The sequence below is a fragment of the Balaenoptera borealis genome (genome assembly GCF_965194805.1).
Source record: "Balaenoptera borealis genome assembly, chromosome: 17".
NCBI classification, from domain to species: Eukaryota; Metazoa; Chordata; class Mammalia; order Artiodactyla; family Balaenopteridae; genus Balaenoptera; species Balaenoptera borealis.
The window spans coordinates 14,812,495-15,322,704 of NC_138876.1; the positions used below are offsets into that span (position 1 = coordinate 14,812,495).

At 42.8% G+C, this 510,210-nt stretch overlaps 6 protein-coding genes and 4 long non-coding RNA genes across 37 annotated transcripts; 5 read left to right on the top strand and 5 right to left on the bottom strand.

The window, feature by feature from the left end:
- Positions 1–60,404: 60,404 nt before the first annotated feature.
- On the top strand, positions 60,405–225,348 carry MTSS1 (MTSS I-BAR domain containing 1). 17 transcript variants are annotated; one of them, XM_082363075.1, is made up of 17 exons: positions 60,405–60,652; positions 61,403–61,638; positions 82,090–82,151; positions 86,401–86,474; positions 190,280–190,364; positions 192,891–192,982; positions 194,364–194,438; positions 198,475–198,486; positions 209,658–209,815; positions 211,026–211,133; positions 212,410–212,507; positions 214,802–215,021; positions 218,733–218,852; positions 219,681–219,875; positions 221,159–221,332; positions 221,685–221,847; positions 223,234–225,348. In XM_082363075.1, the coding sequence occupies exons 2-17, from the start codon at positions 61,567–61,569 to the stop codon at positions 223,932–223,934; spliced, it is 2,409 nt and encodes an 802-aa protein (XP_082219201.1). In that variant the 5' UTR covers positions 60,405–60,652; positions 61,403–61,566; the 3' UTR covers positions 223,935–225,348. The 17 variants fall into 17 exon arrangements, with proteins under 17 accessions (XP_082219201.1, XP_082219205.1, XP_082219202.1 ...); XM_082363079.1 differs by lacking the exon at positions 60,405–60,652 and having other exon boundaries at positions 60,670–61,638; positions 223,234–223,587; positions 223,696–225,348; XM_082363066.1 differs by lacking the exon at positions 60,405–60,652 and adding an exon at positions 60,672–61,096.
- LOC309614579 lies at positions 192,590–192,879 on the bottom strand. The gene is made up of 2 exons (XR_014236295.1): positions 192,714–192,879; positions 192,590–192,681 (listed from the first exon to the last, which is right to left on the bottom strand). It is a non-coding gene; the product is annotated as an uncharacterized lncRNA (long non-coding RNA).
- Positions 225,349–226,967: 1,619 nt separating the features above from the next.
- On the bottom strand, positions 226,968–235,854 carry NDUFB9 (NADH:ubiquinone oxidoreductase subunit B9). Of its 2 annotated transcripts, none has more exons than XM_082363166.1 (4): positions 235,721–235,854; positions 232,520–232,712; positions 231,826–231,939; positions 226,968–227,191 (listed from the first exon to the last, which is right to left on the bottom strand). In XM_082363166.1, the coding sequence occupies exons 1-4, from the start codon at positions 235,819–235,821 to the stop codon at positions 227,060–227,062; spliced, it is 540 nt and encodes a 179-aa protein (XP_082219292.1). In that variant the 5' UTR covers positions 235,822–235,854; the 3' UTR covers positions 226,968–227,059. The 2 variants fall into 2 exon arrangements, with proteins under 2 accessions (XP_082219292.1, XP_082219293.1); XM_082363167.1 differs by lacking the exon at positions 235,721–235,854 and adding an exon at positions 233,600–233,620.
- TATDN1 (TatD DNase domain containing 1) lies at positions 235,815–274,946 on the top strand (the record flags this gene model as incomplete). 9 transcript variants are annotated; one of them, XM_082363104.1, is made up of 12 exons in its annotated part: positions 235,815–235,980; positions 246,425–246,490; positions 247,062–247,111; positions 251,186–251,249; positions 253,446–253,589; positions 253,691–253,733; positions 261,962–262,047; positions 262,137–262,177; positions 263,859–263,935; positions 270,190–270,260; positions 271,411–271,537; positions 274,760–274,946. In XM_082363104.1, the coding sequence occupies 12 exons, from the start codon at positions 235,815–235,817 to the stop codon at positions 274,860–274,862; spliced, it is 1,038 nt and encodes a 345-aa protein (XP_082219230.1). In that variant the 3' UTR covers positions 274,863–274,946. The 9 variants fall into 9 exon arrangements, with proteins under 9 accessions (XP_082219230.1, XP_082219231.1, XP_082219234.1 ...); XM_082363112.1 differs by having other exon boundaries at positions 235,958–235,976; XM_082363107.1 differs by lacking the exon at positions 235,815–235,980 and adding an exon at positions 250,634–250,693 and having other exon boundaries at positions 251,186–251,325.
- On the top strand, positions 238,273–243,602 carry LOC309614595. The gene is made up of 2 exons (XR_014236311.1): positions 238,273–240,717; positions 240,762–243,602. It is a non-coding gene; the product is annotated as an uncharacterized lncRNA (long non-coding RNA).
- LOC309614593 lies at positions 251,333–253,130 on the top strand. Its single transcript, XR_014236309.1, has 2 exons — positions 251,333–251,549; positions 251,885–253,130. It is a non-coding gene; the product is annotated as an uncharacterized lncRNA (long non-coding RNA).
- Positions 274,947–275,545: 599 nt separating the features above from the next.
- Positions 275,546–287,698, bottom strand: RNF139 (ring finger protein 139). Its single transcript, XM_082363083.1, has 2 exons — positions 287,158–287,698; positions 275,546–277,608 (listed from the first exon to the last, which is right to left on the bottom strand). The coding sequence occupies exons 1-2, from the start codon at positions 287,336–287,338 to the stop codon at positions 275,795–275,797; spliced, it is 1,995 nt and encodes a 664-aa protein (XP_082219209.1). The 5' UTR covers positions 287,339–287,698; the 3' UTR covers positions 275,546–275,794.
- TRMT12 (tRNA methyltransferase 12 homolog) lies at positions 284,807–309,058 on the bottom strand. Its single transcript, XM_082363092.1, is given in 4 exon segments — positions 284,807–285,408; positions 290,591–290,660; positions 299,686–299,792; positions 299,795–309,058. Coding segments are annotated over 3 exon segments (1,449 nt in total). The 5' UTR covers positions 301,110–309,058; the 3' UTR covers positions 284,807–285,408; positions 290,591–290,633.
- A 35,571-nt stretch (positions 309,059–344,629) lies between these two features.
- Positions 344,630–353,124, bottom strand: LOC309614586. Its single transcript, XR_014236302.1, has 2 exons — positions 345,731–353,124; positions 344,630–345,372 (listed from the first exon to the last, which is right to left on the bottom strand). It is a non-coding gene; the product is annotated as an uncharacterized lncRNA (long non-coding RNA).
- Positions 353,125–353,284: 160 nt separating this feature from the next.
- TMEM65 (transmembrane protein 65) lies at positions 353,285–409,706 on the top strand. 3 transcript variants are annotated; one of them, XM_082363153.1, is made up of 8 exons: positions 353,288–354,001; positions 390,206–390,301; positions 391,750–391,794; positions 394,804–394,871; positions 399,200–399,254; positions 400,117–400,159; positions 402,017–402,122; positions 404,148–409,706. In XM_082363153.1, exons 1-8 carry the CDS (start codon positions 353,716–353,718, stop codon positions 404,247–404,249), a joined length of 801 nt encoding a protein of 266 aa, XP_082219279.1. In that variant the 5' UTR covers positions 353,288–353,715; the 3' UTR covers positions 404,250–409,706. The 3 variants fall into 3 exon arrangements, with proteins under 3 accessions (XP_082219281.1, XP_082219279.1, XP_082219280.1); XM_082363154.1 differs by lacking the exon at positions 390,206–390,301 and having other exon boundaries at positions 353,298–354,001; XM_082363155.1 differs by lacking the exons at positions 394,804–394,871; positions 399,200–399,254 and having other exon boundaries at positions 353,285–354,001.
- The last annotated feature ends 100,504 nt before the right edge of the window (positions 409,707–510,210 follow it).

Below are 510,210 nucleotides of genomic sequence, written 5' to 3' on the forward strand. Positions count from 1 at the left end.
ATGGTATCTAGTTCCCTGACAGGGATCAAATCCGGACCCCCTGCATTGGGAACGTGAAGTCTTAGCCACTGGACCACCAGGGAAGTCCCTATAACTTCATTTTAACTTAATATATTAAAAGCATCTTTTCATGTCAACCATTTCCCATTTTTGTTTTGTTTTGTTTGCTCTGATGAACAATGTTGCACTAAATATTTTATTCCAAAAAATATCCACATACACTGGAATGGTTAAAAATAAAGCGAGAATACCACGTGTTGGTGATCATAGAGAGCAACCAGAACACTCATACACTGCTGGTGAAAGTGTAAATTGTTACAACTACTTTGAAAGTCTTGGGCAGAACCTACTACAGCTGAGCATACACTTCCCCTGTGATTCAGTACTTCTACTCCTGGGTGGATAGTCAGCAGAGGTATGTACATATATCTACCAAAAGACATGTACAAGAATATTAACAGCGGCACTGTGTATAGTAGCAAAAAACAAAACAGAAACAACCCAAATATCCACCAACAGTAAATTGTGGAACAGTCACATAATGGAATCTTTACAGCCATTAGAATTGAACAAACTATTGCTACACACGACATGGATGAATCTCACAAATATAATGTTGAGTGAAAGACACCAGACACAAAAAAGTAGACTCTACATTATTTCAAATGTATTGGGTTGGCCAAAAAGTTTGTTTGGGTTTTCCGTATGTTGCAGAAAAACCTTAACAAACTTTTTGGCCAAGCCAATATTAACTTCAAAAATAGGCAAACTGCATCTGTGGTGTTGGAGGTAAGGAACAAAGGAGGGGCCGAGAGCAGGACTTCTGCAGAGGGTCACGTGCTGCTTCCTGGCCTAGGTGCTGATTAGATGGGTGTGTCGCTTTGTGACAATTCATGGAGTTGAACACATGATTTCTGCACTTCCCTGTATTATATTATACTTCAATAAGGAGTTTTAAAATACTCATGATTATTTTATCAGGAAAATTCCCAAGTATGAATTTTCTCTGTTAAGGCCATTTATAAGTTTTTGGCAGTTGGCACTATTGTGGGTTGGGTTGAATTGTGACCTGCCAAAATGTCGAAATCCTAATCCTGGCTACGTGTAATATGGTCTTTATTTGGAAATAGGGTCTTTACAGGTGTAACCAAGTTAAATGAGGTCATACTGGATAAGGGTGGGCCCTAAATCCAACGACTACAAAACAAGGAATGCCAAGGATTGCCGGCAACCATTAGAAGCTGTGAGAAAAGCGTGGAACAGATTCTCGTTCAGAGCCCCCAGAAAGAACCCACCGCACCAACGCCTTGACTTCTGATTTCTTGCCTCCTGAACTGTAAGATGATACATTTTTGTTGTTTTAAGTCTCTCAGCTTGTGGTAACGTGTTAGGGCAACCCTAGGAAACTAATATAAGTACGATATTCTAAGCAGGATTACTTTTTGATCCCTACTCAGCCTCTTGGTAGAAGGCAGAGAATGTTCCCAAGAGGTGGTTATAAAGTAATCGTTTTGATAACCCTCTTGTTGACCAAGCCCAGGTCATCTCCCTGACCTTACAATGCAAATGATTGAATCAGTCCGTTCCCCTGAGCATGAAAGTCATTACAGAACCTGGAGGCACAGGAAGGAGGAGAAAGTGAGCAGAGGAAAGAAATGTGGCACAATTTTCAAATATCATCAATCCTAATTCTCAACTATTAAGGTTATGCAAAGATAGCATTACCTTTTCTACTTAACTCCTTGCTCATTACATAATAATTCAGGTTTACTTTACAAAAATCAGAAAATACAGGAAAGCAAATAAAAGCTATTCATGATCCACACCCCAAAACATCCACCATTCACACTTGGACGTATTGCCTGCCAGACGTTTTCCGTTGCACGTATTTATATTTTCTTTTTTACAAGAGAAATACCATCCCTTCCTAATTGCCTCCATGTCTTTGCTTCCTTTTTGTTGATAAACACAGATTTTAAAAATACTCCTGAGACCCATTCTACCTCCCCCCCACACACACATTTCTGCTTTTGTTTTCCATCGCACAGTCCTCGTCCTGGGCCCCTTCCTGTGACCACCACATTCTTTCACACAAGGAGTCAGTTCTCTCTCCAGCCCTGAGTTCACATCGGGAGGCCTGGATTACAACGCAAACAGCACCAGGGAAAAGGATGATCTCCAAAGGCTTCTTTAGAATAGTTGCTACCCTTCCCCAAATACCAGATTTGCGTTTTCTTTTAGACCTCAGGTGCTGAGAGTTGAGTTAATTACGCTCCTCCATTAAAGACATGATTATCCTCCACACCTGGACCAAGAACTCCTCGGCTTTAGTATGTTCCTTTACACACCAAGTCTCCACTCCTTCTCCCTTCCCCCCATTCACATCCATCCTAATGTATTTGATTCAAGTCCTGGAAGATTGTGCCGGGCGGCTTCTATTTGCACCTCCAGACCCACTCTCCATTTCTCTTGGTCCAGCTCTGAGTCCCTGGCGGCTCATCTGTAGGGTGAACATCAACAGCTTGTTTGCCCCCTGGCTTTTCACTGGGTTTGGCCAATGAAAAGCACTGTTAGGAGAGCCAGAAAGTGGCAGGAAAGAGAAGCTGGGGTATTTGACCCCTTTACCTGCCAGCGAGTAAGGTCCTCTGGTGGGAGAAAGTGTTGGCTGCATCCTGCAGCTCCTGTGGGGTGGTCCTCTCCAGGGAGCTCTCTCACCTCATTTGGCTCCTCAGGTGTAGGGCATGGGGAGGTCCCAGGGCTGTTCCTAGCTCCTGGACACTTTACCATTGACGGTTGCTTTTCCTGACACTGCTCCTGCCTTTGTAAATAGTCCTTGTATTAATTCTGCAATTATGCAATATGTGTATGCCCATCTTTTTCTTGCCTGGATCTTGTCAGATGCACAGATGTATGTATCATTGTAAAGTATGGAATGTTCCTTTGTGTGCACGTGTGTGTGTTCCTATGTATTTAATGAGTAGAATATCACCTGCTTCTTATTCATTTAGCGTAACACTGTTTATACGGCCTGCATTCTCGTGAACACTCCAGGTTGTTGCTTCTAACCGCATGCAGCATTGCTCCCATGCATCTCTCCTCTCACTTCTCCAGCCCCTAATGAGGAACTGCCTCCAGCTTCCAGCCTTCACAGGCAACACCACAATGAATCCAAATTTTCATCAACTTTTTTTCTTTTTTTGGCCGTGCTGCGCAGCAGGTGGGATCTTAATTCCCCGACCAGGAATGGAACCTGTGCCCCCTGCATTGCGAGGGCAGAGTCTTAACCACTGGACCGCCAGGGAAGTCCCGAATTTTCATCAACTTTTTAACCCAACATTTTTCAGTTCTTTTCTTGATCTCAGTTCTGTATTTATGCCAAGAACAGTGATTTTTATGAGTAAATCACACTGCATAAACCTCAAGTCTATGTTGCTCCTTTAAACAAAGTGACCCTCAATTCACAAAAGGTGCTTTTGGAATGTGTTTTTTCCTGATTTTTCCACTACGATCTTAAATTGTGTAAAAAAAAAAAACATGACAAGAATCACATAAGCTACCATTTATTGAGCAGTTCCTATGTGCTGGGTTCTCTCCTAAGCCGGTTCTGAGCTGTAGCTCATCAAAAGCATGGGAAAGAAGGCAGCTTGGACTCGCTCTCCAGGGCTGATTGTTAAATTTTCAAGAATTTTGCAATCCAGCTACTAAACACAACAATTATTAAAAAATTAAATCATGTTAACCCACAATTAAATAAGTTTACATTAACAACAAATGTACTAAAAACCGAAGACTCATCAGTTCCTACTTATTTTACTACCCTTAACTGTTCTCTAGGCTCAAATTATGTCTATTGTACCTGGACAGTGGAAATATTATATAACAGAGCACATCTCTCTTTCCAACTCCACATTCAAAGATGTTACATTGCTATCTTAAAATCAGCTGTGGTGGGAGTATTTGTACCGTGGACATTAGCAAATGCTACAAATCAGGAGTTCCCCCATCGCCACAGCTGGTTAAGCATTTATCAGCAACACAACAGTCCTATGGGACTGGTACATTTTCATATTACAGTTGAAAAAGTGAGGTTTAAAGGAGTTAAAGAACTGTCTCAAATCTTAAAGCTATTGAAAGCTAGAATTGGGATTCCAATGCGAGCTCATATAACTCCAGGCCACACCCACCCAAGTGTATCATAGAACAATAGGGGAAAGACATAGCAACTAAAAGGTAGGGTTTTGATGTATAGCACCCGCTGGGGCAGACAAGGAAGCTAGGCACAGGGGGTTTAAGTTATTTGTCCAAAATTATATTCTTAACGAAGAGAAAGAGGGGGGTGGGGTTTAAGCCAAAGACTCCTGGCCCTAGAGCTCCCCCGCTTCCCCACCACCCTCGGATGCTCTTAGGCACCGGGAAGGGCAGGGCCAAGGTACCATTTTCTTTCTCTGTGTCTCCCTCCCCACCTCTCCCTCTCTCTTGCCATGTGATATCCTCTTCATGCTTCTCCCTGCGCTTTATTTTCCTCTCTCTGCTTTTCTGCATCCATTTCTGCCTCGCAGTTCCTAAGTCCTAGATTCAAGAACCTGCCCAAGCTGACGAGAGAATGCCTGTTCCAGAAAATACCAAGTTCCCAAGGCAAGGTCTTACTGGCCCAGCCTGGGTCACGTAGCTGCCCCTGGTTTCATCTAAGAGTCCAGCAGAGTTGCCGGGCATGCACCCCCCTCCCCAATGGGTAAGTGAAGCAATGCTGGGAGGTGGTGGGCTGAGCAAACACCCAGAGTGTGTCTACAGCCTTCTTACCGGGTACCCAGCCAGTGGGACCACTGGGACGCTGGGGCAAGAAGAAGAATAGTGATAATATGAGTCACTCTTCGAGTTCTCAGAATGTGCTTCACATACACTGCTTCATTTAATACAATAACCCCATGAAGTGCATCTTATTATTATCATCATCACCCTCATTTTACAGATGAGTTAACTGAGGCACAGAGAGATTGATAGTTAGTGAGGGGCGAGGCCAGGATTCCGGCCCAACTGAATATCCTCAGGGCTGGCACGCTGATCTGCTACACCTAACTGCTCACATCTGCCAGACCTACCTTTCAGATCTGCTGGGAGGACCAAATTAGATAACAATGCCTTGGAGAGCCTTCTAAGCTCTATAAACACGAAGAGTCTCTCCTCTGTTTCTGTGTCGTCCCTTATGCTGGAATCAAGGCAGTGATACAGAAACAGACGTGGGGCACATTTTAGGTCAGTTTGCCCTACCTAGCTCTCCTCCACAGTTCCCACCAGGAGACTCACCCTTTGGCCTTAAACCATATCTGCCGAAGGCCTCCAGTAAACCTTAAACGTGTAACTCAGAAGAGGCAATAAAGCTTTTATTAGACCAATAGTCATGGCTAAGTTTTCTCCAGTGAGAGCTTTGGAGTAGGAGAGAGGGTGTGTGGCTTGCATATTTAATTAGGACAGCTGGGGGAAGCAAGATTCAGGTGGAGAGGATCAGGGCTCAGAGAGGAGCCTGGTAGAAGGCAGGGGGCTGCAGCAGGGGAGAGGGTGATCCACAGGCAGTGGCATTAAGTGCCAGCCGCGTCTTTTCAGGATCTTAGCTATCAGAATCACTGTGAGCCAGACGAATCCCTGCATTGTACAGATGAGGAAACCGAGGCCCAGACCTACTGAGGACCAGGCTGTCACAGTCTCTTTTCTGGTTCACCATGTGACCTCTGTCAACCCCTGAAAAATTCCCTGAATGTGTTCTTCCAGGAAGGTTTCCCCTGCCTGTGGCAGACACCAGAGAGTCACCACCAGGGATGCAGGGATGCAAAAAAGGACACAGGCAGAAAGACACAGGACTCCCAACCTGAGCTTCCTCCAGTGCCTTCACTTCCATTGCTGTTCTTGCTTGATTGGAAGTTGTGCCAGTGTGGTAAGAACCTTCGTTCCTCCCCCGACACTTTACAAAAGAACTACTAACCCCCCTGCCTGGCAGTCAAGACCTCCTACCTTCTCTATTTGTCAGCCTTCCTTGCCAACAAGGGCAACACCTCTGACTATCCCGGCACCCAGAGCTGCATTCACTGTGATTGAAGTTCCACGTTTTATATTCTGTCTTCACAACGAGCTCGTCAGCCTGAGGATGGCTCCCAGGTAAGTCTTTCCAATGATGCTCAATGAGGGTTTTATTTATCCACTGTCACGTTCTTCTCCTCTCCTCCTCCATACCTGTTCCAAATCTTCTCTGTTCTTTTCACCCCAGTGATAACAACAGGGAGAGCCGCCCAGCATAGAGCCTCTAGCCTGCCAGGCACGTTATACACAGTTTCTTACGGAATCCCCAGCAGGAGGGGACGTGATCTGTTTTGCAGATGAGAAACCTGAGGCTCAGGGCTACTAAGTGGCAGCTGGCAGGGTGTGAGCAGCAGATGAAAGTTCAAGTCCATGTCTGCCTGCCTCCAAAGCCCCTGCTATTTCAACCTCCACCCGCTCACTTCGGTGAAGAAAATTGAGACCACCAGGTGTAAACCATCTTAACTTCCTGCCACCCACCTCTAAAGGCATCTATCTCCACATTCATCTTCACGTCCCTTCCTGTCTCAGAGGATGAATGTCCCAGCTCCTCACTGAGTCCAACCTCTCCGCCTGCACTCCCGTCCCGCGTAATGCTTAATCCCCTCCCACTTGCTCCAAGGTCCTGCTCCATAAATGAGCTCCCCTCTCTGTGTCCTCTGTTTCCTCCTCTCCAGGAGGTGTCACCCCTCAGCCCCTTAACATGCTCAAGTCTCTTCCATTATTCTTCAAAACAGACAAACTTGATTGTGGTTCCTCAAAAAGTTAAAAATAGAATTACCATATGACCCAGTGATTACACTTCTAGGCATATACCTGAAAGAATTGAAAACAGTTAAACACTTGTACACAAATGTTATAGCAGCACTATTCACAATTGCCAAAAGGTGGGAGAAATCCAGATGTTCTGAAACTAGAAAGAGGTGGTGGTGGTGCTACATTGTGAAAGTACTAAATACCACTGAACTGTACACTTTAAAATGGTTAATTTTATGTCATGTGAATTTCATCTGGATTAAAAAAAAAAAGAGGGGAAAAATCTTGATCCTGTGTGAACCCCTGTAGCTATCACCCATCTTTCTCCTTCTGAATCACCAACTGTCTTGAATATTAGTCCATATCCACCATCTGTGCTTTCCTGTTCCTGGTTCACTCCTGAACCCACTTCAATCTGGCTTCTCTGCCTCATTCTTCCCCCCAGGCTGTCCTGTGAAAAGCTACTAATAACTGCATAATTATCAGATCCCATGACTACTTTTCAGCTCTTACCATAATAGTACCTATCAGACTAATACACCCAACTGTGCTTTGGGTGTCTGGTGGGTAACTCACACTTCATGTGTGTACACCTGAACCCTACCACTCACTCAGACAACCTGCTTTTGCAGTCACTTCTTCTGTTGGCGTCAAGAAAAGGATACCTAACTGAAAGGGATTTAACCAGAGGAGTGCATTATCACATGTATTTAGAAATCCAGAGGAAAGCTTTTTGAATTGATTAATTCAGTAGTCCACGGGCCCAGGCATGTAATTTCCATCCTTCAGTTCAGCCATCTGCAGAATACTGACTTGATCCTTAGATTTCCCCACCACCTCCACCTCATGTTTGAAAGACGGTTGCCACAGTTCCGGGCATCACATTGTGGACATGGCAGCAGACAGCAGAAGGAGGGGAACATTTCCAAGCAGTTATTTTTACTCAGGGCCCTTGGTCAGGACCACTGATTTAGGCCTAGCTTCAAAGGAGACTGACAAAGCAAGTATTTGACTTTTTTTTTTTTTTTTTTTGACCTCCACTATGGGGAGGAAGTCTGTGCCATTTATAACAAATTTTGGAGACCCCCTGCTCTAGCCTATCACCAAATCCTGCATATTTTATCTTCTAAGTAATTCTCCAGTCTGCTTCTTTCTCTCCATACTTTCGTTGCTCTACTGAGGGCTTCTCCATCATCTCTAATTTAAGCTAATGAGATAGACTCCTCTTTTTTTTAAAATTTATTTATTATTTATTTTTTTGGCTGTGTTGGGTCTTCGTCTCTGTGCGAGGGCTCTCTCTAGTTGTGGCAAGCGGGGGCCACTCTTCATCGCGGTGCGCAGGCCTCTCACTATCGCGGCCTCTCTTGTTGCGGAGCACAGGCTCCAGACGCGCAGGCTCAGTAATTGTACTCCTCTTAACTGGCCTCTCTGCCTCCAGTCTTGCTGTCCCCCCACCCTCAATTCCATCCCCAACAAAGCTAAAATGCAAATGTGATCATGTCATACTCCTTAAATCCCCTTTGCCTTCAAAACCAAGTCCAAGCACTTGGCGGTGCACACTAAGTCCTTCATGACTTGGTGCCTGCCCCCCTGTTGATGGCCACAACATTCTTAAGGCTTTGGAATATCAAATATAGTTAGTTCTCTGCTCCCCACATGGTCTTTGCACCTCCTGGCCTCTGCATGAAACACCTTCCTCCATCCCTCCCCACTCCTCTCATCTGGCAAACTCTGTTCATCCCACTGAATTCTGTTCAGGTGTCACCTCCTCCAGGAAGCCTTCTCAGAACTCACCACCTTCCATGCACCCCTGTTCCCCTGCCTACCTTTATCTCTTCACTTTGTGCATTATATATAAATTACCACCCCACCTCCTTAGACTGAGCAACAGGAGGGGGAAGATAGTTTCTGTTTTGACTTGGTATCACTAGCATCTAGGAGGGGGTCTGGCACATAGCTCCTCAGTAAAAGTTCATTGAACAGAACAGAGACTATCTTTCAGTCACCTCTGTGTGCTTACAGATCTCTCTAGCTCAACCCCTGCAACTTACAAGTGCAGCAGGTAGTTGCTAATGTTGCCTCCTCACTTTTGGGACAAGGACCCTATTTTATACCCTGTGCACCCTTCATAGCAGATGGTCCAGTGCCTTGTACATGGTACGTACCCAATAGATATTTCTAAAGGATCTAGGAATTATTTTGTAAAATCATGTACAGTTGACCCCTGAACAATGTGGGGGTTAGGGGCACCCACCCTCCACGCAGTCGAAAATCCGAGTATTTAAACGTACACACGTTTCCGCCATATCTACAATTCCTCACCCCTGGATTCAACTAACCTTGCATTGCAGTATTTACTACTGGAAAAAATCCATGTATAAGTGGACCCATGCTGTTCAAACCCCTGTTCTTCAAAGGTCAACTGTATATATATATATTTTTTTATTTTTTAAAAATGTATTTATTTTATTTATTTATTTTTGGCTGCATTGGGTCTTCATTGCTGCGTGCGGGCTTTCTCTAGTTGCGGCGAGCGGGGGCTACTCTTCGTTGCGGTGCCGGGCTTCTCATTGCGGTGGCTTCTCTTGCTGTGGAGCACGGGCTCTAGGTGCATGGGCTTCAGTAGTTGTGGCACGCGGGCTCAGTAGTTGTGGCTCGCGGGCTGTAGAGCACAGGCTCAGTAGTTGTGGTGCATGGGCTTAGCTGCTCCGCGGCATGTGATCTTCCCGGACCAGGGCTCAAACCCGTGTCTCCTGAATTGGCAGGCGGATTCTTAACCACTGTGCCACCAGGGAAGCCGCCTAACTGTATATATTTTTAAGGTGAGTTTTACTTTTTCTTTTAATTTTACAATTACAACATCATTGTAGAAAATGTATAAAGAATGGAAAAGCCTTAAGAAAAAAGTGAAATTCTCTTATGACCCTTCAACCTACATTAATGTTGGAATGGATTTCCTCCCTGTCTTTTCTTATGTGCAAGATCTTAGGGAGTGGGGAGAGGGGAGTGCAGCTGTTACACAGGTGTATGTCTAAATCCCACTGTTCCCTACTTCTCCTGCTGGTTAATTGACCATTAGGATGGCCGCTTTGCCTGCATCTCACTTTTTTACACTGCGGGCAAACACTGGAGATTCAGCAGTGAAGGCCCCTTGAGTTCTGAAAATCAACCTTCTCTCCACGTTCTTACATCAGTGGGAAAGCAGGCAGAGCACCTCATATATGCCTCAGAGATCCTACATCTAAGAACAAGGAGCTGTGGGACTTCCCTGGTGGTCCAGTGGTTAAGACTTCGCCTTCCAATGCAGGGGGTGTGGGTTCGATCCCTGGTGGAGGAGCTAAGATCCCACATGCCTCGGGGCCAAAAAACCAAAACATAAAACAGAAGCAGTATTGTAACAAATGCAATAAAGACTTTAAAAATTGTCCACATCAAAAAAAAATCTTTAAAAAAAAAAACCAAGGAGCTCAGGATCTACCATAAAAAGCCTCCAGCAAAGGAGACATGCATCTTGCCTCTTGGGAAGGGAAGTTTACTCATCTGGGGCAGGGCTTAAGGAAGTCACCCAGCAAAGAGGAGGGCCCTGAGGGCTGGGCTCAGGCCATCTCACTAGGAAAAGTCCTGGGGCGAGTGGGAAGGAACATGAGCCTGGGCGTGAGGAGGATGCTTAGGAAGAACACAGCAAGGGCAGACTCAGCGTCCGGAGTTGGAGGACTGTGTCTCCGGAGTAAATCAGGAGCTCCCATTTATTGAGCGCCGGATGCAGAAGGTGTTGAGATTAGAGCAGGCTTCTGAATGACATCACCACCCCCCCACCCCGTCATCTATTCCCCACCGGTTCTGAACCATTCGAAACAATAGAGGGCTCTGACAGCTGGAGACCAAAATGACAGACCAGTATTGGCGAGACCGGCTTAGGTTTATGGCAAAAATGGGCTTCCTTTTATTGCCAATGAGTATCAGGCCAATATATTAATAACAGCTGGCCCCAGGCAGTGATGGAAAAGCCCTGGCCTCCCCCTGTAGTGAGTCTCCCCCCACACTATAAGGTGGAGGAGCCAGGTAGAGTGTGCGCTTCGGCGGCAGCTGGGTCCCAGAGGGAAAGTGGAGAGAGGACTACTCCCAAATTTGCCAGCCAGATAATTCCCTCCTTTTCCTCCCTGGGGAGGCTTGAGGAGGGGCCTGAAAGGAGCCAGGAGTGCTACGCGCATTGATGTCCCTCCACACGGAAACATGAAGCAACGGGAAAGGAAGTTCCACATAAGAGGCATCATGCTAGGAGCTTTAAGTATTTTTAATCTCTATTCTGAACAAACCTGTAAGGAAGATATTAATATCTCCATTTTAAGATGAAGAAACTAAGAGGAGTTAAGTAAGAGCACATCATACAGCTAGCTGGTGGTAGAGCTGGGATTTGAATCCAGGTTTTTCTGAATCCAGGGCCCATGCTTTTTTCACATGGTACACTGCCCTCCCAATTTCCTTATGAACACCATTCACTTATGAGCAGGCCCTCACCCATCTGAGAACCCTTGCTAGCAAGGCGTGTCAGGATGTAGGGGCTAAAAGCATAGTAAAAATAGCATTTTTAAAAAAACTAGTTTATGGGTTCAGAATAGGGGGAAGATGTTGTGGTTGGAGTGATCAAGGGGGTAGAAGGTGGACTTTGAGGAACAAATAAGATTCCAGTGGATGATTTTTTTTTTTTTCTCATTATTCTGGTTTGTTGGGTCATAAGAATCAGCCCAGACAGCCCTTGCTCTTCTCTCATGTGTGTTAATTTCTGGGTATTAGTTTAAGTTTTGGTTCCATCCTCAATTATCTGGGGCAGGTTTCTTACCCTTTCTGAGTTTGGATGTCTTCATCTGTAAAATGTGATTGTCATAAAGGCTAAATTAGATGAGTCCATGAAAGTTCTTGGGTCACAGCCCCGTTCAACTCTTTCCCCTCCATCTCTCTTGATTTTGAATCATTTTCCATTGCTGCTTTTAGAAAACCCTGCTGCATGTTCATTTTTGGAGGCCTCCCTGACTTTGATGCTGCCTGATTTTGATGCTGAACTGCTGGACACCTGCCCCAGAGCCCTCATTTAAAGCCTTATCTCCAGCCCTTGCACAAACGTTATCTCCCTTCTTGCAAGGGCAGAGACAAGATGTCTTGATCTGATTCTTCCACGGACACCTGCTGCTGTGTACAATGAAGCACATTTCTGTTTAGAAAAGGAGAGCTGGTGACAGTGTGGAGCTGAGTCCCAGCAACAGGGTGGTCTTGGGTTCCCTGAATTCCCCACACATGACCGTTTGGGTCTACCAGTTCCTGGGTTGGAGGGTGAAGCAGGCTGGCCAAGGCTTCCTACCATCAGTGCTGGGTGCACGTGTGCAAGCACACGTGTGTGTGTGTGTGAAGGTTTTGTCCTTGTTTGGGGGTTTTGTGGTGATCCCAGGAGATCCTGGACTGGCTTGGATCCACCCAGGTTCCCAAATGGTTCCTCGATCTCCAGAAATAGCTTCAAGAATTAGTTCCACCTTCTAAGGTTGTTTGCCACTTACACATACAGAAAGCTCTTCTTCCTTCTTTCCTTCCCCCCTCCCAGGCCACATCATTTTAACAGCAGAGACTATGTTTGTTTCATCTTTATACCTCCTGCTTGTCATTTGCCCGTCCTCTCCACACACATGTACATTCCACAACTAGCATTTTGACCAACACATAAAAGGTGCACATTCAATATGTGATGAATGAATGAAACCAGGGTAAGTTCGAGGGGGTCTGATATCTCGCTGAACTCAAGGAGTCCAGTGACTGTAGGAGATAAAATCGGAGTTGGAAGGTCTTGTATCCTAGCCCAACTCTGCCAATATGTAATAATAGTAATGATGATGATGATGATACGGATAATAATATAATAAGAGCTAACATTTATTCATCGCCTTCTATGTTCCTGTATGTGCAAAGCTCTTTCCAGCCATTTGTTACCTAACTCAATCCTTACAACAGCCCTTAAAATAATGACCCTTACCCCCATTTTACAGAGGAAGAATCTGGTGCTTCGATGAGTTAGTTCACTTGCCCAAGCCCCCCACCTCCCTACCCCAGCTAGTAATTGGTGATTTGACCCCGCTTGGCTATCCTGGCACCTGAGCTTTTTACCCATGTGCCACCTCTCTGCATGTCCTTGCCCCCTGGGTGACTTGGGCCAAATCACTTCCCCTCTCTGGGCTTTACTGTCCTCATCTGTGAAATGGAAGACAGGGGGACAGATGACCTGATGACTAAGGTCCCTATTAGAACTCTCTTTCCACCAGATCAGAAGCAACACCAAATGGTAACCCCTCCTGTTTGCACAGGCTTTTACAGTTCATAAAGCCCTTACTCATCCTTCTCGTTAAGCAGATTGCCTTGGAAACAAGATTTGCCTACATGGTTAGACCAGCTCCCCAGAGTCACTGCTCGGGAAGTCTTGGCAGGAGGGTGCACTTCCGGGAGCAGGGCTGCCTGTGCTTACCCTGAGATCCGAGGAGGCGCTGCCCGTCCTTCCAACTCAGGTTGTCTTCCCAGAGGCAGGGGTCCTGATCGAGAGCAGTTAGACTAGTGAAGCCACCTCCCTGCACAATCTGGCAAGGCGGGGCCGGCCACTGGGCAGCAAGGTCTCTAGGAAACACCTCGTTCCGGACAGAAACGATGTAAACAGTTCCAGGAGGCTGGATTCACCCATTCTGTGTAGTTCACTCATTCATTCACTTGTTCATTCATTCAACAAACAGGTATTAAATATCCGTGATGGGACCTCACCATGCAAGGAACTTGGAATAAACGATGACACCTTCTCTTAAGGAGCTCATCACTGGGGAAAGAGTGGAGATGCAGACAGACAGATAAATCAACACAATGCAGCAGTCTTAGGCTGTGGGACCCTAGAACATTGCATACCCTCTCTGAAACTTAGTTTCCTCACCAACCAAACGGGGCTAATAATATCCTATCTTCTGTTTCATCTTCTGCAGCTCCCCACATTCTATGGATCACTTCCTGTTTCCGGAATACACCAGACGCTTACGCTCCCATCCCTTTGCCTCACCATTCCCGCTGCTCTCTCTGTCTGGGGTGCCCCTTTCCGACACATGTCTCATAAATACCAACTCAACCCCAGCACCTATCATAGTAGAAGATGAATAAATATTTGCTCAGTGAGTAAATCCCTCAAGGTCAAGTTTCTCTCTCTCTCTCCCTGTCCCCCTCCCCCATTCCTCTCCTCAGCTTCCTTTTTCCCTCTCCCACCACCCTCCTCCCTCTCCCTTAGCCAGCCTGATTTCCCCAGGCAGAACAATTATTTGCTTGTCTCCGCATTACAATACAAACCTCTTACCTGCAGACACTGTGAATGACACAGAACATCAGTGGTTAGTAAAAGTGAAAAACAAGTTGGTCAGGAAAGGTATTATTATCTTCATTTAATAATGACTCTTAGGTTTTGAAAAATCCCAAAGAACTTGTGAATCATCCTGGAAGGTTAAGCAACTTGCCCATCACACAGGGCTCCAGGCGGCCTCATTTTCTGACCTGAATCTGAGCCATCAGACCACAGCTCTCCTTGGCATTTAAGAAAAAGGGCTTATTTCACAAATCCTAAATGCACATTTTCCAACATCTCAGAAATTGGGATGTATTTCTCTTTTTTGAATGGTACATAAAATAATGGTGATGTATTTTACAAGCAATGTGTCCTTAGATTTAATGAAATACTAATTATTCGTATAATGCAATAACTGGAAAAACTGGAAGCAACCTATTATACATTTGGCAGCTATTGATTAAATAAATGAAGGTACTTTTATATAACTGAATAACACAAAGTAATGATAAATACTGTTAATATTTATAATTAATTATAAATGATGTGTGTGTGTGTATAGTGGAAAGCCATTTGTAATACTTTGCTTTTACTAACAAGTCTTGGCTTAAATCTGATTTTATTTCTATTTTTTTTGATGGCTTACGTGCATTTTATTTTGAAAAACAATTCTGTATTGATAGCCACTGTGGTGTAAGCAAGAATCACCTGAGGTTAATAAGATTACAGGTGTTCTTTCTTCACAGCTGAGTTTTAATTACTCCAAAATGGATAATTCCAGTGTTATCTTTATTTTTAAAATGTATTATTTAGAAATAATTTCTCACTTACAGAAAAGTTGCAAGAATAGTACAAAGAACTCTTGCATACCTTTCACTTAGAGCCACCAATTTTTAAAACTCTGATTCATCGTGTTATTTCTCTCTCTCTTCTCTCACTGTCTCTATTTGTGCTCACATAATTATTTTTTATGAAACATTTGAGAGTAAGTTATATATGTCATGTCCCTTTACCCCTTAATGTTTAAATATGCATTTCTTAAGAGCAAGGGTATTCTCTTACAATACATGGCCACAGAACCACTAGCAAATTCCAGAAATATAATATTGATACCATACTTTTTTTGTTTTTTTAAACAAATTGACCCTCTTGAGATTTTCATTCTTTATCTAAAAACCCATTCTTTGCCAGTAAGCCTCATGATTTTTTTTGTGGCTAGGAAAGCAAAGCATAGTTCTTTTTTTTTTTTTTTTTAAATTAATTATTTATTTATTTATTTATTTTAATTTTTGGCTGTGTTGGGTCTTGGTTTCTGTGCGAGGGCTTCCTCCAGCTGCGGCAAGTGGGGGCCACTCTTCATCGCGGTGCGCGGGCCTCTCACTATCGTGGCCTCTCTTGTTGCGGAGCACAGGCTCCAAACGCGCAGGCTCAGTAGTTGTGGCTCACGGGCCTAGTTGCTCCGCGGCATGTGGGATCTTCCCAGACCAGGGCTCGAACCCGTGTCCCCTGCATTAGCAGGCAGATTCTCAACCACTGCGCCAACAGGGAAGCCCAATACCATACTTTTATGTAAGCTACTGTCCACAGTCCAGCTTAATCAATTGTCCCCATTATGTCTATTATAGGAACTTCTTTTCTCCTTGTCCAGAATCCAGTGCACTGTATTCCACTGTCCCATTTTTTTTGTCTCCTTTATCTGGAACAGTTCATCACCTTTCTTTGTCTTTCACGACACTGACAGTTTTTAAGAAACCTATACTTTTAGGTTGTTTGATGTTTCCTCATAATTTGATTCAGGCTATGCATTTGGGGGCTGGAATATGACATAAGTGATGTTGTGTCCTTCTCAAGGTATCACATCTAGAAACACTTGATGTCTATTTGTCCCTTCGTGGCTTTCACCCCTTAGTTATCAAGTGTGCCTTTTCCACAGTATGGTTTTCTATCGTTCCTTTTGTAACTGATAAATAATTTGTGAGAAGATACTTTGAGACTGTAAATTTCCTATTCCTTATTGGACTTCTTCCCCACCTCCCACGTAGAATCCGTTAATGAATCTTACTTGAATCAATTTTTACTATTAATATATTGTTGCAAAACGGTGATTTTTAAAAATCTAATCATTCCTTTTACATTTATTAATTGTAAGAAAGAACTTATTTATTTATTATCAAAATGGACTATAGGGTCTTATTTTATTCAACAGGTTACAATCCATCACTGTCTGTATTTATCTTGATGCTCAAAATTGTCATAGGTTTGGCCAGTAGGAGCCCATTTAAGCTGGTTCTTGTGCCCTTTGACATGCTTTATAATCTTTTTTAAAAATTTTGAGCATTTCCTTTCTTTTTTTTTTTTTCTATTCCTTTATTTATTTTATTTCTTATTTTTTTGGCTGTGTTGGGTCTTTGTTGCTGCGTGCGGGCTTTCTTTAGTTGCGGCGAGTGGGTGCTGCTCTTCATTGCGGTGCGCGGGCTTCTCATTGCGGTGGCTTCTCTCATTCCGGAGCACAGGCTCTAGGCGCACGGGCTTCAGTAGTTGCAGCACGCGGGCTCAGTAGTTGTGGCTTGTGGGCTCTAGAGCGCAGGCTCAGTAGTTGTGGTGCATGGGCTTAGTTGTTCCGCAGCATGTGGGATCTTCCCGGACCAGAGCAGGAACCCGTGTCCCCTGCACTGGCAGGCAGATTCTTAACAACTGCGCCACCAGGGAAGCCCCTCCTGTCTTTCTTTCTGGTGCAGGAAGATGTTCTAGGCTTATCGTGTATCTTCTATGCCCCAGCTTTGGAATTAGCCATTTCTCCAAGGGGACTGCATGCTTTTAGTGAATGATGGCATTTAGAAACCAAGATCTGAGTGCATTGTATACCTGTGTTTCATTTTTCTTCTTTTCAGTTATCTGTATCTTCTATTTTTAAACACAAACAAGCATATACGTCTTTACAATAAAGAAAGTTATCTATACATTATTTTTAAAGAGAAGAAAAACAACCAAAGATAGTTGTAACAAATCCCCTTGGGACCCAAAATTCCTTGGCCCCATGAGAAGAATTTTCATCCACTGACTTTGTCGAATGCCAGAGGAAGTAGTTCCAAAACAGAGTCTGGCCCAGGAGGTCACTGGGTGGTACTGTCCTCCATCACCAAAGCACAAGGAGGCACACAGCAGGGTCTGTGTGCAGGGGAAGAGCTCAAGGTCGAACCTGGAGGCTGGGAGTGGTGCCCCAGGCAGGGAGCAGAGCAAGAATCCATCCAAACCAGCAGCTGATAGGAAAAGAAGGCGCCCTGCTCCCTTGCCGCAACCCCCATGTTTCTACAGAAACCAGCCCAGCAGGCTGATGCATTCAAACACACACACACACACACACACACACACACACACACACACACACACACACACACACACACACACACACACCTGGAAGAAGGAAGGACTTATTGCTGAGAAGCTGTGAATGCACATGTCTTTTTTTTTTTTTAATTAATTTTTATTTATTTATTTTTGGCTGTGTTGGGTCTTCGTTTCTGTGCGAGGGCTTTCTCTAGCTGTGGCAAGCGGGGGCCACTCTTCATTGCGGTGCGCGGGCCTCTCACCATCACAGCCTCTCTTGTTGTGGAGCACGGGCTCCAGACGCGCAGGCTCAGTAGTTGTGGCTCACGGGCCTAGTTGCTCCGTGGCATGTGGGATCTTCCCAGACCAGGGCTCGAACCCGTGTCCCCTGCATTGGCAGGCAGATTCTCAACCACTGCGCCACCAGGGAAGCCCCCAGCGCATGTCTTTTTAAGTACTTTAACTTTTGATATGCCACCAACATGACCAACTCGTACCTTTTGCCAAGAGCAACCGGCTGGGACCCCCTCGCAAAGGAGCCCTCCTTGACCTGTAGCAACTCCTTGGCCTGAGGCCCAGCCCGGGCCCTAAGTGACTGCTCTACTTTGGTGCCATCCTTGGCTGGGATGGTGGAAGAATCAAGGGCCACAGCAGCTCCTAGGCTCAGTCATCCTCAGCCTGGGGGGAGTCATGAAGAGAAGGCTGCCCCTTCTCTGTGCCACTGCTCCTCTTTCTAGTTCCTTCGACAAGAAATGCAAATCCTGGACACTCTCATTTTTTTTCCTTATGTTGTAAACTCTTAGCCTCAAGGCCCACATTTCTTCCATGAAAACCTTCACTGCAGGCTTCCTTCCACCCCAGACCCCCACCCCCATCACACTGCCTGGGCTCCTTATGGCGCAGGTCACATGGCTTTGCCATCACCTTGCCACTCTGTGAGCTCAGGAGGCCAGAGGCTGTGTCATTTCATTCTTGCAGCCTCAGCGCCAAGCACGGTGTCTGACAACAGAGTTCAATAAACTCTAGAATGAGTGAATGAATGAATGAATGAATGAGAGAAGTTGAGATGGTACAGTTGAGGCTGACCAAGGGGGACAGAGGCAGAATGGGATATTGGGATTCAGGGATTTGTTCTGAGGCAAAGCTGAGAGGCTGACCACCTGGTCCAGACTGCCCCCACTGGCTCCTGCCCCCGGGCACTGTCACATCACCCTGCTTTGTTTTCTCCACAGCATTTCTATCTGCTATGTTGTTTATCTGTTTACTTGCTTATCCTCTGTCTCCCCCACCTTGGCCCCTCCCCTCAACTGCCCCATAACAGCACAAGGGACCCTGCCCCTTGGCTCACAGCTCTACCCCAACCCTGGCACAGCTAGACGCACGTAGTAGGCACTCTAGCTCTTGACTGAGGAATGAATGAACGAATGAATCTCTGCTCCTTTTGAAGGCCTAGGTTCTGTTCTCAAGGCCTTGTTTTTTGCCCATCTTACAAATGGCCTATTAAACTTCAGATGCACCCCTTCCTAGGGGCCTCCTGGGGATGGTAATGACTTCTAGGGTTTTCCCTCTTCCTCTTCTCCCAGCTTTCCTCATCGTCTTTCTCTTTTCATCCCTGAGTGCCTGCTGTGGGCTGCCCATTGTCCTGGACACGAGGAAGACAAACTCAACTCGGGTGTACGGTCCTGATGAGATCACTGATGGAGGATGTCAGAAGAGGCTCGGAGACCTGCAGGCACGTCATGCGGATGTGCTTTCTCATAATCTGAGCCCTGTCTGCCTTGACTTGGGACCAGGCAACTATGTCTTTTGAAACTACTTAGGAGGTTGGTTAAACGTAAGCACTACTCACACAGTGCCATCCAGTGTGGTGATTTCTAGTTCGGAATGTTCTGTTCGGTGTGGAAGAACGTGATTATTTGAAATTCTTGCACCAGAGAGGCTAAAGCTGTTCTAGGTAAAAGGCTTACAAATCTCTGTCACCATCTATGAGACACATGGAGAGAAATGGGGGAAGGAGGATCCCTCCTCTTCTTCAAATTAAAAAAAAATTTTTTTTATTGAAGTATAGTTGATTTACAATGTTGTGTTAATTTCTGCTGTACAGCAAAGTGATTCAGTTACACATACGTATACATTCTTTTTTTATAATTTTTTCCATTATGGTTTATCTTAGGATATTGAATATAGTTCCCTGTGCTATACAGTAGGACCTTGTTGTTTATGCATTCTATATCTAAAATCTTACATCTGCTGACCCCAACCTCCCACTCCATCCCTCCCCCACCCTCTCCCCCTTGGCAACCACCAGTCTATTCTCTATGTCCGTGATTCTGTTTCCGTTTCATAGATAGGTTCATTTGTGACATATTTTAGATTCCCCATATAAGTGATATCATATGGTATTTGTCTTTCTCTTTCTGACTTACTTCATTTAGTATGATAATCTCTAGTTGCATCCATGTGGCTGCAAATGGCATTATTTTTTTCTTTTTTATGGCTGAGAAGTATTCCATTGTACATATGTACCACATCTTCTTTCTCCATTCATCTGTTGATGGACATTTAGGTTATTTCCATGTCTTGGCTATTGTGAATAGTGCTGCTATGAACATACGGGTGCATGTGTCTTTTTGAATTATAGTTTTGTCTGGATATATGACCGGGAGTGGGATTGCTGGATCATATGGTAACTCTATTTTTAGTTTTCTGAGGAACAGCCATACTGTTCTCCACAGTTGCTGTACCAACTTACATTCCACCAACAATGTAGGACAGTTCCCTTTTCTCCACGCACTCTCCAGCATTTGTTACTCGTAGACTTTTTAATGATGGCCATTCTGACCAGTGTGAGGTGGTACCTCATTGTAGTTTGATTCGCATTTCTCTAATAATTAGCGATGTTGAGCATCTTTTCATGTGCCTATTGGCCATCTGCACTTTTTCTTTGGAAAAATGTCTATTTAGGTCTTACCATTTTTCAATTGGGTTGTTTGTTTTTTTGTTGTTGAGTTGTATGAGCTGTTTGTATATTTTGGAAATTAAGTCCTTGTAGGTCGCATCATATGCAAATATTTTCTCCCATTCTTTAGGTTGTCTTTTCGTTTGTTTATGGTTTCCTTTGCTGTGCAAAAGCTTGTAAGTTTGATTAGGCCCATTTGTTTATTTTTGTTTTTATTTCTACTGCGTTGGGAGACTGACCTAAGAAAATGTTGGTACAATTTAGAGACTGTTTTGCCTATGATCTCTTCTAGGAGTTTTATGGTGTCATGTCTTATGTTTCCTCCTCTTCTTGAGAATTAAGTAGAAAAAATTCTTCTTTGGGGGTGGGGGAGAGGAGAAGGCTGGTGTTTCCCAGGTAAAGGGACATTTTTGATCCATTATACATATTTTTCATAACTTTATTCTGACTATAAAATTAATCTGTGCTAAAATTGGAGGAAGAAAACAGACAAATATAAAGAAAAGAGCAATTTCTCTAAATCCCACTCCCCCAAGACAATAAACTACCAATATTTTTGGCACATTCTCTTTTAGTCTCTTCTCTAAGCATGAGAGCAGGTGTAGGTACTTGAGATTATGCTGTTTGTATAATACCATCCCTTATGTTTCCACTTGGAAGGCCACAGGTATTTTCCCAGGTAATTAAAAACACATTATCAAAAAAACAAAACAAAACAAAAAAAACTCATTATCAGGAAGGGAAGCAAGTTGCAGCGTAATACATTTAGCCCAATACCAGGAAAAACACTATCCAAAATACTAATGTGTATTTTCTGTGCACATGTGGAAAGTGTTTTTGTAAAGCTCTGAATGGACACACTTCAAACTCAAAATAGTAGTTATTCTGGAGAGAGACAGAGGAAGAAGAAAGAGACGGATGGAGGAAAACAGGGGATATTAGGTTTACCAGCAATGGTCAATTTGAAAAGAGAGAGAGGAATTTAAGTTTTTAAGTGTAACATATATAATCGAAATTATTTTTCAGTTAGACTTTATTATAGTCATCATTATATTGTTTAATGTTATATGGCTGTACCTTATTTTACTTAAACTTTCTTCTCAGATCAGACAGCAGAATTGCGTCAGATTCTTAGCTATGTTCAATAATTTTGTGGTGAACCTCTCTGGGTACAAATCGTTGTCTTAATCTTCAGTGATTTCCTTTGCGTGAATTCCTACAAGTGGAATTCTCGGACAGTGCCCATCAATTTACACCCCTCCAAGCACAGCATGTTAACATCTGCCTCACCACATCCTCACAAAACAGTATTATCAGTTTTTTAAATCATTATTAATTTGGCGCTGACTCGCTTAATTTTAATTTGTATTTCTCTAGTACTAGTGGATCTAAAAATTTTTTGGTACGTTCATTAGCCATTTTCCCTGAGGAAGGATGTTTCATCGTTGGCTTTAAGGGGAAGATGAAAGGCAGAAACTCTTCAAGGAGGGAGCAGTGGGGATCCACATTGAATACCGTTTGTTTTCATTCTTGGAGGTTTCTTCCTTTCTCTGCTTGGGAGAAGGAGAAGCTGAGAAAAAGCAGCTTGGGGGGCAGAACAGCAGGAGTAACATCAGCTATGAGTCAGCCTGAAGCTCGTAAAGTTAATCTTCCAAAAACGCAGCTCTGGTTACATCACTCACCTACTCACGCCTTCATCTCCCCAACACCTGTCAAGAGAAAGTCCTTCTAATGGAACCCAACCCACCTTCCTAAGCATTTTCCCCCACCTGCACATCACATCCGCCAATCAATGGACTGTGTGCCATTCTTCAAACACAGAGCCCGAGTCCTACTCTTTCCTTTGCTCACATCGTTATTCCCGCAACTGCAGTGCCCTCTTTGCTTGATCCCCTCGTCAATCTTCCCTTCCCTTAAGAACGATTCCAAAGGCCACCTCTACTTCAGTCGTGCTTTTGCTCATCCCCTAAAATTCAAGTGACTTTTCATTCCTTGCAAATTCCATTTGTTCTTGAGGCAGGAGTTAGGGACAAGGTTTGTTCAAACCCTCGTTTGTTGGGATCTCCCAGTTTCTACGTGTGTTCCTTGGGCAAGTTATCAAGGAACCCGAGTCCCTGATTCCTTCTCCGTAAAATCAGAAAATTAAATGAGACCATGTAAATAAAGTATCCATAGTTCCTGGCACAAAGTAGAATGTTCAACCAGTGTTAGTTTCTACCTTGGTTCATTTTGCCTTGCATTAGAGTGATGTAGATCACTTTCATACCATCCCCAACTTCTTTCTAGAGTCCAAAGTCCTTGCAGGAAAGACCCCAGTTCTTGCACTTTTGTATGCCCTCTTCACCATAGCATCTGGCACAATGCCTTGCACTCAGTAGATATTCAATGCTGTTGAATTTGGATAAGGTTAAAGGCAAATCATTGAGAATTTACTTTTGACTGAAATTTAATAGGTAAGCGAAAGACATTTACACAGCTTCTATAATAAACAAACCAAGAAAGTAAAGAGAAATGATTGAGTGTGAGCTTGGGTTCCAAGACCGGATCTTCCACTGTTGGCTCTAAGATGCTGGGAAAGCCATTTAGTTCATGTAAAAACCTTAGTTCCTGTGTCTGTGAAGGGAGATCTTACTAGAAACTACTTCATGGAAGAGTTCCTAGGGAAGAGAAAATGAGATCATACATAGACAGCACAGGGCACATAGCAAAACCGATTATCATTTTATAGGTATAAAAGAAGGTAAAGACAAAGAATTGTGACAATTAAATTTGCTGAGGAGAGATTGAAATACATCTCCCTAGTTCATATTTTTTAAGTCCCTAAGAATGTTAATTGTAGTATTTGTTTAAACTTTGCTTGTTTAGTGTTTTTTAAAAGAGAAATATTTTATCAAACAAGGAGTAAAATGTTTCAATACGGAAATCTGGCTCTGAATTTTTGAGGAAAGGGGAGAGTTCACACAACTTAACCAACCACTTAGAGAAAAGAAAGAAGGAAAGAAGGGAGGAAGGAAGGAAGGAAAGAAGGAAGGGAGGGAGGGTGGGAGGGAGGAAGGGAGGGAGGGAGGGAAGAAAAGTAGAGAGAAACAGTAGGTTTGTCCCTACAAGTGAGAATATCAGGAAACTGTCTTTACTTCCACCACTTCATCACTAAGCAAGTGTTTGCTCAAAATCCTCCAGTGGCTTTCTACTGATATTAGGAAAAAATTCCAAGCTCTAACATGATGTAGTGGACAGTATTGGTTGCCTACATAATATTCATTCTCCCCTTCCCAACTACACCTCTACTTGTTCATGTAAACATTTAACTCCTAATTTCAGAGGGGACTTGAACTGTCTATCCTCCAATGCATGGCAATCTCTGGTAATTATCAATCATTCTTAATCAGCAAGGGAGTCTGTTGCTTCAGTCACTGCTGGCAGCCACTTTGTGACCATGAGGAGAAACAGGCTGAGAATGACAGAGCAATGAGCTAAAGATTCTGGCTCCACTGAAGCAGCAAACTCTGAAGCCACCCACCTTTGAACCTCTCATAATGTTAAATCAGAAACTTTATTATTTAAGTCAGTTTGAGTCTAGCTTTTGTAACCTGCCACAGCTAAAATCATTCTAATGGTTATACATGCTTTAAGGCCTTCATACATGGTGCCTCCTCATCCTGCCATGTGTCTCACCACTTGATCTCAACGCTTTCATGCCCTGTTCTCCTTTTGATTCCTTAAACGTGTCTTGCTATGTCTCTTGGCTAAGCCTTTACACATACAATTCTCTCTTTGGCTGGCTAATTCCGACCAATCTTCAGGACTTTGCGTAAATGTTGCTTTCTCTGGAATGGCTCCCCTGACCCTTATGATCTTGAGTTGAGTTAGATATCATTCTCTGAGAGATAATTACATATTATTGAACTAGCCTATTAACAAGATTATTTTATTGAGGCAATATTGCATGGTAGTTTAATCAACAGATTCTTGAATCAGACTGCGTGGGTTCAAATCTAGGTTCTGCCTCTTTCTAGCTGGGTGATATTGGGCACGTTACTCAACCCTCTTTGGTTTAACTCCCTCGTACATCAAATGGAGATAATAGTACCATCCCCATACGTTTATGGGGACCTCGAGGATTAAATGCATTTAACGTATGAAAAGCACATAATGCCAGTACAGAGTAATGATTGTCATTGTCACCGTTGCTAAAGAGGCAGGTTAGTAGAGAGGAAAAAGATCTAAGTCCAAGACCTGGATCATCAAATAATTCTCCATTGGAGCCTTAACATCTGCCAGGCTTCTCTGGGCCTCCATTTTTCTTACCTGTGAAAGGAGGTTCCATTCTATCAACTCTATTCATTTATTCAATAAATATTTATTGAGCACTAACCCTCTTATCATTATGAAAGGTCCCTCTTTATTTCCAGTGACATTTTTTTAAAGTCTATTTTGTCTGATATCAGTATAGCCTCTCCAGCTCTTTTATGGTTGTTGTTGGCCTGATATATCTTTTTCCATTCTTTTACTTTCAGCCTATTTCTGTTGAACTAAAGTTTGTATCCTATACATAGCATATGGCTGAATCTATTTTTTTTTTTTAGTCCAATCTGACAATTTCTGCCTTTGATTAGATTGTTGAGGCTTGTTTTTAAACATTGGAGATATTATAGTATAATTGAACATTGAGAAAAAGGACCCAGCAGAAGGAGAGGTAGAAAATGTAGAACAATGAATATAAATGTTCTTGAGAAGGTAAGCAAGGAGGGAATCCATAGCTCATGTGAAAGAAGTTGCCTCTTATAGAAGAGATCCTTCCTCTATGATGCCAGGAAGGAAATAGAGAATTGGTACAGATGTAGGTCCTTTTATGAGTGTGATGATACAAAACTCAGAGCATTCACATATGGTGTTTTCTATATTCTCTTGTGGTAGGACTCAAAAAATATAATCAGGATGGAAGTGCTTCAAAAGCATTAGAGAAACACAAAGCAGCGTTTTCACTTATTCAACCCCTTGTCATTTAGCACAGAGCAGAGCTTTGCATAACTGACTGAGACCCCAGGACAGCTGGGTTTTGAGGGGATGGACTCAGGAAGTCAGAGGCAGGCAGGGGAGGTCTGGAGCCCTGAGCTTGGCCTGCTCATGACTTGGACCAAAGCCAGGGCTGAGAAGGCAGCGTGGAGAAAAAGAGGCTACTGTGGCTTTGTGCCTAATTCCCTCTTTCATATGGGCCCAGCCCTGCTGGCAGTATCCACTGGCTCCGAGAAAAGAGGGCTCTGGATTTGCCCAGTCGTTGCACAACGTCCTGTCACGTCCACAACCAGAGGCTGCTCGTCATCCTGGGTCGACTGACCCGTGGTGATAAGCCCTGGGAACAGGCCGGCTTGTGAGCAAGCCTTGACTGGGCCGCCCCAGTTCCTCCTCCTGCCCAAACTGCGCAACCCTCACAGGCCCGAGGGCCTTCGCCTCACCCAGAGCCCAGCCCGCTTCTGATTCACCCTGCTAGCCAGTGGAGACACAGGAGTCTGTGCCCAGCAGCTGAGCAGGGAGGAAGTGCTCTGGCTTAATGTGTCTGCATGACAAATTTTCTTTTTCTTAAGAAATTTTTTTTGACTAAAACACAGGCTTATTGTTGATAAAGCAAAATATACATATAAAAAATGTATCACCACCCCCCAACCCTATCCCCCACCAGAGTTAATAATGTTAACTTTTTGGTATATGCTCTCTCTGGGTTTTATATATATATATTTTTTTAACATATATTTTTAAAATATATATTTTATATATACACTTTTTAATATATATTTTTTTAAATGAAATAATATGAACACAAAGGCAAGAGGGGAAATGAAAATCAAGTGCTTTAAAGTCCTTGCATTTTCTGGGAGGTGGTAAAAGTGCACTATATGAAAGTGTCCTTTATATTAACAGTAATAAGTTAAGAATGCACATTGAAATATCTAGGGTCACCACGAAAAGAATGGTAAAAGGTTATATAACTAACAAGCTGACATAGTGGGAAAATGAAGTAATAAGAAAAAAGAAAGGAGAGGAAAAAACTGAAAACATGTAACAAATAGAAAACAAATAATAGCACGGTCAATTTAAACTGGAACGTATCAGTAACCATATGAAAAGACAACAGGTTAAATATTCCAATTAAAAAGCAAAGATTTTCAGACTGGATAAAAAGAAAAACAAAATTCAACTTTACACTACTATGAGAGGTATATAAGAACTCTGAAAGGTTGAAAGGAAATGGACTGGAGAAGATTAAACTAAAGAAACCTGGGGCAATGTAAGGAGACATTAGGTCCAAACATGTTATTAAGGATAAAGCGGGAAAGCACTTCCAATAACGGTAGAGTAAGGACAACAATCCCTTCTACACAAATGAGCAATGATACACTGGACAAAATTATCAAAAACAACATTTGGGGGCACTGGAAGTTGACTAAAGGCAAAAAACATTGAGAAGTATTTTTTCTTGAAGAACTACTAGAGCTACAGGTGAGGATGGCAAAGTCTATGGCCTTCTTGCCTCTGGCTACTCTTATCCAGCACACCTCCAGCTCAGTAGAGGGGAGATACAGCTTTATCACCCTGGAGCTGGGCACGGAAACCAGCAACTCTGATGCCATAAGAGGAGGGATTTGAATGAGGAGGCAGTGCTTTCCCAACTGAAAGTGGTGGGATCGGGTGGGAATGGACAGGGAAAACCCACAGCTGTGTTGTCCCAGTTCAAGGCAAGCAATGGAGCAGCTAGAGGTTTAGTGGGGACAGCCTGGAAATGATAGAGCTGTAGAAGAGGTGAGATAAGCTCTCCAGACATCCCTGACTGAATGAGGAACTCCTGCCTGAAGGAGACCAGAGGCAACCTGGCAGAATGTAAAAGCCAAGGAAACTTGAGAACTGGCTGTGACCCAGCACACTCCCACACACCTAGAGAGAGCAACAGAGGGTGGAAGGCTCACAGGCTTGAGGTGTCTGAGCACAGTTGATGATGACTAAGTTATGCAGACACAAGGGAGACTCCTAGACAGCCAGGCTTAAAAAAAAAAACACAACAAAGTCCAGAGTTTCTAAAACATATCAGTCAAAGTGTCGAATATACTATCCAAAATTAACGGATACAAAGAAAGAAGAAAATGTGACCTTGTCTAAAAATTGTTTAAAGAGAAAAGACAATACATACAAGTAGCCCAGTGACTCATTTAGAACACGTCATCTGTTTTGTGCTGGGATCCTTGGATACACCCTTGAAGAAACCTTAATAGCTGTACAATATACCGCTTAAGAATATGGACTTTGGTGTCAAGCAAAACTATATTTGCTTCCCGGCTTCAATACATACAGGTCACTGTCAGATCTCAGCCTCCTTCCTCAACCTCTTTGAACTACAGTTTCTGCACCTGTATAATGAGGATGAGAGTCCCTACTGTATAGGTTGTTGTAAAGACTAAATGAGATAATATATGGGAAATGCTCAGTACTCAATAAATGGCAGTGATTAGTACTGTGACTGCCCAATAGGGAATGGGGTCAAGTTTAAGCTGCAAATGCAGGGAAGTGTGGAAATGCACACAGGCTTGGAGCCTCCTGCAGTGAAGACTAGGCTGTCGGTGAAGAAACCCTTCTAGGGACCCAGCAGGATGACATCCCAAGCTTCCTTGGCTCCCTTGGGGTGACTGCAAGACTTTCAAAATATTAACAGGAAAGAAAATCTATTGCCTTTCTTCTTTTTGTCAATGTGAGACCCCAGAACTCATCTTCCCAGCATCTCCTTTCTTGCTCCCTCCTGCAAGAGCCATAGCAGGCAAGCATTCTCATGTCCGTCCTGAGAACATGGTGGAGGAAAGAGCAGAACGTGTCCAGGCAAAGGGTCAGCTTCTTCTCAGACTGCCAAGGGCAAGGGCACCTAGGATAGAAGAAAAATTGAGGCTGGGGCCATGGAGAACAGAGAGCAACATTAGCCCTCTTTAGTAGCTGCAGAGAAACAAAAGAGGGTGGCGGCTACCAGCGCTTGGCTTTAACTAGTCTTTCGTCTTCCATTTCTGTGTTCTGACCACTGAATCTGGCTTTGTTAAAACTCTCTGAATTAATTGCCTACATTTGTATATTCATTTATTCATCTATTCACTTCTTCATTCACTCTTTCATTCATCCTTCCAACCATCTATTTATTGATTCATTCACTCATTGGTTCATTCACTCATTCAAGGACTCATCCATCTATCCATTCATTTATTCATTCACTCATCCATCAAAATAACATGCATTGAGAACCTTCTTACTGCCATTTGTCAGGCACAGTGCAGGCTGTCTATGGACAGGAATGACTTCTCTCTTAAATATACCATCAAATCCCCAGGACTTAGAATGATGATTGTGGGTTGCCAAGATGAGAATAAACAATCCATGCAGAGGGAGCAACATTTGGAAATGCACGGTCACGAGAGGGGATGGTTTCCTTGCACAGCAACACGAAGTTCCCTTTGGCTGAGCATAGGGTCTGTGGGGGAAGAAGACAGGAGATGGGGCCACCTTGTATGCATATCAGGCCAAGGTGTTTGACTTGATCCTGTGGGAACTGGGCAGTTCGCTGGTTTTTCACCAGGAGAATAGGATGCTCATTTTGGGAAGACACCTCTGAGAGAGGAGAAACTAAAGGATGGGAGATCAGCAAGAAGGTTTAGACTGAGGTCATGGTGATGGAGACAAAGAAGCAGTATTTGAAGGGTGTTTCTGAGGAAGGTTTGACAAGCCATGTCTCCAAATTTCATCTAAGGAAATGGGATTTTTTTTTTGAGGAGGGAAAGCATCTTTACCTTGTGTTCTCCATTCTCAGAGCACATTAAAGCCATTTTCCAGTCCAGAGTGTTAACTATTGCAGGGACCGTTAGATGATGGCAACCAGAATCACTCCCTTGACTGACAGCACAGACTTTCCTGCAGTCCTGAGAGTAATGAAGGCTTGAGTTTAAAGAGCTCTTTCTCTGCTCATTCCTGATAGAATCTTCAAGACGCTCTCATTTTACAAATGAGAGACACATACTAAGAGAGGCCCACGAAGGTTAACTACCTTCTCAAGGTCACACAGCTTGAAAGAGCTGAGTATAGAACCTACGCCTACTGACGACTCCAGCCTTTCTACAACAGCATCAAAGGTATATTGACGGTCACATAATCAATAAGACTACTACTTAGATAAAAATTATAGACAAGGTATACAAAGAAAATAATTGCTGTTATAAGAGCCAGTTTTCCATAAAATTCCTTTTATAGTGCTTTAAAATGTATTTAAGGATTACAAACTTGAATATATACCTTCAACAAATAAGCTGTGTCATCAGAGGCATCAAAAGGGGGAAATCTACAGTCCTTCCTCGTGGTGGTCACCTTCTATTCCTGGGAACTAGGAACACAATTCGGAGTAACTCTGAACAATTCTGTGTGACTCGAGGATTGCTTGCACCCCCGCCTCTCCTCCTGGCTGGCTTTGCCTCATCCAGGGTCGCTCTCTAGCTCTCTAGCTCTCAGCCGTGAGCCTGCTGCCTGCTCTCCTCTTATAGGACGACTCAGTTCTGCGTGTCATCCTTCTAATGCCTCTTTTCCAGGCTTCCCATCAGCCATGGACCAGAGGTCCCAAACTGGCCACCCAAGAATCTGAGACGACCTACGACACGGTATTTGGCCTACACTGTATTTTAAAAATTTGAATTTGTTCTCAACATTTAAACATTAGAAAACTTCACATTGAAAAAAATTTAGATTTCTGACTTTTCTTTTTTTTTAAATTTTTATTGGCGTATAGTTGATTTACAATGTTGTGTTAGGATTTCTGGCTTTTCTTGAAAAGTTGGAAGATCTGGCAGGACAGGGCCTGCCTTCCCGCCTGACGATCACTGCCCAGAACTGAGTCGCGTGTGCTGTTTAGTTCATCACAGTTCTCTGCCTGCTTCCCTCATTTATGGAACTTGACTGACCCTGAAGGCGTTTGAGCTTGAGACCCCTGAGGTAGATGACCCTTGGTGTACATCACTGAGCACCTGCTGCTTCTAGTGTTTCTGAAGGATCCAGGAGGTCCAGGACATGGAGTGTTTTGTGATTTCACTGATACCCAGATGGATTTGACTCAGGTGTGGACATATGAACCAAAGAACATGAGAACTTCCAGTTAGCCCGATGATTTGCAAACTTAATTTTTTTATCTCAGTGTAGTGCTCTGTCTGGATCGTTCTATGAGGTATCAATGCCATATTTCTTCTTTATAAAATATTTGTTTATATAAGTAGTGTTGATAATAGAAACATACCTGAAAGTGCACATAAGACAAAAAGGAGAAAACAAAAATCAGTCAGAATCCCTTTACCCAGAGATAACCTCTGTTAACAGTTTTGTGTCCATCCTTCCAATCTTTGTTCTTTGCATTTAAATTCCTAGGAAAGTGGGATTGTATTAACCCAAGAGTTTTGTTTTGTTTTGTTTTTTAACATCTTTATTGGAGTATAATTGCTTTACAATGGTGTGTTAGTTTCTACTTTATATCAAAGTGAATCAGCTATACATATACACATATCCCCATATCTCCTCCCTCTTGTGTCTCCCTCCCACCCTCCCTATCCCACACCCCAAGAGTTTTATAATCTTTTTTTTTTTTGGCTGCATTGGGTCTTCGTTGCTGCGCGCGGGCTTTCTCTAGTTGCGGTGGGCGGGGGCTACTCTTCGTTGTGGTGCGCGGGCTTCTTACTGCAGTGGCTTCTCTTGTTGCGGAGCACGGGCTCTGGGGCACGGGCTTCAGTAGTGTGGCTCGCGGGCTCAGTAGTTGTGGCTTGCGGGCTCTAGAGCGCAGGCTCAGTAGTTGTGGCGCAAGGACTTAGTTGCTCTGCGACATGTGGGATCTTCCTGGAGAAGGTCTCAAACCCGTGTCCCCTGCATTGGCAGGCGGATTCTTAACCACTGTACCACCAGGGAAGTCCCTTTTTTTTTTTAAACTTAACAGTACAGTGTCAGTGGCTTTATACATTATTATTAATTATTCCTCTCTAGCATGATCTTTAATAACCACATGATATTTCATCATATGACCATCCTTTGGTTTATTTAACCAAGTCCCTATTTATGGGTTTGAAGTTTGGGTTTTCTTGGTTTTTTTTTTCCACCAGAAAAATTAGTTTATTTGGGAATAACAGAGGAATTACTGGGGTTATTTTTTCAACAGTGTTTCAAAGAACAACCTAGAAGTAGACTTGGTGAGCCACGAGGTATGCAGAAACCTAAGGCTTTTGCTACCCACATTGATGTTGGTGCTATATCTCATTGCACAGAGGTTCAGCTTACACAGAGTGAGACTGTGCTTTCAGGATAGACTCTCGGGGACCGGGACCTTATCGGGAATAAGTGATAGAGTGAGGGCCTACAGTTTTAACATGCATCTACACACTAGAAAGAATTGAATGACAGACTCTCGAGGACAGGGACCTTATTGGGAAGAAGTAATAGAGTGAGGGCCTACAATTTTAGCACGTATCTACACACTAGAGAGAACTGAATGTGGATATGTATTGGTTCCAGTACTTGAGTTCAAAAAAACAAATAGCAGAAATTCATAATCAAGGAGATGTGATTAAGCGAGTTTGTGTGTATGTGTGTGTGTGTTAGGGGACAGTAAGGTCGATGGGATAATAAGGCTGCTGGTGGAAGTTACTTGGGGAATCTCAGGCTGCATTTAACAGGAGAGCAAGCAAGGCGAGGGCAGCAGCGGGAGTTTGCTCTCCTGAATCAGATCACTGCAGAGTAGCCTGTGCAGTTCTGGGCACCCCAGTTCTGGAAAGATACAGCATAGTAGCATGTATTGAGAAGGAAAGGGGCAAGGATGGTAAGGGTCCTCCTGATGGTGCCCCATGGCCAATGGCTAAAGGAACTGAGAGTGTCTGGTTCCAAGGGAGGTTTGGGGCATGTGGTCTGAGAATCATCAATTACCCGAAAGGCTGTCAGTGAAACCTGTTTGGTGGTTCCCCAAACCCAGACCTTGCGCAAATGAATGGGAGTCACGGGCTGACAAATTTCAACTCAGTCTAAGGAAGAACTGTCTAACAGTCAGAGCTGTTACTAAATGAAACAGAAGTTTCTGGAGGGAGCACAAGAAACTATTCACAGTGGTTACCTCCAGGGAGGAGGGGCCGGGGGATGCACCATTTGAAATTACCCTTGTGTGCCATTTGAAAATGTTTTTAAACCATGTTCATGAATTACATTTATGATGAAGAAACAAATTTAATAATGCAACACAACAGAAAGGAAAAACAAGTGGATTTACCAGCTAAGGTATTTTGGTGCAAGCATCAAAATCCAACTCTGGCTTCTAAGCAGAACAAGGAAAAAAAAGGATTTAATGGAAGGATACAGTTGTTCACAGAATTGAGGGGAAGGCTGAGGAAGGTCAGGAGTCCCGGAGATGCCTGGAGCCCTCATGGGTCATTTCTCTTTGCTGTGACTCGGTTCTATCAGTTTTCTATCCGTATGTCCCTTGGTTCCAGACTCAGATTCCAGTGAGAGACAGTCCGATTGGCCTAATTTGGGATCATATACCCATTCTCTTGCTGACTGACAGCCTCTAGTAGAACCCCTTGAAATGGGAGTGGGCAGCTACCCAAAGGAAACTTGGGATGCTGTTACGAAAGAAGGAGGGAGGGATGGCAGGCAGGCAAAACCAAGCCATCCATCACATAGGTTTACAATGAACGGAATAAGCTATCTCAGAAAGTAGTGATGTCCCCATCCCTGGAGGTATTCCGGACAGAGCACCTGGAGACAAAGCTGTAAAATGATTCAGCCTCTAATGGGGTTTGATTACACCACATCAACATCCCTCCTAGCCCTGAGATTTTACGGTTCTGTGATTTTGGGAAAATCCTATCTTTTGGACCGGACAGCTCCAACACAGCTGGGACCATGCTTCTACAGCCAACGTACCTTTCAGAATCCCTTAGTCCAGAGCCAACCAGAATGAAATTATGTTCTCACCAGGTTCTTGTTTCTCATTTCTCCTTTGTCTTCTCTCTTTTAGTCCATTTTCCTTGCACTTTTTTTTTCTTTTTTTTGGCCATGCCTTGGGGCATGTGAGACCTTAGTTGCCTGACTAGGAATCGAACCCATGCCCCCTGCAGTGGAAGTGCAGAGTTCTAACCACTGGACCTCCAAGGAATTCCTTTCTTTGCACTCCTGATACTTCTCATTTCATGGGTTTGAGAACTCAGATTGATTATCAAAGAGGCTTGTCTCTGGGGTCAGACTTCAGATCAGCTCTAAGATTTAGACTTTACAAACTGTGTGACGTTGGGAAAATTACTCAACTTCTCTGGACCTATATATCCTCATCTGTAAAATGGAGATAATAATAGGACCAACCTCGGGGTTGTGGAGGGAATTGAGTAACACATCTAAAATGATTGTTAGAGGGTCTGCCGTGGAGAAAGGGCTCAAAAAACACCATTCCCCCCCAACCCCGCTTAGCATCAATGTCCTCATCAACAACATTATTATTATTAAAAGAAGTAGGTCCCGAAGAATCTGCCAAAAGTGATTTGGAATCACTTGATACTCCACGAGAAAAGGGGCCCACATCCTATTTATTTTCTAAATTTTCGTCCCTAGCAGAGTTTCTGGTACGTACGGGTGCTTAATAAAGGTCTATAAATAAGTGAGTGAATGCAAGAATAAATGAATCAATCATTGGAGGTTGAAGAGTATAGATCATTTCTGACGTGGGGTTCTTTCGAGGTTCCAGAAGACAAGGGAGGCCAGAAGAGGAGAAAACCCTCACCAAGTGTTCAGGGGAAAAGAAGAGATGAGAGGGTTAGTCTCAGAGTGACTCACAGACGGATAAGCCCCCAAAGAGACATCCCCGGGACCACCCCCGTGACCTGGGGGCGGAAATGTGGGTGATTAGGCAGCAGGAGGCCCCAGGGGACCGGTTTGTACCGATTTGGGTTTCAGGGTTGAAGGAACCTGATGGAAGTTTTCAGAATAAGGCACTTGGGTGATCTATTTTGGAGGAATTATCTGGAGAAAAGAAAATGAGAACTGCCAGTAACCTTAGTGTGCTGGCCTTGGGCAGGAAAGAGGTGATTCCGGGACACTCATAGCCTGATTTCTCAGGCCCAGTGCGCTGAGGGGCCCTGTGGGAATCAACGTTGGAGATGTAACAGTGTGACGATGTGTGTGAAGGACAAGCAGAGCAGCAAAGTGCTCGTAGGAAAGGTCCTAGACGGGAGGAGATTTTTTTAAGTAAACTTTTTTTTAAGAGATAACAGACACAGAGAAAAGTGAGAAATCAGAAACATACGGCTCCATGAATTTTCAAAACTGAACATGCCATGTTAACAGCACCGACACAGAGAAATGAGTGTTGAATGCAGATGTCCATAAGAAACTGCTGGGTGGGGAGAAATTCCCTGGTGGTCCAGTGGTTAGGACTCCGTGCTTTCACTGCCGAGGGCCCGGGTGCGGAACTAAGATCCCACAAGCCGTGAGCTGCAGCCAAAACAAACGAACAAACAAACAACCCTGGGGTACTTGGAGGGAATGCAGATTTCCTGGCCCCACTGTCAGAGGTCCTGGTTCCATAGGCCTAGCATGTGGCCTAGGAATCTGCATTTCTGCATGTGCCCCCAGATTTAGATAAGGGTAGCCCCTGGACCGCACTTGGAGACACACTTGCCTTTTGGGTGAGAACATGCTTTAGAGTCAAGCAGGCCTGGAGTTGGAATCCTACCTTTTCCTTGAATGAATAACTTGATCTCACAAGGAAAGTGGGGGCAATGGTACTTACTCATAGGTTTGCTTTGAGGATTAAAAGGAAATGCATGTAGGGACTTCCCCGGTGATCCAGTGGGTAAGACTCCGCGCTCCCAATGCAGGGGGCCGGGGTTCGATCCCTGGTCGGGGAACTTGATCCCACATGTGTGCCGCAACTAAAAGTCCACATGCCTCAACTAAAGATCCCGTGTGCCGCAACAAAGATCCCGACGCGGTGCAGCCAAAATAAATAAAGGAAATGCATGTAAATCCACGAGAGCTGCTTAGCGTGGTGTTGGGCATACAGTAAGCACTCAGTAAATGCAGCCAAGCAAACACGCACACAAAAAGGACAGGATTGTCCCTAAATCTCTGTGCCCAGCACCTAGTATGGTGCACATTTCCCTTCTCGGGGCCTGCCACCCAGATAGTTCTGACTCCAGCCCCCGCTTCCTCTCAGGCCTGGGCCCTAGGGAGCTGCCAGCTGGCCACTTGCCACCCTCCCCCTAGAGCTGAAGTCTGTGACTCCAGGGAGGTGAGCACTCTGTCTGGTGTCCCTTTCATCTCTGTCCTGTGGACCCATGCCACCATTCCCACCTGGCCCAGACCATCACCGAGGCCCCGGAGACCCAGCCATTGGCACATGTGGCTCTCTCACGTAGCCCCTTCTTTCCTGGGCCTGAGTTCGTGGGTAGGGAGGTGAGGTGAGTGCAGGCGTGCTTGCGCATGAGTGCGTGCGTGATTTGCTCTCCTGTTTTAAAGGATTCCGAGCCATGTGAAACTTCCCCTGTGGATGTGGTTCCGGGTTGCAGCAAGTGTTTATTTATGTGTGAGGGTGGGGAACGCACTGGGGGTGGGTTGTCAGTCCTTTCGTGGGTGCTTCACGTGGCGGCGCGAGACTGTGGCTGAGCCTGACGCTCCCAGAGGAAAGCACTGCACAAGGAACTGGTTTCCAGACTGCGCAGGGATCTGCACTTTTGTTTGTTTTTGACCCAAAAAAAAAAAAAAAAGGTTAGCAGTGAGGGGCTGAGGGAATACCCAGCCTCTGATACCTAAGAGAAGTCCCTGGACTCGGACCCTCCTATTGTGTGACCTTAGCCCAGGGTGGGAAACGCTCACCTGAGCGCCCTGGCGGGTGGGAGTTTTGGGTCAGTGCCTGGAGTGGGCAGTCCAAAGCCTTGAATTGAGACTTTGGTCTTTTGGCTGTAGATGTTCCTTTAATGCATTTCTTCCCCTGCCTGCTTGAGAACCTCTTGGTACCTCTTGCCATCCCCTCACTGCCCGACCCAGGCCCACTGGGCCCGATGCTGCGAGGAATGATCTCGAGGAGGCTGGGCTGGACAGGCGCTTGGCCACGGCAGGGGGCGTGTCTGGATTCTTGGAGAGCCCTCCCCACCTCTGCTGGAGAGACGTTTCCTTGACCCAGCCCTCGTGGGCTAGCTTCCACGCCATGACGCTTTGGCAAGTGGGCACGTAGCATCAGGGCCCCCATCACCAGAAAGTACCAAAGCCTTTGGCACCCCACCCTCTCCTCCCCAGCGACCCCAAGTGGGCAACTGCTGTGGCAGCAGGTCCGGCCCAGACAGACGCTGCCAGCCTCCTCTCCCTGCAGTGGGCACCAGCTCTACCTCCCCGCGCGGGGCGGTGCCCTGGCTCCTCGGCCCGGCACCGTCTGTCCCCCCTAGACTTCTCAGGGGCCGGCCCAGTCTGGGCCACCCTCTCCCTGCCCTCAGCTCCCGCACAGGTGACAGGCCCAGGCTGCTCTCTGGGATGCAGAGGTTGGATGCTGCCTTATGCCCCCTTCCAGCCCCTCCTCCCCCATTCATGCACACAGGCACCCACCACACCCTGGGCGGCTTGTTCCTCGCCACACATCCAGGGAGGGGGAGACCAACCCCTTAGTGTCTTTTGAAATACGAAGAAAAATGTGTGATCAGGAGCATGACTGCTGTGCTGGGCTCTTGGGCCCACTTCAGTCTGTCTCAAATCTAGGCATTTTTGCTTCAATTTTATATATTTTTTAAGAAAACAAAACAAAAATCTGCACTAATTTACCTGGTTTCGTAGGAAAACTTTTCCTTTTTATTTTTTACATTTTTTGGTGTTCGTTTGTATTGAATAATTTGCTACATTTGTAAAGTGTAAGAGGTATATATAATATATATATATTTCTAACGTAAAAGTAATTTTTTTCTTTTCAAGATTTTTTCTTAAGAGGAGAGAAAGATATTTTTTCAGGAAAAACAAACTTTAAAATAAAAAAAGAGGAGAATAAAACCTATTTCTCCCCTCTCCCCATCCTCTCTCTGTCTACCCCTCTTTCCCAGGAACAAATCAAAAGGTGGATCGTCTTGTAAAGAAAGTAAACTTTTAGTCCAGAATGATGTCTTTTTCTTAATGCAGTGAGCTGTAGATTCTCTAGTTTGACCCCTGGGGATGGGAAGAGGGGCACTGAGGCAACATGGAGAGGAGCTCGGGGGAGCAGGGTAAGGAATTTGTTTTCTTTAGTGAAGGAGGAATACAATCAAGCGTTTTGTATTCAGAATGTTGTGCAATATTTTGGAATGGAACATTCGTGTCTTTAGAGATTTAGTTTAAAGACAAAACAAAAAGATTGATCAAATCTGTACAGTTTATATTGTTCCAGTTTTTTTAAGTTTGTATTAAAAGCATGATATATAATTTAAAAAAATTATACTGGCCGAGTCTCCGAGAGATGGAATATGGACAGCTTACTAGCTTAATGTTTACCCTCTCCTGCATGAGGCCGTCTGAGGCCATGCCTAGAATCAGAGGTTCCAGTCCTACTGCTAGACTTTGTGGAATTCAAACCAAAGTACAAGACAAGTTCCTCTTCCTGGAGAACAGGGCTGCCAGGCACAGTTGCACAGATTGGAAACTGCTCAAGGCCATTGAACCGAGAGAGAGAGAGAGAGAGAGAGAGAGAGAGAGAGAGAGACAGAGAGAGAGAGAGAGAGAGAGAGAGAGAGAGAAGGGTTCAAGTCCAGCCTGCACTCTGGTCACATGGGTCAGGCCCACATCCTCATGGAAGAAAGGGTGCCTTCTACTAATTTGCACAAAGGTACTATATAGGCTAGTGGTACCTTCCTTGAGAAGGTCATGTCTGGCTACTGACACAGAAATATAAATTAAAACTGCATTTCCTCCTAACATGAAAACAAATAATTCTATTTTCTCATACGGAGGGTAGTTGAGAAAACCAAATGGAAGAATAAAGATGAAAACACTTTGTGATGACATATAAAACAGAATACAGGACTTCTCTGGTGGTGCAGTGGTTAAGAATCCACCTTCCAATGCAGGAGACATGGGTTCGAGCCCTGGTCCGGGAAGATCCCACATGCCGCGGAGCTACTAAGCCTATGCACCACAACTACTGAGCCTGCGCTCTAGAGTCTGTGAGCCACAACTACTGAGCCCGTGTACCCCAACTACTGAGCCTGCACGGCTAGAGCCCGTGCTCCGCAACAAGAGAAGCCACTGCAGTGAGAAACCCACACACCGCAATGAAGAGTAGCCCCGGCTCGCCGCAACTAGAGAAAGCCTGCGCGCAGCAACAAAGACCCAACACAGCCAAAAAATAAACAAACAAACAAACAGAGTATAGCTCTAATGATACCACAGTGTGATCATCTTCTGTTGCAAACTAGCTGTGTGACCTTGGGGGAGTCACTCTACCTCTCTGGGCTTCAATTTTCTCACATGTAAAATGAACCAGTATCCCAGGTAATTCTGATGCTCATGGTCAGCAGGCCCAGTGACTAAACACTGGTCCCTTCCAGGTGCAACCTCCTTTGAGCCTGTGTTTCACCGTGCTATAGCAGACAGAAGTTCTGCCAAGCAGGAGATGACTGGGAGGCCAGGAAATAATGTCATGGTCCCAAACCTGAATTCAATGACCTTACAGGCACTTGGCAGCAGTGGCTTCATGGTCCTGTCCCCGAGCTGAACTGGCTGGCTCCAGGCCAATTACATCCAAAGCTCATAGGTCATTCTGCCTGGGCTGACAACACCCATTAACCTAAGTGAAAATTAGAATCAACTGGCCCTAACAGGTTCCCTCTTGGTCTTGCTGTAAATACAAGTCAGTAAATGTCAAAACAAGCCTCTGGCCAACCTAGAAATTCTTAGTCATCAATAGGCTATGAACACCCTTGGTCAGAATTCACTGTTTGTGCATTGACCCGTTTAATTACTGACTTCCTCCTCTAACTCACTTGCCAGACATCTACTAAGCCTGGACTGAGTGTCAGGTACTGTGCTAGGGGCCTGGAACATGGAAAAGAATAATGGGATAGAGTAGAAATCCCCCCATCCCCCAAACACGCCCACTAGTGCATAAACCACTGTCTGGAAACCAAGGGGTATTTCAGACTGGGAATTTTTTTTCAGGCTAGTAGTTTCCAAACGTGTCAGCTGCCATCTTAAACAGTGGCTTGTGTCCTAGGAAACACAACCCCACCAAGGTAACTGGAAGCATCCAAAGGGGAGAAAAAAACTCATTAACTTAGAAAAATGCAACAGGGTCTCCCTGCACGGACTAGCATTGTGTTTCATGGACATAAGTCAGAACATTTTGCAGCTGCCCATATACATTTCCCTCTCCTATTCCAACTGAAGTTTCAGTCTTACTGTCGCAGGTTTGTCTGAAAGCCCAATGTGGTCAACAATGGTTGAAACAGGAACCACAGAGGCTGGATTGCTTGATCTGTGACTATCAGATCGCAACCATAATGTCGCTCTAAGCCAGGCAGGGTTTCTTTGCCCTAGATTCGTAATTATTTGTAAAACAAACCTTTAGGTTCTCAAATGCCTCTTCTACCAATGGGAGGGGTGGGGGAATGAAGGGTGCCCTCTCTCCTCTTCCATGTTGGGATGGGCATGGGTGGAAGTGAATTGGAGAGAACATTTAGTTAACACCGACCCTATGCTCTTCACAACAGCCTTGTAACGAGGGACGCTTGTCCTGCTTTCACAAATGAAGAAACTGTTGCCTTGGCAGATTTGTCTGATTTGCTCAAACTCACACACCCAATGATTAAAAAAAAAAAAAAGCCATCATGTTAACAGCTACCATTACTGAGCACTTCTTATGAGTTAGGCCTGCACGAAACACTTTTATAGATATTATTTCATTTATATTTCCAAATAACTCTATAAGGTGGGTAATACTATTGTCTCCATTTTACAGCTGAGGAAATTGAGGTTTAGTCAGGTTGAGTAACTTGTCCAAGTTCATACAGTCAGGAAGTATGGAGGAGAGATTCTAACTTTAGTCATAGAACTACAATTCAGAGATTCTAGACTCTTTTGGCCAGCTGGGCTTGAACTCTCTGTCCTTGCTTTGTGGAGGAACAAATTTAATCGGATTAAGAAAAAATAGAAACAACAAAACAAAACACCTGTTAAATGAAAGCAATTATTGGACTGAGTTAATACACTTCTCCCTTATTTCAGGGCTAGTCTTTCAACATCTGGACTGAAGTTCATGGGCAGATTATTGCAGATAGGCTAGTTGTATTGCTAATCAAAGAATTCTTTCTCACAAACAACAGGCTTCCATTATTGAGCCAACTATCAGCTGTACCTCTGATTCAGAAGAGAGCCCCTTGGTGCCATGAAGAATATGCCAGGCATACTCTTCCTGGATCTGGCAAATAAAATAAAGCCAAACTATATGAGACAGAGACAGATGGAGACAGACAGAGAGACAGAGAGAGACCCTCCACTGAGTACAGGGTTGCACTGAAGAAAAGACGTTGGATTTGGTCTCTGCCCATATTGTCTAATGAGGAAAATAGATATTAGATAAGCAACGCTAACAGCAGTGATGTAATTGCTAATATATCAACAGGAAAGTCCTAAAAGAGCCCAGAAGAAGGAATGCTGGTATCCAAGGATGAAGCTGAAAGGTGTCACTAAAAGATGACATTTTAGTTGACATGTAATATTAATTTCTTGTTTTAAAGTAAGCAGTGGGCATGCCTCCCAGCACCCATGCCCCTTCCCCACTGGGTAGCAGCTCTGAGCTCTGGATGGCGCCAATCCAATCCCCAGGTCCAGCTTCAGACCCTGGCTACAAACCCTGGAGATCACCTCCCCGTCGCCTCAGTTTAAGGCTGAGCACGTGATCTATACTGATCTAACTGCAGTAAAGCCAGGACTTCTGTTTGCTGGTTTCGAGCTGAGAAGACTCTTCTTCCTGTCTCTTTTCTGGTGGTGTTTATCCATGAGGCCTGGAAACTCTGCCACAGTTTTGCTACTGGGGAAGCTAGCCTAAGGCAAGGCAGCACAAGGAGGACAGTTAAGCCAAGAGACCTGCAGAGACATTGAGCTGAAGCCCAGGTCTGAAGCCCACATACTTCTGGGCATTTTTAAGACCAAGCCAATGAATTGCCTTGATTGCTTTAGCCATTTAGAGTTGGGTGTTCTTTTATTTGTCACCCAAAGAATTTCAGCTGATCCAAAGGTTATTTTTCTTTCTTTCTTTTTTTTTAACTTTTATTTATTTATTTATTTTTGGCTGCGTTGGGTCTTCGTTGCTGCACGTGGGCTTTCTCTAGTTGCAGCGAGTGGGGGGCTACTCTTCGTTGTGGAGCATGGGCTCTAGGCATGCGGGCTCTGTAGTTGTGGCACGTGGGCTCAGTAGTTGTGGCTCGTGGGCTCTAGAGCACAGGCTCAGTAGTTGTGGAGCACGGGCTTAGTTGCTCTGCGGCATGTGGGATCTTCCCAGACCAGGGCTCAAACCCGTGTCCCCTGCATTGGCAGGCTGATTCTTAACCACTGCGCCACTAGGGAAGTCCCCAAAGGTTATTTTTCAAAATGTACAAATATACTCATGAGGTGTTTTACTCTTAATATAACCAAGGTCAAGTATCAACTGGGAAGGGAGGAGTCCTCTGGTTTCAAGGACAGAAAAACTAGCCCAAACTAACAAGCAAAGATAGAATTTATTAGCTCAGAACATGAACAGTTAGTGAAGGAATTGAGTTTCAGGCATAGCTGAATACAGCAGCTCAGATGAAATCACAGAGTTCAGTTTCTCCCCATCTCCCTGCTCAGCTCTGCCCTCCTCCACGTGACAGCCTTGTCCTCAGTCACAATCCCCCTTCCCAGTTGCAGTCTGGCTCTCAGGACCTCTCTCGGTCAAGTCCAGTGGGGAAGGGAAACCCCATCTTTGTAGCTGTCCAGGCAAACCCCTGGGGGTCTCTGATTGGGCCTTGGCTTGAGCCCTCTTCCCACTCCTGGACCAAACCCTGTGGCCAGGAGAATGGTCTTCCCCATGATTCATGGCCAGAACCAACCTAGAGGGTCAGCTCCATGCAAAGCACATGGCTGAAAGTGGGGGTGGGTATTTCCCCCGAAACTTAATTCAAGCAGCTGGAGAAATAGGCAACAAAACAACAGATGTCCCTGACAGCTCACTTGAAAATGCCTCTCAGCCAACATTCCTAAAATAATGTACATTCACGACAGGTGGGTTTAACAGAAAAGCTTGTTAGTCATGGCTAAGAAGTCCTCTCCTGAGTTTGCCAGCCTAAAACCAGACATAGTTTCTATGAGATTTTTGTTCTTGTTCCTTGACGTGCATTAGTTCTTTAGATTATTCTTTTCTTTTCTTTCTTTTTTTTAACCCAAGACAAATCTTTTCTTCAACTAATATTTTCTGAGCACCGAAGACAATAACAGTAATAGTTATCACACTTCCTAACTACTTACACATGTTATATACATTATCTCATTTAACCCTTACACTAGCTCATCAGGTCTCAACCAGGGATGATTTTGCCTCCTCAAGGGACGTTTGGCAATGTCTGGAGACAGTTTTGGTTGTCACAACTCGAGGGGTGCTACCGGCATCCAGTGTACTGGGGTCATGGATGCCACCAAACATCCTCTGGTGCAGAAGACGGTCCCTCATAGCGAAGAATGCTCCGGCCCAAAGCGTCAATAGCACCAAGGTAGAAAACCCCTTGCAAACTCATGATGCTGTCCCCATCCTTATGGTTGAAGAAGAATAAAGCTCTGAAAAGCTGAACAACTTGCCCAGGCTTATGCAAGGTCAGAAGGGGTGGGGCTTGGATTTTAATCCAAAGAACTTCCTTTTATCTAGTGATTTCCAATCTTGGAATTGGAACAGTATCCCTCCACCCCCCCTCACCCACTCTAAATTCTGGTTCAGTGGGCCAGGGCCCCCAGGAATTGGTATAACAGGATCACAGGTGATGCTAATGTAATCAGCTACCTGAAGAGCGTTTGGAGGCCCCTGCAAGGCACTACACACACCTATGCAACACACAGCAAAGATGCAACACACAGCTAAGGAAACAGACTCATGGGCAACTATGACATGCGGTGTGATGAATGCATAATGATGGGCACTTCACTCCTCCACTCTTTGCTCATGCTTTCCTCTGTGCTTGGAAGTCCTTTCTCTCTCTCTTTTCAAGCTGCTTATCCTTCTAGCTCATCTAGAAAACTTGCCTGACCTCCATCTCCATGGTCCTTTTTAGATGCTCTTTCTCTGTGGTCCCATAGCACCCTGAACAGAATTCTACTGTTCCACTCACCACATCATACTGTAATTAGTAATTCACTTGGCTTCTCATTCACTAGACTGTAAGCTGCTTGAGGACAGAACCCATATCTATGTACTCTTGTGCAGAGCCCAGTGCCTGGCTGTAGGCTATTTGTCTGCTATTACTGCTTGCTATTTGTCTATTCCAGGTGTCAGCAAACTTCTGTAAAGTGTCAGATAGTAAATATTTTAGGCTTTGCAGGCCATATCTTGTCACAACTCCTTAACTCTGCTGTTGTAGCACAAAAATAGCCATAGAAAATACGTAACAGATTGAACCTGACTGTGTTCCAATAAAACTTTATTTCCAAAACCAGGCGGTGGGCCAGGTTTGGCGGTGGGCCAGGTTTGACAGTGGGCCATAGTTTGCTGACCCTCGGTCTATTATAATAGCCACTCTTCCATTAGTAAGTCCTCACTTTTAGCCATGCATATTGCTGGTCAACCATCTCCAAAACAAAACTATACTTCCCAGCTACCCCTGCAGCCACTTGTGGCCATGTGATTAGATTCTAGCCAATGAGATGTAGGTGGAAGCATTATTTGGGACTTCTTGGAAGGCTGTTTCAAAGGACTGATTCATTTGGGAAGGGCCTCTTTCTGCCCCTGTGCTTTTCCTCCTTCTTCCATCCTACGAAGGGCTCCAGCAGCCGTCCTGGACCATGAGGTGGCTTTGAGGAAGAAGACACAAGCTAGGAGGGAAGAGCAGAAAGATAGGAGCCTGAGTCCTTGATGACACCACGGAGCTGCCATACTTGTCCTGTATGGCCAACGTGTAGTCTTGGACATAAGAGAGAGAGAAACTTCTGTCTTGTGTAAGCCACCACATGTGTTTCTATTACTATATGCAGCAGAACCTAATCTTATCTGTGTGCTAACCTGTGGAAACACTCAACAAATGTTTGAGGAGTAAAAGGAATGCCCAAAGCATGAGGGAGCACCCTTGAGGAAATTAATCCTGCCGGGGGTGGCTGGGGAGTCATGGAAACAAACGAACACCAGGGCCTCCTCAGGCTTTTCCGAGGTTAAGCCCCCAGATGACTCAAGTGTCTGGCCAGTTCCTCCTGCTGCCTTTCTTCCTCCCCACAAGGGACTTTCCTTTTATAGTACCTGCCATCAACTACTTTATCTTCTGGGGCATCCTTCCCCACCAAGATTATCTGTTGCAGAGAATTCAGTTTCCTACAAGGGAAAGCACTGTTCCTTGTTGTTGGAATGGGGTTTTACTACTAAACACCAAGGGGACACGGCGGGAGAATCCCCAAAATAGCAAAAAGAGCAACGTCTAATAGACTGAGGAAATGTAACAGGTCCTTATGTCATGATTTGTTTGCCTTACAAGTCAGTACTTGAGTGGTGTAGAGGGAAAAGCCTGACTTTGCCGTTGGGCAACCTTGAACTTGAATAGTGATTTAGTCACTTAGCAGTGCGACATTGGCCAAGTCATGTCCTTTCCCTGAGCGTCAGTTTCCCCAACTACAAAGTAAGTCAATAGTAACGTTTTTACAGTGATCTCGTGAAAATTAAATAATGAAAGAGTGCCTAGCTTAAAGAAGAGGTCAAAATTATAGTTCAGAGACGTCTCTCTGTCTGCAAATCAGAGGCGACAGGATGATAATTGGATTTGGGTGGATCCCCTGCCCTGGCTTTGGAAGGGCAAAATCTTCCAGTCTTCAGACTGAACACTTCCTTCCTTTCCTCTCTTCTGAGCCTCTCCCCACACAATTGTACTTCCTTTTTACCCACTACCATACTTTAAAGCAATAGCAGAATGACCCTTGCATCAGTAAAAATCCAATTTTTTTTCCAACATTATTTCAACCCCACCGAAGTCCCGCATGAACATCCAGTGCCCCAAGGACACTCGCGGTGTCACACTGGGCCATGCTTTCACTTTCTGAGAAATGTGGCCTTGACACGGCTCCAACTGAATAAGTGGTCACAGGACACTTCAAACCTGGAGGCCCTTTCCATAAAGGTGGCTTACAAATGCAAAATAGTCCACATCCCCGGAGATGTCTGTAAAAGTTATTACTGCCATGCCGGGGAAATGAACAACCCAAAAAAAGCTGCCAGCAGCGAACAGGATCCTGCGGTATTCAGTGTGTGCGAATTGGGTTCTTGGAGCGGCTGTTCATGAGGCTGTAAACTTAGCACCACTTCCTGTAAATGGTGTCAAGGAGAAGTGGGTGAGCTCCGGAGAGAGGGTAAGAGAAGGGGACCCCCAGGTGAGGGCTCTTTGGAAGCGTTCATGACAGAGTCACTTATTGGGAAATAAAAACAACACACCCAAAGGGAAAGAGGAGTGAATTATGGATATAGATCTGGGTGGGAAAGAAGCAAATGATCTTTTTTTTTCTAGCACCTGTTGAAAGAAATGTGCCTTTTCATCCTATAGGACATCCAAATATAACAAAAGATATGATTAGACATCAGGTAAATACAAACAAAAGTCTGGTGGGGGCAGGGTAAACAAACAACTATTTGTGTGTAGTAAAGCCTTTCTCTTTGGTTGTTAATGATACCTCGGGAGAAAATGGGATCAACTCGATCAGGGACACTGAATAGTATTAACTTCCTGTGTATATGGGATGCTGTGTTAGGCCCTGTACAGATTAGATAGAAGCCATTCATTCATTCTTCATTTATTCTGTAAAGACCAGTTTATGTACTAAGCACTGAGGTAGGTGCTGGGAGTTCAGTGGGGCATAGGCGGCCCCGGCCTCTACCACATGCAACTGATGTGGCAGAGGGTGGACTTGTAGCCGTGAGGTTCAAACTGACCGTGAAGGGACTTCCCTGGTGGTCCAGTGGGTGGGATTCCACGCTCTCAGTTCAGGGGGCCTGGGTGTGATCCCTGGTTGGGGAGCTGGATCCCATGTGCATGCCGCAACTAAGAGGTCTGCCTGCCGCACCTGGAACCTGGTGCAGCCTAAATAAATAAATAAATATTCAAGTTGCCTGTGAAGAGTCCTGGTTCCGTCACACCAGCTGCATGATCTTGAACAAGGTTACCTAACACTGCCATACCTCAGTTTCCCCATCTGCAAAAAGGAGATGCTATTAGCATTCACCTTGTGGGGTCAGGGAAAGGCTTAAATAAGATAATACCCATGAAGTACTCAGAAAAGTGCCTGCCATTCAGCATGTTTTAGCTGTGGCTGTTGTTATTATTACTGCTGGCCAGAGGGGCTGAGCAGGCCTGCCTTGAGCAAGGAATGACAAATGCCCTGGGAACTAGGAAGGAGACTGGTAGGGCTGCATGTATTGGAAACATTTACCAAGAGAAACTAATCTCAGAGCTTGATGTGCAGTTGGTGGCAGAGTCTAGACTAGGACCCAGGCGCCTGTGTTCTGATTTAGTGTCTTTTGTCCTGATGGAAACTTACTGCAAACACAACTACAATGGGACTCTTGTCCACAAACTAAAATATAAAAGCCAGTGCCCCATTGTAACAGACAGTAGCATCACCTATAGCATGGCCAAGCAGAACAAGGGTTTACAGAGGCAAATGGCAACCGGAATTAAAAATCAATGGCAAACTCTAGAGTCCAGTGGACCAGGACTTACACCCCAGCTCCACCACTTACTAGTTTCATGAACATGAGCAAACTACTTGGCTTCTCCTAACCTCAGTTCCTTTCCCTGTTAAGTGAGGTTAGTGATAGAACCCACATTTTGGGGTTATTGTGAGGGCTGGATATTCAAAAAATAACAGCCTTCGTTGCTGCTGCTGTTGTTTAATCTTATATCCAATTTACTGTGGGCATTTATTAATCATTCAGTTTTTTGTTATGTCTGCAAATTGGGATCATAACATACATACTGTTCTGCAACTTGCTTTTACACTTAGTATTTTTTCAAGCTAGTACTTATAGACTAGATAGACTTCATCTTTTTAACGTAACATCATTTCAGAGACTGCATAATCGTGCATTCTAAATGCATTTGTGTTTTGCACAGCACAACAGCAGCTGCAAATATTTGAAGGGGGTGGTATGTGTACGAATGAGCCATATTATATCTTTGATTTATACCTTGGGAATAAACCAAGACCAGCCAAATGAGAAAAGCAAAGGCTATTTATATTGAGCTTACAATAGCAAGGGAGTCGGCGGCTGTCACTTGCATTTTGGCAGAGGCTCAAAGGCAGGCAACGGAGTGGGAGAGGTTTCTAGCGGAAGGAACGGAGGGCTTCAGTTGGGCCCTGATTGGAGGCTGTTGGCTTGGGGAATCTCCAAGCTAACTAGAAGCCGGGTATCCTACTTGTTAGGGGATACATATGTGGTTTTCTCTGATTGGAAGCAGGGACAAAAATTAGGTAGGCTGTTATTAAGCCCTGGACGGTTGGGGCTGATTTTTACAGAATTATTGTTTAGCTTCCTGGATTGTCACTGGAGATTGCAATCTGGCTTCCTGCAAAAGCTTGACTTAGAGCAGGCTGGCTACCTGAGTCATATATTATAGATAAACGGTTAGGTTCCTGGGCAGGTTGCGGGTCAAAGTTCTGTTTTTTTATATGATTTGATCATTGTCTGTTTATATATTGTCTCTCAATACATAAAGCTTGGTGGTTCATAGGGATGTATGGACCCCTTGCAGTAAATTCACAGCCCTCAAAAGGAATCCATTGCTCTAAAATATCGGAAAATATTGCTGGCACGTATCCTGGGACTTAGATGCCTTTTTGTGGGTAGCAATCTTGTCTGTACCTTTGTGTACCCAAAGGGCCCGGTGTTTCCCGGGCTTGGAGCAGAGTTCTCAGTCCGTATGCCCTTCTCTCCTGGGTAAGAGTTCAACGAGGTGGTTTTAGCTGTGGTGCTCCGGGGAGATGGTTCGGTGTGCCGTGAGAAGAGACTTTGAATTAGAAGCCCTGGGCTCTGGTGCCACTTCTACCACTTCCTAGCCCTGTGCCTTTGGGAACTCAATAGCTCCAAATCTGCTTCCACTTCTGGAGCCCTAGTCCAGCTTAGTTCTTTCACAGCCATCCTCCTGGCAACACTGTTTGTGAAAATGCTTCATAAACTGTGTAGAGTTATGCAAACGTAAGTGAATAGTATCAGGATGATAGAAATGTTATTGCCTGAAATCATGCTTCTAGGATTTTAAGGAATCCATTAATGGGATTCTTTAAAAAAATTTTTTTATTTTTTCCCCTGGCATTGTTCTCAGCCAGGTTACAAAGTGGAGTCTTACTTGAACAGCTATTAGGTCTTTAGAGCGGCACACAATTTTCAAGTGAGTTATTCAGTTAATCATTTCTGTCATACCTACAATGTCCCCTTGGATTGTCTGCTTCTGGAAACCATCGCAGCTGGAGGAGGGGCCCTAACTCCCTGCTCATCCTCCAAACAGATCAAATGGCCTCTGGGGAAAGCCCCATTAATGGCCAAATGAATTAGTAGCAAGCTGGAAAAAAAGAGAGCCAAACGGTTACCAACACAATTGACCTTCCTTTTACACAAGGAGGTGGTCCAGTAATGCAGCTAAATGGGATTGCTACAGACTGAATCAAAATGCGGGGTGGGGAGGGGCAGAGATTGCTATTTAAAGGCCCCCCGGGGGGAATTACTTGATAAAGGATCTTTCCATTTTCATGAATGAGGCCCCTGATAGAACTGCTTTTTCTAAAGTTGACTCTTTATAATCCAATTTTCAAATCATTATTTTTATATATTGTAATATATGCTAAAGTATAAACAGAAATTATAGAATAGAATATATAAATATATGCATATAATATGGTATATTCTGTATAACATATAGAATACAATTTCTATAATAATAACAGTTATTGAGACACAGTGGTGAAAAAGTACATGAATTGTACGGCTATTTACATTTCTCCTCTGGGAGATAATGTTTAAGGAAAGGTAGTGTCTGATTATAAGTCCTTAAGAAATTCATTTCAACAAGGGGAAAAGATTTCAACTCAGGGTAAAGGAAATATTTCAAGTAGCTATGATCAACAAGGGAAGGGGTTGCCATCTGCAGTATTAAGCTCCCTGTCAGAAACATTTAGATTATGGGAACAACCATGTGGAAATCTATTTTCATTTGAAGTTTGGGTTTGAATTTGTTCTGGAAAAGACAGATAGCCCTCTACACGAGGTATGAGATGGGCAGGCCTCTCCTACTTCAATAAGTTTAGGTTAAAATAGCTTTAGGGTAAAATAAATAAAAACAATGGGCGGGGAGGGAGAGGTGGGGGAAGGAAGTGTCCCAGTTGCCGGGAGGATGAGATGATGGGTAGCCCTTACCCTGCTTTTTCCACTGATGGGGGACTCCAGCTGTTTGCATTTATGTGTACATCCAGGTGGGGGGAGGGGAAGCATTAAGCATCTTCTGAGAAGTCACTTTCTTCTTTCACTGAGTCACTGCCTGGAGCAAACAGCACACATTCCTTCTCTAATCTCTTTTTCCAGCTGTTTGCCAAACAGACACAGACACATACCCGCAGAGACAGACATTTACACTTATACCTAAAGCAGACACAGAATCCAGAGAGAGCCTAAATTCAGTCCTGGATTCACATGGAAGACACCTTTAACCTCACCTGGAAGGGACCAACTCTCCTTTTACAAATGGGGACAGTGAAGCCTAGAGAGGATATGTGACTCCCCCCCCTGCCCCCCCCCGCCCCCCCCCCCCCCGCCCCGGGATCACAAAGTCCTTTCTTCTGGCTCTACCTCCTGATGGATATCAGGGGGGAGATTACTACAGCGCATCATTCCTGCCTTGAGGACAGGGAGCCAGGGGGTGTTGTGCTCATTAGTTGGGTAATGCTTGCCACCACTTTTGAAGCTGCTGGATAGGATCTTACTCTCTGCAAATGAAATGTTTCTCGGCACACAACCTGTTTTCACTTGTTGCCCATGGCCACTGGCCACTTGTGCCTGCAAAGATTGCTTCCGAGCTCCAGCTCACAAGCATGCATTTGCTCACAAGCTTCAGAAAATAGGAGGGTTGCGTCTGGTTCTTATTATTAAAAGCAAACAAACCCATTATTAAAAGTAAACAGGCAGAACAGTTTTGCAATGATTGATTAAATGTGTGCTGGTTCAGAGGCTGAAATTCACCCCTGTTACCCCAAACAAAGCCTCTCTTATTGAACATCTAAAGGGGGAATGCCAGCAATGTCTTGTTAAGAAGAGTGCTCCCCACTTCTGAGTACCTGTTACAGGTTAGGCTCAAGAAGCACATTATCTCTAATCCTTAAGATTTAAAAGTGGGTGTTATAGTTTGCATTTTGCCAGTGATGGTACGGGCAGGTCAAGTAATTTGTTCATGGACACAGCTGAAATACAAAGCCATAAGGATCCGAACTTGAATCTCTATGACCCCAAAACCCACACCCATTCCATCCTGGCACGTTGCCCCATTAAAGACAGGTCTCCTGTGCTCCCGTTTTTGCTGTTGATTTCAAAGAAAAGCTCAAGACATAGGAGAAGGAAGCTTGCGTCTGCCCTGGCAAAACCTCCTGAAATTGCAGGCATGCTTGTGGGGTTGCAGGGGAGAGGGAGCCCTGGGCCACGTAGGTCACTTAAATGTGTGAAGTGCGTGGAGCAAAGACTGTTGATGCTAAGTTCCTGGTGCTCAGTATCTTGCCCCCATGCCTGCCTAATTCTTATGCCACTTTATGTACTCTGCTGTCCAAACAAATCAGAATGCAGCTTTACAGGTCCGGGATCTTGGCCTTGCCAGTGAATCTGGAGTTAACTGACTCTTGGTGATAGACTCCCACTAACCAAACTTATAAGAGACAGATGTATAGATAGAATGTTAATTGGCTACAGTAGAATTCTGTTTACCTAGGAGTCTTAGTGCTAGAAGCATTTCAGCAATGGGATTATTCTAAAATAAGTTTTAAAATCTCTAAAATTATGCTATTGGAAGACTCGGGAAACAATTTGTTATGAGTGCAATGCTGAGTAGTAGATTTACCACACCACCAATGACTAGTTGGGGATGACAAAGCAGGCAAATATCTTGATGTGGATGGATGGTGTTACTGTTATAAAGAGACAGTGACTCCATCAGAGCTACTTCATGTTGTGAAAAAACCTTATGAATATATGGAGTAAAAAAATCCATTTACTGGGAAACAGTCAGACAGTTCTTCAAAAGTTTACAAATAGATTTTCCATATGACCCAGCAGTTCCACTATAGGTAGATGCCCAGGAGAATTGAAAACATATGTCCACATAAAAACTTGTTCACAATTGTTCACAGTATCTTTATTCATAATAGCCAATAGGTGGAAACAATTCCAATGTCCATGAATTGATGAATGAATAAACAAAATGTGGTATATCCATATAATGGAATATTATTCTGCCATCAAAAGGAATGAAGTACTGACACGTGCTATGATATGGATGAACCTTGAAAACATTATGCTACCTGAAAGAAGCCAGACATAAAAGCCACATATTTTATGATTCCATTTATATGAAATGTCCAGAATAGGCAAATCTACAGAGACAAAAGAGTAGATTAGTGTTTGCCTAGGCTGGGGCTGGGGAAGTTGGGGGGAAACGGGGAGCGATGCTAATGGGTAGAGAGTGACTTTGAGGGGTGATGAGAGTGTTCTGAAATTGGTTGTAGTGAAGGTTGCACTGCTCTGTAAATAAAATAAAAATCAGGAAATTTTATACTTGAAAAGGGTGCATTTTATGGTATGTGAATAATAAAGCTATTTTTAAAGAAATTTACTGCTAAGCAGGAGTTGCTCATCCTGCATCCCTTCCATTGCTCTCCCCACCCCAATTCACTCTCCATCCTTCCCTACTCTGCTTGCTCCCCAGGTACTTGATGCTATGGATTGTACCAACAAGCTCCTTTATGCAAGCGATCAAATAATTTATTGTCTAAACTGGAACACTTTTGAGAAAGAAGAATGGAGATGAACAAACTCTCTTGGGCAAACCAGGGGTCCTGGTTCTGTTGGGGTTTGGTCCCCGCAGTGCAGGTTGGCTGCATCACTCTACTGAGGGCTACAGCTCCTGCCAGGCAGCGCTCTCCATGCTGCCACCTCTCTGGGTTCCAGGCTCCACCCCTCTCCTTGCCCTTCAGTCCTAGGAGTGGCAATGGCATGCTGCCTTGGCCCCCTGCCCCCGTACTGCACGGTCCCACTGGTTTCCTTAAACCCTGCCTGTGTCTCTTTCTTAAACTTCCTCCATTTTCAGTTGCAGTGGGCCATCTGTTTCCTGCCAGTACCCTACTGATACAAAACTCCAGATAAACAGCCTGAAAGAGAAATTTGACAAGGAAAAAGTGTGGTCAGCACAGTGACACCGCTAGATCTCTTCCAAAGAGCCGTTGCACCAACCCTCCTTCAGTTTCTGCAGATGTTTGTTAATCCTGACAGTAAGTTCTGATAATAAGTGATTTTACTACACCCTCCAGCAACAAAGATGTTCCAGTAAATACGATTTTATTATTATTGTAAGGGTTTTTTTTTTTTTTAACCACTGTGAAGGAAATGAGGATACAGCAGAAATTACAATTTTCAGTATGAGAATATATATTCATTGGGTTTATCTTGCTCAGAATGTGCTGTACTACCTAAATCTGAGGATTTATGTATTTCATCAACTCCGGAAAATTCTCAGGCAATATCTCGTGGAATATCTGTTCTCTCCTCCCCCACCCGCTTCTCTAACAATAAGCTTTATTCTCCTTGTGTCCTAGTCTCCCAACCTCTTTTTTCTATTTTCTACTCCTTTATTTCTGTGTGCTTTCTTCTGATCTTTCTGATCAAAAATTCTCTTTTCAGCTCTGTGTCTATTCGGCTTCCTAACCTATCCATACAAAGTTCAAATACATGTGGTAATTTCAATGATTATATTTTTCATTGCTAGGCAGTCAATTTAATTTTTTTCACAGTGCTTTTCCTCTTTTCACAGTATGTTGTGTTTTTGTTTCTGTCCATATTTTAGTCATTTTAAGTATACATATCTCTATCAGACTGTTGGATTATCTTTAACTCTTTTGGGTTAAATCCTGATATTAGTTGTGTGTGCTGACTCTTGATCATGATGAATAGACTGTTTCTTTATATAATTTATAGTTTTGAATTGTGAACTCATTTCAGGGCCTTTATCTGTGGGATTCCTATGAGGACTTGACTGAAAGTGGGTCCCCTCAGAGCCACTTCTCTTTTGCTTCTGCCGGTTACCAAGGATTATTTTAGGCCAGTAACAAGTTTTCACATTAATTCTTATCTTGGGTGTTTTGGATATGTTCAAGGTAAAGCAAATTCAAACTCCAAACACAGATGTGGTGCAGGTCTCTGGTTACAGATCCTCAGGGTATGCTTTTAGCCCCCTACCAGAGCCTGGACCAAAGCTCTCACACTTTGTATCGGCTGCCTGTCCTGCTAGGCACGTTGCTTTCTGGCTCACCTGTCCTTGAAGCTGTCTGATCATGGGCGGTGGGAGTGTCCTGGCTCTGCGAGGGGGCTCTTAGCTATGTGTCCTCCATACATGGGTTCAGGGCCTCTTTTTCTGATCCCCCTTTGTGGGTGAACACCCAGGCCCCTGGATTACTGAAACCAAGGACTCCTTCCAGAGCAATCGAGGCATCAGCTTTCACATATTCTCTGCTGGTTGTCAGCTTCTTCTTTGCTTCTGGCCCCTGAGGATTTCCCTTCTTCCTTGTGAGCTCTGCCATGTATTTTAAAGAATTCTGGTTATATTTTACCAAGTTTGTCTTCATGGCTGTAGCAGGAGGGAGTTTCATGTTATAGAATCTGCCTCTATGAAAACTGGAAGTCCCCTTTTCAGACTGTTTACATCACAGAATGTTGGGTTTTGTGTAATGTGTAATATTTTCCATTTCTAGGTCAACTCAGATTCCTCTGATTGATTAGAACTAACTAGATGGTTTTCAATGGCTTCACATGGTGTGTTAAAAGTAGGGTTTTCTCAAATAATATGCTTTCCATTTCTTTTACTGCTACTCTAACCAGAACTCATATCTTACATACAAAATGTTCTTTTTTCTCATCGGACTTGTATTGAACAGTAAAAGCTAAGCTTTTGAAGAGGAAGAGATCAGGCCCTGGACGGTCTTGTTCTACAATTTGCAATGGGGAGATCTGCTCCCCTGGGAGCACCATTCTCAATATCTAGGTAACTCAGAAACCAAGTTAGTAGTCAGCTGGCAATTTGGGAGAATATAAATATAGAGAAGGATATCAGAGGCTCCTGGGAGGACTAGTGTGTCTTGGCTCAGAGTAGATGCTTAAGAAACATCTCAAGGGGACTTCCCTGGCAGTCCAGTGGTTGAGACTCCGTTCTTCCACTGCAGGGGGCACGGGTGCGATTCCTGGTCGGGGATCTAGGATCCCGCATGATGCGGGGCCCACAAAACAAAACAAAACAGGAACTCGCTGAACTATCCCTACCCCAGTATGGGGCAGACGCACTTTCCTGGTGACCTGGAACCATCAGGTGGGGTCTCCCTTCCTTGTAGAGCCCCAGAGAAACAAAAATGCTTACACCTTCTTTCCCTTTTTCATATCTTCCCTGTGAACCAAACCCAATAATTGATTCCCATGATCAGAAGCTGCAAACTGGCCTCTAGAGGAGTTTCTAAAAATGGGGAAATTTTAAAATATTTTGATCTGGGGAAACTTCACTTTGTGATCCAAGGTTTCAGCCCCTCTGGAAGGATTGGAACATGCAGCAATTAAGGGCCCACATTCCCGTTTGGCCTTGGACTGGGGAGCAGCTGGCCCTTGGAGGGGAACTTGCTCTTCAGGTCTTGACAGTCTCCCTGCCCCCTGTGAACGTACACCTGGCCTGATTCACACAGGTACGCTGCCTGACCCCCACTGGTACGAGCTTGTGACCCGGCTGTTCCAGCATTACTTGGGCCTGGCAACCAATCAGTTCATGAGGTGATACCTTCTTTCATTAGTTTCCTGCCCCAGTGACACATTCTGCACACTGAGGTTATACTTGGGTGTGTCCCAGGCCACCATCCGCAAACACATCCCAAACATCTCAAGGTGAGTCATTGCCACAGATGTTATTTGTTGATTCTTGCTAGTTTCATTTTCAAAAGGGGCTCTGTCTCTAAAATTTGAGACACTTTTTAATATACTGACAACTCCCCAATTTTTTAAGGGATGTAGTGGCTCTGGGCTCATAAAGAATTCTGCTTAGGGGTCATGAGAGTGAGCTTAAACCAATTTTATTTCGTAGATGAGCCATGGTAATGATGAATACATGTTAATAGCTAACATTTATTGAGTACTTACTGTGTGCCAAGTACTAGACTAAGTAATCCCATTCAGGCCTCACACAGCTTTAAGTGCTTGTATTTCCATGATCTATTTTACAGATGAAGAAACTGAGGCACAGAGAACTGGGGCGAGGAAGAGTCAGAATTCAAACCCAGGCAGCCTGACTCTGAGCCTACCCGCTCGACTACCTTGCACAGCTGCCTCTAATGCAAAGACCCCCTCACGAGGGTCAGGGGTTTCACAAACATTGTCCGGAGTCTCATAGCAACCTGGGGGCTTCACACAGCAACCTGGCCACATTAGAATCAGCTGAGAAGCCTTTAAACCATACCCAGGCATGGAGCAAATACCATAATGGGTTACTGTTTGGGAACTCTAATGAAGAGTAATGGGAAAGCTCTGCACTATTCTTGTAGTGTTTCTGTTCATCTGAAATTTCATCAAAATAAAACAAAGTGAAAGTAAATAAAGAATGTAGTAGGACGATATTAGCTGACCTGAAGGGATTTCTACAGGAATTGTTGATAGCAAAAGGTGTTAATAACAAGATCCAGAAACGTATGTGTGATGTGATCCCATCTGTGTAAAGCAAATAGTGACAAAATACACACAGGCGCGCCTATATATCCTTACAGGAAGATGGAATGGAATATGTATGATACATTTAAAAAATTCTGGATCTCAGTCCCCAGAGATTCTACTTTAGTTATTTAAGGGTAGGACCTGGGCATGGGTATCTTCTTTGCAATTTCCTTAGATCAGGTTTCTTAAATTTGCTGCACATTAGACTCATCTGGGAGGCTTTAAAAAGTCCTGCAGCCCAGGCCACAGACCAATTAAATCAGGCTCCCTGGAAGTGGAGCCCAGGCGTGGGTGTTTTAATATTTCCCCAGGGCATGTCATTTGCCACGTTTGAGAACCAGGCAGGGCCCTCCTGAAGCCAGGGCTGAGAATCACTTCCGGGAGGGAAGGGAACTTTGGCGTGCAGCATTACTACGTGATAGGCAGTTGATGTCCATTTCAGTCCCGGGAACAGCCCATGGGTTAGGAACCGGTTTCCCAGGAGGCTGGCTCCAGAGATCAAATAGCATCCCCAAGGTCACAGGGCTGGGAGACGGTGGTGGGCATCCTGATCTACTGTCCACAAGGAGGGTGATGGGAGCTGCTTCGGGAAGGTTTCATTGCCTCCCAAACTCTCCTTCCCAAGATCATGGGAGTTGAAATTCCTTTAGTAAAGATTCATTACTTTGGGTTCCTCCACCTAAGAGCTATTAAAAAACAAAGCAAATACTCCTGGGAAGAATTGCATGTTAATCAAATCTTTTTTTTTTTCTCTTTAAATTTATTTAATTATTTTTGGCTGCATTGGGTCTCAGTTGCTGCGCGTGGGCTTTCTCTAGTTGCGGAGAGCGGGGGCTACTCTTTGTTGCCATGCGTGGGCTTCTCATTGCAGTGGCTTCTCTTGTTGCGGAGCACGGGCTCTAGGCGTGCGGGCTTCAGTAGTTGTGGCTCACGGGCTTCAGGAGTTGTGGTTCGTGGGCTCTAGAGCGCAGGCTCAGTAGTTCTGCAGCATGTGGGATCTTCCCGGACCAGGGCTCGAACTTGTGTACCCTTCATTGGTAGGCAGATTCTTAACCACTGCGCCACCAGGGAAGTCCCTGTTATTCAAATCTTGATGTCTGCCCAGTGAGTGCTGGGTGTTTCGAAAGGAGGAAAAGTTAGAGAGATGCTCAAACATGGGGAAAGAATGTAACGTAGGGGCTGTAAATCTGACCTTGTCATTTTTCTGCTCAAAATCCCTCCATTCACCAGACTCACTTTGTTAAAAACGCCAAGTGTCATCCCACCTCTAGGCCTTTCCTGCCTCATGGAACACTCCCAGACTCCCCCTCAAGGTGGTTTTGGACGCTTCACTTACTCATGAAGGAGAAGGGCCTGCCTCTCAGGCCCGAGGCCAGTGTAAAGCCAAAGAATAAGGAGGCAAGAAAGGTGAGCTTTGGCAAGCATTGCTAGGGTTGGGGGTTTGGGGCGTCTAAACGCAGGCATGTGGCAGGAAAGCAGGACACAACATCCTTGGGCTAGGGCATGGGGCCCCTATCCCAGGAGGGTTGGAGATTGGGTAGAAGGGACACCTCAGGCATGGGAGTCAGAAAACCAGAGTTAGAGTTCTGCCTGTCACTTTCCAACAGTACTGAAGGCTAGGATGACAACCTCCTTCTCAAGGCTGTGGGGAGGATTAGATATAATACAGGTAAAACACCTAGACTGTATACAGTAGGCCCTTAGCAATGTCAGTGGGACAGCATGCCAAAATTATAGGCTTGCGTCATGCGCTGTAGGACCAGGGCTGGAATGAACCTTGACCTGGTCCCTACATCTTTTTAAAATTTTATTTCATTGTGATAAGAACACAACATTTGACCTACCCTCTTGACAAATTTTAAGGTATGCAATATGGCATTGTTAATTATAAGCACAATGTTGTACAGCAGATCTCTAGAACTTGTTCATCTTGTGTAATTAAGACTTCATGACCACTGATTAGAAATTCCCCTATCCCCTCACCCCCAGCTCCTGGCGACCACCATTCTACTCTCTCTGATTCTGTGAGCTTGACTATTTTAAATACTTCATATAAGTGGAATCGTGCAGTATTTGTCCTGTGACTGGCTCATTTCACTTAGCGTAATGTCCTCAAGATTCATCCATGTTGTTCTATACCACAGGATTTCCTTCTTTTTTAAGGCTAATATATCATTGTATGTATAGACCACATTTTCTTTATCCATTCATCTGCCATGGATATTTAGGTTGTTCCCACATCTTGGCTATTGTGTATCGTGCTGCAATGAATCTATTTCTGTTGATGAGATTTATTGAGTGCTTTTTACTATAGGCCAGGAACTGGTATAAGTGCTTTATGTATATTAGTGCAGGGAACACTCACAACAACCCTATGAGGTAGATGCTATCTTTATCCCCATTTATAGATGAAGAAACTGAGGCCGACTTAGTATGGGCCATACCGTTAGTGGGTTTTAAACTGGGGTTTGAACCCAGGCCATTTGGCTCTACAAGCAGTGATCCTGATCACTATAATACCGAGAGTATTAAAATCACAATAATGATAATGATTAAGAGCAAACTATGTGTCAAGCACTGTTACTGGCAAGGTGAAGATGAGACTTATGCATCCAAATGACCAGCAGCGTTGCCCAAGAGAACAGTTAATTCCAGAAGTAACACTCTTCATGATTTGGAGGAGAGGGATGGAGAGGTGGGCTGTGGTTAAGAGTAGGGCAGAGTGGCCCAGGGGAAAATTATCTTCCACAGCTGTGATATTTAGCTCCATGCATCTCTTTGGTTCATGCAGTTTTCAAAGCCAGACCCTTTCCTATTACGGAGTCTGATACAAGTCTCTACAGCATTTTGCACATGGTTTCTTTTCTTACTACCCCCAGCTATTTCCCTTTGTCCTGCTTTGTGCTTCAAAGGGTCAGCTGGTCCCCAAACAGGTGCTGGCTTTTCAATGTCCTTTTTAAAGGGTCATACAAAGTAAGCCAGCATCACAGTGTACACTATACCTCCTTGGTCTGTACTTGTTTTAACAGCTCTAGATTGCATTGGATTTGGGGGTGGTAGCAGAGTACCAGGGATTTATTGGGTTGCAGACACCTAAATACCTAAGCTTTTTCTTTTGTTCTAAAACCACATGCTGTGAAGCTAAGTCATCTGCACCCTGTGTTTGGGAAGTTGTTTCAAGATGGGTCTGGGACATAAGCGCAATGAGCTTTGGGAGAAGATTAGCACTCTTTGTGGTCTAGCAGCAAGAAGTAAAACCAGGACCAGCTTGTTGTACTTTATCTGGTGGATTTGGATTAGTTCCAGGCAGCCAGTGGCTGGAAAATTCTTGAGAACTGGGTCTCACTCCTCCGAGTCTCATCAGAATAAGGAGACACTAGCACAGAACCTGGTCAAGGGAACAGCCCAGAGTTGGGGGCTTATGTTTTAAGGTCTTTAAAAAGCTGCTCATTTGATTCCCTTCCTCCTTGCCTATTTGATGTTGATCTAAATGAGAGAGGTCCGGCTGTGCAGTTAGGCGGTGGAGCTGGGAAAATAAACTACCAGCCCCCAAATCAACCTGGGCCCATTTGTGCTATTTTCAGGTTAAACCTCCCAACAGGGCTCTCTGTAGTGACACCACCACCCGGTGCCCTCAGCGCGCCTGAAAAACAACCGTCCAAAGTCACGGGCAGTCAGCAATCTCCATAAACTGATGAACAGTACACGGAAGCTCTAATGTCATTTATTTTGCAATGGCAAAATCAATCCACTGTCCCAGCATCCTGCAACTTTATTGAACTCGGCATCCCGCTGCGGGATACGTCGCCGAACTCTCCTTAATTACATATTTGGCTGTTTGCAATCGTGACTCGGCGCTGCAGTCCTGATATCAGAACGGGCCTCTTCTCAGAAGCCTGCAGTAGTAGCGGCAGTAGCGGCAGCAGCGGCAGTTTTCCCGCCCTACCGAGCGCTCCCTAGTTGCGAGGTACTGCGCTAAGCGTGCCACCGTGCGAGTCCCGGGGGTCGGCGGCTGCACCCTTCGCGCTGGGCGGTCGCAGCCATTGTGGGGTGGGCACTCGCCTAGCCGCGTGCTGACACGCCCTCTCGGCTCAGCAACCCGCGGCCGAGGTGGGGGGGGGGTGCTCGCGGAGGAGGCTCGCGCGGGGGTTGAATCCCCCCCCCCACCACCGCCCGCGTGCCTGCCTGCTCCTCTCTGCAGCCGGCGCCCCACGCGCCTCGCGGGCACGCGCTTCCAGCCCCGCCCGCGTGCGGCGGACGCACGGGCCCGGGCGCGCGGCGTCCCCGCGCCTCCGCGGCGGACGCACGGCCGCGAGCGCGCGTGCGCCCCCGCGAACGTCCCTGGGAGCCGAGCAGGAGCGAGCGCCGGGGCCGGGCGCGCAGGACTGAAAAGGAGGCGGCGGCCGCGGCTGTGAGCAACAGATCCGGGCTCCGCGAGAAGACCCGCTCTGCTGTTGGGCGATTTTTTTGTTTGTTTGTTTAATTTCAAAGACATTTATTAAATTAGAAAATCTTGCATTTTTAAATGGCGCTGGCCCTGGGTCAGCGGGTGGTTTTCTCTGCTTCAAGATGGGCTTTGCCGTTTCTGTCGTCGGCACCAGTGGTGGCCTGATTGTCAGTCTTCTCCGGGCATTTTTAAGGCCAGGAGCTGAGCGCTGCATGTAGGCGCCCTACAGAGCGGTTTGGCTTTTAAAATTATTATTCTTATTTTGGGCAGAGAACAGTCGATTCTCGGGCATTTCGTCCTCTTTGGAGAAGAGGCTGCGAGTCGGCGGCGGGTCGCTCGGAGGCTGAAATTCCTCCCGGGGTGAGTGATCCTCGGCCCCGCGCACAGTCCAGGCAGCCCCGAGTGTGTGTCCTGTCCCTGACGACGCCGGGAAAATGGAGGCTGTGATTGAGAAGGAATGCAGCGCGCTCGGAGGCCTCTTCCAGACCATCATCAGCGACATGAAGGTAGGACGCTGGGGGCGCGGCTGCGGCGGCGGCCGCCGCGCACTGACCTCGCCGCGGGGCTTCGCCTCCGCCCTGGGCCAGCCGCCCGGCCCTTGCCTGCGCCGTGGCCTCCGGCCACCTGCGGCAGCGCTCCGGCCCGGCTGTCACCTGCTCACCGGGGCGCCGCTCCGGGCTCTGCTGGGTCACCGGGCGGGCGGCTTTTCTGGGGGTATATGATGCCTCCTGACCTCTCCCCGCTCATTGTCCCAGGGGACGGCACCATCTCGTTTCCCTGGGGGCCCAGGGCCCCGGCTCCAAGTTTTCCATTGTCTGTCGCTGGACGGAGTGTCCGCGACCCGCGGAGGCTGGATGCCTGGGCGGACACCTGATTCCCTGGGGGTACAGGGCGGGGGCTCTTCCCAGCCGTGGGAAGGAGGCCCCCGGCCCGAGAGACTGGGAGGGACCTCCCTCTCCCTTGTTGGCTTTCAGGTCCACCTGGGGGAGATCTGAGCAAATTAGGTATTAATTAGGCTCTTCCAAAGCTGGCGAAGGCGTGCGTGCCTCCCCTCGGCCCTCCCCCGGGGCGCGGAGCAGAAGTTCCCAGAGCAGTTTTGCGGGGACCCCACTTCCCCTGGCTGCGGCTCCCAGCCTGAGGTCCAGACTGGGGCACCTTAAACAACTGTATCCCCTAGCCACCCAACACAAACAGACTCCAGGTTTTCTCTTGGAAGGATTGTGGAGACTCTGTGTGTGTGTCCGCCCGCGCGCGGGCGCCCGTGTGTGTGATGGGGGCGGGGAACAACACCCTGGCATTTTCCTGCAAGGGTGGGACTGGGGAGAACCTGATCTTTTGGATGTGGATTTTCTGTGCACAGAGATAGACCAGGGCCCTGTGTTACTAATCCAAAGGAAATGTATACGAGCGAGCTGGCTGGAGGTGGGAATTGGGGGCGGTGGGGGGATTTTTTTTCATGTGTATTTAGGGAGCTTCTCTTTGGCTGTAGCCCAGCCCCAGTTTGCCTCAACAGATCCGGGGAGGTGGTGTTTAATTGAAAGCTCGGCTTCCAAAACGAGTGGGCAGGCTTGGAAAGCTGTGCAGCGAGTGGGTGTGGACAGCCCCTCTTCAGCCGCTGCCTCGGCGCCTGCAGGAGCTTTTGTCTGTTGAAGTGTAAGGTTTGGAGAGGGTTCGGCCTCGGAGATGGACTTTGGGAAGGAATGCTCAGCGGTCATGGCCTGTTTCCCCCTCTTAGAACCAACTGCCACCTCACCCGGGGTGAACTTTTTCCAAGGTGCCTCCGTCCTGGTCTTTTCCATTTTGAAATCCTTATCCAGAGCCTGTGCCTTTTGTCAGAAATTGACATTCGTGTAGCCTTATCTGCAGCGGGACCCTGCTTGCCCAGGAATGCCTCTAATCCAGCCCCTTGGAATTAGATGGATTATTCCCTGTTCAAAGACAGCCCTTTCATTCCTTTGCCCCCAATCCACATTGAATAATTGAAGTGCTCTTTTGAGACAAAGCTTGGTGTTCCCTCTGTAGACTCTGGAGTATTTCTTGTTAACTGAAATTCTATAGGCCTTATAATCAAACAGGATTTGGTTTGAGGCACACGTGTGTTCTGATCACCAGGGGAAGAATTCGAGATGGGTTGGGAGAGCTGCTTGTGTTTTTTTGGAGGGGAGAAATGGATGTTTCCAGTCCCTCTGTAGAAACAAGAACCCAGTGACCTAACCCATCGGCCCACTGCAGTCCCAGAGTGTTCACATCTGGAGTTTTTTCCTCGCTCTTTGTTCCTTAATCCAGAATCTAGGCTCAGTTCTTCCAATTCACAGGTTTGAACCCAAAGCCCTTCAGAAAGTAACTCACTTGAAGGTAGGCCCTACTGCTTGCTACCTGCCATCCCGGGACTGTCCTGGAGCACTTTCTGCCTGAGGCATTTGTGGGTGCTAAGGTGGCATGCTTCTCCCTCCCCAAGATTCCAGTTAAAAATACTTATTTAATGCCCTTTCAGTGCTGGATCTATAGTTTGTGGTTCCTGAGTTCTTTCCCTTTGAATTGAGTTGGGTTTGTTCAACATCCTGTTGGGAAGACATTTATTTTAAAGGTTTATTTTGTTTTGGCAGTCAAAGATTTTTAAAGCGAAGTGGAGTGGAAGATGAAAACATGCCTTGGGGTCTGCAGAATTTCAGACTTTTGGGGAATAGAGAGATAAGAAGGAAAAAGAGATGGGGGGGTGTCTAATTTCCAAGATTGTTTATGCCTAAGACAGTGTTTTCATGGAGTTTTCTTTTTAAAAGGCTTCTTCGTGGAGTAGATGGCAGTGACATTTTAAAAGGGAATTTTAAAATTTGGGCATATAGGATAAGCAGTATAGTATGCTTATGCATGGAGTTGCCAGCAACAAAAGTCAATTTTTAATATCTGAAATGGGCTGTCTTTCTAAGGACCTGCTTATCCTCCTTTTCACTTCCTTGAACTCCCATGATAGGTTTATGACGCCTTTGGTTCCCTTTCTGTTTGCTATGAAGGACACATGGAAATGTTGGAAACCCATTTGGAATGCCATCTTCAGAACATTTTTAGGTTATTTGCTCAGAAGTGTTGTTGGGGGGTGGGGGAGAAAGGGTAAGGAAAACGTTTTTTTTTTTTTTAAAGTAGCATTTGATTCTCCAAAATGTACAGCAGCACAGGAAGGGAGTCAATTTCCTCTTTGGAGAAAAAAAAAAAAAAGAAAACAGCAAAAAATGGAGTAATTTCAAGGCCTAGCACCATCCGTCTTCCCAAACCAAAGAACCTCAAGACATGGAAAAGCTGGAGAGGATTCTTTCTGCATTCTTCTAATGATCTTTCATCTGGCTAAGTCCTGGGCTGTCAGGGTGTGTGTTTTATCCTTTTCAGGGGGTCGGGTGCAGTGAAGAAACCCTCACTTTTCTTCCATTGGGATCCTGCAGCAGCTGTTAAATAACTTATTGATTCCTTGATGAGGGGAAACCCTGTGGTTTTTTCCTTTCTTCCATCCTACTCTGGTGGTCACTAATGAATGGTGGTGTGCAAAATCGCTTACTGGCTGCCCTTCCACCATCCACATAAATCAGGTTGTCTGGAGTGAGCTGGTCCCAAAGGGAAGGGGAGACTAGGGATTCATGTGGCTGGAGGCAAGGGCCCATCGCCAGTTTGTTTAGGGGACGGTAGCTTGGAAGTGACTGTGGAAGCCCAGATGACTGACTTCTGATGTTTAAGCACTGTTGACTGCATTAAGGAGATCCTGGAATCTTTTTGGACTTTCTCTCCAAGTCCTGGGAAAGACAGGCTAATGCTTCAAACAGCAGATTTGTGCCATTACTTTTTCTTTTTTAAAACTTGAGCTGTAATTAATATATAACATTAGTTTCAGGTGTACAACATGCTGATTTGATATTTGTACTTTTAAATTTTTTTAGTTAAGTAATTGAACCAGCATGTAGAATTCAGTGATGTTTGGAGAGCTTTTAAGACCAGAAGACCCTGGCCAAACTTGAGGGTAGCTCAGCCTGTAGATGTCTGTCTTCTTTTAATAACTAACTTAGTTTAAAAAAAAACAGTTGGACGCTAAAATCAAATATTTTCCTCAGCCTTGTTGCTCAAGAATCGGCATGTCAGGAGCTGCATTGGGCCTGATGCAGGGAGAACTTTGTACTAGGTTGGAGAGTGTGTTCGGGGTTGTATAATGTGACTGGGGGTGAAAAAAATACCCAAGCACACCTTGAATTCTCCACCCCACGTCTCACTTTAGGCAGGGGTGTCCTGTTACCAGCACCTGTGCCGAGCAGAATAGGGGCCTTGTTCAGTTTTCCTCCACTGCCCCCCACCTCTGTTTGCCACCAGTATCCTCTCTCCTAAGTTCTGCCTAAAATTAGACCTGCTGAAGGGACTTCTTGAATTCCATGGAAATCTTTTGTGGTTCAAAGACATGTCATGATATTTTTCCTTACTTATCACAAGATCAAGAATGTGGGCAGTGGATCCAGCACTGGATAATGATTTCAGGGTTTTTTTTTCACCTCTACTGTTTTGCTTTGGCTTTGGGGTTCCTGTCAGACAAGAGGTTCACTTCCTCGGTGTTTATTGAGGGCCTGCTGTGTGGAAGGCCTTTTGCTGGGCTATGAGGAGCCAAAGATCCACAAGGGCTGCCCTTGGAGAGTTGCTTGTCCAGTTCAATTCAATATGGCAGGAAGGGCTGGTAGTCCAACCTGGGGAGGGGCATCGGTCATCCCCTGCAGGCCTTCCTTTTGACTTTTCAAAAAAAAAAAAAAGGGGTTTTCTCTAGGAAGATAGTGAAAACCCAGCCATGGCCTCCACCAGTGGCCAGGTGCTCTGAGGGAGGCGGGCTGCTCTGTAAACGGTGACACACAAAGGTAGACAAGCAAAGCCCTTGTAAAGTACAGATGGGCCCCATGTTGCCTTTTCTCTTAGCAAATGGCTGTGTTTGTCCAGGCTTTTACAGCTTCCTCAGTTTAGGCCTGTGGGAGAAGAAGGAGAAGTGAAGATGTCATAAAACCAGCAGCAGGGAACTGCCCAGAATGGTGCCTATTCAGAGATTTAGGGCCTATTCTCTGTAGATCAATCTTTGGGGGCTTTTAGGTGCAAATCTTGTTGTCGAGGTTTGGAAAGAAGTCATTTTTTTTGGTCTTGGCTTGAGTGTCTCTGTGGGGAAAATCCCTTGTATGTCATATTTAACCAAATTGTTTAGAACTTGTTGTTTGATGCTGTGAACGTTTACGTTCTAAGATCCTAGTTGGTAATGCCCCAGATGGAGAGAGAAGGCCATTCCTAGTCACGGTTTGCATGGAAGGTAGGCTGAGTTTGAATTTTGCCCGGTTCAGCTATCACTTAGTTCTTTCTGAGAGTAACGTGAACTCAGTGACATTGCAAGCACCGAGCTTGGTATCAGCAAGCCAAGATACAGGATTCCCAGTTAAATTTGAATTTCAGAGAAACAGTGAACAATTTTTTAGTACAAGTATGTCCCACCCACACTCTGCTGCTGACCTCTTGGCCTTCGAACTCTTTTGCCTCTTGAGGGAGGGAAAAGGAAAAAGTTAAAACAATGTCTGTTAATTTGGCCAGCTCACTTGAGGTTGTTAAAACGCTTGGAGGGTGAAAAGGTTGAAACTATTGATCCATTAGGTGCTTTATCTGTAATTTTCATCTAGGCTTTTTCCATCTTCCTAGGGACGGTCGAGAGCTGGCCAGATTCCTTCTGTAGCAAGACCATTTAGATGTTCAGATCGGGTATGGAAAAATGAGATCATTTTGAGTTTGCCATTACTTCTTGGAACTGCCTTCAGGACGCTTTCCCCTAAAACCCACACCTTTGCAAAACCCACACCTTTGCAAAAACAAAGAAATACCTCTCCCTGAACCAAACAAAAGCCAAAGGACAGATTCAGCTGCCTAGGACAGCAGACAGTATGCATTTGGGACTCCTGAAACGGAACTGACTGATGCCTGAAGCCGTTTAACTCAGATTTGCAGATTGCACTGCCGATTGGGCCTTATTAAGTAGCAAACCAGAGAGACAAATGGAATAAATTAATTGGATGAGCATTGAGGAAGCCCATTGTATTTGACTGCCAAGGTTCTCCCTCGAATGAGCTGGAGACTGCAGAAGGTTGCATCTGAGTGTGTGTCACGCGCGCGCACATGTGTGCGCCCGTGACACACACACACACACACACACACACATATACACATATGCATATACAACCCCCCTCCAAAAGCAAAACCAAAATCCACCCGGCGTTGATTCCAGAGCAGCCCACGCATTATTAATTCCCCCCCCCCCCCTTAGCCTAGGGAAGACCTTGGTATGGGGCTGTGTAGTCTGCCGCTTCCCAATTTAAGATGCTCTTGGTGCCACCTGGTCCGTGGTAGGTGCTCTGTAATCATTGCATGTAGTGAAGAGGGGGCAGCAAGGGACTCGGTGAGAATCTACTGTGTGCCAGGATTTCCCGTCATCCTCACCATCATCCCCACTTTACAGATGAGAACACTGAGGCTTGAAGAGAGTCGGTAATTCGTTTAATGCCGTGGTGAGGTGGGCTGGCATTCAGACCTTGGTTTATTTGACCTTAAAGCTGGAGCTCTTTAGAGCATGCCTAAGGTAGAGAGGGGGCTGTGGATTTATTTCCACAGCATTTCACTTGCCTGAGTCTTGCAGGAGGCCCAAGGAAGGAATCAAGGTCACATCTCTGTGCCTGCAGCCTGGAGGTGTGAGCCTGAGCTGAGATGCTGGGAGAACTCTGGGGGTGGGGGTGGTGCGCAGCTCCCATCTGGCTGTCACTTTTGTGGAAATGGTTTAATTTGTGATGTATCGACATATTGTGGCTTCCTTCCTTCTCCCACTTACCAATCTTCTCTGACAGACAACCTGCCTTTCCCCTCTCCTCTCCTTCCCCTGGGTGCGCAGAGAGGAAAGTCACCTCCATCCTTGGCTTCTGTCCTTGTCCCCATACAAAGCACCTGCAGTCTTCTCCGTGACTGGCCAGAGGGCTGCCTTTGTATATCTGGGGAGCCCATTGGTCCCTAAGGTTGGGTGACTATGCCCATCTGTCCCCCTAATTATATGAATTAAATAAGTTCACCCGGAGTTCAGTGACTCCTCAAAGAGAACTCCTTGCCTTGAACTCATTTTGTGTCCAGCCCTGGAACACTCTTGTAAAAGGGCTTTCCGTATTTAATTATTTCCCGGTCACCCTCGAGTTGGGTTGAGTCGATCGAGCCATTGCAAGACTGTGTTTGGGGAAGTTGATGGAATTGCCAAAAAACCTCCTTTCTGTGCTGATTTCTTGGCATATACGACCTTGGTCATAGTTTCTAAGTGGTTTTTCTTTTCCTGTCTAGTTTAAGTGGGTGGAAAAAAAAAATCAATGGGGTGCCTTTTGAGCTGTGTGTTTTTGTATTTGCTTTCTTCCCCTCGAAGAATTTGGACAGCAGTGAAAGTATTAGCTTGGTCAGCACCAGCCACCTCCCGAATCTTGGAGGTGGATGACGGGTTTGGTGGATGGCAGCTTTTGCCTGGGCCTCCCTTCCCTGCCACCTCCCACAGACAGGGGTCTCCAGGGTCCCGGAGGAGTGGGTCTGGCTGGAGGAGGAAGAGGCAGTTCTGGGCAGGTGTGCCCATTTTGGTAGAATGGGCGTGGTCACAGGGATGAGCGCATTGAATTCCCTGGGAGCCATAAGACACTGATGCCTGGACCCTATTCCTCAGAGGGTCTGATTCAGTGCTTCTGGAGTACATCCTGGACATTAGGATTTTTAAAAGCACCCCCAGCTATACACAGTTTAAGCACCCTCAGCGTGTTTTCTCGATCTTGCCTAAGTCTGAGTAAAAGCATCTTTACGTGGTCACACAGCAATGAGAATATGCTTAACACTACTGGGCTTCAGGATGGTAAATTTTATGTGTATTTACTACAGTTAATAAAAATAAGAATAAATTTATAGTGAAACAACGTTGAAGTGAACAAATTGGAAAATAACAAGAGAAAAATCACCTTTAGAATCCTTGGCTGTTTTTAGTTGATCTGTAATAGTCCTGTCCAACATGATTTTCTACAGTCATGGAAATTGTCAGATACATTAGCCACTAGCCACATGTGACTTTTGAGCACTTGAAGTGTGGCTAGTGCAACCGAGGAACTGATTTTTAAATTTTATTTACTTGTAATTTGTTTAAGTTTAAATAGTCATATGTGACTAGTGGCTACCATATTGGACAGTGCAGATCTATAACATACCACCTAAGTAAAAACAGTGTGCTTGCTCGGCCACACAGCTTCCTGCCCACATTCTATTTCCTCCTGGCCACATCACTGCCCCTAAACCCCTCCTGTAGAAATTTTGGAGCTACTGCTGAGCTTGGAGTCAGAGAGGTCTGGTTTTAAATCCTGTGGGCAAATTTCTTCATCTCTCTGAGCCTCATTTTCCTTTTCTGTAAAATGGGTCTCATAAAGTACCCATCTTATAGGGTTGTTGGGGGGATTCTGAAATGAGATGGTACTTGTAAAGGGTTTCGCACAGTGCCTGGATACATGCACTCACATGTTAGCTGCTGTTGTTCTTCTGTCTTGCAGATTTGGGAATGAAGTATGCTGAAGTTTTGAAATCAGTAATTATCTCCACCACTTCTTAGGGCAAACATGACCCCACCCTTTACTGAGCTGTATTTAGAGCTTGCAGTGAAGTTGCAGGAAATGGAGAAGTTGAGTTTTTTTTTTCTTGCTAAGTAAATCACTGCTGAGTTCATTATAACCTCATCTGGCTCAGCAGGGCCTATTGGCATTTCTCTATTTGCAAACCCTCTGTCTGTATATAAAGGCAGGGAAGGGCTGGGTACCTGGCTGAGGTCCTCAGGGTGTTTAATTTAATGCGTAAAAAAAAAAAAACCTTGTAGAGATGTTTACACCAGTGTATGGGGAGACTGAGTTGCTTCATAAGGGCCATCTTTTTCTGTTCACCTTGTTTGAGTCACCCCTTCTTTTTCTGGAGTGACTACCAGGAGAAGTGCCTCATTTGCCTCTAGTCTGCCTTTTAGCAGCAGCTTTGTACTGGCTTCTGTCCCTTCCCAAGACTTGGCCATATTTGGGTTCTTCCTACCTGCCTAGTTGCTGATTATGGGCCACCTGTGACTTGGCCCAGCAGAGTGGCCTGCTCTGTGCCCAGTGTCTCCCAGCCTGGATTCCCTGGGTTCTTTGAACACATCCTGTGCTACTCATTGTTGCTGTTTGTCCCGCTTGGAAGAGCTTCTCTGCCGTTTTTGGCATTATTGAAATCTTTCTCATCCTTCAAGGCCTCACCAGAAAGTTACCTCATTTCTGTACCCTCCTCTGCCTACCAGGTCAGATGCCCTTGGGCATTTTTCCAAGTTCATGTTGATTCTACCTAGTACTTATTACCTTCTACCTTAAGTGGTTGCCCTTGGGCTTTGAAGCCTGGCTCTGCCACTTCCTAGCTCTATTACTCTGGGCAAGTTACTCTTGTTCCTTGAGACTTAATTTTCTTACCTTTAAAATGGGTAGAGTAATACTCTCCTATTAAAGTTGTGGAGGATTAAAAGAGAAAATATATGTAAAGGGCTTAGCACAAAATGAATGCTGAATAAAACTCTCTTATGTATCTATCTGAGCCACCCTAGTAATTTCCAGCAGAGTACCCTGCTGACAGCAGCACTCAGATGTTTCAGAAAATATAAGAAACCTATATCTTCGCTTTGATAATGCAATAAAGACAAGAGTGAAATGCTTTTCAGCTTTCAGCTTGTAAATAATTTGAGAGAACACAGTACACATATTCAACAAATATGATGACTGCTCTGTGCCAGGCACTGCTGGGGATTAGAGATACACCTATGACCTTGCCCGAAAATTGTTTAGTCTAGGGGAGGAACAGACAAGTAACTAGAAATCAGTGTGATCTGTGCCATGAGAGATGTCAGCACAAGATTTTGACGGGGGCCTGGGGAAGCCCTCTGATTCTCATTTGGAGTAGGAGGACAGAATCAGGGGGAGGCTTTTGATACAGGTGACCCCCAAGCTGAGACCTGAGTTTTATTTTACTTATTTAACAAGCATTTTTATGGTACAACCAGGCACTATTCTAGTGCTTTACAAAGACTCTTAATCCTCCCAACAACCCAATGACGTAGTTATTCAATACTAGTCCATCTATCAGTGAGGGACTTACTGCTATAATTCCCATTTTACAGATGGGGAAACTGAGGCGCAGAACGGTTAAGCCATTTGCCCCCATCTTAAAACTATCGAGAGGTACAACTGGGAGTTGAGCCCAGGTAGTCTGGCTCCAGAGTCTGTGCCCTTAATCCACGGTGCTGAGCTGTGTCTCACAGCATTTTAGGATTTCCTTTTCAGATTCCATAATGGGTGTATGTTATCAATTGCTTTGAAGATTATTCTACCTATAGCTTTAGGACTCAGGATGAACCAGAAAAAGCAAGAAAAATCTAGGCTGTCCTCTGAGCTGCTTCAGGAGGCTCAGGAGGCTCAGGAGGCCTCCCTTTATTTCAAGAGGAGTTGGACCGGCCAGCGACATGAAGTTGTTGGGCGGTGGACTCAGCCAGGGGCCGCTGATTAGTCAGCAGAGGAAAGTATGTGGGGGGCAGGCGGGGTGTGGTTCCCAAGGGTCTGACACAGTTGTCCGAGGTGACAACCACATGACACATGTTTGTTTTGCTGGAGAAACCCCCTCTGTCAGGGTTGCCCCAGTAATGGCTCTGCAACCTACAGGACTGCACCTCAGGAAAGGGGGCTGTGTGTAGTAGGAGGCTGGAAAGGCTTCGAGATTAGTTCACAGGGAGACCTCAGTTTCGCTTCTGAGGCCCGGCTTGCCCCAGCCCGGCCGGCAGCTCTGGGCAGCTGAGCAGGAGGCCATTAAGGAAGTCTTTGAGTTTGGTTTAATGGTCCCTCTTTGTTTTGAAGTGATTGTTTACTGAACCTTCAAAGCCAGCTCTCCAGCAGGATGTGATCTGGGGCCTGGATAATTGGATGAAGCACCCCAATAGGAAGCAAGTAGCGGGGAGCAGGGCCAGGAGTAGCTAGCTGATGGCCAGGCCCTTGGCGTCCGGGCACTGGGAGGCTCTGAGCTGCTGCTGGGGGACGGGGGTCATCTTGCAACCAGGAGTAGACCTGAAGCAAGGGTCCCCTGGAACCTGGCCTCTTTGATGTTGTGCCGGCCTTAATTAGGGACACCCTAATTAAATCACCAAGGAGAGAGCTTTCCTCTACATTTAGCATAAAGCATTAGCAAATGTTTTGAGAGCATTTCATGAGGGATTACTTCTCCAAGATTATGCAAGTAATAGAAAGTTAATGAAAGGAAAACTAAAACCTCAAGTAAGTAAAAAATAAAAGTCACCCATAACCACTTGATTACAAAGTGGGTTATGGACACACGTTTAGATGAAGGCTCTTGCGGCCTGTGCCCTGCCAGAAGTTTCTTTTTCCACTTAGCTTTTCACTTGTGCTTTCTGTGCGTGTAATTAGAAGCCAGGTCAGTTTTAATGGCTGTGTGGTGGTCCATTGTTTTGTTTGTTTGTAGTTAATTCATTTAGTTGACACATATTTGAGGACCTGCCATGTGCCAAGTTCTGTGTTAAGTGCTAGGGATACAGCAGTAAATAAAATGGACGCAAATCTCTGCCCTCTTGGAACTTACATTCTAGTGGAGAGGGGGTGGGGGTCTGGGACAGACAGACTGAATAAGTAAATTGTGTTATATTTTAGAAGGATATGTGCAATGGGAAAAAATAAAGCAGGCCCAGTGTGGCAGTTTTTAAATAAGGAAGGCCTCACAGAGAAGCATTTGACATTTGAGCAACAGCTTATGAAGTATGTGGATATTAGAGAAATAATGAATGTTCCAGACAAGGGAAGAACATGTGCAAAGGCCCTGAGGTGGGAGCCAGTTACATACTGATTTGTGATTAGGCTGTGTCCAGTTTTTCACTAATTATAAGCAGCACTCCAGTGAATATATCCTTGTAGCTACACATTGATTTACACTGGTGGTTTCCCCAGAAGGATTTATCCTGGGTCAAAGGTACATACTTTCATGGCTCTTGAAACCCATTGCCAAATGCCTTTCAGAAAACGTGTATCAGTTCACATTCCCATGTGCAAGTGCTTATCACCAGCGATTACTTCTGAAGGAGCAAGGTCTGAACATCAGGACAGAGAAATTGCTGAGGCCACAGCATCCAAGACTTCAGAGGGTTGTGGCATCTTATCTAGAGCGATAATTCTCAAATCTGTATGTGATTGTAGCCAGCAGAGCATGAGTGTCCCCTGGGGAATGTGTTAAATGCAGACCCCTGGGCCCCACCCCCAGAGATTCTGATTGTGCAGATCTGGGGTGGGGCTCAGGCATCTGCAGTTTTAGCAGACATTCCCCAGTGGTGAGTCTCTGGGAGGTCGTGCGGGGAGTGTACCATGAGTAAGTAGAAGTGGGGGTGGCTCTTGGGCCACCCTGAGCCACCAAGAGCCTCCTCTGCAGCTCATGAGGTGAGTAGGAAGGATCTCCCTGCTCTTCCCACCCCATCCCCGCCCCCCAGATCACACCCTCCTGGGATGTGTTCCAGGGGAACAAAATGACTCTCATGTCTGAATGTAGCATAGCCTTCTATACTTCCTATCCTTTGCTAATTCTCTTTCTTCTGCAGGGAATGCTTCCTCCTGTCCTTCTTTCTTTCCTTCCTCTTGGCCCAGAAAATTCCCTTTTGTCCTTTAAGGCCTCGGTGAGGAATCACCCCCCTCCAGAAATTTGCACCAGCCCCACCTTCCAGTGCTTTATATCTGGAGTGTGGCGCTCTCCGAAGGCTTTGGGATTGGTGGCTTACACAGCAGCATTCCTCAACACTCTGGCCTGTTTTAATCCCCACCCGGTGCCTGTGCATAGTAGGTGCTCATTAAATGTCCGAGTCAGGGTGGCTGGCCTTGTATGTTGACTCATTAAAATAGCAGTTGCTGGCATTTCTGGAGTTCTAAGTGCTAGTCATCTTTATCTGCCCTCGTATTCTTTCACTTACTCTCGTTACCATCCTTTGAGGTGGGAACTACCGTGGGTATCATTTACAGATGAAGACAGAGCGGCAATGGATAACTGAGTCACTTAGGTCCCCAGTGGGGAGATCTGAAGTTGGGCAGCCTGACTCCACCCACTAGACCACACTGATCCTTTTAGACACTGGATTAGACTGCCCATCAGGGCCCTCTATCCAGGCGAAGAGAAGGACATTCAGTGGAAAGACACTAAAAAAGGGCAATGACTATAGAGGTAACAAACACAGCCCTTTTTCGTGGTACCCACCCGGGTGTCATTCCTAATAGCCTGGCTGGGATTTGGGGCTTGTGGAGTTCAGTGGAAGGGGAAATCTGTTTAGTGGAAGGTGGCAGTGCCCACGAAGTGTGCACAGAGCCGTAAGGTCCTTTTCACAGGCATATTTATTGCTGGTGAGCTTGAGTAGGTGGGTGAGGGTGGGCGTGCAAGGAGGCAACCACTGATTATCCGAGTGGCTGCCATCCACTTGATGGACACGGGTAATTAGTGGATTAGGCAAGCCCCAATCAGAAAATAAAAGCCCAGGAATGGTTTTTATGATGGATGGGCTTACTTAGCGCCTTTCATCAGAGGATCTTGGGCGCCCTTCATCTTGTAGGTTGGGGTGGGGAAAGATGGCTTTGGGGACAGAGCTGTGACAGGCACCCACTTATGGAAGCTGCAGATTCCTGCCTTGTGCTTCAAGAAGCCTGGAGTCCAGAGGCACTCCTGCTTTGGTCAGAAACTTCTTCTTGAAGCTTTGCTTTTCGTTTCCCTGAAGCCTGAGGTCACTAAGGGGTGACCCTAGAAGAAGGAGAGGGATGATGTGGACTGCGTTCCTCACACTCACCCTGGGGAGGGACCCGGTGGCAGGGCTGGTGGCAGCAGCCTATAGAGATGCTCCAGACAGGCTGTCCGACCTCCTGGTAGAAGCAGATCAGTTCTGGTATCCACAGGAAACCTGAAGACTTAACAGAATTATCCATAATCACACCGCTAATGATGGTGACTGAACATTTCCCGTGCATTTCTATCAGACGTTTTTTGCACAAAGAGCTTTTCTTTGTATTGTGTTTTCTTTTTCACATGGTTGAGAATCTTGACCATTCCTAGGTCGACGTTACAGCTTGTCCAGCGCCTTTGCAGTTGTAATCGGGGTTTATGTGTTTGGAGCCCTTGCTCTCCACTTTACTTTGTCTGGGCTCCTACTGAACCCAGTATAAAGCAGGACCCAGCCTGCCTACTGAGCGGCTTTCTGCAGCCCTGGGACTGGGCCGGGAGGCTGGGTCTGTGCATCTTCCTGCTTGCACGTCGCAGAATCAGGGCAGTGCTTGGGCCACAAAGTCGGGCAGATTTAGGATCAAGTTTCAGCCTAGACCACTAGGACGCAACCTTCCTGGTCCTTGGTTTCTTCAGCTGTGAGATAATTAGCAGCACCTGCCTCACTGGGTTTTCGTGAACACGTAGTAAGTGTGTGTATCAAGCTGTGCTCCTCCGAGTGTGGTCTGTGGACCAGCAGCCTCGGCATTACTCAGATCAAACAGGCAACACACAGGCCCCATCTCAGACCAAGGCAATCAGGACCTGCGTTTCTGCAAGATCCCCAGGTGATGGATATGAAAGTTAACATTGGAGAAACGCTGATGTATGTATCGGGCATCTAACAACTGTTTAGAACATGGTGATGCTTAATGATGATGGTGGTGACAGTGATGCTTGTCAAGGTGAAGAGAAGGGCTTGGGAGATGACCTGTCCAGTCGTATATCCAAGACTTGGATTCTCATCAGCCATAACCACTGGTGAGCCAGCCTCTGTCTGGAACTTTTGAGCTGGAACCCGACTCCCTATAGCCTGTCGGCGCTGGTCCCTGTTTCATTCTCAGCTGAGCCGAATTCTACCTCCTCGTGAGCGTCCCCTCCAGTCTCTGGCTCCTCTCAAACGGTCCCTTCTCTAACCAAGGCTCCCGGCTCCTCTCTGATCCCCGAGTGGCAGCACTGGTGTCTAATTCCCTCAGCTGTCCCCTGAGGTTCTGCTGTCACAGCGGGCGGGGCTGGGAGAGGCAGTTGCTGCATTATTTATGGGGCATCGTTAACCAGCCGGGCTGATGAGTTACACACAGTTTATTCTTCTGTGCTGTGTGTGGGATGCCATCCCAGGCCTCTGTTTAATACAAAACAAAGCAAAGCAAAACAGAGCCCCAAGTCAGCATGACCACTGGCTGAGCCCTGTACTCGGGTTAGGCAAGTGGCCTGCCCAGCCGTCTGGCTGTGGGGAAAGCAGAGGAGAGGACAGGAACTCGGGGGTGTTCTTGGAGCTCAACCTGGAGGCGAGGCAGGGCAGCCCACCTGCATATTTGCTTAGGTGGCCACCACACTCTTGGGGAGTCGACGGAGATCAGGTGGTCTTTCTCCCTCAGAAGTAAGAGAGTAACTTCATTCTCCTGCCCACTTCCCCAAGGGACCAGGCTGCCGTCAGGTATGTGATGCGGTAGCCAGGTTCTCTTGTCACCATGCTGGTTTGGGATTTATGTCACTCGCCATCTGGATGAAGGCCCCATTTGTAGTTCAACCCTGGATCTTGCCCTGGATGGCCGCCCATGGTCACCTTGTCCGTCCTTCCATCTCCTGCTTCTCCCAGCATAAATGTGCCACGCCAGTGTCCCTTGGAGGAGCCCACTTGCGCTGTTTCTGCTTCCCTGTCTTTGTTCCTCTTACCGGAAATGCTTTTCCTTCCTCCCTCCATTTTTCTGTCCTCGAGCCCACAGTTCAGTGGGGGAGACTCAGGCTCAGAGATGGCTAACTGCATGATATGAGGGAAGCAGGTGGGTCCCAGGATACTCTGCAAAAGGTGACATTTGAGCTGGGTGGTGACGGCTGAGTAGGAGTTTTCCAGATTGCTGAATCCCCCTGGAGGTTAGAAGAGAGAACAGCCTTCAGGGGGGGCTGTGTGGTGGGCGCCCCGTCTGGTGGCTGCAGAGTTAGAGCCCGTCTTCGGGGAAGCCCCATCTCTCTCCCTGTAGGGAAGTGGAGACGGTCAGGCAGCTTGATGCAGAGTCCTCCACGTGCTTGTAAACACACCAGCTTTGACGGGGAACTCTTCCATTCTCCCAGAACCCTGTGTGATCTGAGTTCTATTCTCAGCAAACTGCCAGGGCTTCACAACCTCCCTGCCCCCCTCTCCAAAGAAATTCAGGGGGTTCCAGAGGGAGGAGAGCCTGTTTCCCTTCACCTGTGACTTTGCACTTGGCAGAGCCCAGGCGCTCAGTGGGAGTCTTATTTTCGTTGACTTTGGTATGTCTGGAAAGCTGTGAAACCTTTCCGTGTTCTCCGGTGAACTCCGCAGTGGGGTCTGTGTTGAGGCTTTCTCATAGCTCTGGGGATGCATGGTGAATAGCGCCCGCCAGACACACAGCCTCAGGAGACAGCTTTCTGGGACTTCTTGGTGGGCGGTGCAGATTAGAAAATTAAGGACCACATTGACTTGCTTTCTAAAAGGGTTCTCAGCGCACACAGTGTCTCGACTGGCAAATTTCTTCTGAAATTTGAGTCTGCTCCCCTTTACCCAGCCTTGTCGTCTAGAACAACCCAGCGCTTTTTCTCTCAATTACCTTTTTATCTTCCTACGAGTGCCTTCTCCCTCCTTCCTCACTTCCTCCAAGCTTTTGAATTTTTGTAGTAAAACTTTCAGGTGGGTAGAAACTTTTTGTTTTTCCTTGAAAGAAACTTTAAAAAAAAAAAATCTGAAACAACCCAACATCACCTTGCCTTTAAATTTTAATAACATTTATACACTTAAAAAAAATTTCTCAACAAGGAGGTTTTTGTCTTCTGTTCTTAGAAGTTCTTTTTTTTTTTTTTTTTTAAAGAATCCATTAAATTATATATTGCCTAAAACAGGTGGGCCTGACACTCTTTGAGAGACTGTCAAATATCATCAAGTGGGGAGAGCTGCGGTTGGCAGCCTTCTTCTGGCTGAGTGGGTGTTCGTAGGCGGAGAGCTGGGTGCTGTACCCCCTAACTGGAGCGGGGACCCTCCTTTTGTTGCTAATTTGGTAAAGACTGGAATGAGGCTCCCAGTGGGGGCAGATAAGTCGTTTTTAAAGTGGTTTGAGCAGCTGTTTTCAGGCACATTCATCTGCGGTTTAAGTACTCCACCTGCCATGTACTTGGGAACAGCAGAGACATTGACACTGTGTGTCCCACTGCCTTGCTCTGTGTCTGCTTTAACTATGGTGAACTCATAGTGAGATGCACAGTCCGAACTGTACTTAGGAGTAAGAATTAGGGATCCCAGCCTGGGTGGACCATCTGACCTTGAGAGTTTTAAACATCTCTCCCAGCATCCCGAAGGAGATTCCTGGGAGCCTGCAGACGCTTGGATCAATCCTGTCAAAGGTTATTGAACACTTACTGAGTGCCTGGCACTGCTCTGAGCCCTTTAGATGTCTGACTTCATTTCTTCCTCATACCAACCCTGGGCAGTGGTGACTTACCCAGGCAGAGGTCGGATGACCTGCCCGATGTCCCATGGCAGACGGGAAAGCTAGGATTCTAGCCAGGAGATGGGCCCCTGGAGTTTGTGTTCCTTATTCCTTCCCAACATTCCTTCAGTGTTCCGTGATGTCAGTGTTCAATAACAGTGATGGAATTATGCATCTTTTTTGTTGATCATTATAAGAAACTGGCCTGAGAGGTCAAGTGACTTACCCCCCATAATTTACTGCCAGGGCCGTGGCTAGAACTCAGGATTTGGGGCTCCCTGCGCAGGCCTTTTGCCATTCTGGCGTGTTTTCAGTGAATGTGCCTCACCTTTTCCTTTCTTAATTTATTTAATTAATTAATTTATTTTTGGCTGCATTGGGTTTTTGTTGCTGCATGCGGGCTTTCTCTAGTTGCAGCGAGCGGGGGGGCTACTCTTCATTGTGGTGCACGGGCTTCTCATTGCTGTGGCTTCTCTTGTTCTCATTGCGGTGGCTTCTCTTGTTGTGGAGCACGGGCTCTGGGCACGCAGGCTTCAGTAGTTGTGGCACTTGGGCTCAGTAGTTGTGGCTCAGGGGCTCTAGAGCGCAGGCTCGGTAGTTGTGGCGCACGGGCTTAGTTGCTCCGAGGCATGTGGGATCTTCCCGGACCAGGGCTCGAACCCGTGTCCCCTGCATTGGCAGGCGGATTCTTAACCACTGAGCCACCAGGGGAGCCCCTCACCTTTTTCTTAAGAAATATTATGGATCATCTCAGTGACCTTCTCCAGGGGTTCCGTGGATGGGAGTGGCTGCTGCTGGGGAGAGGAGGACCTGGCTCCCGTGTCCCGTGTGCAGATCAGCGATGGTGGTTCCTTTGGCTAGAAGTTGATGGTCTGTGTCTCTGAACATCCTCAGGCTTTTCATAAAGCTTCTCATACTGTCTTGTGGACCAGAAAGAGAAGGGATGGCTAGATGAGGCTGTAATTGGTTAGTTGTACTCTCGTGCTCTTAAGGATGCTTAACTGATTTCCATCTGGACAGAGATCTCTAGTGACCAGCCAGAGGACTCTGATCTCAGCCTTCACCCTTAATTACTTGGATGTAGATGTAGAAGGCGTGTTCATACCTGGACTTGATAAGAAAATGGTAAATATATTAGGTGCTATGCTTGGGATTCCCCACAGTGTCTTGATGGGCCTGGAAAGGTAGCCTGAGCCCTCACAAGCTTTCATTCAACACAAATAAAGTTATGCTTTTGGGTTGAACAGACCCCCTGGGGCACAAAGATGGGATGGAGGCTAAGTGGTTTAGCAGATGATGACAGGACCTGTGCATGGGTGTTGGTGTCAATAGCTCAGATGTAGCTGCCAAAAGGACTTCTGCCAGGAGCCAGTCAGACAGAATCCCTGGCCTGGTGCAGCTCAATGTCCCATAGGGAGCACATCGCTGCTTGAAGGAATAAATCCAGCACCTGCAGTTGGGCCAAGCAGGTCCCAAATGCCCAAATGCAGAATTGATGGTTGTGATCTAGCAGCATGCATGAAACAGACTTTAGGGTTTGGGTGGATTGTAAATTCACGGTGCTGTTGTTGCCAGAAATGCTAATTTGATCTTAAATTTTTTTAATGTAATGACTTCATTGTTTTTATAAAAATGATACATGACCCTTATTAAAAAAAATAAAACAAAACAAAACTATGGCCATGGAGGAAAGTACAAAAAAGAAAACAACACATTGGTCCAAATCTTAGCTCCCAGAAATATTCCATTATAATATTTGGTAGACGGTTTTCCAGATGTCTCTGTGCACATTTTCAGACAGACTTGATAGCTCGAGAAATGTATAAATGGGCACTTTTATTGACATGTTCTATGCAAGATATTTTCAAAATAAAAATATATTTAATTTTACTTTCAGTTAACAGAAGAATTGAAACTGAAGTGAAGTAATACTGAAGAAATTGCTGAACTTCAGATAACTGTTTCTTCTCTAGAAGAAATCAGTTTCTCAGACATTCCTCTCAAGGCAGTGGTTCTTAACTGGGGGTGATTTTGCCCTGTAGGAGACATCTGGCAGTGTCTGGAGACATTTTGTCACATCCAGTGGCATCTGTGAATGTTCCTGACATCTGGTGAATAGAGGTCAGGGATCCTGCTAAACACCCTGCAATGTACAGGAACCCCTCCCCTGTCCCCCACCCCAGCAAAAGAAAGAAAGAAAGAATTATCTGGCTCAGAATGTCAGTAGTGGCAAGGTAGAGAAACTGTGCTCCTAAGCATAAGAGAGAAAGATTATTAAAACCATTAGGAAGGTGAACTCATTATGTTTTAGGTCAGTTTCAGTTTTAGACTATTTTGATGGGGCTTCTATAATAAAAGATGAGATGATTAACTTCATTATAGTTTCTCCATCCCCTCTCCTTAATGACAAAATCAAGAGGTGTCATACGTTATTTTTACCTTGTCAAGGTTCGTAACATTCACATTCTAGCCTGCAGCTGTAACCGCCCCCCTCTAGTTTGCCCCCATCAGAATTGCACCTGCAGTTTTGAGTTCGTGTCTGAGCACCATACTTAGAAGAAAAGTAGAGACATGTGATGGAGTGTCCCCAAGATGCTGTGGGGATGTGAGGCAGGGGCCCGTGTAGACACAGAATTCCATCCGGGAGCTGAAGGAAGGAAAGCTGTGGATGAATGTGCTGCTTATTCTCCGTTCTTTGAAAAGATGTGTGTGGAAGCAGGATTGGTCTTAACTCTGTGGATCCCTAGAAGGTTAGAACTAGGGCTGCGTGGACCTAAAGGACAGGGTGGCTGATGTAGGTAGGCTGCCGTGGAGGGTGATGAGTTCCCTGTCAGCTGCAATGTGCTGCGGAACCACCTGTAACCATGTTGTTTGTAGGTGCTGGGCTCAAGCCATCAGCTGAGCAGCTGTATTTAGGTAACTTCCCAACCGCGAGATTCTGCTAGTCTACTAATGCTTCCCAATAGTCTCCTGTCCCGGAGAGGAGCCCCAGTCACTCTGGTTCCCCCCTCCCTGCCTTCTGGAATAAGGGTGAGAACAGCCAGAGCCATGATCAGGTGGTTCAGGGTAGAGCCTTAAATGGTCTACATATCTTGAATTTGGACCCACGCATCTGTTGACTCAAAAAAGTGATACATCCATGTATGGCTTAGATTCTGCCAAACTTGTTCCACTTGGTATCTGTAGTATTTACAGGATCACAGGGACTGAGCACATTCACAACCCATTTCTGAGCCAATACACTTGTATGTACAGTAATCTGGGCAACATGTCATAGACTGCCAAGGAAGAGAGCATATATAGAGTGTTTCCTGTATAATTGGAATTGAGTGTGCTGTCAATGTCTTCATCAGATGTCTATCACAGCGTGGCTTACTGACGTATGGCTTTGTTTTGTTGTAGGGGAGCTATCCAGTTTGGGAAGACTTCATAAACAAAGCCGGAAAGCTACAGTCCCAGCTTCGGTAAGTAGAAGCATGTCATCCCTAGGAAAACGGCAGCATCGTTAGACAAAGGATGGAATAGGATGGACCCAAGAGGCAATTAGGGTTAGTTTTGGAAGTGTTGCAGATAGAGAAGCATGCAGTAGCGTTGCCACTTATTAGCCATGCGTCCTGACCTCTGATTTCCCGTATGTAAAATTAAACTCGTATCCGCTCTGTCTCCTTCCACTGGAATTTTGAGAGTCAAATGAAGTATTATATGTAAGGTAATAACGGGCCAGGTACATGGTAACAGTTAAATCTCACAACCCCAAGAGATAAGTAGTGTTGTTACCCCATTTTGCCGATGAGGAAACTGAGGCACAGATAAGCTGAATAACTTATCCAAAGTCACACAGCTAGTATTGATAAATGACGGAGCAGGGAATTGATCTGAGGCAGTCTGGCTCCACAGTCCATTCTGCTTACTGCCTATCCTTATAGAGTTTAAAACTTAGTTTGTATAATTCTATTTACATGAAATGTCTAGATAATGCAAATTTGTAGAGACAGATGTAGATTTGTGGTTTCCTGGGGCTAGGTTGACTGCATGAGGGACCTTTTTGGGGTGATGGAAATGTTCTAAAATGGGATTGTGGTGGTGTTTGCATAACTCTAAATTTACTGAAAAATCGATGACTTATACACCTAAAAATGGTGAATTTTATGGTATACAAATTATGTCTCAATAAAACTGCTTAAAAACCAAGATCTAATGCTGATGTGCTCTAAGGGGCTATTATTATTGCCTCATCTTGTGCTTGTTAATATATCATTTCATATGAAATAGAAAATACGGCAACATCTTCTTGTTAAAGCTATATGCTTTTGAAATCAGTGAGGGGAGGGGTGCGATTGCACTTAGAGGGTGCTTCAAGAGGGTTGGGACATTAAAAAAAAAAAAAGCAGTTATTTTCACGACCCCTGTTCATGGCGTATTGGTTGGTTTGGATGTATGGGGATGGTTTTCCAGAGAACAAAGCAGGTAGGTGTTTTCTGGGATAAAAAGCCATGTGGATGACAGACAGAGGAGGGAGGAATGACATGGGGTTCTTAGGACTTTGCCTGTTGGCACCAGAGGTCCCTGCCCAGAACTTTAGCCATAGGACTGGGCATTCCATGGCTCCCCAGTAGATTGGGAGAGAAGAACTTGGGAGATGTGGAACTTTCCCTGTCCATTATTCAGCTTCATGGGGCCTGGGATTTCCAGATCCATGAGTGGGCATCCAGATGGACCATGGGCTCCAGACTATGGCCCCTTTGCCACTTGTCAAGTCCTTTACCATTTCTTTGCTTACGAACCTTCGATTATTTTATCCTGGATCAGATCCAAACCCCTCTGCCCAGAATGTAAGGCCCTCTCCCCCAGCTCTGCCACTATCATCATTTATTTCAAGTAGGTTAGTCTCCATCCTGTAGGAGGTCACCTCCTGTAGTAAAACAGTAAAACATTTAAGTCCAACCCCTCCTTCCAACACTTTTTCTTATCCAGCCTAATTTAATTGTCTGGCAGGTTTTCAGGGTTGACCAAGGAAAAGATGCTCTTCCCCTTTTACCAGTGAGGAAGCTAAAGCTTAAAAGAATTAACTGATGAGTTGTCTTAAACATACAGAGTGAGGCTTAAAGCAATCTTATCCCCACTGGTACAAAGTACCATATATTTATATATATATATACATACATACATACATATATATATATATATATATATATATATATATATTTTTTTTTTTTTTTTTTAAACAATACGTAGGCCTCCTGAGGGCAGGGACCATTTCTTTATTTTGTCAAACTACTAGTACCTGGCTGAGAGCACCATAGGAGCCTCAAGCACATGGTTTAATTTTCTGTGTTAGAGAATGCATAAGGATAAGACCGTAGAAGAGGCAAATAGTCTTGGAGCATGTAAGCTGAAGCACTCCTTTCTCCTGTTGATGGATGCGTGTTTGCTTTGCCCCATCAGAGAGAGCTAAGATGTCCTGTGACAAAAGCAGTCAGTGAAATATGGCTCATCAGAAGTCGGTGTTTAAAAGCTCTTAATTCGTCACACTTGACCACAGTCTTCGTTTTCACAGGAGCCCTGGTGACTGTGTAATACTCAAGGCACCTCTCCAGCTGGCTCATTAAATTTGGAAGATTGGCCTTGACTTGAATAAGAATAAATCCAGCTGTTGTATCAGATATAATTATAAATCAGAATGAGCCATTTATAAATCTCAGGGTGTTTGATAAAGCTAACTTTTCCATGGTGCCAACTCTTTAAGAAATATACTTTGAAGTGGTGTGTTTTTTTTTGGTTTGGTTTGGTTTGGTTTTGGTTTTGTTTAGTGTGTATGTCATTGTGTCTTTTTTTTTTTTTTTTTTTTTGAGCAGGATATTCTCTTGCTCTACTGGAAAATATCAGGCCTCATTTTGAAGTTTGGCTCTGAGGGATCATAGCCCAGGTTTTCCTGGGGACCACTCCCATCACCTTCCAGGAACCTTTTGTTTCATAGCTACTCTTGCTTATGTTCAAAGGTCATTTCTTTCTTTTTTTTTCCCTCTCTGATTTGAACTCATTCCTTTTTAGTCCTTATTCTCATCTTCTTCCTTCAGCAATTTTGCATTGTTAGGAATGCTCAGTGGGGGCTGGATTCATGTGTGAAATACTTGGAAATTAACATCAGGCTGTAAATTCTGTTATAAAGTTCTTGTGAGTGAGCCTGGGGCTTGCTTGCTTGTCCTGGGTAATCACGGCCCTGAGATGCAGTGGTGCTTACTTTTCATTCAGTGGCATCTTGGACCATGACTCTAGGAACCAGGAGACCACAGAGTGCTCAAGGCATCTTCCAGTGCTCAAGGGAATGTGAAGAATTCACAATAACTTCTAGGGCAGCAAATGAGTATAGTAACTCCTCCTCATTCTCAGCTTTTAGGAATTCAGAAGATGCTGTTTAGGTAGCATTCTAACGTTGAAAAAATAGTATCTCAGTTTCCCTATAATTATGATTTAGAGGGAAAAGTCACATAGCCTGGATCTTGTAGTAGGATGAACACGGCACTGTAAGTCATGCTGGGCTACTGGCCTCTGCCCTGGTATGAGCTAGTGATCTTGACAATCACTATGTAGCTGTGGTCTCAGTTTTCCCAACTCCGAAATGAATTGTTTAACCTAAACGATCACTCTCCAAGATTCCTTCTGCCAATCCATGTAGCTATATCATTTTCCTACTCTAAAATCACTTTCACCTATACCATGTCTGAAAATTCACAACATGAAAGAAATGTTATAAATTTTCTTTGTAATTGACTCATTCTTAAAGTGATTCTCTATAGTATGGATTTCTAATTAGTTTTCAAAGTACACATTGAAGTGAGATAATTTTGTAGGTACTCATTAAGCAAGAATTCCTAAAAAATTAATAGGTAGTTTTTTCTTTTAGTCATTTAGTAATTTTTTGTGTGTCTATTTTGAAGTCTGTTGGAACCATGAATTGAAGTTTATTTCTAGTATGCAAGTAGGTTTAATTTTTACCTAATTTTGTAAGTTATGTGTAAGGAAAGGGACATTGAAAAATGCCAGTCTGGTTTTTTTTTCCTACTGGCTTCCTATGGCAAGTACTGGATATGCCTTATTCATTTTATATATATATATATTCCACCTTATTTAGCAGAAAACTATCTTTTTATTGCCTAAAGATCCTTATTCTATTTTCCGTGCAATATACAATTGCTGTATACTTGTAAGTATGCAAAGTTTATCATAGTGCAGTCTCTTGTGAATTATCTTCATCTTTTGTCCTTTATACTTTGTCATTTCTTTTGGCTGGGGTTTGGACTATGGAATTTACATTAAGAAGAGAGATGTGTGAAAGGACAATAAAATTTAGATTTGGCAACGTCAAAAAAAAAATTTGTTCTTTTAGGCAGAAACACCTTTTTCCTCATTGGTGAAATTTTAACCTGGTGATAATTTATACTGTCAGGTGGAATGGGGTGGGAAGAATTGCTAGCATTTATTGACTAGCGCTGCATGAGCTGGACGTTATCGGGGGAGAGTGCTAATATGAGAAGGAGAAAGTTTTCTTAAGAATAAAGTGGGTCCACAAAGCCAATGGTTGTCCGTGTCCAGTCGGGTTGTCTCTCCTGGAGGGTTACTTTCAGTCCTCAGCAGCGGTTGCAGCCCTTTTGCTGTCATGCATCTGCTAGTGTGAGACATTCCTCATGCTTTTGTTTTCTGTTTGCATCTTAGGACAACAGTAGTAGCAGCAGCTGCCTTCTTGGATGCCTTTCAGAAAGTGGCTGACATGGCCACCAACACACGTGGTAAGCAGGTGGAGGGATGGCTCCCAGCGTTGACGGCGCTCAGTGTGTGGGCTCTTACCCTTGGGCGCTTTACAAGAATATAGAGCTTAAGTTATCAGAGCTTAGCTGACTCATATTTAAAAATATATAGATTTTTTAACTCTGTGGGATTCCACATTGTAGAAGCTGCAAATCGTTCTCTAGATAATAAAGTGCATGAGAAGAGTGAAAAATAAATGAAAGGAACCACTGTTTATGCCTGAGATGGCTTGTTGTGTTTTTAAATTAATTAATCAATCAATCAATTAATTAATTGGCTGCCTTGGGTCTTCATCACTGCACGCGGGCTTTCTCTAGTTGCGGCAAGTAGGGGCTACTCTTCGTTGCGTTGCATGGGCTTCTCATTGCGGTGGCTTCTCTTGTTGCAGAGCACAGGCTGTAGGTGCGTGGGCTCAGTAGTTGTGGCTCGAGGGCTCTAGAGCACAGTCTCAGTAGTTGTGGCACACGGGCTTAGTTGCTCCGTGCCATGTGGGGTCTTCCCGGACTAGGGGTCGAACCCATGTCCGCTGCATTGGCAGGCGGATTCTTAATCACTGCGCCACTGGAGAAGTCCTGGCTTGATGTGTTTTTGTGATCGCTTTTAACGATGTGCTGCTTGTAGAGTCCTGAGCTGTGTGTTTGGTTGCAATTTGTTTTTCCCTCTCATGTGTCATCTTAAGATTTTCCTCAATCCCTTGTGGAATGAGAAGCAGTGAGAATGATGGGTTAGACCATTTTTTCTAGGTTCCCATAAAACGAGGAAACCTATTATAAGTAGCATCCTACTGTGTTGTGTCTGTTTATGTGTCTCCCACATTTGACTGCAAACCCCTCCAGGTATAGACTAGACGGTGACGTGTGCATGTCTGAACCCTCCGAAAACATAGTACCTGAAACACAGTAAGTGTTTAAAGTATGTTTATTAAATCAATGAACAAAGGGAACTCTTTTGAAAATTTGTAATGGTTTTTCAGTGACTGTGAATCGTAGAAAAGAATATTCATAACGTGAAAGGTGTAGAGAAGAAAGTAAATCTGTCTGTATCCAGCACCATCATTAGAATTATGACATTACCCATAACCTAGAGACCCCCCCATTCAAAGGGGGTGCTTTCCTTTTCATTCTCAGAGAATCTCTCCTGCCTCTTTTTTTGCCTTCTTTCTGGGTCTGCTTGTGCACTGACGGCTATATGCCTGTTCTTGTCATTGTCTTGGTGACATGGGAAAATGTGGGTGTTGGAGGTCAGTGTTGGGGGGATTGCTCCCAGTCACACAAGAGTTAAGCTTATCTGAAGCCCATGATGGGTATGTACCTCCAGTGGGTTTCAGTATGTACCCATTTACCACAGATGCTTAATTAAATATTCAAATGAATTTTCAGTGAGGACTCTTCTCATTTAAGATGCTTGAAAACTGCTGATATTTCAGGCAGTGTCATGGGACCACAAAAATCAGTATATTACTCTACATGTCGTGGAGGAGCTTGTAGTGGCAGAGGGGCAGGGGGGATGCTATGTGCAAATGAAGAATTTCAGTGTAGAAATAATATGTTTGGTATGGTAATAGTGGTAGAACAGAGTGCTGGGAGAGTATGGAAATGTGAGCAATTAGCTCAGGGAGTCGAGGAAATTCTCCCAGGAGAGGTAGTGTTTCTCCTCATTCCCAAGATGCCAACGGTGTTTCAGAAGGTTCCCTAGGAGAATGTGATGGAGACATCAGAGCATTGGCTTCTTCATGTGGTTTGTCAGCTTGACATGGGTCTTACCCAGTATCTTTTTCTAAGCCTCCTAAAAATTTTTTTACGTAACACGTATGTGTGTGTTATGGAACCTTTAGAATATACAAGTATAAAGAGGAATACAATGGTCATGCCAGTTGCACTGCTGTTAGTGTTATTGGGTCGGTTTTATCATATTTTCTTCGACCGCAGCAGGATCTGGAATTGGACTCATCAGTCATATGGATGTCTTTCTAGAATAGCCAGCAGAGTGTGTCTTTCTTAAAAGAGTTGCTCCATTATTTTAAAGAACTTACGTATCTGGTGTTGCATTTTTGAGGCTCTGTGGTTCGTTAGTTTATATTTTAATGTTTAATTACTGGATGGGCCCTAAAGGATGGAATAGAGATGTATCCCCTGATTGTCCATAATTTCCTGCAGTGGGAACCTGGGTTTTTGCAGACGCCGTTCCTGAGAGTGGTTCTTGGTGGGAAATTGAAGGGCCTGCAAGTTCTCATGGTTGAAGGGAGGAAAAACAATTATTTGTGGGAAAAGAAACCAAAGTAGCCTCTCTGTGGTGCTGGTGGAGGTAGAGAAGGAGTTTGGAGGTGATGTCGTTGACAAATGACAAATAATGTCACAGGGAACAAGATCGCTGCTTTGAGATTATATATATATATATATTTGTTTTTAATTAATTAATTTAATTTATTTTATTTTTGGCTGCGTTGGGTCTTCGTTGCTGTGCTTGAGCTTTCTCTAGTTGCGGCGAGCGGGGGCTACTCTTCGCTGCGGTGCACGGGCTTCTCATTGCAGTGGCTTCTCTTGTTGCAGAGCATGGGCTCTAGGCGCGCGGGCTTCAGTAGTTTGGCATGCGGGCTCAGTAGTTGTGGGTCGTGGGCTCTAGAGTGCAGGCTCAGTAGTTGTGGCGCATGGGCTTAGTTGCTCTGAGGCATGTGGGATCTTCCCAGACCAGGGCTCAAACCCGTGTTCCCTGCCTTGGCAGGCGGATTCTTAACCACTGCGCCACTAAGGAAGCCCCCGGCTTTGATATATTTTTAAACCATTTGATGTTAGGTCACTTTTAGCAATACCAGAATACTTTACATCTCGATGTCTAAAATCCATATGCACTGGGAGGAAATAACTTTATTGAATATGGGAGTGTGACAACTCACACGACCTAAAAAATGTATGGTTGATACAAAAAAGGTATATTTTATGGAGACGATAAGAGAGAAACTTGAATGCACATCTTATGTTCAATAAGCATCAAATTAGTTGTATTAAGTTAATTTTTACTTAACAATTGAAAAATATAGAACATGCTCTTTAGTTTAAAAAAAAGTCTTGTAACGAAGTATATAAAGTAAAATCTACCCCTCTCAGTACCCTTTGCAGAGATTGGGCTTAGTGTCTTTTATAGACTTTTTTGCATACTTAAACACATATGGGAGAAAAATTAGTCGTAGAACAATATGTAGGTTGATATATGGAATAAAATATATTCATAAGATCTTTTTCAAAAGGTAACCTATAAGAAACATTGTTCCCGTGCTTTTACTCCACAGTATAATTATCTTTCTATGTCAGTACCTAGAGATCTACCTCATTGGTTCTAGCAGCCAAATGGAATTTCACTGTCTGGATGTAGCACGATTTAATCATTTTTCTTTTGAGGAATATTTAGATTATCTCCACTTATGTACTGTTACAAGCTACGCTGCAGTTAATGTCCATGTATACATCCTTTTGGAGATCTGTGGGTAATCTCTTTTTAGTGGTGTATGCACCTCCAAGGAAATGAAGACTGTTAAAAAAAAAAAAAAAAAAAGCTTCAATCTGTTTTGGTCAGCAGCAAATATATTTGGGCTTGTGGTCATTATAGGCTGTAACTCTGATGCAGTTTGAAGTTTGATATCTACCCTCTGTGGAAAGTCCAGTCTCTTGCTTAGAGCCTTTAGATATCATTTTTTTGAGTCTTTCTTGCTGGAAAGATGAGAAGGGAATAGCAGTTATTCTTTTTTTTTTTTTAATTAATTAATTAATTAATTTTATTTATGGCTGTGTTGGGTCTTCGTTTCTGTGCGAGGGCTTTCTCTAGTTGCGGCAAGTGGGGGCCACTCTTCATCGGGGTGCGCGGGCCTCTCACTATCGCGGCCTCTCTTGTTGCGGAGCACAGGCTCCAGACGCGCAGGCTCAGTAGTTGTGGCTCACGGGCCTAGTTGCTTCGTGGCATGTGGGATCTTCCCAGATCAGGGCTCGAACCCATGTCCCCTGCATTGGCAGGCAGATTCTCAACCACTGCGCCACCAGGGAAGCCCAGCAGTTATTCTTAAATGCGTCTCTTTTGGGCTAGTATCCAGAATCTCAAGCTAGCAGGTCTCTGGTTTCCAAAATATTAGCATTCCATATTGTTTCCCAAAGGGAATGGCTCTGAAAGGTCTTTGTCCTTTTTAGCAAATATTTTCCTGTAGCTATGAATATAATTTATTTAGGAAAATCTTCTAAAGCTAGGCATTATTAGAACAAAATCAATCTAGTCATATAACTATTAAGTAGAACGTGGAAATACATTAGAACTCTGTTTTATTCATTTTTTTAATGAAAGAGTGTAAGTCGCTATTATAATGTACATGTTTAGGTGAATAATTAAACCATAATGAAATTTAAGAGTTAATCAACACCATAATACATACAGTTCCATATTTTTTTGATGTTTGCACTCTGGAATGAATGTACAACTTGTGTTCAGTGTGAAAGTACACCTGTTTCTGTGTTATTGGCCGCAAAGAATTAGTGTCTCGGCATTTGTTGTACAAAGGATGCCTGACTTTTGTGAGGCAGGGTCTCCATTTTCTTCGTGTCCGTGATGGACCAGCACACGGGCTGTCATAGGAGTTGTTGAACTGACTGGTGTGCAGTTGTCTGGGTTGCTTAAAAAAAGAAAAGGAAAAGAACAAAGGTGGGGGGAGGCTTCTCAACCCTCGGTGGCTGGTGTTGGGGAGTAGCATTCCTACACCTGTAAGCATACAACCTGGTGCCCCCCTTTCACTGGAAGGCAGGGGCACGTCTTAGTCAGCACTGGCCCTTCGTGGCCCTTGCATCATTTGCTTGTGTCAGCTAGGGCCTTTGAGAGCATAATGCTGTGTGACTTTCATTTTTGGCTGCCTCCGTGTGCCTCTGTAATTACTTTGTAGCTTTGAAAAACCATCTCCGGGATGTTGAGATGATAATTACACCAAACCCAGAGTGAGGAGTTTAAGATTCTAAGAAGGAAGGAAATGGATCCCCGGCCGACTAGATCATCTCTAATCACCTTTATTGAATACGTAACACGGGCTGGGCTCTGTCCTTCGTGCTTTACATGGATTGAGTCTTTTCATTCTCGAAACAGCGCTGTGAGGTCAGTGCTTATGACGTCCATTCTAGATGATGAAATCTGGCCGAAGAGAGCTTATCTAAACCGACCAAGGTCACTTGGCTTGGAAGTGGGGAGACTGAAGCCTGGCCCAAAGTCTAGATTTTAACCATTAAATTATGATTCCTCATTTAAGGTGCTCCTGGATTTAGTATAAACTTAAGTTTGCTTTTAAAGTTACTTGATCCTGAATGCATTAAAAAAAAAACAAAAACAAAACCAACCTATGTAGCACCTTGGAGTAATGAATAGATTGGGAGCCGGGATACCTGGGTTTGTCTTCTGCTTGGCCAGCTATGTGACCCTGAATAATTTTGTTTCACTTCTCCGGGCTTTGATTTCCCCACTTGTAAAAGGGGTTTTCCCAGGATCTAGTAGGGTCCTAGATGATCGCAGGTAACCTTTTTCAGCTCTGATATTCTACGATTTAAAATCTCCTTTTGGCCCTATTAAATCTTAAAATACGAATGAAGTTGGACAGTCTAAAATTTCTCTTTCTATATTATCTTTAGAGTTTCCAATTTTCGCTTTGGGGACAAAGGGAGCGGAAGGAAGCAGAGTTAAGCAGAGGATAAAGGAGAGGGAAGGTTAGGCGAGAAATACGGTTAGAAGAGACCCGCAGTGTGTGTGCGTGAGGAGGGCAGGCGGAAGCTGGAACTTTCACAACAGCCAGCGAGGTCCAGACGGTCAGAGGTGGACTTTAATCAGTGAGCCTGGATTGCCGACGTTCCCTGAACTGATGAAGACAGTCTCCACAGCTTAACACTGAATGGCACAGTCGTGGTGCTTAAAAATACATTGTGTTTTTAGTGTAAAGTTTGTTAAATGCCACGCTCTCCTCATCTCGCTGCGTGGATCCTATCGCTTAGGAGGCTTGTTTTAAAGTACAGATTTCAGAGCCCTGCCTTATACCTGTGGTTACTGATTAACTGGGGGGGTGGAGTGGGGTGGCGCTTAGGAATCTCAGATTTTTTAAGGCTTCCCAGGAGAATAAGGCCTCTTGCCATCTTGCTGTCACCCACCTGTCCAATGACATCTCTACCCACGGCCGGCAGTTCCACCCACAAAAAAATGCTCTCTGCTCCCTGAATCCCTTAAAACCGTTGATCCCTTTCTTCTTGCACGTGTGCATTCCAGACCTGGAGTGCCCTTCCCAGCCCACCCCCTCTCTGCCCCCTTTAGATGCTTGAGGATCTTCGGCTTGTCTTCCTAAAGCCAGTTTGAGAGTCACATCACCTGTGAACCTTTTGTCCCCACCGCTCCCACTCCTCTGTCCCCAGGGTAAATTGGGTCTCAGGCCTGAGGCCTCTGTAGCACCTTCTCCCGCTACAGTGTTGACCTCCCTGTGTGGTCACCATCTTCCCCACTAGACTCAACTGCCTCCAGGGCAGGGCCTGCATCCTGCTTCTCTCTGAGGAACCCAGGTTCCCAAATGCTGGTAAGTATCTGGCATTTAGCAGGGGGCAGACAGTGTTTGCAAGCAGCCCTTGGAGGATCCAGGTGAAGAAGGCTGTCATCTCTGGGGGCAGGAGGCTGGTGAGATGGGGTCTTTGGCCAAATTCCACTTGGGAGTTCAGAATTTGAATCTTGGGACCCTTCTCTGAGGTTGAGTCTCAGGACTGAGTGAGTTTGTATTTCATTGTAGCCAAAGAGGGCCCAGCAAATCCATGATGGGGGTCCCAGGAAGGGAACAGGTAGGTGAAAGGCAGCTACCTGCTCTTGGCTGGGGTGGGGGAAAAGGGGGAATCTTCCCTTTTAGGGGAGGAGGCGACAGGAAGCTTGTTTTCAAGAGGCAGCCAGACTGGTTTTGTTTGCCCCCAAGTTTTACTTTAACCAGGTTGTTTAATTGAAACTTCACTGGCCCTTAACTTCTGGGTTGACTTCGGTGTTTGAGACTTGAACTTTCTTTCATGTAATTAAGTCATGATTTCTACCTAGGAAGCTACTCAGCCACAAACTGAGAAAAATAAATAAAATAAAATAAGAAAGGTCATAAGAAAAACTTTTTTGCAGGCATGGAACTGCATATTCTTTGAAGATGACCTTAAAGAAACATGGACACTTTCATTCACTTAATTAAAAATAAAAAGGCATAAAACTGCAATCCGCTAATCTATAGATGTGGCGATAGTTCACTAAACTGGTTTTGTACTCGGATGGCCCAGTTCAGGTTCCTTAGTTATTGTCCTTAGGATTCTTAAAGGAGGAGAGACCTTATGAGTATTTGAGAAACAGCTCAATTGTAATTTTTCTTTAAGAGCCAAGCTTATTGTTGTTAAAGATTCAAGGATAGTGTATTAATTTTTCTGATGATCTTATTCCAACTGAGGCTTTATAGGTAATGGGGAGCAAAAGGAATCTAGCAGAATGCATGTGGAGCCTCAAAGTTTTATGGAAACCTGCTGGTGTTAATCTTACTTAGAGTCTGTATATGGTTGCCATAGGGCCAAGCTCTGATTTTCTGGAGGCTTAGCACATTATAGGTGCCCAGGAAGCAGTTGCTGATTTGTTAAATAAAAATTGATAAAGTGAAGTACTTCATATCTTGCTTGCATAGTGGATGGACCAGCAGCTGGTTTCTCTAATGTTTTAAAACATGAATCTAGGCAGGCTGTATTGACAATGACTCTCTATTGCCTTTCATTTTTGGGGTTTTGAATTTGACCTCTTGACTTTGATTCACATGAATTATTCTGAGGAAGCCCGAAGCCAATTTTGCCCTGCTGATAGTTACTTCTTTTTTTTTTTTTTAATTTATTTATTTTTAATTTTTATTTATTTTTCGGCTGCATTGGGTCTTTGTTACTGCACGCTGGCTTTCTCTAGTTGCAGCAAGCGGGGGCTGCTCTTCGTTGTGGTGCGCAGGCTTCTCATTGCGGTGGCTTCTCTTGTCGCGGAGCACGGGCTCTATGTGTGCAGGCTTCAGTAGTTGTGGCTTGTGGGCTCTAGAGCGCAGCCTCAGTAGTTGCGGCTCATGGGCTTAGTTGCTCCCCGGACCAGGGCTCGAACCTGTGTCCCCTGCATTGGCAGGCGGGTTCTTAACCACTGTGCCACCAGAGAAGCCCGGTAGTTACATCTTGAAAATTCTCATTGCTGTATTGTAGGTGGGTGTGGGGAGTAAGTAAGAGCAAAGCTATGAAAAATAACATTTTAGTTGATTAAAGCGGGAAATTGGATTAGCCAAGACAAAGCTACCTTTTCTCCCATGTTTCTTGTTTGTTTCCTTTTAATTGCGTTGCTTTTTGCCAGGGCTTAACACATCCTGCGTGTGCCATGGTGAGTGACCCCAATGCGGTCCTGGCCTCATGGAGCTTTTGGGCTGGGCCAGGGCTGTTCTCTGTGATAGAATTTTCTGTGGTGATGGAAATGTTATGCGTTTTTGCTGTCCAGTATGGTAGCCACCAGCTACCTGAGATTATCAAGCACTTAAAAGGGGGCTAGTGTAACTGAAGAACTGAATTTATAATTTTTAAATTTTAATTAGTTTTAATTTAAATAGCCACATATACCTAGTGGCTACCACATGACACAGCATGGATATAAGGAGTATAACAATTCCTACGAAGAAAGGCTAACAGTAAATGTACATATTTTATGAGTCATCTGATTTATTGTTTTATATCAGAAAGCTTTACTGTATACCTAGTATACAGTAAAGCTGAGAGCTTACTGTATACCTAGTAAAGAATGCAAAGAGGTGTTGTTTCTGAGGCACTGGGTCAGTGGGTGGTAGAAAGGTTTAGACAGGCATGTGGTGGTGGAGTGTTAGGTGGAGAGGTACATGTAAACAATAATAATTCCCAACAATAAATGCTTCCACCTTCTTTTTATAGCATGTCCGTTTTATCCGTTTCATGCATTCTCAGTGGATAAGATATCATTCCAAAGGGGGTGGAAATTGGTTCTTGAGCAGAGAAGGGGGTCTTACCCTTTTTATGTATCAGGTACAGATATGCATACAGTAATACGCAGACATACGTAGGTCTGTGGAATTAACATTTTATGAGGAGGGGGGTGATTAGGAAAAATGTGTCCAAAAAAGGCTCTTTATGGGAGCAGAAAAAATGGACAAGCTTGAGAAAACTGTTTTGTGATGAAGCCTAGCTTTTAAGAAAGGTCAGCCTTTTGCTTGTTGCCCCCTTCAAGGTGCATTAAAGGAATTTTCACGAACCTGAGGAGGGTGATTGCTGTTGACGTATCTCCTTTACTTGAAATATCTTGGCAAAATGAATCCGTATTACCAGATTCTGTGGTCAGAAAGTCACCTAGTGTTGAACAGTAAGTGGATTCAGAGGCATCCAAGACTGGGTTTCCTTCTCACGGTTGTGTATTCACCATTTGTAAATATTCTGAACCGTGATGAATGCAAAGAACAACTTTAACGCTGGGTTGTGTCAAACTGCCCTTTATTAATTGGGCTTTGTAGCTGTAATCCTTTTAATGAGGATATGTGTGTGTGTATGTCTGTCTATACACACACATATCTATACAAACAGTATCTGTAACAACATATATAACAACCTTTGTGTATAACATATATATACATGTGTGTGTGTATATATATATAAACATATACATATACATACATATATATATTAGCTGAAAGAACTGAAGCATCGGACTGGTCTTAGCAGATTCTTGCTTAGAATGACAGAGAGACAAATACTCTGTTCCAGGATTACTGGTTTCTTTGTAGAGCTCATCTTTGCTGAGGGCTATGGTGGGACCAAAACCTGGAATAGCTTTACTGTAGCCTTATTCACTTCCTTCAGCCCCTTAAGCCACTCCGAATGTGTGTATATATATGTGTATGTAATCTATGTTTATATTGAATACCTATGAGTTTCAATCTTATATGAAGTACAAAAAAACTTTTGTAAATTATTGCTATTTCTAATAATATGTAACCTAGCTAAAAACTGTACGCCTATTAAATATAGCTTCAAGATATAAAGTTTCCATCTCTTCTGAGATTTTGGAGCTATCGTTGACCTAGTAAGGGATGACATAAAAAGATATAATGCCTTTTAAAATGAGCTCATAAATGTGCATTCTGCTTTGGGTTTCATTATTTTGATGTTTTTCTACTCTGATAGACCTTGAGTCCTTTTAATTCATCAGCACAATACATTTAATCCTACATATTCTGCTTAGGATAAAACAACTTTTTAAAAATGGCCCTGTGAATGTGAGGTTTGTTTTATTACCATTTTCCATTTTTTAAAAACGTGATTATTTTTTGGTTTGCTTTATATGAAACTCAGACTTGGTGTTGAGTCTAGCACAGTAGGGAGACATGTGGATTTTAAACTTTTTTTTTTTTTTTTACAAAGCACACTATAGGTAAGGACTAGGAATAACAAAGGAATCCATATATTTATTGAGTATTTTAATTTAATAAATTTCTAAAAGAAAATCTTATTTTCTGTTTTTTTCCCCTCCTTTTTTGTGTTAAAGGAGTTAGGAGATGGGGACTTTGTATATTCAATTAATCTGATGGGCAAATTTGTATATTCCAGGAGATTTGGAATCATGAGCCAAGCATCACTGGTGCTGAAATGAAAATCCCTCGTTTCCAATCCTATCTTGATATTAAAAGTGATCCCTGACGATAGCATCGTTTCCCGCTCTACAAGTGGCTTATTATTGATCTCTGATTGGGTAGCAACAGTTGCCAGAGATGGGCTGTTTCCTTGTGGTTCCTTGTGTCCTGCGTAGATGGTATTTGGCTTTGCACTGCACCTTCCCGAAATGACCCTTGAACAGTTATTGTGCGTTAGCCTGAAGGGCACTAACCTGAGTCCCACTTTTACATACTTATGTTCTGGGTGTCCAGAGCAGGATGTCACTAGAATCCTAATATCCTCTACCAGGGAGAGTTAGGGATGTAAAAATCCCACCCCCAAGCCCTTGTGTCCAGTTAAGGCTCTTCCTCCCACTAACCAAGAGGAGCATTTGCTCCCGCTGAAGTCAGTAGTGTTTCTCTGGTTTGACTTAATTCAAGCAACGCCAGGGAAAATATGATGCGTGCTGTTCTGTTTAACCTCGGCAGCCTTAATAAACGCTGGTGAATTACATGGTGGTGGTGGTAGCAGTGGCAGTGGGGAGGAAGGTCCAAGCGTGGAGGGGATGTGTATTTTTATGGGTGACTGGGTTGGTCTGCGTGCAGCATGGTTATTTGTGTCATTAGGCAGTTTACATAATGAAGTGGTTTACTCAGCAGCTCCATCCTTCCAGCTGCCTGCAGGGCTGTCTGCACAAGCAGGGGGGACTCTCCCACCATCATCTGCCTCCCGCCCTCCTCCCCACCCTAGCTCTTTCCCTTTGCTTTTCGTTTTGGCGTAAAATAACTAATAGCCCTCCATCCCACCCCGCTGCCACACACGCAGACATACCAGAGTCACGTTTGGTAAAATATAATTTAGCATTAATGAAAAAGTGCAATTATTTGAATTCATACAGATGAGGCAATTTTTTTTTTTTTTAAACAATGCTTGCTTATGGAAGATCATTTGCCATAGAGTTGTGAACTTGGTTTGTTCTGCCTGCCTCAGATAAAAATAACCATTTGTAGTGTAAGCATGAACTTGAAGACACTAGAAGTTGTCAAACTAGTATTTTTCTAGGCTGAGTCTATTCTGCCTGATTGCATAGCTGCCTCCCCTCTGCTCTGATAATAAAGCCCCAGCCTGAAAACATGCACAAAATGTGAAAACTACTTTGAACTAAAAATTTCACCTTAGCTGTTCATTTGTGCTCTGCTGGAAGAAACATGTGTTATTGGGAAATCACTCAGAGAAGAGAGAAAGAGAAAGAATATTGCAAAGGTCTGCCCTCACCAAGAATCTGGCAGTGAATTCTCCTGATACAATTTAAAGAAATTTGATTTTTATACACTGCTTTTGGAAACATATCTGTGGCCTGACATGAGAATTACCTGGAGGTTTGATGCCTTGTTCTGTCTTGTTTAACATAACGCTCTGGTTTTTCATTTTTAGAAGGTAGAGAGTCTCTCTTCTAGACCATCTAGTATGTAGTGCAACCTTTTCATTTTTACAGGGCACACTCAGCGAGCTGAAGTCACTTGCCTGAGGCCACTAAGCTTGCAGGGGGGACAGTGGGATTCTCACTCTAGGTCAGGGCTTTCTGTCCTGCGGTTTCCCCTGAAAGCCACCTGGCCAACCGCTTGTTGACTTCAGCTCTTGAGACCATTCAAGTAGGAAAGAACATGAGCTATGGAAAAAAGCTCCGTCCTGGGCTCTCAGTTGATTATCGTTAGTCAAGACTTTTGTTGGCTTGTTTGTTTATACAGAATCCTTGGTTGTCTGGTTTCCCAAAATAGTTTTCCACTTCCATTGCAGTCCTTTCCTTTTCTATGGAAGATGTTTTTGTTTTCTTTTAGCCCTCTGTGTGTGTGTGTGAGTGTGTGACAGCCTGTTTTGCTTATATTTTAATCATCTGTTATGTTTGACATAAGCATATTTATCTGTGAGAATAACTAGGCTTCTTTCATCTACGTTGTCTTAGTTTTGTGAATATATTGATCTACACGCGCGGCACACACATACACACACGCACATACACACACACACACGGTATGTTTTTTGATTCCCAAATGTTTAAAATTGCCATGAGACATCTTATGTCTAGTAAAAAGATACTGCTATGGAAATCTGCAGCATTTCCTGCTGTGAGTGCCAGGGCCCAGGGACCCTGGTTACCATGGAAACCAGCATGGAGCCGCTGGGTGGTGCTTTCCTTTAGAGCTGCATTTGAGTGCATTTTGCAGTCCGCTACAATGCTGCATCTTCCCCCCACCCCCTTTCAAATTAGGAGGGGGAAAATGCTGAGTGATTACAAATAAAAAGAAACTACTGTTTCAGCCAAGGCAGAAAGAGATCTTTAAAATGTACTGTTTTAATGTGATTGTCCATAGTGGGGCAATACAGTTCTCTGAAGATGGCCAAAGGTACCTGATAAAATACAAAGGAATTGTGGAGGAGATAGTGAAAATGGAACCTTCATCCTGTGCTACTGACCTGCAGGCTTCTCTTTCGGAATGACGGGCGTGCAAGACTGACACGGGCTTTATTCCCACTGACTCTGGTTGAGCCCATTCAGTTTGTCGCAAGGGCTTGACGGCAGACAAAAGACCTTCAGCACTCTGCACGTGCCTGCCACCCTCCATTTCCTGACCCCTCTCTCTCAGAACCCAGCCGGAGAACCAGATCTGAGAGCCTGGAGAGCTCCCCCAAATTTTAGCCCTCGATTTGCCATTTAAGCACATGAGTGCCATCTGTGCTTGTTGAAAGGCAGTGCTGATTATGAGAGCGGTACTTCATTCGGATGATACCATTTAAAGCTAAGCGCAAGATGCGTTGCTTGTGCTGGACCTGGAGGAAAAAACGAACCGTGTAAACACACCCCTGACCTCCCAGTGGTGGTGGTCCCGTTGGTCACTGGCCACAGGTGGGCTTCCAGCATGTTTGTGAGGGAGATGCAGTGATCCCCAACGCCAGGCTCCCACTGCCCATCAACAGACTCCTGTTTCATGAGACTGAAGGATAATAAAATTGCATCCAACCATGTTAGATGGATGCCTTTGTGCTCTGGTGTTTGCTTTTCCAAATGTGTGTGTATAAAGCAAATGCCAGGAGTGTGTGCTATTCGGAAACAGTGAAGTACCTTGGAGCCTTTGCCTGTCGCAGGCGGCTGGGACCTTAGTCCAGCCTTGGCCTTGAGGATCTATGGAGGGCCCTCTACCTGTTGAGGCTCTCAGGTAGCCCTTCAGCTGCTTGATCTCATTGAGGAAGGTAGAAGGAACCCCGTTTTGCAAACAAGGGAAACCGGCCGGTGACTTGAAGTGCCTTGGTTAAAATGCCACACAGCTCTGAAGCAGCAGGGCCTGGAGTGTGTGTATCCGCTCTTCAGGACCCATCAATCCACCTTCTTTCCACCTCTGAGTTCAGTTGGATATATGGAATCACCTGGGAATTTAGAATCTCAGTCCGTCACTCTAGACATTTCGGGCTGCATAATTCTTTGTTGTGAGGGCTCTCCTGTGCATTACAGGCTGTTCAGCAGCATCTCTGGTCTCTGCTCCCCGGTTGTGAAAATCAAAAATATTTGTAGCCATTGCTGAATGTCCCTTGGTGGGGCAAAATGACCCTGGTCGAGAACCACTGAGCTAGACCTCTTAGGTGTTTTTATTTGGCAGTTTGATGGACCCGCGGCTCTGCCTCTTCTTGAGGCAGTTGTGGGCAGCTTGGTTCATTTAAGCTAGGCTTTAAATTATTCATAACTATTTTGGGATTTTAGAAATTTGACGGTCCATGCATTGTTTCATCTGGGAAATGACCACCATGCTGAGTTGTGTGTAAAACTTTGTGAAGAGTCCACATGTTACCAAAAAGGAATGCTTCCTTTTTACTCGAAAGGCCATTTCCCACAGTGAAAATATGCAGGGTTTTTTGTTTTTTTTGTTTTTTTTCCAAAAGATTAACTCAAATAAGAACAGTGAAGGAGTTGAACAGAGTGTTGGAGTTTTCATTCTAGCTGAGCTGCCCTCCTTCTCGGAGAGGCTGTGCCTGGGTCAGGAGGCTGGCTGCAGGCCATGCAGGCCGTGTGGCCTTGGTGGGTCAGTCTGAGTGGACACCCTTTGGTTTTGTCATCTATGAGAGGACAGTCGGGTCTGCTGTACCTGCTTGTCAGGGTGACCGTGGATCTCCAATGAGGTCGAGGCCGTGAGAACCCCAAACAGCTGTGACACAAGATTACCTGTCCCTTCTGGGGCCTCTGCTCACATCAAGACGCGGTGGGTTCCCGGTCACTTCTAGATCCCGGCACTCACTCCTGATTCCACTTCTGATTTGTTTGCCTGTCTCCTCCCAGCTTTTGCCCCTACTCCAGATCCACTGAGGTCACTGTTTTTCCTCCCAAAAGACTTTTTTTTTTTGACATTTACAAATTCCCCTATTACTATTTTGTTTATTACTCTTATATTTTATTATGTTTTTTCTAATTATTACGAATATTTACATATATTACATATAATGATTATTTTATTATACTGCTTATTAGATTTGGGGTATTATAATGGGAAAATGAATTTTGATTTTTGATTTTTTGAATTTTTGATTTTTCTTTTAATGTTTCATTTTTTTTCCTGCTTTACTGAAGTATGACTGACAAATGAAAATGTGTATATTTAGGTTGCACAGTGAGATTTTTAAAGTTGTACAGTGTGATAACTTAATATACGTATTATACGTTGCGAAATGATGTCCACAGTCAAGTTAGTTAATAGATCCATCACCTGACATAGTTACCAGTTTATGAAATGAACGTTGAGTGTTTTAGTTATCTCCCCCCTGCTGGTGGATAGGGAATCTCACCTTCCCCTGCGTGGGATGTCCTTCTCCCTTACCTCCCCCCGCATACTCTAGCTGATCCCTTAAGGCTTCTCTCAGGCAGTCTGTCCTCTGGGAACCCTTTTCTCAGTCCTCAAAGGGGTTAGGAGCTGCCCCGTTTTGCTCCAAGCCCAGAATCTGGGCACCTCCTGCTCTCTCCCTGTTCCCTTACCAACCCATGAGCTTCCTTAACGCCAGGACTCATTCATTTATTAACAAATAGTGAGCGCAGTAGTGTGCCAGGCACTGTTCTGTTTTAATGTGAAATTCACATAGCACAAAATTAACCAATTTAAAGTGAATGATTCAGTGGCATTTAGTATTGTGCAACCACCACCCTTGTCTACTTGCAAAGCACTTGCATCACCCCAAATTAAACCCTGGACCCAGGATGATGAAAGAGGTCTGGAGATGGCTAGGATAGTGGTGATGGTTGTACAACCGTGTGGATGTACTTGAATGCCGCTGAACTGTAGCCTTAAAAATGGTTAACAGTGCAAAGCCGACTTTTAGGGCAGTGAAAACACTCTGTGTGATACCATATAATGGATACATGTCCTTAAACATTTGTTCACATCCATAGAATGTACAACACCAACAGTGAACCCTAATGTAAGCTGGGGACTTTGGGTGATAATGATGTATTTGTGTAAAATTCATCAGTTGTAACAAAGGTACCACTTTATTGGTAGATGTTGATTAGTTAGGGAAGCTATGCATGTATGGGACAGGGAATATATGAGAAATCTCAGTACTTTCCCCTCAATTTTGCTATGAACCTTAAACTGCTTTGAAGAAATAAAATCCTAATTAAAAAATGGTTATAATGGTAAATCTTATGTTAGGTATATTTCACCACAAAAAAACAAAAAACCATGCCCATCAAGCATTTACTCTTCCCTCCCTTACCCTGGCCTGTTTTGTGTTGTATTCATCATTTCCTTAGCCATTAACAAAGTTGTTACTAAATAAAACTTTGTCTTTGTAATCTCTTCAACAGCTCTGTAATGGGAGCTGTACAAAGACAACTGATTTGTTTTTGTAATCTCTTCAATAGCTCTGTAATGGGAAAAGTTATCTTTAAGGCAATTTATTTATTTAAGGGTTTTCTACTTCTCTACCGATATCTCCATAGAAATGCCTCTTAAACCAAAGCTAATTTGTAAGTTTATCTGCCCATCTTGGTTATTTTTAGTTGACATTTTGGGCTGATAATGGTGGTCTTGGTTCTGTACCTGGTGATGTGTGTCTGGCACACTTGGGAACAAAGAGGTATTGAGTCTTTCAAATACATGTAGTCATATCACATCTAAGGATGTTAAAAGTTTTTGATTACTCTTTCTCACGGAGGAGACAGAAAATGAAACCATCCTTTCAGAAATCAACATTTTTACTCCGATTTTGTCCTTGAAGTATGGCTGCCTTGTTAATCCTTTTCTTTCTGCTCACAAGTCACAAAATCTTGTTTTTCTCTGTTGCTCTATAATTTATAAACTTGTATTGCAGTTGGCTTGGGTAGAATTTACTTAAGCATAGTTGAGCCTCTAGATTTTCTTTCTGGCATAGACAAAAGCATCATTAATTATGAATATGAATTCCTTTTGCAAAATGACAAGATTGAACATTTCCTCATGCCAGTATCCCAGCTGTCTCATTCTGATGCTCAACAAAGACTTCTAGAGATTGTTTTTAACAGCCATGGTATCAGATACTAAAAAGAAAAGCTGAAAAGAATGCAGAGTAGCTTACTGTTCATTTGTCTAGAAAAAAAAACAAAACATAATGAAGGGTTTTGGTTTTAATGTGGCCGTTTCCACTCTTGTGATGCATTTGAGGTCTCAAAGTTTTGGCCATGGCTGCAAACCAAAGGATCATTTCCGTTCTCTAAAGTGTTCTGCTGTTGACAGATGCAAAATTCCATTTGTTCCGATGATCAGTGCTTGAGAATCCCAAGACTCAGGTCACCTTGTTGCCCGCCCTCTGAGGAGCTGAAGCTCAGTCTTGGTTTGGCGATGGAGGTGATGGGATGGGAGGTGATGGGATGGGAGGGGATGGGAGGTGATGGGATGGGAGGTGATGGGATGGGAGGTGATGGGATGGGAGGTGATGGGAGGGGCGCCGGTAGCCAGTCAGTGCTGAGCCCTCACTGTTTGCCATCACTGAATCATTATGGCCTCACCACAGTCACAGGGTAGCTTCTATTCCTACCACTGCAGGAAGCGAACTGGGGTATGATTTTAGAACCTGCAGGCTTTTCACCACCATGTTCTGTTGCCTCAGTCCTGAGTGTGTCTGCCCAACCATCGGTTGACCATCTCAGTGAGTCAGTTTCTGATGTTCCTACTTGCCCTGTATCCTGTATTTGCTGCCAGAGAAGTTGACCCAGATGTGGTCCTTCGTGTTAAAACCCTGGGAAGAGGTTGTCTTGCCTCTGGCCTCCAGCTGGGGTTTTCTAGACTGGAGATGGACCTATGTTGTTACATTTCTTTCCAGCCTATCAAAGAAGCCATTACTCTTGGGAATTCCCTCCTAAGTTCAGAGCTCAAGGCTCAGAGATTTTGTGTGTGCATGTGTTCATGCATGTGCTATTATTTGATAATATGCCACAGCTTGTTGAAAGACTTGGTTTCTGCTCAGTTTCTTGAGTAAGGATGTTTTGGGTCACTGTCCCCCTTCTGTTTTAAAATTTAATTTTCTGTTTTTGAATTTTGGACACTTCCTTTTTTCTTTTTAACATCTTTATTGGAGTATAATTGCTTTACAATGGTGTGTTAGTTGCTGCTGTATAACAAAGTGAAGCAGCTATATGTATACGTATATCCTCATATCTCCTCCTTCTTGCGTCTCCCTCCCACCCTCCCTATCCCACCCCTCTAGGTGGTCACAAAGCACCGAGCTGATCTCCCTGTGCTATGCAGCTGCTTCCCACTAGCTATCTATTCTACATTTGGTAGTGTATATATGTCCATGCCACTCTCTCACTTCGTCCCAGTTTTCCCTTCTGCCTCCCCGTGTCCTCAAGTCCATTCTCTATGTCTGTGTCTTTATTCCTGTCCTGCCCCTAGGTTCATCTGAACCATTCTTTTTTTTTTAGATTCCATATATATGCATTAGCACACGGTATTTGTTTTTCTCTTTCTGACTTACTTTACTCTGTATGACAGACTCTAGGTCCATCCACCTCACTACAAATAACTCAATTTCATTTCTTTTTATGGCTGAGTAATATTTCATTGTATATATGTGCCACATCTTCTTTATCCATTCATCTGTTGATGGACACTTAGGTTGCTTCCATGTCCTGGCAACTGTAAATAGTGCTGCAGTGAACATTGTGGTACATGACTCTTTTTGAATTATGGTTTTCTCAGGGTATATGCCCAGTAGTGGGATTGGTGGGTCATGTGGTAGTTCTACTTTTAGTTTTTTAAGGAACCTCCATACTGTTTTCCATAGTGGCTGTATCAATTTAACCTCAAAATGGATTAAAGACCTAAATATAAGGCCAGACACTATAAAACTCTTAGAAGAAAACATACGCAGAACACTCTATGACATAAATCACAGCAAGATCCTTTTTGACCCACCTCCTAGAGAAATGGACACTTCCTTTTGAACCAAATGCATTTGTGCGTAAGAAACTTTATTATTCTCATTTTGGGCTTACTTTAAATGGAAGCACTATAACATTAAACATGAACCCATCTGGCTTAGGTCACATGGAAAGAAAACGGGCCAGACAGTTCAATGTATTGTTGATTGACTACTTTAGAAAACATCAGGAGATGATCCAAGATGGCCTGTTATGGTCAGAGGTTGAGGAAGGAAGGGCCGGATGCCCACTTGTCAGTGTTTAAAAAGCAAGACAGACAGACAGCCATATTTCTAAGCCCATCCATTCTTTTCCTGTCTTGCCATATTTTTTAAATTGAAGTATAGTTGCCGTACAGTGTTATATAAGTTACAGGTATACAATATAGTGATTCACAATTCTTAAAGGTTATGCTCCATTTATAGTTATTATAAAGTATTGGTTATATGCCCAGTGATATACAATATATGCTTGTAGCTTTTTTTAAAAAATTAATTTATTTTATTTTATTTATTTTTGGCTGCATTGGGTCTTTGTTGCTGCGCGTGGGCTTTCTCTAGTTGTGGCGAGCGGGGGCTACTCTTCATTGCGGCTCGCGGGCTTCTCATTGCGGTGGCTTCTCTTGCTTTGGAGCACGGGCTCTAGGCACGTGGGCTTCAGTAGTTGTGGCGTGCGGGCTCAGTAGTTGTGGCTTGCGGGCTCTGGAGCACAGGCTCAGTAGTTGTGGCGCATGGGCTTAGTTGCTCCGCGGCATGTGGGATCTTCCCGGACCAGGTATTGAACCTGTGTCCCCTGCATTGGCAGGCAGATTCTTAACCATGGTGCCACCACGGAAGTCCCTATGCTTATAGCTTATTTTATACCTGACAGTTTGTACCTCTTAATCCCCTACTCCTGTATTGCCCCTCTCCCCTTCCCTGTCCCCACTGGTAAACACTAGTTTGTTCTCTGTATCTGTGAGTCTGCTTCTTTTTTGTTATATTTGTTAGTTTGTTGCATTTTTTAGATTCCACAGATAAGTGATATCATATATAGTATTTGTCTTTCTCTGACTTTTCACTTCGCATAATGCCCTCCAGGTCCATCCATGTTGCTGCAAATGGCCAATTTTCATTCTTTTTTATGGCTGAGTAGTATTCCATTATATATACATGTGTATATATATATATATATATTTGCGTGTGTGTGTGTATATATATGTACCACATCTTCTTTATCCATTCATCGGTTGATGGACACTTAGGTTACTTCTGTATCTTGGCAATTGTAAATAATGCTTAAGCCCATCCATTTTTGGTTTCTTCATAGAGTGATTTGGCTTTAGAAACTCTCTTTTTTCCTTTGATTGTATTTAGTATAAATTTGGCATGAAATGCTATTTCACATTACTGTATCTAGTCATGGGCTCTGTGTGTGTGTGTGTGTGTGTGTGTGCACCATAGGAAGATGTTCTACCATGTCCTTGCCTCTCCCCACTTTGTCACTCTGTCCCCCTTCTCTGAAGTAAGAACTTTGCGGGCAGCTGAGCTGAGCTGGCCTTGTGGTTAGCCACTGGCCCCGGCAGCTCGCTTCACTCTCTGTACTCCTTCCAGTAGCCTGGACCCCCGCTTCCTGAATCCAGGCTTCCTCTTGCCTCCCAGGGGCCAAGACAGGACACTCCAGCCTCCTCTCTGCTGTCTTCTTACCCTGTAAGAATTGAGGCTACAGGGAGAACCTCAGCAAGTAGTGCTGAGCCCAGCATGAGGGAGGCTGCCAAAGATGGTGATGGGCACACACGTTGATAAACGGCTTCCCCACCCTGCTCTCATTCCACATAAAAAAGACCACAAAAATCATTGCAGCATGAAATGGAAGAGAGGGTAGATGATTCTGGTGCACACTCTGCCCTGTTGTTAGTTAGGAAATTGCATGGCGTGCTGGTGAAGAACCTTTGATTTAGATTAAATCACAGCCTGCTTTTTTTTGCAGCATGACCTTTGGCAAGTTGCTTTAACCTCTGTGTACATCAGTTTTCTCGTTTGTAAATTGAACTTGATAATGGCACCTATGTAGGATTGTGCGGAAGAATCTTTGAGAATGTGTGTAAAGGGCAGAGTTCAGTGCCTGGTCCATGGTAGCCTTTAGAAGCTATTGTTATGAATAAGGAGAGCTCCTGTGTATCGGTACACACGAATGTGCCAGGCACTGTGCTACGTGCTTGGTATGTATAGATTAATTTTTATAGAGAGTTGTTCTGAGGCAGGTGGTGGTGCTTTAAACTAAACAGTGGTCAGGTTGCCTCCGTCATTGAAACAATATGAAGTATATGTAGGATGGGTACATTTTCATTGTGGATATTTTAAATAACACTCCCCCCCCCAACGACCACAACCAGGAATGGTACAAAAGAGTCCCTTTTGTGCCTGAAATAGCTTCTCTGATGTAACCACATGCAGGAGTCCTGCGGCTGGCATTTCTCTCTGTCGAGAGGGGATTAGTGACGCAGAGCGGAAGGTTAGTTACTTGAGTTTATCATTTGCTTTATTTTTTTAAAGCATGCTACTGCTTCCCTGGGTTGTTTTGAACTCGACAGTCTGTGTAAGGATTCCAAAGTCCAGCTTTTCACTTGGGAAGAGGCTGAATGCAATAATCCTCCTTTTTGTTTCTAACACTGACCTTTGGAGTTTACTCCACCCCGGGGGAAACCTTCCTACTCTGTGCTCTTTGGCTTCATCCCCAGGTGGCCTTGAATAGATCATTGACTTGCTTACATGTGATTAGGGAGCTCCTTCCCTGTGGTCTAAGGAAATCACCACTCTGGCCGCGAGGGTCTTTGTGGCCTGGCTTAGCTTTCCTCCCTTAGGAAGGAGGGCTGGGGTAAGAATCAATGTAGAGTAGCAGGGCGTTAGAGGCAGTGGGGGCGGCAGTGAGAGCTCCTGCAGCCTGCCCTGCTCTGCTGAGGGGCGTGCCCTTCATTCATATGGTAGAAACCCTGTGCCTGGCCCCAGCGAATGTTCTCTGACCCAGGTGATGGGTTGTCAAGTTTCTCTATTAAGAGTACCTTGGTGGTCAGGTCCTTTCAAAGGTGTTCTTTCAAAGAGACGACTATAATAGAAGTACTGTAATAGCATTCTATTAGTGTAATAGGTATATTATATACTATTAATACAATAGAAATGGTATATTGGATTCTGGAAGCTAAGTGCCCTAGTTGTGGCATGTGAAGAGCCTTTGTGTTTTCTTATAATCCTCTTCCCTATCTTTCCCTTGGAGTAATGCCCTCCTCTCCGCGTGCCCTAACCTTGCACGGGGCTTCCTTCTTTGTCACATTTAGCTGAGACTGGAGGCCGCAGCTGACTGGCCCTGGCCCCTGCAGGTTTGATGTGGAGGGGTGAAGGGCTGTAGGTGACTCATCTCCTTCCCGGTCCGGGCTGCCTGCCTCTGGGCCTTGCCTGGTACTCTGTATCAACGCCCGATTCCTGAGCTGGGGATTGAGTTGTTCTGCTTGGGAGAAGCCCCATGTTCCAGATGTGGTCTGAGCCAGTGGGAAAGACGTTGTCACTTAAAAATCTCTTCCAAGGGGACCATTCTGTCTTTCGCACTTTATGTACTAAAAACGGAAACTCCCATATGACTCTTCATTTTCCCTGTGTGTTTCCCAGGGCTTAGTATATAAATAGCAATCAGGAAAACCTGAGTTACTATTTTGCTAACCCTAGATCCTAAAAAAGAAAAGTTCTGGAGAGGATAATAAAAGACTAAAGAATGTCTTGGCAGTGGTTAGAGGAGATTTTAATTAAATCTGAAACTAGTGGCTTTGTGAGATTAAGATTGTGAGATTGGGTTTAGTCCTGGTTAAATCCAGGTACAAAGTGTTGTATGAATTTTCTCCCATTGAAGAGTTACACAGCTTCCCAAGCTCTCTCTCCTAAACCCTGTTGTGAATGTGTGGGTAATTGTGAGATGCTTACATCTATAAATCTTCTGCTGGCATTCTCTGAGGTTCACTTAGAGCCCGGATAAGGAGGAGTTACGAGTCGACTGATTGTGGGTTTTTGCACTGCACCCAGGTTTCCCATTGTGACCAAATGGCGGTTGGTTCCTTGGTTCAGCCAACATAGTCTGAGCACGTTCCACAGTTAGAGGACTGGGCCAGCTTCTGGAAGGAGCTTCTGAAGCAGATCAGCCAAGGATTGGGCCCAGAAGGGCTAACTGTCCAGAATGGGAGAGAATGCACGTACCTTAACACCTGTCCCTCAAAGGAGAAAGGAACCATTTCTATGGGTATCGAAATATTGGTAGGCAGGGGATGAACCTGATCTTTCAAATCACAGGGAACCATGTAGGACAAGTACACGTTCATCATGCAGAGACCGACTCCAAAAGCCAGAAGGTCATTTGTCAGGTAGATTCCACTGTCATACTGGTTAACCCTCCCTCTGTAGTAAAAACAGAGGGAGATGCAAGGAGAGAGGGAGGGAGAAAGGAAACACACAGTCCATACAGTTAGGCTTTAGAGGTGAAGACTTTGAATCTGTCTGATCAAGCCCTTGGGCAAGTTTTATTTAGCACGTGTAATGTCTAGGTAGGGTTTGCGTATGAGGTCTAAGGGACGGGCAGGTCGTGTAAATGAATGAATGGAGTCAGGTTGCCAATGAGAAAGCGTGCGCCCTGTCTAGAGCAGACAGACGACCCTCTGGCCGGTGTTGTGTTGTTGGACTGTGGGCCTCGATTCTTGGATTTTTATGAACAGCACTGTCCAATAGAAGGCTTGGTGATGATGGAAGTGTCCCATATCTGTGTCATCCAGTAAGGCGGCCACGTGTGGCTCTTGAGCCCTTGAAATGTGGCTAGTATGACCAAGGAATCAAATTCCTAATTTTATTTCAATTGCATTAATTTAAAGAGCCACTGGTGACCCATGGCTACTATGTTGGGCAGCGTAGTTGTAGATGCAGCCGGAATCTGGGCATTATGTGAAATCTTCTGATTTTTAAGAGTTTTCAGGCTAAATTTGGCCTATGGGCTGTCACTTTCCAACCTCCACCCAGAGATTCAGAGGAACTTTTAAAAAGTCCTAATGCTTGGGGCTCACTCCCAGATGGTCTGATTTGACTCGTTGGAAGTGGGGCCTGGGCATCAGTATTTTCTGAAGCTCCCAGGTTGATTGTAAGGGCAGCCGAGGTCAGGAACCACCGCTTAGACCCTAAACATTGGAGAGTGACAGCGCAAGATCCTTGTGGATTTTCAAATGCTAAAAAGCCTGTACTGTGTGCAGTTACTTTCAGATTCCATACGTGGTCAATGAAGATGGTTATAACTATCTCTTAGAGTAATTGCAAGGATAAAATAAAACCATTTGTTAAGTGAAAAGAACAAAAGTGAGTTGAGATGCGGGTGCTAGGCTTGGCTTACTCACTAGCCAAACTACTTGCCCTCACAAACCAACCTTGCCTCTGTAGGGGAGGAAGAAACGTCTTTTTCTATGACCTTCCTAGGTTTTTTGTCTGGGGCACTGTATATTCGACTGACGCAAGACAGGTTAACAAGAGAAAAGCATACAAATCTATTTAATGTAAGTTTTATGTGACATGAGAGCCTTCACAAGGAAATGAAGCCCCCGAGAAACAGTTCAACCTGGGCGTTTTTATAGTAAGTTTAAGGAAGAGTGGAAAGTCGTGGGAAAATGTGATGGGACAGGAGGGAATGAACTAAGGGCTGTTACTGGGGGAAACACAGCAAGGACTGTTTGTTTGGATCCCTCTCGACGCCCCTCCGAGGTCAGCGAGTGCTTCCTGCACCTGCCGTTTCTCAAATCCCTTCAGTTTAAAATATTTCTTACACAGAAGCGGCATCTTTTGGGGGCAGCATATCCTGCCTTGCCTTGGCAAAACCATGAGTTAGCACTTGCCATGGACTATAGAATTTTTTAAGCGTAGTCTCAATCAGGAATGTTTAAATCATTGAATGCCAGCGGTCTCCTGAAATCACGCAAAAATGGCAGATATTTGATAGACGTTGTGCATTGATCTGGGTCTGTAAGATTCCAAAGCTGGTGTCACTCTCAGAATTACAGGTTGAAATGGAATTAAAAGTAGAGAAAGTGAAGGAAGGATAGGCGTTTTATAGTCTAAGGAGCATTTTAGGCATGCATGTTTGTTTTTAAAGAAAAAACCAACAAGTTCCCATTGGTCTGTAAGTTCCACAATGTTGGAGACTGGATCTGCCTTGTTCATTGTGTTCCTGGGGCCCTGTACATTGTAGGGGCTCATTGAACCTTTGTTGAATGAGAGGATGAATTAGTGCCTACCGGGCCCTGCACCAGAGTGTCAGGATTATTTGAGGAAATTTTTATTTTTGTTCTTATTAGGATAGAGGATTTGGAGAGGTTAATTAGTTTTCCCAGGGTTGCAGAGCTAAGTGGCAGAATCAGTATTTTAAAGTCTGGAATTGTTCCTACAGGACCATGCTAACTTTGTTGCTATAAATATGTATACTGCTAACCCCTAGCTAAAATCATCTCTAAAATGCGTGCAGTGGATCAAAGGGGGATCAACTGGGATCATGGTTTGGGAGGGATCAGCCTATTTTATCGCCTCCATTCTGAGGCTCTACCCCTGAAACCTCTTGGGGATCAAAGACCGTTAGGGGAAAAGATATATTTTGATGTCCTTTACATCCATCACCGTGACCAGTGCTGAACACACAGAGGCATCTAGTGAGTACCTACCGACCTGATTCAGAAAATATAAATAATGTCTCTTATATGCTTCTTTAGATGAGAAGGGAGTGAAACATTTAACTTTTAGAAGTAAGCAGGCACATTTTAAAATTTGTAGCCCTCTGCCAAGAGGTGATTAAAAGAGTTTTCAAAGTGTCTTGGGATTTACGTAACAGTGGTATGTGTTTTCTTTCTGAAATACACTGTTGTAACACTCCCCTTGCCTAGTTCTGTTCTGCTTTATGCAGAACTCTAAGCCTCCCTTGCCTCTTAAAAAAAAAAAAAAAAAAAAGAAAGAGAAAACCATATATACCGCATCCCTAAAAATTTAAAGGGTTGGCAAACTATAACCCGTGTACCAAATCCAGCCTACTGCTGGCCTACAAGCTAAGAATGTTTGTTTTAAATAGTTGGAAAAAAATGAAAAGACTAATATTTTGTGACATGTGAAAGTTAATGTGAAATTCAAATTTAAAAGTCCATCCATAAAGCTTTACTGGAACACAGCCAGCCCATTTTTGTTCACGGTTGGTCTGTGGCTACTTTCGTGCAGCCGTGGCAGAGTGGAGGAGCAGAGACCGAATGGCCCACAAAGCCTAAAATATTTACTAAAGGACCCCTTACAGAAAAAGTGTGCCGACCCCTGATTTAAAGCCAAGTAGCTTAAATGTAGAAAACAAACTTATGGTTACCAGGGGGGATGGGAGGGTGAGGGATAAATTGGGAGATTGGGATTGATGTATACACACTACTACATATAAAATAGATAACTAATAAGGACCTACTGTAGAGCACAGGGAACTCTACTCAATACTCTGCAATGGCCTATATGGGAACAGAATCTAAAAAAGAGTGGATATATGTGTATGTATAACTGATTCACTTTGCTGTACACCTGAAACTAACACACCATTGTAAATCAACTATACTCCAATAAAAATTAAAAAAAAAAAAAAGCAACGGAGCTTGCTTGAGAAGAGGGAGTGGGGGGTAGGGGGAGTAGAGGTAGAAAATTTGTTATTCCTTACTTTTCTCCTGCTTCGGGTAAAATTTGAATGTTTAAAATGAATCTCTTAAAGGTTTTTCCCCCCTCCTGATTTGCATATCCCTGAATTCAGAGTCTTGACTGGGGAAGACAAAAGAAAAAAGTTAACAAGTGGTGATAGTGGTGACAGCGAAAAGGAAGGCTCTGATACAGTTTTCAGCAAAAGGATTCATATGGTTCTCACCCCCTTCCCTTCTGTGTCTCACCCCAAGACCTTTAACAATTTGAACAGTTTTTTCCTTTGCATCACATAGGGAACACAGTATGAGAATGTTCATCTGACTGACTTTATTAGGGCTACAATGAAGAGTACTGGACACGGCACAGTGAGTGGTACCAAGCTCTCTTAATCAGTGTGTGCTGGGTGCCTGCGGCCGGCAAGCCTGTTTCCTAGGGTGAGGTTGCATTTTGCCCTTTCAAGGAGCCTCTTGTGATGGGATTCACTTTATACTGTATCTGAAGCCCCAAACCTTAAATGAACAAAGAATTCAAGGGCACTGAGACTTATTTCTTGACAACTTAAGCCTCTTAACACCAACAAGGAGTTGGGTCTCTTTGCCTCGATGAGGAGTGGTCTTGGAAACCAAATAATGCCCATGTTAATTTGCCAAAGTTTAGATTTGAGCAAATTGTCCTTCCATTTTGACGAGTGCAGCGAGGGTCTGTGAGGGTCCCTCACATCCGTGGTTGCTCATGGGTTGCCTGCCTTGCTTATATAGGGTTTTGAGCTGAAAATCTCTGGACAGTAGTGAAAGCTTTGACATGATTAAATGGTCCTGTCCGAGGGAAGGTCTGCATGTTCTGAAGGCCGTGAATGAGTTGTTGGGGAAGGTCTGAAACAGGGATGAGCGTTTGTTCTCTCCCGTGTCTCATTTACTTTTTAAAGTATTGAATCTTGGGGCTTCCCTGGTGGCTCAGTGGTTAAGAATCCGCCTGCCAATGCAGGGGACATGGGTTTGAGCCCTGGTCTGGGAAGATCCCACATGCCACGGAGCAGCTAAGCCCATGCGCCACAACTACTGAGCCTGTGCTCTAGAGCCTGCAAGCCACAACTACTGAGCCCAAGTGCCACAACTACTGAAGCCTGTGCTCCTGGAGCCTGTGCTCCGCAACAAGAGAAGTCACCGCAATGAGAAGCCCACACGCCGCAAGGAAGAGTAGCCCCTGCTCACCGCAACTAGAGAAAGCCCACGCAGCAAGGAAGACCTAACACAGCCAAAAATAAACAAATAAAATAAATAAATTTATTTTAAAAAAAGTATTGAATCTTTTTACTGCAGTATCTTTACTCTTTAAAGAATTTAATGTTTTTTACAGCCTTTACGTTTTCCACACGTTAGGAGTGATGTCCAGGTTTGTGAAAGTCCTGTTATACATGCTCAGTTATGATGAATTAAAAAAAATCAGATCATTAATAAACATCTTTTCATTCCTTGCTTCAGAAAGTCCTTGTGTGTCTGACTTGGGCTCAGAAGTCCTTTGCCATTTTTCTTTCTTTTTTAACATCTTTATTGGAGTATAATTGCTTAACAACGGTGTGTTAGCTTCTGCTTTATAACAAAGTGAATCAGTTGTACATATACATATATCCCCATATCTCTTCCCTCTTGTGTCTCCCTCTCTCCGACCCTCCCTATCCCACCCCTCTAGGTGGTCACAAAGCACAGAGCTGATTTCCCTGTGCTATGTGGCTGCTTCCCACTAGCTATCTGTTTTACATTCGATAGTGTATATACGTCCATGCCACTCTCTCACTTCGTCCCAACTTACCCTTCCCCCTCCCCGTATCCTCAAGTCCATTCTCTAGTAAGTCTGCATCTTTATTCCCGTCTTGCCCCTAGGTTCTTCATGACCATTTTTTTTGTTCCTTAGATTCCATATATATGTGTTAGCATACGGTATTTGTTTTTCTCTTTCTGACTTACTTCACTCTGTATGACAGTCTCTAGGTCCATCCACCTCACTACAAATAACTCAATTTCATTTCTTTTTATGGCTGAGTAATATTCCATTGTATATATGTGCCACATCTTCTTTATCCATTCATCTGTCGATGGACACTTAGGTTGCTTCCATGTCCTGGCTATTGTAAATAGAGCTGCAGTGAACATTGTGGTACATGACTCTTTTTGAATTATGGTTTTCTCAGGGTATATGCCCAGTAGTGGGATTTCTGGGTCGTATGGTAGTTCTATTTTTAGTTTTTTAAGGAACCTCCATACTGTTCTTCATAGTGGCTGTATCAATTTACATTCCCACCAACAGTGCAAGAGGGTTCCCTTTTCTCCACACCCTCTCCAGCATTTATTGTTTCTAGATTGTTTGATGATGGCCATTCTGACCGGTGTGAGATGATATCTCATTGTAGTTTTATTTGCATTTCTCTAATGATTAATGATGTTGAGCATTCTTTCATGTGTTTGTTGGCAATCTGTATATCTTCTTTGGAGAAATGTCTATTTAGGTCTTCTGCCCATTTTTGGATTGGGTTGTTTGTTTTTCTGATATTGAGCTGCATGAGCTGCTTGTAAATTTTGGAGATTAATCCTTTGTCAGTTGCTTCATTTGCAAATATTTTCTCCCGTTCTGAAGGTTGTCTTTTCGTCTTGTTTATGGTTTCCTTTGCTGTGCAAAAGCTTTTAAGTTTCATTAGGTCCCATTTATTTATTTGTGTTTTTATTTCCATTTCTCTAGGAGGTGGGTCAAAAAGGATCTTGCTGTGATGTATGTCATAGAGTGTTCTGCCTATGTTTTCCTCTAAGAGTTTGATAGTGTCTGGCCTTACATTTAGGTCTTTAATCCATTTTGAGTTTATTTTTGTGTATGGTGTTAGGGAGCGTTCTAATTTCATTCTTTTACATGTAGCTGTCCAGTTTTCCCAGCACCACTTATTGAAGAGGCTATCTTTTCTCCACTGTATATTCTTGCCTCCTTTATCAAAGATAAGGTGACCATATGTGCGTGGGTTTATCTCTGGACTTTCTTTCCTGTTCCATTGATCTATATTTCTGTTTTTGTCCCAGTACCATGCTGTCCTGATTACTGTAGCTTTGTAATATAGTCTGAAGTCAGGGAGCCTGATTCCTCCAAATCCATTTTTCTTTCTCAAGATGGCTTTGGCTATTTGAGGTCTTTCATGTTTCCATACAAATTGTGAAAGTTTTTGTTCTAGTTCTGTGAAAAATGCCATTGGTAGTTTGATAGGGATTGCATTGAATCTGTAGATTGCTTTGGGTAGTAGAGTCATTTTCACAATGTTGATTCTTCCAATCCAAGAACATGGTATATCTCTCCATCTATTTGTATCGTCTTGAATTTCTTTCATCAGTGTCTTATAGTTTTCTGCATACAGGTCTTTTGTCTCCTTTGGTAGGTTAATTCCTATGTATTTTATTCTTTTTGTTGCACTGGTAAATGGGAGTGTTTTCTTAATTTCACTTTCAGAGTTTTCATCAGTAGTGTATAGAAATGCAAGAGATTTCTGTGCATTAATTTTGTATCCTGCAGCTTTACCAAATTCATTGATTAGCTCTAGTAGATTTCTGGTAGCATCTTTAGGATTCTCTATGGTACAGTATCATGTCATCTGCAAACAGTGACAGCTTTACTTCTTCTTTTCCGATTTGGATTCCTTTTATTTCTTTTTCTTCTCTGATTGCTGTGGCTAGAACTTCCAAAACTATGTTGAATAATAGTGGTGAGAGTGGGCAGCCTTGTCTTGTTCCTGATCTTAGTGGAAATGGTTTCAGTTTTTCACCATTGAGGATGATGTTGGCTGTGGGTTTGTCATATATGGCCTTTATTATGTTGAGGAAAGTTCCCTCTATGCTTACTTTCTGGAGGGTATTTATTATAAATGAGTGTTGAATTTTGTCAAAAGCTTTTTCTGCATCTATTGAGATGATCATATGGTTTTTCTCCTTCAATTTGTTAATATGGTGTATCACATTGATCGATTTGTGTATATTGAAGAATCCTTGCATCCCTGGGATAAATCCCACTTGATCATGGTGTATGATCCTTTTCATGTGCTGTTGGATTCTGTTTGCTAGCATTTTGTTGAGGATTTTTACATCTATGTTCATCAGTGATCTTGGCCTGTAGTTTTCTTTCTTTGTGACATCTTTGTCTGGTTTTGGTATCAGGGTGATGGTGGCCTCGTAGAATGAGTTTGGGAGTGTTCCTCCCTCTGCTCTATTTTGGAAGAGTTTGAGAAGGATAGGTGTTAGCTCTTCTCTAAATGTTTGATAGAATTCACCTGTGAAGCCATCTGGTCCTGGGCTTTTGTTTGTTGGAAGATTTTTAATCACAGTTTCAATTTCAGTGCTTGTGATTGGTCTGTTCATATTTTCTATTTCTTCCTGGTTCAGTCTCGGAAGGTTGTGCATTTCTAAGAATTTGTCCATTTCTTCCAGGTTGTCCATTTTATTGGCATAGAGTTGCTTGTAGTAATCTCTCATGATCCTTTGTATTTCTGCAGTGTCAGTTGTTACTTCTTCTTTTTCATTTCTAATTCTGTTGATTTGAGTCTTCTCCCTTATTTTCTTGATGAGTCTGGCTAATGGTTTATCAATTTTGTTTATCTTCTCAAAGAACGAGCTTTTAGTTTTATTGATCTTTGCTATCATTTCCTTCATTTATTTCTGATCTGATCTTTATGATTTCTTTCCTTCTGCCAACTTTGGGTTTTTTTTCTTCTTCTTTCTCTGATTGCTTTAGGTGTAAGGTTAGGTTGTTTATTTGAGATGTTTCTTGTTTGTTAAGGTAGGATTGTATTGCTATAAACTTCCCTCTTAGAACTGCTTTTGCTGCATCCCATAGGTTTTGGGTCATCGTGTTTTAATTGTCATTTGTTTCTAGGTATTTTTTGATTTCCTCTTTGATTTCTTCAGTGATCTCTTGGTTATTAAGTAGTGTATTTCTTTCTTTCTTTTTTTTTAAATTGAAGTATAGTTGATCTACAATGTTGAGTTAATTTCAGGTGTATAGCAAAGTTATTTCGTTTTATACATGTATTCTTTTTCAGATTCTTTTCCATTGTAGGTTATTACAAGATATTGAATATAGTTCCCTGTGCTATATAGTAGGTCCTTGTTGTTTATTTTATATATGGTAGTTTGTATCTGTTAATCCCAAATTCCCAATTTATCTCTCCCCCACCCTTCCCCTTTGGTAATCATAAGTTTGTTTTCTATATCTGTGAGTCTGTGTTTTATAAATATCATTTTTTAGATTCCACATATACATGATATTGTATCACATATATGTGATATTTATCTTTGACTTACTTCACTTAGTATGATAATCTCTAGGTCCATCCATGTTGCTGCAAGTGGCATTATTTTATTCTTTTTTATGGCTGAGTAGTATTCCATTGTGTGTATATGTGTGTGTGTGTGTGTATATATATATATATATACCACAAGTTTATCCATTCATCTGTTGATGGACATTTAGTTTGCTTCTAAGTCTTGGCTATTGTGGATAGTGCTGCAGTGAACATTGGGGTGCATGTATCTTTTCAAATGAGAGTTTTCATCTTTTCTGGATATATGCCCAGGAGTCATTTTTATTGATTAAAAAAAAAGGGGGGAGAGGGGTTCGAGTGTGATAAGTTAATGAAGAAGGCAGCGCACCTCAAATATTATTCGTAGGACTGAGGTCTACCTCACAGACTTGTCAGGATCAAATGTAAAAGTGCTTTAAGAGAGAACCTGCCACATGAATGTTCATAGCAGCACTATTCACAATAGCTAAAAGGTGGAAACAGCCCTGCTGTCCATCCTGGGGTGAATGGATAAACTACTCTGATATATCCACACAATGGAATATTATTCAGCTATAAAAAGGAATGAAGTACTGGTATTTGCTACAACTCGGATGGACCTTGAAAACATTATGCTACATGAAAGTCAGGCACAAAAGGTCTCATGATTCCACTTATGTGAAATGTTCAGAGTAGGTAAATCCACAGAGACAAAAAGCAGGTTCGTGGTGGGAAGGGGAGATGGAGACTGACTGTCATGTGGGCATGGGAGTTTATTTTGCAGCGATGAAAATATTTTGGAATTAGATGGAGGTGGTCATTACAAAGTTGTGGTGAATATACTAAATGCCACTGAATTGTTCACTTTAAAATGGCTACTTTTATGTTATGTCAATTTCAATTCCATTAAAAAATGTGTGTATATGTGTATATATATACACACACATATACATACGCACACACATACATACACACACAGAACACCTGTGTCAGTGCCACCATGTATGGCACACCTGCTGAATTGCCAGGAATTGTCAGTCCTTGATGTGCTTGGTCTCCAGCCTGTAACAGAGGGAGAACTAAACACAGCTTTGCATATGGGGGGCCTGAGGCTCAAGGGTGAGGCTCGAGGGTCATTAGGAAGTGGCAGTTGTAGGACTGGCTCCTGGGTTTTCCTGTCCTTCTCTATTTCCATATGATGGTTGCTGGCAGGGTGACAGAAGCTGACAAACTGGATAGACTAGGGAAAGATCAGGATTCCTCCGGAAACTTCAAGTCTGCCTCTCTCAAAGAGAGAATTTCTTGACAGCCCCCACCATGGTGCAGAAAGGATAGTCTTTGCTCTGACTCTTACTAGCTGTGTGCTTTTGGCCTGGTTCCTTCCCCGCCTCTTTGATCTGGTTTTCTTTCTTTTAAAATAGAAATGATAAGAATTATAAGAGGATCGTTAGGAGTTCTTCATAAGATGTACAACGCCTGGGAGAGGTGTAGTAAATGTAATCTGTTATGTATATACCTGCCCCTTGTACAGTCTGGTTCATTAAGTTTCTTGGCAAGCTTCAAGGAAAAGCTCTGTGCCTTTAGAGGTATATTTGCATAATGAGATGTGTGGGAACCCCAGTGACCTTAAACTGAGCTCCAGCTTGAATTGTGGGCATTTTCCCTTTTCCTGCTCTCTGACCAGGACCAGCCTTCCCGTGTCTAGAGTGGCCGGGGCTGTTCTCGCTGTTGGGTGGCTTCGACAAAACCAAAAAGGTTAATAAAGTGCTTTCCCAGCAGTTGACCTTGTGCCATTTTTCAGGTGGATCTGGTTTCTAGTTCCAAGAAACATGGCAATGTTTGTGAAATGCTCTTGGCTTAAAAAAAAAAAAAAAAAAAAAAAAAAGGAAAGAAACGAAAAGGAACAGTGCTTTCAGCTGCTTACATGCCACGGTTCCAGCTTGTTAATGCCGTAACAGGAGGCAAGAGAAAGATGCTGCTTCAAGCCTGGGTCTCCTTATCTTCCTGTAGTAACAGAAATTGATGCGGCCCATCTGTGCTGCTTCAGAACAAACAAGAATGAAGTCATGGTGCTTAAAATAGCGCAGGGTGGCGGGGCCGACAGCAGCCCTCTCTCTCTAATCTCCCTTGGGGACTTTCACCCAGGATTTCAGCATCTCGGCCCATGCTGGGCTCACTTGGCGTGGCCACATCTGGGTCAGGCGTGTGCTCGTGACCAGCTTTGCTCCATGCGCAGCCCTCCTAGGAGTGATTTTCTTCGAGAGGGAGAATGTGTGTGGTCTCCTCTTTGGCTTAGTGTTTCATTTTACGTGGCCTGCCCTCCTTCACCTCTATGGAGCTGTCATTGCGTATTTGAGAACCACTTTAAAGCAAAGCTCGCCTTACTAACATAACACATCAGTCCAGTGTGGAGCTTTTCATTTTAAACTTGGGGAGTCCCTGGAGGAGACCCTGGCTACTTAGCCCCAGAGCCAGGTGCATGGATAGGATTCTTGAGGTTTAACTTAAGAGGAGAGGAAGTAGAAGTCAGCTTGATTCTCTTTCCTGGACAATGAATGAAAGGCCATATTTCTCATGATGCCTGTCTCCTTTCTCCATAATTTTAAGTGGATGAAAATAATATGAATGGGTCGATACTGCCTTTGTGTCCCTTACAGTCTGGGTGCATCTGGTTATTCCACATGCTTAAAAAAAGTGCATCTTAATTAGCATTCCTTGAGCTAATTATGAAGCATGTATTCCAGTTGACATCCCTAAAGATGCAGGGTGGTTTTGACTGCTTAATTTCCCGTAAAACTTCTGCAGAATAGTACTTACTAGGTGTGGAGACATGTATTCTTAGTGTGTGTTGCATTGGTTGGGAATTTTCCTATAAAGCCACCGAAAATAGCAGAAATCGAGCTTTTGTTTGTCTTCTTGTTGTCCTGTGCAAATAGTTTTGACCATGATGTTTATGAATGGAGGCTCTCAATCTCTTTTTCCTAAGTTGTGTTTACAAAGGAAATGGATGTTGATCGTGGCGGGATTTCTTGGGGAAGGAGTATACTTGGAGAGAGGTATCTAAGGAGGGCTAGATGGACCCGGAAAGGAGCCCAGTTTAGAAAGACGGTGGTTGGAGCCACCCAGACCTGATGAACTTAGCAGCAGTAGGGAAGCAGAGTCACTCCAGGAACAAACAAACATACACAACCCCCCAAAAGGCAAGTGTTCCAGAAGGTCTCAGGGGAACCAATCAACATGGAGAATTAAGGATGCCTGTGTCTTGTATTTTAAGATGACAGGTGTGGGTTTTGTTGTTTGTTTTCTTTTTTTTTGGTGACCAGGCCTTTTGGACTCATGGGTCTGTATCTGAAGCTGTGTTAAAGAGATGATTTGAAGTCTTTAGTGGGAGAAGAGCCCTAAAGCCACCTTCTTTCACCTGCAGTCTCTGGAGTTGTCTTCTTTAACCACTTTAGAGATGGGATGAATTGGTTTCTAGTAATTAAGAGCTTGTTCTTAACCTCTGATGCTCCTTGCCTTCGACGTGACCATCTAAATGAGATGCTGTGAATGCTGTTGGTAGGCCCTAGGGTGCTGTACAAATGGTGTTTATCATAAGCCCACTTCCCTATTTTTAATCCTCCAAAACCATCAATTCTAAATGTAGTATGTTTGCTGAGAGCGTCCGTATATTTGTATTTAAAGTAGTAGCTCTTTGTTGATTTCTGTGACTCCTTTGCAGGTAGAACACAGTCAAAAGTTCCTAACCACAGCCTGCAAGGCTGCATGGTACCACTTCCTGATCTCTAACCCACCCCCCCATCACTTGTCCCCCCAGTTTATTGTGCTCAATCATACTGGCCAGATGTTTTTCCATCCCAGGATTATTGTACTTGCAGGTTCCTCTGCCTGGAATTTTCTTCCCCAGACTTTTGTATGATTTCAGCTCAGATGTAATCTTGGAAGGACCTTCTGACCAGTCTAGAGAAAATACCCCCATCCTCCTAATTCTGCACTCTCCTTCCCGCATTCACTCTCTCTTCCACAGCCGTGTTTTATGGCACTTGGAATTATATGGAGCTTTAATTTGTTTGCATGACCTGTTTCATCTCTTTCCTTTCCACTAGCACGTAAGTGGAAAGGAAAGAGATAAATTCTGCCCTCCATGAGGGCAACGTATCTCTGTATCCACAGTACCTGGCACTCAGTAAAGATATATTGAATGAATGAATGAATCAGAATTTTAAATGAATGAACTTAAAAATAGCCTGTGCTTGCAGGCACATCCTTCTGCGGAGGTGATATTTGGATACTATTAGTAGAGCAGGAGCGAGACGCTCGGACCATCTGCCTTTATGTAGTGGAGGGAGACTCTAGTGTTACAACTATCCATTTTCTTTTACCAGAACTAAACCAAGAAAAACAAATATTAACTTTGCTTAGTCAAGTGGAATGAGCCCATTTTAGCACATGAGCTATAAAGGTCATCACTTTGCCTTGTATCCCTGAGTTTGTGTAGACAGGGATGCTGAACATCAGTAAAAACCAGCCAGAAATATGTGGTTCATTGTCTTTGACTCATTTCTGGCTGGGACCTTTTGCAGTACTGTAGCATCCTATGAAACAACAAACAAAAAATCTGCCTTGATGTATTCCCTAGCCAGCTCTTTTTTTTTTTCTTCCCGCCCAGTCCAAGAAATCTAGGCTATATCTAAAGGGACTGTTTTCCATTTAGGATGTCTGTCATTAAGAGCGTATATTTCAGACTTGGAGCAAGCTGTGTTTTAAAAGTCAGGCTGGATGGGTCATCACAGCTTGTGTAAACATTCGGAGCCAAACATGTTTTATTCGCCCCTTGGCTAGCATCATTTGTCACACTATCTCCGTGTAGTAAGATGGTGACACCCACGTAGTTTCTCAGGCTGTGCTTTCTACTAATTGTTTGTTGAATTAGAAAATGAGTAAGTATTTATAGGGAAAATCTAAAACTGTGGGGATGAAACCTTCTCTAATTGTACCATGTTATCACCATCTCCTAAGGATTACACTTTTGGAGTGTGTAGGTGGTGCGGGTCTTATTTTGCTGCTGGTGTTTGCTGAGAGATTCTGCTGAAAGTTTCAAGTGCAGCAAAATGAAATCCAGTGGCAGTAAACCCACTATGAAACAAGGGTTCAGAAGCCAAATAGACCAAAAATGTCCGTCTAAACCACGAGGCTTGTGTTCATTCAGCAGCTTTGACTAGGAACCTGATACATTCAAGTCGTCTTTGAAGGCCCATAGCTGGATGGAAAGGGCCCGTGTGTACCAAAAGGTGTTTCTTTTATGTCACAGGAACAGAGTGAGTCAAACCTTGATAAGCTTTGTAGAATTTGCTGGATCAAAGCTTGGAGCAGGTGAGATCTGTAGATAAAGCTAAGAATGGAGTTTGGGTTTTGGGTATAGGAGTTGTTTTCAAAAGGGTGGTCAGTTTTGACTGGTTGACTGAATACACTGAGATCTTGATTTCAACTTCACTGCTTTTAGGCATCTTTGCATTTTGGTTGTCTGGTCACATTCAGAGGTATTGATTCCCACCCACGTCCCCGCCACCACCCCCCCCCACCCCGCCGCCCCGATAACCAAATCTGCCGTGTTGTTGACTAGTGTCAAGGATGTATGTGAAGTTGACCTTGTAGGACTAAACAGAATGGCTGAAATAAAATGGCGGATGGGAAGTTTTTAGCTGGCCATGGTCACATGGAGTGAGGAATCCATTTGCAGACCCAGTAGGGGTAGGAAAGAGAAAGGGGAGGTTGAGAATGGAGAAGAGACGGGATGAAATTCCTGCTGTAACTGTGAACTGAGGTGTGGCAACCTAGCTTTGTGTCTTTTGGATCAAGCAGGTCTGGTGACAGCTCCTGTCTGCAGTGTCATTCTCCATGCAGACATCTATAGGTTTAGGGCCATAATAAAACATGCCTGACAAGATGTGGCATGTGGAGCTGATCGAGCTTGTAAGAACACAACAATAGAGTAGAGATTCTGTCATGCCGCCCTCCTCCAGCCCCTCAGCAGCACTGTGGGAATTCATGTGGCCTGTTGACCTGGGCTGCCCCCATCCTGCTGCCATCTTGGTTGTAGAGTCAGCGGTGGGGGTGAAAGCCGTGGAGACTTTGGATCTTAGCACTGCAGCTTAGCAGCTGTGCGACCTCGTCGTAATTACAGAACCTTTCCAAGCCTCAGTTTCCTCACTTGCCTGAAATGATAATAACACCTCCCTTGCAGGGTTATTATTTTTTATTGAAGTAAAATATATATAACATAAAATTTACCACTTTCAACATTTTTTTTTTTTTTTTTTTTGGCCACGCCATGCAGCATATGGGATTTTAGTTCCCCATCCAGGGATTGAACCTGTGCCCGCTGCATTGGACGCACAGAGCCCTAACCACTGGACTGCCAGGGAATTCCCACCACTTTCACCATCTTTAAGTGTACAGTTCAGTGACATCAAGTACATTCACATTGTTGTCCATCCGTCTCCAGAAATGTTTCATTTTCCCAAACTGAAAACCTATACCCAATTAAACAAAAATTCCCCATTCTCTCGCCCAAAAGAACTGAGATTTGAACCCAGGATTTTTGGCTCTGTGGTGTCTTTTCTACCACATCACAACTCAAGAGGGTTTGCTGTCTTAAATGTTGGACATTTCCTAAGAATCTGTTACGTTAATTGGTACCATCTACAAAGATGCATTTTTCTCAATGAACGCATACCCTATTCCCTGATCTGTCACTAAGGGTGGGTTGAGAGTTAGGACGAATGAGGCTTGCTATTGCATTCTGCTGAAGTTCTCGCCGATGACGACACTCTAGATCCCCCGGGAAGAGTGACCCATGGATGTCCTGCCCACACCTCCAACTTACAAATTAAAATCAAATTCTAAGAGAGGAGGAAATGGAGGCATTGCTTTCCCCTCCACTTGAACCCCAGCCTGCTTCCTGATTTGTTCTTCTTTCCTCTTTATAGAGCTCGCAAGGCTAGACTTCTGTCTGCGGGGCACTGGAGCATTTCCTTGCTCCTCAGATGGGAACCTTGCTCTCTGTTCTTATTCCCACCCGCGTTTGCATCTCTCTCTCCTGAACTCCACCAGCGGTCTCCCAACCTGTCTTCCTCTTCCTCTCTCCTGGTCAGCCTCCATGTGCTGATGGGTTTTCTTTCCTGCAGTTCAAATCTGATCACCCCACTTCCCTATTTGAAAACCCTCCATGGCTCCCCATTGCTGCGTAATAAACCTCAAACTCTGCCAACTAGCATTCTAACCCTCTTCCAGCTGGGCTCATTCTGAAATGTGTGACCCCTTTCATTCTCCCTCTACTCTCCCCATCCACTAACCAGGAAGCCAGGACACTACAGGAGGCTGGAGGCAAGGAGAGGGGAGAGAGAGAGAGAGAGTAGCCAAGAGGAAATCCCTGAAGGCTTCCTGGAGGAGGGTGCAGGATAGAGAGAAAGTAAGCCAAGGGCCAAAGGCAAGGCTGAGTGAGTGAATGAACTTGGGATGAAATTTTATGAACGAAGGTCTGTAGAGCTAGGAAAGGGGAGGAAGGCAGTGTTCACTGAATAGACCGAGGGACAAAATAGAATTAACCACTGAGCAGATTGTTGAATTGAGCAGAGGAATCTTTAAAGAACCCCAGGGAGCGAAATGTCTTAGACCCTGCAGAGCTAATTTTTGTTTTCAGTGTTGGAAGGCAGCGCTGCTTCTTGAATATACACACGTTCAAGTATTTACATGCTGAAAGGCACCCAGCAGATTACCTGGCATAAGCCTTTGCATTAGGGCAAGTTATTTACCCTCTCCCTACTCAGTGTCCCTATCAGGAAGAGCAGGATAAAAATAGATACTTCCTCAAACCCAAGATAACCTCAGTTAAGCTGCAACTTTAATTTTTCGTACCACTAAGGAAAGAAGTCCTGCCAATGAAACTGTGACATGCTTTTCAGAGATGTTAAAATGTGGGGCAAAAAAGGATTGGCCACAGAATTGAGCCTAGGATTGTCCTAGAATCAATGAAATACAGTATCTACTTCGTAGGGTTACTGTGGACAGTGCTGGACAGGCAGTAAGTACTCAGACTGCTGTGGTGATGGTGGCGGCGATATTTATATAGAGAAGGAAGCAGGTCTGGAGGCTGCAGTGTCTAATAACTTGATGCAAGCAAAAGCTATCAGGGAAGTGCTCTCTTTGCAGATTTCGCAGATCTCAGACTGGCCGGGTATCCAGACAGGCGAGAGCCCCTGTTGCCTGTAATTCCGTGTTACTGCAGGCTGGGACCGTGTATGCTTTTAGGCATGATACAACCCAGTGGTCATCGAGCTTTTCCAAGCCTGAGGGGAACAAAGGGCTCAATTGCAGGGCCTGGCCTCTAATCTCGCCTTAGCCCTGCACTCTGATCTATACATTCCCAACCATTAGAGAGACATTCTGTAACCATAATGGTCCGGTGCCGGCCAGAGTGCCTGGGTGCTACCAAATTAAAGGCCAGTGGGAAGCTGCGCGGAGAACCTGGCTTCTGGCGCTTGTGGTCGAGAAGGCGTTATGTAGCGACGGGCCTTGCTGGGTGGAGGTGGCCACGCCTGTGCTCAGGCGACTTTAATTAGGGCTGTAGACTTGGTTGCCCTGTGATGACAGGTTGAAGTAAGGTCTGTGGTTCTATGTCATGAAACCACTCCTAGGAAAAGCCTGGCAAAACCGTGGGCGGCACCTTGGGGATTCAAGAGAGGGTGGCCCTGCAGCGCTGGCCCCTGCCCGCCATACCCCACCTGTACTGCACCTGCTCGTCACACTCAGGTGTCGATTTTTTTCCCGCAGACCCAGACACAGGGTTCCTTCTGTGCTTTGCTTACGGTCTGCAAACACCACTCGGCCATCCCCGACTCGTCCTTGGTCTTTTGGCCTCAAGCTGGGCACCACCTCCCAGAAGGCTGTCCATGATCCTTGCTCAGCCCCTGTGCTCCTGAGATGCCCTGGCTTATCTCTTTTGTCGTGTTTTTCTATCCCAATTTTCTGTTCTCTGTGTCTTTGCATTTTATTTATCTTTGTGTCTACTATGCTCGGCACATAGTAGGCTGTTTACAAAAGGGCAGTGGAATGGACAAAGCAGAATAGCAAAGGTGATACTCTGAGCGTCCTTGGAGGAGGAGGAAGGGGAAGGCAGCCCTTGAATGCAGATGAATAGTGGCCACATGGGCAGGGGAGCCAAGAAAGGGAAGAGAATTCACAAAGTCTGCTGCAGTAAGGAGTGTGGGGGAAGGGAGGTGAGGACAGCCCTCCTTGACGTTGATGGGGGCACGGTTCGGGCAGGTGGATGATTCGGGGCTGGTCGTGCACACGTGAACCTGGGTTCCTGTTGGCCTCCTGAATCCCCAGTCCTGCTCTTGGAGGCTTTGGGAGGAGGGGGGCTATGGACCATTCAGCACGCACCAGATGCTGGGATTTTCTTCACTCCAGGGAAGAAACTCCACTGCACCTCTTTGCCGAGGCCTCTGGAAGCAGAGGGCACCTGAGGCTACAGCTTTCTCAGCAAGCGTGCGGTGTTCACTTAGCGTGAGGTTTTAGCAGGTGGCCTAAGGAGACCTCCAAGTGCGGTGTGCTGCTAATTCCCAGAAGGGAGTTTCGGGCTGCGGGTGCTCCTTCTCTCCTGAAGAGACGTGCTCACAGACCTCAGGGTGCAGGCCAGCGCTGGCTGCCACTTTCTGGAGAGCACGTAGGCAACTCCTGGCACAGTGGCCCCAAGAGGTGGTGTCAAGTGGGGGAGCTGACATCCAATGTCATCGTGTGGCTAAAGAGAGCAGCTGCCCCTCCGCTCCGAAATGGCTCAGCGTCATGGCTCTATCCACTTGGACCCTTAGGGAGTTGCCCTTGATCTCTGCCTGCTTGGTATTATGGCAAAGTGCTGTCAGGGTTAGAAAAGCTGAGGGTGGGAAGGGAGGTATTAGTGCTTACAAAAAAAAAATAAGAAAAAATGACTGCACTCCAATATTTATAAATATTATAACAGTAGCTTGATTTTACTCTCTGGAGCAGAGGTTCTTAACTTAGTGTCAGAATCACTTGGGTAGCTCTTTGAAAAGTACGCGTGCCAGACCCTGTCTTCAGAGGTAGTTCAGGAGGTCAGGGACAGAGCATGGCTCCTGAGTATTTTGGAAAGGGTAATTGTTATGGGTGCCTAGATCAAGAACCACTGCCTTAGATGGGAAGGCTTCTTGGTGACAGAGACTGAGTCCTCTGTATATCTTGGGGTCCCCTGCTCTACCTGGCATGTAGTACCTTTTATCATTCACTCAGAAGTGTTTATTGAACACCTGCTGTGGGCCAGGCCCTGGAATACAGTGCTGAGCACCACTGTTGTTGGTACTCCTGGAGCTTCCCCCCGGAGCGGGGGGATCCCTGTTTGTGTTAGAAGCAAGAAAGTGTGGAGACCAGCTTCTCTTCATTCTCAGGCATCACTGGATCCTGGACTTCCCAGGTGCCATCAGGGAGGTACCAAGTATCAACAGCATGGAGGTTACCCCCTTTCCCACAGTGAACCTGGAGCCCGGCTCACCAAGAAGGGACCCCTGGAATATTGTCAGTGTTAGCAAACGGGATAAATAGATCTAAAACTCCAACCATGACTTTCCCATTGAGACTAAAGAACAGAGCCTGCAGACAAGACTGGGATGGATCCTGCCCCTTTAATGTAAAAGGAAACTGAAGTTGGCCACCTCTTTCATTTTCAAGGCTTGTCTCTTCCATCCCCTCCTTGTATTCGTGGGTTAGTACTTGGTATTCATGGGTTATGTACTCGGTAGACATTTCTTGAGCGCCAACTAGACACAGAGGGCACGAAGATGAATGAAGCGCAGCCCCAGACCTTAAGGATTGCTTAGTCTGAGTTGGGAGACAGACACGTGCAGAGAAGTGTAACAGGTTCATCGCTAAAGTGGCTTTGGTGGCTTCAGTGAATAGGGGAAGCCTTTATGGGGCTGTGCTGATCCCCAGGTCCCCCCAGCCGCGTGTGTGAAGGATGAGGCTGGTCCAGGAAGGAAGCCTTGCACTCCTCACCTGGGCAGGGGAGGCTCTGCTGTATGTTCTCTCTCAGCGGTGTCTGCCCCCGTGGCCTTGCTAAGATCCCACTATCTGACCATTTGGCCAGTTTTCCTGCGTGATGGTCACGTGCACAGTCCCAACTGCAGGTTTCTTTTTGAATTAGCCTGAGACAATAGTAGCTTCTGTTTCTAAGACGGAGCGCTCTGGTGGGAACTGGGGATGATGAAACTCGCTCTTTGTCTAGATACTGTAATAATCAGCTTGTGCAGGCATGAATTGTTTGCAAATATCCATCTGTTTACAGGACCAAAAAACCCGAGAAGGAAATAAACTGACATATATAATTTTTGGAGTTGTTTCTGGGTGGTGGGTTTTATGGGTGATGGTTTCCCAGCCTTTTTACATTTCACTGTTCCCCTTTGGTTTTGGAAAAAGCGATCAACTTTATTTTAGAAAACAGGGATGTGTTAGTGAGTTTTGCTTACGGAAACTCTTTTTCCTCAGAGGGTGAAGGTTCTGAGTGATAAACATTCTACTGACCACACTCATCCTCCTGCCCTCTGGCATTTTGCTTGGGGGCTGTTTCTGGTTTTTCCTGTTCACCAGTTTGTCTCTGTAGATTAAAAATGGCCTCAGGGCTGAGAGGGGTGGTGCCTTTTAGAGGACAGAGTGTGATCCAGGTTAATTGTGTGTGCGTGTGTGTGCCTGCGTTCCCGGTCCCTTTAGGGTGTCAATCCCTCATCCTTTTGCCCTCCCGGGGAGGATACTGAAAGAAGCCCCTTCACAGAGGGGAGAGCCAGGATATCCCGGGGAGGGGGTGGACCCAGGAGGAAGGGAGGCGTGGAAGAGTTCGGGGGCTTCTGGGATTGAACTAGCTCGAAACTGCACCACGTTCAGAATTTCAGAACCATTGGTGTCATGTGCACTGAGAACGTGCTTCACAGAAAGAAGTGTTGTGACTGTGTGGATTCCCTCACGAAGCCATGGCCTCATTTTTGGCCAACGGCGGGAGGCGTGTGGGAGGGGGTTAAGCTCCAACCCAGGAGGTGCTGTTCTTTTGGAGGGATGGGGTAGTGATCTGTGCTGCTGTGGGAGAGGCCTTGCTGGTTTATTGCCGTGATCTTGCCTCCCCTGTTTAAGGATGTGTGTGTGTGTGTGTGTGTGTGTACTTCTTTCTAAATACCAAAATATACCTTCTAATTATAAACTTGTGTCATTGGTTCTCTGCCCCCTCCCTCCGCTGTTGACTTTCTGTGGGTTAAAATGCTTCTTGTTTAGGCCTCGTGTTTCTGGGGCCCAGCCTATTCTAACCCGCTCCAATGATTATTTGTGCTGTTTTGAAACCTAACTCTGGGCTGCCGGGTGCCTTTTTATCTCCCGCAGTTGAGCCCAGAGAAGAGTAGGGCTTTTCAAAGTTCTTTTCTGACGTGGCCGTGGGTTGACGCTCTTGAAGTCCAAGGATGGCATTGGGACAGTTGTGTGGTTTTGAGATCTACCTGGTTAGAACGACTATCCCACCTGCCACATTTGGCATGGGGGACGGGCGTGTCGAGGCAGAGCCTTTGAGTCTGTGAAAATAGAGACTGTTTCTAATTCTCTGTGGCTTTTGTTATTCAAGTTCCTTGGGAAATGGAGCACAAGGTCTGGTTTTAACAGACACACAGAGTCAGGAGGAGGGATTATTCCTTCCAGTGGTGTATATGTGGATGTATTTCTACTTACGTAGTTATTTTATTTGGACTCTCATTTAATTCTGTGTTCAGGACAGCTCTCACTGCCTGAAGTTGATTTAATTGTTCCTCATAAAAATATCCATACCTTAATGTCAGGGTATTTTAGTTCATTCTGTTTCTTCTGTATATTTCATTAATTTTTCAGGATACAGGTTCTCTACACATCCATCCATCCACCTCCTGTTCACTCAGCAGGCATTTGAGTGCCAGCTGTGTGCCAGGCATGGTGCTTGATGCTGCTGATTTGAAGATGTGTGAGTCACAGGGCTCTCCTTCAGGGACTTGGTCTAGGTGGACATATCCCTGGGAAACCAGCCCCAGGGAAAATGGGGTCCAGAGGCTGGAGGGGCTTCTGTAAGAGGTCAGGGAGGGCACCCAGGTGGGAGTGGAGTGGCCCAGGTGGTGTCCCATCAGTGTGCTTAGGGAGAGGATCCAGATGATGACCAGGTACTTTTATGTGGTCTCTTTTGATACTGTGACCATTGTATTTTGTTTCCTCCCAAGGATTTCTGTGGACTTTATAACTTAACCAATGGGAACAATTTGGTTTAAGTGTATTGGCTCTGTGCTTCTGAAGTCAAATCATAATTCTCAGCCTTAATCTCCTGAGAAATGAGCTGAGTAGCTCCATGTGATTTTTAGGTAGCTTTTCTGGAATAAGCCTAGAGTGGTGATCCATGTGTTGTGATCCAAGTGTTTTGCTTTATTTAAAGGGAAACTTTCCTGATATTGTCAAATAAAGGCACGCCATATCTGTGATCATTCCTGAGATGCGAGTTACTGAAATGGATTAAGACTCATGGGGAAAATTTAATAAATGATAACTTTCAGATACACAGAATCTGAGCTCTTAAATCAGTGTGGTAATAGATACCATTTGGCTATTATTAAAGTTGCCCTAATGTCAGAAATAACTATTGTGAACAGGGCAGAAAGGTCCTTTTCATAGCAAATTGTGGACTTCATCTCTGATCATCCATGATTCCAGTTATATCAGGTCCTTAACCAGTGTTAAGTTCTTGTAAAGGAATTATTTATCAGAATTAAATTGATAGATTGTTAGCATATATAACAAAGTTCAAAATCACTGGGGTTTATTCAGATTCATTTGAAATAATGCAAAGATGGTGTCTTATTCAGTTCGGGCTGCTGTAACAAAAATATCGTAGACTGGGTGGCTTAACCAACAGAAATTTATTTTTCATAGTTCTGGAGGCTGTGAAGTCCAAGATCAAAGTGCCAGGCAATTCGGTTCTTTGTGAGGGCCTTCTTCCTGATTTGCAGATGGCCACCTTCTTGCTGTGTCCTCACATGGCAGAGAAAGATCATGTCTCTTGTGTCTCTTCTTATAAGGGCACTAATCCCATTTGTGAGGGCTCCACCCTCATGATCTAATTACCTCTCAAAGGCCCTACCTTCAAATACAATCACACTGAGGATTAGGGCTTCGATATGTGAATTTGGGGGTCCACAAACATTCAGCCATAGCAGTTGGAGAGGGACTTCATTTTGTAATGCTTGTTGTAACCTGACAACTTTTGAAATGGGTCAACAGTGAGATTTTAGGGTGGGTTCCACCCCACCTACAGATGCACATGTGAGCCGAGGGTCTCATGCTTCATTTATGGAGGTAGGTACCTGGGGGTCCTGTGCAATCCTGGTCTCCGGGTTAAATTTGGATTGGACAGTTGCCTTGTCCACAGTGTATGTGCAGTAGGCTTGGGGCTGACCCCGGAACCCTCTTTGGCACAGTGTTGCTGATGAGCCTTTGTGTCTTCACACTCTCTTTTTGCTCTGTGCAGAGGGAACTAGCCTCTGTTCACACCCAGTCCATCTGTGACTGTGTCCTTTTTCTTTTCTTTTTTTTTTTTTAAGCTGACTGCCTTTAGTGACGTGTCTAGGGAAGAAGGAAAACCATCTTTCTTTTCTAATTTTTGTGACTTCATTTAAAAAAACTTTTTAGTATGGAAAGCAGAAAGCTTTAATCTTCATCTTTGGCTTTTGCCAGGCAAGTCCATGTCCCAGGACATGGTATAAGTTGAATATTTGTGGAGTTTCATGGACTCTGATTGCTCTCACCTGTGTTGAGGCCACTGTGGTGACCCCTTCTTGCTCTGCTGACGTCAGGAAGGGGATATGTAACTCCATACTCGGGAATTCCACGGACCTCTAGGCCCAGCTGTGGGAGTCAGAAGTCCCAGGCGCCCAGAAATGCCTTTCTCTTTGTCCAGTGGGCTGTGGCAGCAGAGTCAGCGTCTATCATGTTGCCTTTTAGAACCATTTGCAGTGACTTCAGGAACAAAAGCTTCCCTAGAAGGGGTCAGTGGACTTGGTTTGTAGGCCAGGCAGGGCTCTGTGGGCCCTCCTGGCAGGTACCCAAGCCTGGGTGTCAACAGTTAGAGCTGCAGTGATCACTCCTCTCTCATAATCGCATCATTTTCCAGGCCACATTCTGCTCTGCTTTTTGCGGGGCTGCAGAGTAGAAGAGGGAGGATGGCGTGGTGCTTCACTCGGGAAGTGCCTTTATGATTCAGAATCAAGTGCCTAATTGATCTTTGAGCCTTATTATTAGACTCTTAGAAGTATTGGTGTCGGAAAACTAGAGCCCAGCACCCTGTTCTGTTACTTTCTAACTTTGTGGCCTTGAACAGCTTATCAGTGTTACAGGCAGTCCTCGGAGGTATTGTGGGTTTGAGTCCAGACCACTGCAATAAACCAAACATTGCAGTAAAACGAGTCACATGAGTTTATTTGGTTTCCCAATACATACAAACGTTACATCTGTGCTCTACTGTAAGTCTGTTAAGTGTTATAATAGCATTATGTCTAAAACAACCATGTACATTCCTTAATAAAAAAATACTTTATTGCTAAAAAATGCTATCAATTGAGGCTTCATTGAGTCGTCATCTTTTTGCAATAGTAACATCAAAGACCCTTGATCACAGGTCACCATAACAAATATAATAATGAAAAAATTTGAAATACTGCAAGAATTACCAAAGTGTGACACAGAGGCACAAAGTGAGCAATTTGTGTTGGAAAAATGGCACCGGTAGACTTGCTCAACGCAGAATTGCTACAAACCTTCAATTTATATATCTAAAAAAGCAATATCTGTGAAGCACAATATAGCGAAGCACAATGAAACGAGGTGTGCCTGTATTTGAGCCTCAACTTGTTCTTTTCTAGAATGTGCAGAAGATACTTCTTCTTTGATTGAGACGTGTAAGTAAACTGTAAAGGCTGTTTGCGTTAGTTATCAGGTTTGCTAATAGGTGGGTTACATTATGCTCCTCACAGAATAGTCATATGAATGATGCCCTCCCTTTGTTAGTACAGCATCTGAGACCTAGAAAGGTTCCCAGCTGGTTAAGGTTATCTTGTTAGCTGGGTTTAGGGTCAAGGTTCTTGGTGTTCTTGGCATAAGAATATATGTCATGTGGTTTAGTATGAACCTTTATTTATACTTAATGGAACTCTTGTTTTTCTTAAAACTCTCCATAATTTTGATGTATCCTTTCTCGTGATCTATGGAGAGGGAAGAAGGACTTCTCTGCTATATAATTTAACGCGCTTTGCATTTACAGACGCTTTTATCCCCATGGAAAGTGGCAGAGACTGAGGGAGAGGCAAGGACTTTTGCTTCTGTTACGCTTCTCACGACAGCGAATTCTTTCTTTGTTAATGACGCGTTTCTTTTAAATGAAGACTTGATGGGAGAAGAGGGTCAAACGTTTAAATACAGGTTAATAATTCATTTGGCAAAGATCTTCATCCTCAGGATTTTCTTGGCAGCCGTCCTCAGGAATGCCTCAGGCCTGTCCTTCCTTTCTGTGGAGTTGAGGCTGCTCTGTTAGCTGGCCGGTTAGGGACGCTGATACAGCTCATTACCCTCGTGTGGGGTAGTGGTAAGATATTTCCGGAGGCATCCGCCCAGCAGTAGGAGCTCTGGAATGCAAATAACCTGAGACGTTGCTGCTCTGCCTCAGTCTGTGATAGGAAAGGGGACTTCTTTGCAACCAAGGCCTCCAGCTGCCTCCTGATGGGCACTCCCGGGGTGGGGGGGGGGGGCGGTGGGGGGGGATCAGTGAGTTAAGATTTTTTTAAGTTTTCAGCATTCTTCGACAGCATGTTACTTCTAGTGGTTCTGTGGACTGTAGACCTCCCCCAACATTGTCACAGAAAGTCATATATGTTGTATGTCCTAGGAGGAAAGGAGTATTTCTATGCATAGTAGTGTTATGAAGGCCTGTTCTGTACTGTTTTAAAGATAGCACATATCATGGATGGACCTAGAGATTATCATACTAAGTGAAATAAGACAGAGAAAGACAAATATCATAGGATATCACTCATATGTGGAATCTAATTTAAAAACATGATACAAATGAACTTATTTACAAAACAGAAACAGACTCACAGATTTCGAAAACAAGCCTATGGGTTACCAAAGGAGAGACGTGGTTTGGGGGGGTGGGATGGAGGGATAAATCAGGAGCTTGGGATTAACATACACACACTACTATATATAAAATAGATATTCAACAAGGACCTACTGTATAGCAGAGGGAACTCTACTCAATATTCTGTAATAACCTATCCAGGTAAAAAATCTGAAAAAGAATGAATATATGTATAACTGAATCACTTTGCTGTACACCTGAAGCTAACATGATTTTGTAAATCAACTCTACGCCAATAAAATTTAAGAAAGAAAAAAAAGATAGCACGTATCTCCTTTTCCCTGATGTTCTACCAACATAGTTGTAATGAAGAAAAACTTAATAAAAGCCACAGCATGTGGAAAGTTATTAGCCGGCCTTTTTTTTGAAGATGGCAGACTAAAGCCACACAGCGTACTTGGCATAACTTTGAGCCGAAGCCTTTCTGTACTGTCCCCAACTGTCAGTGCACAGAAGGCTGCTGGTTACCCCCTTGTTGGCACAGGAACCAGTCTGCGCTTTCCTATCAGATTCAGCTTTCTGAATTCCCACGCCATCTCCTCTCCCACTCCCGTCTGCCTTGTGCTTGTGCCCCATCCAGGCAATCTAGATAAAGGCCAGCCCCCGTGTATCTGGGCACAGAACAGAATATGTCTTGGCTTTAAATCAGTCACTTTTTTTTTTTTTTTTTCTTGGCCTCGCTGTGCAGCATTCGGTATCTTAGTTTCCTGACCAGGGATCGAACCCATGCCCCCAGCAGTGGAAGCGTGAGCCCTAACCACTGGACTGCCAGGGAATTCCCCAGTCACTTCCTTTTGAAAGTTGCCCCCAAATGGACAGATAGCTTGGAATACAGGTGGTCCAGGTGAGGCAGAGAATTCATTTCGGTCAAGCCATGATGTGAACGAGATTGCAGAGATTAACTCATCACAGGTGTCTCACACAAGGGCAGAACTTCAGAGTGTTTAGGTGGTTATTCATTAAAACAGAACCAACGGGATCAATATTTGGAAGCACTTTTGATGGCAGTTATTACAGATTCCTACCCAATTTCGAAAGATAGGAAGGTTCACTGTCTTAGTATGTCCATTGGAGGTGGGTGTGTCTTAAAGGCCTCTAGACTAGAGAAATACTGCTTATTTTGTACATTTAGTTAAGAGGCATGCTTGGTGTGCCTGTGACTATCTTTGTTTTTTTGTTTTTTCTTGTGCTATTCCTCACGTCCCAGTTAAGGATGGGAAGGGGGAACATTGGACTGAATTGGTGAGACTCTGTTGAATTTCCTACATCTCAGAAATTTAGGGCTTATTTGGAGGAAGCAGAGTTGTGCTGCCTTCTAAAACAGTTTTGATCTTAAATTATGCGTAGACTACAACGGTGGTGACCAAATAGATATATGGTTGTGTGTGTGTGTGTGTGATATTTAATATTTGAAGAACCCGTGACTGGACATCTAGATTTGAGGCCTCTGTCTGCTATTATCTGTGTGATTTCAGATTATTCACGTAAATTTTCTGGGTCTCAGTGTCCTCATCTGTCAAGTTGGACAATGAAACCACTCAGGTCCCTTCCTGTTCTAGTGAATTAACAGGGAAATGCTGGGCCTCCTGCATGTGCCCTGTGTTTTCCAGCCATGGTAGCCTTTGCTGATTTACTAATGTGCTGTGTTTGTAGGAAGGAACTGTGTTTTTCCTATGTATTGTTTAAAGGAGCACACTCCTTGCACAGACCATGGTATAGAACTGCCCTGTCCCATACTGTAGCCACTGGCCACGTACAGCTCTTGAGCACTTGAAATGTGACCGGTCTTGATGGAGATGTATTTTCCAGTGGAAATCACATACTAGATTCCAAAGACTTAGTATGGGGAAAAAAAGAATTAAAATATCTCTTTAATAATTTGTATGTTGGTTTCATATGGAAATGACAATATTGTAGATATATTGGGTTACATAAAACATATTATTAAAATTATTTTCATACATCTCTTTATGTTAATGTGGTCACTAGAAATTTGAAAATTACTTATGTGGCTTGCCTAATGTTTCTCTTGGACATTGCTAATGTATAAGTACATTCCTGTACTGGGTAGGAAATTAGAATGGATATTCTCTGGGTCTCATCTAGTTATTACGGAGTTTATGATTATGGGTAGACAGGGAGGGAGGATGAGGAGAAGGGACCCCCAGGGATGGTTGAAATGGGTGGAACTAGCAGGAAAGGGCTCCAGGGGCAGGTGACCTTTAGACTGAGTTTTGAAGTTGGGGAGTGAAAATCCTTTAGGGAAAAGGAAATAGAATGGGGCCCTCTCTGACAGACAGGCATGGCCCACGCCCACCCCCGAGGAGGAACAGGGGTCTGGGAGACAATCACAAAAGAAACTCTCCCTCTAGGATGGCGTGTACGGCAGCTCTGAGACAGGAAAGGGTGAAACCCAGCAAACAGGAAGTCACTGGGTCCCCTAATCCGGGGATCAGGGTGACCCAGGCTCAGTGCATTTTCCTGTCCTTGTGCCCCTTGGGTGATTTAGCAAGTTCTTCCTGAGTGAGGTTTTTTTCCTGCTGGGTGTCAGCGGGGACTGTGCGACTCGGTGGAGACTCAGGTCCCAGATTGGCTGAAATAACTGCTTTTCTTGCGAAGGCTTTCACGTTGTTCTTTATCTGGTCTGTGGTTTCAGAGAAGGGCCCTTCTACAGTCAGAATTCATCAGCGGCCTTTATTTAGAGGGCAGAACTCCAGAGAAATGTTTTTAATGTGACATGTTCCCAACTATAGTCATCTCTGGCCAAAAAAATGGGCCACGAGGACCGTGTTTGGTAGCTCGAAGCAGGTGGAGCTGATCAGTGTAACTTCTGTGAGCGTGCTACATGTGTGCTACGTGTGTGTAACAGAAACGCTCTTTGAGGGGGCGTGTCCTACTCAAGTTCTTGTTTTAGACTTCCTTGCATGACCAGTGGGTGCTATCAGCTTTCTTTGTGGCATGTTATCAGCTTAAGCCAGATGTCCTTTGGAAAAAGGCTCTTGTTGCCTGGTGCTTTAACACAACCTAGGAGGTGGCTTTTCTTAGATCATAATTTTAAAAATTGCCATACGTGTGTTTGGGCAATGACGGTGTGAATGAGAAGGCAGAGGTGGTCCAAAGATTTGGGTTGAAGTCAGATAGACTTGATTCAGCAGATGGCCCACATTTAATGGATTCGTACTTGGTGGTAGGCGCTGTCCTGGGCACTCTTCAGGTATTAACTCACTTAGGCCTCATGACAACCCCGTGTGCTAGGTTACTGTTTTTTCCATTTCACAGAGGAGTGGACTTGGGCAGAGGGAGGTAAATTGACATCCCCAAGGTCAACAGCTAGTAGATGGGCACCCATATTAGCTACCAAGGTCTTGCTGGCCCCAGGGATGGATGTGGAGTGGTGGATAAGTCTGATAGCTGTGATTTTGCCGCTAGGTCATACCGACTTTCTGAGCCTCAGTTTCCCTAACTCTAAAACTGGTACCCAAACCCTGCCTACTTTATGAGATTTGTTTTTTACGGTCGGTTGCCCTGACATAGGGTGATGTCATGTTAATGTCTGGGGGCAGTGTGGAGTGGTTGAAGGTTGTGTGTGTGCATGGCTCTGGTTTGTAAGTGTCCAAGAAGATGGGGTGGAAACGGGAGGGCAGGAGTGGGGGGGGGGAGGAGACACGGCTGCCCTGGCCTGGGACATTGTCGTGATTTGGTTGTGTCGGACACCACATCCTGGTGACCTGGTTCCTTGTCATCACTATGTGCTCTGGCTGGAGCAACCCCTCCTCTCAGCACGAAGCAACAGGAGCCTGATTTCACAGCCCTTTAAAATGTCGTCTCCTCACCGCCCTGGCTGGCCCGTGGTGTGATTTGGTCACCATCTGGGGATCCCCCGTTCCACTTGATGCCTGTTAATAAGGTTACACACGGTGTTTGAAGGCAGACTCTGGGCGGCTGGCTAAGCTCTGGGTCTTTTCCGTATCCAGGAGGCAGCCTTCCATTTAGTATTGAAGGAGTTCATCCTCAAACAGTTCACAGTATTTTCCCCCAAGCATAAGAACAAAATCCTGAGCCTTTAACTTTCTATAACTTTCTAAGAGCATTGCACCCTTTCCTTGCATTATAGTGCTCTGAGTCTGTGATCTTTCGAGATCATGGCGAGAGGGGCCTTAATGACTAAAAGTAGTATCTCAGTGATTCACATTTAGTTCTAAATTCTTACTCAGGGAGCCGTGGTGGGTCATTAGCATTAATGGAGGACCTTGAAGAACCAGGCCTGGTTCTAGGGGCTTTTTATATATGCCTTCTTGTCTGAGCCTCACAACTGCCTTGTAAAGCTGGTATCGATGCCCTTAGTGTATAGACAGAGGAGCTGCGGCCTGCCAGGGTCATGTGGTGGCCATGAAAACTGGTAAGAAGCAGGGCCCCCAGCCCTCTGTCCACACCAGCGCATTGTTTAGGTGAGGGCTGCTTCCTGCTGATAATGGTATGTACATCCTAGAGGTTCAAATGCTTTGTGCCATTTAGGGGAAAATTTTTCTGTAAAGGCCACAGAGTAAATAGTTTAGTCTTTGAGAGCCATCACGTCTCTGTCACAACTGCCCAACTCTGCCATTGTTGAGCAAAAGCAGCCAAAGGAAATAGGTAAATGGGTGGGCCTGGCTGTGTTTCAATAAAACTTTATTTACAAACACAGGCAGTGGGGCTGAGTTGGCCTGCAGTGTGTGGTTTGCCAACTCCTGATTAAGGGTTTAGTCTGAATGGAAATGGCTATTATTATTATTTTTTTTTTAGTTAGTTATTTACTTACTTTTTTTTTCACACACACACACACACACACACACACACACACACACACACACTGTATTTTATTTTTACAAGAGATAAATAGACTGACACCAAGCATTGTAAATGGATGACCACAACAAAAGCAACAATGATTGCAATTACCAAACACGAAACACACTCATACTATGTCATAATATTGACATTCAGTCCAGTAATCCTCCACTGTAACAGCTCCTTTACTTTGCAGTGAAAGTTGATTTGTATATTCTTTGCCTCTGAGTCCTTGTGGGATTTTTTTTTTTTTAATTCAAACAGAAAGTCACAAAAATTATAATCATCCTCATCAGTTCACTCAGTCCCATGTAATTAATTTTTTTTTCATCTTGATCTTTTGTTAGCACTTTTATGAGTTCATCAGTTTTTCATTATGAATGCTTATTCATTCAGTTCAGCAGTATAGTCAGTTACCAGAAACCTGTACTTGTCAGAGTCTTTTCCATGAATTCCTTGAAGATGAAACCCTTTTATAGGAACATATTTGCAAAAGCATCAGAGTACACCCAGAACTGTCTGTAAATGACAAAAGACTTAAAAATGACCACAGTTAAAGATTTGATGAAAGTTCATAATAATGCAATTGACAAGGAAATTTAGTTATTTCTGAGATATACATTTTAAAGTAATAACTAGAATTATGACTTATAACATTATACCAGAACATATAAGATTTTTAGAAATTTCATGTAATGTCTGAAACATTTATATTAACATATTTCCATACAAATAACCCAATGAAAGTTTAGTATTACTTTTGTTTGTTTTTTTATACTGCAGGTTCTTATTAGTCCTCAGTTTTATACACATTAGTGTATACACGTCAATCCCAATCGCCCAATTCAGCACACCACCATCCCCACCCCACCGCAGTTTTCCCCCCTTGGTGTCCATATGTCTGTTCTCTACATCTGTGTCTCAACATCTGCCCTGCAAACCGGCTCATCTGTACCATTTTTCTAGGTTCCACATACATGCGTTAATATGCGATATTTGTTTTTCTCTTTCTGACTTACTTCACTCTGTATGACAGTCTCTAGATCCATCCATGTCTCAACAAATGACTCAATTTCATTCTTTTTTATGGCTGAGTAATGTTCCATTGTATATATGTACCACAACTTCTTTATCCATTCGTCTGTCGATGGGCATTTAGGTTGCTTCCATGACCTGGCTATTGTAAATAGTGCTGCAATGAACATTCGGGTGCATGTGTCTTTTGGAATTATGGTTTTCTCTGGGTATACGCCCAGTAGTGGGATTGCTGGATCATATGGTAAATCTATTTTTAGTTTTTTAAGGAACCTCCATACTGTTCTCCATAGTGGCTGTATCAATTTACATTCCCACCAACAGTGCAAGAGGGTTCCCTTTTCTCCACACCCTCTCCAGCATTTGTTGTTTGTAGGTTTTCTGATGATGCCCATTCTAACTGGTGTGAGGTGATACCTCATTGTAGTTTTGATTTGCAGGAAATGGCTATTATTATTAGGACTATTACTTTCTGACACTTTTGGAAGATGGATAACAGGTAGCTCACAAAAGATAGGAAGGGTAACTCTTTTTTGGAGGAGATTAAATCACAATCCATTCTTGCTTGAGGCTGGATATTGTAGAAGCTGTGGGAGGGCTGGCTGTGTGCACCCCACGGCTTGGTGATTGCAGACGTGGACCCCATGGGTGTTGGTTAAATTAGGCATTTTTCATCGTGGCATAATCACAGCCATATGATGTCGGTTTCACTGCAGCTCCCGCAGCCTTGGAGTCTCACTTTATTTCACTTTGTGATGAAACATCTCCTGGTCAGGAGCTGGGAGTGGATGCAGTTTGAGGGGAGGGTGGCTTTTGCTTCCTGCCTCCTGAACCTGAGACCAGGGCGTGGGTGGCTGCTGGGCTTCCTTGGGAAATGTCACTGCGCTTCCCACTGGCTTTGGTGCAAAGGCCCCAAGCCTTTCCAAGTTAATGTATTTTCTGGAAATAGGGTGCACTCCTATGAGTGCTAGTCTTGTCGTCTTGCTCAGGAGCTAGATGAGCTTCTTTGTGGGCCTGAGGAATTAGGGGAGGAGGGCAAAGTGAGCTCTCAGTGTGTGGCTAATAGCTTTCTAATGGCTCTCTTCAGTATGAAAGGCTTAAAACTCAGGGGCATTTAGTCTTTTTTTAAAAAATAAATTTATTTATTTATTTATTTTTGGTTGTGTTGGGTCTTCGTTGCTGTGCACAGGCTTTCTCTAGTTGTGGTGAACAGGGGCTACTCTTTGTTTTCTCATTACAGTGGCTTCTCTTGTTGTGGAGCACGGGCTCTAGACTCACGGGCTTCAGTAACTGCGGCACACAGGCTCAGTAGTTGTGGCTCATGGGCTCTAGAGCTCAGGTTCAGTAGTTGTGGTGCACGGGCTTAGTTGCTCCGCGGCATGTGGGATCTTCCTGGACCAGGGCTCAAACCCGTGTCCCCTGCATTGGCAGGTGGATTCTTAACCACTGCGCCACCAGGGAAGCCCGGCATTTAGTCTTTTAAAGCACATGGGAAACCTTGGTTCTGTTGTATCCAAATATTGCATACCATTTTCTCAGTAGTAGTTTAAGTTTTGAAGGATTTGCCATTGGATTTCTTGCAGGTTGTCTAAATTATCAAAGTATGGATTTAACTTGCTTTTAAAAATCATTGAGGGCTTCCCAGGTGGCGCAGTGGTTGAGAGTCTGCCTGCCAATGCAGGGGACACGGGTTCGAGCCCTGGTCTGGGAAGATCCCACATGCCGCGGAGCAACTGGGCCCGTGAGCCACAACTACTGAGCCTGCGTGTCTGGAGCCTGTGCTCCGCAACAAGAGAGGCCGCGATAGTGAGAGGCCCGTGCACTGTGATGAAGAGTGGCCCCCACTTGCCGCAACTAGAGAAAGCCCTCGCACAGAAACGAAGACCCAACACAGCCAACAATTAAATAAATAAATAAATAAAAATTAAAAATCAGTGAATGTGTAAGAGATGCCTTATTTAAAAGATAATTTGAGAAACTCCAGGACTTATTCTTTGTGATCCAGGAAAATATGTTTAGAAGCTTAAAAAAATTTCCTAGTATCTGATTATTTATTCCATTTATTTACAAAGAAATGCTGATTAGATGTCAGCTATATTTATTATTGCACATTTTCCAGATCATAAACTGTATAATATATAATTGACTAAAGATGAGATGGCAGAGCCATTAGGTTAAAGGACTAAAGCTTGTGAACTCAGCCTTGGTAATATTACCTTGAGAGGAAGGGAAGAAAATACAAAGGAAATGGATTCCTGGTTTCCTGAAGTTGAGGTTTCAGCATGGCCCAGGACTGCCTTTAAAAAATGAATTAAGGACTTCCCTGGCTGTCTGGTGGTTAAGACTCCGCGCTTCCACTGCAGGGGGCGCGGGTTTGATCCCTGGTTGGGGAACTAAGATCCTGCAGGCCGTGTGGTGCCGCCAAAAAAAAAAAAAAAAAAAGAATTAAATACAATTAAAAAAAAAAACCCACTGTCCATTAAATGTATTTTGAATACATCATCATTTTTTCTAAATAGACATATTTACAGCAGGGGGTGGTGGTGGGGGAGAAATATAGCAGGAACTATTGGGATTCGTTTGCCTTAGCAGCTCATGGTGGTACCACAGTCTTTTTGAAGTTAGGTGAGGGTCATTGACCTTTCTGCCCCTAGAGAGCAAAGGTCCTTGTGTTACCACCTGGGCTGAGGGAGAAGGACGCTGGGTTTTGTCTTTTTGGGAACTTGGACAACTGTTTTCCGCTGAAAGCTTAGAAGCTCTCAGAATAGTAAGATGCACGTGGTCATTATTGCTTTCCGGGCACTTATGATAAGGAGTTGAAGTCAAACGTTTGAGCTTAAAATTGGAAATCATGCTGAGCTATATAACAGAGAAAATGAGACTTGGGAAAATAGTTTAAAAATTGTTTTTGTAAAGGAATCACAAGCTTTAAGCTTGTGATTCCACAGTGGACGCACATTACTGTAGCTGCTCTAAGATCAGTGTTATTAGGGTTTTTGTGGGGAAGAACAATTCTACCAGCCACCCTGCGTGCGTGGGAGCCCCTGTTTTGTTCTGTACACGGAAAGATGTATATTTTGACAAACCCGAGAAAGTGTCTGAGTCAGGCAACCTTTTTTCACTTTTGGGTCCCCAAGACCTATCACAATGCCAGCCTAATGGTCGGCCCCCACTAAGTGTTTATGGTTAAAAAACTGCATGACATGCCTAACTTGAGCCAGTTTATTTAGACAGACACATCCTTAGAAAAATGACTTAAGGGGCAGACACATTTTCATAAAATGTTTTAAGTCCTCTTATAGTTACCGGATCATAAATGGATGACTTACAGTTTCCTCATCCCCTGTTTGAAATTATCTCCTGGTTTCTCCATAATATTCTGCCTGTAGTGTTCAGATGTCAAAGCCTTGCTCACAGACCCTGGAAGGTTTTTTTCCCCATTTTGACATTCACTTGTTAAAATTAGGTTTGGGAAACCCCCCACTTGCTGCTCAAGGGACCCCAGGTGGAGACAGCAGGTAAATGTTTAGACTTTGGTACTGTTTAGCAAAGTTAGAGACTTAAATGTAATTTCCTTTTTCCTTCCTCTTAGTGAAAAAGATTAATTATGTTTACGTGATGCTAAAATTAAATTTTGGTAACATATGAAAATCAGACAGTTTGGAACTCAAATGGTGAAGATATCAAGATTCCACTCTTTAAGATCCATTGTGTTATGAAAAAATTTGTTGATTAGAACTTCTTTCTTAGCGAGTGAGCATTCTGCCATGGTCGGCCACTCTGGAGCTGGCAGTGGATCTCAGGGACTTTGGAGGACCAAGATGATTTCATCTGTGGCTGAGATCAAAGAAGACAGAGATAAGGTTGCCGGGGAAACCAAAGTGCTACAGAATTATGTGCTACTCATGCATTTAAATGTGGTTTTGGTTTGGGAGCTCACACACACACACACAGATGATCATACATACGTGGAAATGGGCAATGCCCAGGTCTTCAAGGAAATGACCCCAGGCTTAATGTGTCTCAAACTGTGGGCCTAAGGGGATCATATTCTGTCCCCTCTTGCAGTGTGTTCAAGCATCAGCTACTAACAGTGTGCTTCCAATTGGTTTTCATGAAGATAGGCTGTGGAGATATCTCTTTAATGTACTTTCTCTCTCTCCATCACACACACTTCACAAACCTTTTTTTATACTCTTTTTATAGTTATTATAAAATATTGGCTATATTCCCCATGTTGTACAATAAATACATCCTTGTAGCTTGTTTTATACCTAATAATCTTCTACCCCTATACTGCCCCTCCCCCTTCCCTCTCCCACAAACTTGTTGATAACTTTTTTTTCTGATTTTTAAAATAAATTCTTTGCACAGAATTTCAAAAACACAGAGCAGTTATCCTCTTACAAATGTGTAAAAATAACCTGTAATTTCACCATCTGGAAATACCTAACATAATATTTTATTGTACTTCTAATATTTTTCCATAAATATGTATATACATATATAGATGCATATGTGTATAGTTCAACTGTGTGAATGCACAATATTTTAAATATATTAATATATTACACATAAAGTCTCTAAGTTTGGGGTACAGATTTTAATTTTTAAATTATATTGTAATAATTTTTTCATGGCTGCAGAAACATGAACTCATATGAACATACAACTGTTTCTTCAGCCATTTCCCGGCTGTTGATTTTATCTTTGTTCCCAGCATTCCAGTATTATAAATGATGCCACAGCAAGCATTCCTGTGCATTTTTTTGCATATCTTATTTCCCTAGGTTAGAGTCCTAAGGTAGAATTACTGAGTCAAGGCACAAGCATTTTTAAGGCTTTTGTTCTTTATTGCCAAATGCTTTTTTTGGAAGGATTTGGCCAGATACCCTCTCACTGGATGGAGAGTTGTCTCCTTTACACTAAGTGTTAGCAGTTTTTTTTCACTCTGCCAAGTTTATTGATCGAAGATCCTTACTTTTTTTTTCTTTTTTTTTGCTAATTATATAGAGCAGAAGAATGATAGCAGCTACTATGGATTGAGGAGTTATTATGCAGGGAGTTCTAAGTCTGTTATGTATCTTTAGTTCTCACAACAGCTGTCTGAAATAGGTTCCACTATCCCCATTTCACAGATGAGGAAACTGAGGCTTAGAGAAACAGAGGCCATTGACTATTTTCATATTTTCTTTAAGTTACATAGAAGAAAAGTGAGGTTGCCTTAAGAGACTCATTATTTCCCAATTGGGTGGGTTAATGCATATGTTACTAGCTGAGGAAATATCTGGAGTTTTAAAGCTTAGTGACACCCACATGGGTTGTTGGAAGGAAGATGGGAATTAGCTGAAACTGAGAAGGGTAAGCTGACTTTGGCTTCTTTTAAAATTGAGATGTTTTTCTTCTGAGTATAGTTTCCCCTCCCAAGGTATTTTGGGTGTGTCTTCTTGAACTTTGAGCTTTTGTTTAAAAAAAAAATCTACAGAATAAGTGAAAGCTTTATCTGCTGTGATTGATTCCATTAAAAAAACTTAAGATGTGCTGAGCTTAGGGCCTTCCATTCTACCTGCTTTTTCATTCATACCACTTCCACCACAGAAAGTGTGTATTCTGCACTTGCTTCATTTCAGAGTTTAAACATCTTTCCAGTTAACTGTGCATTTTATGAAATGCTAAGTATTGTACTTGAAACCAAGCCACATGGTTGTCCTTCTGCAACTATTTTCCTTTTAACCTTTTTAGACTTGCTGTTTATTGAAAACAAAAGGTAAATAATTTAACTTTTTGCTGGATTTAGTTGTCTATGCATTTCTCTGCCCCTTGGAAAAAAACCACACTCGTTCTCCTGTATCCTCATTCTCAGTAACTGCAATTGGAAGGAAGAGGGAAAAAAGATGTATCCACCAGTGAGCCAGTTCTTTTGTTTAACATCCGGGACTGATACTTTCTGAATTCTCTTCTACTTGCCTCTCTTCCTTTTATCCATGTTGTTGATAAAATTAGAATTCATTCATCTTTTGGTGGGGAAAACTCTGCTTCAGGATATAGCTTCTTGATTCATTTATTTGGGCTGTGTGAGCCAAGGAAGTTACTAAAATGAAGGGTTTTTAAAGTTCTGCCACCACACCAGCTGTCCTTCTGGCTCTCCTTCTGTCTGTCTGTGCATCCCTCCATCCATCCATCCATCCATCCATCCATCCATCCATCTATCTTCAGTGCTTTCAACTTTGAAGCACGTTGCTAGCCGCTGAGGGAGAAAGGTACACAGGCAGAGAAGGAGCTCATGATTATCGAGCATTTCTATGTTCCAAGGCTGGGGCTGGGTGCTTTCTCTATATTCTTATTGAATTTTTGTGGCAGCTGTGTGAGGAACACTGTTTTAACCACTCATTCCGGGAATTGAGGCTCACAGAGGTCCTGGGGCTTGTGAAGGTCATGGTTATTTAGACCCATGTTTGTTGGGGCTCACCTTTTCTCCTGCTCTAATACTGCTCTGCTTTCTGAAGGAATCGCCCAGTGTTTGTCCCAAGGCACTTACAGGTGTGTGTGACAAACCCTATCTTAACTGGCCTCCAGTGGGCAGAGATGCTGCCCTCCCTCCCCGTGGTCCACAGTGGGGGGTGTGATTGCTCCCTTGTCTGTCCCCTACCACATCTGCTCCCTCCAGAGGAGTGTGCTCTGCTTCCTGGTTAGTTGTGTTTTGTCCCCCAAAGTTGTTTTTACCACTAGTACTTGCTTTTTGTAATTATGTAATTGAATGAAATATATTAACGGATGAATTCTGAGGGTGAAGAGACACGGTTTTTCTTAAAACTACGTTGTGTGTTTTGGAAAGACTTGAAAAACTACGTATTAAAAAAAAATCCTGGTGTTTTAGGTATGGTTGAGCTGAATCGGTTTAAAAATTGGGGGGGGTGGGGATCGTGGTGGTTCAAATCTAGAAGGACTCTTCTCTTTGCAAGTAGTGAAACTCTCCTTAAAGGAACCCGAAATCACACATTGCAGGGTGTGGTTTTTTGCTAGAAAGACCACAGACCTCCATACAGCAGATCCATACTCGAAAGGAAAGACCTTGGCCCTTTATCACAAGACTGAAGAATGAATGTTTTAAGTTAAAGTGTTTAAAGAGTGTGTATAATTTCTGAGTCCTTTCCTGCTCTGACTTCTTAAAATAATCAAACAACCATCACATCAGACAGGATAGTTTTTCTACTGACCCAGAGTGACTGCATTTCTTAGCATTGCCTCCAGTTGCTTGGTGGGAAATAGGCTCAAGAGGGTGAAAGAACAGGGAGTGGGCTGCCTGGGAGTCGAGAGAGCTGGGTTCTTAGCCCAGCATGATCAGTTGTAAGAACTAAGGGAAGCCACTCAGTTTCCTCATCTGTGAAATGGGATGAACAGCTCTTCTTCAACACTGAAGTTGAGAGGGGTCCAGCTAGTAAACAGTATATGTGAAAGAGCCTTTCACATAGTAGGTGCTCATTAAATGTCAGCTCAGTGTGATAGGCTTATTATATTAGTCTGTCTTTATAATGTTTATCTCATTCACTATGATTATTAGTTTTGGGGGGCAGGCAGTTTAGCAGAAATCTTGTTCAATTAGGCTTCCCAGCTCCCAAGTTTATGCACATTTAGACAATAACGGTCTTAACACTACATAGAAAAGAAATCTATGAGGCAAGTTAATACTATCAGAAAGATTGTCTGTTTAATAGCATCTGCTTTTATAGCACTTTAGAGAAGCTTGTTTACACAGTTTTGTTGTGAGAATTTTACACCTTCATTAAAGCAGGTTGCTAGGACTTCTGCTTGCCAACACCTTTTAACCTAGCTCATTACTGTATATGCATTTGAAAAATAGAAGTCCTTTTCTTGTTGTTAAAATGTCTAGTTAATACATCCATTTGTATCGCCAGTTCAGCCTTTCGATGAATTCAAAGTGGCCTTCCCAGTTAATTAAAATTCTTTACCTTGTGAGGGCTGTTTCTGTATTTCCGACATGATATTTATCATTTGTTTGCTTTTAACATTAAGGCACTAATCACTAGTGATTAAGAAATGGATCATTGTCCTCTGCTACTCATTCTTTCGTGGCCTCAGGGTCCCTGTCACCCTCCTGTGTCCTGACCAAAGTGGCAGGAAGTATGTCTATGATGGGTGTTAATCTAAAAACTCCTAGGTTATTATAAGGGAAGCATTTGGGGGATATTTCAGCTTCATGCTTGAATGGTAGTAATTAGCTCTGTGGCCCTTTCTGTTCTCTTGGAGCACCGGGGAGACCAGAACTGCTCTGAGGATGTGGGGACCGCAGGTGTCTGTCCCACCATGGACCCTGCGGTTTCCTGACAGTGTTCCAAAGGGCACGGATCTCCTCCAGGGAAGGAACTTTGGAAATGGAATGTGCGAGTGTGATCCCTTTTCCTGTTTCTTCTCTTTCCAAGCTTATTTTTGGATGATTGGGGCTTCCTTTGAAGCTCCATTCAGCAGCATTACTGAATTCTAAGGGCCAGTTTGGTTGTGGATTTGATCACAAACACTTCTGTGTACTTTCTTAACTATGTCTTCTCCATTGATCAAAGGGAATGACCTTTAACATTGGGTAGCAGTGTTCAATCTTTAAACCTTTTGTAGTCATGACATTTGAAATTTCCTTAGATCTCTCTAAGGTTAAAAAAAATTATGATTAACATCTTTATTAGATTTATTGTCAAAGGCTACATTCTCTGACTTAAAGGAAAATACCATAAAGTCAATGTCTTCTGCCCTAAAAAAAGATAGAGGAATCACGGAATTTCATGAGAAGGAAGGGAAGGTTTCTCAGGTGATTTTTATTATGCACAGTAAAGCTTGGGAAGCACTATCCTAACTCCCAACTGAAATTAATACATCTCCTTTATAAACTCCCAAACCTGTTTCACCTCCTTAATTTATCTAACTTGTGTCTAAGTCTTCTATGAGAGCAGACTTTCTTTGAGGGCAAGTTCAGACTGATTTGGTTTCGTGTTCCCATAGCAACCTTCACACCTGGGCTCAGTCAGAGTTTGTATGAAACGAATGAATGAGCAAGTGCATGCATCCAAAGTGTAGCTATGAAACCCAGCCCTCTAGCTTTTAGAGGCAGATCACCCCTTCACTTAAAGGCTCATCAGGAGAACACTGCTTTGGGTGAAGAATCTGAGGCCCAAATGTGACACAGAAATTCCATTCCTGCCAGGATGTGAATGGAAATGACCACCTGTTTCCTGCAGGCCCCAGCATGAAACAGCAGCTGGGCCAAGGCCAGAGGTTTGCAGATGCTCTAACCCCCTCCTGCCTGCATTTCTGCAAGTGTTTAGTGCTCACCTTCCAGTACCAAGCCCCGCACCAGCCCATCCACATCAGAGCCCTGTACTCTGCTTCCCCCTTGGGAGAAGGGCTTCCTTGGGCTTGTATCCCCCACCTCAGCCCACTCAGGCACCTCACCCCATGCAACCCTCATGTGGTACTGGCCGTGAGTGATGCTTTTTTAAAAAAAAATTAATTTATTTATTTACTTTTGGCTGCGTTGGGTCTTTGTTGCTATGCGCGGGCTTTCTCTAGTTGGCGGCGAGCCGGGGCTACTCTCCGTTGCAGTGCGCAGGCTTCTCATTGCGGTGGCTTCTCTTGTTGCGGAGCACGGGCTCTAGGCGCACCGGCTTCAGTAGCTGTGGCTCGCGGGCTCTAGAGCGCAGACTCAGTAGTGGCGCACGGGCTTAGTTGCTCCGCAGAATGTGGGATCTTCCCGGGGGTCCCCTGCATTGGCAGGCGGATTCTTAATCACTGCACCACCAGGGAAGTCCCGTGAGTGATTCTTTATTGTCACCATCCGAAACCTCTCTTGCTTCTGTTTGCTTCTCTAGTTCCCACCCCGTTTCCCTGTTCTCTTTCACAGAATATATCCTTGGGAGGGATTAGATTAATAAATTGATTTTAAAATCTAGCCACCTTAATCTGAACTCCCTTTTGAGGGAACAGGATGGCCCTTTAGAAAAGTATGAACAAGTGTACTTGTTTTGGAGTAGACAGTCCTGGAGCCTGGTACTTACTTCTGGGGCCTTAGCAGGGCCACAGTTTCCTGGTCTTTGGGGTAAATGTCTGACTCTCTGGGTTGTTGTGATATCAGAGTGGGGGACCATGTAAGGTACAGGGCATGCAGCAGAAGATTAAAAGATCCTTCCATCCTTAGCCATTTCCATGGACACCAGAGGAAAGTCTCATCTTAGTTCCAGGTTTTATACCTTTGAATTTTTAAATGATGTAAGCAAGTCCTGAAAGATCATGCAGTCGGTAGAGTCAGTTGCCATTGGCTCCCTGCCCACAGCAGATGCTGACCTTTGGTTCCTCTAAAGAGGCTCTGAGGCCATCACACAAGGTCATGATGGAGCCCCATGTACCAAGATGTGAGGCAGCCCCCTCTCGAGGGCGCCCTTCCCGATGGTGATGGTGTTCGGGTGCTTTCTGTTCGTTGTACAGGAATACTTGGAGACTCAATCTGTGAGCTCTGAGGCTCTGAGTGACAGCTGGGTGTGCCTTTCCTCAGCTAGGATCATGAGGCCTCAGTGATCACAGCTAAATGAACAGGGAGGGCTCTTGGGCAAATAAAGCTTAATTTGTCATAGCTGTCAGAATGATCGTGTCACATTGGCTGCCCTTTGGAAAACTTTTTGGAGGTAAGCTCCCTGAGTTAATAATAACAGTTGTTACAGTTTCCTCGCATTTGGAGTCTCAAAACATGTTTAATAAAAAAGAGAGAAAGAGATCTGCCAGTAACTGCAAATAAACCCAGGAACCTGTGACTGAGGCTGCTTTGGACTTAGTGTCATAGCCCGAGGAGCCTGGCAAACAGACCCTCTCACCTTTGTGTTCAAGACCTTCCTCAGAGACCTGTGCAATACTTGGTGTATGTACAGGGCATTTTATTTAGCCTAGGTGAGAATACTGAGAAAGTAAACTTCCTCATTATTTTGTTTAGCAGCCAGATGGAAAGCATGATAGCAGTCGAACAAAAGAGAAATCGGGGGGGCCATAAAATAAGTGGAGTCCACCTCGAAATAGGGAAATTGCAGTACAGACAATAACAGCTCAGGACGTCCTCGCAACAGCAGTGATTGAACACCCACTGTCTCCTGGGTCTTGCAGTGCTTTGGAGGGTGTAAAGATGAATAAGCCACTCTCCCCAGCCTCAAGCAACTTAGCGTGGCAGATGGGAGGTAACCCACAATAGGTGACAGTGATAATGATTTTCCTGCGCTCTGGCTAGAGGGACCTGGGGGCTTTATAGGAACAGCGGTGTTAGGGCCTTTGGCTGGGATGTATCAGGCATTACACATTTCTCTGTTTACATGTAAATTTACAGTTGAGCGTTTTAGGAAAGAAGTCTAAGTCTTCTTAAGCTTTGGGGACCACAGCCATGTTTCTGGGCTGACTGGAGTTGATCTGCTACCTGAAGGGGAAGCTACAGCCAGCATCCTTTCACTTTATTTACTTACTTTTGAGGCAAAGTAGAGCAGCTGTGTCCTGTGACTTGTTCTCTGTGTTTGTTTCCTCCTCTTCTCTCAAGTGCTGTTCCTTAGTCTTTCTCCTTTTCAACCCCAAAGTGAGGTTTGCTCAGAGGAAGAAAGGGAGAGGAGAGAAGTGATGATTGGGGGGTTAAGAAGTGGGCGTTTAACGGAGCGCCTTTTATGTTCCAGGCTCTGAGCAAGGCTGATTCCGCATTAACTTAACAAAAATCCAGGGAGATTGTGCAGGGTTGAGAATGTGCCATGTTGCCTTTTAGTAAATGAGGAAACGGAGTCAGAGGAGAGTTTGTTGTTTTGTAAAAACAAAAAGTTGAGGGTTCATTATTTTGTAAAGACAAAACATTCATTAGGGCTCTTTAAAATCATTTGCTGTCTTTTAAAACTGTCACATAGAGCAGCGTTTTTCAAACACTGATGTGCACAGGCATCACTCGGGGTCTTGTAACATGCAGGTTCTGAGTCAGCCAGTCTGGGTGAGGCCGGGGATGCTGCATTCCTGTTGAGCTCCCGGACGCTGGTGCTGCTGATTCAGGGACCACGCACTGAATACCAAGGGCGTGGACTGTACATCTGCCCGATGTTGTTTTTAGCAACAGGGGAGAAAAGGGATTTAGATCAAGGAAATGTGAAGGCTCTAGTTAGCTGATCACAGAAATCAGGCTGGTGACTTATATTTTCCAGTTGTCATAACCCTTTTGGTAAACGGTGTGTCCTTGGTGACAGGTGGAGATCTCTTCATATTTGTAAATATTTATACAATGTGGTTTGAAAGGATGATGAAGGAAAGTACAAAGAAACATAGGGGTCATTGGAGCTTTGTGTATCTCACTTAGAAGAAGGACTGGCCTATATAGTATCCTTCTTACTGGTCTCAAAGGAAGCTACCTGGAGAAGGTCATGGCTGTTTTGTCATTTTGATGAATGTCTACTTTCATACCTAAATTTGGATCTGGATCACACCTTGAAGTGTGAGAGCAGTCATTGCATTAATTGCTCTCGGCAACTAATTTCACTTTGCTCCATCAGTGTGGCCATTGCTCAGATCTTCCAGGGAACCATTTCTAGAACCACCATCAGAACTCTACACAAATATCAAATTGGAATCAACAAACATTACTTTAAAACCATTCACTGTGGTAAATTTGTTTTTTAAATTAATTTATTTATATTTGGCTGCATTGCGTCTTTGTTGCTGTGCACAGGCTTTTCTCTAGTTGTGGCGAGTGGGGCTACTGTGTATTGCGGTGCGTGGGCTTCTCATTGCAGTGGTTTCTCTTGTTGCGGAGCACGGGCTCTAGGCATGAGGGCTCAGTAGTTGTGGCTCGCGGGCTTAGTTGCTCCGCGGCATGTGGGATCTTCCCGGACCAGGGCTCAAACCCGTGTCCCCTGCGCTGGCAGGTGGATTCTTAACCACTGCACCACCAGGGAAGTCCCCACTGTGGTAACTTTGTACCCCACTGAGATCAGACCTAATTTTTCCAATAGGAGTTGGAGCCAAGTCCTGGTACCAGGTTGGGTGACAAAGCTGTTCAGTACCGCTTACGATCAGAACGTGCATATGACCGTGAAACAGTCACAGAAACGGGTTTTCTTAAGTTACTTATAAACCTGATTCTGAATGCTGTCTTTAAATGTGAGTTCCCAAAAGTTTCTGACCAACAGTAGGTTTATTAAAGTGTTGGCTCCTAAGATAGCAACAGCCCCATGGTTGGAGAAACTTCCAGTTGGTAGCAAGACCCAGCTTATTTTTTTGCTGACTTTGGCTTGTGGTGTGTGCGCGCTAATAAAGGGCAGCGTGGAGAGTCAGCTCCTTACCTCTTCCTCCCTGTTCTGTTTACCTTCTGTTAAAACCAAACCAGCAGGACAACCATCACCACCAGCCAACTCCAGATCTGTTATCTCAGGGGCGAGGCCAGAAGGCTGGGCGTGGGTGGTCGGGCAGTGATGGGAGCCTTAGCTTTGCTGCCTTTGACTCTGGAGAGCCCTGGGTCTTATTCTGTAAGCAGTAGGGCCCGATGAGGCAGGATCTGTTGTAGGAGGTTGACAAAGATGAGAGTGGTGCTGCAAATGGTTTGAGCTGGGAAGAGACAGAAGCCGGTAGACCCAGGGGCCTTTGGGAGTGAAGTGCACCGTATGGAACCAGAGACATCTTAGGACACAGTTGGGGAGCCTTGAGATGAGTGAGGGACAGGTAAGAGTTGACCAGGACTCGAGGCCAAGTGCCTGGTGAGGCTCAGGGGAAAAGCAGGGTTGTGAGCGGGGTAACGGCCAGCTGCCCGGGACAGGCTCTGACCTGCACAGAGGTGTTGGGACCCTGTTGTGTAGACAAAACCTTTACTTCGTACGTGCCTTCGGTGTCTGGAAGGGCTCACGTGTTGTGTGTCTTGTGTTTACTGGCCCTGAAGTAAAGGACATTTTGTGTCAATGGGGAGATTCTTGGGTCAAGGTAGAGACCATGTCCTCAGGGCCCCCAGCTGTGGCAACTCGCCTGGAATCAGAGTCCAGAAGAGCTGGCCTGTCCTGTCCCCCGGCTTCCTTGCCTTTGACCTCAGTGCCTGGTGTGTGAGATGCTTTAGGCTCAAGGGCAAAGCCTTGTGGTGCTGGCTGACGAGATGTTTAAGTGCCACCGTTAGTCACTATTTTCCCTTCCTTACACAAGTGGGTCTTTGGCTCCAAGTGTGGTTGGCAGCTTTATCTCGGTGACGATGCTGTGTTAAACTGTGTATTTAAGACACAGTGGTGGGTGGCAGAACATTGCAACCTACCAGGCAGGTTCTAGAGTGCCATGGCCAGAGGTTTCCCGAAGGATGAAAGTAATGAGAGGCGGGATGTGGTGACTTGGGTTCTACCCTTAAATGTTGGCAATAGCAGAGCTCACTGCTATTTTGGGGGGCGGGTAATGATTTTGTGCTAAGTGCTTTACATGCATTATTTGTTTACTTCTTACAACTTCCTTGTCGATAAGTACTGCTTTACAGATGAGAGTTTTCAGGCCTGTAGGGCTACGTAGCTGGCTGTGAGTCACATGGCCAGTGAATAGTGTTGCTGGAACCGGAACCCAGATTCTTCTGACCTCAAAGCCTGTGCACTAGACCAGCATATCTCAAACTTGAAAGTGCCTGCAAATCACTGGGGGTCTTGTTGGGATCCAGGCCGTGATGTAGGAGGTCTGGAGCAGGGGCTCCCAGGTCTTGCTGCTGGTCCGTGGGTCCCGTTGTACAGCAAGTGTCTATACCACCTGGTATGTGGCTGAATTTCTTTGACTCTCACTTCCACTGTTTGTAAACCAAGGACAGCAGTTCTCACTTGCTCCTCCTTCCTTAGAATTGTGGGGAGAAATCAGATCGTAGATGTGACATCTTTGAAAATCAAGGGCTACCCTGGTGGCGCAGTGGTTAAGAGTCTGCCTGCCAATGCAGGAGACATGGGTTCAGGCTCTGGTCCGGGAGGATCCCACATGCCGTGGAGCAACTAAGTCTGTGCGCCACAACTACTGAGCCTGCGCTCTCGAAATAGAGAAAGCCCGTGCAGCAACGAAGACCCAACGCAGCTAAAAATAAATAAACAAATAAATTAAAAAAAAAAAAAGGAAAATCAAAATAATGAAAACTATCAGTGGCCTCTCTCGTCCTTTTTCTTCCCAGTCCTTCCCCTTCCTCATCCTCCAGGTCTCATGCTCTGCTCCATCCCCGAGTCGCCTTTTCCCCGTGTGCATGACATCCCTCTGTGTAACAGGGGCCTGCTTGGCTCTCAATGGCTGTGTTGACCGATGGCATAATATGTGCAATGTGTTTTTAAAAAGCTCACAGTTAAAATGAAGATGAAGTCTCATGATGCTCACAGAGGGAATTTTCGTTGTCCGGATGATTCACTTAGGGAGACCTCTTGTTCTTCCAGGGTGTTGGGGAGGCCTTACGGTGTGCTGTCTGGGAGAAGGGACCCACTCTTCCGTCAGGCTCTGTGTGGGTTGGGATGGAAACAATGCCTGCCCAACCTCCACCAGGACAGGAGGCTACTTACATCGGAGGCGCTTGTCTGTCTCAGCAACTGGGAATGTAGACACTTGTACTTGGGGTCTGTTTTGGGGAGGGGCTTACAGAAAATCCAGCTGTAGTGTGGCTCAGTGGTCAGATCTTGGGTGTCAGAGTCAGGTACCCTTAGAGCTCAGTACCCAGCTCGAGCATTGCTTAAGCTGTGTCACTTTAAGTGACCTAATTGCCCTGAGTCTCAGTTTCCTCGTCTATAAAATGGGCATGATAATAGTACCTCCTCACAAGTTTGCTAGAGGGACTAAAATAAATGAACGTGTGTATAAAGCTTAAGGCTTGGCCTGGCTCATGAGCACTCCGTGTATGTTAACTGTCATTGCCCTTTTTGCCCCGTGGGCCCTCTTGGTGGATAAAACTTTCCTGTAGATAGTCTAGGATGACATGAAATCTATGCATGTTCCCTCCAGAACGTGCCATGGTGTAATGGGACCTGAAGGACAGACTTTGGAGCTAGACCCTATCTGGATTTGAATCCTAGGTTGACCCACATACAGCAACTTTCTCTTAGCCTCAGTTTCCCCATCTTTAAAATGGAGGTGGGGACTTCCCTGGTGGTCCATTGGTTAAGAATCTGTCTTGCAATACAGGGGACGCCGGTTCAATCCCTAGTCCGGGGACTAAGATCCCACGTGCTGCGGGGCAGCTAAGCCTGCGCGCCACAACTAGGGAGCCCACGTGCTGCAACTACAGAGCCCACGCGCTCTGGAGCCCGCACGCCACAACTAGAGAGAAGCCTGAGTGCCACAACTAGAGAGAAGCCTGCGTGCCTCAACGAAAGATCCCACGTGCCGCAATTCAGACCCGATGCAGCCAAAAATAAATAATAAATACATTAAATAAATAAATAATAAAAAAATAAAATGGAAGTAGGTGGATAATGTAACACTTGTCTCCGAGGATTGCCATGAGTGAGGATTAAATGAAATTATATCAGGTGCTTCTCACAGTTTCTGGCCCACTGTAGACACCCAAGCTTAGGAGTCTATTAGTGAACTAACAAAATGCTTGTAACTTGGATGTTCTGTAAATTGCTCTTGTCAGTGGGGAAAGAACCCCCTTTGGGATTGGTGCCATTGCCTTTGGCATCCCGAAAGCCTCCTTGCCCAGGACAGTGGACTTGAAGGTGAGCGAGCCCTGTCTTCTGCAGGTCCTGCCGTCGGTGTCTTCTAGCCCTTTTCCAGAGCCCCTGCTGTGTGGGCCTGTGGGGGACGGAGGTTGGGTTCCCGCTGGGCTCACCTGCGGTCCCAGGTTCCCTGGGCGAGCTGTGGGGAGCAGGAGATGGAGCTTTCCTGCTACTCAGGGGCATAAATGCCAGCCCGGGGCTGGGTAAGCATCCTGCTGCTGGTTTGTGTCATTGGATCTAGTGTCCTGTGGCAGTGCTTTAATTGGAACAGATAATTGGTGCTGTGTACTGGGAGCATGATCCAAGAGTGAGAAGGCCAGGAGCGGCGAGGTTGATGGAGCTCAGACTTGCTGCCTGTGACGGGAAGCACCCCTCTTCCCCTGCCAAGCTTTTAGCCTCTGCTCCTTTTAGGGACCTGTCCTGTACCTTGCATCACAGCTAGTATTCTATCCATCGGGTAGTTCTATCCCTAGGAAATGGCGATTTTTTTTTTTCTAAAGTGTGGCTCATGTGGCTTCCCCGGTCTTCTTTCCCTGGCTCTCTGTGACCTGTGGAAATTCAGACACCTCAGGCTGGCACCCGAGGCCTCTCACCTCCCTACGTGACCCCCTGGGCGGTCCCTGGGGGACCCACGGTGCTGCTCGGGCTCTGATCCCATCCTCCCTTCTCTGTGACTTATTCCTGGCACCTTCCTGTCTTCCTGGTCCCGTGTCACCTCTTCTCCTTGGCTGCAGCTCTGTGTTATGGAGGAGGAGTTGAGAATGGGGTTTTGGGACCTGACAACCCCGGTTTGAATCCTTGCTCCAACACATTCTCATCTTGTGACCTTGGATAAGTGACAACCTCTGTGAGCCTCAGTCTCCTTCTTTATCAAGTAGAGGTGCCTGCCCTGTGGGACTGTGGAGAAGGGGAAGTGTCGAGTGCCCGTTGCACGCAGTGGAGCCCAGAAGTGTTAGCTCATGCAGTGATGGGGCTCCAGTTTCTCCCTGGTCGCCAACCCTCATCCTTCGAGCACTCACTTAAATAATTTAATGGAACCAGTTCTAGATAGTTTAAGAGGACTCCGGGTCTTCAGATAGCCCAAAGGCACCGTGAAGACGCCATCAGAGGCGCCAGGGAGCGGGAGAGTCAACCATAACATAGCCTAAACATAGCCTCAGTTTCTCTTTTGAGAACCGGCTGACAGCTTCTTGAGGCCCTGGAAAGTTTTCTCTGTGCGAACTTTGACCTGGTGAACGGGAATGTGGGGAGGACCCCAGGGGTGGAGCAGTATCCTGTGACAGGCTCACTTCCGCCTCCAGGTGTGCAGGCTGGCCAGGGGCTGGGGACAAACTGCTGGCTCATCAGCCACAGTGACCGGGAGATGCCTCGGGAGACCTTAGTGCCAGGGAAGCATGCGCCAGCCCCTGCGACCGTCACCATGTAGATGCCATCCCTGCTTCCTTTCTCTTCTGTCTGCTGGAGCAGAGGCTGGGGCCACGCCCAGAGGAAGAAACCTGCAACCAGATATCCCAGATGGAATTTGCAGGGCACTCTGATCTGTTCTCACTGAGCTTTGGTCATTTCTGACCACCCTGTCCTGTGGTCAGGTACATCTCATCACCACTTTTCCAAGGGCAGGAGGAGTGCTTCCCAATAAACACTGCCTCATGGAATGGAATCGCACTAGATTCCTATGACCCCCTGCTCTGTGGCTGAGATTGCTAATTTCTGGACTTCATGCTTCTCAGGTCTTTTTGACTGGGGCTACCTGGGCTATGGGGTCGTTTTCTAGCTCAAGCATCTTGGCAGAAAAGGCAGCTGAAAAGCTGTCCGTGGGCTGGACCAACCCATGTAGAATGCATGTAGAAGGTTCTCCAGAAAAGAACCAGTGAAACATTAGAAAGGCTCCGTGTAGTGAGAAATTATTCTACTTCTGGAAGATCCATGCACCCCAACTTCCTCTCCTGCACCCTTCAGATAGGCTGTGGTTTTGCCTTTGTCTGGTTCCTTCACTCATCATCATCATCATCATCATTATCCTTGTCAGCATAGTGTTGTGCTTAAGAGCCCTGGCCCTGGAGGCATAATGGGGTTTGAATCTCAGCCTCCCCCTTCCTGTCCTCATCAGGCTTTGCACAGTACCCTGCGTGTAGTGGGTGCTCATTTTGCTTACATCGAAGGCACACACTATGGAAAATTGACCCGGTAAGCCCCCTGGGAGGTGCAGGCGGGCACTGGGGACATTGCCCGGATGTAATCCTGTCATCTGGATTTCTTGGATGGACACACTGCTGTGTATGAGGGTTTGCTCATGAAAATGGATGTGTAGCCTTCCTGTTCTGTAGCAGTGCCTAGGAGTCTGTTCATTAAGAAATTAAAGAAAACTCGATGTGTTTAAAGAAGGTAGCATAGCCGCACTTGCAGCTGGAGCATTTAAGTGCCTTTCACAGTGGTTCTCAAAGCTGCAGTTTTTGTGTGTGTATTTGGGGTTTGGGGTCCCTTAACTAGCCTTCTCTCTCAGAGCCAAGACTGGGCTGCCTCTGGGGGTAGAGTTGCCTCGCAAGCAGATGGTCTGTACCAGCTGAACTTGGCCATGAAAGCCACCTGTGTTGGGGAACTAAAAGTCTGTGTCTGAAAGTACTGGTCTGTCTAAAGTTTTGGGTTTTATTATTATCCTTAAGTTCTCTACCACACGTTCATTTCTCTGGACTGGACTCCGGCCTATAAGAACGAGTCAGAATTATTGTGATAGGTTCAATGCAAAGATTAGAAGGATTCTGCCACGTGCCCTTGTGGAGCTCTTTGCATTTTGTAGTGTATTCTCAGGTGATTTATCTCATATGTTCCCTGAGTAGAATCTTAAAAGGCCCACTTTGCTGACAAGCACGCCGAGGCTCAGAGAAATCCTTCCCAGGGTCACATAACTAGCAGGAGGCAGAGCCCAGACATGAGTCTGATTCTGCACAACAAAGAGGACAGCCGTTCACATGTGCCTTCTCATTCACTCTTCTTTCTGGCTCCCAAACCCCAAGTCCTGCCCAGAAAACCCATTTCCCCTAAAAGGGGATGATTTGCATATTTGGATCTGAAACCCCGACAGACTGGGGGCCTCGTGCTCTTCCAGCCGCTGAAGTATCTATTGGGGAAATGTGGCCGTGTCGTTTATAGCATTCATCTATGAAACAAGGACAAGGAGCTGAGTGTCAGGAAGTTTCCAGGCATTTGCCAGACATCTGCCATTTGTCATGTGGAGGGTAGGGAACAGCTTTGGGTGAGGGCTTCGTTCATTCTCGTGCCCACACCTCCCCACTCTGGGCCAGTCCACCCCTTTGGGTCAGCCTGCAGTCTCCTCCCGCTGTCTGCTGGTTGGTCTCCATTTATCCGGACAGACATCTATTTCAGCGCCATCAACACACCTGGCACAATACAGGGATATTTGGCCCTCCCAGTGGTACCTGAGACTCAGCCAAACCAAACTGCCGCCTCTTGATTTCCGTGTCTGTTCATAGAACTCCCAGTCGAGGTTGCCTGCGCCTTGGATGTCAAACTTACTTTCCATTCCTGGTCCTGCCTCGCTCATCCCCCTCCGCTCTCAGGGTGAACAGATACTGCTCCCTGCAGCCCTCCCATACCCATCCCTTCCTTTTTTTTTTCTCTCTGTCACATCACCCCCTGAGTCTAGACTGCTTTGGGTCACCTCCCCTCTGAACTTTGGTCCATGCCTCTCACCAGCCCTTCCGCAACCTGGACAGAAAATCTTGCGCCACGGCCCTGCCCTGCTCAGAAAGATGGCACTCCCTTGCCATCGGTTTGGAGCTCTTTTGTAGCTCATGTTAAACAGTATGTGTGGGCTCCTATCTCCCCTACTCTGGGATCCGGTCCTTGGGAGCAGGGCCGTCTTGTTCTTCTTTTGTCTGTACAGGTCTTTGCACACTGACGAGTTTTCTCGACTCTGTGCATGAGTGCTGACTAGCATGTTTCAATGGGGCCTGCAAGGAAATCTCTCCCCTTTGTTTTAAGCTGATTTAAGCAGCACTTATCCGTTCACCCAGGGGAGCAATGGTTGATAGCTCTGATGAGCTGACGGGAGAAGGCCGAGTTTCCGATCTTCTCAGGGAAGGACAAGATGGCAACATATTTTGGAAGGTGTTTGTGTTTTAGGTGCTTTTTATTTGTTTGATTTTGTTTTTTAAGCCAAATGCTTAAACTGGATGGTTGATATTATAAATTTCGCTTTCTGGCCGATTTGCTAGTTCAACAGAAATTCACTGTGCAGATGAGTGAGTGGTTTTGGGAGAAGGTCAGGGCACCAAACTCTTTTGGGTGCTGGATTTATTTATGTTGGGTGAAAAGGAAATGTGGGGTTCACAGAATTGAGCCTAAACCACGTTTTCTAATAATTTCAGCCTTTCAGTATTTGCCACCTGTGAAGGTGATGGATCAGTACCTTAATGGAAATTATCTGGGGGAAATATGACAAGTTTAATACCTATGTATGAACACGTGCAGTTTAGTCCCCTGTGTTCTTTGTAAGAAGGATAAATACTTGTGTGCGTTCAGATGACAACAAATGAAGTTAAACATTTTCCATAGGGTAACCATACCCTGTAACAGCTAAATTGAGTAGTTTGGGGAGTCTTTTGTTACTGGAATCCTTTAGATGAAACAGTTCTCTGGATTAGGTATCACTTGGATGCTTCCTCTAATACCCAAGACTTCAGCTCCTGAAAGGACTGATAAAGGCAAGTAGGTTGGCTTGTTCTTACTCTTGTAGGGGAGTGGTGTGTGTGTGCCTGCACTCTGACCTTGCCCTGAGGCCCCCTCCCCTTATTTTCTTGCGACTCCAGTCAGGGAGGGTCTTTTGAACTGAGAGAGTAAAGCCAGCTCGTGGTAGCACATCACCCCAGAGAAGCAAAACCCAACCAATTCCTGAACCGTACGGTTCAGTGCCAAGAGCCCCCTCGAGAATCCTGGTGTCTCTCCAAGGGTTAAGAGGGATTTCTCTGGGAAAAGCGATAGCGAATAGTCCATGAGAGGTCACGGCCTCTGCTTCTGTGTTATCGAGAGATGATGCTACAGTGCTGGCCCCGCTCCCACCCCCGAGCCTGCTTCCCAGGCTTCTCTGGTTTAGGGCAGCCCGCCCTCCCCTGAGCCCCTCTCTCTTCCTGGGGCCGACCCCTTCACTCATGAGACCATGGCCAGCGCTGACACGACACAGCCATCAGCAGTGCCTCAAACAAAACCTAAGGCCATTAAATATTTAATTGAATTATTTCACTGCGGGGATATTGTGACTCACGTTGAAAACAAATCACCTGCCTTTTTATCGGGCCCTTAAAAAAATAGATCCGTGGTTAAACATTTAAAGGTCAGAGTCATGGTGATTGCAGTGGCGTCATTGCTTTCTTTCCTTGTGGGTTTGGGTGGGGAATGGGAAGAAAGGGGCGTGTGGGAAGGAAGATGGTTTGATAGAAGTTGCCTTTATGGGTGAAGGGATTCCAGGTGGTCAGGGTGGATGTGCTTTTCTTTTCTTTTTTTTTTTTCTTTTTGCCTTCTCTTGTCTTGATTCTCCAGAGGGATGCCGGGAAGGGGCTGGAATGTGGGCGAGGACGGCCTTTGAACTAGACAGCCGAGCTCAATAGGAGAAACCGTATTCCCTGTCCAGTCATTCAAGATAGTGTTTCATTTGCCCTCTCAGAGCCCGGTGAGGCATTGAAATCCCATTGTTCTGCTTTTTAATTTAATTTTGCCAACAGGCAGAAGAAAAGATGTTTGGAAATTCTGGGAGTGTTGCTGTGTGCACAAGCCAGCCGTTCCTGCCACTGTAACGTCTGTCCTCACACAGACATTACTCTGCTCTAAAACTGGTTGACTTAATTAGCTTTAGGTGAGTCCTAGACAGTGCTTCGCCCTGCTCTACCTGATGGGAATTTAAGGGGAAGGAATTGAGGACCTCGAAAGGGAAGGTGTGTGGTTGACATTGGATTGATGTTGGTAAAGACCAACTGTGAAATATTTTGAGTGTCCACTGCACGCCAAGACCTTGCTAAGCACCCTTGGGAGTTAGAGTTGGTCCGATGACCTCCCTGAGTGCCTTATCTAGCGGGGACGAGCAAAAGCTATCCCTTTCAGAAGACTGCTCCATGCCATTTTCCCGAGGGCAAACATGCCCAGCTATGGGTATGAAGCCCGGACTCCCAAGTTTCTTTGCATCTGTTGGAGAGGACAAGCAGGGAGAAAGCTGAAGCAGTGGGAAGAAAAGAATTCGGCTGTAATTTGTGTACTGTTATTCTCCGGCTTGCAGTCGATGGCTTTTTTGGGGAGAAATGTCTGCCAGGGTAACAGAGCATCAGTGGTGTGTTTGGGAGCAAAGCAGACACATGTTTCCTGCATTATACAGACGCTGGGCCACGTGACCGAGGATCCCTTCCAGTTCCGTGAGTCTAATAAACTCTGTGGTACTTAATATCTAACCAGCTAGAGATGTCAAAAAGTCTTTTGAAGCAAGTCTGAAAGAGAAACCAAATCTATTTTGTGTGAATTTGTTTGCATTCCCATTGGCTGTAATGAGCCTCGCCGCCCTCACCCACCATTTCCCAAGTGATTTCTTCCTTCCCAGCTTCCCGGTTTCCATTATTCAGCAAATATCTTTTGAGTGTTGCCCGTGCCGGGCACTGTGCAACGGACAGGAGCCCCACCTGCAAGAAGCCTAGTCTTGACGGAGGAGACAGCGTGAAGAAGCAATGGCAGGATGGTGTGTGATGGGCTGTGATGGGCGCAGAGATCAAGCAGAGAGGGGGCCACTTGCAGGCAGAGCTCCCGGAATGCTGCTCCGTCCCGGTGACACCCAGGCAGGGTCACACGGGGGCACAGACGCCGGCAGGCAGGGCAGAGTCCCAGTGGAGGGAACAGCGTGTACCGAGGCCGAGAGACGAGGGGAAGGGAGGACGGGGCTTTTGGGAGCTGCTGGGAAGCCTGTCGTCTGGAGCGTGTGTGTTGGCAGTTGGTGCCGATTGTTTTTTGCAAAGACTCTCAACTGCCGGTTTAAAAGAACATTCACAGATCTGCCTTTCTGTCTGTTGACTTTAATAGATGTCAACTCTATGAAATTCAGGTGAAATCCTCCTCCCGTGAATACTAATTACCTCCCGTTAACCGCGTGCAAGGAAATTTGCAATAACCCAATTTAGCAAGCATCTGTCCAAATCATTTGGAGCAAAGCACTTCATCTTTACATTTTCCAGCCATTTTATCCCAAAATGTTATAAATCTGTTGTCGTGGAATGACTTTGAGGGTGTGTAAAAGTCATTGTTAAGCCCGAGACTGTATCACATCTGTTCCCTTTAACGTTGGTCATTGGAACCATACTTCAGTATGCTCATTATTAGCTGACGCTTTGGGGGGTTTGTTTGCTTTTCCATCCTTGTCCCTTGTGTCTGGGGAAGCCTCTTCTTCTTGCCCCATGTCTGTGGTGCTGTGGGTGGGCAGGCTCCTGGCTTATGAAGGCTGCTGGGGACCAGAGTCATCGCGGAGCCGATTCGGGGAAGGCTGTGCAGGGAACCCCGTACTTGGTGTCCCCTTGGGAATGAAAGGAGTGACAGCGGGCTCCTGCTCCTCTTTGCCGTCCCTCCACCTGGTCACAACGCGCGTACAAGGCAGGGCGGTTTTAGCAGGGTCACCAAGTCTGGTCTGCCAGCTGCCCAGGTGTTTGTTTTGTCAACTGCAGATTAAATATGAAAAGCTTGGCACTCAGACTCTGTCCTGTTGACGTCATCTTTGGAAACCTGTCTTGTGATAATGCGCAAGGACGCAGTGGCGGCAGCTTCCTCTCTGCATGAACGAAGGCCAGACACATTGTGAAGCAGAAGAGTGTTTTGGGTACTTGTCCGCTCGCATGTGAAAAATTGGTACGGACTGGGGTGGTGACTGGTCCTCCTCAGCTCCCCTGAGGCCTGGTCAGCAGCCCTAGGGATTTCAGTTAGACAAGCAGTGGGGTCTGATGGAACGTGCATGGGCTTTGGAGGCACAGAACCTGATCTGCAGGCCAGCTCCCTTGCATGTTAGCTGTGTGACCTGTGGCAGGTTACTTACCCTTTCTGTGCACAGGCAGCTTGAGAATGTTTTAGAGGAAGTGTTTAGATAGTAGTCCGTCTGGAAGGAGTACTTTTACATGGTACTTATACAAGACTGAGAGAGCGTGCATAGCATATGTAAGGAGTCCCCCTTCCAAAAACAGAGTTGGGGGCAGGGTGAGGGATAAAGCACCAGGCCACCTCTTGGAATCACTGTAGTCTCTGTAGCTTATTTTCCTCATCCGTGATGGGAATATTCATGCCCACCGCAAACGTTGACATGAATACTAGAAATACAGTATATGCGTTGCCTAGCACAAGATTGCTGTCCCAAGCAGGAATTGTAACACGTCGTTGCCAGTGGCCCTTTTTTTTGTTTTGTTTTAAATCTCAGAGGTCTCTAAAGTTCGGGTATGCTCTGGTTTTCAGTGGCATTGTCAGGTGGGTGCGCTCTTGGAGGGTGCCCAGGCCCTTGGGGTGGAGAACGGTGTCTGCAAAGACCCCTTGCACGTCCCTACCCGCTCCAGCCAGAGCTGGACCTCTTTTCTCCATTGAAACATCTCAAATCTTAATAGCATTTTGCTGCTTAAAAGTTACTCTTTTGCAAACCTCTGGTTCAGGCAAGATCCCTTCTGAAGTACCAGATGGTTTTTCAAGGATCCTCCCAGCTCCCCTGGTTCTCTCATTCCTAAGGAGTAGGAACTGAATTTTAGGTCTTCTATCATTGACTGGCCAGGAAAATTTAAGTAAGCGGGTTCAGGGAGTTAATGGCTTTTGCGCCTGAATGTCTGCTCCCTCCCGACCTGAGTGGGGACTCCCTGGGACCCTACTGGCCCTCTGGTGGGTACTTGTTCTCCTGCAAATGGAAGGGAGAGGCATGGGACCCCACCTCGTGGCGGCAGCTGCTGGTCTCCCGATGATTCCAGGCTGCATGGCGGCCACATGACGACCTCTTAGAGCAGGGAGGAAGCCCTCACTGGATGCCCAGGCCGCCTGCAAAGCATCTTTTTGCCACCAGTGTTCTGGGAAGGAATCCTGGGAAGAACATTAGGCACGGACTTTGAAGGCTGAAGGAGACACCCTGCCCTCACTCTGAGCAGAGAACCTTTCCAGCTGTGGGTCGCCTACTTACATAATCCTGATTGGAAAAACATTAGGATTTGCCGCAGGCAGAGAGCCGATGAAATGCTAGTCCTTAGGTGTGGATTTCTGCGAGTTAATCTGATTGTTTGCTAATCAATCCCTGTTTTCCTAAAGGAGCTCAAAATTTGAAATGAAAAAGCAATCAAGATTTCAACAGGGAAATGCCTTATTGCTCGAGGGGTGAATTGAGAAAGAGTTTAATTCTCTCCCAGATATTAGCAGCAGCAGCAATCACTTCAGACTCAGGAAGGGAGCGTGTTAGAGGATTGGCGGGGGAGGGGTACTCACCCGATCCAGTCATTCCATCTTCTTCCTTTCATGCCCCCTAGTCCATCATAGTACCTGTGAGGAACAGGTGCCCACCAGCTTCCGTATCTAACGCTCTTAGGAGACCACAGACTCTTGGCAGCAGGGATGGCCTTACTTGTTTTCATACCTCCCGTGCCCAGCGCTGGCACGTGGGCAGGATGTCAGAACATACTGAGGCATACCGGTGGGCTAAGCCCACGTAACAGAGCAGTGCTGATGGTGTGTTTTTACTGCTCAAGACGAAGCACACTTGCAGCAGTGGCAGCAGCAGCAACACAAACAGACTGAGAAGGTGCCTGAGGCCGTGTTCTTAACCTCCACCAGCTTCCCAGTCAACCCAGATGCACATGAACATGGCTCTGTGTGCAGTTCATTGCCCTGGAGTCACGTGTTGCAGACGCAAGCCTAGGACAGTGCAGAGCCTTCTGACACAGTCTCGGCAGAGTGTTTGCACGCTCCTTTGTACGCTGAGCGTCTTCATATTTGGTCTGGTGGATCCACGCCCTGCATTTGCAAACATGAAATTGCATTCCTGTTTCGGTTGGAGGCAGATGTGGCCCAGAGGCGTGAGGACCTGATGTTGTCACCTCTGATGGTGGCAAAGGGGAAAGTGGTACTGAGGAGGGACAGGGGACCCTGCAGGTTCAGAGGCCCTGGAGCCCGGGCTGGTTCACCCTGTGATTCTGAATGACTCGTTCTAAGGCCACCAGACTGATCTGGTCAGACTCGGCATCCCATTCCTGTGCTGGCCTCAGTTCCTCCTCCAGAGCCATCCCTAAAGCGGAAACAGGCTGAGATGAGATTGTTGCGATCCTTTGAAATGTTTCATTTAGTTTTTAATAGTGGGAAAATACATATAACAATTTCCATCTTTATATTAAAAAGTGCCATTTTTCAGTGTACAGCTCAGTAGTGTTAAGTGTATTCACATTGCCGTGTAGCCAGTGTCTAGCACTTGCCCATCTTGCAAGATTGGAACTATACCCATTAGATGACAGCTCCCCATTTTCTTCTTACTCCAGCCCCTGGCTTTTCCACATTCTGTTTCCATGATTTGGATTACTCTGGACACCTCCTGTGAGTAGAATCAGACAGTATTTGTCTTTTGGTGACTGTCTTATTTCACTCAGCAGAATGTCTTCAAGGTTCACCCATGCCGTAGCCTGTGTCAGGATTTCTTGCCTTCTTCTTTTTTTTTAAATTAATTAATTAATTAATTTATTTTTGGCTGTGTTGGGTCTTCATTTCTGTGCGAGGGCTTTCTCCAGTTGCGGCAAGCGGGGGCCACTCTTAGTCGCAGTGCGCGGGCCTCTCACTATCGCGGCCTCTCTTGTTGCGGAGCACAGGCTCCAGACGCGCAGGCTCAGTAATTGTGGCTCACGGGCCTAGTTGCTCCGCGGCATGTGGGATCTTCCCAGACCAGGGCTCGAACCCGTGTCCCCTGCATTGGCAGGCAGATTCTCAACCACTGCGCCACCAGGGAAGCCCCCACTTCCTCTGCTTTTAAGAAGTGTTATGATTCATATGAACCAAGTACGACTGTTGCATTTGTTGAAAGGTTTTGCCAGTGCTTCACTTGGGCCTGGAAGCCACAGCTGCCATTTTGTTGAATAGTTTTGAATGGACATTACCATTAAAAAAATTTTTTTTATTAATTGCGCTGGATACAGTGTTAGGGACTCTACAAATAACAGCCAGCACGTTAGTGCTGACTGTGTGCTTGGCCCTGTGTCTCACAGGTGCCTTCTCACTGAGTCCTCTCAACAACCTGCTACTGTTACCCCTCACTTTAGAGATGAGGACACTGAGGCTTGGGAAGGTGAGGACTGGTAGGGACTGGGGGAACTGGGATTTGAATCGAGTTCTGACTCTGGTGCTTGTGCCCTTGAACCACTGTTCATCAGGGGGCCCTGGCCAAGGACTGGGCTTTCTGTTAGGAACACAGGCGAGAGGGGAGACAAATAACTAACTCAGTGCACAGAGGAGTTGTTCGGGTATGTGTATCAGAAACGCCCCGGGCTTAAGTAGGTCGTTGCAGGCAGGCATGAAAGCAGGCACTTCCTGTAGGAGCATCTCATTCACAGATCTTCCACCTGCCAATGCCCGTGGACACCTGTTTCATGAGAGGCGGTCCCTGCTGTCAAAGAGCTTAAAATGGATGTGAGTGACTATTATTTGTTATTTTATTATTTTTTTGAAAAAAGAAAAACCTATAGCCAAGGACTGATCGTTTCATCTGGGACCTCTGCCATTCACACCTGACTTTTACATTAGTTGATGAATTATCATCTTAACCATTTAAAGTATGCAGTCCAGTAGTGTTAAATATATCTACATTGTGCTGCAACAGATCTCCAGAACTTTTTCATCTTGCAAACCGACTCTATACCCATTAAACAATTCTCCATTTCCCCCTGCCCCCAGCCCCTGATAACCACCATTCTACTTTCTTCTCTATGAACTTGACCATATTAGGTACCTCATATATGTAGAATCATATAGTATTTGCCTTTTTGTGTCTGGCTTTCTTCACTTGATGTCATACCCCCGAGGTTCATCCATGTTTGTAGCATGTCACTGGATTTCCTTCCTTTTAAAGGCTGAATTATATTCCATTGTGTGTATATACCACATCTTGTTTATCCATCATCCGTGGGCAGACATGGGTTGCTTCCACCTCTTGGCCATACACCTTCTTTTAAACCTTTCTGTGGCTCCCATTTGCCTTGGGGTGAAGTTACCCGTCCCACAAAGCTTGACCTTATTGCTGAGACCATTTCAAAGCCTGCCCTCTCCCTCCAGCCTCATCCTCTGAGCCACCCCCATGTCTGTGATGCTGTAGCCACTTTGGACTCCTTAGAGGCCCCCAGACACACTCTGTTTCCTCTTGCTGCCTGGCCTTTGCACATGTTCTTCTCTCTGTCTGGTATGCTCTATCTTCCCAACCTTCTGGACCCTCCAATATCCTGTCTTAGCCTGTCTGGGCCCTTCTGTCTCAGCTTAGACAAGCTCTCCTTGACTCCCCAAATCTGGAACCTTATCACCTTGGATCATCCATTCCTATTTAGCTGTCGTTTTGTACTCCAGGCTTGGGAGCTTTTTTTAGAGCGAGGACTGTTTTATTGACTCATCGTGGTGTTTGTGCGTGGAGGGTGTAGAATATTTATTAAGTGCAGGAAGTGTCGTCCTTTCAAATGCAGGAGTCTCCTCCTTTTCTCTCTCTGCCCTTTTCTCTTTGCCACTAAAACCCATGTCCCAAGTTGAAAATGAGTACTTTTTTCCAATAGAAACACTTAGGTTCAGTAGTACCTGGGTTAGATATGCCGTGGGTTCAGTTTGTCAGTTACCCTGAGAACATAATTACCATTCACGACATTGCTTCTTTGGGGGAAAAAATCATGTCTATTTCCAAAACAGCTGAAGTATAAACAGTTTTCTGGAACATGCACTTCTTTAGTAAGTTGAAGTCAGCTGGTGAGTCTGCTGTTGGTTTGGAAATCAGAGATGATTTTCCAGCCGCATAATGAGGGCAAAGATGAGTGGTCCTCTCTACATCAGGAAAACAAATCTACCCATCCACCCAGAAAGGAGAGGAAAAGGGTGTTGCAACCTCATTCTTAGTTGAGTAATTCCCGAGAATTTAATGTGTGACTTTTTTTTTTAAACATATGTGGGTGGGCCATCGGTACTACCCTCTGTTTAAACCAGGTTTCAGTAGTAAATAATCATCCCATTCTGTCCTCCAGCTGTCTGGGGTGGGAGCTGTCCCTTTGCTGAGAGTGAATTAGTCTATTTTAAAGCTTACCAAGAGACGAAACGAAAGAAGAGGGTGCGGGATGGGGGATGGCAGAGCTGGCAGAGCCATGACTCAGATTCCACTCAGACCTCATTCCAGACTTGACTGGGGTAGAAACCAGACTTTAGGATGCTCACGACTCATTGTCTATGGGAATGGTGTCCCCTGGAGTTGTGCAGTGCACAACCTGTGCAGCCATATACAGCAGCCCCAAGAGGCTTGAAGGGCCTGTGGCTGTCTTTGAAGGCAGTAACCTCCTTCTCTTAATTGATCATAACACAAATTTCTGCTGCCATTGAGGTACTAAACAGAAAACTCAAATGCGTTTTGGAATGAGGTGAGATGTAAATCCAAAACCAGATTTAGTTGAGAGAGTCTTATGTGAAGCTGTGAGCAGAAAGGCAGTGAAGAGGTCTGGAAACAGAGAGCTGCAGTTTTGAATGTTAATAGCAAGTATCTGTTGCGCACTTAACTCCGTCCGCACAGGGCCTGGTGCTCAGCATCCTACTTGGATTATCTCACTCAATCCTAATGGGTCTGTGGAGGAGGTACTGTCTGAGGAGGAAACTGAGGGTCAGAGTGGGTATCACCCAAGGTTGTACCGTTGGTTGGAGGGAGAGCTGGAACAGTGACGAGGGATGTCCAAGACCTGAACCCAGTTCTGAACCTTGGTGGGACACTGCTGCTTGGCTGGCTTGCCCTGAGCTAACTGAGAGGTGGTGTACCCGGGGGCCTGGGTCTAGATTCGTGACCGGCTGGCCCTGTTACTGTCCGTCGCAGGCGTTCAGTAACAGGCCATCTCTCCAGGGCCAGAGAAACGTTCCCTAGGGTTCCGTTCTCCCTGTTTCCCGAAGGATGAAATTAGAGGAATAGCCTGCATATGGGATTTGGTTGTTTCTCTGGTGGGGCACTCAGCTGGATGGTGGGTGTCCTGGGCTTATTAATCCACCAGATGGGTCTCAGTCTTTTGACCTTAAAAAATAAGAAAATTGGAAAAAATAATAATAAGAAGAAAATTGGGTTTCTTTAGTCTCTCTCTTTTTTTAAGCCGTTATTAATCTGCTTTTGAATGCTTGTTTGTGGGCTGAATACAATTCTGTGTTAACCTAGTGGTTTAGTATTGTCAGGTGCCTTAACCTGTCCCTACTCTTGGGTTCACTCGTGTCTGTATCTGTCTCTCCTAGACACCCAGACACACAGATGCACACAGACACACTCTTTATACTTGGCCTCATTCAAATGTCATAGCTTTTCCTGTTTTCTTGCTTGGAACCAGAAGGTCCCCGATGCTAAGACTTCTACCTGAATGGTCAGTTTCAGCTTTGTAATAACTGGTAATTGTCTCCTAAAATAAACCAGCCTCTCCAGGGCTGGGGTCTGGTCTTTTCAGCCATCCGGACACAGAGCCATTCTTACCTAATGGCTGTCCGCCTGTGCCGCTTCCTGTGGCCCTGCGTGGTCATCTGGAAACTTGGCTGACAGGCCCACAGAGGGGGAGGGCCAGCTCTTTCTCTGGACCAGGAACAAGCCTACTCTTGCCCGTCCCACCCTCTTTGTCCTCCGCCTTCTGATCGGGAGCCGCTCTCTGCCTTTGTCTCCCCCAGTTGTCACCACTGGTTTGGAGTGGTGTAATGCCATCTCTCTGGGATGCCCACAGAATCGACACGGATTCTTACTGGAGTTAATTCCTGCCTCAAACTTTAAAGTTTGCCGATGGAGTACTATCAAGATGGTTTGCTGGGTTCTGCACCAGAGGAGTGCTGGGTTCCTGATTGGAAACGTTGGTGGCAAACCCTGGGGGGCTGCATGGCAGCCTTTTGGGGAGACCCCTGCTCACTGGTGCTGCCTTCATATCAAATCTGTTCCCGTGAAAATAAGCCCACTTGGGTGTCTGGTATCAAGGAGAGTACTGCAGGTCATGCAAAATCTTTTTCATTTTTTCAAAGTCTTCTTTTGGGATGGTAGAAATTCTTTATAAGGCACCAAGTACACTGGAGTTTAAGAATAGATTCTTTCCTTTACACTTTTCTGACTCTTTCGCATATGAAATGAGCCATTAAGCTTGCTTCATGGTGGTGGTCCCAGGTACCGCTGCACTGGCCCAGAGTGTCTGTTGGAAGATGCAGATGGTGTCCAGAGCCATCTGGGAAGTGGTGAGCTGCAGGGCACAGTGAATTGAAGGAAGCTGCGGACAGAATGGAAGCAGGCACCTAGGAGAGCTTCCTGGGCACCTGCTGTCTTGGTACCTCACCATGATGGGGTGGTGTCAGGAGATACTTGGAGGTCGCCTCTTCAGGTTGGCTTGATCTGGAAGGCTCCTCTGCAGGCCGTGCCACTTCTCATAGCAGCACATGTGGGCGAGGTGTGGGTTTTCCCCTTCAGTAAGGCTTGCACCCACTTTTATGAATTACTTACCCTGCAATCCCTCCAGCTCACCCCGTCCTCTTCTCCCAATCCTGGTGTACATAGATGTGTCCCCCTGGGAGTTACCTAAGAATCCACATGCATTCATCTCAAAAAATGACAAGGGCCCTGGGAGAAGCCGTCCTCAATGGTGCTCTGCAGGGTGACTGAAGAGGCACATCGTGGTGGGTTTGTGTGTATGTTCACGCTCACGTGTGCGCTGTGTATACGGCAGGTGGAGAGAAGCCATGTGGTTATGCTTTTGCCATATGTAGCCTCCTAAGTGGTTTACTGAGTACCACCAGAGTCCTTGGTACTCTTTCTGTTTAGGTGACGATTATGAATTTCCAGGTAGTACTCGATGGCTGGAATTAGAAACCAGCTCTGTGCTTAAGACCTGGGAGGAGCTACCTTCCATGGCTGTTCTTGTTTTGTTCAGACTCATTGAACAGTGGCAGCCATTGCCAAAGAGGCCAGAATGCTTTACCCAAACCTTCTGCTTGGGGAGGGAAAGTTTCTTCAAATAACTCCCTCTCTTCCTAAACCTATGCTCACTCCACTCTAAGGATGATGGGGGTAGGGGGGAGAGCTCCCTGCCCTCTTCCTATGAGGGTGGGGCAGAGTAAGATCTCTGGCCCTAGAGATGTTTCAGCTGAGTCTAGGCAACTCAGGCAAGGGTGAGAAAAGAGAAATTGCAGTGACTTGCTAAAACTAGGTTACTCCTAAGGTCTCATTCAGCTTGTAAATTCTGTAACTCCGAGATGCTGAAGGTCCTTTAGAAAGTGGCTTTAAAAAATCTCAGGGCTGACTGTTGAGAATACCATCTGGTAGGTCCTTCGTCCTCCTTTATACTCAGCCAAGTGATTGTTGTCATGGCAACAGAGCTGCTCCTGCAAAGGCTTTTCTAACAGCATATAAGGGGATCTGAAGCTTCCTGAGATTCTTAGTAATTATCTTCTAAAAAAAATATGCTCGGAATATTGTGAACATTTTAATGGACCCTCTTCCATCCTAACGGGGATTTTTGAGGTCCATTATCAACCCCGTATCTTAAAACAAAAAGACTCGATTCTTTGTTTTGCCTTCCTTATTTTTCTTTTGTGTGCGTTCTTACCTGGAAGAAGACTCACCCTCTTATTATTCCTCAACAGCTGGCATGTAGTAGGGGCTCAAATATTTCATTTGAAAGGTTGGCAGAATAGCCAAACATTGGTCTAAATATTCTTTATCAAATTAGCATTTAGATATGCTCTTTCCCTAGACGATATTGAACCTTAAACGAGGCAGGCCTCCCAGAGTTCACAGCTTTTCCATCCAGAACACCTGTTCCCTTTTGTCTTCACATCATGGCAGAGTGGATCCAGGGGTGAGGCTAATACTCATAAAGAACCTCTTAGCACCGTCTCCTGGGAGCTCAGATTTAGCTCAGCTCTTCAGAATAGGATATTATCCAATTATTAAACTTTCCTTTTCTTTTTTTTGCTTTTTTGGTTTCCTTTATCTGCAAAATACCTATTGAGTCAAAGATGGGTCATGTATCTTGCCAGACACTGGGAATTCAGGGGTGGGTCAGAAACTGTCCCTGGAGGTCACCTATCAATGGGGGGACACAGGCCCAAGAAGTAGTAAACCCAGGACAGTGCTACAAATGTGACAACATGTGTATATGCGTGGGAACGGGGAGGTGAGCTAGCAATCATCTGGTCCCCTTATTCGCTCCTTCCCTCCGTTATCCCATCCTTAAGTGCCAGTGCTGGAGGCCTCTGAGTTGCTAGTCCTGTGCAAGGCAGAGCAGAAACATTACTCCACGCCCACCTTTTTATACTGAGTTCTCTGCAGGCTTCTTATTGTCCCAGGCATGGGGAGGGATGGAGGCCAGTGGGAACCGAGGACCACTTTGTGACCCGCTCTCAGCTTCCATTGAGCCACTTTGCCCTCAGACGTTGTCTGATGCTCCCAAGCCTCCTCTTTTCTCTGGACCCGGAGTTGCCGTTTCTCTGTTGGCAGGAAGACGTCTGGCAGGGGTGGGGAGGCTTCACCAGCAGGAGCCTGTCCCAGCAAAAGCCCCCACGTCCTATGGGCGTGCAACACGGTGAACAGTCACGTTCGACGTGTCTCTCCTCCCAGTCAAGGACACCTGGTCCACCTGCATTTCACCTGGCACGGTCTGCGTGGTGGTGGAGTTCTCAGGGAATTGGGGAAAGGAATAGTTTTTGGACCCACATTACTACTGCTTGACCTTGAGACTCAATTGGGGAACTAGGAACTAAAATCAGTTTGCATCCCGTATGGAGGATGGGAGGTCAGGGCTGACCTGGCTTGTAGGGTTCTAAGGACACGTTGGTTGTGTCACGGTGCTGCTTTCTTGCCACCTGGAGCCTTAGACCTGCTTTCTCGGTTTGGCTGTAAGAGTCAGCCTCCTGTTGGCTGTACCAGGGTTAGAGTTTCAATTACTCTTAGGTCAGAAACCATCCAGACATTCATTCAGAAACCGTTGGGGGAAGGTACGACTTGAAATAGAAATAGAGGGGAAGAAGACACTAAGATGGTAATTAAGTCTGTTTGAATGATCTTAAGTGAATTTGGCTAGAAAGTTAGCTACCAAAGGGAACTCTGACTGCATTTCCAGTGCCACAGGTGTAGTCTCGGCCTAAGTGCAACCACTTTTCCTGTAGAATCTTAAATCTTAACCTCTCCTGATGGGTTCCTTATTACAGGGCTGGGTGGGGTGTGGAATAGGGATGGAGAAGAGAGTGGGGAGGAAGGAGATGTACTAAGAGAATTGGGAAGAGCCAGTGTTACGGGCCTAGAACTTGAAGCTTGGCATGTCTGCCAGGTCCCACTTAGTCAGGTTCGTTGAGCACCTACTAGGTCCAAAGATATGCACTTTATGTGCTGTTTTATGAGAAACACAGTGTTTGTAGAAAACCAAGGGATGCTGAATTCGGCTAAGCAGGGATGGCCGTTTCTGGGAAACGATACTTCAGCGGCCCTTCCTGGGATGGGTCAGTAGCTGAAAGGGTGATTTGGGGAAAGATTCTTCTGGCAAGTAGGGAAGGGTCCTCTGCACGAATAAATAGCACCTCAGTGCCACAGGAAGCTTACAGGAGGTGAGGCATGCTGAGACAGCCCATGCCCACCTGATCCCAGGGCCTTGCATGCAGACCAGCTCGCTCACACACAGTTGAAGTGGCGGCAGTGTGGTTTGAGTCTGGCTGATAACACAGATGTCTGGGTGGCAGGGTTTTTATTTTCCTTCAATCACAGGATGGGGGTGGAGAGCAAACACCTAACTTCTCATCCACCAAATATGTTGGTACATGTTAGCAACAGGGAGATGTCTTCACAGATGGTTAAAAGTTCTAACTATGGACTCAGCCCTGGATGCAGATCCTGAATTCTCCTGTGTAACCGTGGGCAAATTACTTAACTTCTCTGAGCCCCCTTGTCCTCATCTGTAAAATGAGGATAATAATCCTTACCTTACAATGATACCTATAGAAGGAATATCATGAGATTTTAAAAATTGAATACAGTGTGCTTGCAAGTGCCTGTTAGATTGCCAACGCTCAGTAAATGGTAGCTACTCTTAATAATTTGGAAAGCAGCAAGATTGCTTCCTGAGAGATGGTAAAGTCAGCACATTCTGGCGTAGTTCAGGGAGGTATAGAAGCCCCTTAAAAGAACAGAGTAACTCTTAGGCCAGCAACACACAAGGGTAACCTGACTCTAGATACTGGAGATTTTAGGATAAACTGTCCTAAGGATAATCTCTGTCACAAGGAGTCTGGTCACCAACAGAAGCAGAGCCAAAGGAGCAGCTAAAGAGGCATTTCTGGGGTCTCAGCCCTTTGGGGGAGATGGGTGCCTCAGGCTCTTAACTCTGACCCCTAAAACACGAACTGCCCTCCTCTGCTTCCATATTCCTCAAGCCACCTTGAGATTTATCCCTGAAAGCCGCCTGGGAGGTAATGCTCAGATCAGTGGCTGTGAGCATCTTATCTGCCTGACAGTTCAATTTCATGAGCTAAGAAAACGACGTGTGGTTTTGCACATCAGCCCACATCTGCGTTGCTGGCACGCGTTGGCGTCCTCGAGTTGCTCACGCCTGGCTCCAGCGGGAGCATCTTTCTGCACCCATACGGCAGAGGCAGACCCCGGCAGCGGGAGTTCATGGTGGCAGATGTCGGGGAGCCGGCGGCATTTCCCAGGTGACACTCCCGCAGTACTTTTCAACCAGGCGCCATTCCATCAGAAATGAAGGTGGGGAGAGTCCCTGTCGGAACGCCTTTGCTCTTACTAGGGTTTTTCCTAGAAGTGCGAGCGTGTCCTGTTTTTGTGTTTCCATATTACCGTTCTCACTTTGCTTTTGAAACAGCAACATAAGAAGAGGAATATTGGTCTTTATGGCTGCCAGTACCGTGCATGCCAGAATCTCGTGCTTGCTGGTCTGAAGCCACCAGATGGTGGTGGGACTGTGTGTAGTTTTTTTTTTTTTTCTTTCTTTCTTGTTTCCTCTGCTTTTTGAAAAGTCGTGAAGTGAGAGAAGCTGGGAAGTGTGAGATTGGCTGAAAGATTGTCAGCTGATAACAGTTTGCAGTATCTTCCACCCCGCGTGTGGGTACCCCGCGTGTGCGTCTTCCCAAAACCTGTGGCCGATCCTCCCCAGCATTTGCTGCATGCGCAGTATTAGGTGCCCCGTGAACACCAGCTGGATTGTCCCACACATCTCAGCCACATACAGTAGCCCAAGAATACAGTTTCTGAACAGGAAACTCTGCATGTTTTTCTCCTCCTTGAGGATGGAAGCATGTTAGGACTGCCATTGTAGCAAAAGGGAAGTCAGGCTTCCTTTGTCCAGGAGCTTTCCGGGTTTATTTTTGAAAATCTTTTAAGTTTTTCCACTTTTGTCCTAAGTAACCCTCTGAAGACAAAGGGACAGATCCTTCCACTGCTTAAAATATTATTCATGTTTCTCATTCGTTCGTTTCCTTGAAATCAAATTGTGTATTTGTTGCAAGAATATTTCGGTGATTTAAATAGCACATACAGAAATGTTTGGATAGTTTTGAAACCATTTTAAGGACTAGCATAAGGTATTTGGATATTCTTCAGTGATTTATGGATGACCAGTGTCTCTACTGAGTGGCTGATATAAATGATAGATGGTCTGTATGGTAACTCATAATACCAGGAACTAGTTGTTTATCCCTTTCCCTTCCCTCCCTGTAGTTAAACAGATACAGGGCATTAAATGATGCCACCTCTCCGCTGTCCATCTGTCTGCGCTCAAGAATAAAAATAAAATGCTGAGGAAGCCAGAAGAAACAGTTTGTTTTTTTGATATTCTTAATACCCTGAGTGCCTCCTTAGACCTTTAATGAAAATGACAGTGCCCCCGACAGGAACCAGCCTTCTCACAGGGACACAGTGAAGGACGCGGATGCATTTCCCTGAGCAAGAGAAACGGCAGTGAGTGAGGGACTCCTGAGGGGGCATCCGGAGCTTCTCTGCTCATTAAAGGCAAGCGTTGGGCGCCGAGCAGTAAGGAACCACTGGTCTGTTGCTTCGTGAGTTTTCCGAGAACCCTCCCAGCCCTAAGGTCACCCTGAAATCAGTGGCTTCCGAGTTTAGATGAGCTGTGTCCCAGGAGGGCAGGGGTTGTCTCCTCCGCTGACAGTCCAAGAGTCAGACCACAGTAGCATCGAACACAGTAGTGTTTGTGGCATATAGGAACGCCCCTTGTCTCTCCTCCAGCATCCCAGCTGCCATAAGATCATTTTTCTTACAGCGCTAAAGGGGGCTCATCTAATCCAGCCTGGAGGTCACCTGGAAGATCCGCTGCCTAGAACCTCAAGCAGGTGTGCCGGCCTCCAGCTGAGGTCCTGCTGGTCCCCTTCCTGGAGTGCCCGAGGGCTCCCTGCTGACCCTGTTGTTGGTCTCACTGTAGGGGTCCATCTAATGGCCTTTTGGACTCGGTCCCTTGGACTGAACATTTGGGTGAAGTGTGGTCTTCGTTAGCTGGGCGTCATGGTTGAGCCTCTTCGGGCATCAGAATTGAGTTCCCTTCTTTATTCTTAGAATTCAGGCTCACACCCAGGTGCCACTTTGAGACTCTCTCACTCTACCGTTTGCAGTCCGTGTACCAGCATTTAAGCTTGTGAACTGAAAGCATCCCCGAGCACACTGGCTTCACCGTCAGACGTGACGCTGGCGTGGCGGTTGCGGAACCGTGGGGGCCCCCGGCACCCCCCGGGCTGGCAGATGGTGTGCCCGCCAGGCCGGCCGGAGTGGCGGCTGCTACACGCAGACGTGGCTCCTGTGATGCGCTGCCCAGGCTGCCCTCTTGCCTGCCGTCAAGGTGAAAAGACACCTGACATTTCAGGGTTCTGGGCTCTGAGAGCAGGGGCTTGAGAGGAAGGAGAGTGAGACATTCTTTCCTCGTTTGCTGAACCCGCAACCTGACGCAGGTCATTGCGGAAGTGGTCCTGGATTCCATAGGAACTTCCCTTTCCATTCTTTGTTAGCAGGAGGCTGATGACACAACGGTCTTGAGCTTTGTGACATGAAAATAAACAACAAAGAGAGATCTCGGGCTGGGGGCACCTTTAGAAGCTGGTTAACCAGGAAGGTGTGGGCCCCCGAGAGATGGACTCATTGTAGTTGCTTGACCGTGAACCTCTCAGCGCTACAGCTTTGAGTTCCATCCAGTGACCACTTGGTTGGTGCATAACTGCTGATAAGGAGGAGATCCTTCCCCGGCGGGCCCTCTGGACTATTCCTTCTTGGCCTTTGGTCTTCGAAGATGTTTGGGAAGAGGGAACTGTCAAGGAGGTGGAAGATCCCCCCTCTACCTATCTTGAGTCCTTGTGGCTGCACTAATAATAAAATTGACACAAGACAGATTAGCAGGAGAAAAAGACACACATTTTAATTCGTGTGCATGGAGGTCTCATAGAAATGGGACCAACAAAAGGGCCAAAGCAGGCAACTTTGAGACTTTTTAGACAAAAAAACCCGATAAATTTGTAAGAAATTGACAGGACAAAGAAATGTAGGTTTTGTGTGCCCAATTAGGGAAGAATCTAAACAGAGTTTGGTTTTGGCGTAGTAAATGAAAGAAGTAACAAGGTTTCTTGGCCCACATTCCCCCTCTCTGGCCAAAAGGGTGTCCTTCTACTTTCAGATGCAGGGAGGGCACCTTTCACATGAGAGATGTCTTCCATGCTTTTAGGGAGACAGAAAGGAGAGTCAGAGTGTCCCTCTTGCACTGGCCATTTCTTAAGTAACTTTAATTCAAAATAATCAGTATGCCAGTATGGCACGTTTGGGGGCGGCCCACCCTGAGCCCCAGCGGAACAATTCTGGCTTTGTTCCTTTGTACTCTTACCTTGCCTTCTGTGTACCCATTAGCTAGCTCCTCGGGGAAGGGCGACGTTAGATGCGGGAGAAGTGAGGGCTGTCACACGCTGGCTAGCGCATCGTCGTGGATGGACACTCCAGCCGGGCCTGAGTTAATTACTCTGGCCTTCGCCTTTTTGTAGGGCTTGGCTGATTATTGCTACATCAAAGCCCTACTTAATTGGCCCATCGATGTAACCAGGGCTCTTTATTTTCTCTATAAAATATACCAACCCCTGCCTGCAACAAGCTCGAAGCTAAGTAGGCTTCTCTCTGTGTCCACACACTTCTTCTACCTGAGCTGTCAGCTTAACCAAGGGTCAGTTGTGTGTGTTCCCAAACCTGTATATGCCAATTGTATGTCATTACATTATTTAATTGTAAGGTACATAAATCTTTGGGATAGGAGTGTGAAAATCAAGATTGGTTGTTTCTGCAGAATAAGTGGAATGTTTAGAAAGACAAAAGCAAGTTGCTTTTCAAAAAATATATATATTGCCATCAAATTAAATATGGATGAGGCAGTTGTAAAAGATCCGGGACAAAAATCATAAAAAAAAAAAAAGAATCTAGGATACCTCAGATTGTTTCACAAGAAGCCCCAAATGGAAATTACAGATGATGCATTTGGGATGTGGTATTTATATGCAACAAAGATGACATGAAACACCAATTGGCGTAAGCATTTTTTTTGGAGTACAGTCATCAGCATTTGAATCTAAGCAAGTTAGACCCTTCCCAAGGTCACGCAGTTGGCGAATGGGGGAGCTGGGCTTTGAATCCACATTGTCTGATTTCAGAGCCAAGCTCTTAACCCTTTGGCTCTACTGCTTTTCCTCCTGACCCTCACGCTAATTCAGGAGATGCCAAGGACTTTGTGCTAAGACTCCAAATCAGCCACAGTGGGAACGCGGCTGCTTCGGACGCTCTGCGGCTTGCAGGCTGCTTAGGGTCTGCCTGTCACCCAGGTGTGGGGCACGGAGGAGAGGGAGGGTGGGATACAGCTGCTAAGGTGCCCCCAGGACTCTTTTGGGGGTCAATGGGCAGGCGAGGGGGCCCACTTACACCTCAACAGGTAAGATTGGGTGTGGATAAACATACGTTTTGGAAAAAGATTTCTGATAAAAATATGTCACGGGGCAACCTACAGGTGTATTTGATGTTCGGTATGTTTGGTGGTTATGTGCCTGGGAACATGGCCACCTCTCTTAGATCTTTTAAACTTATAAACAACTGGGTGCAGCAAGCAGTTTCACACATCCACAGGAAGAGAGTGCCTGCCAGGTTAGGTGTGCTTGGTGCCTGTTTGGTGTCCAGAGTCACAGATTTTCAGAGACGCTTTGGGGCTGACAGTGCATCGCTGGCTGGTGTCCAGGGAGAAGTCACAAGCCGTTGAGTGGTTTGAGGTCAGTGTCTTACTCCCCTGCCTCTTTTTGGCCTCACAGAGGAGTTCTCCTAACCATACAGATGGTGGGACTTGTGTGCTTAGATTCTGCCTGCCGTGGGCTTCGGGCTCTTTCGTAACCCTTTGGGTATTCTCATATTCTGGACTTGAACACATTCTGCCTCTGGTTGAATTCCTGTGTCCCTAAGTCTGTGGGTGAGGGAGTTTGTGCCTGTTGACTTTGTGGGGAATGTCAATTTCATATTCTGAAATCAGTGTGTCTCTAGTGGCGAGTGGAATCTTTTCTTCATTATGGGGACAGGAGCTGCCTGTCTGAGCTTGTGAAGCTGGGGGTGGGCAGCCAGCTAATAGCTCCCATAGCAGCTGCCGTGACAGTGGAGTGTGTCAGTTGAGGCTCCCCGAGGTCCGGCACTGGAATCAGCGACCCCTCCTCGTGGGTGGACACATGTTCCCCTAGGCCAGTGCTTCTCAATGGGGGCGATTTTGCACCCAGGGGACGATTGACAATGTCTGGAGACATTTCTGGTCGACTTGACTTGCGCGGGGGAGGGCTAACCAAAACATCCCCAGTGCCCAGGACAGCTCCCTCAGCAAAGACGGATCTGGTCCACAATGTCAGCAGTGCTGAGGTCAGGACCTGCCCTGGGTGGGCCTGTCCCTGTGGCCCTCTCCCCTGCAGAGGTTTCAGAGAGCACTTTCCCGTCCAGGGGTGCCGTCTGATTCTTAATTAGCCTCCCAACAACATCAGCGCTCAGAGGGGTGGCCAAGATGCACAGCACCTTATCGTAGCCGTGCGCTTCCACCCAGGCACTTCTTACACCTCGCTTCCTCCAGCCCTGACCCCTCCTGCAGCAGAAGCCGAGCCTGAAAGAACAGCTTTTCAAGCCTCGTTCACCACCTGCACACTGTAAACCGCAAGATGGCCTGTCCATTAGTCCTCCGCTGCGTGGGGAGATGGACGCCACCTGCCAGTGAGGCGGCATGGAGGGATGGGCAATGCCACTTGATGGATGCCACCGGCCCGCCTCTGTCTGCAAAGCCACTGTGGCAGGTGGCGGTCTGGAGGGTGTAACCATGTCAGGCTTTGCGGGGGAAGGAACAGTGGGTCAGTGGCTCTCCTCTCCTTATCCCCCCACTCCCTGTGTCCTCCCCCAATAGGCATTAAAAGGTTTGTATTCTGTTTGGGACTTTAATGTGCCTCTTTGTCCTCGGTGGGGAATGCCTCCAGCTTGTTGTGGTGGGAGAGAGCCTTTCGGTATCCGTAAAAGCAGGGCTTGGATCTTAGCTCTACCGCTTACCAGTTCTGTGGCCCTCAGACAATTAGTTAACCATCCAGAGCCTCAGTTTTTTCCATTTATAAGATGAGGACAATAGTACCTGCCTCATAGGGTTGCTGCAACAATCACATTCCCTGCACCATTTCATAGCAATCCCCCAGCCAGTCTGTGAGCCCCTCCAGGGCTAGGTCTTTGTCATCTTTGGAATCACTTTAATCTTTGTTGTATGGTAGATACTTACTATGGGGTGTGTTGTATTCCCCCGCAAAAGACAAGTTGCATTCTAACTCCCGGTACCTGTGAATGTGACCTCAGTTGGACATAAAGTCTTTGCAGGTGTAATCAAGTTAACATGAGATCATTGGGGTAGGCCCTAATCCAATACAGCTGGTGTCTTTATAAGAAGAAAGAAATTTGGACACAGATACAGGCAGAGAGGAGAATGCCTTCACATATGTCTCACGTGAAGACAGACACACAGGGAAATTGCCATGTGAAGACAGACGCAGAGACTGGAGTGACGCATCTACCAGCTGTGGATTGCCAGCAACCACCAGAGCTAGGAAGAGGCGGGGAAGAATTCCTCCCCTGCAGGTTTCAGAGGGAGCAGGGCCCTGCCGACACCTTGGTTTTGGACTTCTAACTTCCAGAATGGTGAGGCAATAAATTTTGGTTGTTTTAAACCAACCAGTTTGGGGTACTTTGTTACAGCAGCCCTAGGAAACTAATACAATACTGAATAAAATGTGTGTGGAATTTGTGTCTTCTTGTGCAAAACTCATCGTATTCTGCCCCTGTGTTCATACTTTGATAGTCTAACCTCTAGGCTTTTTACTTCTTTCTTTCCACTGATTATCTCCTTTGCAGATCACCCAGTTTTGATCGTCGGCTTATTTTTCACTAATTTATCATAAAAACCTTTGCTTGTTATGGGAGAAAGTTCTTAACGTGTATCACACTGAAAAGAATGAAGATTTTTGCCATAAAGGATCTGTGCCTCTCTCAGCAGCGAATGATGGACTTAATATTTCTTTTAGCCACGGGGTGGTTCCCGGTGCTGTGAGGAAGCACGAGGCTGTTGCTCCCTTCCCTCTTCTTTAAACTGGCAAAAGAGAGAACCAAATCAAAGTTGCTTTAAAAATAAGGAGATGTGTGACTTTGCAAAACAGGAGCCCCAGGTCCAGGAGAGCAGGCTCCCACTGCGTTAATTTGGCAGCTCAGCGAGGTCACTGGAGACTCGGGCTCCTTCTGTGTTCTGTCCACAGGACGGGCCTCCTCCTAAGGCAGGTGTCGCCACGGCCAGAAAGCGGGCTGACCACGGCAGCTGGGCAGCCTGCTTCCAGTTCATGACCTGTGGGGTCTCTTCGGTGTGTTGATCTTAAGATCAGGGACATTTTCGGGACTTCCCTCGTGGTGCAGTGGTTAAGAATCCGCCTGCCAGTGCAGGGCACACGGGTTTGAGCCCTGGTCCGGGAAGATCCCACATGCTGCAGAGCAACTAAGCCTGAGCGCCACAACTACTGAGCCCGCGCTCTAGAGCCCACGTGCCGCAACTACTGAGCCCGTGTGCCACAACTACTGAATCCTGCATGCAGCAACGAAGACCCAACACAGCCAAAAATAAATAAATAAATAAATTTATTAAAAAAAAAAAAGATCAGGGACATAGGGACATTTCCCCCAAAGGCCTCCCCATCAACCTCTCCATCTTTGTCTCATCCCTGAACCAGCCACTGCCAAAGGGGATGGCATTAGATCATTGGCCCTGATTAATCCTCTGGGGAGGAATACATGGACTCTGGAGAGTGGACCATAGTGCCCTGTGCACTCTCCCCAAATTAACAACTCCTATTCATCTTTGGTAGGCAGAATAATGCCCCCCCAAATACCCAGGTCCTCAACCCCAGAACCTGTGAATATGTTACTGTACATGACAAAAGGGGCTTTGCAGATATGATTCAGCTAAGGATCTTGAGATGGGGGAGATTATCTTGGATTATTAAGGTGGGTCCAGTACAGCACAAGAGTTCTTATAAGAAGGAGGAAGGAGGATCAGAGTCAGAGAAGATGTGAGGACGGAAGCAGAGGTTAGAGAAGACTGAAGTTGTGACGCCACTGACTTTGAAGGTGGAGGAAGGTGCCCGGAGCCAGGGAATGCAGGCGGCCGGTAGAAGCTGGAAGAGGCAAGGAACCAGATTCTCTGGGCCTCCAGAGGAACAAAGCCCTCCTGACACCTTGATTTTAGCCTGGAGAAATTGATTTTGGACTTCCAATTTCCAGAACTGTAAGATAATAAATGTGTGCTGCTTTGAATTAAAATATTTATAAATTTAAATGTAATATATTTAAAATTTAAATAAATTTAAATTTGTGGTAATTTATTACAGCAACAATAGAAAATTAGATAAACAACAAGGTCCTACTGTATAGCACAGGGAACTACATTCAATATCTTGTAATAACCTATAATGGAGAAGAATCTGAAAAAGAATATATAGATATGAATCACTTTGCTGTACACCAGAAACTAACACAACATTGTAAATCAACTATACTGCAATTAAAAAAAAACTAATACACCGTTGTTTCTCCAGGCTGACCTTGAATCAGTATAGACCTTTTGTAAGATAATAAGGATCTTGTATTTATTTTGAGTCTTCTATTGTGTGCCAAAGATGATACACAAATATTTATGTGTTAAACGAAAGACAAACCCAGTCCCTTGCTCCGCCTCCAGGTATAGCAAAAAAAAATGCTCTCCAAGTGGTCCACGTTGGTTTCTTCGGTCTGCACCAGTGTTGGGTGCAGGGAAAACAGAAACAAGTAAGATCTTGTCCTTACTCGCAAGCTGCTGAGTACATCGCAGTCATTTGATTCCATAAATATTCTCTCTGTCAGCCCAGAGCTCTTCCAGATGTCTGCTCTGGCTTTGTAACTACAGCCAGCTTCCTCTGAAGCTTTTTCAAACCTGCTGATTTTTTTTTTTTTTTTTTTTTTTAGTTCTTAGCAAGGGTCAGGAAGAGCAGAAGACCCTGTTAAGCACATCCATAGATAGAGCTATTTTTAGAGGGCCCTGCGTGGCTGAGATCAGCAGTAATTCTAATGGTTGGGTCCTGGGGTCCACGGAGGATGTCAGCTGCCTGTCTCCTGCCCTCGTGCCACTTGGACAGAGACACTGCTATTTGGGAGTGTGCTCTGGTTCTTCATTTCCTTCTCTCACAGGAAGCCCTGCGCTGCAGAGCACAGTGGTGGGCTGCACACAGCATGTGTAGAAGCTGCTTGTTCTCATCCCACAGTTCAGCTGTTTCTGGGAAGCCTTGGGCTTTCCTGGGGATGATAAATGACCAGTGGCAGTGTATGAAAATACCTGGGAAGCTAACAGAAATCGGGAGCAGAGAGATGGGGTCAGGGAGCTGAGCTCTGAGGTGATCTTTTCCAGCTGCAGAATTTTATTTTGAGGAAACTCAAACTCACGGGTAATCAACGAAGCAGCTCTCGCTCACTTAGCTCTGTGTAACAGCTTAGCAAAGATTGGAGCTTAGTTCCCGTGGTGCCAATTCAACAGTTCTAGGCTCAGGAACAAAAATTTGAGAGCTGGACCGTAAAGCCTCAACATCCATAAGAGTGTGTAGTTAAGTTAGCTTAGCGGAGTGTTTTGGGCTCTTGGCTCTGCCCTTTCCCATCTCCCTTTGTCTGTAGTAAGTGCCATGTGCTGAGTGGTTAAATGCATGGACTACGGAGATTTGGCCTGGGATAGAATCCCACTTACTAGCAGGGTGACGTTGGCCAAATTACGGAAGGTGTTTTTCCTGTCTGGGATGATAGTAACACCAGCATACCTGGGCTTGTTGGGAGGATTAAATGAGCTCACGTGTGCAAAGCACTCATCCCAGGGCCCAGCACATCCTCAGGTCTCTACAAATGACTCACTTCCTGGGACCTGAACCATCGCTCTCTAGCACTTTGGGTGACTGCGTGCTCGTCCGTTGTGTGGCTATGTCCTAGGGTTTATTCAACCTGCTCCCTAGAATGGGATGTTATTTCCAGTTTTTACTGCCGTAAGCAACATTTCAGTGACTGTCCTCATAGGTAAAGATTTGCTCTCACCCTTAATTGTTTCCTCTGGTAAAATTTCTAGGAGTAGAATTGCTGGGTCAAAGAGGGGGCTTGTTTTTAAGGCATTCCTTGATACATGCTGCCAAATTTTCCTCCAGAAAAGTGCTAGTTTACACTCTTGCCAGCTGTGAATGAGTGTGCCAGTTTCCTTGTGTGGCCAGGTTATTAACTTTTAATTAAATGAAGGCCCAGGAAAAATAAGAGATATTTCCCTGCAGATTAAGTGTTCCTCGTCCTTGCTTATAAGCAGTAAAGGCTTAAGAACCTGAAGTGAGCCCAGAAGGCAAGTGGCTCGTGTGAAAACAGTGCCCTCTACTGGTTTTCCCGGGTGGAGAGGTGCAAGCTGCAGTGTAGATGGTGAGGCTCCGGTGGTCACGAACTCCTGGCAGGTGCCAGTTGCTCTAGGGCAACAGTTTACACTTCTGGCCGTTTAGAAAGTCAGCCTCAGATGACCTTTAATTCTTACTCAGTTTCTTTTACGGAAGTGTTTCTCAACTGGGGGAGAGTTTGCTCCCCAGGGAGCCCTTGGTACTGTCTGGAAACATTTTTGGATATCACAGGCTGGGGGGCTGCTACTGGCTTTTGGTAGGTTGAGGCCAGGAGGCTGCAAACCATCCTACAACGCAAAGGACGGCCCCCTAACAAAGAATCATCCTGGCCCTGTGTGTCAGTAGGGTTCAGATTGAGAAACCCTGTTTTAGAGGAATGGAAGAATTGCTCCAGAAGGCTTCTTTTCAGACTAAAATAAAATATAGAAATATTAAATAGGTATCACCATTATTACTTTATTTTTTGGTTCTGGAAACCTGATAGTTTTGCAGAATAAAATGGAAAACGGGTGGAAGTGAAGCATCACACTGGCATTTCTAGGAGAGAAGGCAGAGCGGAAAATACAGCCCATAATAATGTCACAAGTACTAATAGGGGAGGGAATGTTTTTCCTATTAACTTGATTTGGTTAAACCTGCCATAAATTACTGCGCTTTCCCTTGAAGGCCTTGTCTGTAAAAAAAAAATTAAAAACAAAATAATGGTTTTGGGGACACTTTTCCCTCTGATTTCATGAGCCCCAGTGTTTTCATAACATTTATAATTGTGCTTTCCAGTACTCAGTGCAGAGTTACCATCTGTAGATACAGTCTGCTTCCCCCTCCTCCACGCCCAAGTAAATGCTGATTTAAGCATTGTTTCTAAGGGGAGGAAGGAAGGGAACTTCAAAAATAATCTTAGAAAAGGGTGTGCCTGAAGGGAAAAGTATGACAAGAATTTCAGGAACACTAAGCTGTATTTCAACTTCCTCGACATTTGCTGCGTTTGAGGACTTCTCTCTCTCTGGTGTTACCCAAACCCATCAAAAAACATACCCTGCTCTTTCATCTTGCTTTAGCCCTGCTCTTCTCTACATTACTTGTATTCTAGAATATGTGGCTTTATGGAGTGGCTTCATTGGTGGTTCTGAATAATGCTAAGAGGATTATTTTGCCAGAAGTGGAAAAAATAAAACAAAACTACAGCTTTCCCCTAAATATCAGATACTATGTCAGATACTATTTTAATCATCTTCCTTGAGAAGTATTTTTCAGACTCATGAGTGGGTTGTAAAATCAACTTCTGGGTCACAATCAGCATCAAAAAACCAAAAAAAAAAAAAAAACAGAATAGAAAATATTAGAGGGTATTGTATATAGTAAAAGTAGCTTTTGTTTTGATGATGATTTCAAGATATGTAGCCATATGTATATGTTTACATCTGTGTACACAAGCCTGGTGAGAAGTCTGAAAGACCGTGGCTTGGGTTTTATAACGTGGTGAAATCTGGCTAGTTTTTTAATTCTTTCATTCTCTCTTTAAGGATCTCAGTGATTCCTCCTTGTCTTCTGTCCCTCATGTTTGCTTCTGTTGCTTTTCCAGGTGGTACCAGGGAGATCGGCTCGGCCTTAACCAGGATGTGCATGAGGCATCGGAGCATAGAAGCCAAGCTGAGGCAGTTTTCCAGGTGAGGACCGTGTTTCCCCAGATCTCAGACGCCCTTGCTGATTTCAGGTTAAGGAAGCGGTGATACGTAGCCTAACTTGCCTCAAGCAGCACTGGTTTCCCCATAACATTAAATCCCCGCAGCCCATCTCTCATCACAGCCCGCCCCTCTGCTCACTCACTGAACAAGTATTTGGCTGGGCATCTGCCAGGCAGCGGTCTGGGCCCTGGGGCTCCAGTGAAGGACCAGACAGCCTGGGGCCCTGCCTCATGGAGCCTGCACCCGCCTCTGGGATCTTCTCTGTGTGTCCCTCCTCACGCTCCATCACTGTGAGGAACCGAGCGCCCTGCTGAGACCTCCGGGTCCCCCACCCCTGCAGGGACCTCGTAGGAAGAGGAGCTGCCGTACTGGAGGGTGAGGCGTGCACTGCTGTCCTGTTACCCGGGACCTGTGTATGTCCTCCAGGCCCGCCGAGGAGGGCAGGGGTGGCTCATAGAACCTTCCACACTGCCAGCCTCTTTCACAAGCGTCCAGAATGGGTAGAAATGGCAGTGGCTGGCACGGGGGTCTACAGTCACCAGTGTTCCAGTGAGAGTGGGACGTTATCCCAAAGAGATCAGCATAATTCAGCACTTCTGCACCGCTCTGCTTTGTGAATTGCAAGTTGCGTTGAGAGGCTGTCACGGTGGAATCCCTCTGACCCTCTTGCAGGACCACCTCAGGAGGCTGCAGAATATAGTGGGAAGCACCTAGTCTTGGAGTCAACCGGGCCTAGGTTTGAACCCCGGGCTGGCCGCTGACATGCCGTAATCTTGGGCTGGGCTCTCAGCCCCTGTCAGATGGGCGTAGGAATCTCTAAAGGGTTCTTGTGCAGATGCACGCAGTGTCCACACAGTGGAAAGCACCTGCTGGAGCGTGTGATAAAATCTGGCTTCCTCCTTCCCTCCTCGCCCCTGGGGAGTGCTCCCCGAGATGGCACCCCCTGCGCCTCCTCCCACACACGTCATCTTGTTTATTCTGGGGCCAGTCCTGTGACACCTCATTCCATTTTAGTGATGAAGAGATGCCAATTCAACAGCCACGGTGTATTGAGCACCTACTATCTGCTGGCATTGTCTTAGGTGTACAGGGCATAGCCCTGAGTAGGAAACACATCCTGCACTCATGAAGCTTACGCTCCAGACACTTATGTAAACCTGATAGAATGTCAGGCGGTGATGAGTGACAGGAGGAGGAACACACGGGATGAGGTGGGTGGCGGCTCTTGGACACAGGCTGGTTAGGGAGTGTCTCTGTTCAGAAGGAAGATTTGGACAGAGAGCTGGAGGAAGTGAGGCCAGAGGATGCGCGTGCGAGGGGGGTGGTGCCACTAGACCCTGGTAAGAGAAGCGGGGGTGGTACCAAAAGCTTGGAGATTTTCAGGAGGCCCAGGATCAAAAAGCAGTCTGAGAATACCTTTGTTGCAGTTCTCACCAATGCCATTCAAACAGTTTATGGGCATTCTCTAAGTTCTCAACAACATCTCTGTAATGTAGGATCGGGTCGATTCTACTTCCATTGCACAAAAAACACCGGCTCCCCTGACTCATGATTCCTCTCTGTTGAGGGCTACCTTTCCACTCATTTAACTGCAGTCTGTTTGGGAGAGTGCACAAAATAAGAAGGGATGTACCTGGAGACCCCTCACCCCTCTGATCCTCCCTAGGCTGTCCGCAGTCTACATTCATGACTTATTATCCTGAATGCACGTCAGAATCATGTGGGCCTTTTTTAAAAAAGGTAATGCTGGCCCCCTACCCTCCAGGTTTCTATCAGGTATGGGGTAAGGCCCAGGTGTCCTCAACTTTTAAAAGCTCTCCAGGGCTTCCCTGGTGGCGCAGTGGTTGAGAATCTGCCTGCCAATGCAGGGGACACGGGTTCGAGCCCTGGTCTGGGAAGATCCCACATGCCGTGGAGCAACTGGGCCCGTGAGCCACAACTACTGAGCCTGCACATCTGGAGCCTGTGCCCCACAACAAGAGAGGCCGCGATAGTGAAAGGCCCGCGCACCGCGATGAAGAGTGGCCCCCGCTCGCCGCAACTAGAGAAAGCCCTCGCACGGAAATGAAGACCCAACACAGCCAAAAAAAAAATAAAATACAATAAAATAAAAATAAAGTAACTTTCATCTAAAAAAAAAAAAAAGCTCTCCAGCTGGTTCCCTTGTGCAGCCAGAGGTGTGACCCCACTGATCTGCAGCGTTGCTCGTTAATACGAGTGTGGGAATGGAAAAAGGGGCCATGAGAAGAGGTCACGCCCACCAGTCACGTGTACAGCTTCTTAACAGTCATTGAAAAGCCTCCTAAAAAAAAAAAAAAAAAAAAGAAAAGCCTCCTGAGGACGCGGTTGCTGTGAAATTGGGGGATTTGGATGTGAACTTGGGCTTAGTATGCTGCCTTGTTTTGCTTCAGGTAATTGTGATTCAGGTACGTTTTGACAACTGAGTGTAAACCTTGACAACAGAATGTGTCTGTTTAATGTCTCCTTTTCTTTCTCTTTTGGTACAAGTGCTTTAATCGATTGTCTGATAAACCCACTTCAAGAGCAGATGGAAGAATGGAAGAAAGTGGCCAACCAGCTGGATAAAGACCACGCAAAAGGTACTGGGCAAGGCGGCTGATGCACATTAGTCTCAGGTGGCATGTTGCCGGCTGCTGCCTGTGTCTCTGCTGGGTTCATTGATATCACCCTGAGGACCTGCTCCTTCCCCACTGCTCCTGTGGACATCTCAGTGTTGGAGGATGAGGGGTCAAAAGTGATCCCATTGCAGGACTCAGTGCTGGGTTTTGGGCATGAAGCATCGCTCAGTGGGTAGCCTGATTGCGCTCTGTGACATTATTTGTGATCAGCTGAATTAAAAGTTATTTGTAACAGCAGGCTTAAATGCCAGAGACGCACTTAGGGCATTTCAGCACATTGTGAAAACCAAACTTTTAATGATGTAGGCTAACCTTCAATCAGTGGGTCTCAGTACCTCCTGTGCTAGGTCTGGGGACAGAGTGGTCCAGGCAGACGCCACCCCTGTCAGTCTTCCTGGAGCCGAAGGGTGGGGTGCTGGTGGTATGGAAGGGGCAGGAGACCTTGCTCCACGGATCATACAACCTGCAGTAAGTATGGTGGAGGGAAAGCGTGTGGGCAGATCTGAGGGGATGAAACCGGAAAGGGTTGACTAATAGGTGCTACCAAGAGCATATAAGAGAGAGCCCTGCTCTGATAGGCTCAGGGCTGGTGGGAGGGAAAGGTCGGGGATGGCTTTGTGGGAACTGGTCGAGTTGGTGATTAGTTGATAAGGGTAGCAAAGGAGAGAAGTATCAAGAGGTGACTGTCATTTCAGATGTTCATGCCTGGGTGACGGAGATGCCAACAACAGAGATGGAAAAGTCCAGGGTGGGTGTAGGCTGGTGGGGGAAGAGGAAGTGGCCGGTGGGGATGTGAGTCACGCGGGCTGCCCCTCCTCCGTGTCCACAGTGTCTGGCCTTGGTACTAATGTGAAAGTAAGGCAGCTGGGCCTTTCCCAGTTCTTTTCCATGTGGTCTGGTTTCTCCTGCTGTAGTCTGAGGCGCTCTTTTCTGAATTGTAACATTTGGCCAGCGTCTTGCCACATGGGTTCGTTTTGGAATGAAGCACTGTGGATTTGGGCCTTGGGAAAGTAGATAATACTGAAAATATTTCCTGATACTTAAGCTGAGAAATTGTGAATTTTAAAATTTTTATTAAAATGTTCCCGGGTACCGTGTTTCCTCAAAGCTGGTATGAATGAATACTGTAGGGAAAGACCCCAGTGCATTTTGTTGGTTTTCGTGTTCATATAGCCCCTTTGCTGTAAAATGTCCTCATGAGATTTTTATCATTTCGTATTCCAGTAAAGCTGTTTATTGCATGTCATAGTTTATGCTTTTGGTGATGAAAGTAGTGGCTGTTGCTAAAGTGTTTTCTGTTGAGCTAAGTGGTAAAATTATTCAATATTCTGCTTTCTCTTAGAATATAAAAAAGCTCGCCAAGAGATAAAAAAGAAGTCCTCAGATACACTGAAACTGCAGAAGAAAGCAAAAAAAGGTAATTCTGCAAATTCTGCTGTTAATGTGTTACTTGGGGAAAATGAGCACGTGCTTGATTTTTCTTTGAAGTGGAAAGTCTTCAGTCAGACTGCCTTACATGTAATGGTCCTGTGAACAGATAGGAGCTAATAGAATCTATCTGAACTGAAGTCCCCAAGTGCAGAATATCTATTAATTTGAGACCCTTGCAAAGTTGTACTTGACTCATTCCCTCCCCCCACCCGGTCTCCAAAATTTGACAGTTTCCATGCTTATTGTGTGTTGTGATGAGACCTATAAATTTCTTGGAAGGCTTGGGATAATGCATAAAAGCCTCTTTGCAAATGTTGTATAGTAATTATTGCAGAAATTATGTCATTTTCTCCTCTATCCTTCACAGCCTATAATCTCCAAAACCCTTTATTAAGTCTCGTGAGAATGTTAGAAAAGGCTGCAGTGGGAGCCGGGAATCATTGCTGTGTAGGGAGATTTTTCATGGTGTTCATGAGGGTGGGAGCTGGATAAGGAAAATGAGACTGCTGGTGCAAGATGCCCCTCCTTCCCCCCAGCTGATTGTCATTTGCAAACCAGTTAATTATCAGATCCATGACCCAGCTTTGCTCTTCCGGCTTGAACTGGGAGTTTTAAGAGAAAAATCTAGCTCCATCCACTTTGAAAGCATTTGTAACATTTTACTAAAACCTAACAAGATGTAGGGACTCTCTCTCGAACTTGAGCAGGTGACATTCCCTCTAGACTAATTCTTCTCGATACCACGATTTGGAATTTGCTGCATCACAGCTGATAAAATGGGTTTTCTCCCCCCCATCAGGATGCTCTGTGGGTGGGTAGTATTTAGCGTTTGTTTGAGACAACAACTTTTTAAGGTAGAAATCCCCAAAACCAAATTTCCTCTTTCCTAAGCAAGCAGTTCTCATTTGGAATTAAAAGAAACATCTGGAGAGATGGGATTCTTTGGTAGAAGAGGGGCGAGGACAGGACAAAGTTTTCAAGCTTTGGCATTTCTGAAAAATGTCCCCCCAGTTCTTATAATAACCAGGAGACCATTTCAAGATAAAGACAGCAGGATATTCACCCACAATCAGTTTTTCTGTTAGTATTGGCCCCATTTGTTCCTTTTGGATGTGTTTTCCTGGTCTTGGTGCTTCTGCAGTTTATGTTCTATCTAACTCAGGTACCTGAGAGCTAGCATTCGACAAGTGGAATAGGGTTTGTGGCCAGTAACATTTTAGTGAGTCTAAAGGTAAATGTAAATAAAACTGCCACCATATTACATTGAATCTGAGGTTCCATAAAAGAACAGGATGGTAAAAATTTGGAGCTGAACTCTACCTAGTTGACAACACGTCAGCTTTGAGATAGGAGAGATTAATGAGTTTGGAGAGAGGGTCCAAGGAAGATCTGTGGTTTGGAAAAGGTTTGGGAATTTGGTGAAAGGGATGAGGTAAGAAAAAGTGGAGGTTTTCCTTTCTCTCTTCCAGAGTTTTCTTTTCAGAGGCCTTAAGTTCTTGGCTGCAGTGATAATCCTTTTATCTGAATTCTACATGGAGGCTGAAACAGTCTTCATCTGTCACTCAAAGTCACTGGCATTGTCCAATTAGCAGAATTTGGACCTACAGGGGATGCCTGATAGGTTGATTGCAGTGCAACACAAAAGGATGTTGCTGGTAATTAGACTTGCCCAGGTCTGCTTAGGCTGCCTAGAGAGGATAATGAGTTTCCCATTAAGGCGCTGGATAGAAAGATTTAGGACACATGGAGGTGCCGGACTGTATGACATGAGGGGATGCTTCTGGTCCTGGGACTCGGGCATAATTGACTTTTAGTTGTGAGGTTTCTTGGGGGCACTTGGGCCTGAAGGCTGAGACAGTAGAGGCTGTGATCAGGGGTTTCTGAAGCATCCATCTTTTCAGCCCCAGTCGTATATCTGATGGTCTTGGGCACCATATCCTTTCCAGACAAGGTAGCAGTGATGGTGTTCTTACGCCAAGTCAGATCCGTAGCTTAGAATGTTCTGGATGATTTTCTAGATACTCCAGTGAACAACCAGAAAACAGTTTTTGTTTCTTTCCTTTATAAAAAAATTTTTTTCTAAAATATGTAAGTGCCTTTTAAAACTCACATTTTGTATATTTCTGGGGTGAATGGAGCTTTCTGGGAGGTACCAGAGTTATCATTCTGAGTGAGTGTTATGAAGTGCTCTCCTAGAAGCAGTATGGCCAGAGAACGGAAACACTACAAGCTAAGGGCTGGAAGAAATCTGGTTATTAGAGACTCCCAGTTATTTTGGGGTCTGGTTAGCTGCGGTTTCCCTTTTTGCCTAAATGCCTCTCTGTCGGTTTCATCTCCCTCAAGTGCTCAAGTGGTAGCTTCCTAGACTCTTGACTTTTAAAGTGTTGGTAGTTCCTTCTGAGATTTATCCAATGCTTTGGATACATTTTTTTTTTTTTGTCCTGATAGAACTGAATCTGGTTTATACAGTGCAATAATCACTTCCTCTTAAATATGTTTTCAGAAGGTCATCAAACAGCTTTCTGCCACTCCTTTTTCCAAAACTGTGATCTTTGATCTAAAAAAATCTTCTGACTCTCCTTTTCAAAGTTTAAATGCCTGTATGCATTTAAGCATGGGTCTGGCACTTCCCTTTGACCTAGGCAGGCACATATGGGGTGTGATTTTTGTGTGCGACTAATTTACCTTAACTTTCACTCTGCAGCTGTAGCACCTTTTGCCACATTCTTTGTTTGACTCTTTTTTTATTATGCTATAGAAGGGTAATTTGTACTCTAAAGGTATTTAAATATCACTGTCAAAAAACTCTTAATGGTTTTTTGGGTTTGATTAGACTTTACCTTAAAATCATTTTAAAACAACTTGACATGTGCTCCAGCTGTGGGTGAATGTACCTATTTTTGTGGAAGGCAGGCTATTGAACACCTACCGGGCGTAAAAACTAGGCAGGGAGTTGGGGGCTGGAGGAATGGTCCCCGCCCTCCGAGAAGTTCCAGGCCAGCGCCCAGGGTCAGTGCATGGGGCAGAGCCGCCTTGTTGACTGGTCAGGGGGACAAGACAAAGGCAGCCAGGAGGGTGGGGAGGGGGTGTGGAGCTGACCCAGAAGCCCCAGGTTCTGAGTGGCATCTCTTGAACCCTCATCGAGCCCTGCTGCTTGACGTCAGCTCGTGACCCTTGAGGTCCTAGAGCTGGTTGTCACCCAACTGGGGGAAGTAAGAGACGATCAGAAGTGGGAAACATTTTATGCTGTTTGCCCACTTCTGCCACCTTACTGTATAGCCAGTAAGCCTTATTTCTCATTTAGTTAACTCCCATATTATTATTAATTTTAATTAAAAAATTAATTATGGTAAAGCCTTCTGTTTCCATCTGTAACTACTAAAAGTTTATCAGAGACGTTGAGGGAGGGAACTGGAACATTTTAATATGTTAACCCTTGAGCCTGACGTTGAGATAGTTGTTTTCACCAGAGGCTGCAAAGCTAGTATTACAAACCTAATAAACAGACTCCCAGAGTCCCATATTAGCATATTATTTGCTATTATACAAAAATTTTAAGTTCTTTAATTTAAAAAAATTTTTTTTAATTTTCATTTTCACCCCAGCTTGAACTTTCGATCCTGGTTTCCCTAGTTACTTTTCAAGTTACAATAAATTACACTTGAAAGCTCTTCTTGTTAAAGCATCTTAATTGGCTTCTTACAGGAATATAGTCTTCATCTCTCTTTTTAAGAGAAAACCTTGCTGCATTCTCTAGGGGTGCTGATTACTAACTAGGAAGATGTCTGTTTAGATGGGAAGGAAAGACTATTAGCAAGTCAAGGAAGGGAACTTGGATTTGCAGCTCTTGGTGGATGTGAGTTTAATCGCCCCAATGTAGAATTCGGTGGCAAGCCACGGACTGTTTTAACACATGAAAGAAAGGTAAGACTGCTGCTCGAATACCAGTTTGACTTTATTATTTTCCTTTTTGTGTCAATTGTGTATCCTGCACTTTCTCACCGCACGCCCCCCCCTGCCAGTGGACGCTCTCGGTAAGTCTGTCATCCTGAATCTCTGGTGGCTGGTCACGGTGTGGTCCTTACTGTGGGCTTTCCGTGGTTGTCCAGACCTATGCTAGTTGCCCCAGTTTTCCTGCCAGTTCAGAACAATCAGTGGCGCCTACTTAATCTTCCATAACTTTAAGAAAACTCTGTGTGTGTGTGTGTGTGTGTGTGTCTGTTTCAATCAATCATTTTCTTTCTTTGAAGTCTGGCCCTTTAATGGGTTAGCTCAACATTCTAAGAGTCTTTGCATCCTCATAATTCAGCCTTAGACTCATGGAAAAAAGAAATACAGAGTGACTTAAACCCTCCTTTCCACAGGAAATAAATATAACTATACATACATATCTAAGTGTATATGTGTGTATTTATATCACAAACAAAACGTGGAGAGCTACGCTAAATAACTCCTCAAAATAATTCCCAAATCGGATTTGGTTGTATTAAGCTTGCCACATATCTTTAACTTTGTCCCCCCAGGACCATATAGTTTTTTCGAAACCAACCATTTATTTTAAAAAAAATCAAAAGTATTTCTTATTTCAGCAGAGTTTGTGGAATGCTTCATTTCAAAGGTATCAGATCTTCAAATTCAGTAATCAAAATGATTCTTCTTGACTGAAAATTGACTGTCATTCTGTGGGTGACAACGCTACTAAAACCTCAAGTCGCTTTCGGTGTCTCGTGGCTGTGCCTGTGTCTCGCAGAGGTCTGTCTGTGAGCTGTCCGTTTAGCTTATCTTGCCTGACTGTGCCCGAGTGTTCTCTGAACCTTTGCACTGAGCAGCTCCAAAGAGGTTTTTGTGTTGGATTCTGTCATCTACGATGAACCCGAACCACACAGGTCCCCTCTGACAGGTGGGGCTGGGATGACCTGCCGTCGCGGGGGACGCAGCTCTGCCTCCCTCCCGTCACGTTGATGTTGGGATAGTGTCCCCCACCTTTTAAAGGTGATAATCCTCTCCAGTCCTCAGTGTTGTGGTTCTGAGACAGCTTGAACAGTTTTTAGTGCACCTTTGGGAGGAAGGTAAGACACAGCCATTCTTTTGCTAATCGTGATAAAATTCATATAACATAAAATGCACTGTTTTAACCATTTTAAAGTGTACATTTCAGTGGCTCTAGTGCATTCTCAATGCTGTGCAACCATCACTACTGTCTAATTTCAGAACGTTTTCATCACCCCAGAAAGAAATCCCTTTCCTTTTAAAGCTGTCCTGCCCCATTCTCCCTCCCCCCAGCCCGTGACAGCTGTTCATCTGCTTTCTGTCTCTATGGATTTGCCTATTCTGGACATTTCTTATAAAGGGAATCATACAATATGTGGCCTGTTTGAGGACACAGAGTTTCACTAGAACCTTTGCTTGAAAGCCTGGCCTGAGTCAGTGGAGTAAATGGGGCGTGCTCTCTGTTTTAAGTGACCGACAGTAGGATTAAGGATGAGAAAAGGAACCACGCAGCCTTTTGTGACTTAGATTCTGCCCATCGTAGGGAGAATCTCTGCAGCCCCCTCTAGTTCTCTGTCTTGCAGGGGCCAGTTCACAGGGCTGAGCCACAGTGACATATTATAGCAGTGAACTTGGGGGTAAAAACTTCAGAAAGCTGTGTGGCTTGAAGCCCTCATAAATTTAGTTTACAAGTTTTAAATCATGTTTGAACCTGGAGATCTGTATTTTAACAAAGTTTCATGGTAGTTAAAATGTCCTGGTTTAACAAAAGAAGAAAATAATACGTATATACAGAACTTTCCCTCGGTCAGTTAGAAGTATTTACCTTGAATCTTGCGTAAGCAGTGACTGGGGGCCTCCTCCACAGGGGAGAAATTTACAACTCAATAAAGTGTAGTGAGCCAGGGATACACTGCTCCCTCCAGGAACTGAGACTCTAGCGGGAGGAAACCAATTATAGTCGTTCCTCGGTATCCGAGGGGCATTGGTTCCAGGACCTGCCTCAGACTATGAGATGCTCAAGTCCTGTAGTCCGCCCTCCATATCCACGATTCCGCATCTGCGAAGTCAACCAAGGATTGTGAAGATAGTGCACGATCCATGGTTGGTTGAATCCACGGATGCGGAACCTGTGGATTTGGAAGCCGATTCCATATTTATTGAAAAAGATCCATACATAAGTGGACCCGTGTTCAAACCCGTGTTATTCAAGGGTCAACTGTAGTTTAATCTGGTGAGCTCAGCACCACGATGCGTATGAGCAGAAGATGTAGCAGCTGGGCAAGGCGCAAGGAACCCATGTACGCTTGGTGTGGGTGGGTGATGAGGAGGATGAAGAGGGATGAGCTGGTGGAGAGTGGGACGAGGGCTGCTCAAGGTAGAGGGGACAGTGTGAGCCATCACCATTTAGACGGGAGCACCAGAACTGTGGGAAAGGTGACCATGCTGCAGAGGGGGAGTGCGGGTGATACCCCAAGTCAGCTTTTGGGGAGACTGCCAGTTCCACCTTGGGTGAACTGAGAACCACAGTGACACCCTGTGTCAGCCTCAGCTACCTGCCTCCAGATGGTTCTATCACTCGGCCCCATTTCTGATCAGACCCCCATACTGGACTCAACTTCTCCATCCATCATCCTTCTTTTCTTCCATGCGGAGAAAGCAAAAAGCCTGTGCAATGCTGAATCCTTTCCACTGGCGCAGTGGTTTCCGCGGCCCCTGGCTGCATCAGGGTGCATGTTTGCATTTCCTCACCCGTTTCTTCTGTGCTTACAAAACTGGCAAAACTGCAGTCAATGAGTGGATCACTCTCCCTGCCTCAGTGGTGAAAACAGTATGTCTCAGCCACCTCCATCCACTCCCCCTTTTGGTTTTTGAAAAGGAGTAGCCCTGGGAGCCCTCTTGCTCAGAGGGAACTCCCACCTGCAGATCTGAAGTCTGGCTTATCTGTTCATGGGTCAGCTGACTTTCTCGCCTGGCACAGAGGCTTCTTTGCTCCGTTCCTACTGCCGAGTTAGGGGAGATGGAGAAGAAGCAGACCGCTCAGAAGGTGGTGTGGCCTGCACAAAGAGACCCTCTCAGCGGTTAACCCCATCTGTCGTGGGTGTGCCTCCAGGAGTGGTCAGGAATTGTCATGCCCCCAGGACCTCCTGGGCCCCTGGAGTCAACATGGAGCCAAGGGTGGCCCGCCCTGTATTGCCGGCGAGCTAGGTTGCAAGACCCAGCCCTGGAAGAAGGCAGCGACACCCAGAAATCTCCTCTGGATGTTTTCTCCGACCACCTCCCCGTGATGCGTGTCAGCTGTCTGCAAAGGGACAATCGAAAATAACAACGGTCCTTTCTGAAGGCTGACGTGAGGTGGTGAAAAGAGCTGGTCCATGATTCCAGGTGTCTTCCCCACTTCCTGCTCACCTCCAGTGGGCATCCCTGGAGGGGGATGGATTGCCACACCAGTGCGGTTGGGAAAAGGGTACTTTGAGCCCAAACCAATGCTTGTTCTATATTGGAACTAAAGCTGGAAAAGTTCCTTCTGAGGTCGAGGGGGTGACTGTAAATGCAGACGGGTGATCACTTAGACCTCCAGGGGTTGTTTGACCACTTGTATGTAGCCTAGCGGTCTTTCTGGATATTTAGATGCAACTGCACATAACATAGCAGGGAAGATTATTGAGTCACTGCTTCATTCTAGGCTTGGGAAAGGTGTTATAAGAGTGCACACATTTAATTATGCAGGAAATAATTGAATGGGTACAGTTTTACTAAATGGGACAACCTGTGTGAAATGGACTTTTTAATGAGTCAGAGTTAGAGAACCACAGCCTGACATAAGGTTCTGACCCTAGAAATGCCAGGTAAAGCAGTCAGCAGAGTGAGGAGAGAGAAGGGAGAGGTCAGCGGGTGATGCAGCCGACCCTGCCAGCCTGTGCTAACGGGCCGATGGGGGAAAAGCATAACGAAGGGGCAGCCCGACTCCTTCGATCTTAGTACAAGCAGCGGTGGTCAAACTTTACTTTTTAGACCCCGGGTGGCATTCGGAACGCTGTACCTAACTGCAGTCAATAGGGATGTTGGAATCTAACCCAAGAAGTTCCTGAAAGGGACTGTTGCATTTTGAGATGAAAGCATGTAGTCCTCGGAGGCCAGGGGACTCATTCGTCATACTTCACACCAGGGAATTCTAGGTAAAAACAGACCAAACAGATCCCCCCGAGGCCCAGAGCTACGAGCTCCCTTCCTTCGCAGAGTTGGTCTCTGGGAAAGCCTTGCCCCGATGCAGCTCATCAAGTGCCTTGCTTGTGACTCTGGCTGCAGATGGCTGATTGGGGGAGCGGAAACAGATGCCCTGAAACGTCCCTGTGCATGACGAGACTGTTGGCAAGGTTTGGAGCGCCTGGCTTCCCTGTGGCTGCATTTAGAAGCTGGGAAGATGCATTTACAGTGGGGGAGGCGGGGGGCAGGGAGAGCGCACAGCAGGAGCCCAGTGCTTTTCTCCGTGTTAATTTTGCCGGAGGACGAAAAGGACGACGTGCTTGAAATATCGATTCCTTGCACAACGTGGTTTTGATGTACCCCGAGAACGCTGAGCCGGTGTTGCGGGTGCAGGACTGGACGGCCGGGGTGTAGTCCTGCCCTTCTTGAGTTGCAAGCCATTCACAGTTTTCGCGGGGTTAGTTGCTTCACTTCCGGCGCCTCTCTTTCATTCATACATCCCCAGTGACCGCCGCAGAGGAGCCCTGTGAGGCAAGCGCGCATCTTCGCTCATTCAGGAAGTAGATATAAAGTGTCTCCTCTGGGCTACACCCCCTTGGCAGCCATGGAAGCAGAAGGAGCCTCTGCCCTCAAGCCGTCCCCGCGGAGGCCTTTATGTTCTAACATCAGTCCTCTGACACCAACAGGGTGTCCTGCAAGTCACATCCGTTCAGATACTAACTATCCGGAGTTGGCTTAGCTAAGGACTCAGTCCCACAAGACTTCCTCCTCTTCAAGATTCACCAGCCACAAGTGGGGTCCGCAGGCTACCCACCCTTCCTCCCAGCCCATCTCAAGTTTAGGCTCTCACGTGAACCCCCTCAGGTTTGACAATTTGTTATAAGGACTCACAGAACTCAGGAAAGTGCGGTACTTACAGCTGCTGACTTATTATAAAGGAAACCACTGAGCGCCCAGGTGAAGAGCTCCGTAGGATGCAAGGTGGGGCGGGCGTGGGCACAGAGCTTCTGTGCCCTCGCCAGGCACGCTGATGGATTCACTGGAGCTCGCCGCTTCAGAGTTTTTGTCACATTTTATCGTTACGGAGGCATGCTGTCCCCTGCTGCGGTGCGCCGGGTTAGAAGGACTTCAGAGATGCTGCGCGACTGCCGATGGCACCTGCCACTTCCCGAGCGCTGACCACGTGCTGGCCGTTGTGCTGAATGCTCTAGTGAATGAGTCCATTTGGTTGGTCTTAGAACAACCATGTGAACCCAGTACTGTTTTTTATATTTAACAGATGAGTGGAAACTGAGGCACAGCCTGTTGAAAGAATAACAGAAATTAAGTTTGTTTGAAAATGTTTAAGTCAAAAGAAAAAAAAAAAGGAAATGGTTAAGTCCAAAAGCTTCCAATCTTATCTGATCAAATCTCTCTCTCTTTTGATTTCTGGTTGGTTTTGCTTTGGGGAATTGATCAAAAACCGCTGCAGGATATTAAGAGTGGAAGATAATATATGTAGCGATAATAAGGATAGCCACCTTTTGGTGGAAAAAGAATTTTTCACTCCAAATTCTAATCTCCAGCATCACCTTGCATGTCTATTTCTGAAACTATACCCCCATGTTTCAGTATTTATATCCCGTATTCCATTGACTTCATATGCCATCAGTTGTAAGATGCACTATTATTTTCTGAATGATGAAAAAAGAAAAAAAAATGCCGATTACACTATGACATCCCCACTGACTGTAAGACATCTTAATTTGTAAGGTATAAACGTGAAAAAGTGGGCATCTTCAGATGAAATTTGGTATTTGCATGAGTGTGTCAGGGGCAGATGGAAGTCATTTTGTGGGATTCTAGTGGCTTCTCCATACGTCTGTCTGGGGGAAAAGAGGACTTCGGATGTGTTCCTGACGGTGAGCTTGGCCCAGTGTGTCTTGGGTTGGTTCTTGCCCGTTGGAAAGCCCTTTGCCTGCATCTGGCTTGGTTCAGCCACGAGGCTCAGGTATGGGCTGCAGTGTGTGTAGGAAGAGGCTGGGAGGTTCCAGATAACGCTAATCACTTGACTGGCTTTTTGATCAGGCTGTTACTATGTAGAACGTTTAGCCCCTTCCGCCTTGTTCCCAGGGTTTATGTTTGCTGTGAGCATGAAGCTACAAAGAATGTGGGCTTCTGAATGAGAAAGACGGAGGGTTGCATCTGTCTGCACCTATTCCTAGCTCAGGGACTTGCAAGCCACCCTAGTTCCCTCAGTCTCAGTTTCCCCCTCTGCCAAATGGGGGTGTTAATTCCTGCGTTGAACGTTTATGTGTATGGAGATTAAGGAAAATTAAAATGTAAATGTTGGGAAAATATGGGATCTTGGTTTCATTCCAGAAAGCTTTGTGACCTCTACCTACTTTAAAAAAAAATCAAATTCTTTTCTCCTTTAGGGGTGCTGCTTTGGCCCATGACATGGCGCCCATTAATAGTGCTTTGCCCCAGAAGCATTTTTTGTAAAGAGAATAATCATCTGATTTCCCCTGTGCAGGGAGTAAGGGGCTGCTGGCTGTTGTTTAGCGGAGTTCTCCAGCATGAATCCAACCAAGACCTGGAAACTGGCAGGGGAAAAAAAAATTCTCGAGACTGAGTTGACTCAGATTTTCCAGAAAAGGTCACAAGCAATGCTTTGCTCAGGAATTTTGTCTGGAAAGCCTGTTTAAGGCACCTCCTCTCTTCTTTTGGCTGATGGGCAGCCCTGGAATTTGCTCATTTTCCATTGTTAGGCCATTTAAGGGCATGATGGTAGAGCCACGAGCAAACTCAGATCAGGCTATTTTATCAGTGCCTCATTCATTCGCAAATATTTGAGTACCTGCCTTACGAGCAGGTGTGCTGACAGAGAAGGTACAGCACTGAACAAAAATATTTGTGGTTTCTATCCTCGTGGGGCTTCCTGATCAGTAGGGGAGACTGCCATCAATCAAAGAACTGGAGAAATAAAGATAAAATTAGAATTGGGAGGAGTGTCGTGAAGGCTATGTATAAGGAACTTCTGAGAATCAAGTAAGAGAATTTAATCTGGTGAAAGAGTTCAAGGAGGGCTTTCGTGAAGAACCGGGACCTGCAGGATGAACAGGTGCTAGACGGGTGGGGAGGGAGAGCGGATGTGTAGGTATGGAGCCAGACCCTGGAGAAGCGCCTGGGAAGTGGACAGAGGAGGGAAGGGGGAAAGGCAGACGGTGGTCTAAGAAGCTGACCCACGCATGCCTTGCGGGACAGGCCATGTTAAGGACATTAGACTTTTCTTGAAAGCAATGGGAGCTACTGAAAAGTGATAAGATTTGCATTTTGAAAGGAATTTGGGGCTGTTCTGGGTGAGCTGGTCCAAATGCAATCAGGGTGGCCTATTAGGGGCTGATGGAGCTGTCCAGGTGAGAGATCAAGATGGCACAGTGAGGGTGGCAGTAGCAGAGGTGAAATAGGTGACAGAGTCGAGTCCATGTGGGAGCTGGCGTGACCAGGACCTGTACTGAGGTCATCGGCAGTGGCTCTCCTCACATTGCTGATGGGAGGGAAGTGAACGGGTTTTTGTATATTAAGTCAGTGCCAATACTACTCTGAATTTGTGGACCTAGAAAGACGACTGTATCTTAAAACCAATACATCCAACAGGGACATGGAATAATTTCTTCCACAGTAGTTTTCTTATAAATATAATTACATGTTGTATTAGTGAATTTAAGAAATAAACATTGTGTTTTTAGATTATGATATATCCTACATGGAAATGTACTCACTATAATTATAGCAGTCTTCATAGATTATACTTATTTTAGAATACTACAATTTGGAAGTCCTTTAGTTATAACATAATACACATTGAAAATAACTTGACTAATCATAGAATAATTTAAGTTTATATTTACCAGATTAGGTAACACTTGGTTCTAGTAACTTTGCTTTCCTATGTCAGTGTATTTTTAAAAGTCAGTGTCTTTAATTACAGATAGGTGTGTGCCTTATAACTTGTGAAAGGACGTAAAGATACCTCCCCAATTTCTTAGAGTTATAAGTTGGTATTGAAAGAAATTGCTACCATCATCAAACCTCCCTCCTCTGGAGTTAAGAACACGCTGACTTGGTCTGCAGCCCTCAGTGGTTCCTTAGCTGGAGCATCCTTGGAGAGCCTGGGAGGCTTACAAGGAGGCGTCTGGAGCAGCCGCAACCGTGTGGCCTCACCTGCAGGGCCCGGGGTTGGCCAGGCTGTTTGGCAGGCTGCAGAGACACAGGGAGTTTCATTACCAGAGGGCTTGTATCATGTACACATTCGGTGTATGTGGATTCATCTGCGCAAGCCAGCATTTTATTTATTTAAAAAAAATTTTTTTTTGGCCGTACTGCAGGGCTTGCAGGATGTTAGATCCCCGACCAGGGATCGAACCCCGGGCCCTCCTCAGTGAAAGCATGGAGCCCTAACCACTGGACCTCCAGGGAATTCCCAGAGTTTCCTCTATTTTAAAATGCTGGGGAATTCCCTGGTGGTCCAGTGGTTAGGGCTCCGTGCTTTCACTGCCGAGGGCCTGGGTTCGATCCCTGGTCGGGGAACTAAGATCCCCGACGGCAGCGTGCCGCATGGCCAAAAAAAAAAAAAAAAAATAGAGAAAACTCCCAATCTCTTGGGGCTGGAGGTGCACCCACCCGCCCACCCTCCATGAGGCCTGTGTCAAGAGGGAGCCCTTGCTTCCCTTCAAGTCCCCTGGGAGAATGGGAGGATGCTTTGACAAGTGTCTTGTCTACCAAAAACTTGTGAAACCTGTGACTCAGGGGCCAGGTAATGTGTGAGGGTGGCTCTCTGGCATTCTGGCGGAAGGAATGGAAACAGTGACCATGGTAGAGAAACTGGAAGACCTGGTAGAATTATGGGTGGGTTGGGGGGGGCGGATGGGAGATGGTGACTGATGACTGAGTGGAGGAATGGGTGAGTGGGTCACCTTGAAAATACAGCGAAACTTCTCAGAGCAAATTCTCACGTAATGTAATTGTCGGATAAAATCCCTCCAGCGTGGAATTAAACACTGTGTATTGCTGTACCCAGCATACGTTTGTGCTCACCTGACTAGTGAGGTCTCCACATACGGAGCACGGACTGTACTTGAATGCCATCTAAGGCGGTTTCGAGGGTGACCTTTGACTGCCCATGATATTCCCCTTTTGTGCTAACTTAGGACTTAACCCCTGCCAAAAATCCAGTGACTTTTGCTAGTTGGATGTTCTTGACGCCTGACTGCCTCTGTTTCCAAATGAAGCTTTCTCATCTGCTTGTGAGAAAATACAGAATATATTCCTACATACGAGGCAGTTTTCCCTGACCCTCTACTTTGTCAAACCAAATAACACATTGCATTTAGTGTTCTCTATGGCAGCGGTCCCCAACCTTTTTGGCACCAGGGACCGGTTTCATGGAAGACAGTTTTTCCACGGACGGGGGGTGGGGAGGGAGGTTCAGGCGGTGACGTGAGCGATGGGGAGCGATGGGGGGCGATGGGGGGCGATGGGGGGCGGCAGATGGCGCTTCCCTCGCTCGCCCACCGCTCACCTCCTGCTCTGCAGCCCGGTTCCTAACAGGCCTCGGACAGGCCAGGGGTTGGGGACTCCTGCTCTGTGGCCTTCGCATTCTTAAGGAGGGGTACGTGGTGACTGGTCAGGCCCCTTCCCAGGAGGCGAGTGGAATCCAGTCCCTCGGCTTGAGGCAGCCGGCGGAGGAGGAGGAGGAGGAGGAGGAGTCCAGGGTCAGAGGGTCAGGTGGTGTGGGCTCTGTCCCGACTCTGCCTGCCCCCCTGAGTGGCCCTGGACAGTCCCTCCCCTTCTCTAGGCCTCCACCTCCTCTGAACTGGGAGCAGGTTTGCTTGGATAACCCCTACCGCCCCTCCACTCCAATATTCTGTTTAAAACATCTATTGAGTACTTGTTGTATACACCTATTGAGTACTTGTATACACAGATGGCATTTCACTGGGGGCTGGACTCGGAGAGTCCAAGCCTCCGTCCTGAAGGAGTTTAGAAATTCTTCCTCTGGTTCAGGTGGTAGGTGAGCATGGGAGCCCAGTGTGGAAGCTCAGGCGCTGGTCTCGGGGACAGTCCCCTTCTTGTCCCCAGATCAGGTTTACAGTTGCCACACCCTCTGACACAGTGCCTATTTGCCCATGTTTATACAGACTTCTGTAAAAGGCCAGATTGTAAGTCTTCTCAGTCCAGGGTCCAAACAGTCTGCGTCACAACCACTTTACTCGGCAGTTGTGATGAGAGCGGGTATAGACAACCTGTAAATGAATGGGCGTGGCTGGATTCAAATAAGACTTTATAAAGACAGTTGCCTCACCAAGCTCTAGAGTTGTCAACAAGGCTAGAAATGGGTGCCTCTGCATAACTGGGCTGTGTGGACAGGACCAGATGATGCCCAGGCATGGGCCAGGCTCAGCACCCAGGCCCCCTTCAGTCCTCCACCAGCAGAGACCTGACTGCAGGTCTTTCTGCTGCTGGGCTTGTTCTACAGGAAGGGCATTCAGGACTCTCCACTAGGGAATTAAAGTAACTGCCAAGGCGTCCCAGGGGCCCCCCAGAGCCAAGAGAGCTGATGCTTGCCACCTTTGTATTCCGGGACAGAAACTTCTGTCTAAACAGAGGCTCTTTCATTGAGGATGACCCAACAAAGCCAGCTTGTGCCCATTTTTGGCAACATCCGTAGGCCCTCACCTTGTTCATCCCTTAGCCTCTTCAGAGTGCAGGTCAGGACGAGTTACCCCAGGAAATTTTACTTGTCATGAATAAACCAGGATAAATATGCTCTTTGGGCATTGGAAATTGGAAGTGGCTGGTCCTAGAAAAACAGCTTCTTTAAATCCTTTCTGGGTATAAATACATACTTTTTAAAAGTCCTGGAAAATTGTGGTTTCTACTCCAGCAAGGACCTGAGGGAGGAGGGCATTGGTTCCAGCAGCTGGTGTTTCAGCATGCCAAGCTTGGGGCTTTGTTTCGTTTGCAGGGCGAGGTGACATCCAGCCCCAGTTGGACAGTGCGCTCCAAGACGTCAACGATAAGTATCTCCTGTTGGAAGAAACAGAAAAGCAGGCAGTCCGGAAGGCTTTGATCGAAGAACGTGGCCGGTTCTGCACCTTCATCTCTATGCTGCGGCCCGTGATTGTGAGTCAGTGGGAAGTTCCAGAAGGCGTAAACTGCCAGTTTGGAGGAGAACCTCCTTATTTATCCTGGAGTCATTAAGAAGCTGCGGTGTGTCAGGAATCATGATAGTGGAGTCATTTTTATGGATGAATAGTTGTCTGCAAGTTGCTGATGGCTGCACGGCCCAGTCTATCTTCTAAGCACTGATGGTTCCACTTACTTTTTCTCCCCAAGTCAAGAAGGCCCTGTAGAGTGGTTCTCAAAGTGTGGTCCCCAGGCCAGCCGCAGCACCTGGGAACTGGTTAGAAAAGTACATGCTCAGGCCCAACCCAGCCCTACTGAATCCACAACTCTGTGGGTGAGGACCCAGTCATCTGGGTTTTAAACAAGTCCTCCAGCTGATTTTGAGACCCACTGACCAAGCTGAATGCCAAGGAGTGACTGTGAGGTTAATATGGGAAAAGCCTCAGTGAATCAATGCAGACTTATTTTTTAAGTAAATCGGCTACATGCCTTGAACACTTCTGCTGTAGGTGTTCTTGAAGCCGGTAGAAGTGCCCCAGCTCCCTTTGCTCAGCCCTAGCAAGATGCCCAAATCTGAGTTCTTCCCCTGAGCATAGCACTTTTCCATGACTCGTTCTTCCCTGGTCCCACAGCTGCAGCTTGGTACATTGGTAACGTTGAATGACTGTTTCTTCCATAGTCCCCCATTCCTGCCTCACTTGCCATTGATTAAGTTGGTGGAAAAAACAAGAAAGAAGGGGGAAGTTAACCTCCAGTGAACACACATGTGCTGTCACAAAGGGCTATCAGATCTGGACCAAAATATCTCCAAATGGTTGTCATCCACTGAAGCCGAGTGACTTCGGGGGTGGGGAGGGCGGGTCGTGGCCTGCAGAAGGGGCTGTGCTGCAGGATCCTGTGAGGACACGCAGGCGGACCACCCTAGCAGGCCCACCAGCCCCCAGACACTTCGAGGAAGGCCCACGTGTTTTCTGTGGCTCGTTCACCCCTGTTCCAGGTGCACAAGTCTCTCCATGATTATGGCTGATTTCGTTTTCCTCTCCACTTCCTCCAAAAAAGGGCTGGTAATGGCTTCAGCAAAGATGTACCAGTCCCTGCATGCCTTTTCTGAAAAGCTGAAAGCGTTAGATAGTGTCCCTAATAAAAACAGTTGGATCAAAATGATAAAGTGAATCACTCATGATAACAGGTTGTGAATTACTTTCAGGAAGAAGAAATCTCAATGCTAGGGGAAATAACTCACCTGCAGACCATATCAGAAGATCTGAAAAGCCTGACCATGGACCCTCACAAACTGCCCTCCTCAAGTGAACAGGTAGGAGTCAAGGGGTAAGCATGGGAGAGAAAGCCAAAGAGATAAAGGTTCAAGGCCCTGAGGGTTCCTTGCGGCAATATCTCATTTAAAATAACATTCACGTTTTACATTGTGAAGCATAATAATCTTCCCTAGTCATTATACAGCACCTACTGTGTACCAGGCTCTGCTCTAAGCTCTTTACATAGACTTCATCTACTATTATCCCCATTTTACAGAGGAGGACCCTTGAGGCACTGAGAGATAAAGTCACTTAATCAGGTAGTTATTGGTAGAACTGGGATTTAAACCAAGCTGTCAATTTCCAGAGCCCATGCTCTTAACCATGTGTTCACCGACCCCCTAGAAATAAACTCTCCTAGGGACATGTCAGTGGTGTATCTTGGTCATCATTGTGAATCATTCTCACTGAATTTTTCCCATTCTAAGTAAGTAGTGCATGAGGATTTCTCTTATCTTATGAAAAAGGTGACTTTTAAAATGTTGATTCATTTGGTTCATGTGACATTAACACTGTATCCAGTGGGAAGAGACATATTTGGGGGAACAGGTGATAAATCATGTGCTGGCCTTTGCCTTTTGTATAAAGTTCTTATCACTGCCTTGGGAGCCAGCTAGGAAGACAAATTTGGGAGTTTATATTTTCCATCCTATGAAATTGTGTTTATCAGACTACAACCTGCAGGTATTCATTCAGTAAGTAGACATTTATTGAGCACCTACTATATGAATGGAAGGTAGACCTTATACTCAAACAGCTCTTTGTCAAGTAAGGGAGACAGATGTAGAAGTAATTGTGAAAGAATTGGTTTGCTCTTGATTCTGTCAGGTTTTAAGGGTCAAACAGGGCACAAGTGACCATTGAATATCAGGTAGCTAAGATGTAATAAGATCAACACATCCTGAAACCATTATTGTCTATGTGGTGGTGTAAGCAAAAACCCTACAAATTCTAGCCTTGGGTGTAAATGGCTTTTATAAATTGTTAATGTAACTAACTGTAAATCTTTCTCTTTCTTTTTTGACGGATATGTCATGGTTTTCCTCCCCTGTCCGCATTAATTATATTTTTGCTTGTCTCAGAAAAAGGTTTGTGACGTTGATGGATTGGTACTATGATTCTTTAATTAAAAAAAAAAATCTTAACAACATGTTTTTCTTTGATCCCCACTCCTCGATGATGGCAGAATTTCCACGTTATGATGGCTGTTAAGATTGGACAGATAACGTTTCGCTTCTCAACACCTTGCTTACCCTCCTGGCTCTGTCCCCTTAGGTGATTTTGGACTTGAAAGGTTCTGATTACAGTTGGTCGTACCAGACTCCACCCTCTTCCCCCAGCACCACCATGTCCCGCAAATCAAGTGTCTGCAGGTAAGTGAGACCGGGCTGGGCCACTGCTTTGGGGACACAGCATTTTTCTTTATGCTAATGTGAGCATTAGAGCCAGTCTTGAGCTCTAAAATGGCTCATTTTAAACAGGAAATGGTGATCAGGTGAAAGGATCCCATCATGATTTTGGTCTCACTCTTTAGTCTCTGGATTAGTTTTGGGTCATAAGGAAAATCCCATCAGGTCTTAGACTAGTGGCCACAGCTTTCTCGCTCAGTGTGCGTTGTACGGATTTTCCCATCTTATGAATTCGCATTGGATCTTCCTGTTTAGCAGAGTAAGAAGCACATGGGCTAAAAAAAGGGCAAACAGAGGTTGATTCTTGTGCAGACTCATCTTGCTGTCGCCAGAACAAGTGAAGGCAGTCACAGTGGCTCATGCCCTCATTTGGCCCCCAGTTTTTGTCTCAGGGCTTCATAAAGTGAATAGAATTCTTGATCTGTTAACCACTCCCACCACTACCATCACTGCTCTGTTAAGCACTAGCGTTACCTAGTGACTCACAGCGGGAATCCATTGGAATAGTTCTGCCATTGGCAACGCTGTTTTCTGGCAGTTTTCTGTTCAGCACCATTCTTGGCTTGCTGACTGCCAAGTTTCTTCTCTTCCCGTGAGGGTGGAAACATCCTCGTGCATCATTCCTTTCTTGGTACACTTCACCTGCTAATCTTTTTCTTTGACTTTTCAAAGCCAAATGAATGTCCACTTCCTGTGAATTAGCCTTGAGAGTAAAAAGCAGGATGGATCTGCCGAATCTGTGTCTGGTAATATCTCTCTACACGTGTGTGTGTGTGTGTTTCATTTCATAGTTGAGCTTGTGCAGTGAACACGGAGCAGGAAGTTCAGGCTTAAGACGCTCATCCTGACGTTCAGCAACCTGAAGATGTTGGTTTCTTGTCATCCTTTGTGGGCTGTGTGTGTGTGTTCGTGTGTATGACACATCTACTTAAGTTTTTTACTGAGGATGGTTTTTGTTTGGTAACCAAGAAAACTTTATCTCGATTAGTATAAAACAAAGCTGCATGAGTATCTTTTCTTTCTACAGTTTTAGTTTCAATAGAAAATCATGTCACATGGACAACACCAGTTCTGAGCTTGCTGCAGTGGAATTGCAGTGAGCTTTGTTGTCAGTCTCCAAATGCCCTCTTCTGGCTGACTGGGGGAAAAGCAAAAAATCATGATAATTATCCCTGGCAAATGTCCCCAGTGATTTCCCTCCAGCACACTCCCCTATATCTGTTGGAACATTCGCACCAAGTAATTCTGGTGGAGAACAGTCACTCAGCCCTAGACTACCTTATTAGCTGTCTGAGTTTGCAAAATTTGACAAGAATCTCTTGCGGGTTTAGGAGCAGAAACCACAAACATTCTAATCCCAGGCTGGGCTGTTTATTTCACGCCTTCTGATGCTTCTACAGCTGCTCTCGTATGTCAGCTCTGCTTGTTTGGACCACGAGACTTTGTTCAGTTTTCTGGGTTTCGTAATCTGAGTGATTAGACAGAGTGTAGGACGTGTCTCTCACGACTGGAAATGGAACGCAGACAGAACACCAGAGGGCGTGTGTCATTTTCTGAAATCCTGTTTACTGTTCCATCCTGGAAGCAAACAGCTTAGATTGATGACCTTTAGTCCCTGAAAGCTGCTTGCCTCTTGCCTGGTGTTCTGTTTGCTGGGCCCATGGATATTTTAACAGAGAAACACCTGTGTTCAGGGTCAAGCCATTCATTAAAGCACCAACTTTGTAAATAAAATGTAAAACACATGGACACAAAGAGAGTTGATTTGCTGATATTCTATACGGGGGACTCCTTGAGGAGTCTCTGGGTGCCGAGTGATGCTTGGCCGGGTTGACTTTGGTCTCCTGGACCCAGATGGTCCATCGAAAGGAGACACGTGGACGTGGGTGTTCCAACCGGGTCATGCTGAAGCCTTAGCGGTTTTGGCTTCAGGGTCACAGTTTTTACGAGCAGATGAGATGAGCCCTTTTCATGCCGCGGACATCAGGTCCCCTGGCTTTGGTGGTAGGTGACAGAGCAGAGCTTTTGAATCACGGGCCTCCATCCTAAGGACGCCTCGTTGTGCCGTCGGAGAACTGAGTCTCTGTGGCTGGTGTTCCCCCCTTGCTCACGGGAAAAAAACGTTTTGTTTACTAGCTTCATGATTGGGTGTTTTGAAAACATGGCTCGCCGTTTGCACTGCTTCTTGGGGCAGGGGGCTGATTGCGTGATGTCGTTCTCCCCTGTCGTCTGTCCCCCTTCCCCCGCTGCCCCCGCAGCAGCCTGAACAGTGTCAACAGCAGCGACTCGCGGTCCAGCGGCTCCCACGGCTCCCACTCGCACTCGCCCAGCTCCCACTACCGCTACCGCGGCTCCAGCCTGGCCCAGCAGGCGCCCGTGAGGCTGTCCAGCGTGTCCTCCCATGACTCAGGGTTCATCTCCCAGGACGCCTTCCAGTCAAAGTCGCCATCCCCCATGCCGCCGGAGGCCCCCAACCAGGTAAGGGCCCTTGGCTCCTGGAGCAGCCGCAGCACCTGGGGCCTGGACCACCCTCAGTGGCTGGAACCAGGGAGGGACCTGGGCTTGGACAGACCCCTGTCTTCTGACGGGAAACCTCTGGTTTAATTTCTCATCTCTAGAGGAGCTGTTCCCCTGAAGGGAGAGATACCGTAAGTGGGGGGGGATGGAAGCTTACGATCATCATGCCGGTGATGGTTGAGTCACTGCATTGATTTGGGGAGTTTTCACACGTACACAGACTCAAAGAGGTTTGGCCACTTCCTGGCGTCCCTGTAAGTGCCCGGCTTAGCGTGATGTAGTAATTAATGGGCATTTGCCAATGGGGGCGGAGATTCTGTCATTGAACAGTGCCTTGGAGACCTGCCCTGGCACTCTCAGCTTCCTTTTATCGATTTGTGTTGAGAATGAGAAAGCATCTTCAGAGCCCACGCAGGTAATTCTGTCGGCACCTTGCTCCTGGGAGAAGGGGAGGTGTTGAGTCTCTTTGACCACAGTTGGGTTGGATGGCGCTAGGCGCCCAGCCCAGTGGGTCCAGCCAGAGCAGAAGGCAGGAGCCGGGCATCGGAACACCCTTCACCTGCTCCCCTCTGTCCGCTTTTTGTGCCAGTGGGTTGGCCTCTAGATTAGTAAGCAGCACGACCTGACCTATAGACACCGGGAAGCGTGAACCTCCAGGGTGCCTCTCAGCACCATCCGCTGGGGAGCATGTGGCTCCGAGCCCGTCGTGTACATTTCGAGGCTGACCACAGCCTTTGGTTCAAGATCCTTGGGATTCAGAAGGTCACGTGCTTGTCTTGTTCATCCAGGTATCCAATTTGCCTGACAGTCACCGAATATCTCCTGTGTGCCAGGCACCATCCGAGGAGCTTCTGCCTGTGTTAACTGTGTAGTCCTGCCAACAACCACGCAGAGTGTTGTTGTCCCTGTTTTGTTGTGGAAACGGAGGCTCAGAGATGTAAAGCAATCTGCCCGAGTTGCACAGTTATGTGACCTGCAGGTTGGGGATCTGGAACCAGGGTTTCTGGCAACTGGTCCAGCACCCTTTCTGTACCGCCCTGGCCATAAGGTGCCCCTGGCAGAGTGTTCTGGGGAGCACTCTACGTAGAAGCAGCACCTGAGGTGTTCTGGGAGCCTAGGTCACTCACCTGGCGTGTCTGACGTTGGTGAACCCAGAGCTGCTCAGCCCGGTGCTCCTTTTGGCATCTTACAGCCGTCCCCGGGGACTGTGGCCTGGCTCTGTCTTCCTGGGGTCGACACTCAATTTCAGATGGAAACGCTCGGAACCAGGAGCTGCAGCTTCAAGTCCTGATGCGCTTGGGGTGCCTTGGCTCAGTCTCTGAGGGGTCAACACCCGCCCCCTGTCCGTCCCCACTATGTGTGGCGCTCAACCGCACCTGCGCGTCTTGCAAGCAGAGAGTGAGAGTGGTCAGAGGGGAAGCAGGGATTTGCAATTCCTCAAAGGCTTTTCTAATGTGCAGCGTCATCCTGTGTGTGTTTTTAACAACTGACACGTTAACAAAGTATTGCGCACTGACACTCCTTTCTAAAAAAAAGAAGCTGTGTGCTCCAGCCTTGCTGTGCGTGTGTGGATCAGGCTGAATGAAGTGGGCTTTCTGTCTCCAGTAACGTCGAGGGAAGCAGAAGGTAGCTTGTTGGGATTTACTGAAATCTGAAAGCCGGTACCCAAGATATGCTTGACTAGCAACTCCAGGGTAGTTTTAATAAACTCAGGGATACTGCAAAATTTAATGGAGAATTCTATTTTTTTAAAAAGGCATTACAGCTGCCTTTAAGGCAGAGGGGAGATTTAAGGAAATTGTACACATCACACAGGCCAGAGGGTACAATCTCCTGGAGGAAGTAGTGTTACCTTAATTTGGGTGGGAGGAAGGGAGCAAACATCCGAAAGGGGGAGATCCCTCAGGTACACGGCTGTAAATGAATGCCACGTGGCAGGATGTGTTCAGAATTCTCCCGTTTTTCTCCACTCTGCTCTTTTCAAATTGTGCTATGTGTGCCTAGGAGTGAGGGACCACGTGTGCAGCTAGGCTCCTGCCTAGAACCGTTCACTCCATCAAGGCAAGGAGTTCTTCAGGAAAAAAATGAGTAGAAGTCAAAAGAAATATGAACCTGCAGTCCTGGGGTGATTTACTGGTTCTTTTTTCAAATTGAACATATTTGAGTTACAGGAACCAAAATAAATAGTCCTGGTAAATTACAGTGATAACTGATTTTTATTTATAGTTGATTAAGCACTATATACATAGATGCACAAAGACAAGATCTCATATAATCTTCATCTGATAGATATTATTGATCCCTATTCTAAAGATGAAGGAAAATTGAGGTTTGGAGAGATTAAGCCCATGGTTCCTTGACTGGGAAGTGGCAGAAAAAAAAGACTTCAATCTAAACCTTCAGACTTCAGATCCTGGATGGTTAACCAGACACCGAGCTGGGGAAGTGGCCAGAACCTCCACCATGGGGCCTGGCCTTGCTTGGGCTCCTCGGAGCTGCATGCATTGTGGAATGCCTTTTCAGTTCCTTGCTCTTGCAGGATGGGAGGCTAAAGATCTGTCCTTTTGTAGGAACCTTTCTTTGGCGGGTGAAAGGGGTGGACAGAAACACGGATCTGGCCTCCTTGCCAGTGAATACAGGGACACTTCCAGGGGAATAGTAGAGAAGGCGCAGACTTCCTTATACAAATGGGATGAGACTGCAGTTAACAGTGAAGAAAAAGCAGATACCTGGGTGGGCCCGAAGCACTATCCTGGGGGACCCAGTTACATGGAAGAGATGGTCATTGTCACTCATCCATTCAGCACTTTTAAACACCTGCCACATGCCAGGACAGGACCAGAACATCGCGAGGTAGTGGTGAACTAACAGGCAGTCTCTGCCTCTGCCGAAGGTTAGGAGCTGGAAGCAGGTTCCCTGGCCCACACCAGGAGACTGGCAGGGACTGGAGGTTTAATAAAATCAGGCTGAAGAGATGTTTTCGCAAGCCAGACTTCCTTTCTGTGATGTCCCAAATCTCGCCAGGATGCTTCATCTCTCCCTACGACGGCCACTGGAAACATTGCCCTAACCACTGGACGTCACTGCCTCAAACCTCAAAATCACTCCCCAGGCAGAGAGACCTAAAATCATGTCTTGTGAAGATGCAGCTTCATAGCTGGAAGCCACCCACATCCAGAGGTTGCATGGGACGAAGGGAGAGAGTCCAGGAATTAGAGCCGTTCTAGGCAGACATGGAGCAAAAAACCCAAGTTGGGGGTCAGTCCTCTTGCAATAACGCCTGGACACCTGAGAGATGTAAAAGTCATGGCATCCCTTGGGCCCTGGGCCTATGGCACTAGAGAACACAGGGAGTCCAGCACCTTGACCACACTCCCCTGTGCCAGGCGCACACACAGATGGCGGGGCTCTGGGGGCCTTGCAGTCCGGCAGGTCTGGGGCTCGCTGGGTCTCATGCTTCCTCTCCAGGGCTTGGAAGCCTCTGTGTGGGTGCAGCTTTGGGGGAAAAAATAACCCTAACCCTCTGCTTCTCTCATCCTTCCCTCTTCTGTATATTTGTCTGTCTCTCTGTGCGTGCCCTTCTCCCCTCCTGCCCCCCCATCTTTTTATTTTTTATGACCGTTCTTTTTTGGTGGCGTGTGGTCCCCTCGTGTGGTCCCTCCCCTGCTGCAGAACTCGTCCAGCTCGGCCTCCTCTGAAGCCTCGGAAACCTGCCAGTCAGTGAGCGAGTGCAGCTCGCCCACCTCGGTCAGCTCAGGCTCCACCATGGGCGCCTGGGCGTCCACGGAGAAGGTGACCGGCTGGGGTCCCAGCCTCTCCCCCATCCCCTGCCAGCTGCTCCCCGCACAGCCGCAGGAACCTGGAAACTCAAAATCTCCACCAAGAGTGGCCCCTCTTGGGGACAGAGGGAGGGACAGGACTGAGGGCTTTTTCCAGAATGGGTGCCTGGCCCTGAGCAATGACTTCGCGGTCGTCCGGAGGGAGAGGAAGGGGTATGGGGAACTCGGAGGTGTGAAGGCTTCTTCCCAGGACGTGGATGGTCATCCATCTTCCCCCTTCCCCTCCCCTGCACCCCACCCACCATGGCCTCCTCTTCACCGTGCCCTTGGATGTGACACTTCACTGCGTCAGAGGCTGTGTGCTTTCCTGCCTTTTAGTTGCAATCACCCCACCCTTCACCCTGATTTGGAATCTGCTCCTGAACCGTGATGATTTTGGAAACCTGGAATGAACAGCTTTCAGTTGACACTTTTGAATTTAAAAATTTGCACAATGAGATGAGCAAATCACCATCACTATGAAATTATTAGTGAAATAAGCGAAAACCATTGAGAGCACCACACATTAGGGACACTGATCATTTCCAAACTATTCTAAAATGTAGATAAAATATTTCCCCAACTGAATACTTACTTGGTGTCTACGCGGGCATTGTTTGCACCGTAGCGCTTTTCTCTCGCATCCTGGACCATCCATGAGTGGCAGAGCCCCGATGTTTGTTTTATTTGCAAATATTCAGATCTCCCCCGTCCCTTGAATGTCAATGCCATCTTGTATCTCCACACTCATCCTGTTATATTAATTTTTTTTTCCTTTTTTCCTCCCTTTTTTTGTTTCCAGTTGTCTAACGGGTTTTCTCACTATAGTTTATCAAGTGAGTCCCATGTGGGGCCCGTAGGGGCGAGCCTTTTCCCTCATTGCCTGCCCGCCTCCCGCCTGCTCCCTCGGGTCACCTCTGCCCACCTTCCAGACTACGCTCATTATTACACCATTGGGCCCGGCATGTTCCCGTCATCTCAGATCCCTAGCTGGAAGGTTTGTGTCTCTCCGCCCTCCTCTTGCCCTCTCCCCCGTCCCTCATTGCCTCTGTGCTCACCCCTCTGCTGCCCCACGATTCCCCCCCCCCCCCACCCCTTTCCTCTCACACTCTGCCTTCTTCCCCATAACACCTCCTCCCTAAGTAAATCCCCACCGGGGAGAACCGGGAACCAGCAGGCGGCGCTGAGATAGGAATGTCCACATGGAGCTGAGATTGGAGGAGCTCCCTTTAGGAGACACCAGTTAAGCCCCATTAGACCCCAGTAGACCCAGATGCGGCATTGCAGGGATGTCGGTCCCAAGTTGTAAGTCCAAGTTCTGCCCTCCTGGGGGTTTCCTGAGGGTGTCACTGTTACCAGGGAGGGGCTGTCCTCCTCGGCCATGTTGCCCAGACTGTTCCCTTGAACCCTTACGGGGCCATGGTAACAGAACCATGCCCCAAAATGTGGTGTGGCTTCTTACGTTTTTTCTTAAAAGTACCTGCAGACTTTATTTTTAGTCTTAATTGTTTATAGTAAAACATGTTTGCTTTAATATAAAAACGAGAAGTTTTTATATTATTTCCTAGCAAGTCCGATTGATGCCAGGAGGATATTCTACCTTTATTTGGAGAGGAGGTCCCTAATTTGAATAGTAGGCCCCTAGGCGGCCCGCCATTGCGAGCAGGCCTTGACTTCCTCCCTCACAAGTGGTGCGGACCCCTCAGAATCTTTCTTCTGGCCCAGGGGCCTTCCCTTCCTCTGTGAGGACCTCAGAGAGCACATCCTGAAGCGCCCTTTGGGGCGGGTTCCCGGAAGTGAGGTCCAGCCTCAGGGAGAGTGGCTGAAGTCCCTTTAGCGCCCCCTGGTGGCCACTCTAGGCGAGTGAGGTCCTTTGAGCTGCTAGGCCCCGCAGGGGGCCCCCAGACATGGGAGGGGAGGGCCTGGTCCCTGGGGATGTGCTCTTCACTGGCCGGTGCCTTCAGACACCATAGGCAGTTGGTCGGTTGTTTGATGGCTGTAACTAAGAGTCTCCCTCAGGCTACCTGCCCCGTTGTTGCGGGTTTTCAGTCTTTGGGCGGATGTGAGGAAAGGGGAGGTACCCAGGGGACCCCCAGAGGATTTTCTGCTCCCTTCCTCTAGTGCCGGGTGAGGGCAGAGGAGGGGCTGCTGGCTTGTCCCAGCCTGAGCTTCCCCCGAGGGGACCAGCTACCTTCTGTGGGCGGGCAGCTGTCTGGAGGCTTCTGTGGCCTTCCGGTGGAGGCAGAGGCCCTGGCGCCTGACCACACTTGTTCCACTTAGGACTGGGCCAAGCCAGGACCTTACGATCAGCCTCTGGTGAACACCCTTCAGCGCCGCAAAGACAAGCGAGAGCCAGACCCCAGCGGTGGAGGCCCCGTCGCAGCGGGAGGCGCGCCCACCGCCGCCGAGGAGGCTCAGAGGCCGCGGAGCATGACCGTGTCGGCCGCCACCAGGGTGACGCTCTTGTTCTCTACAGCTGGCTGGGCCCCTCGGGACCTGGCGGGGGCCACGTGCTGGCCAGCAACTGGAGGGATCCGAGCCCCTTCCCCCTACTCCCTGCTACAGCATTTAGAAGGCCCCCAGGGAAGGCCTTATATGGGAATTAGACTCTAGAACTTTCTAGAGCCTGGGTAGGGTCCAAGCAAGTTGGCAGCCCCCTGGGCCCACAGACAGTGGCGGTCACGGGAGCAGAATAGGAGTCCTGTTGAGGCCCCCACTGGACGAGGAGTGCAGAAAGGCTCTGGGGGTATCAGACAGGGGACTCACGGCCCCGGTGGCTCATCCGTCTCTCTCCTCCCACCTGCAGCCTGGAGAGGAGATGGAGGCTTGTGAGGAACTGGCCCTGGCCCTGTCTCGGGGCCTCCAGCTTGATACCCAGAGGAGCAGCCGGGACTCGCTTCAGTGCTCCAGCGGCTACAGCACCCAGACCACCACTCCCTGCTGTTCCGAGGACACCATCCCCTCCCAAGGTAGGAGCCTGAGCTTTCCAGCCGGGCTTCCTGAGCAGTGCCAGGTGAGGAAGGGGGCCCTCCCCGCTGGGCGGAGGCAGACGTGCGGGAGTCCGTCCAGCCACAGTAGAGCATCTTGGAATGCTCTGGAGGGCTCGTCTGTAGTTGTCGGGTCGCTGCCATGCAGGAAAGTGGCCAGATTTCACAGCTTGGTTTGTTTTTCACCATCAGGGTACAGGGATGTCCCAATTTGAAGGCAGACAGATGCTGTTAATGATAACGACATCATTTGTGTTTGGCACTTCGTACCAAGCACTTTCTTTATTTTCCCGTTTATTCTTCACAATCGTTTATGTCATAAGTCTATTTATCCCCATTTTACATACATGGAGACTGAGGCCCAAGTTCACACAATAAGCAGCAGAGCTGGAGTTTGAGTCAAAGGTCTGTCAGAGTCTGAAGCCCAAACTCCAGCCAAATTCTCTATGAACTTGCCTCCCTCACCGCCTTCCCCAGCACACACACACAAGCCAGCAAGATGGCAGGCTAGCCGCTCGGAGAGATCTGAGAGAGCTGACCAAGCCTATCGGCAGTCCTTCAGTCCAAGTCTCTAGGACAGTGGGTCTCAGTGGAGGGCCACTTCGCTGCCCAGGGGACATTTGGCAATGGCTGGAGACATTTTTAGTGGTCACTACTGGAGGGGGTGCTGCTGGCATCTGGTAGCCGGCCAGGGACGCTGCTGACCACCCCTCATACAGCACACAGCCCCGCCCCACCACACCACACAGGACTTACCCGAAGGTCAGAGCGCTGCTCTTCAGAAACGAGCTCTACGATGTTCCGTCTGTATGCTTCCCCCTCCCACGTGACCCCATTTTTGGAGAGAAAGTGAGCACCCCTCACTGATGGTGCCTTGTTTTCGGAGACTCGTTACCAGTAGCTCCACTGCTTTTCTAGCCCTCGCCTAACGAGTTGGTCATGAGGGAGGTAGTGAGGTCTGTGATGGTCCGTGTGGGGTTTGTCTCTCGCGTCAAATTCCGGGCTGGAGGGCCTGTAGAGGTTATTTGCTCTTTCCTCCCCCTTTACTCCTCCCAGAGGCGCTCAGAGGTAGCCTCGCTGCGGCCTGGCGGTTTTGCACTCGTCACCGCTCAGCGGTATCTGAGTGCGGGGGCTGCTGTGTCCAGCGCTGCGCTTGGTGCTCAGCGTTCCCTTGGTGAACGAAACGACGGTCCCTGTCAGGGAGTTCTTAGATGGTGAGGCCTGCTAAGGCTGGCCCGGAAACCCCGGGAGGCTTGGGGTGAGATTGCGGGTGAAGTATGGCCTCTGGGGCCCTTTGTCCTCCCAACACAAAAGAATCAAAAAGCACAGCCACTGCCTCGGCGATTTCTAATCAGATCCTGTGATCAGTTTCAGATTACGATTATTTCTCTGTAAGCGGTGACCAGGAGGCAGATCAGCAGGAGTTTGACAAATCCTCCACCATTCCGAGAAACAGTGACATCAGCCAGTCCTACCGACGGATGTTCCAAGCGAAGCGCCCAGCCTCAACTGCTGGCCTCCCCACCACCCTCGGACCTGCTATGGTCACCCCAGGGGTTGCAACCATCCGACGGACCCCTTCCACCAAGCCTTCTGTCCGCCGGGGGACCATAGGAGCTGGTCCCATCCCCATCAAAACGCCCGTGATCCCTGTCAAGACCCCCACCGTCCCAGACCTCCCTGGGGTGTTGCCAGCCCCTCCAGATGGGCCCGAGGAGCGGGGTGAGCACAGCCCCGAGTCGCCGTCCGTGGGTGAGGGCCCCCAGGGTGGCACCAGCATGCCCTCCTCAATGTGGAGCGGCCAAGCCTCCGTCAACCCTCCTCTTCCAGGCCCGAAGCCGAGCATCCCCGAGGAGCACAGACAAGCAATTCCAGAAAGCGAGGCCGAAGACCAGGAACGGGATCCCCCAAGTGCCAGTGCCTCCCCAGGCCAGATTCCAGAGAGTGACCCTGCAGACCTGAGCCCAAGGGATGCCCTGCAAGGAGAAGACATGCTGAACGCCATCCGCAGGGGCGTGAAACTGAAGAAGACCACGACAAACGACCGCTCAGCCCCGCGCTTCACTTAGGCTCTCTTAGGCTCACAAGAAATGCTGCCAGTGGGGAACGAACTGTCTAATTAATAAGACCTAGTTTGTCTTGATCCATTCCAATCTGTAATCAAACAAAAGATTTTGTAGGCAACTCAGAACACAGCTCTTTTGAAAGTACTCGACACCTTTAGATAAGAATTAAAAGCAACATATGTAACTGACATAACCTTGATCTTTTAATTTGTAAATATTTTTTCTTTCTGCACATTTTAATCTTAAGTTTCCCTTTTGATTTTTCTGAAGGTGCCAAATTCCATTTTTTACAAGTCTTTGTAAAATTTTAAATGCATAATAAGGGGGGGAGGTCGGGCAGGGGAACCACGAAGTAGTAATTTCAGAAAAAAGGATAACTATACTTAGCTTTTTTTTTTTTTTTCTTTTCTTTTCTTTCCTGCAAGCTTTTGTAGATGCATTGTAGTAGTCTGGCTTAGACACAAATTCAAGTTATTGTAATGTACAAACAAAATGGGTAAGGGGTAAAAATCCTTATTCAAGTATACTACAGTCGGGATGAGAAAAGCGGGAGTCAGTTGATGCGCAATATTAGGAGTGAGGGAACTCTGGAAATGGTAGGCTGTGTTGGGACCGGGGGGGGGGGGGGGGGGGGGGGGGGGGAGGGTCGCGGGAGGGGCACACCGTCAACACAGCCGATCCTGTTACCTTTTTAAGAGTAGCCTCGTAGGTTGAATTTCTAGTAGCTTCATGGTAACTGCACCCGAATAAGCCACACTGGACTGCAGTGTTTGTCTCTGTAGGGTGTTTAAGGACTTCCTCTCCCACCGTTGCTCCTGACTGCACACAGCACCCACCTCCAGTCCCGTGCGTGCTGCCGCCACCACGTAGACATAGGGCCCCCACTTCACTTACCCGCTAGTTACACCCACTTCCACTGAATCCAGACACATCCAGAAGGGTAAGGCAGTTTTAAAAATGTGAAAGCATTTAAAAACGATTGCTTGATAGCAGGGAATTCTTAGATACAGCAAATGCCTTTTACTTAACCGTGCCTAGCAGGCTGGGTGCGTTGAAAAGCCCAAATATTTTGGAAAAACTGGAGCGGATTTAACAAGGGTAACCAGCTTGGAGTCTAGCAACTTGCCAATGTGTTTACCAGTCTGGGGGCTTGTTTTTCGTATCTTCTTTTAAATAATGGCAGTTGATTGGCTTCATACTAAGCATCAAAGAGAGGAGGATTTATTTCTCGTCACTGGGAATCTGACCACCATACTGTCCCTTTTTCTTTGTATTCTAGGTAATGTTTTTTGGAATGGATTTCTGTCTTTTCTTTTCTAAGTGAAAGTTAAATTTGTTATAATGCCCATCCCCTAAAGCCAGCAGAGATTTGCAGATTTAAAGGGATCACGTTTGGGGAATGCAATGGTCTTTGTTTGTTTAAAAAAGAAAGCCAGTCCCTTCGGGTCAGTTGAAAGTGCTCGTTTAGGACAGAACCTCTCAAGGAATAGGAGCCTGGTGGGTCCCACAGACCCTGCAGATCTCTGTTGGCTCCAATCTTCAATTACATAATCTTCTGCTTTAATACATAACTGCATTGGATGTGAAAGAAACGTACTTGTATAGTCAGTGTTCTCTATATTAACATTTAACACTGCTGTGATTGCTCAAAAACATTTTATGTTATGGCTTTCAAGCAAAGGCATGATTATTAGAAACTGTTTAAGCTTTTTTTCTTTGAAAAACAAGCTCCATTTACAGAATATAAGCAACAGTAGTGCCTGTGGTTTAGCCCACCAATCTTGATGACTAAAAGTAGCTGATGCATTGTGCATATGATGCTTGAGATGGTTTTTGCAAAAGCAGAAATCACTGCAAGGTAATTACGATAGATAAAAGTGGTATTTTAAACCTTTGAAATAAATGGATGTAACTGTACCTTGGTACAGCTTTTCACTTGTTTAGTTTTTAAACGTTAGTATAATCTGAATAAATTTAATATAAAATGTTGCCAAATTCAATGTAGAAAGAATGTGACAAAACGCCTTGGGTAGTTCTGTTTGTGTTTTTGCATATTGTAAAAGCAGTGTCACAGCTAAAAATAAAGAAATCGTTTCTAAAGGTAAATTATTGTGGTTTAGTTGCTAGTTTGTACTGAGAGTTGACCTCTCCCTGTGCAGTTTTTTGTTCTAAACTTGTATAAATAACAATTGTGTAACGTGTCTCCCTTTTACCTTGTATCAGTTGCTTCAGCCTACATTATAAATAAAGAACCACTAGAAAAAAAAAGCCCTGCATTTCAAGTCTTATTAAAATTCAGGTGGAGGTCTTAGTGAAGTGTTAGAAAAATGGACTGAGACTCAGATTGAGCTTAGTTAGAAAACTGACAACATCATTTTTGTGCACTTTAAGAACACTAGTTGCCTGAACAGTGAGTTACCAAGAACTAAAACTAGCTGGGCTTGGTTGAGCTTTAAAAATGGCTTTACCCTTAAAAAAAGAAACCTCAAACATTTAGAGTTCTGCTACCCTTACCTTTGTGTCTGCAGACAATCCAAGCTACGGTAGAGGGAGCAAAGCTGGAAAACTGCCTCCAAAATAAGTGTCACAAAAGTGTCATCCACATTGGATGCCATCAAACTCCACTCCTGAGAACCCCATAAACTCCACGCTTATTTGCTGAATGCGTGCTTCTTAGCGTAGTCCTTTACTCAATCAGAGCTAAAATTCCACTAGTGGAATCTAGAAAACAGAAAAGGTATCTTATGTCCTCAGTATTGGCATGCCTCTTCTTGGCTTCTTATGCCCTCCAGTCACTATAGCTAGTTTAAGCCTTCAACTCAAGTTTGTTCAACTAAATCTTCAGAGTAAATCTTGTATCTGGTTCTGCTGCAGTTTTCCCTCGATAGCATGTGTTATCAATATGACGTAATGGGGAAGAACAGAATACATCTGACTACGTTTCAGGTACTTTTCTTTATATGCTCAACTGCTAAGAAAACGACAGTGGCCCAGTCACCTGGCATCATGTTACTCCTCAGAAGAACACGTCAGTCGTACCATATGGAGTTATTTTATTAGGGCAAGTGTATGTCCTGTAACTTATTTCACTTGCAAGCGTGACTGGTGAGGCATCTTCCTCTCTTTCTCTACATGGGCCGCTCCCGGGGCCTGGTCACAACATGCCACCACAGTGGGGGCAAATCACCTTCCTTTCGGGCTGGGGGCAAAGCTTCAGTTCTGGCACCACCAAGCGGGGTTTCCTCCTGCAGCTGCTTAACCTAGAAGCGGGGGTAAGGAAGGAACAATTAGAAAAGGAGTGGAACTGACTGTCCAATCTCTCTGCTACAGGGAAGTGTCGGCATTGTTTCTACTGTGTCACATGACACACCCTGATCCTCACTACTGAAAAGTGTTGTTTGTATATACCTGCATTCTTTTTTTTTTTTTCTATGTAGTGTCCTTCCTTGTCTCTTGTAACATTCTTTATTTTAAACTCTATTTTATCTGATATGAGTATAGCTACTCAAGCTTTCTTTTGATTTCCATTTGCATGGAATATCTTTTTCCATCCCCTCACTTTCAGTCTGTATGTGTCCCTAGGTCTGAAGTGGGTCTCTTGTAGACAGCATATACATGGGTCTTGTTTTTGTATCCATTCAGCAAGCCTGTGTCTTTTGGTTGGAGCATTTAATCCATTCACGTTTAAGGTAATTATCAATATGTACGTTCCTATGACCATTTTCTTAATTGTTTGGGGTTTGTTTTTGTAGATCCTTTTCTTCTCTTGTGTTTCCCACTTAGAGAAGTTCCTTTAGCATTTGTTGTAGAGCTGGTTTGGTGGTGCTGAATTCTCCTAGCTTTTGCTTGTCTGTAAAGCTTCTGACTTCTCCTTCGAATCTGAATGAGATCCTTGCTGGGTAGAGTAATCTTGGTTGTAGGTTCTTCCCTTTCATCACTTTAATTATATCATGCCACTCCCTTCTGGCTTGTAGAGTTTCTGCTGAGAAATCAGCTGTTAACCTTATGGGAGTTCCCTTGTATGTTATTTGTCATTTTTCCCTTGCTGCTTTCAATAATTTTTCTTTGTCTTTAATTTTTGCCAGTTTGATTACTATGTGTCTTGGCATGTTTCTCCTTGGGTTTATCCTGTATGGGACTCTCTGTGCTTCCTGGACTTGGGTGGCTATTTTCTTTTCCATGTTAGGGAAGTTTTTGACTATAATCTCTTCAAATATTTTCTCTGGTCCTTTCTCTCTCTCTTCTCCTTCCGGGACCCCTATAATGCAAATGTCGTTGCATTTAACGTTGTCCCAGAGGTCTCTTAGGCTGTCTTCATTTCTTTTCATTCTTTTTTCTTTATTCTGTTCTGCAGCAGTGAATCCCACCATTCTGTCTTCCAGGTCACTTATCCATTCTTTGGCCTCAGTTATTCTGCTATTGATTCCTTCTAGTGTAGTTTTCATTTCAATTACTGTATTGTTCATCTCTGTTTGTTTGTTCTTTAATTCTTCTAGGTCTTTGTTAAACATTTCTTGCATCTTCTCGATCTTTGCCTCCATTGTTTTTCCGAGGTCCTGGATCATCTTATCATTATTCTGAATTCTTTTTCTGGAAGGTTGCCTATCTCCACTTCATTTAGTTGTTTTTCTGGGGTTTTATCTTGTTCCTTCATCTGGTACAGAGCCCTCTGCCTTTTCATCTTGTCTATCTTTCCATAAATGTGGTTTTTGTTCCACAGGCTGCAGGATTGTAGTTCTTCTTGCTTCTGCTCTCTGCCCTGTGGTGGATGAGGCTATCTAAGAGGCTTGATGGGAGGGACTCTATACCTGCATTATCTTTATGCCCACCTTTTAACTCGGACACAAAAGCTGTTCTCCTTACATGTTTTCCCATTCTTAAAACAGCAATGCTGAGAACAAACCCTCCTACCCCACCCCACTCATTAAGCAAAACCCTGACAATTACCATTCCAATTCCCCCTTGTTATGGTCCCCCCCACCTCTTTCCCCCCAAAAATGTTTATTTTTGTGTCTCAGCTAAGAGGTCTCCAAAAGCACTATTAAGAAACTTCAATTTGAATACATTAGGGATGTTAATTTAAAAGCCCCCCAAATAGCAATGAGGACAAGAAATAACATGAAATCACAGGGACAAGTGCGCTCAGTTCTGCCCCCACTGCCCAGCTACCCCTTTTCCAGCGATCTCCGAGACCATCACTGTCCTAATAGAGGAGGAGACCTAAGACACCCACTTTCCAGATCCACGATTTTTTGAAGCTTCTTCCAGAAAAACCAGCTCTGGATTGTGGCTAATCTGAGCCTCAAGCACACGTGCTGTTTAATAATGTCAAAGAGATGGAATTGGTAAAGGAAGAATGTTTTGGGGAGAAGTGGTTATCACAGAGTTCAACTGCAGGATGAATCTGCTGCTCTCCATGAATAAATATGCCTCGAGTTCCCAAATGCTGACATACTTCTTAGAAAACACTGCCCTCCTTGGTCACAAAAGCATGAATTTAAGTAACCCACTATCCAACCAGTGTCCCCTTCCAGCTCATTTGCTTAAATGCCGCCTTGAAAATAATTCTTGAAACTCACAGATGCTGCCAGTTCACAGGTACTCACACCCAACTTGCCCTGCTTTCTGCATCAGCCTCCCTGTCTACTTCCCTCTTTTATCCAGCTAGATTCCATCACGACAATCACTCCCTCTTGAATAAGTTCCTCGTCACTCTTGACCGTGGACAACCACACCGTCTACCTTCAAACCTGCAACCATACAGCTTAGTATTGCTAAAGAGAAAAAAAAATACTGGAACAAACTGGTGTCACAACATGTTAATTATTTCCAACTTCACATGGGCCTTCACCACCACGTGGCAATCTTACTATTATTCTCCAGCAAGCGCATCCTCTGCCCACAATTATCACACCTTTTCCACATTCTCCAAACATGCTCTGCCCACTTCCTGGCTTTTCCTGACTTCACTTAAAAAAGAGAAGCCGGGCTTCCCTCGTGGCGCAGTGGTTGAGAATCTGCTTGCTAATGCAGGGGACACGGGTTCGAGCCCTGGTCTGGGAGGATCCCACATGCTGCGGAGCAACTGGGCCCGTGAGCCACAGCTACTGAGCCTGCGCGTCTGGAGCCTGTGCTCCGCAACAGGAGAGGCCGCGATAGTGAAGGGGCCCGCGCACCGCGATGATGAGTGGCCCCCGCTTGCCGCAACTGGAGAAAGCCCTCGCACAGAAACGAAGACCCGACACAGCCAAAAATAAATATAAAAAAATAAATAAATAAATAAATAAAAAAAAAAAAAAAGAGAAGCCATCACATCGAAGTCTGTCATTTCCCCATCATCAAAACTTCTAACCCAAATGTATTTATACACATCTTTTGTCCAATTAGAATGGAGGAAGAATCCCTTCTCCTTCCAAAGGCCCCCACACATGCCTGGGATCCCACCCCTCTTCTCAAAAACTTTCCTTCTGTACCTATTCCACCTCTCTTCAGCATTACCAATTTCTCCCTCACCCCAGATCTAATCAGCATATACGCATCATTTATCTTAAAAGAAAGTAATCCCTCGGCCTCCAGTTACTGCCCCATTTCTTCGTTCTCCTCAGGAAATCTTCTTAAGAGTCATCACTCCCTCCTGTTTACTCTTCCTCACCTTCTGATCAGTCTTTGTGTGATAGAAATGGCTCTAATCAAGGCCACTAATGCCCTTCCTGTAGCCAAAACCTTTGGATGTTATTTCCAGTACTCACTCTATTCCATCAAATCAAAGATGACTTGGCCCCAGCCATTCTTGTTTTGTTTTGTTTTTTTTTGGCCGTGTGGCGCAGCACGTGGGATCTTAGTTCCCCCACCAGGGATCGAACCCATGTCCCCTGCAGTGGAAGTGCAGAGTCTTAACCACTGGGCCACCAGGGAAGTCCCCCGGCCATTCTTGAAACACCTTCTCTTGGATCTAAGGATCTCAAATATTTCTGTGGCTTTCCCTCCACTTCCTTTACTGGGGAGAGGGCACCCAGAGAAGGCCCTCATTCCATGGCTTTTAAAACAACTGATAACTCCCGCATTTCTATTTTGAGCTCAAATCTCTCCTTTGAGTTGAGTTCCAGATTCGTACATCCAAAGTCACCCTCTGACACCTGCACCTGATGTCTCACAGGATTCTCAAATTTAACATTCGTAAATTTAACATTTAAAACTGAACACTTGATTGTCGCTTTGACATCTGTTTTTTCTCCTCTTCCCTATCTCAATAAACACCACCACCAACCTCCAGATGTTGAAGTTTAAAACCTGGAAATCATTCTTGATTCTTCCCTGTCCTTCGCTACCCCCCGCCCCCACCCCCCATCCAATCACTCTTCACATCCCTGCAGACAATATCCTGAATCTACTTCCTTCCATATCCACTGCATCCACCCTAGTGCTAGTTGCCATAATCTTTGGACTAATCTACTGCAGTAACCCCAAACTGGTCTCTCCAATTCTCCACTTGCCCTCTCCAACATATTTTTCACACTACAGCAAGATTGACTGACTTTTTTAAAATATAAATCAGACATCATGAGTGGAAAAATACCCAAGGTGCTGGTGGAGAAGGTTAAGGGACTGTAGGGTAGAGCAAGGTCAGGCAGAGGACTATGGAGGGGAAGGAGGGAAGAAGTAAAATCAGAGAACAGAAAAGCCAAAAGACCAGGGAACACATTTTAACCTATTTCTAAGATGGCTGTAAACGTTACATTTAACACACTTGAAAGAGAAAGTATATCAGAGGCAAGGAGCCAGAGTAACTGTCGGAGCTGGAATCTGGACCTCTGCACATGGGGAACCAAACTTCAGCTCCTTCCAGGTGTTGACCATGTGGGCCAAACTACATGGTAAAACAGGCAACACTCACCTCTCGCTCCCAGCTTTCTCTCCGCAGTTTCTTCCACTGCTCTCTCTTGGCAAAGTAATCAGGATACATTGCCTTCTCGGAAGGATGCCAGTCATCTAAGCACCACTCGGGAACCTGTCAGGAGAGGAAATCACGGCGTCATTCCACAGGACACATTTACATGTCACGGGTAGGGCCTGCTCAAGGGACAGAAGACAAAAATCAAGGTGCATTTTTATAACCATTCGAAGTACCAGACTGTTTCTGACGCTAAGCAATAAACAGCAGAGGACCGAGACAAAGGAGAATGCCTTAGAGTGAAACAGCCTAGGGATGAAAAACAGCAAGGTCAGTCCAAAGAGAACTGGCATCATTCCTCCCCTACCTGAGTTCTCTAAAGATCCAACGTGGCTGTATGTTATTTGAAAATATCACTTAGAATACTAAGCACCAATTGAAATCGGTTAACTTTAAGGTCCAAAAATGAGTTATTTACCAATTCCTTTAGCACTTTGCTTTGCCGGAAAGTTAACTACAAGACCTTGGCACTGAATTTGGAAAGAAAAGTCGTGATGGCATCTGGGAGAGAGAAAACTGACACTGGAAAAAAAAAAAGTGTAACTGTCAGGAAAGAAATGTCCTAGCTGCCCTTAAAAGGGCAAGTGGTTTCCAAGGCTGAGGTTCGGGATTTGAGACACCTGTGGTCCTCACCTACCTTGTAACACTCGTATCTCTCGTAGGAGGTGCCCCCAGGAGACTCAGGGAAGATGTATGGCTGAGGATGCTGACAGTGCCAGAACTCTTCCTCTGCCTCCCTCAGCAGCTGGGTGGCCTTCACCATGTCCTTTTCATTCTTATGTTCATCAAACCGAGCTCTCATCAAACAAGCAAAGTACCGGTATTTGTCCCTTAAACCAAAATGATTTTGGAGATTAGAAATGTTATCTACTCAATCAGGCAGTATTACTGTCTGACAAGAGGCGGTACTTCCACTAACACCTTTCAGGTGAATAGCGTGACTTCCCAGCCCCTCCCTGGACCCTGTCAGTGGAGCAGCCTCATCATTACGACAGCTTCCCTGGCAGCCCCCAAACACCAGCAACAAGCTACTGTATTACTGATAAATACAACCTAACCCCTTTCCCCTGTCTCCTCTATCGCCTCTGTAGGATCATTCAACATTCATTCAATGACAACTTACTGCATTTCCTCCTACCTTGTGCTAGGCACTGTGCTAAATTCTGGAGACGCAAAGATGTAGAAGGCACGTATGACTGATACATGGTGCAAAGAGTGGTGCTCAAATCAGACAGACCTGGGTTTGAATTCTGACTCTGACACTAGCTGCCTGACCTTAGGCAAGTTTCGGTCAGGTTCTAGAAGAAACCATGGGCAGAGATCATTTACGGGGCTTTAAAATTTTTTTTTATTTTTCATTATTATTTTTTTTTATTGTAGTTGATTTACAATGTTGTGTTAGTTTCTGGTGTACAGCAAAGTGACTCCGTTATACATACATATATATACTTTTCCATATTCTTTTCCATTATAGTTTATCACAAGATATTAAATATAGTTCCCTGTGCTATACAGTAGAACCCTGTTGTTTAGTTTATATACAGTAGTCTGTATCTGCTAATCCCAAACTCCTAATTTATCCCTCCCCCCAATTTCCCCTTTGGTAACCATAAATTTTTCTTTGTCTGTGAGTCTGTTTCTGTTTTGTAATTAAGTTCATTTGTACCTTATTTCAGATTCCACATGTAAGTGATATTTATCTTTCCGTTTGACTTACTTCACTTAATATATAATCTCTAGGTCCATCCATGTTGCTGCAAATGGCATTATTTCATTCTTTTTCATGGCTCAGTAGTAATGGGGCTTTGATAATCCAGACCACAGATGACAAGGGCTTGAAGCAGGCAACAGTGATGGATGGTGACAAGAGAAAAATATTTAGACTACAAAGTTACAAGAGTAGGCTATGGAGTCAGATAGCTTAAGACTGTTTCAGCTCTGCAGTTCCTAGCTGTGTAACCTAGGGTACATTATTTAAAGTCTTTAGGCCATGGGTTCCTCCTCCATAAAAGAGTTAATAACAGTACCTGTATCTTAAGGTTGTCCTAAAGATTGGAAAGCTACAACATATCAGCACACTTCAGACAGTGCTTAGTACATCCTTAGTGCCCAACGTAAGCTACGAATATTATTACACTGGGGAGAGAATTTACAAAAATCAGTGTCCAATGGCATACAAGTACGTATGTCGCTGGCAGAGGGGCGAGTAGGGAGTACTTGAAAATAATGCTAAGACTTAAAGCTGAGTGACTGTATTACTAGTAATGCCATTAGCTGAGGCAGGGAATTTGGGAAGAGAATCAAAATGAGGTAGTGAAAAGAAAAATACGTTCAGTTTTAGAGAACTGTAGGTAATCTAGCAAACAGCTGGAAATACAGCTCTACAGACAAGTGAGCATAGGTGGTAACTCAAGTCCCAGCGTTAGATGAGGCTGCCCAAAGTATACACAGCAATGACCAAGGACCTAGGATGGACCCATGCAGAACAAATAGCGCTATGAGGGCAAATGGAAGGAAAAAAATCAGGCAAGTACTGAGAAAAGATGTTAGTGAGATTTAAAGAAATGACGAGTCAGTGTTATCATAGTAACTACTTTTATCCTTTCCTCCAAGATAATATTAATATTCTCAGATGTAGTTCAGCACTACCTGAATTCCTGATGGCTTGACTTCCTTCATCTTTATGAAAGATAATTCTCTGTTATCTGTTTGTTTATATGTCCATCTTCCTCATTCATCCATAAATTGCTACAGCTGAGAAAGAAGCCTTATTAACTTTTGTCGGCCACCATAGATCCTGAATTGCAAATTGTCAGATGAATAAAAAAATTAGGGAAGTAACTAACCCTACAGCCTTGAACCTGGCCATCTTCCTGCCTAGCAAAGAAAAGTAGGTCGATGACTTTACAATAATCCCAACTATACAATCTGGGCTTCCAGGATCCTCTCCGCAACTCTTCCAGACATACTCAGTTTCCCATTGTTTAGAGGTTTTTCTCAGAAGCCCTTCTCCTGGGACTAGGTTTTAGGATTCTCCTAAGGGCACGGAGGCGTGGCATTCATACATCTTGGGTTGTCACCCCATTGCACCCCATTGTCACCATGCATTCCATCTAGATCACGAAAACCTATATGTTTTAAGACTGTGTTCTAAGACTAGTCCCAGATGGACAGAGGGAGGAAAGAAGAAGAGAATTATGTGGGAGGTAAAGAATTATGTGGGATGTGAAGCTAATGAAAAGGACTGAATGAAGCTAAAAAGAGGAAAGCTGATGGGAGGGGTGATGATGATGTGTTGGAGTTAAGACACCTGAGTTTTAATCCTGGCTCGGCCACTTACCAGCTGCTGGGCCTTGAGCAAGTCAGTCTCTTGCCTCTTATTTTAGCCTCTTATTTTCTCATCTATAAAATAAGGCTAAATAACCCCTAACACCCAGAGTTGTGAGGACTAAATAACGCATTTATTATTACTGCCAGTACCAGGAACGAGAAGGTCACGAAGGAAGCTATTATTTAGTGAGCGCTGGAGGCATGACCATTTCCATTTTTGGCACCTCCTTTCTCTTAATCGTCATGCAACCCTCTGCGCTGGGTCCCGCGTCCGTTTTCCTGATTAGAAAACTGAGGCCCGGGCCAGATAAACAAGTCTTCAAAGTGTCCCAGATATGGGCGACGAAAACTGCATTCGAACCCGGGTCTAGGGGAGGGCTCCGCGGGGCAAAGGGCCGCCTTCCCACCCCGTCCCAGAAGTCCTTGAGCCGCTCGGTCCCCAGAGCCTCTCAGCCTCTATGGCGGCCCCCGAGGTCACCTCCCCGCGCCCTGGGTCCCCCTCGCCCACCTGTGGATGCACCACGACTCCAGGTGGCGCAACGCCCGCTTATAAAGCCGCAGCACCTTCTGCTGGTGGGTCAGGTAGGCAGCCGGCGCCGAGAATGCCATGTCTGCCGGTTCACCTTCAGCGGCCGCAAGGGCTCCCGGGAAACCGGACGTCGGCGGCGAGGGGGCGGGGCTGCCGGAGGGGCGGGGCGACTGACTGCCGCTTCCGCTTCCGTCAGCGAGGAGCCGGGGACGAAGTCATGAGTCGCTTCAAATTCGTAGGTAAGACTTTCTCCGGGTTTGGGGCCTTTCTTTCGGTTCCCGGGACTCGCGCACCGCGGCCACAGGGCCCAGAACGTGAGCTCTTCGGCTTTTTGAGGGTTGAAAGTGCACTCCGTGGAGGAGGGTGCGGGGAGGTCTCTGGGTGTTGGTAATGTTCTGGATCTCAGTATGGGTGCTGACTTCACGGGTGTGATTCTTTGTGAAAATTCACGAGCTGCGCAGTTACGATTTATGCTCTTTACAACATATGTGTTGTGTTCAATTAAAAAAAGGAAGCAAAACTACTAAAAAGCAAACGAAAGGCCTGTCACTATATTCCGCTCCATCCCACGTGCACCTCCCCGCGGTTTCCCGTTTCCTTGGCGGAGAGGAGGATGGCTCCGAGGGACTCGTTGACTCACTAATTCATATCACAGTTCATATCACAGTTACTGGGCGCCTCTGGTGGGCCAGGCACTGGCCTGGGAACACAGACACGGCCCCTGCTCTGCTGGCATCACCATCTGGTGGGGGAACTGGAGGACATACACAGTGGAAAGTGAAACAAGTTTTATACTTGGCAAGTACAATAATCCATTCGGCATCGGTAGAACAAGAGATGGAGAATTCGACAGGAACTAAAGGAGTAAGCATATTTAGTACCAGACTTAGGAAAGCCTGGGGGAGGTTGTAAGAGCTAGGATTGGAAGGGTGACTTGGAACTCAAATGTGTTCCTGAGTTTAATTTTCTGTGTATAGAGTAGAGCTTCACTGAAGGCTTTTGACAAGGAGCATTCATTAAGTAAATCATTGAATGCCAGTTACATATTGGGAGCCTTGAGCTATGGGATACAGCAGTGGGTAAAGCTGGGCATGATCCTTGTCTTTGTGAAGTTTCCAGCTACCTGAAGGTGGAAAACGACAGTGATCACGTCTCTGCTTTAGTAAGGTAATCCTGACAGCTGTTGTGTAGGTTTGGTGGGTCATAGGGAGAGACAGGGAAGCATTTCAGAGCTTGAATAAGGGCACTGGAAAAGGGAGAGAGAAATGGAAGAGAGATACATATGCAGCATTTAGCAGCTGAGTGTTTATGGCAGGTAAGGAAGAGTGAACAGTCAGAGATGACTCGGTGTTGGGATAAATACCTAAACATGAAATGGAAGCATGGGTAGTTTGGCAGTGGGTGGGAGATGTAACGAGATCCATTTGGATTAGGTTAAATTTGAGATTCTTACGGAACATCCAGGTGGAGACATTTACTGGGCAATTGGAAATGTCTGGCACTCAGGAGAGAGCTTAGGATTATAAACTTAGATCTAAGAGTTACTTTAGACAATATTTTTTACAGAGACATTGTGCTAAGTATGTGGAATTATAAAAAGAATCTAGTGGTGCAGTTAGTTTTCAGACTGGGGAGGTATGTACAGTCAAAGCAAATGCAGGGGAGAATGTTTAAGTGGCACATTGTTAAAGTGCCACAAAAGAGGTTTTTAAAAATGCTGTGGGAGAGCCTGGGGTGGGGTTGGGGGATGGGAAGGTCATCAGAGGTTTAGACACTTTCCAGGTGTGGTGTCTCTCAGCCTGTTTATTGCAATCTGTGATATAATTGATGGGGGAGATGGGGTAAGAGCCATGAAACACCCCACAAAGAAAAGACAATTATTTTTTTCTTTTAAAGGTTTGTGTTTGTATTGTAATAAAAAAACTAAATCTCTGCCTCAGGTTTTGTCTCCTTAAATCCATCCTCTATGTAGCCTCCAGAGTGGTCTTTATAAAAACCAAGTCAGCTTCATTTTTCTCGTGCTTCAAATCTTTCAGTCACTGTCCTCAGGACAGTTGAAGTGCCTTAACATAGCATACAGAGCCTTTCTGTGGTCTGGTCCTGCCCACTTTTCCGGCCTCATCCTTTTTATGCTCTATAAACACTTGGAGGTGCTGTTTCTTGCCTATGATAAGGTTTTAGAGTGGCAGTTTGGGGTCGTAATGTCCCCTCTGCCTCTAATATCCTCTTTTTTTTTTTTTTTTTAAATAAATTTATTTATTTATTTATCTACTTTTTGGCTGTGTTGGGTCTTCGTTTCTGTGCGAGGGCTTTCTCCAGTTGCGGAGAGCGGGGGCCACTCTTCATTGCGGTGCGCGGGCCTCTCACTATTGCAGCCTCTCTTGTTGTGGAGCACAGGCTCCAGACGCGCAGGCTCAGTGGTTGTGGCACACGGGGCCTAGTTGCTCCGCGGCATGTGGGATCTTCCCAGACCAGGGCTCGAACCCGTGTCCCCTGCATTGGCAGGCAGACTCCCAACCACTGTGCCACCAGGGAAGCCCTCTAATATCCTCTTGCCTGTTTGATTTTTACCTGTTCTTTAAGACTACATAACTCTACCCTTTACTTTACCCCGTTATTTTATAATTAAAATATGTATCTGCCTTTCCCACTAGACCACACTCTTTTAAGGCAGATACTTGGTGGTATTTATCTTTGTTTCCCAGAGGCTTAGTACAGTAACTGTTCAATGGAAGTATGAATGAGTGGGTAAAACAAGATGTGTTATATTAGTACTAAGTTCATAAGAAAATTTATAAAGGAATCTCAACCAGATAAGCTAGAAAAGACTTCTTAAAGAAGGTGGGTTTAATTGGAACAATTTTTTTTTTTGTATGCTCTCCTTCATTTCCACTATCCTGAGGTAACTGGTGTCTAAAGTTTATATCCTTCCCATATTTTTAAATTTATACAGAATCATAAAAATATGCAAACATATCCGATGTGTTTGTCTTTTTTACAACAAAAATGGAATCATACTATACATTCTATCTTTGTTTTGTGACTTACTGATAGTTAATATTTATTCCATGCCATTTAAAAAGTTCTGCCTATGACCCACTACACAAATCTCTGCCCAAAATAGTCATGAGCAGTACTTTGGAAAACAACATATTAGGCCCATGGACAATTGGTCCATGAACAAGCTTTACATGGAACAGTTGCATGAAGAATTAAACCAGTGGAGGAAGTTCTCTGGTGGTCTGGTGGTTGGGATTCGGCGATTTTATTGCCATTGCCCGGGTTCAGTCCCTAGTCGGGTAACTGAAATCCCACAAGACGCCTGGCACGGCCAAAATTTTTTAAATTTAATAATAATAATAGAAAAATTAAACCAGTGTTATAAGAGCAGCCTTAGATTTTGATTTAGGACAGCTGACTATCACCAGGTTGTAATCCTAAATTTCCCCCTTCTCAAATTGTGTAACCAATGGCTGCCCCTTACAACTACAACCAGTGTTTCTAATGTGGGGAAGGAGGGCGGGAAGCAGATGTATTTGTGTTTTATGGGAAACATTGCTCCCTCCTAGAGGACACTTCAACATTGTGTCCTCGGTTATACTTGAGACTAATTTCTGTGACATTGAGTATCATACCACAGATGAGTATATCCTCAGTCTGAATAGCAATAAGAATCTATGCTTAATCATTGCAAAGTGATAGAACTTGGGATGGAGTGGAAGCTCCCTTTTCAATGCTGGCTGGTTCATGCTCTGGAACTCACCCACCAAAGGTCACTTAAGGATATAGAGTGGAGTATACCCCAGGAGTGATGGGGTGGCAGCAGTGATGTGTAAATCTTGATGCATTTACAAAATTTATTTGGATGTCTTGTGTTTAACTTTGAAATAACACAGTGCCCTTTTAAAATTAAAACATATTTTATCCCCTAAATCTTCCAAAGTAAAATTGATACTCCAGGGAATCTCAGGGTGTTACATACTCTCTGGAATACCCCTCCTTTGAGAAGCATAGGTTTAAGGTGATGCCTATCTAGTAGCCTCTGCGCTCCCTCCCACCAACTGAGCCAGTGAGCAGCTGGCAGTAATTAGTAGCAGCCACCCCTTGGGGCCACCCGGCTGGGGGCTATTAGGTATCTAAGATTTGTCTATAGTTGTGTTATTTTAGCGGGATTCTGATCCTGCCCTGTGTCCTTAGAAGCAGGCTGATTGGGGCTGCTGGCCGTCTCTTACAAATCCCATCTCGCTAGGCACTGGGCCTTATTCTCTATTCCCTGTCTTGGATTCCCTTGAGCAACCTGGTCATTCATTCATTCATTCATTCATTCTACAAATATTTACTGAATCTCTGCTGTGTGCCACCTGATGTGCTAAATGCTAGGACTCAGTGGTAGGTAGAAACTAGGTTACAGTCTAGTGGTGGAGACAGCCTTTTAAGTGCACTAATGACTTTACCACAGTGACAGAGAAGAGGGCACTGAAGAAAAGGAATATGGTTCTCTGGGCATTTGATGAGGAACAGAACTTAGACTGGGAGGTCAGAAAAGGCTTCCTTGAGGAAGTGTCACTTGGACTGAGCTCTGAAAGATTAAGAGTTAAGTAGGCAAAGAAAGGCAGGGGGAAGGTTCCCAATACAACAGCCTGTGCAAACGTTCTGTGGCAGGAGGGTGCATAGCACTTTTGAGAAACTGAAAGAAGACCAGTGGGTCTGGAGCAGAGAGAAATGGGGAAGGGGTTGAGGGAGGAGGGAGAATTGTACAGAATCAGCTAGAGGTTTGCAGAGCTAAGATCCTACCATGTTAAGGATGTATCAGGAGTGACAGGTAAGAGTACCATGATCTGACTTATGAATGAAAAGAAACCTTCAGTCAGGTGGAGAACAGAATGAAAGGGGGTCAGAGTAGCATCCAAGCTGGAGTTGGTTGCTTCAAGTGTTATGGTGGTAGTGGAGATGGAAAAGAGTGCACAGATTGAGAGGTTAGGAGATAAAATCCGCCTACTTGGTATATACAGATTGAGAGAGAAGGTGATGTCATAGATTGTCTTAGTCCGTTTTGAGCTGTTGTAACAAAATAGCACAGACTGGGTAGCTTATAAACAACAGAAATATATTTCTCACACTTCTGGAGGCTGGGAAATCTAAGATCAGAGTGCCAGCATGATTACGTTCTGCTGAGGACCCTCTTCCTGGTTCGTGGCTGGTGCCCTCTCACTGTGTCCTCACATGGAAGAAGGGGCAGAGGATTTCTCTGGAGCCTCTTTTACAAGGTGGTCTTGTCCAAAACAGTATCCAATCTGGAGCCATGCATTTGAGTGTCCTTCAGATTTTTAATCTAGCACAGAAATTGGCCAGCTTTCCCTTAAAGGGTCATATGGTATATATTTTTTATTTTGCAGGCCATATATCTCTGTTGCAACTACTCAACTCTGACCTGTCACTCAAAAACAGCCATAGATAGGTACTATATAAACAAATGGGTGTGGCCATGTTCCAGTAAAACTTTGTGAACACTGTGAAACCTTAGTTTCTTATAATTTTTACATGTCATAAGAGCTATTCTTTTGACTTTTTTTTTTTTTCAACTTTTAAAAAAACGATTCTTACTTTAGGGGCAAACAAAAATAGGCAATGGCGCGCAGACCGTAGCTTGCCAACCCCTTGATCTAGCGCATTTCTTCATGGCACTGCCTTGCAGAAGCAACTTGGTCTGCCATGTAGTGGTGGTTAGTTTGTTCTCTAATCGCTTTTATTTCCTGTAAACTTGAAGTTATATCTAAAGGCTAAAACAATTGTAAATTCTCTACTTGCTGTCCCTTTGTATCCCTAGATCATGGCGACGGTGGTATGACATGATTCACTGAGACCAGTGAGGCATCAGTTTGGAGATGTATTTTTCTTTTGGTTACAAACAGTTTTTCACTCTTATATTGTTTTGAAAAATAAAACTTATTAATACTGGCAACAGTTTTTAGCAGTAATGCAGGTAATGCTTTTAAAGCCAGCTAATTAAGGAGAAAATTAATGGAAAAGAAACATTACTTATCCTTATAAGATGGCATGCCACTAAATGTCTGAATCCCTCAGTATTCCACCCCCAATCAGAGTTAGTGATTTTTCTGCTTTGCCTTTTTTTCTTGTCGTGCTCTCTCACCCTTACCTCTCATGTACTTAGTTTTTCAAGCTAGAAGTCGATGTTTGTACAGGATTTAATTTTTTTAGTTTACTGACAGTAGGCATACATCTGATAGGAATTTTTTAATTTAAAAGATACTGTCCCTTATATATCAGAACATTTCGAACAAGTTAAATAAATAGGATTTTGACTCGTTTATTTTCGTGGTTGCATCCTGAATCATAAACAAACTGACTTACATTTGGCTATTTAATAATGAGGTCTTGATTGGGAGTGTTAACCACTTAAGGTAGGATGACAGTATAGCTACTGTTGACTAAAATTCCATTTGTTGTTTGCATGTTACAGAATTTATACTGTGCCCAGTAATAATAATAATAATAATTACATTTTATAAGGCTTTTAATTTGCAAGATACTTTCACATTCATTTTCCAATTTGAGCCACATTTCACTCCTGGAAGGAGAAATTTTATGCCCACCCTACTAGTGAGGAAACTGAGGCTCAGAGGCCTACTCGTTTGCCCAAAATCATTCAGCTGATGAGTCATAATTCCAAGAATTCTGACTCCAAAGCCCATTCTCTTTCCAAAACTGCAGTTCCCCATTTTATTGTATTTCTTGGAAGTTGCTCACAGATTGAATATTTTTTGATGATCAATTTGAACTTTTCTTTGACTCCTCTATGTTGACTTGTTAATTATCTTAATCACTCTGTTGGTGTTTTCTGGGGAGTCGGTGGGTGGGGAGTGATAGGCCCAGAGGCCACCCAGAATAGGAGAGAGGAGACAGAAGTGAATCACAGTGTCCAGAAAAAAAAGCTGCTTGCCTCCGTAGGGGAGGAAAAACTTCCTCCTACCCTCTTAGGTTCCGTGGCTGGGCCTAAGAATAAAACTGACATAAAGCAGATTAACAGGAGAAAAGCATACTTTTTTTTTTTTTCATGTACCTGGGAGTTTTCAAAAGGAAAATGAAGACCCAAAGAAGCTTTTAGACCAGAAAGCTTACCAAAAGGCCAAGTGGGGATGTGATAAGACAAAGGGACTTAAGTTATGTAAATTGTGGGACAGTGACTAGGAAGAAATGGGGAAACTGATGGAGGATGGGAGTTATTTTGGGTTTGGCTGTACAGATCCATTTCGACTTGACTCCCAGTCTCTGGTGATAAGAATGTTCTTCTCTTCCTGGTACAGGGAGAGTACCTTTCTCATGGGAAATTTTATGACCCATTTTAGGTAGAAAAGGAGAGATTACGGATCCTTTCCTGCATTTGCTGTTTCTTAAGTGCCTTCAGCTCAAAATAACCAATATGGCAAAGCAGCATATTTTGGGGTGACATCCTGAGCCCCTTCACCAAACTTGACTAAGGTGAAGCAGCCTATTCATCAGAGGATAGAAAGCAGCTTTAATAACTGGCTGGGGAATACACTTCAGGCAAACCACATGTCAGAAAGGAAAGGGGGGCTTCCCTGGTGGCGCAGTGGTTGAGAATCCGCCTGCCAATGCAGGGGACACGGGTTCGATCCCTGGTCCGGGAAGATCCCACATGCCGTGGAGCAACTAAGCTCGTGTGCCACAACTACTGAGCCTGTGCTCTAGAGCCCGTGAGCCACAACTACTGAGCCTGCGTGCTGCAACTACTGAAGCCCACGCGCCTAGAGCCCGTGCTCCACAATGAGAGAAGCCACTGCAATGAGAAGCCTGCGCACCGCAATGAAAAGTAGCCCCCGCTCGCCGCAGCTAGAGAAAGCCCGCGCGCAGCAACGAAGACCCAACACAGCCAAAAATAAATAAGTAAATAAATAAAATTAAAAAAAAAAAAAGCAAAAATCTGATTCTTTAAAAAAAAAAAAAATCTTAGGGCATTTTCATCACCACAAAAAAAAAAAAAGAAAAAAGAAAGGAAAGGGCCAAGAGCTATAAGTCATGAGAGATTCTTACGTAAAAAGGAAGAAATTGGTGGCTGAGCCAGTGCAGGATATCGTAAAGCCCAAGGCTCACCTGGGTCCAAAGCTGAATATAGATCTTTGATGTACACTATGACTCGGGCCCTCAAAGACTGACCCACATCAGGAAGAGGTAGGTTCTAAGAAGTGGCATCACCTGGAGTTGGCCTCAGGCTGAGCATGGAAGAACGATTTAGCATCCATTCCTGTTAAGGTTGAGACAGGGACAGGGCACGGGAAGGCTTCATAAACTGAGCCTCCAAGTTAATCTTCAATTTGCTTTTAAAATTAGTATCATAAAGTTCACTAGTTAAATTTGCTTGCTGCTGTTTCATTTGTTTTTCACTTAGTTTTCTAGCAAAAGATTGCTTTAGAAGAATTCTGATCTCTTTGTTGCACAAAGGGGTAATGGGCTAGAAGAGACACAGGCCGTTTCTGTGCTCCTAATGCTCATCCGTGGTGGGTGATTGTAGACTGACCGTATGAAGGATTGTTGCAGGCAGAAAGACCTCTGCTCTCTTCCCTGGGTTCCTTTCTCAGTCTGCCCCTTTCCTTACTTGAAAAGAAAGTAGATGCTGATTTCTTGTGATATGGGCCATTCCACTGAACCCCTACCTTGTATTTATAGTATTTGGTAACATTTATGTGTTAATAGCCCTTTAAAGGGTATCAATTGTGAATTCGTCTCCTACCCTCTATTGACATATATGCTGTTGCCCAAATATCTTTGAAGTTTTTTGCATTGTGCCTTTCTCTTGCTGTTACAAATGACTAGAATACTCTCCCCACCATCTCTTGGATTATCCAAATTCCCATTCATCTTTCAAGGTCTGGCTTAATGTTGAAGCAGCACAGCTTGTTGAGGGCTAGCTTGGTAGAAATCAGAGTGAGACTATACCAAGAAGCAGCTGAAACTCAGCAGAAATAATTTGGGGGTCTGTGGGTAGGCAACTGTCCTACCCAACCATGAACTTGGAGGTTCTCCTAGGGCTAAAAGCTAAAGGGTGTATATTTTAAATAGGGAAGGTGTTTTTGTTGCCCATGGCCATCACAAGCTGACTTCACATCTCGTTATTCCCCTCGTCGCCTTATACTCTGCAGCAGGATTTATCAAGAACGGCACTTGGTGTGGGGGTCAGATTATTCTTTGTTGTGAGAGGCTATCCTGTGCATTGTAGGATATTTAGCAGCACCCATGGCCTCAAGCCTAGATGCCAGTAGCACTCCCCTCCGTGTGACAACTAGAAATGAATACAGACATTGCTGAATGTTGGGGTGGGGGAACGCGGGGAGGGGAGAGGTTAGAAGAAGAGAGGCACTGCAGAATCGCTCTGCATTGTGAACCTCAGCTCCACAGGCACAGTGAGTCTCTTCCAGGAGTCTCTTCCAGTTCTCCGGATGCAGTGTGTACCTATACACACCTGTATGTAGAATGCCCTTTTCTGTTTGTCAGCTTGTAAGCTTTAGCTTTCAAGATCTAGCTCTCCTGTGAAGCTTTTTCATCATTCTTGCCAAAACTGTTAGTGCTACTTCTTTGTGCTCCAAAGCACAAAGCTGTAAAATAATTATTTACAGGCTTAAAAGTGTATAGAGATCCTACTATATGCCAACTGTTGTGCTAGGTTCTAGGGATGCAGCATTGAAGACGATAAACATTTCTTGCCTCATGTTGCTGACAGTCCGGCTTCTTATATATCACAAATTATATTTGTAGTTCCCATAGAGACTGTAAATTCCTGGAAGGCAGGGACCAAGCGTCGGCTCTTGTTCATTACCCCCTAACTCCTTACATAGTATTTGACATAGTGTTGGTCTTCATAAGTATTTGGTGAATAAAGGAAATAAATAATTTATTGCCCTCTCTGCATCTCCACTCGCATTACCCTAATTCAGGTTCTCTTCATTGCAGATATGAGGTCTTGCCTGTTTCCAAGTAAACTATCCTGACTCCATTTGCCCCCTTTAGATCCCACCTTCTACAAAGACACCAGAATGAGATGTCCAGAATACAAATCTTAAGAAGCCATCAGTGCTTCTTGTTGCATCTGGTATTTTAAAGACAAGTGTCTGTAACATAGCTGAGTCTGCCCTTTTCTGGTCACTCCCTTCCCTACACTTCTCTCCACCAGTCAGAACAGCCTGTAGCTCTCCATGATCACCGTGCTATTTCAGACCCCAGAAGCTTTGCTTCTGCTGCTTCGTCTTATCTGCAATTTCCTGTCTTCTACTGGGTAATTCCAACGCATCCTTTAAGATTCAGTTCAAGAATCCATTCTTTCTGGAAGCCTCTTCTGGGCTAACTACCAGACTAAGTTGGGTGGTCCTCCTCTGTGTCCCACAGTGCTAGTATCTACTTGTGATTTCTTAACTGTCTGTTAATGGGAATGCCTTCCCAATTCTGCAGTGAGTTTCTTGAGAGCAGGACTTAATCTTTCATCTTTGTATCCCAGGTGTCTAGCATAGTGACTGACAAACAGTAGGCACTTAGATTTTGTTTGAATGAATGAATGTGAATGAAAAGGTTAGTAACAGGACCTTTTATTTAAAGTAAAAGTTTCAAATAGAGGCTCTTAATGATCAGGTGTTTTATTTTTGCTTTCTACAGATATTGGTATCAACTTGACAGATCCTGTGTTCAGAGGAATTTATAGGGGGGTTCAAAAGCATCAAGGTAAATGTTTCTTTTATTAAGGTAAATAGTTTATCTGTGAAGACAAACTTTCTGACTCAAGGGAGACCTTAAGAAGCTTCACGGACTCTTACAATTGAAATATTAAAGAATTTATTATGCATCTTGGATAAAACTATAAACAAAGTGAAACACATATAAGCTATATTGGTAAACCATGATCATGAACATTTATAAAATACCTATTACAACAAAGTATTATCAAGCCCTTCTTATCTGTAGAAGTTTATAACTTTGAATATAGAACTTTAGATAACCATATGCATAAAAGGCAAACCATAAAGCCAAACAGACTTTTCCCCTTTGTGGTCAACAGAATAAAAATACAATTGAATGGATAACTATTCATCTATTTTGCCTTATATGGGTTTCTTTTTTTTTAAAGTATCGCTAGGTCTTTGCTTATTATATGATAAGCACTCATCAAATAGTATTGATTTGACTTCAGTAAATGTGATTTTTCTATGTATTTTTCTTTCAATAAAGGATAATTAAATTATGGGTAAGTGAATTTTTAGTTACATTTTCTTAATGTGGGGTTCATCTTTTACAGACGACTTGCAGGATGTAATAGAGAGAGCTGTTCAGATTGGTGTTAAAAAGGTAACATTTCATTTTTGTTACCCTTATGGTTTTTTTTTTTTAAAACTAAATTTTGGTTAAAGTACTGCAGAAAAGAAGAGAAAGAGCCAAACCACATTTAGCATTTTGTGATATGTATTGTCAACATGTAATATTAGCAAGTTAATGAAATAAAATATCAAAATATTCTGTTCTCAGCAATTTAAGTGACACAAACCTTGTGAGTGGTTCTTCCATGTGATCAGAAGTGTAGTAAATGGCCAAGTCTCGCTGGAAAAGTTTTTTAAAACCCATCTAAATTACCAGGCTTCTTAAGAGGCAACTATTAGTAGATTTTGTAACAATTTAGCATTTGTTAGAAGTAAGCAATCATCAAAAAGACATGTATCTAATCACCAAGTTTAGCTTTTATACTATGTATAACATTGCAAATAACTGAGAGAACACTTTAATTTTTATGGTGATAATTTGATAATCAGGAGAATTCCTACTACTTTTAGAGAGTTCTAAGCAAAAGAATTTTAGTTCGTGTCAAAGTTTTTGAATAGATATTTCTTTTTAATTAGTATTTTTTTAAAGTAGCAAGCTAGCCCACACATGCACACAAGAAATAAGATTACGTTCCATAGGGGACTTCCCTGGTGGTCCAGTGGGTAAGACTGCATGCTCCCACTGCAGGGGGCCTGGCTTCGATCCCTGGTCAGGGAACTAGATCCCACATGCAGCAACTAAAAGAACCCGCATGCCACAACTAAGACCCAGCGCAGCCAAATAAATAAATATTTTTTAAAAAAAAGATCAAGTTCCATAGTGTGGTATCAGGGCATTTAGTAGCTACTGTTTCTAAGTTAAATAAACCTCAGTTTTAAAAAGTGATACTCCTGGCTAAATGAGTTCTGCAGTCTCCAACTCTAAAATTGTATTAGTTATTATTCAGAAGTAATAAGAGGATAAAAGTTACAACATAATTTCTTATTATGTGGTCATTCTTTGCTTGGTAAATCACTTTATAAAATGTTTTTCTGCAAAGTCTGAAATACCAAGCTCCTAAATTTTGTCAACTGAAAAAAAATGCACAACCTAAAGGTGGAGAATTATGTTTTATTTGGCATACTTGCTGAATTACCAGGCTTCTTAAGAGGCAACTAGTAGTTGCCTAATCCTCTCAGGTGGCTCTGAGGGACTGCTCCGAAGAGGTAAGGGAGGAGCCAGGATATATGGGAGTTTTGCCAAAAAAAACAAAACAACAACAAAAAAACAGGTAGTGGAACATCAAAAGATTACTGCTAATTAAAGAAAAAAATCTCAAGTTAATGAATTTAGCAATTTTCTACATATGGGACGATGCAAGAGTCTGGGCTCATTGAAATCATTCCTTTGATGTGCACCTTCACTATCTAGAGCAAGTACCCTGTTTTTCTCCATCCTGAATCCCCTCAGGGTGCACAGTCAGAGGCAGCTGCAGTGGCTGAGGGCTTGATGACCATAACATCCTTTGTTGACTGATATGGTAGGAGACCTTTTTCATAGACAGTTTTCGTGTGTCATCCATGAATAGTTTAATCTTAACATTTATAACACACACATGGATTTAGGAATGACAGAACTGAAGAACTGAAATCAAATTTACTTGGACATGGTTCCAAATTGAAATTTAATCCAGTACCTTGTAGCTTTATGGTAGTGATTAAAAGCACAGTTACGGCATCACAAACCTTGGTTCCAGCCCCAGCTTCCTTCCTCAGAGCTTTGTAACCTGGGGTGCTTCATCTCTCTAGACTTCAGTTTTCTCATCCCTAAATCAAGAATGATAATAATAGCTAATAAACAGAGTTGTTGTGAAGATTAAATAAAATATAGAATGCAAAGCAATTGATATTGTACCTGGCATAAAGTAGGCAACATTTATTATGTTCATGGTGGAAGCTGTCATTGTCATCATCGTCGTCGTCGTCATCGTAAACTGGGAGAGGAAAGTATATGTCCCCTAGTCTTGTCCTTACTTTTTCATCTATTTGGGAAAGTTACAGGTAAAATAAAAGGTAGATTTGATTAGAAACTATTTTACGTAATTGAAAACTGGATGTGGGCACCTGATCCTTTTTTTTTTTAAATTTTTATTGGCGTACGGTTGATTTATAACGTGTTTCAGGTGTACAGCAAAGTGAATCAGTTATACATATACATATATCCACTCTTTTTTAGATTCTTTTCCCATATAGGACGTTACAGAGTATTTTTTTTTAATTTATTTATTTTTGGCTGCATTGGGTCTTTGTTGCTGTGCGCAGGCTTTCTCTAGTTGTGGCGAGCGGGGGCTTCTCATTGCGATTGGTTCTCTTGTTGCGGAGCATGGGCTCTAGGCACACAGGCTTCAGTAGTTGTGGCATGTGGGCTCCGTAGTTGTGGCTCGCGGGCTCTAGAGCGCAGGCTCAGTAGTTGTGGCACACGGGGTTAGTGGCTCCGCGGCACATGGGATCTTCTGGGACCAGGGATCGATCCCGTGTCCCCTGCATTGACAGGCGGATTCTTAATCACTGCGCCATCAGGGAAGTCCCCACCTCATCCTTTATTAAAGAATTAGGTAGTGTTAGTAAACAATAGTTTTCTCAATATTTTTGTTACTATATACTATGTTTTACAGGCAGAATAGATACTCAGTGTCTATCATTTCAGAAGTTTATCACTCTGTGAAAATGTCTGTTTATCATTTGCACTATCTCCTGTGTTTTCTATGTGTTCTATTTACGTGTGTACCTAGAATGAATTCTTCATTTTAGCTCAGTGAGTCTCTTGAAGTATGCTTTAAATTTTAAATCACTTCTTCAGAAGAATGTGCACTTAAGCAGCACTGCCTTAGTAGTCACCATCAACACATAGCTCTTTAGTGACATTTTCCCTTAAACAGGTTAGCAAAGGTGGTGTTCTAATTGCAGTGGACTCTGATAGCTACCTCTGTAGAAGGGATTCCTTGCCAAGAGCTATACATTTCCCTACAAAGAATTTTATCAATATACATTAATCCAGTGATTGTCAAACTTGGCCTCAGAACCCCTTCATATTCTTTAAGATTATTGAGGACCCCAAAGAGCTCTTATGTGGGTTCTATCTATTGATACATATTGTATTAGAAATTAAAACAGAAGTTTTAAATGCAGTTATCTTTGAATAACACGGGTTTGAACTGTGAGTTCACCTAGACACAGATTTTTTTCCAGTAGTAAATACTACAGTATTACGTGATCTGAGGTTGGGTGAATATGTAGATGTGGAACCCCTGATACAGAGGGACAACTGTAAGTAATATACAGATTTTCAACGGCGCCCCTAACCTCCACATCGTTCAAGGGTTAACCGTATCTATTTATTAATTCATTTTAAAACAGTAGACCATTATGTAAAATAAATAACATATTTTTATGAAAAGTATTTTCTAAACCAAAAACATTTAGTGACACGAGTGGAATTTGTATTTTTTTTTTAATATCTTTTAAATGTCTGACTTAATAGAAGACTGCTGAGCTTTCATATCTGTTTCTGCAGTCTTTTGTGATGTTACACATCATGTAGCCTCTGGAATACTTCACTGCACACGCGTGACAGGTGAGAGTGAATAAGGCAAATAACATCTTAGTATTATTATGATAATAGTTTTGACCTAACATATCCCGTGGAGAGTCCAGGACCACACTTGGAGAACTGTTTAGTCAACACTATTGAATCTCTAATTTAGATTAACAGAATTCTAAATTCAGAAGTTTTTAGTTACTCATTCTTTCCTAATGTGATCTCTGTCCTCAAGAAACTCGTGGTCTAATAGGAAAGACAGACATGTGAATACATTTTAGTAGGAGTCACAAATTCTTTGTAGTGTGTGTATGTGTGTGTGCGTGTGCGTGTGTGCGCATATGGAGAGGGTATTCAGGATCCACTCTGCACAGGATGTGATCTTTCAGCTGAATTTTTAAAGGAGGGTTGGTGTGTGACAGTCAAAGAGAGAGAAGCATTCTGGAAAAAAGCAGCAGGAAAGCACGTTTGGGAAAATGTGGTTGACACCCTGTTAAAGTGGACTTATTTTATTTCTTTCTGTTTCAGTTTATGATTACAGGTGGAAATCTACAAGACAGTAAAGATGCACTGCATTTGGCACAGACAAATGGTATCCTCATATTACTTTTACCCCCCAAAATGTGAATTAAGTTATTTTGAAGAAGTCTTTCTGAGAACTGCCTCAGGTACAAATACTGTAGACACAACAGGAAGATAGACCAATTTCAGTGTGACATGATTAAGATGAAAAAATTGAAAGTGCCCATTGTTATATCAGATGCTTGATGAACCCTCTTGTATTTAGTAAGGATTATTTTAAGATTTCAGTTAATGAGAATTAAGTTCACTAGGCATAGAATTTAACCTCAGATATTCCTGATGTAGAATTTTTGTGTATATGCCATAATGTGTTTAAGATATGAGTTGCTTTTTTTTTTTTTTTTTTTTTTTTTTTTTTTTTTTAAATTTATTAATTTATTAATTTATTTTTGGCTGTGTTGGGTCTTCGTTTCTGTGCGAGGGCTTTCTCCAGTTGCGGCAAGTGGGGGCCACTCTTCATCGCGGTGCGCGGGCCTCTCACTGTCGCGGCCTCTCCCGTTGTGGAGCACAGGCTCCAGACGCGCAGGCTCAGTAGTTGTGGCTCACGGGCTTAGTTGCTCCGTGGCATGTGGGATCTTCCCAGACCAGGGCTCGAACCCGTGTCCCCTGCATTGGCAGGCAGATTCCCAACCACTGCGCCACCAGGGAAGCCCTATGAGTTGCTTTTTATTTGCTCTTTTTTAACTTAGGTTGTGAAAGATCATTTATTAAGTATTCATCATGCAGATCAGAGACACTGTGCAAGGCACCAGGAGTGCAAATAATAATATAATATATAATCCCTCATATGCTCACTTTATGTTCATATATTTGCATTTATTTAAAGTCTGTAAAGTTTTAGAGTTGATTCCTACCAGAATCCTAGTTACATAAAACACCTCCTTTATCTGGCATTCATTTACCTAACCTTTTTTTTGTTTGTTTTTTGCTGGGGAGCGGCAGGGAGCATACTTCATGTGCTAGACACTGAAGAATTAGGCATTCCATGTTATTTTTCAAAATACTAGTTTGTTCATTAAAAGCTGTTTTTTATTGAGATCTTTCTAAAATGCATACTTCTGTTCAAGATCCACTGACACTTTTTCTAAGTGATTAAAGTCATAAAAATAATCATCTTCCCAGAAGCTTTTGATGTGTATAAGAATATTATCTTGCGTACTTGTTATTCCCCAAACAGATATGCTTTTAAAAGTTCTCGGATCTCCATTGTCAACCCTTTTCCACTCCTCTGCATATACCTGCTACCTCACTGCTTTTTTTTTTTTTTTAAATATAAATCTGATTTTTTAAAAAAATTAATTAATTTATTTATTTATTTTTGGCTGTGTTGGGTCTTCGTTTCTGTGCAATGGCCTTCTCCAGTTGCGGTGAGCGGGGGCCACTTTTCTTCGCGGTGCGCGGGCCTCTCACTGTCGCGGCCTCTCTTGTTGTGGAGCACAGGGTCCAGACGCGCAGGCTCAGTAGTTGTGGCTCACGGGCTTTGTTGCTCTGTGGCATGTGGGATCCTCCCAGACCAGGGCTCGAACCCGTGTCCCCTGCATTGGCAGGCAGACTCTCAACCACTGTGCCACCAGGGAAGCCCTACCTCACTGCTTTAAAAGCTCCTTTTATGCATGAACATATTCGTGGGAGCCTGAGGAAGGCAACAGGTCTCTCCCATGGGCTCATCAGGTGCAAGAGCCTTAAGCTTCTTAAGCCCTTTTCAACCTCACACTTGTGTTCCATACAATTAAGATACCAAAGTACAGCCTCCAAATAAGTGAGCTTTATTTTCTATTAGAAAAATGAATCCTACTTCCACCTCTGTTACCCTTTTTAAGGGAAAGGAATGCATTTTAACTGTTAATACATGGAACCTGAGTCACATGAACAGTGAATATTAAAGATAAAATTGTAGAAAGAAATGTCATTACCTAAGAAATTGTTTCATTTTCCATTCAAAAGGCTCAGTAAATACCAAACTTTGGAAGAGTTGAATTATTTTTACCAGTACATTAAGGCAGTTTTCATATTCATGTCCTACTTTATTAGTATTCCAAAAATTCTTATGTGATTAACCCAGTGCAATTCTGGTAGTTTGACTAGTTTATGGGTATTGTTAAAAGCTGACCAGTTGAAATTATTTGATATTATATCATTTTTGCATATTAAATATAAATATGAAAAAATATCTTGAAAATAATCCTAAGACATTATTTTGTGCTAGATATGTTTTTCAGTACAGTTGGGTGTCATCCTACAAGATGTGATGAATTTGAAAAGAATAACCCTGATCTTTACTTGATGGAGTTACTAAATCTCGCTGAAAACAACAAGGGGAAAGTTGTAGCAATAGGGGAATGTGGACTTGGTAAGTGCCAACTTATCCCGTTAGAGTGACTTTGTTTGAAAATAATTGATTTGTTGTGTCCAAGTCATGAGTAATTATTGATTCTTTTTTATCTTTTAAAGATTTTGACCGACTGCAGTTTTGTCCTAAAGGTACTCAGCTCAAGTAAGGAAATTTGTTGTCTTTAGAAATTATCGTATTGTAAAATCTTAAGGGCGATTTTTAAGTAGATTTTATCAGTTCAGAATGTAGTTAGATTAAGCATGAGGGTTTTTTTGTTTTTCCCTTTGTATATTAAAAGTTAAGTGAAACAAATTCCATGCATACTTGAATGGAATTCATAAGGTATGGAAGCATATAGTTCCCTAATTGTTTAACCATTTAACTTGATTTTAATGGTAGAAACAGGGATGAGTTTACATGATAGACTTTTGATTTTTTTTGTTTAATAATTGCATTCACACATGAACCATTCCAATAAAATGAATTAAATTCTGTTGTGGGGCATATGATTTAAGAATAAAAGATATTATTAATAAAAAGAGATTATAGGATCAATCACCAAAGCTAGAAAAGCATATTTTACTCTTGCTGGGTGTTGGATATTGTCAGTTTGGAACCTGAGAATCCTTTCATAGGATCCATGTTGGGAGTGGTGGCTTCTGAGAAAACTCCAAGCTCACAAGCCTCAGAGACTTCTTATAACCCATGGCCTGTAGCTGTTAGTTGGAACTCCTGCCACCAGACTGGTGGGTAGTGTTGAAGGCTGAAAAGAAAAATTATGTTATAGGTTTAATTTAAGACATAAGCATTTTGTTGAATTTCAAAAACAGTGTATTAATTGTCAAGATAGTAAAACATTAAAATGAGTTTCTAAAGGAGGCTAATTTCATTATTCATCTATTCAGCAAATATTTATGGAGTAATATGTGCTAGAAACTGCTGGGAACTCATAGTATACTCATAGTATACAAAACTGTGAATAAGGTATAGTATCTGCTCCTAGAGCCATTTAAGAATAAACAACCCTCCATCCTGCTTAGTTTCTCATACATGAAAGAGGAGTCTGGATCAAATTCTCTCAAGATACCATCTAGCTCTCTCATAATATTTAATAATTAACCATTTTTTGTCATATGATCTTGATTAAGCCAGTGCTTGATGGCCTGAAGGGACTTTTTAAATCACACCTGCCAGAAGTGTACTTGCTCCCGCTCCCTCCCCTGCCCACACACGCAATCCCGGCGTGTCCGGTCCAGGTGAAAGTGCCTACAGTGAGGAGCAGATTGACCAGTGAGTCTGTCGTACCCTGGACGTCAGGGTCCAGAATTCCTGAAGGACCGTAACCAAGTGACACAGGATGGGTTAGAGTAACGTTCTATGGGCTCTTCCTTTCACGCTTCACAGTTACAGAACCTTTCAGAGCTGCTTAGTTAGCAGCATATTATTTGCCGTGTTTTTCAGGGACATTCACGTGATTACTGGCAGGATTATTAAATCTCTGTACCTCTCTCGAATATCATGTAGGTCAGTTCACTTAACCTTAAAAGTTCACATGTTCACATTTAAAAAGAGAAACAGTTCGCTGTAATAGCTTCTTCGGTTAAGCCCACAGATCTTAATTCCTCCACTTTCATGTCTGTTTTTGGCCAAGACGAGCCTCATGAGGCAAACAGATTGTGTGGTGTGACCATTGAGGACAGTGGCAGAGTCCTCCATACGACTTTCCATCCAGATGACTTAAACGGATTCTAAAATGCAACTTAAATACTTTAAACCTGATTTGTGTGTGTGTTTAATGAAAACATTGATAGTATCAGCTCTCTTTTACTGCTCCATCATCTTCAGATCAGAACTTAAAACGATGTGTATATAGCAGTATATAGTTTATGCTTCAACACACATGCCACTTGTCCAGATGTTGATCTGTAATAGAGTTGAACTCCATTGATTAAGTGAATGATTACCAAGTGTCTCCTCAGTCTGATACAAAGAAGAATAAGTGCCTCTACAGATAAGAGAGGACATAAATAATTAAAATAGGTTGGAAAGTGCTATCAGAAAGGTATGTGAACAGCAGAGGGAAAGACTCACTTTCTGGGGGAGTCAGAAGGCTTTGCCAAGGTGACGGGATGTGACCTAGGCCTCTTCCAGAACAGGTAAAGCTAAGGACGAATTAAAGTACAGTAGAAATTTTGAATAGATGGGCAGTTCAGTTTGAAATTGCATTTTATTATAGATCATCAAATGACTTAGTGAGTAAAAAAATGATAAACCAGTAGTAATTGCATTTGGATTGTTGTTATGGAAACATATACCCATGTCTTCTACCTTTGCTCCCTCCTTTCCTATAGCACGTACTAACAGCATCACCCCTATTCTCTGCCACACAACACTCTGTACTTGTTTCAGCATTTCTCACATTGTAATAAAAGTGTGTTTGTGTTACCACTTCCGCTCCCACAACAAACTAGTGTCTCTGAGTTCTTCAAAGGCACAGACCAAGCCTTCCTCATGTTCTAGTTCCTATGGCACCTAGCACAGTACTCTTAGCACATCGTAAATGTGCACTGAATTTTTAATAATAAGGAAAGTGTCTTTTTGATTCCTGTAGAGCATGATGGATAAAAAGCCTATAATTCAGCTTTTACTGTTGAGTCTATTGAAAGAATTTAGATTTTGGTCTGTGCTTATACATGCCAGTTGTCCATCTGAAACAATTAACTAGTGTGTGATTGTCGTTTTACTTTTTAAGTAAAAACATACAGTAAAAAAAAAGACCTGTAAGAAGAGAAAAATAGAAAATAAATTAGTATAATGGATTAGGAGGCAAGACCAAAAAAAAAAAAAAAAACCCACTACTGTGCAATAGACAAAGTATCTGAAAAATAATGGTAAGTAAAGGCAGTAGACAACATAGTATTAAAAGACCTTTGGAATCAACAAATCTTTAGGTTTGAATCATAACTGCCTTTTGGTACCTATATATTCCTTTGTAAATCTCAATTTCCTCATCTTTAAAATGGGGATAATACCGCCTGCCTTTCTTAACATTTAGTATGTAAAGGCCATTGTGCCGTGCCTGGCACAGAGTCAGAGCTCCATAAATTGTGGCTGTTGTATTATTCTTAGAAATACTGCCAACCTAAAGGAAGCTACTGGCTATAGTTTCTGTTTGGGATTTTTGAAAAGTGCTTTTTAAAGAGCAAAAAGAGAAGAAAAGCAAGAAGACAAGGAAAAGACCTGATTTAGTTATGGAAAGGTTAGCCTTTAGGCATGCCCTGTATTTTCAGTTTCTCTGCCTGGTGCTACTACACTCCTTTCCTTGTTGCAAGTTAGAGTTCTGTTCACTTGAGTGGGAGGCATTTGCTTTGGGCATTTTTCTTGGGGTTTTAGCATGTTAGTACTGTGCAGGTCTTTTTTTTTTTAATCAGACATCAGACAAAATTTCAAAATAATCATTTGCGGATTTAGGAAACCTCAGAGATGATGGCAAGGAGTGCCTCAGTCTCTCCTCTGGCTTAGAGGAGGGAGTAACACTGGGTTCAGGTGTACTGGTGGACCGCTTTGGGTCTTCTGGATTTGCCTCAATCCAAGTTACAGGCATTCCTCTGAGATATTGGGGGTTCAGTTCCAGACCATCACAATAAAGCAAGTCACAGAAATGTTTTGGTTTCCCAGCGCATATAAAAGTTATGTTTACTCTATACTGTAGTCTGTTAAGTGTGTGATAGGATTATGTGTAAAAAAACAATGTACAGACTTTAATTAAAGAATACTTTATTGCTAAAAAAATGCTAACCATCATCTGAGACTTCAGCGAGTCAGTCTTTGTGCTGGTGGAGGGTCTTGCCTCAGTGTTGGTGGCTGCTGACTGATCAGGGTGGTGGTGCTGAAGGCTGGGCTGGCTGCGGCAGTTTCTTAAAATAAGACAGCAGTGAAGTTTGCTGCATCGATTGACTCTTCCTATCACGAACTATTTCTCGGTAGCCCACGATGATGTTTGATAGCATTTTACCCACAGTAGAACTTTCAGAATTGGAGTCAGTCCTCTCAAACCCTGCCACTGCTTCATCAGCTAAGTTTATGTCATGTCATTTCAACAGTCTTCACAGTATCTTCACCAGGAGTAGATTCCATCTCAAGAAACCACTTTCTCTGCTCATCCATAGAAAGAAACTTCTCATTCATTAAAGTTTTATCATGAGATTGCAGCAATTCAGTCCCATCTTCAGGCTCCACTTCTAATTCTAGTTCTCTTGCTGTTTCCATCACATGTGCAGTTACTTTCTCCACTCAAGTCTTAAACCCCTCAAAGTCATCTATGAGTGTTGAAATCAACTTCTTCCAAACTCCTGTTAATGTTGATATTTTGACCTTTTCCCACGAATCACGAATGTTCTTAATGGCATCTAGAATGGTGAATACTTTCCAGGTTTTCAGTTTACTTTGCCCAGATCCATCATCTGTGGCAGCTATAACCTTACAAAATGTTTTTCTTAAATAATAAGACGAGAAAGTAAAAATTACTCTGTGATCCATGGGCTGCAGAATGAATGTTGTGTTAGCAGGCATGACAACAACATGAATCTCTTTGTACGTCCCCATCAGAGCTCTTGGATGAATGGGTGCATTGTCAATGAACAGTAATATTTTGAAAGGAATCTTTTTTTCTGAGCATTAAGTCTCAATAGTATGCTTAAAATATTCAGTAAACCATGTTGTAAACAGATATTTTGTCATCCAGGCTTTTGTTATTCCATTTACAGAGCACAGGCAGAGTAGATTTAGCATAATTCTTAAGGGTTCTAGGATTTTCAGGTTGGTAGATGAGCATAGGCTTCAACTTAAAGTCACCAGTTGCATTAGCCCCTAACAAGGGAGTCAGCCTGTCCTTTGAAGCCAGGCATTGACTTCTCCTCTCTAGCTATGAAAGTCCTAGATGGTATCTTTTTTCAACTTAAGGCTGTTTCATCTACACTGAAAATCTATTGTTTGGTGTAGCGACCTTCATTCATTATCTTCACTGGGGTCTTCTGGATACCTTGCTGCAGCTTCTGCATCAGCACTTGCCGCTTCGCCTTGCACGTTTATGTTCTGGAGGCGGCTTCTTCCCTTAAACCTCATGAACCAACCTCTGCTGGCTTCAAACTTATCTTCTGCAGCTTCCTCACCTCTCTCAGCCTTCACAGAATCGAAGTTAATTAGGGCCTTGCTCTGGATCGGGCTTTGGCTTAAGGGAATGTTATGGCTGGTTTGATCTCATATCTAAACTACTAAAACTTTCTCCATGTCAGCAGTAAGGCTGTTTTGCTTTCTTGTCATTTGTGTGTTCATGGGAGTAGCACTTTGAATTTTGTTTAGGAACTTTAACTTTGCATTCACAACTTGGCTGACTGGCTCAAGAGGCCTAGCTTTTGGCCTGTCTTGGCTTTAAACATGCCTTCCTCACTAAGCTTAAACATTTCTAGCTTTTGATTTAAAGTGTGAGACATGAAACGCTTCCTTTAACTTGAACACTTAGAGGCCATTCATTGTAGTGTTATTAGTTGGCTTAATTTCAATGCTGTTGTGTCTCAGGGAATAGAGAGGCCCAAGGAGAGGAAGAGAGACCAGGGAACACGCTGGTAGGTCAGAACACACAGAATATTTGTTAAGTTCGCTGTCTGGTATGGGCAAGGTTTGTGGCTCTCCAAAACAATTGCTATGGTAACATCAAGGACCACTGATCACAGATACAGTAATGAAAATACAATAATACAATACAAATGCAATAATGAAAAAGTTTGAAATATTGCAAGAATTGCCAAAATGTGACACAGAGACACAAAGTGAGCAAATGCTGTTGGAAAAATGGTGCCGACAGACTTGCTTCATGTAGAGTTGCCACAGATCTTCAATTTGTAAAAACAAACAAACAAGAAAACAGTATCCAAGAAGCTCAGTAAAACAAGGTATGCCTGTAATAACAGCTGGTACTCTGAAGTTGAACTTTTCAAGCCCTTGTCCTTAGCTATTGTTGACCCTAAAATGTAAGAAGCAGTAATATTTACAATCAGAAGCAAATCACAGCTTTGCTAAAATGAGCAAATCTAACTCAAAGAATGATTCTCATTTATGAATTTTTAAAAATCTTAAAAGAAGCAGAGAAGTCTCTTAATAGGTGCCACTGGTGGTGCAGTGGTTAAGAATCCACCTGTCAATGCAGGGGACACGGGTTCAAGCCCTGGTCCAGGAAATTCCCACATGCCTCGGAGCAACTAAGCCCGTGTGTCACAGCTACTGAGCCTGCGCCCAGAGCCTGCACGCCACAACTGCTGAGCCCGAGTGCCACAACTACTGAAGCCCGCGCGCCTAGAGCCCATGTTCTGCCTCAAGAGAAGCCACTGCAATGAGAAGCCCGCACACCGCAATGAAGAGTAGCCCCCGCTCACCGCAACTAGAGAAAGCCCATGTGCAGCAACGAAGACCCAATGCAGCCATAAATAGATAAATAATAATAAGTAAATCAATAAATACTTTTTTTTAAAAAGCTGAGTTAAAAAAAAAATAGGTGCCACTTCCTGCCCTTTAGCTTCTGTTGTTATTCCTAGTTACCATAGTGGGTTGTTTTTTCTTTAAAGACCCTAGTCATTTGATGTTAAGTACCAATTATCCTCAATTTGTATTATTGGGAATGACTTTTTACCACATGGTTTTCTTATGATACCTAGCTGGCTTGAGCACGTCGACCTTTCTTTTCTCAAATTATATAAAATTCTGTAAGCACGTTGCTTGGGCATCTGTTATTTTCATAAATTGTACTTCTGCCTACTCTGCGATAGGAAGGCTTATTTCCAAGCTGATCATTAGATTCTGTAAATCTGTGGCTTGGTTGTATGGCTGTGTGTAGCCAGAAGCCAAATACAGAGTAAAGTTTACATAATGACTGGAGAACACTTAATTGCTGACATTTGAATTACTTTAGAGGTTCTGGAAATAGTGACCAGTAGTAATTATTAAAATATTTTTTTCCAAGTGTTCGTTTATATTTCCTACACTGTGAAGTTTCAGCACCATGCTAACTAAAAATATTTTTGCTTATTCTAGTCCAGCAGAATCTGGAAAAAAAAAACCAAAAAACATTGGATAATAAAGACATAGACCACCAATTTTAGGATGACTGTTTCTTTGAGAAGTACATTTCTATTTCTAATTTTAAAATGAGCATTTTCAAGAGTTTTACAAAGGGGGTACTCTTAGGAAAATAGTTGTCTAGCACTACAAGGAGACAAGATATAGGAAAACATAGCAAAAGAGATTTAAGTTATACACGGAGAAATTGTTCCCCCAAATTAGGGGCCTAGAAGAGGTGAAACCCCTTAAGAAAATAATACGACATCTGTTGTCTGTAACTCCTGGTTTAGCTTAAACTACATGACCATTAATGAGAACGAGAGGGAACATTGCTGAAATGAAAAGACACAGAGAACTCCCACCCTGTCATGTCCTCTGGATATTGTCCTTAAATGCTGGGACCAGGAAGAGGCTTCTTGAAAGCCTCTTGTGTGTTGTGATCTTGGACAAGGTCTTACACCCCTCTGACACCAGCTCTTGTCCTATCTGTCCTAGGGTTATTTTGAGGATTAGATGAGACAATGGTATAAGGCACTTAAAAACCTTTTTATGAAGTACTCTAAAATGTTCAGGACTGCCATTTTATCATGTAGTTTTCATTTTCCTGAAAAATAGAGTATTTCAGTTTTTTTGCTCATTTGTTTCATAAATTCTTTGTGTTTAGTTTTTAAGGGAATCCTTCTTTTTGCTCAGTGGCAATAACTCCTTGTATAACAGCACACAGAAAACACTGAGTGTAAAGCCTGGCCTCTCACTGGAGTGAGTTGATTCCCGCTGGCGGTGCTCAGCCAGCTCTCGGGACAAGGGGCTGATGGCCATGTGTTTTCGGCCACCAACACATGCTTCGGGGAAGGGATCCCACGGGTGATAGGAGGGTGTCCACTTCATTTGTTGGGATTTAGTCAGAAAGCAAGTTAAAAGTAATTATTTGGGGGAACAGTCTCCATCACTGGAAACTTAAACCTTACAGCTCTTTACTTCTAGCCATCAATGGTAAAATGCTACCTAATTTACCTGGCAGTTACAATGGAAAAACTAACAAACATTTCTGAAAACAATTTTGTAATCCCAGAAAATGAAGTAACCCTTTCAGGAAGTTTTTATAAAAGCTTTCGGCTAGGTCTGATGTGTTTTAAATGCCTGAATTCACTATTTCTGTTCTATCATTTCTAGAGAATAAAAGCCCTTTAACTTAAAAAAAAAAAAAATCGTGACAATGATTTTTCTCATGCTAAAATAAAACTTTTAATGAGGAAAATTTTTTTCCCATTTTGCAGATATTTTGAAAAACAGTTTGAACTGTCAGAACAAACAAAATTACCAATGTTTCTTCATTGTCGGAACTCACATGCTGAATTTTTGGGTGAGTTAAAGCTAAAATCTCATTTAAAATTTAAGAATTTGCAGAAATCAAGCTATTTGCTACAAGTTGTTTCTGTTTTAAATTCACAGACATAATGAGAAGGAATAGAGATCTGTGTGTAGGTGGAGTGGTAAGTATAGAAACTGCTTTTAATAAATGATGTTGGCCTCTATAAAGTGATTCAAATGCCAGCAATAAAGTTACTAAGGTTCTGCTCTCTCTTATTTGAAGGGCATATAAATTTACTGTTGAATCTATAGATCAGATATGGTACAAACATAAACCACACTATTTTAGTTACATTTACTTTGTTCAGAGTACAAGAATGAGTACAGAATGCTGTTCACAAGAAAACCCCGTGAATTTAGTCCTGCACATTGTAATAGTCTGCATGATCTTCTTTTTCTCTGCTTCTTCCATCAGCCATTCTTTAATGTTCTTCAATTTAAATTTTGAGCAAAATATAAACGAAATTTAATAATATTTTAAAATATTTTAGCACTCTTTTCAGGTTTGCCTTCTTAATTTCTTGTCAACTGTAGTTATTTACTATTACCACTCTGATTAGAGACACATTCTCATTTCTATAGTTTGCTTCTGCTCGAAACACTTCTCTATGGTCATTTCAGTCATTAGTCTTGAGAAAGTTCCATAAATATTATCTGTCTATCACTTAGCTTGGGTATCCATAGCAGTGATTTTTAATTTTTTTTTTTTTTTTTGGATCATGGACTCCTTTGAAAATCTGCCTCAGAAAAATGCTCATATGTACAATTTTCACATGTAATTTTAGGAGAGACTCACTGGTCTCTAGCAAAAAGCTGTTATCCACATGTAAGTGGACTTTCTCAGTTCAGGCCTGTGTTGTTAAAGGGTCAGCTGTAGTTTAAAAAAATTAACAGCAACAACAAATCCAACCTAAATGTTTGACTTTTATCAAAAAAAAAATTACCAAATAAATTAATAACTAATTTTCTAAAATGGTTTATGAGGGTCATATTTAAAATTATCTTACATTGTTGGAGGCTATGTTTTCTTTCTAGTCAGCTGGAAGTGCTGAGGGGAAGAACAAACCCTTTTGAGCAGCTGTGTAACAGTTATTTTTGAGAAACATGTTACCCACAGTATATTCAGACTCTCTGGATGCTATATTAACGTGACTTCACTTGTTAGGTGTGTTTAAAGGAGTCTTGTCACTTACTGTTTTGATTACATAAATACATCTGAAGTGTGAAAAATTTTGCTTTAACTCCTTTATCTTTGAAGGAGAAAAATTCCATCTCAATCCTTTTTGCTTGCTGAGCTGATATTATTGACTGTATAACAATTTACAGTTTCTTAGTGATGTTCTTAGAATCTCTTTATAGATCTTAAATTTTTCTCTTAAAATTCACTTGTCTTCTAGAAAAAAAAAAAAGTATCCTCTAACAGAAAAATTGAACATTTAAAAATGTTTTTTAAATAGTCTTGTAACATTTTACCTTTTCCTCATGCTTTTGCCTAGAACGTGGCCCTCTCCTCCAGTCCCCTCCTGGAGGTACAGCAGTAGTGCTGGTGCAGAGACCTCAGCACAGCCACAGACAGAAATGCTAGGCAGACATCTCCATCGTGCCTCGTCACATTGGAGATGATGACAGGTTATAACTGCGAAATTTGATTTGAAAATAAAAATTGTAGGGGCCACATTTGAAACCCCATGTTCAAAAAACCCCTACCGCGTTTATATTTTTGCTTAGAAAGTCCTATTAATGTTATTTAGAATTTTAAAGAAAAGTAATTATTATAATAAAATTATGCCTTCATGTCCTTAGGTGCATTCATTTGACGGTACCAAGGAAGCAGCAGCTGCTTTGATGGACTTGGGTCTCTACATAGGATTTAATGGTTGGTAGGTCCTTGCGTTGTTTTTTGGTTTTCGTTTTTTTAACTTTTATATTAAGCAGATTCCTTAAGTTGTTTTATAGGGAATTACTGATAAAGATTTAAATTTGTTTTTATTAAAATTTGTGTGTTTTGCATTGACCTTGGTCTGTGAATTTTAGTGATAAATGTAGGAAATTAAACAGTATGTTACTATTACAAATTAAAGCTTGAAAGCTATAAACTGCTATCCTGTGTTCCAGTAATGGAAAACAATTTTCTGTTGAGATTAGCAGGTAGCTTTCTCTAGCAATGCAGTTTATTCTCGGATCAGTTTATCCCTTTAAAACGTATGTGTTCATAGCATTGCATATACATATACACAAGTGATGTCCACCTATGGGGGAAAGGTCATACTATGACATAATCGTCTTCTATATCTCTGTAGGCCAAGAAACTGAGGCTCAGAGAAGTTAAGAAACAGGTGTAAAGTCACTCAAAGTGTGAGAACCTGTATCCTCTTCCTCACTTGGTGACCTTCCTGCTGTTATACACACTAAACCTCATGCACCCAGTACAGTCTGCTAGCACAGCTGGGTCCCTGGGCTCATTTTCTTCCAAATAATTTGGTGAGCTTCTACCAGTGTCTTTCCTCAGGTTATCAGTGTAGTTCATGAAATAAATTGCAAAATAAATTGCAAAAAATAAGACTTCCTTTCCCTCTTCAGTGTTTCATTTCCTTAAAATCACTACTTTTCCAAGTACCTTTTTTTTTTTTTTTTTTTTACTATACTCCACTTTGGAAAATAGAATCACGAAGTTAATTATTTGCTACAGAGTTCAGACTTATTTAATGTCCTAGATGCTTCTTTCATATTTTAAATAAATTGATGATTTAATTAATTTATATATTAATATGGAAATAATGCATGCATAAAGAAGTAGTACTAAAAGACTTATAAACACAGTCTCCCAGCATGCCATCTACCCCAAGTTAATTTTTCCAGAGCCAACCACTTTACTCTTTATCGCCTTGTATCTAAATATTACATATATGTTATTAACTCTTAATTCATTCCCTTTGTCTATTTCCATTAAGGTGTTTGAGCACTTTAGTTCTTATATCCAATACTGCCCCCCCACCTCCATTATTTCCTCTATAACCCTCTCAATGTAGTTATTTGAGAATTTTTGGTTATATGCATATTACATGTTTTCATTATTATGTCTGTATAAAATATTGTTGACTGCTGAACCATGTGATGTACCACTTTTTTATTTTCCTGGAGTAACTTTCCTCATATTTTTATTTACTTGTCTTTCTTCAAAACTTGAAGCCTTCTTCACACTTTCCAACAACTCTGTAAAATGCTTTTTTCTATTTTTCCACATGAGGAAACCTGTGTGGATAATCAGATAATTCTTTAGTTCCTGACCCTTCCATCTTTCTGCTACAGTTTGGACTAGTGTCTTTTCTGTGATAGAACTCCTATTTTAAATCTCATGTATTCTATTTTGTTTTGATGGAACACTTGTTTGCAAATGAATTAATTCTGCTCTTCCTCTTGAAAGTTTGCCTGGACAGTCAATGAAAGGGGAAAAAAAAAAAAAAACTTTGACTTGATATTTTTTCTAGGCATAAAATTCTAGATTAGAGATCATTTTCACTGAGGATTTACAATATTCCAGTTATAGGTTCCAGTCTCTATTCTGTTTCCCAATACATTACCTGTGACATACTTTTTTCCCTGTGGAATATTTTAGTTATTTATCTCTGGTATTATCAAAATGTGCAAAGGTGTTTTGATGGGTTTTTGTTATTCTCCACTGGCTCCTTCCAGCTAGAGGCTCATCTTTGTCAGTCCTGAGAAGTTTTCTCAAAATTTTTTTTTTTCTATTCTTTCTTTGGACCTCCCAGGCTGATACTCTGATCTCATTTTTTAAAATTATTTATTGATTGATTGATTTTTGGCTGCGTTGGGTCTTTGTTGCAGTGCGTGGGCTTTCTCTAGTTGCGGCGAGTGGGGCTGCTCTTCGTTGCGGTGCGTGGGTTTCTTATTGCTGTGGCTTCTCTTGTTGCGGAGCGCAGGCTCTAGGTGCGCAGGCTTCAGTAGTTGCACCACGCGGGCTTAGTAGTTGTGGCTCATGGGCTGTAGAGCGCAGGCTCAGTAGCTGTGGCGCACGGGCTTAGTTGCTGCATGGCATGTGGGATCTTCCTGGACCAGGGCTCTAACACGTGTCCCCTGCACTGGCAGGCGGATTCTTAACCACTGCGCCACCAGGGAAGTCCCTGAGCTCATTTTTTTATTCTACAATTTCTATCTAATTTTTTTCCTCCTCTCAAACAAGTGCTTTATTTTTCAACTTTTTTTTTTTTTTTTGGCTGTACCACACGGCTTGAAGGATTTTAGTTCCCCGAGCAGGGATCAAACCTGTGCTCCCTGCAGTGGAAGCCTGGAATCCTAACCACTGGACTGCCAGGGAATTCCCTTTTTCAACTTTTTAAGGAAGCTTACTTAAGCTTTTGTTTACAGTCTCTGAAAGCTCTCGTTTTTTTTCCTACCGTATTCTTGTTTGGTAGATGCAGCATCTTCCCATCTCTCTAAAGATATGTTATATATATATATGCCATTTAATGCTTTTATTTCCTCTGAGTTCCTTTTCCTCTTTGTTTTGGTCTCTATCATGATAGAGGCTTTCTTCAAATGTCAGGCAGTTCTTTGCTGTATATTTTAAGAGTGAAGGGGGAAAAGCTGTTGGAAGCTCTGTGGGGAGATAGCCCATCAACTGCAGGCCCACAGATGGCCAACTGACTTTCTCACCGGGGAATTCTTAATGTCAGCTTGTCAAGATCTTGCTCTGGGTTTGTTCAGTTTCTCCAGAGAAGGCTCCTCTGATCCCTGCTGGGAGAATGGGATGAGAATTCATACACATACCTCTGTTCTGGAGCAGGATGGTGCTGGAGAGAGGGTGTCTCCATTCAGTAAGCAGTCCATCTCCATTTCTATCCCTGCCTCACCCTGCACTCCTCTGTGTTGCTTGTCTTCCAGTGCAGAGACTGTACACACATCTCTCTCTCTGTCTCTGCCTCTCTCGCTCGGGCCAGGGTACAGGGCAGTTGTCATCTCTGCACCAATTTATTGGAAAGTAATCTGAGAATCCCATCTTCTCTTTACCCTGACTTTTCAAACGATCCCCATTTCAGTCCCCTGCCCTACCCCAGCCTTTCTAGGTACCTAGTTCTTCCCGTTCTTAGAACTTCCTTGGGAGAATTGGTTTGCTTACCTTCAGTATCTCTCTCTACAGGCACATAGCACTTAAGTCACTTAGCACGTAAACACAGATCATTTACCATTTCTCTATCTACTTTCTGCCTTATATTTTGTGATGAGGAGTTAGAAATGTCTCCGAGTTTCATCAAAATATGCTGTTTCTTCTTATTTTGGGATGATTTTCAAGAGAAGGGGGTAGAGACCTTTATTTCACCAACTTGAACTGTACGTATGTCTTAGAGGTTTCTAAATGATCTTGAGTTTATAAAGACTTGGCTTTAAGCTAATTACCTGAGATTTTTTTCTCCTACATTAACTCAGAATTAATGGGTCAGTAGTTTATTTAGTCTAAGTCAATATTTCTATTCTTCTTTTGAAGTTCAGTTTAGAGTAGTCTTAACCTGAGTTTCTGGGGTATAGTAATTTAATCTGTTTACATTATGATATAGTCTTTGGTTTCTAAAGATTAAATTAGAATTTTTCCCCCCAAGAAAATGGGAAAGTTTCAAATTTGACCATAGAATTATGCAGATGCTCTTCCTTAAATGGGAAACCTTATTAGAGATTCTGGCTTTGATTAAAAATATTTCTTCTGATAATATATAGTTCTGTATTTAGATCAATTTTTTTTAACCGATGTGTAGTTTATTTAAATGTTTCAAGTGTACAGCAAAGTGATTCAGTTATACATCTTTTCCATTATAGTTTATGACAAGATATTGAATACAGTTCCCCGTGCTATACAGCAAATCCTTCTCGTTTATCTATTTATATATGGTAGTGTACATCTGTTAATCCCGTACTCCCGGTTTATCCCTCCCCGCCTCCCTTTCCCCTTTGGTAACCATAAGTTTGTTTTCTATGTCTGTGTAGAACAGTTTTTACAAGCATTAATATATGTAGGAAAAGAGTCAATCAGACAATTTGTTTTCATGAGATTAAAAGTATGCAAATACTCCAAAACTTTGGTGATGTTTTAAATTTAGTATCCATATCAAATATATCAGCATATTTTAGAAAATATATTGACCAAGTATTAAGCTGGCTGAAAATAAGAATTTTGTTTTTTCTAGAGAACACTAACAAAAGGCTGGTACTTACGGCAAACTGGACACACATTTCCCGCCTACCCCTCCTAAAATCCTGCTAAAATAAAATTATATTCAAAAAGGAAAAGTAAAGAAAACAAGGCCAAAGTTTTGCTAATGGAGAAATGTTCTGTAGATTTCTGGAAGACAGATGAAATTGGAAGAGAAAATTTAGACTGTACCACTAAACGGCCTCAGAGGAGATGGGAGCAGGTGTAGCAGACAGAATCCCAGAAAGGCTTCGGGCTTAGAATTGCGACCAAAACAGGGTGATTGAAGGCCTATACAGAGAAAGATACCAATCCCCATATCCACTCCCACGCACAGAGTTCAGAAGCAGCAAGCATTTATACTCAGGGGGAAAAGTAATTTTTTCTCAAGAAAACTGAACAAACTGGATTATTGAGGACTAAGACTTGGAATGCTTATGTCGATCCCAGAGGAGAGCATTCAGTGGATGGAACAGGATCAGCCAGGAGTTGATAATTGATGGGGCTAGGTAATAAATACATGGAGATGGGAGGTTCTGTGTTATTCTAGTTATGTGTATATTTGAAACTCTCCATGATGAAAAGTTATATCAAGTCCTGAAATTAAAAATGCAACATAAGGACAGTATTAGTTCGTCATCACATATATAGCAAACCATCCCAAAACTCATTGACATATTACAGTAAAATTTTTTTTTTTTTAAACCCTCATGGGTCTTTGGGTCAGCTGGGGTTTAATTGATAGAGGTGAGCTCTGCCACAGGCTCCATGTTGGGTTCAGATCTTCACCATGTGTTTTCATTCTGGGTGCCTAGGCTGAAGAGGTAACAGTTACTTAGTGCATGCTAATCTCAGAAGATCATGAGAGTGCCATTGCAAATCACGAAAGTGCATTCCAAGCCTCTTGGCCATATCATCCCATTGGTCAAAGCAAGTCTTGAGGCCATGGCCAGATTCAGGTTCCTTCTTCCTACTAAGAAATCATGGCAAGGGTGCAGATATATAATTCTGTCAAATGAGAGAGAATTGGAACCAATAATCCAGTCTATCTCAGGGTGTGAAAATGAAAATTAATTCCCCAGAAAAAAAGGTATGAAAGAAACAGGGCCTCGGAGACCAATCCAGGAGTCCTAAAATTGACTAATAAAAGCCCCAGAGAGAAGAAAGAAAATGAAAGAGGAAAAGTCCTGTTTTTCCATAATGTTTTCCCAGTTAGGGGTGGGGAAGAGTCTAAACTGGAAGATTCCAACTGCCTAAACGGATGAAAAAGTTTTATGCCTGGACACATTATCAAGTTTCAGAATATCAAGAGTAACGGAAGATCTTAAACGTTTCCAGATTTGGGGGTGGGTTGCAGTGGGGTCTAAACGGGAATAATAAAACTGACATCTCCTAACCAGCTTTCTAGTTTCATACCATGTTAGATACTCATAGTTCTAACAGTGATTGTGATCTTCATCCTTTGTGAAGATTCTATTTCTGATTAGTGAAACATGAACCTTGAGTATCTGATTCCTTCATACCAGTGAATCCCTGGGTATTTGGCCCATAAAGAAATTGGCCATACCTTCAAATGCAGCCTTATGAGCTCGAAATTATGCAAATTACCCAGAGACGCAAATAAATTCTTTTCAAAGAATTGTTTAACATAGACTGTTACAGAAAGTTATTGGACGATCAACTGATAGGCACAAAAAATTGCACCCCCTAAAGGCAGGATCTGGTTGGAATAGATCTTAATCTGGATTCTGTAAGGATGGGAATGTGCAAATACTTTCTAAAGTATACTTCCATTGTAGCCAACCAAAGTTTTGTTTCAGGATTTTGGGTTAGTTCTGTAATCTGTTTTAGACAAGTTTATAATATGAAAAAGTTGCTGTTCATTAAATGCACCTTTTTATTTTATATATGAATAACTTTTTTTTTTTCAAGCTCACTGAAAACTGAGGCTAATTTGGAAGTTCTGAAGTCAATACCTAGTGAAAAATTAATGATTGAGACTGGTAAGTTTGCTTTTAGAACTTAATTTTCATATTAAACCATACCCAAAAAGAGCTAGAGAAAAGTAAACAAGTATTTTATTAGCATGCTCAACCTCAACAATTATACTTTTCAGGAAGTCTTTGGGAGTTGTAATGGAAAAATATTTATGCAAGCGATTTTTTCAATTTTAGAAGTCTGACTAAGCCTAAGCACTTAAAAATGGAATGTCAGACTATGTGGTAACTAAGGAGGTTGTTTTATTAAACAAGGAGTCTTAGCTAAGCATTTCACCTCAGGGTTGCAAAAACTATTCAGAATTTTTTTTAAACAATGTCTTCTTTGTAATGGCTTAATTGTACAATACTTTTTAAGTAAAGTGCAAACATTTAAATCAAATTGGATTTAAGAATTTTAGAAATTAATCTGCTGCCTCTCAAAATAAGACAAAGTTAGAAACTAAAAATTTTCTCTCTACCCTGAACTCAAGGCTCTTCTTATACACATGGACTTTTTTAGTAAAGTCAAGACTGAGCCATTCTGAAGAAATCAGGTGTATTTCCCTGGGGAGTCATGAAAACTAAATTATCTTATTAAAAATACAATGGTTGTAAAATGTATAAGCCATTATAATTCTTTATTAGAGATTTAGGTAAATAAATAATCCCAGTATTCAAAGCCACTGTTTTTGGGACTTCGCTGGCTGTCCAGTGGTTAAGCTTCCACTGCAGGGGGGACGGGGTTCGATCCCTGGTCATCAGGGAAGTAGGATCCCGCATGCCACGTGGCATGGCCAAAAAAACAAACAACAAAAAACAAAAAAATCAAAGCCACTGTTTTACATTCAGTAGGGGCAAATAGAAGTTTAACTTAAATGTTTTCATGTCACAGTTGTATTTCTTTTAGCTTTAGATTTTTTAAAGCATACCATACACCAACAATACTGTTAGTGGGAAAAGAAGAAATAAAAGTTTAAGAATTTGTACAGTTCAAGATTTTATCTTGTAGTTTTCTTAAAGCTGTTTTCTGTTGCCTTTTACCATTTTTTAAGCTGAATCGTGGCGTATATTTTACAGGTTATATAATAGTTTGATAATATTCATTAAAAAAAAACAATAATTTACAAAGGTAAAAATCTCTTTGAGAGACTTCTCTTTCTTTGCTTAACTCTAGATGCACCTTGGTGTGGAGTCAAAAGTACACATGCTGGATCAAAATATATAAAAACTTCATTTCCCACGAAAAAGAAGTGGGAAAATGGGCACTGTTTGAAAGACAGAAATGAACCCTGCCATATAATGTAAGTATTTTGTTTTCATGGTCTTCAGAACATTAAAGTCAACCACCAAATGCCATTTACAAAATGAACTCAAGGGACAGAATTAAAGTTGGGTGAAATCCAAGTGAAGTTATCAAAGACCATTTTAATGCAGTGATTTGGAGGAATTCGTACCGAATTGCTATGTATCAGCTCCTTTTTTCATATCCTCTCAACCCAGAGTGGTTTTATTACAGAGTAAGAACTTCATGTGATTTTGGTCCTTTGTCATTTTGTAGGGAGGGAAAAAGATCTTAAAGCTATCCGTACATAGAATCACCTTACCTCGCTTAAGTTCTGTTATCTTGCAGGTTTCCTGCTGATGTATAAAAGCACAGTCTTAGCAGGAGACCTTTTTTTAATGGTATCTGTATTTTAAGTGATTTGACAGCTTGAATAAACCTAAGAAATAACACAGTTCTTTAAGCCTCTGAACAAAAGGACAAATTATAGAAATGATTTCCTTTTTCCAACCGAGAAAAAGGGCAGAACTTTATAGAATTTTATTTCCTAGGGGAAAAAACAACTAATTCAGAATCATTTTTTTAATAATACAGAGAACATGTGAAAAGAACGGGGTTATTACCCATCTAACTGCCAAGGAGCTGTACAGCATATTGTAATTTATAGGAAAAGTTTATTTTAATGGGCCTGTCATCCAGTTTCTTTTGTTGCACAAGCAGTAATTTAAATCTGACTGTATCAATCTAGTATGGCTTACCAGTTCAGGCAACTGGATATATTTATCACACATTCATAAAAATTAATACTGGATTGTTGTAATAATTCCTTTAAGATGCTCCATCTTTTTTTAGTAGTTTTAACAGGTAAGAGTATATTAGATAAGCCAGATCTAAAATTCAACGAGCAGAAAAATAAAGAATTATTCTATAAAGATACACTGGAAAGATTATTAACATGCTGATGTTGGCAAAGGCTTTAAAACTGAATGTTTTATTAAATCTGTAAGGTGAGGAATATATTTAAACTCTGATTAGTAAAGAAACACTTGTAATTTTTATGAAATGTAGGTACTTGCAAGTTCAGTCCAGAGACATTTCAGTAATTCTTTGGAGATTTAAAAGGACACTAGAGACAAGAAACTGGCAGTTGTCCAGCAGCCAGCTTAGAGGAAGTAGTTGCCAACAGTGTATCTAAATTGGTTTTCCACACTGCCTTAAGCTTAAGTAAAAGTATAGCTGTTGACTTTAGCTACATACTTGCAAGACAAAATTTTAAGGTGTTTCTAAATGCAGACTATTAAGAACCAAGAAGGCTTTTGAGTATCTACTGCAATCATGAATACCAGTTCTGAGTAGGCAGAGCTTGGGAAAATCAACATTTGCAAACTGAAAAATTTTAAACCACATTTCAGAAATACACATGCCCCTAGTCTAATGCTAAATACTAATTAGCAAGTTAATTCCTACTTACAAAGTCATTTTTATAAACTCCATCTGTTAAGAGTTTTATGTTCTAATTATTTGTATAGAGACCTCTGCCCCCCTGCCCCCATTAGATTATAAGTTCCTTGAAATACATTTTGGAGCTCTTGCCAAATATCAGGAAAGGTACAAATTACTGAGATTACACAGAAGAATCAAGACCGTTCCCGCCCTCATCCCACCAGATGAGTAGGTACATTGTGCCAGGCACTTTGGTTACAGCGTTAACCAAGTCTGACAAGGATCCTTCTGGAGCAAACAAGCAGATAAAAAGTATAATCCAAGATAGCAGTGCTGTTATAGAGGTATGAACATATGACTGGGACCACAGGACAGAGCAGCTGCCTGCCCAGAGGGGAAATGGAGTGCTTAACTAAGGTGACGTTTCATCTGTTTACTAAGTTGGACCAGGAGTTAGGCCAGACCAAGACAAACACCTTCAGCGAAGGCAGACTGAGGAAGCGCTTGCAACAATGACTGCAGTGTGGCATGAAGTAGGATGCTGGGTGAGTGACAGGGAAGGTACTGTGAGGCCAGAGAGTGAGGGCTTTTGTGTGCCACCCTTAGGAATTTAGATTTTATCAGAACCCAAAGGATTTTAAGCAGGAAAGCTATTAACTGGTATCAGTGTGGAGAAAGGACCAGAAGGGAGATTGGTGGCAGGAATCATACTGATTTCCCAGTATTATGTATTCATTTCCAATTCCAAGTAGTTAATAGAAGAAAAATCTAGTTTGCTAAGAAAATGGAATCTTTAGTGTCACTTTCAGTGTTAACAGATTTGCTTTTAGCCTATTTTGACTGTCAGATAAAAACTGTGTAGTCAGTTCATTTAATGTAAACAAGGCTTTTGTTACTCCTATAGAATTTAGAAGTTCCAGTTCATCTCTAATCTCTGTCCCTGATTCCTTTAGGTGTTCATATTTTAAAAACCCATAAAGGGAACAAAAAGCTTAAGACAAAGAATATTTCAGTGTTTAATTCTGACTTTGAACTTTCTAATTCATGTATAAGAAATATCGTCTACATACAATATTGCTAGAAAACAGCTACTGATAATTATCATTATTCTAGGGAAAGAAACAGAAAGATTCACACCTTTCTGTTGCAGGGAAAAACATATAGCAAGTTCTCTCTCCCCATCCCCCCTAATGACCGTACATTGTTCTAAGTAACTCGGTCTAACTTCCTTTGTTGTCACTGTGCTGGTGGTGATGCAGCAATTTCTTGCTGTCCTTTACGACCAGTTCTCTAAGCAGTGGCTTTCAAACTTTAACTGCTATCCCCACAATACCACACCGTGACTCAGTACACTTGCATGTATAAATAAAACCCAAACAAAAATGAAACAGTACTTCCCTTACTAAATGCAGTGAGCTTTTCCTTTTAATTTTTTAAAAGCGCATCATGACCCACTAATGTGTAATTAACCCACAGTTTAAAAGGACTCTTCATTTCCACTGGGTTAATTCCGTAATTGTGGTACACATAATATGGGCTGGTTTTATAATTTACTTGAACCTGGTTCCTGGCTCTAGTTATATGCAAGACTGTCTCAGAAATTTGTCTTTAACTGCTCTGTTTTAAATATCCTAGCAGTTAAACTTTCTGTTAACGTTGCCGAAAACTTTAACGCCTGTTAGGCTTTTTATGTTAAAGATGCTAAAACAGTATCTTTTCCTTTATGTGAAAAAAGATAATACCTTTAAAACAGAGTATGTACTTAGAAATGTAACCATCCATTTTTGTTCTGTTTTAGTCAAATACTGGAAATAATGTCAGCAGTAAGAGATGAAGATCCACTGGAACTAGCCAATACGCTATATAACAACACTATTAAAATATTTTTTCCTGGCATGTAATTGGTATGTGTCTCCCATTTTTCCATCATGTATATAAAATTTCATGGTAAAACTTAAAAGTTTCAATAAAGGAATTCTCTGGAAGTTGTCTAAAGAGGTATTATATCAATCACTGTATGCCACCCATGAAGTCAGATGAGAATTTTTTAAAGTCACTTAATGTCTTAGTTTAAAATAGTGAAAACCCCCAAGTATTTCATGTTGTAATCTCTTCAAAAGTTCAAAAGGACAATTTTATGTCAACTCTGCAAACAGACTGGCTAACAAATATAGTGATTTTTACATCAAAATTAAAACAATTAGCACATCCTGGTTTATACCAAAGGTTAGTTGATATATAAATAAGCCTATTTCTCAACTCACACACTCTCTGAATTGTGACTTTCAAACCCAGCTCAACCACAATGCTACTCTCAAATTTCAAAAAAGTGTCTCAGTCACTTCTGGCAGCCTATTTTTTCCCTTAGTTTTAAAAATACTCTACATTTAGCATTTATCCTCTGGTACAAATTATTTGATTTCTTTGATTTAACATGGTTTCCCCTGATCTGCATTTTTATTCTCTCCCACCCATTTTAAAGAAAAACTAGGGTCCAGAGTTAGACACATTACTTTCATTGAGGAATCTTTGGCACAGTTGACGCACCATATTATTACATCTATTAAAAAGTTATTTGTTCAAATTTGTCATAAAAATGTGAAAATTTTATTCTATGTACAATAATGTACACAAATTTAAATAGGTCACCAAAGAGACCAGAAGTAATTGAAGAGGTATATTTACAGTAGCACATCACAGTAAACGGAAAACCATTCACAGATTCAACATTGATACTGTTTTTGTGCTTGGTTACACACTGAAGTGAAGCGTATTACTCCATGTTGGATGAACTGAATTTTAAACAAATACCTCAATGATTAGTAAATGCTATTTAATCAGTATCATCATTAATCAGTTCCTCAGCTGCTGGGCCTGTGTGCTGAATCACTCCGTTTCTTTCTCTCTCAGCGTCATCGTCACAGTCTGAACTGTCGTCATTCAATTCCCTGTCAGATTCAGCAGCAGCTTCTCTTACAGCTTCCTCTGGATTTTCATTGGGTGCAATAAATCCATTGTTGTTAGATAGATTTGAATTATCCTTGATATCATCTTCAATGTACACTTTTTGATGGCACATTGGACAAGTATCTTGAATGTACAGCCATTTCCGAAGGCAAAGTGCATGGAAATAATGATTACATGGTGTAATACGAGCAGATGTTGTAAACTCATGATAGCAGATTGCACATACATCATCTATTTCTTGTAGGCGGCTCCCTTTTATTTCAGGAAGTGAATTAATTTTTTTTACAGCAGTTCTACGATTCATGAATGTCTTCCAGCCATTTTTTGCTTGTAAGTAGATGTTAAAATAGGCATGTAAGCACATCATACAAGCCCGAATTTTACTTCCTGACTCAAACATCATAGTATAAGCCCCATTTCCAAACATTACCACTCCAAATATAAATTCAATAATATTGCCTGTTGAACGAACATAGTAGACATAATCATCAAGCTTTTCCCAGAGGACATTATAGTAGCCATCAATCATGAATAACGTATAAACAGTGAGAGAAACAATTACTTTTAAGCAGAGTTCCACACAAAAGGCTGTAACTGCAAACAACCATGTATTTAGTGCATAGTGATGCCAAAGAACATAACTGAGTATAACAGGAAGAATAAACAGGCAAGCAGAGACAAAGAGCACAGGAAAATGTCTACGGAAAGATGACACATGAGAGGCACTGAGAGACATTAATACAGGGTCTGTCATTCCGTGGATGAAATGCAGGACTGCTGTTAATAAAAGGCACATGTTTCTACTTAAGCGAATAAGTCTCTCTTCTGGTCTTAGCCCACTTAAACCAGTCTGAAGAGCCAAAATAAAAAATAAAACAGGTGCTACAAAGCCAAGCCGCCTGTCATCTTCTTCAGTTGATCCAATAAAGGCCAATATTCCAAGACCCAAATAATGGGCTATTGAGGAAATTACAGCACTCATGCCCAGTACAGTGAGTGTAGAATCACACCCACTAATTATAAGATTACAAATGAGGTCCCAGAAATCATCCCAAGAAATGACGAAGGAATCAGTTTCATTTGCCATCCTTAAAATGTACATTAATACTGTAGCCTGAGCTGTAATTCTTGTTAGCCAAAAGACTCTCAGTACATCTGGGAAACGAATCCTCTTCCATGTGTCCTCCATTAATAACTGTAATCCATAAATTCGATACATGTGCCTCACTAAAAGATAAACGTATCTTGTGGAATAATAAAACCACTTAAGTTTCACTGCCAAGACAAGCACTGTATTTAATGTGAGAATCAAGGAAGAAGTAAAAACTAAAGTCTCTCGGATGTGTAATGGTAGCTCTGTGATTAAGCCTATTACAGGAACCAAGAGATCCAAAATAATTAACTGTGAATAGACGGAATGAATTTGGAGTAGTGTAATGTATCCAATTCCAAATGTTAGCTGTAGAACGATGAGTGCCATCCACAGCGAGGGCCCTTTTCGAGGAAGCAGCTCAATTCCAAAAGCTGATGTGTTGTAGGCACCATAGAAGTCAATGTGCAAAGCAGCATAATAATTTACCAACACTGAGGTTGCAGCTAATAGAAAGGCTGAGCTGTACATGTAAAACTTGAAAAGTGATCGTTGTGACAAGGTCAGAACAATACTGGATACAAATATACCTAAAAAAAAGAAAGAAAGGACATTCGAATGAAACATTTTTAAAGAATGTTTTTTCCACTAACAGTTATGATATTCTTCCTTTAGTAAGGAAGTATGAATATTTTCAAACTGATGAACGTTAAGCCTCAAGACAATTTAGGCTTAAAGGCCAATGAATGTTTTTTGTAAAGTCAAAGTTCAACAGGACAGATCAAACATATTATCCTTAAAAATCCTACCCCTTATTTTCTAATTTCCAAAGTAATTCAAGTAGTATTATATGTCCAGACACCAAATTACTAAATTATCTTCAAGATGAGTTTGTCATGGTATACACAGTTTAAAAAGTTTTAAACTTGAAAGAACATATTCATAATTATTAAAAATATTTAAGATAATTCCATTACAAAAACATTAAGGATTAAAAATAACCCAAGTGGAAAACTTTTGTTCCTATTAAATCTGAGATTTCTTTTTCTTAAACGTGTTCTTTAGGACATCAAGTTTAAGTTTCACACTTACCCCTAATTCCTCCTTTTACTCAAACTGAACTCCTGCTGGCTCTTATTTTTCCTGCTCCTTAAATCTGAGTATTCTCCCTCAGGTCCAAATTCACTTTTTTTCTGTACATACTTTCCCCTACAGATACCAGACATTTCCTCCAAGTTTCCTTTTTCCTGTATGTTTGAATCTTTTTCTTCAAATAGTCAACCCTTTTTACTGTTCTTCAAATTACAAAAGTAACATTCAGAAAACCAAAACATGTTTGAATAAACCTTCCCCTCCCCCGCTCTGCAAGCAACCAATGCACAGTCTGTTGTGCATCCAGCACCATCTTTCTTGGTGCTCTGACAAATTTTTAAGTGAGATTACGATAAATATTACTATCCAAGGTTTCAACTATGGGAACCACCTCCAAATATTCCCCTATTTCCACTTCTACATTACAACTGCAACACTCAAAATTTCTAAACCCTACTCAACCTACTCTCGCCTCAAACAGCTCTTCCTTGCGATTTCCAGTTTCAGTTAGAGGTACCATTGTTATTCTCCTAACAGTACCTCTAGCCCCTCATCCTCAAACTCTGACAATCAGTGACAAATTTTACCAATACCTATACCTCCCTTTTCTCAGTGACACCCACATATTACTCTGTCTCTGAAAACTCTCTCATCCAAATCCATCTACAAGCCATCACCAAATTGCCTTTCTTCATGTCTCTGCTCAAAATACTGCAGCAGCTCTGAAATTACTATCAATTAAAATCTACACTCCTTGTCCTAACATTCAAGGACCCAATTTGCTTTAAAGTAATATTCCTCCCAACACACACACCAATGCTCCAGGTTTCTTTCCCAAACATACCCCTTCTTCTCTGCCATAATTATAGCTGTATTTACATTCTTCTCTTTGCCTGGCAGAACGGCCCCATCAACTTCCCAAATCCCTGACTGTTCAAATCCTACCCATCCTACAGACCCACTTTTTCTGATACTGACTGTTCCTTCAGCATATCTACAGAACTCGGCAAAACTCCTAATACTCATACACCACCTGATACTGAAGTTTGTAGTTATCTGAGTAGGTACCTACCCTATTATAGGGTCCTTGATAGCAAGCAAGGATCCTACCTTTTACATCTACAGATCCTGAAATATTTTGTAGAAAATAAAATAATTGGGGAAATGTTTCTGTTGAATTCTGTGTTCTATTTTTAAAGGCAACCATAAAATACAGCCCACTTGGAAATTGAAACCTATGAAAAGGTAAGACAAAGCTGAGAAATCAGACCTTGGAGTACAGAAAAAGTGACAAACTCCAAATTAAACATCCATCTATCCACCTGATTTCAGCATGCAACCAAGACCAACACTGCATAATACAATAGAGCCATTCCACAATCTACTGCAGTTAAAAGCAAGGGCCAAGTTCCTCCAAATGATGACTTTGCCCACAAACTTAAAATTTTATCCTGTGCCTATTTGTTTTCTTTTGTTGTCCTTTTCACAAATGACCTGACAATCACCTGGAAGATATATCAACCTCTGCGCAAGAACCACCCAATTCGCTGAACAAGTGGGCCACTAATAATCCTCCCAAAGAGCCCTTTCAACAGAAAATGGGCTTTTTTTTTGAGCAGGTTTAGAAACCCTTCCTGTGGACGGTAACAGGAAATGGAATTTACTCAGCCACCATATGCCATATGTAATCTTACTTTCTCTACACAGAAAAACAAAAGTATTTTTTCCTGAAACAAAACTTAATCTCCTAAAATGCGTCAAAACAAAACCAAGATAACTTCAGTTCTATTATATGTTACTTTTTAAAAGGGAGAAAGTCAAGCAGGGAATGTAAATTATTTTTAACTTGCGATTCACAAAGTGGTACATTAATCTTTACCTGTGAATATTCATGAACTTTGCTGTAACTTATAACCAGATTTTTTTTATTCTAATAGCTTTTTTTCCCCTGAAGCTTATTTTTACACAGATTAAGGAATTATTTGGGTTTTAGAAATACTTCTGGACAAAAGAGAGTGTGATAGACAAATAATGTAGTGAGACTAAAACCTCAAAGTTTGGATGTCTCCTAGCAAGTATACTACTCTTTTTTTTTTTTTTTAAAGTAAACACCCCTAAAGTTGATTTGTCTCCATTTAATCTTTTCTTAAAAATTAATTTATTTATTTGTTTTTATTTTTGGCTGCGTTGGGTCTTCGTTGCTGTGCGCGGGCTTTCTCTAGTTGCAGTGAGCGGGGGCTACTCTTCGTTGCGGTGCGCGGGCTTCTCACTGCAGTGGCTTCTCTTGTTGCGGAGCACGGGCTCTAGACGTGCAGGCTTTAGTAGTTGTGGCATGCGGGCTCAGTAGTTGTGGCTCACGGGCTCTAGAGTGCAGGGCTCAGTAGTTATGGCGCATGGGCTTAGTTGCTCCCTGGCATGTGGGATCTTCCCGGACCAGGGCTCGAACCCGTGTTCCCTGCATTGGCAGGCAGATTCTTAACCACTGCGCCACCAGGGAAGCCCCTGATACTACTCTTTCTTGATTAAAATTACTCCCCAAGATTTAATAATGACCAAACATTTCAAGAATAGTATAAAATTATTTTAATTCCTACCCAAAGTTTATATGTACACGAGGTTCTTAAATTTTTCCTTTATACTCATGTTCCTGTGTATGGAATGTAGAATCTGCTCTCATTTCATAGGAAAAAAAGTCAACTTTTCAAGTCTCTCAAGTAATATTCCCTCTCATGGCCTTCGGGAAGTGTTGTCAATAATATCAAAGTTTCGTTGCATTTTCACAACTTCAGACATGCAACTCTTGATCTTTAACCTGTAGGCCTAAGAAAATTAAGCCCCAGGACAGTTTCCTCATTAGGATTTAAGAGTGACCTGCAATAAGTAATCAAGGCTATATATAAATGCTACTTTATAAAGAAAAATCACCTTGGGACAGTGGCGCATAGAATTAACTGGAATCACAACTCAGGGATCCAATTCTCCAGCGATTAGAGAGCTTCACTAAAGTGCTCAAGGTAGGAAAAGCGGCAGGTATCAAAATCAATTCAGAGCTTTGACAATATACATGAACTCAATTCATGAAAGAGTTCAGTGCCTTTTCAATTTGGATTACCAAAAATGAGCAAACAAAACAAGCTGAAAACAAAAAACAAACCACCATGCATGTTACACAGCAAAATGTTTAATTCTTTTATGTGTAAAGTCCATTCATACCTTTAACCTTTCTGGAAGTTGGGGACTAAAAATTAGAAGGAAATAAGACATAACTCCCCAGGTACCTTAAATACCTTTAATATAAAATCTAAAGCAAGCTGTGGAAAAACATTTCAATGCCTGACAGAATAAAGACGGAACAGTACAAAAATAAATGTTTTAACTACATTACTCCCAAGGGAACCCTATGCAATGAAATACAAAACAAAGTAAATAAAACATCTTGGGGTGTCAGTCTGTAGGTGTACTTGACAAACTATAGCATAAAGAAAATTTTTCTATCAAACTCTTTAGGTTAAAAAAAGGGTATTCTAAGTCTTTTATTAGTAAGATAAATTTTGCTTTTTTGCTTTTTAAATTTTTAACAACTATGTGTTTATTAAAAAGAAACATATGAACATGATTTTTTTTAAAAGTTCAACTCTATAGGTATTAAAAGTTAACCGAGCTTTGCATAAATAAACACATTCATGGATAAATACTTGTTTTTGCTTTTTACCCAAAGGAGATCTCATTATAATAGTGGAGTTTTTTAACCTTTTCTAAAAATTACATTTCTGATTCCTCATCAAAGAGGGCACCTTTCGATTTACTGACCATTCATGTTTCTTCCTCTGTGAATTGCCAGTTTATCTTTTGCTCATTTATTTACGGAGTTGTTTTTCCTTATTGAATTGTAGTCATTTAAAAAATACTCTGACTACAGATTCTTTGTAGTTATCTGTAATGCAAATATCTTCTCCAGATGTGTGGCGGCTCTTTTCACTTTCTGATGCCAGCTTTTGATTAACAGAGATTTTTAATTTTAATATCATTGAACTTATCAATCCTTATTTAATACATTTGCTTTCACATATTTCTAAAGAACTTTTCCCTTACTCTAACGCTAAAAAAAAAAATTCTGTATTTTCTTCTAAAACTTTTAAAGTTCTGCTTTTCACATTTAGATATTAATCCACTTAGAACTATTTATATATATATATTTTATAAATGTATTTATTTATTTATTTAGGCTGTGTTGGGTCTTTGTTGCTGCGCGCGGGCTTTCTCTAGTTGCGGTGAGCAGGGGCTACTCTTCGTTGCGGTCCACAGGCTTCTCATTGCGGTGGCTTCTCTTGTTGCAAAGCACGGACTCTAGGTGCGGGGGCTTCAGTAGGTGTGTCACAGGCTCTAGAGCGCAGGCTCAGTAGCTGTGGCGCACGGGCTTAGTTGCTCCGTGGCATGTGGGATCTTCCCGGACCAGGGCTCGAACCCGTGTCCCCTGCACTGGCAGGCGGATTCTTAACCACTGCGCCACCAGGGAAGTCCGAACTATTTACATACTGATGTGAGGTAGGGATCCAGTATAATTTTTTCCACATGAATAACTAAATAACCACTAATTGAATAGTCTGTATTTACCTCAATGTATTGTATACTTCCAATTCTACCTCTGAAACACATCAAGTTTCTCTACATACATGGGTGGTCTGTTTCTGGGCTTTCTATTCTGTGCTATTTGCTGGTCTATTTGTCCACCTCAGTAGTTCTCAACCAGGGTCAGTTTGCACACCCTCCCTTCCCCTCCAGTCGTCTGGCCACAATCCCCACACCCCCACCAAAGAATTATCCCATCCAAAATGTCAACGGTATCTCTGCTGAGAACCCCTAGGCTATCCCAATGCAGTCATAATTACTACTGCTTCACTTTGCTTTTACACTTCACAGGTTTTCTGAGTTCTTTCTACAGCACCAAAAATAACTATCTCATGTTTTTCAACAATTTCATTGCATGGCTGAAACTGATAATATTGTACAATGAACAGATTCTCTTTAAATAGACATTTAGATTAACAATTTGTTTTTGTTTTGTTATTACCAACAATGCTTCAATGAATATCCTTGCCAACAGTTTCTGCACAACTATATCTTCAGGCCAAGTTCTTAGAACTGGAATTGTGAGTCAAAAGGTATACGATGAATTTTAGTTGATAGCACCAAATGGCTTTACATAGAAATAACACCTTACAAAAATTGTTTAACTTCATCTATCTCCCCATACCAAACTAGTTTTTATTCAAACTTTGAATTCTTCACCAATCTCATAAGTGAAATTTTGTTTTAACTGCATTTGTTAAATTATAAATGAGGCTGAGTAATTTTTGCTTTGCTTACTGACCATGTGCATTTCATTTACTGTGAAATGCTTATCCTGGGCCCATTTTTCTCTGGGAGTATAAGTTTTTCTTATTGACAGAGTAAAACTTTTATTAGTACTTCAACTAAATATGACGCAAATATTTTCCCCTTAATGCGTCATTTTTAAGAATCTTTGTAAAAAAAGAGTTTTTTCATAAAGAAGTTTTTCATTTTTATGTACTCAAATTTATCAAATTCTCCCTTGTAACTTCTGGATTTTCTTTTATGTTTAGAAAGGACTTTCCACTTCAATGAACTGTCATTATATGAGTAATACTATTAAAACAAACTCCTATGCTTGCATTTTCTGCCTTGGATTTAGACTTGTTAATTCAGCATTACGCTGCACTGGGCTGCATTTCATTCAGCATTGAACACCTCCTAAGAATAGCTTAATAGTCTTAAATATGATCTTATTTGGATCTCCAAATGAGAAGCTTTATATTCTGACTTGCTGAAATTCTCTTATTAGTTTGATACCAAATAAAAGTATAGTAGTAATACTTTTTTGTAGGGGTAGGAGAGTAAATTCTTCAGACACTAAACAAAACTGGATGCAGAATAGATTTCCATGTTTACAATTCCATTTTAAGGAAAAAGGTGAGAGTGACAAATTTTGAGATTTATATACAGTAGCACAGAGAGGTCTACAATTATTAAAAAACTAACCAGGTAGAACAATTGATTTCAACCATCCTTTGGTATCTTTTACACACAAACCTGTCACTTTCAATAATAAATAAGATGCTTCATCGAATGGTCCTCAAATACTTAAGACATTTGTTTTTATTCAGGATGAAATGTTTTACCACCAAAACCAGTTTTTAATAATTTTATCATTCTTACAAATGTCATAAATTAGCATAATTACACTGCCATAATGTGAGGAGCAGTCAAATGATAGATTTGGAAAATATTTTGTATATCTCATAAAGTCTGACCCAGAGAATACTCTGGGATCAAAATTTTCAAATAAACAGCAACAACATTTTGCTGATGACTTCCCAAAACTGAAATATCTGTAACACAGTATGGTCTTAATTGAAGTATTAAAAAATTATTTTAAAACTACCATGTTTACCAGTAGCTAACAATTAAATGGCCCTTACTAGGTTCCAGGTACTGTTACAAGAACTTATGTCCTTAACACGCTATAAGAGAGAGACACCATTATGATCCATCTTTAAAAAGGTACCGATAAGAAAAGGGAGGCACAGAGCAGGTGTAACTTTCCTGAGGTCACATTCTTCTTTAACCTCTCAAATGCAAACTTCCATGATTTACTACAAAAATAAGAAGCATGGATATAGTACAAGGAAAACACCAGATTACTTTATTCAGTGTTCTTAAACTACAAAAGATTTAATTAAAGAAAATACTCCTTTAAAGCTCCCTAGCCTGAAGCTCAACTCTGAGCACACTGCATTAAAGCACCTGGTCCCCAAGGGGCTCTCAGAGGCTCTGTAGTTACATGCCAGAAGAACACTCAAGACAGTGGCTACACTACTGGCAGAATGAGTATGTGAATCCTCTCAAACCCAGTTTTGTTTTGGTTTCTTTTTTCCAGCTCCTCCACCATGGCCTCCTCCCTCCTCTCAAAGCAGAAGTGGGGAAAGCCCCTCCTACCACCCTCAAGTCCATGTTACAATACATTTGGTTATTTAGTGCCCAAAACAACACTTGGTAATCCCAAATTTCACAAAGCTCCCTAGAGCCTCTGCTCTCTCTCTAGCAAACTCTCTCTTCTCCTGTGGGGTTCAGGAATAGAAATGCTCAGTGTTCTCCATTTCTCAGTCTCCCCAACCCAGGAATCAGCACAGGTCTTGACTGCACGCATGTCATCCATTAATGTGGAGAGGCACGGCGGGGAGGGGTTGGGAGTCTCAGGATCAGCTGGGACCACCTTTCTATAATGAGACAAGCAACTGCCTGTTAATTTATGATCATGATGAGTGACTTCTAACTGGCAAGAATAAAATGCTTTCCCAACAGGTCCCCATTCTTATTAATTTCATTGTAACATTATTTAACTAACCTCACTTGTATTCCCTGACTATCAGAATTAAACAAAATATGTTAAGTACAAAACATTAAAGCTAGCTTATGTTCTTTTTTTATTGTGGTATAATCAATAGATAACATTATATTAGTTTCAGCTGTACAACATAATGATTCGCTATTCCTATACATTGGAAATCACACAGCTCCATTTTTGCCACAAATATGAGGGCATTACATTTTGCAGTGGTAAGCAGGACGGCTGGATTAAGTAGCTGGTGGGTTACTGAGAAGTCTTGTGCTAAAGAACATCACGTTCACATCTGTTATTTTTAAGATCTAGCATATGATCATTATAGCATTCTGTATCTGGATTGCAGCTGTACTGAGGAGGAAGATGAACCATGCCTGATGTCAGAAGATTGTTAAGCCTAGGTGCTGGCAACCAATTACTTGCTGTGTATCAAAAGCAAAACACTTAAGCTCTATCTCTCAGTTTCCTCATTTGTAAAATGAGAATACCACCACCCACCCTCCTTTGAGGGATTTTTGAACGTTAGGTTAGATAATACCAGTGAAAAAGCACTGCAAAAGTAAAGTACCAAACAAATGTAAAGTGTTGTCATAAACAAAACTTAACATTACCACTTTTTTAAAAAGTAGAAATAAAGCAGCAACAGATGGCTCCTAATTCAGAAAGGTTTGGTAAGGATCTCACCATCAGCTCGTCCTCAGCAACACTTCAAAAGCACAGCCTCACTAAAAACTAACACAAGAATTACCTCATCAACAAAATTTGCCACGTTTCAATTACTCAAAAACTTCTTTTAAGCGTAAATGTTCCTCACTCTGGTAATGCAAGTGAAAATGGGGAGTGAAGTATAAGATGCTTTTAACACTCCATTCATATGCAACGAAGACACTGATTTTCAAGTCTTATCACTTCCTAGCCACGTTTTTATAACCGTTCTCAATACCTTCTTCTCTATTCACGGAAAATTTTAGGACTCGTTATAAGTATCGCCTTCTTCGTGAGGATTTTTGTAACAGTTTCAAGGTCTGACATTCTCTTTCGTTTGGATGTCATTTAAATGACAACATACGAGTACTCTGCATTTTGGAAAGGGGGAAACTGAGGCCCAGGCCTCGGCACAACGAGCCCAAGGTCACACACGACGAGATCAAAACGTAAGCAGAGTTGCTGTTTTTCCAAGGCTGTCGCATAGAACGCGGTAAGCCAGTACTCATTCCCCTAGAGAAACAGCAGGCACAGAGCCGCATGCTCACACCTCGCTGCTTTCTCCCCGCCCTCGCTCAGAGGCAAAAATGAACAGGAGGCTGACTCGCAGGGAGGACCGCTCCGCTGTCAACTCTGAGACAAGTGTCATCTCCTCCTCCCGCCCGGCCCGCAAAGACGCCCCCGGGGGGGAAACGAAACTAGCGCACACACACACACCACCGCCTGCGCGCGCGGCTGCCCTCTCCCTCTTGCACGTCTCAGCCCGCGAAACTAGTACACACACACACACACACACACACACACACACAAACACACATACACACACACACCCCACGGCCTGCGCTCGGCTGCCCTCTCCTTCCTGCACGTCTCGGCCAGCGGAGCCGTCCCCGGACGCAGGCTACCCCGTCCCCCTCACCAAGGAGCCGGAGTAAGATCTGGAGCCCGATGCAGAACCGGCTTTGGCTGGAATCGTAGTAGGAGTTGAAGATGGCGTCGATGATGTAGAGGCAGGGCACCCGGAGCGCCACTTCGAGCGCCGCCCAGACCTGCTGATGGGCCATCCGCACCTGCTGCTGCGGGGGCCCCACCGCCGCCATGAGCCGCTGCCACACCGGGGCTGGGCGGGCCGGGCAGGGCCGCGTGGGGCAGGGTGCGGGACGGTGGCCGGGGGCGGAGGCGAAGGCGGGCGACTCCGCCCCCGCCCTCCCTCCTCTCGTGTCTCTCTCACGGCCCGCCCCGCCGCCCGCTCGCGTCTCTCGAGCTGGAGCAGGCGGCGGAGGCGGCGGCGGAGGCGGCAGCGGCGGCTCCCGGGAGGCCTGTGGGTGTCGGTGTTTCCGGCCGGCTATGGTCTGGCTCCTCCTCCCTCCACCGCCTCCCCCGCCCGCGGAGCCACCATCTTGACCTCGCCCGCCCGCCTCTGCAGTTGCTGCTGTTGCCAGGCCCGGAGGCTGCGCCCGCGGTCACGCGAGACCGCGGAAGTCGCGCGCCGACGCTCGCGTCATAATACGGCGCTAGGGGCGAGCCCCTCGCGGTCACCACGCTCGGCGTAGCAGACGTCCCTATCGTTGCCATGGTTTCCGCCCATCTCCGGGGCCGGCGCCGCCTTTGCTGCTTTTGGCGCCACCCAGTGGCGCAGGCGCTGTTGGGCAGCCGCGCCCCCCAGCCTCGGGGTGGGCGCCTTACCCGCAAAGGCGTTGGCGCCGTGAGGCAGTCACTGCTTCCTCGGGAGGGAATTATTAGCTGCTTTATTAGAGCCCATTAAACGTCCCATAAACATGATTCAGAACTGCTTGGCAGGAGGAGAGCCAAAGGGCGCCGCCTGCCAGAGCTACTCCACCCCACCGGGAAGCCGGGTCTGAGCAGCCGACCCTCCGGGGAAGATGCTACAAGGCCGCCTGTCGGAGGCGTCGCGGCGTGCGGTGTATGGAGCGGCCGCCCTTCGTGGTATTGGGTTGGGAGTGGTAGGCGCTACCGAGAAAAACATCCCTCTCATCTCTTTGCACATCATCCTTTCTATCTCCTACCCGATTAGGCAGAACTGCGGACCGTGGTCGGCCACATTATACTAATGTCAAGGGCAAGAACCGTTTTTTTGGTTTTTTATTTATTTTTGGCTGCGTTGGGTCTTTGTTGCTGCACGGGGGCTTTCTCTAGTTGCAGCGAGCCGGGGCTGCTCTTCATTGTGATGCGCAGGCTTCTCACTGCAGTGACTTCTCTTGTTGCGGAGCATGGGCTCTAGGTGTGCAGGCTTCAGTAGTTCTGGCATGCAGGCTCAGTAGTTATAGCTTGCGGGCTCTGGAGTGCAGGCTCAGTAGTTGTGGCGCACGGGCTTAGTTGCTCCGCGGCATGTGGGATCTTCCCGGACCAGGGCTCCAACCAGTGTCCTCTGCACTGGCAGGGGAATTCTTAACTACTGGGTAACCAGGGAAGTACCAAGAACTCATTACTAATGTGACTTAAGGGCAAGAACTCTGACCTCTGTCTTTGTTTCTAATCTTTGAGGTAAGAACACCAGGCAGTGCCTTCTTTCCTTCTCAGGGCAGAAGAGGTCATACTTTTTTGTTTTTGTAGAGGATCAGAACATGCCACCCCAAAATATGTTACTTTGACATGATTATTTTGAGCTGAAGACAGTTGAGAAACAGCAGGAACAAACAAAAAGCTCTCCACCTCAACACTTCCCTCCTTCCCATTTGCCTAAAAATAGGACATAAATTTCTATTGGTAAAGGTGTCTCCCTCCCCCTTACCAAGAAGAGGACAACTCTTAGACTCAATCACTGGCAAAGCTTATTAAGCTCATCCTTATTATCCGTTAGTTTCCCCCCATACACTCACCTTCCCACAGTCTGCCACCCCTAAAAGCCTAAACCCCTTTTCCTTTATCACTTCTCTACAATGCATTGTTCTTTGTTCCGATGCTATATAAGCCCCAAATTGTAGCCACCTCTTTGAGTTATTCAACACTTAGTTTCTCCCAGACGTACGTGCATGGCATGAGTTAATAAACTCTTGTGTTTCTCTTGTTAATCTTTATTTTATTGGTTTAATTTCCAGGGCCCCAGCCACAGAACCTAGGAAGGAAAAGATTTTTGTCCCTCCCCTACACTTTCTTGCCTATCCATGTTTTAACAGTTTCTAATCTTAATTTGATGCACAAATTTTATTAGTATAAGAATTTCTCATTAAAACTAACTTCCACCTTGGGCCCAGAACTTTCAGAAGTGGTGGCACAGTTAGCTTACATATGACTTCAAGCATGTCTCTTTAAACTCACTAGGTCTCACTCTCTCCATCTATAAAATGAAGGTTTGAATAAGATCCTGGCAAGTACTTTAAAATACTACCTTAAATCTAAATTTACATTAATGAGGTAGTTTTTAGAATGCTTTTAGGGATTTTTAAGATAAAAGATAAGCTTTCAAAGAAATAGCTGCAGTTCACTGAATCTAATCTCTTTGGCTTCTACATTGATTTCAATGTTGCACAACTCAGGTATATATTAAATTGAGTCTACCCAGAACAGTATGTGGGGTGGCTGTGTGTGTGTGTGTGTGTGTATTCATAAATTACCTATGTTCAAAAATAACAATCTGTTCATTTGGCTTTAATGGTTCAGAAGGCTTTTAGTAGCTCTAAAAAGCCTTTAGATGTAGAATGTGTAAAAACTACTTTCAATTTTCGGTTGATACTTACATCAGCCAAGTCTTTGTTACACGCAACAGGAACTGATTCTGGGCTATCTTAAGCAAAAAGGGAATTTATTAAAGAATTATTTTAATTATTCTTCAGGATTTCAAGTTCCAAGAGTGACTATGCAATTGGTCAAGCTTATTGGACCATGTATCTGTACCCAAGCTGTACCAGAGGGCAGGTACAAGCAGCTTCCTTAGTGGGAGAAAGCAGCAGGAAACAAGCACTTAGAATTACCCACCCCAGCCCTCCCTGCCAATGTATTATGTACTTCCTTCAAACGGAAGGTGGGGATGCTGGAAGAAGGGTAGGTATTGATAGCCACAAAAAGGATAAATACATATCATAACTTTATCTCAGACCTTGGGAATTACTTGGAAAATAATCTCTGATCCTAAATTACTTTATAGTTTTTCTCATTCATTAAAGTAAATTTCAGATATGCTCATGGAAATTCAGCTATTTGAATTTTCTGGTTTTGTAAATGCCAAATGAATAGGAAGATTCTGTTGTTGTTTAGTTAACAAAGGAAACATGAGAGAATATAGTGGCATTTGGAGTCAACGTTGAGTACATACTGACTGACTTTGGTTCATTCATTCATTCATTCATTCAACATTTACTGAGCACTTTCTATATGCCTGGCAGTATGCTTACCCACTTCTGCTTCTCACTAGTTCTCTGTCTCTAGACAATGTACTTAAGCTCTAATCTTCAGTATCCTCATCTGGGAAAAAGAGAAAAAAAGGTTAATAATGTCAGATAAGATACAAAACATATAACATGTATTATCCAATTTAATCCTCCACAACCCTGTCCAAGGACACAGGCAATTAAGAGTGGCAGGATTCTAACTCACACTTTTCAGATTCCACAGCCTAAGATCTGATCCTCTGCAAGTAATTGCTCATGCTTGTTACACAAATTAAAACAATATGTTTTAAGTACTTAGTATGGTATATGGTAAACAGATTATAGGAGAAATACTCATTGGAACCCCTATGATACTAACACAATACTGTGTTAGTACTGTGAAGATACTGTTTATTAGTTTGGGTTGTTATATGTGATAACCATTCAGTAGTACTGAATTTATATTAGGATATAAATACATGATAGGCTCAAATATGTTAGTTATCTAAGGTGATGGTTAAGAATAATCTGAGGGATTAGATACTGCTGAGAGGAAGAGTACAAGTAATACTAAGTTAAAAACATCTGTCAAGGCAGGGAACCTAGAGGAGATGTATATAGTATCCCTCTGACAGACGGTAAATATAGGATCCTTCACCCTGGACGGGATCCTGTCATCCAGGCTTCTGATAATCACTTCTAATTTCATAGCTACACCCAAATGAGTAGAACAAAAGCTTCAAGGTGAAAGATGCAATATTGCAAAGATGTCAGTTTTACTTTATAGGTTCAATGTAATTCCTCCCCCCAAAAAAATCTCAGAAGGATTTGTTTTCAAAAAATTGACAAGCTGATTTTAAAATCCGTATGAAAATGCAAAAGGTCAAGAATAACTAATGCAATCTTAAAGAACAAAGTTGAATGATTTACAGTATCATATCAGGACCTATTCTAAGGCTCTAATTTAGACAAGATGGTATTGGTGGTACATGGATAGAAAAACTGACCCATGGAACAGAAGAGAAAGTCTAGAAATAGCCCCACGCATATACAATCACCTGATTTATCATAAAAGTGACACTACAGTGCAGTGGAAAAAGGATGATTTTTTAAAAACAGCACTATAGTGGGACTCTATGGATACTACCTAAGGACAGCATATAACTTAATGGTGAAACACAGTAGAGGCATTCTCCCTAAAATTAGGAACAATTTAACATTGTATTAGAGGTGAGGGGGTGGGAATAGAGCAAGTTAAAAAGCCAGAAGCTTTCCTTTTTAATCAAGACTTAGCTGTTTTTCTTGAATGAATGCTCCTTAGATTGTCGCAAGCCTTTAGTTTCTAGAATTCTGAAAAGGTTGATTTTTACAATTTTTGCCAGTGTTCTCATTGCTTTTTATGGAAGAGCCAGTTTTTAGAGGTCCTTATTCTGCCATTTTGGAAGTTGCCCATTTTACTCCTGATATTGGGTAGGAAAGTATCAAAGAGACACCCTAGTGGATGCATTGAGGGTGAAATATATTCCTTTCTGCCCTCATTGTCAGTAACTCCACTTCCTCCTGATCAGATTCAATTACTCCAACCAGGATGGTGATTCTTTCTTGTCTGCTGGTCTCTTGGCACAAGGAGCCTAAAAGTACTGGGAAACCTCAGTAGGTTAAAGTTTAATGGATCTATTAACTGTGTCTCCTGATGAAACAGTTCCCCTGATAGGAACCAGCCCCCTAGAGCAGGGGTCCCCAACCCCCGGGCCTATTAGTAACCGGGCCACACAGCAGGAGGTGAACGGCTGGCGAGGGAGCAAGTGTCATCTGCCGCTCCCCATCGCTCCCCATCGCTTGCATTACTGCCCGAACCATCCCCCCAGTCCGTGGGAAAACTGTCTTCCAGGAAACCGGTCCCTGGTGCCAAAAAGGCTGGGGAGCGCTGCTCTAGAGCAGAGCTGTGGGGATGGGAAACACGTGGATCAGTGGAGACAGAAAGCGGGTGTATTAATTTCCTGCTGCTGCTGTCACAAATTACCACAAACTTCGTGGCTTAAAACAACACATTTATTCTCTTAAATTACGGCGATCAGAAATCTAAAATCAAGGTGTCAACAAGGCTGTGTTTCTCCTGAAGGCTTTGGGAGAGTATCCGTTTGCCTTTTTCAATTTCTGGAGGCTGCCTACATTCCTTGGCTCATGGTCCCTTCCTTACATCACTCCATCCTCCTGCTTTGGTCATCAGATCTCCTACTACTTGCTCCCATCTCCCTCTTACAAGGACCTCTGAGATTATATTGGGTCCACCTGGATCATCAAGGCTATTCTCCCCATCTTAACTTAATCACACCTGCCAAGTCCCTTTTACCATGTAAGATCACATATTCACAGGTTCTGGGTATTAGGACATGGACGTATTTGGGGGGCCATTATTTAGCCTACAAGGGGAATTCTATTTCTACTTTTTCATTCCCAGACTTGCACTTTCTGTCTATACTGGACATGGCACTATATAAGAGTTTGATTTAGTATACTGAGTCCTGGTGGACAGCATCCCATCTTCACATCTTCCAAGCTTTTGCTGCAGTTTCAAAAGGATTTTTCACCACTCCATCGGGCCAGCATTTTCTAGACTCTGTAGTCTGTGATAGGACCAGTGAATCCCATGGTCATGAAACAGTCCTTTGCTGTAAAGTAGGTCCCTAGGTCAAAGGCAATATTATGCAGGATACCTATTGATGGACCAAACACTTGTAAACCCTTGGACAAGTAGTCTGGCCAACATCTTGTGGGCAGGAAAGGCAAACTCATACCTGGAGACAGGAAGATTCTAGTAAAGGTCAGTCACTGTCCTTCCAGGATAGGAGCCCGATGTAATCAACTTGCTACCAAGTAGCTGCTTGGTTTCCTTGAGGGATGCTATTGTATCAAGGGCTCAGTGCTGAACACGAGGGAGTGGCCACTTGGTGAGTGGAAGCCATGCTGTTGGCCTCTTGCTCACCTGCATCCCTAGGACATGACAATGTACATGAGCCCATTGTGCCAGTACTGGGACAGCTGATGGCTGCGGTTGCTTAAGTTACTGGCCAAGTCTGTTTACCTAGTTGTTGAGTGCCTGTTCTGTGGTGGATTATCCCTGGTAGGCATTGTTATACAACACAAAGTTCTTTACTCATGTGCCGAATCCCGCAGATTTCTCCACTGCTTCTTCTCCAGGCTTCCCTGTCCCTGATCTAATCTTTTTCATGCCAGGCCCCTGATCATCTAGCCAACGTATCTGCCACTTGCCAAGAAGATATATTCTTACTTCAAACCACTTCTTTTTCCACACAAAGTGGATGACCAGGAATACTGCCCCAAATTCTGCCTTTTTGGAGAATTCACCTGTCTTTTAACAGCACTCCTGATTTGGGCTGTAGGGCAGAAGTCTATTTTTGTTTTGAACCCATATTCCAATAAACCCATCAGTGAACTTAGCTTGGGCTTTTTTGTCCTGAATCAGCTAGACAAAAGAGCCTCTCAAGCAGCCACAGTTGTGAACTGAGGGAGGGACCCTGGTTCAAGAGTTATACGTATGATACGGGAGTCTGGACCACCTGCCTATGTACCTATTCATTTCCCCTGGCCCTACTTGTCACCGATCCCAGGTGTACCACTTCCACCTTATGATGGATTGACTTGGTGGGTCTGACAAAACCTAGCTCATGAAGGGTTACTTGATGTCCCATGAGATGCTCAGTTCCTACCAAGGCCCATCAGCTTGCAAGGAGCCATTTTTGAATGACGTGTGGTTCTCCACTGCAGATGCTTTGGCCTTGCTACAGAACCTAGTAGTCTACCTTGCGATTCTCCAGCTGGAGCTTGCCATAAACTCCCATGGCTGCTATGCTTATCACAGATACTCTTGTCCCGTAGACTCTCCTGTATTGAATGGCCCATGCAGTACGGCTAATTACACTGCAGGCTGTACCTGCTACAGAGCCTTTATGTGCTCTGGATCCCACTGAAAACTGGCAGCCTTCCAGTCACCCAGTATATGAGTCAGAGCAGTATTCTCAAGTTCTGAATTCCCACAAAGAAGCCTGGAGCTTGATGTGCATTCTTGGTGGCAGAATATTGATAAAATGAGTGAGATGCAAAAATTTGTTCTTTACTACGAAGGAGACATCTTGACATTCAAGCAGACCACTGCACCCTAAAAATTTCACTGATGTAAAAGGTTGCTTGTTCTTATTAGTGATTATTTCCTATCCTTGGGAGTATAATATGCTAGCTACTTATTGTTTACCTGGCCCAAGTAGTAATGATGTCAGGAATGTAATAGGTCAGTGTGACATTCCATGGAAGGTTCAGATGGTCTAGATCTCTTCTGACTATATTATGATAGAGGGTGGGCAAGTACTGTTCTCTGTCCTATATGAATGCAAACTGCTTCCCATCCCACACCCTCAGCACCCAGTTCAACAGACTCTCATGGCTCCTGTTGGTACATGTAGGTTAGGTCCTGCATCTCCTTTGGCACATATGCCCATTTGAAAGTGCTGAAAGTAGACACACAAAGTGAAGGGAAAGGAGCTGCAGGACAGCTGCTTCACCATGGTGCTGCAGAACTGCTTTGTTTTTTCCATAAAGTTTTGCTACTTTTATTTGAATTTTGAAACTGTACGTTTAGCTTTGATTTTAAAATAAAATTCAATTACTAAAAGAAAAAAAGGGAAACTAGGACAGTCTATCCATCTGTATCTACCTACCTACCTAATATGTGTGTGTTATACCAAAATTCAGTTTTAGCCTCATATTCAATATTTTCTACTTACCTTGGATTCAACCTTGACCTTTAAAAACCCAAAGAGACAAATACCTATTTTCTCACTGTTTCTGGCCTCTCTGAAATTGTGATTGTTGGTCAGGAAATCTTGCAAGTTATTATCATATCCAATCAGAAAGATATCATTGCTAATATTTTAATATTCATTTTATAATATAGATAATTCTAACATAATTCTAAACATAATTGTAGCAAGAAATTCTTATGTGCTTTACATGTTGAAACATTGTCAGCTGAAGTGTGTATATTATTGCTAGAGTGAATTTCATCAATAATAATGATTGTGAAAGCTAGTACATTTATGTCAAAACAATTATTATAAACTTCTAAATAGTTTAAAAAAAATTGACAAAATTTATGAAACAACAGCCCTCAAGGCATCGGACATAGGCAATGAAGAGCAATGGTCCATGAGAGGTGCAAAACAAACCAGGTGAGCCATACAATTGCTCCAACTTACAGCCTGGAGAAGTTTTCCAGGCTGTGGCATGAGGATGGAGTGGAGGCCAGCAGTCTGACTCCCTGAGGTGAGGAGGTGAGTCCTGGGAGCCCAGGTAAGTAGAGTTCACAGGGTAGAATGCCAGGGAGGAAAAAGCCACACACAGAGGGAACTCCAGAGATCTGCTGACCGTTCCCTTAAAAGTTTTCAGCTGAGTAATGATCAGCCCACATGATAGGAAACTACCAAAAGCCAACAAAAGACCCACCAGAAAGGATAATAGGAAACAATACTCAAGAGCTCACACCACACAGGGTGGTGGATAATTCCTGTTCCTACGTACAGCAAGAGTGGAAAAATCTCATAATTCACAAGGCGTCAGAGAACGAAGAAAGGTCCTGCTTCAATAATGGAAAAAAATTAATCCTAGACTATATGCTGCTCTAACAAATGCTTAAAAGCAAGACTCAAAAAGACCAAACTGTTTCCAAGTAACCTAACTGTATTCCAGAACAAAACTCAAAAATGCTTTTAAAAATATGAAAAGTTTTAATCATTTAAAATAATAGTTTAGTTTGAAAATGACTAGTTTTATGGCTTGCCAATGTGAAGTGGCTGCACCTTGAGGCTGTTCAGAGTGACATATACTGGGTTTCTTCTCACACGTGTGCCCAGGGTGGAAGAAACTGAATTAAAAATGCTTTTTCTATATATTTGTGTCTCATCGTTTTAAATTTCTGTTTGTATATTTTAAATATATACATTATACTCGTGTATTAATACATGCATGTAATTTATTAAAATTATGGAGTGAATGAATAGAGCAGCTCACGGTCGAGGGAGTTTGATAAAATCATTATTACTGTTTTTTAATCCCAACTTCTCCATCAGGTGGGTACATTAATCAGCAACTAATACTAATGCCCGCAAAGGAAGCCTTTAGAGCTTTTACAAATTCCTGGATTGAATTTGTAAGGACGCATTGAGCCTCCTGACCCCTTCAGTCTTTTCCCCTTGGTTCCACTAAATGTCTCTTCTGGGTCAGGCCATCCAGCAGGTGCTTGGAGAAAACTGTACTGTAAATGGATATACTCAGGTGGAGAAAAGGCTTAAGGGACCCTTATTCTCTTCCATCACACGTAACTCCTGCTCACTCTTTAACTCTCAACTTAGGCATCCCTGCTCCCACCTTCCCAGCCACCCTCTCCACCTCCCATAACCCAGATCCTATGCGTGCCTGTAAAAACCCATTTGTTTCTATATGTGCACTTAGTACATAGTACTGACATTGTTTCATCTGTGTCCATGTCACCAGGTGGTGATTCCATTGTGGGCAGGACTCAGGTTTACTCACCTCTACGTCCCTGGCCCTCCGCACAGTGCCTGATGGGGAAATTCACAGAACATCCTAATAAACCAGTGAATGGCTTTCAAAATAAAGTCATTCTGCTGTAAGTCAAGCAGATGTGCAGCAATCCCTCACAGCCAAATTGGGAAATGGTAGTTCCCCTCATACAGAGACTGAAACATTCACGATATACCAGTCACTGTGATGACAGTTAACGTATGTTAACTCATTTAAACCCAACAACTTCCCTTCAGGATATGTTCAATTGTTAACTCCAGCATACAGACGAGAAAACGAAATCATGAGAGATTCATGACTTGCCTCAGGTCACATAGAAAGTAGCGGAGCCAGGAGCTGAACGAGTGGAACCTAAATGCCACGAAGGCAGAGCCCATGTCAATCTTCTTTCCCCACTAACACTCAGGGCCTGATACGTATAACAAGTTGAATGAATTCATTTGGGTGCACGTGACATCAGCTGCCTCTCCCACAGCTTATGGCAGGAAGCTAACTCCTCAGCCCCTGGACATGCGGCTCCCTGACTCATCTCCCTCATTGTTTCTCCCCCTGGATTGGCTCAAGCTCCGGCTGGCATCTTTAGCTTGAGGAGAGAACGCTGTAGGCACAGGTGTGAGAAGAAACCCAGGGTGTGAAATGATGAAGGCAAACGCAGGAAGGCCGTTCTGTGGGATGGGAATGGAATCTAGCAGGCTCGCTCTGAGGGGTCACATGATAGCCAACATTTCCTGGGGGCCTACTCTGCACAAGACACTGTTCTTTTTAATCCTTACAGCAACCCCCATCTTCAGCACATCTCTCACTGCTTCTTCTGTTCCAAACTGATCTAATGGCAATGTTCCAAACACTCTGAGCTTCCAAACTCTGGCACCTGTCAGTCTCTTCAACCAGCACCTGACTCCACTTAACAAAATCTCACCCAGTTTTTAAGAGCCAATTCAAACACTACCTCTCTGAAGACCTCCTCATTCAATTCTCAGAGCTTTTTTTTCCTTCCCCACCTTTACACTTCTGCAACGAGCTATCACTCATACGGCACTTACTACGTTCTGACTCTTTCAGCATTTGTGTTACGTCTGTTGCTAGCTTGGGAGCTCCTCAGAGACAGTATCTAATGCCTCTTCATATTTCCTGTGGCTCATGTTGATAGTAGGCATTTAATATTTTCAGAACAACACAAGCAGCACCAATCCTGTCCTTATTGGCACTGCTGCAAGAGAAGAACAAGCAGCCCAGCCCAACCGCAGCCAGACAAATGCCAGGTACAATCATAATCATGATAAAGCCACACTTATCCTTTTTCTTTTTTTTGGCCTCGCCACACAGCTTGCGGGATCTCAGTTCCCCTACCAGGGACTGAACCCAGGCCACAGCAGTGAAAGCCTAGAATCCTAACCACTAGGCCACCAGGGAACTACCAAGCCACACTTCTGTTTCCTTCAACAAGCCCAGATGACTTCAAAGTGCACCAAAACAAAGCTCTGAAAATTGATTCTCGACAATTAGTCATCCTAAAGGTAAACAGTGATTCCTTACACTTAGTCATTCCAACAGTAAACAATGGCGCTGGCAGACAGCCATAAAATAAGGGGAGGCTTGGAAAACTGCACAGCATCTCACATTCCTTAGAGCTCCTTATGTTGGCCCTGATGTTCTCCGCCAGGGAAGGAAGATGGAAAGGCAGTCTGAGGCCTGTAAAAATCTAAGATTTTAATTCAAACTTTAAAAATTAGCTAGCAATTGGCAGCTACTGCACAAGCTAAGGCTGGAAATCTAGTTTCCCTGCCCTGTCATTTAAAGCAGTCATTCTTAACACTTTCTCTACTATGATAAACCTAAGACACACCCTCCCCGCACCTACTCATTTAGGAATGCTAAAGTAGACGAATGGAGGTAATACACTAGAGGAATTTTTGTCCTCTTCCATCCCTAATTTAGTCAGTCATAATAACCAAGCAGCACCACTTGAATGCCTTGCTTTGGACCCCACTGCTTAGACCCATCGATTTTATTTCTCAAATCCATTCACCTCTCACTGCCACCACCCTAGTCCAAGCCACCATCATCTCATGCCTGAACCACCACAGAAGCCTCCTCTCCCGTCTCCCTGCTTCCATCCTGGCCCCACTCCAGGTGAGTTTCCATACTGTAGCTGCAGTGATTTTGGAAACAGCACTGTGTCCTTCACTCTAAAATAACCAATGCCCTGTGCATAACTGTTTATTAGGTGACAGCCATGTGAGACCTTGCCAAGAATCCCTCATTTTGCAAATGAGAAAATTCAAGGCCAAAGGAATACTGGAACCATGTACCCCAGATTAGCTAGAACTGAGGTCACAATTCAGAACTCACAACTGCACAGCCAGGCCTCATTTCAATGAGCCACACTACTTCTCCCAGATACGTAGCTCATTCTGTAGGGTGTTAACGGAAGACAAATGAAATAATATGTATTGATTTAGAGCCTGCTTTTAGGGCCACAAAATATTAAAATAGATTACCAGGAGACAAGAGGGGTGAGGCCCCAGCCTGAGTTGATGCTTTAAGGGCCACTCACACGTAGATCCTCCTGTCTCAGGATCCACCTTCTCTAGCCAACTAGAGGACAGGGGCGGCATTCCAAATCCAGGACTACGTGATCCACGTGGGGAGCATAGGATTTCACTGGTTGGATGTGCAGGATTTGTGTCTTCCACGGTTTCCCGTGCACCTGTTGAAGAAGAGTGGCAATTCGACTTTCTGCAGCTTCCGCCCACCTTTGCCACTCTGGCTTGGTGGTGGCTGACAGCATTTTTCTCCTAGAATCTCTGGCAGCTCCATTTTTCAACTGGTTGGTGATCATTTGCTGAGGAGAAGACCAATACTCCTTTTCCATTTCACTGCTTCCAGGAGGCTGGAGAGTCTTCCCTGGGAAAGATTCCACATTTTGGTGAATATGCAAAATGCCTCCAGCATCCTGTCTTAGCGTTTGGCAGGCAATGGGCCAGCCTTCTTCAGAGCTGGGAATCAGCCCCAGGTTCACCCTGTCCGCAATGCTTGAGAGCTTCAGTTTTCTGTTATCCCCAAAGTGTATCTGGCATCGATCAGCTACTCCATTGAGCTCAAGGTTATTTCTCAGAGCAACTACAGCATGCGGGTTCCACTCGCAGGCATGGACGAAGGCAGCACCAGCATGAACTAGGAAAGGCAAGGTAAAATAACCAATCCCTGCATAGAGATCCACCAGCACTTCTCCAGCACAGGGCAGCGATGCCACACGAAGCTTCTCGGTGATGTTTCCGAAGGAGAACATGCACTGGGTCACGTCAAACTTATATCGGATCCCATTATCCACATGCTCTACCCAGCCATGGTCGCCCAGCAGCAGACTCACTGCTGGAGTTCGAGTGCCATCCGGTGACACCCGCCCTCGTTTGGCCAAACGCTGGACGTCAAGGGCCGAGGCAACCGTCTCCCAGAGTTCTGGTTCCAGATTTCTCCATTGCTTGGCTTGGAAACAGTCCTCACTCAGCAACAAGAGGTCACCATGTCGTTGCCAAGATCGGGGCAGATCAGCCTCCAGCTGACCTGACCACGTCACTCCGCGGCCCTCTACCCAGCGTCTCACCTCAAGACACAGCCTTTGGGCAGGTGAACAAGCCTGGGCCTTCTTTGAAAGAACAGGATTCAGGAGCTGCGTTAGCACACAGGTGCTGCCTGGAGCCACACGATTCCTCAGCTCCCGCAGGTGCTGCTCATGGAGGCTCTCTCCCAGCACCGGCAGCGCCACGGTGCCATCCGGCATCTTTTCCACACGGTGCTGTCTCTCCAGGAGTTTCTGCTTCTCGAGATATTCCCTGTATCGCTGAGTAAACCGAGGTTCAGTCACAACTGCGACAACAGCCGCGGACTTCCCGCCTGCCCTGTCCATGTTGCTGTGCCGCATTCCCTGGGAATCCCTCCGCGCGACTCCGAGTCCGCTTACTTCCGTCCGCACATCCAAGCGCAAAGACGGAAGACGGGCGCGCACGCCGCTGGCCGGGGCCGGAAGTGACGTCAAACCGGCAAGGCGGAACTATATGATATTATCGCGCTAGTTGATGAATGGCGCCGACGTTGCCGTTGCCGTGTGAGGCCGCTGCCGCCATCTTTGTTGTGGCCAACCGTTACTTGTTCCTGCCTAAGGGGAAATTAATAACAAGCAGGAATTCTGCCGGCTTAAAAATTTCAAATTAGTTGGTATCCTCCAGAACCCTCAGATACTCTCTGCAATGCTGCTCACAGATCAAAAGAAAGAAGTGAACCTGGAATGATGCAATGAATTTGGAGAAAGCCTTCCCTTAGTACCGTGCTGCGCGTAAATCTGGCACTTAAATCTCAGCCTGAGATGGAACTGTTCCCAAGGCTAAACACATTCTAGGGACACCAGTCTCCTTTCGCTTCCTTTATAAAATTGGCCAAACCTTTTCTTGTGCTCTTGCCTTTGTACTTTCTGTCCCCTTTGTCTGAAATGCCCTTCCCCTAGAAGATACAGTGGCTGGCGATTTGTCTGAAGGTCATCTTCTTGTGAGGCCTTCATTAAACACTCTCTTCCCTCCACATTATGTCTATTTAACACTGTAATTTCTTCTTTAGCTCTTGTTTTGCTATTTATTTGTTTACACTTAAAAGCCCCTCTCCCCCGGTAGCAAATAATGTTCTCATAGATAAGGGATATTCTTTTTCTGTTTACTGCTATGGCCCCAGCATCTTGTATAGTTCCTGGCCATGAGTAATGGCTTGGCAAATACTATAGTTATTAAGAGAATGATTGCTTTGAGCACAAAGAGACTTGAACATGTTCATACTTATTTAACTATTAACCCATTCCATAAATGTAGAAATGATCATAAATTCAGACAAAGATTGATACACTAAAATGGTCCTTGTTGTTTTAAACCTAAAGATGAAAGGTTAAAAGAATTATGGTACATCCTTTTGATGGAAATATTATACAATTATGATGATGATCATATGAAATTTTAATGACATGGGATGTTACTCTTATTGCAGTGCTAATTGCAAAATCTATAATTGTGCCTTAGATCATGGCATATTATTTATTTTTGTACATAAATAAATTTATTAGGGCATGCTCTAATATGTGAACATTGACGCATTGAGATTCCCTGTATGTGATGCAATTACAGATGATTCCATTTTCTTTTATACATTTTCTCTAGTTATAAATTGTATATGATGAACAAATGTTATTTTTATTTACTAGAAAAATCTTCAGAAAATCTATGATGCAGTCAGGAAAAATTTTTTTCTGGGTCTCAAACAAATCGAAACTCCCTTTATTATTTATAGCAGGGGATGGAAGAAGTCATATCTTACAAAATGTTCTTTCTCTAGGTTTCTTTCTGTTCCAACGTCAGTCTGACATCTTGCAACAATAATTAAAATAAGGTCATACAAACTTTGACCCAGACTACACCTTACTTTTAACCTGAGATAAACAAAATATGGGGGGATATGATTGAAAGCCAGCAATGTCTGAGTGTTGGAAATGGTCCTTTTAAAATTGCAGATTTACAAATGAGCCACACTTGTAGATGGCCACTTTGATCCCCGTCACTCAAGCACATGACCTCACTTTCCCCACCAGTTCCATCACTTGAACTCATTAAAAATCAGAACAAACCAAAAGTAACCAGCAATGACCATAATAAACAAGCTTGTAGACAACCCACGAGTTCAAATACAGAAGAGGATAGTTACTTAGTAAAGGAGAAGTAGGCTAGGGAGATTAGCTGGAGAGTAGAGGGGAGGTTGGGCAAACTTTTCCACAAACTGGCCCGCCCAGAGTGGCCAGAAAGATCTAATTCCACCTTAATCTCAGTCACAGAGACCCCACCTGGAGATGTGTTTGTATAACCATCTCTTCTTGATGAGACGCCAGCATACTGAAGACCAAGGGATCATATGCCTCACAAGAGGCTACATTCAATCCTTTAAGGGCGTTCCCCCCTGTAGGAATGAGGTTCTGAACTGTGTTGGGCTGGCTGTATATACAAGAGCTTTCGTCCACAGCTTGAGATATCCTGGAGCCTGAAAATAAGGAGGAATAATTGCTTCCCTTTAATTATTTTTCCCTTCCTACCTTTCTTCACTCTGCTGGCTGCACCTGGAATGCCTTTCCCTTCCACTGGGTCCCTCTTCTTTTGTTCATTCATTTCAGCATCACTTCTGCATATTTTGAACACCAACTATTTGCTAATCTCCCCAAGTGCTAAGCTCATTAAAGCACAGAGAATTGAATAAGATGCAGTTCTTGCCATCACACAACTCAGTTTTGTGTTATTGGTACATTCACAAATAAGGTTAAATGCTACTGGAGTTTCAGTTTCTTCATGCTTTGTGAATGTGGAGAAGAGATCAAGCCCTCCTCCTCTTACCTTTTGAAGAACACATCCTGTTGCTTTTCCTCCTCCCTCACTGAATGCTTCTTTTTATGGGTATAATGGTCTACCATTTCCTCCCTATGTGGTATCTCCCAGGCACTTCAAACTCAACACTTCCAAAATGCACTCACTTCTCCCCACTTCTCTTTAGCTCGTGAAATGCCCCTGCCAGTCTCCTAGACACTCACGTCAGAAACCTGGGACTTTTACTTATGCCTTGTTCTTGCCCTCGGTGTTTAAAACAAAGCCATCTCCATTTTTGATGGACTTGACCCGCCTTGACATAGTTCCACAGGGAATCTCCATCTCTCTGTCCACAGTGACATTGCCCTAGACCTTGTCTCACAGCTTCCTGAATGGACATCTGCCTGTGTTTATTTCACTGATAACACACTATTACTTGACTCCATTTATGTTATGTCAATGTATTTTTTTCATAGACTTAAAAATTTTTTAATTGACTTATAATTAACATAAAATATTATATTATTTTCAGGTGTACAGCATAGTGATTTGATATTTTTATACATTATGAAATGATTACTGCAATAGGACCAGTGACCATCTGTCACCATACAAAGTTGTTACAATATTACTGACTATATTCTCTATGTGTACATTACATCCCTGTGACTTATTTTTCTTATAGATGGAACTTTGTACCTCTTAATCCCCTTCATCTATTTCATCCATCCTCCTTACCCCTCTCCCCCCTGGCAACCACCAGTTTGTCCTCTGTGTCTATGAGTCTGTTCTCTTTTGTTATGTTTCTTCATTTGTTTTGTTTTTTAGATTCCACTACAAGTAATATCATAGGATATTTGTTTTTCTCTCTGACTTATTTCACTTAGCATAATACTCTCCAGGTCCATCTATTTTGCTGTAAATGGCAAGATTTCATTCTCTTTTATGGCTCAGTAATATTCCATTGTATATATGTATAACATATCTTCTTTATCCATTCATCTATGAATGGACACTTAGGTTGCTTCCATAGCTATTGTAAATAGTGCTGCAATGAACATATGGGTACATATATCTTTTCAAATTAGTGTTTTTGTTTTCTTCAGATAAATATCCAGAAGTGTAATTATTGGATTGTATGGTAGTTCTATTTTTAATTTTTTGAGGAAACTCCATACTGTTTTCCATAGTGGCTGCACTAGTTTACACTCCCACCAACAGTGCACAAGGGTTCTCTTTTCTTCACATCCTTGCCAATACTTGTTTCTTGTCTTTTTGTTGATAGACATTCTGACAGGTGTGAGGTGATATCTCACTGTGGTTTTGATTTGCATTTCCCTGATGATTAGTGATGTTGATCATCTTTTCATGTGCTGTGGACCATATGTATATATTCTTTGGGAAAATGTCTATTAAGGCTCTCTGCCCATGTTTTAAATGGCCTGTTTGTCTTTTTGATATTGAGTTGTAGTTCTTTATATATTTTGGGTATCAACCCCTTGTTGAATATATCATTTGCAAATCTCTTTCCCCTTTCAGTAGGTTGCATTTTCATTTTGTTGATGGTTTCCTTCACTGTGCAAAAGCCTTTTTAGTTTAATGTAGTCCCATTTGTTTATTTTGTTGCCCTTTTTTTGCCCTGCCTGAGGAGACATATCCAAAAAAATATTCCTAAAGACTGATGTCAAGGAGGTTATAGCTTGTTTTCTTCTAGGAGTTTTATGATTTCAGGTCTTACATTAAATCTTTAATCCATTTTGAGTTTATTTTTGTACATAGTGTAAGAAAGTAGTCCAGTTTCATTCTTCTGCAGGTAGCTGTCCAGTTTTCCCAACACCATATATTGAAGAGACTCTCTTTTCCCTAAGTATATTTCTTGCCTCCTTTGTTGTAGATTAATTGCTCATATTTTGGGACTCTCTATTCTGTGCCATTGATCTATTTATGTCTGTTTTTGTGCCAGTACCATACCATTTTGATTACGATGGCTTTGTAGTACAGTTTCAAGTCTGGGCATGTGATATCTCAGGTTTTCTTCCTTTTTCTCAAGATGTCTTAGGCTGTTTGGGGTCTTTCATAAACTTTGTTTTATTATAAAAAGAGCTACATTGTCACATTATAAAGCATATTATGCCATAAATGAGTATTCCATTATTGTATGTTGGCTTTAAATAATTCATATTATGATACCTGGAGTTTGAGACTTTGTAATATTTAATTTATAAAAACTTAAAATAAAAATAACAAGTTTTAATAAAATATCTTATCTGAAAAGTTCTCACTTTAATTCATTAGTGGATAGGTTTACTGCATTTTTAACGTTCTATAATAAAATCTCAATATGAATTATTTGTTTGTCTTTTAACTTATTGATTTGTAGTGGCTTAAACGTAAATGGTAAAATGAATATTCAAAACGCATGGGTCATAACCTGAAAGCACCTTTATTTTGCCTTACTACTCACTGGGGCAGTCCTTCCCCTGTTCATGCCTGAAGACACAAACCACCTGTAGCTTTCCTTCTTTGATCCATTGGTTATTTAGGAGTGCATTGTTTCATTTATAATGCTTGGAATTCCCAAAAATTCATTGTCATTGATTTCTTTTTTTCTGATCAATCAATTAATTAATTAATTAATTAATTTTTGGCTGCATTGGGTCTTTGTTGCTGCATGCAGGCTTTCTCTAGTTGCGGCGAGTGGGGGCTACTCTTCGTTGTGGTGCGTGGGCTTCTCATCGTGGTGGCTTCTCTTGTTGCAGAGCACTGGCTCTAGGCACGTGGGCTTCAGTAGTTGTGGCTCGTGGGCTCTAGAGCACAGGTTCAGTAGTTGTGGTGCACAGGCTTAGTTGCTCCACCACATGTGGGATCTTCCAGGACCAGGGCTCAAACCCAGGTCACCTGCATTGGCAGGCGGATTCTTAACCACTCTGCCACCAGGGAAGTCCCTCCCTTGTCACTGATGTCTAATTTCAGTCCACTGTGGTCAGAGAACATACTTTGGTATGATTTCAATCCTTTTAAATTTATCAAGGCTCGTTTTATGGCTTAGCATATGGTCTATCCTGGAGAATGTTCCATGTGCTCTTGAGAAGAAGAATATGTATTCTGCTGTTGCTGGGTGGAGTGGTCTATAGATCTGTTAGTTGATACCTTTACAGCTCATGCTCAGGTAAAATATTCTATTGTCACCACAATTCACAAGCATAGTCTCAGTTCAGAAACCAGACTGTTTAGAGTATATCTAAATGCATGGCCTTTTATTCCCCTGTATTCAACATACTCTCTCTCTTCGTTGCAGCTCACTTTCATGACTGCTCTCACTGCAGTCTCACCTGGTTCTTCCTGAGATTTCAGGCCAATCGGCACATCCTCAGGAAAACCCTCTCTAACCTCCTACCCATCTCACCTATAAGTCAAATCCTTATCAACGATCTTCATAGCACCATGCTCTTCTCTTATATCCTTCCCAACTTTTTCTTTTTTTTTCTGTTTTAATAATACTTTTCCATTTTTAAGTTTGATTAGTGGCTATCTCCCCCCAAGTATGTATGTTTGAAGGGGCAAGGAGCTGGATTTCCCCCTCATTATTATATTTCCTTATTGCATTTAGGAGGGTCCACCACACATAGTACATCCTCATAAAGTATTTGTAGAATGAACACATAAGTGAGTGAATGAATGAATGAATGAGGAAAGGAAAGAAGAAAGATCTGCAGAGTTTATGGCCAGAAAGAATTTTAGTTCCAAAATATTGCCACTAGATGGCAGCAATAACCAGCAGCAAAGTAGTCGAAGCCTCTGAATTCTTGGGTTTCAGAGGGTTTGGATTTTCCTGGCTTCTCAGGGGTCGTACCCTTTCCCATGGGCCTTTTTTCATCAATCTCTATTAGACATCCCTTACTGACATGGTTAATCCGGATGTGTGAGTGTATTTGTCAACAAGTAACGGAAACCTCCAAAACAGCGGCTCTGCAGTGGGTGGAGAGGCATATATATTTTAATATAAAAGTCCAGGGCTGGTGTAGCTGTTCAGGAAAATTCTCAGTAACCCAGGCTCCTTCTCAGCCTCAGTGTGACCCTTTCATCCTTGTGGTTTCAAGACAGGCACTACACTTCTAGGCTCTGTGAGCTCACTGGGGCAGGAAGAATAGGGCAGAGCAAGAAGAAATAAGAAATGCCCACCATGTGGACTTCCGCCTACGCCTCTGGGACAGAAGGGTCTTATTGCCATCCCTCCCCCACCACCGACTGCTGGGGAGGCTGGAAAGTGGGTTGGTTTTACTTTCTGATTATGGAAATAATTGAGATGCATGAGGGAGAGTGAGCGAAAGTCAAGCATTTCTGTAGGCAGTAAGTGAAAAAGCTCCTGGAAACAACAAAGAGGTTCTGGAGAAGGATTTAGAATGAATGACAGGAAGGAGACATAAGAGCCAAGAACAGCATCTATTGAAAAAGTGTTAATAAAATGTATAGTTTACCTAAGAAAAGGCTGAACTGACTCTTGTTGCCTTCACCTTCACCCAGCAAACTCCTATGTGTTTCTGAAAATTCCGATTCAGACTGGGGGGTCACCTTTTTCAGGAAGTCCTTCCAGGCTTCTCTCTCCTTTTCCTCCCATCTGGGTTTTTTTAAGGACAATGTAAAACCAAAGATTTTAAGTTGTTTTTAATAGTGGCACTGAGGAAAATAATAATGTTTAACAAGTGCTTACCATGTGCCAAGCACTGATGTCAATGTTTTATATTAATTAGCCTTTCCAAGAACTCTATGAGGTGTGTACTATTATTGTTTGTGTTTTAAAGAAAGAAATATTGAGGTTGTCACACAGCTAGGAAGTGGTGGAGCCAGGATTCGCATAAAGGCCAGCTGACTCCTGAGTCTACATTTTTAACCACCTATGCTGCTTTCAAGAACAATTTGACAACACTGATTTTCACAGGGCTCCAAAATGATTCAATGCACCCCATGAGTATACAAGATGGTCCTAGTGGGTGAGGAGGGGAAATACTAAATTTTTCTTATTTTGATTTATTTTTTATATCTCATATCTTTAATTTCTATATCTGCATATATTTAGTAAAGTATATAATACATTAGTACTATAACTCTTTTCCAAAATTTATAAATAAAAATATAGACACATAGTTTAGAGCTCTCTGGATTCGAGTTGCTGGCTTAAAAGCCTGGGACCTGTGAATAGAGTGGCGCAGTCTGAATGTACATGTATTACCAGGTGTCTCCACCAGGGGGTGCATTCATGGGAAAATAGACGTGCTTAGAGATTGCATCACTCTGTGTGGCTGTAGTGAGGGCTCTGAACATACTCCCCACCTTCCTTCTGCCCACAGGATGCTTCTTACCCACCTGGCCAGTCCATTCACCTGCAGGCTTTAGGAAATCTCTAAAGAAGATGACCTATCACAGCCCAGGGAGAATGCTGAAGGGCATTCCTATCCCTCATCTCTCCCTACACCCTCCTCACCTACCTACACCCTCCTCACCTACCTACACCCTCCTCACCTTGAAACTTAGCTCAGGCACCACCCCTCCTACCTTCCCAACCATGTTCCCTCCCTCCCTCCCTCTACCACACCCTCACGTCTGGAGGAACTCATGCCTCTGCTAGGGTGCCCTTAAAAGCTCTGTTCATTTCTCACACGTAGCACATGCCACTGAGTACAGAGATCTACCTGGCTGGACAGTGACCCCTTCAAGATCAGGGGTCCATGTTTTCTCTATGTCCTGACCCTCAGCACAGTGCCTTGGCGAGGAGGTGCACAGTAGATAACTATTCGTTGAGAAATGACTTTTCAGAGTCAGGTCGTTCTGCTTTCAGGTGACTAGATGTATAGCCACCTCACCAGCTGAGTTAAGGCGTGTGTACACAAGGCTCACCCTCGGCATAGCAGCAGCTAGTGAGTTTCTTTCCCATCCTCAGAAGCAGATTTACTGCGACAGTAATGAAGCTAAAGCTTCAGGTCCCCTCACTTGCACAGGCCCCTTCCAAAGGCCCTGCATGGGGCCCTTCACCATCGTTTCACAAGGTCATGTGTTTTTGTAAAATTTGCGAAAGTAAGACGTCTTCACCACAAATGGTTAAGATCGCTGTGTCACTCCATGCCGCCTTCCCCTCTGGCCCACTTCCTTTCTTGTAGGGTGACCCTGGAGTGGCTGCAGGCATTTTGGGAACCAAGTAGGTTAAGCTGAGAATACATGTAGTTTTGGGTTAGTGGGATACATTTACGCGCTTGCAGTCACTTCTGTGTGTGGTTAAGTTCTAGCTAGCCATTCAAGTTTGGGAGTAGTTTCCAGGAATATTCCTATGTTTGACTCCTGACTCACGGGCATCTTGACACAGTGCAGGCCAGCTGTCCCATGATGACGTGAATGTGTTCTCTGGTGCTGGGCACTGGAAGGATATGGGCCATGGAGGAGAAACCAGGTTTCAAAAGTAAGAGATCAGTAACTAGAGTGCAGAAAATTCTTTTCATCTTCAGACAGGTACAATTTTAAATGTAGGATTTGGTTCTTGACAATGTCTGGTTAAAATGGAATTTCTATCCTGCTAGGAATATACTCAATAATGCAGCACATATAATCATAAATACACCATACATTAAAAAAATTTTAAGAGTAGTGTATCTAGCCCAGACAAAACTGTAATTGGAAAAGATACATGCACCCCTATTTCATAGCAGCACTATTTACAATAGCCAAGACATGGAAACAACCTAAATGTCCATCAACAGATGACTGGATAAAGAAGATGTGGTATATATATATATATATATATATATATATATATATATATATATATACATACACACACACATACATACACACAGTGGAATACTACTTAGCCATTAAAAAGAATGAAATAATGCCATTTTCAACTACATGGATGGACCTAGAGATTATCATATGAAGCAAAGTAAGTCAGAAAGAGAAAGACAAATACCATATGATATCACTTATATGTGGAATCTAAAATACAACACAAATGAACATATCTACGAAACAAAAACAGACTTACAGATATAAAGAACAGACTTGTGGTTGCCAGACTGGGAGTTTGGGATTAACAGATGCAAACTGCTATATATATATATATATATATATATATATATGTAGGACGGATAAACAACAAGGTCCTACCGTATAGCACAGGGAACTATATTAAATATCCTATGATGAACCATAATGGAAAAGAATACGAAAAAGAATATATATGTATAACTGAGTCACTTTGCTGTACAGCAGAAATTAAACACAACATTGTAAATCAACTATACTTCAATAAAATTTAAAAAAATTATGGTACCTAGTGAAAAATCACATTCAACACAAGGTCAACTCACTAAGACACACTCTTCCAATTTAAAAACACACAGTACTCATTAAACTGCCTGCATGGGGGAGTTCCTGGCTGTCCAGTGGTTAGGACTCGGCACTTTCACTGCTGTGGCCCAGGTTCAGTCCCTGGTCGGGGAACTAGGATCCCACAAGCCGCACAGTGCAGCCAAGAAACAAACAAACAAACAAACAAAAACTGCCTGAATGGAAGAGAAAAGCACAAAGCTGCAGGCTCATGTTCCAGCCTCCCTGTCTTAGTCGTTCTACATTCACCCTCCAACCTCAGGAGTATTCAACTTTATTGGTTTAGATCTCATTTTGGTAGAATAGAGCAAAAGCATAAAGAAATATCCCACAAGAAGAAACTGGCTCTAGGACAAGAACACTGCCCTTAGTCATAAGAAGGGAAGGAATAAAAGGGCAGCCTGGCTATCAGATGGCGGCAGCACGGTCAGTAGCTGCGGGCAGCAGGCAAAGACACACACCCGAAGGTTAGGGTTCACCTTAGCCCTCCTTTGAGTTTCCAAAAGAATCACCTGTCACTCAACCCATTTGTCTTAAGTAAGCCTAATAGGTAATCTCTCTGACAATGTGATTGGATCCTTTTTTTAAACCAAGTGGTTGCTGACTGAGGATTTTCCAAAATGTAACATTTCTTGTGTAAATCAAAATAAGAAAAGAAAAATCCAGCATTACACTTCCCTGTGCCAACTACATCAGTGCAGCTCAAGACAGAAAATGAAATAGGACAGGGCCAAAACACACTTTTCCCATAAAAACTCCTCTCTTGGCCATGAATGGCCCCGGACACTTACCCACTACATTTAGAACAAGTAGGGGCTGCTTTATTTTCTGTAATTCAACTTAATTTCTAACCTCAAGGTTCCCTTCCTCCCAACTGACAGAAAATTAAACTCATTCCCGGCAATCTTCCCACTGAGGATTAGGCCATAGTTTTGGAGACCCTCCTGACACCTGGAACTTTGACATGATTTCAAAATTATGATGATGCCAAAGTATTGGGTAACGAGGTTACAGCTGCGACTACGATTGTCTGCATCTGCCTGGCCTCCTGGGCCTCCCACCGCACTTGGGTGGGTCAGGGGGACTTTGGGGGAGCCTCCCTGTCTTGTCATTTGCCCAGACAAACCCAGGGGCCATTCTGGAATGTGGGGCCTGTTTCCCTCTTCACCCAGGACCTATAGCACCTTTCTCCTCTCTCATTACCCCAGTCCCAAATTTTTGCAGAATTTCCCTTTTTAAATTTTGCCCCCAGGCTTCCTGCTGATGGAAGAAATGTTCACATACTGAGGTAAGAGGAAGTCATTCTGGCTTCTACATTATTTAAATTGAACTTTAACATGCTAACTAGAACAGCCTGTTTTGTGGCTTATCAAACATACATCATACACCTTCTTCGACCAATAAAGAAAAGGGTGCATTGGCCAGAAGTACAGAATGTTGACTTTAAAGATAAAGATTAAATGCCTCCCTTCCTGGGATGTCAGTGCTGGTCCTCCTTCAATGATAAGCCTCCCTTTCCAGGTGCCAACGCCATAGGGACTCGCGGTGTACGTGCTGATCTGAACTTTTTGAAACCTTGAAGGAATGTACCCCTATCATGTTTGATGTTCTTTGTTCTGACAAGACATAAAACTGTGCTGAAAATCATGCTTCGTTGGAACAGTTCCTCAGGGCTATTTGAGAGGCTGGCTCCCGGGCTATTCAATTTAGTGCGAATAAAACTCTTTTCTATTCCTATTATAGACTGTATATTGGTTATTTCCATCGACACTGCCAAGATTTTTAGTTTGTATCTGGGGTTCTTCCCTGATCCTGGGGAACTGGGCTTTTGGGGAAAAATTTCAGGAAGACGGACAGGCTATTTCTCCTCTCTCCTGTTACATCCCTTCCGAGATGGCGAGCAGTGAGCCTCATAAACATAAATGGAGACAAAGAAAAAAGGGATGGGGAAAAGCAAAATCAAGTAAATGAATACTTCAAAATATAGCCAAATGCATAAATTTATTCTGAGTGTTCTTGTTAGGACTTGTCCTATGAAAACCTTACATATTATTTCACATAGTCTGTATGACAGCTCTGTAAGTTGAGCTTTATACCTTCTCTATTGAGGAAACTGAGGCCCGGAGAGACTTGGTAACTTGTGCAAGATGGCACGACTCATGTGTGGGTTTGAACGCAGCCTAAGCAACCCTCGAGGGGCTGCGGCCATGGATGGTGCTGTCAGGGCAGGGCTGTGGGCTCTCGCTGTGGACTCTAGGACAAGTCTGGTGTCAGGAAAGACAGAGCTGCGCCTGTGGATGTACCAGCTCTGCCAGTTAATAACTGTGTTATTCTGGACACGTCACTTATGTGATCTGGGCCTCAGTGTCTGCATCAGCAAATTAATAATGTATAGCTAGATTCTCTGGACCCCAGTTTCCTCACAAGAAAATTAATAATGCAGAGCTGGATGGCTTCAAATGCTTTTTCTAGTCCAGGCATTCTCTGGCTCCAAACCATCTTTTAAATTCCAGTCACCACAGTGATTTCTCTGAAAGTGATCCCACAGTCCCCTGACACACACACACACACACACACACCATCAGAATTATCTGGTGGAGCATGTATAAAAAGCAAATTCATACAATCAACACTGAGCAGCTACACGACACCAGATGCTGTGTGAAACGATGGGAATACAGAGGTAAACAAGACAGACATGGATTTAGGTTTTTAAGGAGGTTCTTGTGGGGATTGGTCCATTCCTGGCTCCATCACCTTCTACTCTGTTACCTGAGGCAAGTCACTTAAGCTCTCTGTGCTTCAGTTTCTTCTTCACAGGTGTGACAATAATTGCACTTCTTACAGAGTTGTTGGAGTTCAAGAAGATTATGGATAGGAAGCCCTCAACACAGTGCCTGGTATATAGTGAATAATTAAAATTTCTGGCTGTAATTGCTTCATCATCATTGCCCCAGAACTATGCTGTGTCATGGGAGATGTTCAGAGATGTGTTTTCAATAAGCGCATAAATACATACATTATTCTGCATGGCAAAAAAAAGAAAAAAGACAGAAAAAGAATGATATCCACGCTAGTACCTTGTTGGTGTTGCTTACTTTCTTATTCTGTTTTTTGACTCGGGAATTAGGTATACTAGAACCCACTTCACAGAGTTGTTGGGAGATTTACAGGAGAGGACAATTTACGGGAGGAGATTTACAGGAGAGGACCTGTGGCTGAGATGGCCACAGGTGTTTAATATCAACGAGGGGAGGAGAGTGCATCTGCGGAGAGGCACTCCCGGTCTGCACCTGATCAGTTCACAGGGCGCCAGGGGGAGATCCCTGGGGCAGCCCCCCACCCTGCCCCCAGGGGGCTCCATCCCAGGAAATGGCACTGCCACCTGCCCAGCTTTTCAAGAACAAGCTGTAGGAGTTGTCCGTGCATCTTCCCTTTCCCAATCCTTACAATGGTCCTTCAGCAGGTTCTATTTGTTCTAGGTCCAAAACATACATACCTTGTGTCCTCAACTCTCCATCCCCATCGTCTTCAGCCTAGTTCAAGTCACCAGCACCTCTTGCCCAGATTCCTCTGGCCTTAAACTGGAGTCCCCATTTGTACCTAGAATTCATTCTCTATGCAGCAACCACGGCTCTCATTTTAAAACATAAGTGTAATCATGTCTCTCCCCCAACTTAAAACCCTCCAATGTCTTCTCATTGCTTTTAGGACAAAATCTAACTTACATGCTGCCCAAAGCCCAGCATGATCTGACTGCTGCCCAGCTGCACAAAATGGTCCCAGCCTCTGCTGTCTGTCAGCACTTATATCAGCTTTTTCTCCTGGGGATGCTCTTCCTCAGATCTGCACATGGTTCCCTCCTTCTCATCCTTGAGTCTCAGCTCAAACATTACTTCCTCATTCAGAGCAGCCTTACTTGCCCATCTTGATTAAAGTGTCTTTTCCAAGTTGCATTTCCTCAACATCATGCTAATTTCCTGAGTGCATTCTCATAACCTGTTATCGTCTTCATTTGTTCATTACTTTTATATTGTGTATTTTCATTTCTTTCCACCAAGTCAGAGAGTTTGCCTGTCCTGTTCATCACTGTATCTCCCAGTGCTTAACACAGTGATCGATACATAGTAAATATTTAATAAATGCTTCTTGAATGAATGAATACATAAATAAAGGAACCCATAAACAAATGAATGATTAAATAAATATAAATGATGTTTACTCCTGCTAACCTCCCATTGTCCTAAATCCAGCCCTGGACAGGAATCTCTTGCTCTGTTCTGCTAACTGATGTATATTGGGATAGGGTGGCCTGTTGAGAGACTCAGCCCATGAAAGGGGGCACTCAGAAGGAATCCAAGGACACAACCTGCAAACACCAGAGATTTATCTTAGAATACTTCCTAAAGGGTCTCTTGACTGGAAGAGTGCACTCCAGACAATAAGGGGCACTGGCAATGCTGGAGCATCAAAGCTCCATAAAAATAAATCCACAAGTTGCAGGGTTGGGTGATTGAGGGGCTACAGTGTCTGGTACGTGCACGTGGAGGAGAACATTCAGGTGTTTTGATGGTGCTGGTTTCCTGGGCCAGCCTGAGGAAATCAGTGGAAGAGGTGGCAAGGGGCAGCCCAGTTCAGTGTGGTTGCCCACAGAAGCACTCTACTTGGTAGCTCAGAACTTCTAATGGAAAGGCTTTCCATCTCTGCTTCTTACATAAAGGCAGCCAGAGCCAAGGAGCGACTAAGGAACCTAGCCCAGCACCTGCAGTGCAGGGAAAGGTCTACAGGTCCCCTGGTTTACTATCAAATGAGCGTTAAACATGATTCCTCTTATTATTTAAGCAACACTCTCCTTCTTTTACATGGAATGCATTAAGAAAACCTTACATCCACACATATATGGTCAACTAATTTTCAACAAAGATGTCAAGAATACACAATGGGAAAAGGATACTCTCTTCAATAAATGGTGTTGGGAAAACTGAATATCCACATGCAAACGAATAAAATTGGACCCTTACCTTACACCATATACAAAAATAAACTCAAAATGGATTAAGACTTAAATGTAAGACCTGAAACCATAAAATTCCTAGGAGAAAACTCCTTGACATTGGTTCTTGGTAATGATTTCTTTGGATATGACATTAAAAGCATAGGTAACAAAAGCAAAATTAAACCAGTGAGATTACATCAAACTGTAACTGAGCAGGACCCTATGGGGCCTTCCTGGAACAGACTGCCCCCACCATGTCCTCTGCCTGCCTCTTGTCTGTACAAAAAACTTTAGCCAACGAATAAATTTAATCAGAAAAATGAGAAAATACACAAACAAAGGAAAGCAGTCAAGCAAGACAAAATAATAATAGTTTAGCTATTAAACAAAGTCAAGACCCTTTAGTTTCTCCTCAAGGACTATAGATACTATTCTGACCCATATACTTGGAGCTGTTTTGCAGATATTGAAACCCCCCAGTAGAAGAAGTTAACTGTATGCTAACCACAAGCATGTAGACTCCAAACATGTAGCTAAAACCAGAAGGACTAGCTAACCAGAGATTTATGGCTCAGATAATGTTCCAATCACAATCGAGACATGACAGCTACTTAGAACCATGTGATGGAAATAATCGTCTATGAAAAGAGAAGATTACCCCCTCCCTAGCACATAGCCCTTTCCTCTTTTCCCTATATAATCTCTGAACAAAACCTGGGGATTTGGGAGTATTAGTTTTTTGGGACATGAGTCCACCTTCTCCCTAGGATTGCCAGCTTCCTCAATAAAGCTCTCTTTCCTTTTACCCAACACTTGTCTGTCAGTGTTAGATTTATTGATTGATTGATTGGTTTATTTATTTTTGCCACGCCATACAGCTTGTGGGATCCTAGTTCCCCAACCAGGGATTGAACCCAGGCCCTCAGTGGTGAAAGCGCAGAGTCCTAACCATTGGACCACCGGGGAAGTTCCACAGTGTTAGATTCTTGAGCGATGAGCAGCTGAACCTGAGTTCAGTAACAAAACTAAAAGTCTTCTGCACACCAAAGGAAACCATCAACAAAATGAAAAGGCTGTCTATGGAATGAGAGAAAGTATTTGCAAACCATATATCTGATAAGGGGTTAATATCTAAAATATATAAGGAACTCTTACAACTCAATAGCAAAACAAAACAAAACAAAAAGCCAAATATCCCAGTTAAAAAATTGGTAAAGGAACTGAAGAGACATTTTACCATAGAAGACATTCAAATTGTCAATAGCTATATGAAGAGGTACTCAAGATCACAAATCATCAGAGAAATGCAAATCAAAACCACAATGAGATATCACCTCACACCTGATAGGATGCCTATTATCAAAAAGACAAGAGACAGGCTTCCCAGGTGGCGCAGTGGTTAAGAATCCGCCTGCCAATGCGGGGGACATGGGTTCAAGCCCTGGTCTGGGAAGATTCCACATGCCGGGGAGCAACTAAGCCCGTGTGCTACAACTGAGCCTGTGCTCTAGAGCCCGAGAGCCACAAATACTGAAGCCCGTGTGCCACAACTACTGAAGCCCGCATACCTAGAGCCTGTGCTCCACAACAAGAGAAGCCACTGCAATGAGAAGCCCACGCAACCCAACGAAGACCCAATGCAGCCAAAAGTAAAAAAAAAAAAAAAAAAAAAAAAAAAAAGACAAGAGACAACAAATGCAGGCAAAGGTGTGGAGAAAAGGGAAACCTCGTACACTGTTGGTGGAAATGTAAACTGCTACAACCTCTATGGAAAACAGTATGGAGTTTCCTCAAGAAATTAAAAATAGACTTATCATATGATCCAGCAATCCCACTTCTGGGTATATACTGAAAGGAAGTGAAATTACTATCTGGAAGAGATATCTGCACCCCCATGTTCACTGCAGCATTATTCACAATACCCAAGACATGGAGACAACCTAACTGTCCATTGATGGATGAATGGATAAGGAAAATGTGATACACACACACACACACACACACACACACACACTCTGGAATATTATTCAGCCATTAAAAAGAAAGAAAACCTGATGTTTTGACAGCATGAATGAAGCTGGAGGGCATTATGCTAAGGGGAATAAGCCAGACAGAGAAAGACAAATACTCTATGATTTTACTTACAGGTGGAATCTAAACACACTAACAAAGAAGAACTCAGAGAAACAGAGAATAGAATAATGGTTGTCAGGGGCTGGGAGATGGGGGAAATGGGGAGATGTTGGTCAAGGCGTATAAACTTTCAGTTATAAGATGAATAAGTTCTGAGGACCTAATATATCGCATGCTGACATAGTTAAGAGTATTGTATACTTGAAATTAGCTAAGAGTAGATCTTATGTGATGGCGCCAAAAAAAAAAAAAGTATATGAGGTGATGGATGTTTTAATTAATTTGTTTGTGGGAATCCTTTCACAATGTAGACATATATCAAATCATCATGCTGTACACTCTAAATATATTACAATTTTATTCATCGCTATTTCATACCTCAATGAAGGTGAAAAAAATCCTTAAACCCTCCAAGCTTCTATAATAGTTTAAGCAATTAATGAAACAATGGTTCAGCCAGGAACTGCTAAATATCAACAGTTTATTTTAATGAAACCCCCAAAGGGCCTCTCTCAGATCCCTATCTACTTAACACATGCAAAGTGAGACACTGTTCCTAACTCTTAATAAACAATTTATGTAAACTGCTGAGCCCCCATTCTAAACACATAGATTTTACCCTAGTCTCTCCAGGGAGGAGGGGAACCACCAAGGAACTCCAGCCAGTTAGGTCCCAGCAACTTACAAACACATACCTGGCAGAAAACGTAGCAGTTCCTGGATTTCACCTTACTTTCTTTATGAAAAAATGGGTGTTTTCCTATTCCTTTCCCCAACACTTTTTGTTGCCTTTCGCATTTCTAAGATGCTCCAACTATAGTTTATATTGCTTACATGACCACAACCAAATTTTTTTTTAGTTCTCCAGGTTATACTTAATGTATATTTGTTATACATGCCTCTCTACAACTTGTATGGCTTTATGTATCCTTTAAGGTTCCCAAGGCAAATACAATTAAGTTACAATTCATATGAACTGTTAAATATCTATCAGCAAATAATATTCTTGCCACATGCTGAAGAATGTTCTATAATAAATGTAGTGGGTGGAATAGTGTGCTGCCTCTCACTCACGTCCACTTGGGATCTCAGGATGTAACCTTATTTGGAAATAGGGTCTTAGCAGATGTAATTAGTTAAGATGAGGTCATACTGGATTAGGGTGGGTGCTAAATCCAACGACTGCTGTCCTTATAAGAAGAGAAGAGGATGCACAAAGATTCACACAGAGGAAAGAAGGCCATGTGATGATGGAGTCAGAGACTGGAGTGAAGCAGCTACAAGCCAAGAAACCCCAATGACTGCTGGAGCCCCAGAAGCTAAGAAGAGGCAAGGACAGGTCCTTCCTTGAAGCCTTCAAAGGAAGCAGGGACCTGCTGACACCTTGATTTCAGACTTCTAGCCTCCAGAACTATGAGAGAATAAATTTCTGTTGTTTTAAGCCACCAACTTTGTAGTCATTTGTTACGGGAGCCCTAGGAAACTCACGTATGTAATAGGAAACCTATACATACAATCTTCTATAAAATAGAAACTATCTTCAACATCGCTTATTCATTCGTTTGTGCATCTACTCCACTGTCATTTTTGTGTTCCAACGGGAAGGGGCTCTGACCTAGGTCTGGGGAACATGTGGATTACAGGTGAGTTTCTCTCCCCAGGGTCCTTAGAAGACCCACGCTAGGGTCAAGGGCCAGCTTCATGGGTGTGCAGCCTGTGTAACAGCACATGGCCGGGGGCTTAAAGTAGCCCTGTGCTTGGTTTAACACTCTGCTCTTGCTGTCTTGAAAATCTTAATTATTTTTTATCAAAGGACCCCTCATTTTGCACTGAGCTCCACAAATTATGTAGCTCATGCTCACTAGAATAGATACAGAATTACTAATGTTACAAAGAGGGTAGAGAGGAGAACCCATAATCGGAGGGGATGGTTCATTAAGGCAGCCAGGTAGGATGAGTTCCTTAAACGAGGAGTTTGTTCACAAAGTTCCTGTGCCAGGAGGTCTTTAGGGCGGAGGGAACATGTGTGATTGAGAGGACAGCTAAATGGACTTGGGTCGTGCTAGCACCAAAAGTACCACTAGGGGGTGCTCAGGGAGAGGATGACAGAGAGACGAGGGTCAGATCCTGAATGGCCTGTGGGCAGTGCAGAAGGCCTTGGATTTAATGCAGAAGGTGATGGGAACCACGCAAGATATTGACCCCCATCCAGGTCAGATCCCCCAGGTTTGTTCCTCCAGGATTTCAGCTGAGCCATCCTGCGCTCAAAGATCCAGTCCTCTCAGACTTGTACATCTTTTCTCACGTGGTTACACCAGGAAAGGATCTAGAGAGAATCAGTCCTCCTTTCATGTGTTTACTGCTTTTTTTCCTGAGTAGTAACAAATTACATGAATAACAATATGTGTTCAGAGTCTGTCAGGACTTGCTAGCCTGAAATAGGATGGTCCAGGAGGACTTTCTGGTGAAGCTCCCTGGGCTTGGCCCCTCTGGGGTGTCCAGATTGGTCATCTCTATAGCAAGGTTCATGCAACACAGGAGATTTTCAGAAACATTGGACTGTGGTGGGCTGAATAATGGATTCCCAAAGATGTCCAAGTCCTAATCCCCAGAACTTGTGAATATGTTACCTTACACAGTAAACGGAACTTTGTGGGTGTGATTAAGGATTTTGAGATGGGGAGATTTTCCTGGATTAGCTGGGTGGGCCCAGTGTGATAACAGGGACCCTTAGAAGAGGGAGGTACGTGGCTCAAAGTGAATAGTAGGAGATGTGAAAACAGAAGCAAGAGGTTGGAACGCTGCGAGGAAGGGGCTAGAATGTAGGTGGCTTCTAGAAGCTGGAAGAGGCAAGGAAATGGATTCTCCTTTGAAGTCTTCAGCCCTATCATCATCTCGATCTTAGAGTCTGACTTCCAGAACCATAAGAGATCAAATTTGTGTCGTAAGCAACTAAGTTTGTGGTACTTGTTACAGCAGCAGTAGGAAACTAATGCAGATCTTTAACAAATATTTTAACTCATGTTTTGTGAAGTTCTATCTTTGTGTATGTTTATAATGTGTGTAATACAGTGGTACAATACTATGTGCATATATAGTTTAAAAAGAAGTGAATATACATATATTGGGGCCTTCAATCTGAATCATAGATGTGTGCCCAATTAAAAATTTTTAGACCTCTGGGATAAAGTAAGGGTTATAGAAGTCTACATATAATAGAAATTCATATAATTATATAAATTAATTATAATTAATATAAATTCTCGATGCAACTATACATGTACTCAATAATCACAAAAGAAAGAGAATATTGCAGCTAAGCAGCTAGCAATATTTTCCATACATTTGGTGGTTGCCTTAACATAGCTTAAAAAAAGTAAAAGTTTAAAACAAGAAAATTCTCTGTTCTAGCCTGTTCTCTTGGCTAACAGGCTGTAGAGCATGTGCCTGGACTTATAATCCTATGATGCTGTCATTGCCCACCCATATAGGTCCCCAGACAATTATTTCTATTAAAAATCAGTTTTAGGGACTTCCCTGGTGGCGCAGTGGTTAAGAATCTGCCTGCCAATGCAGGGGACACGGGTTCAAGCCCTGGTCTGGGAAGATCCCACATGCCGCGGAGCAACTGAGCCTGTGAGCCACAACTACTGAGCCTGCGCTCTAGAGCCCGTGAGCCACGACTACCGAGCCCGCGTGCCACAACTACTGAAGCCCGTGCGCCTAGAGCCTGTGCTCCGCAACAAGAGAAGCCACCACAATGAGAAGCCCGTGCACTGCAACAAAGAGTAGCCCCCACTTGCCACAACTAGAGAAAGCCCACGCACTGCAACGAAGACCCAACGCAGCCAAATAAATAAATAAATAAATAAAAAATAAATAAATAATCAGTTTTACTACAATGAGGCATCACCTCACACCAGTCAGAATGGCCATCATCAAAAAGTCTACAAATAATGAATGCTGGAGAGGGTGTGGAGAAAAGGGAACCCTTCTACACTGTCGGTGGGAATGTAAATTGGTGCACCCACTATGAGGAACAGTATGAAGGTTCCTTTAAAAACCGTATAATCCAGCAATCCCACTCCTGGGCATATATCCAGAAAAGACAAAAACTCTAATTTGAAAAGATACAAGCACCCCAGTGTTCATAGCAGCACTATTTAATAGCCAAGACATGGAAGCAATCTAAGTGTCCATCAATAGATGAATGGGTAAAGAAGATGTGATATATATACAATGGACTATTACTCAGCCATAAAGAAGAATGAAATAACGCCATTTACAGCAACATGGATGGACCTGGAGATAATCATACTAAGTGAAGTAAGTCAGACAGAGAAAGACAAATATCATATGATATGGCTTATATGTGCAATCTAAAAAAAAATGATACAAATGAACTTATTTACAAAACAGAAACAGACTCACAGACATCAAAAACAAACCTATGGTTACCAAAGGGGAAGGGGGTGGAGATAACTTAGGAGTTTGGGATTAACAGATATACACTACTATATATAAAATAGATAAACAAGGACCTACTGTATAGCACAGGGAACTATATTCAATATCTTGTAATAATCTATAATGGCAAAGAATCTGAAAAAGAATATATATATATATCTGAATCACTTTGCTGTACACCTGAAATTAACATAACATTGTAAATCAACTATACTTCAATAAAAAAAATTTTTAAATCAGTTTTAATTCACCCAAGGATGTTATAGTTGTTTTGAAATATTGTTGATGCCAAACTCATTTTATCAGACATCATTAAACAGGGTCAAGCATTAGTATTTTGGGGATATATCCTAGAAAAATCTATTATATTTTCATCCAAGCACATTGCCTGGTTTGATTTTAAGGGAAATAATTATACAAATAGTCATATGTTTAGAAAATTTTCTGTAACTTTAAAAATAATTTTCAGGCTTTTAAAAAAGGTAAAGTAGATAGTTGGCCAGATCAGAAGTGAAAGATAATACTAATAGCAGGACTAAATAAATTTATAATGTTCTGAAAGGCACTGTTCTAATTACTCTACATTTATTGACTCATTTAATCCTTATAGCAACCCTGTAAAGGTAGCTGGCATATCCCCAGGGGTTTTGCCATCAACATGACATACAAACAACATGTGTATGGAGCCCCTACTGCGTACACTGAGATAATGACTGTGAAATACGGCCAGATCCATATAATAGCACTTACCTCCAGTCAACTTATAGTTATTTGTGTTTATCCTAACTTCTACATCCCCATACCCCAACAAGGGTATGAGCTCTTTGAGGGAGTGACTGTGCCTTTTATAGGCATTTCTTTGTGTCCTTTAGAGAAAAACTATAGGCTTGCCATTTTCCAGATCTCCTGCTGTCCTGTTCACTGCTCCTATGTACTTTCACTCCTGATTGCCTGGGCAGCAGGTTGGTGGACATTGTGGGGCCTGTTACCCATGGCCTCTGATTGGGGGAGGGCCCTGAGGTACAAAAATGCTTACTCTGTCCTCCTCACTAAGTGGTTACGGGGTGGGGGGAACAGATGAGACTGGGCTCTTGGGCTCTTGAGTCACAGAGCCCTTTGAGAATGGCCCTCTCCAGAAAAATACATATAATCTAGACTCTGCCTACAATTTCAGAGGAGTCACTTCTGGACTCCAGAATTTCTTCCACTTCTGCTTCTTCCAGTAGACACCCCACAGACCCCAGGTTATACATACCTGATGTGCATGAAAACAAGTTACAAATGAAAAAGGCTAACCTTGGCAGAGGCTGCTATGAATATTATTTCCCGGGAGCCAGATAAGTGCAAACTACAGTCTCTTAGTCCCCTTTCCTGCCATCAGAGTGCTGATCATAGGCGTTCCCCATGCCTTCTGTCTCTCTCCTCTTCTCCCCCAATCCAGTCTCAGCATCCTGCTTGGGGATTTACACAGTGGCTGTGTATCAAAGGTTTATTTTGCAGGGAAACCTGGCCTAGTGATAACCCCTAAGAATCTTGTCATATATTAAAATATATGTAATGATGTTGAAAATCAAGTAGCAGTCTGGTAGCTTTATTTATTATGGGCCCAATTGGAGTTTATGGGCTAGCTTGGAAACAATATATTATATATTTAATACGACATTTACTTATAAATATTACATAATTATAATAGTCGAGTTTATATTATATATTATTAATATATTTCTATTATCATTTCTATTTATATAGTTATTTCTAAAGAAACATACACACATATTTCTATAGAAAACTATGTTAAGAAAACAGAAACCTTTGCGAAATAACCTGTTTGCAAGTTGGGGTTTTCTTACCCTGCTTTAAAATTTTTGAAGACATGTCATTGAATTTAATACATTCTAGATGATTTGTCCAAATTATCCAAAAATGGGAGGAATGGAAAATACAAAATCCCTCCCTCAAGGAATTGATAGAAAAGTAGGAATCTGATAAATACTTATTGACTTATAATGCACAGACCTTTGAAACCTGGATAACCTGGCTGCTTAATATGTCATCCTTCCTGCTATGAATTAAGACACCAAAGGGTAATGATTTCAAAGGTGCCTAATTAACAACAAAGGACTACTTCAGAATATGGGGTTCATTAAGTACAATTTAATCATTAAGACAATGTTTCTTGTACATGCTTTCTGGAAAAATACCTAATCATTTCATTCTGTCTTAATCGCCATCTCAATTATAGATTATATTTGAACTTATGTACCAAAGGTTACTCGAAAGGAAGGGAGCAATGTTATAAATAGAAACAATAAATTATTTACCCAGAGCTATTCAGAAAATAGTAATCAAAACTGGAACTAGGCTTCTAAACACACTGTCAGTATTTAAATATTTCAAGGTCAAAGTCAGAGTAAGCAACTGGTCTTAGATATTTTTAGCAGTAGCTGCAGTTAAGATTTAACAGCACTGTTCAGGTCTGGAAAATGTCATACACTGAGTATTGAAATTCATTAAGAAATCCCTAATCATTAGGGTTTTGGGAGACAGGCAATGGAAAGAATGTTTTGTTGGGTTCCTACTCTGAGTCTGGTGCTCTATGATCTTTACATAAATTGTCACATTTAATTCTCACAACAACCCTGGGATGTGGACTTTTTTAATTCCCATGTTATAGATGAGGAGACAGAGGGGAAATAATTTGCTCTAGGTCACAACAGCTAGTAAGTGGCAGAACTAAATTTCTTTTAAATGCAAAAAATAAACTGCAGAGAAAATTACAAAGGAAGACAGTTATAATGAATGATAGTAAAATGTTGCATTGATTTCCTTTTGCTGTTAAAAATTACGACAAACCTTATCGGCTTAAAACAACACAAATTTATTATCTTACAGGTCTGGAGGTCAGATATCTAGAACTGGTCTTGTGACACTAAAATCAAGGTATTGACAGGCCTACATACCTTCTGGAGGCTCTCGGAGAGAATCTGTTTCCTTGTCTTTTGAGCTTCTAGATGCTGCCCACATTCTTTGACTTATGACACCCAGTGAGCAATTGCATCACTCTGATTCCATGGTCACAGCTCCTTCACTCTGATTCTCCTCTCTCCCTTTTACCTTGTTAAGGACCTTTCTGACTTGATGGGGCCCACCTGGATAGCCTAGGATAATCTAATCGTGTTAAGATCCTTAATTTAATCACATTGGCAAAGTTCCTTTTGTCATGTAGGGTAACATATTCACATTCTGAGGATTAGGATATGGACATCTTTGTTATGTCCGTAACATAACATAATATAACCATTATTATGTCTACTGAAAAGTTATAAAAACAAATTTGTGATATAGTAATGTATGTGATTCTTCAAGAATGTATTAACATGGTCCATGTTGGGTCCAATAACTACTATAATGTTGAAGTAATGTTGAGTATAAATAATATTTTGAGATATCTGCAAATATGATAATATGATATAAAACATCTATGATTACTACTGTGTGATCAATGTTAATGATACTATGGTTTGTTGCCTCTATCCATAATTGAAGATACTGCTAAATTTCAGTTAGAGGTTTCTGACAATAAAGATGTAATTTTTTCCCATTCAAGTTTAGGGACTTCTTGAATTTTATCCATGGACTCCAAGCAGGGAGGGGAACGGGCAGGAAAACCTCTGCACTGAACCAATAAGCAAAATTCATCAAGAGTCAGTTTTGAGTCATGATGATATGTGTCTAGCTTAAGTTCAAAGACACAAATACTTTACTTTATGGATCAAAACAAGGCTAGAACTTGAAGGTAAGGGAGTCTCATTTATTCAACAAATGTTTTTTGAGAAACGTAAAGCAGTTCCTTGGCTCCAATGTGAGAGGAACATTGAAATGGGTTCTTCTGTCTTCTGCTGGAAACAGCAGTCGCTTGGAACCTTGGCTCTACCACTGTGTGACCTTGGAAACGTTATTTAATCTCCACATATCAGTTTTCTCTTGTGAGACATAAAAGGTTCGGCTTATATGATCTTCATCTTCACATCCAGCTCCAACCATCCCTTCATGTACATAATATTTATTGGAAAATACTGTTCATTTTAATGTTTCTTGGAAGTTCTGATTGCAATTTATGAAGTCAATTCTGCTCTCTGGGCTGAGATTTAGACTACTGCAATGTTGATGGGGTCCACTGGAATAGCTGGCAAAAATTTCATCAACTCCTTCACTGAAGTTGAATACAGATGAGAAATCGTAAAGCAGCCCAACTAAGTCATCCTCTTACCTTCTACTGGATTTACAGAAACCTTCTCCAGTTTACATTGCCTAACATTGTGGCAAAGAAGAGAAGGCAAGAACCAAAAAATTTTCAAAAACGAAATCCAAAAGCACTGGAGCCCAAGAGGATAGGGTAGGGTAAGGGAAGGGATGCTGCCCAGAAATAATTTTCTGGAAATATGCAGGTGATTTTTTTCTTTTTTACAGAAGCATGTGAGTCATGGGGACCTGATACATTAGTACAGTACTAAATTTGGGTCTTAAATTTAGTACTTTTTTTTGCCTTGCCATATCAACACTGAGAAGAATAATTTTCTTGGACAAACACACCCCAGGTTATAAACAAACAATTTACCAAGCTAGTTTTTATGAGTTCCAGCCATTGACAAATTATAGATTGTAAAAAAAGTGAATGTTTACTGGAGAATAATTTCAGCAGTTCAATGTGAATTGATAGCACTCATCTAAGCCTTTTATTGCTTATTGATAAAGGTTACTATTTTGGATATCCAGTGAATACCATCACTTCTCAGTGATGTACTTGCAAGCCCCAATCCATTCATTTTAGTGATGTGTTCTTAAAGCTAAAATAATGTATTCTTTTATTTTTTCTTCTTTCCAAGAATATTTTAATATTTGGGGACATAGCTTGATTATGCAAAAAAGATCTTACATATCTTGATTATGCAAAAAAACATCAATGGGGCAAACAAATAATGCTGGTGCAGAGAGAAAAATTGAACTTGAAATTAGTAAATAATTAAGAATCTAATTTGGTGGCAGGCACTGGGCTAGGTTACTGGGGCTGCAGTGGGGCATTAGACAGACAAGGTTCCTGCTTTCAGACAGCAGTAGGGGCTTCCCTTGTTTTAGTGTGCTTTGCTTTATTGCACTTCACAGATACTGCATCTTTTACAAATTGAGGGTTGGCAAACCTGCCTCAAGCAAGTCTATCAGTGCCTTTTTTCCAACAGGATCTGCTCACTTTGTGTCTCTGTGAGACACAGATGTTTTCGTTATGGTATTTGTTATGGTGATCTATGATCAGCGATCTTTGATGTTACAATTGCAAAAACATGATGACTTGCTGAAGGCCCAGATGATGGTTAGCATTTTTTAGCAATAAAGTATTCGTTAATTAAGGTATGTACATTGTTTTTTTTAGACATAATGCTATTGTACACTTAATAGGCTACTGTAGAGCGCAAACATAACTTTACATGCACTGGGAAAACCAAAAAAAATTTGTGTGGCTCATTTTCTTGTGGTGGACTGGAGCTGAACCTGCAGTACCTCCAGGTAGGCCTGCACCTCCTAGTGGGGTGAATCTCTCAATTAGCAAAGAAACAAATAAGTACAAAAGGTGATTTCAGATCATGATGAGTACAGTGGAGGAAATAAGGCAAGGATGAAGTGACAGAAGGGCTTGGGGGGTGGGATCTACTTCGCATTGAGTGTTCAGAAAAGACCTCTCCCACAAGGTAGCATTTGAGCTGAATTTGAATGATCAGTCGCCAGCAACGTAGAGATCTGGGGGCAGACTATCCTAGCTAGTGGGAAAAGTACATGCTCCTTCCTGATGCAGCAACACACCTAGCACAGCCAAAAAAACAGCAATTGGTAGGAGTTGAGACCAGGAGAAGCAGGCAGGAGCCAGTTCATACAAGAGATCTAGACCAGTATAAGGAATCTGGATTTTAAGTACAATGGGAGGCATGGGAATTTTATTTTTTTAATTTTTTATTATAATTATTTTGGCTGCGTTGGGTCTTTGTTGCTGCGCACGGGCTTTCTCTAGTTGCAGCGAGAGGGGGCTACTCTTCGTTGCGGTGCGTGGTCTTCTCATTGCAGTGGCTTCTCTAGTCCTGGAGCATAGGCTCTAGCTGCACAGGCTTCAGTGGTTGCAGCACGTGGGCCCCATGGCACGCGGGCTTCAGTAGTTGCAGTGTGCAGGCTTAGTTGCTCCGCAGCATGTGGGATTTTCCCGGACCAGGGATCGAACCTGTGTCCCCTGCATTGGCAGGCAGATTCTTAACCACTGCGCCACCAGGAAAGTCCCTTTTTATTATTTTTAAAAATTTGTATTTATTTATTTATTTATTTATTTATTTATTTATTTTTGGTCATGTGGGATCTTAGTTCCCCGACCAGAGATCAAACCCGTGCCACCTGTAGTGGAAGTGCGAAGCCCTAACCACTGCATTGCCAGGGAATTCCCAGCCCTGGGAATTTTAAAGCACAGGAATAACACATGCATGTTTATAAGCTTTTACAGTTTCTTAGAATCATGAGTGTTCAGAACTTGAAGGGATTTTAGAGATTACTTGGTAAAGTTTTACTTACATATGGAGAAAAATTAAATCTCACAGGAGGTAGATGATGGATCTAAGGCCATACAGATAGCGCAGGTAGAGAGCTAGGACTCGTCCCAATCCTGGCTCCAGAACCAGTGTTCTTTCTACTCTAGTACTTGGCCTTGTCATCATAAGCTGGTACTGATGGGGAAGAATTCAGGACTTTCTTTTGAGTCTCTTTGAAAAACTGTTCCTAAGCTACAAGATGATCTATTAACAGGAATGCTGTAGTCATCAAGCTTTAAAACCAATTAGTGCAAAGTCCTTGCTAATGTCCTGGGAGAAGTCAATACTAAATTGGGGTGTCAATTGCACCATTGTCCCATGAACCCAATGACTTCTCAGTAAGCTTGTCTACCTACTATTCCAATTGCCTAACATCCTGGAATCAGAATTTTATAACGAAATGGACCTTTGTGTTCATTTAGCCTAATCTTTTTAACAAGTAAATTGATTTACCTGTGTTCCTCTCTGAGGACTCTCAGTGGTTTTTTCCTTTTTAATAAAATACCGTCTACTTATTTACATATTATTTACACTGCAAATCTGAGTTTGAGATGCTCAGGATATTTGTTGGTGGTGGTAGGAGTGCTTCGTTAGAAATGTCATTAAACCTGGCTGATTCATTTATCAGGAAACAATTTAATGAGCACATAGTATGTGCTTACAGTCTAAATCTAAGGGATACAGGGGTGAATGAGACAGAGGATGTCTCTGCCATCACAAAGCCTGTGCTATTTTCCATTGAGTTTATCAGTTAAAGAAACCTAGAGGATCAAGATAAGGGGAATATAAGTGTCAGAAGTTTTCACAGCCATTTGGATTAGCATCAAATAGCCAGGAACCCAAATATGCCATAGCTGTAGCCAGAATGATGGTTGCTATAAGCTCAAAGCTAGATTCTTAATGTCCTAATTATGTGACTGCAATAAGAATATTGCTATTTTTATAGTCCATTTATAGTTCACAATACACTTAGACATACTCTTTTCATTAATTTGACAAGCATTTTTTGTGCACCTATTATATACTGATAGGCACCAGAGGCCCAAAGCTAAACAAGATAGGCACAGTCTTTGCCTTCAGGAAGCATAGATAAAGCTGGGAATAAGATGTTAATCAAGTAACTGAAAGAGCCATGAGGGCTCTGTGTGTGTGTGTGTGTGTGTGTGTGTGTGTGTGTTTGTGTATGTGAGATGGAGGCACCTGATGGGGGACATACTCTGGTTTGAGGGAAGTGAGAGTGAGAGAAATCTTCTTTGAGGAAGTAACAATGTTTCAGTTGAGACCTGAGGGATGGGTAGAAATGAACTGGGTAGAAGGAACAGAAAGGCAGAGAGAGAAGGAGGGGGCCCCAGGCAGAATGAAGAGTATATGAGGGTGTCTAAGGCAGGATGGAGCTTGGAGGGTTCCAGAAGGGACAAAATACCAGTATGTCTGAAGCTTAGCACAAGAGGGGTCAAGGTAAAGCTGGAGAGGAAGCTCGTTCCTGGCAATGCAGGGTATATGGCAACAGTTATGTACCTTGTCCTGATAACAAAGGGAAGCCTTTGATAAGTTTCAAGGAAGTAAGTGAGCTCCTGAAATTTGCATTTACTAAATAATTGTCATTGCTGTGAAGAATGGATCCAGTGTTGGAGACTGGTTAGAAGACTGCTGTTGCATTCCAGGTGGAAGATGATTGTCTAGGCCAGAGAAATGGTGGTGAAATGGAAAAAAGTGGACCTGAGTGAAAGTTGTTTTGGCTTTGGAACAGCAAGAAGTAGATCTGGAGATACCGTAAAGAAGATCTCCCAGACTTCTGGCTTGAGCAGCTGGGTGAATGTTAATATTGCTGTTCAGTAAGACAGAAAACATTGTAAGAGGAAGTGACAGAGAAATAGGGGTAAAAAGAGGACTTTTCCTTATTTTTCATCTCAACAACCCTGTTACGTAGGTATTACTTTGGAGATTTAAAAAGGGATGAAAGGAAGACTCAAGGTCACACAAACAGTAAGTGGTGGGGCTGTGATCTCAACTTTTCTTTTGACACCAAGTCTCATGCTTTTTTCTACTATACCACATCTTGGTTAATCTTGATATCAATTGCACAAATTCCTCTGTGGCAGAGAAAGATTTCAGGGGAAAAGAGGGATGTCTGGGAGACCAGGGCTGGGGAAGGGAATTTCTTGCTCCAGGATTCAGAGGACAGTTAGGGCTGTGCAGGGTGCTGGGCCAACAGAGGGATATTTCAAAATCCCACAAAGGTCAAGACTTTGGGGCCAGAAGCATGCATTGAACTTACAGTGTACAGACTAGAATCTGGAAGCCAAGAAGGATAAGAATGAGGAACGCATGTTGTAAACAAATAGGAACTGGTCCAGGGATACGGCCCAGAGAAGCCACAGCTCTCTGGACTTGCTTCTGCATCCTGGCAGAGGTCATCAGAAGTCATGAGCACCTGCACAACTCATGGGCCTCACTATCCCTTTCAGTCACTCCAGCTGCCCAACTAGTGCAGGCTTGGGAAAGAATGTGTTCCCCAGGAGCTCCTTACTGTGGGACGGTCATCAGATTTGTTCTAGGAGAAGACTATTCTATTTACATGTTGGCAGTTTTCATTCTGTCTTAAATTGTTGTTGAATCTTTTACGACAGTGAAAGTATGTCTTGGACCTCCAATAGACTGTAAGTGTCTTAAGGGCAAAAGGCTGTGCATTATGATTTGTATCCTTCATTTGTTCATGGCTGAAGTATTTATTGAGCATCTCTTTTGTCAGGCACTGTGGTAGGAGCAGGGATTTAGCAAAGAACAAGACAGATAAAGTCCCTATCTCGTAGAACTTATCTTTAATAAGAAGAAATAAGACTATAAAAATGCATCGAACTAAATGGACAAGGTTATTTCAGACAACAAAAATTGCTAAATAATAAAACAAAGTGACATGAGTGAGAGTAAATTGGGGAGAGGCAACTCTTTATAATGTGGTCAGAATGGTTTTGACAAAAAAAAAAAAGCCATGGGGAAGCTGAGAAGCAAAGTGCTACATGCAGGAGAAACAGCAGGGGCAAAAGCCCTGAGGCAGGGACAAGATTGGTCTGTCCCAGGATCATAAGGCGGGTTTGTGTGGATAAAGTGTGGATAAAAGGCAGCATTTAAGGAGATGGGATCTCAGATGTGGACAGAGGCCAGATAGGTCATAGAAGGCTCAGTGGCACTCAGTGAAGAGTTTCGATTCCATTCCAAATACAAAGGAAATCCATGGGGACAGGTAGAGACGGGTTAAGCAAGAGAGTGACATGATCTGATTTATGTTCTAAGATAACCATTTTACCGGCTTTACGGAGTATGGATTTAAATGAGTGGAAACAGGGAAACAGGCTATTGTGGTATATAGACCAGAGATGACAGGCCAGGACTAAAAAGGTGGCCATGGAGATAAAGGGAAGTAGTCATATTTGAGATATATTTCGGAAGCGAGCCCAAAGCATAAAGAAATCTTTATTATTATTTTTTTTATTTCAGGGTTAAAAGATAACTCCAAGACATTTTATTTTTACAGCTTTATTGAGATATAATCTGTATACCAAAAAATTCATCCATTTAGTGTCTTCAAACCAATGGTTTTTTAGTATATTTACAGAGTTGTGCAACCATGATTATAATATAATTTTAGAGCATGTTCATCATTCCAAAAAGGAAGCTCACACCTATAAGCAGTCATTCCTCTGTTCCCTCCACCCAGCAGCCCTAGTGTATTACCAGGAACTTGATAGCTTAAAACAACAGAAACTTATTTTCTCACAGTTCTGGAAGCCAGAAGTCAAAAATCAAGCTGTCAGCAGGACTGTGCCCCCTCTGAAGGCTCTAGTGGAGAATCCTTCCCTACCTCTCTGGCTTCTGGCAGCTTCGGGCATTCCTTGGCTTATGGCTGCATCACTCCAATCTTTGCCTCCATCTTCACATGGCCTTCTCCTCTTTTTCATGTCTTCTCTTCTTTCTTATAAAGACAATTGTCATTGGATTTAGGGCCCACCTGGGGAATCTTGGATGATTTCATCTCAAGATCCTTAATTACATCTGCAAAGACCCTTTTCCAATAACATCATATTCATAGATTCCGGGGATTAGGACACAGCCATATCTTTCTAGGGGCCATCATTCAATGCAGGACACCTAGGCAATCACTACTCTATTTTCTATCATCTCTGTAGATTTGCCTTTTACAGGCATTTCACATTTAGGATTTTGACCCAAGAATTTGGATGGATAGTAGTGCTGCTTACCTAGGGCTAGACTGGGGATAAATGGTATAGAATCATGAGTTCTTTGCCTTTGTCACATTTGAGATGCATATTGGACATCCAGCTAAAGATGTCAAGTAAACAGTTAAATACATGAGTCTGGACATGTTAGTCTGAAGACAGAGATTCGGGAATCATTGGCCTATAGATGGCATTTATAGCTATGGGACTGAATGAGACCACCTAAGATGCAAGTGTAGGTAGAAAGAGAAATAAGCTGAGGAGCAATCCCTAGAACATGCCAGGGTAATGCAGAGGAACTTTTAAAGAAGACTTAGAAGAAGAAACTGCCAGTGAGATGGTAGGAAAACCAGAAGAGTGTTTTCCCAGATGTCCAAAAAAAAAAAAAAAGGGAACTCCCTGGAGATTCAGTAGTCAGCACTCCATGCGTCCACTGCAGGGGGCACAGGTTCAATCCCTGGTCGGGGAACTAAGATCCCTCATGTCTCCCAGCACGGCCAAAAAAAAAAAAAAAAAAAAAGAGCATTTCTAGAATAAGAGGGTAGTTTATTACTGCACATACCTTTGAGATTTGGAAGAAAATCAGTACAAAGAAGTGAACACTGGATTTGGCAACACTGCCCTTATTAATTGTCAGATAAAAGCAGTTTTGGTGCAGTGGTGGTGGTGGAGGTCTAACCGAGAGGGTTAAAGAGTAAATGGGAAATGAGGAAGTGGAGATGCTGACCACAAACACCTCTGTCAGAAGTTCTGCCCTGAAATGAAACAGAAAAATGGAGCAGTAGCTATAAATAAGTGTGTTCAAGAGATCTGTTTTGTTTAAAGATGGAAGATAATGGAAGGTGCTTTTATGCTTTTATCCAGTAGGGAGAACTTAAAGATGAAAGAGACTGGGGGTTAATTCTAGCAGTAGTCTACCGGAGTAGGAAAGCTCCATAGACCACACCTCTGATGAGAGCAGGAACCCTTTATCTATTGTAAAGGGAGAGAAGGCCCAGAAATGGGCACAGGTAAAGAAGGTTGTGATGCCCCCCAGCCACATGTGGCTTCTTAGGAGCGGGCACGGATATCTGGCAAATATTTGAGCTTAGCCAGAGTTGACAATTTGCCAAATAAGGAGGATGGAGAGAGAGGGAGGTAAGCAAGTTAACAGTGTTTCAAAGGGAATCATTATAACGCCATGTAATGTAAGACGGGCTCAAAGGGAAGGGAGGACACAAGGATTGGTGGATAATAAAAAAATAGTAGAGTCAATGGATTAAAGGTCCCCGTAGGGTCAAACACCTATAGTGAGGAGGAGTAAGAATAAGAGTATCTAAAAGGGTAGAAAGTGATGATCAGAGAGGGAAGTGCATTAATTGAACATTGAGGTATTGACATTATTTGTGATGTCCAAGCCAGGTATGACCATGGGGATTAGTGGCTGAAGAAAGGGGGAGCAAAGAATCATGGGAGGGAGATGAGGTCATGGATCTGCAAGGTCAGAATGCCTAGTACAGTGCTAAGCAGAGAGAAGGATGCCAATAAATAGTTGCAAGCGGCAAAGACGGAAATACATTAATCCTTTCTAACATTTATCGTGTTACGGTTGGTCTTAATGGACCCTGTATTTAGTGTATTATCTTACATAACTTTTTCTCAAATGATATATTTTCCAATGCCTCAGGGACAACATTACATGGAGACATCATTTGGGATAGTTAAAAAGGGTAATGATAAGGGGAAATTCAAACTGGAGATTAATAAAGTCATTAAATGTGAAGCTAGTCAGGCAACAGATAATTTACTGAGGGAAATTGCTGCTGGAGCTATCAAGAAGAGAAATAGACTTTTTGATTTTGAGAGACTTTGAAACTTACACAAAGACATGTCTGTGCCTGAAGCTGGCTGGGCTTCTGAGGGGAAAAACCTTGAACTCTAGAATCACAGAGACCAGAGGTTTGAATCCTGCCCATCATTTATTAGCTGTATGACCTTGGGCAAGTTACTTAACCTGTCTGAACATCTGGTTTCTCATCTAAAAAATGAGGATTAAAAATAGTTCCTACCACATAGGATTTTTAATAAAGATAAAGAGGGGTAGCCTATATTAAAGGTTTAGCACAGTACCTGGACCATGGTAAGCACTCAAGAGGTATAATCATCATGATTATTATTATCTATAAACTGGAGATAACAAAAGCTACTTTTTCGAGGCTAAGAGGATTAAATGAGATGAGGTATGCAAAGTACGTAGCATATGTGGGGTCTTCCATGTGGTGAATACTAAATAATGATTACATATTACTATGAAACTGATCAGCAGGCCTAATTATTTAACTTTACAGCAACTGGGAAGTGTGGAGGAAGAAATAACTTAAGTTTTGCTTACATTCATCAAATAAGCTGTATTGAGTTTTGCTTATGTGGATTAAATGGTTTTCTCTACTTGGGGGATTTTCAAGCAGTCTCCATTTTATTTTATTTTAGCAATATACCACCTTTTTAAATCCATTCATCTGTTCATGGACACTTTGGATGTTTTCATATCTTGGCTGTTGTGAATGATACTGCAATGAACATGGGAGAGCAGATATCTCTTCAAGATACTGATTTCATTTCCTTTGGATATATACCCAGAAGTGGGATTGCTAGAGCATATGGTATTTAGTTTTATTTTTAACTTTTTGAGGAATCTTCATATTGTTTTCATAATTGTTGTACCAGTTTACATTCCCATCAACAGTGTAGGAGGGTTCCCTTTTATGCAACCATTGCCAACACTTGTAACCTCTTGTCTTTTTGGTACTAGTCATGCTAACAGGTGTGAGGTGATATCTCACTGTGGTTTTGATTTGCATTTCCTTGATGATTAGTGATATTTAATGCCTTTTCATATAACTATTGGTCATTTGAATGTCTTCTTTGGGAAAATGTCTCTTCAGGTCCTTTACCCATTTTTAAATCTTTTTTATTTTTTTGCTATTGAGTTGTAAGAGTTATTTATGTATGTTGGTTATTAACCCCTTATCAGATGTATAGTTTGCAAATACTTTCTCACATTCTGCAAGTTGCCTTTTCATTTTGTTGATTGTTTCCTATGCCATACAGAAGCTTTTTACTTTGGTATAATCTCACTTATTTTTTTTTTTTTTGCTTTTGTTGCTAGTGCTTTTGGTGTCACATCCAGAAAATCATTACCAAGACCAGTGCCAAGGAGCTTACTCCCTGTGTTTTCTTCTAGAAATTTTATGGTTTCAGGACTTACACTTAAGTTTTTAATTCATTTTTAGTTGATTTTTGTGTAATGGTTGAATTTCATTCTTTTGAATGTGGATATACAGTTTTCCCAACACCATTTATTGAAAGAGACTATTCTTTCCTCATTGTGTATTCCTGTCAGATATTATATGTACATGCATGGGCATATTTCTTGGCTCTCTACTCTGTTCTTTTGGTTTATGTGTCTGTTTTTATGCCAGTACCATACTGTTTTGATTACTATAGCTTTGCAATATAGCTTGAAATGAGGAAGTGTAATGCCTTCAGCTGTTTTTCTTGCTCAAGACTGCTCTGGCTATTCAAGGTCTTCTGTGGTTCCACATGCATTTTAGGATTTGCATTAAATCTATAGATGGCTTTGGGAAGTATGGACATTTTAACAATGTTAATTCTTCCAATTCATGAACATGGTATATTTTTCCATTTATTTGTGTCTTCTTCAGTTTCTTTCATCAACGTCTTATGGTTTTCATTATATAGCTCTTTCAGCTAATTGGTTAAATTTATCCTAAGTATTTTATTGTTTTTGGTACTACTGTAGATAAAATTGCTTTCTTAATTATTTCTCCAGATAGTTTATTGTTAGTGTATAGAAAAGCAACTGATTTTTGCATACTGATTTTGTATCCTGCAACTTTACTGAATTCATTTATTAGTCCTAACAATTTTTTGGTGGAGTCTCTAGGGTTTTCTTCTTTTTTTTTTAAATACATCTTTATAGGAGTATAATTGCTTCACAGTGCTGTGTTAGTTTCTGTTGTACAACAAAGTGAATCAGCCATATGCATACATATATCCCCATATCCCCTCCCTCTTGAGCCTCCCTCCCACCCTCCCCATCCTACCCCTTTAGGTCGTAGCAAAGCACTGAGCTGATCTCCCTGTGCTATGCTGCTGCTTCCCACTAGCTATCTATTTTACATTTGGTAGTGTATATATGTTGATGCTACTCATATGAATCATGTTATCTGCAAACAGAGACAATTTAACTTCTTCCTTTTCAATTTGTTTTTTGTTTGTTTGGTTGGTTTTTGTTTTGTTTTGTTTTTTGTTGTTATTCTTCCTTTCCGATTTGGATGCCATTTTTTTTCTTGCCTAATTACTCTAAGATTTCCAGTATTACATTGAATAGAAGTGGTAAGAATGGGCACCCTTGTTTTATTCCTGATCTTAAAGGAAAAGCTTTCAGCTCTTCACCATTGAGTATGATGTTGTGGTTTTGTCATATATGGCCTTTGTTATGTTAAGGCACAGTCCTTCTATACATAATTTGTTGAGAATATTTATCACAAAAGGCTGTTGAATTTTGTGAAATGCTTTCTCTGAATCTATTTAGACTACCATATGGTTTTTATCCTTCATTCTGTTAATGTGGCATATCACATTTATTGATTTGTGTATGTTGAACCGAACCATCCTTGCATCTCAGGGGTAAATCTCACTTGATTATGGTGTATGATCCTTTTAAGGTGCTGTTAAATTTGGTTTGCTAGTATTTGTTGAGGATTTTTGCATCTAAGTGCATCAAGAACATTGGCCTATAATTTTCTTTTCTCGCAGTGTCCTTAACTTGCTTTGGTAGGAGTTTAATGCTGGCCTAGTAAAATGAGTTTGAGTGGTCTCTCATCATTTTCAATAAGCACTCCCAGCTCTGTCTGATTCGAAAGCTAGTGAGTGCTCTTGGCAACTGCTTAACACAGTTCTCACTACTGATGATAAAAAAGAAGCTATCATTTACTGAGTGTATATGATGTATTCCAGGCATTCAGCAAAACTCTTCACATACATTACCAGCATACCTCAGAGATATTACGGGTTCGGTTCCAGACCATCAAAATAAAGCAAATATTGGGAATTCCCTGGCGGTCCAGTGGTTAGGACTCCATGGTTTCACTGCCAAGGGCCTGGGTTCAATCCTTGGTCAGGGAACTAAGATCCTACAAGCCACGTGGTGTGGCCAAATAAATAAATAAAGCAAATATTGCAATAAACCAAGTCACACAAATGTTTTTGTTTCCCAGTACATATAAAGGTAATGTTTACACTATACTGTAGTCTATTAAGTGTGCAGTAGCATTATGTCTATGAAAACAGTGTACATACCTTAATTAAAAAATACTTTATTGCTAAAAAATGCTAACCATCATCTGAGCCTTCAGTGAGTAGTAGAAACATCAAAGATCAGTGAGCACAGAACACCATAACAAATATAATAATAATGAAAAAGTTTGAAATATTGCAAGAATTACCAAAATATGACACAGAGACATGAAGTGAGCAAATGCTGTTGGAAAAATGGTGCTGATAGACTTGCCTGACGCAGATTTGCCACAAACCTTCATTCGTAAAAAATGCAGTATCTGCAAAGCTCAATAAAGCAAAGCACAACAAAATGAGGTCTGCCTGTATCTCACTTAAGTATATGAACGGCTTTGGAGGGTAGGTAACATTATTGTCTGAATTTTGCCAAGAAGGAAATTGAGGAAAGAAGGCTCAAAGGGGCTAATTGGTCCAAGGATATGCAGTCCTTAAGGGGCAGAGTCAAGATTTTGGCCAAGGTTAATCTGACTCCAATACCTCTGTTCTTAACCTTTATTTACATGGTGGCTACAATAACAGGTTATGGCTTCTCAATTTTAATAGGACCTTTCAGTTCCCCCACCCTCTATCTTTTCCTTAACAATCATATAATATTTTCCTATCTTTCTGGGACCTGAGGTTTGAAGTCAGCTGGTCTAATTATGATAATAGTTCCTAAGATCACTGCTCTTTTTTGCCTTTCAAATGACAGTATATCGTAAAATCAAATATTGATTGGCTGAATGGTGGTTACCAGGGAATGGGGGGAGAGGAATAGGGGAGTTGTTCAATGGGTATAAGGTTACAGTTACACAAGATGAGTAAGTTCCAGAGATCTTCTGTACAACATAGTGCCTGTGGTTAACAATGAGGTATCATGTGCTTAAAATCTGTTAAGAAGGTAGATCTCATGTTAGGTGCTCTTACCAAGAACCAAAACCAAAACCAAAACCAAAACAAAAGGGACACAAGGAAACTTTTGGAGGCGATGGATATGTTTACTACCTTGATTTTGGTGATGGTACCATGAGTGTATAAATTTGTCTAAACTTACCAAATGATATACATTAATTATGTGCAAATCTTTTGTATACCAGTTATACCTCAATAAAGCAGGAAAAATATTGATTGGCTACTTCATTTAAAAGTTAACAAATGGGGACCTACCTGGCAGTCCAGTGGCTCCACGCTCCCAATGCAGGGGGCCTGGGTTCGATCCCTGGTCAGGGAACTAGATCCTACACGCATGCCACAACTAAAGAGCCCGCATGCCGCAACTAAGGATCCCACGTGTCACAACTGAGAACCAGCAGCCAAAATAAATGAATAAATAAATAAATATTTTTTTTAAAAATTCAACAAATGTATTGAGTGTGTATAGGTACAGGATACCATGCTTGCTGTTCAGGGTAAACAAAGATGAATTAGACAGGGAAGTTTCCTTCAAGCTGCTTATAAGTGAGGCACCCCATGTACTAGAACACAAGGACTTCTTTCAGAGAAAGCGATGAGGGGCTTCAGAAAAGGAGCTCATGCCTTCCTGGAAAGCATCTCCAAGAGGACCTCAGGCATGGGAAGGCATTAGAGCTGGGCCTTGAAGACTGGGAAGGACTGGACACGTAGAGAAAATGATCATGAAGGTGCTGCAAGCAGAGGTGACAACATGAACATAGGCATGGAGAGTGGAATTCTTGGCAAGCACCAAAGGAGTGTTTGGCTCAAGAAGGGGGAAGTAATGAGAGATGTGGCTGGAAAAGCAATTTCTAATTAGACCAGGAGGTCCATTAGTTAATAAGGGGATGTATTGGAGGTGGAGATTAGAGGCTTAGAGAGGGAGTTAGTCCCATAGTGACATAAACAAATCCTGATGGCTTAAACTCTGTCAGGGTCAGCCAGGGTGGAAATGAGGAGCTAAAAACATTTAACAGGTAGAATGTATAGCATTTGGCAAGGACATGTTAGAAGTGAAAGAGGAGGTCAAAGATGGTTCAAATTTTGAGTTTGAGTTGGGAAGGTATACAAAGGAAATACAGTAGGAGGAACGGGTGTCAAAGGCAAGATGATATTTTGGGGACAGGTTAAGAAATAATAGCTAGAAACCACTTTAATAATTAAAAGCACAATAAAATGTTCTGAATCCTAAAACTGTACATGAATATCCTAGACACGTGGATTACACATGTGGGCCCAAAGTAGCAGTGTGCAGGGTCATTAAAACACAAATCACAGGCAGCATACCTTTGACCTAGCTAAGCTAACAGACTAGCTGTTAAAGACATTAACTAAACATTTGATTAACAACATTTGACTGCCTTTTAGAATTCATCTCCACTCATCTCAGCTCCTCTTCTTAACCCACTATAATCTGACCTCAGGTCCCAGCACTTAACTGAAATTGCATGGCAAAAGGTTATCAATGATTTTCCCATTGCAAATCCATAAGAGCACTTAAAAATTATTTTTGTCAAAGTTGTATTTAGTTATAAAAGTCAAAGAGTTCTACACAGTTTATATTCTATTGATATATATTTTAAAAAAAGCAGTTCCCAACTCTGGATCTCCCTATTTTCAATTTTTATTTCACAAACGCAACCACTGGACTTCCCTGGCAGTCCAGTAGTTAAGACTCCGTGCTTCTGGGACTTCCCTGGTGGTGCAGTGGTTAAGAATCTGCCTGCCAATGCAGGGGTCACGGATTTGATCCCTGGTCTGGGAAGATTCCACATGCCGCGGAGCAACTAAGCCGGTGCACCAACAACTACTGAGCCTGCGCTCTAGAGCCCACGAGCCACAACTACTGAAGCCCGCGTGCCTAGAGCCCATGCTCCGCAACAAGAGAAGCCACTGCAGTGAGAAGCCTGCACACCGCAACGAAGAGTAGCCCCTGCTCACCGCAACTAGAGAGAGCCCGTGCGCAGCAGTGAAGACCCAACACAGCCAAAAATGGAAAGAAAAAAAAAAAAAAGACTCCGTGCTTCCAATGAAGGGGGCGCGGGTTCGATCTTTGGTCTGCCCCAAGGTGTGGCAAAAAAAAAAAAAAGGCAACTATTTTCAATTCTTTTAGAACTCTCTTCTGGGTACATATTAAGATTATGCCTATTATTTCTTCATTTTTTGGCTTTCTTACTGTGTTGGCTATCTCCCATTTGTCCTTTGGATCTACTCCGTACCCTTCTCCTTGCTCTCCATTCAGAGAAACTCACCTGTATGGACCACATCAATGTGTTGATGAATGCACCCTTTGACTTCCAGATGAGTTAGTTCTTCCCCAGCAGGGAGAACCTGGAGAGGAGATCAAAGAGAGACAGAAAAGACACTGAGAGCAGAACATTTATTCCCCCGTTTCCCTCCTTGACCATCTAATCTAGCCGGCTGTGTCCTCAACAGGAGGTCACTGCTTCTCTCAGGGAGGCCTTGTCTACGTGACTCTCATTCTAGACTGTGGTCCCCATGCACTCCGCTCACCCCTGTGAGCCTAGGGTTGGTGACAGTGCAATTCCTTCTAAGCCCTGGGTGACTGCACTATCTCTTGGGGTTCCCCTACACCCATACCTTTGCAAATAAACCCTCCTCAGATGACCCTATTTAGAGTGGACTCCCACCCGTGTCCTATGGTGACGCTAGCTGGCACGCTTACTACGCAAGATAAGGATTTAGCTTTTCTACTCCCACTTCCTTGCCCTACAGCACCTATACAGATAAACACGCAAACCCACTTCTTATTATGTTTGTGTCTCCCACAAATTCATATGCTGAGGCTCAACTCCAATGTGATAGTATTTGGAGATGGGCTTTGAGGGAGGTAAGTAGGATTAGATGAGATCATGGGGGGCGGCCCTCACGATGGGATTAACACCCTTATAAGAAGAGACACCAGAGGGCTTTGCCTCTCCCACACCTGCAAAAAGAAGAGGGTATGTGGGGCTTCCTTGGTGGCGCAGTGGTTAAGAATCCACCTGCCAACGCAGGGGACATGGGTTCGAGCCCTGGTCCGGGAAGATCCCACATGCTGTGGAGCAACTAAGCCCATGCGCCACAACTACTGAGCCCACGTGCCGCAACTATTGAAGCCTGTGTGCCTCGAGTCTGTGCTCTGCAACAAGAGAAGCCACCGCGGTGAGAAGCCCCCGCTCTCTGCAACTAGAGAAAAGCCCACGTGCAGCAGGAAGAACCAACACAGCTAATAAATAAACAAATAAATTTATTATTTTTTTTTTTAAAAAGAAGAGGTTATGTGAGCACAGAGCTAGATAGTCGCTGTGTACAAGCCAAGAGAAGAGGCCTCAGAATGAAATCTACCTTGCTGACACCTTCATCTTGGACTTGCAGCTTCCAGAACTGTGGGAAATAAATTCCTATTATTTAAGCCATGCAATCTATGTATTTTGTTATGGCAGCCTGAATTGACTAAGACCCTTCCCCTGGTGCCCATCTGCCTAGTTTAGATATATCATCATTTTTGGTTAGATCAGTGTTCTGTATTATTATAATTCTGTAAATACTATTTACCTGTGACTTTTAAATTTATTATAATTTCTCCCTAATATAATTTATTACTAGAGTTAATAATTGCCTCAGTTGTTTGCTTAGTTTTCTATCACTAGTCCATTCCCAGACTCCCTTCCGTAAGCGTAACTCTCCTTTACTATTTAAAATACATCAGAAAAATTCATTAAGTCCACCTCTTTGTTAGAGGCCCACCTCCCAGAACCTTCCATTGCTTTGCTCCCACGCAGACTAGCTGCTCTCTAGAACTGCCGTCCCGTGACTTCCCATTTCCTGGATCTCTTGGTTTATCCCTTCAATTTGATGGAATGCATCTTCAGTTTCTTCCTGATATGATGTATGGGACAGAAATATTTTGAGACTTTCATGTCTGAAAAGGTTATAATCTACCCTCACACTAGACTGCTGGATATAGAATTCTAGATTGGAAATAACTTCCCTCAGAATTTTGAAGTTATTTCTCTGTTGACTTCTAGTCTCCAGCATTGCTGTTGAGAGTCTGAAGCCATTCTAACAGGATTATTTTTATTGAACTTCCCTTGACAACCATTGACTTTGATGCCGGGAACTTTTAGAATCTGTTCTTGGTTCCTAGTGATCTGAAATGTCATGATGACAGGCTCTGGAGTGGGTCTTCTTTTTATCTAGTGTCCTGAGCCCTCAATGAAATCTCAATCTGGGAACAAATGACCTTCACTTTGGGGAAATTTCCTTCAGATTTTTTTTTTTAATTAATTAATTTATTTTTGGCTGTGTTGGGTCTTCGTTGCTGCACGCGGACTTTCTCTAGTTGCGGCGAGTTGGGGCTACTCTTTGTTGTGATGCTTGGGCTTCTCATTGGGGTGGCTTCTCTTGTTGCAGGGCATGGGCTCTAGGTGCGTGGGCTTCAGTAGTTGTGGTTCATGGGCTCAGTAGTTGTGGCTCGCGGGCTCTAGGCGCACAGGCTTCAGTAGTTGTGGCACACGGGCGCAGTAGTTGTGGCTCGCGGGCTCTAGAGCGCAGGCTCAGTAGTTGTGGCGTACGGGCTTAGTTGCTCCGCGGCACATGGGATCTTCCCGGACCACAGCTCGAACTCGTGTCCCCTGCATTGGCAGGCGGATTCTTAACCACTGTGCCACCAGGGAAGTTCCTCCTTCAGATATTTGACAATTTTCTCCCTTACATTTTCAAAACTACTTTATCTTCTTTAACTCTCTTGCACCTCCTGACCTGATTCTATAATTTTGTCACTTGTCTTCTATTTTGTTATATTATCTATCATATAGATATGATAAAGTTTTTCTTGGTGTTATCTTCCAATCTTTTTGCTACATTTCTCACTTTGTCATACTTTAAATTTTCAAGTAAGATTTTTTTGTTTTCTGTTTTTATTTTAATTGTTTTCCATTTAAAAAATTTTTTGGCTGCACCGCGTGGCATGTGGGATCTTAGTTCCCTGACCAGGACTCAAACCGGCGCCCCCTGCATTGGAAGCTTGGAGTCTTAACCACTGGACTGCCAGGGAAGTCCCTTTTGTTTTCTGAATGTTCCTACTTTTATAGACTCCTATCTTTCCATAGATGCAGTATCGCTTCTTATTTTGCAAAGATGTTAATGTTATACATTTTCAAAAGTTTTATTTTGCTCCCCATGTCCTGAGTTCCTTTTTGTTTGTTTGTTTTTTTAAGACTATTTTGGTTCTGTCTTTCCATCTTGAAGGCTTTCTTCAGCTGACTAGTAAATTTAGGCTCTTAGCTCATATTTTGTCTTTAAGAATGAGACATCAAAAAGCTAGAAACTGTGACTGGCAGAACTGGTTAATTGGTGGCCTGGTTACTTACAGGGTGGCCTGGCTGTGCTCTTTTATTGGGTTCTCAGAGAGGAATCCTCCAATACTATGGTTAACAGAATGCTGTTGAGGCAGAGCAGGAGAGTGATAAGGGATCCATGAGTCAGTCTGTGGCATTCACTTAATCTCCTTGTTTGGGGTGTGCTTCCCTTGCCCTCAGGTGCTCCTGGAGCCCCCAAGCCTAGTGTCTCTCCACTAGTAAACTTCTAGATTTCTCCTGGGGTGAGGGAGTGGCAATCTCCCAGCTGCATGGGATCTGGGTTTATTAACTGCTCCATTAAAAATTTTCACCTGGGGCTTCCCTGGTGGCGCAGTGGTTGAGAATCTGCCTGCCAATGCAGGGCACACGGGTTCAAGCCCTGGTCTGGGAAGATCCCACATGTCGCGGAGCAACTAAGCCCATGAGCCACAACTACTGAGCCTGCGCGACTGGAGCCTGTGCTCCGCAACAAGAGAGGCCGCGATAGTGAGAGGCCTGCGCACCGCGGTGAAGAGAGTGGCCCCCGCTTGCCACAACTAGAGAAAGCCCTCGCACAGAAACGAAGACCCAACACAGCCAATAAATAAATAAATAAATAAATAATAAAAGTGTTTAAAAAAAAAAAAAACCCTTTCTTGTGCTATTATAAAAAAAAAAAAAAATTTTCACCTGGATCTTCTGTTTTCAGCTCAACTATATCTCTACCTTCAGAGGTACCTGGTGCCTCCAATTCCTATACTTTTTTGAGGCTGTTACTAAAATGAAGCTTCTAGGTTGTTCCATTCCAGTTTACTTTCCACCTCCCTCTGATCAGTCAGGTTAGTTACCACTCCTCTACCTGCTTCCTGCTTGTATTACTGTGTTGATGTCATCTATTCTCCCATTAACTCTGTGCTTTTTTCACCCACTTACAGTCAACACATCGTTTCTGATGAGTACTATCTTGTCCTTAATTTGCTTGATTTTGCTGCTGTATTTGAAACTCTAGACCACTCATTCTAGAAACTTTATCATCCTTTGGCTTCTGTGGCCACCTGTTTTTTGTTTTCCTTTTGCCACATCATCTTACCTTCTTCTCTTGGTTCTTTCTTCTTCCACTGCTTATCCCTTAACTGTTGTTGTTTCCCAGGTCTCTGTCCTCTTACATTTTCATTTACACATTTTCTATCCAGTGCATGGATGTAACCACTTCCTTAATGCTGTTGATTCCCAAATCTATATCTGTTGCCCCAGACCCACATAAAGCTCAGAAACAAGACAAAGGAAACAAGGACCCTGTTTCCCTATATCTTAATCCCAAGGAAAAACAAACACCCTGGAGCCAAAACAGGCGTCCTTTTAGATAAAGAAAATAGAAGGAGTGAAGGGAGGCATTCAATGTAAGAAACAAAGTAGGAGCTGTACTAGTCATATGATATGGGAGCTTTTGCCTAAATCACAGTGACTGAACACACAAAAAAGTTTATTTATCTGTCACACAAAATCTGCTATGGATTGGGGCAACTCTCCAGGGCAGCTGTCCTCCTATATTGGCTCACTACTTCCCGCCTCTTCAATTTCATGGAACTTCCATTTCAATACATGTTGTGAATCTCACCATGCTAGGAGAGGACAGAGCTGCACAGCTGAGCACAGGCAATTAAGTGCCTGCATCTGGAGGTGAAAATGTGCCAGTCAGGTTTCCACCCATTGGTCAAAGCAAGTCACATGGCCACCTCCAACTTCAAGGGGACAAGGAAGAGCAATCCTCTCACACCCTGAGAATCGATTCTGTTGAACAGTAGTAACTGACAGCAGTGAAAATATTTGGTCTAAAATAGAAAATTTGGCCTTAAACAAAATATCTTTTTATTTTTATACTTCCAGTCCTAGCTTGGTGGCTGGTACAGAGGGGGGAGGAGTCAATATTATTTGAATTTAGGTATGTGTTAGAAGATGATTTAATAAGTCTACTTGAAAAGGTGTTCAAAAAAGTCTGAGTTGATGCCTTATTTTCCTTCAAAAACAGGAACATTCAAGAATCTTTCCGCTGATCTTGCTGCTGGGCTTAAAGTTGGAGTAATTTTTCAAAAATAGTTCTTGGGGCATCTAAATACTTGGAAGCCTCATTAAGAATTCAAGTTTAAAGTCTGAGGAGAAGGCATTTCATAGCCCTGTTGTTTACATTTACCTTGGTCAACATCCCTACCCAGCCTCAAACACAACAGGCAATCTGGAAGGGGGAAAAGTTACAAAATATTGCCGAGTCAGGTAGGGGTGTGTGTGTGTGTGTGTGTGTGTGTGTGTGTGTGTGTGTGTGTGTGTGTGTGTGTGTGTTTGTGTGTGTGTTGATATGAATGGGTATTATGTGTGCATATGCACTTCTCATGTTGTGTGGACAGTCATAGTTGTGTTGCCTATAGGTATACTTATGGACAGATAAATATGAACCTCTTGGAGTATGAAATTAACACATGAGTTCTGAGCTCCAGTTGATAGCCTATCTCTTACATTTTCCATCCTGCTTCCATGAGATACTCCTTCTTGCCCTGTGATGGACACTTTTCAACATATAGATTAAATTGTTAAAGATTAAGTACCAAAATGAGGTGGTGATGAGAGGCAGTAATAAATGACTGCTGTAGAGGAATGCAAAGGATCCAAAAGAGAGACTGTCTGTTCAGGATTTACTTAGGATTTTCCAGGTGTTTTTCATACCAAAAGTGTTCTGTAGTTCCTCTCTTTAAAGCTTTCTATTTGTTTAAATTATCAATATATACACTTATCATAAAAAATTCAAGCAACAGAGACAAGGGCAAAGAAGAAAGTTAACAAAATCATCCAATATCCCAAGAATAATGATGACCAGTATCAGGCGAACATCGTTCTGGGTGTTTCTAATGTTAGGAACAGAGAGGAGGACAATAAAAATCATTGTCCTCTGGTTTTCCTCCTACTTTGCTGGCTCCTCTGCCTCTTCCAGTGTCTCAGGGGTGAAGAGTCCCAGGGTCAGCCCCACATTCTCATCTCCATCTTTACTTTACCCACTGGAAATCTGGCCAGGTCTACAGCTTTCAATGATACCTAGATGCTGATGGCTCTCAAATTTATATCTCCAGCCTTGTCCTTTGGAAGCCAAACAGCTAGACTGCAGGGAGTTGGAGAGTGAAGAAACATTGAGAAAATAGAGATCCAGTTGGATTCTCTTTCTTTTAGCTCTGAAGTTATATGAGCCTCCGATACTTGTAGATACACTGATACTGCTAACACTAATTTTTAAATCTTAATGCCTTCTAATACTACCTATCATTTTTTGACCACCTACTACATGTTAGGTATTGTGCCATGTGTTTCACATATATTAACTCATCTTATGCTCATGACTCTGTGAGGTGGTATTTTAAGAAATAACAAGAAACCCCCAAACCAAAACTTCGCATCATAGACAACTTGTCTGAACTGAAACAGCTAGTAGGTATTAGAGTTAGGATGTAAAGTCAGGGGACCCATGCTCTTTCTGGTATGCTACACTGCCTCCATTTGCATTGCAATATAAATTTTAGTATCAGTTTGACCATTTCACACACACACATACAGAGACACAAACCAAGTTCGGATTTTGATTGGGATTGCACTGAATTTATAGATTAATTTGGGGAGAACTGTCATCTTATATCAATGCTATTGACTGTTCCAAACGTGAATTGGTCTTTTCCTCCCTTTATTTAAGTCTTCTTTAATTTTCCTAGTAAGATTTTGTGGTTTTCATCGTGAAGCAGCAATCGATTCACCACAACCCCAATGAGGCAGGGGACTTCCGGGGGTCAGAATACTAAGACTTGATGGATAGGAAGTATAATAAGGGAACTGCAAAAATGTGGGCAGAAAAAAATGATTAAAGGTCCCACCAAGTAAAGCAACAATTTCAAGAATTTTAAAGTGGACAGCAATAGCGGGGTGTATAACGTATTGTAAGATGCAGACAGCAAATGGCCTTATGCCCTGCCAGCAATAGGGATGCCAGGAACTCTGGAGAGTATGTGCATAATGTAACCTACTGTGGACTGTTGATTCAGCACCAACTTTTCATGAGGAGGAGACTGTGACTGTTAACTGAGGCATGATGGTTGTCACCTTTAAAAGTGAAGAGCAGGTTAGGCTGAACCCAGGCCAGGATTGCCTTCTGGGCCCTCCTCTCCCTCTTCCATTTCTGTAACCTTCTCCAACCTGCTGGCACTACCTCCTCGGCACCCTCCCATTTCCTCACAACCTCCCTCTTGCCACCCACAGTTAGACCTGCCTTATCCTATACTTCTCCATAGCTCCATACGTGGATCCCCCCAACCCTCCCCGCTCCCCATCTCCTCCATTTATATTTAGGGTATTCAAGTGTTCAGAGAAAGAGAGTGGATAGAGGATCCACTTAGTACACATTACATGTGTATTAAATGACAGCTAGGTAGCTATTTCTCAAATTAGGGTCCAAAGACCTAATCCTAGAGGTTTGAGAGGTCCACAGGAATTTGGATAATAATAATTTACTGAGCACTTACATGTTCCAGGAGCTGTTTGAAATACTTTACATGTATTTAGTTTCACTATAACCCTCTAAAGCAGATGCCCTTATGTCCATTTAACAGACGAGCAAACTTAGCAACACGCCCTTATCCCCATCAAAGAGATGAGCAGTCATGGAAAGGTTGAGTTATTAGCTCAAGGTTACACATCTAGTAAACGGTAGAGTGGGGACTCAAACCTAGGCAGTCTGGCTCCAGAGCTAATGACCTCAACCACTTTGCAGTGCTGTCATCTGGGGCTTGACTGGGACTAGGTGGTCCAAGATGGCCTCACGCATGTGCCTGGTAGTTAGCTGGGGCTATTGGCTGTCGCCTCCTCCTCCATGTGGCCTTTCCAGCAGGATACTCTGGACCTTTTTATGTGGCAGCCAAATTCCAAGATTGTACCATAAGTCATAGAACAGATAGGCTTTTTTTTTTTTCCAAAAACACGACATGATTATATTTTAATACAAAACACCATAGTAAATTGATGGCAATAAAATATGGTATTTCATTTGCATTGCACGATAAATGGTTAACATCCTTAGTCATAAGTGAGTTCTTAGAAACCAGTAACAAAGACATTGATATACCAAGCGAAATGAAAAAAAAAAAGAAGAAAATGAAATAACACAAGTGACTAGTAAGGATTAAGCATATATGTAGATAGGCTTATAGACCAAATTAAGATGCTTGAATCACACTGTTTATGTGGCAGCTTTAAAACATGTCCTCAAATTCTTTGACACTGTTTCCATTGAGAGGTGGAGGTCCATATCCCCTTCTCTTTTATATGGGCTGGTCTTAGTGGCTTGCTGGTAGCTAGTAGAATACAGTGGAAGTGACGCTCCATTACTTCTTAGGATAAGTCACTAAAGGCCATGAACCTGGTTCTTTTCAGACACTCGCTCTCAGGGAAGCCAGCTGCCATGTGAGAAGTCTGACATGTTGGAGGGGGTGTGTGAAGGTACTCTGGTTCACAGTCCCAGCTGAGCTTCCAGCCAGCCAACAGCCAGCCTCGAATGTCAGCCACATGAGTGTGCCATCTTGGATGTCCAGCCTAGATGAACCTTTAAACGACTGCAGCTGCAGTGACATGTGATAAGAGACACCAACAAAGAACTGCCCAAGCAAGCCCTTCCTGAATTTCTATCTATTTCCTGAATTTCTATTTCTATTTCTGCAAAATAAACTGGCTATTTAAGCCACTAAGTTTCATTTAACATGTTCACTTAAAGAGCAGCAACAGTTTGCCAACCAATTTAGAACAGAATGAGAAGCAAGGAGAAAGAAAGGAGTAGATAAACAAGCTTAGGATAGGGTATAAGCAGGGTGGAAGGACCATAGCACTTAAAACCATAGATGGCATGGTTTTAAGGACCAGAGTGGAGGGTAAGCGAGGGGTTTTGGCAGACTGAAGGGGTCTGGAATCAACATACATCTTACATACATCTGAGTGATACAGAAGCAAGTGTGTCTGGTCATAACTGTAGCTGGCCATTAGCTGGCTGAGCAGCTAGGGATTTATCTGCTTTTCTTGTGCAGAGACTACATGAGGCCATAATGGGGCTATAATGGGTATCACTAGTTGGTGGCCAATTTAGGAATGACATAGTTGTCAGTCGAGAGGTAGTATGATTCATGCCTTACTAATATTTAAAGTTTACTTGATCTATCTCCTTCTATCTGAAGTAGCACTTTCATTTGTTCCATCCTTTTTATCTATGTTCAACACATATCCATTTACTCTGCATGTAACATGTCTCATAAGCAAATTGTGTCTACATTTTTGTTTCTCTTATTTTCTATAGCAGAACTGAATATTCATAAAGCATACAGCAAACACATTACAGCAAGCTCCAAGGAACAAGCACTTAGAGCATGGCTGTGATGTCCCACTTATTGGCTAAAGCAAGTCACATGGCCGAGCCCACAGTTATGTGGGACAGGTCTACACAAGGGAGTGGATACCATAAGGCATGATTATTGGGACCACTACTGAAACAATCTAACACTAACACGTAGCTAGGAAGTGGTTGATCCAGTTATCAAATTTTCAGCAATCTGTTTCTGGAGCCCAAACACAAAACTGGTGTCCTGGAGACTGCTGGGAATTCCTACTGAAGAGCTTTTTCAAACCTCTCTTCCCAGGCCCCAGCCCAAGCCCAATGAGTCAGAATCTCTTGGAGGTAAAAGGGATATGGGGCGGGGGGGGGGGGGCGGGTGGTGGTGGTAGAAATCCCAAGAATTTAAATAACTCTGTAGAAGATTCCAACACACACTGGGAGGTGTAGGGGGTTTCAAAGACAAGAAAGTCTCTACACTCAAAGAGCTTCCATTTTCCACAGAGAAAATTCTTGTCATTATTACACCAGAGGCACTGCCCTGAAATTTAAAAATTTAAAAAATTGCTTTCCATGTTTAAGTTAGAGCAGTGGTTCTCAAATTTTGTGTGCATCAGTATTAACTGGAGAGCTTCTTAAAACGCAGATGGGGCCCAACCCCCAGTTTCTGATTCAGGAGGTCTCTGGTGGAGCACACAAATTTTCATGTCTCACAAGCTCTGCTGTCCAGGGACCACACTTTGAGAACCACTGGGTTACAGCAGTAGGAGGATTTAGTGATACCGTTCCTCCCTTGACTCGCATTTATATATTGCACTTACATTCTCATAGCACATCTACTGCATACAAGGTCTCGGGCTGGGTGCAGCAGTGGGTATGATAAGGATAGGATTTAGATCTTGATTACACTTGAGCAGATTTATTCTCTAAGTAGATCTATTCCCTAAGAAGACAGGAAGCCTAAGTGTCTTTAGACAGGTTCAGATGAAGCAGAGATCTCCTCCCTTGGCAAGAGATAAATTAAAGCTTGGAATAGCAGACCCTATGAACTGGGGCCTTGAAAGATGCCTAGGACACGTGGAAATGGTGGAGGATCGCAGAATTCTTTCCACCTCGGCACAGAGAAAAAAAACAACCAAACAAACCTGGACAACCACCTGGAAAAGGTCTGTGACATTCTTGCCTCAGGCTCCAGCGTCTCTAAGCTGCTTGCATCAGAACGGGGAAGGGGTTCTCAGTGTCAAGGTCTCAGTCTCAGACTCTTCTTGGGAAAGGGGAGAACTGGCCTAGCCCTCCCTCTGGGGCTCCCAGAGCGGGTGCCTCGGAGACCCGGTTGTCTGGCCGAAGTCTGGGTGTGCGCGACTTGGCGAAGGGCGCGGCCTGGGCGCTTCAATGTTCCAAAGCCTGAGCAGGGAGCTGTGGCCGGGCCCGTGCCGGGCGAGAGGGCCTACACGCTGGAGCATCGTTCAGAACCAGCCTCAGATTCAAGCACGGCGCTAGGGGGGGCCGGGTGGCAGCCGTACTACTCAGCCACCCGGAGGCCAACGCAAGGGGCAAGGTCCCTCTCTCTCTCCACCTTCACGCTTCAGAGAGGGTGGGGACACGCGTGCACGCTCTTTAGCCCCGAGAAAGCGCGGCCCTCAAGCCTGCACAATGCGCCTGCGCAGCCCTGCCTCACCCACCCCGCCTCTTTCCTTCGCCCCGCCCTGTTACCCCCTATATTGCCGCTAGGGGTAGCGGCGGCGGCTGTGGTCTGAGAGCGCGGCTGCTTTGAGGGCGCGGAAGCCGTACGGTGTGGGGACTAGGGCTGGCAAGAGGGTGGGAAAACCGGCGAGAGAGGAGGGCGGTGCCGGGGAAGGGCCGTGCCGGGGAAGGGCGGTGCGTGGCTGACTCATCCCTCTGGAAGATCAGACTGACAGACACAAACCCTTGCCGAACCCGCCCGCCCGCGCCGCTCCTCTTTGGTTGGGAGGCGCCCGCCCGCACCGCCCGCCCGCCTTCTCCGGGAGCGCTCTCCCGGCCCGGCCGCCTCAGAGAAAGTTTTTGTCGTCGGGAGGGACCGGAGGCGCCGCGAGCCTTTGGGAAGGGAAGGAGGACTGAAGAGGAGGCTCCAGCCGCGCGGGCCCGGCGAGTGCATGGTTCCCGGCGCCTCGGCTGCCTGTCAGGAGGACATCGGGGCGGGGTCGGGCTGAGCCCAGCTCCTTCTTCCCGCGGGCTCGCCAGAAATCGCCCTGCCGGACTGCCGCGGGGCGTTCCCGCTCCTCAGCCCGCCATGTCCCGGCTGCTGCCGCTGCTGAGGAGCCGGACCGCGCGCAGCCTGAGGCCGGGCCCGGCCGCCGCGCCCCGCCCGCCGTCCTGGTGCTGCTGCGGGCGGGGGCTGCTGGCGCTCGCGGCCCCGGGCGGCCCCCGGGAGCTGGGCACCCACCCCAAGAAGGAGCCCATGGAGGCGCTGAACACGGCGCAGGGCGCGCGCGACTTCATCTACAGCCTGCACTCCAGCGAGAGGAGCTGCCTGCTCAAGGAGCTGCACCGCTTCGAGTCCATTGCCATCGCCCAAGGTAAGGGGGGCGCGAGGGGGGCGAGCCGGGGGCGGAGGGGCGGGTGGCCAGAGCCCTCCCCTACCCCGCCTGCGCCGCGGCCGCCCGGCCGCCCCTCGGCCTGGGCCCCTTGCCGCCGGCCCCCTCGCCCGCTTGGCCTCGCGCCTGGGACGTCCGAGGGGGCGGGGGGAACTCTGCGCCTCCTGAGTGTCCCCGGGGCAGGTAGGACGGGCGCGGATCGTGCCAGGCAGCCAGGGCCAACGCTTGGCTGGTTCCTCCCCAGCCTCACAGTTGGAGCTTCAGCCCCAATTACCAACCGACGTTGATTTGATTTTGTTTAGATTTGCTGTGCCCCCCGTCCCCCAGCCCTCCTGTCCCCCTGTAGTCCTTGCTGCTTACTTGTGAACGTGCAGCCATGCCGGTGGCCTGCGGTGCGTGCTTCCAAAGCGCTACAAAGCCGAGAGGCAGGGGGAAACTTCGCTAAATGGTTATCAAAGGAAGATGTGTGAGGGTCCGAAAGAAGGGATGTTGCTTTGTTAAGGCAGACGTGTTCTCAGCGGCTTGTTTGCGTACACCTCCAGTTGGATTCATTTAAGCAGCCGAAGGAAACATTTTCCTGGGAAACTGAAAGCGTGGATCAGACCAGCAACTGCAGATACATACTTGCCAGCCCATCACAGGTTTGGTGCTGCCCAAGTTAGACTCCCGTTTTTGTTGTGCCCCCAGAGGATGAAAGAATGCAGTAGTTAAGAAGGTATTTTTCTGGAAAACTGGCTGTGCAATAAAAAGCGGACTTCTGCTCAAAAATAATTTGGAATGGTGAAAGCCAAGCTATTTTTAAGCTAACCTGTTAAAAGAGGGTATTTTTCAAACCGGTGCACCATGCTGGTATGTCAGAATTTGAGTCCAAGTGAAATAGCTAAAAAGTCAGAAAATCAGAAGGATGAAAGGGGCCAGTGATCAAATCATTCAGTATTAAGATACTTTGGCCATTTGAATACCGTGATACAGACAGAATACATTGCTGCTGTTTTATGTTATACATTCTGGTGTGTTTGAAAGGTTTTTTTTGTTTGTTTTTTTTGGGGTTTTTTTGTTGTTTGTTTGTTTTACCAACCTACACTCAAGGTTGGTAGGTACATAAGCATTCCATAGGTTCCGTAAGTTAAGAGCACATTTATTTGGAGCAAAGCATCTGATCTGCCGCAGGCACTTGAAAGTGCTTCTTTGGTCTGTGTTCAGGAATGGAGGAGAGAATTGTCTACCTCATAAGCAGGACTTTTCTACACTACTTCTTCAGAAACTTTTTGTTAGTTGTGCCTTTTAACTGCTTTTTTTTTTTCCTCCGTTCAGGGAATTGTGGACCAATTTATGGTATTGGATGATTCCAGACATTGTCTACCCACAGTGCTTCTATAGGAAAAATGTAACATCACAATCAATTCGGTTACTAAATGTAATCATGATATTACATGAAGTCATTATCAAATACTAGCATATTTGTGAGCTATGTGTGCACTCAGTGTGTGGTTTTAAAATATTCACTTCTGAAAATGTGACCCTTGGAAAACTATAAAGACATTCATGCTAGAGCATTCGTTTTAGGAATCTTTCTCCATGGGCAAGACTGTTTGAACACACATTTGGCCTTTTCTAAGTAATTTCTTGGAAATTCTGCATTAACATTGTTACAAGATTGGAGGGCCTTATTAATATGATTTTATGACAGTTCATGAAAAGCATGTCCTGTGATACAAATGGATAAATTTTGCCTCATACCTTATTATTTTAGCACATGCCAGTAAGAATGCTACATTTTCCAGTGAAAATAGAAAATGTATTTTAAAATTTAACATGGTTTTAAATATTCTGGAAAGGACCTATAAACTTCAGTCAATGGAGATCAGTTAGCGTCAATTAAACTTAATAATACATAAGTTATATGAGAGAGAAGTTGGTAATTTAAGATGTCTTTGTTCAAGATAAAGGATATAGGAAACAATGTGGTATTCAAATGCTTATTTGACTTAAAAGCTAAAGAACTTCAGAGTTTAAGTCAACTAATTTTGCCAGTGTTGATGACTAAATTATTGCTCTTTGACTCAAATGACACTTATTGATGATGATGGTTTAATTTTTAATACAGTCTTAGTGTTCCTCGTTGTTTTCAATATCAATACATATAGTTTCTATGGAGATAACTGGAATCATCACTAGTAAATTACCCTATTCATTAACCATTTAAGGTAGAGAGGATTTATTATGTTGAGAATGCATACAGCTCATTCTATTGCTGAAATCAATTTTTTCCCCAGACAAATGAAAAATTGCCATGTTTTTCTTTTATTGTTGCTTTTTGAGTGTTTTTAAATGCTCAACCCATGTATTAAATATGTGTGTACTAAGTGCACTTTCTAATGAAATAAATTATGTTAAAAGAGCTGTTTCTTACAATAGGAAATCTTATGTGTTCTTGGAAAGAGTGCTTGCATGATCTAATGAAGTGTTTTGGATTTGGTGTGGAAACATTACAGGAAAAGAAAAATCTGTGCTTTGAAATGGAAGTGGGGTCTACTGTTGAAATTTGGTATATTTGCCCTTATCTTTCTTATGTGTTTATCAGTAGGCATTTGATATAGTCTGTGACAAGATAAAGCTTTAGAATCAGTTTGTAATAGATAAGGCAGACTTTGTGAGATGTCTTGTTATAGTTAAGTAAGATATTGTGATTTTTAAATTACAAACTGATTTCCTTCCTAGTTTTAAAAAAGTTGGTGTTCTGTTCTCAAGTTATCTGCTCAACCTGCTCTCTATTCTTCCAGAAAGAGTCCATAGTCTTCTGATAGTGTGCACTGTTGGTTCATTGTTTTTACAAGTAGGACTGACAAGCTGATGTTATTACTGTTGCCTTTTAATTTTAGCTGAGCTTTTTAAGCCAAATTTGTTTTCAAGTTTTGCAGTTACTATTTCTATTTATAATTATTTTTTAAAACTTTTAGAATACTTATTTGGTTTTTGAAGGATGAGCAGTGCTCATTGCATTAGTTAGTTCTACATTGCTGTACAACAAATTACCCCAAAGCACAGTGGCTTAAAACAAACATGTATTGTCTCATGGTTTCTGAGGATCAGGAGTCCTGGGGCAGCTTAGGGGGATGTTTCTGCCTCAGGGTCTCTCGTGAAGTTGTAATCAAGCTTTCAGCTAGGGCTGCATCATTGAAGTCTTGACTGGGGCTGGAGGAACCAGTTCCAAGAAGGCTCACTCACATGGCTGTTGGCTAGAAGTCTCAATTCCTTGCTGTGTGGGCCTCTCCACAGGGCTGCCTGAGTGTTTCAAGACATGGCAGCTGTCCTCCTTCAGAATGAGTGATGAGAGAGAGACACCTAAGCTGGAAGCCACAGTCTTTTATAACCTGGTCTTAGAAGAGGTAGTCCATCCTTTTTTGCCCTCGTCATACACTGTGGGAGCATACTATACAGGCAGGGTGTGAATACCAGGAGGTGGAAATCATTGTGGGGGTCATCTTGGAGGCTGCCTTCCACGCTTATTTAGGTGTTGTAATTAATGCTCATTGGAGAATTACACAGAAAGGTAAGAGCTGGCTTTTGGGGAGGCACAATGAAAGATGTGATTTGAAAAAAGGACCTTCTTAGGGAATATTTTTGTTAAATGTGTACTTAAAGTATTTTAAAAATGAGATTCGTTTTATATATAGCAAATAAGGGATGTTTTGGGGGAACAGAGCAGTTTTTCTATTAATGTTAGATCTTAATCAGCTTGCATTTTTTTTCTGTTTCTCTGTGTAAGTGATAACTGTATATGTTTAAAAAAATTTTTTTTAGAAATTTTTTTTACCATTTATCTACATCCATATAGATACACCATATAATTCTAAATTTAATCTTGTAGTTCCCCACCGTTGTGATTATTTACTTAAGGTAGCATGAGGAGTTTTGTTTTGAGAACTTGCCGTATAGCATACTCAGAATACATAGAAACAAAGATGATTTTTTGTGGAGTTCCAGTCCACTAGGGATCTTGGACTCTTAACAAGAGTATCCGCATTTTTCTCAGCTCTTTGTATAGGATTATGTAAGAAAGTGGCAGTGCTGTTAAGCTATTAGCCTCTAGATGAATTGGAGATAATCTTGGCTTTTGCTCAAAGAGAATAAGAAAGAGGGCAAGAAAACATTTCATACTCCAAATTAAGATTTGTGAATAAAGATATTTAGGTGCCTTAGTTGAAACAGTAAAAGAGGAATAAAGGAATAACTAGACCTGCAAGAGGAGAAGAACAGGATGAGGATATGAAATGTGGATTGAGTCAGGAAGAGTGAGTGATCTCTAATAAGCTGAGAGCTTCTATATCCTGGCCCTGGATAAGTAAATGAAGCTTTGTTACAATCAGTTATTTTACCAATATGGAAAGAACCTAATTATAGCAGTATATTCCAGCAAGCTTAATTACGATACTTTAGAGTTAATGGGAATGTTGGAGTAGCACTGTAACTAGAGATTACTGCCTAGAAAACAGATCATATAAATAGGAATTTTTTCTTCCATTACAAAATGGATATATTCTATTTAACAATCTTTAATCATCATTTAACATGTAACTTGAGGTCCAGAGTTATTTGTGACATAAAACAATGACCGTTCCATTATTTCTCATGATTTTGTGGATCAGGAATATAGGCAGGGCTCAGCTGGGTGATTCGTCTCTTTCACATGGTATCTATGGGGGTCACTCGGTAAACGGCTGGCAGATGAGCTGGTCACAGAGTCCAAGATGGCTTCACTCACTTGTCTGGCACTTTGTTGGACATGGCTGGAAGGCTGGGTTCAACTAGAACTATTGACCAGAGTAGATGCATGTGATCTCACCAGTATGACAGTCTTAAAATGGTCAGGACTTCCAGAGAAAATGTTCCAAGAGAGCTAAGTAGAAGCTGTAAGACTTTGTTATCAGTTTCCCATTGTTGCTGTAACAAATTGCCACAAATATAGTGGCTTAAAAGAACACAAATTTATTCTCTTAGAGTTCTGGAAGTCTGAGGTCCAAAATTAGACTTAAGGGGCTAAAATAAAAGTGTTAGCAATGCTCTGTCCTTCTGGAGGCTCTAGGGGAGAATCCGGTCCTTGTTTCTTCCAGCTTTTGGTATTCCTTGGTTCTTGCTCACATTAATCTCTGCTTCGGTTGTCACATCATTGACCTTTTTGCCTGTCTTTTATAAGGACCCTCGTGATTACATTTAGGGCCCACCTGGATAGTTCAGGATAATCTTTCTCAAAATCCTTAACTTAATCACATCTGCAAACTCTCCTTTGCCATATGAGGTGATGTAGTCACAGGTAGGAGGATTAGGATGGGGACATATGGGGAGGGGTATTATTCAACCTACCACAGTTTATGACCTAGCCTTGGAAGTCCCAGAATGTCATTTCTGCTGCATGCTATTGGTCAAACAAGTCACTAAGACCAGTCTAGACTCAAGGGAAGGGAAATTAGGAGGAGATATTCTATGTAGGTAACCATAACTAATAATTGTAGTTTGTTCCTTTATATCAGTTCCTTTATATCCGTTATAACATTTAAAAATTAATCGTTTCTGTTGGAAATCTTGTATTACATCTTTCTTTATTAATGCATACCAGTAACATATTAGTTTTTGTTTGTGTGCCTTAAGACTTTTGACCATTCGTTCTTGTACTGAGTGCCAGTATAGTGATAGTGATTCGTTTGATTGATAGATATGTGTAGAGACAGAGGGAGACAGAGATGTATAGGACTCTTTCCTCTGTATCAGGATATCTTAGCCTTGGCGGTATTGACGTTGGGGCTGGTAATTCTTGTTGTGGGGCTGTCCTCCACATAGGATATTTAGCAGCATCCCTGTCTTCTAGCCACTAGATGCCAGTAGCACCCTCCCACCCTCCTCACCCCAAGTTTTGTGTCCCAAAAATGTCTCTAGACATTGCCAAATATTCCCTGGAGGAGACACTGGGTGGGAGGAAAGGGAGGAATTTAGCAAAACCAATCTGCTTGAGGGCCATCGCTTTATATGAAATGCTATATCAGACTCTTCACCTCATTATCAAATAAACGAGCTTTGTGATAACTCTTTTCCTTGATTGTGATGCCCTTTCACTTCTAAGTTCTTAACTAAATTCTAAATATTAGACCCTTAGAAAACAGGGCTTTCAGATAAGTCAAACACTGCCATAGTTGAATTCACCAGTAATTTGCTGGTGTTCCTCTCAATAGTCACTGTTTTCTTACTTTTTATAGCAGTTGTGACAAGCAAATTTTTATAAAGATGTTTGTAGATAGGAAAATTGCAATAATATAAAGTCTGCAACTTTATAGGGTCATCCAAAGGGTCAGGCAGAAATAAAGATAATGGATAATCTTGAATGTTGGGAATGATCTGATATTGAACCACTATCAGTGGCGACTGTTTTAGTTTTTCTAAAAATAGTGATGAATTTGTATAACTATACTCTCAGCTGGTTTTCTCTGGCACGAGAGAATATAAAGCTAACTGGAACAAATAGGGACTAAATTCCTGAGTGCAGATTTTATTAGCATCTTGCTCGTCAGCTGAATTAATTAGTATGTAAGATTCTAGCCTTGTCTTTGACTCATAGGTTTATGCTTTAAGTGAATGAAAACAACAACATGAAAGCAAGTAGTTATTTGTTAAAATATAATAACGTGGTTACCTCAAACCATCTGGTAAATGACTCTTCTAGACAAAGGACCTTGCAGGTAACAAAACGTCATTCCTCTTTTTTTTTTTTTGAATTTTATTTCATTTTTTTTATACAGCAGGTTCTTATTAGTTATCCATTTTATACATATCAGTGTATACATGTCAATCCCAATCTCCCAATTCATCCCACCCCCACCCCCACCCCCGCTTTCCCCCCTTGGTGTCCATACGTTTGTTCTCTATCTCTGTGTCTCTATTTCTGCCTTGCAAACCGGTTGCTCTGTACAAAACATCATTCCTCTTAACCTCTGAAACGTTTACTTTGACTGTGTTTGATGGCAACATATTTGAACATACTGCTTTTTTCTCTGCCTTAGTAAAAGTATAACGAGCACGGTTTTGCTTGTACCAGATGTCCGAGTCCTTGTATACTGTATTTTAATACGATGATTTTCTTTGGGGCTACTTAACTTCTATTTGTAGAGATAATAGTCATCACACCAGATGCCCCCAGAACGCTGTGCTGTTTCCGTTGGCATGCTTTCAGACCGTGTCATAGTGCTGGCGAGGTGTGTCGGATTTGTTCTGCCCCTGCCCCAATCCATCCCCAGTGCCCTCGGACCGCTCTGCTCTATCCTCATTCATCCCTTGTGGTAAACTTTGCTGCTGTGGAAGGAGGTCTGCTTCTCGGGCGTCTCTGTTGTTGTTTCTAATGTCTGCTCTTTGTCACTCTTCCATGGTGGTTTTTTTTTTTTTTCTTCCAGTATCTCTTTCTCTCTTCACCCTTATGCTATTCAGTAGGGTTTAATCTTGATAGACATTTCAGGGTCACAGACCACTACTCTCCTGTCTCTCCAGCTAGCCAGTTACACCTATCACATTGCTATGGACCTCTGACTCTTCAGATCTCACACTGAAGATCTTGTATTTCTGCTAATGTTACGATTATGGCCGTTCAAAGGATTGTTGTTGTAAATACCTGAAAGGCACTTAGGTTCAGAGAAGTTTAGGCTAGAATGGTGTTCTTTATTACTTGGTTTAGTTTAGATTTTCTGTCTTTTTTCTGAGTTTTAGGGTAGACTATTTAGGGCATTGGGTTATTAAAACATTTGTAATTTTAAAAATAGCATGATATTTTGTAATATAACTTCTGAATTTCTGTTGTATAATGGTTCTTATATTTTATAGAAGACATCCCACTGCTACCACTATTGCTGCTGCCAACACCATTTTCATTACCATTACTTAGCAGTTATTGAATGTTTGCTACAGACATACTGAGCTAATTAAGTGAGTTTTCATATAATTATTCTGTTCACTTCTGTTGGAGAGAGAAGGAATTATCTCTATTCTATGGATTAAGATGCTGAGGCTAAGAGGAGCTTGCCCAAGATCCTAAAACCTCTGTGGCAGAGTAGAGTTTTTAGCTTAGCTTTGTTTGACTTTAGAATCCCTGTTCTTATTATTGCACCTTTCTGTAGATATTCATACCTGGAATTTTTTTAACATGTGCTGGGAAAAAAGGTAACAACTCAAATGCTCAATAAAAGTCACATGTGCTGGTAGTATATCTTAGTCTATCTTTTATATGTTTGCATAATATACACATTCAATACAAAAGCAAATATAGCATTGTTACTTTTAAAATAAGGGAAATCAAAGTAAAATCAGTGTGCAAAAAAGTTTATAAATTGTGGGGGGATTTTGAAAAAGTCAGAAAACTAGTATTTGGGACTTCCAACTGTTATAAATCTTTAACTTTCTAACCGTCATTCTAACTTTCCTTTAGATTTTTAAATGAGTTAAAAAAAATCTAACATGCTATTCATAGAAGACCTTTCTAAACTTAGAAAATTTATTTGTGTAACAAATATATGTTACTCTCCCTACCATAATAGACTCGGTACTGGACACTGGAGGCATGTCAGAGAATTAATTCAGGGAAATACTCTCATGAAACCTACATTTTTGAGAGAGGAAAGATAAGAGCAATAAAGTAAACAATAAAATAATTATAGATAGTGTGTGCTATTAGAAGAATAAATAGAAGGACATTTACTTTACTTAAAGTGATCTGGGAAGGCCTCTGTTTAGGTAATATTTAAGCTGAAAATAAAGGATTGAGACGAAGCCATTCATTCAGACAGATGGAGAAAGAGCATTCTCAGAAGGAAAAGCAAATACCAAGACCCTGAGATAGGAAGGGACTTCACATAGTGTAGAAATTGAAAGGAGGCAAATATGAGTGAAACTTAATGAACAAAGGGTAGAGTAGAATGGGATGAGATGTAGGTAGGCAGAAGCCAGATTAGCCAGGACCTTTCTGGGTAAACCATATGAAGGCCATTCAAGCATTTAAGCATTAGTGAAATGGTATTTCAAGAGCCCTCTGACTGCTATTGGAGAACAAATTGGAGGGTGCAAATGTGTAAGCTGGGAGACCACTTAAGAAGCTGTTACAGTAGTCTAGGCTAGCAATGATGGTGGCTGGGACTAGGTGGCCATAGAGATGAAGAGGAGGAGATGGAGTCAAGATATACTTGTGAGAGTGAACTGATGGGACTTGCTGATGGGTTAGAAAGGGTCAGATAACTAAGGGAAAGGAAATAGTAAGTGATGACTTAGGTTTCTGACTATAGTGACTGAGTAAAAAGTGTTATTATTAACTGTGAGGGAGAAGACTGGGGAAAGAATAGATTTGGGGGTGTGGAACTTGAAGTGTTAATTTTGGACATGTCAAATTTTAGATACCTTTGTGAATATAAATGGAGATGTCAAGTAAGTAGGTATGTGTGTTTATGCATGTGTGTGTATTTATACACTTAAATCTGGAGCTCATAGAAGTTTAGGCTGAAGATGTAAGTGTGGGTGTCAACAGCTGTATATAGATGGAGAGGAAGATCCAGGACAGAACTCTGAAAAGCACCAATGTTTATTGGAAGGGAAGATGAAGAAGGATTAGAACTAGAGGGAGACTGAGGAGTGTCTACAAAGTCAGGAAAAATAACAAGAATAGTGTATTCCAGAAGCTAAGTGAAGAAGGCAGCATTTCAAGAAAGAGGGAATGATCTGATGCTTTAGATGGTTCAAATAAGAGGAAGACTGGCGAGGTGGGAGGGTGGAGTAAAGAAGGTCTATTGGATATAATAACGCAAAAGAGAGTGATGTCTTTGTCAAGAATTATGTGGGGAGAAGCCAGATTTTAGTTGGCTGAGGAGGGAGTATCAATAAGGAAGGATTCAACTCTTTAAAGGGAACTTTGGATATGGAGGGCAGGAGGTGTTGGGAAGTAGCTTGAGTACTACTAAGGTTCCCTCTTTCCTCATCAGTCAGAAGTCTGAACTTATTTTAAATATATGTTACTAGTTTACTCATTTTTTACAGAGTCCTGTGTAGAATTCTAGTTTATCAGAGAAAAATGTAATATCACAGGTAAGCAAATTATACCTCTTTTTAGCAGTATTGTGTAGAAAATATACAGGCCATTTAGCAAGTAATGTCTTTTCATTTTCTTTAGTAAGAAGCTTAGAGAAATCAAGAAGATGATTTGAAACTCCACTTTCAAATTAAAATACCTGAAGGCTAGGGAGAACATTTTTTTCCTGGGATGTGGGACTTTAAGTGCTAAAACTGAAAGAGTCCCAGGCAAACTAGATGGTTAGTCACCCTACCTGCCCACGGGTGACAGTATTTTTGCCATTCTCACAGATTAAGGCTTTTGACTCATAGGAGAGGTTGAGAAAGGGATCCAGGTAGAGTTTCATGTCCCTTCTGCACTACTGCTTTTTCCCTTCCTCTAGGTCTGTACCACAGTGGACACTTTATTAGGGCTCCTTCTATTACATTTTGTGTCTGGTGAGATTTCTGGTGAAAGAACCTGCAAGAAGGTGCAGACTCCACAATTTATTCGTACCCTAATGCCTTCACACTGTTGCACTGGCTGTCACTCTGCCTTCACCTGTTCCCTTACTATTCTAGCAGTATGCTTATGGTGTCCGGTTGCATCTGTCTCAAGTAAGCATGTGCTAACGTCTCCTCTGTCCTTGCAGGTGCCTGCTTCTCTTTTGATCTAGGGCCAATTGTTTGCTTTGTGACTTGAGTTCTCTTATGGGTTTGAAATAAGTCATAAATTTGAATTTAGTTTGACTTCATTTCACTGTAAGGGTGGGAGCAATACTCTTTGTAGCTCTCTATATCTCACAGTGAAAACTAGAACCTGCTTCACAAAGTTTAATGTACATATAAAATGATCTGGGAATCTTACTGAAATACAGATGCTGTTTCAGTAGATTTGAGGTTGAGCTTGAGTTCTGCATTTCTAACAAGTTCCTAGTGATTCAGTGCTACAGATCCAGGGGGGCAATATTTTGAGTAACAAGGTTATAGCAAGTGTTTTTGTTTTTAAGGTGAGAAAGTTGAGGTCATGTAGATAAACTCAGGCATCCTTGCATTTTGAAAGGAAGCAGGCAAACATGTGAGAGTGATAATGTAAGATGTGGCATATTTTGTGAGCTGGCAGAATTTTGCTTGTGTGTTAGAAAGATCTTATGGTTTAAAAAAAATTATTATAACCTTTTTTTCTACTCACAGGGACCTGTTAACAACATTATAAAAAGTGTGAATTGTTAACACTGATTTTATAGTTATGCAACGATCACTTTTGAGTAATAAATACTGTGTAATAGATTTATTCCTTTGTTCTCATTTCTTTTTCTTTCCCATTATTACCTTGAATATACTGTTCATTGGTTAGTCTCATTTCTTCAGTGAACCATGTCCTCTTGTCATACTGTTTTTCTTCTGCTTTTCTTCATCCTGTTCTTCCTATGTTTTCCCCACTCAATTTTGTATTACTTTTAAAATTTAGAAACAATCCCAAATTTCTGAAAACGTTTCAAGTGTAGTACACTAAGATTTTTTTTCCTTCCCCTGAATCATTTGAGAATAAGTTGCTGACATGATGCTCTGTCATCCCTGGCACAGGGTAGGTTCCTTGGGAGGCAGTCTCTGAGACAAAATTTAGCATGCAGGAAGTTTACTGGGAGTGCTGTTTGGAATCCTTACCTTAGAAAGGGAAGGGAAGGAAGGAGTTTTGGGCAGAGGTAGAAGTAAAGTGATGCAGTCTCAACCGAAGCCTTAGCTGAACCTGAGGAGAGGTCTAGAGATAGAACGACCCTTCAGTGCTGTCCTGAGTTGGATGAGAGGTCCAGGCCTCTTCCTCTGTGAAATTACATGCGGAACTGCCCTGGGCAGGGGGCGGAGCCTTGGGTGAGGCAGCATTCTTCAGCTGAAGCAGTCCCCTAAGAGGACTGTCACTGAGGGCTGTCTCTCGGAAGGACTTCGGGCAGCTAAGGATCAACTGTGCATCACGATGCCCACTACAACTGGAGTACTTTAGCCTATACTTCCTACAAAGAAGAATATTGTCCCATATAAGCCACAATATAACATGGATAGATTACTACCATCTTATTCTCTGTCACTCAGGTTTCACCAGTTGTCCCAATAATGCTCCTTTACAACAAAAAAATCCAGTCCAGAATCACATGTTGCATTTAGAATTTCCTTTATTTGAAACAGCTTTTCAGTCTTTCCTTTGGCTTTCATTACCTTGATAGTTTTGAGGATTACAGACCAGTTATTTTGTAGCGTATACTTCAATTTGGTTTTGTCTCTTTCCTCATGAATAGATTCGAGTTATGCATCTTAAGTAGGAATATCACAGAAGTAGTTTTATGTTCTTTTTTCATCCTATCAGTTGCTCATGATTTTTCTTTGTTCGTGATGATGTTAACTTTTTCTTGATTAACCATTTCCTTTGAACATTTGACGAAGTAATATCTATCTGACTTATCCACTAGAGAGTTACTATTTTCCTTTTTGTAATTAATATTTTGTGGGGAGGTACCTTGAGTCTATGAAATATCCCATTCCTCATCAACTATTCAAGTTATGAATTCATATCAATATATATTCATGGATTCTTACTCTATTTAATGGGTTACAATTGATTACTTTCATTTTTGACCCTCAAACAGTCCCATATTTCACCAGTGGTAACTCCTTCAAGTTGGCTTCTGTGTCTTTTTGACGTCTCCGTTACTCTTTGAACGTTTCCTTACTTTCTGGCACCATGAGATGTTCTAGGCTAATCTTAGCACATTTCCTACCCTAGCCCTGGAATCAGCCATTTCTATAAGGAGCCCTGTTTTTTTTCGGTGTAGAATGGTATTTAGAAACCAAGACGTGCACATTAGGTGTACTCATAGCTATTAGGGTGTTGCTGTTCTCAGGCCCCCACAGTGGACAGAGTTAGTGAATATATGAATGTATGTATTTATATACATAATAAATATTATTTATATTTCTCTATCCATATCTATTATAACATAAGAGTTCATAACAATTTTTCCAATCCTGATCCAACATCACAGAGTACATTCTTGTTTCTGTCTTTCTGTATTTCTAACTTTATTTTCTGATGGAAAAATACCTGACTCCCATTATCCTTAATATATTTATTCTTTTGATCATTCCTCCTACATGTCACCAATATCCCATCACCACCATTGAATTTATGCTCATTTCATTAAATAATTCAATTTTTTTTGTTATGGCAGTCAGTCCCTGCTTTACACAGTTCCCATAAGCATGAATTTTAGTAACCACGTTTTAGTTAAATAACACCAGTCCCCAACAACAAGGTTCAAATTTTATTTACCACGGTATATTAACTCTGAGTAATTGCATAAAGTATTAACTTTGCTGCTAGCTCCTCAGTCCACAAATCACTGTGTAAAAACAGGGGGTGCCTCATGATTGTGACCAATCATATCACTCTTTCACGGTCTGTCAGTGATTGGTCACTACTTATCTGTTATTCAGTTCACACACAGACAGCAAAATGTGTAGTTGTGTTGCCTCCTTGTCTCCCAGTGATAAACCTATAAGACGTTTAAAAAAAAAAAAAAAGATAATGAAAAGGGAATGGACCCAAAAAAGATGAAAATGCAGCAAAGAAAAGTGATAATGCTGAAGTGAAATTTTAATCAAATGCAAATGAGGTTATAGAAGAAATAGCTGACTGTGGGAATGTTCACACTGCTGTTGAACTGCTGCCATTTGAGAGACTCCAGATATGCAGCCAGAGGAGCTAAGAGACCGCAAACTTATGGACATGAATGAGGAAAGTGAGAAGGTTGTGATGAAAAGGATGATGTTCCAGAGAAGTGACTCTGGTAAAAATTTCACATTGAAGGAACTGTCAGATATTTCATGATATTAAAAATATGAAAGATAAAATGCAAGCTATTTCAGACTTAGAAAGGAGTGTGACAATTCACCAAGGCATAGAAAAGATGCTTGTTCCATTTTGTAAGTTATATGATGAGAAAGAGAGTGCTAGCACGATTGAAGCGACTTTTGATCATTTAATTTTTTTTTTACAAAGCATAAAACACTTTATTTCTCAGTGTTTCTAATATTTTAAATTACAGTATATTAAATAAATATCAGTTTTACTATTTAAAAACTTTCCCTATATATTTATAACTGCCAGTAAGAGAATTTTTAATGTTTTGGAAAAAAAAATTTAAGGTCACAGAACAATTATGGTTTTTCCCATCAGTTATTGTTTGCTTTGCAGCTTGCATTGTCATTTTTATGTCCCCACACTATTGTGCAAAATGAGAACTGCCCATATTCTAGCATGTTTCACTTCAAACTTTCATATATATTTGAAAACTTATACATATTTTATTTATATTATTGCTTGAATACATTGATTTAAAAATATTTTTAGCATGCAGGTATCCTAAACCCGAGATTACTATTGTGAAGTGAGCGAAGGAGGTATCATCAGCAGAGACCCCTGATAGTATTGGTATAGTACAATCTTGCAGTATTGATTGTTTGTCAGATGTTTAATGCAACTGGAAAAGCATCTATTTGACAGAACTTCTTGCTTGTTTGAAGTAGAATGCTTTGGTTATAGTGATAGTCTTTTTTTGTTGTTTGTTTGTTTGTTTGCATCAGTGTTTTAGACTGTCTACAGAATATTTATTTTTATTATTTAACCCTAGACCTTGTGGATATGATCAACTAATAATTGCATGTTTAATTAACTGAAAGATTACATTTATTATCTTAACAAAAGACAAAATCACTTATATTTAATTATATTTAAATAACGTATTTTCAAAGTTGTTGAAATAACGAGAGCAAGTGAGACGTAAGAAGCAACAAAGATTATGAATATCTTTAGGATGAATGAGTAGGATAAAAGGACCACACACAAGGAAACCTTCAGAATATTGTAAAGAGAAACTGTGTAACTGAACTTTAGGGAAATATATTTTAAGAGTATATTCTTGAATAATTTGGAAGTCTTATGTAAGTTCACTTTAAGGCCATTCATGAACTTTTTTCAGATTCAACCTCCATGCAGCTTGATATCTAACTTCTGTTGTGCATTGTGATGGTGGTGGTAGAGGAGGAATTGTGTTAACTGAGTGTGTGTGTGTGTGTGTGTGTGTGTGTGTGTGTGTGTGTATGGGGGGGAGGGGAGGGAGAAATAAAAATATTGCAATAAATTCTTCTCTGTCCATATTTTATTTTTTGATTACTATTTAATATATATGCGTTGCCTAAGAAGTATAACACAATGTTTGGAAAGGAATAAGAAATATTTTATGGGCCAATTGAAATTTTGTAAAGATAAAGGATAAATATAACTCAGTTTTCTTAGGCTGTATATATAGTAAATAGTAATCAAAAAATAAAATATGGACAGAGAAGAATTTATTGCAATATTTTTATTTTTTGATTACTATTTAATATATATGCGTTGCCTAAGAAGTATAACACAATGTTTGGAAAGGAATAAGAAATATTTTATGGGCCAATTGAAATTTTGTAAAGATAAAGGATAAATATAACTCAGTTTTCTTAGGCTGTATATATAGTGTCAAGAGCAGAAACTAAACTGTAAGAACCTCCGAGAAATGGAGAGACATATAGTGTGTGTGTACACACATACACACATGTGTATATATTAACATATTAGGGCAGTGCAAGAATCCCCCAGTTTGCTCTACTTTGCCAATTCTAATGTAACTCTGAAGTTAAAAAGTTTAATCTCAGTGTGTATGCAGAAGTTAAGCATTTAATGAAAATGTCTTTTGAAGAAAAAAGGTTTAATTTTGGGTTGTTCTGTAGATTGATTAGTTAGTCCTCATTTTTAGGACAATGTAGGGAAAAAGGAATGATACTTATTCTATAGATAATGGCAAATGATATCACTAGGAGGTAAGGTGCTGCTGAACAGTAACTAATCGTAGGATTTAACCTGTCAGCGATCAGCCTTTGAGACTCAGTCTTCAGTTATATCCCTACTCACTGTAGCGTGCTTCTTCATGAATGTTTAGGTGGTATGCCTCTTATTTTTTTTTTTAATCCTACTAGCTATATAATAAACAAGAAATATAGAATCAGAATCTTAGAGCTAGAAGGGATGCAGAGACCCTAAACTCCTCATTTTATGTAATATGAAACTGAGATCTAGAGGATTTATGATATAGTCAAGATTTGGTGACTAGTTATATATATACATATATAGCAGGGCAGGGATTAGTGTCAAGGCTTTTGGATTTTTAGTTCAGTGCTCTTCAATATAATAAATTTCTTCAGGGTTAGCAGGGGAGATTAGTGCTATACTATAGGGTATCCTGTTGTTCTGAAACCAGTAGAAACCATGTAATTTTCCCATTCAGAAAATATTTTATTTGTTAACCATAATAAATCAGTTGATTTCCTCTTCTTTCTTTTAACTTTGATGGATTTGAAAATGATGTATATGAAAGGGAATGATATTTTAGTGGAGAAAAAAGGAATTTGAAAAGGTATTAGTATTTTAGTTAATTGCATTTTTACTTCAATTTCAAATACTAATGCATGACCAATGTTTTGACAGTGTTTTATATATTCATATACAATTGATTCTTGGTTCTTTTATGTTTTGCCATTGAGAATTTACTCATTGAAAGCGAAGTAGAGCAAGAGAATGAGAATCTGGGTTCTAGACCAAGTTGTGTGTCCTTGAGTAAGTCACCTGACATCCCTGGACCTAAGTGGCTGAATCTTCAAAATGGAGAATTAAGTCAGTATACTACCAAGTGGGCATACTACTGGCATTTGGGCTGGATAATTCTTCATTATGAAGGGCTCTCCTGTGCATTGTAGGATGTTTAGAATCCCTGATGCTAGTAGCATTTCTCAGTCATTATCACATCCACAAACAACCCTGCATTTCCAGGCATTTTCCAGGGTGAGGTAGCATATTGAGAACCACTGGCAGACTGTTTCTAAGGATCCTCTCAGCTCTAACATTCTGTGAAAGAATTTTTATTTGGGGAATGATTGAAAGGGAAAAAGGCAATGCAATGACTGAAAATTCTTTGCTCCTTCCTAATATTAAGCAATTTTATTTTAAAATGAATGTTTTCTGGGGATTTATGTCACCATACCCACAGATATACCAACCACTTATGATGTTCCAAGATGAATAATTTTTTTATAACTCACTTTAAGCTTTCCATCTATAATATAATGTATCCATGTTATGTATACTTAGTTATATGATTTTTTTAATTTAATGTTATATAGTACTGTTTCTCTCTATACCTAATAAGTAAAAGTAACAAGATCTGACTCTTTTTTTTTCTTATTTTGGCCACACCACGCAGCTTGTGGGATCTCAGTTCCCCGTCCAGGGATTGAACCCAGGTCGCGGTAGTGAAAGCGCCGAATCCTAACCACTAGACCACGAGGGAACGCCCCAGATCTGACTTTTTTTTAAAAAGTTGTATTGTTGTTTTAATATCTTAGCCTTTAAAAAAAAAAGGAAAATCATTATATATAGTAATTATTTGCCTTGTCTCTTTTCCTTTGGCATGAAGGAAGGGAAGGAATATAGTCTGTGTTAAGTAGTGTATATAATTACTCCAAATACACAAGTAAGATGTGTAAAAGCAACCACAAATCAATAGTATGTTTGATTATCCTAAAAAGAAAAAACTCCATGAGATGACAGACATAAGAGAAATAAATTACTGTACATCTAGTATTTACTATTGCTTAAGCCAGAGTTAAATAATTAACAGGTTACTACATTAATGAGGTTAATAAAGGTGATGATTAATTGGGTACTATCACCTTCCTCATCATTACTGCTGGCCAACTCCTGTCCTCAACTGTTATACCACTGGACCGCCTCAGACTAGGAATTGGTTAGCTGCCCTTAAGTAAACTGGATCCCAGTCTAGGTTGCACTGAAGCCCCAGGCTGCATGTTACCTTCCCCTGAAGGTTAGTGAAGTGACAGTATTGCATGATCTAAGTAAAAATTTCTTTACTAAATAATGTACAAGTTGCAGTAAACTTTTAAATGATAAATAAAATTACAAAATCATACTTAAATACTTTTTTTTTGGTCTTAGCTAAGGCATGTATTTAAAAAATAATTTATATGTCCTTTTATAATTAATAGTCATTATTTTAAAAGACAAGACCTGTTAATTGAAATTTACTAAATTAAAAAGTTCTTTCAATTTCTAAAGTGTTTCATTTTTCAATTGGAATGTCAGTTTTTATAAGTATATTGCTTAGTCATATTAATTTGTTTCTTTTAAAAAATATTGCCTTGTAGCTTTATAAACCCTTTTTGGTGCATGTTTGATTTTTTTGGCATTTAATATGATTTACTTTGCTTAAATTATTTTGCATACAGCATGGTTTGCATTTTAAGTTTGTTTTCTTTAATGTGTTATATATTTATTGTAAATTTAACCTTACCCGTTGGAACTCTTGGTTCTGTTAAAAGTCTAAGCAGTTTTCTATTTAGAAATATGGGTAACTGAAACCTGTAATCCCCAAAACTGTTGTTTAAATGCAGCAGTTCCATCTCTGTTCTTTTCATAAATCTCTTTTTAGGTCAAATTGTGATTTGTGTTGCCAAGGCTACTTACTCTCCTTTCTCAGGGAAGATGCTGGGGTGGGGCTTAGAAGAAATACTAGGTGGTCAAACGATCAGAAACTGCATCACGGGAAGCTTCAAGGGTACTGAGTTATGTGTAATTAAAGGAATAGTGCGTGCATTAAACTGTTCCTTTAATGTCATCTCAGGGTGATGTTGGCTTCGGTACTTTTCCTGCTGTCTATTATAAATGATTCTGAATTTTTCCCTTGATTTGTGATCTTATATTGATGTTTATGTCCATGATAATAGACTGAAATAAGTTACCACATTTAGAATTATCGTTGCTGTGAAAGCGTATTGGAAACCAAGACCTTTCTTTTTGTTCTTTAGATTTTCTTTCGTTTCAAGTTTGGATTTATACTTGTAAAGTATGGTTAAATTTAATGGAAGGTTTAACAATGAAAATGACAGGTCATAGTTTTTTGAAAATTATTTATTTATTTTAAAAATTGAAGTATAGTTGATTTACAATGTTGTGTTAGTTTGAGGTGTACAGCAAAGTGATTCATTTATACATATGTATACATCTATCCTTTTTCAGATTCTTTTCCCTTATAGGTTAAAATATTGAGTATAGTTCCCAACAAGTTATAATTTTTATTACATAATGTTATAGAACTCACTCTGTCGAGGGGGGTAGTTTTGTTTTCCAGCACCACCTTTGTAAACACGTTTTGTTTTATAGCAGAGGCTAAAATGAAGTGTAGGTGTTCCACTTACTTTCTTCTACTGAAGTATTTTGATTTTCAATTTAAGATGTATTTCTTAGTACAGTAACTTATTTAAAAAAGAAATACACTAGGCTTAGTTTATCCTAAAAGATATTTTAGAACCACTTGTCGATATTGGACTGAAGATTTTTTAAAAATTATTTTTAAGGGGAAATATAGTAATAAACTCCTTTGACCTGTCCTACCTATTTGTTGTATTGGAATCTTTTGCCACTTAAAATAACTTGGCAATTGATTGGGGTCTGGAAATTTCTTTCAAGGATTTTGTTTTAATGACATTTGACCTATATTCCGAAAACATGAGAATATTTTTAGTACAGTGTAACAATAAAAAAATAAAAATGTAGCAAGATGGGAGTAATTTAGCATACTTTTTCTGAGAGAAATTTTGCAAAATTTAAAAAATCCTTCAATGTATGCCCTTTTTTTGGACTCAGTAATGCCACTAAGAACCTACCATAAAGAATTTTCAGGGGAACATAAAAAGATTTAGGTACAGGTTTGTATAAGTGTTATTTATAAATGTGAAAAAGAATAAAGAATAAATATCTTGTCATAGGGGATTAAACTACTATGTATCATATGATGAAATAAAATACCACCAATACAATTATTGCCTTAAAAAATTTAAGGGGGAAATATTCACCACATAGTGCTTTGTGAAAATGGCAGAATACAATTTTGTGTATACCTCTCTATAGAAAAAAGATTGAAGGATAATACATCAAAATGTTTATTTCTGATAAATTATAGGTAGTTTGAAGGTTTTTTTTGGTTTGTTTTTCTGAGTCTCATTAACTTTTTACAGTAAAGGTATATAACCTTCGTAGTTGAAAAGTGTAACTTATTCATTTAGATAAACCAAAGGAATTTAGTATTTTAAATGTTATTTTCTAATTTTTACTTAAAAATCGCTCTTAAGTAATAAAACTCAACATCCTCATCCTTTTCATATATGTAAATATGAATAAATAAATATTTATGTGTGAATTATATATGTGTGTATATAAATATGGCTTATTTAATGTAAGATGTTTGCAGTAAATTCCTTTTTTTTTTTTTTTTATTAATGGAGGCTCTACAGTATTTGGGGGTTCTTTTGGTGCCTTCATTTCATTTTTTATTTTATTTTATTTTTTTACTGGGGTATAGTTGTTTTACAATGTTGTGTTAGTTTCGGCTGTACAGCAAAGTGGAGTTCCCTGTGCTATACAGCAGGTTTTTATAAGTTATCTATTTTATACATGTTAGTGTATATATGTCAATCCCAATCTTTGTTATATCCAAATTGATATAACAGTCAGTTTTGACTGAAAAGCACAAAGGCACAAGGCATTTTATGGCCAGGTTACAGGCAGTTGTTTTGTTCCCAGTGGTTCTATTCTAAAACTTGCATGTTGCATATTCCTGAAAAGCACAATTTAAAAGAATTTTCCTACTTTATTCTAAGCATTAATATAAAAGGTAAATCTTAGTATGTTTATAGCACTGATAAAAGTACTTGAATATATGTTACATTTTAGTTATGAAGGATTCTAAGACATTTTGGTAAAACCTAGTAGGAATTTTCCAGGATTAAAACAAATGTGAGGGGCTTCCCTGGTGGCGCAGTGGTTAAGAATCTGCCTGCCAATGCAGGGGACACAGGTTTGAGCCCTGGTCCGGGAAGATCCCACATGCCGCGGAGCAACTAAGCCCGTGCGCCACAACTACTGAGCCTGCGCTCTAGAGCCTGCGTGCCACAACTACTGAAGCCACGTGCCACAACTACTGAAGCCACGTGCCACAACTACTGAAGCCCACGCACCTAGAGCCCGTGCTCCACAAAAAGAGAAGCCACCACAATGAGAAGTCCACACACCGCAACAAAGAGTATCCCCTGCTCGCCGCAACTAGAGAAGGCCCACTCGCAGCAACGAAGACCCAGTGCAGCCAAAAAATAAATAAAATTAAAAAAAAAATAATAAATAAATAAAACAAATGTGAGCTTTAAAATGGTGATATTTGTTCTTCTATGACTAGAGGTCATTGAAATAGTGTAGTATAGGCTTGGTTGTAGGAATACTGTCCCAAATATATGTCTTGGGAAAAACTGCTTCTTAATCTTACCAATCAAAAAATTATTATTGTTTATTTTTCGCCACAGGAAAAAAAAAACTGATTGGAATTCAGCTTAAATTAGAGCCTACAGTTAGCTAATTTCCTTTCTCACCAGATGCCATTCTAGGTTTAAAAAAAAAAAAAAGAATGATAAACAATTGGTCAGGAATTTATTTTAAAATAAGCTTTTAGAACATGGCCTGGGGATTTGGAAACCTTTAGATCTGTGTCCTACAGCAAAGCCTGGGAACCCCTGGCATAGCTGGAGATAATATCTGTTCATCTGGTTTTCCCATAGTGCTTAGCAGTGTGTATATATTAGGAGGTATCTGTGTGCACAGGGAGTCTGATCCAAAGGTGTCAAGTTTAGACTACCTGATGACTAATCAACAAAGAAATACAGTAGCGGGACTGAAAAAAACCATGTCCCACCAACTCATTTGCCCAGATCTAGGAAGTCTCTTTCTTGTGTGGCCTTCTCTGAGTCTCCCTTCAAAAACTCTCTCTCTCCCTCCCTTTTTAAAAAATCTCTACATTTGTTCCTCATCTGTTTTTCTTACCTTGCTCTGTTTCTCATTTCTCCCTTTGTCTTTCTCTTCCTAATCCAACTTCTCCCCTTTTTAAGTGAATATAGTATAAAACAAATATTATATACTTATATTTATATAATAAAATATAAAAAGCTGCTGGATTAAATATATTTTTATTCCTGAAATAGGAGAAAAAAGCCTTAATTTGTGTTTTGTTCTCTCTTCTAATTTTTATGTGACAGTGACCCTCAGTTTTATATCTCCTAAACAGATAATAATTGAGCATTAAAATGATGATTCTGATGCACTATAATATTCCAATTCATCAAAGAAGTATTTCTTTTTAAAGAATTCAATATTACTTAGGTAGTAACAGTATTTTATAAGCTACATCAGTTCTCTGGTTGCTTTAGTTAACTAGAAAACTAACCGGAATACCTCATTCTTTGTACATTCTAAAAAATTAGAATTTCATTTAATAAAAGTGAAATTGCTTTAAATGTTTTAAACTGTTTTCTCTAATCTTCCTGGGTTACTGAAGCAAAACAAAATGTTGAAAGCGTTGAAAATTTTTATATTTAAACATGGAAAGTGCTTTCTTATGTTTTCAGGATTTATAATGAATATCTTAGGTGCTTTTTAATTCGGAAAAGATTTGTCTATACAATAATTGAATATATTTATGTTCTCAAGGACAGATCAGAAGGAGAGATAGTCCCACTTAAAATAATTTTTATTTGATTTGGTATGGTATAAATTAGCAGTTTGCAAGAACTGTCTTATTTACTCTCCCTCCAACAAAGACTTTTAACTGTGAAATCAAAAGGAAAAAAATTTTATTTGTAAATACTATCTCATAGACACATACAGATAATTTTCCTAATCTATATGTTTCTAAACATGGAACCCTGTTAAGCACAACTCCTTCAAACAATGAGAAATATCAGAAAGGGAAAAATGTAAGGAAGTCTGGATGTTAGTTGTTTTTTGCCACTATTGTGAATAAACACACTTTGGGAAAGCAAAACAGTTATCATTCCATTAAAATTTTTTCTGTCTGTGTTCATGAGGGATATTGGTCTGTAGTTTTCTTTTTTTTGTAATTTCTTGGTTAGATTTTATATTTAGGACTATTCTGGCCTCATAAAATGAGTTGGGAAGTATTTCCTCATTTTCTGTTTTTCTGAAAGAGATTATAAGTTTGTCTAGGGTTGGTGTTTGCTCTTCATTAATATTTGATAAAACTCATTAGTGAAACCATCTGGGCCTAGAAGGTTTTTTAGTGTGAATTTTATGGAAAGGTGCTTGGTAACAAATTTGATTTTGCTACTAGATAGAGCTGTTCAGATTTTTTGTTTCATCTTGTATCAGTTTTAGTAAGTTGTATTTTTCAAGGAATTTGTTCATTTCATCTAAGTTGTTGAATATGTTGGCATAAAGTTATTTGTAATATTCTCATTTGAATGTCTGTAGGATCTGTAGTGATGTCCCCTGTTTCATTCCTGATATTAGTAATTTGTGTTCTCTCTTTCTTGATTGGTGTACCTAAGGGTTTTTTAATTTTGTTGATCTTTTCAAAGAACCAACTTTAGGCTTTGTCTATTTCCTTTATTGTTTGTTTTTTATTCATTGATTTCAGCTCTTTTTGTTACTATTTCCTTCTTTCTGCTACTTACTTTTGGTTTCCCTTGTTCTCTTTTTCCTAGCTTCTTAAGATAGTACCATAGGTTGTTCATTTTAGCCCTTTGTTTTTAATATTAGTACTTAAAACTAGAAGTTTCCCTCTAAGCATTCACTTAGCTGTTTTGACAAATTTTGATATGCTGTATTTTCATTGTGATTCAGTTTGAAAAATATTTTCTAATTTCCTTTTTGATTTCTTCTTTGGCCCATGTATTTAGAAGATGTTATTTAATTTCTAAATTTTTTTCCTAGATATCTTATTGTTATGGGTTCCATTTTGGTCAGAGAACATATTCTTTACAACTTTAATCATTAATTTATTAACGCCTGTTTTGTGGATCAGCATATGGTCTATCTTGATGAATGTACCATCTACAATTGAAAAGAATATGCATTCTGTGGTTGTTGAGTGTAAATGTTTAAATATCAGTTGAATCAAGGTGGTTGGTAGTGTTCAGATAATGTGTTTTTTACTGATATTTTCCCCTAGTGTTCTGTCAGTTACTGAGAGAGAAGTTTTTGTATCTCCAAGTGTGATTGTGGAAATGTTTATTTTCCCTTTAATTTTGTCATATTTTGCATCATGCATTTTGGGTTTTGTTTGTTTTTCTTTTTATTTTGGTTGCATTGGGTCTTCGTTGCTGCGCATCGGCTTTCTCTAGTTGCTGCCAGCAGGGAATACTCTTCATTGCAGTGCGCCGGCTTCTCATTGCAGCGGCTTCTCCTGTTGAGGAGCACGGGCTCTAGGGGCGCAGGCTTCAGTAGTTGCAGCATGCAGGCTCAGTAGTTGTGGCACGCGGGCCCTAGAGCTTGTGGGTTTCAGTAGTTGCAGTGCGCGGGCTCAGTAGTTGTGGCTCATGGGCTTAGTTGCTCCACAGCATGTGGGATCTTCCCAGACCAGGGATTGAACCTGTGTCCCCTGCATTGGCAGGTGGATTCTTAACCATTGCGCCACCAGAGAAGTCCGCATCGTGCATTTTAAAGCTCTGTTATTAGGCATAAACAAATTGTTATTATGCCTTTTGATGAATTGACTCTTACCATTTTGAAATGTCCCTGGTTCTGGTAATACTGTCTTTAAGTCTACTTTATCTGTTATTAATATAGCCACTCCAGCCGTTATAAGCTTACTGTTTGTATAATGTATCTTGTACCATTCATTTACTTTCAACCTATTAAAGTGTAATTCTTGCAGGTATCATATAGTTGGGTCTTACTTTTTTATCCATTTTGACAATCTATGCCTTTTAATTGGATTGTTTAGTCCATTAACATTGAAAGTAATTGCCGATATAGTTGGATGTAGGTTTACTATTTTACTATTTGGTTTCTGCTTGTCCCTCTGTTTTTTGTTCTTCTGTTCTCATTTCCTGCATTCTTTTGGCTTAATATGTTTTAGAATTCCCTTCACATTATTTATTTAGCTTTCTAACTATGTCCTTAATGCATTTTGTCTGTATGTATGGTTGCTCTAGGAATTGCAAATATGCATTCTTAACTGTTTTCAGACTGCTTAGAGCTAATAGCACTTAGAGCCTTCGTGCCACTTCATATACATTGTAGAAATATTGCAACCGTATTTCCAAATTGGTCCATTTGTAACCTCCTTCATCCTTTATGCTTTGATGTCATATGTATTACATCTACATATGTTATAAACTCCACAAGGCAGTGTTGTAATTTTTGCTTTGGACAATCGGGTTTACTTAAATTACTAGGAAAAAAGTAGTTTTTTATATTTATTCAGTATTTACCATTTCTGATGCTCTTCATTCTTCCCTGAATATTTTACTTTCCAACTGGTATTTCCTTCCATCTGAAGAAGTTTCTTCTGCATTTCCTGTTTTGCAGATTGGCTGGCAACACATTTTTTCATAGTTTTAGTTTAACTGAGATACAGTTTGCCTTCATTCGTGAAGGATAAGGATATTTTTCTGGATATGCAATTCTGGACTGACAGCTTTCTTTTTCTTTCCGTATATTCAAATCATTGTTTTCTTTTACTTAATGTGTCATTTTTTTCCTGACTGCTTTCAATATATTTTTTTCTTTGTCATTGGTTTTCTTTATATTTATCCTACTAGGGGTTCACTGAACTTCCTGAATCTTTTGAAATTTTTGTCGTCCCCCCAACTTTGAGAAAGTTTTAGCCATTATTTATTTTAAAAGTTTTTTTGGTCCTTTTCTTTCTCCTCACCTTCTGGAACTCCAGTTATGTATATATTGACCTTTTGATATTTACCCTCAGGTCCCTGAGACTCTGGTTTACTATTTTTCAGTCCTTTTATTCTCTGTTTTTCAGATTGGGTAATTTTACTGATCTATCATTATGTTCATTAATTGCTTCTTCTATCACCTTCATTATGTTTTTAAGCCTATCCAGTTAATTTTAAAATTTCAGATGTTATATATTTCAGTTCTGGAACTTCAGTGTGTTTTTTATCATTTCTATTTGAGCATTTTTTTTTTTTACATCTTCAAATATAATTTTAATTACTACTTTAAATTCCTTGTCTGCTATTTCTTTTTTTTTTTTTGTAATACAATAAAAAAATTTTTTTTCAGAGTGTCATAAGTACAAAATTAAGTGCTCCAGAGGATTTCAGAGGACAGAGTCCTTTGGGCTAAGAAAATCAGGGCGGGCTACTGGGAGGCCAGGCATCTTTGGGTGAATGATCTTGGCTTTCCACAGAAACCAGCTTTGTTGGTTCTACCACATTCTTTTTTTTTTCACACACACACACTGTATTTTATTTTTACAAGAGATAAATAGACTGACAGCAAGCATTGTACATGGATGACCACAACAAAAGCAACAATGATTGCAATTACCACACATGAAACACACTCATACTATGTCATAATATTGACATTCAGTCCAGTAATCCTCCACTGTAACAGCTCCTTTACTTTGCAGTGAAAATTGATTTGTATATTCTTTGCCTCTGAGTCCTTGTGGGTTTTTTTTTTTTTTTAATTCAAACAGAAAGTCGCAAAAATTATACTCATCCTCATCAGTTCACTCAGTCCCATGTAATTAATTTGTTTTTTTTCATCTTGATCTTTTGTTAGCACTTTTATGAGTTCATCAGTTTTTCATTAGAGTTCTGAAAATGCTTATTCATTCAGTTCAGCAGTACAGTCAGTTACCAGGAACCTGTAGTTGTCAGAGCCTTTTCCATGAATTTCTTGAAGATGAAACCCTTTTATAGGAACATATTTGCAAAAGCATCAGAGTACACCCAGAACTGTCTGTAAATGACAAAAGACTTAAAAATGACCACAGTTAAAGATTTGATGAAACTTCATAGTAATGCAGTTGACAAGAAAATTAGTTATTTCTGAGATATACATTTTAAAGTAATAACTAGGGTTATGACTTATAACATTATTCCAGAACATATAAGATTTTTAGAAATTTCATGTAATGTCTGAAACATTTATATTAACATATTTCCATACAAATAACCCAATGAAAGTTTAGTATTAGTTGTTTTGTTTGTTTTTTTATACTGCAGGTTCTTATTAGTCATCAATTTTATACACATCAGTGTATACATGTCAATACCAATCGCCCAATTCAGCACACCACCATCCCCACCCCACCACAGTTTTCCCACCTTGGTGTCCATATGTCTGTTCTCTACATCTGTGTCTCAACTTCTGCCCTGCAAACCGGCTCATCTGTACCATTTTTCTAGGTTCCACATACATGCGTTAATATACGATATTTGTTTTTCTCTTTCTGACTTACTTTACTCTGTATGACAGTCTCTAGATCCATCCACGTCTCAACAAATGACTCAATTTCGTTCCCTTTTATGGCTGAGTAATATTCCATTGTATATATGTACCACAACTTCTTTATCCATTCGTCTGTTGATGGGCATTTAGGTTGCTTCCATGACCTGGCTATTGTAAATAGTGCTGCAATGAACATTCGGGTGCATGTGTCTTTTTGAATTATGGTTTTCTCTGGGTATATGCCCAGTAGTGGGATTGCTGGGTCATATGGTAGTTCTATTTTTAGTTTTTTAAGGAACTTCTGTACTGTTCTCCATAGTGGCTGTATCAATTTACATTCCCACCAACAGTGCAAGAGGGTTCCCTTTTCTCCACACCCTCTCCAGCATTTGTTGTTTGTAGATTTTCTGATGATGCCCATTCTAACTGATGTGAGGTGATACCTCATTGTAGTTTTGATTTGCATTTCTCTAATAATTAGTGATGTTGAGCATCTTTTCATGTGCTTCGTGGCCGTCTGTATGTCTTCTTTGGAGAAATGTCTATTTAGGTCTTCTGCCCATTTTTGGATTGGGGTGTTTGTTTCTTTAACATTGAGCTGAATGAGCTGTTTATATATTTTGGAGATTAATCCTTTGTCCGTTGATTCCTTTGCAAATATTTTCTCTCATTCTGAGGGTTGTCTTTTCGTCTTGTTTATGGTTTCCTTTGCTGTGCAAAAGCTTTGAAGTTTCATTAGGTCCCATTTGTTTATTTTTGTTTTTATTTCCATTACTCTAGGAGGTGGATCAAAAAAGATCTTGCTGTGATTTATGTCAAAGAGTGTTCTTCCTATGTTTTCCTCTAAGAGTTTTATAGTGTCCAGTCTTACATTTAGGTCTCTAATCCATTTTGAGTTTATTTTTGTGTATGGTGTTGGGGAGTGTTCTAATTTCATTCTTTTACATGTAGCTGTCCAGTTTTCCCAGCACCACTTATTGAAGAGACTGTCTTTTCTCCATTGTATATCTTTGCCTCCTTTGTTATGGCTTAGTTGACCATAGGTGTGTGGGTTTATCTCTGGGCTTTCTATCTTGTTCCATTGATCTATATTTCTGTTTTTGTGCCAGTACCATATTGTCTTGATTACTGTAGCTTTGTAGTATAGTCTGAAGTCAGGAAGTCTGATTCCTCCAGCTCCGTTTTTTTCCCTCAAGACTGCTTTGGCTATTCGGGGTCTTTTGTGTCTCCATACAAATTTTAAGATGATTTGTTCTAGCTCTGTAAAAAATGCCATTGGTAATTTGATAGGGATTGCATTGAATCTGTAGATTGCTTTGGGTAGTATAGTCATTTTCACAATGTTGATTCTTCCAATCCAAGAACATGGTATATCTCTCCGTCTGTTGGTATCATCTTTAATTTCTTTCATCAGTGTCTTATAGTTTTCTGCATACAGGTCCTTTGTCTCCCTAGGTAAGTTTATTCCTAGGTATTTTATTCTTTTTGTTGCAGTGGTAAATGGGAGTGTTTCCATAATTTCTCTTTCAGATTTTTCATCATTAGTGTATAGGAATGCAAGAGATTTCTGTGCATTAATTTTGTATACTGCAACTTTACCATATTCATTAATTAGCTCTAGCAGTTTTCTGGTGGCAGTTTTAGGATTCTCTATGTATAGTATCATGTCATCCGCAAACAGTGACAGTTTTACTTCTTCTTTTCCAATTTGTATTCCTTTTATTTCTTTTTCTTCTCTGATTGCCATGGCTAGGACTTCCAGAACTATGTTGAATAATAGTGGTGAGAGTGGACATCCTTGTCTCGTTCCTGATCTTAGAGGAAATGCTTTCAGTTTTTCACTGTTGAGAATGATGTTTGCTGTGGGTTTGTCATATATGGCCTTTATTATGTTGAGGTAGGTTCCCTCTATGCCCACTTTCTGGAGAATTTTTATCATAAATGGGTGTTGAATTTTGTCAAAAGCTTTTTCTGCATCTATTGAGATGATCGTATGGTTTTTATTCTTCAATTAGTTAATATGGTGTGTCACATTGATTGATTTGCATATATTGAAGAATCTTTGCATCCCTGGGATAAATCCCACTTGATTGTGGTGTATGATCCTTTTATTGTGTTGTTGGATTCTGTTTGCTAGTATTTTGTTGAGGATTTTTGCATCTATATTCATCAGTGATATTGGTCTGTAATTTTCTTTTTTTGTAGTATCTTTGTCTGGTTTTGGTATCAGGGTGATGGTGGCCTCATAGAATGAGTTTGGGAGTGTTCCTTCCTCTGCAATTTTTTGGAAGAGTTTGAGAAGGATAGGTGTTAGCTCTTCTCTAAATGTTTGATAGAATTCACCTGTGAAGCCAGCTGGTCCTGGACTTTTGTTTGTTGGAAGATTTTTAATCACAGTTTCAATTTCATTACTTGTGATTGGTCTGTTCATATTTTCTGCTTCTTCCTGGTTCAGTCTTGGAAGGTTATACCTTTCTAAGAATTTGTCCATTTCTTCCAGGTTGTCCATTTTATTGGCATAAAGTTGCTTGTAGTAGTCTCTTAGGATGCTTTGTATTTCTGCGGTGTCTGTTGTAACTTCTCCTTTTTCATTTCTGATTTTATTGATTTGAGTCCTCTCCCTCTTTTTCTTGATGAGTCTGGCTAATGGCTTATCAATTTTGTTTATCTTCTCAAAGAATCAGCTTTTAGTTTTATTGATCTTTGCTATTGTTTTCTTTGTTTCTATTTCATTTATTTCCACTCTGATCTTTATGATTTCTTTCCTTCTGCTAACTTTGGGTTTTGTTTGTTCTTCTTTCTCTAGTTTCTTTAGGTGTAAGGTTAGATTGTTTACTTGAGATTTTTCTTGTTTCTTTAGGTAAGCTTGTATAGCTATAAACTTCCCTCTTAGAACTGCTTTTGCTGCATCCCGTAGGTTTTGGGTCATCGTGTTTTCATTGTCATTTGTCTCTAGGTATTTTGATTTCCTCTTTGATTTCTTCAGTGATCTCTTGGTTATTTAGTAACGTATTGTTTAGCCTCCATGTGTTTGTGTTTTTTCATTTTTTTCCCTGTAATTCATTTCTAATCTCATAGCGTTGTGGTCAGAAAAGATGCTTGATATGATTTCAATTTTCTTAAATTTACTGAGGCTTGATTTGTGACCCAAGATGTGATCTATCCTGGAGAATGTTCCGTGCGCACTTGAGAAGAATGTGTAATCTGCTGTTTTTGGATGGAATGTCCTATAAATATCAATTAAATCTATCTGGTATATTGTGTCATTTAAAGCTTCTGTTTCCTTATTTATTTTCATTTTGGATGATCTGTGCATTGGTGTAAGTGAGGTGTTAAAGTACCCCACTATTATTGTGTTACTGTCAATTTCCTCTTTTACAGCTGTTGACAGTTGCCTTATGTATTGAGGTGCTCCTATGTTGGGTGCATATATATTTATAGTTGTTATATCTTCTTCTTGGATTGATCTCTTGATCATTATGTAGTGTCCTTCCTTGTCTCTTGTAACATTCTTTATTTTAAAGTCTATTTTATCTGATATGAGTATAGCTACTCCAGCTTTCTTTTGATTTCCATTTGCATGGAATATCTTTTTCCATCACCTCACTTTCAGTCTGTATGTGTTGCTAGGTCTGAAGTGGGTCTCTTGTAGACAGCATATATATGGGTCTTGTTTTTGTATCCATTCAGCAAGCCTGTGTCTTTTGGTTGGAGCATTTAATCCATTCATGTTTAAGGTAATTATCGATATGTATGTTCCTATGATCATTTTCTTAATTGTTTTGGGTTTGTTTTTGTAGGTCCTTTTCTTCTCTTGTGTTTCCCACTTAAAGAAGTTCCTTTAGCATTTGTTGTAGAGCTGGTTTGGTGGTGCTGAATTCTCTTAGCTTTTGCTTGTCTGTAAAGCTTTTGATTTCTCCATCAAATCTAAATGAGATCCTTGCCGGGTAGAGTAATCTTGGTTGTAGGTTCTTCAACCTTGGTAACTGACTGTACTGCTGAACTGAATGAATAAACATTTTCAGAACTCTAATGAAAAACTGATGAACTCATAAAAGTGCTAACAAAAGATCAAGATGAAAAAAAAAATTAATTACGTGGGACTGAGTGAACTGATGAGGATTAGTATAATTTTTGTGACTTTCTGTCTGAATTAAAAAAAAAAATCCCACAAGGACTCAGAGGCAAAGAATATACAAATCAATTTTCACTGCAAAGTAAAGAGCTGTTACAGTGGAGGATTACTGGACTGAATGTCAATATTATGACATAGTATGAGTGTGTTTCATGTGTGGTAATTGCAATCATTGTTGCTTTTGTTGTGGTCATCCATGTACAATGCTTGCTGTCAGTCTATTTATCTCTTGTAAAAATAAAATATAGTGTGTGTGTGAGGTTCTTCCCTTTCATCACTTTAAGTATATCATGCCACTCCCTTCTGGCTTGTAGAGTTTCTGCTGAGAAATCAGCTGTTACCCTTATGGGAGTTCCCTTGTATGTTATTTGTCGTTTTTCCCTTGCTGCTTTCAATAATTTTTCTTTGTCTTTAATTTTTGCCACTTTGATTACTATGTGTCTCGGCGTGTTTCTCCTTGGGTTTATCCTGTATGGGATTCTCTGCACTTCCTGGACTTGGGTGGCTATTTCCTTTCCCATGTTAGGGAAGTTTTCGACTATAATCTCTTCAAATATTTTCTCTGGTCCTTTCTCTCTCTCTTTTCCTTCTGGGACCCCTATAATGCAAATGTTGTCGTGTTTAATGTTGTCCCAGAGGTCTCTTAGGCTGTCTTCATTTCTTTTCATTCCTTTTTCTTTAGTCTGTTCCGCAGCAGTGAATTCCACCATTCTGTCTTCCAGGTCACTTATCCGTTCTTCTGCCTCAGTTATTCTGCTATTGATTCCTTCTAGTGTAGTTTTCATTTCAGTTATTGTATTGGTCATCTCTGTTTGTTTGTTCTTTAATTCTTCTAGGTTTTTGTTAATCATTTCTTGCATCTTCTCAATCTTTGCCTCCATTCTTATTCCGAGGTCCTGGATCATCTTCACTATCATTATTCTGAATTCTTTTTCTGGAAGGTTGCCTATCTCCACTTCATTTAGTTGTTTTTCTGGGATTTTTTCTTGTTCCTTCATCTGGTATATAGCCCTCTGCCTTTTCATCTTGTCTATCTTTCTGTAAATGTGGTTTTTGTTCCACAGGCTGCAGGATTGTAGTTTTTCTTGCTTCTGCTGTCTGCCCTCTGGTGGTTGAGGCTATCTAAGAGGCTTGATGGGAGGCTCTGGTGGTGGGTAGAGCTGACTGTTGCTGTGGCGGCAGAGCTCAGTAACACTTTAATCCACTTGACTGTTGATGGGTGGGGCTGGATTCCCTCCCTCTTGGTTGTTTTGCCTGAGGCTCCAACACTGAAGCCTACCTGGGCTCTTTGGTGGGGCTAATGGCAGACTCTGGGAGGGCTCACGCCAAGGAGTACTTCCCAGAACCTCCGCTGCCAGTGTCCTTGTCCCCACGGTGAAACAGAGCCAGCCCCCGCCTCTGCAGGAGACCCTCCAACACTAGCAGGTAGGTCTGGTTCAGTCTCCCCCAGGGTCACTGCTCCTTCCCCCGCGTCCCGATGCACACACTATTCCGTGTGCGCCCTCCAAGAGTGGGGTCTCTGTTTCCCCCAGTCCTGTCGAAGTCCTGCAATCAATTCCCACTAGGCTTCAAAGTCTGATTCTCTATGAATTCCTCCTCCCGTTGCCAGACCCCCAGGTTGGGAAGCCTGACGTGGGGCTCAGAACCTTCACTCCAGTGGGTGGACTTCTGTGGTATAAGTGTTGGCCAGTCTGTGAGTCACCCACCCAGCAGTTATGGGATTTGATTTTACTCTGAGTGCGCCCCTCCTACCGTCTCACTGTGGCTTCTCCTCTGTCCTTGGACGTGGGGTATCCTCCTTGGTGAAGTCCAGTGTCTTCCTGTCGATGATTGTCCAGCAGCCAGTTGTGATTCTGGTGCTCTCGCAAGAGCTTGTCTGCTATTTCTAACATTTGAGTCACTTTTTAAAAAATTGAAGTATAGTTGATTTACAATGTTGTGTTAGTTTCTGGTGTACAGCAATGTGATACAGTTATACATACATATGCATATCTGAGTCACTTTTGAATTGGTCTCTATTGTTTTTTATCCTGAAAATGGGTCAGGTTTTCCTGTTTGTGTAGTAATTTTGGATTGTATCCTAGTCATTGCTACGATTATTATGTTGCAGAGACTCTGCATTCTGTTTCATTCTTCTGAAAAATATTGACTTTTGTTTATTTGTTTTAGCATGCAGTTAATTGTTAGGCTCAAATTGCAAACTCTGTCTCTTGGGCTGCAGCTCAAATCTTCAGTTATTTTACCTTTAACTGAGATTTTTGGAGTTTTCCCTGCACAAGCGTGGTTTACAGGTCAGCCATATATTTGAACCAAATGTGTATACAGAATTTAGGGCTCCTCCTTTCTGACTTTATTCTTTCCAGGACTCCCCTCTCACTTTCCAGTGGCTTTGGTTACCTTGCACCCTGCCCACTACTTCTTTTTTTTTTTTTAACATCTGTATTGGAGTATAATTGCTTTACAATGGTGTGTTAGTTTCTGCTTTTTAACAAAGTGAATCAGCTATACACATACATATATCCCCATATCTCCTCCCTCTTAGGTCTCCCTCCCACCCTCCCTATCCCACCCCTCTAGGTGGTCACAAAGCACCGAGCTGATCTCCCCGTGCTATGCAGCTGCTTCCCTCTAGCTATCTATTTTACATTTGGTAGTATATATAAGTCCATGCCACTCTCTCACTTCGTTCCAGCTTACCTGTCCCCCTACCCGTGTCCTCAAGTCCATTCTCTACGTCTGTGTCTTTATTCCTTTCCTGCCCCTAGGTTCTTCAGAACCTGTTTTTCTTTTTTTTTCTTTTTTTTTTCTTTTTTAGATTCCATATATATGTGTTAGCATATGGTATTTATTTTTCTCTGACTTACTTCACTCTGTATGACAGTCTCTAGGTCCATCCACCTCACTACAAATAACTCAATTTTGTTTCTTTTTATCTGCCCACTACTTCTTTAGGCCAGAAAGACTGAAGTTTTTTTATTAAGAGTTTTAGTTGGCCTACATGTTGTGGAGTAGGCCAAAAGCTGAGTTAAATGGGTAACTCATTTAGTGCCATTCTTTCTTCTAAGTGTTGATTCCTCTCCAGAATCAACCTACTTTTGGTCATTTTCCAGTGCTTTCAGATATTTATTTATAGTTTATAGTTGTTCTGTGCAGGAGGATTGGTCTGATAGAAGATTATTCAGCCAGTATTGGAAGTAGAACCAGGATTTCTTAAGCTAAAAATGGTTGGAGAATATGGTGTGGTGATGTACAATCTTAATAGTCATCTTCTTTTAAAATATTTAGAAAAGAAGAGAGAAATTATGACGCATGTAACACATACATACACACACAGAGTAACTGAAAGAACTGGTTTTTCTAACTCCAAAGTCTGCTTAATAAAACAGTAGATTAGAATACATTTCCATGTAAGTGTACATAGTTTACCATATGTCAGAAGAAAAATTTTATGGTTAAGATGTATATGTAGGGAAATAAAGCTTTGGGGCTTATTATGACTATTTTCAGTGGGGTTAAATTGGCAGCCATGACATTTTAAAACTTGTATAGATTGCTGAAACCTTGGGCTTATTTCCAAGATTGAGTTTTGCTGTGTGTTATACATCTAATGTTTTTAACTTTTTTTTTTTAATTATTTTTAAAATTTATTTATTTTATTGGTTTTATTTTTGGCTGCGTTGGGTCTTTGTTGCTGCTCACGGGCCGTCTCTAGTTGCAGTGAGAGGGGGCTACTCTTCGTTGCTGTGCGTGGGCTTCTCATTGCGTGGCTTCTCTCGTTGCAGAGCACGGGCTCTAGGTACGCGGGCTTCAGTAGTTGTGGCACGCGGGCTCAGTAGTTGTGGCTCGTGGGCTCTAGAGCGCAGGCTCAGTAGTTGTGACGCACGGGCTTAGTTGCTCTGCGGCATGTGGGATCTTCCCGGACCAGGGCTCGAACCCGTGTCTCCTGCATTGGATGGCAGATTCTTAACCACTGCGCCACCAGGGAAGCCCTTTAACTTCTGATATGTATTTTTCTTTCTTTCAGTTAACGTAGTAAAGAAGATAATTTATAGTGTCAGAATCCTCAAACTGATCAATTTATGATTCACAATTTTTGATAGATACTTTCCATTAAAATTTTCACTTTCTAGGAAATGTTCCTTTCATATTTACTCTTATTACTCCTTAGGTTCTTTATGATGCAGGAGGCAAAAATCTGTGCTTTGATTTTACTTTAATCTCTGTGCCAGTGGTTTTCTTCCCTGCTCTGTCTCCTTTACTTTATATTTCTTCCTTTTTCTCTATCTTTAAAAAACATTATTTTTCATTACCTTTAATTTTTTAATCCTTATGTGTACTTGGAAAGACAGATTAGGAATACTGGTTACATTATTTGATTTTTTTTTTCCTCTTTACCGCTACACGTTATACATTTGCCTAGCCCTTATCCTTTTGTCTTAGGAGTTGTAAAATATTTTAAATATTTTGCTCAATATGTAAGGAATTTGAAGAAGAAAAAGCAAGGACTCTGTATATTCTCATTATACTGGGAAGGTCCTGCTTGTTGAATTTTTAGGTATTTCAAGACGTTCCAGTCAACTGACAAGGACTTCTCCTCACAGTGTCAGAACTGTAGTGATGATGAGAGTAATGCAACTAGGAAATAGTTCTGGTATGTAACCACTTTTGCATGTTTACTTCACCAGAAAACTCTGTGGAAGTACAGTGATATCTTATATTTCTTGTTAAAAATTTGGAAAACTATTTGCATGCTTTCAAAGTAGATTTTGAAGTAACAGTGCTAGTCAAAGAATGGAAAGTATATTCTAAGCAGATGTAAAATTCTACAAAGTTTTAGGATATCTTCATTTCTTAACTGTTCTAAAAAAGGAAAAACAAAACTTAAACTTGCATTCTTAGAACTTTCTGAATAATTCAGTAATTGCCTAAACTCTAGGTTTTAGCGTATTTCTTATTGTAAAGTCTTTATGATACTATATGCTTTTTTAGTAAAATAACATTTACTAATATGATTCATACTCCTTTTTATATAGCTTATTAATGGAGATTTATTTGCTTTTTCCTTTTTAAAAAATAAATTCTTCAGTTCTTATGTTGTCATAGATTATAAATAAATATTTTAGAAAATATATATCCAGTTTGTAATGAATTTCCTTGGACACTTCGGTTGTTTGTACTAAATCTTTAGAGCAGAGCGATCCATGGTTTGGGTTCTTCTGTATAGGTTATCAGTTACTTCTGTTGGATTGAGTGAGGATAAAGAAGGTGGAATTCTCTGCCATTTTACCATAGCTTACTCTTCCTTATAAATGGTGAGTTGTTTATTGTTATGCGATTAGGTAGGTAGATTCTTTGTAATAACTGTTAATTTTTAGATTTAATGATGGCACTTGAAGTTACTTACTTTGATATATATACTTGGGAAAACTTTCTGTGTTTATTATGACATATATTATAAGTAATATTGCTATTTGTTGAATGATACTCTACTCTTTTGGGTCATTTTATTGTGTAGAATATTCTAATTATCCAGTAGTATAGGTTTCAAAACTCAAAATATTCAGTATATTATCTAGGGATATTAATTAAGGAACATAACACAATCTGGTGAAGTTACTGGTGTAATACATTGCTTTAAAATATTATTTTCCTATTTTTAAAGGACATCTAGGTCTACTTGAGTATTATCAGTGTTTGTTTGGGTATATATTTCTTAAGTCATTTAGGGTTGCCATTTTCAAGAAGGGTGGCTATATTTCTGAAGTTTTTTTTTTTTTTCACTGTAATTTGTGTGAACAGACTCATTATATAGATACAAGGACTTACAAAAAACCAAAAAGCAAATGATTTACTCAGGGCTATAGGGTCCATGGTAGGCCTGTAACTAAAGCTCAGTTTTGTTTTCTAGCTTTGTAATTTAATCTATACCAAGTAATATTTCCTGTATGGATAACTTTGATCCATTAACCTAAAGATAATTTATGAAAAACTCTGCTATTCTCTCACTTTGTAATTCTGCTGGTATTTTCTTCATTGTAATAAAAAAGAAATCATGCTATAGTAACTAATTCTTGACCACACCCTTTCTTTCCCCTTCAGAAAAATTGGAAGCTCTACCACCCACCCCAGGACAGCTGAGATATGGTAATGGTTCTATAATTGTTAAATATTTGTGCATCTGTCTTTTGGACTTGAAATAACTGTGTTACTCATTAATAGTACAGAAGTCAGTAAGTTAAATCATTCCAGATAGAGTGGATTATCTTATTTATTATGCTGAAGCAAAAAGTTTGTAAACTTGGTTTAAGACATATTACAGTATTATGGAATTTCTAAGATTGTTAACCATATCTATTATTGTTTAAATATTGTTACCATCTAGAGATAGAATTATAGTAGAGGTTTTCTTAATTCCCAAGAAAAAGGGTATGTTTAGTTTGGATTTAAGTTGGGTAATTTCAGAACTAGAATTTCTAGGCTATTTTCTTTGGTGGAGAAAATACTCTGATTTGTTGTTTGTAATAATGAAGACAGTAAAGTTCATTTTAAACCACCAGGAAGAAGAGCTTTACAATGCTGCTGGTGTGCTTTCTTTATTATGATTGGAATAAATATTCAAGGGCTAATACCAAAGTAATGTAAAATAGTTTGGGATCTTAATATAAAGACAGTGGAAGAAGAGAATTATTTAGCGGTGCAGTGAATTTGAATAGGTTGTAAGTTAAAGCTAAATATTAGATGTGATTTGCTAACAACTACTGAGTTAGAGAATAATATTTCCCAAAGGAAACTGAAGAAATTGGTAGGATATCATTACATGCTGGAGAGCAAACTTATATAATTAAAATTTAGTAGCCAGTTCTTTTTAATAGTTCTTTTTACTCTCAGAGGGAGAATATAATTTGTATTAGAAATAAGTAACTTTTCCCAGCTATCAAAACAATTTAAGAATTCTTTAAGATGTTTCTTTCCCAGGTAATCTTTTTTTATTCTTCTAGCCTGGATTCATACAATCAATATCCATAGCACTGTATAATGCTATTACCATTCTGGGGGTCATATTGAAATTACCTGCTTATATGGCTGTGTTATCATACCCAAACTTCTTGAGGGCTGGTAACCAAGTATCTTTGTATCTCAAGTGCCCTGTGGAGTGTCCAGTACGTGTTTATTCGACTTTCTGAAACTTATAATTTTCCTTTGGAATGAAAATAAATTTTTATTTACAGGACACATTTACTTAGGTCTAAACATCAAAGCATAATATATTTTATAGTTCCAGGTAATTATTATAGCCGTGTAGCAACATGCCTTGGTTTTATGACCAAGTTTTTACTAAGATAGCAATTAGTCTAATCTTAAACTTAGTTTAATAACCTTGACACCTAATTTTAAGATATTTATAACTAGCCAGTTTTAGAGATGCCATCAAATTAACCCTAAAATGTTTAGTAATCCCAAAGGTTTCATAGTTACTTTGCCATATTTACATTTCAAAGATGATTGAGATGTCTGGAGAGTCTTCTCTCCAGATATACATTTAAGTAGCTCTCTTTTCACTGTAAATGTTTCATATGGTGAATTTTTAAAATTTCATTATATTCTTTTGACATGTCAAATCTGTAATATTTTTTTGAAATTCTGTATGTGTTTTAGAAGCTGATTATTATAAAATTTTGAATGTCTGGTCATTAAGCAGCTGGATCTAGGCAAAAGTCAAAGAACTAAGTCTAGACTCTTTAATTAAAAAATCCCATTTCATTAATGTGCCACTTGATTTTTATCATCTTTCATAACTTTTAAAACAATATGCTTTATAATTTAAAAGATGCTGCTTTTTACCTGGGACATTCTTATGTGATAACAAGAAGAACTCTGAAATGACCTAGGATATATACTATTTTCCCCCTTGATCTTAGTCTTCGACAGTGCTTGTGGGTAGAAATGTTTCTTGTTTTACTGGTTATTAGCCTTCCCTGATTGGGGTAGAGTGGTATCAAATTTTCATAACTTCTGGATTATATTTTAATTATACTTTCTGTGGACTTAACTGCATTAAAAGAAAAAAGATCTAAAGGCACTGAACACATATATAACCAATTGGTTTAAGGGACTATTTTTTGGATGTGGTATAAAACTCAGAGCCTTGATGTTTATTTTTAAAAAGTCCTCAGTTGAATGGATGTTGACTATACCTTGGCAAATTTATAGAATAACTAGAATAAAGTCTTAACTATCCCCAGCTTTTAATCTGTTTCACAGTCTTCCTTCAATTCTCTTAATCTGGAATTCTCTTCCTTTCCAAGTTAGTTGTCCTCAACTTATTTAACTAATGTTTATTGAGCATCTACTTTGCACTAGGCATTTTGCAGTGTGCTGAAGATGTAAATAGGAAAAAAAATGAAGCTAAATATATTTTTAAAATAGGTATTAGTTCTTCCTAGTTACACTTCTGTTTTCTCAGGTCATTCAGATTATGTACTAGATAGGTAGGGTGAGATGTGCCTTTGGTAGGAAGAGATCAAGTTACATTTTCATTTAAATCAAATATTGTTTGTTTTATTTGGTGAAAGCTATCAGGGATACTGATGTGTTGATGGGGGAAAGAGGACTTTGAACACAGATGTCTAAGACAGATGAGATAATCACATTTTCCTAACATTTGTTTAAAAAATTGTTTAGTGAGTGTAAGTGACCAGATAGCTTCCCTGATATTTGATTCAGAACACTTTTTATTATTTCTAATATGGAGATCAATTTTATGGTATCAGTCGTTAGGTCTAAGAGAGAAAAAGATTGATGTTAATAGTAATTTAACAGGTAAAACATGGTACTCATGTATTTATTTGTTCTGTCATTAACTGTATGTAATTTGTACGTGTGTGCGTTGCCAATAAGGAAACACAAAAGCCTAACACAATTAATTTTACATGTTATGTGTTTTTTATTTTGTTTTTTCCCCAGTATATCTTCCACCAAGTATATAAACAGAGGACAAGCAGAATCTTTTGTCTATGGGGAATGGAAAGCAAATTCCAAAACTTAAATCAAAAATCAAATCTATTTATGAGAGTTTAATCATATGGTCTGTTTTTGTCATTTTAAAATTATAGAAATCTTAAAACATATTTTTCTGTTTTTGATGTTTTTCAGTATTCATCCACAATGCGATTCCTTTCATAGGGTTTGGCTTTTTGGATAATGCAATTATGATTGTTGCAGTAAGTTCTTTCAACCCTTCTATTTTGAGTTAATAAAGAAATTAATGTGGTCTAAATTTTCCTAATAATTTACATATTGTAGCTATAAAGTTTTAATTAATATCATAATGAACAAGGCTATTTTAAACTATATTTCAGGTTAATTAGACTGTAGCTCAATTTTTAAGGCATCATATCTATTAATCATCAAGACTTTTGGTAAAGCATTGACAATAATAAACACATATTTATTGGGTCTATTTTATCCTGTTCTAGTTTCAACATTCTTACTAAAGAATAAAGTATGTAAAATTTTCTAATGTTATTTCATTGTATCAGCAGTTCTCATCATGTGTATGTTATTAATTAGTTCCTTGTCCAGTTTTCCCATACAAAAATGTTTTAAAGGGTGTTTGGATATACAGTCTATCCATTTAACCCAAAGATGATTTAAGTTTCAATTCAGAATACTGTGAATAATGAACCCTTCAGTCTTTGTTCCATCGTAGTGTTAAAAAGTTCTCCTTTGCTGAAGTCATTTTAATTTAAGGTTGTTTCTTGCAAGTATTGTTTAGTCTCAGGGATGGCTGATTTATCTTTCTTACTCTTCTGTGACACTTTTTGTCACTAGATAACCAATATTGGATCCAGATTATAAAGTCATGATGAAAATGCAGGTCTTCTGAAACTGCCCAGTGCTCTATCCACTTCTCTTCACTGACTCAAACTTTTAAAAAGTTCTATAAATTCTAGATATTTTGTAGGAGACCGCTCAAAAAAGAAATGGAATGATTTTAGGATTATTGAATGTGAGGGAAATATATTTGAGAGATGCCAGGGTTTTTTTTGTTGTTGTTGTTTGTTTTTGTTTTTTGTTTCGGTGTTTTGGAGGTCACATGTACTATAGATGGATACAAATAGAATATTTAGTTTCAAAATAGGGATAAAAGTATAATTTACATAGTATGGATTATAAAATTTGCTTAAAAAATATCTAAAATTGGTTCATTCAAGAATGGTTTTCTTTGGTATGTAGTCTCACCTTATGTCCAGATTGATAGGGATCAGATATCCAGAAAGTCTAGACATTCACCTGGTTGAGGAAACACAGGGTTCACACAGCAGGAAGGTATCTTGCTCCTTAAGCAGTCACAGAAGATACTGTAGCATGCACATAATTTGAAGGTGATAAGCACCCATTAGATACATAATTCTTTAGCAAAGTAGTCTGGTAAGAGCCTCTAAAATACAATTTCAAAACGCTAGTTTTTTTGACTGATTATGACATTTTCCTATTATGTATATAAGAATCAAGTTGGCTATTTTATGTATCTGTGAATATGAGAAACTTATTCAACCATACCATACTACCTTTTCTGAAATTACTAAAACCTTGAGTTGGTTAGATTATTTAAATAGTTAATGTAAATAAAGTCTAATTGTAATGAAATCCCCACTATGATGAATTTATAAGCTATAGTTTAAGATTTGATGTGTTCTTGAATAGATTGTCTGAATTAAAGCTTCTCTGTTTCATTTTTACACTCAATATTTTAGATTCTCTTTATTGACAGCTGGTACCTCTCGTTCTACCATCTTAATAATCATTTGTTTTTTTCACCTCAGTTGGGCAGACCTTAGATATTCAAAGGATGAAAGACTGTCCTTGCTACAGGGAAGTGTTGAGATGATATATTTTGCATAAAGAGGGGTGCAGGGAGATTTTGAAGAGATATCAGAATAGGGAAACTGGGTAGTTTCTTAGATCCTGAATAAGACCTTCACAGTATGGTCTTATTATTTCTTTGAAATAAATATCTAAAGTAACAGATATCTGTGTTTAAATACAGATACCAACAAGACAAAACAAACAGAACAACCACATTCTAGAGTCAAATTATTGTAATGTTCCTATTTTGTATTACTCAGGCCTGTGTCTCATTACTAGTGTAACTGAGAGTGGACTATTTTTCCAGGCCTGAGATGGTTGACTCTAATTCAGTAATATTTGTTTTTCTGGTTTACATTGAAATCCAGTTTCAGGAACGTATCACCCGTTTTTTATTTATATAGTACTGAAATAAATAATTAAACTACTGGCTTAAACCTGATTAAGAGTAATAGATATGGCAAAAAATATTATCCTGTGATAATTGCAAAATAATTCAAAAACAGTTAAATTTTCCAAAGAGGCTTTTTAATAGACTGCTAAGACTAAAATCCATAAATAATATAACTGTAGGATCTATGAAAAGGGAAATAAGTGAACATTATTATCTTAAGAATGTTTTTCACCTTTTTTTTTTAAAAAAAAAAAACAAAACAAAACACTGATTGCCTCCAAACATTGTAGGATAGCTATGACTGTTTGAAGATAGTAAGTCAAGAAGATATTTCATTCTTCTTTTCTATCATGCCATTTGATGTTTTTCCCGTTCGGTATACTCTCTTAACTGCTACCTTAGTTGTAGTCATGTAAACAAATTCCTATATAACTTCTCATAGTAGGCTTGACCTTTATTCTTGGCTGCTGTTCATACTAAGCTTTTGATTTCATAGTTTTTTATTAAATTTTTATATTATTGGGATTGCTTTTTATAACATATTATAGTGGGTTTTGGGGGGATTATTTGTCTTACAATTTAATTAGGATAGAATTGATTAAAATTCTAGCATAGATTAATCATATTAAGGTGATGAACCAAGTATAACTTTAAGACAACTAGTATTAGGTTTATTTATAATTTCTACCTCACCTGTTAACATAAAATTTGATGTAACTATGGGAAAAAGGAAAGGAGTGGATAGTCCATTGCCTTCAAACCGACCTTGACTTTATATGAGGCTTTTCATGCTGTTTGAAGGATCTTTGCGTTCTTAAATTCAACCAAATGATTAAGCACTTAAATGCTTTAAAAATACATGTATTGGCAAACAGATTTTTGGGGGGTCATTTCTAATGATTCATTTCTAATGATTCATTGATGTTAAAGATGCTGTATTTATTTTTTTATACACTATAGCTGTCAAGTGCTTCTCTTCTATAGTAATGCTCCTGATTTTTTGGGTTCCATATATAAAGATACTTCTTCATGCCTGTTTTCTTCTTCAGAAATCTGTTTCTTTGGGTATCTTTACAACCTTGTAACTTTAAGTGCCTGGGAGACTTTTGTACATCATGCTGTTTGGTCCATACTCTACAAGAATTATATTTTAAAGGAGTGGAATCAACAGGCCTAGGGGAAAGAAAATTGAGGAAATTAAACTTAGCTTCTCTTCAATTTTGTAAATAATTGAGTAATACAATATTTCTATATTACCAGATAGGACATTCTTTTTTTTTTTTCTCCACAAATATCATTGAGATTTGTAGGGCATTCTTTTTTATTCTCCATAAGTAGTATTGAGATTTTTTAAAAAGTTTTAGAAATTTTCAAGCATCAGTATTCAAGAGAGCTTTTGAAATTAAGTCCACTTATGGCCGAATTGTGTAAGGATTAGAACTGAATTAGCACAGTAGATTGTAGGATTTCTTCTTTATTCTATGCAATAATCCATTAGAATGGTTTAATCTTCTTCACTTCAGTTCCTTCTCTTTAAAGTAGAAGTAAAAATACGAGCCCCTCTTTTCTTTAGAGAAATGAGATAGACATAGAAAATCTTAAACTCTCAATAAATTCAGTGGAAATACAGTGGAACCTCATTTTTGCTGTAGCTCTATTGTATTAAATGCTATTGTTGCTTATAAATGAATCATACAGTCTCATTACTTAACGGTTAAAGAACTAAGTGTTTTAAGGATAATTTTTGAAGTCTGATTTTTTGGGTCCCTAGAAACTGGTTTTGTCTGTCTTTTAAATCTTTTATAGGGTAAATATCAATAGTATAGTTGTATCATTCAGAATTTAAAATTTAGATGAGTTGGTTGTCTTTGTGTTAAAAGCATTAAAACAACTTTCTATGGTAAGAAAATATAAATTCTAGATTATTAATTATGAAATATATTGCTATGTGTGTTGCTATTTTTTATTTTTATGAAAGCCTAATTTTAATAAATAAAATATTGATGTTATTTCTGCATGAATGCATATATTGGGTTGACCAAAAAGTTCGTTTGGGTTTTTCCATAACCTCTTATGGAAAAATCCGAATGAACTTGTTGGTCAACCCAATATTTAATAATTAAGTGAATTGCTATAGTATATGTGTATATTTATGCATATTTTATATATATAATTTTGCTGATAACACATTGATTATTTTACCTCTTTTTATTAATGTTTTGCTATTCTTTGATAGTCACTTCAGTTTTAATTTTTAAGATTAATTTCTTTGTAATCATTTTTCAGGGAACCCATATTGAGTTATCTATTGGAGTTATTTTGGGAATTTCAACTATGGCAGGTATTTAATAATAGTAATGTTATTATTCCATTGTATATTTATGAAACATTTTAGTAGGTTAGGTTTAGAAGAGGATACTTTATTTGAATGAGTTTATTTACTGAGATGTCTCTTAGTTTATCTACGTAATCCTATTCCTCTAATTTTTAATTTCGTATATGTAGCACATATTTTTCTGAGAAAGTTTAGGTACTTTAAGTTAGTTAATGGGTAACAATAATCTACTAGATTGACTATATTAAAATTTTTTTTCTTTGAATTCAGTGTTACCCTAAAACCTTCCTACTCTTTTTCTCTATCAAATTATTTATTTTCAAGTTGGGCAGAAAAGTCAAGGAAGGAAATACAAGATTGAACATCTAATTTGGTTCTGTCTCCTCTTTCCCCCCAAATACCACTGTACTCTTCATGATGCTGACATTTGGGAATGATTCTGTGTTGTTTTATTCTATGGAACACGTGAAGTAGATGAGTTAATGAAAGAGACATTTCCTCTCCTTGATTTTCTTGAATGTCACAGCTGTACATATAGCTTTACTCTTTAACTTTCAAGTATTCAAATTCCCTTAAATATTTTCTGAAAGTTAAACTACAAAATATTGTACAGGTGTTTTAATACTGAAACCAAAATGGAAACTGGCTACCACATTAGAAAAAACCTACTACTTGATGGAGGTAGAATACTATAATCTCAGAAATATTGTGTTCTATTTTGGAGATCTCAAGATTCAGAGCTGTCGAATGAACTACTTTGGATATTGTCATTGTAGTTTAGAAATGTGATAACTCTTCCAGAGCAGTGCTTTATTGATTTTTCTGACTTCTATGTAATAATTCACTTGTCCATTTTTCATTTTTTTAGCTGCTGCTTTGGGAAACCTTGTGTCAGATTTAGCTGGTCTTGGGTAAGTTCATTCATTTATTCATTTGTGCATGTGTGTACTTGCTCTATTTCTCTTCTCCATTCTCCTTTAATTGAGAAGGATTTTAAAAAGGGACATTTATTTTTGCATGTGTGTTTTATAACTAAATTTTTAACTTTAATGTTTCTAAATCAATAGCACTAAATCTTTGGTGTGCATCAAATATAGATGTCTCGCTCACATCCCAGTCATGCAGAATTAGTGTCTCTGGGGATGGGACCCTGACATTTGTGTTTAATAATCTTCTCAAGCAATTCTGATATGTGCAAAATTTTTTCTAAAACTACCATAAGGTAAGTTGAATTTTCATTTACTGAAGTGTTTATATGTATTTTATAAACATTTCCAAGGGTGAGACAGGACTAAAAGTAAGAACCCCTATCATTATTTCAGCCCCACCCTCCTCCCACTAAATCCAAAGATAAGAAATATGGCTCAAATGTGAGGATACTGACTGGGCATGTTTTCTAGGGAGAGGAATTTTCAGAGAATAATGGCCAAAACATACAGGGACTTGGCTAGTTTTTCCTCTTTTTATTCCATGTGGCAGGAATGATGAAACAAACTGAGGATGCCTACTTGGAAAAGGCCAGCTTTCTCTCTTTCTGTTTTACATTCTCTCTTCTAAGCGGCAGATGGCCTGGGCTGCTTCCTGAGCTTGGGGAAGCCTGGGAAGTATAAATTAGACTAAGTTGGCATTAATTTTTGTGATAAACATATTTTCTCTTGTTCAGTCTTTGGTTCTGTTTCTTCCTTTTTTGGTTCATTAGAATGGTAAGTTTTGAGATTTGGATCTGGGTCTAGTAGAGGTCTCCTTAGCCCTATAATCTGGAGAAAAGCAGCTTTATATATGACCTAACTCTATATATTAGACTTCTGCACTGGAGTTTGGGGCCAAAGCTAATGTTAAAAACACAGTTTCTTTGTTCTGGGCCAAAGCAGAGATTTTATATTCCTGGAATTCCTGACATAAACCTATAATGATATTACCCCTTAAACATTCCATTTCCCAGTTTCCAACATTAAGGTTAATAATGATAATATTATATAGCTACTGTGACAGCTTTCTATATTTAATAGAATCAAATGATCTAATAGATCTCTAAGGCCATTTGGTTTTGGATTGTATCATTAAACAATTATTTTTTTATTAGAGATAAAGATTTGTTGGGAGTCTTATATTTAAGAACTACTTCTCCTCTGACTTAAAAATAGCATTAGGTAACAAATACCACATTTTATCAATCTTAGTTGCACAGGTTTTTAGAACTTAACATATCTGACATTGGGATCCATCTTATAATTGATGGTATGCATAGTTTAATTGGCAATTTTTTTTCTTTCTTACAGTTCTTAAAGATTGTATCCAATAAGCAATGGCAACTTAGAATTGATAAATACTTGCAATGGCCCTGAAAATTGTAGGCTGTTTTTCTTAGTATATCAATCTGATAAATTTTGGAAATTTTTGTTTTCTGATGATAGTTATTAACTTATATGTTAAAGTGCTTTGCTTTGAATTTGGAATAAATGAATAAATTAGAAGTGTTGTAAAAATTTTTATATACCTTTAATTGTTCTTTTTAAGGTAATGGTAGAGAATAATTACTCTAAGTTAATTAATTTACCTGTGTATTAAATATGTCAGTCTGAAAAATTTTAAACCAAATATATTTATACACAATGAAGATGAAAGTTGTAAAAGAATGTTTATACCATTTCTAGAGTGCCAATTACAGGTATAGAATTATCTTATCTTTGTAGTAATTAGTTTTTCCTATGTGAGGACATAGTGTGTCTCTTTAAAAACTTATATTCTGTCCTCTTGTATTTTTAAAGACTTGCAGGCTACGTTGAAGCTTTGGCTTCCAGGTTAGGTCTATCAATTCCTGATCTCACACCAAAGCAAGTTGACATGTGGCAAACACGTGTTAGTACACATTTGGTGAGTACTTTATATGGCTTATGACGGTGAATTTGGGTAGCCAGAGCAAGACACTGTATTCAGTCCCTTGAGAAATTTGAGACTAAAATTGATTTGAGTGGAGTTTTTAACAAAAACTGTCCAAGCCTTGGCAGCTTCAGAAAAGCAGTAATTTTTTATTGACTATTTTTTGTAGGTATACTTGATTTTTGAAAAATTCTTTGTATGATTCAGTTACTGTTGAGGAGTATCAGTTATGTGCTGAGACTGAAGAACATAAAACGAGTAATAGACTATAGTTCTTTTTAAGGATTGTGTAGGTAAGGAACCAGACATATTAAATAAATTATAATTTAGTGTGACATATTCAGTAATAGAGTTATGCACCAGATATAGCAGAAGCACCAGGAAAAGAATTAACTCTTTGTGGAGAGAAATTTCTTTTGGTGTGGAGATTTCTTGGTGAGTATTAGATCTAAGCTTATTTTGAAATTATTGATGAGACATTTACTAGGTGAATGAGAGAATTCCAAGTATATTGACTAGCAAGTAGAAAAGCATGAAAACTAACTGGAAGTTCCTAGCGGAGAGAGACAGACTGCATCTGCTTGGACCCTGTCTGTCTCCCTGGTACCTAGCATAGAGTTTGGTACTTTGTAGATTCTCAGTAAATGTCTGTATGAAGACATAAAACTTAATTCAAAAGTGTATAACCTTAATAGTCATCATAGGAATGCATCATTTAAAAATCATTTATAAAAATTAAAAAATATTTTTTTAATGTAGGTGAGATCGCAGAAAAATTGTGTGTACGTATACATATAAATATATTGCAGTGGGTATACACATATTTGCAGTTTTGTCTAGAATAGATAGCATGGCAGTATCCTATGATTATGCACAAATATTCATATTATTTGATTTTTAAATAAATCATTGAGGAGGAGCTATACACAGAAATGTTTATTGTTCTGTCATTTGCAATGGTGAAAAAGTAGCAATGATTTTTAATGGTAAGGAGAGCTTGAATTCCCTGGTGGTCCAGTGGTTAGGACTCGGTGCTTCCACTGCATGGGGCCCGGGTTCAATCTCTGCTCAGGGAACAAGGATCCCACAAGCCACGCGGTGTGGCCGGGAGAAAAAAAAAAAAAAAAGAGCTTTACGTAGATTATAAGTCCATCAATTCAGTGGAATTTAGAAGTTTTTTTTATTAAGTTTATGAAACAGTTTGGAAAGGAGTTTATTATAACATGTGTGGCTGTGGGGGGAAGGAATAAGGCAGAAAACAAAGCTATGTTTACATAATGATTAGACCTACATATAATTAGGTGTACATGGGGATAAATATTGAAAAGGAATATATACAAAGGGTAGCAAATACAAATATGTTGAGAGTACTTGGTGAGATATTTCCTTTCTTCCTATCTCTGACATTTTTAAAAAGTGTTTTTCTACTTGAATACTTCTCTAATGTTAATTTATTTTTTAAAATAAATTTATTTATTTATTTTTGGCTGCATTGGGTCTTCATTGCTGTGCGTGGGCTTTCTCTAGTTGCGGTGAGCGGGGACTACTCTTTGTTGCAGTGCGCGGCCTTCTCATTGCAGTGGCTTCTCTTGTTGCGGAGCACGGGCTCTAGGTGCGCGGGCTTCAGTAGTTATGGCATGCGGGCCCAGTAGTTGGCGCACGGGCTTAGTTGCTCCGCAGCATGTGGGATCTTCCTGGACCAGGGCTTGAACCCGTGTCCCCTGCATTGGCAGGTGGATTCTTAACCACTTCGCCACCAGGGAAGCCCCTCTAATGTTATTTTTATGGCAATTTGAAAAAAAATTTTTTTTTCCTTGTTGCTTTGAACTTTACATATTATTTGTTCTAGAACCTTTTGTACATTATTTTTATATTTAAGTTACTATGATCAAAAGAAATACAGTCACAGTTGAATTTTATAGTACATAGTAATTTTTAATTTTTATCAGATACTTAAGCAAGGATTCCTCTTACAGGGGTAAATTAACTGTCAAAAAATCTTTTCTTTTGTTTCCATAGGGCAAAGCTGTTGGGGTGACTATTGGCTGCATTCTAGGAATGTTTCCTTTGATTTTCTTTGGAGGAGGTGAAGATGATGAAAAACTGGAAAAGAAAAATTAACTCTCTTAGGATACCTATAAAAAGATGTAAACTAATGTACCTCAATTATTAAATATGCTGTCACAACATTTAGGAATTAAGACAGTAACAGTATATAGATATGGGATCAACTAATTCAGCATGTATTATGGAAAACACTAACTTATTGTGGCTTGGTTTTCTTAGGACATCTTTTTTAAAAAACTTTTGTGTAAATTGTTGAAATGCTTTTTCATCAATGGCAGTCAACATTTTACCTTTTCTTTTTCTTTCTTTATACACCAAAATATCATTTAAGTATCAGTCATTGATGTGCTGTGCTGACTTGGGGTTTGCCTATTTGTTACTTACCATGTGTACATGCATGAAAGCATTTTCTGTTGTTGTTCCCTTATAGTTACAATTCAACCTTAAGATTTTTTCCAAATTACTGAAGATGTTTAACATCAGTTAAAGATTTTTTTTACTCTTTTTGGCAACATCAATTTTGTACTGTTTCACAGTAAACATTTACAATCATATAATTTCAGTCATTTAAAAAAAACTCTCACATCTATTCAGAATGGACAGAGACTTTAAGTATTTTAAGTACCTATCACTCATTTTAATTTTCAGACCTTATTGTCTCAAGAGCCGGAGATTAATCAGGATGAACAATTATGTGGTCTCCCTACTACATAAAACCATATATGTTAACAAGTGTATTATTTTGAGTTGGTTTTTTTACCAATTTAATTTCTCAGTTTTGAATAATACATAGTGATTTCTGACTCCTAAGGGAAAGTCATTATTTTAGAGTATTTTTAATGGGGATTGTGGAATTAAGGTGTGAACACTTGGAAAATTAAGAGGCAAAAAAATTTTTTTTTCACAGAAGTATAAAATGGAAACTGTCAAGAAGGTTTATGGTATGAGTGGTGAAGTTGAGGTGATATTTGTAAGGTTAATAAAATACAAATAATACTGTTTGGGAAGGCTTTTCTCCCCCCCAAATGTCTTCTCATCTGAATTGAATGAGTTTGAGTACTCATAATTTTGACATTGTTATAACTTCTTTAGCGGATTTTATTTCTGGATAACTTCTTTTGAGGTGAAAAATAAATATTTTATGTTTTGCTTTTTGCTATATATAGCCTAGTGGTCAAAAGACATATGAGGAGAAATTCTTTCTCCCTTTTTTGGTCCCTTTTCTTTTTTTGTGGTCTTTAAATCATATTTTAGATTGAAGTTACTTATGTCCAGTCTTGTGTATCTGATTTAGGCATAGATAGGATTCATATCTATACTTGTGAATCATAAATTTTAATTTTATGAACCCTTAAAGTTTGTTAGCATGTGGTCTGTTACACAGGCTAAAAAATTACTCTTAACTGTAAGAGTAGTTGAACACATCATGGGGGAGAAAAACAGAAATTAAAGTTACTATTTGGGCCGCTGAAATTATTAATTTTGCTAAATAGATGCAAAAGAAGGGAAACTTAAAGATGGCTCTATTTACAGCTACCTTATTTTTAAAGTTTTATTTGCACATATTTACTTTGAGGTCTTATTTTCAGAGGAGCTGTTTTTTCTCACAAGGCAATTTGTCATAAATTCTCTTCTGTGTACTTCAAAATGGTTTTAGTGGTGTCCTTTAATCATAGAATATAAAAATAAATATATAACATTCTTATTATGTACAAATACTATGACAGTCTCATTTGATCAAATTAGAATTTTAAAACTTAACATTTTAAATAGAACTGTGGTTTGTATCTTCCACATAATACCACAGACACACCAAAATTTTTTTTTTATTATTTCAGATGATAGGATTAGAGTGATTATTTTTTAAAAAAAAATTTTTTTTTTTGGGTAAATGTTTAAGTGCTTTTGTCCCTAACTGTATTGCCAGTCCTTTCTGTTCTCTAAAAACATATTTTATTGTGGTGCTTAAATTTTCTTTTTATTAATTAAATCCCATATCCAGAAACTTTGCCTGTGAGTTTAGAAAGGGCATTTGATGAGTGCTTTCATTTTTTTTGCTCGTGAAAATAACCCAGTCCTACAGAATCTTTTTAGCTGAGCGTCTGTAGAATTATTTAAAATGTCAAAATATGGAACATATAACCTTCATATTGAAAAGTATTTTAACTTATGGACACAATAAAAATTTGCATCATTCAGGTAATTAGTTAAAAAAAAAATGGAGCCCATTTGTCCTTAAACTAAGGTACACATTTTTTTCAAGATCTTATTCTATACTAGTATGGTGCTTTGCACAAAGTGACTTCTGAAAAATGGTTCCCTTTAAGATAATGACTTCATATAACCATTGTTTCATATTACTTGTCACGAGGAATTTTATTTCAGATTGAAACTGGAATTCTTATTTCTCATATTAGCTGTTTCTTTTTTGGGAGCAACTATAACTATGGTTAAATGCAACGTGAGCTGTGTCAGTACTCTTTGTTTGAAATTCATGTTGTCTGTGTATTATGATTTATTGACTTGTTTATGCATGTAAATTGGGTGCATTTTGTTGGCACTGTATGTTAAGTGGTGACCAATGTTTTTACAAAGGAATTGAACAAAGAAAAATACCTTTTAAGAAATTTTGGAATGTGGTTTTGATTTTGAAATTTGATTTTCTTCCTAATCTCAGAAAACCCTGGTTATTCTGTAGCTTAAAAGAAATAGGATTAATAAATGCAGATTTGTTACAGGGTTGTAGCAGTGACACTGAGACAGTAAAATGGAACTATTTACCATTTCCCTGAAGTCCACACTTGAGATACAACATTACACATTATGAGAGAAGGATGATTCCCATATTGAGATAATTTGATCTTTAATAGGATGTCAAAAAAGCTTTAGATAGAGAGATTGGCGAAAATTACACCGATGGGTATTTATTTACAGCAGAGATATCCAAGCCTTCTATGTAATAACACCTCATTTACTTTACTCCGTTTTTCCAGAAGATGAATTTTGAAGGTAATGAAAGTTTTATCTTTTACACCAAAAGTTCAGGTAAACCATTTTGAAGTAAATCTTCCTAATTTTAGAATTATATTTTCTTGCCATCTTACGAGTGTATTAAATGTAATATAATATAATCTTTTTCTTAGTGGCTAAGTGTCATCTTTATGGACATTGTTATTGTGCTGTAATGCAGTACCTTGGGAATCTGGTTTTTATAGTTTTTCATTTTCCTCCCATTTTTTTGCTGCTGTCACTTCTGGCAATTGCTCTCTCTCTCTTTAATTTGCTGCTTCTTGGTTGTGTGGACTTAGAAGCTAGATAGTCAGTCTTACCCATAAATTATTTGGGAAATATTAGAAAATAGTCTGTGGAGCCCGAGTGAGATGATGATGTCAATGATGATGATGATGGTAAATACAATGTTAGCTCCCTTTTATTAAGTACTTATTTGTTGCTATGTACTGTAGTATTTTACATACATAATCACATTTAATCACTGTAATAACAATGTTAAGTTGGTGCTGTTATCATCCCTATTTTGTATCGGGTGAATTGAGACGTGGAAAGGTTAGTTTGCCCAGGGTGTCACTATTCATAAGTGGAGTAGAGTCTGGTTTTGTCCAGGTGTGAAGTCTGTGTTCTGAACAACTTACTATGCAGTTGGGACATCAGTTGCATGGACTCTGTAATGTCTGTTCTCTGTTCAGTTTCCTTTCTGCCTCTATATTTATGGAGTTATTTTCTCACTTGCAACTTAAGGGAATTGTACTTAAAATCTCCAAGTCCATTGAACAAATCTTGTGTTTTTGGTTGCATATTATGTACTAGGAACTGTTCAAGGCTCTGAATGAACAGCCAGAACATCCGTATTCTCATGAAGGTTATTCTGTGGGGGGCATGAGTTGGGGAGGAGAATATAGGAAAGCAAATGTACACTTAAATAGTGGTGATAAGTTCTGCAGAGATAAATGAAACAAGGGGGATAGAAAGTACCGGTGGTCATACGTGGGTGCTTATTTTTATACAGGGTGGTCAGGGAAGACCTGAAAGAAGTGAGAACATACACAGCACAGATATCTGGGAAGAGAAGGTATCACGCTACATTCTAGGAGGTTGGTGTTAAGAAAATCCCCACCATATGAAATATATTTCAGTTTGGAATGCATTGTAAGATTTTTTTTTTTTTACTGAAGTATAGTTGATTTACAATGTTGTGTTAGTTTCAGGTGTACAGCACAGTGATTCAGTTTTATATATATATATATATAATTTTTTTTTTCAGATTCTCTTCCCTTATAGCTTATTATAAAATATTGAGTATAGTTCTCTGTGCTATACAGTAGGTCCTTGTTGGTTATCTATTTTATATATAGTAGTGTGTTTATGTTAATCCCAAACTCCTAATTTATCCCTCCCTGCCTCCTTTCCACTTTGGTAACCATAAGTTTGTTTTCTATGTCTGTGGGTCTGTTTGTTTTGTATATAAGTTCATCTGTATCTTTTTTTTAGATTCCACATATAAGCCATATCATATGATATTTGTCTGGCTTACTTCACTTAGTATGATAATCTCTAGGTGCATCCATATTGCTGCAAATGGCATTATTTCATTCTTTTTTATGGCTGAGTAATATTCCATTGTAGAAATATACCACATCTTCTTTATTCATTCGTCTGTTGATAGACAGTTAGGTTGTTTCCATGTCCTGGCTATTGTAAACAGTGCTGCAATGAACATTGGGGTGCATGTATGTTTTCGAATTATGGTTTTCTCCGGATATATGCCCAGGAGTGGGATTGCATGTAAGAAGTTTCCTTGTTTGTTTTGATTATTCATGTTTTCTGCATTAAGCCTAAATATTAATATTTAAATATTAATATTAATGCCCTGCATATTTACTTACAGTAGTAAATGGAAATGACTCAGAAGCATGGGGAAGCTATCCTAGAATTCATAAAGTCAGTGGATAACCAACCTATCAGCAAGTAATTTAGGGTTTGTTGTGTGCTCATAATGAAACCTTACTAACAGATCACTTGTTTTTACCAAAGTAATAAATGTTATTGACATATGGGTTGTAACACTGAAATTAGTTTTTCTCCCCTGAGGTTTAGAAATGAAGTAGTAATTAAAGCAGGAACTTGTAACATTTTAATTTTGAAGCTTCAGAACTTTCAGGATCTATTGATCTTATACTGACAGCCGTATGAAGCACATGGTGTTTTGTATTGGTATTTATATGAAATTTTATGATGTCATACCTAGGTTAATGCTATTGATAAGTTTATGAATGAAAGAAATTTCAGCAATTTTTTATTGACTTTTAAAGATTAAAAAGATGGAGTAGGCATATGGTAGATTATATAATTTCTCCACAACTACAAGTCAAACCTTTGTTTAAATGAGTAAAATGTGAGAATGGTGACTGAAGAGTTAAACTCAAAGGAACTACTTTCAGGGGGAGATGGGGGGAACCCTCAAAAACTGTACAATAAAGGAATTTTCTGTGAGAACTGTGAAATTCAGTAAAGATTTGGTATCTGCTAATAATATGAAGGCTATACATTTATATAGTGCTTTACCACTTATAAAATATTTATGCAGATGCAAGATATAAGTGGAGTTTAAGAGAGGTAGTTGAGTCAAAGAAAGCTGTTAGGCACCTTAATTAAAATTAAGATTTTTCCTTTTGCATATCAACCTCCCCACCCCCACCATTCTTGCTCTGCAGTATTGATTCTGCAGTGTGTCTGTATCTGTCTCCTTTATGTCTCAAATGTATTTTTTCTCTTCCTTATTTTCTCTTCTTTTCCTCAACCTCAGACTGATGGAAATGGAAAGTGCAGTTTTTAGAATGTATTTTATGTCCCACACTGTTACTTTAAAAGCATATAAATCAAACATTTTCTTTCCCACCGCTACTTGGGACAAGTACAAACAAGAACAAATCTTAATTTAGTTCATTCTTTAATTGTTAACAGCTTTTTTTTTTTTTTAATTTTTATTTATTATTTATTTATTATGTTTATTTTTGGCTGTGTTGGGTCTTCGTTTCTGTGCGAGGGCCTTCTCCAGTTGCGGCGAGTGGGGGCCACTCTTCATCGCGGTGCGCGGGCCTCTCACTATCGCGGCCTCTCCCGTTGCGGAGCAGAGGCTCCAGACGCTCAGGCTCAGTAGTTGTGGCTCACGGGCCCAGTCGCTCCGCGACATGTGGGATCCTCCCAGACCAGGGCTCGAACCCGTGTCCCCTGCATTGGCAGGCAGACTCTCAACCACTGCGCCACCAGGGAAGCCCTGTTAACAGCTTTAACTGTTCTTTCTTCCATACCGACTCAGGTAAAGAGCCCACATTTCATCAGAGGAAAAAGATCTGACTAATTGTGCTTTAAATGTCAGTGCCCCAGAGGATGGGATCTCATCTGTCTTGCTTACATCTCTATACTTAATGCTCCGTACAGTGCCTGACACACGGTAGATGTACAGCAGAGATTTGTTTAAAGAGTGAATCATTACTACCCACATCACTATGCTCTTCCTTCTAGGTATTTGAATTCTGGCTTGACTCCCAACCCATTCTGTATCAGTACTGTATAAAAACTGTATCACTTCCTATGTCACATTCTATATCACTTCTGAACTTCACACATTTTGCTTCAAGCTGATTGGTTTGTGGTTCATCTTCTACCCATGAACTCCCTAAAAAAATCAGGAGCCTTCAGACCACACTTCTATACTTTGAGAACCACTGCCCTGAACTTTTCTAGTTAGTTTAGATTAGGTTTAGCTGTAAGTAACAAACCCCCAAAATAACAGTAGCCGAAATGAGATGGAAATTTATTTCTCTTATATAAAGTTATCGTGGCATGTTTCCCAGCGTGAGTATAAAGGTTATGCTCCACAAGGTAGTCAGAGACCCAGATTCACATCCTCCTGCTTCATCATGTGTAGCTTTTATTCACAAAGTCACTTCATGATCTAAAGTGGCTGCTTCAGCCCCAGCTATCATATCCATACTCTACCCAGGAGGAAGGAACTAAAAAGAAAGGTGAAGGGCTTAACCAACTTTTAAGTTACCACATGACTCATCTACTTATCTATCAAACCTCTATTACATGAACACACTAAGCTGAAAGAGATACTTGTAAATCTCTCCATTCTGTATGGCCAAGTGTATAGCCAAAAATTGGAAGAAGGGAGGGCATCTTGGAAGACACCCAACCACAAGGGATTGGGCTCAAGTTTACATGCAATGACTGCACTCAACTCTGGGAATGTGCCATTTTCTCTATAATGTCTTAAACTGACTCTGGTATCGGATAACCTATAAGTGAAAAAAGTATCTGCCCTTACACATCCAGTATGCAATAACAATTTCTTTTCAGAAAGGGAAAGAATGAGCAACACGGCTATCACTAGTTGCTATAAATTATTAAATCCACCACCACATCACCCAGCTTTTTTATTTGAAGGCAGTGGAAACTCATCATATCCTAGTTTCTTAGAGGCTCCACAATGCCTTCAAGCAGATTTTAAAAAATGGTTCTTCTAGTTGATCTCTGTGTGAGCACTGATCTGTTGCAAGTAACTGCCTCAGTAGTTCTCAAACTGGGAATGATTTTGCCGCCTCCCCAGGGGATATTTGGTAACATCTGGAGACATTTCTGGCTATCATAACTGAGGGGTAGATAGCGGGTGCTACTGGCATTTAGGGGGTTTGATGCCAAGGATGCTGATAAATATCTACAGTGCACAGGGCAGCCCCCATAATAAGAAATCATCTAGCACAAAATGTCAATAGTACCAAGATTAAGAAACCCTGCATTATAATGTTTTGGCTTTAGTATTTTAAAATTTTTTTTCAGATTTTCTTTTTCTGATTTTACATTTAAAAGATTTTTTCTAATGAAGACTTTTTAAAAAAAATTTATTTATTATTTATTTATTATTTATTTTTGGCTGTGTTGGGTCTTCGTTTCTGTGCTAGGGCTTTCTCTAGTTGCGGCGAGCGGGGGCCACTCCTCATCGCGATGCGCAGGCCTCTTACTATCGCGGCCTCTCTTGTTGCGGAGCACAGGCTCCAGACGCGCAGGCTCAGTAGTTGTGGCTCACGGGCCTAGTTGCTCCGCGGCATGTGGGATCTTCCCAGACCAGGGCTCGAACACGTGTCCCCTGCATTGGCAGGCAGATTCTCAACCACTGCGCCACCAGGGAAGCCCAAGACTTTTTTTTTTTTAATTAATTATTTTTTTGGCCGCACCAGCGGCTTGCAGGATCTTAGTTCCCCAACCAGGGATTGAACCCATGCCTTCAGCAGGGAAAGCGCAGAGTCCTAACCACTGGACCACCAGGGAATTCCCTACATTTAAAAGATATTCGTTGGTATACAAAGGTATAAATTCAAATTAAGGATCCTATTTAATTCAATGTCAGTTAATAGAAGAGAATAGATATTGAATTTGTATCTTACACGTATTTATCTTCATAGATATATGTGGAGGATAACCTGGTAGATAAAGTACATTTAGAAGCTGAAAATATTGGTCTCAATTTCAGTTGAGAATTTGTGATGAAACATATATGCTTGGAAGTTATTTACACGCAGATGTTAGTTAAAGCCATTGTAATGTACAGGTCTTTTCATTTTGTAGAACGTAAGAGAGGAGGTCCTAGGACAGAACTCTAAAGGTGGCTGGGAGTGGGGGTAAGGATAACAATCACTGGTATTTAAGGGCTTAATTCCTCTACATGACCATCTCAAAAGATGCAAAAAAGAAAAAAAAAAGAAAAAATCCAATGGAACAGTCAAACATCCATACTTGATAAAAATTCTCAGCAAACTACAAATAGAAGGGAACTTCCTCAACCTAATAAAGAGCATCTATGAAAAACTCACAGCTAGCATCATACTTAAAGTGAAAGACTGAAATGCTTTTCCTCTAAGATCAGGAACAAGGCAAGGGTATATTCTTACCACTTCTATTCAAATTGTACTAGATGTTCTAGCCCGTGCAGCAAAGCTAAATGAATGAATGGCATTCAAATTAGAAAGAAAGAAAACCATCTTAATTTGTAGATGACAATCATCTGCAATTAGGAAATCCTAATTAATCTACCAAAAAGCTACTAGTAGTAATAAATGAATTTCTTAAGGTGTCAGGATATAAGGTCAACATACAACAATCAATTGTATTGGGTATTTTCCTGTCTTTATTTCACTGAGGTATAGTTGATTTACAATATTGTATGTTTCAGGTATACAAGGTAGTGATTCACAATTTTTACAGATTATACTCTATTTACAGTTATAAAGTATTGGCTATATTCCCTGTACCATACAATATATTCTTGTAGCTTATTTATTTTCTACATAGTAGTTTATACTTCTTAATCCCCTCTCCCAACTGGTAATCACTAGTTTGTTCTCTATATCTGTGAGTCTGTTTCTTTTTTGTTATACTCACTAGTAGTAGTTTGTTTTATTTTTAGATTCCCCCTAGAAATGATAACATACAGTATTTGTCTGTCTGACTTATTTCACTAAGCATAATATTCTTCAGGTCCATCCATGTTGTTGCAAAAAGTTGTTGAATTAGTGTTTTCATTTTCTTTGGATATATACCGAGGGGTGGAATTGCTGGGTCATATGGTAGTTCTATTTTTAGTTTTTTAAGGAACCTCCATACTGTTCTCCATAGTGGCTGCACCAATTTGCATTCCCACCAGCAGTGCAAGAGGGTTCCCTTTTCTCCACACCCTCTCCAGCATTTCTTATTTGTGGTGTTTTTGATGATAGCCATTCTGACAAGTGTGAGATGGTATCTCATTGTGGTTTTGATTTGCATTTCTCTGATGATTAGCAATGTTGAGCGTCTTTCCATGTGCCTGTATGGCCATCTGTATGTCTTCTTTGGAAAAATATCTATTCAGGTCTTGTGCCCATTTTTTAATTGGGTTTTTTTTTGATATTAAGTTGTATGAGGTGTTTCTATATTTTGGATATTAATCTCTTATCAGTCATATCATTTGCAAATATTTTCTCCATGTAGGCAATGATTTTAATATTGCTATGAAGCTGCAGTAATCAAGACAATATAAAGATAGACATATGAAAAAGATAGACATGGATCAATGGAATTTGTCCAGAAATAGACCCATGTATATATAATCAATTGATTTCAACAAACGTGCCAAGCCAATTCAATGGGGGAAATGGTAGTTTTTTACAATAAATGGTGCTGGAACAAATCGATATCCATACACACACACACACACACACACACACAAACCCCAAAACAAAACAACAAAGAATCCAAATGAACATCAACCCTTACCTTAAACTAATATACAAAGAAATTCAAAATGAATTATAGACCTAAATGTAAGAGGTAAAAGTATAAAACTTCTTGAAGAAAACATAGGAGAAAATCTTAGCAACATTGGTTTGTCAATTGTTTCTTAACTGGGATACAAAAAGCAAGAACTAAAAAAGAAAAATCAATAAAATGGACTTCATCAAAATTAAAAAAAAAAAAACTTTTACTTTTCCAAAGATATTGTTATCAAGTGAAAAGGAAAACTACAAAATGGGAGAAAATATTCAAAAAACATATATCCAAGAAAGTACTTCTATCTAGGATACATAAAATCTCTTATATCTCATATCTAATAATAATAATGTAAACAATAAAAATACGCCAAAGATTTTAAAAATTTTTTATCGGAGTATAGTTGATATGCCAAAGATTTGAACTATCACTTTACCAAAGAAAATATACAGGTGGCATATTAGCACATGAAAAGATGCTCAGCGTCACTAGTCATGAAAATACAAATTAACACCACACTTATGAGAACCGCTAAAATTGAAAAAATTCACCGTACCAAGGGTTGATGAGGATAATAATACTACTGGTAGGGTTTTTAAATGGTACAACCACTGTAGAAGTCAACTTAGCAGGTTCTTAAAAAGGTAAACATATACCTATCATATTACCTGGTCATTCCATCCTGAGGTATTTATGCAAGAGAAATAAATGTATATGACCACACATATGCACTAAAGTACATAGCAACTTTATTTGTAATAGCTCCAAAATAGAAGCAACCCAAATGTCCATCAACAGAAAAGTGGATAAACCAATTGTGGTCTATCCATACAATGTAATACACATTAGCAATGAAAAGGAACGCTTGATACATGCAACAACTTGGGTGGTTCTCAAAATAATCAAGCTGACAGAAGACAAAGAGTACACATTGTATGATTCCACTTATATAAAATCCTAGAAAATGCAAACTATAGTCATGGCAAACATCTGGTTGTCTGAGGATGGAGAGAGAGAGCAGCAAGCAGGATTATAAAGGGGGTCACAAGAAAACTTTCTGGGGTAATGAAACACATACATTGTCTTGATTGTGATGATGGTTTACAGGTGTATACATATGCCAAGACTCATCACATTTTACACTTTAAATATTTGCAATGAAGCTGTATAAAATACAGCCCCCACCCCCGCACAAAAAGAAGAATAACAGGAAAAGCATTAAAAGCCATTACTACTGTAAAGTTTTCTTTACCACCATCACCCCCTATCCACTGAGCAGGAAATAATTTCTAACTCTTCTTTATTCCCAAATCACTTTTTACTTCCATTATAGTACTTAACAGATGTCTCAGTTGTTTATCACTCCAAAATTTAGTGGATGAAACCAATTATTTACTGTCACATTTCTGTGGGTTGGCTATGCAATTACACTGCTAGTTTTGCCTAGGTTCAGTCATGTGACTGTAGTCCAGCTGGTAAGTTGGCAGAAGCTGGAGGGTTTAAGATGGTTTTGGCATAGATAGATGGAAGGCTGGGATCTCTGTCACCACTTCGTAGTGCCATTTCGTAGTCTAGCCAAATCTTGGCGTGGCAGTTGGGTCCCAATAGAGTAAAGGTAGGAATCATGAGGTCTCATAATGCCTACGCTCTGGACCTTACACAATGTGCTGCTGCCACCTTTCCTCAGTCAAGAGAAGTTACAAAACCAGCCCAAATTCAAGGGGATGGAGAAATTGACTCCCGCCTTCTGATGTGAGGAACAGCAATGTCCTATTGCAAAGGTGCATGGACACAGGGAGGCAATGCTCATTGGAAGCCATTATTATAATAATCTATCCTTTCAGATTATCCTTTATCATGGACATTTTTTTGGTACCCATATCCCTTCTATTGTAAGTTCCTTGAAAGTAGTATCTTATTCATCTTTTATTTCCCTTTGCAACGATCACAGACCTCGTTTCCTGGATGATGAGAGAAGTAAAAGGAAAGTGAGAAGAAACTAAAATTGAAAATGTATTATTGTCGTGGTAGGGTGGAAAAAATCCCGAAGTGTTTAAAATAATTTCCATAGCAAGCAAAAGCAAACAGCAGCTATTGATAAGCCATCAGAATATCTTAATAATCACAGCATTTTTATAGCAAAATAGGTAAGGGCAATACAATCCTCAATTTTATAGATAAGAAGACTTGCAAAACTGTTTTAGTAGCTAGACCTTATTTAAATACAACTCTTCTGATTCAAAATTCTAGGCTTTTTTTTCTTCTTCAAATTTTATAGGATTGTATTATGTTAGACAATTGGAGAAAGGGGTGGATAACTTTGGGATTTTCAACTTACAGAAAAAAACATTCTGGTGGTTAGTACCATGCTTTTCATATTTATATTTTTCTGTGTAGAAAATGAAAGATTTTAGAACAATGCTTAAGGTGCTTAAAATAAACGTTGTTCATTTATTTCTAGTCCTTTCTGTTTCTAAGCACTTAGATTTCAAGAGATGAAGTATGTTGCAGAGCAGCTCTGCCAAAAGCTGAGTCCAAATTCTTTAGTCTTTCCTAGAAATTGCAGCCAATGTTTTGCCTATTCGCTATTAACACATTTACCCTTTGCATGCCATCTGATATTTGGCATGTTTTGTAAATAGGCTGACAACTCTAGGCTGGATCCCGGCTACATTTAGGTTTTATAATTATATCTTCCTGCAGTATTCTTCCCACACAGACAGCTAATAAATAGTTTAACTAATTTAAGATTCAGCCTTTCTCCTTGTCTCTGTAAAATTTAGAAATTGAAAATGCAATTCAGAAAAAACTATTTTCTGTACTCACTCCTATTATTATATGTTTGGTGTCCAGCAAGGAACCAGGTTATGAGGGAGGTGGGTCAACAGAATCATGAGATCCAATCCCTTTCCTGAGGATCCTCTGGTATCAGAGAGATGGACAGTCTTTGGGTGTCTGCAAGCTCCAGAATTCTGTGATTCTAAGTGAGTGACCCACATGGTGCACAGTGTTGCTGTTAAGTTCTTGTAATGAATTATGTTACAGTTTTTTTGTTTTTATATAATTCAACACATTGGGCAATAAAGTCATTTTGACACTATTCATATTAATCTTTACTCTGCAGTAAGACTTAATGTAACCATTTAAATAAAAACATTGAATTATTCCAATTCAGGAAAAGTATAAATGAAATATAGCAATCTTAGAGGGCAAGACATCAATTTAGTTAAATTCTCCATGAGCCCATGGCTCCCTGTGGATACCATTAATTCACATCCGTTGTGTGATGCCTCAGCACTGAGGCCAAGGCTATAACTAATTCATTCTCATGTCCTTAGTATTTATCACGATAGCGTACTGTAGGTTTTCCTTCTTTCTATATTTTTTTATTAGCCTCAGTATCAATTTTGAACTTCTGAAGTCTTGATAAGAGACTTGCAAATTCATTAAAAATACATGAATAGATTGAAACCCATTTTTTTTTTTTTTTTTAGACTTTGGGTTTCTATTTATTTATTTATTTATTTATTTATTTATTTATTTTTATGGCTGTGTTGGGTATTCGGATTGAAACCCATTTTTAATGCTCTTTTTAAGCCTTCAGCCTCTGAGCCTCTGAGGGGAGTGGTTGCTGCTGATAGACCTGGCAGTTGGTTATAGAGGAAAATCTTCTTTCTTTCTTTCTTTGTTTATTTATTTTTAGTTTTGGCTGCGTCAGGTCTTCGTTGCGGCGCGTGGGCTTCTCTCTAGTTGTGGCGTGCAGGCTCCAGGGCTCGTGGGCTCTGTAGTTTGTGGCACGCGGGCTCTAGTTGAGGCGCGCGAGCTCAGTAATTGTGGCACGCGGGCTTAGTTGCTCCGCGGTGTGTGGGATCTTAGTTCCCCGACCAGGGATCGAACCCGCATCCCCTGCATTGGAAGGCGGATTCTTTACCACTGGGGAAGTCCCAAGCAAGATCTCCTTTCACAGCTGAAGTCCTTTGCTTTTCTAAAGTCATGTTAATAGCATTGATCATTTGGAATCAACAGTTCTAAGCTAATCAATTCATAGCTGTGGGAACTTACACACAAGGACTAATCTCTCTGAACTCTCAAAGTGTCCCCATTTATAAAATAGAGACAGTAATTTCTCCTTACAGGATTGTGATTACGTATTTATCATGCCTGGTGAAATGCTTGGCACATAGAAAGTGCTCATTAAATGGTTGTAGTCAAGATAGCAGTTTTTAGGACTCTTCCTGTCTCAATTTGGTGGTTAAATATTTGGGAAAAAAATGGAACCTGTTGAATATTTTTGAGCTGAGAAATAATGGGAAAGTGAAAACATTCCACTTTCTCTTTCTCTTTGGGCAGGTATAGTGTGACTTTAAGTATTGAAGTCTCTGTCCATCAGACACATCCTTGATGAAAGTTAAGCAACCAAAAGATAACCCAGATCAAACACATGGTTTTGAAGTTATTTTGCCACTGCTACCCCTAAAATAACTGCACTGAAGTGCAATGATTTGGAGCCTTCCAGTATTTTTCTTGTGTGTTGTGGAAAGCTGGTAAGGTCCTATGAAATTCCTATGGTTTCACTGAAATAATATTTAAAACTAAGTCTCCAGGTCTTTTGTTTACCAGCTGTTTGATCCTAAGCAAGTCATTCAGCTCATCTGCAAAACAGTCCTAGTCACTCTTATTATTATCTCACAGGTTTATTTTAAGATTGAATGAGACATTACATGGGGAATGGCTTTGTCATTGGGATGACTGTTTTCTTAAGTTATATTAATGCTAAACATCCATGGAGGTGAAATGGGGACTCCATTTAATGGAATACTTCAGAGATACCTCCTTTCTCATGTGAAATAGGACTGACTACAATACACTGGATTCCTAAGTAGATACTTAATCTCATAGCACTAAATTCTTTTTTTTTTTTTTTTCCTTTTATTTTTTGGCTGCGCCACACGACCTGCGGGATCTTAGTTCCCCGACCAGGATCGAACCCCCTTCCCCTGCAGTGGAAACTCGGAGTCTTAACCACTGGACTGCCAAGGAAGTCCCTCATAGCACTAAATTCTTAATGGACTGTCTATTTTAACAGTTTTAGCCTTTCTCAATCACTAACCTGGTTCCTCCTCTCCCCTAGGTTGTATGTATCTACCATATTTTGCTTATGATGGTTGGACTGGGGGAAACTTGTCACTTACTGGGTCGCCTTTTGGATCTGCCTCTCTGCAGAGAAATTGGCCACTTGATAATTTTATTAGAAAACATTTTGCTCCTGCCAAGAAAGGCCCATGGTTTACAAAAGATGCATATGACTTGGTAGCTGGTCTGCCTAGTTTTGGAGTGCAGAATTATGGAACCCATTGTTTCTGTACCCCTAACCCCTATTTCCACCCTAGGCTTTATCAGCAATAAGGCTGCTATTTTTATCTTCAACTGCCTGGCTATTTGTTTCTCAAAATGTTAAGAACTAAATCGGAAAAAGAAGTATTCTTTATTACTCCACCGAGAAGTAAGGGCTAACTTATCCAAGACTGACTCCTCATAGGGTAGCCTCTGAAAAACGCCATAGAAACTAGCTCCAGCTGAGAGTTTAAGACAATCAAACCAATGTATGGCAGAAATCTGAGGGGCAGTTTAGTTGGACTGGTGCTCTCACAACCAAGATACCACGGTAACCTGGGCTGCATACTGAAGTTCTGCCATGTTATACAGCTGTGATTCCCCGCCGCCCCCCCACCGCCAGATCTGACTCCAACCTCTTGATTTTGACAACTGATGAGTGCTGGGGTTATGATGTAAGGATAGAGCCAAGGTTCTGCCCCATCATATTGCTGAGATCACAAGTTTTGGACCCTAGCCCTTGGTCATATCATGTGAAGGACCTGTGCGCTCTCAGTCATGCACCTTAAAAGCCCCACAGCCCAAAGACTGAGCTTTCTCTTCCAGAGCCTGAAGTTCGGCCTTGCTAGATCCTTGTGTGCTCTTTGAATACATTGGGAAACAAGGGCTCACACACCTACTATGGCTTTTGTCTCTGAATTAAGCCCCACCCTTTACATGTTCCAGAAGACTGTGTGTGTGTGTGTGTGTGTGTGTGTGTGTGTGCGCGCGCGTGCACGTGTGTGCGCCTTGCTTGTTCATCTTTGGTTGCTGTCCCCTCTAAACTTCAGCATTATCTGCTCAGGGATTATGACCGTGATAATGCCTGATCAATGGAAGTGGGGTCAAACAAGGAGAGTGATTCAATGGATTGAGGCTAAATTAGGAAACAAACTTAGAACCTCAAAGGACAGTGAAGATGGAGGGATGTTGTAGTGAGGACTGTACAGGGGGTAAGACTTGATATCTTAATGAACTTATAACCAAATGTGGCACATGAGGCCACACCACGGTTTCTACCCTTTGCTTCTAACCTTTGTTCCTGGGGGAGACAACTAATATGAGGGGACAAGAAGGCTGGGGAGTTGGCAGAATCCCAGTGTGCTTCACAGGATCCTAATACGCTTCTCAGGCTGGTGGTGGAATCCTAACAAAAGGCCTTTCTGCCATGTTGGTTCCACGGAGGGAGCACATGGAGGAGAAAGTAGCATTGGTAACATACTCTGTCCTCCTCTTGATGTTCTTTTCAGGAAACTGGGATCAGAGAATGTTAGAACTGGTATGTGTTAATTTAAAATGTTTCTTTTCCAAGAATCTTGGAGTAAAATGTACACTCTAAAAAAGCGCTCTGTGTTTAAGCTATAGCCTCTTATACTCACTAGGACATGACCATATGCCAATTTAAGAAGGTAGGTCTTACAAGACAGTGTTCAAACTCCAGAGTATGATGCTTAGGTCTTTTGTGATCTGGTCCCCTGTGTCATGTCCTCCAGGCTACAAGCCTCCCTTGTCCCCTGACCCCTTCAGTCTTGTGCTGTTTGTGCTCAAGTTTTATGAGTCCTCTTGCAGTTGTCCCAAGGTGCCATTCCCTGGCCCCTACACCCCCTCATTGAGATTGAGATTCTCACTGCGTAGAGCAGACTTCCTTTCCTTGCCCACCTGACAAACTCCTGCTCATCCTTTTTAAGGCTCATTTCAGGAGTCAGCAAAACCTTTCCTGACCCTTTGGGAAAGGGTAGAGTCAGGTGCTCCCCCGGGCATTTTTAGTACCCACTACAGTACCTGACTTATAGTATGGTGTGTTCAAGGAATACTCAAAAGGAGAGAAAGTATCAAAAGCAAATGATTATAGAGTGCCCACTGGGCATTGTTCTAATCACTCTATATGCATTACCCCCACTTAATCCTTACAACAGCCCTGTGAAGTAGGTACTATCACCATTCTATTTTATCTGAGAGGAAACTTAAAGAGCTCAAAAATTAGTCCAACTTTACACATCTACTAAGTAGCAGTGCTGGTGTTTGGACTCAGTCTGACTGCAGAGTGTACACTCTTGACTACAGTACTGACCTGCCTGCAAGGAGCTTAGACTGGCAGGGAGGCAGAAAAGAAGAGAAGGACACCTGGAGGGTCCGATGCTTTGTACACACTGATGTCTGCTTACTTGGCTATTAGTTTTTCCTAAGCAGCCAAGCAACATGCCTTAATGGTTGCTGCAATATAATACCATTCTGCAAGAGACTTTTGTGATTATAACACTGCACCATTTTTTTTTTTTGTCCTGGCATGTGTTCAATTATTAATTAGGGTATAGACTTTAGAGTTAAGAAAAAAAGAAGCTCTCTAACAAATACATTTTCCACCCAGAACTGTCTAGAGATACATTCATGTAGAAAACAAATGAGCAATGAAAAATATAACTCTCAGGAATCAGAACTTTCCCTGGAACAGGGGGAATTGGTAATATAGGCCCAGCTGGATTTCAGAATTGCTACGGACCAGCAACTGCTGTGTGCCTTCCATTCCTTTCCATGGTGAATAGGAGTATCTACTGTGATTATCCTGTCTCTTTCTCACCAGTATGTGGGGAAAAACAGTTTGCCTCAAGTTCACAGGTTTTCAGATCTAGAGGAAATATACCTGAGGAGTCTCACCGACACTTCAAACTGAATTAGATGAAAAGACCTTGGACCCTGAGCCTGAGACTGATGCTGTAATAAGATGAGACTCTTAGAGGTCTTGGAATGTGGGAGGATTGTGAGCCATCTGGGACCAGAGAGCAAACTATTGCAGTCTGTTTTATTGGTGGCCCCAGGAAACAATGCCTCTTGGCATTCACAGCCTTGTGTAGTCCCTTTGCCATGAATCTGGGCTGGGCTTAGGACTAGCTTCAACTAGTGGAATGTAGCAGAAGTGGCAGCGTGTCAGGTGCCACCGTGTCAGGAAGTACTGCTTTGCTTTGGTGCTGTTGGGAGCCTGCGCTGCCATATAAGAAGTGTGACAACCCTGCCAGAGGGTATGTGAAGTGGCCTGAGAGATATCCTGCCATCCCAGCATATCAACTGAGCCCAGCCCCCAGCCAGCCCACAGCTGAATTCAGCCAATGAGTGACCGCCATCAAAATCAGCAGAGGGCTTGTCCAGCTAAGGCCAGTCTGGATTCCAGAATAGTGGAATACAAAGGTGGTGGTTTTAAGCCACTCAGTTTGGGGAGCGTTTGTCACATGGCAATAGATATATGAAATAGGACCAACTTGAACTAAAATAGTTATAACACTACCTCTTAAAAAGAAGAATGGAGATGTTTATGGAAAATAAATCTTCGGTTTGAGTGAAGTTAATTGACTAAGTTGACTCCATCACAGTCTGAGCATAAATCACAGTTGAAAAGACTGGCAGGCTCAACACGCTGCCTCTATCCAGCGTCTTCTTGGAATTTGGTGTGGGATGTGCGTGCATTTTAAAATCAGGAAAAGGGGGGGAAAATCAACTTCTAGTAGAGCCTAGAGATTTGTTTATGCTTTTTAATGCGAGAAACTTGAGATGGCTTTCCTCCTCTGAGAAAGGTATACATTGTAATTCTGCACAGCTGAGAAAACGTGTTTCCACTTTCCCTCCAAATCTCACTCCTCACCTTCCAGCCGCGTGAAGAATGGTTGCAATCCCTCAAACGTGCCAGGGGCTCTCGCATCTCTCTGCTTTGTTCGTGTTGTTCCTCCTGCTTCTGTGCCGTGTCCCCATCCGTCCATTAACCTCCACACTCCACCCACTTTTTTTTTTAAAATTAATTAATTTATTTATTTTTGGCTGTGTTGGGTCTTCGTTTCTGTGCGAGGGCTTTCTGTAGTTGTGGCAAGCGGGGGCCACTCTTCATCGCGGTGCGCGGGCCTCTTACTATGGCGGCCTCTCTTGTTGCGGAGCACAGGCTCCAGACGCGTAGGCTCAGTAGTTGTGGCTCACGGGCCCAGTTGCTCTGCGGCATGTGGGATCTTCCCAGACCAGGGCTCGAACCCGTGTCCCCTGCATTAGCAGGCAGACTCTCAACCACTGTGCCACCAGGAAAGCCCTCCACCCACTTTTTAAAAATATAAATTTGGTGTTTATTACGTATACAAGCAAGTAGCTAAATGAAGAGAGAAATAAAGGCTTACATTTAAATGGAATCTTCATCTTTCTTTTAAGTGAAAAGGATTTGATGGTGTAGAGTCCTTGACAGTTTGTTCTTCATGCTATGTGCTGACTCCTTGTGATTCTGGTTTTTTCTTCCAGACACTCACAAACCATCTGCTTCATGACCTGCCCCTTGCTGCCTCTTCAACACGATCTCGTGCCACTCTCCCCCTTTCTCTTGATGCTCCAGCCACGTTGGCCTTCTTTCTGTGTCTCACACTCACCAGACTTTTCTGCCTCAAGGTCTTTGTCATGCTGTCTCCTCTGTGGAAAATGCCTCTTCAAGTTGCTTGCAGGAGTGGCCCCTTCTCAATATTCAGACCTCGGCCCCAGGTCCTCAGAGAGGCCTTTCCTGAATTCTCAGTCTAAATTTCCCTCTTGTCCTGCCACAGATCCATCTATCACAGGAGTTTCTTTTTTACCTTTTTTTTAACCGTAATTAAAAATGCTTTATTGCTAAAATGCTAACCATCATCTGCGCCTTCAGCAAGTCATAATCTCTTTACTGGTGGTACATTCCACCCACTTAGTCCCCTAGAAAATGTGCAGGTGAAGCTTCCACTCAGTGAAGAACTTCCTGACAACTCTCCTTCTGTGTCCCCAAGCAGGCTGACCCACCCCTCCCCCAGCCCTCCACCCCACTCCCCGCTTTGTGACACCACCATACTCTGGTTTTTTTGTTTTGTTTTTTTAGGGTATTTATTTTATTTTTGGCTGTGTTGGGTCTTCGTTGTAGTGTGCGGGCTTCTCATTGCGGTGGCTTCTCTTATTGCGGAGCACGGGATCTAGAGCACAGGCTCAGTAGTTGTGGCGCACGGGCTTTCTTGCTCCGCGGCATGTGGGATCTTTCCGGACCGGGGCTCGAACTCGTGTCCCCTGCATTGGCAGGCGGATTCTTAACCACTGTACCACCAGGGAAGCCCTATACTTTGTCTTTACCTCTGTTACTTGGCTACACAATTCCTAGGATGGTTTGTTTGCTTATCTTTTGCTCCTTCTAGACCATGCATTTCTACTGGAAACAGGGAGAAATCCTACTGAGATGACACATGAATAATATGTGGCAATAACTGCATGATTACAACTTGGCCCAAGATCAGTGGTTTTCAAAGTTCTGATTGCATCAAAGTTGCTTGTTAGGGCTTCCCTGGTGGCGCAGTGGTTAAGAATCCGCCTGCCAATGCAGGGGACACGGGTTCGAGCCCTGGTCTGGGAAGCTCCCACATGCCGCCGAGCAACTAAGCCCATGCACCACAACTACTGAGCCTGCACTCTAGAGCCCGCGAGCCACAACTGCTGAGCACGTGTGCCACAACTACTGAAGCCCATGCACCTAGAGCCCATGCTCCGCAACAAGAGAAGCTACCGCAATGAGAAACCCGCTCACCGCAAGGAAGAGTAGGCCCTGCTCACCGCAACTAGAGAAAGCCTGCGCACAGCAACGAAGACCCAACACAGCCAAAAATAAATAAATAAATAAATAAATAAGTTAATTTTTTAAAAAGGTGCTTGTTAGAAATGCTTATTTTCAATCTCCAATCCAAGATAGTCTCATTCATTTGGGGCTGGAGGATCTGCATTTTAACAACTCCCAGGTGACCCTGATGCAATTGGTCAGGTGACTCCATTTTACAAACTACAGCCTGGGTTCATCACGTCTCCTCTGGCCTCTTACTACTTAACTCTGGGCAGTTTCCCTCCAGCAAAGGAGGAGCCTGGGATGGTATTTGGTGAAAAATCAGGGGGACACATTTGGGTAAAATGTTCCACCCTAAAAGTCAAAGGCATACACTAAAATAATAATTATTTGTTGATGTTATTTATTCCCATTTGCCCTGACTTCCTTTTCCACTAACAGTCAAGAACTGGCCATATTTAAAGCTGCTCTGGTTGACTTTTTTTTTTTTAAGGCACTCTGTGAATAGCTCCTCAAAGCTAGAAAAATTCATGCATTTGAAAATTGAATTGTGATGAGCTTATCTGTCAGCTGCATGATGTTTCCTCAATTATTCTGTCTGGGCAGTAAATCCATGATTATTGAAGGCAAGGGCTATTCATTAGATATGTTCATACAGTCCAGTTCAAAGGCCCAGATTATCTAAACTGACAGTAACTAAAACAACTACCATTTATTTACCTGTTGCTTTGTACCAGGGTTGTGCTCAGTGTTTTACATCCATTTTGTTCTTTAATTCTCATTATTGCCTTTGAGACAGGTTTTATAGATGAGGAAAGTGGGGCTCAGAGAAATTTAAATAACTGGTTCAAGGGGTAGAGCTAGGATTAAAACAAAGTCTGCTTGACCCCAGCACCTAGATTTCTATACTACACCGCAGGCCAGCTCCTTAGAGCGTGCCTTTGTAGGTTACAGATGGGAGACTGATGCTGGGGCACATGGCCATTTAATATCAGGGTAGAATTTAGGACTCAGGCCTCCTGACCCCTAGCATAAGTTCCTTTTCATTACTTTACATATGAGGGGGAAAAAAAAAAAAAAGGAAAACTAGGATCATTAGTGATTAATTCTGGTTAAAAAAAAAAGAGAGAGGAAAAAAAAACTCTGATTTTCCTTTACTTGCATAGATAATTTGGGAAATTCTTGATTCCTCCGGAAATCGTGGTTTTACAAAAATACTTACCAAAGTCTAAATTACACTGTTATATATGGACTTGGAACGGATGATCTGGGCCCTGCCCTGTCTCCACAAACTGCTATTCCCCTAACTTTGTAGAAATGCTAAAACCATCACATGATCTTCTCGGTCCATTCTGAAGATTCTCAAAACCTCTGCAGGCCTTGTTAAACCCGTTCAGCCATTGCAGAGCCTTTTCACAGAGAACTGGCAAAGGATAATAGCTAAACCATGGGAGGTGTATTTTAGACTGAGAGCAGGCTGGTTTTATGAAAACCCAGCAGCTTGTGTGAATATTAATGTATAAACCAGAAGCAGAAAGCAGCACAGGCAGTGCCATGAGCAGCTAAGACTGTGGCTTGATGTGACCAAGACCCTACAGCGTGGCAGAGGAGACCCCAGATCAACAGGGGCACCTGCGTTTACTCTCAGCTCTGCCCGTGACTGGTGAGACTTAGGCAAAGCTCTCAACCTGTGTGGGTCTGGGTTTTTTGTTTTAAATTACACTAATATTACCTAAGCTGTTGGTGGAGGTGAGAATCGGACAAGAATGTCAGTCAAAGAATTTACCACGACTCTTTTCTCTGTATGTGTTTGTTTTTGTTTGGTTTGGTTTGGTTTGTTCACTTATTTATTGTTTGATTATTAGTTTTTTAAATTCCACATGTGAGTGAAATCATACAGTATTTGTCTTTCTTCCTCTGACTTATTTCACTTAGCACATTACCCTCAAGGTTCATCCATGTTGTCACAAATGTTAAAATTTCATCTTTTGTTATGGCTGAGTAATCTTGTATATATACACCACATCTTCTTTATCCACTTATCTGTTGATGGACACTTAGGTTTTTCTAAGAGGGGGAGGGATGGTGGAGCAAAATGGGTAAAGGGGATCAACTGTTTGGTGACAGATGGAAACTAAATTTTTGGTGGTGAGCACCTTGTAGGGTATACAGAAGTAGAAATGTGTACACATGAAACTTATATAATGCTATAAATCAATATTACCTTAATAGAACAAGTTAAAAAAATTGTTAATTAAAAAATGTAATCAACTAAATAAACAAACAAAGAACTTACCACATGTAAGCTGTTAGGAAGTTAAGTGTCATCTGCCATCTTTGCTGGTTGTTTTGTGGTTTTTCAACATAACTTCATAGCTGATGTGATCAAAATTACTGCTCACAGCAGGAGTGCAGCCAGCACTTGGTGGAATAGAACTGCTGAATATTTATGATAATTGAGAACTTCAAAGATGAGTTTGAACTGTACAGATGTCACCCTTATCCCTTGTCTTCTGGCAATTTAAGAGCTGACAGGTTGTGCTGTTTCAAGATCTCTGTTGCTTAAAGTGCGGGGTGTGTTCATTCACTATGATATGCAGGATAGAAAAACACTTTAAATGTATAATTAGATATTTAATTTACTGTATATATTTTTAAGGATTCATTTGAAAAAAATAAGTTAAAATTGAGTCATTTAAAATATATAAAGCAAACAATAAGGATATGACAAAAATCATGAAAGTGGCATACAAATGTCTACAATTTAAGATCTACTCCTAGAATATAAGTCCATAATTCCTTAAGCCAAATTCTTGGAGCCAGGTGTGTTCCAGAATTCATAGTATCTCATATGTTACTTGACACCCCCAGAGGTAACTGGAACAGTACTCTCAAATCAAACACATTGTTATTTCTGCAGTAAAACATATGAATATTCACTCTAAGTGAGACAAAGTCTACAAATAGACTCACATCAGTTCAGGTCAAGTATTGCAGCCAAGGGGACTGCCCTGGTGGTCCAGTGGTTAAGACTCTGTGTTCCCAATGCAGGGAGCAGGGATTTGATCCCCGGTCAGGGAACTAAGATCCCACGTGCTGCACAAGATTCCGCATGCCACAAGGGGTGGCCAAAAAAAACCCAAAACAAACAAACAAAACGTATTGCAACCAAATGAATTACAAAAAAATATTGGTTTTCAGATGTTTTTGCATTTTGGAATTGTAGATAAGAGATTTTTAACCTATAGTAAAACAGGCCAAGGGGAAAAAAGGTAAATCCAAGAATCTTACACCTTAACTATTCTTTGTAGCTTACAGAACACTTTCCCTCTCATTATCTTATTTGTGAGGTAGACACCCCTGTATAGGTGAGGAATCTGAGGCCCAGAGAGGCTAAGTGACTTAGCCACGATCACACAGCTCAGCTGGTAACCAGCCAGGTCAGGACCAGAACCCAGGTCCCCTGCCTCCAGGTTTCTGGATCTTTCCATACCATAACCCACACATCATATAAATCTGAAGAGTCGAACTTGCAGAGGCTGAACGCTTGAACATGTTCCCTGGAGCACAGAGAGGCTTTCCTCTAGGGAAGTGTCTTATCAGACTGTAATTTCCACAGGGAGGCTTCTGGAGGGGAAGGATGAGAGAGGAGGACAAAACCTTGACCTTTTAATGCTGAACTACAGATGTATCCGAGGTAGTTGGTTCAATCTCTTCAGGCAGTACATAAAACCCAGCCCAGGAACTTCCCTGGCAGTCCATTGGTTAAGACTCTACGCTTCCAATGCAGGGGTTTCGGGTTCTATCCCTGGTTGGGGAAGTAAGAGCCCGCGTATTGCACAGTGCGGCCAAAAAAAAAAAAAAAAAAAAAACCCCACAAAACCAAAAACAAATAATAACAACAACAACAGAACAAACAAAAAAACCCAGCCCAACGCTTGTTATGGTCCAGTGGTATTTCAGAGAAGCCATTGCCTGCTACTTCCAGGAAGTCTAAAAATAGTAAACATTTATTGACACCTGCTATATGCCAGGCACTCTTCCCCGTAACATTTTGGGGCATTATTACTACTCCCCTCCCCTAGAAGAAGAAATGAGGGTTCAGAGACATGGCCAAGGTCCCATAGCTGATAAGTGACAAGTCAGGTTTGGGCCAGGTCTGGTTCTGCCTGGGGGCCACACACTCTTACCTGATACCTTGCACAGAGCAATGACAGTGCTCTGGCTTTCCCATCCGCCCCTGGGTGGGACGCCTTCTCCCCTGACCCCAGGCTGCTGATGAGCATGCAGACAGGACAGGTTGGTCTGAGGAGTGGGAACCACAAGCGCATCTTCCATGGTCATCCTGAGCGAGGCTACAGATGAACTCAAGGAATGTTCTATTTGCAAGCTGCAGATGGAAAGACCCTCAAGGATTATGGTGTGCTCTAACTGGGTCCTGTGTTTTGCATGCCTATCGTCTCAGAAATCCCAGCGCGAGATGATCCAGCCTCCTGATTTTGATGGTACAGCCTCCGGCAGCAGGGAAGTTTGAGGAAGCTTGCTGTATTCAGGAAGCTACAGTGGGTGCATATGGTTGGAATGTAAATGAGTGGAGTTGGAGGAAGGACTGGGGACAAAGGTTAAATCATGAAAGGCCTTGTTGTTCTCACTAAAGAGATTAGATTTCGTTCTCTAGGCAATGGAGAGTCACTGGTTTGGAGTTGGGGAGCGACATGGTCATATTTCCATGTGTGATGTCTCATTTGACTTGGAAATCAGGGACTGTTTCCTTGAAGAGGTATCAGTTAACCCAGGACTGCATGGATGGATAGGATGTCAGCCAGCAGAGATGGCACAAGCAGCTGTGACAGCCAGACGTGTTCAGGGTTCACAATGACATGAATCAAAACAAACCATTTCCATGTATTGAGCACCTACTATGTGCACTGGCATGCATACACACACATATCATCTCTTTAATCATGGCAGGATCCCTGCAAGGAAAGCTGCAGCTCCTAGAACGCAGAGGTGGGATTCAGACCCATTCCCGTTAGACCCCAAAGCCCATTCTCTTCCCAACCCACAAGTTGCCTGTCCTGTGGAGTTCAGTCTCGGCCCAGAGTAAAGAATGAGGTGGGAGAACAGAGGCTCAGACAGAGATGAAAGTTGGCATCATATTTTAAAAAGCCTTGACAGCTTAGCGGCTGTTTCAAACTTGGTGTCTCCGGTTCCCATACTGCTTTCAAATATACCTGTGCCCCTAATGGGGCTGTGTTCATCAAAGTGAGATTATTATGTGCAAGAGAGGAGTGTCCCCAAGGAACCAGTTTTAATCCAGGATTCGTTTCCCTGGCTTACTGTTCCTTTGTCTCTGTACTTTTCTCTCTTTATTTTTCTGAGTCTATATACTCTAGGTGAAAAGAGATGTCATGAGAAAGAATTCCGGGAGCAGGCCACACTGCAGCTGACACTGTTCAGAAGGTGGTGTTGAGGATCTAGAGATATTCCAGGGTTGGCTAAGATGTGGTGCATGTGAGTTGGCTACTGGGCTGGGCCTGTGGGGGTATCATCATCCTTAAGGCAGCCTTCCTGCTCCCCTGCACCTCCTGAAGTTCAAGGCATTTACCGTAGGAGTCACGCGTATGCCTTTGAAGCAATCAGAAACAATAGCATGCTTATGTGTTCGGTAATGACTGAGAGAGAGTTTGGTGATGGGAGAAAGGTGAGGTCGTCATGGATGGTGACAGGCAGGGAAGGCTCCCAGAGCTCACGGGAAAGGCCCTGTGTCTTGAAAGCTGTGCCTTCCTGGAGCCCAAATGCTGGCTGTCCCTGACTAACGGGCCCAGCTTGGGGGACAGCATGGAGATGGGCACTTCCCTGGTGTGAACACATTCCATGAAAGCTGATCCATTGATAGCACTGGGGCCTCCACACGCCAGTAGCACCAAAGATTAACCTGGTGGTGGAGTGGTTACTGCTACATATCCCAGGGGATAGATAGATATATTATTAGCAGCCAAACCTCCCTCCCCAAACCCTCTGGGATCATATGAATTAAAGTAAGACTGGGCAAGGAGGAGAGGTGAGCACCCAGAGGACCAAAGGTAACCTGACTGTGGTTTCCCTTGGCCCAGCCTTCGACCTGGCATTTCTAGAATAAAAGCAACCAGAGGGACTTTTAAAAAATGATATTGTCAAAATCCAAAGAAGACCACTTTTTCTGAAAAAGGACAATGACGCTTTGCATGTGTGTCATGCTAAAGTTCATGAAATGGCCAGGGCCCTCACTTATCAGTGTACCTTTGACCCTCTTTTCTTTACATAAAGATTTCTTTATGTCTTTGGGAGCCGATCTGAGTCTAATTCTTACCATTGAGCCCCTGGGGTACAGCTTCTCTTGGCCTCACTCCCAGGTTCTCCCTTTCTGTCTTTCCAAAGGCTCTAGAATCTCACCCCTTAGATATTACCTTTCCTCACTCTGGCCCCACTCATCACTGGAGATTTCTCTTCTTGTTGCCTCTAAGGACAAGCAGATGGGCTCCTCTTGTTTGAACGTTTTTTATTCTCCACAGATAGCAGAGAGACCAAAATAGCAAGCCCAGGGAGGTCACAAAGTTTAGGAAATCTTACCCAATTCGTGCTGTCACAGACTTTTTCTGGAGGTGCTGACAAATGGAAAGTGGTCCAATCCTGGCCTAGCCCCTTACCAGCTGCTGACCTCGAGTGAATCAACTACTTACCCCTACCGAGCCTCAGTCTTCCCTCTGGAAAATGGGGACAATAGCACCTGCCTCCTGGTGTTGATCTAGAGATAGATGAGATCACACACACAGCACCACACCTAATGCCCAGCATGTCATAGATGCTCCACAAAGAACAGTTTTTGCTGAGCTAGTCATTGGTAAGGCCCTTGGTCTCCAGCTCTCTGTCTTCATTCCTAAAAGAGAGGGACGTCCCTTCCTCCACGAAGACCACTTTTCAAGCTTATAGGCTACAGATGGAATATCCAGAATCATGGACGTCAACCAGTCTCTCCAGCCGCCCCACCTGTCCATAGGGAGTGACTTGAAGTTCTGGGGATGCAGGATGGGGCCAGCATCCTCTTCATTGGGCCCATATGGGTAAAATGTCCCCTGAGAGGAGTTCCTGGTAGTTCTCCTTTCTCACCAAAAAAAAAAAAAAAAAAAAAAAAAAGCCAACTGTTTTTTTTCCTTGTCACAATCTCTCCTCCATCTCAAAGTAGTGAACATGAGGCCACACCATTGCTCCTGAGGTCAGGAGGCTAAGATATCCAGCCATGTTCACCATCTTGGAACATGCTTCACATCAAAGCTGAATTTCTGTTGGGTGCTTGACCATCTCTGCAGCTCTGTGTTAAAGGTTTTCTTAGAGATCAATCAGGTCAGAACTTCACAGTCAGCTGGGAGAGTCAATCACTGCTCCGTCAGGTTGGGTATTGGTCAAGCCAGTGAGGTGCCAGCGCTGCCCTCCTCTGAGGACCCACATCCATGGCAGGCCTGTCACTTCCACAGTCTCCCACAAGGTGTTCACACACTTCGAATCCTATTTAAGGTTTGGGATTGGGCTAGGGTATGGATCCCTACCATCACTCAACGGAAGTTCTCTGGGGCATGCACATCTGCCCCCTTGCCCTATGAGAGTATGATTGGATATGCAGAGCTACAAAGCACGCTTCACCACTCGTGGGAAAAGGAACCAATGCTTACTGAGTGCTCCACGGTGCTGAACACCAGAATCAGAATGTCGCATGCATTATCTTGTTCTCTCTCTCAGTAGCCCTTTAAAAGCAGGAAAGAGAGACTGGAAGAGGGCAGTGAGCTTGATGTTTCCCTAGGAACTCAGACGAAAAGTTTCTGTTTAGGAGTCAAATCAGGAAAACCCACTCAGTGGAGATTGGGAGCAAACCAAGCAAGTATCTGTTGATGAGAAACCGAGGACTTTGGGAAACTGCAATCAAGGTGACCTGCTCCTAAGGAGTCTAAGCAGGGGTCTTAGGAATCCACTCAGCAGAAACTATTCACTTGTAGTTTATGGTTTGATGAAAGACTAGGGGGAGCAAAGGTGAGAATGAGGGTGAAGAACAGAACAAGGAAAACCGTTAAAGAGCCAGGGGTGGGCTGAGCCTTTCAGACGCTGGCCAGCGGTGTGTCTGCTGCCCCATGGGCATCAGCATTCCTATTTTTGGATAGATGTTATCCTATCATGTATCAATCTACACACACCCCAACTCGGCATCGCCACTCATCAAGCAAGCTTCTGATTGTAATTTTGATGCCCAGGTATTTGATATATAGGGAAAGGCAGTTGAGAGGTGCTGAAGTGGGCAGCTGGGCTTGACTGACAGCTGTACTTCTCATCTTAAACTAAGAAACAGGCATTCTGACTCGTGTCTCAGTCTCTAAGAAAAGGTGCATGCCCTGTATACCCCAAGGTGGATGCTTCCCTCTGAGACCAGAACTGGTTACAACCTTCTGCAGCACGTTCTCACATTGGCTCATCTGCACAAACTCTAAGAACAAGACACTCATTGTTCTAAATCAATGAACGATCATGGATGCACTTAGTGGTTACTAATTAAAACAGCCACCCAAGGAGAACAAAATCATTAAGTGTAAAAACTGAAAGGGTTAAGGTGATTACAAGGGGATGCTCAAACAGGTGAACTGGAGGAGGCGCATCAGAGCCTCACATAGCACCACATCTCCTCCCTTCCCAGAGATGACTATATAAATCGGGTCATTTTACCTCTGCCGGGTAATCCCAATGTCCAGAGTGGATACACTGAGATCCAAGGAGCAGTATTTATCTAATATTCACCAGAGCCTTTTTCTTTCCTTGGTGACTTTTATTATTTTTCTTTTTGGAGGAAAATACTTCACTTAGAAATGTCAGCAAATTGATAATGTTTACAGAGGGCATTTTAGTAACACAGCACGAGGCTGGGAGGGAGATGACTCATATGCGACACGGTTTCTGCCAGGACCACTCTGTACAGCTGTGCAGGTCATGCTAGAGTGTGTTATTAGCACTGTAGTCTCTGCAATTGTCCCCCCCGCTCCCCAGCTTTTGCAGTGCAATATGTGGTATATCGGGGCTCTGGCCCATCTAGGGAGCTTATAAGGTAGTTGCGATTTGAAGGTTACAGCTGCATTGTGGAGCTCCCCACAGAACCTCGGATGTGAAACATTTCGCAGAGTGTAGGAACTGGGACTAAAAACTGTGAAATTCCTTTTGTGAGTGGTTTGGTGCATATTCATGCGAGGAGCATTCCAGTGAAGTGACTAGAAATGAACAAGGATCCCAGACACGGTAAGAAGCTGCATTGTGGACAGAAGTAACTGTCTGCTCCAGCCTCAACTTTGGGAGCCATGGTGTCTCTTCAGGAAGACTGATAGACCCAAAAGAAAAGTATCCTTTCAAGTGCTGTGGCTCTTCCCCCTCTGCCACTGTCCAGTGACACCTTAAATATAATTGGCTCTGGAAACAGAATTCCCCAAAGCCACCATAGAAATGAGTCAACGTGGCTTATCTTAACTCGTGAGTTGATGTCATAGAAGTGACAATATTGGGGAATGCAAAGAGTATTAGTCAGCTCCGGCTGCCATAACAAAGTGGCCACAGACTGGCTTAAACACGGGAAATGAATTTTCTCACAGTCCTAGAGGCAGGAATCTGAGAGCTAGGTATCTACAGGGTTGATGTCTTCTGAAGTCTCTCTCCTTGGCTTGTAGATGTCTGTTTTCTCTTTTTATCTTCACATGGCCTTTTCCTGTGTGTGCACATCCCTGGAGTCTTTCTGTGTCCAAATTTCCTCTTCTTATATGGACACCAGTCAGATTAAATTAAGGCTCAGGGACTTCCCTGGCGGCAAGGTGGTTAAGAATCCACCTGCCAATGCAGGGGACAGGGGATTGACCCCTGGTCTGGGAAGATCCCACATGCCACAGAGCAACTAAGCCCGTGAGCCACAACTACTGAAGCCCGCGCGTCTAGAGCCCATGCTCCACAACAAGAGAAGCCACCACAGTGAGAAGCCTGCGCACCAAGTAGCCCTGCTCGCCGCAACTAGAGAAAGCCTGCGCGCAGCAACGAAGACCCTATGCAGCCAAAAATAAAAATTTTCTTTTAAATTAAAAAAAATGAAGGCTCAATCTTTTGGCCTCATTTTAATTTCATTGCCTCATTAAAGGCCCTGTTTCCAAATACAGTCACATTTTGAGGTCCTGAGGGTTAGGGTTTCAACATATGAATTTGGGGGCAGGGGGACACAATTCAGCCCCGTAAGCATCGTAGGGGAAAAAGAGATTGTACTCTCAGGGAGGCATGAATGGCTGCCAGACAGCAATCTAACCAGAGATGCATCAGAGGCTCACCAAGAAACACAACACCCAGTCCTCCCATCTGGGCCCTTGGATCTAAGTCCAACCTGTCTGGAGGAATGTGACGGGACAGGGTTCTGAGGAATTTGCAAATACCACAGCAAAGCAGAAGAATACCTCCACCTCGAGACCATCAAATCAAGGGGAATGAATGGGAAAGGGAACAGGCTGTTTCACTGAATAAGAAACTCCATATGGAATTTGAAGGGCCACTGGCCCCAGAGGTCTGCACTTCTCAGACAGTACCCGCCACAGAGGACACACATGGCGATATCTGAACATAACTACACACCATCCCTAGTAGTGTGGACAGTTAAGTTGAGGTGACACATGTTCAACCAGTGATGTATGTTAAACTTGAGTTTGTTGTATTAATCCTTCTTCTATATGGTCCTTCTCATCTGTGAGAGATGATAATAGTGAATGACTATTAAAACTATTTACCTGTACAACCCTTTCAGGTGGGTTTTAATTGAGAGCCAGGACCCAAAGTTAAACCAAAAGTAGATGTCAGCTCTGGCATTTGGACTCTAGCCTGGCTCACTCCATAACCCACATATATCACCACTGGGCTATGGTCTCATGCAGAAAGTTCTGGAAAGCAGGGCCTGGGGGCTGGACTCTCAGCTTTGCCAGTAGCCAGGCAGACCATCCTTGTTTCTGCATATTCCCTTCCATGACAGAGAAGGGACCCTGGTGGAGATGGGGCCTAGGGAAGTTATAAAGCTCCCTAGACTCAGTAAGCAAGAATTGCCTTTGAAACAGTTCAAGTGTATCTCTGCCTGCAGATAGCATCATGGTGATAGTGGTAGTGGATGGGAGGATTAATTGCTACTTCTTCTCTGATCCTACATTCAATTTCCTTGGTTAGGGAAATTGGGTTTCTCAAGAGGTTGAGAAAGGAACATTGGTAATAAAATTCAGAGAGATGGATTACACTTGGATATTCAACCTTTTCAAAGCTAAGCAATTGATTAAATCCTGCCTGTTTGACAGTGATGGATGCCTGAGGAACTATTCATGCCCATTTCCAAAGAATGGCTTTTCTTGTGTCTAAACAAACTCAAGATGATCACTCATTGACCCCTTTCTCTGGGGTCTTTATTTCTCAGTTAGCCTGCCAAGAGGCTAACTTTTGATAGGTTTCTAGAGCCCAAAAAGCATAGTATGGAGATGCTGATGGTGGTTGTCCATGGGAAAAGACATCAGTCCTTATGACTGTTTGATTCCCAGTTCATAGTAACTTGGGAATATAGTATGAAGGGTATTTTTTGGCCTATAGTAGCAAATGCTATTTATGTATTTGAAAAAGTGAAGAAGATCAAATAAATGTATCCAGTCACTAGATTGACATCTCTTTGAAGAGTCAGGGAGTTGAGTTGCCTTGATGACTTCTCACTCACACATTTAGTAGCAAAATAGCAGTTTAAACATTTTAAGAACCGTCCTCTAATATATTGGGAAGAGTATGAGTCTGTTGATCAGGAGACATGGCTCCTAGCTCCACTCTTTCGTGATCTATTTATTCCAGTTCACAGCATGCCCTCAACAGGCATGTGTGGGATGAATGGATAAATGAATGAACTAGAAGCAAGACCTTGGGTGAGTCGCCATATTTGTCTGCCTCAGTTTTCTCATGTCGAACCTGGATAAAGCTTGACCTCTAGACCTCTCAGCAATGTGGTGAGGATTAGATGGAAAATAGAGAATCATAATCTTGGCTAGCATGTTTCAGTACTAACAATGTGATAGGAACTGTTCTAAGTGTTTACATATCTCATCGTTTTTATTTCTAACAATGATATTTTAGACCTACAGCAAAACTCCGAAGTGTATCTAACTATGTCTAATTCCTCTCATTCCAGTCTTGTTTGAACCCCTTTCAATCAGGCTTTTATCTCCACCCCTTCACTGAAAGGGTTCTTGCTAAGGTCACCCATGACCCCACATCATTAAATCTCTTGCCAGTCTGTGCTCATCTTATTTGACCTCTCTCTTCAGCATCTGCCCCAGTTGGTCCCTCCCTCAGACCCAGTTCCTGCCACCACAACCCCATACCTCCTCCATACCCCACACACTGCCAGTCCCCCTTCCTGTTTTCCATGATTCTTAGTGGGGATGACCTTTAGCAGACTGTGGGGTCCCTTCCTTGGCTCTGTGAGGGAACTTAATCCCCACTCCACCTCACGTACTGAGGGACTTCATTGACAGTAATAATACAACCAGTCCCTTCAACCAAAGTTTTGGGAAAATGGAAAGTCACACACGTGCAATCTAGCCCAACCCTCCCTGTTTGATAGGTAAGAAACCAGGGCCCCCAGGTCACACAATTAGCTAATGGTAGGGCCAGGACTAAGCCCCCAGCTACTTGCCTCCTAGCCCAGTGCTCCAGAAAGCAATGTCTCCTACAAGGAAAAAAAAACAAAAAACGAAGACTATAGTGATCTACAAATCAAGGCTACACAACTTAGCTTCCAATATTGCACTCCAACTTTCAAATAATTTGGAATTTAAAATAAGGTTTGAAAAGTGTCCGAAGTTTCACATTTTCTTTAGCTAATAAAAAATTTAACTTTCCTGACAAGTCTTACTGTCATCACTCTTAAGGTGGGCCCAGGTGTTTTTGATGAGGAGAAGGTGACTTCAGAGGATACTGTCCAAGGACAACAGAGGCAATAGAATAATCCAAGTCAAGCTCAGGGTGGAGTGGGTTACTTTTGAGCTTTCTTCCGTTAACCTAAAACAATAAAAGAGCCAGCTATTTAACCAGCGACATAGGTTTATTCAGGAGCAGCAAAGAATTACAATTCAGACATGCAACTATGGAGAACCACACGCAAGTCCAGTAAAGCAAAGGAGAGGAAACTCTTTTACAGAGCAGAAGGGGAAGTTGGGAGGAGCTAGTACAAACAAAAAGTCCACTGGAGGAAACTGGGAGTTCAAAATATAGTGGCTTTTTATTGGCTGAGTTTGACAGTCTCTCATTGGCTGAACTGTTGCCAGGCAAGGAGAAAATCTTTATTCCTCCTGCTGGCACTAGTAAAGCAGTGTCGGTTCGTGCTGGAGATGCAAAGTAGGTCTCTTTCTGTTGGGATCTGTATTGACCTGGAGTGGTATGTGCATGAGAGCTCCCCCCTTCTGGCCCCCCGACTCTATTTTAGTGAGGTTTTCCATTATTAATTTTCACACTTTACAGATATTCTTAGACCTGCTTTTGAATGTATTGTACCATTTATTGAGCCTCTATTATGTGCCCAGCATTGACTTTTATTTGGGCACATTATGACATTGAACACTCACAAAATTCTATGAAGTAATAATAACTACTATTTATTGATCAACAACTATGTGCCAAGAACTTGACATTTACTATTGACAGTTCTCACAAACCCACTCCCTTCCTCATGGTTCCTTCAAGGCCAGAAACCCAGGTCAGTGTTCGTTATCCACCACTGGCCCTCACAGGAAACATGGTCACTATTCCAATTTTACACGTGAGTAAGTAGGCATGAAGGGATTCTGTGATGTGTCCAAAAACACACAGCAGTGGTGAGTTGACCCCAGGGCAGCCCAACCTGTTCACTTACTACTCTGCTTATTGCTATGGCCTCGTTAAATTCTTCCACCCAGGTCAAACTGGGAGCATGTAGCTCTCCAAGTTAGAAACTCGTTTCTGGAGGTTAGAAACTCCCAACTGGATTGTTTAAGATAGTTCCAAGCACTTCCAAGAAGAGTCCACTGCACTTACGAAGGCTAACCCAGGCTATTGGTCAAGCTTGGGAAGCTGGGAGCACATCACTTTTCCATGGAGTCCACCACCAGTTCATTACCTCCCAGGCAATCACTTTCTGGATGGTGGGAAAAGCATTCTCTAAGAACAAGAACCCTTTTGAAAGCCCCACAGGAGATTGTAAAAAGCTCTGAATGTTGTTTACAAAGTAGCAGATTAGGAAGAGAAAATTGAAGTTGGCCCTGTGCCAGAGAAGAAAAGTTTGTTGTTGTTGTTTTAAAAATTTAATTAAATTAATTTTTTATACAGCAGGTTCTTAGTAGTTATCTATTTTATACATATTAGTGTATACATGTCAATTCCACTCTCCCAATTCATCCCACCCCCACCCCCACCCCCCTGCCGCTTTCCCCCCTTGGTGTCCATATATTTGTTCTCTACATCTGTGTCTCAATTTCTGCTCTGCAAACCGGTTCATCTGTACCATTTTTCTAGATTCCACATATAAGCATTAATATACGGTATTTGTTTTTCTCTTTGACTTAGTTCACTCTGTATGACAGTCTCTGTGTCCATCCACACCTCTACAAATGACCCAATTTTGTTCCTTTTTACGGCTGAGTAATATTCCATTGTATATATGTACCACTGTACATATATCCATTGTACATTTATCCATTCATCTGTCAATGGGCATTCGTTCCTTTTTATGGCTGAGTAATATTCCGTTGTATATATGTACCACTGTACATATATCCATTGTACATTTATCCATTCATCTGTCAATGGGCATTTAGGTTACTTCCATTACCTGGCTATTGTAAATAGTGCTGCAATGAATATTGGGGTGCATGTGTCTTTTTGAATTATGGTTTTTTCTGGGTATATGCCCAGGAGTGGGATGCTGGGTCATGGTAATTCTATTTTCAGTTTTTTAAGGAACCTCCACACTGTTCTCCATAGTGGCTGTATCAATTTACATTCCCACAAATAGTGCAAGAGGGTTCCCTTTTCTCCACACCCTCTCCAGCATTTGTTGTTTGTAGATTTTCTGATGATACCCATTCTAACCGGTGTGAGGTGATACCTCATTATAGTTTTGATTTACATTTCTCTAATAATTAGTGATGTTGAGCAGCTTTTCATGTGCCTCTTGGCCATCTGTATGTCTTCTTCGGAGAAATGTCTATTTAGGTCTTCTGCCCATTTTTTCAGTGGGTGAGAAGAAATGTTTAATTAACAAGAAAAACAAACACAGGGAATCCAGAACAGGGCTGTTTTTTATTTTCGTGGGGTTTTTTTTGTTCTGCTTAACTAAATGATTCTTTTGTGTCAATCCTTTGCTATAAACATAGGCTAATCTTCCTTTCCTCCCCCAAACACTGGACAGATTTTTGCCCATGGCTTGTTGTATGGCAGAAAGGAAGGATATTTCTTATGTACTATGTGAAATAATCCGCTAGCGGTGTTGGATTCATCTGTTCAGGTCATCTTCACCCAGTCCAGTGAGGTTAGCTTCATTTTCAGACTCTCCTCTTGTCATCTGATCCCTCGCTGGTTCCATCCACTAGCTGGACTGAATTAGGAGCCAGAGGAACCTGGCTGACTCAACCTTTAAAGTTCAGCCTCCCTGGGCATTAGGGAGGTGTTGAGGGTGGAGAGTGAATCTGGAGGGGCAAGTGGAGACTGCACGTCACAGCGCCCATGCTGACTGCCTGGAGGTGGGCATGATGATCACAGTGATCCAACAAGGAACTTAACCTGACTTTGAACTTGGCTCATTGATCCTGCAGAGGACTGGGGCTCATAAGCAAGCCCAGGTCCTCTCAAAGAACGTCCTCAGGATCTTTCCAAGCCTGGAAAGCTACGCCTGGTGGCAAGAAGCCATTTGATAGAGTGGACGGGGACCGACTAGGAGCCAGGAGACATGGGGTCCAGTGCAGTTTCTGCCATGTAGAGTGTGTAACCATGGACAGGTCTCCTTTTTCTTCTTCTTTTTTAAAATAAATTTATTTATTCTATTTTATTTATTTTTGGCTGCGTTGGGTCTTCGTTGCTGCGCGTGGGTTTTTCTCTAGTTGGGGCGAGCGAGGGCTACTCTGCATTGCGGTGTGCAGGCCTCTCATTGCGGTGGCTTCGCTTGCTGTGGAGCATGGGCTCTAGGTGCACAAGCTTCAGTAGTTGTGGCATGCGGGCTCAGTAGTTGTGGCTCGCGGGCTGTAGGGTACAGGCTCAGTAGTTGTGGTGCACGGGCTTAGTTGCTCTGCGGCATGTGGGACCTTTCTGGACCAGGGCTCGAACCTGTGTCCCCCACAGTGGCAGGTGGATTCTTAACCACTGTGCCACCAGGGAAGCCCTGTTATTCTTTTTTAATTAAAGATTTTTATTTTTTGGGACTTCCCTGGTGGTCCAGTGAGTAAGACCCCATGCTCCCAATGCAGGGGGCCCGGGTTCGGTCCTTGGTTGGGGAACTAGATCTCGCATGCATGCCACAACTATGAGACTACGTGCCGCAACTAAAAAAGATCCTGCGTGCTGCATCTAAGACCCAGGGCAGCCAAAATAAAAATAAATAAATAAATAAATATTTTTTAAAAAGATTTTTATTTCTTTTCTTCCCCCCCCCCCAGTTTTATTGAGAAATAATTGACATATATCATTTATAAGTTTAAGGCATACAACATGATGGTTTAATTTACATCTATTGTGAAACGACTGTCACAAAAGGTTCAGTTAACATGTATCTTCTCATATAGATACAATAAAAAGAAAAGAAAGAAGAAAAGAAAAAATGGACAAAAAATCTCCGTGTGATGGGGACTCTTAGGATTTACCATCTTAATAACTTTCCTGTGTATCTCACGGCAGTGTTAGCTGTAGTCATCGTGTTGTACACTGCATCCCTAGTACTTGCGTATCTTATAACTGGAAGTTTGTAGCTCTTCATCACCTTCCTCCAATTCTCCCTCCCTCCACCTTCTGCCTCTGGTAACCACAAGCCTGATCTTTTCTATGCGTTTGTTTGTTTTTAAAATTCCACATATTAGTGAGATCATTAGTGAGACATTTTTCTGTCTCTGTCTGACTTATTTCACTCAGCATACTGCCTTCAGGGTCCATTCATGTTGCCTCAAATGGTATGATTTCCTTGTTTTTTTTTAAATGGCTGATTAATATTCCATTGTGTGTGTGTATATATAAATATATATACACACACACTATATATATAAATATAAATACATATAATATATATTTATATATGTTTTTATATATTATATAACATATATAATAATAATTTTATATATTATATATAATTTATATAATATATAATATATAATATAATATATTATATGTAACATAATATAATTTATATAATTATATATAATATATATAAAACATCTTTATCCATTCATCCATTTATGGGCATCTGTTTAAGTTTCCATGTCTTGCCTATTGTAAATAATAGTGCTATGAGGGTGCAGATATCTTTTTGAATTAGTGCTTTCATTACTTTTGAATATATTCCCAGAAGTGGAATTGCTGGATCATCTGGTAGGTCTCTTTTTAACTTTTTGAGGATCCTCCATACTGTTTTCCATAGAGATTGTACCAACTAACATTCCCACCATCAGCGCACAAGGGTGCTGTTTTCTCCACATCCATGCCAGCATTTGTTATCTCATCTTTTTGATAATAGCCATTCTAACAGGCATGAGGTGATATCTCACCTGTCTGAGCCTTACCTCTAGAGCATTCATTGCACTTGGTTTGGATGGGGCCTGGGCATTGGTGTTTTATAAACATGCTCCGGGTTATTCTCCTGTTCATCCAGGATTGAGAAACACTGCATTAGACCATCACCTCCAGTTCTGGGATTCCACTTTTGAGGATTAAGATCTCTTTAGTTCTAAAACTTTACTTTTCTATGGAAACAGCAAGAAGGAAATAAGCATTTTACTGAGGATCTGATAGCACATTTGTGATACTTATTCCTTATAAAAGTCTCTAGGCTGTCATAGTTATCATGCCCATTTTCATAGTTGAAGTTACTGAGGTCAGAAAGTTTTGACATTCATTCAGCAATGTTTGCTGAACATATACTGTGTGTCAGGTACTGTTGTAGGTGCTGGGGACACATGATGAACAAAACAGACCAAGTCCCTGCTCTCATGGAGCTCATGTCCTAGTCTAGGAAATGGACAATTAGGGCTACCAAAAGTTCCTCATTTGTCTGGGATCATGAATACCTGTTATTTTTAGCATGCCTTTTGGATTCTTGAATTGGGTTGTCAAGGAACACATCCCTGAGGAGGTGACACATGAAGGCAGATGTGAATGGCAGAGACCTGGGACACCAGGCAATGGGAACAGTAAATGCAAAGACCCTGAGTCAGGAATAATCCTGTCATGCCGAGGGACCAAAGACAAGGCCCAGTGAGCACCTGGGAGATGGGAGGAGATAAGGTCAAAGAAGTGGGTAGGGCAGATCTTGGGAGCTTTGTCGGGGACAGTTTGGATTTTATCCTAAGTACAAGGGGAAGGCTTCAGAAAGGTTTAAGCTGAGGAGAGCCAGGATCTAATTCAGTGGTTCTCAACCAGGAAACATTCGGCAATGTCTGGAGACATTTTGGTTGTCACAATTGGGAATGGGGCTGGGTGATGCCAGCTCACTGGGCTGGCACCTAGTGGGTAGAGGCCAGGGATGCTGCTTAACATCCTACATCACACAAGACAGAAACCCGACTCCCCACACATAACAAATATTCAACCCAAAATGTCAGCAGTGCTGAGGTTTTTAAAAGATCATTTTGCACTGTTGGTGGGAATGTGAAATGGTGCAGCCATTGTGGAAAACAGTGTAGCAGTTCCTCAAAAAATTAAAAATATTATTACCATATGATCCAGCATTATCACTTCTGGGTATTTATTCAAAAGAATTGAAAACAGGATCTCAGAGAGACATTCGTACACCCGCAGTTATAGCAGCATTATTCTCATAGTCGAGAGGTCGAAGCAACCCAAATGTCCATTGACAGATGAATAGATAAACTAAATGTGGTCTATACATACAATGGAATATTATTCAGCCTTAAAAAGGAAGACTATATTGACACACGCTACCACGTGGATGGACCTTGAGTAATTATGCTCAGTGAAATAAGCCAGTTACAAGAAGACAAATACTGCATGATTCCACTTATATGAGGTACTTAGTGTAATTAAACTCATAGGAACAGAAAGTAGAATGCTGGTTGCTAGGGGCTGGGAGTGGGTAGGAAGTGGAGAGTTGTTTAATGGGCACAGAGTTATAGTTTTGCAAGATGAAAAAGTTCTAGAGATTGATTGCTCAACAATGTGAATATACTTAACACTATTTAAAAGTGGCTAAGATGGAAAACTTTGCTATGCATGTTTTACCACAATTTAAAAAAAAGATCAGCTCACCCTGGCTGTTGAGTGGAGAATGAACTGTTGGGTGTCAACTATAGAAGCAGGGAAACTGGTTAGCAGGTTATTGCAGTAATCTAGACTAGAGATAATGGTGGCTTGCATGTAGTGGATGGCAATGGAGATGGGAGAAGCGGCCAGATTTAGGACATCTTTTGGTGGTGGAGCCAAGAGGGCTTGCTGATGGTTTGGATGTGGGAATTAGGCCATATGCCCAAAGTCACTCTGCTGATAAATGGCAGAGCTGGGACTTGAACACAGGGCTGACTCCAAAGCCCATACTCTCTCTCCAAATATCACAATTTCCAACATCATCTAATGGACTAAAATCTCACTGGGATAGCATTTCTTACCATTTTGGTCCATTTCATGCTATTGGGTAGGTGGCAGTTACTTCACAATATTGTCTTCTAAAAAATGCCATGACATATATTTCTCAAAGCCCTAAGCTTTCAAACACTGGTTTTATTTCAGCTCATTGCCCACGAGCTGGTCTTTCTGCCAGCAGCTCCCAGCTACACTGCCTCGTTTGCAGTTGTGCTTTTGTGCGGCTTTAATTGTGAGGGAGAACTGCAGTAATCAGCCTGTGGTTTTCCGTTTCACCTGTGGATTGAGTTCAAAGAGCTTATTCATGCTGGCAGCCAAAACTCTTCTAATTCTGCAGATATCGCTTCCAGTACCTGGTGGGGGCAGACAGCAGGGGGGGATCTCTTAGAAACTTGTTTTCACCTCTGCTCCTTAATGTTTAGGTTGCTAGGAAACCAGACAAATATCAGAGAAAGGGCTTTCTGAGGTCACCTGAGACCCAGCTTGTGTTAATGGCCACAAATTGCAGTCAAGCTTCAGCGGTTGCCAAGGTCTCCCAAAGAGGTTGAGTTAAGGGTACTGTGTCTGCATTGCAGGGCTGGTTTATTCTCCTTTTCCTTGACTTTTTCTTACCTGGCCCAAGGAGAGGCCCATAGGGAACTAAGTCATCAAATCTGGGAGGCCAGTGAAGCCTTGCTCCTCCATTCTCTGCTGCTATGGAAAGTATGCTTGGATCTGGGCCAAGCAGAAACTTTCTGCCATCTCTGACAAATACATCTTCTCGGCAAATAATGGTGTCGCACATATGTGGGTGGGTAGGGAAACCCAACAACCTCTTTGAGAGTTATTCTTACGGACTCCTCCTCCCCTATTCTTTTTTTTTTTTCACACACACACACTGTATTTTATTTTCACAAGAGATAAATAGACTGACACCAAGCATTGTAAATGGATGACCACAACAAAAGCAATAATGATTGCAATTACCACACATGAAACACACTCATACTATGTCATAATATTGACATTCAGTCCAGTAATCCTCCACTGTAACAGCTCCTTTACTCTGCAGTGAAAATTGATTTGTATATTTTTTGCCTCTGAGTCCTTGTGGGATTTTTTTTTTGTAATTCAAACAGAAAGTCACAAAAATTATAATCATCCACATCAGTTCACTCAGTCCCATGTAATTTTGTTTTTCATCTTGATCTTTTGTTAGCACTTTTATGAGTTCATCAGTTTTCCATTAGAGTTCTGAAAATGCTTATTCATTCAGTTCAGCAGTATAGTCAGTTACCAGAAACCTGTACTTGTCAGAGTCTTTTCCATGAATTCCTTGAAGATGAAACCCTTTTATAGGAACATTTTGCAAAAGCATCGGAGTACATCAGAGGACTCCTCCCCTGTTCTCTAGGGCTGAGGTTTATGTAATGGATGCTGTGGCCATAAAGCAGGTGTTCCCAAACTGTGGCCCCTGGACCAGAAGCATCGGCTTCACCTGGGAACTTGTTAGAAATGCAAACTCTTGGGCATTATCCCAGACCTCCCAAATTAGAAACTGTTGGGGTGGGGGGTGCTGAGGCCTCACAATCTCTTTACAAGCCTTCTGGGTGATTCTGATGTGTGCTGAGAGCCGCAGGAAAATCTAGTCTCCGAATCCAGCATTTGCCAGCCGAGTTTATGCCGTGGTTCTTTTCCACGAGCTTCAGTCTAACAGGATGAGCTAATGCACGCCAAACATCTGGCATGCGTCAGGGATGCCGAATCGACCCTCTTTCAATAAAACCCGCTTTCCAGTGAACTACGATTTGTTAGCTGGTAGCTGGAGTTACAATATGTGTTCAAAAAGAAGTGACTTCTGTTACAACCTAAAGATTATTGCTTTAGTGTGACCTGTCTTATCTCAATATAAAATCTGAATCACAGAGCTTTTACTGTGATTCAGAGTCTCTGCTTCTCAGAACAGAGGAAGCTGGGGTCATGAGGATCTGTCCTTTCTGTCATTTGAATTCTGCTAGTGGTGACTTCTGCACACATAAGGGCGGGAAGACAGAGAAACCCTCTCCTTCCTCACAGCCCCTCAGGTCCAGAAAATCTCCTGGGTCCAGAGTCTGATGTCCTCCCCACTGGAGACTCATAAAATCTCCTAAGAAGTCCAGGACTCTGGGCATGGCTCCCAGGGCAGCTAGCTGCTCCTTCTCCACCACCCGGAGACGCTGCCCTCTGCCCTCTGGGGCTGTCTGTAAAAGGCCAGTTTGCAGCTAGGGAAGATATATAAGCTTTCTGTGCTCCACCCCAAACGCTGAGGGGAAGGTTTATTGGAGGGAAGAGAGAAGAAAGATAGATGATAGCAAATTCCTCCCTGATCACCAAGCACTGTTCATCTTGTATCCTCTTCTCCTCTTAACTCAGCGTGGGATAGTGAGATTTCAGAAATCATGACTATTTCAGGGCTCACTATGTGCCAGACGGTACACTCAGTGCCTTACACACATTACATTATTAATTCTCACGATGATCCCCAAAGAAGGTTTAATCCCCATTTTACAGATGAGGAAAAGGAGACACAGAAATATCATCATTCTGCCCATGCCTTTCGGCCCATAACTAGAATTGTAATGGAGGCAGGATTCACACGCTGGGGATGGACCGCAGAGCCTGGGATGCCACTCCCCAGGCTATGGTGTGATGCTGGCAGCTGCTGAATTTTGATGGCCCAACATCCTGGTACAACCTGGGCTTCAGGGGGACAATTGACACAGCAGTGGTCTTGACTTGGCTTACACACAGGGATTGCCTGGGAAGCTTTAAACAGATACTAATGCCTGGGTCCCTCCCTAGAGATTCTGATATAACTGCACCGAGGTGTGGGCTGGGCACTGGGAGTTTTGAAAACTCTCAAGATGACTCCAATAGCAGCCCAAATTGATAAACTCTGGCATAGGCTCAAATGGAGCTTGGGAGGCAGTTAAGTACCTGGAGATATGCAGGTTTGGCTTTGATTTTTAGACCCTTCAGAATGTAATCTTCTGTAATCAAACACATACAAAAATAAACCTCATCCAGTCCCCAAAGCCCTCCACCAACATGGAAGCTGGCATTTCTACAAGCCAGAAGGGAAAGGAAATCTTTGCCAAGTTTAGAAAAAATTCCCTAACTTTGAGCACTACTTGACCAGTGTCTTAACAGCCTCTTTTTTCCCAAAAACAGAAATAATACATTCCAGACACATCATCTGTTTTCTACATAGCTTCTTATGTATTTAAGTTAAAAATTACCCTGATTCAATGATAAAGTAGCACGATTTTCTTTTTTTTTTTTAACACCCCAGAATTTATAAATCCAAGTGAATATTTCTCTCTTCAAATAAATCCATTTGAGAATGAAGTCCCCTGTTGTAGTGCTGTTGTCGTTGCTCAAGACTCGGTGGGGATTCTTTCAGAATTGCCTCAGAACTATATTAATTAAAAAACTTCATAGATTATTTAATCATTGCCTTGCTCTTTGATCAAAATTCGATTTACTTCATTTCTTTAATGTCTGTATTCCCCTAATTTGGCTCTGAATAATGTCTAGCAATTTTTGATATTCTAGTCTGCAGTCAGTGCATGTTTTGTCAGCAATGAGTATGTGCAAAGGAGCGTGGCCCAGACACTGAAAGCATCCCAGGATTTGTGATGTGGCAAGTAATGAAATGCTATCTTCTTATTATAGCAGTCTGTTCTTATGTGTGTTATTTTTTTCTCTCCAACTTGGCCCTTCTGTACAACACCTAAGGTCTAAGATGTCTTGGAAGTATCTCCCACAGTCCCTGTGCTTGGCACATAGTGAAGTTTAATTAGTACTTGTTGGTTGATTAAACAGTGGTCATAGGTTTTTACACCCACGTGGATGATTTTTCTAAACAGAGGACTGTAGACAGAGAAAGATTCGTAGGACCAACCACTCATCAAGTTGCCTCACTGTTTTTAAAAAAATTATTTTGATTTATTTTTAAAAATAATTTATTTATTTATTTTTGTCTGCACTGGGTCTTTGTTGCTCTGCGGGGGCTTTTCTCTAGTTGCAGTGAGAGGGGGCTACTCTTCGTTGCAGTGCACGGACTTCTCATTGCAGTGGCTTCTCTTGTTGCGGAGCACGGGCTCTAGGCGCGTGGGCTTCAGTAGTTGTGGCACGTGGGCTCAGTAGTTGTGGCGCACGGGCTTAGTTGCTCCGCAGCATGTGGGATCTTTCCGGACCAGGGCTCGAACCCAGGTCCCCTGCATTGGCAGGCGGATTCTTAACCACTGTGCCACCAGGGAAGCCCTCAGCCTCTCCTTTGAACCATCATTAAGTTCTCCCTCTTTTGGAAGGTGTCTGTTGGGGTTCTGACACAACTTTCCCCTGATCCATATGATGAGTTGTGTCCAAGAGCAACAGATCAAGGTGAAAAACAAATACCAACCAATAAAAAGAAACAGCCTGATATTTAATCAGTATTGAAGGTGTCTCAGTTGTGTCTCATCTGACACCTTTTCGTTTAGTTTCACAGGGATCCCAGGAGATTGGCAGAGGTTAATGTTCTCACTTCAAAGGTGCAGAAATTGATCGCATCAGTAGTTGGGCACCAATGACTTAACTGGAGACACACTCCCTGGAAACCAGGTGCCTAGGAGGAGGCTCTGGCCTTCTGGGGGAAAGCCTGTGGTTCTCTCAGCATCAGAAACTTCTCCTTTGGAAATGTGGGAGTAATGATACTGTTTTTATTGTTGGTCACAATTCTCTGGTTACTATTCATAGCTGTCCTTTGCAGAAATGTCTGGCTGTCTCAGCTCTGCTTTGGGGAAAGAAGATAAGGACGTATTGGTCCAGCTTGGGCTAGAGTTTTAAGTGAAAGGAGGATAGCTGTGGGGTCCACTGTTGGGATGGCCATGGAGCTGAGCAGGAGAAAGGCAGGACCCAGGGGGCATGTTGCACCTCTTATCGGCTGGGATTGTGCGTGAGTTTGCAGGACTTCTGTTGCTGTGCTAGGGATTTTGGCAGGCGGAAGTCCCTCTGCTCTTTGGAAGGACCCACCAGCTTTGCAACACCTTGTTTCTCAGTGTCCGGGAAGATTCCTAAACTGCGGAGGCAGAAGGCCTGGGTCTGAACCCCCAATCTGCCCTAAGAACCTGCCTAAACTTGGGAAAGGCACTACACTCTTCTGTGCTTCAGGATCCCAGCTCTTAAATGGGTGTCATAACCCCTGTCCTATTTCCCAGTCATGAGAATCTAAGAAAACAATAGAGAATGAGTAAAGACAGTGCAGATCAATATACTTGCAAATCAAGGCTTTCTCAGACACCCTGGGTTTCATTCTATGAACAAACAGAATAGAAGATTGGCTTTTTCATCCATCAGTGACAGTGCCAGAATTGAAAATATTTGCTCTTGGAATTGAGACAAGTGTGTCTTAGCATCCAAGGCTAGCCTGGACTTTCACATGTGACTTTGACCATATTTGCTGCAGTAATAATTCTGTTTTCCCCATGTCTCCCCTGTGTCCATCCCCACCCAGAGTGTCTGTTACTGGTTTTAACCTTTCAAAACAGTCACCCAGCTTCAGGGTGACCTGCTGGGTGGGTAGCTCTCCTTTCTCCCTGATTACTTGCCTGCTGAGTTCTTCTAGGATGGACACTCACAAACTCTCCCTTCCCATCCCTCCTGCAAAGAATGAAGTCTTAAGCTGGGTATCGATTGTGATTTGATTTGACAATGAGCTTGTGTGTGTGACTAATCTCAGAAGTGACAAGTGGTTTCCTTTCCCCTTTTCTTAAAATAACTGATTTGGACAAGAAGAAAAAAAAATCCAAGCGTGTAAGAGTTGAAAGAGCACTTGCCCAGTCTTCTCCCTGGAGGAGTGAAGGGGAGAGGAGGAATTATCACCCATCTCCTGGGTTTGATGAGAACTGTGGTATGCTGCTATGTCCTGTGTGTGCCCTGGGATCCATTGACTGAGCCTTGTTGGGCCAAGGGTAGGAGAGAGGGGGTCCAGAACTGTCACTATACTTGTAGCTAGGTAACAGTCCTAACTGGAAAGGTGAATAAGGCGAAACGGTGCAATCTTATCTGTAAATGGGAACACTAAACTGGATGATTTTGAGGTCCTTTCAGTTCGACTTAGTTTAGTTCAATGGTTTGGCTTTAAGATGAGAACAGAAATTCAAATTTTACCAAGGCATTTCTGATCCACTTGGCCTTATATGTTATATTCGTAAAATAGATATGTGAACCTTGAAGAACTTCAGAAAAGCACAGCTTTCTATATTGTCTGCTTGTTAGTGATAATCTAAGACATTTCAAAGCCTGATGCTTTGACAACCAAAACCACAATTATTATAGGAATACTTACTGAGAAACTATGTTAAATAGCACCATGTAGAGGGGATCCTACTCTTTTCTTCTTTGCAATTAAGTTGGAGAGAGGAGGGAGAGATTCATATACATAAGAAAATAACATGTGGAAAATTTATTAAATGCCAAATTAGAGGGAAGAATCAAGTGTTGTAGGACCCACGGAGGAAGGAATGGCAACATGTGACTTGTAAGAATGGAGAAGCTGACTCAGGAGGTTGGCCTTAGAGAATGAAAAGTATCTAAAATAGTCTAATTCATGGAAACAGAGAGTAGAATGGTGATTGCCAGGGGCTGGGGGAGGGGGAAATGGGAAGTTGTTCAATGGGTACAAAGTTTCAGTTATGCAAGAGGAATGCAGTTCTAGAGTCTGCTGTACTACACAATGTATGTAGTGAACAATACTGTGTAGTGCCCTTAACGATTTGTCAAAGGGCAGCAACAGCAAGGCAACAAGAAAACAAAGAGGCACAAGGAAACTTTCAGAGGTACTGGGTATGTCTGTTACCTTGATTGTGGTGATAATTTCACAAGTATATCCCTATGTGCAAACTCATCATATTATATACATTAAATACGTATATCATTTTTATCAGTTTTTTGTGTATCATTTATTCCTCAATAAAGGTGTTTAAAAAGAAATGAACAGAAAAAGGTGGGGGGAGGCGGGGGAGAGAGAGAGAGAGAATGAAGTGATTCCAGGCAGTGCGATCCTATGAGTTATGGCAGGGAAGCAGAAAGCACAGGGCTTATTTAGGAAGCAGCAAATACCCCAGTGCAGCAAAAGCAGAATGAGGGCAGTGGGTGGTGGAAATATTGGCAAGAAATTAAATTTGAGACAGTTAAAGAGGACCTTGAAGCCCGAGTAGATTCAGATAAGAAATAAGGGAGTGACTTGATTAGATTTGTATTTAATAATAATCTACTGATTATTATCAAGAGGAATTGCTTTGGGTGAGACTGGAGGCAGAGAGGCCAGGCAGGGAGACCAGTTTTTACAACCACAGCATCTCTATGAGAAGATTTTTCCAAGGCAACTCAGATTCCAGTAGACCTTTTATTTGTCTCCATGTGTGCTTGTCACATGCCCTGATTTCAGCTTCAGAAAATAAAATCCTGAATCACAGATGGTGTGATTGCTAATCTTGTAGATAGGTACTGATTGATATGTTTCCCAGGCAATTTGTGCCGTAAATAAGGACCACCTGGAAGGAGATGCCCTTGTGCAAAAGAGGGTGGGAATGTGAAGCATCGTACAGGCTACTGGCGGAGGTAAATTCTGGCTTTTGGTGCCCCTCAAACTCACAATGCTGATTGCCACATACTTCAAATACAGTTAAGGCCACCTTTCTCTGTGGGGATCAGGCCATTTTACTCTCAACCAGCCCCACCCTTCATGCTGCTGTTCACACCTCACTCAGGCTCTTTTTATTTTCTGCCTCCCTCTCTAGTTACATGTGTATTTATCTTTTGACCTTCTCCACTGATGAGAGCTCTTTTAGGGCTTGCTGAGACTGTAGTTCATTTTGTATATGGTAATTCCCCATCTATCAATATTTGTGGAATCGCAGAATCTCAGACTGTAAAGGACCATAAAGATAATCCATTCTAATGGTGCCCTTAGACATCATAGACCATTTCTGGATGATTTAGATGGATAGATGAATGAATAGATAGATGGATAGTTAAATGGAAAGGTAGGTAGATGGGTGGATGGATGGATGGGTGGTAGATGGATGGGTGGGTAGGTGGGTGGCTGTGTAGATGGGTGGATGAGTAGAAGGATGGATTGATAGATTGGAAGATGAATGAATGGGTAGATGAATATTACAGGTGAGGAAAGTGGGGTTCAGAAAGGCTTAGTGCCTGGCCCACAGTTAACCAGTTGCTGTTTTGTAGAGCTGGGGCTCAAATGAGCAGATTCCCAAGACCATGCTCTTAGTGATTACACTAGACTGTTCCTCATTGTGGGTACTTGCTAGGTAGAGCTTGTTCAACTAATAGCTAAAGTAATCTTTCATTCCAGCACTTCATTCAACAGCTTATAGCTACTCATGATGGGAGAAGGTTCTTCCCTCTTCCTTCTCCCCACTTTCCTAACTGAAGAAAGAAGAATATAAGAGATGACAAGTCCTTTTTTTTTCCCCTGGACCCTGTTATTCTGGGAGCCATCCATGAGCAGTGTGGGTGGTGAGAGTCTTTAACAGCCTTCATTTCTAGGCCACGATGGTCAGGGATTCTGAGGGAGCCATCTAGATCAGTTCTTCTGCCATTTCTAATCATCAGATTTACCTGGGAAGCCTTAAAGCTATATACAGACATTTCCAAGATGCCATCTCTAGATTTCTCTGAGATATGCCTGAGAATGTTTGTTTAATATAGATAACCAACAAGGACCTACTGTATAGCACAAAGAGCTAGGCTCGATATTCTGTAATAACCTAAATGGGAAAGGCATTTGAAAAAGAATGGATACTTGTATGGGTATAACTGAATCACTTTGCTGTATACCCGTAACTAACACATCATTGTTAATCAACTACACTCCAATATAAAATAAAAATTTTTTAAATAAAAAATAAAAAGTTCCCCAGATAATTTTAGTCATCAGACAGGTTTCGAATCTCTGGTCTAGATTATAATGATATATAGATATATGAATAGGATAATCTTATTGAAGTCTGTTAATCAACTCATTCTGAAAATATTTATTATCACATTCTCTGTAAATCAGGATCCTAGAAGGGACCTAATGGCAAGTTCCTGCTGGATATTTTGAGGAGCATTTAATCAATTAGTTGTTTTTGAAATTGAGGGTAGAGTTTAAGAAAACCAATGAAAGGACAGTGCAGTGGCTCAACCAAGGACCCACAGGGAGTTCTTTATTTTTTTATTTTTTTTATCTGGTTGTGCTGGGTCTTAGTTGGGGGATCTTCACTGGGGCATGCGGGATCTTTTTTTTAGTTGCGGCATGCAGGATCTAGTTCCCTGACCAGGGATCGAGCCTGGGCCCCCTGCATTGGTAGTGTGGAGTCTTAGCCACTGGACCACCAAGGAAGTCCCCACAGGGAGCTGTTCCTACCTGTAGGTCTGAAGTGCAAGGGGAGAGAGCAGTCACTGGACCCCAGAAAGAGTGAGGTATGTGGAGAAGGTACCCTGATAGGAGAAACGGCCTCCACTGGGACACCATCAACCCATAGCCACCCAGCAAGGAGAGAGTTAGGGAACTAACACCCCGACATCACTATTGATCAAGCCCAACCAGAAGCTAGAGGGCAAAGGAGCACTTTGATGCAGAACACAAAGGTCAGCCTCACAGGGCACAGAGCTGGGTGGAGCAGGGTGTAGGATGGGTTAAGAAGGGCAAATCCATGGTCACCAGCACATCTACAGCATACTTGACCCTCTGCTGGGTGTTAAGGCTCCAAAGAGTAACAAGACATGGCCTCAGCCCCAGGGAACTCAGAAATTTGCTGCATAATTACCTAAAGGGACTCCCCCCCCAACTCTCTGCTCCCTCAGTGGTTCCTAGGATGCTGGTGATTGGGGGTAGAGAGGGGGGAAAGTATGTCCACTTCTTCATGCTTTTCATCTTGCTATTGGATGGAGCTCATTAAGCAGCCTTTTTTCCCTGGGTGAGGCTCTTTCACTGGAAGATGTTTATAGCAACTGTAAGTAGCGCTTTGCTTTTTCAGATGTAGAATTAAAGTCAGTTACCTTGCTCCGGGGTAGATGTTCTGGTTGTGGTCAGCCATCTCTGAGTGTTTACAATACTGAACTCTGTCCCAGTGACAGGGACCAACACTTAAGTGGATTTAGGAAGCAAAGGGCCACAGAATTTATATATTTTGCCAACATAATTTCATTTTTCATATGAGAAAGTCTTTGGAGCTATTTGGATCACTGAGTCTAATGAGAGAGTGAATTAGAGTTGAGAGTGAATTAGAATTAAGAGTGACTGAGCGTGAAAATTGTTTCCATTGTTGTTCTCAAGTATATGGGAATTTGCTGTAGCACTGATATCTCCAGGGATGATCGCCTTCCTTTCTTCAAATGGATGGAGTGCTGTTAAGTGATTGTGGAATCTAAGACCCTTCTGTACCTTTAACCCATTACATGCCTTTGAGCCTGACCTTGAAGAAGCTGACTCTTTCTGGTAAATTACCCTTGGTGCTAATCATTATCTCTATCACCGTAAATACTGAGCATTTATCACAAGTCATGCCTTGTGCTAAATGCTTTGCATGCATTTTACCATCTGACATACTATATATTTTACCCAGATTTGTTACCTTTCCTCGCCCACTAGAAGGATGGGGATTTTTAAAAAATCTGTTTTGTTCACTGCTCCAACTCCAGCAGCTTCAACAGTGCTAGCACAGCATAGGCATTCAGTAAACATTCATTGAGTGTACAGGTGAGTTATCTCAACTATTTCTCACAAGGGCTCTAGGAAGTGGACATTATCCTTTCCACGTGAGGATGGGAAAATTATGACTTGGATCTTAGATACTTTTGAAGATATTTTAATTTTTTGCAGGAGGGAGCTCTATCTGAGGCTCATAAGAAAAGAAAGGATGCATTTCACCAGGAAAATATAAAGAAAATAAGATTTAGCTCAGTTTTGCTTACAGAAGGCAGTTATGTGAAGTCTTCACCATGGACTTGTTTTCCAGAACTGTATATTTAATCCTCTATATACTATTAGCATCTGTGTTGATGGTGGAATTATGCTCATGGGCTACAAGGCAGATGTGGAAGGGAGTAAACAAGGATGAAGCACATAGCACAGCCAAGCCTTTATGTAAAATGTTACCTCGCTTCCTCCTCACCGGCCTGGTTATCACCCCCATCTCACAGGCTGAGACACCGAGGCTTGAAAGCAGAGACAATATTTCCCTGGGGCTGCATGACCAAGAAGAAGTTGTCCATCTCTTCCCCTCCCCATCTCTCTATGAGCCTACGTACCTATTCAGCTCTTGGACAGAAAGGCCTTTGTCACCATAGTATCTCCACTGCCCAGCAGAGTGTCAGATGTGTAGTAGGTCCTCCTAAACACCAGCTGAGTTGATGGAATTTCTCCAGAGTAAATTCAGGGGCACATCTTATCTCCAAAACACTCTCAGTTCCTTACTCATGGTTGAGAATTTATCGTGCAATTTGAGCAGGGAGGGAGTGAGAGGAAGACTGGTCTCTCTTTGTTGATGACAAGACAGAGATGGTGACTAACTTGGCAGGTTTTTATTTTTATCTTATCCAGCATTTCCATTTTTCTCTGGCCCTTTGATTAATTGTGTGGCTCTTGGTGCGTGTGGGTCCATTTTGTGCTTCATTGCTGAGTCCCACAAAGTGCTGTTAAATCAGTTAGGTTGGGGGGAACGTATAAAAGAATGGAGGAGGGGAGAAGGGGAGGGAGAGAAGCTGTGTGACTTAGCCGTTCAGACCCGGTCATGGGGCTGCACTGAGAGGGGCTTCCATCCACAATCTCCTGTGCCGGGTGCCGTGTGGATCCTACATGGATTCTGCCTCCAGCGTGAATGGCATCTGGTAGAGACAGAGATGGGACCTCCGTACACAAAGCTGAAACACCAGGGGTGGGGTGTGAAGTGCCCCAGGAACAGCGCCAAGAAAATGCTCTGAGAGTTTAGAGAAGGGAGAGAAGATTCCTGTTCGGGGGTGTGTGGTGATGGTGGGCAGAAAGGATCAGGGAAGCTTTTCAGTGTTTGGAAGGAAGAGACAGTGTTTGACCTGGGTCTTGAAGGGTGATGGGATGGGCTGTGCAGAGAAGGTGGGAAAAGCATTCTGGGAAGCGGGCATTTCCTAAGCCCCAGCAGAGTTTGGGAAGCGCAGAGCATGTATGTTTAATAGTAGCTCCTCTGGCTGAAGCAGTAGGTGCACAGAAGGGAAAAACTGAGCTGTGAAGTGAAGTCTGTGGACTGGATCCTGGGAAGCCCAACTGCCAGTCTGGGAGGCATTTAGGTTCAGTGGCCAAGAGTCCTAGATTTGGAGTCTAACCCCCTGGGTTTGAAATTTGGCTTGCCAGCTGGGTGACCTTGGAAAGCTGCCCGATTGGCCATCAAAACACATTCAACTTGCCCTCTCCTTGACCCTGTAATGAAGCTGCAACAAGGATTCAGATAAACTGTAAAAAACTTCACACAGGCACATGGTAAGTGTTCAATAAACGGTAACTGCTATATCGTTGTTAAATATTTTTTTAATTATTAGACAGTAAGATTCCATGAAAGGTTGTATTGAAACATTTAAGAAAGACAGGTGGAATATACTTTCAAAATATCTGGGATCTTTTGACTCCTCTGGTGACCATCTTTTATTACTGAATTGTTCATGGAAATAGATCCTTTATTTTTGGTGTGTAAAGGGCATAACTCCATTTATTGTATTAAACCATTGTGTAGACAGTAATATTGCATTTGATTTTTAAAAATTAGACAATTTAACCCAAAGCAATCTACAGATTCAATGCAATCCCTATCAAACTACCACTGGCATTTTTCACAGAACTAGAACAAAAAATTTCACAATTTGTATGGAAACACAAAAGACCCCAAATAGCCAAAGCAATCTTGAGAAAGAAAAACGGAGCTGGACGAATCAGGCTCCCTGACTTCAGACTATACTACAAAGCTACAGTAATCAAGACAGTATGGTACTGCCACAGAAACAGAAATATAGATCAATGGAACAGGATAGAAAGCCCAGAGATAAACCCACGCACATATGGTCACCTTATCTTTGATAAAGGAGACAAGAATATACAGTGGAGAAAAGACAGCCTCTTCAATAAGTGGTGCTGGGAAAACTGGACAGCTACATGTAAAAGAATGAAATTAGAACACTCCTTAACACCATACACAAAAATAAACTCAAAATGGATTAAAGACCTAAATGTAAGGCCAGACACCATCAAACTCTTAGAGGAAAACATAAGCAGAACACTCTATGACATAAATCACAGCAAGATCCTTTTTGACCCACCTCCTAGAGAAATGGAAATAAAACAAAAATAAACAAATGGGAGGACTTCCCTGGTGGCGCAGTGGTTAAGACTCCACCTGCCAATGCAGGGGACACGGGTTCGAGCCTTGGTCTGGGAAGATCCCACATGCCGCAGAGCAACTAAGCCCGTGCACCACAAGTACTGAGCCTGTGCTCTAGAGCCCAGGAGCCACAACTACTGAGCATGCGTGCCACAAATACTGAAGCCCGTGTGCCTAGAGCCCGTGCTGCACAACAAGAGAAGCCACTGCAGTGAGAAGCCCACACACCACAACGAAGAGTAGCCCCCGCTCGCTGCAACTAGAGAAAGCCCATGCAACGAAGACCCAAGGCAGCCAAAAATAAATAAATAAATAAATTTATTAAAAAAACAAATGGGACCTAATGGAACTTAAAAGCTTTTGCACAGCAAAGGAAACCATAAACATGATGAAAAGACAACCTTCAGAATGGGAGAAAATATTTGCAAATGAAGCAACTGACAAAGGATTAATCTCCAAAATTTACAAGCAGCTCATGCAGCTCAACATTAAAAAAACAAACAACCCAATCCAAAAATGGGCAGAAGACCTAAATAGACAGTTCTCCAAAGAAGATATACAGATTGCCAACAGACACATGAAAGAATGCTCAACATCATTGATCATTAGAGAAATGCAAATCAAAACTACAATGAGATATCATCTCACACCGGTCAGAATGGCCATCATCAAAAAATCTACAAACAATAAATGCTGGAGAGGGTGTGGAGAAAAGGGAACCCTCTTGCACTGTTGGTGGGAATGTAAATTGATACGGCCACTATGGAGAACAGTATGGAGGTTCCTTAAAAAACTAAAAATAGAACTACCATACGACCCAGCAATCCCACTACTGGGCATATACCCTGAGAAAACCATAATTCAAAAAGAGTCATGTACCAAAATGTTCATTGCAGCTCTATTTACAATAGCAAGGACATGGAAGCAACCGAAGTGTCCATCGACAGATGAATGGATAAAGAAGATGTGGCACATATATACAATGGAATATTACTCAGCCATAAAAAGGAACGAAACTGAGTTATTTGTAATGAGGTGGATGGACCTAGAGACTGTCATACAGAATGAAGTAAGTCAGAAAGAGAAAAACAAATACCAGATGCTAACACATATATATGGAATCTTAAAAAAAAAAAAAAAAAAAGGTCATGAAGAACCAAGGGGCAAGATGGGAATAAAGACGCAGACCTACTAGAGAATGGACTTGAGGATATGGGGAGGGGGAAGGGTGAGATGTGACAGGGTGAGGGAGTGTCATGGACATATATACACTAACAAATGTAAAATAGATAGCTAGTGGGAAGCAGCCGCATAGCCCAGGGAGATCAGCTCAGTGCTTTGTGACCACCTAGAGGGGTGGGATAGGGAGGGTGGGAGGGAGGGAGATGCAAGAGGGAAGAGATATGGGGACATATGTATATGTATAACTGATTCACTTTGTTATAAAGCAGAAACTAACACACCATTGTAAAGCAATTATACTCCAATGAAGACGTTAAAATAAAAAAAAAATTAAGTAGGAAGAAAAACTCAATTTAGAGCTCACTTAAAAAAGATTTACTGAGCACTGCTTATGTGTTAAATACCAAATTAAGCAGTGACAATACAAAGATCAGTGGTCCATGGTCCCAGCTGAGTAGGGAACATTGACATGAAAACAAACACAAAACATGGTTAACTTTGGTAAAAGAAGTTTTGCACAAGTTTCTAAATTTAGGAAATTATTGAAATAGCTCTAGGTAAAATACCTGCTGCTACCTGGTGACAGCATATGTAGGTCTATATTTTTTATAGTAATGCACACCCTTTTCATGGCTAAATCAGTAAATTCAAAACAATGGAATTAAGGCAATGAAAGCAATACAACTGTAAACGTTATAGAGCAAGGCACCCTGGAGTTATGTTATGAGCAACGGCAGTTCAGTTCTAGGAATTCTGGCGACACCTGAGATACCGTGTGGTGGACAGGCTGACGAGCAATTGAATGCTCTACCTATGCACACTTAAGCATAATGATTCACTTAGGAAGGGAAGAGACATATGGTCATTGTCTTCCTTGCTTCCTCTGAGCCTGGCACAGTATGCGCACAGCACTTCATATATGCCATCTGTTTTGATACTAAGCAGTAACCCTGTGCAGTGAAAAGTATGATTTCCCATTTTATAGACAAGACAGCAGAACCAGAGAAGCTAAGCAACTTTCTTAAAGTCACAGAGCTGGTAAGTGGCAGAGCAGGTATGTCAGACTCTCAAGCTCTTTCTGCACTTGCATTCCAGACTCTCGAATATCCCACTTGTTAAGTTGACAAGGAACAATTTTTAATCAGCCTAATGCAGATGTATTGCATCCTTACAAAGAAACATTCCCTTTGCGATGAGTCATTGATCATCCACTCTACACGGAGCGGGAAGGTGGAGGTGGCAGTTGCTTCTCTCCTGCTGTGTGGAGTGGTGATAACTATCTCAGAGAGTCTGTCTGCATCTGCCCCGTGTTTCTGACTGCCTGGCATCGTAACCAGCGCCCTCCTCTAATGCTGGCTACTTCTGGGGCAGCCTCCCTCCAAGCGGCTCTGAGACCCTAAGGCTTCATTTCCTCCGCAGAGCTGCTCCTCGCCCCAGGGCCAGTGAGCATCCCCCAAGCTGCACAGGTGTACGTCTGACCCGGCACAGTACAAATGCTGACTCACTCGGTGCTGAACAGTTCAACAGTGCTCTGTCTCCTAAAACCCACACAAGTAAGGATTGACTAAAAACCAGATGTGTCCGTAAGAGGAATAAAGGTGATCACGCTGCACATTTACACTGTGTTTTATGGTTTATGCTGAGCTTTCTCATGCCTTCATAAGGGTAGCAAGGTACTGTATTATCATCACAACAGCTCTACAGGGGACGTGTTCTTATCACCCCTATGTTACCCAGGAGGGCACTGAAACAGAGAGACTATGGTCTACTCAAGGTCACAAAGGTGAGAAGTGACAAAGCTAGGGTTTGAACTCAGGCAGTCCAGCTCCAGGAGTAAACACACTTAACCGCTAAACGACACTACCCTTTGTTGTGTCAGGTGGTCCCATGTGGACACTTCTAGCTCCACTTGCCTGTGACTTTGTTGGTCTGTGTAATGCTCTGTTGGGTTAGACCATTGTGTAGGCTTGTCTATGCAAACTGGAAACTGACTAGATACTCACAGGAAGTAAGAGGGCATGGTGAGAATGGGCATCCTTCTATCTGGAGTGGGGGTGAGGTGAGATGAGGTGGGGTGAGGGGAGCTCTTTCCTCTCTGATGAAAGAAACCAAGAGGATGTGAGCCTGCAACACTTGGGCATTTCCAGTTGTTAAACTGGTTGATGTGGACACAGTGATATTCTTTTCAACAAATGCAAAGGGAAAATGTTTTGACAGATGAAGCAGAGGAAACTATTTCTTAGAGATCCAAAGTCTGGTCCCTTGGGCTCTCTGCTCACAGGTGTCTGTTTAACTTTAAGGCTGTTCTTTGTGTGGGTATCAAGAGGGTAAGAGGAAAAGTACAAGCCAGATTTCTTTTCTCCACATGTTGAGTTGGGATCCTTGAAATTAAATTCATTTTCTGTCTTCCTGAGTCATGAACTGAATGCCATGCACCTGGCACATTTGCTGGCGGGTATAAATAGTCTGGCAGGGAGGCTTCTGCTAAATTAGCGTCTCCCAACCCTTCAGCTAGGGACACGCCAACCCAGACTCTCTATTGGTTTTACACCAGCCTCTCCCAAACACATACCTTTCAAATGTTTGAAACTTTGCCTTATCATGTAACTTATGAACAACTCTATGCTTAATGCTTAGAACCTGTTCTGTGAAGATCAGCGCAGCTGTAACGTGCAGCTGTAAAATTGGTTGCCGACCCCCGAAAGCTTACCGTTTGGTGAAGATAAACCCATGGGACCATCAGTAAATGCTATCTACGCCCATGACCTTCTGCTCCTCATCAGGGATAATGTCCTTATCATAGCCCTCCTTTTATGATTATGTTTTTCTTTTTCATAATACTGACTCCATGGCACTTTTCTCTTTTGTCCTTCATAAGATTGCATATTCTGATTTTCCTGTTCTCTCGTTTCCTTCTCTCTGTGATTGCCCCCCATCTGACCCCCAAAATAGGTTAGCAAGTGCCGGTTCTTAATTTATCTTTTTATTTTCTTGATGACAGTTTCTGGTTTTGGTGGAGTAACATGTTATATTAACCTGCTCACTAAAAACAATTATGAAATCTGGGCAAAATACTTAAAATACCTTTGAAAGCTTTGGGGAACAACTGATAGGCAGGAATTGGAGGTACTATGGTCCTTGAAAGAAGGGCAGCAAATCAGATGAGCTCCCCATTCACCTCAGATTATTCCCCGAGTCTACTTCCTATTTCCCAGGAAGGGGAATAGAGCCCTAGTGGAAAGCATACCTCACCGTGTTGAGTAGACAGAGGTCTCCTCAGCACTTGGGGCTGCCAGAGAGGAGGGAACTACAGATAAGTGAGGCCCCAAATATGCAAACAAATTCCCTGGATTCATTAGATGACTCCTAAATTGCACATGCATGGAGTGAGATTCCAGGATACCCAGAAGAATATAGCACCAGGGGTGCTAAAGCACTGAAAAGAGATTTCAGCAACTGAGTAGTGCTGGGGGAATAGAGGATGGAGTTCAAGTCTTGCCAAAGACTTTTTTAGTGATCCTTCTTTGGAAATTTCACACCAACAAATATTTCTCCCAAGAAAATACAAAATATAACTACAGTCAATAGTTGTACTTAAAGTCCATCAGCTTCTCATGTAGAATATTTGACACAGAAACCCATATTTGCAACTTACTTAGAAGTATATTGCCATAGATTTCATATGGAATGTATAGTAAGCTCCTTAATCTATAAATTGGGATGAACCATGGAAGTCCTTAAAAAATGGGATGGGACACCCATAATCAGAAAGAACTATACACAAAGAATTCATAGATTGACAAGGATTGGAGACCACCAATTTAGAGAAGACTTGGGGTACTGGAGGTATAAAATCTCTGCTGGCTCTTTTTTCTTTTTCTTCTTTTTCAAAGCTTGTGGAAGCCCACCCAATCTCTAGTGTTTAACCATGACTTTTGTGTAGATTGTTCCCAAGTCCTCACCATTCCCAGAAATTCAGGCCTGATTTTTCAGCTTCCTGATACACACGTGTACCTGTGTGTCCCACTGAAATCTCAAACTCAGTACGCTCTACACTGAGTTGCTCATTGTCTCTCCCAGACTGGCTTGCCCTTCTTTTTGTTAAAGGCACCACCATCCTCCTTCATTCCCAGGCCTAAAAGTACAATCACATTTGGCTTCTTCTTCTCCCTCAGAATCTCCTGCAATTAATTTCTCTCCTCCGTATTACCACAGCTACAATCTTAAGTAGGTCTTTGTGCCTCTTACTAGGACTAGCAATTGCCTCTTTTTATTTTAAAAAAATGAGATATAATTCACATACTATATTTAAATGTTAAAATTCAGGGGTTTTAGTATATTCATAAGGTTTCCATCATCACTATCTATTCCTAGATCTGAGCTCTAATGGGAGGGTCAGATATGATAAAAGGTAAAGTCACTGGAATAAGAAGGAAATAGGTAGGGGTTGCGGGGGGGGGAGTGGGACCCCTTCACTATCAGATCTCCAAGCAGGGAGGCCAAGATACAAGAGCCCTGACATCCTGTTGTAATGTTGAGCTTATGTCTCTGTGGCACTTTTCGTATTTTTTTTTATTAGAGCATCATGGCACACTATGAGGCAGACAAGTCAGGTTATTATATCCACTTGAGAGGAGAAAAAACAGAGACTTGCTGAGAGGTACCAAGACTTGTCCAGGGTTGTATAACTGGTTCCTGCAGTTCTGGTCTGGACTCCAGCCCAAGCTCTTTCCAATGGGCCACATTTTTTTCCAGAGTAAAGAGATTACGTTGGACCTTATATTAGGGGACGTAGATACGTAAATTAGAAAAGGATCTAGGTAGAAGTAAGCACCTTTCTTTTAAAGTATTCCTCAAGGGACTTCCCTGGTGGCACAGTGGTTAAGAATCCCCCTGCCAATGCAGGGGATGTGGGTTCTATCCCTGGTCCGGGAAGATCCCACAGGCTGCAGAGCAACTAAGTCCGTGCGCCACAACTACTGAGCCGGCGCTCTAGATCCTGTGAGCCACACTACTGAGCTCTCATGCCACAACTACTGAAGCCCGCGTGCCTAGAGCCCATGCTCCGCAACAAAAGAAGACACCACAATGAGAAGCCCGTGCACCGCAACGAAGAGACCCTGCTCACCGCAACTAGAGAAAGCCCACGTGCAACATCGAAGACCCAACACAGCCAAAAATAAATAAGTAAAATAAATAAATAATAAAAAAGTATTCCTCAAGCATAGAATAAGCACTAAACTTGAGCTTGGCCATTTAGTTCTAGTTCTGCTATTTATCAGTTGTATGATCTTGAGGATCTCATTGAATGTGCCTGAGGCTCAGTTTTCTCACCTGCAAAATTGAAATGATAATAGTTATCGCACAGATTTTCTGTGAGGCTCAAATCAGGGAACGCATACATAGCGCCACGAAAACTGTAAAGTGTGAGACTAATAGAGGTTGTTAAGTTTTTTCTTTGACTAGTAATGGACTCTCTGGATGGGGGTCCAGGGCTCTTCCCATGTACAGGCTGTCTCAAGCTGGTGATATATTTATTCACTCACTCAGAAATAAATTTCTGTTGTTTCTAAGCCATCCTGTCTGTGGTATTTTGTTATAACAGCCAGAATGGACTTAGACACAGGCTGATGTAATAGTGAGTGTAGGGGGTGACTCCTTTAGATAGACTGGTCAGGGCAATGAAACTCGCTAAGATCCTGAATTTTTCTCCTGCAGTTTCTCACCTGGACTAACTCCTGCAAAATTCTGCAGAAGGAGTTGCTTACTGAGCTGGTGTCTCACATGGATTAGTTGGAATAATCATAAAGATTGCTGTTCCTTTCTTTTCTTCCCTGGCTCTCCAACCAGTGATGGCACAGAATACTTTGGTCGGATGACCCCATAAAATTTGTGGGGAGTGGCGTAGCGGAGCTTGGGCAGAATGAGGTGATGCAGTCTGTGGTAAATTGATTTTTCTCTCACTATGCACTCACATCATCGCCTTCCGCATCCCAGTGCACGCTGGATCTAATAAGCTGGCCTGGTCCCTAATCGTCATTGTTTTGTCCCTCTGAGTTCTGTGAGCATCTTTGTACCAGGCTTCTGGACTGCAATCCAGGGCAGCCCTTCTGAGTATGGCAAGCTGAGGTGGAGGATGGGATTTTGGAAGGCTCTTTTAATTTTGAAATCATTTGATACATTAAAAATTCCTGACATAATGGAAGTACAGGGATATTTCCATTCTTAGTACTTTACCTGGCACGCAGGTTTCTTTCTTGCTGCTCTCAGCTCTGGCCAGTGAGACCTCGGGCTCACGTTCACTGCTGTCAGCTCTGCCCACTCAGCTCTTTATGACAAAAGAATGCATACAGGACTTCCCTGGTGGCGCAGTGGTTGAGAATCTGCCTGCCAATGCAGGGGACACGGGTTCGAGCCCTGGTCTGGGAAGATCCCACATGCCGCGGAGCAACTGGGCCCATGAGCCACAACTACTGAGCCTGCGTGTCTGGAGCCTGTGCTCCGCAACAAGAGAGGCCGCGATAGTGAGAGGCCTGCGCACTGCGATGAAGAATGGCCCCCGCTTGCTGTAACTAGAGAAAGCCCTCACACAAAAACGAAGACCCAACACAGCCAAAAATAAATAAATTACTTAATTAATTAAAAAAGAAAATAAAAGAATGCATACAACTCAATATCAAAAAACCAAACAATCCGCTTAAAAAATGGGTGGAGGACCTGAACAGGCATTTTTCCAAAGAAGATATATAGATGGCCAACAGGCACATGTACTCAACATCACTAATCATCAGGGGAATGCAAATCAAATCACAATGAGGTATCACGTCATACCTGTCAGAACGGCTATCATAAAAAAGATAAGAAATAAGTATTGGTGAGGATGTGGTAAAAAGGAAACCCTTGTGCACTGTTGGTGGGAATGTAAATTGGTACAGTCACTACAGAAAACAGTATGGAGTTTCCTCAAAAAATTAAAACTAAAACTATTATATGATCCAGCAATTCCACTCCTGGATATTTATCTGAAGAAAAGGAAAACATTAATTTGAAAAGATAAATGCACCCCAGTGTTCATTGCTGCATTATTTACAATAGGCAAGATATGGAAGCAACCTAAGTGCCCATCAATAGATGAATGGATAAAGAAGACATGGTATATACATGCCATGGAATATTACTCATCCATAAAAAAAGAATGAAATCTTGTCATTTGAGACAAAATGGATGGACCTGGAGGGTATTATGCTAAGTGAAATAAGTCAGACAAAGAAAGACAAATACTGCAGGTTTTTACTTATATGTGGAATTAAAAACAAAACAAATGAACAAATATAACAAAACAGAAACAGATACAGAGAACAAACTAGTGGTTACAGGAGGGGAGGGACAAATAAGTGAAGGGGATTAAGAGATACAAACTACTAATTATAAAATAGATAAGTCACAGGGATGTAATGTACAGCACAGGGAATATAGTTAACAATATTACAATAACCTTGTATGGTATGGGTCTTAATCTATAAAAGTATCAAATCATTACGTTGCATACCTAAAACTAATATAATATTGTAAGTCAACTATACTTCAGTTAAAAAACCAAGTAAAATGGTAAAAATTATAAATTGTATGTTATATATAGTTAATCACAATTAAAAACAAAAGCTGCACTTTGGTCAGTGCCATCCCAAGCCTGCCTGATAAGGGCAGTTTGCATGGCCTCACTTAGTATCTGTCCTCAGTGGTGCAGTGGGACCTGGCACTAGGCTGGAGCTCAGAGCCAAAGGGCTTTTTAGATTTTTGTTTTATTTCAGTCCAATCAATCATTTAAAAAAAAGCCTTCACATCCACCAGATGTCAGGGATTGTCCTAAGCACTAGGGAGAGAAGTGAAATTTAAAGCTATTTCTCTGCTTCCATCTGGTGGAAGCCATCATCATCTCTCCCCTGTAGTTTACATCATGTTCCTTTCCAACACAAAATCTCCCAGTGGCTCCCCACTTGTCTCAGAGTAAATGCTCATGTCCTCTCCCTGGCCCATCTCTTATCTCAGTCCTCTCCCCGTCCTACTCTCCCAGGCTCACTGGGCTCCAGCCTCTCTGGCCTCCCCACAGGCCCAGGTGCACACTCACCTCAGGGTCTTTGCACTGAATTGCTCTTCCAAGCACTTACTACAAGCTGTAATAGTCCGTGTGATCATTTCCTTACCTGTTTCATGCCTTCATGAAGATATCACCTCACTGATGGAATTTTGTCTGTTTTGTTCACTGAAGTATCTTAATCAGCTGGAACAGTGCACTCAGGAAATATGTCTTCAATTGAACAGATGAATGAATGAAGGAGGGACTTTGCAATGTAGTGTGGGAAAATAGGACATGTGGTTAAGTGTGCAATCTTTTCTTTTCCCATGGTCCTCTTCTTTTTTATTTGCATCTCTTTGAGCTCTAACCCAAATCTACCTTGTGCTGAGAGGATAACGTCCTCCTGTATCTCCTAGCACCCTGGACAGAATGTTGCATGATTCCTCCAGCACTTGGCACCAAGTTCTGCATGCAATGGGCCCTTAATACATTATGGGCTGATTGAAGAAGGATCCAAGTCTTGCAGACAAATGTAACAGTTTGGGGGCTGATGGTGACTGTGGGCTGTAATATTCAGGGAAACAGAATAGAACTCTGGAGCTGGACGCTGAGTGTGGAAGTGGGAGCAGAAAGGGAATTCCAGGCAGAGACTGGAGTCAGCAGAGGGTTGGAGGCTGGAATGCATTTGGGGCCTTTGGATTGAGGTTTCCTCCTGGGCAGGGCAAGGGTGTTGGCATCTTTTGTTACCCTGCTTTCTGCACTATTGCCCATCTTCGGTGTCTGGACCCCTCTTCCTTCAGCTCACACCCCCGCCTCCTCTATGCCCTGGGAATCGCCTGTGGGCCTTGTGTCAGGAGTCAGCAGGTGTTTCCATTCACTGATCCAGCGTGCTGGCCAACTGAAAGCTCATCTGTTGCCTGGAGACCTCCTCCCCACGTAGCCAGACTTTCCTGACCCTCCATCCCCTTTCTTCTCTCGTGAGGACCTGCGGGCCGCCCCCTCCTTTGTTCTGCAGCGAACTGTGTTACCCCCTCTGGCACTGGGCCACCCTCTTGTGAGTTTGTAGGTATCTGTTTCCTCTGTTGAGCTTTAAGTCCCTAGAGACCAGGGTTGAGGGTGTATTTGTATCTTTTATCACATCGGTATCTTTTATATGGCTCATAAATTCACTGACCTGTGTGTTGATTTGAGTGAATTCCTGAGTCGATGCTGCTTTGCAAGGCAGAGATGGGCCCAGAGTAGCGTTCCCTGTGAGCACGTGGAAACAGTGGGTGCTGCTCTGAAAGGAGGCCCTTCCCAGGGAGACAATGACGATATTTAGCATTTACTGTGTACCAGGCGGTGCATCGCTCATTTTATTTATTCCTCAGAACAGTCCTGTGAGGTAGATTCCATTAGAATCTCTGTAGTCATGCTCGTGCCGAATCCTCCCAACCCCGCTAGACTGGATTGTTTTAAGCTCGGTGAGAAGAACGTTCATAACCTTTAGGACTCAGTTCACATGTCACCTCCTAGCAGGAGCCTTCCCTAACCACCCCCGCCCCTCGTCTAAAGCATCCCCTTCCTGGGAATTCCCTGGCGGTCCAGTGGTTAGGACTCAGCGCTTTCACTGCCGTGGCCCCGGTTCAATCCCTGGTCAGGAAACTGAGATCCCGCAAGCTGCGCGGTGCAGCCAAAATAAATAAATATAGAAAGCATCCCCTTCCTGCCACTGGCCTCCATCACAGCACCCCTCATCTTTCCTTCCAAACACTTATTACAGGATAAAATTACTCGTCGATTTATTTTTTCCTTTTCCTAAATTTTCCATCTCCCTTCCCCCCAGTGGTAGTTCCACAAAGACAATGGCCTTGGTTGGGTTGCCCAGTGTGGTGCTATGCAAAGTGCCTGGCACGTGCACTTTGTAGGCATACAACACATGTTTCCTGAATGAATGACTCTGACCTAATCACTTTGTACCTTATTTACTGCCTGTGAAATTGTAAGGGCTCAATACATTTCGATGCTTCAGGGAGATGGTTTAGAATTTCTCTCTCTTTATCTGATTCTTCTAAATTCAAAAATATTTTTACAGATGTTTTCTCCACAAAAATTCTGTGAAGCTGGTTATTTTTTTTTTTTGAAAGAAAACATGCAGCACCTACTATATGCCAGTAGCATATACACTTAAGTAGGTAGTGCAAGCACTTTACAAATGTTAACTCATTTAACCTTCATAACAACCCTGTGAAGTAGGTACTATTATTCCCATTGTACAGAGAAGTTAAGTAATTTGCTCAAGGTCACACAGCCAATAAATGGCAGGGCTAGAATTTAAACCCAGGCAGGCTGGCTCCAAAGTCCGTAACTGTCATGCTATAATGTTTCTTTTCAGTCCATTCAGGAGGAAATGGGTAGCAAAGGGAGGAGAGAAGGTTATCATTTATTGAACCTCTACCAGGTTCCAGGTACTCTACTAGGTCAACTCAATTAAGTTTCAAAATTGGATATTATCCCAATTTTATAAATTGGAAAATTGTGACTCAAAAAGATTAAGTAACTTCCTGAAGGTTACACAGGTAGTTGGTGGCAGAGTTGGGATTCAAACTCAGATCTGTTTGGTTGTGGAGTCTGTATATTTCCCCTTCTTTACACCAAATGGAAGCTAATAAAAGCAGGCCCGGAATTAGAAACCTGGCTCCCCTTTTGGAAGCATCGCGCTTGTTACACAAGACCAAGAGGTGGTCTCCCTAATTTTGCTATAACGGAAAAGCAGCTTTTCACGTGACCAACGTGGTTTTTCTTTGCAGATCTGCTGAGTGCCATTGGTCAGGCCCTGTCTCATGACGGAACCAGCCCTTGGTTAGTTACCAGAACAGACGGCTCAGCCTCTCTGAAACTCCCTTCCTTGATTGTAATATGGGGGCACTAATATTCATGGTTCCTGCCTTAGTGGCCTGTTGCAAAGATCTAATCACATATGCTTATGAAGAGAATTTGAAGACTATAAAAGTCTGAGAAGGAAACACAGAACAGTGGTGCTTGAAGAACAAACCCTGGGGGACCAAGGACAAAAAACCTGGCAGAGCCTATGCTGTAGCAATTTTGAGTGAGTTCTCTGTAGGTATATCCTTGACCTAACTTCTGTTTCAAAGTCATGATTTTCAGGTCCATTTCCTTCCCATTGGCCCTTCTATTCTGGAGATGCTGAGCAAAGCAAAAATCACCATCCATCCATCCATCCACTTATTCATTATATAATAAACATCCCAGTTACTGGAGATAAGACACAGTGACCAAAATAATGGAACTCCCCCATTGTAGCCCTAATGGAGAGATGTGTGTGTGTGTACACACACACACATTTAGTATGTTATTGAGCACTTAAAAACCACTAAAGTAAGTACTTTACACATATTTTCTTATTTAATCTTCACAGAAACCTGATGATGAAGAGATTATCCTCCCATTTTACAGACGAGGAAACTAAGGCTTGGAAGAGTTAAGCAACTTGGCTAAAGCCCAGTGATTAGAAAGTGTAGAGCCAGGATTTATTTTCAATTGTAACTCCAAAGACCAAATACCATCCTGATGATGGCACTAAACTATATGAATATAATTGCTTTAAACTTTCCCCTTTTTTTCTGGTGGGTTTTATAGCCTTTGCTGGTGTTTATCAATCATAAAGCTATGGGCATCAGGCAGATTGTAAAAATGTTTACCTGGGACTGGCTCAGGAATGTATCTTAGGGGTTGGTATGAATTAAGATGGAAATAACATTGGCCTATAATGGAACAAAATCCATTCCACAGGCATGGATGAGTGATGTTTGGAAAGTAGTATTAGAAAGTGGTTAGTATATTGATGACTTAAAAATCTAAGCTTTTAAAGCTGAGCTCACATGGAAACTTCTTTTGCCTGACTGTCCTGTTCCATGCTCTATCAGTTATGGTTTTATCCGGGCAACCATGAGTGATGGGGAATAAGGGATGCATCACAGACATTAGACTTTACACACTTGCAGCAAGTGGTGGAGAAGTTTATGTAAGAAAAAGTTGCTCCTACTGCTGGTGCTGGACTTGAAGTTGCTCTAGGTCAGCAAGGCCAGCAGTTGGGAAGAAAAGATGATGTGAAGTGGAACAGAGTGAGGACATTTGGAGCCCACAAAGACAGAGTAGAATCCAGGAAGGCAAATTGGACCCATGAGGACAAGTTGGAAATTGCATCTTTCTCGTGCTGCCTCTAACTTTGATGATGTGGGTGACCTCCAGAAAAGTGGGTGTTCTTTGTCACAGAGCTGCACGTGCTTCCATCCCGGGACCAGAGATGCTGGAGGAGGAGATCCAGTGGGACCTGGAGGAGCTGCTACCCCCGCCGACAGCAAGAGCCAGCAGATCTGTGACAACATGCATGAGATGCACCGGCCCATGGTGCTGGTCCACCAAGACCTTCAGATCATAAGGGCTGCTTCCAAATATTGCAGATTTCACTTGTGACCAACGTTAACTCAGAACCACTCAGGGAAGAGAATTCTGGGAAACATATTTCTAGTCTAGCCAAGTTGGCACAATACAAAACCTCCACACATGCTGATCACTTATGAAATTTGCAAGTCCACACAACTTAGCAATGAATTGGGTCCCGATTATATCATCATGTCTTCTGACCTGATGGTAGCTCCTTCCTTTCAGAGCTCTACTTTAGTTTTGTTTCCTAATGGTGCTTAGTTCAGTGCTAGGCACACAGAGGTCTTAAATGGACAGCTGATTGAATCTGATCCCTCCCTGCCTGTCTTCTCTATTTAGCAACCTTAGATGTTCATAACACGTACTCCCTTAGAAATCACTCCGTTTATAATATCCTCAGCAGCTGATTACCCAGTTTCTTTCCCAGCCCTCAGTGACAGGTGTGATGATTTCTGGAGTCGATCCCCCAATAGCTATGGCTCTTAGCATTGCAGAGAAATAAAAAGCGTGAAGAAACTTAGAATTTATTGATCTCTTAGCATCCACCAGGCCGACTCATCCACAATCCTTTCCAAGCCTGGCTTAGAACAAAAAACTTAGAAATATTTTGTTTTATTCTTATTATAATGTCTTAGTTTCATTCAAATTTCATTTTGTTTATTTGTTTATCTCTTGAGTGATGTCTTTTAACCTCTTTGACAACCTATATTACACAGAGGGTTGAAAGAGAGGCTTATGATCCTGTCTTACTCAGGAGTCTTGTTTTGTTTTGATATTCTTAAATTTACAGAACAAATACAATATAGATTATACTTTGAAGATCCTCAGTTACTCAGTTTAACATAATGGAGTGAGATTACATCAGAGAGGGAGTCTCAATTACCTGGGGCTACCAAAAAAAGAGAGAGAGAGAGAGAACCTAAGAAACCCATTCAGTAAGCATCTGCTCATCCACGGCTCTGCTGCCTTGAGATCATGGTAGGTCTCTCTGAGTTCATTCTAGCTGTTTAACTCATTATTTAAACTTATTAACATTTCACAACAACCGTTTCCACAGCCACAGACAATATTTCTTTGGAAAGAGTGCAACGTTGGAGTCAAACTCTCCCTCACTCTGTGGTTTGGGTAAATAATAACGGCTTAATAATGACGGCTCTCATTCATTAAGGGCGCACAGTATGCCAGGCACATTGCCAAGCATCTTACATATGCTCTCTCATTTATTAAAAGCAGGTACCATCATTGTCCCATCTTGTAGAAGAGATGACTGAGACACAGAGAAGTCTTGCCCACGGTCACGTAGCAAGTAAATAGTGAAGCTGAGAACCAAACCCGTCGTTCGACTCCAGAGCCGATGTCATAAGCACTCCTCTGTACTTGGCTTTCCCACCTGCCTTGGCTTTCCCACCTGCCAGCTGGCACAGTAACATCTAATGTTTAGTTTTGTATGAATGGGAGATAAAGAATGCTAAAAAAAATATTAAAAGTATCTAGCATTTAGTAGAACATTGATAGATGGTATTTTGCAAACAACAGCGTTGCTTTTCTCAGGGCTTTTGTGCTCCATTTCTTTTGGCCTCTTAGACATTCATTAAGGGAATTTAGTGTCTCTGCCTCATTGAACTTAAGTCATTTGGCATCAGTGATCACTTTGCTGGTAAAGTGGTTCTCGGTCTCTTTGCCTGGCTCTTTCTCACCATGGTGTGTGTGTGTGTGTGTGTGTGTGTGTGTGTGTGTGTGTGTGTGTGTGTGTGTGTGTGTGTGTGTAGTGGGTACGTGCACAGTGAGTGTATCTGTACCGAGGCATGGGGGGAGAGCTGTCATGTGTTTAAAGCTGTGCGCATTAATCAATGAGCAGGAGAGGCAGGAGGCTGTGGGGTATGTCAAAGTCAGTCACTGCCTGTCCTTGAGTGTCCTGGCCTCCCTGTCTCAGTGGTCTTCCTGCTCCACTCAGGTGTGGCTCTCTGAAGGGTGCACTCATGGTCGTCACTGTGATCCCTGCAGCAGGCAGCTGGCAGCCCCAGCCAGAGGGAAGAGACAGGGGCCAGAGTGCAGGGTACTTCTCAAGGTCACAGAGCTTGGTCACAGGTCATCTGCTTCTCAGTCCAGGCCCCTTTAAGATTATAAAATAGTTTGAGCTTACAAAAAGTAAACTAATGAAGCGCGGGCCCCTCCCTAGTGCCTGCTACTACGGAGGCTGCCTCTGCCTCCCATGCTCTGTGAAAGGTGACAGGTCAGGTGTTCCGGCTCTTCTGGAGGGAATTGTTGCCCGTTGGAATTAAGTTAACCTAGTTACCTTGTGACTTTATCTCTCTGATGGGCTCCAGAAAAGTTATGATTGTTTAGGTTATCTAGTTACTTCTTACTGTTAGGTTGAGAGAAAGATTCTCTTTGCATCTTTCTACATCCTAAGTGAAATGGGACCTCAGCTACTCAGTTGTCGTTTAGATTTCTCAAAAGTAGTTGCAGTAAAATGTCAGCTGGGCTGTAGTCATCTTGAGGCTTGACCTGGATAGAAGTCCAAGATGGTGCAACACACAAGGCTATCTGGTGCTGGTTGTTGGCTGGGACCTCCACTGGGCAGTGGCTTGGGCTTCTCACAGCATGGCGGCTCAGCTCCAAGATGCAGCATCTAAAGAGCAAGCACGCCAAGGAACCCAGGTGAAAGCTGCTAGGCATCTTTTGCCTACCTCTGATGTCACGCAGCATCATTTCTGCCATCCCAGGGTCAGCCCCATTCACCATGTGAGAAGACTACATGTGGGCACCAATACTATGGTTCACTGGGGGCCCATCTTGGAGATGGGTTGCCACAATGATTAATGGGCCCCATATCTTTTTATTCCTGTCCTTTTCTTTGCTCTTTTGCAATAATTCTCATCTGAGGGGCATTGTGGTTCAGTGAGTTATTGTACTTTTCTGAGACTCAGGTTCCACAGTTATAAATTGGGAATAATGCTCCCCTGGTTATCATTAAGAGGGAAAGTTGTCATGTAGGCACTCAAAAATGCTAGTTATTGTAATTGACTCAGATGTCTTGAATGCTAAGTACAGGCTCTGTACAAGGCTCTCTACATATGTTATTTCATTTAATGTCCAAAACAACCCTGTGAGGGATGTACTAGGCTTATCCTCACTTTACAGATGAGAAAGCTGAAGTTCGGAAAGTTTAAAAAGCTTGTCTACTGCCACACAGTTAAGAAGTGGAAGATCCATGCTTTTAATCACTGCATATGTTGTCTTTATAGTTGTTTGTGCATACCTGTTATCTCCCTCAAAAACTGGAAACTTCTTGAGATAAATGGTTTTATATTAGTAATTTTTGTATTCTTCCCAGTTCCCAACTCAGAGACAGGCACAGGGTAGATGCTGAAACAATGATATTTGTTAAATAGATAAGAGACTAATTGACAGGAAGCATGGGAATATAGAAATTCTCAGCTAGCACGGTGACAGCTACATGACTCTCTTTGGTAGAAATTTTTAAAAGATTTTTTATTTAAAAAATTTTTAAATTTAAAAAAATTTTGGCTGCGCCGCAAAGCTTGCGGGATCTTAGTTCCCTGACCAGAGATTGAACCCATGCCCCCTGCAATGGAAGCACAGAGTCCTAACCACTGGACCGCCAGGGAATTGGGAGAACTTTTTAACCTCCTTTGTACCCATTTGATTAAATCCTCAAGGTCACAGAGAATGCCCCCTGATGGCTCCGGAGGAGGAGGGCTGACGTTGATTGTATTTACCTATTTTTACTGTGGTGAAATCTTATCAGTTTCAACCTGATACCAAACCCCGAATAGTCTCTACACTGACATTAGTTTCAGAGATTCTTTACAGACTTTTAAATAACAGCCTGTGCTCAGCAGGACACATTTAGATTTATTACCACTCTGAAAACCTTGTGCTTTGATGCAAATCTCATCCCCATCCTGCTTCCCCAATTCTCTGAACCTTAGCTAATTCTTAAAAGCTACTAATCAGAAAGACGGTGATAAAGGCTTCTGTGTGGTTAGAGAGCTAAGTACAGAGAAAATAATGATTTACAAGGTCACTCTGTCCCCACACCACCCTTTGAAATTCTGTTTCTGTGAACTGCCATAATTAGTTGTTGTTGTTTTTTTTTAATCGGTGTTCTTCAAATGAAAAGAGTAATGACTTCCTGCAGGATTATAAATAGTAATAGAGTGGCTGACCTAGACCACAAATCACGGCTTATGTGGCCAGCGTTAGATGTCAGGAGGAATTAATTAGAGAAAGAGATAAACAGCCCTGCAGAAAGGATGATGTTCCTGAAAACTCTGCCCAGAAAGGACTTGGAAGGGCCTGAGACAGTCTATGGTAGGGGTCCCCAACGCCCCGGGCCGCGGACCGGTAGCTGTCCACGGCCCGTTAGGAACCCGCCCGCACAGCAGGAGGTTAGCGGCAGGTGAGCGAGCGAAGCTTCATCTGCTCCTACCCATCGCTCCCCATCGCTCCCCATCGCTCGCATTACTGCCTGAACCTTCCTCCGACCCCCCTCCCGTCCGTGGAAAAATTGTCTTCCACAAAACCGGTCCCTGGTGCCAAAAAGGCTGGAGACCGCTGCTCTACGGGAACCCTGAAACGATCACTGCCTCTGTATTCTATCATCCAGTGTTAACGCAGGATTCTGTCAGATACACTCAGCTGGCTGCTCACATTTGAATAACACCCTCCTGCCCACTCCCAGCCATACGTTACATCCCTTGATTCAGAATCTAAGTGGAATGAGTGGTAACAGGAATATTGGGGCTACTCTTATCTCTTCTATGGCACCAGTTATAATGATAGGTTTAGATAAAGTCATCTAGGAAATCTAGTGTTAGGGAAGGGTCATGGATTCTTAGAACTAAAAGGTATGTGAGAACAGAGGTTCTCAAAGTGTGGTCCATGGACCCATGGGAGGTCTGAAACCCTTTCAGGAAGTATGTGATGTCAAACCTATTTTCACAGTAACGCTAAGATGTTACTTGCCCTCCGCCATTTTTATTTATTTATTTTTGTGATGTTGACACTTCCACCAAAGAGGCGAAAGCAATGTAGATAAAACTGCTGGCACCTTTGTGCAAATCCAGGCAGTGGGCCCAACTGCTCTGGTAGTCGGTGTATTCTTTACCGTCATGTACTCACCATAAAAATAATACCTCTTTTACATAAGAATGTCCTTGATGAAGCAGTGAAGAGCATTAATTTTATTAAGTCTTGACCTCTGAATACACCTCTTTTTAATATTCTGTTCAATAAAGTGGAAAGCATGGTGCACATTAACCACTTCTGCTGTATACTAAAGCACAGTGGTTGTCTAGGAGAAAGCAATTGTGCTGTTGTTGAGTTATGAGCTGAACTAGCCAGTTTTTTTCAAGGAACTCCATTTTTGCTTTAAAAGCAAAGTGACTCTCAATCTATGGTTATTTAGACTTGGGTATCTGGCAAATAGTCTCTCAAAAATGAATGAAGTAAATCTGTCACTTCAAGGCAACTTACTGGCAAAATTTGTTGCAGTGATAAAATTCACATTTTCAAGTGAAAATTAGAATTTTGAAACTCTTATATCTGGTAATGTGACCCTGGACAGCCTCCCAATAGTTGCACATCTTTGGAGGCTTTATTTAGCCTCCTACACCCTCTCATTTGACAATGAGAACATTGAGTCCCATGAGAGATAAGGATATTTGCAGAGAATGTCAGGAGGATGATCTGGGGTCAGGATAGGTGAGGCTCTCTACCTCCACTCTTACCAACTCATGGTTTGGAAAGTCTGCTTGAGACCCTGATCTCACAGGCAGGGCCGTTTCTCCTAACCCTTGTACCCTGCTCACAGAGCTGCCACTGCACACACAAATCCAAGATACTGATGACCTCATATTCCACAAATCCATAGAATACAATATGCATGATGCCATCTTGAATTGTGTGACACAGTGTCTCTCCTTCCTCAGTGATCAGGGATTGAGAGTAATACTCTATTCAACAGTTTTGAGGACATCAAAGCCACTTAATGTCAAAAGTGAAGTTAATCATCATTTAGTTCATGTCCAGATACGTAAGGTAAGACCAGATGACCCACAGCTTGGGGCTACAGCATCCCCACTGTTTGTGTATAATGTGCACCAAAATTTGATGTTCCTTCTCTCTTAAGAGTTCCTTTGTCCCAACTACATATCTCTATTCACTATAACCTATTCCATCCCATCCCACCATCCCATATACTCACCACCAGGCTGTGTATATATCATAGTTCCAGGGATAAAGTGTCCATGAAGTCTATGCCTGTTAGGGTCTGGCAGGATGGACCATGAGTGGGTTCCTGGAAAGACAGCAAAGAGGGTTTTGCAGCTGATAATCAAATACTGTCAGGATTTAAGACTATTAAAATAAGAAGCAAGCAAATGCTCTCCTTCCCAAATCCATTTTCCCAGGAAATGGCTTTTGTAGTGAGTTAAACGGCGGCCTCCAAAAAGGTATGTCCATGTCCTAATCCCCAGAACCTGTGAATATTACCTCATACGGCAAGAGAGTGAGTATTACATTATATGACAATAGATGTTATTAAGTTAAGGATCTTGAGTTGAGGAAATTATCTGAGATTATCCAGGTGGGTCTTAAGTGCCTCTTCAAGTGTCTTTACAAGAAAGAGGCAAAGGGAGATAAGATGGAAGAGGAGAGGACAGAGACACACAGAGAAGGCAACGTGAGGACAGAGATTGGAGTGATGTGGCATGAAGCCAAGGAATGGCGAGGAATGCCAATAGCCACCAGAAGGTGGAAGAGAAAAGGAAGAGATTCTTCCCTGGAGTCTTCAGAGGGGGTGAGGCCCTGCTGACATCTTGGTTTCAGATTTCTGGCCTCCAGAACTGTGATAGAATAAATTTCTATAGTATTAAGCCATCCAGTGTATGGTAATGTGTTACCGCAGTCCTAGGAAATGAATACACCTTTGATGGTGTGGGAACAGGCATACCAGCTGCTTAAATAAAAAAAACAAGAATAAGAGCTAGTATTTATCGAATAGCCACTCTTTGCCAAACTCCGCACTAAGCACTTTAAGGCATCATCTCAATTAATTGCGTGACGACTTCATTAGACAGGTGTCGATGTCATCCAGAATTTTCAGAGGAGGAAGATGAGACTTGAAGAACTGGGTTACAGGGCTAGTAAGTGAAGGAGCTGAGATTAGACCCAAGGTCTGTCTGACCCTTTCTGTTGTATATCATCAGTAACCTCCCAAATTACTCCAGGCACAGCCCATTCCATTGGGTGGGAGAGTCAGGGAAAAGAGAACAGAGCAGAGGAGCACCAGCGGCTGAGCAGAGAGAGGGCCAGGATTCCCAGGGGCACTTTAGCAACTGCCACACCGAGCCACCCTCAAACCCTGCCCGGGGAAGGGCAGGGCTTGGTAGGTCTGTGGTCTGTGTGGAGGTGGGAGGGAGTCCTGGGGTTCAGAAATCCTCTTCGTCACGATTTAGAGCCAAAGACTGTCTTCATGGTGGCTCTCACTCCCCATACCTTCTGCCTTGATTGATAAGGCAGCCAGGAAGCACGTATTTCACGCAGAGTGAATGTTATTGACTGATGTCAGTGTCGAGAGTCCTCCGTCCTCTTAGACGAGTCTGAAGAGAGTCTGCCTAGATCCTGGTGAAGCCCCCTGTGAGGAGCCTGCTTGTCATGTCATTGTCATTCATGTCACCTGAAGGCACTTGGAGGCAATTTTCACTTCCTTTTCTGAGGTCCAGTTTCCCTTTGATCTTACATATCTGGCTCCGGTCTATAAACTCAGCTCAAGGAGCTAATTCATGCCAGCTCACAGGAAGGGGGAAAGTCAAGCAGAGCTCTCTCCTACACCAAGTTCGATGCAAAGTGCTTAGGGACAACCTGGGCAGGATGAGCTTTGTGAGGTGCCAGAGCTTTGCTAACATCATGCCAGTGGTATTGGGAGCAGAGAGGGCTGGGCTGCGCTGGAATCTATGCGTTTGCATGTAGTGATTTGGGATGAAGGCGTTGTTGCATTAGAGTAGCAGAAACAGGCTGAGGACTCCAGCAATAATTCTTTATTATAACTAAAGACAATTGAGAGAAACTTGATCTTTTCCTATAGCCCACAGCTCACAGGACTTACAAGGAACTAAACTAATGGTAGAGGACTCAACATTTACTGAGCACCTTGGTATGCCAGGTGTTTCACACATTTTTTTTTTTTTCTTAAAGTTTGTGGGGGTTTTTTTGTTTGTTTTTTGTTTTTATTTTATTTATCTTTGGCTGTGTTGGGTCTTCGTTTCTGTGCGAGGGCTTTCTCTAGTTGTGGCAAGCGGGGACCACTCTTCATCGCGGTGCGCGGGCCTCTCACTGTCGCGGCCTCTCTTGTTGCGGAGCACAGGCTCCATACGCGCAGGCTCAGTAGTTGTGGCTCACGGGTCCAGTTGCTCCGCGGCATGTGGGGTCTTCCCGGACCAGGGCTCGAACCCGTGTCCCCTGCATTGGCAGGCAGACTCTCAACCACTGCGCCACCAGGGAAGCCCCACACATGTTTTTAATTTAATTTTTGAAACAACTCAAAAGCATTATTTCTCACATTTTGTCAGATGAAGAAACTGAAGCTCATAGAATTTATGTCAGTTGATTTGCCAAATATAACTAGTAAAATGACAGAACTGGAATTCCAATACGAATCCACAGTCCGTGTATTGCCCCATACCATGCAAAATAAACACTATGATTAAACTACATTGTTACCCTTGCATGTACAATAAAGATGTGTCAGGGGCACTTGAAAATATCCAAAAGAAACATATACTGTTGTGCAATTAGATATGTAAATTTAAAACACTTTTTTTGGTTATTTTTGATAAATCACCAAGTATGTGCTGAATTTTAAGCCAAAATATCCCCAAAGTAACATTCGTCAACCTACTGAAGGGCTAACTGGCAGGGGCCATTGAAAAATAACAGGCATTTCTGCAGAATAGCACCCATTTTCCCTGGGGAGTGGCTCATCCTTCTGTCAAACAATATTTATTGAGTTTTTTGATAACCCCACAGGGACATGGAGAACTAGATGTTGGTAGGGGACACAGAAATATAACAGAGGATACTGAGTAATAGATGATTTGGTTGTCCACCAGCCCAATGGCAGGGGTCTGGACCACATGATGTCCCAGGACCATCTTCTGCCTGGACCTTTCTATGTGGGGATGTCCCAGGACCATCTTCTGCCTGGACCTTTCTAGGTGGTATCCACGACCTCCCTGCCACTCAGCTCTCTAGTGCAGTGTACTTCAGAATGTGGTCCATGGGTCAAGGCTGGTCCACCAAACGTTTTTTACCAGACTAGGAGAAAATAAGTATAGAAACTGAGAGCAAGTGCTTGGAAACATTTATAGCAATTTGACATTCATGACAATTTTGTTGTATTTTCCAAAAGTATTGATTACAATAAATTGGAAATTAAAATATCTGTTCCTTCAGCACAGTTGGAGAAGCCCATCTGAGCATGCAAATTTAGTCACACATAAAGCCCTCTGACCAACTAAAAATAACCAAAAAATGTGTTTTGGATGTACATGTATAATTATATGAATGTATCTACTTAAATCAGATCTATTCAAGTCTTCCTGACTCACCTGTGTTGTATCTGTCACATTGTTTGTTTGTTTGTTTGTTTATATATATAATTAATTATATATATATTTTTAATATAAATTTATTTATTTATTTTTTGGCTGTGTTGGGTTTTCATTGCTGGGCGCAGGCTTTCTCTAGTTGCTGTGAGTGGGGGCTATTCTTCGTTGCAGTGCATGGGCTTCTCATTGCAGTGGCTTCTCTTGTTCCTGAGCATGGGCTCTAGGCATATAGGCTTCAGTAGTTGTGGCATGCGGGCTTCAGTAGTTGTGGTTCGTGGGGTCTAGAGCGCAGGCTCAGTAGTCGTGGCACACGGGCTTAGTTGCTCCGCGGCATGTGGGCTCTTCCCAGGGATCGAACCTGTGTCCCCTGCATTGGCAGGCGGATTCTTAACCACTGCACCACCAGGGAAGTCCCACATTGTTTGTTGTTCCAAGTATTTATTTGTTTAATTTCACCATAGTATAGTGAAAATAGCATTCTATTCTATTTTTCTCAGGAAAAAAAATCCAAAATCCTTAGCAGCAAGCCAGGCCCTTAACAATCTAGCCCCACCTCCCCTCTCTAGCCTCCTCATCATTGTCTTTCATACTCTGTGCCTTGTCCAGGGTGCTTACTCTGCCTGGAATGCCTCTTCCTTTTCTTTGCCCGGCAACTCTTGTTTTCAGTCTTTAAGGCTCAAGTCAAACCTCATTTCCTTCCCCCAACCCTCTGCTCTGCTTTAGTCAATTTCTAGTCTGTGATCTCATAGTACTTTGCACAGGCCTGGTTCATAAGGCATGGTGGTGTTTAATTACACATCTGCTGCCTGGCCCACATCCTCTCCCTGTGCACCTAGCCTGAAACCAATCATGCTTCAAGAATCAGACCAAAGATCGTCTCCTCCATGAAACCTTTCCACACCACAAATAGATTTAATAGCTTCTTATTATACACTGTGTTTTTATTATACATGGTACCCAGTTCCTTCATTCACTGAGATCCTGTGTTAGATTCTGAAGAAAGTTTCATCACCCAAAAGGGCAAAGACCTCACATTCTAGAGGAAAGAGATTTTTTAAAAGGAAACAAACAATAAACACAATCATTTCAGGAAGTGATAAGTACTGTGAAGGAAATAAACCAGGGTGATATGATGGAGCATGATGGAGATGGTCCGGGAAAGTCACAGAGAGGATGAGGCCTGAAGGATGAGAAGTAGCCAGCTATTGTAAGAACAGGGACAAGTGTGTTCCAGGCAGAGGGAAGAGCAAGGGCAAAGCCTCTTGGGTGGGAACACATTTGCCATTTTCCGGGGACAGCCAGAGGTCTGCGAGTGGGGCACAGTGACAGAGGAGGAGTGGGGAAAGAGCCGAGGTCAGAGAGGGAGGCAGGGGTCAGATCTCTAGGGCTTGGTAGCCCTCGGCAAGATAAGAGTTTATTTTAAATGCAATGGGAATCCGATAGAGAAGGTTTAAGCAAAGGAGTGGTATAATCTAGTTTATTTCTCTCAGAGATCATTCTGGCTGCTATGTCAGGAGACAGTGCTGAAACACCACTTAGGAGGTGATTGCAATAGTCCAGGTGAGAAATGATGGTGGCCTGGACCATGATGGTAGTGCTGGAAATGGGGACAGGAGGAAGGACCCAGGTTAAGTTTCAGAAGCTGGGCTGACAGGAGTGGGTCATGGTTTGGAAGTTCTACTGTATGTAGTATTACAATGCTTCATTGAAGGAATGTTGGAGTTCTCTTTGGCTCTGAATCTGGGATTTACTGAATGGTCCAAACAGAAAATACCCCAATTACAAAAATTTCCACCAGGGAAACAATGCAGATTTGATTATGTACTAGCAGGAGTGTAGGTGTTGGCATCTGAGTTGACAGGCATTTTTCTGATCCAACTCTGCCCTTACGTCAGAGGAAGAAATTATCGGCCCATCTTGGCAGAAAAACATCCAATATAAAGCCCTGCCCTCTTGGCTGACAATGAATCAGTATGATACCTTGTTTGAGCTCCATAGTTTTATTCTAATATTAATCAGGTAAAAGTGTCCAGAAGACAAAGTGACAAGTCTCTGGACAAGGAAGGGTATGACAGCCAAGGATTCACTTTGCTGTTTGGTCCTTTGTTTTTGCCAGTATTTCAGAACTCCTTAGGAAACTGGCGGAATCAAGATTTGAATCAGCATGACTCCAGAGCCTATGCAATGAGGCCCAGGTACACATTAGTGGTGACCGCACTCATTATCACGATGGATTCGGACACTAACAAGCAGGTGGATCGCAGGCGAATCTGGGTACCAATCACATTTCACCTTCCTGTGCTTGAGTCTGTGCCCAGAGAGGAATATGATCACAGCTCTAGCAATAGTGATAGCCTCAAATCTGTGGGCGAGCCCAACAGATCAGAATTAACTTTTAAAATTGGGGCAGGAAAAAAAAAGGCTTAGCTGATGATGCTTATAATGGACAGTATGACAAATGCTGATCTTTCTGTCTTAAGATGATATTTTAAAAAGGCTTCTGTCATCAAAATTCATCAGCATGGTGTTCATTGCAGAGACAGTTTTTGGAATACTGACGTATGCTAGCTAACCAGTGTATATTGTACACCTCCTGGGAGCTAGGTCTGGGGGAGGCGGAAGGAATAGAGAGATGAGAATGTTGTAGTAAGTGCCCTGCAAAAGGTCAGTTGTTCAATTGATGGACCATTGGGTGAGGCAGGTTTGGAGAAATGGATACAATACAGGGGTGAGTGTGGTCAAACCTTGAATAATTGGAGTAAACAAAGGGCTCTGAAAACAGAGAAGGAAGCCAACAGTTTGTATGATTTATAGTGCAGTGTAAAGAACATCAAATTTGGGGCCAAATAGACTATGTTAGGAATCCTGCATATACCACCCACCAATGTCTTCACCTTGGATAAATCAGCCTAACCTCCCCAAGTCTCAGTTTGCCCATCCCTGAAACGGAGGATAATACTTATCTCCAGAGTCTTAGTGAGAAATAGATGAGATAAAATATATACAGTGTCTAATGAGCTAGCACATAATTGATGCTCAACAAACGATAGAAAATGTTAATATAGATTCTTAGGGAGAGTATTGCTCTACTATAATTTCTTTTCTCTTTCTGATAAAAAGTCACCATATTCTGGGGTACCTTAGATTCTCCAGGGAAAAAGAGGTTCTGATGTGAGTATCTGTGCCTGAATATTCTAGATGGACAACTGTAAACCCATGCGATGGGATGGGTGATGGCTCAAGAGCTGACATACTGGGCCTGGGAAAGAATCATTAGATTCCAAATAAGCAGTGGGTAGAAGGAAAGCAGATGGGGTCTCCGGGCAGGAGAATTAGGGCAGAGGCTCATATGCAGGGGCTGCAGGGCGCCACAGGGACCGTCTCATTCCACCTCCTCACCGTGCCAGAGAGGAGCCTGAAACTTAAAGAGATAGTAATGATTCTCAGACTCTTAGAGGCAGAGCTGGAACTGCAACCCGGGTCCATGGATTCTGTTGTTTCCCCCTTTCCTGTTCCTTGTTTCCTGAAGGCTCTGAAGGCAGATGGCAGTGGATGATTCAGACACTGAGCTTAGAAAGTCAGAGAAGAATTTAATTTCTTAGCTCAGCTCCTCTGCTTAACTATGGGAAACCACTACTTATATTCCATTTGAGAACGATTCTGTAATCATAAGAGTGCACTTGTCCGGACACAAGGCAGAAAGAAAGAAGCAAGGGCAGCAGTCCCTGATTCAATGTGCTAGCTGGAGCATCTCGAATGGATTCTAATTGGCTGGTTGGTTGATTGACTGAACTCTGTCTCAAACGTGGCCCGTACAAAATGATGTTCAGATGCCAGAAATCTCTTGGTATAATTTGGAGAAAGAAATTAAAAATCATAGACTTAAAAAAATGTTGGAGTACAATTATTACATAAAAACTACCTAACTAAACCTATTGTCTGAGAGAACCCAAAAGAAACTCCTTTCACCAAGCCTCAGGTAATATGTTGGTGAAGAAACGACTAGTATCTTTGAAAAATGCTTGAGGTGCTATTTGTGACGACCAGGGCTGGTGATAGAAGGCACTGCAGTTGAAGGGCCTTCTTGATTTCACCGAGGATCTGGGGGGCAGTGGTCATATGGCTGCACTCAGACACCAGAGGCGATGGCTGTACAGTCAGAGTAAGCAGCCCTGCACAGGTGCTGGCCCTAACAGTCTGCACGTGAATCCACAAGGTGTCTAACCCCATGGTGCCTCAGTTTCTTCTTTTGTAAAATAAAGCCACATCTCTCTAATCTGCTGAAGGATGATACGTATAACATAATTACCTAGCGCCTGGCTCATAACAACTTCTAGACAAATGGTAGCTATTATTAGCTGTAATTATGGGATTCTAGGGGCTGAACATTAAGGAGATAAGAGGGAGCCTTATTTTCACTTCCCCTTCAGGCCCTCCCATTCCCCCTCTCTACTTCTGAGAGGGGAGAACTTCTCAGGTTCTTTTAAGGACCCTTGTGATTACATTGGGCCCACCCACTCAGATTGTCTAGAATAATCTCCTGATTTTAAAGTCAGCTACTTAGGGGCTTCCCTGGTGGCGCAGTGGTTGAGAATCTGCCTGCCAATGCAGGGGACACGGGTTCGAGCCCTGGTCTGGGAAGATCCCACATGCCACGGAGCAACTAGGCCCGTGAGCCACAACTACTGAGCCTGCGCGTCTGGAGCCTGTGCTCCGCAACAAGAGAGGCCGCGATAGTGAGAGGCCCGCGCACCACGATGAAGAGTGGCCCCCGCTTGCCGCAACTAGAGAAAAGCCCTCGCACAGAAACGAAGACCCAACACAGCCATAAATAAATAAATAAATAATAAAGTCAGCTACTTAGAATCTTTTTTTTTTTTTTTTAAAGAATCTTTAATTCCTTCTAACAGTCTTAACTCCCCTTTGCCAGGGAACCTATGTAATCCATACTCATAGTTTCTGGGGATTAGGACATGGACATTTGAGGGGGAGGCATTATTTTTTCACACCCACCAAATAGGGGTATTACCTTAGGCAAGTTACTTAAGTCTTTAATCCTCCGTTTCCTCGTTTGTGAAGTAGGAATAATTACCCACATGTTGCTGAGGTGCCGTGAGGATTAAATGAGGTAAATACGCGTCGAGTCCTTAGCACCGTACCGTGCGCGTACTAAATGCTCAGTCTTTGTCACGTTCTCTTTCCTTTCTCAAACGTAAAGTACGCAATGTGGAACGCCAAAGCCTAGGTCCTGAGCCATGATGCCCTTAAATGACGCTGCCCGCGACGTCCCGGCCTTCCTAACGGCGGGGACCGCGGAGGCTCGGGGGCCGCCGCGCGCCCGGGTCACGTGGTCCTCCCCTGCCTTCTGGGCTACCTACGCACGCCACCCTCCAGGTTCCTGGCCCTTGGCATTGATTGTGCTGGGAAGGAAGTGCTCTTCTGGTGTCCCCAGGGGGACAAACGAATCGCTCAGCGTGGACCTGGCAAACGGTTCATTCTTCTAAGAATGACGACAGTTATCCAAGAGGAAACAGCACTCAGAGCCCAGGGACTTGCTCTGGACACAGACGAAACTTGCAGTGATATTTACTGTTCCAGGTGCCCTCACATCCCTGATGTCACCTGAGCCTCCTAATTTGGGCAAGGGGGGATGGGAGCCACCACCACGCGGCCACTGGGGAAACTGAGGGGGTGGAGGGTAAATAACTTGGCCGCGGTGACACCGTATCTCAGAGCCTGGATCCCAGCTTCTCTCCACGCCCTTTTGCCTTAGTCTCCTATCTGCCAAGAGAAGGTGGGAAGGGGAGTGGGCGGCCTCATTGAAGTCTCATCTCCTTCTCTGGTTTGCCCCCCGCCTGCTCCTACCTCCAGCAAGGGGGGTTGCCACAGAGCACTTCCTGACCACACACCTGAGTAGGGTCCATTCACCCCAGGGCTCTGATGCCTGGCGACCACTCCGATAAAGCACTTGGTGCTTTATTTCACTCAGTCTCACGCTGTTGGCTGTCCTGTGTTTGATGCTGATTTCTCCTAATTCCATGGGTGTAACTGAATTGATGAAAAGAAGAAAGAGGAGTAGGGAATCCTCTATTCAATGGTTCTCACCTGGGGCAGAATCATCCCCCACCCCCGGAGAACCTGAGAGCGTCGTGCGGGGCATTTTGGGGTATTACAGTGGCCTGGCGTCCACGGGCGGGGGGGCTGATCATCCTCCAGTGTGCGGGGAGCTCACTCACCACGAGACAGCGAAGAACTGTCTCACCCACAATGCCAACCGCACACCCACGGCTCTCAGTGGACAATCAGCTCTTGTGAAATTAGAACTACCTCTATTTGATGATCCTTGTGGCTTATCTTGTAACTCTTCCTTGGGTGAAAAAAGTTGTTAAAGGTAAAGAAGAGCTATTTTTTTTATGAAATGATCAATTCCACAGGTCGTTCGTAGGTAGCAGGGTGTGGTAGATAGAGCAAGGGCTGGGGATTCAGGGGTGGACACAGCCATCAGTAACACAGATTCTGAAGCCGTGCTGCCCTGGTCGATAGTGTGGCTCTACCATTACCAACTCTGTGATCTTGGCAGGTTAGTCAATCTCTCTGTGCCTCAGCTTTTACTGTTTGTAAAGTAGGAACAACTGCAGCTACCCGGTTTTGTTGTGCCTGGCACATCGTAAGAGTCTACTAAATGTTTGATATTGCTATTAAAATCGCTACCATCTGTGGAACCTTGGGCAGGGCACTTCTTGGCTCTGTGCCTCTGTTTCTTTACAGGCAAGTGGGGATAATAATACCGACTTCAAAGTGTTTTTGTAACATCAAATGGGAGAACATATGTAAAGGGCCAAGTATGACACATGTGGTCCTCATGACAACCTCATGAAGATATTACCCCCATTCTACAGGTGAGGAAATTGAGAGACAAAGAAGCTACATAACTTGGCCAAAGATACAGCACTCATAAGTAGGAGAGCTGAGATTGGAGCCAAGGCTGTCTGGCTCTAGAGACAGCATGTCCAACCGTCGCAACCATTAGCTGCTTTCGTCGCAGCCATTAGCTGCTTTTCATTAGGAAGCAGCTGGAACAATACTTGGCAGCCTGTGAGCATTCCTCGCTGGCAGAGAGACAGTTCTGACTTTTAGCTGTGCCCTCCACCAGGCAGTGGCAGGATTCCCAGGCTCTTGTCCCAGAGAGACAGTGCTGTATGAGCGGTAGCTGGGAATCAGGAAACCTGGAATCTGGTTCTTGCTCTGCTGTTGCCCTGGCAACCACCGGAGGTCATGCGATATCGCAGGGCCTCGGTTTCCCTCAGGGGAAGGAGGTAAGAGTCCAGAGATGCTACAATGACAATGGGAAACTGGTGAAGGGACATGCCTTTGTGTCCCACTGTCTCTGTTAGCGTGAGCATCCCCCTGGGATGGTGTCATAATGGGACTTGCAACACAGCCAGTTTGGGGCAAAACCTCTGGTCTTCCCTTGGACTATGCACAAAGAGGAGTGAGTTTCTACAGTAACAAAGAGAGTCAATGTAATACAGGGGCACCCTCTCGAGGACCAGGCAGCAGAGGATGAGCGTATGAAAAGCCTCGGGAGAGCGCTACCATCCATTAAGCACCTACTATGTGCCACAAAGTTCGAGTTCCTGGTCTTAGTCATCGACCACGATGAAGACCGTGGTGATCCACCATGTTGGCAAGTAGTGAGGGACAATGGTTATCGGGTCAAGTCAATTCATGACCAAGACTTAGAGTCAGATAGACAGGGAGCCAGGTCCCAACTCTGACACTTACAGAGAGCTGAATCCCCTCCAACAAGGTGTGTAATCTCACTCAGCATCTTCTTTTGTCAGATAAAGCCATATTCCCTCAACGTTTGCTGAGAGATGCTACATGTAAAGTGCTCACCACTTTAATGTCATTATGGGATTCTAGAAGCAGAACATTAAGGAGATGAAGAGGAGGCTTATTTTTCCTTTCCCTTCAGTCCTTGCCATTCCCCCCCTCCCAAGTACCAGTTTTATTTATCACTTTAAGCCCAGGACTGTGCCCCAGGCTGCAATGACCTGTCCTCACAATACTGGGGATGACAAAGTCCTAAAGCCAGACCCTTTCGCTCCTGCAGCAGGGGCTTTGGACCAGATGGGAGGTTTCCATAACAAAGTGGAGTTGGGCGGAGGGTAGGGGAGGAGGAATTCCCTCTGCTCCCGAACGATGCAGACATGGTTCTCAAACTTCAGCAGCCGTCAGAACCACCTGAAAGCCTGGTTAGGCCACGTGGCTGGGCCCCGCTCCAGCGTTTCCCATTCAGGAGATCTGGGCTGGGGCCAGAGAATTTGCATTTCTAACAAGTTCCAGAGCTTTTGCTCTTCTCACTAAGCTATGTTGACTCTTACCAATTTGAAAGGCTATTAAATGCACCTTATTGAAGTGGTGTGATGGCCGAAAGATATTGATACTATGGGTTTGAGGACCACAGTTGGAGAATCACTGAGTTAGAGAAGTGGGGTGGACAGACCTGGATGCTTCCGATGACTTTCTCTTTCTTGGAGAGAGTGTTTTTGTTTGTTTGTCTTCTCTGAGTCACCTAATGAATCATCGTTGGCTCTGCTACTCAATATCACTGCTGAGCAGGCTGCCTTGAGAGTGGGGTATGAGGCGGCCTCTGAAACCAAGCCCCGCCTGGACTGAAGCAGGGCAGGGGGCCTGGGGCCCCTCGGGAAGCAGGATCCTTGTTCACTCAGCTTCAGGGCTGTCCCTGCCTGCCTGCCTGCCTCACCAGACCATGTCACCCTCCCGGGGCCAGGCAGGGCTTTCTTCTGAGTTGGGCTGACTCACTTCCTAGAGCAGAGCCAGGGCCACGGGCAATCACTGGTAATCTGGGGTAACTGGACACTGGACTCAAATAGACCCCTTGAAGAATGGACCGCATCTTTTCCCACAGTGGCTGTTGGCAGGATGGGATGACCTGTGCCTGCTGCGTGAAAGGACACTGATGAAGTTTGGACGGAAGCAGCCTGGTGATTTTGCCAGGTGCTCAGTTCCCTTGGATCTGCCTACACGCCCCCCCCCCCCCGCCCCCGTGAATAGCATTTGATGGCACTTGTCAGCTCAATGTCATTTGTCAACGCTGTTCTGATTTTCCATTCCTCTGTCCCCTCCTGTCCCAGGCTCCACCGCCTGACATAGCTTGGCTCTCCTGGGTCTCTTCCACACGGGTAACTCTGACTCAGTGTCCCCCACGACGCCCCCCCTCCCCACCCCATCACTCTGGCCTGTATGTCGATCAGCACGTGAGGATTGTGGTATTTTTCCATATACTTCTTTGGCTGCCTTTTTGTTGATATTAAGCCATGTCAGCAATACAGATTCCTTTCCTGAGAGAACTTTGTGGCACTCCAGTAAATGCCAGGCACGAGGAAAGACTTCCATCATGTGGAGCAGAGTTGTGCCCCCCTCACATTTGTGGCAGACCCCCCTGGAGTCCTGGGCACGGAGAACAGTAGGGCTCTGCATCTGGCAGGCGTCTGTTCCGCAGGATCACAGATAAGCTGTTCCCATTTTTCTTCCGATGCTGCAGAGAAATGACAAAATCCAGGACCAGAGTTTGCACAAACCAGAGTTGGAAGAGATCTGAGAGCTCATCAGGCCAAAGGGTGGCAAATAAATTTTATTTCGTGCCAGTTGCAACTGACTGAGGGTGGCTGCATGACACTGCATTAGAAGCCCAATTTGAGCCCGGGGGGAAATGCTGTCCTGATCTATAGTCACGTCTGTCTTGGGCAGAGGATGGGAGGGTGGCCATTTGTGGACCATATATTGCCATCGCTGACCCAGCTCAGTTCTCTTCATTTATGGAACAGGAGACTAAGTCCCAATGAAATGGAAGGACCTTCCCCAGTTCACATAACTTGTTAGTGGTGGATTTAAGAAGAGGACCCAGGTTTTTAACATTAATTCTATACTTTTCTATTTGCACAGGAAGAGAGGCTTTGGAAATATCAATAGATAAGCCTGAATTCAAATCCCTAACCCATCATTTACCAGCTGTGACTTTGGGCGTGTCACTTAACATCTCCGTGCTTTGCTTTCCTCCTTTGTAAATGGAATAAAGGCACCCATGTTATTACTGGGAGAATTAAATGTGACAATGGTATGTGTAGCTCAGGGCCTCATGCATAAATGTTTGATTTCTCTCCTTTTCCCAACAGAAAATGATATCCATTATTAAGATGACCTCCTTGGGAGCAATTTGCACACCACAGCAATGATTTCATTGTATACTTGTAGATCTGGTTTGTTCCCTTGTGAACTCAGGGTTTGGGAGAAGATTACCATCAAGATTCCTCCAGATTTAAAATTGCTATGACTATAAATAAATAACTTTAAAGGATTTTTCTTTAGTTGTTTCTATGAGCTGGTACTTGGTAAATGAGCCCTGGAGGATTTCCTTGCGTCAAACCGAGGTCTTTCCAGGTGCAAAAGCCATTTATAGCATTCTAATCTCTTCCATGTTGTGCAACTCATGGCCTGAGACCTTGGTACGTCACACTCCATTGTAGTAATGGGTTTTTTTCTCTGCTGCCTGCTGTGGACGTGTATCTTGCAAGGGCAGGAATTAGGCTGAATCATCACAGTGTCCCAGCATCCCACACAGGGCCTGGGTGCTCAGCCCATGGTGGCTGGCTTCATCTCTAGGGGTTGAGGACAGGTGTCCCAGGCTTCGCCATGGCTAGGGCTTAGGACTTGCAAAGCCCAGAAATGAGTTCATCTGGAACTCTGGGACTCTGGCCCATTCACTTCCTCTCACAGCCTCTTGACTTTTCCACTCATGAAATGGGGAAGCTGCTCAGTGACCCTTCTGTCCTTGAGGCAGGGGCTAAACGGGCAATCAACAAAGGCTGCTGCCTCTTGACGGGGAGCTGGATGGAGCCACACACATTGGTATGAACAGCTGTACCTCTTCTGAAAACCATTTCAGGTTAACCAAAGCATTCTGCCCCTAGGAGGAAGGGAGGGAGGGAGGAGAAGTTGGGCCCAAAGAACTGGGCTCAAGTGAGATTTATAAATAGGAACATGGAAACTCACGGAAGAAGCCAAGCAAGGCAAAGGAGAGCAGGCAAGTCTCAGCAAGACCATTCTAAGATGTAAATAACTAATGAGAGAGGAGCCAGATTTCTTGAAGACGCCTTGAGGGCCATTATGTAACTGTTTCCCCAGACTAGGATCACAGAAGCAGTTTGCAGCTGAGAAACATGGCCAGGGATGAAAGAAAGCTTTGGTGCTTACACTGCTCATTCATTTATTCAGGCAACAAACAATTCTTCATTGCCTCGTGTACACCTGACTGTGCTAGGTACAGGGGAAACAATCATAATTAAGGTATCATCTCTGTTTCCGGGATGCCAGAATTTAACCAGGGAGAAAGACACAAAAATAGCTTAGAGAGGCAGTTGTAATGATCACTATGTCGTGACATACACTGCTTTGTATTCTATAGCGTTTCTCATGGTGGACATCCATTGTTCTGTCTGCCTGGAACTTGTCCGCTCCTCCTTGGCAATGTATCCCCCTCCTTTGGGGGGTATTGTCCCCTAGCCTGTCATAGTCTGAATAAGAGTGTATGTCTCCATCTCTCTAAACGCTGGTGATAGTCTGGGGAACACACACTTGACTCAAGTCAGGACAATCAGAGTCCTTCCCTGGCATTTCTCTAACTGGAACTCAGGGAAATAAGCACCTTTTCTCTCTGGAAGTAGAGCTGTGATGGGGGGTCTTGTGCTGCAGAGACAAGTTTCCTGCTTCCAAAAGGCTGGCAGTTGAGAGAATAAAAGTGATAGACAGGGAGAAGCAGAGATAAGGTACACACACACACACACACACACACACACACACAGAGGGAGAGAATGAGAGAGAGAGAGAGGTGGGCAGCTGAGGGCATTTTAGTCCCTGGTTTCAGCTTTCGCCCTATTTCTCCAGTGGTTTAGAAACACCAGCTAATCACTTCCCTTTTGTGTTTCAGCTCAAATTCAGTTTCTGTCACCTACAACCAAGGGTCCTGACTAACACACCCTGCCCCCGCCAGGGAGAAAGGCAAGGGAACTGGCATTAGATACCAATAATGGGCCAAACATTATGCTAGACACTTTGCAAATGATCTCACTGAATTCTCAAAATAACCTGAAAAGTAGGGCTCAGTAACCCCATTTTATCGTTAAAAAGAGAGGCTAAATAAGTTGCTCACAATCATAGAGTGAATAAGTGAAACCAAAGCAGGGAATGGTGCTAAGCCCTGGGCTATGGCGGCAATCAAGGCAAATGCTCTTCCTGATTCAAGCAGTTATAGGATTAAACACACAATCACAAATAAATACTTATACATTATGGTAGGAATTTTGAAAATAAAGGGGAAGGAGGTAGAGAGAAGTATTGGCTTAAGTACTGAAGGCTAAACGATGGGAAGGGAGGAGGGAAGTCGGCAGCAGGTGGAAAGACCAGAGAGTCAGAGGTGCGTTGGCTGGGAGCAGGGAGACCAGTTAGGAGAAGGATGCAGCAGTAGCTGAGGTCAGGATGGCAGAGGCCGGCACTGACCTCGGCTGCGAACAGTAGGAGGATTCGAGGGGATGTCGGAGTTGGATGCAGCAGGACTTGCTCAAGGATTAGACGTGGTGGGGAAGAGAAAGCAAGGCTGGCTTCCCAGTTCAGAGAAGCAAAGAGGGACCCCTCCATGCCTCGGCTGACATGGTGGGACGAAGAAGGGGACCCATGCCAGGGGTGCTGCAACCATTTTGCCGTAGGGGAGGGTGAAATGAAAGAAGTAAAGAAAATACGATATTATACTTGACATTCTGATTGCCGTTTGGGGGTGTGGCCAAGTTAGTATAGCAGGGAAGACAAAAGTAAATGCAGTAAAATCTGTCTGGAAAGTGGGATTCCTTAGCAGGTTGGATGACCCTGCCCAAGAGCGATGGCTGTGACAAGAGCTCCCATGGGGCCTGTCTCAGAGCACAATTCTTTGCACACATCTCTGGTACTTGGTGCCTTTTTTAAGGAGGAAGGAAGTGAGGGAGAAATATTCTGATTCTCTAAACTGTACCTCAGTCAGTCGTCCAGCAGCCTACCTGGAAAACTCTACAGTTAGTAGGAGAGTACACCGCTAGTTCTCCTTTCTCAGGACCTTCTGAAAGTTACGTTAGTTTAATCCATTAGCTGTGAGATTATTTCACTGCCTTCAACAAATAACAGGAAATACCTCACTTGTCTGTTCAATCCAGTTTCTTATCATGGCCTCAGCCAAATTGTAAAAGGGCTTCCCACCTAGTGGTAATGATGCGAATTGAGTGCTGTACAACCAAGCAGGTGTGCCTTGCACAAATCCAGGGGGTGTCATTCACAGAGGTGACAACGTGCCCGGTGTGCCCTGGAGCTGAGTGTGCCAAACCCACACAATTAAACTCTGGTCTTCTAAAAGAGGATCTCAGTTCAAGTTCCAGCTTGATTTCTTAATGGTTATGAGAATCTCGGAATGAACCCCTTCATCTCCCTGGGACTTAGTTCCATTGGCTGAAAAACAGGAAAGGAAGAATGGACCAGATCAATTTTTCCAAAAGTATGTTTACTGGAACACTCAATTCTGTAGGCTATTACTAGGTCTTATATGGAAAAAAGATTCCAAGATAAACCAACAAACAAAAATTAGATTTGAAAAGTTAAGATGGGATTTTTTAAATGGACCTATCCTAACCTATAAGATAATAATGTACAAAATGAAACAATAAAAGTGGAATTAAAATTTCAGAGTTTCACCAGAGTTTGACATTTTTGGACCAGGAATATATTTTTATTTTTCAAGGCATGACTGGTCCTATACTTGCTAGTACATCACTTTATGGCTGGAGTGACAGTTAAAAAAATTTTTTTTAATACAAATTATTTTGTAAAGTTATGATACTAAAATTAGAAAATACAGATCAGTGAAAGGGAAAATTGAAACCACTCAAGGAATAGAAATATTTATAAAATACTTCGTTTCAATGTAAAAACTAAAATCACCTGCCATTCACAGAAATCCACACAAGTAACATTTTGTGTATTGCCTTCTGGAGACTTTCTCTCACTATATATTGGTATTGCCAGATGGGAGGATGATATTTGGCAAAGATCCATGATCCCAGATTCCTGAGTCGTGACCACAAGAAAATATATGCATAAAGGATGAGGCCAGACAGCACAAGCTTTCATTACACTGAGACTTTTGCTCCAAGTCCTATGATGCCCTGGCCTGGGCGCATGGAGGCTGCCTTTTATCCAGGTTACATGTATTCCAAGTGGTGGACACAAGAGACGGTAGGCTGAGGAGACACCACAGTCCTTCCCCTGTGTCAAAACCACACCTAAGTGCTCGGTGTCTTACTACTTCAATGGTGAGGAAAATGTGTTCAGAGACAGCAAGAGAGCACGTCCAGAAGACCCAGACCACAGATGTCAGAATCTCATCACCCCAGACCTCTCTAGAGAAGGTAACGCACCTCACTCTTATTGCAACACCAGTCTGGAGGAATGCAGAGAATCCCAACAGACTGAATCCAAGATGGGGAACATGTATGTGCACAAAAGCGGGGTCATGCCATTCGATAGTAATCATCTTTTTCTTGGGTCATTTAACCTGAGGATGGTGGAATAACTGCTGTTGTCTTGTGGCCTCTTAGACCACAAAGTTGGCAACAATCGATGGTAGAGTTGTTGGAAAGATCTCTCACATTCTGAGCAAAGGGTGGAGGTGGGAAGTTGGCAAGGGGAGACGGACAGGGTTGGGGGGGTTGGTCTCTGAGGGCCCTCCAGCACTTGTGCCCAATCCCTTTGAAGAGTAGAAGGACTTCCAGCCCTTAAATTAGTGTTTCCAAGGTATAGGGTGTGCACTTCTGGTTCTACTCATGAAGATTTAAGGTCATCTACAGGCAAGGCATGAAACAGCATCGACTCAGAGTGAGGGAACAATTCCCTTTTCAATTTTCTTTCAGCCTTTCCAGTTATATCTAGAGAAAGCAGCCTTCAGCAGTGTCTTCAGCAAGTAACACTATCTAGTTAGAATCTGATAAAATTGCTCCGTTTTCATAATCATCATTTTGAGCGACAATCAGTTTTTGCAAGAATTACAGCAACAGGGAAAGATCTTCCCGATATTAGTTTTCCATTCATGGTAGTCATATAAAGTTTCCTTTTAAAATAAACTTAAGTTAAAAAGGGACTAGATTTAAAGAAAGCTATTGAGCAAATAATAACATGGCTGGAATACAAGTATGACAAAAACATGAAGGTGGAACACAAATGATTGAAGGTGAGGAGAGGCTGTGGAGGGAAAGAATTTGCATGAGGTGAGTATGTGCAAGCTGGGGATTCCCTAATAAGGACAGACCGTTTTTGCCCACCTCCCAGATTGGTTTTTCCAGAAAGATAGTGATGCACACTAGGGCCAGGTTTCCATGTCCAGGGAACGGAAGAGACACTTCTCTGTGATTCTCAGGTACTGTGAGGCAGGATAGAAATGTTGGGTATTGGAAGTGGAATGAGAAAAGGGAGCTGGAGTGGCAGGCAGAGCAGGAGGGGAGGTATTTGTGATGCATCCTTGGGGAGAATCAGGACAGTGAAGCAATGCATCCTGGGACTTGGGTCCTTCTGTCTGTTCTCAGGAAGGGAGACAAAACAAACTAGACAACTGGTGGTGGATTCTGCCATGTTTTGCCCTGATATTATCATAGGCAAAGTTTCAGGTCTGTAAGCCCAAACATTGAGGAGGGAGTGGGCCTCCGTGATACCTTATTGAGTGGAGGAATAAACACCCTGAGTTTCTACTTACACTGTTCCCCACATCCTCTCTCTGGAGTCCTCGCTGCTGTCTGGAGAGGCTATCACTGGGGTAGAACCTGAGTTTTCACTTGAAGATTTGTCTACTTGAATACATCCCCTGGACAAAAACAGAGCTGCCCAGCAAGACCTGTGACATATCAGTTTGACCAGAAAAACTTCAAGTTAATGAAAAAACTCCTTCTGATTTTAAAATTATGTTCACGTACATTGTCACATTTCTGAAAAGCACTTCCAACGGTGCCTGAGGCATATTAAGCATCATAGAGATGTTAGCTTTGTCACTGTTGCTGTTATTATTGTTGTTTTCGCCCTCACCCTGAGAGGTAGACAAGGCAGCGGTCAATATTGGAGTCATTTTATGGACAAAGAAAGAAACTCAGAGAGATTAAGTAACTTGTCTAAATCTGTACAGTAAATGAATGGTAGAGCCAGGACTTGAAGCCAGGTTTTAAGGCTATAAATCTCAGCTTTTAAAAAATGATGAAACATCTCCACTTATAAAGTTCTCTCAACTGTGACTTCATTTGTCACCTAACAAGCCTCTTAGGCAGGTAGCACTGAGGCAGTGGAAGAGCCAGTCACAGATGTAAATCCAAGTTCTATCGCTCACCAGCCCTGTGACCTTGCGCTGGTTTCTTAGCCTCTCTGGGCCCCAAGATTTTCATCGGTAGATGGGCTGTGAATGAGGATTGAGGAAGATACTTTGGTGTACGTCTAATGCTCAGCACACAACGGCAGCTGTTATAATCACAACAGGGTCCTTTTTCAGAAGGGAAAACAGACTCAGAGAACACATGTGACCTGCCCAAGTTCTTGGGTTTCCCAATTCCAAGTTCAGGTTCACTGCACCATTCTGCCTCACAGTCAAAGTGAGGCCGTTAAAGAATATTGTTAGAACTGGGAGTTGGAGGGAAAGAGAAGTGGTGTGAGCCTGTTCCAAACTGAAAGCCCTCTGCCAAGAAGTGTGAGGATGACCGGTATTGAAATGATCAGAAAGATCTGACTGCAAGAACATTTTGAATTCCCATTTTTCTAAGTATCTTCTCCTTAAACAAGATAATGCAGGTGAATCAATAATAATGAGTTCTCTTTCCTCTGAACACGTCCCAGAAGTAAATAAACGAACCAGAAAAAAAGACTTTATTTCTGATGTTACAACCTTGGGGGAAATAGACCAATGAGCATCATGCACTAATTTTGATGGACAGAAGGGATGGGAGGAAAGACAGTCTAAGACTTTGCTGCCCAAATTCTGGTCCTCAGACCAGCAGTGTGGGCATCACCAGGGAGTTTGTTAGACATGCAGAATCTCAGACCCCGCCCCAGACCTCTTGAATCCGAATCTGCAGTAATACTGGGTCCTACCCCTGGAAGGTTTAAAGTAATTGGTGTGGAGTGTGGCCTGGACATTAGGATTTTCAAAGCTCCCCAGGTGATTCTAAGGGGACAAGCAGGGAGAAGAGGCAGAGCAGCTATAGCTGGCCTACTGTTATTCTGTTGAGACAACAACTTCAGACAACCTGGGGGCTCTGATTTTAATTGGAGACACTCAGTATACCAGCACCAGTCTACCTGGAGCCACTGAAGTGTCTTCTGCCACTAGCCACAACCATCTTGCTGATGCCTGGACCACAAAGACACGTCGCCATGAATCATAGGCAGAGATGAGGAGTGGAAACGTGAGTACCAGGACTTCCTTCTATTTCTGCCATCGTCCGCTATACCCAGTCAATAAGTCCAGTTTCTTATTTTTAAAAGCTTCCTATTGAGGTCTCGACTTGGTTGACCCATGGGGTGTATTAGGCAGGATTTAGATGAGTCTTAGGCTCAGAGCTTATGAAACTACAAATCCTTCGAGAAGAGGTCAAAGGAAAAGCTACTTTCTGTCAACCACACTCTATTGGGGATTAGTTTTCTCTTCTCTTTCTGGAGTTGGTTTGCTTGAACAAGGAAACACTGGACCCAGGAGAAAGAGATCGACCTCAGTGAATGGAGTTAAAGGGTGAATAGGACTAAAATGTAAAGAGGGTCGGGTACCAACCAAGTATCTGCTCCTGGAGACATTGGAGAACAGCCAACCTAAATGTTAACTCAGGAGCGACCACTGTTCTAAGGGCTTTGCAAGATAAACTGAATCCTCACAATAGCCCTATAATGTAGGAACTGCTGTTTTACTTTACAGAGATTATCACTGAAGCTCAGGGGCATTCAGGTTGCTTAGCTAGTAAGGACTCGAGCTGACCTTCCAGCCCAGGCCTCCACGGACTCCCAAGCCCATTTCCTCCCCTATACGCACTTTCCACCAAGAAGTAGCGTATCAGGATTCTAAGATGAGATCATTTTAATTCTGGAAAAATGGAGGGATAATTTGCCAAAGAGGCCAAATGGGAAGAAGAGAGTTAGATAAGGAATAATATGGAAGCACTCTTCCGTCTGAGCAGCATTTAGAAGAGAAAAAACTTCCTCTTAATTAATTATTTATTTTCGATTGAAGGATAGTGGATCTACAATATTATACTAGTTTCAGGTGTACAACATAGTGATTCACTAGTTTTATAGATTATACTCCATCTAAAGTTGTTACAAAATAATGGGTGTATTTCCCTCTGCTGTAACTGCAACTTAACTTAGATGAGTCTTCTTATGGGGACAAGGAAATGTCCTTGTGGTCTTCGGTTTAGCACAATTTCATTGTAACAGGGCCGTGGAGTCCTAAGTTCCTGAGGACAAATGCTCCATTGCTTTTTGCCATTAGCAAGTTACTGCTGTTAATGTCAAGTAGATGTTCAGTGATTATAAAGTAGCAAAAAGAATGTTCAGGTGCTTGGCTGTTGCATGCATCTTTTGCAAGTTTATTCAGCCAGTGTTCACCAAGTGGATGCCTTTGTCTCACCCTATATTTTGTGTGTTATGGACACTCTCTAATTCATCCCTGAGGAGTGAGCACAGTATTTTGTTTTATTTTATTTCATTTCATTTCATTTTATATTTTATTTTGCCGTGCCACGTGGCTTGTGGGATCTTAGTTCCCCGACCAGGGATTGAGCCCGGGCCCTCGGCAGTAAAAGCAAGGTGTCCTAACCACTAGACCGCCAGGGAATTCCCAGTGTTCCATTTTAGAGATGAGAACATTGAGGTTCAGTGAAGACCTGAATTTGGTCTCAGACTCTCTGACTGTAGAGCTTGTCCTCTTTCCTGGATACTCTCTTAACTTTACACTCCACAGGTTCTTAAACCTCAGTGGACATTCGATGCACTTGAGGAGTTGGTTAAAAGGCAGACTCCTGGGTCCTCCTCCAAGAGATTCTGATTCTGGAAGTCTGGAGCTGGGCTCCAGAATTTGCATGTTCAGTGGTATCCACTAAGTGACTCTAATTCTTCTAATTCTGAAAACCACAGTAAGTGATTACTGTATCAGTGCTTCCCCCAGACCCAGTCCCAAGAGAAGGAGAAATCCACAGCCCAACTGGAGGTGGCAGACACACAATGGATTATTACAACACAGCACAGTAATTGCTAAGTGGGGGACGTGTCCTAGGAAGCTCAGACTTCCGTTGTCCAGGTAGAAAGAAACATGGGGGTTGGAAGTAAGTGGTACAAGGCATGGTTGGGGGGTGTTGCACCAAGGCCAGCAGAACAACGGACCCTTCCCAGCACTATGTTGACAGCAGATGCTCCCTTTCTGAACACAGGCTTCATGCCCTTGCTCCTAGCACTGCCCCACCCAAACACCATTCACACACATCCCCTCAGGAATTAAGTCCTGTTGGTGGGCACTTCCACAGACCTCTGAAATCCATCCACTCTTTTCCATCCCACTGCTGTTCTGCTGTTACCTTCATGCAGTCTGCCGTCTCTCTCCTCTGCCATGCATTAGCCTAGTCTAAAACATCCACCTTTGCTCCCCTCCATTGACTGTCTGCGCAGGATCCAGGGTGATCTTTTGAAAATGCAAATCAGATCACATCACCCCACCCCCAATGTAAGCTCCTCTGCAGATTAAAGCCCCCAATCTTTATATATCCTGTTCTGCAAGCCCCTTTGCTATCCGGCCCCAATTATTTGGCAGCTGTGTTGCTCATTTCCTCTCCCCCCAGCACTTCTTGATCCCCCATCCAAAGTCCCTGGCCTTTTGCAAATATTGTTCCCTTTGTTGGGGATGCTGTCTCTTCCATCTGGGTAACTCCTAGAGCATCCTTCTTTCAGGGCTCTGCTGGGATGCTACTTCCTCACGACCCCCAGTGAGTTGGGTGCCTCCTCTGTCCCCCACAGTCCCTGCGTGTTTCTCCTCCTTGCACTCTGCACTCAGCACCCTGCATTTTAACTGCTCACATCTCTCTCCTTGCCACAGGGCCATAAACCCCACAAGGACAACGGCCCATGGGTCGTGACCTCCCCGTGTGCCTGAGCCTTGCATGGCGCTGTGCTCATTCTGCACTTGTTTCATATTGTCTTAGTGCATGAATGCACAAAGGTGGGCTTGAGTGCCACCTGCCAACTAGCCTGGTGGTTCAGTCTCAGAGTCTCTTCCAGCCTCATGCCCGAGGCCCCCTTTCTACTCACTTTCTTCCTGGGCCTGATGACCTGATGCAGTGCCCCAGAAATCTGCAGTTTTGACAAGTTCTGTCAGAATGCTGATGGAGGTGATTCATGGATCTCACTTTGAGAAATTCTGCTGGGCCCCTTTCAGGCAGACCTGAGGGGTCGGGGCTTGTCTTCCATGTGGGAAGTGGGGCAAATGTCTGACCATGGGCCATGGAACTGAAGGGGGAGAAGAAGAGAGGATAAAGGAGGGCATAGGCAGTTCCTGCTGGCTTGTCCTGATGTTAACAACAACAATGACACGATAATAATAACGGTGAATATCATGGAACACGTATGATGTATTAGAGCCCATGCTAAATGCTGTGTGTGGATGGTCTCCTTTAATCTTTACAACCACCCAGTGAGTTGGGGACTACCATCCCCCTTTCAAAGATCATGAAGGTTAGAAAATTTAAGTAATTTGCTCAAGCTGCTAGTGAGTGGCAGATCTTAAATTCAATCATCCCATGACTTTTTCCAGAATGGAGGCATGGCGGGAGCAGTGATTCCGGGGAAGAGAATGAACTGAAGAAGTAGAAAGGAGCAGGTGGGGTGAAGGGGAGAGATGGGGTAGGGTGAGAAGAGAGGAGCCAGAGGCACATGAACCTCTTGTCCTGATGTTCTCAACTAAAGGGTCCCTTACTGTGTAATAAGCCCGGGAAAGCAAATTGGGGTGTCCCAGTCCAATCAGCCCAAGACCACCGAGACAAACTTATTGTCCGATACCGTCAGTGTCATTGACCCATTGGGATGAGGGAGGTCACACGCCAGAGGACCCATGGGGTGTCTCACCAAACAAAGGAAGGATAGAGATATTATATTATTGGGGCAAGTGTGGAGTGTAGGTAAAATTTACAGTTGACCCCTGAACAACATGGGTTTGAACTTCACGGGTCCACTGATTTGTGGGGTTTTTTCAGTAAATGCACACAATACTACAAGATCCATGGTTGGTTGAATCCATGGATGTGGAATCATGAAAATGGAGGGCTGACTGTAAAGTTTTGCACAGAATTTTGACGGTGTGGTGTTGGCATCCTTAGCCCTGATGTTGTTCAAGGGTCAACTTTAAAAGAAACAGTTTTAATAAGCTCAAAGCAAACCAGATCTGTGGATGTAGGATCAAATCAGCTCTGGATGCAAAGTGGATGCGGACTCCTTCACTACAAAATGAGGGTAGGTATGGACAGTTGAGTCTAGAAAAGCCTTATTGGACACTCTGTACCTGGGCTGGAAATGGAGTTTGTTTCTCGGTATCAAAGTAACTTAGATTCTCCAGGCAAGGGTGGGGCATTTCATTCTTGCTGATATAACTTCAAACAACCAAGTTTCTGATAGTGTATGGTTTTAGAGCCCAGAGTCTCTCAGTGTAAGAAAGTAGCAGTCACAAAGAAGGGGGATGTTATGACACTTTGGGGGTTATCTCAGCAGTAGCCTGTTCTGGGCAGAAATATTGTCTCCTAGCACTCAGCAGTTGACTTCATCTGTGTCTGTTACCATATTATTTTATCTGTGTCTTATCTGTATCTACAGCCATTATCTGTCCTATCTATCTTATTTGTGTCTAGTCTGATGAAGAGCCAGGCAGATTTTTACTTTCTTGTGCTGGGCTAATTTTTATTTTCTCAGGGTTTGTGAGTATATTAGCTTCTTGTGACTGCTATAACAAGTGCCATAAATTAGGTGGCTTAAAACAATAGAAAAATTTTCTCTCATAGTTCTAGAGGCTAGAAGTCCAGGATCAGGAGGTTGGCAGGGCTGTTTCCTTCTGAGGGTTCTGAAGGATACTGTTCCATGCCCCTCTCCTAGTTTCTGGTGGTTGCTGGCAGTCCTTGGCTTGTAGGTTCATCACCCCAATCTCTTCCTCCATCTTCACATGGCCCTCTCCCTCTGTCTCTCTGTCTTCACAGGGCTGTTTTCTGTGAAGGACACCAGTCATATTAAATTAGGGGCCCACCCTATTCCAGTGTGATTTCATCTCAGTTTAGCTAATTAAGGTCACATTCTGAGGTACTGGAGGTTTAAGACTTCAACATATCTTTTTTGGAGGACACAATTCTCCTCATAACAAAGAACAGAACAAACTTGTTCCTGAGTCAGGACCTAGTGAGACTTCGTGCCTCACCATGACTCAAGTGTGGCATGCAGACTAGCAGTTTCAGCATCACCTGGAGCTTGTTGGAAATGCAGAATCTGGGACGTCACTCCAGACCAATGCATCAGAAGCTATGTTTCACCACTATCCCCAGGTGACAGGTTTGCAGATTAAATTGTGAGAAACAATGCACTAGCTGACAGCATGTGAGTGGTCCCATGGACATACAAAACCATGTTTACATGGCCAGATTTGAACCTGTGTGCTATTAGGAATTAAGATCCTGAACAGCAGCTGTCTCCCAAAGAAACTACTCCATACCAGCAACTCTAACAGTGGCAAGGAACCAAAGATAATGGGTGGATTTGGGTGGAAGTCTTGCTGGGGTCTTAGAGTAGGCTGATGGAGAAGGAAGAGGAGGGGGTAGTATGGGGGCTGCTAGAACTACCCCAGCTGCTTCCAAACCATGTGACCACCACTTAATACCCTGACCTCACTGTCCACAGGGGTAAAGTGGAGTGAATACCTCTTACCTTGGTGACTGATGTGAGAATTAAGGGTGAAAATATGCCTAAAGAGTCTAGTACAGCATCTTCAGGGAAAAATGCAAAATGAAGAGTGACTGGGTCCACCCTTGGAGAAGAGGAAGCTTGACAGGTGGGGTAGCTCATTCAGTCATTTCTTCGTTCATTCAGCATTTGGTACCTACGACGTGCTAGACCCTATCCTAGGCACTGGGAATACAAATAGGAGTAAGTCCTCCAGTGGTTCCCAGTCAAAGGGAGGAGAAAATGAGGCAGATGTTGAGGCACCAACAACACAGGCTGAATCAGGGACTTCTCACGGTGTGGCTGGCGGGTACCAGGAGGGGCCTCCCAATCCCCGCCCGGCTTGCAGCAGGCACGCTAACTCTGGTCCCCACTGTGTGGTTTCACGCTTCCCCACCTCATTTCTTCTCATTAGTTTGGTTCCAAAAAATGATGGATGTGAGCCTGTAGCTGCCAGATCTTAGAGTCTAACTGATTAAAAACAACAGCAGTGACAAGCAGGCAGCTTTCATAGAATGAAAGCCAACTTAATCATTGATCAGATGTTACCATAAGCACGATGCATGGATTATCTCATTCAACTTTTGAGGCAAAGCCTTTGCAGCTTATACCAAGCTCTGGCATCAGCAAACCTAGGTCTGAACTCTGGGTGATTTGGATGAGTTACTTAACCTCTCCAAGTCTGTTTCCTACTCTTTTTTTTTTTTTTTAACAACTTTATTGGGGTATAATTGCTTTACAATGGTGCGTTAGTTTCTGCTTTATAACAAAGTGAATCAGTTATACATACACATATATCCCCATATCTCTTCCCTCTTGTGTCTCCCTCCCTCCCACCCTCCCTATCCCACCCCTCTAGGTGGTCACAAAGCACCAAACTGATCTGTCTGTGCTATGTGGCTGCTTCCCACTAGCTATCTATTTTACAGTTGGTAGTGTATATATGTCCATGCCACTCTCTCACTTCGTCCCAGCTCACCCTTCCCCCTCCCCGTATCCTCAAGTCCATTCTCTAGTAGGTCTGCATCTTTATTCCCATCTTGCCCCTAGGTTCTTCATGACCTTTTTTTTTTTTTTTTAGATTCCATATATATGTGTTAGCATACGGTATTTGTTTTTCTCTTTCTGACTTACTTCACTCGGTATGACAGACTCTAGGTCCATCCACCTCACTACAAATAACTCAATTTCGTTTCTTTTATGGCTGAGTAATATTCCATTGTATATATGTGCCACATCTTCTTTATCCATTCATCTGTCGATGGACACTTAGGTTGCTTCCATGTCCTGGCTATTGTAAATAGAGCTGCAATGAACATTGTGGTACATGACTCTTTTTGAATTATGGTTTTCTCAGGGTATATGCCCAGTAGTGGGATTGCTGGTCATATGGTAGTTCTATTTTTAGTTTTTTAAGGAACCTCCATACCATTCTCCATAGTGGCTGCATCAATTTACATTCCCACCAACAGTGCAAGAGGGTTCCCTTTTCTCCACACCCTCTCCAGCATTTATTGTTTGTAGATTTTTTGATGATGGCCATTCTGACTGGTGTGAGGTGATACCTCATTGTAGTTTTGATTTGCATTTCTCTAATGATTAATGATGTTGAGCATCTTTCATGTGTTTGTTGGCAATCTGTATATCTTCTTTGGAGAAATGTCTATTTAGGTCTTCTGCCCATTTTTGGATTGGGTTGCTTGTTTTTTTGATATTGAGCTGCATGAGCTGCTTGTAAATTTTGGAGATTAATCCTTTGTCAGTTGCTTCATTTGCAAATAGTTTCTCCCATTCTGAGGGTTGTCTTTTCGTCTTGTCTATGGTTTCCTTTGCTGTGCAAAAGCTTTTAAGTTTCATTAGGTCCCATTTGTTTATTTTTGTTTTTATTTCCATTTCTCTAGGAGGTGGGTCAAAAAGGACCTGTATGCAGAAAATTATAAGACACTAATGAAATAAATTAAAGATGATACAAATAGATGGAGAGATATACCATGTTCTTGGATTGGAAGAATCAACATTATGAAAATGACTATACTACCCAAAGCAATCTACAGATTCATTGCAATCCCTATCAAACTACCACTGGCATTTTTCACAGAACTAGAACAAAAAATTTCACAATTTGTATGGAAACACAAAAGATACCGAATAGCCAATGCAATCTTGAGAATGAAAAATGGAGCTGGAGGAATTGGGCTCCCTGACTTCAGACTATACTACAAAGCTACAGTAATCAAGACAGTATGGTACTGGCACAAAAACAGAAATATAGATCAATGGAACAGGATAGAAAGTCCAGAGATAAACCCACGCACATATGGTCACCTTATCTTTGAATATCAAGAATATACAGTGGAGAAAGGACAACCTCTTCAATAAGTGGTGCTGGGAAAACTGGACATCTACATGTAAAAGAATGAAATTAGAACACTCCCCAACACCATACACAAAGATAAACTCAAAATGGATTAAAGACCTAAATGTAAGGCCAGACACTATTAAACTCTTAGAGGAAAACATAGGCAGAACCCTCCATGACATAAATCACAGTAAGATCCTTTTTGACCTACTCATTTTTAAATGGGATAAAAATGGTACAGACGACAGTGCCTGGAACATGTCGATAACAGTATTGTGTTGGATAGGACTGAACATTGTGTGTGTCAGTGGCAAGGGAACACCCAGCCACTGTTCTCTTTGAGAGACGCTGGTGTTACCAGTTCTCAGCTATCAGCTGGGTATTCAGGAGCCCCTGTGATGCTTCAGCATAAGTCTTACTGGATTGCAGGAGAGAGAGGAGGAATCAGACTTTCTATTTAGAATAACAGTCAAATTGACATTTCTCAGACTTATTTCTAAGCCATTATGAAGAACTCAATGATCTGTGCTAATGAAGAGACATGAACATCACCTGGGAATGACTTTGGGCTTGAGCTTCAAACTCATTTTAAAATTTGGACTCTGGCAGTAACCCAATTACCTGATAAATTTTGCCTCCTTTTTTCTCTCTCTCCTTCATCTGCCTTTCAGTGGAGGGGCTACGAAAGTCTAGAAGGGGAGGAAGGAGGAGGCTCAAGTTGATACAAAATCAGTTGGAAGACTTACTATCATCCTGCTCTAGTGTTGTCCTGGAACTTCTCACTTTCTGATAATTATAGGTTTTCTGCTTTCCCCCCACACTGCAATCTAAGCTCCATGGAGTAGTGACTGGCTCATTGCTGTCTCCCAGGTACCAAGCACAATGTCTGACACATAAAAGCCCAAGATCAGGGACTTCCCTGGCAGTCCAGTGGTTAAGACTCTGCGCTTCCACTGCAGGGGGCGTGGGTTTGATCCCTGGTTGGGGAACTAAGATCCCACATACCGTGTGGCACGGCCAAGAAAAAAGAAAAGCCCAAGCTCAATAAATGTAAGTTGAAGGAAGGAAGGAAGGAAGGAAGGAAGGAAGGAAGGAGGGAGTGACATACTAAAGAAGTTGTTTTAACCCCTGACTATAATTCAACAATACTGTGGGCTTTAAAAGAATCCAAGTTTTCAGATTCTCCATCCTGGAAATTCTGATACAGAAAGTCTGGGCATGGGGTCCAAGAAAGGGCACTTCTTAAAATCTACTCATATCTCTGGAAAGATCCAAGAGAAATTAGTGACATCATTTGCTTCCGGGGAGGAGAATTGACTGGTTGGGGGCCATGGAGGGAGATTTTTAACTGAATGTCCCTTTGCATTTTTTTGCTTGTGAGTCATACATTACCAGCTCATAAAAGAAAACAAGATTTAAATTAAAGATTAAAAAACACCCTAGGTGATTCTGATGTGCAGCCGGGGTTGAAAATAACCAACTGAAGACAAGTTGTTATGTCTCACCAGGAGGTGGGATTGGGAAGACGGTTCAAATGTAGGCTCCCGTGCTGCTTGCGTAATGGGCTATCGCTGAAGCAGGCCAGGAGGGGAAGTTTCTGCACTGACGTATGAGGTCAGTTAATCAGCTGGGGAGAAGGAGTGGGGCTGTTGTCTGTCATTCCAGGTGCTCAGGGGCCTTGCAAGCCTGGGTTTGAGTAAAATAGGCAAGAAATTTCCTGTGCTCTGTGATAGCCACGCATTTAACAAGAAGCCATTTTGTCCCCCTCCCTTTTAAAAAAAATTTTTTTTATTGTGGTAAAAGTCACATAATAAAAAACATACTATTTTGACCATGTTTAACTGTACACTTCAGTGGCACTAAGCACATTCACATTGTTGTGCAACTCTCACCATCATCCATCTCCCAAATTTTTCACCTTCCTAAACTGAAACTCTGTCCCCTTTAAACACTAACTCCCCACTCCCCCCCCTCCCCCCAGCCCCCCAGCATCTACCAGTGTATTTTCTGACTCCATGATTTTGACTATTCTACGTACCTCATATAAATGGAATCAAACAGTATTTGTCTGTACCTAGTGTATATTGGAATGCATTTTTAAAGTTAACTTAATATATGTCCTGCAAACAGACTGTACCTTCTCTTTTTTTTCCCCTGTGCTATACAGTAGGCACTCATCAAGATGACTGGTGAGTGCCCCTTGTTTGGTAATCAAAAGCTCACCAAAAAATCAGATAAATTTTCTTCTTTGGCTCATCAGATTGGCAAAGATTAAGAGAATAATATCTAGCATTAGAAGGCTAGAGAAACAGAGAGTCTTATACACTGTGGGAGAAGACCGTGCTACTGGCTTACTGGAAAGCGATTTTGCAATTAAAGCCAAAACCTTAAAGGCAGTTCATGGTATGTTTTGACTCACTCATTCTGAATGATCTATCTTATGGAAGTGTTCAGCCAAGTGAACAAATTTATATACATAAACATGTTGACCATAGTATTTATAACAGTGATTATATTAATATAAAATTATATTTATAATTTTCTATTATAAATGATAGAAAAATCCACCAATATAGGATCATTTACATTATGGTACATACACACAGTGGAATGCCTTGCCACCATCAAAAATGTAAAAAGGACATCATG

What these genes read in the sequence shown, in the direction of transcription:
- MTSS1 (XM_082363075.1), top strand. Translation starts at nt 61,567, where the DNA reads ATGGAGGCTGTGATTGAGAAGGAATGCAGCGCGCTCGGAGGCCTCTTC. An exon ending in GGATAAAGACCACGCAAAAG is followed by an intron (nt 192,983 to 194,363) that starts GTACTGGGCAAG and finishes GCTTTCTCTTAG; the next exon opens with AATATAAAAAAGCTCGCCAA. An exon ending in CTATGCTGCGGCCCGTGATT is followed by an intron (nt 209,816 to 211,025) that starts GTGAGTCAGTGG and finishes AATTACTTTCAG; the next exon opens with GAAGAAGAAATCTCAATGCT.
- NDUFB9 (XM_082363166.1), bottom strand. Translation starts at nt 235,821, where the DNA reads ATGGCATTCTCGGCGCCGGCTGCCTACCTGACCCACCAGCAGAAGGTG. An exon ending in GAGTCGTGGTGCATCCACAG is followed by an intron (nt 232,713 to 235,720) that starts GTGGGCGAGGGG and finishes TTTTGGTTTAAG; the next exon opens with GGACAAATACCGGTACTTTG. An exon ending in GAGAAAGCTGGGAGCGAGAG is followed by an intron (nt 227,192 to 231,825) that starts GTGAGTGTTGCC and finishes CCCCGCTTCTAG; the next exon opens with GTTAAGCAGCTGCAGGAGGA.
- RNF139 (XM_082363083.1), bottom strand. Translation starts at nt 287,338, where the DNA reads ATGGCGGCGGTGGGGCCCCCGCAGCAGCAGGTGCGGATGGCCCATCAG. An exon ending in GATCTTACTCCGGCTCCTTG is followed by an intron (nt 277,609 to 287,157) that starts GTGAGGGGGACG and finishes TCTTTTTTTTAG; the next exon opens with GTATATTTGTATCCAGTATT.
- TMEM65 (XM_082363153.1), top strand. Translation starts at nt 353,716, where the DNA reads ATGTCCCGGCTGCTGCCGCTGCTGAGGAGCCGGACCGCGCGCAGCCTG. An exon ending in GTCCATTGCCATCGCCCAAG is followed by an intron (nt 354,002 to 390,205) that starts GTAAGGGGGGCG and finishes TTGAATTTTTAG; the next exon opens with GTATTTCAAGACGTTCCAGT. An exon ending in CACGTGTTAGTACACATTTG is followed by an intron (nt 402,123 to 404,147) that starts GTGAGTACTTTA and finishes TTGTTTCCATAG; the next exon opens with GGCAAAGCTGTTGGGGTGAC.